Below are 576,716 nucleotides of genomic sequence, written 5' to 3' on the forward strand. Positions count from 1 at the left end.
GATTCCACATATAAGTGATATCATATCTCTAGGTCCATCCATGCTGCTGAAAATGGCATTATTTCATTCTTTTTTATGGCTGAGTAATATTCATTGTGTATATATGTACCACATCTTCTTTATCCATTCATCTGTCGATAGACGTTTAGGTTGTTTCCATGTCTTGGCTATTGTAAATAGTGCTGCTATGAACATAGGCATGCATGCATCTTTTCAAATTAGAGTTTTGTCTGGGTTCTTCAAATTTTTGTGTACGTGAGAATTTTACAGCCTAATTTATGGAGTAACACATGTTGAAGGAGAAAGTAGACCGTAAACTTTTAGCTAGAGCATAAAGATGAAATCCTAAATGCTATGCCTCCCCACACTGCAAAGCTGCCAAGGCTGGGAGTGCAAATATTATGGGAGGTGCCCGCAGGTGGCTGCTGACAGATGGCCATGGAGAGGAGGAGCCCCCTCTCACGCGTGGGCTTGCACAGGACCAAAACACCGGCAGTGTGATCACTGCTCAGTCGGTGCTATCACGAGCCTGGGCACTCCTTGGGGGAGGGGCTTGCCTGTCACTTTTTTGTCTCAGTGATAGCAAATGCCTGGCCCTGTAAATCCTTGTAGAATAAATGGTGAAGACAAGAAGGAAGCTTTTGTCTCCAGCCCCATGTCTTTGTCTTGATGGGACAAAACAGCCACTGGACAAGGACATCCTGAGATATCACCTTTTATGGGATGAATTCTGTTCCCTTCAAAAAATGTTACGTTGAAGTCCTAATCCCCCCAGTACCAAAATGTGACTTTATTTGGAAATCGGTTCACTGCAAGTGTGATTAGATAAGATGGGTCACACTGGAGTATGTCGGCCTTTAATCCAATGTGACTGGTGTCCTTATAAAAAGAGGAAAGGACACAGAGGGACACAGACACACTAGGGAGAAGGCCATGTGACAATGAAGGCAGAGAGTGGAGCGATACAGCTGCAAGCCCAGGATGCCAGCTTTTGCTGGGAAACCACCAGAAGGTGGAAGAGGCAAGGAAGGGTCCTCCCTTACAGGCTTCAGAGGGGTCATGGCCCTGCTGACACCTAGATTTGGGGCTTCTAGCCCCCAGAACTGTGAGGCAATACATTTCCATGGTTTTATGTCACCCAGTTTGTGGTTCTTTGTCATGGCTGCCATCCCTAGGGAACTAATACATCACCCAGACTACCTCTTCATGTTGGAAAGAACCAGAATTAAGTGAGGCTGCCCCTAGAAGAGAATAAAACAGCTTAACATTCACACAAGGGGGGGAAACAATAAACAAATAAATATGGAAATAATATAATATGCTATACTGTGATAATGGCATAGAGAAAAATAAAGGGGGGGCGGGATATGGAATGACAAGGGGATGTGCAGGTTAGGGAAGACCTCATGGGAGAAGCCCTGAGGAGGTGAGGGGGTGAAAACCACGGAGGAGACGGAAAAGGCACCCAAGAGGGACTGACCGTGAGGTTTGCCAGGGCGGGCAGCTGGAGCGGAGCGGGAGGGAGCAGAGCCAAGGCCACTGCGAGGAGGACCCTGGCTGGTACCTTGAGTGAGGCAGGAAGTTGTCAGAGGGTTGTGCACGGGCAGATCTAGGGGACAGAAGGAGAGATTTGGGCGTTAGGAAGCGTGCAGAGGCAAGCAGGAGGCCAGAAGGAGAAGGATGGGGTCACACCCCATGAGGACTCTGGGTCTGGAAAGAATGGCGGTGACGACTGGGCAAGAGCCAGAAAGCAACACAAGACTCGGAATCACAGGCATTAAAATGCAAACATTCACATCTGATGACTTGTTCCTGCCTTTTCCTTTAGAGGTTTGTATTTTAATAGTAGGTGCCTAGAAACACAAATCACCACCAGAAAAGGATGAATCATTTTCCCAGGACAGACCACAGGCCAAAGTATCTCTTAATAAGCTCAGAGGTGGTGGGAAAGGGGTGTTTTCTGCAAAGCTGGAGAGTATACATGTAGCTAATTTGAATGACGTGAAGTTTGAATATGCAAGGTGTTTTCTGCACTCTGACAGGAGTGCAACTTGTCTGTGCTCTGTAAACAGCTCTTGTTAAACTAGTAAAATTGGAAATAGCTAGAGGTTTCCTTCGAGTCTAATGTTCCATCTGGATTTGTCTCTGTGGGTCCTCTCAGCCACTGGACGCACCACCCCCCCCCCCCGCCCCCAAGCCACAGAGGGCAGCTTGGCAGTCATAATAGAGAGAACCTCACCTGGGTGCCCACTTTTTGTGTCCACCCTGACAAAAATGCTTCAGTCCCCAGGCAGAGGCTCAAAGCAACTAACATTTATTGAGCATCTACTATGCAAGGGACACTCTTCTGAAGTCTGGGAGTTCAGCAGTGAATAAGATGGACACGGTTTCTGCTTTTATGAAGCTTATATTGGTTGGGAGGAAGGGATAGACAGAAAATAATAAGAATATGAATAAGGCAATTTCCGAGTGTGAAGTGATTAAAAGAAACGGGAGGGTGCGATCATAGGCCGGGTGATGAGGGAAGCCTTTCAGATTCGGTGTTATTTGAGGTTAGAAAAATGAGAAGCAACAACATTTAAAATAGATAACCAACAAGGACCTACTGTATAGCACAGGGAACTCTGCTCAATATTCTGTAATGACCTAAATGGGAAAAGAATTTGAAAAAGAATAGATACATGTATATGTATAACTGAATCACTTTGCTGTACACCTGAAACTAACACAACATTGTTAATCAACTATACTCCAATATAAAATAAAAAAATTAAAAAATAATGAATATAAAAAAAGAAAAAGAAGAAACAGTAGACTTTCTATGCTACTATAAAAGTTTGCCCATTGTATCCCAGTCTTATAATTCTATAATGTGATGAAAAAGTATTAAAATCAATGGAATATGGATGCAAAAAAAAAAAAAAAGAAAGAAAGAAAAATGAGAAGCAACAGCCTTGATGGTTAGGGGACCAGGATTAGGGTGTGGTGAGTGAGGCACTAGCCTTGGGTACAAAACTTAAGGGGCACCAAATACTCAGTAATCATGATAAATAATATTTGTAAAAATCAAAATTCATGCCGAAAATCCATGAGGAATGAAATTTCAAAATTTTAAATAAAGGTCTGACAGTGTTGGGCTGGGCCAGATTAGAGCCTGAGGCCAAAGGAAAAATGTGTGTCCCTATATACATGTTTTAATGTATTTCTTTAATGGTTCATTTTTTTTCCAGAGGTAGATTTTGAAATTATTAGTGATAAGTTTGCTTCATTAAAGCCAGATTAAGTAAAAGAGTATATTCTGTTTAAGGGATTGTTATAGTAAAGGGTTAAGTCAGCAGGCTTGGGGTGCTCAAACCCTACACATTCCAAAGAAAGGACTGGTCCTTGATCAGCTCCTGGGAGATAACCTATAACAACTCATTTGGACATTGGTGTGCTAATTAGCCAGGACTTGGTTATTGATTCAGATGTGAATAGCAGAAGAAGCTGTAGGCTGTGTATGGGATGCGGCTTTCTCCGATATGCCAGCTGACCAAACCCTGCAATGTAAGTTCTTGATAGCATATTATCTGGCTACCCCTAGAATTAAAATGCAAAAGAAGTACATGTACTGAAGCATTTCAAAGTATATTAAAGATATTGTCAATCCCAGGTACCAAATAGAATAGAAACATATACAGTGTATCCATGCAGTGGAGGAAGGCTTCATGGAGAAGGTGGGACAAGGGGGTAAGACCAAAAGTAGAGGTTTAGTAGCTCCGCTTTAGAATTACCTGGGAGTGTAAAGACCTCAGCCAGAGATTCTGGGATGAGACACAGAGATCAGCCCTTTTGAAGTGATTCCTAGGTGATTCTAGCGTGTAGCCAATCAGGGTCTTAAAGGATGGGTAGGATTTGGAAGCAGACAGCATATTCCAAGCAGTTTTTATTAATTTACAGGGTTATGTAATTAATACAAGCCCTGAGATCTATCCTCAGCCCACCCTCTGGTTCTGATTCCCTCTCAATCTCAGAACAGGAGAAAGTCTCATCTGGAATCAGACAGAAACTTGAGCCTCACAGTGAGATCTCGGTTTAATGGTTCAATTTTATTAACAGGTGAGAGGGGGTGAAGGGTATGCTTTGTGAACAAGGCAAGTGGGTGGAGATTGTGAGTGAAATTCTCTGCTACTCAAGCAGGACTCGTGAACCCCTATCCACTTCCTAGTTCTTCCCAGAAATGTCCAGGCCAAGAGCAGCTCAGCCACCAATCAGCAGTGTGACTTTGGGCAGGTCTGTCTCCTCTGGGAGCCTCAGTTTTTTCATTTGTCAGATGAGAAGGTTGGATATTGATCTCTTTAAGGATCTTCCAGTTATGACTTTGGAAGATCAGAAAATTATGGAATATTGAAAATGAGAGAAAAAGCAAAAATAAAACTAGCCGTTGGGAAAAGTGTCCAGAAGAGGGCGCAAGATGCTAGGGCTAAACTATACATGTCCCTGGGAATCCTCCGGAAAGGGATCCTGTAGCTGCTTACTTGAGAGCAAGTGACAGTGAGATGGGCAGTGATTGGAGGACTAGAGTCTCAGGGTTACGTTAGGGGGGGGTTATAGCCTGTGGGCATGCAGGTGGTTACATTGTGTTTACTCAGAGCCACACCACCTCATTTTTCTCCTGTTTCCTCTCCATCCAAACTCCAATAGATGGGTCACTCCATCCTGGAGGTGGGGGTGGGGTGGGGGAGGGAGTGGGAGGGTCGTTACAGTTATTTACTCAATAGCCCTTGGGTCTTGCAAGAGCTGCCATGACCAGAGGTTTTGGAGGTTCTGGGAAAGTGTAAACTCCACTCTTTTCTCTCCCACTTCCCCCAAGAAAAGAACCCAACCCTTTTGCGGCAGAGTCAGGATGCCCAGTAGGAAGCAAAGCCTTTCATTCCATTTAGGATTAAAGTCAAGCTTTAAATGAAACCCCCCCTAAAGGGAACACAGGACTTTCGGTCTTACTGAGTTGTAAAGCATTGCTATCAAACCTTCCCACGGAGCAAGCTTTGACAGGGGGGGTTTTCTTCGCTTGAGGTTATCAATACAGCGTTTGTCACAACAGCTCTAAACTTTGATGTCGTGAGCCAGGTGTATGGAGGGCAGCCACCGGGGCACAGCCACTGACTCCCAGGGGTGGTGTAGCTCACCCCCACCCAGTGGCAGAATCTACAGCATCCTTGGCAGTGATAATCCAGCCTCTGCTTGAATTCCCCCAGGGACAGCAAGCTCACTTTTCCATGAGATGCCTCTCTTAGTCTTTATTAGAAGTTGTTCTTCATGGTTGTACAATATCTATCACCCAGACGCTTCCTCCCTGTGGTCTGGCCTCCAGTAACCAGACCCAGCCTAATCCCTCTTTCACATGACAGATTTTCAAGTGTTTGAAAATAGTTTTGATGTCCGAATCTCTCACCAGTCCTCAGCGCCCAGAGTCTTTTCTTACCCAAATCAAACCACCCCAGTGGTCTTCAACCATCCTCATGTGTCACGGCTTCTGCCCTCATCACCACCCACCTGCATCCCACAGAGGAGTGGCCGGTGGGAAATCCAGGCTGGGGTCTGTGTCACTCTCCCTCCCTGACAAACAGTGACAGAAGTCATGGCTTAAATCTGCACTCAGGCTGAGTGCTAACTCAGAACAGGTGAAAAATAAGTCTGCTTTGCCCTAAGCGGGACTCGGAGGTGACCCCTGAATGAACTGCAAAGGTGAAAGTGTTCCACAGCTTCAGGGTCTTAACACCATTTTAAATCCTGAATTTCTAAAAAAGATCTAATTTGGGAGGTCGTGGAAGCAGATGCCCTTCGCTCCATGGGCTTCAGACTTTCTTGTTCTCAAATTCTCTAAAGGAATTTTGAAAAACCATGTATGTCGTCACACATTTTTAGGTTAATAACTAACATTGCTAATAAGTTTAAATAGTTGGAAAATATGTAATTTCTGGCATATCGTAAATATTGTCAGCTTAAAATAAAACTTATATCAAGTGAACCCAATGGACCCTGCCATAACAATTTGATACCCTCCACTGCCCATTTAACAACCACACAAATTCTTTAAATCATTCATTTTTTACCTTGAGCCTGGAATTCTGTTCCATTTTCCCCACAGAATCTTATTCTACATTTTTTAATGCTAGAAACTCCTTTAAGAACCACCATATAATACTTATCTATAACAAAAATATGTATATAAATTAATATATTTTAAAAATTTGCAGTGGTCAAGTATTAAAATTATTCTGAAATGAATGGTCACAAATGCTATTATACAATTTCAAAAATCTATTTGTATTTTTGTTATAGACAAGTGTTATATATTTGCTTACATAAAAAAGTAGACGGTAAAGAAAGTTTTGTTAGAACAGGGTCCCTTAATTCTTTGAATTCCTTCTGAGTTGCCAAAAATCACATGGTGATCCATCAAAAGGTTATCTTTAATAAACTGTCAGGTAACAATGGCTTAGTTCCGCCTTCAATTTTGTTGATAACAGAATTGGAAACCACCTAACCTGAACAGAATGTGTGGTCCCTTCATCAGAGTCACTCACTCTCAACAAGGAAGTTTTCCAATTGTCCTTTGTTTGGTGCCCCGAAGGCTTTTGCTTCCCAAGGAAAGCACCACCCTACTATTCAGGAGGATTGAGAAATGTGTTTTCTTCTGCAAAGTGGGAGAAGAAGTGAGAAGGGCCACCTGAGATGAGCCCCCCAACTCAGGCTTGTTTTCTGGCAAAGTCGTGTTTAGAGTTACCACTAGATATGAACACTTAGGATCTGGAAATTGATTTTCTTAAAACAAACTACGGAGTAACAACTCCTTGAAAAGTCTTGGCATACACCGGTGGACCACAAACCCCAGTTTGAAGATACTGCCTTAGCAGGTAAGAGCATTTGGGAAACCAACCTACCATGAAGGGCAGGAGAGCAATTGCTAGGTTGAAGTTCTTGCTAGTGAGTCAATCATCACAGGACTCTTTTTGTATGTGATTTTATTAGTCATCTATTGCTGCATAACAAATTACCCCCAAACTTAGTGGCTTCAAACAACACACATTTATCATCTCACAGTTTAATTTAGACACAGCTTTTCTGGATCCTCTGCTTCTGGGTGTATCACGTGGCTGCCCTCAAAGTGTCAGCTGGGGCTGTGGTTCTTCAAGTCGAGTCTGAAGACTTGACTAGTGCAGAATCTGTTTCCAAGCTCACTCACTTAGCTATTAGGAGAATTCAGTTTCTCGAGGGTCTGAGGCCACCCTTAGTTTCTTGCCACATGGGTCGCTCCATAGGGCAGTTCACAATATGTCAGCTTGCTTCATCAGAGCAAGCATATGAGAAGAGCCAGAGAAAATTCCAGCAAGACAAAAGTCACAGTCATATAACCTAATCATGGAAGTGATGTCCCATCATCACCTTTGTTATGTTTTATTTGCTATAAGCAAATCACTAGGTCCAGCCAACACACAATTCACCTACTATTTCTTGAGTTCTATTTTGTGCAAGGCATTGTGTTAGGACGTGCAGAGGATACAAATATGGGTCAGGTGTGGTTCCTGCCTTCAAGGCCCTGAGAGCCTAGTGTTGAGGAGGGGCCAGGGATATTAGCACGCACATAACACAGGGTGCAGTGAGGGGAGCTTCTTAAGTGCAGATGAATGCTTTGGAAGTTCAGAGTTCTTCCTCATTTGTATATGATGGAAAGCCCCATCAGGAAGGAGGAGGAGGAAGGACACCAAGGCACTCCCAATGGATGTCTTCTCTTTACTTTGAGACGCCATGGAGCACAGAGCAGTGTTTCTTAAAGTATGAGCTCTATACCACCTGGGGTACTTATTAAACATGAGGACTCATGGCCCACATGTGGACCAACTGGAATAGCATCCCCTGGCATCCCCTTCATCCTGATACCCACTAACGTTTGGGAACCACTGGCAAGTGCTTAGGCTCTAGCGTGGGATAGAGTTGGGTTGAATACTGGCTCTCTGACCTAGAACACCTCTTCCCCCACCCCCCAGCCTCACTTTGCGCATCTGTGAAACAGAGTTAAAATCCAAACCTCCTTTAAAGGGTTGCTCTGAGGCTCAGACAAGATCACAGAAGTAAAGCACTTGGCAAGTTTCCTGGCACAAAGTAAGTTTTCGAATGTCTTTATTATTATTCAAAGGAGGGAAAGCCCATATCTGATTGTGGGGTTAGAAATCCACAAAGCTCTGGCCAAGAGTAATATACTCCTCAAGGATGTGATTCAGCTCAGTCAGTATGAATTCAGCTTTTAATTTGTGCCAGGTATGATGGAAGCCAGAAAGTTGGAACTGGGTTGGGGGTGGGAAGAAAGGATGGTAACATGAGTCGCAGGTTGGTCCGAGGGCCTAGCGGGATCGCTAACATTGCCTCTCTGGCAGGTGGAAAGGTGGGTCTAAAGGTTAGAACTGGATTTGAGAGTTAACATTGCAGTAAGAGGTGAGATAGGGGGCATGGCTGAGAAGAAAGGTGAGATCTGGGAAATAGGCCACAGTTTTACTCAGGAACCAGGAAGAGAAAGCAGAAGGTGTGGTTAGCGAGGCTGGGAAAACAAGAGGAGAAAAATGAGAGGACAGGGGAGGACAACAATGTGGGGAGAGTCAGTTACCACCGCATGCTTCAGAGGGAGAAGGCAATTTCAATAGGATGGGGCTGAGAGGGAGCAGCTAAGGAAGGAATTAAAGCAGCGACTCTTAACCTTGACTGTCATTAGAACCACCTGAAAACTCTTAAACATCCCTTTGCCCAGGCAGCATCCCAGACAAATTAAATCAGAATTTCTGGGAGTGGGAGCCAGGCATTTGTCTTTGTAAAAGTGATTCCAATGTGCAGAAGGTGTTGAGAACCAGTGAATTTCGTGGGACTGGGCAGTAAAAGCTACCACTTCAACTATTTAGCCAGAAAGGAGAACAGAGGAAAAGTCAAGAGGCAGCTGAGAGAGAGAGTTGCTGGTGGAGAGATGGGACCATGATGGAGCATGGTGGTGAAGGCAAGGGGATCTGGAGCTGAGGTGCGGGTTGAGCCTCAGCGAGGAGTCTTTCTTAGCCTGAGAGGGAAGAACCCCCCAGGAGGTGTGAAGACACCCCGTTTCCTCCCTGGGGAGGAAGAACCCCCCAGGAGGTGTGAAGACCAGCCCCACCCCCAGCCCTTGTGATTGAGTAGGTCTGCAGTGAGGCCCCATATTTTGTCTTTCTAAAAAGTTCCCAGGTGATGCTGATGGCCCTGGGGGCCACACTTAAAGAATTATCAGAATATAGGGAAGGAAACTACGCAGACAGATTTCGGAGGGAGAGAGACATGATGGTGGAATCCTTTCTGCTCTTGCCAGTGATATGAAGAGCTCCCTTTGAGATCCAAGAAGAGTTGCCCAAGCTTTGGCCACTGCATTTGTCAACACTGGAAGCACAATCCTTTAGAGTTATGGAGGAACTTAAAAAAATCAGATACTGGGGTCCCACCCTTCACCAGTGAATAGGAGTTCCTCAGAGTGGGGTCCCTTCCTTGGAACTCTTAAAGCTCCCCAGGTGATTCTCATTGAGGAAGCATGGTTGAGAAGGGCGGCAGGTGGATTAAATGGGGATCCTACCTTCCAAGTGGGAAGGTCTTAAATGGGATGAGTCTAAGAATCACCTTCCAGGGAGTGGAGCTCCGGAACAACTGTAGAGATGGATGTTCTGATTGAGAACCACTCTCAGAGGCCATCCCTCATTCAGGTACAAATGCCGCCTCAAAAGAGCGTGTCTCCTCCTACAGCGCCTGCTCTCCCTTTACTGACTCCTGCCAATTATTTTCCTTTTTGGCTGAAATTTCTACTTTTTGTTGGAAGTGGAAGAGGGAGTGAAGCTGCCAAGCGTCACTGGCAGAAGCGACAAAAGTAAATGAGATAGGGAGCGGCAGAGGGATTGAGAGTGTGCGTGAGAGAGAGGAGAGAAAATGTGAGGCTTCCCAGAAAAGCAAACAGTTCTCTGATGGGGGCGGCCAGGAGCCTAGCCGGAAGCTGTGGGTGAAACCCGCAAAGAGGAGAAGAGTTACGACTCCCACGTTCTGATCAGGATTTCAGCGCAGGGAGCTGTTTGGCGGAGACAATCTTTAGTATATCCAAAACGCCTTAGTAACAGTCTACACATAACTGAATTTTAATAATGAAAATGTTAATGCCCACGTAAAACCCAGAGAAAAGTGTATGGAGCCTTTCGGCCGCAGGCATCTCTCCTTTTTATTCCTCTTCTCCCTTCTCTGGTGCTTCCTCCTCTTTTTTTCTGGTCTCCAATGGGTCCCCGCCCAGCCTCCCAGAGCGCAGTCTGCGCAGAGAGGGGGCGCCGCGCGGCAGGTGTCGGCACCCGGCGCGCACCTGTCCCGAGAGCGCCCGGTGTCCAGCAGGGGGCGGACGGCGCCTGCTCCTCGCGCGGCCCCGCCCCTGGCCGGGAGGACCCAGCTGCGGCGCGGGGCGCGGGAGGCGCGGCCGGCCCGGCCCCCGCAGGGCTCAAAGGCGGCGGTGGCGGCGCCCCGGCAGGCAGGACGCGCGCCCGCCCTCTTCCTCCCGCGCCGCCTCCCATACCTGAGCGGGGAGCGGCCCCGCGCGGCCTCTCCCCCGCCCGCCACTCCTGCCCGGCCGCCGCTGCGCCGCCGCCGCCGCCGCGGGAGTAAAGGTCGCGTCGGCCGAGAGCAAGCCGGCCGCGGCGCCTCCAGGAAGCCGGCGGGGCAGGTCGGGGAAGAGAGAAAAGAACCGAGAAACTCTCGGGCAGCCCGGGAAGATGGCGCCAGACGGGCCGGCCGTGGACTGAGAGCCGCCGGGGCCGCGAGGAGCCGGGACCCGCCGCCCCCAGGACACGAGCGAGGGCCGCCCGCTGGCCACGGGGTCCGGGCTCGGCCCGGCCCGCGGGGGTCATGTCGGTCAGCGAGCTGTACAGCCAGGTGAGTGCGGGCCGCGCCGGGCCCGGGGTACGGGTGAGGGCTGCGGGGCGGGCGGCTCTCGGGGGCGCCTTCTCCTGCGGCTCCGCGGGGCTGGGAGCGGCGGGGGACGCCGCCTCCGCGCCCCGAACTTCGGGTGGCGGAGAAAGTTTGGCTGTTCCGGGAGCGCCCCGCGCTGACCGCCCGCGGCTCCCGCCCCGGCCAGGGCTGTCCCCCGCTCCCCGACGCTCTGCCGTCGCTGTGCTCGTGCCGGCTCCGTCCGGCTGAGGTCCCCGAACTGAGGGGGTGTCCCCGCCAGCTCGGAGCCTAGGGCGCGGGGACCGCCCCCCGCGGTGGTCGCCTGCTCGTGGACCCCACCTCGGTGCTCTGCAGCGTGAGCTCCCGAGGGCGACCCTCTCGAGTGCCAACGAGGGGGAACCCTGAACTTGGGGGTGGGGTATTCTTCAATTTGGGGGTGGGGAGAGAAGGGGACTCAACCTGGTGAGAGGGGCGCGGCGGCTTTTGGGTGGGTAAGCAGTGGGTAAAGGATGCTCGAGCGATCTGGAGAGAGCCCAGGGAAGCGCGTTCTTACTTTGCCGCGGGTGGGCATTTTGAGGCGGCCCCTCTGGGTGGGCACTCGGTGGGCTTCAGTCATTGCGGGAGGGGGTCGGAGTAATGCTGACTCGGGGGTGGAGTGTGGATTTCCAGGATGTCCTCAAGGTCAGAATGGATGCGCAGGGCTCCTTCCTTAGAGTCGGGAACAGGTGCGGTCGCAGGACTCCCCGCTTCCGCAGCAGTTGCTGTGATTAAAGTTAGAGACCAGCCACCGCTTCCCCAAGCGCCCACAGCGGAGCTGCAGCCGCCCGGGCCCCCTCGGGTTTCAACTTGGCATTGAGGGGTGGTTGAGGGGGTGAGGGGCATTTAAGCTACCCCTCCCCCCCTTTAAAAAAATAAGTTTTGGATGTCCGGACACGTCGTCCGCCGGTTTTTCTTCTCTGTGGCCGGGACACGTTTGACAGTGCTTCGTGCCCACCTCTTTGTTTGCAGAGGGGTGCGCGGTGCGCGTGTGGGTTGTGGGTGTGTAATTCCCAGGACTTGGGCCCGGGCCAACAGGTCTCGGCGGGGGAGGAAGAGCTACTTCCGCATCCTCACCTGGCGACTGCTCAGAGCTGTCCCCGCGCGTGGGCGAGCCCTTCAGCGGGGTGGGCTGGCCACCCCTTATCGTTTGAGGAATTTTCGAATCCCTTCTTCCTCCTGGAGGGAGACAGGGCCGAGGCGGGAAGACGCGAGGTGGCAGTGGAGGGTGTCACCTGGCTGGGGGCGGGGTCACCATAACCTGGTGCACCTGCTCCACCCCCACCAGGTCCCCTGGCAGCGCCCGCTGATGAAAGACAGCTTCTGGGAGGAAAGGATGTGAGGTTCGCGCCAGGGGTGAAAACTGTGGCGTTTCTGGCTTTGGAAGAGGATCCTATCCCGTTTACCCGTGGGAGTCTTGGGAGGAGTCCTGAAAGTTGTTTCCCTGAAGCAGTTACCCGGAACCTCAATGAGAGGCTGGCAACCAGCGAGGCAGGGAAAAATCTGGAGTGTAGAGTGCTGAAGCTTTGTCACACTAAAGTGCACAAAGTATACTGAGTGCACACTCAGTATACCTGCAATATATCATAAAGTACTTTATCAGACAGTAACTAATTGCTGTATTATATGAAGCTAATGGACAATCGAATAAACCCTTAATTTTTGGAGCCCTGATTTTGAAAAACAAGAACACTGGGTTGCTTTTAAAGACAACTTTCAGGGAAAACACTCAATTTGATTTTTAGTTAGAAATGAGTATACTGCATGTTAATTATTAGGAATGATGAGTTAGTGGGAGTCTGAGCTAAAGTTCCAGTGTACTTTTTCTTTTTCTTCTTTTAAAAAATTATTTATTTGGGCTGCACTGGGTCTTCGTTGTGGCGTGCGGGCTCTTCATTGTGGTATGTGGGATCTTAGTTCCCCAACCAGGGATCAAACCTGGGCTCCCTGCATTGGGAGCACGGAGTCCTATCCACTGGACCACCAGGGAAGTCCCCCAGTGTACTTCTTCTTGACTTATGGATATAGGGACAAAAAGGGTTCATGAGGAAAAGGTCTTGGAAAGGGGCTCAAGGTGCTTAAGAAAAAAAGTAGTTTCGTTGGTGTGAGTGTTTGGCATACTTAGTCCAAAAAGAGTCTTAGAATTTCTCCCTAAGGCCCAGGGACTGTACCTCACTGTTAATGGGCTTCTAGTTCTTAATCCTTTCTAGGTTTATGAATCTCAAATTGAGATTCTTCTGTGGCCCACGCAGTAGCTTCCAGCCAGATCGCATCTTGAGCAGCTGTTACTTTTCTGGCAGAGTTGAACACACTTATGCTTTACTACGAGAAGCAGTTGTGTTGTTTCCCAACCACTATCACCCCACTTGCTAGGCTGGATTCTCAGTATACACATGAATCATAAATTATACAGAGAAATCGTGCCTGTGACTCAGATTCACTTTGTTTCTTGGGGGAGATGATTTGTTCATCTTAGTGTATTATCAAAATATCCAATGTTCCTTTTTATTTTTAACTTGCTAGTGGGCTTTTCTACTGTGATGAACACTGGATCCAGGCATGCCCTTTTAATGTATTATGCATGATGGAAATAATGATCTATTATGCCCACAGCATTTATGAGTGGGATGGAAATTTTAAAGCCCTTTATTGATTATGCCTGTTGCTTTAGTGACATGGTAGGAAGATATTGTTACTGGAATACGAGACACTTATTTAAGTATATAAATTAGCCTGTAAGTACTATAAATAGTGTCAGGTAAGAATTTGGTATATTAGTCTATTCCCAGTTGCGGAAGAAAAGACTTTCTCCTTTTCCTCCCTCCACGTTAACTGTTTTCTTGCTCTTTGTCTATCTGTTCTCTCCAACTGGAGGCTTATATGCTATGTGGATTATTTTTGGAGTTGATTTTAGTCATTGGCAAAGGTCACTTCCCATAACAAAGGCACTCCTGTTTTCAGAAGACCCAACACCTTGCCTTTGAGAAATTACTTTCTTTGTACTGAGGTTTTTCTCAGTGGGAAAAGAGAATCAGAGTCAATGCCAGAGGCTTTGAGGGTGATGTCAAGGTGAGTCAGCCTCATCCACCCTTACAGAAACATGGAGCTGATGATGGGCTCTCGTGTCACAGATGGCACGTATGTGACAAGTGTTAGTACGTTGCTTCCAACCCACAGGAAAAGACAATATTGTATAAATCAAATTAGCCCAGGTCCCAGGAAGATTCCCAAACATGTGCAAGCATGGTAAACATGACTTGATTATGACAAATGCAGAAAATAGTCTGATTTTTAAAGTATAAAATACATAACCTCTCTTTCAGGCTGAATGATACAACGCTTCTCTATACAAGGGTTATTCTGGATGAAAAATTTAAACACTGCTCTCTCAAATAATGAGGTTTTCAGTATGCTGGTTTGGTTCTAGCCAGCAGAGTGACTGGGAAATTACCAGGCTGAAACCAGCACCTTCAAATAATCCCTATCCTGGTTGTTTTTTAGTTGATAGGTGGTGTTCTGAGCAGTGGATTTTTGAATGCTGCTAGGAGGTGACTTTACTGGTGGACATGCCCTTTGTGTGTCACTGATGGGCTTTGAGCTCCGGGGCCTTTACGAAGGGCACTGTTTTGGGGCCAATCCTTTGGAAAGTAGAACTTGGGCTGGTGTTCTCTAACTGTCCCTTACCTGCGCATCAGGTAATGCAGCCTTCTCCCAAGTTTCAGTCTGGAAGGCAGCAAGAGGCTCGTGTTCCCTCTGTGCCCACCGGTAGAGACGCGAGGACCTGGAGGCCAAGGGTGGCAGACGCCGTTAGCGCTCTTCCGCCTGCCCTGTGCTGTTCTTGAGCGCACTGCCTGGTGCTTGCTTATTCCCAGCGGTCAGCACCTGTGTCACCGTCAAAGGTTCCTGGAGCCTGAGAATTGATGTCTCCCAAGGGGACAGTCCTTTAACCAATGGGAGTGTAACAGCTGTAGCTTCCAGTACCCCCACCTTGGGAACAGAACGGCTCTCTGGTGAGGCCCACGCAGTTCCCAGAGCTCCCGTGCACCAGGTCTCTCCACTGGGGCCTCTTGGGAGAGCTTGCTTTTCAGCTGCTAGTTTCTTCCCATTTCCTTTCTGTTGATGTGCTCCTAATATTTCATTTCATTAGCTTCAGGATGGCCACCCATTAGAAGGCTTTCTGACAGCTCCAGGCCTGGTTGGAGTCTAAGTATATTATTGTGCTTATTTTGTTCAACAGAGAGATAGCATTCTCTTGCTGTTGGAGGGCCAAGGTCCCTCTGAGTCGAAACTAAATAGACATTTTAAATTCTGGCGTGTGTGTGTATGTGTTTTGATACTGTCATTTTCTGTGGTACAAGTTAGCTGTAAACTATACTGCTTATAATATATAAGTCCACCTACTGCCCTCCCTAAGTGATAGAGTATTTGTCACTATCGGTACAGGATTGTCAGGGTAAACTTGGATGGGTTTGAAATACTAGTTGACCTCTGTTTTGTAATTCAGTAGCTTCCCAAAAACCACAGTAAAAAGCAGCCCATTTTAAAGTGAGCGGAGCATGTGTGCCCTGATGTACCTGTCTACACAAGCACATTTTGCATCGTCATTGGACAATAAAACCTAAATACACAAAGTTAACTAACAATCCAACATGACCCACGTGCCACGAGCGGAGAGCAGATACTCATAGTTACAGCCGTTCTATAGAACCATCGGTCAGGTGGGCAATGGGACATGAGTGGGCCCGGAAGAATGAATAGGCTTTGAATACACCTGGAGACTGAGAAGGGCACTGTTAGTAGGAGACGGTAGAGTGAGTTTAAGCATGGACAGCCATGAGTAGTAACTACAGTAGTATTTTAAAACTCTTACGAAAATCTTAGCCTTACAGAAAAGTTGCAAAAATAGCAGAGTTCCTGTTATATATTTCCAGATTCCCGTGATGTTAACACCTCATAAGTAGAGTGCAATCACTGAAACCAGGAGACGAACATTTGTACAACAGTATTGACTTGTCCTCAAGCCTGATGGGAATTTCACCAGTTTTTGCACTACTGAGCTTCCCGGGGCCGGGAGCCCGTGCAGGAGTCCACACTGCGTTTAGCATCACAGCTGCCTCGTCTCCTCTGATGGGCGACAGTTCCTCAGTTTCAGTTTCTCCTTTTGACCTTGGCAATTTGAGAGTATTGGTCAGTTATTTTGTCGCATGAACCTCAATTTGGGTTTGTCTGATGTTTTCCCGTGCTTAGATGGAGGTTATGAATTTGTGGCACAGAAGCGATGTGCCTTCCTCAGTGCACCATCTCAGGAGATTTGTGATATCCGTGTCTCATTTACTGCTGGTGTCACTTTGATCCCTTGGTTAAGGTGATGTCTGTCAGTTTCCTTTTCTCGAAGACTGGTATTTAGAAACTAAGATCTGGGTGCTAGGTGTGCTTATTACTGTTTTTTAAATAGTCATTTAGAGATGACTGAGCCTGGAACCTCAAATGTTTGATTATGCGGGCAAGGGAAGAAGAGTCATATATGACCTTGAAGTTTCCAGCTTGAGGATGGACAGAAGTAAAGAAGTTGAGATGGGGCAAGGATAAATAAAGAAGTTGAGATGGGGCAAAGATTGTGACACGTTGAGGTGGGGGTGACAATGGTTTGTCTAAGTGGAAATATTTACATCTGAGGATATATGAACGAGCTTAGAGGAGAAATGGGTTCTGGGGTTCTTGCAAATAAAAGATGCCTGGGTATTTGCTTTCCTCTAAGAAATGCAGTTGTCTTACAGCATGATTTTAATAAAGATGAGATCAGGACCTTGGCATGGGCAGTCTGGCCTCTTTGGTCATGATCTTGCTGTGGACCGTACCGGGTAGTGCCGTTACACATTATCAACTCTGTGACACTTCGGAGCAGATACTTTCTGAGCCTTGATTGCTTAATCTGGAAAATTGGCATGGTACCTGCATTCTAAGGTTATTGGAGGAGTATGTGATCTGACATACGGGAAGTGCCTGCCTAGCGCAGTGTCTGGCATACCGTATGCACCTGGCAACTGTTCATCAGCTTATGTCCCCCTTCAGTCGTGGTGCTGGATGGTGGCCTTTTCTCCTAACCCTCTCCTGCCATCCCCTTGGTCATCAGGGGACTTGGCGAGAGAGAAAGGGAAGAATTGCTACAAATCCATAACTATCTGAGCAATAGACAACCAAGGCATGGGGGAAAAGGCTGCTATCCCCCACGGCTCCCTGGGGAAGGAGAAAGAGCAGTTTGAAAGAAGCTTGAAATTTAAGCTGTGCTTCCCGGTCTCCTATTAGAGCTTTAAAGGAAAATTAAAACAATTTTTCACCATGTTCTTTTATTATTTTTTTGTTAATACAAGTGATTGTTGAAACCATTCATACAATGCAAGAAGGGCAAAGGCTCTGTAATCCCATTCCCAGACAGCTCCTGTTAACCACCGATGTATACTAGACTAGCGCCCAGTGTCCAGTAGGGTAACCACACGTGACTGTTGAGCACTTGAGGTGAGGCTGGCCTAAACTGGGATGAGTACACGCCAGATTTCCAAGATTGAGCACAAAAAATGAATGTAAGATATCTCACTTATGCTTTTTTATGTTGATTAAATGTTCAAATAATATTTTGGATATAATGTGGCTACTAGAAAATTTAAAATTCCACATGTAGTTTGCCTCATTTCTGTTGGGCAGTACTGCTTTAGACTTACGCATGATGCAGTATATACTTATATGTATGGCATGATCCTATTTTTTATTTTAAATCTTAATCTACTATGGCTTTTTTCTCCCTGTAGCATATAAAGGCAATTTTACCATTTTAATGGCTGCATATTAGGGCACTGTATGTTTGTGCTGTAATGTTTTTAACCATTCCCATTTTGGTGAACATTTAATTGGTTCCAATTTTTTGATATTGTGAAAAATGTTTGCAGAACATTCTTGGAACCTTTCAGTATTTTTAGGATAAATTCCCCAAGGTGGAATTCCTGGCATGCACTTTTATGAGTCTTCATCGATAAGGCCAGTAGTCTCCAGAAAAGAACTGGTCTGTTTCTTCACCCCTCCCGGACACTGGTCATTGTTTCCTCTTTTTAAACAGACACTGAACGGTTTATTTTTGTTTAAAGTTGACTTTCACTGGAGGGTTGAGCATCTTTTCATATGCTTGGTGTGTTCATTTGTAGTTTTCTTTGTATTTCCTCTGTTAAGACATTATAACTCTGTTTTTGCTCACTAAATGATTATATTTTTAGACATAGGAAGTCGTGGAAACCAGAATGTTCAGGATAAAATGTTACAAATACATATTTTAAATAAGGCACCTTGGCATGAGTTTTCACCTTCGCTTGTTTGGAGCTTACGCATCTCTGAGCCCTACAATTGGAAAAGCACTGGTTATGATAGGTACCGTTTATTAACTGCTTTTGAGCCAGGTCATTTCTAAGAGCTGTATGTTCACCCATTTAATAATAACACTATGATGTAGGCACCCCCATCATCCTCATTTACAAACGACGGACCTCTGCCTTACTTGCCCAAAGCCACACTCCTTGTCTGACCACTCTGCTGCCTTCCACGAGGTTCTGTCCCAGTGATGGTCGGTCTGGAACATCATTGGTGCATAAAAGAGGCCCTAACATGGAGCGTCCTTTCTACCAGCACTGCCCTGCCCGCCAGCAGCCGGGAGGAAGGAGAAAGGAAAGTCTCTGAGTACAGAAAAAGGGCAGATGGTCTGACCCATAGTTCTTCCCTCGGGGATCTGCTGCTTTGCCTTCCACCACCACACGCAGCCCCTAGACAGCCTGGTGCTTCTTAAAACTGCCCCACATGTAGGCAGAACCCTTGTTTTTGGCTCTCCTTAGGCCACGTAAGCCCCGAAAGAGGGTCACATCTTCAAAAAGGGGTAAATATAACTATCAAAAGGTGTACATGAAACTCAAGCAGTGTAAAATTATTTGATTTTAAATCTAGCCCTCCTTTCATCCCAGGGCACTGGTCTGCTTTCCAGCACTTTCCCTGTCTCCATCTCTCTCTGAAGCATCTTCTTTCCTATCCTGCTTGATGTCTGATTGGGCGTTTCGTTCCCTTTCTGAGCTAAGATCAGGGAAGCGGGTCTGAGACTCCTGGAAGCTCTCTCCCATCTGCCCACTTAGCTGAAGGTTTTCACATTTATGGGTGTGCCCTGCTCACTGCCCATTGGCTGGACAGGTGTTTGGGAAATGAGCTCACCTTCACTCAGGATGTCAGCTTGACCATCAGAGACAAGGCCCCTTCCTCCAGCATATGAGGGCAGAGCCTTACAGGAGGATACCCAGGACCCAGACCATTGCCTATTACAACTTTAGGTTCTTATCAGGGACTTTGTCAAAGCACTTTAGAAGCTCCTCCAAGCAGGAGCATTTTAGGTTTGATATGAGGAGGAGGTCCTCAAGTTGTCTGGGTCCTGGTGTAGGTGAGCACTGGTATATCTTGATAATTTGTTGTGGGAATGATCAAGCTTATGTATCTGAGCTCCGAGTTAATGGCATATCATGTTCCTCTTAAAGTTTATTCAAGGGCCTATACATTATTACTCTCCTTTGAACAATTCTAATAGTGACATGGCCCCTGTAGGCTTTTCTCTCCTTTGCTGAAGTTTGGGGAGGAATGAAGAGGCCCATCAGGAAAGATACTTAACGATTTTCCTGTAGAGCTTTTGCCATTATAAAACTCAAACGTGTAGTGGCATGAAATCCTAAAAGGAACGAGAATACCCAGATGCCTTCTGCATGGAATTCAAAGACTTGGCTTATAATCTCTTCAGCACTAAGCAATTCAGGTCCCCTGGCTTAGAGACTCCACGAGAAAAAAGGTACTGGGCAGTAGGATGTCAGTTCTACTGTATCGTGACCTGGATACTGTGTATTTATGGGGTAGATGAAAAGGTAAAATATTTGAATTGGTAAATTGTGCTGTATTCAACTATCTTTTGTGTGCCCTGGCCTTTCAGTTTAGACTCTGGTTTAATTTCCTTTTGCTAACTGCCCACCCAGACCCCAGTGCAGTCCCACCAATGATAAGATGCATGCTCGGAACATATTACCTGACTTCATATGATGCCCAGCTTAGGTATCACTTAAGGTGCTTTAGAGAGGAATCCACACAGAATTGACACCATATTTATGAATTTCTGAAATCACCAAAATGAACAGTATTGGTGAAGGATATACATGTGATAAAGTGAGTAAAAACCAGGGAATGAGGGAAAAGGCAACTAGAATAGTAGGTATCCGGGGAGGGTGGGGCTGGCGGGGGAGCAGGAGTGGGAACAGCGCTGTTAGCGGACTGCTAGATTTCCTGACGGGTTCGCGGGTATTCATTTTATTGCTGTGCTTCATCAATTACATATTAAAGAAAGGTGATTGTGCAGAAAATAGGGTGAGGTACAAAGCCAAATTTAAAAAAGCTTTGAGATTGTAGGTAATTTTAGAATGTGTTTCTCTGTGTGCGGTTGATGGTTGGGTGTGTATATTTGCACAGCTGCTCTCGTTTGAAGATGTAGGTTGAATCTTCTGCTCACATCCCTCACTTTTCCCAAGATAGGATTTTGTGTACTGTAGGGACTCAGTAAATGCCCTTGAACTGGTTTAAAGACCACCTGTACTCCCTTCCTGTTTCCAGGCTGTAGCCCTTCGAGGAAAGCCCTTTTTTCACCAAGGAACTGCATGTACTGTCATGTTATCTGCCATTTTGGCTTAGAGTACCTGGTGGAAAGCCCATCTGTATCTTCTGGCACTTGCCTAAATCTATGGAATGTGGAGCCCCTGTCAGGAGATAATTAAATGTTGTTTTTCTTTTTTATTATTGTGCACAAAGGCTTGGCACAAGGTATGAACGTGGGTTAACAGCAAAGCAACATTTGTGGATATGAACGCTAATGTAACTGCCTTGTTTTGGAATATCCTAATTTCACACAATTTTGATCACATATGTAGTTTTTTGCTCTTACCTTCCTAAGGTTATCATTTACATTAAAAGCATAATCATTTTTTTTTTCACTTAACTCAAGTTTTTATTAACAATCTCATCAAGACTCATGGATATTTGCATGATTAGGTGGGGGTGAATACGGACTCCATCCTTCATGTGAGATCGAACAAAGCCGGCAACAGTGAATCAGGGAGGAAAAATCGGATGGAGTTTGTTTCAGTCGTCTTCTCTCCCACAGGAACAATAATAGTACTCATAGTTTTCATCTGAAGATTCAGACCATCTTTTATGTTCATCGCTCGGCCAACACCTGTAGAGAGCACTTTCTGCCTGTAGTGATGTGTGTCACAGCCTGTGCGTGAGGCAGAGCCCATCCCTGCAAAGTAGTCTTTGACCTTGAGTTCTTCCAGTCCAGTGGTTCATTTGTTGTATGAATAAGTATTAAGGGGGTATTTGTACATTAAAAGGAGATAAGTTGCTTTATCTTGTCTCATCAGATTTAATCAAATTCTTAATTTGCTTACACTTGCTAATGAGAGCTAATGTTTAGTTGTGAACTAAGGAAAATGAATGTCTCCTTAGCCACAAACTAGTGTTTCTTTGCTGTCAAGCTGCTTGCTTTTTTAATGGTCATTTTACTTTGTATACATATGCTTTCTTTTCTGGAAACATCCAAGAGTTATTCAAAGAACTAAGCTGGTTGAGTAAGGTAGGAATTCGCTGACTTATATTTCTGTTACAGGCAAAGTGTGACTTGCAGGTACTGAGGACAGTGGTGCATGGCCTCTTACTAGCGGGAGAGGTAGTCGGGCTTCAGATGCTCTCAGCGGTCAATCAGGGTCGAGCCTCCCAGGCCGTCAGAAAAATACTCATTTGAATGTAGCAGTTCTGGTTTGTTTGGTTAAAAACTTAAGGGCTCACCAAATTTTATAGTAACACCGATTTATAGTCCCATTTAAATATATATGTATGTTAACTTATTACATGGCATATAGTTGCCTCAGTGTTATGACAAGTATAATAACATTAATAAATACTTACTGATTTAAGAATCAAATGGAAAGCCCATTCCACCTAATTTCCTAAAATGCTCTTTTGAAAGTAGATGGAAGGATGATCTTTTTTTTTAAATTAAAAAAATTTTTGGCTGCGTTGGGTCTTCGTTGCTGCACGTGGGCTTTCTCTGGGTGCGGCGAGTGGGGACTACTCTTCGTTGCGGCGTGCGGGCTTCGCATTGCGGTGGCTTCTCTTGTTGCGGAGCATGGGCTCTAGGCGCGCAGGCTTCAGTAGTTGTGGCTCGCGGGCTTAGTTGCTCCACGGCATGTGGGGTCTTCCCGGACCAGGGCTCGAACCCGTGTCCCCTGCATTGGCCCACGGATTCTCAACCACTGCGCCACCAGAGAAGTCCCGAAGGATGCTCTTTGTACCTTCTTACCCCTGCTATGCATCAGGCAGGATAAGAAAGGAAGGCAGAGCAGTATTATTTGCAATTGCCAAAAGGAGGAAGCAACCCAGTGTTCATCATGAATGGATGGATAAACGAAACGGGGTACATCCATACAAAGGAATATTATTCAGCCTTAGAAAGGAAGGACGTTGGTTCAGTCGGATCCCAGCACTGGCTGCAGTGACTCCTGTCGTTTCTGGCTCTCCTCGCTATCGCCCTTTCACTTGTAGAAACGTGGTGTCCAGTGTGGCTGTCTCTGTTGTCATCAAAGTGTTCAATGACATGAAGGTGCGTAAGTCTTCTTCACCAGAGGATGTGAAGAAGCGCAAGAAGGCGGTGCTCTTCTGCCTGAGCGAGGACACGAAGAGCCTCTTCCTGGAGGAGGGTGAGGGGATGCTGGTAGGTGATATGGGCCAGACCGCAGACGACCCCTGTCCTTGTCAAGGTGCTGCCACACAAGGACTGCCACTACGCCCTCTGTGATGCAGCCTGTGAGACCAAGGAGAGCAAGAAGGAGGCCTGGGCCCCTGAGTCTGCACCCCTGAAGAGCAAAATGATCTATGCCAGCTCCAAGGATGCCATCGAGGAGAAGCTGATGGGGATCAAGCATGAGTTAGAAGCAAACTGCTACGAGGAGGTCAAGGACCACTGCACTCTGGCAGAGAAGCTGGGGGCCAGCCTCTTCATCTCTCTGGAGGGCAAACCCCAGACCTGCCCACGGGGGTTGCAGGCTGCCCCCTTCCTGCCATACCAGAGGGGCTGGGGGGATCCCAGCAGGGGGCGGGCAATCCCTTCACTCAAGTTGCCAAACAGCCTCCCCACCTCCTGGACCATCCTCCTCCCTCCGTCCCTGAAGATTCTGGCCTTCCCAAACTGCTTTTGATCTTCTTCTTGGGTTGAAGCAGATTAAGCTCAAACAGGGGTATGCCTGGGGGAAGGAGCACTGTATTTTTTTTTTTAACACCCCAGTTCCCCATCTGTTCCTTCCCTTTCCCATGCTGCCAACTTCTAATAGCAATAGTGACTCTGTCCTTGTGTGTTTAGTTCTGTATATAAATGCAGTGTTGTAGAGATGACCCCTCCCTGTGCCGCCTGGTTCCCCTTCCCTTTTTCCCCTGGTTGTGAAAGCAGGACTAGTAAGGGACCTTCAATTATAAACAAACAAAAAACAAAGGAAAGAAGGACATTCTGACACATGCTAAACATTGATGAACCTTGAGGACATTATGCCAAGTGAAATAAGCCAGTTATAACATGACAAATATTGTATAATTCCACTTACGAAGGTATCTACAGGAGTCAAATTCATAGAGACAAAGCAGAATGGCGGTTGTGGGAGGGAGGGGAGAGTAGAGAGTTGTTTAAATGGATGCGGAATTTCAGTTTTGCAAGATGAGAAGTTCTGGAGATGCCTGGTGGTGATAGCTGCACAACAATGTGAATGTGCTTAATGCCACCGAACTGTACATTTAAAAATGATGAGGATAGTAAACTATGTGTATTATACCACAATTAAAACAACTCTGGAGAAAAAAGGGCAGGGAAAATATGGTGGTCAAGAGTATAACCTTTAGACTCGATAGACCTGGGTTTTGAGTATTGGTGTCCTGTCTGTCACCCTCGTACCACCCCCCGCCACCCCCCGCACCAGCATTTACCAGCTGTGTGGCCTTAGACAGTTGCTCAACTTCTAGGCTTCATTTATCTGTAAAACAGGGGTAAGAAGCTGGTACAGCCCTCAGAGGCTTGTTGATGAGATAAAATGAGAACACGTGAACTGTATTAGTTGGTGCTAATCCTGTTGCTAGGAGAAGGTCTTGTCCTTGGGAAACCACAGTCCAGTGCAGGACAGTGTGGGGTGAGAGCCTGAAGGGCTGGGAAGGTTGCTGTGGGTGCTGATTCACTGGTTCCAACTCCTGCATGTGGGTGGCCAGCCTTGGATTGGGTCCTCTCATTCACCAGCATTGGTGGAGAAGCTCTAGGGCTGTGCACATGCTTTTCCTCTTTCAGGTGTGGGGAAGGAAAGAACAAAAGGAGTCTTAAAGTTCTGGCTTTGTGGACCACCTATCATCTCAAATCTTCAACCCTAGCACTCCACACCTAACTGTTCTATAGCTTAAAATTGTGGGACGCCCCCGATTGTACTGGGAGGAGCATCCCACCTTGACACCACTAACAGGATGCCTGTATCTATCTTTTGCTCTCCCTGGCACTTGGCGGATGTCTATATCTATCTATTGCTCTTCCTGGCACTTGGCGTACTAGGCTATTTTGGTTGCAAGGGCACTTCAAGATGTAGGCTCTACTCTAAGGATGCTCTCTTAGGAACCAGGCTTAGCTGATCTGAGCAGCCTGGCCTAAGAGATCAGCACAGTATTAGGGTACCAGAAAGATGCTCACCCTTTCTGAGACTTTAGGGACCAGGTTACCCTGTCAGCAGCAGGGATGCATTTCCTTCCACGCCAGTGCCATTAATGTGACTCAGTTACTCTTGGCTCTGCCCTTTTCCCTGTCTTCTTACCTCTGTCTTGGGTAAACACCCCTTTCTGAATCTCCAGTTCCAGTTTAGATTGGCTGTACTATCTGCTGTTATTCCTGTGTCACTAATGACAAAAGCTTTAAAGCTTTTGTAGAAAGCAGACTCTTGATTGGCTGTTCCTAGGCAGGTACACCTGGTCCAAGGGGCTTCTGAAGATGGATCATCACTGGGAACCATGAGTCTCCCTCAGAAGAGGCTGTGGATGTTACAGGCACTAGAGCTATGGTTTTCCCACTTACAGGTGCCGGAATGACCCAGAGAACTAACAAAACTGTAGATGCTGCCTCTCATCCCTGTAGAGTAGGATTTGGGGGATTGAGCCTGGGACTGGTTTTGTTTTTTGCTAGGTCATGGCTATTTGTGGTACTTGTATCCTTCTGCTTGAGTTTCTAATCTGGTTTTTGACTATTGTCAGTCCCGGCCTTGGTTTCTGGTGGTGGTTTCCACATCTGACCTGCTATTAGACCCTAAAAACAATGCTGGGATATGGGCTTTAACATCTGCTATTACAGTAGTCCAATAATAGACGTTTTTTTCCTTTTTGGATTTTGTGCATCTCCTCCCCTAAAAGTATTCTACATCTTCTTTTTCTCCAGGTGCTTCCTCTACTTCCTCCACTTCCTCCCTCCTCCCTTGCCTCACATTCCTTAACCTTCTGTAATGCATCCTTAATAAAAGCTCTAGGGATTGCCCACTGCATTAATATCCCTGAAATCTGACCGGCAGTATGAAACCACTGCCAGGCTGCTAGGGTTACACAACACTCAGCCATGTAGAGAGCCCTTACTGAATGGGGCAGACGCTAAGGGTATCAGTATGAACTGTGCTCAAGTCGCAATGTGAACCATCGCAGAAATCAGAAACTGCCTTAAATGCTGGCCACAGAATAATGTGTCCAGGGCTGTAAATAACTCCAGCAGCCCTGGAACTGTAGCCTATATCTAAAACGATGTAGCTAAGTGCCAGCCAAATAATTAGTTAGGCTATAATTGTTTTCCACTTTATCTCACTCAGTAAGTCAACTCTTGGCTTAACGCTGGAATTTGAAATCTCACCTTAACGTTTCTTGTGCTTTGCCAGGGGGGCTCAGTGGTTGCAATTTCCTGATGAGCTATGTTTATGCATCTCCGGTTTTTTCTGTGAATTTACAGGGCACCTTAAGAAATTATAATTTTTCAGTTATTCGCTGTGGTAAACAATGGTTAGAATTTGAGTTCATGGCACTGAGATGGGAAGTTTGATCGTTTTCAGTCATACACTTTCTGGTTCAACAGCGTTACACAAGTGGGAAGTAGCACTGATGCTACTCTGTGCCAGTTTGGGCTGTGAACTCTGAGTCTGAAGCTTTATTCTGTGGAGATGTCCATTTTCAGCCCATCGTCATGGCCAGAATTGCCCTCGCCCGCAGCTGAAATGTCTTCCATTCTTGGTCTCAATTGGTTGGGCAGTATTATGGAACTGATACAAGTATTTGAGACTCTTCTTGATGTCAGGCACAGCACTGGATGTAAGAGGCACATAAGGCATGGTCCTCATTAACTTACAATTATATTCCATGTAATAAGTGCCATCCAGGAGTAGTGAATGAAGGAAGTGTCTTACCAAGAGGACAAGAGTGGTAGGACGTGACCCTCGTGTAGCAGGAAGTTGTTGAGGTTCTTGGGCTGTCATGGCAGCTCTTAAGACAGCGGTTTAGGAGGAAGTCTCACCTCTTCCCTCCTGTCAGTCCCTCAATGGGCCCTTCTGTCTCCTGCCTCTTAGCGTGGGGAAGGGCATATCTGCCCCCTGCCCCAGAACCACACTTCATTGGGTGGTGATGAAGCTCAGAATCGCATCACCCGGGGGCTTCCAGCCTCCAGAGCTGTTCCTTCTCTGAGCTCTGTCTTCTCAGAGCTCACTGGAATGGGAGCCCCATTTGTCCGCTTGGAAGACTGCTTTTCCTCCCTCCAGCCTCAGGGGCTCAAGTCTGCAGGTAGGACAGCTGGTTGGATGTAGGGGACATCCAACCAGCTGACTGGATGGGAAAGGACAGGGCTGAAGTTTGGTTTGTGTAGCCTTTTAATAAAGATGGGGAAAACATCAAATAGTGATGTCAAAGAATGATTCCCATAAATTACCATGCCATCTGAGGAGGAAGGCGAAGATGAGAGTATATAAAATCCAAACAAACAAAATGTTTATAAGCTGTTATAAGGGTATGTTTATTGTACTCTTCTTTTTAGAGCATAAAGATACAGTGTTACCCAGAGTATGGAAGAGTATTTGCATGAATCTTTTCAGAGCTGCCTCTAACACTGAGCCGAGCCTTTGCAGCTTATTCCTGAGAACAAAGTTAATTGAGCACCAACTTGTATCCATAAAACGTGGATTATCTTGATTTATGTAACTGTTTTAGTTTTACTCTTTTCACGTTGTTTTAAGTGGGTATCATATGAAGTTTTTTCAAAGCTTGGTGTTCATCATCTCCCTTATAAAATAGTACTTTTAACCTTAACAAATAAGTGTTAACTATGGTTTGTCTGGTGCTGGTGCACTAACTTGACTTAAGGTGATTCAAACATAACCAGAAATACAGGCAAGAAACCTGTGCCAATAACTTTTTCACCTGGGATGATAAACGATGATCATAAGAGTGCACAATTGTCTTCTAGGCAAAAAACTGTAGTTTCTTAAATTGTTGCAGCCTTTAGAAAAGGCTATGGATTTTACGTACTGCAGTGAGATTGCTATCCCATTAACCTCTCTACAACCTCTTTCTTATCAAGACAACGATTTACAATAGTGAGTGTTCAGAATGGAAGTTTTGCAGAGTTCTTTGTGTGAACTGTGCCAGGGGCGGCTCTTGGTTGGCCATCATGAAGTATCGGCCTGGATTGAGGACGAGGTGTGGAGGGGAGGATGAATTTGAAGGCGTGAGAAAACAGATGTCCTTTGAAGAGGACTGAGTAATGGTGACGCCATCCTAGAGCTTGGGTGGATCTGGCTCGTGGATACACCGAAATATCAGGTATTCAGCATTGTGTGTGGGCAAAGGCAACCAATTGCCAAGAAACCAACCAACTGGAAAACAAAAAAAAAAATCCGTTGTGTGAGTCATCACCCTGCTTAATGAGGATGTGCGTTGGGGCGAGGGTGAGATGGAAGGAGGGAATCTGTTTCCCGAGGCAGCTCGGAGCCTCTCGAAGTGAGAGGCCCTGAAGAAGCGAAGTGAGCCTCTTGAAGCATCTCACGGTGATGGACAGTGTGAGAGATGTTCGAAGGTGATTTTGGTACTGCGTGATCTTTGCTTTATTATTGACTTTAGAATCAAGCTTCCTCACCGCCCCCAGGATGTGACTCCCCTATGTTCTGATGTTGATGACATATTTTTAAGGGATCTCTAAAAATAGAGCTAGAGGGAGCTGCCTAGAAGAGAAAAGCGCCTGGAAACTATGGCACGTGAAGAACAGCTGGGGGGCCCCAGGCATAGAGGCCAGAAAAAAGGAGATATAATCCTGAAATGTATAGGGCTGTCATGTGGAGTTCGTGTGTTTCCTCTCTGAGTTCATCTGAGGATCATAGTGATCATCAATGGGTATGTGCAGGGAGGTGAGCTGAGCTCGGGGTCCAGAAGCACATGGCCCCCAGTAGTGGAATGGGCTGCCTTGTGTGGAAGTGAGGGCTTCCTCTCTGCAGGTATCTTAGCAGGCTGGGCACCATCCAGCAAGGGATGCCATGGGGGGTGCCTTAGAATGGGAATTTGACCCATACGCCCTTAACTTCTTGCCCACCTTGAAAGGTGGCTAGCAATGACTGCTTCTTGGGAAGGAAAAATATAAAACTAAGGTGAGAAGGAATAATTACAAATAAACAGTAAAAGGAAGGAAGGAGTAAACCACTTGCGATTCCACTCATCTATAAAAGGAAACCTAAAGAAATTTGTTTTCTGATTTTTGTTTCTCGTAGAGAAGTAGGTTTCCAACTCACTTGAATTTATTCTAAGAATGAGAAATATAAAGCTTTAATTGATTCAGTACAAAATAGTTTAAAATGTGCTTTAGTTCCATGTTTCGGTGGTGGTGATTCACTGGTGGGTGGGAGGTAGAAACGCAGTGTGAGAGGACCACCTGTTACCTTTCTTTTAGGAGGAAGCTGTGTGTAGGTTGCAGGTTTGGAGGCATACAGGAAAGCGGTGAGAATGAATGAAGGAGATCAGAGGAAGGGCGATCAAGGTGGAGGGGGAGTGTGAAAGTCGAGGTAGGTGGGCACAGTGTGGGCTCTGTCATGGGCTGGGCTGGTGCTCTGTGGACCCCTTTGCAGAGAATATTGCTCTGGTCAGTCCTAGAAGAAAGGCAGCTTGTAGCAAAGCGGGGTCAAATCCCCTGAGAGGCTGGCTGGGACCTGGTTTGCCTTTTTTAGATGTCAGTTTCTTATAATGCTCTGGAAGCTGCTGATTTAGCTCCTACTAGTGACAGATCAAAGACGTGCTGATGTGGCGTGGCTGGCATGGCTGGCTGCCTTCTGACTCCTCTGGCCGTCACTCTGCTTGTCACTTGACAGGAGCCCTGGCATGGGGCATCTTCTTCTAGGAAAAGGGCCTGCTGTCTGAGGTCAGATGTCTTCTGGTGTCGCAGCATGTCTGCATCAGGCAAATCACTAGCACCCTGTGTGAGGCATTTGTATAAGCAACTGAAAGAGAAATATCTATGGTGAGAGGCACAGAGACCAGTGTGGTGTGATGGAGAGAGCACGGGACTCTCCGCTTGGAGTAATGTCTTATGTGACACGAACTGCCACTAAATAGTGGCACTTACGATGACCTGCCCAAGTGAGACAGTGTCACGTATCTCTCTGGACCTCGGTTTCCTCACTTGCTGCATGAAGGGAGTAGGACCAGATCTCTTGCGTTTCTTCCTGCTCTAAGATTCTGTGAAAGTGTCAATCTCTTGAGTCCCAACCTGTATGTTTAAAAAATAACAATGCTACCTCTTCCAGATTTTTTTCTGACCCACTCAGAGAGTGAAATTGTTCAACCTGGAAGTACGAATTTCCAAAAGTGACTATCTCAGAATGAAAGACCCTTAGGAGCAAAGTTGTTTGTTGCTATTCCTTTTTCTCCCCATGCTCTCCCGTGTTCCAGTAAGTGGCATGATCCAGTTAATCCTCCAGGGTTTAATCCTTAGGCCCCAGATCCAGGCATCTTCCCCTCAATACCCAGTCTGTCTGCAGGTCCTGTTGACTCAACTTCCAAACAGAACCTGGAGCCTCACTTTTCACCCCCTCACTACTGACCTGTGCAACCCCCAGGTCTCTGGCCTGGGTAGTGGCAACAGTCTCCTAACTGGCTTCCCTGCTTTTTCCTCTCTCTCCTTCCAGTCTGTTCTCCACACAGTAGTCAGGTCATTTTTGTAAAATGTCGCTTGGAATCTGTCACTCCTTTGCTCGAAACCATCCAGCTGTTTCTGTTTGCTTTTGGAAGAAAATCCAACCCCTTGCTAGGCCTGCCTACAGGGCACTATACATAATCTGGTTCCCGCTTGTCCTGATGCATTAGTGTTCCGTCTTCCTCACTGGCTGGTTCCATCCCTGCTGGCCTCCTCCTAGTTTGTTCATTGAACACTGCAGGCTTCTTGCCACCTCAGTGCCTTTGCCCTTGTCCTTCTCCATTGATGTTCTCTCCCAGGTCTTTGCGCTGGTGGCTTCTCATCATTCAAGCCTCTGCTGAGTCAGGTCCCCAGACTCCTTCTCTGTCACCCACTCAATCCATTACCCTGTTTTATTTTTCTCTTTGTGCTTTTCAATACCTGGCTCTTTTGTTGGCTTGTCTTCCTTAACTAGATTCTGGTCCGTGAGAGCAGCAGTTGCTTGCTCGTTGCTGAATCACCAGGGCCTAGAACATGTGTAGCACATAGAATGTGCTGGAGAAACATTTTTTAAACAAATAAAATGACATTACATTAAAGATGGACTTTATAAAGTAATGCTGCAATTGGCCGACTCCCCTAACCTGTGTTACAGATTTTTCAGGATTAGAATGAGGGAGGTGGACCCTATGACTGAGTAGGAGAGTCCTGCTTGGGTACTGAGCCTGGCCAAAGCTCACTGTGCTAGGACCCCCTGTATAGGAATTTATTGGGAATTCCAGTTCCCTAGGCCTGGATATCAGTGTACTTTCTCTTCTGGGCCATTCTCTTTGCCTTCATTCATGCATTCTCTCGCACTAACATGTTGGAATGTCCTAGTGCAGTTTTGCTTTAATGAACACAGGCCCCCAGTGGTCATTAGAATGAAGGTCTTTGCTGACTGAACAGATTTGAGCAGCCATCCTGGTTAGATCCCCTTTAGAACCTACGTGTATTTTTTGGTAAATAGGCACAAGGAGGAGGATCTATTGCTGCGTTTCCAAATCTAGTTTTGGACTTGGTTGTTAGATGAGGAGGCTCTTCTGGTTCTTCCCCTGTCATCTCCTCTATCAGGTTTGCTTCGAAGGTGGAATGCGTGGGTCCGCGCTCGGCACTCGCTGAACGGTAACCGTTTGTGATGGCTGGTTACCCATGCAGGATCATCCACACCCCCATTGTGACTTCTTGACAGAAGTTTGATCTTGACACAACCCCTCCCCCACGCAGCCATGTGCCTTGGGCTGAACAAACACTAGAACCCATGAGAATTCTAGACTTCTTGTCATGAGAGAGAGAAGCGTCTTTCTGTTTAAGCCAGTTTTTGAAGCCTGTTGTAGCCAGAGCATCATGACTGATATACTGTCAGTTGATCATTACCTTGTATGGTCCACTCTTTCCCACTGGCAGGATCAATCCACTCAGCACCTTCTGAACGTACCTTGAGCTTTTCTGCGTCCATGCTGTATCTACCTGGAATATGCTTTCCCTCTCTAAGTTCATTCTTTCAAGACCAAGTTCAAACTTTAGCTTTTTCCGTAAACCCTGCCTACTTCAGCCTAAAGAACATCTATTCTCTGTAATCTGAAGCAGTTACTGTAAGTGCTCTCCATCCGTTACTTGGTCTTGGCACTTGCTCGTATCTTCCTCTTATGCCTCTGCTCCTGTCATTGGTCTGCACTGTTGTTTATTTCTTGGGTGGTTGCTTAACTTTTTGCGTATTTGTCTTATCTCCTTAACTTATCCAGGAGGACAGAGACCACGCCAAGGGCCTGACACCGTGTTATACATAACAGGCACTTGGTACTTGCTGATTTGAAGAGCAGGGCTACATGGAGATGAGCAGCCAAGCATTTGAGATTCTGGTATTTCTGTAGAGTTTTGAAGGACCTGAAACATTCTAACTGAGGGGGGACTGGCTGCCAGGAGAGTCTCAGGGAGGCAGGTGCGGTCTGCCAGGGGGGCCGTATTTTTGTACCTCTTCACTTCTGAAACAGATAGGAGCAAGAAGAGGATGATAGAGGAGTGCTGAATTTCCTGCACACTCTTCTAAGGTTAGGTAAAATGTATGCATTTCTTCCTGCTTACTCTTTTCTGACCTCGTGGTCTAGCCTTTTATAATCTTTTTTTTAAACATCTTTATTGGTGTATAATTGCTTTACAGTGTTGTTAGTTTCTGCTGCATAACAAAGTGAATCAGCTATACATATACATATATCCCCATATCCCCTCCCTCTTGCGCCTCCCTCCCACCCAAGCCTTTTATAGTATAATCTTAAAGCAAGACAGGAAATATTAAAAACTGACAGTGCTATTAATGACATACTGTGTGGTTTAGGTGAAAGAACACTGGATTGGCAGTCAGGGCTCAGAATTCTTGTTACATTTATGCCATTTCCTAGCTGTGAGAACTTGGGCCAGTGGCTTAATCTCCCTCCACTTTGTCTTCTTACGTGTTAAATGGAAGCAATTGGGTTTTCCTCACAGTACTGTTGAGAGCGAGAATGAAATTAGAGTCGTGGTATGAAGGGAACTTTAAAGAGAAAGGAAGGAGTACTAGACCAATAGGAGGCATTATGATGGTAAAAGTAAGTTGTGATTAGAAAAATGTAATACAAATTGATGGCTGGGAAATAAAGTTGAATTATAAATGAAATAGGTGTTTACAGACGTCCCCAGTTTATTGACAGTTTAGATTCTGAAAGTTACTTTAAGTACAGTGTCAGTCTGTTTGGGCTGCTATGACAAAGTACCATAGGCAGCGTGGCTTATAAACAACAGAAACTTATTTCTTTCAGTCCTGGAGGCTAGAAGTCCAAGATCGGGGTACCAGCATGGTCAGGTTCTGTTGAGGGCCCCCTTCCAGGTTGCAGATGGCTGTCTTCTCCTTGTATTCTCACATGGCAGAAAGAAGGTGAGAAAACTCTCTGAGGTGTCTCTTATAAGGTACTAATCTCATTCATAAGGCTCCATCCTCATGACTTAATTACATCCCAAAGGCCCTACTTCCTTGTACCATCCCTTGGGAGGGTTAGGATGTCAACATATGAATTTGGAGGGGACGCAAATATTCAGTCCATATCATTCAGCATTTAGGATCTTTCTCATAGAGACAGTGTTCTAAGTGGTGATCCAGTTGAAAAGCAAGCACTGAAAGCCTATTTAACTCATCCTGTATCCAAAGCAGGTGCTGCTGCGGTACCCAGATTGTGCACAGAGCTGTTTCTCTGAGAAAATGCCTTTGAAGACGTCTCCTGTCCCTCTTTCATTGCCTGTCTGTCAGAGTCCTGCCTCTAACCTCACTCTTCCTCCTGCTGAGCGTAGAAACTCACCGGACTTTATTTAAAAATTTTTTTTTAAAACTTTTTATTTTATATTGGAGTACAGTTGATTAATAATGTTGTGTTAGTTTCAAGTGTACAGGAAAGTGATTCAGTTATATGTATATCTCTTCTTTTTCAAATTTTTTTCCCATTTAGGTTGTTACATAATATCGAGCAGAGTTCCCTGTGCTATACAGTAGGTCATTGTTAGTTATTTACCTTAAATATAGTAGTGTGTACATGTCAATCCCAAATTCCCTAACTATCCCTCACCCCCCTTCCTTCCCCCTGGTAACCATAAGTTCGTTCTCCAAGTCTGTGAGTCTGCTTCTGTTTTGTAAACAAGTTCATTTGTATCATTTTCTTTTAGATTCTGCATATAAGCCATATCATACCATATTTCTCTTTCTCTGTCTGATTTACTTCACTTAGTATGATAATCTCTAGGTCCATCCATGTTGCTGCAAATGGCATTATTTCATTCTTTTTAATGGCTGAGTAATATTCCACTATATATATATGTACCACATCTTCTTTATCCATTCCTTTGTCGATGGAAACTCACTGGACTTTAGGTGGAGGTGGACCTGCTGTTGATTCTGGCCAGGCTTTCCTTAGTGCCTATGGCTGCCCAAAACACACAGCTTCTCTGCTGCCTTGTCCCTGGAGCAAATCACTGCTTTTCTGTTATTTTTTGGTAGGTTTTTCAATTAGTGAGAGTGGGAAAATAGGAATGGAGTAGTAGTCCTCTGCCTATTAAATATGTTAGTTATGATTGCTTTGGTTGTGAGTGACAGAAAACCCTGCTATCATGACTTGAACCATCATGGGATTTATTTTCCACCATGTATAACAACAAGTGTTGAGGTGGGTAGCCCAGGGCTGATGTGGCAGTTCTGCCTGTTTTACTGTTCTGCTCTCTTTACTTATCTTGAGACGTCACCCTTATGTCAGCATGCCTGCATTCCAGGCAGAAAGAAGGTGGAAGGGTGAAAAGCAAAAGCTACCTTTTTCTGTTTAAAAAAAAAAAATTATATATATATATATATATAATATTGATATATATAAAACTTCATTTTGAAACCATTTCAAACTTATAGAAAAGTTACGAGAATAATCCAAGGAATTCCTGTATGCCTTGGGTTTCAAGTTTCACCAGGTGACCCAGTAACCTCTGACAACAGCTAATCGGCTCTCCATTTATAATTTTGTCAGAATATTATGTGTGGAATCATACAGTTTGTAACCTTTTGGAATTGGCTTTTTCTCTCAGCATAATTCTCTGGAGATTTATTTATGCTGAATGTATTGATAATTCATTCCCTTTTTATTACTGAGTATTATTCCTTGGTAAGAATGTACCACAGTTTTAACTGTTCACCCACTGAAGGGTATCTGGGTTGTTCCCAGTTAATGGCTGTTACAATAAAGCTGCTATAAATACTGGTGTACAGGTTTTTGTGTGTGTGAAGGTAAGTTTCCATTTCTGAGAGATGCCCAGAAGTATAGTTGCTGCGTTCCACGGTTGTGCATGTCGAGTTTTTAAGGAACTGCCAGACGGTGTGAATGAACCCGTTTCTCTACATCATCAGTATTTCAGGTTTTTTTTAAAAATAAACTTTTATTTTAGAACCATTTTAGATTTACAGAAAAATTGTGATACTAGAGTTCACTTTTACCCTATGCCTGGTTTCCTCTGTTAACATCTTAGTATGCTACATTTGTTACCATTAATAAACCAATATTAAAACATAAAAGTCTATACTTTATTCATATTCCCTTAGTTTTTACCTAGTGTCCAGGCTGGTCCTGGTGTAGCTGAGGAGCAGGGGGTGGGGAAGCCCCAGCTTATTGCAGAGACTGCTGGGGAAGGGGAATTGGGGGAGGGGCCCCTAATGGGGGCAGCTGGCCCTTCCAACGCGAGAGACAAAGGAGATGTAGGGATATTCATGGAAGAGACAGACTGTGTTCTAAGATGCCAGGTGTCAGGAGTGTTCTTCCTTTCCCGAGTCTTCTGGAACTACAGGCCTCTAAAAGGACCTCGGTAAATCACCTTGTCACCAGATTTCCCACTCTACTTCCTTAGCTGTTGAATACGTTTGACTTGTAAGGATGAAGGCCCTTTGGCGTGTTCTGGCAGTTTGAGGAGGGGAAGGCAAATGGAGAGGTCCTGCCTTCTGTGCTTTTAGAGATAGTAATGAGACCAAGAGGATCATTCTTAGCTGGGCTGGTGCCTTAGGGGTTAGCACTTTAATGAGCAATTTATCAATGCAGTGCTGAATAATTCAGAATTAACAAAAAGCCAGGCAAGGCCCCATGTGGTCCTTCACATAAATGCAATCTAAATACCATAGAACCTTGCTTTATGTGAAATTTTACAACTTTCGCTAATGGTTTATTTCTGAATTGTTAGTTTAACCTAGACTGTAAGCCCCCAGGGCAGCAGTGGCCTTTATACATAGGTTTTTACAAATGATAAAGTGCTTTTGCCTCCCAAATGGGGCCAGATGGCAGATGGGCTTGGCTTTATTTATTTTGGAGACTTGAACATTCAAGTTATATATATTGCTTTAAAAAATCGAAAGGAGCCCCAGGCATAGGAGATAGTCTCTTGACTATGGGTCATTGCCTGTCTCAGCTGGGGAAGCAGGGGGACAGAGGGCTTCTTGGAGGGCATCGGATCTCAAATGAGATCTTAAAGAGCCAGTAGGATTTGGGCCAGAGGACAAGAAAGAGGAAAAGCATTTCCATGACCTTTCATGGGGTAATCCAATTCTGATTTGTATAGCTATTTGCCTCCAAAGACTTATTTCTCATGTGCTATAGATCAAGCCTCTAGAGGTTGGGACAGTTGACAGATAATCTCTAGATTAAAGAGGGAGGTTGAATAGTATGGAACAGAATGTGGAACTGAGGGAGGATGAATGAAGCGGATGCCAGGGGTCCTTACACCCATCACATCAGTAGCTCAAGCCTTCTTGTTTCAGAGGTCAGTACTAGAAAGTCTCATACCTTAAAAAAAAAAAATCGTCCTCAGTATGTGGAGACATGTGATACCAACACATTGCAGGAGGGCACAGTAGTGGCCTTTGAACGTGCAAATTGTGAGTGCATACAGGGCAGCGAAAGTACAGGGAACCTTGTGCAATACACAGAAAGAATTTTCCTAAGAAAATATAGTAAATTCTTTGGTCTTTGTTCAAACATACCCGCTGGGGCGTGCTTGCCAGGGTAGCAGTCACTAAAAATGTGCTTAGGGGACTTAGTTAACTTGTGTAGGTCTTTAATATCCTTTCCAGGGAGTTCTTCCTTTAAAACTTTCTTGGCTTCTTTTATATTCACTTAAAAGATTGAAACCATTGATTTAGTATATGCATTCAAGATTGGCAGTTCTTTCCAAATGAAGTAAAACTTGAGATCCAAGATTGTGATCTTCATAAAGTGAAATGTTGCATACTTGTACTTGGTTTTGCTAAAGATGGAAATGCAGTAGGTAACACCTGGGGGGAAAGCTCCAGTGTCCCCCCTTTAGCCATACATTGAGTCCCTCTCAGTGGTGTTTTCATGAGACGTTTAACTCAATCTAATCTCCTGATGAGGAATGTTATGCAATCAAAATTCTGAACTAATAAGAGGTTTCTCTTGGTAGGGGTGGGAAGTGGGAGTAAGGAGGGAAATTTTACTTCATATTTTATGTACAAAGCAGTTCAAATTTTATTTATTTGCAATGAGCTTGTAATTCTTGGTACACTCTAATTTATTAGCACTTTAACTTCTGTTTAAACATCAGGTTAAAAAAATTTAACAAATTTGCTTACACCTGTCTTTTCTGTGGCTTAACTGAAAACTAAGCTTGGCCATTTCATAAAATAATTTGGGCTTCTGTGACCAACATTACCCATTAGTCAGGTGAACCCACCTGGGGGATCACTCATACAATGTGTGGCCAATAAGTCCTGGGGCCAGTGTGTGTTCTGGGGGAGATATGAATGGCATGCTACCTGATACCTGGCAAAAGGTAATGACTCCTCTGGTAGCTGATAAGAGGACAGCGACAAGTTGTGGTCAGAGTTTAACCATCACTTTGGGAGAAAATGTTTGCTTGTGGATGAACCATCCAAACCTTGGGGTGCAGGAGAGCCGTCTGCCAGCCTTGCAGCTTGAGGGAACCATATCCCGCCTTCCATCAGCTGTCTCCTTACTCTGTGTGGGCAGACCCCTGGGAGAAGGAGAATCTGGCTGGCGCTGATTTTCCAGTTATTTTAAATGTTAATCAGTGGCATTCTGGTAGATGTGTGTCTCCTGAGTTGGTTACCGGTCAGCCTCCCTGGTCTGTAAACCTGCAGCCATCCCCTCTGGGGGTCCCCGTGCAAGGTGAGGGTCATGCCTGGCACACCAGAGATACTTCAGAACTCTGCCAGATACCTGGTGAGCCGCAGCCTCCTTCCCCCGCTGCCCCCCCGATAGAAGGGTGGGGGGGACCTCCAGGGAGCAAGATACAGCTTGTGATAGATACATCAGCACTGAGTTGACACCTGGTCTTAACATTTCTTAACTCGGCTTTGGCTCCAACCGGAAGGTACATTTTGTATTTGTCCCTCTTGATAGAAACTAAATTTTAAAAAATCATCACAATTTGAAAATCTTGTTAATTTTATTAAACAGATCTTATTCCACAGGGAGCATTGAGTCACAGACATTCTGTACAATGTACCTAGATACCTTATCGAGGGGACCTTTCCCTTAAGTGAAAGTCCTGTTAAATGGGGCAGGGAGTGCTCAGCTGTCAGTTAAGCTACCTGTCTTCCTCAGGGGATTTCACCAGTTGCAGGTGGGGTGTGTTGGCAGCCATGCCTCTAGTGCCTTTGGCCCGGCTAGGGTGTCACTGCTTGAAGAGATTACCACCCATAATAAGGTGCGGACTTTAGAAGGCACATTTGAGGCCTGAATAGAGGGTGAACGTGAGACCTAAGTAACTACTCATAAAGATCACTAGAATACAAGTAATAATGCAAAAGGTACCCTGCTTAGGAATGGTGAGTCCCCAGACAGCCAGCTTCTGTGGTCCGAGCCCTGCATGAGGATCTATTATTGGCTTTTTCATCTAAAACCTAAAACCATCACTAAAAACCATCCTGTGGTTTCAGGCAGAAGAGAGACACTTAGTTTCCTTGAATGTTTCTTTGCCCGGAATGTTACACCTGAAATAGTGTGAACTATTTTGTGACGCTGTTTGTGTTCAATGTAGTAGGTTCTGTTCCTGCCCACACGGCTGACATGTGAAGTTTATAGAATCCAGCTCTGGAGGGGACGTTACAGGCCATCCGATCCGTGTTTTGGGATCTCAGAGCGCGTCTGAGTTTGCATCATGCTCATGCCTCCTCTCTCCTCTTGTCCCTGATATAAGCAGAGCAGCCCCCTAGAGTCTAGGCCGGCCCCGTGGGTTACGTGTTCATCCTGCTGCGGCCTGAACAGTCCTGGTGTGTGAGAGGTGCCTGGTCTCTGCTGAATGAAGTGCTTTTTGGAAGGAGATGCCGACCGGACCTGGGACTCTGTTTTTTTTGTTAGGAAAGGTGCTCACAGTCCCATCAGAAATGCAGTGCAGAGAGTTTCCCAAGGTATCAGGCACCTGGGCTGCTGGTGCGGGCCCAAAGACGATGAAATAAGATAGGAGGGGAAACTAAGATTATGTGCCCCAGGAGAGTCGTCTAGACGTGCTGCCAGGGCATCCCCTCCTCCCTTGACGTGATGGGCTGAGAAAGTAGAATGACCTTGCAAATGAAGTGTGCAGAGCTGGGCCGACATTGGACGTTGCTGGGGAGGGAAAAACCGGAACACGCGTGGGGCACCTGCTTGCCAGTCTCCTGGGAGAGTGGCGGGCACGCAGGGGAAAGACATCTCTTTGAGTTATTGCGGGCCAACCTTGTTAACCCCTCACTCTAGTTCTACATCAGGGTGGATTAATTCTTATGCGTGACTTTTCCTCTTTTCGGAGAGTAAACAGGTGGGATGGGGAGAAAGGAGTAAATATAAGCAGGCTTGGCTGGGCTTCTCATTCACTGGAGGTCTCACTACATGAGGTCTTAGATTATCTTGTGTCTTGGAAAGCTGACACCCTTGGTAGCGATCTGTCTCAGAGGATCTGCTGATTGCACTGCGTTCCACACACTGTGTTCCATGAAGTCATTTTTGTTATTATTTACAGTTGCGTGAACACTGACCAAAAAAAATCATTGAAATGTAAAACATGGTTGCCTTGAGCAGTTTGTAAAAGGGGATCTCTGCCAAGGGCCCTTTGCTTTGCCTGTGGATGTTGCTGTTAGTACCCGGAGATGTGAGGGGGAGAAGCTGCCCTGGTGGAGCGGGATCCGCTGTGAGAGGTTGCACGGCCAGGAGATGCGTCTTCCAGTCGCTTGGGCGGTGCTCTGCTGACCTCTGGGTTGCAGACGATGCTGCCTCTGAAAGGCTGGCACAGTGCGGGGTCCGTGGACCCTCCGTGGGCTGATCTGATGTCCTCCAGCATCAGCCCATGAAGGGGATGTACTTAAGGGGTCGACGTGATGTGGTTGAGGGCTTCTAGAATATGCCACAGATTTCCTGACGATCTGGGGTTTGCCTTCTCTCATGGGTTCCTCGAGGCTGTAGCTGAGCAGTGTTGGCAATCGTATACTAAATTTGCTCTTTAAAGGCAAGGCGTCCTTTATGGAAAGGCTGTCCTCACTAGGAGATTGCATGGGCTTTCCAGATTGTTTAACAGCATATTAGACATTCTTCTGCTGTCCTTAACTGGCAGCATCAAAACTGGGCACAGGGATTCCTATTCTGAGTGGTGGTGACATTCAGCAATATGCTAGCGTTTGGCAGGAGCTTGCTTGGGATGGGGCGGTGAGGGGAGGTTCCCAAGGTTGTTTTCCTCTTGCAATTGCTGTCGAAGAATGTTAAGTGCAGAAGTGTTAGAACCTGATTCAAAGAGAGTTTGGGCCAGGCAGAACAGTTTCAGAAAGGGCCCTTGCCTGCAAGATGGAAACACAGAATTTGAGAATGTGTGAAGCCTCCTTGCCAGGGGCGACCTCTCTGGAAACACTGCAGCTGGAAAGGTGGCCATCTGCCTGGCCTGCAGGCTACCTTGTATGTGGTCATTTCCATAAACCAAAAAAAAAAAAAGGAGATGCCAAACCAGTTTAGCAAAAATCTGGTGGCCCTGCCCTTGGCTAGTTTCCTCAGCCTCCCAGCTTCCTGAAGTGGGCATCTTTTAATTCTGAACAAAACAAAACAAAACAGAACACTTCATGTTCTGTTTTTCCTTTAGAAACTTTCACCTCCGCCTTTGGTTTGGCAGCTGGGAGGGGGCTCCTGTCCCAAGAGCTGTGTCTGACAGCGTTCAGGACCCGGAGTTCTTGGCCTTTGTGTCCTGGTTGCCCCATGGCGAGGACTCTGTCCAGAACTTGATTGTCCCCACGGATGCTTTCTGGGGTCACTGATGTCTCTATGTCAGGGGCTGAGGGAAGCTGAGGCGTCAGGGCTGCGCGTGTGTTCTGCAATCTGAGTTTTTGAGGGAGAGGTGGGATATGCTAAGAGCAGTGACTCTTGGGTTCCCGGAAACCAGGCCTTATTAACATCCCCTTCCTCTAAATCCCTTCCGTGTCTGTGGTCTGGTCACACAGTTGAGTGTGTGGGTATGTGGTCTTTGCGGGGGGCGGGGGGTGGGCGGGGAGAGAGAGGAAAGAGGGTTCTTCGTTTAATGTGAGTTCATCTTTTTTCTCAGCCAGATTGGGAGCTCCACAAGGGGGCAACCGTGACTTTTAGTGCTTTGTGCCGGACCCCCAGATGGTGAGTCCTGTACTGTAAGAGGGACACAGACAAAGTGAAGCATATCTTGAGGAGAAAGGCCAGGACGGTGAGGGAGGCAGGAAACCAAACCATGTGAGAAATGGTTGAAATGTTTCAGGGCTTTTTCTCGAGAGTGAGTTCAGGATGGGCTGCTGTTGGTAGTTGGGTGTGGGCACTGGGTGTGGACACCGTCTCCACATAGTTCTGAGCTTAGCGTGGGACTGAGAGTGCAGCGGGGAGGGACGGGGAGAGTTGATGTTATTGAGGATTTACTCTGTGCCAGCCTTTAAGATCTGTTATTTCCTCTCCCCGAGGTCACAGCTGTGACTAGTGGGTGAAAGTCTCAGGGAGAGAGATTCCAGCCCAATCTAAGACATAACTTTCAGAAGACTGGAATGGTCTACCGAGCTGCTCCCTTGCACTCCCAACCCTGGGAGTGCTCACACGGGAGCTGGCTGACCTTCCGTGGGAAGTGCACCTGCTCCGTGGCTTGTCCACGGGATGTACTCAGTTAAGACCATTCTTTCCTGAGATAGTCCCTACTTTTGGGGGATTAAAACGTCTATCCTTTTGGAGGATGTTGCCGATGGTCTCTGAAGTTAAGTAAATATTAACTGGTCCATAGATTCTCTTTTAGAGATTAGGGCTGCCTCCTAAGACCTGCCTGTAAGACCCCTTTCAACACTGAGGTCCTATGGCTGTGGCCTCTGTAAAGGTAACTCTTAGAGAGCCTGGTATATAGCCTTACCCTCTGTAAATGGCTGCTAAACGTTAAGAAAAAGAGCTGCTCGTATAAAATAGAATTGCCAGGAGAGCAGTTATCCTGGATTGATCCCAAGTTAGGGATGTAGATGCACACCTGGCAGACCCTACTGTTGCTTCTGCTTCTATCTTTACATTGGATATTCTTTTTTTTTTTTTTTTTTTTGGCATACCTCATTTTATTGTACTTCATAACTTCATAGTGCTACATTTGTTTTGGGTTTTTTTTGAGTTTTATTTTTTTATACAGCAGGTTCTTATTAGTCATCCATTTTATACATATTAGTGTATACATGTCAATCCCAATCTCCCAATTCATCGCACCACCACCACCCCTCCCCTGCCACTTTCCCCCCTTGGTGTCCACACGTTTGTTCTCTACATCTGTGTCTCAATTTCTGCCCTGCAAACCGGTTCATCTGTACCATTTTTCTAGGTTCCACATATATGCGTTAATATACGGTATTTGTTTTTCTCTTTCTGACTTACTTCACTCTGTATGACAGTCTCTAGATCCACGCACGTCTCTACAAATGACCCAATTTCGTTCCTTTTTATGGCTGAGTAAGATTCCATTGTATATATAGACCACATCTTCTTTATCCATTCATCTGTCGACGGGCATTTAGGTTGCTTCCATGACCTGGCTGTTGTAAATAGTGCTGCAATGAACATTGGGGTGCATGTGTCTTTTTGAATTATGGTTTTCTCTGGGTATATGCCCAGTATCATATTGGCTTCTTTCACATAGCAGTATGTATTTAAGCTTCCTCCATGTCTTTTCAAGACTTGAGAGCTCATTTCTTTTTGGTGCTAATATTCCACTGTCTGGATGTACCACAATTTATCCACTCACTCTCTTAAGGATATCTTGGTTGCTCCCAAGCTTTGGTAATTATGAATAAAGCTGCTACGCACATTCATGTGCAGGTTTTCATGTGGACATAAGTTTTCAGCTCAATTAGATAAATACCAAGGAGCACGGCTGCTGAATCCTATGGCAAGAGTATGTTTAGGTTTTGTAAAAAACAGCCAAATACTTAACGTCATTTTCATCTACCGAACAAGTATATAAAATTCACTGTTTCGCAATGTTAAGGCCCACATCTCAAAGTAAAGGTTATGCCTTTAGCTTTACTTACCTAGGTATAAAGTGCCCCAATACATTCTAGGAAAGAGTTTCCACACTGCGTCTCAGTATACAACGTTTCCATTTTGATGACAGAGCCAAAGGCTAGGAGTCTACCTTGACATCTCCCATCACCTCTCCCATCCCAGCCACTGCCAAGTTCCATCACTTCTACTCAAGTCCAAGTCAGTGCTGTCTTTCACCTAAGCCACAACGACCCCCTGTAACTGATCTCTCCACCTCAACTCCTGCCCCCCAACCACTCTCCACAATGTAGCCAGAATGAGTAATTAAATCTATATTGAATTGTGCCACTCCCCTCTTTAAAATCAAACAATTGATTCCCTTTGAATATAGGATAAGATACAAATTTCTTACCTCACCAAAAGGCCCTAAGTGACCCTATTTAGGCCTATTTCCCCATCTTCATATCAAGCCCCCTCCACTGTTATTTACAACATTCCTGCCACTCTGACCTTTCCTACAGTTCTTTCAACATTACAAGCTCTTCCTACCTTGGGCTTCTGCACTAGCTTTTCCCTCTGCTTGAAACAGACTTTTCTCCCCAACTCCAACTGAGCCCTTTCCCTCACGAGCTTCTTCTCATCTCTTGCTTTCTAAATGAGGCCACCCTCTCAAATCTGAAATAGGTACTCCTATTATTCTTGTGCCATCCTCTTCTGTTTCACTTATACCACCCATCAAATTGATCATCTCAGATTTATCTATGTACTGACTTAGTGTTTGTCCCGCCCACTAGACCAAAAGCTATGAGGGCAGAAACCATGTCTGTTTTGTTTACAAATGCATACCCAGTGCCTGGTACAGAGTAAGCACTTAAATGATGGTTGAGTTAAAGAACGGATTGAACAAACACGGAACTTGGTTTTTTGGTTTTTTAATTCTCAATCAGAATTCACTAAAACTCTACAGAAAAACTTTGGAGATTTTACTATGAATAACAAAAGAAGTTCCCACAGCTAAATGCTGGCATTCTCATAGGTGGAAATAAAGGATAGCAGAAGCATATCTAACGTGGAAGGGTGCACACAAAGCTATTTCCCTGAGAACATTAGTTCTAGGTACCAGGGACCAGGAGGGAAGGGACCAGAAAGTAGTGAGTTCAAAGTCATCAATAAGCGAGTTATATTAGTTTGATACGATAAGGTCTTCTTGGAGCCATGTGTCTAAAGCAGAAACAGTCTCTGGCATATCAGATACACAGATATTTATGGCACAAGAAAGGTAGGGAAAAGAAAGATCCCTGAGTCTCCTGTTGGCTCACACATGGATACTGCCAAGAACCTCGAGACCCTCAACCAAATTTGCCCTTTTCTCCACCAACACCTCAGCTGGGCAGGTCAGCCTCCACTCCCTGCTCTTATATATTTAGACTTTCCACCTCCTTTTCTATCTTCTTGGCAAAGCCATTTCTGACCCTTAGGAACCAGAATTACGCCTTTTCCCTTGTGTGAAGTTCTTACTATATGTACTGTTCACGCAATTTGCAATTTAATCATCAATTACCTTTGTAAATGGACAATCAGACTCCTATAATAGGGAATGTACCTGGGGAGACCCCTCAAGATCACCTGGTCCAAAGTTCTCATTTTGAAGGGAAAATCCCAAGGCCCAGGGAGGCGACAGATTTAGCCAAGGTCAGAGTCCAGGGTTGAGAGCGCTAAAATGGGAATGTCAGTTGCCCAGTTCCCAATCTAAGCCTGTCTGGTCACTGTCTCCCCAAGGAGTCAATGTGCTCTGAGGAAGGAGCTATGTTATCGACCTCTTGGCCTATGGAGAAGCTTGCTGAATATCTGATGACTAGGTGAAGAATGATATTGTGTATGAATCACCATGAAGTTCAGATTACACGTAAACGTGCACCATGGCGTCTGCTCTTATCCTCACCATTACTCGGCATTTCCAGAGAAGAGCTGGCCGCACAAAGCACTGTCAATTCTACAGCTCCTCTCATGCGTGAAGACTAACAACCACAAGAGACAAAGAGAAAGTTTAAACTCATTACCCTGGGTAGACTCCCAAGGAAGTAAGACGGGTTTGTCTAGAGCTGTCATTCACTTCTGAAAATAAACAGACCCTAGTTGAGATACAGTCAGCCTCAGAGTCAGGTGAACCAAACCCACCGCTAAGCACAGGCAGAACTCCCCTGACCTTTGGAAAGACCTAAGAAATCAGACACGAGTTTTGGTGCAACATATATTCCTCCCTTCCTATGTTGTCAAAAAAAAAAAAAAAAAAGAAAAAAGATGCTTTCCTCCACTTTCTGACTCGGATATGTAATGATTTCAGTCCTTGCAGAAAACTTTCTATACATTCCAACCACCTGGCATTTTCAAGGTGCTTCCACATGCTTATTATCCTCCTTGACCCCCATAGCCATTTTCCAAGGCTGGGCCTAAACTTGGAACCCAGGAAACCTCAAGCAGAGAGAGGTTAAGTGCCATTCAAAGTCACCCAGCTCAACAGCAGCAGAGCCCAGGCTTCTGGCTCCCAGTTGCTCTCAGAGCCCAGCACATAGTCACATCATCTGGCTTCTCACAGAAGGAACGAAATTGGGTCATCTGTAGAGATGTGGATGGACCTAGAGACTGTCATGCTGAGTGAAGTAAGTCAGAAAGAGAAAAACAAATATCGTATATTAACGCATACATGTGGAATGTAGAAAAATGGTACAGATGAACCGGTTTGCAGGGCAGAAATAGAGACACAGATGTAGAGAACAAACGTATGGACACCAAGGGGGGAAGTGGTGGGGTTGGGGATGGTGGTGTGATGAGTTGGGAGATTGGGATTGACATGTATACAGTAATATGTATAAAATAGATAACTAATAAGAACCTGCTGTATAAAAAAAAAAGCCAATATGGTAAGGCTTCATGGTGTGTGATTCCAACTATAAGCCATTCTGGAAATGCAAAACTATGGAGACAGTGAAAAGATCAGTGGTTGCAAGAGGTTAGTAGGAAGGGAAGGATGGATAGGCCAGTGAAGCTACTCTGTATGATACTGTCATGGTGGATACATGTCATTATACATTTGTCAAAACCCATGAAACATGAAGCAGTGAGAGTGAAACCTAAACTCTGATCTTTGAGTGATGTTAACAGCTGATGAGCCTGCATTGACCTGTGATGTACCGCTCTTGAGAGGATGTTGATCATGGGGAGGCTGTGCGTGTGTGGAGGCAGGAGGCACATGGGAACTCTCTGTACTTTCGGCTCAATTTTGTGGTGAATCTACAGCTGCTCTAAAAGTCTATTTAAGGCACTGGAAGGCATAGGAGGTCATGGTGCTTGCGTACCGATAGTAGATGTCTCCTAGAAGTTGATTTTAAATACGAAGTGTATCTTCTTTTAATCCATGTTAAATAGTTCTGGAAGCCCAGTGGACTGGCTCTGGGTAGTTGAGTTCTGGTTAATTTGACTTTGAATTGGAACAGTCTGAAGGTTCTGTTGAGGCTGTGGTCCCAGAAAGGCATGGGACCTCACTGGAGCCTCTCTCTTTGTGCATGACCACAGCAGGTGCCATTTTATTCATTTATTTCCGCTTCTAGTTCCTCCTCTTGACCTGTTAGTATGAAAGGACTTGAAGTTAACTTTTAAAAACACATTAGGGGCTTCCCTGGTGGCGCAGTGGTTGGGAATCCACCTGCCAATGCAGGGGACACGGGTTTGAGCCCTGGTCCGAGAAGATCCCACGTGCTGCGGAGCAACTAAGCCCGTGTGCCACAACTACTGAGCCTGTGTTTGAGAGCCCGCGAGCCACAACTACTGAAGCCTGCGCGCCTACAGCCCGTGCTCCGCAACAAGAGAAGCCACCACAATGAGAAGCCTGCACACCACAATGAAGAGTAGCCCCCGCTTGCTGCAACTAGAGAAAGCCCACACGCAGCAACGTAGACCCAACGTAGCCAAAAAAAAAAAAACAAAAACGAAACCACACATTAAACTTACCTCGAAGTCATCTCTGACACTGCGATCCTTCCTATTTCATAAAGCATTTTTAGATCTAGTTTGTCTCAGTTTCTGAGATTCTGTTTAGTGCTCAGAAATTCTACCTCTCATAAACTAGTCAGAGAGGAGATCACTTTTCTGATTGGTAAAAAGACAATTGCCAAGTCTTATGTAAACACACTTAGCTTTTTCCTCTTCCTTTTTGCACCTGCTCTGATAGAAGAAATAGGATGAAACAATTCACTGTGCGTATTGGGAGAGCCGGGCAAAGCAGCTTAATGACTCTTCTCTGAATAATTTGGGAGCATCAGGACTCTTTCATTAGAATGTAAATAAACTGCTGGAAGGTGGTTAGAAGCAGTGGTGAGTGTACAAACATTAGGAAGATTTTAACTCAAAATATTGAGGGTGAGATGAAAAAACTTTTACTCAAGGATTACCAAGATACATAGCTGGTTGAATACAGGCACTTGTAGTCCTTTTAAATCTTGCCCTAATGTGGGTCATATTTTAAAAGATGATGGTAAGAATGCTGGTTAAAGTTATATTAAGCTCTACTAATGAAGAGCTTTGTTTTAGTTAAAGGCTAAATATATTTAGTTAAATATATTAACTAATATATTTAGTTAAATATATACTAGAAAAGATAATTCTTAGCTCACTGTGCTTACATGAAATGAGGTCTAGTTGTTTGTGCCACATGATTGCTTCTTACCTGGAGTGATTGCAGCTACTGTTTATGGAGTGTCTCCTCATGTCAGAGACATATACATTGACGCATATAAATTTGGAAAAGTTTTTTTTTCTAACTTTTATTTTTTACATTAGTCTGTGAGTTAAAACCACTAGAAGAAGAGCTGCAATTGGGATTAAGGTCTGTCTGCTCTACAGCAGACCTTTCCAGTCTATTCTGCTACCTCTTTACTGTGCTACAAGCAAAGTACTTGGAAGACAGACTTGTGAGTGCTGGCCTTATAAACCTAAGTGTACAACTTAATAGCTAGTGTCAGGCAGGGTTGTAGTAGAACCGCCTTGGACAGGTGAGAATTTACTCACTCATTCCAGGGCCTCAAACAGCCCTTGCTGTGACTAATTCCAGTCACTCCTACCTCACTGTGGCCTGTCCCAGTTAGAAGTGCTTATTAAACAAGCTAATGGATTATTAATCTGTGCTTTTGCTTGTTAAGCAGTTTGAACTAAATGCCCTCATGGTACTTCCAGATAATAGGTAACAGATGTGAACTCAAACTGATGTTTGTAGACTAGAAACAAGGTACCGAGATGATTGAGGACTCTGCCCAAGGTCTTTGAGCTCCACCTTGACTTTACCACTTGAACTCTGCCTGCTCCTCCCCAACATGCTGGCGGGCTCGGAGTTACCATTACTGATCAAGGAAGGCATGGTGGAGCGTTAACGGTTCAAATTTTAAGAACCAAGGGGGCCAAATTTAGCATAGAAAAAGGGGACTCTTGCCCTCAGTGTCATGTGGTTGTGGATTGTCAGACGTTTCTTGTTGACTTTTTTGGGTAAGCTTTAAAATTTTTCACACTATATAATTTGGTAAAAATACAAACAATATAGGGATCTCTGGAATAAGAAGTGAAGCCCGCATGTCCATATCCCTCCTTTCTCAGAGGCAGTAATTCCCCAGGCACGCACATCTACACACACGCACATACATGTGGAGGTTCTACATAAATAGGGCAGACTTTATGAGGCGACCGCACACCGATGGAGCCCTGGCCATGAAGGGACCCTCGTGTTCACAGAGCCTAGGGCAGCTGACTGCCCTTGTCGGGGTTCAGCCAGGTCCTTGGCCTCATGGGCATCTCGGTGTAGCAGCTGATCATGTGCCTCCTGATGGTGGGAAGGTACGGATGGTGGTGGAGACGTGCTCCAAGGCTGCAGGAGTTGGGAGGCAAGGATACTGCGGTCTTGTACACAGGCTTTCCTCAAATCCCCACGCACAGGCTGACCTGGTTTTATTTTGATAAGGAAAACAAAGTATTTTTCCCAGGTCTCATGCTGCTATGCTTATCAGTTGCCAGAATATATTCCATCTTGTAGGAGTTTCTAATATTCTAAGTCCTGCATTACTATTAAGATAACATTTCTCATTGCACACGGGGTCCCTCCTAGCTTGAGAGTCACTATTTTGAAGTGAACACTTGGGGCATTATATTTTGGTGCCTTACATAAGACATCCTTAGTTTTAACCTCCCAAACAATGAACATGACCATACTCTTTTTACTGAAATTAGAGTGTGTAAAATACAAATGTGCCACGTTAGCCTTTTGGGTAAGCTGGGAGGTTAGGTGATTAATTTGTGCCCTAGGACGTTGATATTCTCGTGGGAGACCTAATCAGAAACTCACAGTTACTTGATAGCCCTGACACTGAGACGACTACTTCAAATCTGCATGACCGTGCTACTGGTAATAATTTTAGTTTGATTTCCTGCATTTTTGTAAGGGAAATAAACTCTAGTTGCTGCTTGCCTCAGAGTGGAACCCAGAATTCACCAATGTATGAACAAAGGGCATGAGTAACTTTCCAGTGTGACGTTATTTTTGTTTTTTAGTTTTGCAGAATACGTGTTTTTGATGAACACCAACTAATATACATAGATTTGACACCCACTCTGTGTAGGTTTTAAGAACCCCAGTATCGGAACTTAGGAAATGATTATTTTAGCTTTTCTGAGTCTTAAATTCAAGGTATAAATCACAGTAAAACGTTTTAGGCAGGTTTCTTGGGTCATTTGGGCCTGTGGGTGGTGGTGTACAGGTATCACCTGTTCTCATGTGGTTCTTACCTGGGAAAACTTGTGATGTCAAGACCTGTGGGCAGTCAGTCTTGTGGTGCTCGGGGTAATGGATAATGCTTTAAGCTCCTTTCTGGTCTCAGTGCTTAAGGTTTTAGTCAAATCTGAAATAAAAATCACTAAAAAGCTGTCCTTCGGAATCACGCTGAAAGCAGTGGCACCTCATTTGCTAGACTATACCTGCCATCTTTCATCTCTCTCAATATAGGAGGGATGTCTTTAGTTTCTTAACCCAGACTCATCATCCCTGAATGTTCTGTACAGGTTCCAGTGAGGGAGTGCTTTCTCTGTGGGTCAAGCCCTGGGACACCCAGGGAAGCCTCTGAGAGTCTGTGAAGTAGCTTATGCTGTATGATTAGGCAGGTGGCTTTAATTAATTGCCTGCCACCTCAGCAGGAAATAAGGGGGGGCTCAACAAGGACACAGGATCAGCAGGCTGTGCTTTCCACAAGGCCCTGAAAATCGAACTGCTGTGTAACGTATTGGTCTTCAGCTGAGGAATTGCGGTCCGGAGAGGACTTCCTCGTTATGATGACTCAGCTCTCCCATGTACATAATTCTTCATTCCAATTACTGCTCTCAGCATGCCTCCAGCTTTCTTAGATTTGAACTGGGTGGGTGTTCCCCTGGGACACGGGCTCTCTGGGGGGGGGGGGCTGGTTTGGTGCATCCCTGGAGCTGGAAGGTAGGCTGAGGAAGCTGGAACCCAGGAGTTGGTGGGATTCAGAGTGGACCCTTCCCCAAAGAAGCTTAGCAGATCCCCCCAACAATGCCAGGTGACCAGGTCAGAGAGCTGATCTCCCTCACATCCCTTGAAAATTATGTACTCCAGTGGTCCAAAACAGAGTTCTCTGATACAGTCCAGTCCTAGCTCTGCCCAGGCTTTTTAACAAATCAGGGTTTCAGAAGGGAAACTAACGCATATTGAACTCTTACTAGAACCAAGTGTTTTTCCTGTGACACTGAAACTTTTCTTTTATTGGACTTTGCATATGTGTATAATTGTGGCAGGGAAAAAATAATGAACTAAATCAACAAATACAATATTATAGTTCAAAAAAGGAAAACAGTAATGCATTAACGTTTTCAAGTCATTTTCAAGGCATTAATCATGCCCTTTTTTTACAAAAAGGAAGAGCAACACATTAAGAAACACTTGCAAATAAGTGGACCCGTGGGGTTCAGAGTATGATTTGCACGTGGAATGATGGCATTGAGGTCACTCGAGCTAGATCTGACAGCACAGCCCACCAGTATGCAGGAAGGCCTGATAACCGAATTTTAGGATTATATCTTGAATCATGATCCTTGGGATTTAGACTCTTCACGAGGGAGCTGAGACCCAGAATGACTGACACCTCTGGGTGAAGTAGGGGAAGAACTGGTGGTGTCCAGTCCACCGTTTCCGGGAAGAATTCATGGTGGGTCATAGTGTGATGGAAATTCCTTATCCTTGGAATGTCAGACTGGCAGGCCATCCTGAACTAGGACGTCTTGGCATGTTTCTTTATTGGAGCTGTTTTCACTGTGTGTGGAGGTATGGTGGGTGGGAGGGAGGTGAGGGGATGAGGAAGAACAATAAAGCAAAAGCAAAACTGAAATCTGGAATAGAAAGGAAGCCAAGCTGTCTTTGAATCAGATCCAAGGAAAGACTAGAAGCTTCTTTTAGGAGACAGCACCCAAGGCAGGCACCCAGGGGCTCACAGGCAGGCTCCTGAAAGCTGGACTTGAAAATATAACTTTAAAACCTGGTGCACGTACTTTCTAATGACGGTGAGCCTTTTAGGGGCACAGTGTATTCATATATGGAGGGCACCTGAAAGCAGAGGTGTGCAGGGGGCAGGGGGCTGTAGAGTCGTAGTAGTATAGCTTTATCTCTGGTTATGGGCTGTGGCATTTTTCACACCCATCAGTGCTGGTAACCGTTGCCACCACTTGTCTACCCCACAGGATCCTAGGGTTTGGTAGCATAGTTATTGAGTTCCTTAGGAGCAGATCCCTAAGTATTTCGTGTTTATGTGTCAGTGTGCCAGATATGCGAGAGAGATGAGGGATAGAGCAGGGCCTTTTCTAAAGAAGTTTCTGATCGTATGGGGGAGATTAAACCCACAAATGTGCCAAGTGCTGTGACAGAGGCCTGCACAAGGCTCTGATGAAAGGTATCTCAATGAATCGAGTCAGGGAAGGCTTCCTGGAGGAAGAGACACTTGATCGGAGACTTAGAGGACACGGTAACTAGGCAGAAAAGGGAAGGGTGTTCTGGGCAGTGGGAAGAGCATGTACAGAAATAAGAAAGCAATGTGCACTCAGGGAAGTGGCAATGGTCCTAAATGTCTGGAGTCTCAGGGATGGGGGGCAAGAAGTGGTAACCAGTGAGGTGGGTGAGGTTGTTGGCACTGGGATCAGGAAAGGTCTTGTGTGCTACCTAAGATGTCTGGATTTTACCTGAAGCAATGGGGAGCCATAAATGGATCTTAGAGTCAGTTTCATCACTAGGATATAGGGTCCATGCGCATGGGGACGATGTCTGTTTGGTTGACAGCTGTATCCTCAGGGCCTTGAACGGTGCCTGGCACACAGTAGTTGCTCAGTGAGGACAGTGAACTTCATGAGCTTTGTATAGTAAACAGACCCATGTGCTGTGTGGTGGGTTGGAGGCATTAGCAAGGGTGCTCATCAGGAAGTCACTGGAGTAATTCAGGTGACTCAGGAGGGAGCAGTAGTGGTGATTAGAGGAGAAACCTGCTTTGAGAGTGGTTCCAGGAAGACCTGCAGACTCACTGGGTGGGGCAGGTACAGGGAAAGAATCAAGGATGACTCCCAGGATTCTGACTTGGACACTTAAAGAAGGGAACCCAGTGTGGGGAAGAAGAGGGGAGGGGGAGGATGGTGAGTTGTTAGGGGCAGGTTGGGTTGAGAAGTCTGTGGAACAGCTGGTGGTCCTGACCTTCAAGCCTTTAGATATCCAGTCCTAGAGCACAAGAAGGCATTCCAGGCTCGAAGTGGGGATTTAGGGTTTCATTAGGGATGAGGTAGGATGGAAACAGTGTCTGTAAGCTGTCGCTTCCCTGAGTGTGTAGACGGAGGTAAGATGGCGGCCCCCAGTGGAACCCTATGAAATGCTGATGCAGGGAGGACGAGTAAGTGCAGGGGGCCGAGGGAGGGGAGCAGATCACGCTCTTGTTGAAAAACAAAAGCACGGAATCATATGAAGTAAAAAGTCTGCCCCTTCCCTTTCCCACCTTATACCCTCCCCAGAAGTAGCTACAGAAGACATTTTGTCCTATATCCTTCCAGCTGTTTTCTGTGCCTAAACAAGCCTAAATATGTGTGCTTTTTATTTTTATCCAGATGGATTTGACTTTTATCACATCCCCTTCAATTCTAAGAGCCTATGAGTCATGCAGAAAAACATTTAGAGAGATCCCATAAAAATACAGGTTGAGTCTTATGGCTGAGTTAATTCAGATTTAACGGCCCTTGGTGAAGAAAGTACAGAATTTTAAGTGTTATCCAAAACAGCAACATCTAGACGATTTGGTGGTGTTTGTGCTTCTTCACTGAACACATGTGGACACAGGGTGGGGAGCACAGCCCTCCACTCCGCTTCACTGCCCGGCTCCTTCCTACCTGCTGTTTGTGTTGTGGTGCACAGTTCACTGAGGTTGCCAGGCGAGCCCGGGCTTCTGGCTGCACTGAACTGAAGCGGGTTCACGCAGAAGGACTCCGGAGGCAGCGAGGTCACCTGAGGGCAGGCCCCAGGTTTGCTTGTTTCTAGCCATCTGTATCCCCTATAAGAAAAGGGCTTTCCAGAGGAGTCCTTCTTCTTGGCCAATAAGACTCTGCCATTCACTGGCCGTGTGACCTTCCGCAGGTGACTTGACCTCTCTGGGCTTTGGTTTTTCCATATCTAAAATGAGAAGCTTGGACTAAGATCTGTAAGATTGTGTGTGGCACAAATATTTCATGATAGCTGGCCCATCTACCTGCTCTAGGTTAGACCGAGTGAAGGTTGAGCATGAAAGTGTATTGAAAAAAGACCGCATACCATGTAGCTTGCCAAATCATAAACTGAGCTACTGTCTTACATCACCTTTTCTACCTTCTAGGGAAGTGGTATGGTAATTTGTATATTGGGAACGGCTGCTCCTTTAATTTAAAAAGCAAAGAAAAAGTTAAAAAAAATGTAAAGAGCCATGCAGAAAGTGTTTTGAAGTGTGTCGGTTTTTGGTAAATGGTTTCTTCCATCAATGTCACAGGCACCAGTGAAGGCCAATGGTGTAACAAATCTGAAGATTTAATTAGAACGGCTTTTGAGTTTTTAAAACACCACCTTAGTGGAAAACCATTCATTTTTTCCCCCCCTGATATGCCTTAGTATCCTTCAAATGACATTTTTTCTTTGTTTGCAGAAATCTTTTTTTCTGGGACTGCCACTGTTAAGTTAAATTCCAACCTCTTATGACTTTGGTTAAGGCTGGTTGGATAATCTTTTTAGATATTTTGTTGTTGTTAGAATACATTTTTTAAACAAATGGAAAGATACCCTTTTTATGACAAATGAAATACATTTCGAAAGCTCTTTCCATCAACATTTTTAATTTAAATACCTCACTTTTGGGGATGATCCTAGGGGATTGCTGCTCTTAAAACCTTTAAAGACACTTGAAAGTAGGTCACTTTGTAGTCATTCTAAGTTTTGCATCCTGGCGGGAGCTTCAACTTCCCTCTGTGCTGAGAAAGACGTGAAAATTCCGCAGAAACTTTCTCCTGCGGGAGGTGCTTAATTGCGACCTCTCCTGGAGTTCCCTGTTTTAAGGTAACTAATAGATCTGTTGAAAGTATCAAGCCCTGATGTGTCCCCGACACTGAGCACTGAGGGATTTGAGGGCCTGTGGGCTTGGGTCCTGCTGCCAGAATCTTTACCTGGTCCTTGGACTCAACCAGCCCATGCATGTGAAGTGATTTGGGGGAGAGGAGTCTTGGTCCTCTGAAGGCCTGGTGGATGTGTGTGGGGTTTGTTTGGATGAACTGTGTGCATCTCTTAGGTCCTTTCTAGGTGTGGCAAAGAGCTGTAAGAATTTATAATCCACATGCTTCTTCCTGTAGACCCTTGTTGGTTATCTAACCTAGTGTTTCACTGGGTTGGAATATCAGCATCTCCCTTCGTCCCAGGCCGTGCTTATGTGTTACTGAAGAATCCATTTCTCTTCCCCTCAGTTCTCTTGAGGGTTGTTTCCAGGTTTATTTGCTACCATTCTGCACGTATGTAGCTCATGCAGAGCATCTTCCAGAAACCTCTGCTATATTTTCCACTGAAGTCCCGTTTCTGGATGGGAGAGTGAAACGTGAATGTCGTAAAGGCCCAAATTCCCATCACAGCTGTGCCTCTTGTCAGCTTCCGTTTGGGTGAGAGGGTGATAATATTGTCTGACTGGAGGGTTGTTTCCTGCATGCCTGCTGTGTGCTCAGCCCCAAGCCAGACTCTTGTGGGAGCAGCGACAGGGCAGAAGGTGCTGAGCAGATCACCTGAGGGCTCTAGGCGCATGCGTAGCAAACAGTAGGCCAGGGCTGCACACTGCCTTTCCTTTTTGCACATTATGTTTTGACTTTACCTTGTGTCCTTCCCATGGCACCTGTCAGAAAAGGCTCTTGCTGTCTGTGCTTTTAGATACCCTCTAAGGAGACCTTCAGGGATTTTCTGGACCTGGTGCTAACGTTTCAGAATTTTTTCATTCTTATTCCTAGCCTTCATGTATCCAGATAAATACTGATGTAACTAGTCATGTAGAATCCTTACCCCCAAATGGGTCAACCGCTCTGACACCCCTTCCTGGGGCTGGTGTCAGCCAGGTACTGTAGAAGGCTGTGGTTCTGAGCCCGTGGAATGCTCACACTGCCACAAGTGGTTCCTGTCTCGGTAGCCGCTGCGTCCTCCTGAATCCCACCTATGGGCGCCACTCCTGCCCTCCAGAGTTATAGGGAGAACGCCTATCGTACTCTACACAACAGCTCTTCAGGTGTTTTCAAGACAGAAAACAACCTTCCCGAGGGCCCTCCAAGCTATAGACCTGTCCAGTCCCCTCCACTATTACTCACTTAACAGACCTTCACTACCCTCTCCTTCCTGTGAGTACTCGCTAGTTTGCCAGTGATCTTCTTTATGTGTAGTTGGTTCTTAATGTGTAGTGCTCAGGGCTAGCTACTGTTACCTTGATGGATTGGAACAAGCAAGATAAAACTTAACGGAAATGTTAAATGCTTCATTTAGGTTAAAACAGTTCAATCATACAAGTACCAAATTCCCCTCGGCTGGACTGAAGTCTGTGTGAAGAAGTGACGGGGTTTTAGTTTAGCTCATACTGAACTGAGTTGATAATTTATCAGGAGTTTCTGTGATTCATCCTTTTTTCATTCTTGTAAAGAGACACTCACCTAACATATGTCTTCTGGCGCTTGTCTTCACTGTGATTTCTTACCACTAAAATGATGATGTTATTTCACATGGTAAATCAGTACACTTGGATTTGCAGATTAAGGCGAAGTTGAGGGTACCTTGTTGCTGATTGTGTTAGACTCAAGTTACCCTTTAAGCTCTTGGTACAGCTCTAGCCATTGTGTTGACTTACGTTGGAATAGTCTTGTGGAGGCAAGGGACTAATAACCTCCTGTGAAGGGGCCTTTGGACATCTGGCACTGACATTGCAAAGCAAGGTGGACATGTGAAACCAAAACATTTATTTCTGCAACTGTTCCACCTTACCCTTTGAACTCAGTAGAAAACATCCCCTATTCCTTGGTTTTAGTGCAAACCCCAAACAAATAACATAGACCCCAAAGTTCCCAACCAGAACCCCTTCATCCTGTCAGAGACATGAATGAAGACATTGCTTCTTTGGTTGGGAAATGGATGTAGCAGAGTTTGGCTTGTTCACTAATATCTGGTCTTCCTCCCCTTCTGACCACCTGGTAGAATTGTGCTTCCTCACCCAGGTGAACTTGGGCATGACCGTAGGGCTTGGTTTGGCCAAGAAAACATGAATGGAAGCAAGTTGTGACGTTTCAGGTGACACACTTTGCCAGTCTCTTTTTGTCCCCTCTGCCATGGTAACCAGTGCTATGCCAGGTAGGAGCTGCTCCATCAGCCTGAATTCCAGAATGAGGCTGATGTAGATCAGAATCCCCAGCCAACCCATGATGAGCACAGAGCAGAAGCAAGAAGCAAATGCTTGCTGTGTGCCAGTGAGACTTTGGGAGGTTTGTGACCATAGCAGAACCTAGTTTATTCTGATGGATGCGTTAGATTAGCTAGCAGGCTTCTAGGTTAGCTTCCCCAAAGGTAGCTGGCGAACTACTTGGTGGAGCCCAGAGTAAACTAAGTCCTGTTGGTGCTGGAAGTAAAATGGATTTCCCACAGGGAAACTATCATTTTAAAGAAGAAATGGTATGTGGAGTTCTTTTTCCTCCCTCCCACCCTTCCTCCCTCCCATCCTTCCTCCCTTCCTTCCTTCCTTCTTTTTTTTTTTAGCTTCCAACTCATCATCACTGCTTTGCTCTTTACCCCCTTATAAAGAGAGGTGTGGTAGGGAAGAGTGGGCTGGCTTCAGATCTAGGAGGCTGACTGGTTTCTTCGCTCTGTGTTAATGGGTCAGTATATCTGACTTTATGCCTGAAATGACAGTGAGCCATTTCCCCTCTGCATGTGAACAACTTTAACCTTGCCCACAAACGGGTCTGGCTTTTGTCATGGTCGAACAACGTGATTCAGGGTAGGGGCTGGATATTCCAGAAAGACCAGTATGATTTTGGGTGGGAGCTGGCCACATCTTAGGATGGGGCGTGGCCATGCCAGAAAGATCAAGAATGATTTAAGGGGGGTACTTCGAGCCATGCCCAGAGTGGCTGGAGATCAGCCTCACAGGCAGTTGTCTGGGGAAGCCACCCTGTTTTCCTTTACTTCCACACAACCACTACACGCGCAGCACATTTGACACCAGATGTGTAGGTTTTTTCCCCACACTGACCAATTCTCAGACACCAGCTGGGTGTCCAGCAATTAAATTCAAGTCTGACCCTGTCTACCTGGAGTCGGCATCAGATCCCACAGGTTAAGGGCTCAGTCCCACATGGCTGCCCCCACTTCAGATGCCAGTCTCAAGTGCTAGGTTGTGAGCTGTGCTTCTGAGCAAACAACTGTAAATCAGATTTCCCACGACTCCCTCCTTGGGTTTGATAGTTTGCTAGAAGGGCTCATAGAACTCAGGGAAACACGTGTCCTGGTGTATTATAGAGGATATAATAAAGGATACAGATAACAGCCTGATGAAGCGATATATAGAGCGAGATCCAGGAGGGTCCTGGGCACAGGAGCTTCTGTCCTTGTGGAATTGGGGTACTTCACCCTCCTGGCACATGGATGTGTCCATCAGCCCAGAAGCTCTTTGAACTCTGTGCTTTAGGGAATTTTATCAAGGCTTTGTCATGTAGGCAAAGCTCAATTTCCAGCCCCTCTCTCTCTCTGGAGAATAGGAGATGGCGCTGAAAGTCCCAAGCTTCCAATTATGGCTTGGTCTTTCTGCTCACCAGCCCCCATCCAGGAGCCCACTAAGAGTTACCTCGTTAAAACAAAAGGTGGTCCTGTCACTCAGGGAATTCTAAGGGATTTAGGAGGAGCTCTGTGTCAGGAACCAGGGCCAAAGACCAGATATTAGGAACTGGTGGCAGAAACCAATATATATCTTTATTGTTTCGCAGCAGTCAATCATGCCTCCATAATGAGCCCCAGTAAAAACTCTGAACGCCAGGGCTTGGGTGGCCTTCCCTGGCTGACAGTGTTCTGTGTATATCGTCACACGTCAGTGCCAGGAATGGAATGCAGTTGGTATTTCTCTGACTCTGCCCCACGTGTCTCTTCCTTTGGCTGATTTTGTCTGTATCTTTCCCTGTAATAAATCATAACAGTGAGGACAACAGCTTTCAGTGACTCCTTCTACTGAACTGTTGAATCTGAGGATCTCTGAACTTGCAGTTGGTGCTGGAGGTGAGGTTGGTCATGTGGACTGTGTGCCCTCCGGCTGGACAGTTGGCCCTAATTCTTGGCACTGTCCCCTTTGCTTCATGACTCTTCAGGACTTCATTAGATCCTATTTCTACTTCTCTGCTGACTGGAAAGAATCGGTTTCCATTCCTTTGAAGGCTGTCTGCTGTTTTGATTGCAGATCTCAGAAGGGAAGGACTGAGAATTTTCTGTGGTCTTGGAGATTTCCATCCTATAGCGGGTGTGACAATAGACACACTTACCACTCCAGTCCCTCTGACTGTGGAACAGCTTCATATGGGAAATAATTTGCCTCTATGTTACCTAACAGACCCAATGACTGGATAACTCTTGTCAATTAAAAATTAGTTCCTGTGCATGAGGCATCACTTCAGTTTTCTTCTCTGTTCATCCCCTTAGCCCTGTGTTTGGGAAGCGTTCCTACCTTTTTGTTTTAAAAAGAAGATAAATGTGTTGCTTTCCTTGGGCATCTTGCAAATAGTAAGCAGTCACTCATTTTCCCAAAATGGTAACTAATAAAGATAGCCTAGAGAAAGCAGCATAAAGTCATTATAAATCTTCAATCTAGAACCAAATGTGAAATTTTTGGGTCTCTTAACAGTTATAGTGAACCTAAATGTCACACATAGCAAATAATAGGAGTGTAAAATTATACATCCAATAATCTAAGTTGATGCCATTTTCTTTGTAGTTCAGCTGATTGGTTTTTTAGTCTTTTTCCCTAGGGTGGTTTTAACTGTAAAAAAAAAAAAACCTGGAACTTTCTGAATGATCCTTCTCATCAGAAAAGAATTGACTCCCATCAACTATGATATATGTTTAATTTATTAAATTGATTCTTATTTATTAAATCTGTATAATACATTTCTGTAGATTTGTTTACGTATGTAGTTTCAGGAGCTGTGAAGAGAGTGGGTCAAGTCGCTGGCGGGCTGGGAGCAGTGGAGGTGAAAGGGAGCAGTGTCGGGTCAAGTTGTGCTGGAATCACCTTGGCTTTGCCTTGGAGCTGTTGGGCTGCGTCTTCTCAGGAAAGAGTGAAGACACTCCATAGCTGGGACTAGCATGGATCCTCACTTAAATCCAAGGCCCTTGTTACTTGATCATATCTATAGAGCGTCTTGCCAGTGGTGTGGTTTCAGGAATGCTGGGACCACTGTTCTTAGGGAGCTTCTGTCACTCACCTGCAATCTTTTCCATTGACAGTCTGTAACTTGGCTGCGTTTAGATCACGACAGTGAAGAAAGCCAATTCTAAAAATGCCAGGTTAAGCTGGAAATCATAGTTTGATGTTCATGGGTCATTTTTGGGGAACCGGGGGAAAGAGTCTTGATCTGCTAGGGCCCAAACCAAGGGATTTCTTTTTCGGGCCCCAAATGAGCCCCCTTTATATAACGGCTGAGTCATCTTCATGCACTGTGTGAAGCTGGGAGAGGGTCCTGGCTACCACCCTGTGGATCCCTCTATACACCGAACACCCTTGGAACTAGCATTGTCCCCACGAAGAAGAATCAGAGGACAGGAGCAGGGATTTTGAGAACAGGCTTTCCGAAGGCCCATGGACCTAAGTATTTCCTGTACTCTGGTCTGCCCAAAATGCTGCTGAGAGTTCCTCAAATTAGCTAAGCATTTTTACATTGTAATAAATAAGTTATTTGGGAAGGGTAACCAGGAATTTATTAGCATGCATTAACTTAGCTTGTTTATTGATTGAGAACAGGGTCCCAGCAAAATGGAAATAAAAGGTACTTGTTGAGGGTGAGAGAGCTCTGGATCCACCCTGGGCTGGCCATTGTCATGGGCCTGGTGGCACAAGGCCCCTCACTTCTCAGAACTGATATCCCAGGCCTTTGAATGTTCATCTTTCCGAGGGAGAATGGCTGGGCTTTGGTATTTAAACAAATTAAAACAAATACAGGGGGGCTTCCCTGGTGGCGCAGTGGTTGAGAATCTGCCTGCCAGTGCAGGGGACACGGGTTCGAGCCCTGGTCTGGGAAGATCCCACATGCCGTGGAGCAACTAGGCCCGTGAGCCACAACTACTGAGCCTGCGCGTCTGGAGCCTGTGCTCTGCAACAAGAGAGGCCGCGACAGTGAGAGGCCCGCGCACCGCGATGAAGAGTGGTCCCCACTCGCCGCAACTAGAGAAAGCCCACGCACAGAAACGAAGACCCAACACAGCCAAAAATAAATAAATAAATAAAGTGTAAAAATTAAAAAAAATAAAAAATAAAAAAAGTGCAACACTTTATAAAAAAAAAAAAAAACAAATACAGGGAAACTTTTCCTCTGAACCATCAGGAAATAGAGTAATAGTTTCTTCGTTTTGTGGGCAACTAAGAATTTACTTAGACATCAAAGTGCTTCATAAACTTTATTTTGGGAGGATTTATCAAATAGAGTTTACTGAGCGTAATTTCACCTTATTTTCTTGATGACTCAGGAGCTGTCCAAAAAACCCAATATTTCAGTGTAGTTTAAATGAGATTCCTTCAAGGTCTAATGAGGGCAGGCTGGGCCTTTTATCCTTCTTCTAAATGGAACCAGAATAATTTAGCGTTCTATTCCTGTGCTGTTCTTTAATTTAGTCTTCTCCTGAACTGCCCTCTCCTCTGCAGTCTCTGGTCCTGCTCCCAGCAGCACGACTCCCATTTGCTGCCTCTCCTTTCCCCACTGGGTTTACTTCACGTGTTCCCTTTCTCTCCATAGCTTCTTGCCATAAACAGTTCATTTCCTGGGTGAGAAAGATGGCAGGAAAAAATGCTGAGTCCTGACATCTCTGTTGTGGCAATAAATGACAGTTATTCAGCTCATTATGGAAAATATTCCTTTTAACACTGATATAGTACTAAGTTACATGTAGAAATATACATGTGTACTTTTGACACATGTCTCCAGAGGCAATTTATTAATAGACAAATGGACAGAGCTGCACTAGACCTTGGAGACAATCTATCCAACTTCATTTCCAGCTGAGAGAACAGGTGGAGTTTGGAAGAACAGGACCTTGTCTATGCTGCTTTACTTTTTGTGTGACCTTTGGTAGATGTCATTCTGTTATGCCAGAGTGGCTCTGAAGGTACTTTCTATTTCCCAGTCATCTTTGGGTCTCCTAGGGCCTTGCACAGTGCTGGCATACAGCATGCTGAGGGATGTTTATTGAAAATGTAAGTGAGTGTGGATTTCCCCTTTTGGTGGATAAGACTAAGGACCCTCCAGGGGCACTGGGAGTGCAATGGTATGTATATCTGCAAAATCTTTGACTGGTAGATAAACTGCCTTGTGGCCACTGTTCTTTTTGTAATTGCTTGAAACTTGTTTTCCCTTGAATTAGCTCATTCCAAAATATCAGAGCCTCTATTATAAAGAGCATCTTACAAGAGGCTATGAGGGATATAAAGGTAAGAATTAGCCTTCCTCCCAGCTCCTCACCACCCCCTCAAAGTGTTTTATCTTTTTGGGCAGATAAACTGTTGATACCAATTGCTGTAATACATGAATGCCTACAACAGGGCCTCTGAATGTTTTGTCAACTGAAGATGGAGAGATCGTTGTGGACTTGGGTAGTTTGGGGATGGTTCATGGAGCTAATTAAACACCTATGTGCCAGGCACTGTACCAGGGGCCTTAAACCTTTATTTCCTTTGATCTTTGCTCTAATCCTCCAAGGTAGGAAGTTTTCTCCTCATTTACATTTGAGAGAACGGAAACAGGAGGATACTAATTTCCCTAAGAGCCATAAGTGGCAGGGTTGGAATTTGTCTCGGACTCTAAGGCCTGTGTTCCTTCCGTTCTCTGCCCTACCTATTCTGGGTGCACTCAGAACTGCACTGCACACACACACACACACACACACACAAACACACATGTGCACATGCGTACACACTGGCCTTCTGGAGGTCAGTTTTGAGCTCAGCCTTGGAGTATGATTTAGATTTGAATAGGTGGAGAAGAAGGAACAAGGGCCTTCCCAGAGTGGGGTTGGGGGGAATGTCATCACACAGGCTTTCTGTTTGTCACCTAATGTTTAATTGTATCCCACCTGGAAGTTACAATCGCAACCCCGTTTGATTCTTTCTTATTAATTTGCATGGATATAAAAAACAAAAAATATAAATTAGTTGATGCAGTCCTTTCAGAGTCTGAAGGCAGATAGATAGTAATATAGGTGTAAGGTTTTCTTAGCCCCTAAATTGTGTATTTCAGTTGAAATGGTTTCTCTAGTTAAATGGCAAGAACGCAGGAGGGTTTCTCCTTGGACATGCTGTGTGACCTTGGGAGCATCACCTGAGTTATCAGTTTTGTTCTCTATGAAACCCCTGAATTAGCTGACCTTGTGAGGTCACAGATGAGAGGCCATGTGACGCTGTGGAAGAACCTTTCAGTGTGGGCTCTGAAGATCTGCTTTCAAGCTCTGTGACTAGATTCCTAGGATGGTAATGAACATTATCTAGCTTATGGGGTTTTTGTATGGATGAAAAGTGATGACATGAAAAGCACTTGAATGTAAATGCCGGCATACTGTAAAACTGTTAGTCCCGTTACAGACACCCACCAAAGGCCTGCTGCTGCGTGTCCTTAGCACCTACCGCTCTGCAGCATTTCCTCCCAAGTCCATGGACAAGGTATCCAAGTTATTTCATAGCAGTTTCTAATAGGATCTACACATTTCAGAGCCTGCTTTTAAGATAGTGAGGCTAATGGTGTGTAAGGAATCCAAGTTATTTTTAACATCCCCGCTTATGTTTAAGAAATAAACAGAAAATTATCCAACTCAGCAATTCAAAAACGTATTCTCTCTACTATCTGAGAATGCTTGAGCCAAACTGAATTTTTAACACTGTCAAGCCCAGGGAGGTGGCTTTGGGGCAGCCTGGAATCCCTGTCCCTTTACCTAGTGGGTTCTAGTCTGCCGAGAGAAAGGTGTGTGTGTGTACAAGTGGGAGTGAAGTAAGCTTTAAGTGGGGTTTTGACTCTAGCAGAGACAGACATGATCAACTCTTGGTGTTGTTGAATTATCCATTCTCCTTTTGTCATTACACAGTTGCTGTCTTTTAGTTTCTCCTATACTTTGTGTTCTGGCCCCACCTGTCAACTAGTGTGCCTTGAACAACCTCAATCAGGCTTCCTTGAAGGGAGGAGAAAAGTGAAATTTGAAGGAAATGTGGCTGTTTTGTTCTCGCCAAGGGGTAGAGGGAATGAGAAGAGGGAGATGGTTTCAGGAATATAAGGCAGAAAACAAACACGAGGGCAGAATTTTGCTGGAAACTTGGTCATGAGGACTGTTGTTCCCCTGCGTTTTTCTGGGTTGGTGTATAGATCTAAAGAGGAAAAGGGGAGGGCGTTGTCTTCTTGGAGGAAGGCATACTGTATAATCAGGCAGAACAATTCAAAGCAGCCTTTATAGTAGCTTCTAAGAACTTAATTCCAGAGCTCAGGGTCTGTGTCTAAATGATCTATCACATGCAAAGAGAGCTCTGGAGTAAGCTGCTGGAGGCATTGACTGACTCTAGGCTTTAAGGGAGATATTAAGGTGGCTGAGGCATAGTCTTTCCTTGCAAAAGGTGTACAGTCTACGTGGGAAACAGAATTCAGGAAGAGGACATATGAGGGGCTTCTTGAGGAACTTCCAGGGCACTATTCCCCTTAGCAGGAAGCTGGGTTGTCTCCACCTTGACTTCTGCAGCCCATGCAGCAGCCCCAGGCAGGCGAGAGGAGGACCCTGGGCCAAAGCTAAGAGTGCTTGTGTGCAGGAAACCATGAAAACCCTGGAACACCAACCCTGAGGCTGCTACTTGTATTTATTCCCAAGTCACTGTTTTTACTTATTTTTGCTTATATTTCTTGTCTCCTCAGCCCAAACCCTCTTTAAAGTGTAAACAACAAAAAGGTGTGTTAGGTAATGTATTGACATAGTTCAAGATTCCAGCATCTAAGAGGAATGTGGTGATAGGTTTCTCTCCACCTTTATCCCCAGTCAGGCATTTCCTTTCTCTGGAGGTGACGGATGGGAGCTGGGATCTCATTTCTTGGGGATTATATACACACACACACACACACACACATATGTATATCCTTATCTATATATAAAATATAGTATAATGTCTACTTTATATTTTATATGTAGATAAAATATGTCTCTTTTCTATATAGATACCAATTTGTTTGCAATTACATGTATATAATCTCTCGACCCCTACCCTTTAAAAATATTTATTTCTACCATTTTCCCCACAGCTTTATTGAGATGTAATTGACATTTAACATTGTATAAGATTGAAGTGTGCAATGTGGTGATTTGGTACACGTGTTGAGAAATGATTACTACTGTAGGGTGAGTTAACACTTCCATCACCTCACATAATTACCATCTTTCTGTGGTGAGAGCATTTAGGATCTACTCTTACCAACTTTCAAGTATACACTACAGTATTGTTAACTATAGTCACCATGCTGTACATTAGATCCCCAGAACTTATTAATCTTATGACTGGAAGTTTGTACCCTTTGATCAACATCTCCCCATTTCTCCTACTCCCCAGCCCCTGGCAACCACCATTCTACTGTTTCTAGGAGTTTGGTATTTTTAGATTCCACATATGGTGATATCATATAGTATTTGTCTTTGTCTGAGCCCTCAGGGTCCATCCATTTTGTCAAAAATGGCAGGATTTCCTTCTTTTTCATGGCTAAGTAATATTACATTGTAATAATACACACACACACCACATGATCTTTATCCATGCATCCCTTGGTGGATACTTAGGTTCTTTCCATGTCTTGACTATTGTGAATAATGCTCAATGAACATGGGAGTGGAGATAATCTGTTCAAAATCCTGTTTTCATTTCCTTTGAATATATACCAGAAGTGGGATTGCTGGGTCATAAGATAGTTCTATTTTTAATCTTCTGAGGAACCTCCATACTATTTTCCATAGTGGCTATACCAGTTTACATTCCCCCCCAACAGTGCACAAGAATTTCTTTTTCTCCACATCCTTGCCAACACTTATCTCTTGTCTTTTTTATAATAGCTATGCTAACAGGTGTGAGGTGATATCTCATTGTGGTTTTGATTTGTATTTCCCTGATGATTAGTTCCTTTTCATGTACTTGTTAGCCATCTGTATGTCATCTTTGGAAACATGTCTATTCAGGTTCTCCACATATTTCTAAATTGGATTATTATTTTTTTTGCTATTAAGTTGTATGTTTTCCTCATATAGTTTGGATATTAACCCCTTATTTGATAAACGGGTGGCAAATATTTTCTCCCATTCCATAGGTTTCCTTTTCATTTTGTTTCTTATGCAGAAGCTTTTTAGTTTGACATAGTGCCACTTATTTTTGTTTTTGTTGCTTGTGCTTTTGGTACATATCCAAAAAATAATGTTGCTAAGACCAATGTTGAGAAGCTTCTTCCCCATGTTTTCTTCTAGGAATTTTATGGTTTCAGGTCTTATGTTTAGGTCTTTAATCCATTTTAAGTTAATTTTTATGAGTGGGTTATGATAGGGGTCCAGTTTCATTCGTTTGTTATCAGTTTTCCTACCACCATTTATTGAAGAGACTATCCTTTTCCCATTGAGTAGTTTTGGCTCCCTTGTCAAATATTAGTTGACTGTATATGTGAGGGTTTATTTCTGGGCTCTTTATTCTGTTCCATTGGTATATGTATCTATTTTTATGCCAGTACCAAACTATTTTGATTACTGTAGCTTTGTAATATACTTTGACATCAAGTATGTCATGCCCCCCAGCTTTGTTCTTCCTTTTCAAGATTGCTTTGGCTATTCAGTATCTTTTGTGGTTCCATCTAAATTTTAAGATTGTTGTTTCTGTGAAAAATGCCATTGGGATTTTGATAAGGGTTGCAGTGAATCTGTAGATTGCTTTAGGTAGTTAAGGAATTTTAACATTTTAACAATATTTTTCCAATCCAAGGACATAGGATATCTTTCCATTTATTCATTGTCTTCAGTTTCTTTCATCAGTGTCTTAGTGTTCAGTGTACAGAACTTTCACCTTCTTGGTCAAATTTATTCCTAAATATTGTTTCTGATGGTATTGCAAATGGGGCTGTTAATTTCTCTTTCAGATAGTCCATTGTTAGTGTATAGAAACAATTGATTTCTATTTCCTGATTTTGTATCCTGCAACTTTATTGAATTAGTTTATTAGTTCTGGTGGAGTTTTTAGGGTTTTCTATATATAAGATCAAGACATATGCAAACTCAGACAATTTAACTTCTTCCTTTCCAATTTCGATAACTTTTTTTTTTTTCTGGCTAGGACTTACAGAACTATGTTGAATAGGAGTGGTGAGAGTGGGCACCCTTGTCTTATTCCTAATCTTAGAGAGGAAAAGATTCCAACTTTTCACCATTGAGTATGAGATTAGCTATGCATTTGCCAATATATGGCCTTTATTATGTTGAGGTGTGTTGCCTTTATACCGAGTCAGTTAAGAGTTTTCATCATGAAAGGCTGTATTTTTGTCAAGTGCTTTTTCTGCATCTATTGATGATTTTTAACTTTCATTCTGTTTATGTGTTGTATCACATTTAATGATTTGCATATGTTGAACCATCTTTGCATCTAGGATAAATTCCACTTGATCATGGTATATCCTTTTAATGTGCTATTCAATTTGGTTTGCTTATATTTTGAGAATTTTCCTATGTGTATTCAGTAGGGATATATTGGCCTATAGTTTTCTTTTCTTGCAGTGTCCTTATCTGGCTTTGGTATTGGGGTAATGCTGACCTTGTAAAATGAGTTTGGAAGTGTTCTCTCCACTTTTTTGGAAGAGTTTGAGAGGGATTGGCTTTAATTCTTCTTTGAATGTTTGGTGGAATTCACCAGTGAAACCATCTGGTCCTGGGCTTTTCCTTTTTGAGAGGTTTTTTTATTACTACTTTAAGCTCCTTAGTTAGTGGTCTGTTCAGAATTCCTATTTCTTCATGATTCAGTGTTGGTAATTTATATGTTTCTAGGAATTTATTCTAGGTTATCCAGTTTGTTGGTGTGTAATAAAAATCCTTGTTATTTCCATGGTATCAGTTGTAATGTCTCCTTTTGTTTCTAATTTTGTCTTCTCTTTTTTTCTTAGTCTAGTTAAAGGTTTGCCAATTTTGTTTATCTTTTTAGAAAAGCTGCTCTTAGATCCACTGATTTTTTTCTATTTCATTTTATTTCTGCTCTCATCTTTTCTTCTGCTAACTCTGGGCTTAGTTGTTCCTTTTCTAGTTCCTTGAGGTATAAATTTAGGTTGTTCTTTTGAGAGCTTTCTTTTTTCTTAATGTAGGTGTTTATTGCTATAAACTTCCTTCTTAGAATGGCTTTTGCTTCAGCTCATTAGATTTGGTATTTTCCTATTTTCATTTGTTTCAAGACATTGTTTGATTTCTCTTTTGATATCTTCTTTCATCCATTGGTTGTTCAGGAGTGTGTTGTTTATTTTCCACCTGTTTGTTAATTTTCCCATTTTCCTACTTTTATTTCTAGTTATATACCATGGTGTTTGAAAAATATACTTGGTATGATTTCAGTCTTCTTAAGTTTGCTAAGCCTTGTTTTGTGGCAAGCATATGATCTGTCCTGGAGAATTTTCTGTGTATACTTGAGAAGAATATGTATTCTGCTGCTGTTGGAATATTCTCTATATGTCTGTTAGGTCCATTTGGTTTAAAGTATAATTCAAGTCCAACATTTCCTTACAGATTTTCTGTCTGGGTGATCTATACATTATTGAACATAGGTGTTAAAGTTTCTTATTATCTTTTGTTCCTTCACATCTGTTAGTATTTAATATATTTAGGTGCTCTGATGTTGAGTGCATATATGTTTATGATATATCTTTTTTAATTTTTTTTTTTTTTTTTTTTATTTATTTACTTATTTATGTATGGCTGTGTTGGGTCTTCGTTTCTGTGCGAGGGCTTTCTCTAATTGCGGCAAGTGGGGACCACTCTTCATCGCGGTGCGCGGGCCTCTCATTATCGCGGCCTCTCTTGTTGCGGAGCACAGGCTCCAGACGCGCAGGCTCAGTAGCTGTGGCTCACGGGCCCAGTTGCTACACGGCATGTGGGATCTTCCCAGACCAGGGCTCGAACCCGTGTTCCCTGCATTAGCAGGCAGATTCTCAACCACTGCGCCACCAGGGAAGCCCAATGATATATCTTTTTGATGAATTGATCCTTTTATCATTATGTAGTGACCATCTCTATCTCCTGTTACAGCTTTTGAGTTAGTCTATTTTGTCTGATGTAAGTATAGCTACCCCTGTTCTTTTTTTTTTTTTTTTTTTTTAATATTTCTTCACTTGGTTGTTTTATTTATTTATTTATTTATTTATTTATTTATTTATTTATTTATGGCTGTGTTGGGTCTTCGTTTCTGTGTGAGGGCTGTCTCCAGTTGTGGCAAGCGGGGGCCACTCTTCATTGCGGTGTGCGGGCCTCTCACTATCGCGGCCTCTCTTCTTGCGGAGCACAGGCTCCAGACGCGCTGGCTCAGCAATTATGTCCCACGGGCCCAGTCGCTCTGCGGCATGTGGGATCCTCCCAGACCAGGGCTTGAACCCGTGTCCCCTGCACTGGCAGGCAGACTCTCAACCACTGCGCCACCAGGGAAGCCCCCCTGTTCTTTTGGTTTCCACTTACAGGAATATCTTTTTCCATCCCATCACTTTGAGTGTATGTGTGTGCATAAAGCTAAGTGAGTCTCTTATAGGCAGCATAGATTTAGATCTTTTAAATCCATCCAGGCACTCAGTGCCTTTATATTGGAGAATTTAATCCATTTACATTTAGAGTAATATTGATAAGGATTTGCTAATGCTGTTTTGTTTTTTGGGGGTCTTTTTGGCTGCTTTTTAATTCCTTTGTTCCTTTCTTGTTGCCTTCCTTTTTGAATTGATGATTTTTCATAGTTGGTATGCTTTGATTCTCTTCTCTTTACCTTTTTGTGTATCTACTATAGGTTTTTGCTTTGTGGTTATCATGAGGCTTATATAAACATCTTATTGATATAACAGTCTATTTTGTGTTGATAACTTCGACTGCATACAAAAACTCTACCCTTTTACTCTGTTTTTTTTTAATGTCACAATTTACCTCTTTATGTTGTGTGTAACAAACATCATTAGCCAATGCAGCTATCGTTATTATTATTATTATTTTTTTGGCTGTGTTGGGTCTTCATTGCCGCACGTGGGCTTTTTCTAGTTGCAGCAAGCGGGGGCTACTCTTCATTGTGGTGCATGGGCTTCTCATTGCGGTGGCTTCTCTTGTTGCGGAGCACAGGCTCTAGGCGCATGGGCTTCAGTAGTTGTGGCGCACGGGCTTAGTTGCTTTGCGGCATGTGGGATCTTCCCGGACCAGGGCTCGAACCTGTGTCCCCTGCATTGGCAGGCAGATTCTTAACCGCTGCGCCACCAGGGAAGTCCTGCTATTGTTATTTTTAATACTTCTGTTCTTTTAGTAGAGTTAAGTGGTCAACACAGTACCTAATTACTGTATTAGAGTATTCTGAATTTGACTATACTTACCTTTACCAGTGTGTGGTATAGTTTCATGTGTTTTTATGTTACTAATCAGTGTCTTTTCATTTCTGCTTGAATAACTCCTTTCAGCATTTCTTGTAAGGCAGGTCTAGTAATGAACTCTCTATTTCTCTTTGTCTGGGAACATCTTTATCTTTCCTTCACTTCTGAGGGAAAGCCTTGCCAGGTAAAGTGTTTTTGGTTGGCAGTTCCTTTTTTGAACACTTTGTAGTATCCCACTCTTTCCTGGCCTTTAAGGTTTCTGCTGAGAAATCTTCTGATACCCTTTTGGGAATTCCCTTGTAAGTTATAAGCTTCTTTTCTCTGGCTATTTTTAAGATTCTCTCTTTGTCTTTGATTTTTGACATTTTTATTATAATATGTCTTGGAGAAGATCTTTTTGAGTTGAATTTGTTTGGGAATGTATGTGGTTCATGAACTTGGGTGGCCAGATCTCTTTCCAGATTTTGGGAAGTTCTCAGCCACTTTTTCCTTTAAATTAGCTTTCTGCCTCCTCTCCCTCTCTTCTCCTGGGACTCCAGTATTTCCCAGGATGCTTCTGCTGATGGCATCCAATAGTTCACATAAGCTTTCTTCACTCTTTTTCACTTTTATTTCTTCTCCTCTGATTGGGTAATTTCCAAGGTTTTTTCTTCTACTTTACAGATTGGTTTTTTTTGCTTGATCCATTCAGCTGTTTATGCTCTTAATTGCATTTTTCGTTTCATTCTGTTCTTCAGTTCCAGAATTTGTTTGGTTCTTCTTTATGATTTCTATCTTTGTTAAACTTCTCATTTTTAATGTCCTGTTTTCCTGATATCATTGAATTGTCTTTCTTGTATCTTGTTGTCTTGTAGCTCATTGAGCTTCCTTGAAATAGCTATTTTGAATTCTTTATCAGGTAAACTGCAGATTCATGTCTTTGGGGTTGGTTACTGGAAGGTTGCTGTGATCCTTTGGTGTTATGTTTCCTTGATTTTTCATGTTCCTTGAGGTCTTAAGTTGCTGTCTTCACATTTGAGGTGGTAGTTACCTCCTTCAGTCTTTACTGACTTCTGGAGACAAACACCTTCTGTCAGCCCTGCTAGGGATTCTGAGGCTCACAGAGCTGTGGAGACACGTGCTCCACATTTCTTGCTCCCTCCTGTGGCAGAATTCTTAAGCTTATACGCCTTCTTATATCATTCAATGTGCCAGGACAGGTGCTGACAGCCTCCTTTCTGCTTCCCAGGGGTGGTGCTAGGGGTCAGGTTTGTGGTCTGTCCCTGGCCTGCAGACTCGCCGGGTTTGAGTGGGCTCACTAGCCATCTACTAAAGCTTGCTTGCACTGCCATCAGGAGTGTGCAAGGGGAGCTGACCATGGGGTTGGGGTGTGCATGGGTGGGGAGTTTGGAGTGCTGGGGCTGCCTGTGGGCCAGTTGGTGAGATCCGTGGGCAAGGTGTCCCCAGCGGCTTGTGGGCAGGCTTCTTAGTGGAGTCTGCAGCCTGGTTAGTAGGATCTGTGTCCCTTTAACGCCCTCTGAGAGTCCTGTCTGCTGCCCTGCTAGTCTCTTCCTGCCTCCTAGACTTAGTACTCTGACTGGGGCAGGAGAGAAATGAACCTCTTTGGAATCGTCCCACACGGCTGGGGGAGCTGGATGCTTATGCACATGCTCTCACCCCCCATCTCATGGGAGAAATCATTGCTGGGACTGTCTCTCTTGGCACTGAGCTGTGCTGCCTTGGGAGAGGGTGATGTGAGTAAAGTCACACCAGTCCTCTTACCTCTCCAAAGCGTCCAAATGCAGATTTTTTTGTTGTTGTTGTTCCAGCAATATGCTAGAACTTCTCCACTGGACTTCTGGATTTCCTTGAATGCTCTCATCTGCATGTGATTCTGCAGTGTTCTCCAGCGGTGGCTAGAGCCAGTTCATGGGCCACTTCAGAGTCCACAGCTGAGACCGAGGTCTGTAGGCTTATTCCCTGACACTTGGGTGGGTGACGCCTCTCCCAGGTCCCTTGGCATATGGCGCTGGACCCCGCAGCTCCCACAAGACATTTTTGTCTGTGGATGGATGGATGCCAGATTGTTGTTGGTATGGGGGAGGGGGGTGTAGGAGCAGAGGATATCTTATTCGTCTGTCTTGCCAATGTCACTCCTCTCCCTTCGTCTTCATTCCCCATCTTCTCTTGTATGTTTGGCAGCTAAAGACACTGTAATATACTTGCTTTTTTTCCCCTTAACAATGTATCTTGAAGATTCTTGCGTTTTTGTTGTTTAAAAATTTTTTTTTATGGCTCCATGGCAGTGGATCTCAAACCTGATGTGGACAGACTCACCTGGAAAGCTAATAGTAAACGCAGGAACCTGGGCTCCTGGAGTCATGCAGGGCCTGGCCCTTTCCTGTTGACCACATTCCCCAGGTAATTCTGAAAAGGCCAGAGGGGGAGAAGCACTGCTCTGTGGTCTTCTCTTGTGTGGCTGTGCTGTGAAAAATCAGGCAGTTGCCAATTTCTGGAAATCCTGAAAGGGTATTGGAGCTGGACTTTAACACACCAGGGCAGTGGTGGGGAGGGATGGAGTGATTTATGTGTTTATGCAGCTACCCTTGGTTCTAGGTTCTGAGGAGCAGAGCAGGTTGTACATTCCTTGGCAGTTTCTACAGTTGTTTGCACCTGCCTTCTGGGTCACATTGCTGAGGTCCACAGCATATGAACTTTGAGTCTCCTCTACGTCTCTTTCCACCTCTCCTTCCCTTTCCCTTTCTTTCCGCCTCCCTTTCTCAGTTGTGCGGAAGGGATGCCGCTCTCCTTCCCCCACTGCCAAACACTCCTGGAACTCTTATTCCCAGGGCAGTGGTTGGAGGGAATTGTTGTAATCCCCCAAACGGTTCTTTTGTGTGACTGTAGAAAGTAGAAATAGGAAGAAGTGATTACTTAAAAAGTAAGTGAAGCTTGGGAAATGTGATTAAATGCAGTGGTACCAGGGGATTTACTGAAGCCGAGCATTGTTTTACATCCTTTTGAGTAACTATTCCAGGTTAACAGCTGGGTGTGATCAGAGCAGGTTCTGTTCCTTGCACTGCTTTGTCCATCTCTGAGGGCCTCCTGCCTCGTGCAGAGCTGGGGAGCCCTCTAGAGCATGGGGCAGGCCTGGTGGGGGATGTGAGGGAGGGATGGTGCTTTTCAGGTTATCACTGAGTGTTGGACAGGATCTTAGAAGTCATCCTGATCTTTGAAGTTTTAGTTTCACTAAAGGAACCTCCTCTCTAATACCTGATAAGCAAGTATTTACATTTCTGAAAAGGCAAATGATGAAAATCGCAGACCATGGACCGGACTTCGCTCTCCCTTCCGAATTTCGTAATGGGTTACTGTAGAGGATTCTGACACATAAGCTTGCCATTGGTTCCTCACAGGTACCTGCGATGATGACTGGTGCTGTTGCAGGTTCTCTCAATACTTTGGACTAGAAATGAGACTCTAATGTTAGCGTCATGCAAAGCAGTGAGCGTTCTCCTGACCTCCTTTTTTGATCTTGGCCTGTAGTATCTTCTTTGTGCTTATTTTTACCTTTGTCCAATTGAGCGGAGCCCCCAAATAGAGAAAACAGAGAATAAAGAAAGAAGATCGGGCTTGTCTTGGGTTTGATGTGTCTCCTTTTGCCTGGGATATGGTGGTGCATTTTGGAGTGCTTTTAAGGGGGCCTGAATAAGGAATGACTTGAAACTCACTCCTGCTTGCTGAGGTTTTTGCTTTTTCAAGAAGAAAACAGTTAAATCCTGGATTAATTCTGTCCTCAGCAGCATAGGCTGGTCTTGGAGAGTCTTCTTCAAGGCTCGTTAAAAAATAACTATGACCGCGGGTCTCTATAAATTAGTGGAAAACACCACCCCCAATTGATTTAGGTTAAGACTTTTAAATACACCTGAGTGATTGGTTGCACCTGTGGGTATAGCCACGGTGCTGTGAGAAAGATGTGAAGGAAAAAAATGTTAATGATTTTAAGGGATTAAAAGGTGTTTATAAAATTTACTTGCCTTTCAAGTTTTAGCTGAGGTACTTAAAGTTCCTGAGTTTCACACCCCCACTTAACTCTTTTTAAACATAAATTAATGCCTATTTCTTCTTGCCGTTTGCTCTGTGACAGCTTTCATCTGTTACTGAGCAAATCTGAGCAGGCAGCCCTAGTCCCGAGAAGAGAGATGGTGAAGAAGAGGGAGATGTGGCAGAGATAAGCATCTTACTGGGTACAGTGAAGTGAACATTAATGCTCACTTTCTTCCCCAGCCTACAGCAGACTGCTATTAGCCAGGCTTGTTAGTCCTAGGAAGAGCATTATCAATTATTAGCATTATTAATTGACATTGAACCATTATGATGTGAATCATATCACCGAACCTGACATATATATTAATCTTAAACTCAGTCCTTTCAACTGTGGAAGGAGTGGAGTTTCTGTTATCTCTATTTAACATCACAGAGAATTGAGGCCAGAGAGGTTTAGTAACTTGGATAAGGTCACACAGCTAGGAGGTAGCAGAAGCAGGATATGAGCCTCGGATACATAGCCACTACATTCTTTTCCCCCAAGCATGTTCTGATGTTCACTGTTCTTACATTTCTGGAGGATTCTTGCAGGACAGCAGTGGGCACTGTTTCAAAGCAGAAAGTGGATGGTGGTTTCAGGGATAGTTTTCTGTCCTTGATTTTGTGGGATAATATCGAGTCCTTGATTTTGTTCTTAAAGTGGAGAGGAGGTATTGGCATGCTAGGGGAGGGGAGAAAACAGGAAATGTGTTGTTTGCCAGTGCCCACTGTGGACGCAGAAGCCCCTTTCAGTAAAGAATTTTGCAAATTATTATTTGTTGGGGAAAATGGTGCTGGTGGGGAAAACTGCAGGTACAGAAGCTAAAAATGTTGTCTTCACAAAAAGTTCAGGCACAGATCTGATTGTGGACTGGGGTTGGTTTGGTATTCAGCCTGCTGAATAATTAGAGTGATTCATAGTTCATGCAGAGAGTGTGTTTGGAAGTCCAGCATGGCTACAAATGATAGAGGGGAGGTGGTTTTCCCCTGCTGTTTTGAAACTTGTGAAATGTCACATTATCACCTCCTGTCATGGTGACAAATAGGTTTCTGCACTGATCTCAGTATCCACCTAAATGCTTTGAAATTGCCTGTTGCCCCATGGGTTTTGGAGCTACAAATGCTTTTAAAGCACTGCTCAGCCTACCTTTCTATCAAAGAATAGTAATAATTATGATGACGATTTAGCAGTCAAAGCACTGTGCTGAGTGCCATGGCAGTATTTCAATGCTTAGGGCCAGTGTCAGAAAGGAGGCTTATTTGGTGGGCGTTTACAGGAGGTGGCAGGTGGGCTGGGGGCTCAGCACCTTTTACTTTTCCTTTGACACTGATTTTGCATGTGGTTTGAGACCATTTCCCATAGGGCTTTGGCTGCCGGTCTTATAGTCCTACTGACATATTCAAAGATTCATGGTGCAAGTTGTGCATGAATGGAGCGAAATGTCTCTTGTAGCTAAAGCCTGGGTGTGATAGGCAGGGAGTTGGAGGGTTGGAGCTTGAAAAATACTGCTTTTTCAACATCAATATATTGTGATCAATTATGAGGACTCTCTCAGGTAATTTCTTTCCAGTAATAGTTAACAGAGCAAAACTTTTTTTTTTTTTTTTTGGCTGCATGTGTGTATGTGTATCTTGATTCCATGTCATTCCTTTATCAGTATACTCAGGTATTTTAGGATGCTCTCTTGAGAGGGTGTGGGTGGGACAGTGTTAGGACCAGGAGCTAGAAATTGCTCTATCTCTGCACATGCCTGTGAGAGTCTTTCTCAGGTTGTGAACCTCACCTGGCATTGATGTATCCCTGGAGGAGAATAGTTCAAGCACTGCTCCAAAGAAGTAGTGTTCAATCCTGTCCATCTCACTCTGCAGCTTAGTAATCGGTTGTAAATCGTCACATATGACAGTGGTGGGAGGAAGCAGGACGTGAGGGTAGGAGGAGGAAAGCAAGCATCGTTTGGTTTCTCCACTAGGGTCGTCCATGAGGCTACAGGGTGGGAAGTAGGGAAAGGCAGAGGGAGCGGGTGGGGGAGGGGTCCCTGGGGTTGAGGCCTCCAGAATGAAGCACCAGGCCTTGCCCAGCATGGCATGGGGGTTATAAGGAAAAAGTGTTAGCCCGCAATCTTACAGTTTAGATGGACAGATCAGATGAACATGTCAAGCAGCTAGTGATAAACTGATGCTAAGTTATTATTGAGCTGTGAATCAGTTGACCTGAAGGCACAGGGTCGAAGGCTCACTGCTCCATCGACAGGCTGGGGGTTTAAAGGGTTTGGGTCTCTGGCTCATGGCATATGGGTTTGGGATTATGTGGGGTGGGGTGTATGAGAGTAGTTTCACCTGCTTCCACGAAGCGGGAGAAGTGCCTCCTGGAAATGTCTGGAGGTCGTTTGCGCAGAAGTCTAGTAGTGGAGTGACTGAGAATAACCCATCAGCCCACTTGAATTTTCAGGAATTTGTGGTGAAAACGAGGACGGGTGATGGAAAACAGAAGACCCAGAGGTACTATTTCGGGTGGGCTCTCACGTGGTGCTGTGTATCCATGGCATCTGTGCATGTGGTGAGCTCCACGGCAGGGCCCTGGGAGGTTAGGGGTCACAGAGGATGCTGTCTGAGAGGGATTCACTGAGGTTTCTTGAGCTGGCAGTAGCCCCTCAGCAACCCTCACTGAGGGCTGACCTGTAACTGACTTTCAGAAGCACTTTCCTCTTGTGGGAGTTTATGCAGAACCATATGTATTGTTGACTCAACCAAAGATATTGTTGACTCTGGAAAATTACGTATCACTGGGCATGTTAAGAGGAACCTAGAAAGAAACTTAGAAGATGAAAGTGAAGATTTCACACCATGACTTAGAATATGTAATGTTGGAGCTAGGGAGAACCTTAAGTTATCTCACCCAATCTCCTCCTCTTACAAATGACAGCACTGTAGCTGGAGGAGGTCAGAGGACTTGCCCAAGGTCACAGAGAAGGCTAAACGGCAGAGCTGAGACTACAGTCAAGGCTCACTCTTGGATCGGTGCTGTGGTCTTCCTCTTTATTGTGGTCCTGCATTCTTGTCCCGAATTCTTGTTTCTGCTTTTGTCACTTGGAGTCAGGGGGCAATGAGAAAATGCTCAGGCTCCTCTGGGGACACTAAAGGGAGGAGGCCATCACTGCATCCCAGGGTGGAGGAGCAGGCAAACCAAATTAGCATGACTGGGTAGGCTGGTTGTGCATGACAGAGACGTAACGGAGGCAGAATCTTGCCCATGATAGAGTTCCCTGGAGGGAAGGGGTTGCCCTGAGTTTGTGGGGTGACTGCTGTTATGGGTTTGTGACTATGGGGTTTCAAGCATCAGTTGCAGGAATTGACTCGGTCCTTGCCTCCTCCAGAGTGTCCTGCTTTGGCTAAGCCTCCCATGCCCCGGTCCCCACTCAACAGCCTTCACCTCCACCCGCACAGGGCAAGACCTGGGTGTTTCCTTCAACATGGCTGAGTGTTCCCTGCCACCTGATCTCACCTGAGCTGAACATGACATCCCCGGCAGTAGCGGGGAGGCTAAGGGTGTGCGGCAGTGACTCATCCCTGAGATTTAGCAAGTTGTTTTTCCACGGCTTTAATTAGGCCCCGGGTGTGTTTTATGGGGGCGATTCTCTGCAGGTTTTGTCAATAAAAAACCTGCTTTTCCAGTGGACTACAGGCTGATTCGGTGCTTTCATCAGACTTTACACCAGGGCAATTTCCACTGGTGCCTGCCCTCTCACGGGGCCACTTCCTGCTGTGATGTTCTTTCATTTTATCTTCACAGTCCTTCTCTGAGGTAAACAGCTTGGTTCTCCATTTCACAGATATGGAAATTGAGGTCCAGAGGGGCTGAGGGACTTCGGAAGTGTTAAGTGATCTGAGATTATTAGATGCTGGCATGTGGCCTTCTCCCTGGGCTGTTTGGCCTTTGTACCTGGGCAGGGAGTTGAACTGCTCCCCAGCTATTGATTAAGTCACAGGGAGTGTGAGAGTCTTCCTGCTTTGAAAGGAGTAAGAGATTTCCTGTCAGCCTGCGCCTACACACTGCCATCTCTCTCTCTCTCTCTCTCTCTCTCTCTCTCTCTCACACACACACACACACATCTCCTCCTACCTGGACAAATATAGTGGCCACCTTGCTGCAATCTTTGCTACTCTTATCTATGGAAGATGCCTTTTCAGCTGTTTTTGTGAATCCCAAGATAACAGCATCCTGTCTGTCTGCCTGCGTGGAGGTTCACATGCAGAATCCACCACCTGTCCTCAGGTTACCTGGTCTACCTCACAGTCCTCATTCCTCTGTTTTTCCCCTGTCCCCCCTCAAAGGTACTCTGTCATGTCCTTCCTTATTCATTTGTTCCCACCATCTTGCCTTTTTTCATTCTGTTTCTTAGACTTCTGGAAACTTTCTTCCCCCTTCCTCTTTGCCAAGCCAATGATAGTGTATTTAGTCTGGGTTCTCCAGAGAAACAGAATCACAGGATCAGTAGGGGGGGGGGGGGAGTGTGTGTGTGTGTGTGTGTGTGTAATAGGCTTATGTGATTAGGGAGGCTGAGTAGTCCCACAATCTGCTGGGTCCTGGAGACCCAGGAGGGCTGATGGGCAGTTCCAGTCTCAGTACAAAGGCCTGAGAACCAGGAGAGCCAATGGTGTATGTTCCAGTCCAAAAGCCAGCAGACTTGGGACCTGGGAAGAGCCGATGCTTCGATTTGAGTCTGAAGGCAAGGAAGGGCGGATGTCACAGCACATAGGCAGTCAGGCAGGAGAAATTCGCTTACCTGGCCTTTTTGTTCTATTCGGGCCTTCTACTGCTTGGATGAAGCCCACCTACATTAGGGAGGGCAGTCTGCTCAGACCACCAATTCAAATGGTAATCTCATCCAGAAACCCCCTCACAGACCACCAGAATAATGGTTGACCACCTATCTGGGCACTGCGTGGCCTAGTCAAGTTGGCACATAAAATGAACTATCACATGTAGTGATCCCTGAAGCCTCATTTAAATCCCACTTGCTCCACAGCATTTTTCCTGGCTACGTGAGCTCACAGCTCCACAGCATTTTTCCTGGCTACGTGAGCTGACACTCGCCTCAGCCTAGCTGGATTCCTCTTACTCTTGTTGGCTCCACCAGAGCTCAGCATGAATGGCATCCATCCCTCCATTGTTCTTTAATTGTTTTTTTCGGAGTATCTCTTGCCTTCTCCACCATGTTTGAAGGGCAGATACCTACGTTCTACCACTTTTGTCTTCCCTATGGGGTAGAGTGCTGGATCTATGCCAGGTGCTCAATCAAATGCTTGTTTCCCAATGGATGAAATGAAGGATACCGAATTTGCCTCCTGGGATTATAGACCACCATGATGGGTTTGGAGCACTTGGAGTCTTTTTTCCTACAGGCAGTCAGAGAAGGGGGTAGCCAGTATTTGGTATACAGTAGGTATCCACATGTTGAGATGCTTGAAAGTTTCATAATGTGCTTTTGGATTGCTGTAGATTCCATGGCATGGCGGGGAGAGCAGTAGACTCCAACCAGCTACATGGTCTCAAGCAACTTGCTCTCTGCCCCATTTCCCATCTGTTAGCTGGAGATGGGCTGGTCTTGCCCCACCTGCCTCTTGGGTCTTGTGAGGATGGAATAAGGTAATAATGATGATGATGATAGCTAACTTTATTTTTATATATGACAAGCAAGCACTGTTCTTAAAAACACTTCTCACATGGAAACTCATTTAATTTCATAGCCCTGTGAAGTATATATGTTCCCATTTTTGCGACCAAGGTCTAGAAAGATTTAATAACTTGGTCAAGGTCACAAAGCGGGACAGTGGCAGGGCTGGGATTATGACCAGGAAGGCTGGTGGTACAGCAGTCTCTTACCCACTGTGGCATGCCATAAGGTTGTGTGGAAGGGCACCGGAAGGAAGCTTGAGAGCCCTGCGGCTGTGCTGAGGCTCATTTGAGCAGGTCCCGGCAGCGCTGCGTGTGTGACCGCCGTCTGCCGGGGAGCCTGCCAGGCCTGGTCCGCGTACGATTTGAGAGCAGGAATGTGTGCAGCAGCTCTCATCAAGGCCGTTGGTCACCAGAGTGACACGTTGGATGCGCTACAGACGTTTCAGACAACTTGGGATTCTGCTGCTTCCCGGACACTCTCCCCCGCGACTCCCCTGTGATTTGCCCTCTGAGTTCTGGTTTCACCTTTGTGGCCCGCGCCTCAGTTGTAATTAAACGACCACTGGTGTCTGTCTCCCCAGTGGAGGGTAGGCTCTGTCAGGGCAGGAGGGGCGAGGCTGTAGTGTTTACTGCTGTGTCCCTAGTGGCCGGTGTGGCACGTGGACAGGGGGTCCCCATCTCGAAAATGAGCGTTACAGTAACGGGCCTACCTAGTAGAGTTGTTTTAATCGTGGTAAGATACACATGACAGAATTTACCAATCTTAACCATATCTTAATAATTTTTCATGGTAGAGTTTGGTGGCATTAACTACATTCACATTGTGTGCAACCATCACCACCATCCATCTCCAGAGCCTTTTCATCTTCCCAGACTGGAACTCTGTACCCCTTAAACACTAACTCTCTATTCCCATTTCCCCTCATCCCTGGAAGCCATCATTCTGCTTTTTCTCTCTAGGAATTTGCCTATTCTAGGTCCCTCATATGAGTGGGGTATACAATATTTGTCCTTTAGTGTCTTGCTTATTTTACTTAGCATAGTATCTTCAAGGTTCATCCATGTGGTAGCATGTGTTAGAATTTCCTTTAAGTTTGGATAATTTTCCATTGTAGGTATTAGACCACTTGCTGTTTATCCATTCATCTGTCAGTGGACGTTTGGTTTGTTTCCACCTTTTGGCTATTGTGACTAATGCAGCTATAAACTTTGGTGTGCAAGTATCTGCTTGAAATCCTACTTTCCATTGTTCTGGGTATCTACCTAGATGCTGAATAATCATAGGGTTGTTTAGAAGATTAAATAACCTAGTACTTGTAAAGCTCTTAGAACAGTTCCTGGCACATAGCAAGCGCTAAATATAAATATTTGCTAAATAAAAATCAAACTCTAGGGGTCCTCATTTATTTCGATGAATCCCTTAATTCAGGCAGTTTCTTTTCAGTTTAATATTTAGAAAGGTTTACTGCATCGTACCCTTGGAGAAAGGGGTAAAAGTAGTTTTGTGACCCCCCTCCAACCCCACCCACATGGCCAGGCGTCCCTGGTGCCTGTTCCTACAGGAAGGAGTTCAGAAGGGACATGCCTTTGTCGGGCCCCTGTAACCTCAGAGCCGTGGAGGCTGGGGGTGGAGGCTGGGTTTCTGAATGCTCCTGTTCTGTCTGCTCATCAGGTCCTTGATTTGAGTCTGGTTTCCAGCGCTGCGGTCTCTTTGTTAACCTTTATCGTGTTGCCTCTGTCCTCTTTTAGTCTGGAGAAATTAAAGTAGGGCTTCTCCATTCTTACTTGGATGTCTGTAGTTTATCAAGAAGGATAGTATAACATTCTTGAAATAGGTTCACTTGAAGTTTATCTTAAAAAAATAGCGTATACCATTCAAAATGATCAAGCAGCAGGAGGGATGTGCCCGAAGCAAACAGTGATATATGGAGTGAATGATGGGAAGGACGCCATGGTAAAGGTTTGATACTCGGCTCGTAGGTTTATGCATCTTCTGGATTGGAGTTTTGCACAGGGCTTCCTTGTAGTTCATACATGTATCTTTCCTTCTGGTTTCAAAGCATTTTCTGGTTCTGTGGTATTCCTATCATTCAAGAGAATTTGTTTTTCCTCTTTAATGTTCGCTTGAAAACAGAGGTGAGAAAAACATCCACACTTTCCCTAAGCCTTTTAATAAAACAGAAGAAGGAACATGGTGATGGCTTCCATAATGTAAATGCTACTGTGTCTTGAGGGCATAGGATGGGGCCCCGTGGTGCTTGGGACAAGATATCCAGTCTCCCCTGTGGGCATGAGTGTTCAACTAAAGAAGCCACATTTTGATGAAAATATGTTTTAGCACGTGTGTCAGAAAACTTGTAAAGAATCTCACAGTTTTACTGTGAAGTCTGTAAAGCTTTGAGAATAAAATTGTGGTTGCTAGAACTTCTGTTATCAAAAACCAGTTTAAGTAGGCAGAAGGGGTATCTAGTGTTGCAGAATGCAAGGAAATCTCATGCTAATCACAGGTCATAATGTGGTTTTGCTGAATTTTTAGATGGTAATTCAATTAAATTTACTAAGTAGAGTGAAAAGCGCAAGTAACATGCTATGGTGGAAGTGGTCTTATTTATATATACACAGTTCACGGGCCAGTTACTCAAATGACTGACTGAGCTTGAATGGGAAGAAAACCACATTATATTCTGCGCATGGCTTATGTCTGTGTGTTGTGTATAGGCACAAAAAAACCCTACTTAATGATACAAACGGTCCACAAGGTGATGAGATACATGAGGGCAGGGATCAGTATTGAGCCCAGTGCCTGGCACACAGCAGGCTGCCACTAGGTATTTGAGAAATGCCTGAACAGGCAGGGACACATTTACATCCTACTATTTGAAAATAGAAATTTTTTTATCTTCTTATAGAGGCTTTAAAAAAATTTACTGAGGTGAAATTTACATAATATACTGGTGGCCATTTTAAAGTATCCAATTCAGTGGCATTCAGTACATTCACAATGTTGGGCAACTACCACCTCTGTCTGCTTCCAGAATGTTTCCATCACTTGTGAAGGAGATCATGTACCCATTTCTCCCTTCCACTAGCCCTGGCAACCACAAATCTGCTTTCTGTTTCTATGGATTTGCTTATGCTGGATATTTCATATAAATGGAATCATATGATATATGACCTTTCGTGTCTAGCCTCTTTCACAAAGCATAACATTTTCCAGGTCCCTTGCATTGTAGCAGGTGTCAGAACTTCATTTCTTTTTATGGCTGAATAATAGTCCACTGTATGGATCTACCACATTTTGTTTATCTCTTCGTCACCTGATAGACATTTGGGTTGTTTCCACCATTTAGGCCATTGTGCACACACAATGCTGCTGTGAACATTTGTGGAAGAGAATTTGAGTACGTGTTGTCAGTTCTCTTGGGTATGTGCCTAGGAGTGGAATTGCTGGATCATGTGGTATTTCTGTGTTCAGGTTCTTCAGTCAACACCAAACCATTTTCCACAGCAGGTGCACCATTTTACATTTGAGTCAGCAATATATAAGGATTCTTATTTCTCCACATCCTTGCCAACACTTGTTTATTTTCTATTTTTTAAAAAATTCTAGACATCATAGTGGATGCAAAGTGGTCTTTTATTGTGGAATTGACTTGCATTTTAGGGCTCTGTTTTTAAAATAAGCAACACAAGGAAGAACCATATTTTTACTTCTCTCAAGGCAGACTTCCTGCAAGGAGTGAATTGTGTGATCAGGAGACATGTGATTTGGTGATGAAAATTGCCATGGAGTGAATGCCTTCTCTGTACCAGTATTCTAGTGCTTTCTGCACACTGTTTAGTTCTCAAATCACCCTTTTTTTTCATGTAAGGAAGCAGAGTCCTAGAGAGGCTAACTTATGTGTCTAAGGTTGCATAGCTTCTAAGTAGCAGCTTTGAGGTTCAATTCAGGGCTGCGCATCTGACTCTAAAACCTCCCAAGAGTTCATGCTCTTTCCATGGGGAGTTTGAATCTTGACAGCAGGGAAAAGAAACTAAAGATGGTGTCCATTTGAAATATTTTAATGAAAAGCAAAGTCTTTACAGTCTGTGATCAAAAAGGACTGATGCTGGTGCTTGTTTGGGGTCCTGGGAGTCTGCGGTGTCTGATACATTCATGAGTTGCGGCCTCAGGTGCTGGTGTGTCCCTGGGCTGGAGGCTCCTGAAGACAGTGCCTGCTTGTGTTTGTGGGGCTACAGGGTCTCTTTCTTGCCTCAGGGACTCTGTTAAGTAGAGACTTTGTAATTACATGGAATGACGAGGATGAGGACGCACACAGGGCAAGCCCCAGCTACAGTCAGTTCTGAAGAACAACTTCCATTAGGTGATAGCTGGTTCTCAGTAAATGTTGGCTGAATTAAATTGAGTGCAAGTTCCTGAAAAAATAAATATCAGACTGAATCCTATTATAAATGCACAGGAACCTGATGATATTTAAAAAAAGAGTCCTCTGGTGAATCCTGTTGTACATAACCCTTTGGATGTATCTTTTAGGTAAATCTGATTTTCACATATTGTTTATTTAGTGTGAGACAGACCAGCATTGGGAATTTACTTAAAAAGGTCATTGATACCGTAACTGAATTATCTTACGTATAGAGATAGTTCGTGTATTCTAACAAGGTTTATTAAACCACTTTGGTGACTGACACTGGGGGTGAAGAAATAAGTGAGGCCTCAGGATGCTCCTACATCTAGAAGGGGGGACGGAGATACAAACTGCAAACCACAGACCGTACAGGTACACTAGGGGTGCATACTGGGCACACACAGTGGGGGCTGACAGTGCCACTGGGAGAGTTCAGAGGGGGCTTCATGAAGGCACCTGCAGGGAGGGAAAGGGAAAGAACTCTCAGAACAGAAAGGCTTTGCAGAGTGGGAACCCAAACTAGGCCTAGAGGAATTTGAAAAGCCCCTGGGGAGAAGGGAAAGCATTTCAGGTATGGGGAGTGGTGTATGCAGAGGCCTAGAGAAGAGAACACACAGCTAAATTGCCAGTGAGTTGCTGCACTGGCTGGCTTTTGGGCTGGAGGGCAGGTCAGAGGTGGACAGCAAGAGATCCTCAGTTGCTGAGTCTGGCCTAGAAGTTCCTAAAACTCGTAAAGCAGAGCGTGGGTAAGTGTCACCATCTGCTAGCTATTCCGGAAGTAGCAGTGCTCATAAACTATTCTTTTTTTTTTTTTTTTTAAATCATCTTTATTGGAGTATAATTGCTTTACAATGTTGTTAGTTTCTGCTGTATAACAAAGTGAATCAACTATATGTCTACATATATCCCCATATCCCCTCCCTCTTGCGTCTGCCTCCCACGTTCCCTATCCCACCCCTCTAGGTGGTCACAAAGCACCGAGCTGATCTCCCGGTGCTATGCAGCTGCTTCCCACTAGCTATTTTACATTTGGTAGTGTATTATATGTCAGTGCTACTCTCACTTCATCCCAGCTTACCTTCCTCCTCCGTGTATCCTCAAGTCCATTCTCTACGTCTGCATCTTTATTCCTGTCCTGCCCCTAGGTTCATCAGAACCATTTTTTTCTTCGTTTTTTAGATTCCATATATATGTGTTAGCGTACGGTATTTGTTTATCTCTTTCTGACTTACTTCACTCTGCATGACAGACTCTAGGTCCATCCACCTCACTACAAATAACTCAATTTTGTTTCTTTTTATGGCTGAGTAATATTCCATTGTATATATGTGCCACATATTCTTTATCCATTCATCTGTCGATGGACACTTAGGTTGCTTCCATGTCCTGGCTATTGTAAATAGAGCGACAGTGAACATTGTGGGACATGACTCCTTTTGAATTACGGTTTTCTCAGGGTACATGCCCAGTAGTGGGATTGCTGGGTCATATGGTAGTTCTATTTTTAGTTTCTAAGGAACCTCCATACTATTCTCCATAATGGCTGTATCAATTTACATTCCCACCAGTGCAAGAGGGTTCCCTTTTCTCCACACACTCTCCAGCATTTCTTGTTTGTAGATTTTTTGATGATGGCCATTCTGACTGGTGTGAGGTGATACCTCACTGTTGTTTTGATTTGCATTTCTCTAATGATTAATGATGTTGAGCATTCTCTCATGTGTTTGTTGGCCATCTGTATATCTTCTTTGGAGAAATGTCTATTTAGGTCTTCTGCCCTTTTTTGGATTGGGTTGTTTGTTTTTTGATATTGAGCTGCTTGTATATTTTGGAGATTAATCCTTTGTCAGTTGCTTTGTTTGTCAGTTGCTTCGTTTGCAGATATTTTCTCCCATTCACAGGGTTGTCTTTTCGTCTTGTTTATGGTTTCCTTTGCTGTGCAAAAGCTTTTAAGTTTCATTAGGTTCCATTTGTTTATTTTTGTTTTTATTTCCATTTCTCTAGGAGGTGGGTCAAAAAGGATCTTGCTGTGATTTATGTCATAGAGTGTTCTGCCTATGTTTTCCTCTAAGAATTTTATAGTGTCTGGCCTTACATTTAGGTCTTTAATCCATTTTGAGTTTATTTTTGTGTATGGTGTTAGGGAGTGTTCTAATTTCATTCTTTTCCATGTAGCTGTCCAGTTTTCCCAGCACCACTTATTGAAGAGGCTGTCTTTTCTCCACTGTATATTCTTGCCTCCTTTATCAAAGATAAGGTGACCATATGTGCATGGGTTTATGTCTGGATTTTGTTCCATTGATCTATATTTCTGTTTTTGTGCCAGTACTATACTGTCTTGATTACTGTAGCTTTGTAGTATAGTCTGAAGTCAAGGAGCCTGATTCCTCCAGCTCCGTTTTTTCCTCAAGATTGCTTTGGCTATTCGGGGTCTTTTGTGTTTCCATACAAATTGTGAAATTTTTTGTTTTAGTTCTGTGAAAAATGCCATTGGTAGTTTGATAGGGATTGCATTGAATTTGTAGATTGCTTTGGGTAGTAGAGTCATTTTCACAATGTTGATTCTTCCAATCCAAGAACATGGTATATCTCTCCACCTGTTTGTATTATCTTTAATTTCTTTCATCAGTGTCTTATAGTTTTCTGTATACAGGTCTTTTGCCTCCTTAGGTAGGTTTATTCCTAGGTATTTTATTCTTTTTGTTGCAGTGGTAAATGGGAGTGTTTCCATAATTTCTCTTTCAGATTTTTCATCATTAGTGTATAGGAATGCAAGAGATTTCTGTGCATTAATTTTGTATCCTGCTACTCTACCAAATTCATTGATTAGCTCTAGTAGTTCTCTGGTAGCATCTTTAGGATTCTCTATGTATAGTGTCATGTCATTTGCAAACAGTGATAGTTTTACTTCTTTTTTTCCGATTTGGATTCCTTTTATTTCTTTTTCTTCTCTGACTGCTGTGGTGAAAACTTCCAAAATTATGTTGAATAATAGTGGTGAGAGTGGGCAACCTTGTCTTGTTCCTGATCTTAGAGGAAATGGTTTCCGTTTTTCACCGTTGAGAATGATGTTGGCTGTGGATGTGTCATACATGGCCTTTATTATGTTGAGGTAAGTTCCCTCTTTGCCTACTTTCTGGAGGGTTTTTATCATAAATGGGTGTTGAATTTTGTCGAAAGCTTTTTCTGCACCTATTGAGATTATCATATGGTTTTTCTCCTTCAGTTTGTTAATATGGTGTATCACATTGATTTGCATATATTGAAGAATCCTTGCGTTGCTGGGATAAACCCCACTTGATCATGGTGTATGATCCTTTTAATGGGCTGTTGGATTCTGTTTGCTAGTATTTTGTTGAGGATTTTTGCATCTATGTTCATCAGTGATATTGGCCTGTAGTTTTCTTTTTTTGTGACATCTTTGTCTGGTTTTGGTATCAGGGTGATGGTGGCCTCATAGAAGGAGTTTGGGAGTGTTCCTCCCTCTGCTATATTTCGGAAGAGTTTGAGAAGGATAGGTGTTAGCTCTTCTCTAAATGTTTGATAGAATTTGCCTGTGAAGCCATCTGGTCCTGGGCTTTTGTTTGTTGGAAGATTTTTAATTACAGTTTCAATTTCATTACTTGTGATAGGTCTGTTTATATTTTCTAATTCTTCCTGGTTCAGTCTTGGAAGGTTGTGCTTTTCTAAGAATGTGTCCATTTCTTCCAGGTTGTCCATTTTATTGGCATATAGTTACTTGTAGTAATCTCTCATGATCCTTTGTATTTCTGCAGTGTCAGTTGTTACTTCTCCTTTTTCATTTCTAATTCTGTTGATTTGAGTGTTCTCCCTTTTTTTCTTGATGAGTCTGGCTAATGGTTTATCAATTTTGTTTATCTTCACAAAGAACCAGCTTTTAGTTTTATTGATCTTTGGTATCGTTTCCTTCATTTCTTTTTCATTTATTTCTGATCTGATCTTTATGATTTCTTTCTTTCTGCTAACTTTGGGTTGTTTTTGTTCTTTTTTCTCTAATTGCTTTAGGTGTAAGTTTAGGTTGTTTATTTGAGATTTTTCTTCTTTCTTGAGGTAGGATTGTATTGCTATAAACTTCCCTCTTAGAACTGCTTTTGCTGCATCCCATAGGTTTTGGGTTGTCGTGTTTTCATTGTCCATTTGTTTCTAGGTAGTTTTTAATTTCCTCTTTGATTTCTTCAGTCATCTCTTGGTTATTAAGTAGTGTATTGTGTAGCCTCCATGTGTTTGTATTTTTTTACAATTTTTTTCCCTGTAATTGACATCTAGTCTCATAGTGTTGTGGTTGGAAAAGATACTTGATACGATTTCAGTTTTCTTAAATATACCAAGGCTTGATTTGTGACCTAAGATATGATCTATCCTGGGAATGTTCCATGAGCACTTGGGAAGAAAGTGTATTCTTTTATTTTTGGATGGAATGTCCTGTAAATATCAATTAAGTCCATCTTGTTTAATGTATCATTTAAAGTTTGTGTTTGCTTATTTATTTTCATTTTGGATGATCCGTCCATTGGTGAAAGTGGGGTGTTAAAGTCCCCTACTATGATTGTGTTACTGTCGATTTCCCCTTTTGTGGCTGTTAGTATTTGCCTTATGTATTGGGGTGCTCCTATGTTGGGTGCATAAATATTTACAGTTGTTATATCTTCTTCTTGGATTGATCCCTTGATCATTATGTAGTGTCCTTCTTTGTTTCTTGTAACAGTCTTTAAAGTCTATTTTGTCTGATATGAGAATTGCTACTCTAGCTTTCTTTTGATTTCCATTTGCATGGAATATCTTCTTCCGTCCCCTCACTTTCAGTCTGTATGTGTCCCTAGGTCTGAAGTGGGTGCCTTGTAGACAGCATATATATGGGTCTTGTTCTGGTATCCATTCAGCCAGTCTATGTTATGTCTTTTCATTGGAGCATTTAATCCATTTACATTTAAGGTAGTTATAGATATGTATGTTCCTGTTACCATTTTCTTAATTGTTTTGGGTTTGTTATTGTAGGTCTTTTCCTTCTCTTGTGTTTTCTGCCTAGAGAAATTCCTTTAGCATTTGTTTTAAAGCTGGTTTGGTGGTGCTGAATTCTCTTAATTTTTGCTTGTCTGTAAAGGTTTTAATTTCTCTGTTGAATCTGAATGAGATCCTTGCTTGATAGAGTAATCTTGGTTGTAGGTTTTTCCCTTTCATCACTTTAAATATGTCTTGCCACTCCCTTCTGGCTTGCAGAGTTTCTGCTGAAAGATCAGCTGTTAACCTTATGGGGATTCCCTTGTATGTTATTTGTTGTTTTTCCCTTGCTGCTTTTCATAGTTTTTCTTTTGTTTGATTTTTGATAGTTTGATTAATATGTGTCTTGGTGTGTTTCTCCTTGGATTTATCCTGTATGGGACTCTCTGTGCTTCCTGGACTTGATTGTCTGTTTCCTTTCCCATGTTAGGGAAGTTTTCAGCTATAACCTCTTCAGATATTTTCTCAGACCCTTTCTTTTTCTCTTCTCCTTCTGGGACCCCTATAATTCGAATGTTGGTGCGTTTAATGTTGTCCCAGAGATCTCTGAGACTGGCCTCAATTCTTTTCATTCTTTTTTCTTTATTCTGCTCTGTGGTAGTTATTTCCAGTATTTTATCTTCCAGGTCACTTACCCGTTCTTCTGACTCAGTTATTCTGCTATTGATTCCTTCTAGAGAGTTTTTAATGTCAATTATTGTGTTGTTCATCATTGTTTGTTTGCTCTTTAGTTCTTCTAGGTCCTTGTTAAACATTTCTTGTATTTTCTCCATTCTTTTTCCAAGATTTTCGATCATCTTTACTATGATTACTCTGAATTCTTTTTTAGGTAGACTGCCTATTTCCTCTTTATTTGTTTGGTTTGGTGGGTTTTTTCCTTGCTCCTTCATCTGCTGCATATTTCTTTATCTTCTCGTTTTGCCTAACTTACTGTGTTTGGGGTCTCCTTTTCACAGGCTGCAAGTTCGTAGTTCCTGTTGTTTTGGGTGTCTGCCCCCAGTGGGTGAGGTTGGTTCAGTGGCTTGTGTAGGCTTCCTGGTGGAGGGGACTGGTGCCTGTGTTCTGGTGGGTGGGGCTGGATCTTGTCTTTCTGGTGGGCAGGGGCACGTCCAGTGGTGTGTTTTGGGGTGTCTGTGAACTTAGTATGATTTTAGGCAGCCTCTCTGCTAATGGGTGGGGTTGTGTTCCTGCCTTGCTAGTTGTTTGGCATAGGGTGTCCAGCACTGGAGCTTGCTGGCCATTGGGTGGAGCTGGGTCTTAGCGTTGAGACGGAGGTCTCTGGGAGGGCTCTCACCGATTGATATTACGTGGTGCCGGGAGGTCTCTGGTGGTCCAGTGTCCTGAACTTGGCTCTCCCACCTCAGAGGCTCAGGCCTGACACCGGGCCAGGATACTAAGACCCTATCAGCCACATGGCTCAGAAGAAAAGGGAGAAAAAATGAAAGAAAATAAATAATAAATTTTAAAAATGAATAAAATAATATTATTAAAATAAATTTTAAAAGTATTAAAATAAACAAATTTAAATAGTAATAATAATATTAAAGAAAAGAAGAGAGCAACCAAACCAATAAACAAGTCCAGCAATGATAACAAGTGCTAAAAATTATACTAAGATAAACGTAAAAATCAGAAACAAGTTAGCTGCAGACAGAAAACCCCAAGTCTACAGTTGCTACCAAAGTCCACTGCCTCAGTTTTGGGATGATTCGTTGTCTATTCAGGTATTCCGCAGGTGCAGCGTTCATCGAGTTGTTTTTGGGGATTTAATCCGCTGCTCCTGAGGCTGCTGGGAGAAATTTCCCTTTCTCTTCTTTGTTCGCACAGCTCCTGGGGTTCAGCTTTGGATTTGTCACCGCCTCTGCGTGTAGGTTGCCCTCAGGCATCTGTTCCCCACCGAGACAGGAGGGGGTTAAAGCAGCGGCTGACAACGGGGCTCTTGCTCATGCATGCCGGTTGGGGATACGGTAGTTATAGTTGGAATGCAGGGCGACCCTGTGGCGGCAGAGGCCAGCGTGACGTTGCACCAGCCTGAGGTGCGCCATGTGTTCCCCTGGGGAAGTTGTCCCCGGATCCCGGGACCCTGGCAGTGGCGGGCTGCACAGGCTCCCGGGAGGGGAGGTGTGGATAGTGACCTGTGCTTGCACACAGGCTTCTTGGTGGCGGCAGCAGCAGCCTTAGCATTTCATGCCCGTCTCTGGTGTCCGTGCTGATAGCCATGGCTCGCGCCCGTCTCTGGAGCTTGCTTAGACGGTGCTCTGCCTTCTGTGGGCACACGGGGAAGGAATCCTCTCTCCTCATGCACCCCGAAACAATGGTCTCTTGCCTCTTAGGCAGTTCCAGACTTTTTCCCGGACTCCCTCCCGGCTAGCTGTGGCGCACTAGCCCCCTTCAGGCTGTGTTCACACCGCCAACCCCAGTCCTCTCCCTGGGATCTGACCTCCGAAGCCCGAGTCTCAGCTCCCAGCCCCTGCCCGCCCCGGCGGGTGAGCAGACAAGCCTCTCAGGCTGGTGAGTGCTGGTCGGCACCAACCCTCTGTGTGGGAATCTCTGCGCTTTGCCCTCTGCACCCCTGTTGCTGTGCTCTCCTCCGTGGCTCCGAAGCTTCCCCCCACCTCACCCACCCCCTGTCTCTGCCAGTGAAGGGGCTTCCTAGTGTGTGGAAACCTTTCCTCCTTCACAGCTCTCTCCCAGAGGTGCAGGTCCCATCCCTATTCTTTTGTCTGTTTTTTCTTTTGCCATACCCAGGCACGTGGGGAGTTTCTTGCCTTTTGGGAAGTCTGAGGTCTTCTGCCAGTGTTCAGTACATGTTCTGTAGGAGTTGTTCCACGTGTAGATGTATTTCTGATGTATTTGTGGGGAGGAAGGTGATCTCCACGTCTTACTGCTCTGCCATCTTGAAGGTCCCCCCTCAGCTACTCTTGTGAAGGTGGACCAACCTCAAGGTATCAGCTAGTAGGTGGACTCGCCCGAAAGCAGAGGCAGCCCCTTACCCTGGCACAAAGCATCCTCCAACCCCCAGCCAAGCAGGGATTATCTCTGTCTCACATGTGAAGAAATGAAGGCTCACATGTGAAGTGACCTGCTTACGGCCAGGCAGCCTACTTAGAGTAGGGCCTGGGCTGGATCCGGGAGCAGATCACACCGGGTGAAGAGGGTGGGGCAGGTGGAACAATGCTCCACTTTCCAGGAGTGCTTCCTTAGGACGTGACCCATTGGGACCTCATGAGGATTCTCTGGGTCCCAGCAACAGACTCATGTTGCCCCGAGAAGTGAGGGGTCTCTTTCCTGCCCGCCCCCCGTCTTCTTCCATTTCGTCTTTTAGTGAGTCTGGGAAGGGTTTCAGGAAACAGACTCCAGAAACCTAGAAAAGCTCTTGCTTCTTGATGGAGGGAAGATTGTTTCCGGGTAGGAAGCTGTGTGATCTTTGGGGCATGGACTGTGTATGAGGCCTGCCTCGAGCAGACCCAGCCTTCAAGCCTCCAGAAGAATGCGGACTGTGAAGGTCGGGAAGCTGACCAGTTTCGGACGTCCTGCTCTGTCTCCAGAAGGAAAGTAAACTGCAAAGCAATGCTCGATGAGCCTTTGTTCCTTCTCTCCATCATCAAAGTAGAAGTGAATAGCTTAACTATTTAAGAAATCTAGCAAATGTATACACATGCACAATATTGTTTGTGGAGTACACAGTGGTGTTTCTCATTTATACCTTTTTGAAGGCCCTGTGTGCTAGAAGCTAGATATTTTAAGAATTATGTTTTTGGCGAACCCAACATTCATCTTCAGAGCTATGAGAAGGGTCTAGTCAACTAGCTCATTAAAAATATTTCTACCTATTAGAAGGCATCCAAAGCAAAGTAAAGATTTTTGCTTTCATTGGCAAGATCCTGTCTAGCTAATCCTATTTTCTTTTAGAATTTTATAAGAAGCCCTGGGAGAAGTAATTGAAAAAGATCAGAAGCGGAGCTCAGTGATGGGCCTGACTTAAGCAGGCTGATTGATATTGGTGGGTTTTTTTCCCTTTAATACCCCCTCCCTTAGGGGGGAAAGGAAGATGTGTATAAATGTTTTAGCTGGAGATCAAGAGGACTCATTCTTGCTGCTCGCTGACTCTGGGCCTTGGGGCAAGCCACTGCATCTCTGGGTCTTTCTCATCTTTAGAGTGAAGAGATTGTCCTTTCCGCCTGAGTTTCTCTGTGACCCTGTCACGGGAACTGGGCGGACCATTGAGCAGAAAACTTCTGTAGCCCATGAGATTACGGTATCTGCAGCGACAGCAATCTGTGAATCCACATATAAAACGTTTAGGGAGATGGAATGCAGCTGTTGGTGTAATGAGTAAGGAGAAAATAGAATTTGTTGAGGATTAAAAAAACTTAAAGCTGAACGACGTGAAAGCCCATAGGGTAATTGCTACTTGGCTGTATGTTCACAATTGGCATAAGTACGGCCCAGGGGCCTCTTGTATGTTGGAGCACAGCGCTCCTCAAAGTGGTCCCCTTAGCAGAATCACCATCACCCGTGAGCTTCGTAGAATCCAGCTTCCTGGGCCCACCTCAGACCTGTTGAACCAGTAAGTAGAGGGGATCCCGGAATCTGTTTCAACAAGCCTTCCAGGTGATTCTTTGTGCTAAAGTGAGAGAAACACTGTTCTGGAAACACAGCATTTGAGGAGCACTTAGGGGTCACATATACTTGTAGGGGTCATGCATACTTGCAGATGAAGAAACAAGCCCAGGAAGGTCAGTGGCTTCCCAGGAAGGTCCATAGCTGACTCAAGCTTTGTCAGGGAGTTAACAGATGAGCTGCAGCCCAGGCCATTCCTCTTCCTAGTATGGTCTGTGACCAGCAACCTCAGTGGCACCTGGGAGTTCGTTAGAAATGCACATGCATGGGTCCCAGGCCAGACCTATGGACCAGAATCTCTGGGGGTTAGTGTGTTTTATCAAGCCCTCCAGGAGACTCTGAAACCCTGGCACTCGTCTAGGCTCTCAGCTCTTAGTAGTTGCGTGCTCGTCACCAGAGAGACACTTGAAGTTGCTAAGGGCTGTGATGACCCTGTCTTGAGGCTGTGTTATTGGGATTCAGATGGAAACATGTGGCCCTACCTACATATTTGTTTTTCTGTAGCAGCAGCCTAGGATCTGCTGGTCTCAGGGTGACGACCTGTCCTGTTTTGCCTGAGACAGAGGGGATTTCCCCAGACACGCTGAACTGGGAAAGTCCCAGACAAACTGGGACAACTGGGCATCCTAGCTGGTCTCAGGGTTTAGGGAAAAAAAGTTGGTTGTGTCCTACGGAGTTGGAATCATCTGACAAACATTTTCTTGATTGCATTGAGCGTAGGAGGCTGAGGTGGTAATAAAAAGGCCATTTTCATTAAGCCTGTGGTAATGTATTGCAGTCATTGCTGAAGTCCATTATCCTTTTCTTTCTTTCGTCTCCACATGGAACCTGGCAGTGCAGGAGCACAGTTGTGGGGAGGAGATGGGGCGGCCCAGCACTCGTTTTTTGCTCCTTTTGTACAGTAAGTGGTTATCACATGGCGTGCCACGTGGTAGGGATATTATATAAGCCAGGGAGGGGCCTATTCTGTGGGTTCAAGTCCAAGGCAGGGAGGGGTCTGAAAGAGGAAGGGATGTTCTTAGTAACAAAATCATTTCATTTGTCAGCTGAAGCTGGGAAGCTCTTGGGCATTTGCCAAGTGTAGCTTTTGTTTCCCTCCTGCTCTGCTGGGAGTGCCGGGGCCTACGGACAGAGCAAAATGGCCCTATTTTCTTCAGGCACTTACATTTTTCTGGGCTTTTCAGAACGTTTAAGAAGCAAGCAGGTATTCTAATTCTCCCATTTTATAGATTATAAGGTTTTGGTTCTAGAGAGGAAGAAAACCAGACTCCCAAGGAGAAAGGGGGTGATGGTATACTGTGTAGAGTTATATAGTCCAAAGTTTTCAGATTTTATAACTGATGTCCCTAGAGCTGTTTCTTGTACTGGGCTCAGGGATCATGGAAGCTTGCTCCTGATCCATGAGTGGGGCTGGAAGTGCCGTCCCAGGCCTTTGGAGACTGGCTTTATGCAAAGGTGTTTTTGTGTTTTTTTTAAATTTATTTATTTTTGGCTGCATTGGGTCTTTTTTGCTGCGCGTGAGCTTTCTCTAGTTGCGGCGAGTGGGGGCTACTCTTCCTTGCGGTGCGCGGGCTTCTCATTGCGGTGGCTTCTCTTGTGTCGGAGCACAGGCTCTAGGTGCGCGGGCTCAGTAGTTGTGCCACGCGGGCTCTAGAGCGCAGGCTCAGTAGTTACGGTGCACGGGCTTAGTTGCTCCACAGCATGTGGGATCTTCCCAGACCAGGGCTCGAACCCATGTCCCCTGCATTGGCAGGTGGATTCTTAACTACTGTGCCACCAGGGAGAAGGCTGTTATGGGGACATATCTCTCCACGTGTTACTGGGGGATTGGTAGTGAAAGAAAAGTAGCCCCATCTTTCGTGGAGTGATACCAATTGTTGTATGTCCTGTAGCTGAGAACTTCGGTCTCTTAGGACCACAGGAATGTGGTATGATTATTCTTAGGATTCTGTCCTAGACTTCCAATTTTTGTTAATTAAATTTGTTTGACCCATTCTGAATCATCTAGGAAAACATTATCACACTTATTAGAAATCCCTATATTTTAATTCAGTGTCTAAGTCCTGGAGACATGGGGAAGCTGGGCAGGGTCTGGGTGGGACATGGAAGGAGTAATGATGTTGCATTATTTCTTCCTTTTGTCATCTCTGATTAGTTGTAGCTGGAAACATTCCAAGCCTGTTTTTTTTTCCAGAGTAGACGGGGATCAGCTAATAGTTATCTTTAAAAAGGAAACAACGCCCCTAAAATATTACATGTTGACTCACCCTTGTATACCCATGCAGAATCCTCACCAGAAAATCTGTTCACTGCTCCTAAAAATCCCCCAATATGTTACAGGTACAGATATCTGATAATGGTGATTTAAATATTGGAGTAGGTTATTTAGTAGTTCTAGAATGTTCTGTAAGATTTTGAAGCCAGACTGATGACTAGGCTTCAGCAGTAAACTGTCAGGTCTGTGAGGACAGGGACAATGTTTTTCTGCTGTGGTCTTTCTAGAGCCTGGCACAGGGCATGGCCATGGTAGGTACTCAATACATACTTGATAAAATGGGAATGGAAGTTCTCTTTGAAAGAAAGAGGTGACATAACTGTCAGCCTCCCTTACGTAAGGCTAGTTGAGTCTAGCCTTAAGACTCAATTCCACAGACATCTTTTGAAGATTAGCCAAGGGCCCGCTCCTGTCTGAGCATTGTGAGGAGTGAGGGGGAAAGGCCTGAGGGGGAGAGGGTAGACTGCAATGAGCAGTCTAGGCTGTCACCCCACCTCAGGGTCAGTGGAGAGCTGTTGTCACTCGTAGGACAGGTATGGTGGAGCAGAGGACAGAGGCGCAGGTGTGGAGTCAGGTATAAATGACAGGTAAGTGCACACTGAGGTGTAGCGCCTGCAAATCATGGAGTCCGAAGGGGTCCTGACAGTGACATCGCCTTTGTTCCCCTTCTGTACTGGTGAGGAAACTGAGGCTCAGAGCAGGAAAGCGACTTGTACGAGATCAAACAACCTGTTAGTGGTAGAGTCCAGAGTAGAACCTGGGTCTTCTGGCTTTTAGTGCTTTTTTTCCCCCCGGTATCTGTGATTTTCAAATGCCCTGTGGAGCAACGAGGAGCCTCCTGGGTGAGGAAAGGGGGCAGGCAGGTAACCATGTATATCTTCTCTGAAGGAAGGTTCTATTGATATTTATCCGTAGATCTCTGAAAGCACTGCATGGGCTTCACTGAGGAGGTGGCCACGTGCTCCAGCTGTTGAAGTAGCGCGGACACTGCTGGTCGCCCTGGCACCTCCCAGCCTTCATTATCATCACATTTTTGCTCCCAGATGTAGTGACACTGATCCCTCAAGAAGGATGAGTTCTTATTCCTGCTCTGGTCCTTCAGCTCTTTGCCAAGTTCCCTCTAGGGCAGTGTGAGTTGAGGCTTCTGAAGGAGTCAGCTGACACTTGAACATGCTTGTCCAGCATGGACAAATGTCTGAATTGGGAGTGGGTTATGTAACTTTATTACATAAACCTGATTCTCCCCCAGGCCTCAGTTACCCCTTAATTAGAAGCCAGCTGCCCTCAGAAACCTGGCTGCCCCTCTGGGCTCTTTGAGTATTGTTTGGGTACCTGTCACATGATGAGCCTTCCTAAGTGATATCTTGGTGACCTGGACGAGTTAGTGCAGCTTTGGAAGGTGCCTGAAAGGTATTAGGCAAGTCAGCGTTGCTGTGATTTTCAAGCACGTGATTTTTCTGGTGATTCATTTTTATCATTATTTTCCAAAAACATCAGTATGATAGTTTGGAAATTTAATACATGGTCCTTCACTAGGTATAGTTTGAGAAGGTCTAAATCATCTAAAGCCTTACCTTGAATTTAGTAATCATAATAGTTAACACACATAAAGCATATGCTCAGTTAGGCTTTATGGTAATTGCTTTAAACATGTTTTTTAATCCTTGTGATCACCCTGTGAGGGCGGGACTCCAGGAGACAAGTATCCCTGGCTCACAAATGCAGAATCTGGGCCTTGGGGGCCCATAGCCCACCCAGAATCAAACGGGTGGAAAAGGGCAGTGTGGGGACTTGACATCAGGTCTGCTGCCTTCAGAGCGTGGCGTGCGCTGAGCCCCTGAGCTGGGCTGGGCTTGGGAGGGGGCTCGCGTGCTGGTCCACAGGTTTGTTCCCAGGACTGAGCTGTGGCCCTGCACTGCCCTGGACTTCATGGTGGAGGAGGGTCTGCATCTCCCACTCTTCTTTTGCCTTCCTCCTGCCTCGCTGGTTTGTGCTCATGGAACAAGTGGCAATGACTATTTCTTGGACTGAATGACAGCAATTGCCACTCATTCTTACTGAACATGTCTTTTTTTTTTTTTTTTTTTGGTCTTAATGTAGTGCCTTCTGCTGAGGTTTTCGGGAAGACAGACCCCCCCCCCCCCATAGAAATGGATTCTGTAGGTGCGGGTGCCCATCTATAAGAGATGGCAGTTGGCACTTTTGCCTTCCTCTTTTCTGATGCCAGCTGTCCCTTCCCCTCTGTCAGTATGTGGGACAGCAGGCCTGCTTGGGGAGAGTGATCGGAGAGTGGGCAAAGGCCTCGTAGGAGTCCAGTAGCTGAAGGCTTGGCCCTCTGTGAGACATGGGCTTCCTTTCTCTTTCTTTCTTTGGGCAGCTGTGACTTGACTTCTGTGCATTCTCCAAATTTTTGTAGCATAAATTCAGTATTAGAATAACATGCTTTAAAAAAACCAAATTCTACCACCTTTTCCTTATACCTGTGCCTCAGTTTATTCATCTGTAAAATGGTGATAATTGCCACTGCTTGCTTCATAGGACCAAATGAAGTAACAACCTGGTGTGCTGGGTGCTTTAAAGAGAGGAGGCAAAGACCACGAAATCAAGCTCAGGTGGCAGATAGATTTTAATGCTATAAATGGGGCTGTGAGATGGAAGTTTAATCTTTTGCAATCTGATCTCATTTGTTCAGTCTCAGGACTTAGCTTGGGAAATCGATAAAATGAGTTAATTGTGTGTTCTCTTTTTTCCATTGGTGTAGCAGCTCTTAAGGCTTTGGACAAAAGCTAAACTGCCATGCACTTAAAGAAAAATAGCATTTGAGATGCCTGGGAGATAAGAACAGCAGCCTGAGTTGCTCTCAGCCAGGATGATAATGAAAGCCAGGCAGGAGAGTGGGGAAGAGGGGCATTTAGAAGGCGCTCCCCGATGAAGTCTGCCGTGATAAACCCCTGCACTGACTTCAGTCTTCATGGGCCCCGCAGCACCTATCTCTGGGTAGTCGATGCATTTTTGGACATTCTTTAATGTACAGAAGCAAGTTGCAATTTCCTATCTGAACCTGATAATTATGAGGCCACACTTGATGTTCAGACATAAAGAAAAGGAAATAGCAGCTCTCTGGCTTGAATAATTAAACCATATCAGAGCAGCGAGTGTTCCATAGCCCCGTGATGAGCTTTTTCTCTGAAGTTCATTTGTCCCTAATCTTTAGCACAAATGTAAAATGTAGTTGTCTGCCTCCAAATCATGGTGAGCCTTGCAGTAAAGTTGGCAAAATTTGTTACAGCAGCAGCAGGGAGGCATCAGTGACTCTTGGGAGAGATCAGGCTTCTGGTTTTATGTCAAAGCAGTGCTTGAAATGGCTTTAGAATGGTAAGCTTCCTGAGGGAAGGGGCTTTTGTCTGTTTTGTTCACTGTTCTATGCCCAGTACTTAGAACAATGCTGACCACAGAGGTTGTGAGCAGATAGTTTTTGGAGAGAGTGGATGGGAGCTTTAGGAAGTGCCTCCTTACATTCAGCAGTGTTGGTAGTGGGGGCAGGGGGCTAGAGGCACAGCTGAAACAATCTCTTCGGGAAACAACTATTAAATCCTGGTGATGGGAAAGGGCTCTAATGTACATTATTCATAAGCAGCCACTCAGCTTCCATGTAACCTTAATTAAATGAAATGATTTGAAAGTGTAATGTTGGCAGTAATATGCTTGGGTGTTTGAGATTGGGTGATTGCGTTGCATTAATAAATGTCTTACTGAAATAAACGACCCAGTTTGTTTTAGTACAACATTGTTGTAGCGAAAGTAGAAAGCCACTCGGTTGGGTTGGGTGTTAGACTGTTGCAAATTGGTTCAGTTTCATAAGTGTCTTGACAATGGGGATTTGATTATTGTCATCAGTCATTGTTATTTGTTATCTTGGATCAAACAGTTGAGCTTCTGCCTGCCAGTTTAGAAACATCCAGTTCATTGGGGAGTTTCTCTCTCTGATGGAAGTATGTATACGGGGTATTTGGGACTGGAAGGGCCTGATGTCTGCTTGGGGCAGACAGAAAAGGGTTTTCACAGGGAATAACTATGTCAAGTATCACACACAGTGGGTGGTCAAAGGGAGACACTGCTGCTGGTGCTCAGCTGGTTAAGGTGCCATGGTGTCTCCAAGCCTAGGTGCGTGGGTGTCCCCTACTGTGTGTCTGCCAGTGGAGTCCAGTTTGGTGGGTACAGGTGGATGGGTGGCTCAGTAGGAGTCCTATCTTTGCCTCTTGGTGAGACATCTCAGTGTTGATGCTATACTTACTGTGATGGGTCAGTACCGTCATTGTCGTGTACAAAGGACTCCGTGTTTATCCTATAGCAGTGTTTCTCAGTGAGGCTCTCGGAGCACCCGTAATAGAGTCCCTTAGGTTGTGTGAAATGTGGACTCGTAGACCCATCCCAGATCCTCTGGAGAAGCACTTTGGTCCTCTTTATTTTGCTTTCCTCCATGGAAGAGCCTTGGTGGGCTTTTGGGCCTTGCTTCCTCATTTCCATCTTGTCTCCTCTCTGTTGTCACTTCCTTGGAAAGTCCGTCTCTGACTACTCTGTCTGAAATAGCATGCTTGGTTCCCCCATTTGGGTTGTTTCCAAGCCTCTTACCATGCTTTACTTCTCTCTGTAGCAGCTATCTGTGTATCTGATTTTGTCTCTCTCGTCTACTAGAATGTGAGTTCTCTGAGTGCAGGGATCCTGTCTTTTCCTCCTCTCATACCCCATTGCCTAGAGCCTGCCTGGCAAATAGTAGGTTCTCCATAAATGCATCGCATGAAGGTCTCCAGATGACTCTTGTGTATGCTCAAGTTGCCTTATAGGAAGAGGGGGGATGAGTTGGTAAGAGGTAGTTCTTCAGTAGGTTAAAGAAATGGTGGAAAAGGCTAGAAACTCAAGTCCTAATGTTAATAAGCTTGCAGTTTTACCTTAATGAGATAACTTTACCAGTGTGAACTGCAGAGAATTTAAGGACCTTAATAACTACTGGTGGTAATTGGAAAACTTTCTGCAAACATATGGCAATAGATGTAACAATAATGGCCATTATAGTTCTTAGTTATGACTGACCCCTTAAGGAAGATAGGGTTTTAGCAGATTCCTGGTTCTTTCTTTTTTTTAATAAATTTATTTATTTATTTATTTTATTTTTGGCTGTGTTGGGTCTTCGTTTCTGTGTGAGGGCTTTCTCTAGTTGCGGCGAGCAGGGGCCACTCTTCATTGCGGTGCGCGGGCCTCTCACTTTTCACGGCCTCTCTTGTCGCGGAGCACAGGCTCCAGACGCGCAGGCTCAGTAGTTGTGGATCACGGGCCCAGTTGCTCCGCGGCATGTGGGATCATACCAGACCAGGGCTCGAACCCGTGTCCCCTGCATTGGCAAGCGGATTCTCAACCACTGCACCACCAGGGAAGCCCAGATTCCTGGTTCTTTTGAGTTCTGTCTCAACTAATTTAACCCAGAGAACATGAATTTGAGGGAAAGATGCAGCCTGTCTTGAGAACTCACACCAGAGCTTGCAAAGAGGACACAACCCAGAAGGATCTGTTCTCCTGTCTACTAATTTAAATTATAGTCTTGAAGTCAGGTGCATCTCTGTTTCAATCTATGACTAATCAGTGCCCTTTTCAGGGTAGGGACTTGGTGGTTTTATGAATAGAATTTGCTTCTGTAAAATAATCAGTTTAAATTCTTTTATTTGACAACTCGAGCAAGAAACTCTACTGATTGTTAACGATGGTAGTGATGCCGTTAGCGCTGGCCTCACTGTGTACCTTTGAGTTGGTAGTGGTTAAACTGAGGTGCCAACAATATTGTGACTACAAGGCACGGCCTCGGTTCCCACGCTAGTAATCTTGGAGCTGATCTAATCTGAGTATTATTTCTTTCTTCTTTTTGCCATTTCCTTACATAATAGGATCTCCACCAAAGAATGAAAATCTTAACAGAACTGGTCCAGAGGCAATATGTGACATAATCCTGAAAAGAAATCTCCGTATTGTAGAAACCTCATTATTGTGAGCATTTATTTAAAAGTAGCTCTCGTGTCTGCTGCTATTCTGTTAGTAGTGCACTATGATTGTAGGATCTTCTTCTGATGTATTTGTGTAGAGTAAGGCATTCTCTAGTCTGAATCCAGAGGTGTTTGGCTTTGTGTTTTCTCCCTTTACCATATTTTAAACTGTATATATGTGTGTGTATGTATGTGTGTGTGTGTGTGTATATGTATATATAATTTTGTTGTTGTCGACATTTTCAAGGTCTTCCAGGTGGTTAATATCGCTAATAAACCCATCCTCACCAATCTGTGCTACAAACATCTTTGGAAATTCTTTACTAATGGAGTAAAGGTTTGGTTCCTTAACTTCCATCTTCAGTAGATGCTGTAAGGGGTCTGCATTTACAGAGGGACTGGCTGCTTTGAGAGACACATGTTTAGGGATTTAAAAAAAAGAGCCCATTTGACTGGCTCTGGAGGAGAGGCAAGGGTGGATTCAGAGCGTTGCTTTGGAGTCCTGCAGATCCAGGGTCAAATCCTGGCTCTGGTAATGTTTAGTATGCTTGGCAGGGTGCTTAATCTTGCCAATTAATTACCCCACTTTCTTATGTAAACTGAGAGTAAATACTATTTTATTCATTCAAATACCAACTGCCGGGGATACCTAGAGCAAATGGTGGGCGATGGCTCCAGCCCGCATGGCACTTACATCAAGGTGAGGCAGACAAACAAGATAAAGTATTTAGTTCCTAGACACTAAGTGCTGGGGTGAGGTGGGGGTGGGGAATGAAGCGGAGAAGAGAAACATGCCGCGGGGAGAGAGGAGTGATGGTGCGATTTGAGGCTGTGCTGAGAAGTTCCCCTTTGGGCGAAGACTTGAAGCAGGTGAGGGAGCAAGCAGTGTGGATATCTGGAAGAAGAACATTCCAGACAGAGTAACAGCAAGAGCCCAGGCCTGAGGTGCAGTGGCCTGGGAGTTTTGAGGAACAGCAAGGAAGCCTGTGTCTGGAGCTGAGTTGGGAGAGTAGGATATGAGCTCAGAGAGGGGGCACAGGCCGGATTGTGTGGGGTTTTGGAGGCCATTGCAAGGCTTTGGACTTTTACTCCGAGATGAGGAATGAGTGGAAGATTTTGAGCAGGACAGTGACACTATCTGTCCTCATTTTCACATGACTTTAAGGTTCTTTTGAGAATTTGCATTTGTGTATGAAGGGCGCCTGGCATGCAGTAGGCATCCTGTAAGACAGTTCACTGTAATGCTGCTGTTAGTAGGATAAGGACGAAAGCCTTGTTCTTGTCCACTAAGCCCTGCCACCTTTGAAAAAGTCGCTATCGGTGGACCTGGTGTGGGTAAGGTTGGCAAGCTGCTGATCTGGAGAGCATGTTGTACAGGACTTAACTCTTCTGGGGGCATTTTTCAAGATTTGTGGCTGCTTCTCTCCCTACTTGGGTGCCCAGCATTCATGGTTCTTCCCTCTGGTCCCATAACACATTCTGCTTTAATAGGAAGGTATGTGGCCTGTTACTTAGACTCTGGTCTTGACTGTGATTGAGTTGTCATGTGCCTGTGTATTGACTTTAGAAACTTCCTCATCGTGGTTTTTAGAGCAGTGGAAGCTGTGGATGGGAGAGGTAAGTGTAGGCAGGGTTTCTAGGGCCTTAACTAGTGCCAGTGACCAGTTAGCCCTGGCCCATGCAGCTAATCTCAGAGTCATCAGCCCAGTGTCTTTATTCTTCTTGGAGCCTTGGTCAGAGAGAATCAAGTTCTAGCATGTGGGACTCTTCAAAGCCAGGTGCACTGTATTGCGTGAAAGGGAAGAAAAGCGTACCTCTTCTCTTAACGGGAATAGCCCAGCTCTGTGCTGGAAGCAACACGTGGAGCCTCATGTTAGACTTGAATAATTCAGAACTGGTTAGGGTGAAGGTTATTTATCAATTTCTGTCTGTATATCTGGTATCATTAGCAGTAGAGTTACTACTTATTCCTATTGATTCAGATTTATTAGCAAATAGCAAGACTTTATTTTTAGGACCCGATTTGTGTGCCACTAAGGAAGCACTGTGGATTGCTGAGGATTTATATTTGTAGGAGGCCCACCTGCATGATTCCCCATTTCTTGGCTTTTTAGAAACATCCGGCCCGTGAAGCCTGCTTGGAGAAGTGGTCATGTTCCTACCTTGGATACTCAGATATTTTCATTACAGTCATGTTGAAATTGTGTGGAGTCAGTTGATTCAGTATTGATGTTAAAACATAGGAGAGATACCCTTGAATATTTAACATAGATCAACACATTGTGGTGTATTCATACAATGGAGCAGCACACAACAGCTAAAACAAACTTGAGCTACACACAGTAACATGAGTGGATCCCACTTTACACAGAGCCAAAGAAGCAAGACACAAAGCAATACAAACTCTATGCAGTTCAGCTATAGACAAAGCTCAGCTCTGTCATTCAGAGATTCTTGTGTAAGTGGGAATTATTTGAAAAGAGGTTAGTGGTTCGCCTTTACAGGCAGGGGCACTAGTGTCCTTGGCTGGGGGTGTAGCTACACAGATACTTCCTAATAGTTATTCTCTACGTGTGTGTATGCTGTGTGAGCTATAGCATACACAACTTTAAAAGTACATGAAAACCTGGAGAGAATGCCGGAATCCCGAGGCTGGTTGCTGGCACTAAAAAGCTGTGTGACCAGAGCCAGTCTCTTAACCTCTTTGTGTTTCAGTTTTGTATCTGTAAGTTGAGGGGGTGGAATTGAATTTGGGGTCTTGTCCAATTTTAGCATCGAAACTCTTTCTCAAACCCAGTCTTAACTGAAGCTCAAGATGAAAGAAGGTCGTGGCATGATGGGTTGTCTGAGCCCCCAGACCTCTGGTCTTGGGTGGTTCTTGGAGCCCTGGGAGTACCCTAGAGTTTGAGGAAACCCTGGACCGGGTGATCTCCAAGATAACCTCCAGCTGTGAAAAGTACACGATTCAGAATCAGGGCAGCCTTGGTTCCCATAATGGGTTAGTTCCCACTGCTGGGCTGTTTAGGGTGGGATGTTCTCCTCCCTTTGAATCCTCCCTCAGTGAAGGCAGCAAAGTGAGGCTTGGTCAGTGAGCATTTCTCCAGGGCTTGCTGAATGAGGTGGGAGAGATGGAGAATTACGAGACCACACCTCACCCACGATAAGCTGAGGAGACAGACTTATCTGACAGCAGACCTTGAGCTCGTACTGTGAACTGGGTCCTGAGGATGCAGCAGTGAATAAGATGCTCTGCCTTCTCAGCCTTGCGTTTAGTGGGGGATGCAGACATGTTGCCTGACAACATGGGGTCATGGGGCCTGTGAAAGGGGCAGTGTGGAGGAGGAGGGATGTATACCTTAGGCTTGGGAATTGGACCGTTTCTCAGGGGAAGTGAAACCCAGGCTGCAATACCTGCAGGTGGGAGTAGCCAGACAATGGGAGGAAGGGGTGGGAGAGCGTTCCAGGCAGAGGGAGGGCCTAGGAGAGAAAGAGCACGGTGCAGTCAGGGAAGCGAAACTAGTGTTATTTCCAAGGCGGAAATGGTTAGAGACCTTGTTGATGCCTGAGAAGTCGATCCTGAGAGCCGTGGAGAGGTCTTTGAAGAGTTCTGAGCAACGGAGGGAAATGGTGAGATTTATATTTTGAAACATCACTTTGGCTGCACTAAGGAGGATGGATTGATGTGGGGGCCAAGCTGAAGGCCAAGGGTCCACTGCTTAACCCTAGTGAGAAAGGGGCCGCCTGAACAGGGGTATTGGTGGGGGGGGGACACAGAGAAACGGTGAACAGATACGGGAGAGTCGGGGATCTGCTTGAATGAACAAGGCAGAGGGGTAGTGAATAGAGTGTCGAGGCTTTTTACCTGGGCTACTGAGAGGGTGGCGCCCCGCTCTGAGACAGGGAGCGGAAGCAAGGGGGGCTTGGGGCTCCAGAGTGGGGGGAGGTGGGCTCCCTTTTGAATAGGATGAAGTCGGAGAGTCTGTAAGAAACAGCTGGAGAGGGTGACTAGGGTGGCCTACATAAAAATGGGCCAGCGTATGAGAGTCTTTGAGAGTTAGCCTAGAGCTCTGCTGTCCTGCCAGAATCACCAGGAGGAGCTGGCCTGGGAGGGCTGGGGTGGCACTTAAGGAAGTGACTCGGTGGCTTTGTCCTTAACCGATGTGTTTTCTCATGTTTCTGGGATTCTATGTGGCTGGTCTGGAGCTCAAGGTTAAGGAGACATTGCTCTATAGCCACACTGTTTTTTGGTTGACGGAAAGTAATGGTTTGAGACTCCAGGTTGTAATGACATCCTGGCTCCAACATTCTTTCAATCTTCACAACTGAGAGTCCCTCCAAATCCCACCAGATTCCACCATCCATCCTGGCTGCCGCCCAGCTCTGATATACCCTGGGACCAGCAGCTTTTTTTTTTGCTTCTTAGCATGCAGTACACCTCTCATTTATGCCCAAGTGCTAGCGACTGGCCTTTGTCTTGTTTCATCATCCAGCCTCATCCCGGTCTGAATTCCTACTTTTTTTTCACACCTCAGTCTGTAGGGAAACAGTTCTTTTCCTAAACCTCAGAAGAGGTTTGCTTCCTACTACCAGATATCCCCGTGTACCCCTCTTCTCGAGTCCTCCCGGTGTGTGAGTCCTGGTGGTCCTTAGAATGCTCCGTTCCAGCCTTTCCAGCCGAGCCTCAGCCTGCCCACAGGTGCTGCTTCTCTGGCATTTTGTGGTTCTGGGATGGCCAGTGTTTACTGTGCATTCTGGCAGGGCTCTCATCCCTCTGCTTCCAGTTAGAAGATTAATAGGGGTAGATGCTGCTTTGGGAGTCCACATCTGTCTGTGCACTCTCTGGGTAAACGAGTTGACCCCCAGGGCCCCGCAGAGGCCTGGCATGCTGATAACATGGCAGCCTGTCACCACGTTGGCTTGATTTTCACCCCTCACCATCTGTGTCATCAAATAGCTCCATCTCCACGTTAGGTGTAGGATTCAAAAGCTGTGTGTCACCTGGGTTGCCCTCTTTCCTTTTCTCTTTCCAGATCTTATTTGTCTGATACTTTCACCCTCTGTTCTTACGTCTGCAGGTACTAGGTGCTCAGGTGCTGCTTGGTTTCTGCAATCATGTACTCCTAAGAGTATGCCACTACCATGGAGAGTTTCGAGTAGATTTCATAGATCATGGGCCTTTTAGTCTCTTGGAGGTGCTCCTGCTTGGTGCTTGTGCTTGTGACTCCAGCGTAAAAGCCTCAGGTGGTGAGAAATCCTTCTATTGGCTCTCCTTGCTGGAGTGTGGTGGCCGCTACTGCCCACCTCTGTTCTTGATCCCTGTTTGCCTGAGTGTGGTCCTCTGAGGAGTGGGGGGAGTGACCTTCAGCCTCTGTTCAGAAGCTGCAAACTACTTGTGTATCCTTAACATTTTTTCCGGTTGTAACCTGGTTTCCATCAGAGTATGCGCCTGTGAGGCCAGGTAAAAAGGTCAAAACTGTAGTGTTATAGAAATAAGTTCGGTGTCAAGGAGTGTGAATTATCATTTTTAAACTTGGGGAAAGGCGGTGAAAGATTTGTGTTTACTTAACTGAAGCTTAAGAGAGCGTGGTCTGTAATTCATTGTTATTAATGATATTAGTAGTGAGGAACTTGTTCCATTGTTGTAGGAAACGCAAGAATGCCTTTTTTCCTGATTCCCACCCTATTTGAGCATTCTTCTTCATCCAAAGAAAGATAAAAACCATCACAAAGATGAAAAATTTAATTATAATTTTTCATGGTGCTGACCTAAACTAAGTCAAATTAAAAAAAAACACCACAACTGGTACTTTTTACTAAGGAGGAGATTCTTACTACATAACATGTAAACCGTATTCCAGAATGATGCTTCCTGGTTGCTCTACCCATTTGGAACTCCATGCTCTTGGTGGCAAATTATTAGTGAGGACCCACCAAATTTCAAAGAGCGATCTGGTTATAATGTTAGAAAGAGTTGTTAGGAGTTTGACTGGAATCTTTATAAAGAAAAACCAAAAGGATTGAGATTTAAGGATTTTGAGTAAGACTGTGAGATGCTGACAGTAACTTCCAGGGAGAGTTGAGCTAGAGAGTCTTTGTCTCCCCAACCTCCGTGGTTTGGGTTGATAGAATATCCACACCAAAAACTAGTTAGAGATGGGGGCTTCAGGAATGGCTAGGCAGCACTCTGTTACGCTCATATTCAGGACTGTTGGTAAATTGTTGAGGTCACGATGTTGCCAAAATGCCAAGATGGCTCTGAGTCTGCAAAGCAGGCCACGTGGTCTGCTAACCAAAGGATGCTTACAGGAAGCCCAAGGTGAACCTGCAGTCCTGAGCACAGGCAGAACAAGGAGGGGTGGGGCAGGAGAGAAAGGAGAGAGGGCAGAGTCTGTTTCAAGAACGTAATAACTCCACCTGCTGATAACATCCAATCCTTTGGATTAGCTACTCTTCTCCTTTGAGAGAGGAATGAGTTTGGGGTGAAGTAAGACAAAAGACTGCCTCCTCATTGCTCCCTGGAGAGGGCAGAAAAGACTCTTATGCGCTGAAGCAGAAAATGGGGAGAGGAAAGAAAGGCCTTTGAGAAATTCTGGGCTGGCATGGGGCCATGCAGTTCTTTTGCCTTGGTGATTTGGGGAAAAGCTCAAACTATAGTGTGCATGCAAAACACCTGGGGATATTTTGAAATGGAGATTCTCATTCACTGGGTCTGGGTTGGAGATTCTGCATTTTTAAGAAGCTCCCAGGTGTTGCTGCTGCTGCTGGTGTGTGAACCATACTTGGAATAGCCAGCTTCTGATCCATTCCTCTGGGCCATGCTGGACTGGGTTACTGCTATAGCAGCCTTTGCCCTGTATCCAGGTCACTTACAAATTGCAGACTCTCCCTCTGGTTTAGTATTCCTAATATGCGGCCATCTCTACATCTCTAGCTTCTCAGTGGGTCTATGCAACGCTGGACCATTGGGAAGGTTTGTTACCTGGCTTTTCTTCGTCTGGGTTACATTCCTTCTGCGAATTCTCTCTGAACATTCTGCCTTTCTTTCCCCAAGTTAAAACTGGGGGAGTGGTTTTTTAAGTTACTTTTTTTTTTTAGACTGTAGTGTGTGGCAATCAAGATTGCCTTAGGACTTAAAGTGAAGATTACATGCTACAGAGATGATACGGTCAGGGACTCAAGGATGCCTGACTACTGCCTCGTAAGTACCTGTCCTCTTCCCTGGGACCCTCTTAAGGAACAATTGCCAAATACTAAACAAAGTTCCACTAGATTTTGATTGGCCCCAAGCCCAGTGCCTTGCAAAGCAGAGTTCTGAGTTGGAGCATTGCAGTGTTTTGGGGGGTGGAAATGGCCTCAGCTCGCCTGAGCCACATCCGTATCTAGGGGTCTTACCATGCTCTGGTTGTGTCCCCTGCAAAGCAAAGACAGGAGGGAGAGAACAGAGAGGGCCTGACGTTGAGGAGCCTTTATCTCCGGTTCAGTTTTGCTGATCCCTGGACCTGGAGGAGAGAAGGTGAAGAGAAGGGAGAAGCGCTGTGTGTCACCTTAGGCCGCCAGTGACCATGTCCTAGTAGTGGTCAGTGTCCTGGATCTAACCAACTGGTGTTATGTGCTTTGCGGGAAGAGTGAGGAACGAGGTGGAGAGGGTGGTAGGCACCTTTCGTACTATGCAGGCCTTTTCCTACTGGGACATAATTTAAGGATAGCTCTGTGTACGGTAGCTGAAGTTTTCTTGTCAGTGGGCATACTGCTGCACGATAGTTACCGCTTCAAAATTGCTCAGTGAAGCTGGGATTCCCACGTGTGAAAAGGCATTCTCTCAAGCCCTTACACGAGCAGCAGAACCAGCATCATGCATCACTGCCTTCAGTGTGGCAGCTCAGGAGAAAACAAGATCCCGATTTAGCAGAAGCATATGTCACATAAAACACTTTGCTTTAACTATGACAAAGAGAAACTGTGAATTAGTCAGTTAAGAATTTACTGTAGTGAATATCCAAACACGTGCTAATGTACAAGAGAAAACTTGCTCCTGCCTTGCTGTCATTGGACCACACCTGCTTGTGGTTTTATGTTCTTCCTTAAGTTCCCAGCCAGGGCTTTGCTAAAACATCTGGGCCGTGAATCTTGGCTCTGAGTTTGGGAGACGACCATTGGGTTATGGGTGGTGAATCCCTGAAGGTGGGCTTAGGACATTGAGGGCCTGTGTGGACTGTGGAGCCCTGGCCCTATGTCCAGTGTCTTCAACCAGCCCAAGGAGCTCATGGCAGGCACATGGAGCCCTGTTGAATATTTGTCAGTATTTAGTTAGCCCTTTTGGTAGAGGATAACATTAATGTGTCCAATGTTGGAGGCCCATTAGCATCAGTGAACCAAGTTGGGTTTGCAGGGGAAAAATAACTGCAAGATATCTTGTATTCCTCAGCTAACCATTCTGTGAATGCACATGGGGGCAATTGCTAAAAGGATGTGCAGCTGCAACCCACCACTTAAAAGCAGCTCAAAGCTCAGCCAAAAATGTCTGTAGACCTCACCAAACGTCTCCTGGGGGATCAAGATCACCCGTGGTTGAGACCTTCTCACTTAGGGTAAGGTCGTTGTGTTTTGGGATGAACCCTTGGAGGTGAGAATCCCAAGAGTCACCTGCATTTTACTCACCCAAGAGGCAAGGCTGCTGGCTCTGTATCTAAGCCAGGACTTTGGAAGTGGAAGGAAACTCAGACACCTTGTCAAGCTTCTGTTCTCTCACGTCTCCCTTGGCCTCTACTGTGTGTATCACTGTTGCTGGACAGCCAGTCCTGAAGCATGGTCTTCACATGTCACTGATCTGTTCTGGAGCCTCTGACAGCCTCTAGTGCGGAGAAGCCTCCCAAATCTGCCTTCCCCGACCTGTCCAAACCCATTTCCCACTACTGCCTGACATGCATTTTCTGTTTCAGGTAGGTTTTCTTTTTCCTCCCCATATTTCAATTGTTTTTATTCTGAGCATTAGGAACAAAAGATAAGGACATAGAAAATGTCTTAAGTTGGAAATGTGCAACTTCAAACTTCATTAAGGAACTCCAGATTTAGACACGCTGGAATGTGTATTGCGTCCATGGTTAGAGAAGGTGGATTAAATGCAAACAAAATGGAAAAGTTGTGTTTCAAGCCTAAGCAGTTACTAAGGGTCACTCTGCTCTTAGAGTTGTGCTTGGATCATTCATCTAGAGGTCACTGCTATCTATTCTTCACATTCATTCAGCAGAGGATAAAGGTGTATAATACTGACGGTCAGTTGGGTCCTGAGGGAGGTACCTAGGGGGCAGATGGCCTCGGCATCCTCGGGGTTTTTCGTCTTTAGTTGCAGGGCCTGTGTGGGTCGGGTTCCATGTTCTGACCTGCTCCCCTCTGGTGAAGATCTCTTCCCTGAGCCATTCCTCAGTTGACTTCTGTTGGTACCTGAGTTACCCGTGCCACAGGAGCAGGTAGTTGAGAGTTACTGCACTGATCGTCCAGGAGAGCTTACTACATTGTCTGCCTTACATTACCACTGTCTTCATTGGTTTACTCCTGTTTCTAAGTGTTTGGCCCTTTCCTTCTGTTTAAATCGCACCACCTCTGGCAGCCTTTTCCAGTTAATCCAACCCCACCCCGTCGCACTTCCAGTCTGTACCCACACTGTCGGGGGCTTAACTGTTTTTCAAAATTGAGTTGTAGTTTATAAGCTGCTTGAAGTGAGTGATGGTTTTTCCCCTTTATCTGTGTTTTCTTTATGATGATAGCTAGCTTGGTACTTGGTACATATTTTAATATTGATTTTGATGGGGTCTTCGGGACATGTGATATGAATGTTATACTTTAATTGGAATCCAGAGAATGTGGCAACTAGGGTTGGAGCCTGTTCTTCAAAGCAACAATTGCCACTTGACACCTTGGCCCTTAAGCAGTTTGAGCAATAACGAAAGAAACAACTGATTTTAAGCAATGTAGTGTCTCTACAACTCTGAATATTGACTATTAAAGTATACCTCTAGGTAAACACACAAACTGACTTGCTCAATGGAGAATGTTAGCTATAATAAGCAAATTACATTGTGGAGGAAGTGTCCATTAATTTTGCAGGGAATCATTTACTCTGATCTTGACAGGTGGTCTCTTGCCTGGACTTCAGTGGGGCTGGTCAGTCTTGTCCTTTCCTGGCTCACACCTCTAGCCTCTTAGGCAAAAACTGTATGTAGTTTCCCCTTTGTTGAAGATTGAGTATCAGTTTCGTGGCTGCTGACTTTCCTTTGCCAATCCCAGGTTGTGCCGTCTTCAGTTTCATGTTTCTTTCACTGCCCCATCTCAGTTTCACTTGAATTTCAGTTTCACCAGGGTCTGTGATCTACTGCCCTGGTTTCTTTGTTGGCGTTGAGTCCTTTGGCACCTGCAGCTGCTTCATGAGCTGTCAGGGGTTTGCCTCTAGACATTTCAAGGCTTGGGACTTGTGTTGGAGTTTTACTCTCCCTCCCTGACCACTGGCTTGTGTCATTTGATGATGCCTAATTTGGAACCTAAAACTTTTTGCCTGTTGTATCTTCAAATCCATCATGCTTATTGCCTGGAAAATAAGCCCTATATTCTGCTGCTATAAAGTGATGAATGATTTTTAACAAATATATCAGAATTTACATGTTACAAGTTCTATTGCCGAGTGAAGTCACTTTAGGACTCTTCTAACCACACGGCTATTGCTCAGGAAGTTTTGGAAGTTCTAATTGCGTTCAAGCCATCTTATAATTTACACATGGACCAAACACATTTCATCAGTACAACTAAGTAAGTCTTTATTGAGCACTTTCGATGAGCCAGGTAGTACAGTAGGTCTGAGACTCAAAAGAATGGTTATGGCTGCTTTTGTGGAGCCTACAGTCTGGTTGACATAAGTGTATGGGCAACCCTGGGACAAGCGGAATGCATTGGCATGCGATGAGGGAGGTGGCATGGATTCAAGAGGTTCATCTGTGGGGAATGGGTGTGGGAGGAAAGTCAGAGAAGGCTGAAGTCATGAAGAACGGGGAGGATTTCAGGAGGATAAGATAAGGGAGGGAGGGGCATTCCAGGAAGAGGGAACCGTACCAACAACCAGAAAATCCAGGGCTTGCTCAGGAAATGGGATAATTCCAGTGGACCGGCTGACTGCATGTGCAGTGACAGTTCCTCATCACACTGGCCCCGTGGGTGGGTGCCAGGTGAGGCTGCAGGGTCTGGGCTGGCTCAGCAGGGGTCTCCCAGAGGATCTGAGAGCAGATGTTGGTCAGAGATGGGGGGTGTATTGTGGCCAAGCTGAGGAGCCAGCATAGAATCCAGTGTTGGGCCCCTGGGCGAGTGGAAAGTTAGAGACTAAGGAGAGGAGGTGGGAACAGGACAGGAAGTAGGAATGCAAGGCAGGGTGCGGTGGGGGGGGGGGGGTTCAACTTTTAAGGATATTCACTGTGAACGAGGCCAGTGGCAAAGGACTTACACTCACTTAGAAGTGGGGATGATGCTGGGGAAGTGGGCGTCTCATAAAGGTCAGACTGAACAGAGGAGAGAGTGGAGACAGGTCCAGAGAGCGCCAAGGGCCTTGAATAACAGCCTGAAAGAGGCTCTGGGAACCATTGATCCTTCTCAAACAAGGAGTGAAAGGCCAGACCTGTGTTTTAGGAAGGGGGATCTCCTAGCTATTGGTAGGATGGGTTGGAGAGGAGAGAGACTGAAGGCAAGGAGACCATAGCACTTGGCAGCCTAAGTTTAAAGGCAAAGAATGCCTGAACCAAGATGATTCAAATGGGGAAAGGGAAAGAGTTGGTGTGGGAAGCAGGTGGGAAAGGGTTTGGTGACGGCTTAGGTGCTGGGTGACCATATGTCCTTGTTTGCACCAGAGATGCACGGTTTATGCCTATTGACCTGGCATAGATGAATCATATGAAGCTGCCTTTCTGTAGGTCAAAAATGATCCCAGGTGGCCATTTCATATGCGTCAACCTAATATTAAAAGGGCTTCCTTAGAAGCCCAGTTTGGGCAGTAAATTACTTGGTCATCTTAGTTAGAGGTCGGGAGATGAGGCAGAAGAAAGTTTTTTCCGAGGTTCTGAGCTTGGTGACCAGGAGAGTAGCCAGAAGTAATTAGAATTGGGAGGTGGGTGATACTGTCCTGTCTTGTTTCCTAAATTTGGGACCGACTCACACCTTACTTTCAAATAATTCCATTCTCACTAAAGATGGAACACACTTTGACCCGAGGATATGTGAAAACCTACAGCCCGTGAAGGTGGTTTGTGTAGGAGCCATAACAGCCATTGTTCGGGCTCTTAGAAAACTACTTTGAATGGCGTGACTCACATCTGGATGAGTAAGTTCTGGTGAGTGTGTTTGCACACGAGGCCCCCTGAACTGTGGACACTCCTCATACGGTGGTCAGAGTAAGCGATTGGTCAGCCTAGGCCCCAGGGTTCATGCCCTTCTGTTCAGTGTTTATAGGCTCTGTTTCCCCAAGGCCAGCCAGCCTCGCAGATGCTGGTCCTTGTTCACAACGAGGGCTGGGCATGGGTGTGTCCATGGCTTGGTGCAGACCCACCACCCTTGTGAGGACGGAGCCCCTCTCACTCATGGAGCCCAGTGCACGTGCCTCCTTCATTATGGAAACCAGTACCAAGTGTTGGGTAAAGAATCAGAAATGGCACTGTGATAAAGCTACTGTTAGCCTTTTTACTCTCAAGATCTTGCTTCACTCCCTTTATTTCATGGGTTAACTACAGGCCCTGGTGTGTTGAGGAGGAAAACCAAGTATGGGGTTGGCCCAAAGGTTCGCTTGTTTTTTTCCGTAAGATGGCTCTAGTAGCTCTTAGTTGTCTTTAACTTCATTCTAAACAATTTTGTTAGATTGTATGTGACAGTTGTCACATTAGCATGCATTTAAAAAAAGACATCAAAATTAGTGAATTTTTGTGTAGCCATTTTAATATTGAAGGTAGAAGAAAAAAGCAACATTTTTGGCATATTATGCTTTATTATTTCAAGAAAGGTAAAAATGCAACTGAAATGCAAAAGATTTGTGCAGTGTGTGGAGAAGGTTATGTGACTGATCAAATATGTCAAAAGTGGTTTGTGAAGTTTTGTGCTGGAGATTTCTCGCTGGACGATGCTCCACGGTCAGGTAGACCAGTTGAAGTTGATAGCAATCAAATCGAGACGTTAATTGAGAACAATCAATGTTATACCACGCGGGAAATAGCCGACATACTCAAAATATCCCAGTCAAGCATTGAAAATCATTTGCACCAGCTTGATTATGTTCATCACTTTGATGTTTGGGTTCCACTTAAATTAAGCGTAAAAAACCTTCTTGACCGTATTTCCGCATGCGATTCTCTACCTAAACGTTCCATTTTTAAAACAAATTGTGATGGGCGATGAAAAGTGGATACTGTACAGTAATGTGGAACGTAAGAGATCGTGGGGCAAGTGAAATGAACCACCACCAACCACAGCAAAGGCTGGTCTTCATCCAAGGAAGGTGGTGATGTGTATATGGTGGGATTGGAAGGGAATCCTCTGTTATGAGCTCCTTCCGGAAAACCAAACGATTAATTCCAACAAGTACTGCTTCCAGTTAGACCAACTGAAAGCAGCACTCGACAAAAAACGTCCAGAATTAGTCAACAGAAAACACATAATCTTCCATCAGGATAATGTAAGACCATATGTTTCTTTGATGACCGGGCAAAAACTGTTACATCTTGGCTGGGAAGTTCGGATTCATCTGCTGTATTCACCAGACATTGCACCTTTGGATTTCCATTTATTTAGGTCTCTACAAAATTCTCTTAATGAAAAAAATTTCGATTCCCTGGAAGACTGTAACAGGCACCTGGAACAGTTCTTTGCTCAAAAAGATAAAAAGTTTTGGGAAGATGGAATTATGAAGTTGCTTGAAAAATGGCAGAGGCTAGTGGAACAAAAGGGTGGATACATTGTTCAATAAAGTTCTTGTTGAAAATGAAAAATGTGTCTTTTATTTTTACTTAAAAACTGAAGGCACTTTTTGGCCAACCCATAATTACTCCTGCTTCTGTTTCACAGGGGGAATTACTGGCTATGCCAGGGCATCAGTCTCCAAAGGATAAATGGCTTTGTCAGGCAGACCATGATAGTAGAAGATAGTTTAGTGGGAGCACAGTTTTTGAAATGGGTATACTACGGAGGGTCCTGCTGTGAGAAATGTTGTATACAAAGTGTTTAAAACTGACAGGTTTACCCTGGGAGGGGGAAGGGTAAGCTGGGACGAAGTGAGAGAGTGGCATGGACATATATACAGTACCAAATGTAAAATAGATAGCTGGTGGGAAGCAGCCACTTAGCACAGGGAGATCAGCTCGGTGCTTTGTGGCCACCTAGAAGGGTTGGGATAGGGAGGGTGGGAGGGAGATGCAAGAGCGAGGAGATATGGGGATGTATGTATATGTATAGCTGATTCACTTTGTTATAAAGCAGAAACTAAGACACCATTGTAAAGCAATTATACTCCAATAAAGATGTTAAAGAAAAAAAACTGACAGGTTTTTTATTACTGGGCAGGTCCACAGACAATAGGTCCTAGCTTCAGTTTTTGGTGACCTAATAGTTACAGAAAGAGTCAGTACCCCATCATGGGCATTGTGTGTTACGTACCAGGTGTGTGGATGAAGAATTCTAAGAACACCAGAGTACTCAGTCTGTGTTAAATCTTTGATGAAGACAACACTGATCTGCATAGAGGTTTTTTTTTTTTTTTTTTTTGATAAATGTTCCCATGGGACAGGAGTACAGATTGAGGGTTAGCTCTGTAGTTTTCTCCTAGATGGCTTCTCCCTTCCCTTCAGAATGAACTACCCTTTTCTCTGTATTTCATTATGAAATCTTTAGTGTTTTCATTGAATTCTTTTTGACTACAAAAGAACTCGAGTATTATAGAAAATTAGGAAGATGCCGGAAACAATAGAGAGAATCAGGGTCATTCCCAATCTTACCACTCTTCCCCTTAACAAGTTTCCTCCTTCCTTCTTCTAATCCCACCTGCTTGGAGATAAACTGTTACATTTTGATGTAAACTTTCCAGACTAGCCTTTTGCATGCACAAACCGTGTATCCAGAGATCCATGTATTTTTTTGTTTGTTTGTTTTTTTAACAAAATAAGCATCATACTGTATATGTTTTGTGACTTTTTCATTTAATATACCTTGATTATCTTTCCAAATCGTACATATTCATCTACTACTACATCTTAGCTACTACAGGATTCACATGGATGACTGTACAATATGTTTCCACCCCATGGTTGATGGAAATTTAGGCCAATTCTCAATTTGTACAATTATAAACCATGGTGCAGTTAATATCCCTATTTATTTACTTCATCATCAGGCTAGTGTTTTTGTAGGAGAGAACTCCTAGACTTGACCTGACTAGGTCAAGTTGCCCTCCAGGTTTAATCCATTTTGCTGTTCTGTGTTCTGCGTGACTGTGCCTGTTTCCTTACCTCTTGGCATTACAAGTCTTTTAATATTTTGCAAAAACTATTAGGTTAAAAAATGGTATCCTGCTGTTTAATGGTCATTCCTTGACTCATGAGTGAGGTTGAGCATCTTTTCGTACGTGGATTGGCTCTTTGAATTTCTTTGAATTATCTTGATAGGTTGTTAATATTTTGTTCCTGATTTATAGGAGCTTTGAGAGTAAGATATTAAACCTTTCTTTGTACATTTGAGAATTTTTTTTTAATATTCATTTATTTATTTGGCTGCGCCAGGGCTTAGTTGCGGCATGCGGGATCTACTTCCCTGACCAGGGATCCAACCCGGGCCCCCTGCAGTGGGAGCACGGAGTCTTAACCACTGGACCACCAGGGAAGTCCCTTGTGAATGTTTCTTATCTGTCATTTGTTTTTAAATTTGTTTATGGAGAGTCTTTAAAAAGAATGTTGTCAAATCTGTCAGTCTTTTTCCTTTATGGATTTTTGAATTTTATGTCATGCTTATTTAGGCTTTGAAATTCTTAAAGTATTTTTGGAGCCCAACAGTCTTGATATTTATTCAGTGATGCAGTAAGTTAACTAATATTAGAGTATCTACTTGATGTGTTCTGTTCCTACTTATTACAGCATCATTTCTTCCCCCCATTCATTTCATTTTAGCTCCTGCATGTCAGAGGCGTTCATTCATTACAGCGGCTTTTTAGGAAATTGAATATCCCCCTTTTGGAAAACCTGAGAGTTATGGTCCAGCTAAGCATTTGACCAACCTCTTCCAGGAACCTCATGGTTTCCATGGCACCTTTATAACCCTTTTATAAGGATCTTTGAGCAGACAGGGTACTTTTTCGTTAAAAACTGACTCAGCCGAAGTCGTGGGTTTCAAACACATCCTGCTTTCCTGAGGTTTGTTAGAACAATGCCCAGAGGCAGGAGCGCCACACGCTAATCTCCCTTCCCCTTTAAGATGTGTGACCTTGGGTTTGTCACTTAACCTTTCTAGAGTCGTCTACTCATTTTTCAAATGCAGGACTCAGTCATCCCTTTTAATGCCTCTGCCGTCACTGTTTCTTGGTTTCATGATTCTTTTGAATTTCAGCTTAGGGCTGTGTCTCTGCTACTGTGGTTTTCTTGTCTGTCATTTCCCTCTTCTAATCTTTTCTTTCCATCTTTTGAGCCTCTTATTTGAAATCCCTTCAAGGCAGGCAGTTATTCATTTGGATTCTTCTCTTTGTTTCTGCAGGCCCTTAGATGTGTCTGCCTCATTTCCTGGACTCTGTCTTTGCAGCTGAAATTAGAAACATGAAGAAGCATAGCAGATGCTAGAATCTTATGAAGTAACAGGCCCAAAATAGCCCAAGTCCACTGGTAGAGGGCTTGGCTGTAATTCCAGTGACAGCTCCTGATGGGGCTGACCTGACCAGGTCCCCTGTTTCTCCTAGACTTCTGAGGATGGGCTCAGTACATCCTCACCCCCTTGGCCAAACCCTTGACTTTTGTAGTCCCATTTCCCCCATTTTTTCCTTTTAGTGTGTTAGTATTAAAGGGTTTGGGAAAATTTCAGTACAAACCTGTGTGTAAATGGGAGTTTAAATCTACAGAAGCTGCAAGCAGTCACTGAACAGAAGTTGGGGTTGCGGGTACTCAGCTGTGGGTAACAGGGTGTGGTGATAAGTCAGGTGGCCCTTGGGCATGTGGCTTATTTGATAAACAAATGGCTGCCCGTGTACCCTGACAGCCTCCTGCACAAGGAGAGAAGCAGCCTGGAGCGATGGAAAGAAGGCAAAATAGGAGCCAGATTTGAACCCCCCCCCAGTTTGGGGGCTACCAGTTGCTTTTTGTTTTAGGTACATCCCTTAACTTCTGAGTCTACCGACTTCATGGGATGGTTGTAAGGATTAAGGGATAAGATTCGTGTATGCTGACTACTAGAAAGTGCTATCTATAAATGGTAATGATAACTTTTTAGTACTTGTGGTGGTGACGGAATTACCAAGAATACAAGGATGGGTATGAAAATAAGTTGAATATGAGTAAAATCTGTAAATGTACTAGGAGACTTTATCTATAAAGTGCTAAATAACTTGGGAGGTGAGAGCTTCTATCAACCTGCGTGTAGGAGGGGAATGCACAACATTTATATACTAAATACTCATTGATCAATCAGAGCTGCTGTAAGATGGACTGCCAGATATTTAACAATTCCTTTATAAACCTCCAGTGCATTTGAATGATAGGATAGGACTTTGTCCAGTTTTCTTTGTCCAAGTGGTGAGTGACTGCAGTGTACCCACATGCACAGGTGGAGCCCTTACTAAGAATTCCCTTATCCTGGTGGCACAAAGATACCCAAGAACACCTGCTGATATGTGATTTGAATGCACTTCCTCATAGAAACATGTTTACTGTATTTTGGGTATATCGGCTGTGTGAGCTGTCCTGGGAACTTATCACTTCTAGGATGGTTTCTATGGAAAAAGTGAATTCTGAGTTCCAGACTTAGAACTTAGAATACAGCTTGTTTGAATATTGATAAAGAAAACTCTCACTTAGTGCTACAGGAGGATGTGGGACCATGTTATAAGTGAAGTGGCGATACAATGAGGTTCTCCCTGAATGGATCCAAGATGTAGTAGCCCCCCTGTGTTGCATTGTAACACGCGCCAGGTCAGTTGTAGGAAGACTTTGGTACCTAAGAGGCTAGGAAGCTATTCTGCTTTGATTTTAAACATTACATTTTGAAATCTTGGTTTAAGAAAATCGCCTTAAAAGAAGGATAAAAAAAGGAAGGGGCGGGGCTTCCCTGGAGGCGCAGTGGTTGAGAATCTGCCTGCTAATGCAGGGGACACGGGTTCGAGCCCTGGTCTGGGAAGATCCCACATGCCGTGGAGTAACTAGGCCCGTGAGCCACAACTACTGAGCCTGCGCATCTGGAGCCTGTGATCCGCAACAAGAGAGGCCACGATAGTGAGAGGCCCACGCACCACGATGAAGAGTGGCCCCCGCTTGCCGCAACTAGAGAAAGCCCTCGCACAGAAACGAAGACCCAACACAGCCAAAAATAAATAAATAAATAAATTAATTAATTTAAAAAAAAAAAAAAGGAGACGCAGGCTGACAGTCCTGCACTGCAGCACTATTTACCCTAGCCAGGACTTGGAACAACCAAAAAAAGTGTCTGTCAACAGATGAATGCGCAGGGAAGAGGTGGTCCATGTGCATGGTGGAGTATTGCTCCGATGGAAAATATAAATTAAATATAAAAAAAGGAGCAAGCGTAAGTAGGGAGACATGAGCTTTGGGGGTCTATGTGGGCACAAAAAAAAAAAGGAAGGGGCAGCATCAGTAGTAGGAACAGCAACCCACCTGTGGTGGGGTGGTGGTGATTTCCTGGCTTCCTGTAAATGCTGTCTATAGAGCTTATGAATGTTGGTTGTTGAATTCTAGATTGATGTGGAGACAAACCCAATAAGGGATGTTAGTTAACATCCCACAGCTGTTGTTTCCTGGATTCCCTGTCCATTTGGGCTATTGTAATAGAACACCATAGATTAAGCGGCTTTTAAACAACAGGAATGTATTTCTCCTTGTGGAGGCTGTGAGTCCATGATCAAGGCACTGGCAGATTCAGTGTCTGGTCAGGGGTGCTTCCTGTTTCATGGATAGCCATCTTCTCTCTGTGTCCTCAGATGTTGGAAGGGGAGAACTCTGGGCTCTTCAGCCCCTTATAAGGGCACTGATCCTGTTCATGGGGGCTCCACCCTCATGACCCAGTCACCTCCCAAAGACTCCACCTCCAAACACCATCACATTGGGAATTAGGTTTCAACATAATGAATTCTGGGGAGACAGACATTCAGTCTATATCACCCTGTCAGCAAGCAATGGGTTCGTTCTCTTGGGCAGACCTGAAGTCTGTCTTCCATGAACACCCTTTGTTAGTTTCCTTCAGAGGAGAAACTTTGGTTTGCTTTTTATATTTCTAACACTTGAATAAGGGTTCCTATAACTTGAGCTTTTGATAAACTCTAAAAAATAGTACTTAAAAAGGAAACTGGTATGCCTTCTGGAAGATTGCTTTTGCTAGTGTAATGGACAGGAATAATAAAGATTAGCCAGGAATAATGGACGTTTTAGAGAGACTTCTTCTCCCAAATGATATTACCAAGAAAGGGAGCAATAGAAATCAATCAACAAGAATCTGTCAGGCACTAGCATATGCCTCTACCGGACTGAGGATTTTGGAAGAACCAAAGATATATAATACACAACGCTTCTTCAAAAGTTTGTCATGTAGATAAGATAGATATGCAAAACAATGACTGGAAAAGACAGTATGAAATGAATTACTTTGCTACAAATCATTTTTGGAAGATGGGGGGATATAAATTATACATACATGAATCCATGCATTTTAAATGGCAGTGTGCTCAAATGCATAATCTGGACAACTGGAGAACTTTAGTAATTTCTGAAGTACAGGCTCGAGCTGGTCTTTGAAGAGGGGGCAGGACTAAAGGGTTATGTGAGAGGATATGTAAAATTGTAGATTAAAAAAATTCACTGTTCTATTTTATTCCTAATAAGCTAACCTGGGGTTACACAGAAAGGAACACAATTTTTGTTTTAAAGATTTTCGTCACCTGAAAAATATTTCATCTCTGCGGTTTCACCGGTGTGGCCACCTGTCTTTAAGCAGTGTCTGTGGTGGTGATACATGGACTCCACATCACTTATTTTTCTGATGTGTGTGGTAGCTGTTCCCTACATATCTGCCAAGTGAAGTTTTCTGAGGCTCAGTTCTGATATCACCTTTATCTGGTTCAGAAACTTTCAGTAGGTTCCTAAAGCTTGAATTCCTCTGCCCCTGGAAAGGTGTTCTGGGTTCCTCCATGGTCCGCTACAATCCTGACTTCCCAGCCTTTTCCTTCTGCCTTTCTCTGCACACCCAGTCCACTGCACAGCCAGCCTTACTGCAGGCCCCCCCTCACCCACACAGCTTGCTGTGTGTCCTACATGTGGGTCTCTTCCTGGTAGTCCCTGTCTCTGCGTGTTCAAATCTTGCATGTCCTTCAAAGCTTTGCTCAAACGTCGCTACTTCCATAAAGCCTTCTTATCTTTCCAGCTAACAGAATCCCTGCCACCTCTGAGTCTGGTGACATCCAACCCACCCTGCTCTTGTGGCCCTTGGTATTTTCTCCTTTGTATTGTTGGTTTCTGAGGAAGTTTTTCTCCTCTCCCCTGGAGAGAGGGCAGAGTGCCAGGCCCTTCTCATCTTGGTTTTTCTGTACCTAACATCAGCTGTGCTTTCCACACAAGAGGCCTTACCTCCTGAGAAAAGGTGCCTCATGAATCAGAACTGGCATCTCCAGTCCTTACCCTGACTAGTAAACACCTGGGCCTCTTTGTTGCTACACTTACATATTCATTTGGTGGGTTTTGCTGATGTGTGTATAGATGATGGATGCATGCAGACAAGCATAATATGATTCTGTTAACATTCTGCTTTATAATGCAGTCTCTAAGATGTTTTTTTTTATCAAAGGGAGTTTCCCGGGGAAGCTGTGGGGTGTAAAGGGGCAATCGTTTGGAAACATCAGAATCCTACCCAGCTGTAGATTAAGGAAGCTCTCTCAGGATGTGGGGAGAAAGCTAAACGCTAAGATGTGTCCCTGGCCACAAGATTGTATGGTGTTGGGTAACGTCTCTGCCTGATTGTTGTATTGTTCACAGCTGTCACACACACAGACGTGCCAGCTGTGCTGTTACTGTGGATCTCTGGCATGATCTGCTATAGAGGGCCACTATTCCCAGTCTGTCTGATTTGGGGATATTGGTAGAGCGATTTTGTGTTTGGTTATCTGTTGCTGCGTACAAGCCACCCCAATATTTAGTGGCATAAAAACAATAGTCTGTTTTCATCTCATGTTCGTGTGGGTTGAGTCACATGAGTGCCCTCTCCAGCTCATCCGCTTTCGTGGCTTCAGCTTCCACCTGTAAGCGTTAAGACTTCTAGGCTCTTTTTTTTTTTTTTTTAATAGACTATTTCTAGGGTATAATTTATTTATTTATTTTTATTTTTTAAATTTATTTTTGGCTGCTTTGGGTCTTTGTGGCTGCGCACGAGCTTTCTCTAGTTGCGGCGAGTGGGGGCCGCTCTTCCTTGCGGTGCGCGGGCTTCTCATTGCGGTGGCTTCTCTTGTTGAGGAGCACGGGCTCTAGGCACACGGGCTTCAGGAGTTGTGGCTCGTGGGCTCAGTAGTTGTGGCTCACGGGCTCTAGACGCGCGGGCTTCAGTCGTTGTGGCGCACGGGCTTAGTTGCTCCGCGGCATGTGGGATCTTCCCGGGCCAGGACTCGAACCCGTGTCCCCCGCATTGGCAGGCGGATTCTTAACCACTGCACCACCAGGGAAGCCCTCTAGGCTCATTTTTGAACCTTTGCTCCCTTCTTGAGCGCTAGACATAAATATCCAGCCGACTGCTGGCGTGGTCCGCGGGATTCCTCCAACCTTTGCATTTCCACAAGGGAGCTCTTTATCTTTGACACGGATGTGAAAATCATGTTGTTTCTCTTTAAGTCTCCAATGCCTGCCTAGTATATGGCACACACAGTAGGCACTGGGTAACACTTGGTGAGTTAGTATGTGAATGATCACTTGTGTAGGCCCACCAATAGGAGAGTGGGTAGGTAATGGTACACACGCAGTGGAATACTGAAATGAGTGAGCCAGATCTACTTGTATCAACAAGGATAAATATCAGTGGTGAGCAGAAAAAATAAAATTATGGAGTATTTAGTATATGCTACCATTGATCTAAAATATCCAGCCCCAAATATTGTGCATTTCTGGGTATATATTTATGTGGTCCCGGTGTACTAACATGGATGTGAGGGCATCGCTCCACTGTCAAGATAATGGCTATCCTTTGGGGGTTAGAGTGGGGGCAATTGCAGGGGGAAGGAACCCTCAACAGTAACATTAAATTTGTTTTAAAAAATCCAAGGTGAGTAGGAATAGGCTATAAAACGTTAACTGAGTTTTGGAGATATGGATGTCTGCTTCAACGCCTCTGTACTTTAAAAAAAAAATCTGCAATATATTAATTTTTTTTTTTTTTTTAAAAAAGGAAAGACAGTGATATACCAGAGGTCAGCAGAAATAAATGTAGTGAGCCTCACTGAGAAGTTAAGCAGGGACTTGATGAGGGTCACACTTCTGTGCCAGAGATTAGAACCCAGATGACGTGGCCCTGCCCACCTGATCTTTCCCCTCTCCCATGTCATCGCATTATATTCAGACCTAGAATGTTTGGTAAATATGATTGATCATTTTCCATTCACTTTGATATTGACTGCCCATTACCTGTGTTAGTCAAGCTCTGTGCTGGGCATAGGCTAGCCAGGGAATATTCAGGGCCTGGCTTGTTATGCCACTGTTCTGACATCTCTTTAAGGAGGATCTCTATTGCCATCCCTATAACACCAGTGGGTCTCACAGATGGTTTAATATATACTCACAACAAAGGCACTATGTATGATCCCAGAGGGCTGAGGAGAGATGGACCAGCATTGGGAAGTGCTGGTCCACTTGACTTGGTGCCTCTGAGGTCTAGGAACCATGTCTTACTTGTCCATGCATCTGTCCTGGCACCTGCCACCTTGGTGCTTAAATATTTATTTGAATTAATGGATCCAGGAATGTTTTATTAATGTGGCATTGTTAATCAGGATGCAGATGAGACCTCCTCTCTGTATGCTGAGAGTAAAATATGATTTATTAGGTTTAGAAAAGTAATAACAGAGCCTGGAAAGAGACCTTTCACCTGGAAGGAGTTTTCTGGGAGCAGCTGTTGAAGGTTCCTTTGGGGGTGATCTTGCAGTTCTGATCTGAGACCCATGTGCTCGTGGTAACGCCTGGCTGTTTTCCTCAGCTTCCCCAGGGCTGGTGGCCACAGCCCCTTTCCTTGCACCGTTAGGCAGCAGCTGGATTCACAGAGCTCCCCTCCTCTTCCCCACCCCCACTGTGATGGGAGGTGCTTCACTGTCAGCTCACAAACAGCATCCCAAAGACTGCTGGCAAGTACAAAGGACCACAGGCCCACAGAAAGGTAGCCGAAGCTTTCTGGAGACATTGCAGTTTATGGGGGGTGGGAATGGATAAGATAATTGTATTCTCTCTCTTCCCCCTTCTCATGCCAACTGTATTAACTGTTACGGTGCTCAGAGCTGAAATAGGAAATACAGCTTCTCAGAAAAGAACTTAGAACAAGGCAGATTTCTACTCCACTGTGAGTTGTTGCCCTTCCCTGTGGGCAGTAGCTCTGTCATGAACAGCCTGCCTGTGTTAAATGATCTTTGTGCACTTTTATGGCTGATTCCATCACCATATAACTTAAAGTTTTAACTAGTTTGATGACCTCAATTTCATATTATGTGTAATTTCCAGAAGGCAATAGTAAGTGAATGGCTGATGTCCTTAGGAAAAATAACTAGATAAAATATTCATTGTTTAGCCTGGGAATGGAGATGGGGCTGGTTATTAGCTAATCATTACTCTAGGTGTTAGAGATTTAGATTAGAGTTTGTGAAGTTCTAAAGAATATATGATGTGTGAGTGCTTTTCCTGTTATGCTAATTAAACTAACATGCCAAGCTCACAAGTTCGTATGTTGGAAAAACTACCACTGACCACTCATAATGAATTACCGGGACAGAATAAGCAGTAAGGACTGAGAGAACTGATGTTATTCCTTACAGACAGCAGGTAACGCAGGCATGTCACAATTATGAATGGGGAGGTGGGTGACAGTGGACTGAAGCCCTGCCTTGGGGTTAGAAGACCTGGGTTCCAGACCTGGCTCTGCAGTTTCAGAGGAAAAGTGGGGAAAGTCTCTTAAACTTGCTGAGGCATCCCCCCTCCTCTGCCCCTGTACTTTGCCAGAGATGAAATAATACTCTACTTACTTCTCAGAGGAGTTGTGAGGTTCAAACTAAAGTTTAAAGTCCTCCAAACTATAATCCAGTTCTGCTGTCATTACCATCATAGCAGGCATCAGGATTCTCTGGCAGCACAGTTGACCCTTGAACAACAGAAGTTTGAACTGCGCAGGTCCACTTATACATGAGTATTTTTCAATAGTAAATGCTACTGTACTACATGATCACAGCTGGTTGAATCTGATGATGCCGATACAGAGAGCTGACTGTAACTTATATGTGGATGTTTGGCTGTGCAGAGGGCCAGCGCCCCTAATCCCTGCCGTTGTTCAGGGGTCAGCTATATAGATTTCGTCACAAGTTCCTAGAAGGTAAGAGCATGAAGACGTGGGGAGTCGCCAGCAAGGCAAAGAACTGCCGTGTGAGTGATGAGTTCCCCAGCCCTGAGGGTATTTAAGCCTAAATTGGGTAACCGTCTTCCTGCCAGAGATTCAGAAGAAGGGATTTGAAAGTTGAGTAGGCAGTTCCTTTCCAAGGTCCTCTCCCTCTCAGATGATGTGGTTTAGATTCCCTATGGACACATTTTTCTATTTACCAATCTTATGTGAGGCATAGAAGACATAACGGTTGCAAAGAGAACAATAAAGGTGGTTAAAGCAGAGTTTAGGAAAAAAACAACTGAATATAACCCAGGAAGAGAAATCTTAAGAGAGGACAAATATTCCACTCTCTCAGAATTGACACTTGATTCATCCTGGATGATGGATTAAAAGAAACACAGATCTGTTTTTTCCCCTTCTCATTTTACAGATGAGAAAATTTGAGGCTGAAGAGGAGGGTGTGTGCTGGTAAGCACTGGCTAACAGGTGCCAGGCATTGATCTTAAAAACTCTACGCGTTACTCATGGAATTCTCCCACCTACCCTACGGGAGGGACCCGATCATAAACTGATGCCCAGGGAGGTTATGTAATTGGCCCAAGTCACACTGCTACTCCGTGGCAGGCAGTCTGGCTCCAGAGTTTGTTTTACTGGGGCATTTCCATGGTGGTTGTTCAGGGAAGTTACAGTCATATTCTGTAACTTGCTTTTAATTATAAATCTCCCTTGTGGTGGACTGGTGTGCCTGAGGATGAATGAGTTTGAGATGCCTGACCTTGGGGATCAGTGCGGGGACTCCCACTAGGGGGTGTACCTCCCTTCGCTCCCAGTGGTATGTGGCCTTGGGGACCAGCCTTGTAACTGAGCTCACATCTTTGTAGAACGGCTGGCCAGATGTAGGAAAACCCTCTGAGGCTGTGAATGAAAGTGGAGTTGACGTCCCCGAACAAGGAGTGAATTCTCTGCTTTGTCTTTGCTTCTCCAGTGCTCTGACGTCCCATGTTGCATGCAACATGCTTGCCTAAACTGACTGCTTCCTCAAATCTGAAAGTCTTTCTATTGTATTGGGGTGATGGCTTCAGGTTCTTAGCTAAAGTAAAATGATTCTCATTGATTAATGGTCTCAGCTCTTAGGAGGCACAGAAGTTGGGGAGAGGGTATTGTGAGTGAAATATGTCTTAATCTTACAGTTAATATTAGGCCAGACATTTCCTTGAGGTAGAAGGGATGGAATAAGTTGTGTGTGATATTAGTATATTTCACCGATGTCTTTGCTTTAAACATAGTAAAGAGTGAGGTCCTTGATCTGAATTGGTTTGAGTTTTCAAGAATGCATTTTAAATGTAGATAGGCCCTAATAATATCAGTAGGTTAAAACATTTCTTTGACTGGGTGTTTGGAGTTTTAGGATGCAGTTTCCCACTAGGAATATTTTTGCGGGTGTCTGTGTTTCTGGGTCAGTCTGTTTGGTCCATACTACACTTGAGCTATAATATTCCCAGTGTGAGACTGAGTGAGGCCTGAGCCCCGGGGTCTGCTAACCATGGTGTATAGGGTATGGTTCCTGGTTTAGGGGTGACTGTGATGTCTGGCATTTTGCCTACCTCCTGTTGTATTTGACCTTTTCAAACCTCCTCCAGCTCTTGTTGCATTTATGGACCCAGAGCCCCATCATACTTGGGTCGCCTTGACAGTGGTGAAAAGACGTTTCCTTTGAGCAGCTGTTCTCAACCGTTTTCCTCCAAATGGCAGTGAACTGATTTGTTATAAGGGTGTGAATCACCAAAATACCATGTTCCTCTTAGAAGTGTATTTGTGTTTTCAGAAAATATTATTAAACCAAATGAATCACTGTTTGGTAAAATTCCAATAAACTTCAATAATTGGGTGATTACGAAGTGAGAGAGTGGCATGGACATATATACACTACCAAATGTAAAATAGATAGCTAGTGGGAAACAGCCTCATAGCACAGGGAGATCAGCTGTGTGCTTTGTGACCACCTAGAGGGGTGGGATAGGGAGGGTGGGAGGGAGACGCAAGAGGGAGGGGATATGGGGATATATGTATACGTATAGCTGATTCACTTTGTTATAAAGCAGAAACTAACACAACATTGTAAAGCAATTATACTCCAATAAAGATGTTAAAAAAATAATTGGGTGATTCCAATTCTGTAACCAAGAATTTGGGAAATGTGAAATAAGAGATAACAGGGCAAGAAGGGCCATTAGACTAGCCTTAAACCCTTCTTCCTTCCACAGTTGCTTCTATACAGTGGTGAATTTCTAGATTCCGGATTTTATTTTCTAACAAAGCTTACACAACAGAGGGGAAGATAAAGAATGTTGCAAGTGTGAATCGTAATATTAGATGTTACTTGCACTGAAAAAAATTGCCCAGAAATAAGACTTTTTTCCCCATATGGGTCTTTATATCCCAGGACATGTGATTTATGTACTTTGATCAAGAACAAACCAAAAACAAAAACCCCAAGCCAGCCCCAGAGCATGGTAACGCATTGTTTTGGAGAGAGCTATTTTATTTTATTACAGTGCAGGGATTGTACACCTTCACAATGGGGCTGTTCTCCTCTCATGGTTTTTTCCCCTTTCCCACCACCTGTACAATAACTGGTGGATGAATCACCTGTGTGTAGAGTGTATGACTTAGTTGGCAGCATCCCGAGCCATCAGTTAGCTTTTGTTGGCTGTTATAAAGTTACTTAAAAATAGCAAGTGTTTGTTTTCCTAAGAGTTGAGGATATTCCCATTTGGGAGAATGGGCTGGAGGGTCCCTTAGGCTCTGGGAGTAGGTCATCTCTGCCCAGCACTGCCATCCAATCCCCTGGTGAGTTTGGATTAGGGTAATTTATCCCGAGGGTGGCGGGCCCAGTGGAGGGAACCACTGGAGAGGTTGACCTAAATGCAGGCTTTGTCGGCCTGTCGAAAGGTGAAGTAGGAGGACGGGGATGCTGGCAAAGCCACTTGAGAGCACGGAGTGGTGCTTTCTTGGAAGGTATGTTTGAGTGTCAAGTGACTCATAATTTTCTTCCAAGTTTAGCTTGCCACTGGTTGCGTGAAAATATTTTTCTTAGCTGCTGCTTCCTGATCATTTTTCGGTTTAATGATCAAATTCAGTGTTTTAAAGAAACACCAACTTGAAATGTAGGCCCTTGGACAGACTAGGATGGGCAGACAAGTGACTCATGATCAAAGACCCCTCAGATAACTTCTCCCTTCTACATGGACACCACATCACATTGACTTTGACCCTGTGCCTGTTGTGAAGTGTTCTTAACATGGGAACTTGGTTCATCCTAGTGTTTTGCACAGTGGTTTGTACTTGGCAGTGTTCCATAAGTGGTGCTGTTTAGCACAATTCCAGTGGGGATTTTGATGAAGTAGCATTTTTTCAGTTTGTCCTTCATCCCATTGTCTTATTCTAACACCTGATACTTCAGGAGACTTCCACTGAAGGTGGATGGCCTATAAATGGCCTGACTCTTGGGGGCAGCTGTGGGGCAAGTCATCATTAGCCTCCCCCCACATAATTTATGAACGTGTCCACTTTGGAGTAACATGTGCATTGAGAACTTTGAAAGGACAGGTGGAAGTTAGGAGAGGCTCTCTGGCAGGCTTGCTGGGATGAAGGTGAATGCTTTGATGGCTCCCTGAGAGGTGAGGACATTAAGTCCTCTCCGCTTCTTCACAGGTTTCCTCCTTGAGCCTAGATGCAGAGCCTGTGAGGAAGGGCAGTGTCTCGGACCTTTTGGGATGCTGTGACAGAATAGTATAGACTGGGGGGTTGATGGGGGGGGGGAGCTTAAATAACACACATTTAATTGTCACAGTTCTGGAGGCTGGGGGTCCCAGATCAAGGCACCAGCAGATTCTAGTGTCTAGTGAGGGACTGCTTCCTGGTTGATAGTCTTCTTGCTGAGGCCTCACATGGTGGAAGGGCCGGGTGGTGCTCTGGGGTCTCTTATAAGAGTACTAATCCCGTTCATGAGGGCTCTACTCTCATGACCTAAGAATCTCCCAAAGGCCCCACCTCCGTATACCATCATATTGGCCTTAGGACTGGACGTGAATTTGGGGCAGGGGGACAAGCATTCAGTCTATAGTAGGCAGTTAACTGTGGGTAGTTAGCCTGGTTGACCTTGTCACAGCACCAAACCACTGTAGTGTCAGGCTGTTCCCAAGGGCTTGCTGAGGCACTGCACGGTACGGTCTGCCCTAGTGTAGACTCACACAGGCAGAATCAAGGGCAGGCATGCCTTTGGAGACTCCCCAGCTGGACCATTGCCCAGGGGTGAAGTAGCGAATGCTTTGCCCCAAACTTAGTCTGATTCCACCGATACAGAGATTCACGTCTGTCCCATGCCTTCTCTTGATGCCAGCCCCTTTGAGCTCTGGCCTCTCCAGAGACCCGAGGGAACAGCAAATGGCTGTACGGAAAAGGCGGCAGTCGTTCGTGTGATCATCCATTCGTGGTCTCCAGTGCCAGTGAGGCCGGCAGGTATTTAAAAGTGAATGAGTTTCTGTATCCCAGAGAGGGCCACGCCCAGAGGGGGGACGTTAGGAGGACTTTCACTAGGCAGAGCTTCTAGCTTTTAGGTGGAGGAAGGCAGTGATTGGTCCAAGGGGATTCTCTTACCCCCACCATCTCATACCTGGGGGTATGTGGCAGCATTCTGCGGAGGAAAAGAAGCCACGGGCTAAGTGTGGCACCTTTTCCTAGAATGTGAATTTTAATGAAAGGTTTTGGGGAAAACTGAAATAATATAGACATAAATGTGCCTTAGAACCAGAGTATGCTGGGTTGGGTCATTGGTACCCTTACTTTTTCATTTCCTTAGCGCAGAAGGCTATTAACATCCAAGTAAGTGGATCCCTGAACTAGCTTATTGTAATCTTGACCCATATATATCAATTCTGAATGGAAAGAAGGAGGTGGCCATTAGCTGATACACCATTGCTAGGAATTAATATACTTTTCTTCTGATTTCCTTTTTATTCCTTTTCCCTTTTCTCCCCTCCTGCCACTTCTTTCCCTCCTTCTTTTTGCCTCCATCCTATTGAGGCAAGTCATACCTCTCTGATTCCTAGTGCCCCTCACTCTCAGGGTGTTGGGAGGGAACATGGTATGTCCATTGCTGCCTCCTCGAGTGCATAAGCTGATAATTGGGCTTATCTTCCATTCAGTTCCCACAGCCAGAGGAGGGTCTTGACTTCACCCGGAGTGCTTTCCCTTAGGCAGTGGATGAGCTCGGCCTCTGGGTGAAACATCTTCGGCAATTAAAGAAAACATCCTGCCCGCCCTCCCTTCTGGTTGCCCTCACAGCTGTGGCTTTATTTGATATGATATTTCAAATCATGAGCTCATCCAGGAGGTGTCAGTGGGAGGGTTAACAGAGGTTATCCTGGAGGTATCCTTGGATTCACAGTGCAGTTTGCAGACGGACTTGCTGAGCCAAAGTCCAGCCCTTCTGATTGTTCTGCAGTGTGGCCTGCCCCGGCCTGATGTACCTTTCCTGGTAGAGCCTCACTTTGCCACTGATATTTATCTTTAAAAACGGGGTGGTGGTGGCAGGAAAGAGAGCTGGGAGCCCGAAGTCTGTGGCCCAGGTTTCTGGCTCCATGCTCGTTTTATGGAAGAAAGCTTGTCTCCTCAATCTGAATTGAGTGTCACAGCTTGTTTAGAGAGAACTAGGGCTTCCTGTCCTGTGTTCCTCACTCCCCTTCTGGCACTTGTTTCCTTGAATCCAAAAGCCTAGAGCTCTTGGTCTGTCTTGGGGAACCACAGTGCAGTGTGTGTGGCAAGGGAAGGCCCTCAGACATCCTGGGATCCGGGCTTGCTCTGCCCTTGCTGCATGGCCTTGGTCAGAGAGAGGTGCACCTTCAGTGGGCTGCAGCCCCCAGCATTTACAGATATGAGGGGTATAGTGCTTCACTGGAAGAGTTATGAGGATTAGATGACAATGGGTAAAACATTACCTGGGGAGATGACGGACTCGTGGTGGTGGTCAGAACAGTCGGTCCCTTTCTTTTTGCAGCTGTGGAGAAGGGAGATGACAGACGGATCCACGCTCTCAGTGGATCAGTCAGTGATACTGCCCCTCTGTATCAGCCTCCCTCACCCAGCTCTTCACTGTCCCGGAGATGCTTAGAACTTGGATTCCTCAGTGTCCTGGCCTGTACCTGAGAGATCTTCCTGCTCCTCTGTCCTGTATTTTCCCTATCTCCGCAGACCCATGGAATCCAGAGAACTCTTTCCAGTCTGAACCTTAGCACTGGGGCAAGGTCAACGGGAATGCTCCCATTTCTTCCAGAGTCAAAGCACCTGTAGTACACATGGTTTGTAGCTCAGATTTGGTTCCGCTGCAAGTTTCTGAGCACCTGTCATATATCAGGCACAATTGGCACTGGAGACGTAAGCTCCAGGAGGTTAGAGACCTATCTGTTTTGTTCACTGTTATGTTTATGAGCCTGAAACAGGCAACAGATGAACAATGTCATTTCAGATAAATACTATGAAGAAAATACAATAAGGGGTATGGTAGAAAGTGCCTGTTTTTAAGTTAATTGTTCAGCAGAATCTCTCTAGAAAGGTGATATTTAAGCTGAGAGTTATGACGAGGCAGAGCCATGTGGTGAAAGGGGCTGCAGGGTGGCAAATTCAAAGGCCCCGAGGAAAGTAAAGGAGGCTGGATTGTAGTATGCTGGGGATGGAAAGGGATGGGCCTCTGGAGAGGACGTGCAGGGTTTGACAGCCTCGATGAAGAACTCAGACTTTATTCTTAATGTGATGGAAGACTTTAAGCGGGGAGTGGCATCTCATGTACTTTGTCAAAGAAGCACTCTGCCTGCTGTTCAGCAAGTGATTGGTGAAGGTTGAGAGTAGAAGCAGAGGAGACCAGGTAAGAGGGGGCAGGCACAGTCCAGGAGAGAAGGGAAGGGGCGGGGTGAGATGGGAAGTGTCAGATCCAGGGTATCTTTTGGAGGCAGAGCTAATGGACTTGCTGATGGGTTGGATGTGGATGTGAGGGAAAGAAAGGAAGCCGGGACATCTTCTAGGCTTTTGGCTTAGCAATCAAGTGGACGGAGGTATCGTTTTCTGAGATGGGAAACACTAGGAAAGAAACAGGTGGTGGGTAGGGTAGGATTCTAGAGTTCAGTTTGGTCTTTTAAACGTTTAATATACATATTAGATACCAAAACAAAGATGTTAAGTTGGACACGTGGATCTAGATCTCAGTGGACTGTTACTTATATGAGGGTTACAGCCGCAAGATCACATCAGGGGCTGCATGGGTTGTGTGTGTGGGTGTGTGTGTAAAGAGAGAGCCAAGTAAGAAGCCGGGGCCCTGCATCATTTACAGGTGGGCGGAGGAGAGGAGTCAGTGAACTAAACAGTGAAGAGGCCAGGGAAGGAGAAAGACCAGGAGCGTGGTCAGCAAAGCTAAGGTGTTTTGGAAACCTGCCTTCTAACAACGCATTCACGAAGCGGGAGACTTTTCATTCTGAACGCACCTTGGTTTGATTTGGTTGCTTGGCTTCCAGAGGTTCTTGGCTTTTATCTTGCCCGTTCCATCTGGGTGCAAAGTATTGTTAAGTGATTAAATTGATATAAATTATTCACTGGTCTATCTTTTAATGTTTTTCTTCTGCCATCTGGATACCGTCTACACAGTGCTGGGCTTCAGTGGCGGGTGCCAAGAATAGCAATGACAATTAGCATTTGTATAATGCCTGGTAGCTGTAAATGTACTTTGGTACTCACCACCCAACTACTCATACACTTGCTCTGGCTGCTTCTGGGTAAAGGGTCAGGTGAGAATCCCTTGGCTAGGAATTAAGTCTCTACTATGACATGACTCTGACCTGCCTTTTGAACTTCCCTTCCATCACACCTGCCCACAAGTCCCTGGCTTCAACCCAGCCGATGGCCTTGCACTTTCTTGCCTGGACTATCAGCCCTGTCCCACACCTGCTTCTGGTCATGCGGGTCAGGTTCTCTTCAGGGACTCCAGCAAGAGAGCGCTCCCGTTTCAGCATCTCTGAGGGCTGGTCCCACTCACTCGTTTAATTCTGTGCTGATTTCCAGTAACTCTGCGTCCTGCCGCTTACCTTTAATTGATGGTGAATGTTGCCTTTTTTATGCTTTGTCTGCTTAACTGTGCTGTTAGCTCTCCAAGGGCAAAAACATGCCTTAGAAGACTTCCTTCCCATGGCGTGCCTGGCAGTGTCATCTTCTTCCCACGTGAGGGGTTTAATATCTGGAGTTTTTCTCCTTTGACAGCCTCGTGCAGTTGGATGGGCAGTTCTTACAAATAAGGAAAATGAAGAGGAAGCGGGCCTTCCTTGGGAAGGACGTGGCTGTGGTCACACAGCAGTTAGTGACAGGGCTGGGACCAGCATTCAGACTACCAACTCCCATTTCCAACCTTCTTTCAGACCCTACTCCCTGAGCACCAGACCATTCACTGTCTACTGTTGGCACCTACGTAGGCTGTGCTGCTCTCCCACCAGCTTACAATGCTCCACAGACTTCGGACTGAATCCCTGAAGCTTGTGAGAGCCTTGCTGGACTGTGGACTCTTTCCTCTTTCCACACAGGTCAGAGGCAAATGCTAAGCACTATTTAACCTTTTTTCTTTTATAATGGTTTCTGGTTACATAAGCTACAAGCGTGTGTTTGCTGTATTTTCCCCCGGCAGTCACAGCCTGCCTTTCCTTCATAGCATCTGCTCCTGCAGGGCTGAGATCAGTGTTTTCTGGAGCCCATGGAGAGGTTTTGAGGGGTTCCAAGGAGACCTTGAGGACTTCTAGTTACTTCTCTTTCCCTTCAGGCCAAGCCTTGTGGGGATGGCTTATTCCTCGGTATGGAAGATGGATTGATAGCCTGTGAGATGCAGTGCATGCTGGATGTCAGTGTTGATTTGTCCCTTGTTAGCAGACAGGGCAGGGGTCTGGGGCTTCGTGGAATGTCCCTTGGATGCTCCCCTACAGCGGGTGGACCTGGGCTAAGGATCCTGCTCTCTTCCATTTAGCTTCAGAGAAACACAAAACAGTGCATTTACACACACATTGCATCAGAGCTTTCTGATCTGCAGGGGCCAGAAATTCCCACAGAACCAGTTCTGACAGATAAGACCTAAGAAGTTACAGGAGCTCTGGTTGTGCTAACTCTGCAGAGAGAAGTGCGGCGGCGTCAGACCTCAGCACTGGAGTTCGAAGACAGAGCTGCTCTTCCTCACGCCCAGACGTTCTCAAGCTGGGGACGGCCCTGAGCTGATAAGTTATTTAGATAGGACTGTATGTAGTGTTCCTGGCAGGAGAGAAGTTCTAGTTTCTTGCTATGAGAATCAGGAATATATAATGCTAGGGTTCATCCATTCATCCAGCACGTACTGAAATAGTTTCCAGGCGCTATATCCTATGTGCATGGCATGGAAGATAAATGACATTTTATTTCTATGCCAGAGGGAAGGGAAACACCTATACAAGTGAATGTAGTACATTTAAAGGCTGTTACAGTGAAAACACAGAGAGGGACCCCTTAGGTCAGCAGGAGCAAAAAGACTCAACAAGGAGGGTAAGATTTAAGCTGGACCTTAAAGGTGAATAGCAGTGGGGAAGGTGGAGGAGGGGAGGAAGACATTTGAGGCAGAGGAAAAAACAGAGCAGGAAAACTCGCGCGGTATTTGGAAACACAAGGTTAGTGAGGCTGGAGTGCGGGAAAGGTGCGGGGGAGGGTCGCGGTGTGGCCGGGAGAGTTGTTTGCGCCAGATTGCGAACCATCTGAATATGAACTTTATCCTGTAAACAGCATGGACATTTTAAAGCAGGGGGATGACTTCATGGGGGGGGGGTATATTTTTTAAGGGTGATAACTGTAGGACAAACGTTCTCAGCCTTGGCACTGTTGTTGTTTCAGGCTACATCACTTTCGTTGGTGGGTGTGGTCCTGGGCACTGTAGTAACATCCCTGGCCTCTACCTACTAGAAGCTAACAGCACCCTCTCCCCCCCACCCCAGAGGGACCACCAAAAATGTCTCAAGGCGTTGCCAGATGTCCCCTTGGGACACGTTTACCCCCTAACCCCTCTTGAGAACTGCTGCTCCAGAAGCAAGCAGCCTAGAAAATCAGCTGGAGTTGGGAGATTGGAGTCAGGCAGACCAATTAAAAGTAGATTGTAATGTTTCACAAAAAAGTCGAAGTCCTGAACTAAGGCCGCAGAGCAGGAATTGAGAGGACGTGCTGAATTCAAGGGAGCTGTCAACAGTGTCTGGCATGTTCTAGGTGCCTGAACAAATGGGGTTGAGCTAACAGGTCTTGACTGGGATTTCTTAATTAAGCTTTGAATATTGGGTATGGCTTGGAGGGGTGGAAGGAGCCCTGGTTGGGGAGTCAGCTCTGTTGATGGGTCTGTTCTTTTTTAGGGGCCTGAGTTGGCCTAGTCCCTTAACATCCCTGGATCTCGGTGTTCTTCCTCTGTAAAATGTATCTGAGACCACCTGTGCCTCTATCTCGTGGAATTCTAAGACTTCACATTTGTGAAAGCCCTTTGAAAACAGCAGAACACTTTCTAAATGAACAGTTGTTTTCTCTCTGTACATGCTTAGGAGTGAGGGCAGTGGGGATGAGATTACACAAGACACAGAAAGAAAGGGAGGAGATCACGGATGCCTTGTCCAGCTGTGGGCTAGCGGAGAATGAGGCTGGGCTTTGTTAAGCTCATGAAGCCCTTGAATGTGCGATGGGATGTTGGCATTTGGCAGGCAGACATTTGCTTGCATCTTGGTGATCAACATCGCAGCTGTGAGTGGTGGAACTCTGTCCTAACATGATGCTGTTCTTCATCCTTCTGTCAGCAGTAAAACAGACTCTAGAACTAAGCGTCAACCAAAATATGAAGGTGCTGTGTTAAACCCAGGCAGATGGTGGATACAGCAGGGGAGGAAGGGCCAATAAGTGGTCTATTTTAAATATCTCGCGATTAGTTTTTACCAGGGAACTCTTCGTGTTTCCCTTGTTCCCTGTTGGTTCCCGGGACACTTTTAACTCTAGAGAGCAGTGTGCTCTAGGGCTAGACACAGATTTTTCTGGGGGCCTTGTTTGCCTCCTTTGCTAAATAAGGAGAGAACTTTATTTACCTAAAAACAAAACACTGAACTGATGGCCTCCTATAGTCTTTGTGATCAGAGGGAGGCCCTTCTGTTGAACCACAAACCATGATCTTTCCCTGGATGTAATGGAGGCTGATTTTTCCCATAGGCAGCCCTCTTACTGGGAAGCAGGAAGGTGATGGAACGATAAATGCAGCATAGTGTTTAGTGCTTTTTAGTTCAGCCTACTTATTGAGGAAACCAAGGCTTGGAGCTTTGAATGATTTGTCCAAGACAGTTCTGCTGTTTGGTTGCTGAGGGAGGTCCGTGCCCCTTCGTACCCTGCTACCACACCAGCACATTGTCCGCCCCAGACACAAGTGCCTTTTGCTGGACGTTTCCAGCTCTGGGTTCTCGGCTGTCTTGGAAAGAATAACTGCGACTCAGCCTGTGTCCAGAACCAGGGTGATTGCTTTTCTTTCCTTTTCTCTCCTTTTGGACATTTTCAGCTCACTTAAAGTGGGGACTGCTTGCCTCAGTTACCTTTGTTGGAGTTTTGGTTGTTCTGGTTCTTCTGTTTCCTCAGGCCCTCATCTGTGCTGTGCTGGGTCTCCAAGAAGGCCCTGGAACCAGGGACGTGGTCGGGGCCACTGGGAAAGGCTAGAGCTGTAGACCTGGGATGCATCCCTATTTTAACACCTATATGGTACTGGAAAGAATACGGTGTGACTCGGGCTTTGCCTGGAACCTGGATGATTGAACACCTTGCATGTGTACCTGTTTTAAGACCTGGGATGTATACCTGTGAAAATAGAGTTTGCACACCTATTTCAATACCAACCATTAATCCACTAATGCATTTGCCAAAAGCTTGTTGGTTTTCTATTATGTAAGACATTTGTATGCAAGTGAGAATTTTGTTGACGAATGGGACTTACTCATGTTGCCCCAGAGTTTCTAGGCAACTCTAGATTTAAAATGTTTCCAATTTTAAAATGTTGTACACATAACTTTTCTAGAACACGCTTATGGTATACTTGGTAAGGCACAAAGTACCAGCAAGACTGGAGTACTTCTTTGTCACCTTCCCCTGTGGGTCACTGTGTTATTAATAGTAGTAACGATAACTCAGACCCTCAACAACAGCCTTTCCAAGCAGCACCACTCACCTGATGGTATATTAATGCTGCTCAGGTGAGTTGAAGCGGCAGCAGGCAAAGCCTTCCACTTCTACATCCAAAATTAGGTCCAGCAGTGGATTACCCATGTACAGATTGAACAGGAAGTACCACTGGTCCCTCACCATTGGTCCCCTCTCTCATTTCATACCTCTTCCTCAAATGGTTTTTCATGATGATACCTATTTGGGGGCAGGGAGGAGTTTTAGATTGAGAAGATGACCCACATTCTCTCATTTTATACTTGAGATGAACCTTTCACACCCGTAATCCTTAAGAATAGAGCATATAAATGGGGCATTTCACACCAATCGCATCTGTCCTTCGCTCCCTTTTCTAAAACTCTCCTAAGTTTTCTCTGGTTAGTAACATAGGGTCAGGTCAGCAGTTCTTTCAAGCTGCAGACTCACTTTTCAGCTGGACCAGAAGTGACATTTCAGTATAAAACTGCATCCGAATTGGTCCCTAAAATGCAATCCTTCGACATAGAGGAAATGAGTTAGCCATGATCATCATAGAGAATCTATGGCTATCCCACAGTAGATTTGTTTGATATTAACAGCGGATAGAACTCGTCAAAGAATGATTCTGTTCCAAATAGGCAGGATGCATTATTGATGATGGCTGCTCAGTGATTCCTCTCAGAACCAGGGTGGAAAGCAGAGGCATCATTGTCAGGACTTCGGTTAATGGTGACTTAAACAGCAGATACCCACTTAACTTCCTAGCTCTAAAGTCACAAGCAGTTTCATGGCTGCTACTCAGTATGCGTCTGTTGGTTCTGGAACAATTTCTCCCTCTCTCCTGAGGTCTCAGAAGTTTAGATGCTCTTACTGCGCCCGTTTGCTGATATACCAGATTGAACATCCCCTCTTCATTCTTAGTGTCAAACTTTTCCACTCAACTCTCTGAAACTGCAAATAAGCTCCACATGGCAAAACACAGTGGAAAAGATTGGGTGACGTGGTTGAGAATGAAATAGAATAATAAATGAATAAAGAAGATTCAAAAGCTGAATAAGTGTATCACTAAAAAAGAGAATGGTGGAAATGGCAGCTTAGCAGTATGGAATGAGGAAGTACTGAGTGACTGAAGTAATAGGAACTCCCAGAGGTAGAATTTCAAGGACGGTTTATTTGGGGTGAGGGACAGGATAAATGGTGTTGTTGATTTTGTGTTCATCGTGAGTGCTCACGTGAAGACCAAGGGAAAGGCACGTTGGAAGATTTAACTACACTCTCATACAGAGGATTCTTTTTCCTTATATATCAATCTATAAGTACTGATCTTTTTTTTTCTTCCAGTTTTACTGAGATATAGTTGACGTACAACATTGTATAAGTTTGAGGTATACGGCATAATGCTTTGATTTACATACATCATGCGGTGATTATAAGTTTAGTGAACATCCATCATCGCATAGATACAAAATTAAAGACAGAAAAAATTAAAATTTTTTCTTGTGCTGAAACTTAGGCTTTACTCTCTTAACAACTTTCAAATATAACCTACAGCAGTGTTATATTATGTCGTACATTATATCCCTGGTACTTATTTATCTTATAACTGGACGTTTGTTCCTCTTGACTGCCTTTATCCAATTCCCCCTCCTCTCAACACCCCTCCTCTGATAACCACAAAACTCTTTTTCTATGAGTTTGTTTTTGAAGTGTGATTGACCTACAACATTATGTTAGTTCCTGTTACATAACACAGTGATTCGATATTTCTATACATTTCAAAATGATCACCATGTGTAGTTACCATCTGTCACCATACAAAGATATTACATAGTTATTGACTATATTCACCACACTGTGTATTTCATACCTGTGGCTCATTTATTTTGTAACTGGAAGTTTGTATCTCTTAATCTTCCTCAGCTATTTCTTTCCTCCCCCCATCCCCTCCTCTCTGTTTGTTCTTTGTGTCTATAATGCTATATCTGTTTTGTTTGTTCATTTGCTTTGTTTTTTAGATTCCACATATAAGTGAAATCATACAGTATTGCTCTTTCTCTGACTTATTTCACTTAGCATAATATCCTTTGGGTCCATCCATCTTGTTGCAAATGGCAAGGTTTCATTCTTTTTGTGGCTGAGTGATATTCCATTGTGTATACACATGCCATATCTTCTTTATCTATTCATCTGTTGACGGGCATTTAGGTTGCTTCCATATCTTGGCAAATGTAAATAATGCTGCAGTGAACATAGGGGTGCACATATCTTTTTGAATTAGTGTTTTCATTTTCTTTGGATAGATACCCAGGAGTAGAATTGCTGGATCATGTGGTAATTCTATTTTTAATTTTTTGAGGAATCTCCGTACTGTTTTCCACAGTGGCTGCACCAGTTTACATTCCCACCTATACTACCCGTGGGTTTCCTTTTCTCTACATCCTCGACAGCATTTGTTATTTGTTGTCTTTTTTGTTGATAGCCATTCTGACAGGTGTGAGTTGATATCTCATTGTGGCTTTGATTCATATTTCCCTGATGATTAGTGATATTGAGCATCATTTTATGTGCCTCTTGGTCATCTGTATGTCTTCCTTGGGAAAATGATTATTCAAATCCTCTGCCCGTTTTTTAATTAGGTTGTTTTTTTGATGTTGAGTTGTATGAGTTCTTTGTATATTTTGGATATTAACCCCTTATCGGATATATTGTGTGCAAATATTTTCTCCTATTCAGTGGGTGGCCTTTTTGTTTTGTTGATAGTTTTCTTTGCTATGCAAAAGCTTTCTATTTTGATGTCACACCATGTACAAAAATAATTCAAAATGGTTTAAAAACATAAATTGAAGACCTGAAACCATAAAACTTTTAGAAGAAAACATAGGCAGTACGTTCCTGGACATTGATCTTAGCAGTATTTTTTTGGATATGTCTTATTTAGGCAAGGGAAGCAGAAGCAAAAATAAACAAATGGGACTACCTCCTCATGTTTAAAACCCTTGCATTGGCCGTGGATGATATAAAAAAAAATGTGGCTCCCAGCACCTTCTGCATCTTTCCCCAGGGTCATTTTGAGCCCTTTCCTCCTGCACTGTGTCCCACCCAGACTGGCCTTCTTTCGTCCTTCAGTGAGCACTATTCCTTCCTGTTCCAGGCTTGTCACACAGATAACCTCTCAGCCTAGAACACTCCTCCCTCCTCAATATGTCTAGCCAACTCCTTGGCCATCTAGGATTCAGCTTGAATCTTGCTCTTTCAACAAAGCCTTTCCTGATGACCCAGACTAGGTTAGGGCCCCCAACTACATGCTGTGAATGTCTGTGCTGTCCAAGCAGTTATGACCATTGCAGTAGACTAATTGCATAATGTGGTCTGACATCCTTGAAGATAGGGACATGTCTTTTTTTTTCTGTGTCCCAGCACCTTGCACAGTGCCTGTCATGTGGCAGGTGTTCAGTAAATACTGATGGATGAATGAATGGACTAGAGTCTGTGTTCTGGTCGGGGGACCTTGTAGCTTATGGGGGACATGTCCCAGTTGAAGAATATTTACTGAATAGCCTCAAAGGTGAAGTGTTTGAATACTGGTGACGGGAAGGCCAGAATGCTTTATCCTGGGAAAGGAAGGTTGGGAGCTGGCTTGAGTCCCAAATGCAAGTGTGTAAGGCATTTAAGTTCTAAGATAGATGATCTCTTAAAGACAAAGCAAGAGCAGAAGTTTTCTTCAGAAAAGAGTAGTGTCCCAATGCTTTCTCAGTTATTTATTTTTGATCAGTGAAGTTCTGTTTGCAGAAGCTAGCTTAGCCTGAAATGACTTCAGTCAGTGCTGATTTTGGTTTCTTAGAGAGGTCTATTAATGGAACAGGGTTTACATTAAAAAATGGAAGCAAACAAACTTAACTTTGCCTTGGTGAATATTTCTAGGACTGTGACTTGCTAATAAGCATTGTGGTGAGTGTAAACTATTAAGACTGTTTTTTTGGGAAAAACAATATAGTAGTCTTCGACTATGGAGATCAGGAGTATATACCTGCAGGAAGGAGGAAAACAACTGCCCAGTGATGGCATCATATATGGATTTTAAAAGTTGACGTATTTCAAAGAGCTTAGGTGGAAATGAAGATGGTGTGCTCTGGAAAACTGTCTTAAATGACTTAAAGATTTGTAATAATATGATTATGGAGTATTTAATTTACATACTAATTTGCCCTGTACAGGGAGAGTCCACAGTCTAGGAGCGGTAGTCATGTTGCTGGAAGTGGAATTCCAACAAAGCTTTAGCTTCTTGAGAAGATTCAGACATATATTTAGCTGCATGAAATGTAGTAGCTTTGAGTAAATTTTTTCTAGCTTCTTTAGTCGCAGGTTAAATGGATTTAACATTGCAGGCTTACAAAACCGGCTTGCCATCAACATACCCTTTTTATTTTATTTATTTATTTATTTTTTTAAACATACCCTTTTTAAATAGGGAAATTTCAGTGGTCTTTCCAAAACTTCAGAATTAACACATTGCTTTATGGCTATTTCTAAGCCTCTGGTATCACTGTAGCTTCCATCAAACACATGTGCTGCTGGTATAAACTGGATGGATAAAATGACTCAGCGATGCTCTCCGAACACCAAGCACCTCCCATCTTGTCCATTTGTCACTTAAGGACATACTGCTTATTCTGTTAACATCTGCAGGGCAGTAAACAGGTAAATTGTTTCACCAGCCACATGGAGACTTGGGTCTGCATTAGCAGATATAGAATGTGGATTAAGATGTAATTGTGACTGATGATGTAATCAGATATCAGAATGAGTTGAATCTCTCCTCAGAAGCCTGGGTTGAGATGACATAATGCTATAAGCACATAAGATAGCAAATATAAAAAATACGATGTGATGGTCGGTGCAGGAAATAGGTTGATGGACCTTCCTTTTGGTATATTTGACTTTTGTTTCATTTAAATGACAGGAAGTGTTGGGTTTTATTATAACTTTGCTGTTTAACTGTGCACTTTATATGTTATAGAATAAAGCTCACTTCTCTGGTTTTGTTCTATCCTTTTTACCCCAAGGATGCTGAGTGGCTTTTTGCTATCCCAATCTCTCTGCATTAAGTTAAAGTTCTTCCTGGCATTTGGACTAGCTTGGTTCTCTCGTTTAGGAAAGGACATGGAACAAGTTTGGAAGAGTTCTGGGTGGGGCCTCAGGAACCTACCTCATTGGCCTATAATTGTACATGGATTTTCAGTTACTTCTCGGCTCTGGACAAACAGAGTATTTACATATAATTCCCTCTGGCTGTAAGTTATAGGGAGCTTCCCAGAGCAGAGCATCTGGGGAAAAAGGAAGGTTATTACTGGTCCAGGAAGCCTTTAATGGGAATGAGTAAACAGGGAAACCAGGAGGCTGACCTTGGTGCTGGGGGGCGGAGGAGGTAACTAACTCAGGAAGTTGGAAGGCATGAGCTTCTATGTTCCCATGACACTTTCTGTGCATGTGGTTCTGTTGGGATTACTTGGTTGTGTCTGTGCTCTCCTACAGGGAGTTCTCTGTGTCTCTATCCCAGGGCCCAAGTTCCTGCCACAGTAACAGTAACTCCTATGACAGATGCTGTGCTAAATGTTTCATTTCATTTAATCCTAACAGCAACTGTATTACAGAAGATATTTCTCCATTCTACAGATGAGGAAACAGCCTGTGATGGGGGTTGAGGCTAGTACCTGAGACCTGCATCTTAACCTCCTACTCACTTGTCTCCCATAGCGGAAGCCCAGTCAGTGGGAAGGGAAGATGCCCAGCAACATGCTGCAGGGGATGTTCTTGACTTCGGCCCCCCAGATTTGGGGGACTAATCACCACCACTGGGTTCAGGATGCAGTTGGTATCTGGGTCCATGAACATGATCTTCAGACTTCAGTAGATGTGCAGAGGATTGCGGGAGGTTCTGCTCGGATGTGGTAAAAGGCCTAGTCTTGGTCCTCCAGACTCTTCACATGCAAAAGAATGAAATGTGACCCACCTCCTGCTAGAAGGGCAGTTGGGTAAGGTAGGTCTTCATAGTTCCTACAACGTGGCAGTACCCTGCCAGGCACCACACCACTGGGGAACCTGCTCTTGTGATGGTGCTGAAATGAAACTGTCGGCTTAGGGAAGTGTGTTGTCTTTCTTTTCCCTCCAAGAACTGTTGCTTTAGCAGGAGAAGCTTCAAAATGGACACTTAACCCCACAGAGGATCACTTACGACATTTTGGAGAAGCGTTTAGGTGTCTTCCTAACCTCACTAAAGAACTGAGCTATGAATAGCCCCATTTTTAATAAGGGACACATGATTTTTGGCCTAGAGGGTCTTGTAGTCTCTTAGCACTGTGGTTCTCAGCCTGCTGTCCTAGCGCTTCGTAGCTGGACTTGGGCATGGCTGGGGAAGCAGCTTGCTGTCCTTTTGCTGTGTGTGATCCTTCCTGCCGTGCGCGGCGTCTGAGTTCCAGGTCTCACCTCCCTACCTTTTCACAATTATGTTTTCCCTTGAAACCCACAGCCTGTCCGCTTACTTGTAACAGTGCTGGGAAGCACTGTTGTTTGTTGATGCTCCTCTGTGCTGGATCTCAGGCTGGTCCTGTACAGAGAAATTCGGTGGCTTCTGTGCTCCTTGAGGGATGGAGGTTGACCAACTTGATCTTGCATCTTCTCCAAATGAGTTCTAGAACAAAATTCACACCCTGAGTAAATCTGTTGACTGGTTTCTCTGTTTTATCAAAAGGACTCCCCTCCCACCCCTAACCAGAGCCTCGCTTTCGATCATAGAGCAGAGATTTGAGTTCCTGCTAACCATGACGTCATGTCAGTGCTGGGGTGCAGCCGTGAATAAGGCCGACAGTGTGCCTGCTCTTTGTCCCCTAAACACAGGTAGGAATGGGCAGGCAGTTTATCCAGTGAGTCACCAGGTTAGGCTGTGAGGTCCCCTCTCATCCATTCCCGGGGGTCTGTGCCCAGACTGCCTTGCTTCAAGCCAAGACTACATTGTGACCAAAACTTCAGTCTGATTCTTAACTCCAAAACTACTTAGTGGCTTAACTTGGCAGGTCATTCATTGTCAATGGGTGTTTGCACTTTTTTGATGTGTGATTATAAGACACTTTAACTGTATAAAATACGTACTCAGTGGGACCTAGGCTGCTGTAAGAAAGTCAGTATTCCTCCTTGGGTGGGGGGAGACAGTGGAGGATTTAGAGTCTGAGATCTTCTCTTTGATTCTGCCCTGAACTTGGCTCTTCACTGTGAACTTTGGCAAATTGTCCACTATGTTTTACCCTCAAGTTTCTTCTTTGTGAAATATTAGCGATAACCCTGCTCATCTTATTTCAGTTTTAAAACTAAGATGAAATGATTAAGTTACTTATATTAGTGTAAAATTATGGAGGTGGCATTGTTAATAATTCTATGGAGTGAATGTTTCCAATGTTCCTATTCTCTTTTCCCTGAAGTCCACTTTGGTTCTGAGGCTCACCCTGAAACAGTGATTTTAACTCTGATGGCGCATTCATCACTTGGAAAGCGTAAAAAGAAAGTACAGTGCTTGGGGCCTACTCTCAGACTTAATCTTAATTATTCAAGTGTGGGACATGGGCATTGGGTCTTTTTTTTTTTTTAAAGATCTGCAGATAATTCTTAAATGCCAGCCAGCGTTGAGAGTCACTCCTCTCAGGGTTTTGAGGTTGAAGTAGTCTAGATCCAGTTACTGATTTTAAGGCAAAGCATGGCTACCTATGTATGATGATTTGCAGGACATCTAAAGGATCCCAGTAACATGGAACACCTTGGGTTTGTTTCCCATTCCCTAATCGTCTGCAGGATCCCAGGAGGATCCTGCCTTCTAGATTGCACAGTGTCTAATATCATCACCACTGTCACTACTGCCTAATGTGTACAGTACCAATACTGTGGGATTTCATCTAATTCTTAGGACGCTTCATGAGGTTGGTCTCACTTTTGCCCAGATTGTTCAAATGAGGAAACTGAGGCTCAGACCCATTCATCACCTTACCCAACCTAATGAGTGGTGGTTGGAATTCTTACCCAGGCTGTCTAGCTCTAGAGCCCGCACACTTAACCACAGTACTGCACTGCATGATAATTAGTATAAATGGGTAAATGCTGTCCTCTTCTCAGCATTATACTTACATTTTAGCAGGGGCTTTCTGCAGATAGTGCTCTGCTCGGGATAAAGAATCCTCGGACTGGAATTTCATGTTCGACCACAGGCCAGTGGGGAGAGGCCTCCGGGCCCATGAGGTGTGCTGCCCTGCAAATCAGTCACCAAATCAAACCACAAGGACTGCTGGTTTTCAGACCTGCCTGCACATTGGATGCTGCTGGGGAGCTTTAAAAAAACACTGCCTGGTTCCCACCCCCAGAGATTGATGTAACTGGCCTGAGGGGTTGCCCGGCTGGGGAAGCTTTAAAAGCTCCCCAGGTGGTTCTCCCCTGCGCCAGGGTTGAGCACTAGTGCCAGAGGCAGCCGCTCCCTCCAGCTGTGTGTCAGAGCTGCCTCTGTGCCTGCTGCAGATCTCGGAGAAATGAACTCCGGCTGGAGAATCGCTCTCAGTACTAATGCATTTCATTTCAGAGAGGCATCTGCCTTCTCCGGTTAATACACAGGGCGCTTTCCAAAAGAAAAATCAGTTTTTCTTTGACAATTAGGTCAGACATTATTTTATTTACTTTGATATGATGGGATTAAGTATTGTTAAAACAGCACAGTGACAAATTGAGTAGTACTGTAATAGGATTCTGTGAGGGAGCTTGTCTTCCCTACAGTCTACTGCCTCCAGAAAAGTTGGTAGAGGTCAGATTTGTTTGAAGGAATTCCCTGAAGGTGAGAAAAAATGAAGAGGCAACAGAGAACCTTGGTTCTAGAAAGTTTCTGTCTGGCTCATAGAAATGATGTCTTTCTGTTAAAAGAATATATTTTATCTTACTGCTTTTCCAGATATTAGAAGTGAGAACCCCATGTCAGGAGAGAGTGTGCAGGATGCTGTTTGCATCATCTGCAACCAAAACAGTTTTTGTTTTTTAAATTGAGGTGAAATTCATATGACAAAAAATTAACTATGAAATGAACCGTTCAGTAGCATTGAGTGCATTCACAATGTTGTGCAACCACCATGTCTATCTAGTTGCAGAACATTTTCATCATTGCAAAGGAAACCCTTCCCTTACAAATTCTTTCCATCTCCGGATTAGAGACCTAAATGTAAGACCGGGCACTATAAAACTCTTAGAGGAAAACATAGGAAGAACACTCTTTGACATAAATCACAGCAGGATGTTTTTTGATCCACCTCCTAGAGTAATGGAAATAAAAACAAAAATAAACAAATGGGACCTAATGAAACTTCAAAGCTTTTGCATAGCAAAGGAAACCATAAACAAGACAAAAAGACAACCTTCTGAAAGGGAGAAAATATTTGCAAATGAATCATTGGACAAAGGATTAATCTCCAAAATATATAAACAGCTCCTGCAGCTCAATATTAAAAAAACAAACAACCCAATCCAAAAATGGGCAGAAGACCTAAATAGACATTTTCCAAAGAAGACATACAGATGGCCAAGAAGCACATGAAAAGCTGCTCAACATCACTAATTATTAGAGAAATGCAAATCAAAACTACAATGAGGTATCACCTCACACCAGTTAGAATGGGCATCCTCAGAAAATCTACAAACAACAAATGCTGGAGAGGGTGTGGAGAAAAGGGAACCCTCCTGCCTGCACTGTTGGTGGGAATGTAAATTGATACAGCCACTATGGAGAACAGTATGGAGGTTCCTTAAAGAACTAAAAATAGAATTACCATATGACCCAGCAATCCCACTACTGGGCATATACCCAGAGAAAACCATAATTCAAAAAGACACATGCACCCCAATGTTCACTGCAGCACTACTTACAATAGCCAGGTCATGGAAGTAACCTAAATGCCCATCGACAGACGAATGGATAAAGAAGATGTGGTACATATATACAATGGAATATTACTCAACCATAAAAAGGAACGAAATTGGGTCATTTGTAGAGGCGTGGATGCATCTAGAGACTGTCATACAGAGTGAAGTAAGTCGGAAAGAGAAAAACAAATATCGTATATTAACGCATATATGTGGAACCTAGAAAACGGTACACATGAACCGGTTTGCAGAGCAGAAATTGAGACACAGATGTAGAGAACAAACGTATGAACACCAAGGCGGGAAAGTGGTGGAGAGGGGTGGTGTGATGAATTGGGAGATTGGGATTGACATGTATACACTGATGTGTATAAAATGGATGACTATTAAGAAAAAATAAATAAATTTAAAAAAAAACCCACAAATTCTTTCCATCTCCACAGCTCAGATCACATCTGTCTTCCTCCCTCAAGTCTTTTTTGTTTAATTGAAGTATAGTTGATTTACAATATTGTGTTAGTTTCAGGTGTACAGCAAAGTGATTTGGTTTTATATATATATATATATATATATATACACTTTAAAAATTCTTTTCCATTATAGTTTATTATAAGATATTGAATATAGTTCCCTGTGCTATACAGTAAATCCATGTTGTTTATCTATTTTATGCATGGTAGTGTGCATCTGTAAATCCCATACTCCCAATTTATCCCTCCCCGCATTCCCCTTTGGTAACAGTAAGTTTATTTTCTGAGTTTGTGAGTCTGTTTCTGTTTTGTAGGTAATCTCATTTGTACTGTTGTTTAGATTCCACATGTATGTCTCCCTCAAGTCTTTGCTGGCTACTGTGTTCCTTATCTCTCCTTCCTCTCAGTTTGTGTGTCTGTTCTCTTGGCTGTTTACTTTGTACTGATCATGCCCCACCTTGTACTCGGTTACAGGGGCAGTGGATCTTCCTTTGTCTGAGCGGAGAGGCTTGTTGGCTCAGTCAGCACATAAAGCAAAACTTGATTGTGGTTAAAATTGCCCTTGGAAGTCCTATAAATAGCTCAAGTGCGGCGTATGTGACATTGGGTGAACAGCCCTGCTCAGTAACTCATAGGCACCTTAAGCTGAGAATCTATGAAGTAGCGTAAAGGTGGGGAGGCCTGCCTGCAGATGTCACCCATCTCGTACCATCACAATACAGGGTTTACTTCATTCTTGTTTAACAATGAACTGCTGTAATCTCAATGCATGTCCACATGTGTCTTCATTGTGGGGATGGAGGACACGTGACAGCATCTAGCACAGAGTGGGTACTCAGATGTTTACTGGATTTGAATCTAAAGCTTGCTTGATCAGATCTGTAATGCACACTAGCCTTTAAGACGTTGTAGGAGAATCTGGTCACCTGTTTCCTCTCTAAGTTGGCATTTACCATCGTTGCCCTCCCTTCTCTTGCCTTGCCTGCCCCCCCCCACTGAATAGCTGTTACTCTCCTTTGAAATTGGTCACACCTCCCCCTAGAGTATATTTTTTATATGAATTATCTATCCAGCTAGACTGTATGTTCCTTAACATGAGGGTATAGATCTTCATGTTTATATTTGGTTACATGGTGCTTATCACAGTGTTTTATGTGTAAACCAGGTGCCCCATAAACACACCTTCTCTCTTCACTGATTCCTGTCTCAGTAAACATTTCCTGAGCATCTACTACATGCCAGGGATACAGAAATGCCCCATGGTGTATCTGAAAGACCTTGAAGTAGTAAGAGGAAACTGACGTGAAAGAAATGACTGCAAAAACCATAAAGAAAGTTGATCATAGAAGAGTTGATTGCGGCAGTCCAGAGTTGGGAAGGGCTACCTCTGTAGTGCACAGGGAAGGAAGGGTTCAGTGAGGAGACTGTGCTGGAACTTTGACTCTGCCCACATAGACAATGAGGAAAGGACATTCTAGGCTGAGGAAACAGCATGTTCAAAGGTAGAGGGCAGCAAACCTTTTCCGTAAAGGGCCAGAGGGTAAATATTTTAGGTTTGGGGGCCATAGGGCCTATGTTACAACTGTCACTGATAAGTGGAAGCAGCCACAGACAACACGTAGATAGAATGTGTCCTTGTGTTCCAATAAAACTTTACGGACACCAAAATTTGACACGTATAGTTTTCATGTGTTAGCATGTGATTATCATTCTTTTGATTTTTTTTTCCCAGCCGTTTAACCATTTAAAGACTATTCTTCACTCATGGGCTGTGTAAAAACAAGTAGCACACCAGATTTGGTCCAGGGCTATAGTCTAGCCTGTGTACAAAAACAGGGAAGAGTGAGATCATATTGCAGGAGCAGAACAGTAGGTACTTAGGTGTGCCCATTCCGATGCTGTGGGTGTGAGATTCTGCATTTCTAACCAGCTCCCAGGTAGTGCTGAGGCTGAGGTCCTCACCTGGAGTAGCAAGGAACTGAAGTATCAGTAGGGTCCCCTTATGCCCCTGATGCTCTGATGGATTCTGTGGGTTTAGGAAAATATAGATGACAATTTTCTGCCTACCAGGTGTTTTCAGTCTGCTTAGAGAGGAGAGATTTATGTAAGTAGAAAGGTAAATGGACCCTCCCAGAGTGAGAGTTAAACAGCAGCAGAGCCAGGCAGCGAGGTTCCCCAGTGCTGGGTGCAGTGACCTGTCCGGTGAGAGGCATGTGAACAGCAGGGTTAAGGCCAGCGGAGCCCCCGTGTGAGCTGGGACTGGGCTCCTTGGCTTCCAGTACATCATGCAGCTTGACGACGTATGCACATCACCACCTCCACTCGCTTCCTGTTGGCATTTCCCCCTTCTTCTCTCGTTTGTCACTCTGTTATCTTGAGCCTTTCCTGACGCCACTTTACACTGAGTGAAGACTTGGCTTTGAATAGAGCTTCTTGGGTGCGCTGTCCTCCCTCTGACTGGAAGGGGAGTCCCGGCGGCCTAACTCAGGGACGGGGAGTGTAGCGAGGCTAAGCAAAGTCACTCACTTGAAGCTGGGGGACAGGAGCTTCAAAGTCCCCACAGCTGGATGGATGGCGGGCTTAAATGGTAGAGGAGGAGGTAAGTTAGAACACCTGAAGGGAGAGAAATGTTGAAACACTCAGTTTTCTCTGGAGATACTTCCAAACATTCTTCATGTATTACTCGATAGCACTCAGATACTATAAAGCTCTAGAGTATCTTCCTCTTAAAGATATAGGAATACCTTGCTGTAGTGCAGGCTCAGAGGCAGAGAGACAGTCCTGTGAACTTGATTCATTGTAAAACCAAAAACAAACGACTTTGGCTTCGTACCCTGAGCTGGGGTATCAGCGATGCAAGTTGGTGGTGGTTTGCTTTCCCATTAACTGGTGTTCTGAATCTCTTGCCTCACGACTTTCACTCTTCGATCCTGAATTAGAGACGAGTGTAGCAGGGGCCGGGGCTTGCTTTTAAAAAAAGCCAGTGATCACGTGGAACAAAATGCTGTAAAAAAGCAGGACCAAAATCAAGTCGGCAACTGGCTGGCCACAGGGCCTGTGCTTTGCTGCCCCTCCATGGGGGAGGTGGGTTATGCTGACCCAAGCACACATTCTGGCTGGCCTCTGGTCTTAAGAACTATTCATTTCAGGAGTATTAATTTTGCTAAAAATATTCTGTGGCCATTTTATATATATATATATATATATATATGTATATATATATATGATTATACATAAATATAAATATACAAATATAATTATATATAAAAATTAAAATATATATATATATAATGGGGGGGTATGTGCCCGTGTACACAGACATCTTCTCAAGCAAATAGGCCCTGTGGAAATCGCATACCTATGAGACAAAGACTGAGAAAATGTGTGTGACAGAGGTAAGGAGCGTGGTGCCGAGAGAGACGGCCACTAGTAGATGCTGCCGTTTGGCGCAGCAGACCCGTGGTTCTCCCCAGCTGCACGTTACACTCACCTTGGAGCTTTCATGTCACCTCAAATGCTGCGTGGGTCTGAGGTGAACCCCGATTGGTCTTTTCAAGGCTCCCAGGTGATTCTAATGTGCAGTCAGGGCCGAGAGCCCCCGACTGACATTGACAGTGCCTCCCACTCACCAAGGGCTGCGTTCTTCCCTGCCAGGATTTGGCCAGCTTAATGACCTTGAGGATGTTTGATCCGGATGGCGGCTGGGGAAGGATGCCTGAGATTTGGGGGTATGTTTGTGGCTTAAAGAATGCACAACTAAATTGAGATTGCTGACCACTCAGGAATATATTAACACAGTTTCAGTTTGCTGACCACTTTCTTTCACTTGTGCAGGAAAATGGCTTTGACCCTGAATGCAGAATATCAAAGCAGAGATTCCCAAGCTCTGAAGACTTGCTACACTGTCTCGTTGGGTTTTGCATGTGTAGTCTTAATCTTTGTTTGCAGCACACTGGACACTCCCTCTGACATTGCTATTTTGTACCACCTTTTGAGATAATGGTGTAAAACTCTGGGTATAACCAAATCTAGGCTTGGCATTCCCCTGGTAGAATTCGAATTTCATTTATCTGTGACATTCTGTTAGGATCTAGAAGGAGTCCTCTGTAACCAGTCCTGTGAGTTGTCTCTTGTCATGGTATTGGATCACCTTGTATCTTGAAATGAGAAGGGAGGGAAATGTGTGCAGATGACTTTAAAAGTTCTCCTGAGGGCCCCTCATAGAGAGCACACCTGAAAGCTTCTCTTGGCATCTAAGTTTCTTCTCTTTTAATCTTTCAGTGCACAAAGGTCTGGATCCCTGACCCCGATGAAGTGTGGCGCTCGGCTGAATTAACCAAGGACTACAAGGAGGGCGAGAAGAGCCTCCAGCTCCGACTGGAAGATGAAACTGTGAGTGCAGTGCTGGGGGTGGGAGTGCAGAGCTCTGCTAAGCGGGGCTGGATGCTAGATTGTGGCTAGAGCGTGTCCTGCACGTTGGAGCTTCTGAGCCCCTGGCAACCGTTTTGTTGCTGTTGATGGTAATGTATGTGAAAGTTTAAACCATGAAGCTGCTGAGTGGATGGCCCATTACAAACAAGTGCCCATTGGTGTTAGCAGCTGGGAGATGGCGGGTGACTGAGGCAAGGATCTTCTCCGTGGAGTGGAGGGCACAGGAGGCTTCCCTCCGTGGGGTTGAGGCTCAGTGGGAGGTGAGCGGGAGCCACCTGCCATAAGAGCCAGTGCCTGGTACAGTGGTTGGAGTACCAGCTCTGGGCCCAACCTGCCTGGGTTGGGATCCTGGCTTGGCCCTTGCTAGCCTTGTGCCCTTGAGCAAGTTAGCAATTTTTCTGTGCCTATTACTTCATCTGTGACATGGGGGTGATAGTTTGTCTAGGGAGCTCCTTAGAATAAAATGAGTTACTATGTGGCATGCACTTAGAGTCATGCCTGGCATGTAAACACTCATTACATGTTATTTGCTCCAGTGAGAGTTTTTGTTTTTGTTTTTTTTTTGGCTGTGTTGGGTCTTCGCACGGGCTTTCTCTAGTTGCGGCGAGTGGGAGCTACTCTTCGTTGCGGTGCACGGGCTTCTCATCACGGTGGCTTCTCTTGTTGTGGAGCGCGGGCTTCAGTAGCTGTCGCGCATGGGCTTAGTTGCTCCGCGGCATGTGGGATCTTCCCGGACCAGGGCTCAAACCCGCGTCTCCTGCATTGGCAGGCAGATTCTTAAGCACTGCGCCACCAGGGAAGCCCCAAGAGTTTTTTCGTTAGTTGATTTTCAGGTGGTTTCGCTCAAAAGGAAGACAAGGTAGTAACCAGGAAATGGTATTCCTTCTAGAAGGTCTGATTCAGTTTCCCTTTTCACGAGCCTTTTGTCACTACCCTTCCCTGTGATTTGTGCATTTCACACATATTTGAAGGCGTGCACTGCGCTGGCCATGGGGGTTTATGGGTGATCGGCTGTGGCCCTGCCATTCGTGGGGGCTCAGTGCTGGAGGGCTTAGTGAACGTGAACACAGATATACGGGAAAGAGCCTGAGCAGCCTTCAGCAGGCACGGAAGCAGCAGACGAGGTACAGGAGGAAAGTGAGGAGGGAGCGGAGGTGAGGGTGTCGGGGGAGGGGCTGTGGAAAGGAGCCAGCATTGAAGACTCAGGCCTGGGTGGGCCGAGGGGAGCGTCCCAGGCAGGAGTTGTGCACCAAAGCCCCGAGGCCTCAGGGTGTCCCCTTTGAGAGTGTGGAAGGAAGGGAGGCCAGTGCACCTGGAAGCCACTGCAGAAGGGGACAGACGGGACAGCCTGAGGCTGAGGATGCAGGTCGTGCATGCAGGGTTTACAGTAGGGGAGACTGGGAGATGAACAGGCTTTGAACCAAGTGGCCAAAAAAATCAAGATTTGGCTTTGGGATGGGTCGGGTTTGAGGGGCTGCAGAGCAGGCCTGGCCTGGGGTGATTATTGCCTCTCTGTGAACTGCAGGAGCACTGAAAGTTTGTCCCCCATCACTTAGCCTTTGATCATTTACTGTCTTACTGTTTTTCCTTCTTCTAAGCTCTTTGGTCCTGTCTTTCTAGGTAGTAATGACCTGCTTGAGAAATGGACCTTGTCTTATGCTTTGCTCACATGTACTTAACAGTGGTTGGTGATTAATACATTGATTAGTAGGAAGGTTGAACGTCTTGCCCCTCCTAACTTTTGTTTTGTATCAACTTTGAGCACATTCCTTGGTAAACCTGGGACAGTCAGTTGGTTAGTTTGTTAAAAGTTGTTTACACTAAGGTGTGCTCACCTCCCCTTCCCTTTCCTGGCAGGCAGACTTTGCCAGCCTCCTCTTGGTTTTGAGGTGAGAAACAAAATTCCCAACAGATGGAATCATGTTTATCATGTTGAATAACTTGCCACCCCACGCCCAAAACAAAATAAAATTAGTTCACCCACGTGAATGGTGTATCTTCCACTCCAGCAGATTTCATTTCAGTTGATCTTGTAAGTCGGTGGGTGTTTTTTTAAGAGTTGTACGGAAGGAATGTGGGCTGTGTTGCTAAAACAGAGCAGATGCCCACGTCCCCAGTGGAGAATGAGTTCTGCCCTGCGTGACTAATCCTGGCAGCTGCCCAGGACCCCTCTCCTGCCCCCTCCCCTGCTACACGGCCATCAGCTGTAATCAGAAGAGATGGCTGGGGCTGGAGGTTAGCAGTTCTGGAGATATAATGGGCTCTGAAAAAAAAAAAAAAAAAAAAAATAATGGGCTCTGAGCATCGGACTCTGTCCAGGTCGCTCCTGGGCTGTGGTTTGTCCACTGCTGGCTCTGAGCTGTCATTAGGAGCGACTCAGCTGAGCTGTGGACCAGAGGCAGGAGAACAGAAGTTGGATGGCTGGACTCTGAATGTTTGAAGAATCTCCTCTGTAGCTAAAAGCATCCTTGATGTACCAGGTTGGCTGAAAAATCCACCCCAGAGTCTCTTTCCCCGCCCTCTGCTCCTCCCTCTGAAGTCCAATAGTGTGGGTTTAACTGTATCAGCAAAGGTTGTAAATAAACTAGTTCTCTTCTAAAACAATAAAGTTCTTAACCTATGGCTTCTACCTCAGCAGTAAGTAACCTGTGTGCTCTGCTCTGTGCAAGGTGGTCAGGCCCCCCAGTGTTCCTCTAAAGATGTTTTTTTCCCCTGTTGCTTGCTTGCTTCTTATTATTTGTGTAAAATATACAAAACATAAAATTTACCGTGTCAACCGTTTTTAAGTGCACGGTTCAGTGGCATGAAATACTTACCCATTGTTGTGCAGCCATCACCACCGTCCATCTCCAGAGCTCTTTTCATCTTGCAAAACTGAAAGTCTCTACCCATTGAATACTAACTCCCTATTTCCCCCTTTCCCTGCAGCCCCTGGTAATCCCTGTTCACCTTTGTCTCTGAGTTGGATTCTTCTAGGTACCTCGGAGAAGTGGAATCATATGATACTTGTCCTTTTGTGTCTGGATTGTTTCAGCCCAACGTAAGATGTTTTCTGTTTAAGCCAGTGAGAAGATGGGACACTTCTTGGGGTTAAAGCATTGTGTCTTCTCTTTTTCTCCCCACGGCTGTGAAGGGTGCAAGGTATCTAGGTGTGCCAACCCTTAGCACAGTACCCTGTTTAGACCGGGTAAAGCACCTCAGTGTATGCAGACCTTGGTGATAAATGCAGCTACCTAATTCTTTGCGCGGCGTGGAGCTCTGCCTGGCAGACCTTCTCTCAGTTGCCCCCACTTCCCTTACAAACTGCTCAGCTCCTGCCCTCTACTGGCAGGGAAAACTCTCCCCGTTTCCATGGTTTTGCGTTTAAATTCTGTTTTTCCAAACAAGTTTGTATCCCATGTCCAGGGCGAGTACTCCCTGTGTGCAAGGTCCTGGCAGTGTTCATGAGTGAGAGGAAGATGGGGAGACATGAGCTTTAAGAAGAGCAACGTGCTCTATCTGGGTCTCTGCATATCCAAGCCTGCTAATGTTTCTGGGGCCAGGGCAAGAGTGGGGATGTAGCCTACGTCTGTTTAAATATTAAAAGCATATTTTGTCAGAATTATTTAGGTAAATCTGACATTTCTAATTCTTGAAAAAATAAAGCATTTAGTATATTAAAAAGAAGGTACTTGCATCTCTACTATTCGGTCTCCATCTAGCTGCCAGTATAAAGAACTGCTGCCTTGCGCTGGGCATGTCATGTCTGTACCTACATATAAACAAATTTAAGAGGAATGTGACTTGTTCAGTACTGCAGAGTGTTCCTCATAAGTCAGGTTTGCAGTGCTTGCAAATACTGTACTAATCTGTGAGCACCTCTGAAACCACAATTAGAATGTGCAGAGAAGCAAGGCATTGGATATTCGGCCCAATTGGGAACCGGTGTTTCATTATGTGAGAATTTTTTTTGCATTTGTGCTATCTGGAAGGAAGGATTAACAAGCTAATTTGTCTTTCCTTTTATCTAAACGTCTTTGCTGCCCAGTGCCTCCCCACACTCCAAAGCAGTGTCTATCTCTGACATTGGTGATGTTATAGACCACCAGCCTTCAAGGTGCCTGGACACATTTGTCTTATTTCAAGGACACAGGGCAAGAGGTGTGCAGAAGCATTTCCCTGGGGCCTGACGGTGTTCGTCACAAGAGTGTATGTTGAGGGTTGCAGATCTCACTGTGTCAGCACTGAACGCTGATCCCAAGTGACAGAGGTACCATGTGTTCTTTAATAAGGTTATATTTTGCACTTGTGATGTTGGAGCCCTTTAAGATGCAGGGTCCAGGGAAGGGCCCCTCTTGCTCAGGTCTAAGGATGGTACCGAACGTATCAGGGTATTATAGCGAGGAAAGAGCAAACATGGTTCTTCAGGTCAAGAAGTGACAGACTCACAGAAGAGCTAGGACTGTTGTCCTTACACATCGGTGTACTCAGACCACATACCTTGAGAGTGTTCACAGAGCTCACATAAACCCCGTGCAGATTAAGTGCCAGCTGCATGTACATCTGGCAAAACCGCAGAGCTAAGAGTATTTAGTAATACTTCTCTGGTACCAGTAAAGCCTCTTAGTGCACGTGACTTTGATTATTTCTTTTTTCTTTTTGTTTTACTGGTTTTTCCATTCTTTCTTACTTTCGTATTGGTTTATGGGTCATCTAATACTTTTTATCTTTATCTTTGTTTTGTTCTCAATTGCTCAGTAATACACCATTGAGACAGTACTACACTTTGTTGATTGGATGGCAAGGATAATATGGAAGGCAATATTTATATTGTACATATGCAAAAAATGTTTCCTTAAAGTTATAAAATAACACATTGCGTATAAATATCTATTGGTAATATTGTTACCAGTACAATTAGTTATCTTGTCTACAGTGGTATTTTTTTATTTAATATATTGTAAAATACACATAACAAAATTTACCATCTGCACCATTTTTAAGAGTACAGTTCAGTGGCATTAAGTACATTTACATTGTTGTGCAATCATCACTACCATCCATCTCCAGATGGATCTCTGTTACTTAGTTATTATCATTGACCTCTTCCCCTGCTGTATTCATGATCTTTTCCATCAGTTAGGACTTTTTGCCTGGCTGCTTCTGCTTGGAGGTTGGTGAAGCAGTGATATTTGCCCCCAAGGGACATTTGGCAATGTCTGGATACATTTTTGGTTGTCATGACTGAGGAGGGAGGTTTGCCATTGGCATCTAGTAATAGGTAGAGAGCAGGGATGTTGCTAAGAGGACCCTCCCCCAAAGAAACAACTATCAGTCCTAAATGAAAACAGTGCCAAAGCTGAGAAACCCTGGTTTAAGCCTGTAGAGGAAATGGTCCTGGACTTGCCATTGCTGAAAGACACCATGTTAAAAGCTAAATTTTTATAACTCCATATTCTAACAGAATGTGTAAATTGTTTTCCCCGAAATAAATTGAAATCAAAAGATTATTTTTGACTTCACATTTTTATGCTGCTGTATTTTTGTTTATAATTTAAACTTCTTAATTGCCTATTTTCATTTATGTTATTTTTTCCTTTAATTACTTGCATCACCATTCATTCATTATTCATTCATTAGAAACAGTTATTATTGAGCAATTATTATATGCCAGGGTCTGGTTATACAGCAGTGAAAATGGTACATCTGTACCTTTGTGGAGCTTTCAGTCTAACTTATAATGAATGTAATACATACACAAATATAGGCTTTAGAATATGAAAAGTTCAAGGCCAAGAATCTTTAGAAATCCATTAGAAACATGGTGAGGTGCTTGACTCTACCCCACTGCTCCCTCTGTCTTCACTCCCCAACCCCACACACTTTTTTGAAACCCCCTTGGGCAGCTACCTCGGAGTTTCGTGCTGACTTACTAAAGCAGGAACACCTACCACGGTAGAGGTGGCATGCAGACGTTCTACCATGGTTCTCAGCCACCTTGCAGGTTATGTGGGACCCCATGATTACTTCCGTCCAGAGAGCCCTAGGTAGAATTCCTGTCTTTCACTTCCAGGCAGAAGCATAGAAGAGCCTATGGGAGTTTGCCATGCTCTCTTCTTCCTCTGCCTGGTGACGGTGGAGGCCACGTGTTAATGTCTGGTTGACCTTGTGGAGCAGAGCTTCCATCCCAGCCAGCCTTGGGTACCTAGCATGAATGAGAGAGAAACCTTTGTGGTACTGAGCCGCTGAGGTTTCAGGGTTAATTTGTTATTTCTTCATAACCTAACTGACCCTTCCTAACTAAGAAGTTCACATGAGTCACAGAGTATTTTATTTTTCAAGTAATTGCATGCCTGTGCTTAGGCCTGGGCTAAGTGATATGAGACAAAGAATAAGAAGGTTCTTTTTAAGAAGCATGATCTTTTTTGGAGACTGGAGAAGATGGAGCTGTAAAATGTAAACGCAGCTATCACAGAATAAGACACAGCAGAGCATTCATTAAGTGAATGTTTTTTGTATTCGTTTAGGACATAATGTAAACTGGGCTTTTAGTGTGTGTTAAATGAACGTGCCGCCACACACTTGCTATTACAGTAAGTGTAAGTGGATTCAAGCTTTGAGGTCTCCTATTTTCCAGGAGGATAGCTCAGAAAGAGGACACAGAAGAGAACGCACCCACATCCACTGACCTAAGTTAAGTACTTTAGACCAATAAAGTTGGAAGGGCCCTTAAAGATTGTTGGGACCAGTCCTCCCATCTTAAAATTAGAGAAGCTGCTGTCTGTGGAAATGAAGTGATGGACTCAACACCTCAGAGCAATTAAGTTCAGTGGTTCTCAAGTTTGGCTGCATGATAGAAACCATTTTTTTTTTTGAAAAAAAAAATTTTTGCAAAGCTCCAGCACAGCCAGACTTCTTAAATCAGAGTTTGGGGGTGGGACACAGCATAGTATCTTTTTGCAAGCTCCTCATGGGATTCCAAGGTGCAGGAAGGGTTGAGAGCCACTGCTTTAGTTGACAGCCAGGACTTGAATACAGGGTTTAACTCCTGGTCGGTCTCCATTTCTGTGAGCCATGTGGCACCTCAGGGTCAGCACCAACTGCTTGCCTGCTGTTAACTCTATTTTTACCAGCTTATCTTTCCTCTAGATCTTCTGCTTCTATGGGTAGAGAAAGAAAACTTGTTTCTCCTACTCTACCATATATGCTGATTAGTAGCTCCAAATCTTTGTGTTGGGATTTGTCATTTGAAGATGTTTTCATGTAACATGGATATGACTTGAGGTATGGGAGAGGTCATGAAAAGATCAGACATTTCATTCAACTGGTATTTTTAAGCACCTACTAAGCATTATAGAATCACAGACCTACTGAGTTTAGAGCAATCTAGACCAACACTCTCCAAGAGAACATTGTGCTACAGTGGGATGTTCTCTATCTGTATTGTCCAGTATGGCAATCACTAGCCACATGTGGCTATTGGGCCCTTGAAATGTGGCTAGCATGAGAAACTGAAGTTTTAATCGTATTTAACTTTAATGAATTCAATTTGAATAACCATCTATTGGCAAGTGCAGGTCTAGACCAATCCTCTACCTTATGCCACCCTCTATATTCTCAAGTGGTGTCCAGTATCATTTGCTGGATGGTGACCATTTGGAGACCCCCACCTGTTCCTGATTCCCAGCTCCTGGCCTTGGAGAGGAGAAGGTCCACTCTGGGTGTGTGACCGAGCATTAATTTTGTGAAGGGTGTTAACATTCAGCCTCCTCTTTACCTCCAAAGTCCCAGTTATTATGTAGTGAAGTCTTTTGTGCAGAAAGTTCAATGTCTCTGATCGTGTCATAAACCCTTTAATTTCAAATAAAACCATATTAACTGTAAGTGTTCAACCCTAGCAGCGCTATTAGAATCAAATACCTGTTAGAGAAAACAATGTGTTCTTCAGGCTCTCATTCCCTCCCTCCCTTGCCCTGGATATGCACAACCCCAGAAGTCTGTAGTTTTATAGAATGCTGAGCTTGCAGCTCTCACCTCTTTGCTGCTGCTCTGGGCATTTTTATTCCTTATCAATTTTACTGTAACCGATACCATTGGCTTATTTTTGGACCATGTTTTCACAAAACTGCCTATGCCTTTCCCTCCACACGCTTGGGGGAGAGTCTTTTGAGGGGAGATTCATCTGAGAAAATATGGAATGCCAGCATTTCTGCCTCAGGGTTTAAAGATACCAGGCTCAGGTCCCAGCTTTCTGATCTGAAAAATGGGGGGTTGGCTGGGGGAGCTCTGTGGCTCTGCAGCTGCTGTCTCTGTGCTGCTTACCAGGGAGGCGGGGTGGAGAGCCACGCGGGAGACCAGAGCAGACGCGCTCCTGCTGGGCAGAGGGACATCCGCATTGGGAAGTCTTTCAGAGGGCTCAGGGAGGGATGTGTGGTTAGAGGCCCAGTGACACCACCCACTCTGCTGGAGATGAAGGGGGTGAGGGAGCAATTCTAGAGGTTAATGAAATAAAAATCAACTCTCAACAGTCTCCATTTCCCCCTTGTTTCCCACCTCTTGGAAATTTTATCTGCATCTTCATGATAGTTGTTTGCTGGTCTCCTGTATGAAGTAAGTTTGATAAGAATAAAAGACCTTTTTCACAGAAAGAAAAGAGCCTTGTTTAATATTTTATAAGTCCCAACAACAGGAAACTGTACAAAAGAAAACCTCACTAACACAGGTAACCATTGATATTTTGTTGGGATGTTATTCCAGTCAGACTTTAATATACAGTTTTAAATAAATGGAATCCTACTATAGATTTCATTCTGTAACATGCCTTTTGTTAGATGCAGCAGAATGCTGTGGGTAGCTGCCTGACCATAAATACTGGTCTGTGTCGTGCTTTACTTCTGTATTTACAGCTTCGGGAGTTGATACATTTGCTCATTTGTAAGATTGTCTCCTGGGGCCAAGGAAGAATATATTTATGAAAAATTCTGACAAGGTGTTGCCACCTGCCCTCCAGAAAAGTTAAATCAGCCTGAACTCTTTTTGCCCACACCCGTCCTGGGTGTCAGTTTTTATGTACTTTTGCTTAGCTGATGGATAGTGGTGCTAATAATCTTTTATTTGCATCTCTTTTGTTAATGGTGAAGTTGAATAGTTTTTCACATATCGTCCATTTGTAGTTCTTATTTTGTGACTTGTATTCCGTGCACAATTTTCTGTGAGGGTATTGGTTTTCTTTTTGATTTCTTACAACTCTTTGGATGTTAGGAATATTCTATTAAATAATGCAGAATAACTGTTCCCTTCTCTCAATTTACTCTGCATATGGTGTGTTTTATGATGGTTTTAAAGTTTTAGATTATAGTCAAGTTAATGAATATTTCCCTACATTGTTCTGGCTTTTGTCTCACCCTTTAAAGGTACTTCCTTTCAAAGCTTTTATGAAGATTTGCCCACATTTTCTTATTGGTTTTATTTTTCTTTTTTCATTTAATTTTTTGATTTTATTTTTTCATTTAATTTTTATTTTTTTTCATCTAAAATTTATTTTAATATGAGGGAGAATAGAACACGGACTCAATTTTTTTTTCCTAAATGGCTGCAAATTTACCTACCACTACTGAAAAATCCCTTTTAACATTTATTTGCTATTTTAATGTCATCATGAATAAATTACCCATATGTGCTTGCATTTATTTCTGGACTTGCTATTATGTTTCATTTATCTGTCTATTCTAACACCATTATGACAGTACTTTAATTTAAACCAATGCCATAGTAGCTTTAATAATATACCTTAATATCTGGTAGTACAAGTCCCTCTAAAAGTGGCACAGGAGAGAGCACTGAAAAACTTGTATAGAATAGCGATTCTTAAAATATGATCCATAGGGAATTCCCTGGTGGCACAGTGGTTAAGAATCCGCCTGCCAATGCAGGAGACTAGGGTTTGATCCCTGGTCCGGGAGGATCCCACATGCCGCGGAACAACTAAGCCCGTGCGCCACAACTACTGAGCCTGCGCTCTAGAGCCCGCGAGCCACGACTGCTGAGCCTGCGCCACAACTACTGACGCCTGCGCGCCTAGAGCCCGTGCTCCGCCACAAGAGAAGCCATCACAATGAGAAGCCAGTGCACCAGCACCACAAGGAAGAGTAACCCCCGCTCGCTGCAACTAGAGAAAGCCTGCATGCAGCAACGAAGGCCCAACACAGCCAGAAATAAATAATTAATTAAAAAAATATATGATCCATAGGCCACCTGTATCAGAACTACATGGAGATTTTTAACAACTGATATTCCTGGTCCCTGCCCAAGAGCTCCTGAACATAAGTTGTGTTGAGGAAACTTATGTATTTATTTACTTACTTACCTAGCTAGCTAGCTAGCTAGCTAGCTGCGCCAGGTCTTACTTGTGGCATGTGGGATCTTTAGTTGCGACATGTGAACTCTTAGTTGCGGCATGTGGGATCTAGTTCCCTGACCAGGGATCAAATCTGGGCCCCCCTGTATCGGGAGTGCAGAGTCTTAGCCACTGGACCACCAGGGAAGTCCCAAGGAAACTCTTTTTACAAGCTCTCAGATGATTTTTAAGAACACCATAAGAAACTTAACACTCAGATAAAACATGGTAAGCAACAGTCAAGTTCCTTCTGTTTAAATGTTAAAGAACACTACCTTTTTATTAATTACTTCTTTGTATTAATTTCATGTGTACAGGTAGTCAATTATATATCCTGTCACTAAACGTATTTTGAGTATGTAGTCCAAGTGCTATGTATGCTGAGAGTACAAGGATAACACCTTGTATTTGAGATTTGACTTTAGGATGTGTAATCATACTCCCTAATTACACACAAACACACACACACACACACACCCCTCAAGCTCCTATTATACTTTAGGTTAAAGTAAAATTACTGCTCGCAGTTAGGTTGGGGAAAAATATGTGTACAACTTGAATGGAATTATGGAGAGCAGTTTGCTGGTTGTAAGGTAATCCAAAAGATAAAAAATAGGTGAGTGCGTTGGATGATGGGAGAGAGAGTAAAGCAACACCAGCATCAAATGGGGCAAACCAAAGAAGCTTTCCTGGATGGGAGAAAGAACAGTATGGCAACTAGAATTAAAGACTCAGTATTTTTGCATTGAGAAGCAGAAGAACACTTTATTAAATCTACCTGTGCTTCCTGAATTTCTCATGTCATTCAGTCTTTTACCTTGATACACTGGGATTATGTTATCAGCAAATTTTCTACCTGGGCTGGTCACTTATGGCAACATAGGTATTTTGTTCAACTCGCTTTCTTTAAAACATGTTATTTATCTTCACTTATGATCATGTTAGGGTAGCGATCCTAGCCAACAAGACAGGACATTGAACACAGGCTAAATGCTTCATAACTGTGCCTTTTTGTGTTTGCCACTTGCCTTTCCTTAGATTCGGGAATACCCCATTGATGTCCAAGGCAACCAGCTTCCCTTCCTGCGGAATCCAGATATCCTGGTGGGAGAAAATGACCTAACTGCCCTTAGCTATCTACATGAGCCTGCAGTTTTGCATAATTTAAAGGTCCGTTTCCTGGAGTCCAACCATATCTACACTTACTGTGGTAAGTGAGGGGTATCTATTGGCTGTGTGTGTTTGAAAGTGCTTACAATCTTTAGGCTTTACGTGTTAAACTCCAATGGTTAAGAATCCTGCTTTCACTCTCATTATAAGTGTCTCTCACCTGAGACCCTTGAAATGTTTGCAGTCAGTGAATGTGGCTTAATTAGGCTGCCGTACCTCTCTGTGGGAGGATTGGTGTTAATCACAGCTCAAGCAGGGAAGAAATGGGCCACACCTTGTGGCTTGATGGTCAGGCACAGTCCTGGAATCAGTAGGAAAGCAGTAAATCCATCCCAGTGTGCTAGCTCAGGCGTTTGCTCTCACTGTGGAGTGCACTGCTGCAAATGTACAGCTGGCTTGTTTTTGTTTTTTTTAAACTTTTTATTTTATATTGGAGTATAGGTGATTAATAATGTGTTAGTTTCAGGTGTACAGCAAAGTGATTTAGTTATACATATATGTGTATCTCTTCTTTTTCAAATTCTTTTCCCCTTTAGGTTGTTACATAGTATTGAGCAGAGTTCCCTGTGCTATAAGTAGGTCCTTGTTTGTTATCCATTTTAAATATAGCATTGTGTACGTGTCAATCCCAAACTCCCTGACTATCTCTCCCCACCACACTTCCTCCCGGTAACTGTAAGTTGATTCTCTAAGTCTGAGTCCGTTTCTGTTTTGTAAATAACTTCATTTGTACCCTTTTTTTTAAGATTCTACATATAAGCGATATCATGCGATATTTGTCTTTCTCTGTCTGACTTACTTCACTCAGTATGATAATCTCTATGTCCATCCATGTTGCTGCACATGGCATTATTTCATTCTTTTTAATGGCTGAGTAATATTCCATTGTATATATGTACCACATCTTCTTTACCCGTTCTTCTATCGATGGACATTTAGGTTGCTTCCATGTCTTGGCTATCGTAAACAGTGCTGCAATGAACATTGGGGCGCATGTTTTTGTTTTCTGCTTGAGGAAGGGCTGCCTTTCTGTCTGACCCTCTCACTTGCCCATGTACAAACATGTGCATGATGAATATTTGTTGAATTCATGATCAGAAACCATGACAAATGCTTTTTTTAAATTTATTTATTTATTTATTTATTATTTAAAAAAAATTTTTTTTTTAAATTTATTTATTTATTTATGGCTGTGTTGGGTCTTCGTTTCTGTGCGAGGGCTTTCTCTAGTTGTGGCAAGCGGGGGCCACTCTTCATCGCGGTGCGCGGGCCTCTCACTATCGCGGCCTCTCTTGTTGCGGAGCACAGGCTCCAGACGCGCAGGCTCAGCAATTGTGGCTCACGGGCCTAGTCGCTCCGTGGCATGTGGGATCTTCCCAGACCAGGGCTCGAACCCGTGTCCCCTGCATTGGCAGACAGATTCTCAACCACTGCGCCACCAGAGAAGCCCTAAAATTTATTTTTTAATTGAAGTATAATTAATTTACAATGTTGTGTTAATTTCAACATCCTGGTTTATCCCAGGATATTGAATATAGTTCCCTGTGCTATACAGTAGGACCTTGTTATTTATCCATTCTATATGTAGTAGTTTGCATCTACTAACCCCAAACTCCCAGTCCATCCCTCCCCCACCCCACTCCCCCTTGGCAACCACAAGTCTGCCCTCTACATATGTGAGTCTTTTTCTGTTTCATAGGTAGGTTCATTTGTGCCATATTTTAGATTCCACATATAAGTGATGTCATATGGTATTTGTCTTTCTCTTTCTGACTTCACTTAGTATGATAATCTCTGTTTGCACCTGTGTTGCTGCAAATGGTATTATTTCGTTCTTTTTTATGGCTGAGTAGTATTCATATATATATACACACACACACATACGTATACACACATACACACAGACACACCCCACATCATCTTTATCCATTCATCTGTTGATGGACATTTAGGTTGTTTCCATGTCTTGGCTATTGTAAATAGTGCTTCTGTGAACATAGGGGTGCATGCATCTTTTTGAATTACAGTATTGTCTGTATATATGCCCAGGAGTGGGGTTGCTGGATCATGTGGTAGTTCTATTTTCACTTTTCTGAGGAACCTGCATACTGTCCTCCATGGTGGCTGCACCAACTTATATTCCCACCAACAGTGTAGGAGGGTTCCCTTTTCTCCCTACATCTCCAGCATTTGTTATTAGTAGACTTTTTAATGGTGGCCATTCTGACTGGTGTGAGGTGGTACCTCACTGTAGTTTTGATTTGCATTTCTCTAATAATTAGCGATGTTGAGCATCTTTTCATTTGCCTATTGGTTATCTGTATGTCTTCTTTGGAGAAATGCCTGTTTAGGTCTTCTGCCCATTTTTCGATTGGGTTGTCTGGTTTTTTTTTGTTGAATTGTATGAGCTGTATGTATATTTTGGAAATTAAGCCCTTGTTGATTGCATTGTTTGCAAGTATTTTCTCCCATTCTGTAGATTGTCTTTACTTTTCTTTTTTATGGTTTCCTTTGCTGTGCAAAAGCTTGTAAGTTTGATTAGGTCCCATTTGTTTATTTTTGTTTTTATTTCTATTGTCTTGGGAGACTGACCTAAGAAAACATTGGTATGATTTATGTGCCATGACAAATGCTTTAAACAAATGTCCTAAAATTTCTCTCACATTTTTCTTGAAATTTCTCCATTTCCCCCATCCCAAATTTTGGCTTCTCTTTTTTAGGCTATCGTTAAGTGGTGTGGTAGACAAGAACCCTATATATATTGTCGTTTGAGGGGCAAAACATTTTAGGATCTGGTTGCAGAGTCAGCTGAGGGCTTCTTTGTGGGGGGTTGTCCCATTTGTACTTCAGTGCCTTGGTCTTATCTGTGATCCTAGGTGAGCCCTCAGGGGGTTAGGGTTCTTTTCATTGTGATATCCCACTTTGGTTTGGAATTGGCCAGCTGGCTGCTAAGTTAGGGTGAGCTTTTATGCCAGATTTCGGGAGCTGGAAATACCATGTTGATTTCAGTGCTTGAGAGAGTTTCCCAAAGCTCCTTTCCCCCAGTTGTTAGTGAGAGTTTTATTTGAAAGAAGCCCTCAGTAAGTGGTTTTTGTTTTTTTTAAAAAAGATTTTTGAAAATCTCCCTTTTTGGAGAAAGGGATAAATGACCACCAGCTTCGCTTTTTACAGGCATTCCTTCTAAGAGAGGTCCGGGTGTCTGTATGTATTTATCCAAGCGTACCTTGGCTCTTCCAGCTTCAGCTTTCAGAGTGACTGATGTAGCGCAGAATTCTAAGTCATCAAGAAGCACTCTTACCTGCTGTGGAGGGGGCTGAGACATTTTAGGAAAATGTGTATTTTAGAGTACACATACTCAGAGTATATCAAAATTTGAATGGAATGAACTAGGGTTTTATACAACTCTCAGTAACCAGTAGAACATGAGAGGCTGTTTTTAAGGCGAATGACTTGGAGAATTCTCTTATTTAGTGGAGTTTTTCTGAGTTCTGGGCCTTATTTTTCATTTCAGGTTGTATTTTCAGGAAAACTTTCATCTGAAGAGGACTTTGTCTTTTTCCTCTCCTTGCCCTTTCTTCTTTACTTGGGTAATGTGGTTTATTACGTTGCACGTTTCTTTCTCTCTCTCTCCCTCTCTCTCGTATTTTTTCCCCTTTTAATAGACTTTACGTTTTACAGCAATTTTAGGCTGAGAGCAAAACTGAGTGGAAGGTACACAGACTTCCCATATAACCCCTTTCCCAACACATGCAGAGCCTTCCCCACTATCACCATTCTGTTCAAGAGTGAAACATTTGTTAAAATTGATGAACCCACAATGACACATCGCTATCACCCAAAGTCCATAGTTCACATTAGGTCACTCTTGGTGTTGTACGTTCTGCGGGTTTAGACAAATGTATAATGACATGTAGCCACCGTTAATGGTATCATAACAGTAGTTTCACTTCCCTAAAAGTCATCTGTGCTCTGCCTGTTCACCCCTCTCTCCCCGCTAACCCCTGGCAACCACTGATTTTTTATACTGTCTCTGTAATTTTTGCCTTTACAGAATATCATATGGTGTAGTCACAGTGTGTAGCCTTTTCGAATTGGCTTCTTTCACCTAGTAATATGTATTTAAGTTCTCTCCATGTCTTTTCATGTCTTGATAAATCATTTCTTTATAACGCTAATATTCCATTATTCAATGTACCACAGTTTGTCCATTCACCTACTGTAGAACATCTTTGTTGCTTCTGAGTTTTGGCAATTATGAATATAGCTGTTACAAACATCCACGTGCAGGTTTTTGTGTGGATATGTTTTCGACTCCTTTAGCTAAATACCAAGGAGTGTGATATTGGATCATATGGTAAGATTATGTTTAGTTTCATAAGAAACTTCCAAAGTGGCTGTGCCCTTTTGCATTACCACCAGTGATGAAATAAGAGCTTCCCTTGCTCCACATCCTCGCCAGCATTTGACATTGCCAGTGTTCTGGATTTTGGCCATGCTAATAGGTGTATAGTGGTATCTCATTGGTGTTTCAATCTGCATTTCCCTAATGACTTACGATGTGGAGCATCTTTTCCCATGCTTATTTGCCATCTCTATATCTTCTTTGGTGAGGTGTTTGTTTAGGTCTTTTGCCTGTTTTTTAATTAGATGGTTCATTCCCTTACTGTTGGGTTTTAAGAGTTCTTTGTATATTTTGGGTAACAGTCCTTTATCAGATATGTCTATGGCTTGTCTTCTCATTCTCTTGACTGTGCTTCTTTTCAAACACCAGAAGGGAGCACAATGAAGGAGCTCTCCCGTCTTGGCAGTGACCCTTTCCATTCTTGCCTCCTCTTCCCCAAATGACTGGAAAAGCTCACATTTTTTGTACCCATCAGTGGTTCCCTTGAGATCCAGAATATGTTTATGTGAAAGAAGAAGGCATGAATTTGTCTTATCTTGAATATTGAATTTGTTTTTTTCTCGCTCTTCACATTCTCAAATATCAATTTACCTTGCCCTTCCGTAAAAGATCTTCAGGGTGAGAGGATTTGCTGACTCTTTATTCAACATGTATTTATTGAGTCCACCATTGCATTATGTCCTTTTGGGGACACAAGATGGGAAAAATAGTGAAGTGAAAGATAATGCGTGATGTAGTGTGATGTGAGGCAATAAAAAATAGCCAACACTCAGTGCTTACTGTGCAAGTCTGAATGGTGTGAATGTTCTCTCTATTAATCATTTTACCCTCAGGATAACCAGGGAAATGCAATTTTTATCCCCATTTTGCAGTCTAGGAAACTAAGGCACTCAGAGGTTAAGTAATTTGGCAAAGTCACACAGTTAATAATCAGCTGACGCATGGCACAGGGAGATCAGCTTGGTGCTTTGTGACCACCTAGAGGGGTGAGATAGGGAGGGTGGGAGGGAGACGCAAGAGGGAGGGGATATGGGGATATATGTACACGTATAGCTGATTCACTTTGTTGTACAGCAGAAACCAACACAACATTGTAAAACATTTATACTCCAGTAAAGATGTTAAAAAATAAACAAAAAATAATCGGCTGAGCCAAGATTTGACATTACAATGTGTAAGTCGTATTTCCTGTTCACAAGATTATATTTTAGTTAAGACAACCCACATACAAATGAGAAATTAATAGTCCCTCTTTTAGATTTTAATTCTGAGATTTTTTTTTAAGCCTAACACCTGTTGGCAGGGTTAAGTACCCTCTTCTTTCTGATCCTGCAACACTTTGTACATGTCTATTTTATGAATTCAATTTGTTGAGCATTTGTGCATGTGTGTTTGTGTGTGTGTGCACGCGTGCCCATGCATATGTGCATATTCCATGCTCTAGGGCATTTGGAGGCCTGGCCTGTCATTCTTTTCTCCATCAGGGCCTAGCAGAGTGCCTGATAAACACACATACATCTAGATTTAGTTGAGTGATTGGTTAAGACTCATTCTGTTCCTCTTTCCTTCTTTAGTTCTGATGTGTATGAACAGGGGCCTGTAAAGCTCTAGTCAGGAGGCCATCGTGCTCTCAGAATCTGACTGCATTTTCTGTTTGCAGGGATCGTGCTTGTTGCCATTAATCCTTATGAACAGTTGCCAATCTATGGTCAAGATGTCATCTATGCCTACAGTGGCCAAAACATGGGGGATATGGACCCTCACATCTTTGCGGTGGCCGAGGAGGCCTACAAGCAGATGGCCAGGTAAGAATAACCTCAGCCCAGAAGTCCTCCTGGGTAGTCCGAGGGAAGAAAAGGGAGTTTCTGCCTTCTTTGGCTGCTTTTTCTCAGTGGTGGAAAAAAATCAATGGTGATTCTGGGATTGAGGAAGAGTCTTGGGACTCTTGGGACTCTCAGACCAGCTCAGGTTCTTTTCTTACCACGTTTCCTCATGTTTTCATCTTATTCTTGTGAACGTGAACCTTGGCTTGGGGAACAGTGGCTCCTTAGACTTATCTCAGTTTTGAGCAATGCAGTTAATGCCTAGTGTTTCATCTCTCCTTGACTTTCTTTTGGCCTTCTCTCCTCCCCTCCAGGTGTAATGAATCCATTTTGTACCATCACCATTCATTTTGCAGATCTCACTGAAGGCTCCCTTTTGAAGGAACCAGGACTCTGACAACTTCTTGAGATGCCAGGCATTTGGGGCAGAAATAGAAATTTCAAATTAGCAGTCATGCATCGTGGTTTCGGGTTTTTAGCCTGGAAGTGGAGTTCTGTTTAGGCACTTAAGCAGGTCTGATTTTCGAACTCTGAAAGATAGGTACAGGTCTATTTCGTCAGAAGGTGGGCTAGGTGAGTGTATTGGTCAGGGTTCTGCAGGGCAACAGAACCAATATGGAGTGTGTGTGTGTGCACGCGTGCGTGTGTGTGTATGTAAAGAGAGGGATTTTTATTTTAAGGAATTGGCTCATGCAATTGTGGAGGCTTGGCATGTCCAAAATCTGCAGGGTAGGCTGGCAGGCTGGAGATCCAGGGAAAAAATACTGCATTTTGAGTCTGAAGGCTTTCTACTAGCAGAATTCTCTTCGGTGGGGATGTCAAATTTTTTTCTCTTATGATCTTCAACTGCTTGGGTGAGGCCCACCCAAATCTACTGATGTAAATGTTAATTTCATCTAGAAAAGAACACCTTCATAGCAGTATTCAGACTAGTGTTTGACCAAATGTCTAGGAACTGTGGCCTAGCCAAGTTGACACATAAAATTAACCACCACAGTGTTGGTCTTGAACTGTCAAGATATAGTATAGGGAAAGATAGTTTCACCAAAGTTTTGGTGGAAATGCATTTTTCCAATTAACAGAAAAATGCTGGATCCTTTCAGCTAAATCTTTTTTGCCACCTCTAGAGAATATCTTACAGAGCTAGCAGGAAAGGTAGGAGTCCTTTGTGGGGAGGAGGGCTGCTTAGGTTAATTTAGTGAGAGGAGTGAGAAAGAATCCCACTTAAGGTGGTCTGTGCTTCGGTGGATATCAGAGTGTAATTTTCAGCCCAATGAAAGTTTCCATGAGGAAAGACTGTTATATAAGTTTCCTTACTAATTTATAATGTTTTATTGCTGGCTGTGGAGATCGGTATGTAAAAGGTCTGCTTCCTTATGGATACACAGTGACCATATTCAATATAAGCAGTGATTGGAGAACAGCAATATAATAAGTAGAATGATCTACAACCATTTTATTTCTCCCAAATGTGATAGATTATGGAGCTAAAATGGTCATGACCTTTGATCTCTCTGATGCCATAAAATGACCACATACTATGTTCATCTGCTATCAGGGCTTGACCTGGAGTTGCTTAGCTTGGTAAGCTGTTGAGGCACATACCTCTGGACTGAAGTGTAGTTCAAGGTCAGATCACATGTGGAGAAGAATGAGGGGTAGCGTGATGCAGCACACGGCCTTGCTCAGGTGTATGCACAGTGGAGGGGGACCTGGGGTCTGGACAGGCTTCTACGTCTCAGGAGAATCACTTAAGCCAAGTCATCATTTGCTTCATGTGAAGATTATCCTTCCTCCTTTACGGATGGTTTCTTTATGGTTCTAAAATGGAAGGTGAGTATGGCCTGGTTCTGATGACTTCCTACCATGCGAAAAGTTCTGCCAGCTCCCTGAGACTTGTCCTTTCATGAATGTCATTGATGTTTGTTTTTCATCCCATTCTCCTCTCCTAGCCAGTTGCACTTAGATGTATCAGAAGTTGCTGTTCTTTATCAGACTTCTTGAGGCTCCCATACAGCTTTGAGAAACATCTAGCCTCCACTTTTATCCATACCATAGATCCTCTTGATTAAATACCTACATTCTTCCTTTCCGTGCCGGAAGCTGTACTCTTGGGTTATTTCACTTGTTTGGGTCCTTGTTCACAACTGTTAGAGGGAAAGGGCAGGTGTGGGATCCAGGGTGGTGGTGATATGATCTTGCCTAGGGTAATGCATTTGATGATTAAGGGGTTTGGATGTTAAAGTTGGACAAGGAGTTGCTTCCTTAAGGATTTTCTTTTAAGTGCTAAGGTTTATAATCGTTTCACCCACTGAGTCCTAGGGTGTAGCCAAATAATTTTGCTGAAATACTTGTGCAATTTTTGCTCATGAACGTGCATTAGAAGCATAAGGCCAGCACACATGGCCACAGGAGAGAGAGCTATTTTTGTATAAGTTCTGTTGTCAGCAGCTCATGGTTTCTGCTATTGATCTGAGAGGCATATTAGAAGCCCCAGCAGAATCTTTGCAGGGAAAGAGGGAGTCCCACTGGTCAGATGCAGGGACGGTTTTTGCTGCATTTCCATTATGGGCCTTCTCTGTCAACTTTGAATACTAGAACACGTTCATTTAACAATAGTTGCCAGCTGTATTGTGCTCTTTCTGACTCATCAGTAGTTTTTGAAATAATTGTTATGTGGATCAAGTAGCCACAGCCTAACACAGTTTGCTTTGAATCTGAGCCTCCATAACCGCTGGGCAAAATAAAGGGTACAAGAAACTAAAGTTAATGACTCCCAGTCTTTGGTGACTCTGAGTCAGTTGGCCTTGGACTCAGCAGTTCTTTCTCTTGATTCACTGGGGACTGGATTTTCTTTCTTCATATCGTTCACACTGGGACACTCCAATTCTTGGTGCTTTGAGTGTGTGGGGGGAGTCTGTCAAAGCTCGAAGGGATAAATCCAGACCTTCATCCCCATCCTGAGGTTTCCATCCAGAATCTTGTGCTGGACGGAAAGGTTGAGGAGACACAATAACAAGATGATTGGTTCATTGTCCCTATCCCTGTTGACTTCAAGACTAGGCTTGAGAGTAAATGGAGATTCACAGTGAATAAAAAGGCTAAGCTAGTATAAAACATCAAATTCGTGAATTCTGTCTTCCACATAAGAAACGATAGTTCCCATGAGAAAGGGGACTGACCGCTACTTTATTTCTGCTCCTCCCTTGTTCAAGATCCGAAATGCCCATTCCCTCATTTTTACCTCCCCTGATTCCAGCCTCAGCTCCTGTGTTAAGTCATTATCAGCCAACGTTTGTGAAGTATCAATTATTTGATAGGCTCCTTCCTGAATGAATACTAAGAAATGTGAGACCTCTCCCCACTTCTTAAGGCACCCACAATCTGGTTGGAGAGAGAGGACACGGTAGGCCAAAAAGCCTGTAACTGCAGGAAGTGTAAATTGAAGCCATGCTCAGCGTTGTTTGAATTGAGTTTGGAGATGATTGTCACACCTGGGCCAAGAAAACTGTAGCATTTAAGCTGGATCTTGATGAATTGGTAGGATATGTAGAGTGAGAAGCAGAACTCCAGGTGGGTGGAGTAGAGTGATCATTACCCTAACAGTGGGGCATCAAAAAGTACGGTCACGAAACCACAGTGACATAGTGCTTCACACCCCCTAGGATGTTTGTCATCAGAAAGACATAACAACAAGAGTTGGCAAGGATGTGGAGAAATTAGAATCCTCATACGCTGCTAGTGGGAATGTAAAATGGTGCAGCTGCTTTGTAAAATAGTCCAGCAGTTCTTCAAAAGGTTAGACAGAGTTACCACAGGACTCAGCAATTCTACTCTTATGTATGTACTCAAGAGAAATGAAAACATGTTCACCCAGAAACTCATCCACAAACATTCATAGCAGAATTATTCACAGTAGCCAAAAGGTGGGGAAAAGACTAAATATCCATCAACTGACCAATGGATAAATAAAATGTGGTTATAGCCATACAGTGGAATATTATTTGGTACATGAAAAGGAACAAAATACTGATACAGGGATGAACCTTGAAAATATGCTAAGTGAAAGAAGCCAGACATACAAGAACCCATATTGTGCAATTCCACTTATATGAAATGTCCAGAGTAGACAAATATATAGAGAGAGGTAGATTAGTATTTGCCTAGGGCTGGAGGTTTGAGGGGAATGGGGAGTGATTGCTGATGAGGATGTCTTGTTTTTTTCAGTGGTGGCGATGGTGGGGGGCGGGTGATGAAAATTTTCTGCAGCTGATTGGGTGGGTGCACAGCTCTGCAGATGCCCTGAAACCCACTGAATTGTGTGCTTTAAATGGGTGAATCGTGCGTTCTGTGACTTATACCTCAAAAAAGCTATTATTCACAAAAGGCATGGTTAGGGAACCAGCACCCAGGAAAGCTTAACCTATGTGGTAAGTGCGTCTGTGTCGGGAGTGTGTGGACGGTACAGTTAGAGGCAGGGTGGCCAGACGGTGGAGGCCTCTGAAGGCCGGGGTGAACTTTGGGAGAAAAGCATGTTCTATTAACAAAGGGTACAGATATGGTCAGACGAGTCTTGGAAACCCTGGATTAATCAAGTGAACCATCTGCCTTCAAGGCAGGGGGCTTCTCAGGGTAGTTATGTTGACATGCATTCTGAGTCTCCACGATGGGGAAGCATTATGCTGGGTTTGCAAATCATATTTAGACACAAAACTGTCTTCAAGGACTGTTTGGGAAATGCTGGCCTAGAGCAATGGAGACATTTTAGAGCTTGTTAGATAAAGAGATAATATGATACAAGGGATGTTCAAAGACCAATTTTTCTCTGATGGGCCCTATTTCAAAATCGCTTCCTTCTCTCCATATTCCTATACCATTTCCAAGGATGAGAACACCTTCTCATGAGGAGTTTAGATTCTTGCGGAAATACCTTGCCTGTTTCAATGACCTCTGTGTAATGATTGATAGTAGATGCTGAAGCTGGAATTCAGACCTGGTCTCTTTGCCCCAAAGCCCTTTGTACCTGCTGAGAAGCTGTACTCCCTCCATCACTGGTGCCTGTCGACTGGCCCCAGGTAGTCTTCCCAAAACAGAGCAAACTCTGGTCCTCAGGGCCATGAGGGCCGAAGGATAGACCTTTTGCCTTAATGTTTCAAAAGTGTCTAAATTCCAGCGTGAGATAGAGTTTTGGTGTATTTTCTAGCTCTGCTGGTGGGAGTGGGCGACCTTATTGTGCTCCCCAGGTCTGATCCTTTTCTTTTTTTTTTAGCTTTTGTGTTCTTTCCTGAAAGAGAGTGGGAACACTGCAGAGCAAATTCATTTGCTCGGGTGGCCAAGGTAATAGAGCACACACATTTCCATCTGGCTCTGCTGTGTTGCTGAGCTGTGACTAATAGTGAAAGATGGGACCGCTCCTGCCCGGGGTCCCGGGGAGGGGAAGTGCAGCTCGTCCCACCTGTGGCAGCCGATTGAAACCTGCCCCCACCTGTGGGAGTGCTCCAAGAGAAATCCGGACTGTGGAGATGCGTTGCAGAAGGGAGAGAGGTAATGAGAAAGTTCTACATTTTCCATCTTTGGAGGTCAAAAAAAAAAAAAAAATAGAATTGACAACTTTATCTTCCTGGTCATTGGGGTGGCATACTTGGGGATACACAAGAATGGACTCAGGAGATTTCAGGATCTCTTTTGGGCTGCAGACTCTGTGGAATTTGGATCTTTGGGAAAATAATTTTTAAAAAGAACTGCACATAGGTGACCGAAACTCACACTTTACTTTGAGATCAGGTTTTAACTAGAATGATGTCAGTTTCTTCCTTCCTTTTTGATGTAAGGTAGTTTATTATTCTGGATTGTATAGTTTGGGAAAGTTTGGGATGTGAAGTACTTTCTGATTGAGCCTCATGTTTTCAGTGTTGAGAGCAGAGCCAGGTTTTATTTCTCTGTAAGATGTTTGCTGTACGGGAGTGTCCAGGGGTCTGTCCCTGGCGATGTCTCTCCCACCTACTGTGTGTCCATGCACAAACCCTTTGGGGCCTGTGGTTCTCAGTGAGTTCACCCTTTAAGGAGAATAGTGGCATCACCTCAGAGAGGGATTTGGACCTGCGAGAGGTCATGAGGAACCTTTAAAAGCCGTTGAGTGCTATAAAAATTTGGGGAACTGATGTTAGAGCTGACGGACAGCTTCCTTGGCTGTCGTTGAATACAACAAGTGACGGCATCGCTGGGGAGGTCAGTGGTTAGGGAGCAGCGACTGCCTGGATTTTTACAGTAAAGTCTGAAGCTGTGACTTCATTCAGCCCTGACTTTTGGATGTAGTTTTGCTTTCCTTCCCATTCATTATGATTTCAAGTCAGGACTAGGTTGCTTTAGGACAGGGTATAGGAGGTGTTCAAGATGTCTGAACACAGGAATGACTTTGTCTCCTCTCTGCCATTATCTCTTATTTCTCGAACATGCCCTGGGTAGTTAGTTCCCTTTGTTCAGATTCTTCCCAGGATGCTGTCTTCCCCAGGCTCTTCTCCTGCACTTACTCCTCCCTGCTTCCCTCGTCTCCTCTCCATGCCCCCCTGCTCAGCCATGCCTGTACACCCCTCTCCCTCCCCACGGGGTGCCCCAGCACCGAGGTCGATAGCATCATTTGATCCTTTATAATCTCTTAGACTGTATAGTTTCGTTATATTTCTACCTACCCTGTTTAAAATTCTAGTTATATTATTTAGATTTGAGTGTAGGGGAAAGTTAAGTGTGCAGTGAATGTAGCTAATTATGACATCCCTGTGTTAAAAGAAATTGATGGTAAGTGTATATTGTCATCTCCTTTTAAAATTGTGAGTTTAGAAAAGAATAGGACTGGACCATTTCCTTTGTCTAACTTCTGTGACACTGCAGAGGTCATGAATGTTAACTAATAGTTAAGTCCCAAATCAAAAATCATAGAGCTGAAAGATACTTCATTTTGTTAGTAACCACTTTTTATCTTACCTGGGGAATGACGTCATGTTAGGAAAGGGCCTGCAGTCATTTGGTAGGAAGTGGCTAAGCTGTAGGGACGCTGGAGACCGCATCCCAGCAACTGGTCCTTTGGGTGCTGCTTGACCATTCCTGGTCCACGTAGCTCTGTCTCTCAAGTGTGTTCCATTTTTTTTTTTTTGGGCTGCCTTGGGTCTTCAATGTTGCTGTGCGTGGGCTTTCCCCAGTTGCGGTGAACGGGGCCCACTCTTCGCTGCGGTGCGTGGGCTTCTCACTGCGGTGGCTTCTCTTGTTGCAGAGCATGGGGTCTAGGCTCACGGGCTCACTTGTTGTGTCTCGCGGGCTCTAGAGCGCAGGCTCAGTAGCTGTGGCACGCGGGCTTAGTTGCTCCGCGGCATGTGGGATCCTCCCAGACCAGGGCTCGAACCCGTGTCTCCTGCATTGGCGGGCGGATTCCCAACCAGTGTGCCACCAGGGAAGCCCCAAGCATGTTCCATTTTTAACAGCTTTCATTGTCGGGAATTTCTCCATCACGCAGCACTCCACGCGTCTCCAGTCGCCTTCGCCCGTGGCTCTGAGCTCTGTCCTGAGCAGCCACACAGGACAGTGAGCATTTCCTTACGCGTGGCAGCCCCTCCCCGACTCTGGCTGGGCATCCTGCAGCATCCACAGCCATTCCTTCTGAGCATAGCTTTCAGCCCCTCTCCCACTGTGGGTCACCCCTGGACACCATCCGGTCTTTCTCTCTGACATCCGTGGTCTGCCAGGTGAGGCGAAGAGTTCCTCATTACAGAGAGTTTCTGTTACAGAGCCGACAATTGCACTGACTTGGCAGGCATTTCATATTGCTGATTTTTACTAAGTTTGCAAGCTGTCAAATTCCTATTTCCCCTCCCCCTGCCCACATATGCACAAGAATTATTTTATTACCACTGTAATGAGGTTTAATTGACTAGCAATAAGCTGCACCTATTGAAAGTGCAGTTACATTAAATTGCACATACAGTTTGACAGATCTTGACATATGCGTACACCCACGAAACCATCACCATGATCCAGATGATGAATATTCCCTTAACTTCAAAAAGTTTCCTTGTGTTTCTTTGAAATCCACCCCTCCACCACCAGGTAACCACTGATCTACTTTCTGTCACTATAAATTCAAGCTTCTTTTAAGATATGTTTCCCTCATTCTGCAACTTGCATAATTGATATTTTATATGCTGAGCAGGATTCACAGTTACCTGTATTAAACTTCACCTTTTGTCCCTGTGTTCCAATATTCCAGGGTATCTCTTTGACTCTTGATTTTTGCATTTGATATTTTAAGTCTCCCTGGCTTGATGCATGTGCAAATGTAACAGATCTTTTGCTTCCGTCTTTATCTATCGATGAGGAGGTGTTAACCTGGCTGGATTCCTGTAACCTGCTGGGAGCAGGTCTTTTACTAAGAACTGATAATTTAATCTAAATAACAACTTAGGTCCTCACCTGTATTTTAAATCGTGTTAAAACGTGTGCACACCAGGTTGGTCAGGCGTGATTTTCAGGGGCTCATGTGTGAGGAGGTGGGCACGCCAGACCCCAGTTAGCAGCCCAGCCTCACTGCTTCCTTCCCGTGTTTCACCTGGTCACGTTCTTTCACCTGAGGTTCCTCCATTTCCTCAGCTGAAGCAAGGGGGTGTGTGTGTGTACTTCCATCCTCGGGTTATTGCAAGAAATAACCGGACCCTGAGCAGCCGTCCCACGCCGGGCAGGACCCAGTGGACGCACGCTCGAGCTTCCCCCCGCGTTTTCGTTACCCAGCCTGGCTCTGCTGTCAGAGTCACACTCATCACCTCACACGGGCTGCTTTCAGAGTTCATAGTGGTGCTGACATGTGAATAAGATTTCATTTTACAGGGTGTCTGAAATAATTTTCACTGAAAAAAAGCTGGTAAAATATGAAGGCTAGCAGGATGAAACGACATCTGTTTACATCATGATAATGCCTTCACACCATGTTAGCTACTCTTTTTTTAACTGAGTATTTTTACATTTATATCCCGAAAGACAGAGTGGCTGTGGACCTCCTGTGCTGATGTGCCCAAGTTCAGTAGGAGAGGAAGGTGCCGTAAAGCAAGGCGGCTCGGTGTCCAGGGACAGGACTGCCTTGGTTCTCAGAACAGAGGAGCCGTGTGACCTTGGCAAGACACTTAACCTTATTTTGCATTAGTGCCTGCATCTTTAACATGGGGATAAATAGTGTCTAAATCACCAGATTGTTAGAATTAAATTAGTTGATAAATGAAAAGTGCTTAGAATGATTTCTGGCACAGAGTAAGTGTTCAGTAAGTGTCTGATACAGTGGTGGTGGTGATAATCTGGTGATAAATAATACTGATGATCTGATAAGTAATGTCATTATCATTTCATAGTGTCCAAAGGAAAGAAGTGCTGGAGACATCAGGGCTGAGCGGGATTCCCTTTATAGGTCACCCTCAGAGAACAGATGGTCCTTCAGGCCCAGGGGAATAGTAGAAGGCTGGCCATTCCACGTGATTAACAATGTTCTTTTGGACTTATAGGCTTGTGTTTGAAATTAGAATTGCAGAAGTTTATAGATTGTTGCTAATCTGTCTAGGGGAAATACAGCATCAGTGGCCCTATGTCTAAACCTATTTTTTGTCATATACAGAAAACCAGCAGCTTTGAGTTTTGAACTTAAAGTGAAGTTGCACTGTTACTCACTCAGCAGCTCCTAGAACAGTGTTAGAATGTGGACACCACTGCCCTTCGGTGATGGAATCTGTAAGCTTAAGCAAAAGGAAAGTAATACAATACACTGCAGGAACCAACTGATTATTCGATTGCTTTTGTAGGCAGTTGCTTGAGAGACAGCCTGCCTGAAATCGCTAACTGAGCATGTGGTGGAGGCCAGAAAACAGCTTTTCCCAAGTGGGTGGAAGTGAGACTCGGTCACTTCTGGTCCCTGCGGTGGTGCATCAGTTGGTTAGAGCAGGAGTCTGCTGGGGCACATTGGTTTTTGGAAGATTCACTGGCATGTGGGAAGAAACTATTAGAACTTTATTCTTCACAATCTTTTAAGATTTAAAATTCTGTTGGTGTATCTCTTATAATATGCACAGTGTATTAGTACAGTAGCACAGAAAGTGATTTATGAACACATATTTCAGGGGGAGCTTGCTCACAGTTTTCCTAATAGATAGGGGAAAAGACAGGACTAGTTTCGTGTCCAGGGCAGTGTCTACACCCATAAATGCAGTTGTCTTTGTGGACTAGTTCATGGTCCCCAGAGGAAATCTGTCCCCTGGTCCCCTGGTTCTTATCGGTGTGCTACAATGGAAAGAAGGCGAGAGAAGGTGACTGGCTCAGTGCAAGCCATCCCCATCATAGGAGACATATAAGGAATACATGGCCGTTATTCCTCTATCAGTGTCACTTTCCTAGACTCAGTTAAAGAGCACTGCTCTTTTAGTAGCTTTCTGATTACAGCAGAACATAGGTTCTTATGTAACGGTGGACAGTGTTTTGTCTCAGAAAAGAAAAAGAAGAAAGCCTTGGGGAGGTCCTTTATAATGGAGATAAATTGTTAGGATTGAATTTTACTACTGGCCTTGCCCATGGAGGGAGTAAGCAGAGGTTACCCCAGACGGCTCCATTTCAGAACCATGGAGGGAACCCCCCCCACACACACACCTGCTTTACTGAACCAGAATTTCAAGGGTGAAACCAAATTATCTCTTTAAAAAGCTCTACAACTGATTCAGAAAGGAGCAAGTCTTTGGACAAGCGTTTGGGAAACTTTTAGAATAGATGAGTCTCTATGATTTGGGGGATTCAGAACTGGTGCTCACAAAAAGAATCCGTGTCACAAGCTTTAATTGTCTCCTCAGTCTTTAAGCTCTGCTTGGTTGCTTTTAGCATCTCAGTATGAATTAAGGCTCTGAGAGAGAACTTTGATCAAGGAAAGAAGTTACAGAATTTGAAAGCCTGTTAGAAGGTAGAGGATCCTCCAAATATAGCAGATGCCTAGCTTTTCCTGCCGTGATTCTCACCCCTGGCTGCACAGGAGAATCACTAGGAAGGTTCCGAACTACCCATGGCCAGGCCTCACCCCCAGAGGTTGAGTGAATCAAATGGTGCTCAGGTGGTGATATAAACACTTCCGCGTGCTGTCTTAGTGAAGCACGGTTGAGAACTTTGCTGAAACCACCTGTGTAACTCAGGCGATCCACCTGGTCTTTGTCAACAACAGAGTGTTGGGAAGTGAAGCGACTCTTCTGTGCACGGGTAACGTTGTAGAAAGCCTGCAGGCCATGCAGCACGTCCAGGAGAAGGCCCTGTGCTTATGTCCTTTAGAAGCACAGTGGACAGATTTAAAAGCAAATGCTTTTTGAGTCCACCTGACTCCTGTCCCCATCATAGATCAATGATTTTGGAAGCCAGAGGAGGGGCACCTGCAGCCAAAAGATGATGGAAATTAATTCAGTCCTCTGTATTCTCAGAACTAGAGAACAAAATGCCTCATGATCAATGACCTGCTTTTAAAAAGGTGTCCCTTTTGGTTAAAAAGGGAATTAACCTTCTTCAGAAGAGCAAGTACCAAGAGTACTTAAAAGTGTGGGATGTCTTTTTAGAAAATGCCTTGTAGGGCTTCCCCGGTGGCACAGTGGTTAAGAATCCGCCTGCCAATGCAGGGCAGATGGGTTCGAGCCCTGGTCCGGGAAGATCCCACATGCCGCGGAGCAACTAAGCCCGTGCGCCACAGCTACTGAGCCTGCCCTCTAGAGCCCGTGAACCACAACTACTGAGCCCGCATGCCATAACTACTGAAGCCCACGTGCCTAGAGCCCATGCTCCACAACAAGAGAAGCCACTGCAATGAGAAGCCCGCGCACCGCGACGAAGAGTAGCCCCTGCTCGTGGCAACTAGAGAAAGCCCGAGTGCAGCAATGAAGACCCAATGCAGCCAAAAATAAAATAAATAAATTTAAAAAAAAGAAGAAGAAGAAAATGCCTTGTACCTAGTAGGAGAGGGATAAAGAACAGGGGGACATCCTAGTATCCAGCAGCTTCTGATTAGTTATCCTTAGTAGCTAGCAGTACTGTACCCCTAACCGTGTGGTTACTGAGAGGTTACTGGGGACCTATTAATATAGGTGTGTGAACTTTGTGGAGTCTAGCTGCATTTAGCTTAAATGTGGAGTACCAGTCTTCAGTTAAGATATTGGGGATCGATATATGCTCACTCCATTTGGTTTTGCTTCCCCACTGGGTCGTTGGGCTCCTAGAGTTTTATTCCATTTGTCATTGCACATATCGATCCATCGTAATTGCCTGATGTGTAGGAACTCTAGCTCAGCAATCCAAAGCAGAGATTTTTCTTCCCAGTTGTATGAGGTTGTCATTTCTACAATGCTGTTCATTTTACTTCCTTGTATTTGTAGATATTCTTATTTTATTTTGCAGAGTATATGTTCATGAAATGCATAGAATAACTAAGAGTTCCCTTCTTGGAGCTGGAAGGCTTTTGAGGTCAAATCTTCTGGGATAGGGGTTCCTTTTCAGCATCTTCAATGTTGTGGTACGCAGTCTTTCTGGAAACTTCTGGTCTCCCTCATTCCACTGTTTGAAACTCAGAGGTGAGCAGATATCTTGCCGTCACTTACTCCCACCCTAGTTCCTGCCTCTTTTCTGGAGCAGCCACCAGAACAGATTGGTCTGGGAATGCACCTTTAGTCTTTTCTCCTCTAAGCTAGGCTCTTCCTGGTCTGGCTAGCGTTCCTCGTGTGATGGTTCAGAATTCTGATTTACTTCCTTTGAGTATATTCCAGTTTTTCAGGATACCCCATGAAATGTGGCATCCGTAATTAAGCCAAGAGTGTAGATCCAGAGTGACCAGAGAAGGAGTCCGTGGCCATCTCTTGTTCTCCTGGGATATAAATACTTGGGGGCTGCATTAATAGAAATTTACTAATAGTTTCTTGCTGTGATGACTGATAATGAGTCAACCAAAATACGTCCACACTGTGGTCCTGGGTGATGATCACAGTTAGGTACAACCATTGTGCGGTATGTTGTAGACCCACCCACCGTGGTTGTAGACCCTGTCCAGATCACATTGCTAAGTGGCAGTGTCCATTTTAGCATCCAGGTTTTCCTATTCTCCTGTGCTCTTTCCTCTCTCTCTCTCTGAGTTGGGCTGATGATGCATTGTTTTTAGAACTAATCAAAGATGTCCTTGCTATCATGGTACTAAGCCAAAGTGACTGTTTCACAAAACACTGCAGAGTTTCTCACTTAGGAAGTCTGTAAGAAGAGAATGAGTGGTTTGCTCTTGAAGAAGTCGTCTGGAAGACACTTCTAAGTTTTGAGGAATAAGAAGCAAATTCTGCTTTCCATCATCATCATCCTATGAGTCATCCCTTTCCTCCTCCACCAGTACTGGCATGCTGTCAGTCTTAAACCACGGATACCAAAGCTGAACTTGGGCTTTCCCCTTGAGGCTTGGCTTCTTCCTTAGGTTGGTCCAGGGTTCCCCTAAGGCAGGAAGTGGGGGGTAAAGAGCCCAGGTTAGAAATGACACTGCCTGCCTCCCTTGGTTCCACTGTGTGCGTTCCTCCAGGCTCCTCTCATCACACCAGAAGCCTCTCCCGGTTCCCCTCACTTCACATACTGAGTTCTCCTTTTTTTTTTTTTTTTTAATTTATGTATTTATTTATTTATTTATGGCTGTGTTGGGTCTTCGTTTCTGTGCGAGGGCTTTCTCTAGTTGTGGCAAGTGGAGGCCACTCTTCATCGCAGTGCGCGGGCCTCTCACCATCGCGGCCTCTCTTGTTGCGGAGCACAGGCTCCAGACGCGCAGGCTCAGTAATTGTAGCTCACGGGCCCAGCCGCTCTGCGGCATGTGGGATCCTCCCAGACCAGGGCTCGAACCCGTGTCCCCTGCACCGGCAGGCAGACTCCCAGCCACTGCGCCACCAGGGAAGCCCCTGAGTTATCTTTGTCTGTGATTTACAGTGAAACTGTTGTTCACTTTCCCCCAGGCCTGGCTCTTGATTTTGGAATGGAAATTTAACAAACTTTTAGTTCATTTCTCCACAGCAGCAGACAGATTTTCAAGACAATTACCATGCTACCAAGACAGTTAACATACTCGAAAATCATGTTCTGACAGTCAAAAGGTGAACTTGGGCACTTTTCCTTTGTCTCCGCCTTCCTGTTATAACAATCCTAATCCTCCCGAGACAAATTAATACTTTGAGTTGAGGAAGGAGAATGCCATGTAAAAGAAATGTAAAAGAGAAAAGTTTATTAGTGTAACTCAAAAATGTTTCCCTACTTTATTGATAGGCATGATAACAACACGGAATGTTCCTTAAGATCATAAGTGATGTATGAGCATTACTTAATCATTATTGCAGCACTAACTCAATTTTATAGGTTTGTCAGTGGAACCACAGAAGTCATGCATCTTGCCTAAGGTACATAGAAGGCAGCTGGCAGAGATGATATGAACCTGGGCCCCCTAATTCCAAACCCTGTGCTCTTGGCCACGTTGATACCCTGTGTCCCCGGAAAAGATGATTCTTGGGTTTCTGGCTTGGGAAACTGGGTAGATAGAAGTTCTATCTGATGAGACCAGGAAGATGGGGGAAGGGAGTAGGAGACACTCTGAAGGGTTGAAAATGAGTTTATTTGGGAACTGTTTCATTCAGGATCCCCCACCCCTGACATCCAAATAAAGCTACCTAGTAATTGAGTCTATGATGGAGTTGAGAGGTCTTCGCCTATAGGTGGGACTTAAAGCCTTGGGAGTGGATGATGTCATCTTGGGAGACATTGTTGAGAAAAGTTCTCAGATCTAACCCCAAGGAAACTGAGCATTTGAAGATCTGGTCTGAAGAAGAACCTGTAGAGGGTGATGATCCCCCCTCCTTAAAGGTTATGGGGTTTATGCCTCCTTCTTGGGGGCAATTGGAAATGTGTGTAAGATTTTTGTTTGGCACAAATGGGCTGGGGGTGTGGAGTACTGTGCTGATTGGGCAATGCACTGATTGGGTTACAGCCTCCACTGGATGTTGGTTAGGAATCTGGAACAGCCTGAAACAGGCAGGGCAGTCCTGTGCATCTAAGAATTGCCTCCCATTGCTCTGCCCCAAATGCTCAAGATGATCTTTAACATTCTTTCTGACACTCACATTTATGTTGCCCTTTAGTTTTCAGGCCTTTTTAAAATCTCCCTTATCTCATGGCTCCTCACTTGAAACTCAAGGAGTGTGGAAGGATAGGCTGTTGAGAGCTGAGACCTTGAGGGGCTTGGCCAGAGTCACCAAGCTCATGAGTGGCAGAACTAGTGCTGGAACCAATTCTCCTGCTGCTGCTGCAGGGCTCCTGCTGTTCTCTTCTCCTTCTGTGTCTCTGTATGACTGAATCTGGAGGACCTGGGTTTCTAGCTGAACTCCTGCAGGGATGCTGGGCTTGTACTAATGAATTTGCTCCATCTGATGGGAAGTTTTCATGGTTGCTGAATGACAGTGTCTGCCGGGAGACCTGTTGGACACCTGGACTGCTCTCTGTGGATGACCGTAGAGCAGGTGATAATTCATCCTGGGTGGATTCCCATGTATATACTATGAGTGCGGAGCCAGCAGTGGGTTTCAGGCAAATATATTCTTTGCTTTTCCCTGTTCTTGTCATGTCTCTGCACACTTGACATGCCCCATCTCTGTGTATGTGGGCAACTTCTAGGTGGACCTACAGGAATGCTCTGGGTACCAAAGTATTCTGCCCTGGAGATGACAGCAGCCCTCTAAATTCTCAGAGTAGACAAGTAACTATGTAATATTAATTAGATGGCTGACCAAAGATTCTCCTGCCTAAAAATATCTATCTCCCTGGCCTATCACTTTATTTAAAGTGTTACCCTACTTCTCAGCTATGACTCAAAAAACTATTAAATATACATAGTATCGGAGAGAGAAAATGTCATATATGTCACAACTTTCAAATGTAACTCGAGTCTAATGCCTTCAATTTCTGCCACCACAGCCTGAGTTCAGGGCCTCATATTCCATTTGGGTCACCGCTGCAGTTTCTGAATGGGCCTTAGTCTTGCCTGTGTTTCTTTTTTTTTTAACTCCCAAGTCCATCCTCCACGCTGCTGAAGAGGAGCAAGTGTGTGTGTGTGTGTGTGTGTGTGTGTGTGTGTGTGTGTGTGATTGTGTGTGTGTGTTTTCAGGTAAATGATTTCAGAATGTTAAAACGCTGATGGGAAGGAGCTAGTTGGGGGAGAGAGGTTGACAGTTGGGAGGGGTTTGGGAGACAGAGAAAGGGGATAATCGGTAGAGTGGAATCCTGGACATGGGGCTGGGATCTAGAGCTCAGATGATGAAATTTACCTCCAAGAAGGTAGGATTTTCCAGTTGTTAGGGAAAGGGAGGAGAAAAGCTGGGTGCTGATGCTGCAGGAAGGTTGGTAGATGTGGTAGCAGGAAGTTGAACTGTTTGAGGCCTTTTCCCTCGATTGCTAAGACTCCTTTTGTCCTAGCACATGATAGGTACTGACATGTTAGATGAATAACATGTGGATTTTGTAGTGTCTCTCATAACGTAGATGTGCCTGGGGGAATCCCTGGGATAGGAGTAAGTCGCATGTACCTGGGGAGAAGAAAGCTTGAACCTGAACCTGCCGTGTGTGCCGTGAGCTAACTGATGCCCAGTTGATGCAAAGGCAGGTGGGCGGCCAGATGAGATGACTGTCTCTCAAGGGACAGATGACTAAGGGGGTGGCAATGACCCTGCGGCATTTTCCAAGGGCCCCGCGGCAGGTGCACTTGGTGATCTGGAATGTGGTGTTGAAGACACAGTCATTGGTGTCACATCTCTGTGGACCTGACACCTCCACCTGGCCAGTGGCCACAGACTCTCACTCACCCAGGTTCCCTTGCACTTGTCACCGGTGGGATAGAGAGACCAGGAGAGAGAGAGAGAATCAGACTTTGACAGCTGCAAGGATGCTTAGATATTTTTCCATCTAACTCGTTAATTTTACAGAAGATGAAATTGAGTGCCAAGGAGGAGAGGGGACTTGTTAAGCCCTGCATTGAATTTGTGCTGAGGCCCCAGGGTACCAGACCCCAAGCCCAGGGCTCCTTCTAAGCTTCAGGGGAAAGGCCAGCTCCCTGGGCCACAGTCAGACCCACAGATCTGCCCGGGGTGGGGGTGGGGGGTTGTGTGTGTGTGTGTGTGTGTGTGTGTGTGTGTGTGTGTGTGTGTGTGTGGTGTGTTGATATGAACTAAGGATGACCTTAGGCTCAACGTTCCTTGTGCTTGACCAAGGTGGACATCAGATTGAGTCATATAATGAATGTGAGACTTTTCTCAAAGAAATGAGTTCTAAACTGTACAAGGAATGAACAATCTAAGAAATTAAAATATTAACACCTTTTATTTTTAAGACTTTTTTTAAGAACAATTTTAGTTTCACGGCAAGATTGAAAGGAAGGTACAGAGATTTCCCATATATCCTCTGTCCCCACACATGTATGGCCTCCCTCTTTATCCACATCGCCCACCAGAGTGGTCTATTTGTTACAACTGATGAGCCTATATTGACTTGTCATAACTACATAATCAAAGTTCATGGTTTACCTTAAGGTTCTCACTTGGCGTTCATGCTTGGTGTTGTATACTCTATGGGTTTGAACAAATGTATAATAACATGTATTCATCATTATGGTGTCGTATAGAGTAGTTTCACTGTCCTAAATAGACCTCTCTGCTTCACCTATTCATTCCCCCCAGCCCTGTCAACCACTGATCTTCTGACTATCTCCATAGTTTTATCTTTTCCAGAATGTCATAGAGTTGGAATCATACAGTATGAAGCTTTTCAGATCGGCTTCCTTCGCTTAGTAATACGCATTTAAGTTTCCTCTGTGTCTTTTCATGGCACATTTCTTTTAGCGCTGTTCATTTCTTTTTAGCGCTGATTAATATTCCATTTTCTGGTTGTACTACAGTTTATCCATTCACCTGCTGAAGGACATCTTGGTTGCTTCCAAGTTTTGGCAATTATGAATAAAGCTGCTAGAAACATCCTTGTGCAGGTTTTCATGTGGACATAAGTTTTCAATCAATGTAACTTTTAAAGGAAGATGCTACATGGAAATGTAAAGTTCTTCCTGGCATAAGGAAGGTAGACTAAAAAGGGTAGAAGTATCATCAAGCAAAAGGATATGAGTGACTGAAGGAAAACACTCTTAAAGCAGCCCACTTGAACTCGTATTTGAGGTCAGATGCAAAAAACCAAAACAAAAGCACTACCTAAATAGTTGCATTGAAATCCCCAGGTCGAATTCTCTGTTAAGAGATGCTTGAATTTTCCAAAACTGAAAATTTAATGTTTTGGTATTTTTTAGGAGCTAGGAAAGTCAAATCAGTCTACTGCAAGGGGTATCAGGTTTTTTTAGTGTTTTATTTGATAAATATTTGAAGTAAAAGGTGTACTGTTTTATTTGTCAGATAAAACCAAAACAAAAGCACTACCTAAATAGTTGCATTGAAATCCCCAGGTCGAATTCTCTGTTAAGAGATGCTTGAATTTTCCAAAACTGAAAATTTAATGTTTTGGTATTTTTTAGGAGCTAGGAAAGTCAAATCAGTCTACTGCAAGGGGTATCAGGTTTTTTTAGTGTTTTATTTGATAAATATTTGAAGTAAAAGGTGTACTGTTTTATTTGTCAGATAAAACACCTCAGAATTAAGGGATTTTTACTCCATTTTAGCTGATTAAAAAAGTCGCTAAACATAACTCACTGGGGAATAAAGCGATTGGGATTGTTCCTGAATAGTATGCTATGTCTCATCTTTGGACACAACAGTTAGATTCTGATCAGCCCAAAGTAAAGGGGATTTTCAGTGCCTATCCTTCAAACAAACCCACAAAGCTACTGTTATAATCCAAGAAAAATTAAAACGTGTCCACACTAAACACTGTACATGAATATTTCTATTTATCCATAATGGCCAAAAAGCAGCAACAACCCAAATGTCCTCCAGCCGAAAAATGAATAAACAAAAGTGGTGTATCCATATAGCAGAATATTGTTTGGCCATAAAAGGGAGTGACACATGCTACAACATGGATGAACTTTGAAAACATTATACTAAATGAAAGAAGCCAGTCAAAAGGTCATATATGGTTCCCAGTCACATGAAAGTTCAGAATAGGGAGACCAGTAGAGACAGAGAGTAGATTAGTGAATGTCTAGAGTTAGGGGGACTGATGGGAAGTGACTGATAACGGGTAGGGAGCTTCTTTTTGGAGTGATGACAGAATCCTAAAGTTTATTTTGGTGATGCTTGCACAACTCTGTGAACATACTAAAAACCATTGAATTGTACACTTTAAATGGGTGAATCGTATGGTATTTGAATTATATCTCAGTAAAGCTGTCTGTTACCCAACCCCCGCCCCCGAATTAATAAAAGGTAGAAAGCAGATTTAGAGATGTTATTTTAGAGGAGAAGGTGAACAGGAACTACATTTCTTAGATGATATCATTTGATACTATCATACTAGACTTGATAAAATGAGGTTGAGACAGATGGGATGAGGACAGGGAGGCAGCTGTGAGTAATGTTATGTTGCGAAGAATCCTGTCCAAAAAGATTTGTTTGTATTTCAGTAGGTACGCACCACCTGGAGAAGAATTCAGTGTCACACAGGCTAACCAATATGCATATAAACCTGCGTTTTTATTTAAAAGAGAGGGTTTCTCCAAGTCGTAAGCTAGATTTATAAATTTAAGCTTCATTAAATATAAAACAAGGATTTAAAAAGAAAGCATTTAGGTCTTGAGTTCATATAGGACTAGATCCTGGGCTAATATATAGCCTGGTGGAACTGAGAGTCAGGGACAGCAAAGAAATGAAGCAAGAAGAGAAGGGGATTGAAGAAGAAACATTTCGGCAGCTGGGCAGTAGGGCCCATCTCAAGCTCAAGGTTGCCCCGCTCTCTGATCTTGCTCTCCCGGGTTCTGAAGGCCTTGCCCACTGCCTGACGCCTCCCATCTTTGGCCCTTTCCCGATGTCCCTTCTCCCCTAGTCAAGAAGCCTGAACATGGCTCAGCAAAATGCACCAAGTTGTGGTTGCTGAGCGGGTCGACCAGGTAAGCTTCCCAGTCGTGGAGCCTGTAGTACTTCCAGGACGGGAGGTGACCATGGTATCAGCAAGAATGTTGACATGCTCCAGATCAGCGTTTGACGAATATGGGATGGAGCACGATCATGGCACTCAGACCAGAGAAGGAAGACGTGCTGCTTCCAACAGGAGCGTTTCCTTCCGTAGACAGTGCTTGCTTACGGCGGGGGCCGCAGGGAGGAGGGCTGTAGTAGCTGAGAGAGAAACCGTGTGTCTGCATGTGCCCTCAAAGGTAACTGGTAACTTACTCCCAGGAAGCTGGGCTTCCCTCCCCCTGGGCACACCTGCTGCTCCAGTACAGTATTTAACTTAAAATTTAGAAGGCGTGTGGATCTTGATAAAGGACACTAAAAATAACACGAAAAATACTTAACCATTTGGGATTTTTGCAGCTGATGAGGGACTTCTCACAACCATTACTGAAAAGAGCCAGATTTCAGCATTTAAGATTACTAAAGGAAATCCTGGAATGTATTTTTTAAAAGAGTAAAACAGCAAGCCAGTTCTGGTGCTGGGAATATTTGAGTATCGCTTTAATTACGTTACCCAGCCCCCCAAAGCCTGCAAATATTCAGAACCCAAAATCTCCCCAAAGTCAATCGTTTGCATGAAAACAGTCCCTCTGCTCGTGGGGAGACGCTGTTGAATTTTTGACAAAAAAGGAAGTTTATTCTGACGGAGGTTCTTTTCCCCTCAGAGGGCAAGGTTTTTACATAATTACCTTGTACCCTCAAAATTGTCCTTCATGGAAAAACACGGAAAAGCTTCTCTAAGTCTTTGGTTCAGCTCTCCAGTCCCTGTTCCCTGAGCCCACCGCACAGCTAATTCCTGTCTCTGCGCTTCTCTTCTGTTGCTGCAAACTTCCAGCTCTTGGTCAAGCTCCACCTTAAGGCCGTCAGCATTGACATTTGACAAGATTCTCTAGGGGTCTTTCTCTAAGGTCTCAGCCCTTTTGGATCTTCCCCTTCTCTAAGGTTTCAGACTCGTGGTGGTCTCTTCCACACATTACAGCACAAACGCTGCCCTTTGTTCTCGGTGTGCTGGCTGTCCCTCTGAGTGTCAGCCCCTCAAGGGAGCTGTTTTCATGTACTTATATGCCAATCATCATGGTTTCTTCCTCCCCTTCTTGATGCTGAGAGGTTTGTAGGCACTCAAGTAAGGGGTAAAGATTCCTGACTCGGAAGTTGAACTCTAATTCCTGGGTTCTTGCCCACGTTGATGCACCACTCCTGTTGAAGGGCACGTGGGCTCTAACCTGTGGGAAGTGTTCAGTGCCACACCCTCTGCTGGGCTTGGCAGTGGAGGGGGAAGGAGCAACGTGGGACTTTGCCAAGGAAACCCTGACTTTGGATAAATTACTTCTGCTTTGTACCTGTTATTGTGCCTGTAAAGTGGGTGAAGGAGTATTACCTGATCTGCCTCACGTTGTCAGCAGAAGGGTAAACTGAAGTTTTAGATGTGATCATGTAATAAGATAGAACTGATATTGACAATTGTGAATTTTTATTATCCCCATTACGTAGGTTTCCTATTTTGTTGCCTCTTGGCCATTTATATCTGTGCTATATAAAAAGGCCTTGAGAGAGGGCAGAGGGTGAGTAGTCAGTAGGAACTATCTGTTAGAATAAGATCTTGGTTACTCTCTGACCCAGCACTCTAGCAGAAGGATCCAGTGATCTTCTCCAGAAGGTAGCCGATTTTCGGCCTGAAACTGCTATTGCAGAAGTTCAGGACTTGATATAAGTGTACAGTTGACTCTTGAACAACATGGGGTTTAGGGGCACCAACTCTCTGCGCATTTGAACGTCTGCATATAACTTAGAGCTGGCCCTCCCCATCCGCGGCTCCTCCGATTTAACCTATCATGAGTTGTGCAATACTGTAGCATTTACGACTGAAAAAAAAAATCTGCGAGTTAGTGTTCCCATGCAGTTCAAACCTGTTGCTCAAAGGTCAGCTATGGTCTTTTCACCTATTAAAATGGTTTCATCTGCCATCTTAAAATCTCAAGGAGTGCAGGCAGGGAAGATGCCTCGGCTGACCTTAGAGGCCTGAGGAGTGGGGCTGACACATTTAGACCTTCAGGTAGGGTTTCCCAGATGAGACAAATCTAAGACCGTATCAAAAGCCTATGTGGGCTGAGAGAGGGGAGTAGCATTTCTCAATTTTAGTTTTGTTAGAGACATTTCTGAGAGCTGGCGAGTTTTCCTGACAGCGTAATGAATAATTGACTTGCTTTCCATTATTAGGTTTTCTTCAGCCCATTAAAGTGAGTCTTTCTTTTGAGGACTCAGAACTGTTTAGGGACCCAGTGGGTATCCCAGGATGCACAGACTTGGGACGTTGTACTAAAGAGACCCATGAATGAGTGCGCTGTTGATAAATAACCAGAGCGACCATTCACTGTGTGTTTGCTCTGAGCCCAGCAGTTACATGTAGGTAATACCAACATTATCTACTAAGCCATGAGGTTGGTTCTGTGTTTGCTTGAACGCCTTCAGTCTGAAACAGGTTGTTTTATGAAGCAGCCTCTCGTATGGTTGAACACCTGGTGTGGTAGAAAGAATGCTGGGCTGGATGTCCAGCTGGGGCTCTGCAACTTAACCTAGAGTGGCTTCCAACAAATCATGCAGTTTTTTTTGCCTCTGTTTCCTCCATGGGGGGAGAGGAAAGTAGCAGCACCTACTTCCAGCTAGATTTTCAGGGCAGGTTTCCTGGAAGATGGCCTTTTCATTGGGCCTGGAGGGATAGATAAGATTTGAGTATGAAACTGAGGGAAGGAGGGACTTCGCTCATGGCGCAGTGGTTAAGAATCCGCCTGCCAATGCAGGGGACACGGGTTCAATCCCTGGGCCGGTAAGATCCCACATGCCACAGAGCACCTAAGCCCGTGTGCCACAGCTACTGAGCCTGCGCTCTAGAGCCCCCGAGCCACAACTACTGAGCCCGCATACCTAGAGCCCGTGCTCTGCAACAAGAGAAGCCACCACAGTGAGAAGCCCGGGCACCACAACGAAGAGTAGCCCCCGCTCGCCACAACTAGAGAAGCCCGCGCATATCAACAAAGACCCACTGCAGCCCAAAATAAATAAATAAACAAATACATTAAAAAAAGAGAGAGAGAAAAGAAACTGGGGGAAGGAGACTGAGAGAATTCCACCTGAAGAAAAATACAGTGAGAAAGAGGTAAAAAGAAAGTGTGGCTGAACGTGGGAGAGCATGCATAGTGCCATCTGACTGCACCTACAAAGGTTTCGTGTCTCTCGGAGCTGACGGCAGCTTCCTTACAACTTGCAAAGGTGGTGCTAGTTCTGCCGGTGGAGGGTGAAGCTCATGGGGTCGGGCTGGTTCCTCTGCTGGCCCCACCCCCAGCCCCGGCCCAGATTTCTCACAGCTTTGCTGCTGTACGCTGACTGCTCTGTTTTCCTAATCGCCCGCTCTTCACAGTCCTGTGTGTCAGTCTGTCTCAGTGTGGTCCGCTGGGCATGGGGTCCCTGGTGAGGCTGGAGAGTGCAGAAGGTGGTGGGAACTGCACCTCAGACCTGGTGCCGGGGCAGCTCCCTGGGCCACCTGGGATGGAGGCAGCCGAGGAGAACCTTTGGTCCGGTCACGTGAAGCCCTTCCCTGTGCCATATTCCCTCACCTTCTACTCTGTACCCTCTTTGGGTGATGCTAGGAAGTGACTAAAAGCAGGAAGCGGAAGGGGTGTGGGTGTGTTTACACTAAGAAGGAGGATGGTGAGGGCGGAGACACAGCAAAGTAGCCAACAGTCAAGAGCTCTTTTATGAACTAGAGCTCATTACGGACACAGGTAACTGAAGTGCTCCACGTTCAACATCTTGGCGACTTTGTCACAGGAGACTGCATTTCATATCAAGGAAAACTACACAGAAAAGCAAATGCTGCCCTTTATTCTCCAATTCTGCATTGTCTAAGAGTCCTATACACATATTCCTTGCCTGCTTAGAGCCCCCGTTGAAGGCAGAAGAATGGAAAAGCTCTTCCTTTATAGATCTGTTAGCAGAACATGGATATTGACCCTGGAACTTCTCCTGCTAGCGTCCCACTTGTGCCACTGACCACCCTGCTGACTTTTGCCCTCAAGAAAGGCATGACTTCTCTATCCTGTATCAATCCCCCTCTCCAGTATGTCTTGGAACCTTAGTTTCCACTGCCTTTATCTGCAAGTTGCAGAGACTTGGTTTGCCCTGAGTTTCCCTGGTTCCTTTATCTATCACGTCTTTTTCTTAAAAGCTTTACTACCCTGCTTCACTGATGCTTAGGCTCCAGTGCATTGTAGTCAAACCCACAGCTGCATGGTCCCCCTTACTTTACTTGCCTTTGGGACTCTTTAGTTTATGGCTAGTGGGTCATAAGTGAGATTCCTAAGGCAGTCAGCTTCCTCGTGGCTCAGGTCTGTGGGTTTGTGCCTGGCAGTAGTGGTCTAATTTTTTTAAGTTGTATAGGGAAAACACTGTGAAGGTGGAGCATTTATTTTTGTAGCTGAGTAAAGCCTACAGCAGAATTAGTCTAACATGTTTAATGATGTTCATAATCACTGTGCTACATGATAATTTGGGCATAAATATTAAATAGCTGACACAAATGACGGCAATTAGCAGTACCTTTCCGTAGCCAAACTGTCTTTCGCATTCTCTTTTTCCACCTACAGTATCTGTTCCTTCATCATGAAATACTGAATGCCTTCTGGGCACCAGACTCTGGTTTGTCCACCGTCCGCCCTAGGGCCTGGCAGTTCCTGACACTACCCAGTGCTGAGCACCTGTCCTCCTTTCCCACCCCCACCCGGTGCTGAGCGTTTCATACTTGAAAGGTTGGACAAACGGTTTCTGGGCCACGAGGCTGGGGTGGCTGCATTTAGGAGAGGAAGGGTCCGGAGAAAGCTGAACTCAGTGCAGAGTCCCTCTGAACGGAGGCCTGTGAGAGCCTTGTGGCAACTGGAGGCGGGGAGACGGGCCCACAGACACTGCCTTTTGAGCCAGCTCCTTACACTCTGGGGTAGACTCCCCAAAATAACCAAGGCAGGTTCAGCTTCAGGCCCAGGTGCTGTATAATTTCAAGGCCACATACGAGAATCATGAAATTTCAAACCAGCAAAGGGATAATGATTCTCAGGGTGCCCAGACCAGCAGCATCCGCATCACCCAGGAACTTATTAGAAAGTACATCTCAAAATCCTTGCATTCCCAAAGGACGGTGTTGTACTGTTAAGGACAGTAAGATGCAGACAGTGTGAGAGTGCCATTTGGTCTTCTAGGAAGCTTCAGTTTTAAGGCCTGAAAGTGTATATACCAACTTTATGGCTTAAGCTACAGTGTTTTCCAGTGGAGAGAGCCTTGCCCCATATCCTAGGGGTCTCTGGAATCTGCCTCCCACCTCTACCAACACACTTAGTGGTGTTTCTGATTGGCTCTTGGAAAATGCAGCAGGACTGATGAAATGTAAGCATGGTTTCCTTGAAAGTCATTGTCATTAATGCTGTGTAAAGAGGCAGGATTTTGCAATCAGGAAAAGGAAAGAAAAACACTTTGAAAAGAGGTTCAGGGGTTCTTAACCATTTTTGTTCCATTTAAAACATTTAAATGTATCAAATATAATATGTACAATTACAAAGGACTGATTATATTGAAATTATCAAAATATTTTAGGAGTTTGTGATAAATATAAGGCATGGTTAATGCATTAGTGGCAGATCTAATAATAACCATCATTTTGAAGTAGTGATGAGTGTAAATATTTAATGCTCTCTGCAGCAACTGTAATAGGGTGTCAGAGTCACAGGTTCTTCCTGTTCTCTCTGTTTTTGACTCTATTCTTTTGTTTTCTTTATTTTTTTAAATTGAAGTATAGTTGATTTACAATGTTGTGTTAGTTTCTGGTGTACAGCAAAGTGATTCCATTTTATATATATATATATTTTTTTTTCTTTTTCAGATTCTTTTCCATTATAGGTTATTACAAGGTATTGAATATAGTTCCCTGTACCATACAGTAGGACCTTGTTGTTTATCTATTTTAAATATAGTAGTGTGTATCTTTTAATCCCAAACTCCTAATTTATCCCTCCCCCTGCTTTCCCCTTTGGTAACCATAAGTTTGTCTTCTATGTCTGTGAGTCTATTTCTGTTTTATAAATAAGTTCACTTGTATAATATTTGGCTATATTCTTAATTGAAGGCAATGTTAAAGTTGTTAAAGTTTAGTAAAAACTAAATAAAGATGTGCTTTTTATTCCATTTAAGTTCACGGCTCCCCCTGAATTGTGTTCATGGGCCTGTTGGGAGTGTGTGGGCCCCAGGTGGAGAACACCTGAAGTAGGGGTAGGGCAAGCTGTGTTCATGGGCCTGTTGGGAGTGTGTGGGCCCCAGGTGGAGGACACCTGAAGTAGGGGTAGGGCAGAGCTGTCTCCTTTCCCCAGCTATAGGCATTAGCGGGCAGCAGCACGCTCCGGTTAGTGTGTGTGCATCTGCGTGCTTCTAACCAGTCTCCACTGTTATTTCAACTGTGTGGGTATCAACAATGTAAATCCAATTAATGAGGAGACTCTACTTTGATTTCTAGGTGATTTATCATAAACCATTAGCTGGAGCTTAGAATTAAATGTAAAGGCTCCTATTGTTTGCAGACAGGAAAAATGGTTAATAAATTCACACATTAAGGACTGTGTAGCCTCTGAGACTCTGCGTAGCTAATCGTTGTTTTACGTTCAGTGTTACATGGTATTAGGCTGATATCAACCATGAATAATTTACAGGGTATTTGAATTTCTACGAGTACCTGAACATATTTATATAGGGACCCATTTAATTAAGCTGTTGAGCGGTGGTTCTTAACCCTAGCAGAACTAATGTTGTAGCAGAACATCAGAATCACTTGTGGAATTAAAAAAAAACAAATATCTGGGCCCCACCCCCAGAGATTGTGATCCAGTTGGTCTGCTGTGGAATCCAGGAGGGGGAGTTTCATAAGTTCCACAGGTGTTTCTAATGTACAGCCAGGGCTGATGAACAAACGATGGTTCTTTGCAGTCAAATTGTTGCCAGAGGCCGTGACTTGCCTGTTGGGGTCTTAGTGCCCTAAACTTCACCCTCTTCCCTGAACACTGCTTGTGCTTTCCCACCCTTTGCACAGCCTGACACCTCTGCCTGGAATGGCATCTTGGAATAGGTCACCAAGAGCCTGGAATGCTGAAGACGCTGAAGGCATCCCACAGGCCACAGTGTCTCATGAGAGGGTGCTTAGCGGGACCTACATACAGTCAAATGAGTGTTTTGGAAATTTGGAAATATCTTTCCAATGGCAATGAGGAGAATGGATTGAGCAGGGGCTAAAATAGGCACAGGAGGACCAGTTATGATGCTGTGGAAGAATCCCGGAGAGAAAGGATGAGTATCATTGTCCAGAGGGCAGTTGTGCGTATGTGCTTGGCTCTTGGGAGACAGCTGGGTTGGGGAGATATATCTGACAGCTTTTGGGTGGCAGTTGTAGTCATAAGGAAAGATGAGATCACGTTAGAGGCAACCTGGAGAAATGAGAGGAGATGCTGAAATTGACTTGCAGGGATGCCCTAAATTTAAAAGATGCATGGATGAGGCAGTATCTATAAGAGAAATCGTAAAAGACCTTGTATCTTACTGGTAGCTTGGCAGAGAGAGTGCGGTGGAGAGAAAGAGGATGAGCTTTAGACTGAGGTGCTCAGATGCACCTGGCTTCAGATACCAACTAGCTGGACTACTGACCCACGAGAAGCCTTTTTACCTGAGTATTGCTTGAATGTGTTCCTTCACTGCAGAACAGTTTCCAGCACCAAATGAAATAAGAGCTTGAAAAGTGTTTATTTGGTACTGTAGGGTACAAATATGTGTATATCATAGTTTACCCCCAGCTAATGATAACATTAAACAAAATAATTCTGTAAAGTATAAAATCACAGGAAACATTTGCCTCTGTTGCTCGCCTTCATCTAAACCCACAGATTTCTGAGTTTCAAGGTATATTTTCAAAATTAGCGGGTAGCTGCAGTTGATGTGGGGTATCGCACAGCTCAGCTATAACCTGGATCTGGAATCACAGAGTTCAGGAATAGCAGGAGGTCTTAAGGATCATCTTCCAGCCCTTTAGTTTAAAAGCGGAGAAGTTGGCATATCCCCGTTCACACCAAGGAGCCCCCCACCCAGTTTGTCTCACTCTGCCCTGCTTATCTTCCAGGGAGGGGTGGGCTTGACTGAGTTCCCAGAGGTTCTTTCGGTGATGCGTTCTCATCTGAGAGGAGACAGCCTCTCCTGGGAACAGCGAGTACGTGGAAGGAGATGGATTCATTTTGCTACTACCTGTATCGCACTACACCTAGGAGGTTTATAAATAGAACTTAGCACTCGGAAGGCCACTGTGAAATTGAAGTGGCAAAATGATACTTGGATATGAAATGCACTAAGTACTTAGCTCCTGCACTGTAAGAAGGTTCAGTTTCATCTTACTGAGTAGACACTTAGGGCTCTGACTGTTAACTAGCAGTTAAGCAGTTTTCCATGAATATTTACGGCAGCCTTCTTGAATGGCTTGTGTTCTGGGCTGTGAGCACACAACGATACCTGGGAGGGTGGCAGTGTAGGACATTAGTGCCTGATGGCAGAGGTGCTCAGGGATGCTCGTCTGCCTCCCTCACACCTAGAACCCAGGGCCTGCTTGGGCCGTGAGCCCGGAGGACCCCTCACATAGGTGCCCTCCCTCTAGCTGGCCAGGACATATGTCCTCCTTCCCACTTTGAGCCAGGCTTTCTTGTTGGCAGGCTTCATAGAATCTCTACCTTGGAGCTTTCTTGCCCAGCCCCTTCTCACAGCAGGACTGTCCTTTCTAGTGCCCCAACCTTGAGAGGAAATCTTTAACTTTAGACTCACTGTAACTGTATGACTCTGTTTTGAGCCCAAAACTGCCTCAGTGTAATTTTCTGTATCCTTCTCACCTAACTTTACCTCCATCCTAACCTATCTCTGTCCCCAAACCTTACTTTTCCCTCCCCACAGAACCCAGTTTTATTTCCGCCAATCTGATTCTGCCTTCTACCTGGCGTTACATGACTTCCCCCATTCTAATGGGGTTTTGATATCATTTTGTATTAATATAGTTGTGTTTGTATCCCTAAGCATCATGTTTCTTTTTTCTTGTTGAGTTTCTAAAGAAAGTGTCATACCATATATAGTACTGTCATTCTTTTTTAGTTGGCATTGTTTCTAAGATTCATTTTCATTGTTTTCTTGGTCTGTCTGCCAGTTATTAACTCTGTCCCTGGTACTGACACAAATATCTTTGTTCAACAGAAATTCTTGATTAAAAATTCTTTGTATTCCCATTCTCTGGGGCAGTTCTTTTTCTTTTTTAACCACAGTAGATGGCCTGCATTGCGATGATGGTGTTGAAAATATCATTAGAGACTAGACAGATATAGACAGGCAAGAGACAGTAGATTGATTATCCCATTAGTGAATAGAATATATTCTACTGACACACCTAAATTTTCAGATGATTTGTTACTGGGGAAGAAACGATGGAGGGACTTAATGATGTGTTCAGAAACAGGGCATCCTTCCTACTGCGCCTTAGCCAGGCTTTCCCTCCCTCCAGTTTTGCACCTCCACTGTGTGTCCGGGTTTTTAGTGGGTTTTGTTCCCACCTCTTCACCTCTCTCAGGGATTGCCCAATCCAGGGAAAGAGAGTCGCACCTGCCTGAGGCTTGAGGCCCCTGCTGTCAGCCCCCTTCCCATGGGTGAGCTGGGGAAACTGAACTCAGGGCAGGAACCACCAAGTTTGGTTTGCAGGCAGTAAGTTGCACATCTCTAGGGGGCACCAGACCCTGGCCTCAGCCTATATAGACCACCATACAAGACAGCCCTCACTAGGGCTCTTTTCTTGACACAATCCAGGTGCTGGCCTGCCCATCCAAGCCCTGCATCTGAGATTGGCCGTCATGGAACTTACCATCTAGTGGGGAAGGCAACGGTAGAAGGACTACTAAGTAGATCAGTAAAGTATTAGTAAATTGTATGCTGAATGCTAGGAAAGTAGGGTGGTCAGGGAAGGGCTTCTGAAGAAGTGATGTTTTAGCTGAGGCGGTGATGCTAAGCCAGCCAGCACTGAGGACACCTGGTTCATGTCTAATGTCTTAACCGAGGCTAGATTTGTTAGGGGGGTTCACTAATGGATGCTTGATTATACACGAAGGGGCGGTAATGGTGATACAGAGATGTCACAGCATAACCCAGTGGGAAATTGTACAGGGGTAAGGAAGCCTGTGTTCAAGTTTGCACTTGGTGTCTTACTAGCTGAGAACTCTGGGAAGATCGCTCGGCCTTTCCAAACTTCAGTTTTATCCTCTTTAAAATGAGAAGTCTGGCACCAATAGTCTCATGAGTCCTAAGCAAGAGATAACATGGCCAAGAGTTTTGTACGCCATTCGAGCATGATGTGAGTAGGTGGTGGTCATTAATTACAATGAAAAGTAGTAAGGCGTGAGCCGCCCTCAGAATATGATTGAGTACCAGGTATTAAGAGTTGTGAGGTCAAAGAAGGGAAAATAAGTTCGAACTGGAATAGCTTCAGACAGCTGTAAAGTAGGAAGGAATAAAGAAACAAGCCCTGTGTCGTTTGAGCGTTGTGAACAAAGAGAAGAGTGGCACGTGATAAAGCTGGAAAGAGAGGTGCTGGTTCACGGAGGGCATTGAACATGATCCCAGAGCTGGGATCTTGGAAGCAGAGGAGTGCCATTGGACGGCTTAAAGCAGGGGGAGAGGTTTGATCCAATATTCACGACAAAAGGTCATATAAAAAGGTTGCCTTACAGAAGGATGACAGTGAGGGTTAGAAAGCTGCTATTGCAGTGCTTGTCAGAGATGATGATGTCTGGGACTAGGAGGTCCAGAGAAGAGAGCCGTCTGTACTGGGAGGTGAATTCAGTAGGACATGCTGGCTGGAGGGAAAGGGAGGAATCCACAGTGACTCCCAGGTTTCTGGCTGAAGTGGGTGAGTGGAGGCTCGTGCCACTTACACAGAGGAGGCCTGGGTCGGGGCACGGGAAGTGCCGGTGAGGCTTCGGCCCCAGGAACCCTGCAGGTTCAAGGTTAAAGCAAGTGCCTGCCCTCCGGGAGCTCTCAGTTCAGTGACTGACGTGTGGACGCACTGTGGCAGTTAGAACAGGGGGTTCCAGGTGGGAGGATGGTGGTGTCACAGCCGTCCGCAGGCGGAGGGCCTGGCCTCATTGTCACAGCCGTCCGCAGGCGGAGGGCCTGGCCCCATTGTCACAGCCGTCCGCAGGCGGAGGGCCTGGCCTCATTGTCACAGCCGTCCGCAGGCGGAGGGCCTGGCCTCATTGTCACAGCCGTCCGCAGGCGGAGGGCCTGGCCTCATTGTCACAGCCGTCCGCAGGCGGAGGGCCTGGCCCCATTGTCACAGCCGTCCGCAGGCGGAGGGCCTGGCCCCATTGTCACAGCCGTCCGCAGGCGGAGGGCCTGGCCCCATTGTCACAGCCGTCCGCAGGCGGAGGGCCTGGCCTCATTGTCACAGCCGTCCGCAGGCGGAGGGCCTGGCCCCATTGTCACAGCCGTCCGCAGGCGGAGGGCCTGGCCCCATTGTCACAGCCGTCCGCAGGCGGAGGGCCTGGCCCCATTGTCACAGCCGTCCGCAGGCGGAGGGCCTGGCCCCATTGTCACAGCCGTCCGCAGGCGGAGGGCCTGGCCCCATTGTCACAGCCGTCCGCAGGCGGAGGGCCTGGCCTCATTGTCACAGCCGTCCGCAGGCGGAGGGCCTGGCCTCATTGTCACAGCCGTCCGCAGGCGGAGGGCCTGGCCCCATTGTCACAGCCGTCCGCAGGCGGAGGGCCTGGCCTCATTGTCACAGCCGTCCGCAGGCGGAGGGCCTGGCCCCATTGTCACAGCCGTCCGCAGGCGGAGGGCCTGGCCCCATTGTCACAGCCGTCCGCAGGCGGAGGGCCTGGCCCCATTGTCACAGCCGTCCGCAGGCGGAGGGCCTGGCCCCATTGTCACAGCCGTCCGCAGGCGGAGGGCCTGGCCCCATTGTCACAGCCGTCCGCAGGCGGAGGGCCTGGCCTCATTGTCACAGCCGTCCGCAGGCGGAGGGCCTGGCCTCATTGTCACAGCCGTCCGCAGGCGGAGGGCCTGGCCCCATTGTCACAGCCGTCCGCAGGCGGAGGGCCTGGCCTCATTGTCACAGCCGTCCGCAGGCGGAGGGCCTGGCCTCATTGTCACAGCCGTCCGCAGGCGGAGGGCCTGGCCCCATTGTCACAGCCGTCCGCAGGCGGAGGGCCTGGCCTCATTGTCACAGCCGTCCGCAGGCGGAGGGCCTGGCCCCATTGTCACAGCCGTCCGCAGGCGGAGGGCCTGGCCCCATTGTCACAGCCGTCCGCAGGCGGAGGGCCTGGCCTCATTGTCACAGCCGTCCGCAGGCGGAGGGCCTGGCCTCATTGTCACAGCCGTCCGCAGGCGGAGGGCCTGGCCCCATTGTCACAGCCGTCCGCAGGCGGAGGGCCTGGCCCCATTGTCACAGCCGTCCGCAGGCGGAGGGCCTGGCCTCATTGTCACAGCCGTCCGCAGGCGGAGGGCCTGGCCCCATTGTCACAGCCGTCCGCAGGCGGAGGGCCTGGCCCCATTGTCACAGCCGTCCGCAGGCGGAGGGCCTGGCCCCATTGTCACAGCCGTCCGCAGGCGGAGGGCCTGGCCCCATTGTCACAGCCGTCCGCAGGCGGAGGGCCTGGCCTCATTGTCACAGCCGTCCGCAGGCGGAGGGCCTGGCCTCATTGTCACAGCCGTCCGCAGGCGGAGGGCCTGGCCCCATTGTCACAGCCGTCCGCAGGCGGAGGGCCTGGCCCCATTGTCACAGCCGTCCGCAGGCGGAGGGCCTGGCCCCATTGTCACAGCCGTCCGCAGGCGGAGGGCCTGGCCCCATTGTCACAGCCGTCCGCAGGCGGAGGGCCTGGCCTCATTGTCACAGCCGTCCGCAGGCGGAGGGCCTGGCCTCATTGTCACAGCCGTCCGCAGGCGGAGGGCCTGGCCTCATTGTCACAGCCGTCCGCAGGCGGAGGGCCTGGCCCCATTGTCACAGCCGTCCGCAGGCGGAGGGCCTGGCCCCATTGTCACAGCCGTCCGCAGGCGGAGGGCCTGGCCCCATTGTCACAGCCGTCCGCAGGCGGAGGGCCTGGCCTCATTGTCACAGCCGTCCGCAGGCGGAGGGCCTGGCCTCATTGTCACAGCCGTCCGCAGGCGGAGGGCCTGGCCTCATTGTCACAGCCGTCCGCAGGCGGAGGGCCTGGCCTCATTGTCACAGCCGTCCGCAGGCGGAGGGCCTGGCCCCATTGTCACAGCCGTCCGCAGGCGGAGGGCCTGGCCCCATTGTCACAGCCGTCCGCAGGCGGAGGGCCTGGCCCCATTGTCACAGCCGTCCGCAGGCGGAGGGCCTGGCCCCATTGTCACAGCCGTCCGCAGGCGGAGGGCCTGGCCTCATTGTCACAGCCGTCCGCAGGCGGAGGGCCTGGCCTCATTGTCACAGCCGTCCGCAGGCGGAGGGCCTGGCCTCATTGTCACAGCCGTCCGCAGGCGGAGGGCCTGGCCCCATTGTCACAGCCGTCCGCAGGCGGAGGGCCTGGCCCCATTGTCACAGCCGTCCGCAGGCGGAGGGCCTGGCCCCATTGTCACAGCCGTCCGCAGGCGGAGGGCCTGGCCTCATTGTCACAGCCGTCCGCAGGCGGAGGGCCTGGCCTCATTGTCACAGCCGTCCGCAGGCGGAGGGCCTGGCCTCATTGTCACAGCCGTCCGCAGGCGGAGGGCCTGGCCTCATTGTCACAGCCGTCCGCAGGCGGAGGGCCTGGCCTCATTGTCACAGCCGTCCGCAGGCGGAGGGCCTGGCCTCATTGTCACAGCCGTCCGCAGGCGGAGGGCCTGGCCCCATTGTCACAGCCGTCCGCAGGCGGAGGGCCTGGCCTCATTGTCACAGCCGTCCGCAGGCGGAGGGCCTGGCCCCATTGTCACAGCCGTCCGCAGGCGGAGGGCCTGGCCCCATTGTCACAGCCGTCCGCAGGCGGAGGGCCTGGCCCCATTGTCACAGCCGTCCGCAGGCGGAGGGCCTGGCCTCATTGTCACAGCCGTCCGCAGGCGGAGGGCCTGGCCTCATTGTCACAGCCGTCCGCAGGCGGAGGGCCTGGCCTCATTGTCACAGCCGTCCGCAGGCGGAGGGCCTGGCCTCATTGTCACAGCCGTCCGCAGGCGGAGGGCCTGGCCTCATTGTCACAGCCGTCCGCAGGCGGAGGGCCTGGCCTCATTGTCACAGCCGTCCGCAGGCGGAGGGCCTGGCCCCATTGTCACAGCGGTCCGCAGGCGGAGGGCCTGGCCCCATTGTCACAGCCGTCCGCAGGCGGAGGGCCTGGCCTCATTGTCACAGCCGTCCGCAGGCGGAGGGCCTGGCCTCATTGTCACAGCCGTCCGCAGGCGGAGGGCCTGGCCCCATTGTCACAGCCGTCCGCAGGCGGAGGGCCTGGCCTCATTGTCACAGCCGTCCGCAGGCGGAGGGCCTGGCCTCATTGTCACAGCCGTCCGCAGGCGGAGGGCCTGGCCTCATTGTCACAGCCGTCCGCAGGCGGAGGGCCTGGCCCCATTGTCACAGCCGTCCGCAGGCGGAGGGCCTGGCCCCATTGTCACAGCCGTCCGCAGGCGGAGGGCCTGGCCCCATTGTCACAGCCGTCCGCAGGCGGAGGGCCTGGCCTCATTGTCACAGCCGTCCGCAGGCGGAGGGCCTGGCCTCATTGTCACAGCCGTCCGCAGGCGGAGGGCCTGGCCTCATTGTCACAGCCGTCCGCAGGCGGAGGGCCTGGCCTCATTGTCACAGCCGTCCGCAGGCGGAGGGCCTGGCCTCATTGTCACAGCCGTCCGCAGGCGGAGGGCCTGGCCTCATTGTCACAGCCGTCCGCAGGCGGAGGGCCTGGCCTCATTGTCACAGCCGTCCGCAGGCGGAGGGCCTGGCCCCATTGTCACAGCCGTCCGCAGGCGGAGGGCCTGGCCCCATTGTCACAGCCGTCCGCAGGCGGAGGGCCTGGCCCCATTGTCACAGCCGTCCGCAGGCGGAGGGCCTGGCCCCATTGTCACAGCCGTCCGCAGGCGGAGGGCCTGGCCCCATTGTCACAGCCGTCCGCAGGCGGAGGGCCTGGCCCCATTGTCACAGCCGTCCGCAGGCGGAGGGCCTGGCCCCATTGTCACAGCCGTCCGCAGGCGGAGGGCCTGGCCCCATTGTCACAGCCGTCCGCAGGCGGAGGGCCTGGCCCCATTGTCACAGCCGTCCGCAGGCGGAGGGCCTGGCCCCATTGTCACAGCCGTCCGCAGGCGGAGGGCCTGGCCCCATTGTCACAGCCGTCCGCAGGCGGAGGGCCTGGCCCCATTGTCACAGCCGTCCGCAGGCGGAGGGCCTGGCCCCATTGTCACAGCCGTCCGCAGGCGGAGGGCCTGGCCTCATTGTCACAGCCGTCCGCAGGCGGAGGGCCTGGCCTCATTGTCACAGCCGTCCGCAGGCGGAGGGCCTGGCCTCATTGTCACAGCCGTCCGCAGGCGGAGGGCCTGGCCTCATTGTCACAAGCCGGGGCTTCTCTCAGTCAGAATCGGCTGAAGCAGTGCTCTCCTGATGGTTCTGTGTACGCATTGCTGATGGGGAGGCCACGGGTGATGAATTATTCTCTGCGGGAAACCCAAACAAGACAACACTTCAGCGGGGTGTCCCCGCAGTTCCTGCAGCGTCTCCCTGGCTGATCAGTGCTCTGCAGTGTGGACCTCAGGTGCCTGGACAGCCGCCTTTTCCACTCTCCAAAAATGGGGACGGGGAGAGAGGTTGGCCTTGCTCAGGGAGCTTCAAGTGCTGCAGTGATTTGGTGGGAAACTTCTACCAGAAGAGCAGGTCGTTTAGCAGCAATTAAATCCCGCCTCTCAGATGTCACAGACAGGGATCCAGTGTGAACCAGGGAGAGTCTGTGGTGCACGTGTTGGTTACTGGTGTTTTACCTGGAAGCTGGAGAGTGGCTGGTACCTGACCGGGAGTCCTGTGCTCTTGCCTGACGCACAGGCCTTCATGGGGCTTTTCCTGCTTAGGGCGGTGCTGCCTTCCTGAAGACAGCCTGGGCCTGAGTAACGGCTGGTATTTCACGGTATGAAATGGCCATGGCCATGGGTTAATTTTTCTAAATACAGGCAGACCTTGTTTTATTGCCCTTTGCTGTATTGTGCTTCACAGATAATGCCTTTTTTTTTTTTTTTTTTTTTTACAAACTGAAGGTTCGTGGCAACCCTGTGTCAAGCAAGTCTATCGGCACCATTTTTCCAACAGCATTTACTCACTTCAAGTCTCTGTGTCACATTTTGGTAATTCTTGCAGTATTTCAAACTTTTCCACAATTATTCTATTTGTTACCGTGATCTGCGATCAATGATCTTTGATGTTACCATTGTAATTGTTTTGGGGTGCTACGAACCACTCCCATGTAAGAGGGTGAAGTTAATTGATAAGTGTTTTGTGTGTTCTGCCTGTTCCTCCAACCAGCCGTTCCCCCATCTCTCCCCCTCTCCTCGGGCCTCCCTATTTCCCGAGACACAATATTGAACTTAGGCCAATTAATAACCCTACAATGGCTCTGAGTGTTCAAGTGAAAGGAGGAGTCAGTCGCTGCAGCAAACTGCACTGTGGTCTTGTTTTTTTTTTTTTTTTTTTAATTTTATAGCTACTTTATTTATTTATTTATTTATTTTTGGCTGTGTTGGGTCTTCAGTTCGTGCGAGGGCTTTCTCTGGTTACGGCAAGTGGGGGCCACTCTTCATCGCGGTGCGGGGACCGCTCTTCATCGCGGTGCGCGGGCCTTTCACTATCGCGGCCCCTCCCGTTGCGGGGCACAGGCTCCAGACACGCAGGCTCAGTAGCTGTGGCTCACGGGCCCAGCTGCTCCGTGGCATGTGGGATCTTCCCAGACCAGGGCTCGAACCCGTGTCCCCTGCATTAGCAGGCAGATTCTCAACCACTGCGCCACCAGGGAAGCCCCTGTGGTCTTGTTTTAAGAAACGGTCACAGCCGTCCCAGCCTTCAGCACCACCACTCTGACCAGTCAGCAGCAGGACGCCCCCCCCCCAAGCAAAAAGATTACAGCTGGCTGAAGGCTCAGATGGTGGTTAGCATTTGTTTTTGCAATAAAGTATTTTTACATTAAGGTATGTACATTGTTTTTTTTAGACATAATGCTATTGTGCACTTACTAGACTGCAGTATAGTGTAAACATAACTTACGTGTACTGGGAAACCAAAAAATTCATGTGACGCTTTACTGTGATATTCTCTTTATTGGGATATTTGCCTTATTGTGGTGGTCTGGAAACGAACCTGCAGTATCTCCAAGGATTGCCTGTAAAGGGAACCTCACTGGGCTCAGGAGAAAAGGACCGACTGAAAAGCACATGGACCCAAGTTGTCAGCTAAGCCATGTCTGTAACTGGGCCGAATGGGTGGAGCCATACCTTGGTTGTGTTTTTGAAGGACACTGGGTAGAATTCCATGCTCATAAATAGCTCCCCCACAACCAGCCCTAAGTAATGGAAGTTTGAAACTGAGAGCTTTTCCCCACCCACTCTTCCTGTTACAGTTTTGATCACGGAATCATCGAATGTCAGAGACAGATTAAATCACTGGGGGAGTCCATGTCACAACCTTGTACTTGACAAGATGAAAAGACAGAGGCCCAGAGAAAAGAAGTGACCCAAGGTCACACAGCAAGTAAAATGACCACACAGGGCCTGACATCAATATGGGATGAGAGGTGACAATGCCTCACAAGTGGCACAAAGCAAATGACGTGAGACTTTAGAAGGCAGAGAAATAATTGTCTGCTGGGCTGCCTGAGACAGGTCGGACTTCAGTAGAAGGGTGTATGTTGAAGGTGATTTCAGGTAGGGGGAAAACCATAAATGGCAGTGCTGGGAAAGTGTGCAGTTTCAGAGACTAACGCGTAGCTCATTTTTTCTGGACTATAATACCCTCATCTTATACAAAGTGTAGAGATCGTTTCATATAATCTTGCAGCAAATCTGTAAGATGGGGGTATGCTCTGTAATGTGGTTAAGGCTTACAAAGAGCCTGCTGATGGCTTGATGGCTGAACCAGGACTCAGACAAGATTCTTAGACCAAAAGCCCGGTGTTCTATTCTTAGCACCATAGTCTGCCGACGCTTGTCAAGGGTTTTAGCGTTGGGATGTGCATTGTGGAGGGGTTCAACTAAGGAGTTTGGACTTGATTCGGTAAGCAATGAGTAGTTAAATTTTTTTGAGCGGGGAGAGCGTGATTAGAGCTGTGCTTTAGACATTTAATCTGGCAGGAATGTTAGGATGAATTAGAGACCTAGGTTCCTAAGTCAAGGTGACCACCTAGAAGAGCATGACCATGGTTGGGGATCAAAGTCATAAGAGACTGGACTGAGATAATCTGAGGGTCAGGAGGTCAACTCCCTTGCCCAAAGTCAGACAGCTAACCAGTGCACCTGAGCTTCAAAATCAAGTTTGTTTTTACTACCCGTATTCTGGTCTTGTGTTCTCTAGTTGAGTTGGAAGCAAAGCTAATATGGGTAGAACAGACTGAAGATGCTGTTGCACATCATCCCCAAGGCCAGCTCATGGGCCGTGACAAATAGTGTACAGATACGTCATGTGCACCCGGCCATGTAGTAGACTAAGAATGGGCGTAGGTAGGATGTGCAGAAGTGCAGTGGAACTAAATAAAAATCATCAATTTTTAAAAATATTTTAAGTTGGTCTCAGTAAGGGAAGTTGTTAAAAGGTCCTTGTTGGTCTAAGAAGAGTTGAATTTCCCTGACTTTAGTCTTATCAGCATCAGTTTGACTATCCACCAAATTAGGTGGGAGTTAGCACTAATGGTCATTGCCCAGACTCCCTCATGCCCAAGAGCCTCGAGTGTAAAGATTTGAAACACTTGGGGATGTTTATAACCCCTGATAATAGTTTGGCCATGTATATGCATTTTCATCAAAACACCAAAGTTAGCTTCCATGTCCTGCCAGTTTTTTGTTTCCCTGCCTTGATTCCCTCTCTTTGTGAGGTCCTGACACTTTGTTGTCACGTGAAGTAGCCCTGCCTTTTTGCCTTTCTGGCCACTTACACTTGGAATAGCCTGCTTGGTCCTCAAAGTTTTCTGCCTCTTGTATGAGTCACTCTTTCCTGAGCAGTGTGTGACTTTTCAATCATTTCCCAGTGATGCACAGGGCAATGCCCATCTTGACACAGCAAGTGAAAAGTGACAGGTGTCACTGGTCTGTACCACCTTTTTTGTGCCAGATGTAGTATGTTATCTGGGTCTCTTCACAGTTCAGTTCCCTCTGTGTGCTGTGTTGCCGCAGGGAGCCTGGCAGCACTCACGACCCCCAGCACCCCACCAATCTGATTAATTCTCTCCTGGCATCCACATATTGCTCCCAGGGATCCTTATTAAGTTCTTTGGACAGTATATACCTTCCCATTCGATGTGGTTCTCTGAAGAGGACTAAGTCTTAGACACAACCTGTGCTCATCCTTTTTAGGTTAAACATACAGACTTTGAGCAAAACTCCAAACTTTTGGGTATGGCTCCTGCAATTTAGTTCTCCTTGTTGCAGATTCAGGTAGTTTTAAAGGTGGCCTCAAACTTGGTTCTCTTTCATAGGTCTAAAGCCCAGCTTGTTAGACCCTTAGTCCCTGGGGATGGTTGTGCGTCTGAGCAGTTCTCTAAGGAGTTGATTATGATGGTATTGAGAAGAGGAGGGGTGATACCTGTCCTGGTCCCCAGGGTCTGGTGGATGTCATATCAAATTTAAACAACAAATGAGAATGGGAACTGTAGGCATCCACAGGCTTCTTCAGAGGCCACCTTTCAATATGAGGTTTTCACAGAACCAAGGAGAGGAGAAACACTCTCATGACCGTGGTATCCTAGAGCTACAAGGGTGCTCCGAAAGCCACTTCTTATTCCATCCTCCAAATACTAGGTGAGATTCTATGTAACTTCTCAGGTAATTGGTTGTATAGCCAATTTGAAAGATCAATTTTTTCAGCTTCATCTTCTCAATAGCATCTACTAGCCACCTGTATTCACTCAGGTCCCTCCCCACTTAATGATGGTGTGTGTGAGCTGAGACTGCTCAGCTCTTTGCTGACCTTGAAAAGCAGCTGAAGGTTAAGGTTTCTTCAGCCCGGCTACCACACCTGACTCTCCCCCGGGGGCCCCCCTTTCAAACCGGTTCTTGTCTGTCTTTCTAGTTCACCTCTAGTTGACATCCGTGTCATCACACCACTTTTTCAGCTTCTCAGCTGTTGGCCCAGAAGCAGGGCCAACATTCACCCACCTGTGCTGATCAGGTACAATCTACCTGTGCTGATAATTACCGAGGTGGGGCAGGCCGTTCTTTCTGTAGCCAGCCCTGCCCAGGAAGCCACAGGAGCTGGTGTTAGGAGTACTGGGCTGGTGCCAGGAGACCTGTGTTCTAAACCTGACTTCACACTTCTCGGTTTCTTCACCTGGAAAAGAAGAGGGCTGGTTGATCCCTAAGTTGGCTTCTCCTCCAACATAATATTTTATCTCGGGTGTATTCTCTATGCCAGGCACTGTTAAAGGTACTGCAGATTGAAAGCGAAGTACCTGCCGTCCTCCTGGCAGTGGATTTGTGGGCTGGAGGTAGATGGCTGAGTATAGCTCTTGCAAGCAATTCGTTTCCCAAACTCGTGGCCCAGATGTTTGTTCTTACTCCCTGCTTGAACATCCATGTTCCTTGGAGACCAGATAGGCTGCGTTTTCCATTACTTGTCTGTCTTGTGTCTGTCTCAAAGGGATACATACAGATACATTTTATCTGATGTAGAGTATCTACTCTCTGCCTCCCATTTAGTCTGACTGAACTCCCTCTTATTGCCATCCATAGCTGTTTTATCTAATTTCTGGGAAACTTGAGGCAAGATCAGCCTGGTGGTTAGTAGCATGCCCTTTGTGATAGATCTACATGAACAAAAATGTTCAGAACTGTGTCTGCTGGCATGCTAGGCTCAAATACAAGAGGAGAAGAAAAGAACCTTGCTCTTGAAGAAAGTGGCACAAGATGGGCATGTAACAGAAAGGCGAGATTATGTAACTGAAAGTGTATATTTATGTAAGTTCTCAGGGGATGTCTGTGTAAGGGAGTGGTCTGTGGGGTACTGCCTCCAGAGAGAGCTTGGGAGAGTGACCCGACGGCTACATCCCCATTCCCTCAGGTCATAAAATAGGATTTGTAAGCCCTTCTCAGAGCTTCTTTCTCCCACTTTCAGATCTTGTGCAAGCAAGCGCATGAAGGAAGGTGGGCTATTTTTACGCTGCCCCTCACATTTACTCCTAAACGAGGGAGGAATGCTCCTGCTTGGGTTCGGGACCTTGTCAACAGTGTCATTGGAAGGCGACAGTGTCATTGGAAGGCGACCATGCCTTTCCACGGCCAGCGACTGACCGAGGCTTTTTCCTTTGCAGAGATGAGAAGAACCAGTCCATCATAGTCAGCGGGGAGTCTGGAGCCGGCAAGACCGTGTCGGCCAAGTACGCCATGCGCTATTTCGCCACGGTTAGTGGCTCGGCCAGTGACACCAACATTGAAGAGAAGGTCCTGGCGTCCAGTCCCATCATGGAGGTAAAGCCATGCAAATGTCCTTGGCCTTCTTGGCTGGAGTCCCTTCTGCTGGCACTAAGACTGCTGAGCGTCCGGCCTCGCGTGGCCGATCACAGAGTTCTTGGAAGCCACTCACGTGGTCAGCATTCATGCCTCTCCCCAAGAACCCATTGTCCACTGCTGAGGGAAGAATTTCAAAGGTGCGCCTAAAACCACAGATTTGGGAATATTCTGACCCGGTAGCCCAGATCCCCAATATTGAATAGAGTGACCTCTTCATGTTTTCCTTGTTCCTTGACTCTGCTGAATACTGTTGTGACAGTCCTCCCCCATCTACAGCCATCTCTGCTGTGTTCCTCCCCGCTGCTGCCATCCTGTGTCAGCAAATCAGTGTCCCACCAAAACCATTTGATGCTATGAAGGTCCGCTGAATCAGGAGGGCAGTCTTCATGGCGGTGAGGAGGCCTAGATGAAAGATTCCCCTTTTTCCCAAAAAATATTTGGACATTTTATCTTTGGGTGGGGAGATAGAGTCAAAAGCTATGTGACGACACAGAATCTGTTGAAGATCCTCAGAAAATGTTACCTTTGTTGGCATGGACAGGTCTTGCCTGTCTATTCACCACCCCTACCTCCTGGCTGGGTGGCCTCAGAGCGGCCGATGCAAGTACAGGGCCAGAAATATTTCCAAAACCTTGGGTCTAGCTATAGTAAACCATGTTATAGGGTCAGAACTCCATTTCTCTTTTTCTTGCATTCCTTATAAAAGCTTCATTCTCATGGAGTTGAGCTAAATGGCTGCACAGTCCCTGAGCCAGCTTTGATTTCCTGCCTTTGAAGCTGAGGCTCTTCATTATTGTCTGGGCTGCAGTCTGGTAGGAGTAGGCCCTTCTGCCAGCCCCGAACAGCCCCTTTGTTTCAATAAGAAGAAATTCGGTTGAGGCCAAAAGCTGCCAAAACAGCATCAGGTTTCTCTGCACAGCCTTGAGCCCCGTCGATTACGACACAAAGCACCGGTGTGGTTGGTCCTTCAGATTATTTTGGAGCTGGCAGAACAAGAACCTGCCTGGACCTTCCCAGGTCCCCTCTCTCTCTCTCTTCCTTTACCAAGTGCAGGAGTAAATTGAGTCTCAGTTCATAGGAGCTCGTTGATTATCCACGCAAACTCTCCTGCCTACAGAGTTGCATTATCCAGAGAACTTTTACTCTCTGCTGAGTAATCAGACACACTGTGTTCACTAAGAATTAGGCAAAAGCAAGTTTTGGTATCTGTTCTTGTATGAATTGGGAAATGGTCAATACAGTTGAAGGCATTTTTACCAAACAGATGAAAACAAACAGAAAAACACTTATTAGATTACAGTTGTTCTTAAACTTGACTGTGCATCAGAATCGCCTGGAGGCCTTGTTAAAGCAGAGAGCTGGGCACCACCCCCAGAGTTTCTGATTCAGAAGGGCCTGAGAATCTGCATTTCTCACAAGTTCCTAGGTGATCCTGATGCTGCAGATCTGGGTCCTACACCTGTTTGAGAACCATTTATTGAATAAATATTAAAAAGGTAGGAAGGAGTCACTGGAAAATATGGAAGAAAAGGGAATAATCCCCCATGATCCTACAGCCTGCTAATAATTGTTCCATATTTTGGTATATTTCCTTCCAGCTTTTTCACTGAATATTATAGTATATGCCTTGTCCCCATATTATTAAGCTTTTTACAAACTTATTGGCTACAAACATACATTAATAGATGGTTTTACCATAATTTAACTTCCTTTTGTCAGACATTTAGTTGGTAGCCCCTTTGCTCATAGCATTTATTCTAAGCCCCAAGGTGGCGGCCTGGCCATGGCCTGGATTCAGGAGACGATCATGGACTTGAGTCCACACCCCACCTTGGGCCGTCTACTGCACTTCAATGGAGGCAGCTAAGACAGCACTCTACGATTAGCATCACGTTTCATCTTAGGTGGGAGTGAGACCAGGATTTCAGCTTTTCCTTTGCCTCTGAGTTTCAAAATTCAGTTCATCTTTTAGGTAGTAAGATTGCAGAGACACAGAGTGCCTCTTCTTTTGGAGGTAAAGTACGTAGTTATTCTGGACAAAACAGGGAAGGGAAGAAACCTGTTTGACCTCTGGTGACTGAACACAGTTCTCCTTAGCCAAGATAGGAATTTAGTGAAGACAGATCACCACATTATTAAGCAGGTACAAGACACAGGGGGAATGATTTTTTTTAATTTTATTGTTTTGTTGTAATAAAACATATGTAATATAAAATTTATCACCTTAACCATTTTAAGTGTGCAGTTGAGTGGTATTAAGTACATTCACAACGTTGTGCAACCATCACCACCATCCATTTCCAGAATTTTTTTTTAATCATCCAAACAGAAACTCTGTACCCATTCAGCAATAACGTCCTATTTTCCCCTCTACTCAGCCTCTGGTAACCTCTATTCTAATTTCTGTCCCTGTGAATTTGCCTCTTTGGTGTCTCTCATACAAGTGGAATCATTTGACATCAGTCCTCTTGTGTCAGGCTGATTTCACTTAGCGTAATGTTTCCAAGGTTCATCCATGTTGTAGCATGCATCAGGACTTTGTGGGGTTTTTTTTTAATGGCTGCATAACATTTTGTTGCATGTATTTATCACATTTTGTTTATCCATTCCTGCGCTGATAGTTGGGTTGTGTCCACCTTTTGGCCAGTGTGAATAATGCTGCTGTGAACATTGGCGTGCACCTGTTTGGGTCGCTGCTTTGGGAATGTTTTTTAAATGACCGTGATCTGAAATGATCTAATGTTTTCAGTATCTGTTATAGCTTGAGTAGGCTGGTGGACTGCTGGGGAGGCATGGAAGAAATGTGAGAGCAACATGCACACCCCTAGAGAAGGAGAGTGCGTACATGACCCAACCCAATCTTGCGTGATGTCACATAAACAAATGCTACAGTGGTTTGAGCTCAAAACATTACATTTCTACAATTGTGCAAATTGGTACTTTGGAAATTATGTGGGTAAGTCCAGAGGGCTCATTCTGTCAAATACAGAGCTTTGTTATCATAGAGACTATCCCTTGAGCTGTTATTGAGTGTTACATTTGAGAGAAATATTGGACATGAACATGGGAAGGAAGAATTATTACCAGGAAGAACTCTAGGTGGGATTAGAGTGTTGCCAAGCAGAGAAAGAGTAGCTTCTGCTCTGCCAAGACCCAACTTTTCACAAGTTCAGAGTCTTACTTGGGCCCTTGTGTCAGGAAGCCCAGTCGGCTTTGTGGCTCCTCAGAGGGTTACAACCAGTGCACGTCGTGTTTTAATCAGGGCACAGCTGATTACTGATGGCTGCAGTCCTGTCCCGGGGAAGGCTGGCACCTCCCAACGAAGCCATCAGTTACGGTCATGTCATCACCTCATTATTTCTGCAGGCCAGCAGCTGCAGATGCCTCCTAGGGAGTCGGAGAGTTGAGGGCCGTCTGAGGAGGCGGAATTCCCAGTGGGCTGCGCTAAGTGGCAGTTGTTTGAATTAAAGGTGGCTTGAGGGTGGATTGGGATTGGCTGGGGTGGATTGGGATGATTCATTGTCAGCGCCAGAGCTCTCTGACCCCATTCTGTTTGAGAGCTTGTCAGCACCCTGGGAGTGATTTGTTCACAAGTCTGCACTGATTAAAAAGATATTGCTAGCCAAGAGACTGATAGAGCAGGGACAGAACCCAAGCCCAGCGCAGAGGGGTCACATGGCTTCTTGGGCTGACTGGAGTCTGCAGGCATACAACTCTAGGAGCCCCAGAGACTCCCCTCAACCTGGGAGAAAGAAAGGGGGGCTAGGGATACAGTGAGCAAAATTGACAGAAACTAAGACCAGTTACTATGTAATTTTCAGGGTTTGACTTTTTTTTTAAGCTGAAGAAGCAAGAAGGCCTACAACTATTAACCTATTCATACAAGAATCCGCCCCCAACATACCTTACCTTCTCCTCTTGTTTTCTCTCATGTTTCAACACACTCTAGCCATTCCTCACTTGTTGGGGCTCTCACATACCTCTCTCCCTTTGCCTACACTATATTTATAAATAAAATTCCTTTTCCTTCCCCACTGGTAAAATTCTACTCACCCTTTAAGATCCACTTCATCTTACACTTCTTAAAGCGTTTCCTGTTCTGCCAGCATTGGCTAATTTCTCCCTTCTCTGTTTCCACACTGGTTGATATGCATCTCGTTATTGTATAATCCCAATCATATTGAAGTGATTTGTTGCAGTCCATTTTTACTTTACTACGTACTTGTACATGTATAAACCAGAAAAAAGGTAGTTCTTTTATATCACATATAAATGGTATCATATTCTGTTAACCACTTTGCAACTTGCTTTTCACTCATTGTTTTTTTATTTATCCGTGCATCATGCTCTAGTTTAGTTTAACAGCTTTTCAGCATCCCATTTATGAATATTCCACATTTTATTTATCTCTTCCTCCTATTGGTAGACATTTAGATTGTATTTTTTATTGTTAAATACAGCCTGCATTAAACATTCTTTTGCACACCCACTTGTACACTTGTGTGAGTTTCTCTAGGTAATATCTAGAAGTACAATTCCTGGATTGTTAGGTCCATATATGTTCAATTTTACTAGATATGCCAAATTGTTCTTAAGAATGGCTGTTGCAGTTTACATTTGGACCAGCAGTGTATGAGAGTTCCTTTTTCCTCACATCCTCATCATCATTTCATAGTATCAAAGTTCTTTAGTTATTGCCACTCTGGACTGTCATTTTTGTCTACATTTCTCTGATTTCCACTGAGGTTGAGTATCTTATGTTTATTGGTCATGTGAGTTTCTTCCATGCATTCCCTACGTACATCATTTGTTCATTTTCCAAATTTTAACTATTTGTATCATAACTGTGTCTTTTGTTGGATTGTGGACTCAGAGTCAAAGCCTGGGTTTTTATCATATATAACAACCGGATTTGTTTTCCTCATGCATCAGAATGTTTTCTAAGTCAATAAGCAACAACAACAAAAAACCTAGCAAGGGTTTAAAAGATAAAGAACAACGTGCAGGTCCTTCACACACGTGTAGAAGTTGGAAGTTCTTCATGCCTAGAGTAGAGTTTATGGTTTGGTAGTAATAATACAAACAACCCCTTCCCTTTGTGGGTACCATTATATATTTTCAAAGTACTTGTAGATCCATTATATCACTTCTCAAAGCAGCCTAGTGAGGTAGGGAGGATAGACCTTTTGGCAGTGATCTTTAGACTGTTGGCAAGCTTTCCCTAAGCTACCACAAGGAGTGATCTCAGATATGGTAACGGTTCTTGTTGCCATTTTAGAAATGACAAAATTCGAATTTTTTGAAATTTTGGAATTGAGATTTTTTGTTTGAAACTAGGTAATCCTTTAGAATTTTACACAAACTGGCCTTTGCTGATTGCACCCTCCTGATGTTGTTAACATGTTCCTTTGGCCTCTGTATATCCTTTGAAAGGGTAGTAAAATTTAGAGGCTTGATTAGATTTAGGTTTGTTTGTTTGCTCGTTTGTTCTTAAAATCCAAGAACCCGTTATTGGTGGTGTTATGTATTCCCATCAAGACGCACAGAATATTTAGGTGTCTTTTGGTGATGTCAGAAGCCATTGCTTATGCCTAGATCTATTAATTCATCAGGAGTTACAAAATGGTGACGTTCTCATTCTATTTTTCCTCTTGCATTTATCAGCTGGAATAAGTTTAGGAAGAGAAACTTCTCCTTGCCAACTAGTTACGCTGATAGAGTTTACACAGGGAAGTTAGGATGGATGTTTGATTCCTTATCTACTGGTTGTCAGAGTAATGAGTTGGTTCCCTGCCATCCTCTGAAAGGCTTTTCTCCCCTTTCTTATGAAAAGGTAAAAGTGAGGATTCATGTCTTTGTCTTTATCCTTTGATTTGAACTGGCTGTTTGAGATGAGAGAAGTCACCCACATGGGTGGCAGCTCCTGTCTGGTGGTGAGTAGTTTGGAGAGTTGGAAAAGGACTGTGAAACCAAGTGGAATGAACACAGACTGTGGACTCAGTTATATCTGAATTTATATCTTGGTGTTGGCACTTCCCAGCCATGTGACCCTGGGCACACTGCTTACCCTCTCTAAGCCTAAATTTTCCCATAAGTATGAGGAAAGTTGATAATGCCTCTCCCCTGGGATTCTTGTCTGGATTCAGGGAAACTAAAGGGATCCCAGCCCAGGACCTAGCTTGTGATGGAGGCCTGGGAAACCATCACTTTTACCTGCATTTTAGGGAATACAGCCCTCCTTGCCACTTTTCAAACAGAATAGGCTCCCTGAAGTCTGACAGTGGCTTGTCACATGGCGCCTTGAAGGATCAGGGCTCTCTTGGAAGTAGGTGCAGTGACGCCTCTGCTGAGATGATGAGGTTGGTGGGTGCTGAGGGGCATGAGTGATGACGTAAACTCCTCGGATTAGTCATCTCTCTGACGGTCGTTTCCGCTTGGCCAGACTCCAGCCTCGCCCTGACCTTAGGGGCGTGTTCCATGCTCCATGGTTCCCTTCAGAGCAACGCAATGTACTGGGGTTACACTTTCCCCACTTTCCTACAGAGGTACACACTGTATATGTGATGTATAGGTTGCTGTATACACTTTAAACCCTAAAAGAAAAAAATACGTATTCATGACCCTAACAGGAGATTTTAGGGACCTACAGAGGCAAGTGACCTTCGAGGACAAGGACTTCAAAATTCTTATTTCACAGGAAAGAGAACCAAAACCCAAGTTCATCTGTGCTTCCATTCCCTCAGATGTTTTGAATGCCTGCTGTGTGCTGGGCACTGGAGTGAGTGCGGGAGGTCCCATGGGGAAGCACACGTGCACACCTCACTCTCACGGAGACAGGGTGGTGTCTCGTGGAGATGGGGGTTAGGGAAACAAGGGGACGTGCAGAGTGAGGCCTGGGAGAGCACATGGTGAGGGAGCTCCCCTCGCTTATGAGGCCAGGGTAGGCCTTCCTGAAGAAGCCACATTTGAGCTGAGACCAGAAAGAAGAGGTGGAGGGAGCATGGGCCGAGAGTGTTCCCAGTAGAGGGAAGCGTGTTTGTGAAGCTTGGGGGGTGGGGGAGGAGGCAGAGAGAACATAGGTCTTTTGAGAAAGAAAAGCAAGTTCAGGATCATAAGAGGCTGGAGACAGAGGGCAAGAGTGATGAGAGGCCAGGCTGGGCTGGGTCCCTCAGGGCCTCCGAAATCGTGATCTTCTTTTAGCCTCTTTGTGCCTCAAATTTCCTAGACAACTGAAAAATTACAGTGGATATTTTTCAAGTGTTGTAACCACCTGAAAAGTAAACATGTGAAAGGGGTTTCAATATTAGTATGTTCATTACCAACCCATCAGCAATGTGATGTTTTATAGAAAGTGAATAATCACACAGTGAGACCAGTCATTTAGCCACTCGTCTTTCACATTATTGTCTCGTGTTTTGAACTGTGTCCCTGCTGCTGTGTAAGAAATAGTACCAAGAGGTTGATGGCTTCCTGATATGTCCTAATGATTATGTGTGTGTTGGGGGGAGGGGGGCGTTTGACATTTGGTCTCTTTCTAGGAATTACCATTTAACAGTTGGGAATGATATTTGACATTTGATTAGTGGAGACATGATCAAAGTGGATTAAGCCCTGGAAGATTCCTTTTTCTCACAGAAAGTCTAGAGCTCTTGGGTGCTGGCATTGATTTAGTGGCTCAAGGATGTCAGAGCAGTGGTTTCTGTGATTCTCTAGACCTTTCCCTCGTGGTCCCAAGGTGACTGCTGCAGCTGTAGCCATCACATGCACATTCCAGGTAGGAAAAGGAAGAAGAGAAGAAGGTCAATGGGGTGCACCTTCCAGCTGTTTAGTCCCCTTTAGAGAGACCATCAGTCAACTCATCACTCTCATTGGCCATCGTTAGGAGTAAGGGAAGCAGGAAAATGAAGTTGTTTTGTTTTCTTTTAGCTCGGCCCATTGCCATCCTAATAGTAGAGAGGTTCTAGAAGGAAGGAAGAGGGAGGGAATAGAGGTGCTGCCATGAGCATACAGTCCTGAAGTTTAAGAAAGCCCGCCATGTTGTGCACACTTTTTGTTTGTTTATTCTGCACAGGCCATTGGGAATGCTAAAACCACTCGCAATGACAACAGTAGCCGTTTCGGAAAGTACATTCAGATTGGCTTTGACAAGAGGTACCGCATCATTGGGGCCAACATGAGGACCTACCTTTTGGAGAAGTCCAGAGTGGTCTTTCAGGTGAGCCCTGTGACTGGACCTTCTTCTATTTTTTCCCGTGGATTTTTACTCGCTCCACGTTCTGCTCCCTATGCCCAAAGAACATCTCATTGTTTGAACCTGTATTTGGAGAGACTTGTTCTTTTGGTTTTCATTTTTTTTTTCATTAGTAAGTATTCATTTATAGGCATCAGACCTGAAAATTTTTTACTCAGTATTGATATGTTTCAGTGAGCATTGTTTTTATTTTTATTTATTTATTTTTAAATAAATAAATACCATGCATATACCATGCAAGCACAATATTTATCTATCTATCTATCTATGTATTTATTTATTTATTTATTGGCTGCGCTGGGTCTTTGTTGCGGCACACAGGCTTCTCTAGTTGTGGCGTGCAGGCTCAGTAGTTGAGGTGTGTGGGCTTAGTTGCCCTGAGGCATGTGGGATCTTAGTTCCCTGACCAGGGAGTGAACCCACGTCCCCTGCATTAGAAGGTGGATTCTTAACCACTGGATCACCAGGGAAGTCCCAGGGCATTGTTTTTAGATTCAGTCAACAAACATATATTGTTTGTTATGTGCTAGTCCTGTGCTAGTCACCAGAGATACAGTGAAGAATAAGACTGTTGTGTTCTTTGTGGACTTCGGAGTCTTGTGATCAGGGGAATGTCATATAGGGTCTGTGGATTTCAACTTTCACCAGGAATCTTATTTGGTAAGTTATATTAAAAAAAACCAAAAACCTACTTGACTGCTTACTTCATTTCCTTTTCAAATAAATGGAGTTCTCGCTTCTCATGTGACTCAGTTCTTCTTTGCTCGCCTTTTGTCCCCTCCTTCCCAACTACTCTTTGGCCTCTTGGTGACCCTCTTCCTCCTCCACCCTGGCCTTTGGTGGTGGTCATTGCAGTTCACAACCCCGAGAGCGGTTCTCTCCACCTCCCAGGTTTGGTTGGACTACCCCACATCCTTCATTTCACTGCATCAGAGCAAGCAGCCTGCTGTGCTGCCCGTGGCTCTGGCCAGACTCCCTGTGGGCTTTCCTCTTCCTTGCTGCCCTTGCTCAGGCCTCCTGAAGCCCCCGTCCCACCCATCACCACCACGACCACTCCGCCAGTTTAAGGCAGGTCTGGCCCCATTGTCCCCTGGAAGTCCTGTCTCAGTCGTGGACCTCTCCTGACCATCCCAGCCTGACATGATGGGCAAGGGCATAGCTTTTACTTAGTTCCAAGCGTCCCAGAGGAGAAAGGGAGCCTGCAGCAGGGAAATGACGGTCAGCCCACCATGAGCCCGGCAGCACGATACCTGAACGAGTGCTGATCCACCGAGCCGTCCCTTGTGGGGTAGCAGTGATGTTCTATAGAGGAGGAAAAAGAAAACCCCTGTGTTCTGCATAAATCAAGAGGTAAAAGTCCTCTGGTTGGCAGAAGGCCCCATAACGGTGAATGAAAAACCTGGAGGTGGGAATTGAAGGTGGCAGAGGCGTGAAGGAAAAGCCTTGACCTCTGTCACCCTGGAATTAGAATGGGCGAGGGGACAATCTTGGGGGTCCCTGCCCTTAACACTGCTTAACTGTTTTCCTCCTCCAGGCAGATGATGAGAGGAATTACCACATCTTTTACCAGCTCTGTGCGGCTGCCAGTCTTCCGGAATTTGAAGAGCTCGCCCTAAGTAAGTAAACGGCTGCGTGCCCGTCCTGGGGCTGGGCTGCTGCTGCCGCAGGTGGGGCATCTGGGGGCTCTGAGGGAGAAGGTGTGCGCGGCTCAGCGTCCTGTCGCGGGTTCTTAGCTCTGCCTCACCTGTGGGCACAGCCCCACCCCTCTGTGAGTTTCATGCCCACAGGAGATGAGAGGATAAGAGGCTGGGGGTGGAACAGTGTTTTGCAGAGCACCAGTGAATTGACATGCATTATTATTTTGAAAAATATGTGTTCACTCTAGACGCCCTGAGGAATGCGTCTCAACCACGAGGATCTGGAGATTTAGCTAATGCGCATCACTTAATTGTGGCCGACGTGTTTTAAGTCATATTTAAGGATTGAGACAAAGAAAAAGAAGGAAGGGGGTGAGGATAAAGCAGGGGTAAGACGGGGTTGGCTCAAGGGGCATATTGATGAATCCCGGGCGACCCCACGGAAGGTGAGAGAGGAACTTAAAGAGTTTAACTGGACCGCTGAGCCTCAGCTGGGCAGCAGTGCCCCGATTCCTCGCAAGCAGGCGGGCAGCCTGCCCACATCCACCCTGCAGCCTGGAGGCCAGAGCGGAGCAGCCGGAGTGGGGTGCCAGGGGCATGCGTCAGCGTTTTGCTGCCATCAGGTAGGAAGACAGCCTTTCAGGGGGTCCCAGTCACCCTCCTTTTCTGTTATTGTTGTCTGCTAAGAGACTGTTGTCTGCCTGGAGACTGTTGACTTGGAGCTAGTGGAGTTCAGAGCTAGGACAGAGCAAGAAGGGCGAGCAGGCTTTAGTTCTGGACACCATACCGACGTAGCCCCGCTCCTCGGGCCTGGAGCCTTCCCCGTTCTATGTGCGCGGCCCTATCTTGGAATATTAGCTGAGTCCTGCCACTGAGTCCTCCAGGCCATCTGCTGGTGGATGCGTGTGGTGAGGGCACGCCTCAGGGCCATGCAGCTTCCCTGTGCCTGGCCTGTCATCTGTATTTCTGGGAGGTGTGGGTAGGTCCAGTACTAGCAGATGGTGTACAGAGCTGGGTGTCTAGACAGAGGTTAATTGGCTTTTGTGCAACTGTGTGTCTAGACAGAGGTTAGTTGGCTGTTGTGCAACTGTGAGAGAAGTAGACTTCTGAGGCTTTACTGTCCCAGAGCCAAATCCTCACCATCTTAAGGACCCATCACCAGACCCACCTCTGACCGCTCCAGCCTATGCTCCCAGTAGGTAAGATACATCAAGTAGCTCAAACCTTGGTCTGCCCTCCTCACTCTCTGCTTTACTTGCACATGGATTCTGGTGGCACTCAGTGCCTGTGCCATGCAGTTTAGCACTGGCTCCTCCGTTCGTTCATTAAACCCCATGCAGGCAAATTAGGCCCTGGGGATGCAGTGTTGAACCAAATGTTGTGGGTCCTGCCCTTGCTTCGCTTACATTTACAATACGGATTGAGAAGGGTATGCTAAGGCGAAGCGCAGTTGAGGTGGGTCAGAAGCTGCTCAGAGAAAGTCAAGTTAAATGAGGTCCCAAAGGAGGAAGCCTTGGATGACACACATTAGACTGGTTTTGTGCGGTACTCTAGCTGTTCCGTGCTTGCAGGTCTGACTCTCCCCAGTGAAGTCGTAAACTCCTCGGACAAGGCGTGAATGTTACAAGCCTTGTTTGATGGGCACTGCCCTGAGCTGGCAGCTTGGGGCTCTCATGCTGGCTTACAGTCACAAGGGACCAGGAAGGCAGGCCGCGTTAAGGGCCACTGCCGTCCTCCCCCCTCCTTCCACAGGCCCAGCTGGACTTCTCAGGGCCAACCTGCGGGAGTTGAAAACTTTTTTCTTAGGGTCAGTTTTATAGAAAATGAACGAATGCTGGTAAGATCCATCTGGCTGTATTTGGACTATTTTATCCCAAACGTAACTTTCAGGTAATAGGAAAGAAATCCGCCTCCCCACCCCACCCCCACTTACAGGAGTGCATTGAGGAGAAAAATGACTTTTCCTTACTCCGTGTTTCAGCAAGGTGCAGGCTCCTTGGGCCCCTGGCTGGAGCAGTTGAAAACTACCCGATTGGATCCATTTCTTGCATTCTTACCTGCGTGTGCCCTCTGAGAGCATCTTGGAGTGAAGTGAAGAGCCTTTGATAAGCTCTCGTGCTCAGGCATGAAGCTGTCTTCTGCCTTGTGGGTGGATGGGCTGTGAGCCCTGAAGCTTGACGTTTATAGTTCCACAGATAACCCTGGTTGAATGGATGGAAACATCAAATAAATGAAGGACTAGCCAGCGACTTCTAGTGAATATTCAGACCTGCCTCCCCTCCTTCCCTCTTTTCTTCACCTAAACTGTGCCGTTCAAATGCACAGAAATCTCTGTAAGACCCCTTGGCCCTGCAGGAATTTTGTGCATTTGTCTTGAGAATGAAGTGGACAGATGTGCATACAGCCCCACTTTCCTCTGCCCTGTGGTTGGTGGTCTGTTGCATTAAAATGACCTCGGGATGAGATTTAAAAAAATAATACAGTGAATAATGTGTTAGAGTGTGAACAAATGATGGTAAAAAGAGGTATAATGGACCCACATTCCCTTAAATGCAGCCTTCAGGTAATAAGGAATAAATCCTTTCTTCTTTTTCGTTTCCATAGCTGCATAGATACAGTTTTATAAACATCGTCTCTTGCCTTGCACGAGTCAGAGTACAGCCTACCCAGGTGAAGTGCAAACCCTGGGCTGTGGCCTTGATGGTCCATTGCTCTAATCACTGGCTTCACGACCCTTCTGTACACTAGTCTGATCCAGTGAGCCAGTTAATAGGGGATTTTGTGATGTGTATCTCCTTGGGAATTCTAAGTAAAGAGAGAGACCCAAACTGGAGGACAAGAGACCCCTCTCTGGGATGGGATGATTGGCTTCACGGGCCTAAAAGGAGAGCTGAGATCCAGGCAGGCAAAGCAAATAGGGGAAGAGTGACTGCATCCTGTTGGGATGTCTGTCTTATTAAGAGGGTCTGGGAGTGACGTTAACAGAGGTGATTGTAGTGTTAAAGCAGATGGAAAGGAGATGATTATTTTGATTGTATTCAAATCATTCAGTAGAGAATGCTGTGATTGGCTGGGGTGGCCCCTGCAGTGATGAACCTGAGCAGGAAGAAGTTACTCTGCTGGGCCTGTGAGTTTGGGAACTCAAAGCAGGGAAGGGTGGGGAGGTCTGTTTCACTCAGAACTTCAGGCAGTGGGGCCCTGGCCTTTGACAATGAAAGGTCTTTGATAGATGCTGAAAATGCCTCCTTCCCTCCAATATGAAAGCTTAGTGTTCTTTTTGGAGTCTCAGGTGACTCTAGTGTATCAACTGATACTTTTGATTATGATGTAGGTTGTATTTATGGCTAAGTCATGGGATGTCATAGATAACCATCTCCTTAATTGGGTGATCAAGGAATGGGCTCACAGGCCTGGCCAAACCCTGGGTGAGCTTGGGAAACCCCTTAAAGCCCTATGGTGCCCAGTTTGCCTGTCTGAAAAATGGGAGTAAATATACACTTGGCCCTTCATATCTGCAGGTTCTGCATCTGTGGATTCAACCAACTGAAATTCGATCCATGGTTGTGGAGGGCTGACTGTACTGTATCATTTTATATAAGAGACTTGAGCATCCGTGAATTTTGGTATCTGTTGGAGGGGGTGGTCATAGACCCAACTCCCTGTGCATACAGAGGGACGACTGTATTCAGTCGTCTTCATATGGACACAGTAAAAAATCATCAAATGAGGTGTTTTGAAAGGTGAGTGTAAAGGGAAAAAAAGAATTGATGCTTTTATTAAACCCTTGAAGCTGTTACATTACTCTGTGCCAGAGCTTCCAGGGTGATTAGATATGAAAGATCCAAATATGCTATTTTCCACAAAGACCTAACGTGACTTGCTTCATCAGAATTCGCTTCTGCTGTGGCTGTGAGTGAGCTCAGGGCCACGGTCCTTCGTCTCCCACTTCAGGTGCCTGCAGTCATCAGAGTGGGTTGAAGTCACTCCTCCAGGAAGCCTTCCCTCATAAAACATGACCAGTATTCTGCTGTTCATTCCCACGTGCAGTGTTGCCTGTTGGTTGTGTGTGAGACTGGGGTTTGGGGCTGAGTTCTGTCACTTCCTAGCTGGGCCTGGTATCGTGGACTTGACCAGTGGGAGGAATTGGCGGAGTGCAGTGTGGCTTGGAGCATAGGATCAAGGTGGGAAGTGGGAGAGACCAGGAAGGAGACGTCTGCAGGGCCATTGACGGCATGAACAGGGGTAGAGCTGAGGAATGACAGTAAGGAAGCCGGTGTATCTGGGACATAGAGGTGGGGATGGAAGGACTAGGCGTGAGTCTGGAGTGGTCGGAGGAGGCCACTTCACAAAAGGTCCCGGAGGCCCTTCTAGGGTGTTGGACCTTTGCCTTGAGGGCAGTGGAGCAGGAGGGTGTCTCCAAAGGGCTTTAAGTAGGGAGTGGTGTGATCAGAGTTACCAGAAGTTTAAAGGAGGATTTAGAAAGGACAGGAGCAGAAGCAGGGAGAAAGGCTTAGAGTCTTTTGCAACGGTCCCCAGACAACAGATGCTGAACAGGTCAGACCCTGGATAGTGGCAGTCGGGATGGAGGAAGGAAAGAGACTCAAGAAATTCTTCGGAGATCAAGTCGGGAGGACAAAGTGTTGAAGGAGGACCGGGAGTTGCAATGAAGCTGCGTCTAAGCATGTGTAACTGATGTGCCTTCAACCGTGTGCGTCCAGGTCAAGAGAAAATCATTTCACTGGTGTTTTCAGGGGCGGAGGGAGAACAGCCAGTGTCCAGTTTTGGCATCTTATCAAAATCAAACATCATTATACACTTAGAAATGCCAAGCACTGGACAGAATTGTACCACACAAAGGCATTGTAGTTTGTGGAAAGTTGAAGTGATCTTCGAGGGTGATTTCGTTGAGGTGCAATTGCTGCCTTACATGCTGGCTCTCAAGCCCTGTCGATCAGATGCTCCCCAGGGCTCGCTGCACTTTTGCCCTCCGCTGAGGGTGGCTCTGAATTCTATGGCGGAACCTGGGCCCCTCCTCACTAGTCATCCCCAGGCTGTTAGCAGAGGCCTGACTGAAGAGGAAGTAAGCCGGGGGATGAGAGTCTCAGCCTGCATTTGTACACGTGCTTAAATAGCTCAAGGGGCCCCAGCGTTTAAAACAAACAAATCGTGTCACTCTGGGCGCATCCGTTGCCCCTCATGTGTCAAACGAGGTTGTCAGACTAAGATTATTGGCGGTCATGGAAGTCTGGTTCTAGGGTGGGTGTACGTTTTACTGTGTCTATCAGAGCCTTTTAAAAAACAAGTCTGTGGTGAATGCTACTGTACCTTGAACTTGCCATGACTTTTAGGTTCCCTTGTTTTTCACATATCAGTTTTAACACAAATGCAACAACAGGTTCTGTCACTGTGTTGTAATTTTCTGTCTTCTGTTACTCAGTTTTCTCTCCCACTTGCCGTTGTCAGTAAAGATGATATTTGAAAGAGTTCCACATCCAGCTGGGAATAAACTCTGGCCCAGGTCAGCTTGCTCAGGGAGTGGACATCCTCGTGGGGCATGGTCTGTGGTGAACCCGGGGATGAAGCGTCCCTCCCGTGCCTGATGCCTCACCTCCTTTCCCACCACAGCCTGTGCCGAGGACTTCTTCTATACGTCACAGGGAGGAGACACGTCCATCGAGGGTGTAGATGATGCTGAGGACTTTGAGAAGACTCGACAAGCCTTCACACTCCTTGGTAAGGAACTTGGGGATGGGGAGAAGGGCCCAGAATGTTGATCGCATGGAGAAAAGGCACGGCAGTGTCTCACTTTGCTTGCCAACCTTCATGAGCTGGTGGGGAAGCCCTCTTGCTCTTGGTGAATATCTTCATACTCTTATTCCATCCCAACCCTTGGGCTCCAAAGGTTATGGCATGGAACTTTGGTGCCCTTTCTTAACAACAGGATTTGAAAGTTGATCTCTCGGGCATTGCCAGGTACTCCTTTTCACTCCCTCAGGGCGTTGACACCAATGGATGAAAACCAAGAAGAGCCGTGTCTTTTTGTGTTGAGGGTTTGAGGCGGTGTGTTTTAGCAGAAGGAACATGCCTTAGGGACCGAAACCACCCATGTACCACAGTCAGGGTCTCCAAGTGGGAAACAGACTGCAAAGGTCTAGTAGCTCTGTACAGTGTTATTTCTGTTGTTGCTGTTTCCATATAGAATTTAGCAGTGGAATCCATAAATCAAGATCTCTCTGTCCTTCTGGGTCATATAAGACAGTAGAGCTGGAGAAAACTGCCCCTTTCCCTGGCCAGTTTTGGGGGAAAAGAGCCCCCAAGTGGTAAAGTGGAAGGCAGTCTGTGCTTAACTGGAAAACTGAAGTGGTAAATTCCTGGGACCTGCAGCCAGAAAAGGGGAAGCTTGGGAAGTTAGCCTGAAATCCACAAAGTGGCTCAGGAGGACCTGGTGCTTTTCCCAGCCCTTCCCTGGCAGACATTTGGCTTTTGAGTCATGTGACCAACCCAGAGCAGCATTTCTTAGGTTCTTTGGGAATCAGGGAGGTTTCATCCAATGGCCAAATAAAGCATGGCCAAACAGGACACGCCCTGATCTCCATATGGGGAGAAAGTCAGGACTTCATGTGCTGAAATCTGAGTGCTGTTCACTTCTCTGGATAACTGGTGGATAGATGTGGTTTGCCTTTTGTACCCATAAGACAGAAACCACACTGGTTATTCCAAAAGAGAAAAATTACTATAATTGTTAACAAGAGCAGTAGTAGATAATTAACTATAAATAAGAGGATGTTAGGGGTCTAGAAATAGTGGGTGTAAAAGAACTGTCTCGAGGGTGAGGCGGAGCAGCCAGTACAGGAGCTATTGACTAGGAGAGCCCCCCATGCCAGGCTGAGATTTCGATCACTTCTAGTAGGATGTGGCCTCCCCAAGGTCAGGAAGCCCTCTGGCGGTAAAGGAACCTGCCAGAGGGTGCGGGCCACCCCTGGTCTGTGTAAGCAGCCTGTAGTGCCCTGGGGTGTGGTGGAGCCAGAACTTCTCAGAAGCAGCTGCTAATGGGGGAGCACGGCCTGAAGACACAGCTGGAACTCACCTGGCAGGTGGCTGATACTGATGACTGTGGAGGGCCAGAACCAGGAATGGAGATGGCTTCTTGCTGCTCTTGCCTTGTGAAGTCCTTGCAGTGCCCTCTGTTGACCAAGTGTGACATGCCACCAGCAGGCCGAGGGGAAGTGTTTACAGGGTCTAGCACCAGGATGAAAAGCAGGGCAAAGAAGGGCGGATTTGAAGCTGAGGGATGATAAACTGGGTACAGGTGTCCCTGAGTTCCCCAGCACCACAGAGCTGTTTTATTCTCCAGCGTTGGGGAGCAGGTATAGAGGAGGCTTGATGTTGAGGAGGAAAGCAGTTGGCTAAGAAAGGAGAAGGCCCCTGTAGTGCTGGTGTGAGCAGTGGGCATAATCTGATCCAAGGAGATGGTTGTTCCCTCCAAGGCCCTAAGGAGACTAGGTACTTTAATTCTCAAAGCAAATGGAATTTTTAAAATTAATTATTTTAATAAGCCATTCTTCTCTACTCTTTAATAAACATGGCCATTTTTTAAATTCCAGAGGTTGGCAAACTTTTTCTTAAAGGACATGATAGTAAATATTTTGGGCCCTCTTGGCCATACGATTTCTGTAGCAACTACTTAACTTTGCCACTGTAGTCCAAAAGTAACCATAGACAAAATGTAAAAGGAAAGACATGACTGTTCTAATAAAACTTTATTTACAAAAACAGGCTGTGGGCTACGAGCCTTTCAGATTTAGTGTTTGATTTTTTTTTTTCGTTTTGTTGCTTCCTGTAAGGAGGTACTGTTTATTCAGAGAATCCTGTATTAAAAAGGGACTTTCTGGTCGGTATAGCATAGGAATCCTAACTATTGTTAGGATTCCATAGTCAGTCATCCAGTATCTACTACTTAAACTCCTACTATGACAGGGTGGTTAGGTCTTTGGAAATTGACAAAGCATTGGTTCCTAAGAATAAGAGAAGGGGAGAGGAAAGTGCTGTATCCCTCTCATCCTGTGATGGGCCCAGCACCCACTTCCTGACTAGTTCTTCTGTGGGACTGACTTGAGAGCACTCTACAGTGCTTTACTCCCTATGCAGGTGCAGAACCGTCCAGCCTCCTGTCTTGTCCTGGGTTTCAGCCTCTGGCTTTAGCTGGTTTTTCTTTTGCCACTCTTACTCAGTTACATTCAGGACATCTGCCTAAATTGTTCACCCTCTGGCTGTTTTTTGGATTATTAGTTTAAGTAAAGCCAGATGTTTGAACAATGCATGCATTTCTGTAGACATTTGCAAGGACTTCCGTCTGCGTAACAAGTATCAATACAGTCATTCTGTCACTCATGTTTCTGAGCACCTACTGTGTGCCGGGCACTGGGGATATAATGATGAAGCAAGAACAGGGATTCGTTGTAATTTTTTTTAAGTTTGTATATTTTGAAGATGTTGTGTAATAAAAATTAAAAAGTAAATCCCTGACCCTATGAAGTTTACACAGTAGTGGTCATCTAACACTATTAAAGTGTAGAGTTAATTTGTCTAGTTCATGCTTGGGTTGTCCACTTTGTTGATTATCTGAGTAAAGTTTTTAATCCTAACATGACACATCTTTACTCCCATTTATATAGGTGTCACTGACTTTTTTTTTTTTTAAGCCTGAGTAAAATATTGCCTTAAAAATAAGTAACTGCATCTGGGGAAGAATTTGGAGAGCAACTGTATTATCTCTTAAACTGAATGGTAGGTCAACTGCTGTTCATTATATTAGTCTGTAGCCTTTTTTTAAGTCTGAAGTATATGGTAATTCAAAAAGAAATGATAATGCCTTAAAGCTAAATATAAATTTTAAGAGAGTATCCGTGTCTTTGATAACTCACATGCATACATAACAAAATCGACAGTAGATATCTGCTGTCAGTGGCTCCAGAGTAGGTGTGTGTGTCTGTAACTGACGGAGCAGATAGTGTGGTAAACAACAGCCCCCAGGGGAACAGCCAAGGGCCAGGTGGCCGTCCAGCCCCATAACAACACCCCCAGGAGAAGTTTCTCCTCTTCTTTCTCCGTTGGCACTTAAGATGTGTGTCACAGATGTTTGCAGGATATTACGTTGGGAGAAAAATGACTGCAGATAAATGACCATTCTTATTAAACTCATAAAAACATCCGTAAAATGTTGATTGAAATGAAGTCCAAAATGGGTCTGCTTGATTGCTGCCTCTCCTTTGCTCTTGGAGAAGTGAAAATGGTAGCGTGACCCATCTGTTTTGATCAGGACAATCACCATGAAGATATTTCTCTTTTAGTCCAAGGAGCCCCTTTGCCCTCTGAGCTGTTACTGTGAGTGGTAATTACTTGGTGAGGAGCCTGGATCAATTTAGGAGTCACTGGCCCAGAAAGGAAAATGAAACATTTTTTCTTCAGTCCTTAAAAAGAGGATAAAACATCCTTTCTATCTTACCGTGGATATTGAGTGTCATTCATTCATTTTTTTTTCCCCAGGAGTGAGAGAGTCCCATCAGATAAACATTTTTAAGATAATTGCTTCTATCCTACACCTTGGAAATGTGGAGATTCAAGCCGAGCGCGATGGTGAATCCTGTAGTATATCAGTAAGTTGCCCACCAGCACCAGAGATAACATGTACACAATTTACTCTGTTCATACGGTTTTATACAACTGAAATGTCTTTACGCTTAGAGGACATTCATAGGTTATTTATTCTTAAGAGTAATGGCTTCTGTTCCCTTACTGATAATTATTTAAAACAACAAATCCTTTTCAAATCAGCTGCCATCAAGTTTCTGTCGCTGGGGGCGGGGAATTTAGTGGTTACTCAATAAATTATTTTTGATGGTTTAATTTCCCAAGTACCCGAGGTCCGTGGAATTCTACAGTGTTACCAGCTCATGAGTACTTTCGGTCTGTGCTTGCAGGGATATGAAGGAGTGTTGGACACCGTACTTGGTGACTGTCTCCAAGGAGCTTACAATCTAATTGGGTGGACAGGACAGATAGCCACAGTTGCCAAGATTTTGACAGTACAAAGGAGAATATTGAGACATCTATATGACAGTATTGCAAACTGTGAAGTGCTCCATAAATGCTCTTACTGACTGTTACTTTCTTGGTGCCCAGTGTAGTACCTTATATGTGGTAGATAAAAAATGTCTAAGTGGGTGGGTGGGGGAACACTGCCGGTTACAAGTAGTATAGACAGCATGTTGTGGGCTCTCTGGTATGTGATGGTGTCGGGCTGGGCTAAAATACTGATATTCTGACCTTGAGTAAGGAATCTGCAATTGTTTCTTTTAGGCCTCTTTTGTGTCCATTTATGGCCAAGTCCTGGGAGGTACAAAGTATGATTCTTGCTACCACGGTCTTAGAATTTAAATAACTGGGGAAATACAGAAGACAGTACTACAGAATATGAATGTGGGCGTGTGTCCAGGCCACGCACAAGCTGATCCTTTTTCAATTGTGCAGACATTTTTTAACCCAGTTAAACCTGGCCCTGCCTTGAGGGAGAGGAAGTCCTGAATGGTAGCTGGCACTTGGCCGAGCTCATCACCCCCATACACCTACAAGAGAAATAGCCTTGGGTTTGGCGCCCCTGGCCCCATCAGGCCTGCCACCATCCTCGGCACGGAGTCTGCAGCCTCATGAGAGGATCACCCGCTGGGCCCAGTGGGAAAGCAGGGAATGCTGGAGCTGGGCAGTGCTCGGTGCCCCGGGACATCGGCATGTGTGCGTGTGCCTGTCTGCGTGCATGTGCCTGTGTGTGTCTGTGCGTGTGTGGCGGGGCAGTGTGGTTGGCCGTGGTGATGCTGTGAGACGGACTGAGGTGGGCAGAGGAGAACCCGGTGCCTTGGTGGGGTGGCGGATGGGCCTCTAGTGCAGGCCAGACGCTCTTTAGGGCCAGTGAAGCATTGTCCCTCTCGAGAAAGGCACAGAGGGTCTGTGCCTCCCCTCCCAGCACGTCCCCATAAATGTCCCCCGGTTCCTTAGGGCAACCGTACTCTGCCTAGTGTCGGGGACAGGTGAGTTTAGGAACATTGGCATTGAAAAACTCCTGATTTAGGCTGGCCAAATGCAGGAAAGGTGACAGATTTCCCTCGGCCTCCACCCTCCCCTTCCCCCAGTCTCTTTCTTCTCAAGGTCACATCCTGGTCACATCCCCCATCGTGGGTTCTTACAGCGTTCATGCCTCTCCTCCATATCTCTCAGCGTGGTTGTAATTTTACATTTATTATGTGATAATTTGCTGTGTGTCTCTCTCCCTCATGAGACTCCACAGTCTATGCGAACGGGGACTGTTTGCTCACTGTTGTATCACCAGCACCCAGCACAGTGCCCAGGACTTGGCAGATGCCCAGTAAGCAGATGGATGGATGATGGAGGCTCCCTAGGCTCAGGGGTGCCGCAAGTGAGCAAATAGATGAGCACTGGGCGGGGCTGGCGGTGAGGCCCGAGGACCAGGGCCAGGGAGTTCCTGGGCACCTGTGGCTGTGGGTTGAGCGGGACCAGGGCCCCTTTGGAGAGCCAGGACTTGGGCTTATCAGGGAAGTGTCTCTCTGATCTTAGAGTTGATCTTCCGCACCAGCCTGTGCAGGGACCTTCGGGTGAGAAGGAAAGTGAACATTTACTGGTGGTATTTGATCGATGCCCGTTTCCCCCACTAAACTCCAGGACAGTGTCTCCTGTGCTCACTCTTCCAGCCCTGACACACACTGGCACCCACTGAGTGTGTGTGTAAAGACTGTGTGAGGGAGGGATATCAGGGCACACTTGGGGAAGGGGGGGGGACGGAGGACACAAATGGTGTTGGAGGGAGGGGAGGATGGCTGACAGGTGGAGGCTTGGACACCAGGCCCTTACTCTCAGAGACGACAGGAAGTCAGAGGTTTTTGAGCACAGGTGCGTGGTCTAGGCTGGTCTCATATTCTCCAGTTAAAGGCTGTGTCGAGAGCTAGTTGAGACTGAGAACTCGGAGTCAGGGCTGCCAGGGTTCAAATCCTGGTTCTGCCACTTACTGATAGTTTCTTACCTTTCTGTTTCCTTATCTGCGGGCTGGGGTGATATTACCCACCTTGGCACAGGGCTCGAGGGTTTGAGTTCTCGACTGTTATCATCATTGTTGGCAGAGCCAGAGTGGACCTTCTGAGCATCTGTCTCCCTTCGCAGGGTTGGAAAGACTAAGGCCCAGAGAGAGGAAACTCTCTAAGGTCATAATGACAGTTAATGGCAAAGCCCAGCCAGCGTTCTTGCCCCACACCACTGCCAGCCCTGCTCCTTCCTCTGGATGGTCAGTCCCTGGAGCTGGGGCTGTCTTCCACTAGCCTGATGTTCCCCATCGGTGCCCAGCACGCTGCTGGGCACACAGTGTGTGCTCGCTCAAGAAATGCTTTGCTAAATGGTTGCTAGTGCAAGGATTTTGGTTTATGCCTTGGGTGCGTAGGGTGGACCGCCTACTGTGGAAGGGGTGTCTGTCCAGATGCAGTGTGCCTTCTGCTTGGTACTTGTTATTTTTAATTAAAGCATGAAAATATGTTCCATAACTGCCAGAGTTACCTTGGAGATGCAATAGCATGCAATTACTTGGACACCAGAGGCAATTTGTTTCTTGAATTTGGCAATATGGGCCCACAAAACTCATCAGCTGCCTATGATGCTGGCTGTCTTTAATGGATTTAGCATCATTTAATTAAGCTTAAGTGTAATTGCATAATGTTAAATCAGTTTCAGTTAATACCTTTAATCAACAGTCAGGAGCGGGTAATAGATGTGCAGGCCACTCCCTGCTGCAGCTGATGGGAACCTGTCCCGTGGTGATGATTGAAAAGTTCCAGAACTTGTGGAACTCTGTGTGTGTGTGTGTGTGTGTGTGTGTGTGTGTGTATGTTTACAGAGTATGTTAACAAGCCGGTTCCACCACGTTCAACCTACTGTCACTCTCCCCATCCCCCACTTTTGTTGAGTAAACCCAGTTAATGGCCTTTGTAACTATTACTCCAACTCCACAAACCATACTCCGGAAAAACTGGCCTTAATGATTTTTGGAGGTTCTTTCCTACTCTGACATTTTATTATTTTGTAATTGTGTGTATTTGGGTAGATGGATTTTAAGTATCTGTAGGAGGGAGAAAAAATGGCCTGGGGAAATGGTACAGTTATCTGTGTTAATTTTCATTGAACAAGCCTGCATTTACATGCTACGTGGTGGCAGCGTCATCAGAAAATGATTCCCACAAGCAATTCAGGGCCATTAGGAGGTGGCACATGACATTCTAAAGGATTCCCTTTCAGCCTCGGAGTTATTAAGCTCTCCAGCAGGCTCATGGCTGGGTTATCAACTTCCCCTGGGGGATTTAGATGAGGGAATGAATAATGGGCGAGAAGAACCTCTAGAGGAAAAGCAGGTTTTCTGTGGGGTGTTGTGAATGGGCAGCAAGGGGGACCCAGGACACCTACACACTTGGGCGAAATAAGACAAGACTCTGTGGGTGACTTGGTTATCAGGGACTCAAGGGCAAGGTGATGTGATTGGTACTTTGGGTAACTGAGGGTCAAGATGAAATGCAGCTGGCTACCTGGGTGCGTTCTTGTACTTCTCTGGGGCTCAGTTTCTTACCTGTATGGCGAAGGGACTTACGCTGGAGGCATCCCTAGTTTTTCCCAGCTCTAAACATGAATATCAGTTACAGTGTTCCAAGTGATCTTCCCAAGTCAAAATTTGTTCCTTATTTTTTGCCATTTGTCCTAGCTTTCCACCTAGATTCACTTTCTTTCCAAGTGGCAAGTGCTTAAAGAATATAAATAAGTTCAGTTATGTGTTTGGTATGACCGGGGCTAAGATGAAAGCAAGTCTGCTTGGAAGCTTAGGACGGTATGATGTCAGTGTGCTGCCATCGTCCAGGGGGGGTCAGCTCAGGGCTCGTTTCCGAGCGCACTGCTCTAGACCGCGTGCTAGCCCAGGGTAACCCTCAAAAGCGAGGACCTTTCCGGGGCTGTGGATTGAGCGCTGCATGTGGAACTCTGCAGTTGGAAGCTACATTCACTGTGATTTTGCCTCTGGCTCCTTATTCTTAACGGATTATCTGTTCCTAAGTTATCAGTTCTCATCCTGCTCCCTTCACTCCGGAACCCTCTCCTCCAGTTACCCTTCAGGCCCTGGCAGGGGAGGAGGGGACAGGGAAAGTGGAGAGCTGTTTTTTAAAGCCCTGCTGATGATTTGTTCATTAGCAGGTATTATCAGTCTGAGCGACACTCTTTGGGCCCCAGTTGTCACTTAGTGGTGTGAGAGTGCATGAGATGGCTGGGGCAGTGGCTAGGGATGAAGTGGGGTGCTGGGGGGCCTAGAGTTGGGTTCCTTCCCTCCCTAGAGCATGGTGGTGGGCTGTCCTCCACGCCCCTCCTGAACCCTTCTCCCGTGTCTCTTCCAGCCCGAGGATGAACACCTGAGCAACTTCTGCCAGCTGCTGGGGGTGGAGCACAGTCAGATGCAGCACTGGCTGTGCCATCGCAAGCTGGTCACCACCTCGGAGACCTACGTCAAGACCATGTCCCTGCAGCAGGTGGTGAACGCGCGCAACGCCCTGGCCAAGCACATCTACGCCCAGCTGTTTGACTGGATCGTGGGGCACATCAACAAGGCCCTGCACACCTCCCTCAAGCAGCACTCCTTCATCGGGGTCCTGGACATCTACGGGTAGGACTGTGCCTCCTCCCGCTGATCACTGGTGTCTTCCTGCTGGCGTTTTAGAGCCAGCGGGGACCCTGGAGACCTTCCTGGTGGTTCTCAGCCAGGGGAGTGTGGAATATGGGGGAAGGGGGCATTTTTGGTTGTCACAGTGACTGGGTCTCTGAGGCCGGCACTTGGTGGCCCAAGGCCAGGGATGCTAGGTGTCCTACAATACAGAGGACAGTCCCGAGGAAGAATGGACCCTATCAAACACCAGTAGCTCCCCCACTGAGAAACCCCACAGACATCCCTTTGTCCTTTTGGGAAACTGAGGCCCAGAGATGGCAGTGTCTTGTCCAACATCAGACTGGAGGTTTCTGTGAACTTAAATTCAGGTTTTCTACTTCAGTTATGTTTTATTTAAAACTGTCATCCGACCTCATTCACGATGTCACCAATCAAGGTGATTGTTTTAACACTGTAATTGTGCCCAGTGCTGCGATACAGATTGATATTGTGTGTGGTCATTCCTGAAGTTTCTCTGCATTTTAGAATTCTAGCCTAGTGGAAAAGACAGTTACTCATAACGGTGTAACTTACAGGGAGAGGCAACCTGGCATGTAGAAAGTGTACTTCAGTAGGCACTAGGAGACTGGCTTTCTGACTCATTGCTGTCCCCAGCTAGCTGAATGACCCTCTACAGATCACAGCCCTTCTATTCTTCAGTTTCTATAGCTTGAAAGGAAGTTTTGAGCCACAAGTCTCTCTTAGGTGCATTCCAGGTCCTTCTAGAATTGCTTGAAATTATATGTACTGGGTTGAAACCTTACCTGCACTTCTTTTATGATCAATGTCCTGCCCTCTTTAAGCTAATAATAGATGAAATCCTCCTGGATCTTTATATCATAGAGGTCATGGTTTGTGTCTTAAAATAGAACTTTGGACCCTTAGAAGTGCAGAGTTTTAAGAGCCATGATACTCTGGTAGAAACGACTGCTCAGTGGGCTGACAAGCTGGTGCTCACCTTATGTTGAGGCTGTAGTAAAGGAAAACCTCTAGAAGCGGCCTCTTTCCTGTGCAAAGATAGGCTGTCCCAGCTCCATCTCTGCTGCTCTTGTTCATCACTGGGCTTCTAATCAAATCATGTCACGTGCTGTGGCAGTAAACTTGATTTCTGGCATCACAGAGGCTTCCAGAACATGCTGAGGAGTTAAGTCACATGCACGAGCTACATAATACAAGAGACAACAGAAGAAATTGTAACAGGGTCGGTTTGAGGGTTTGGACACTTGGTGCTGTACAAGTTTCAAGGCAGAAGAGTGCACGCTTGTTGGCACAGTCAGGAAGAGCTTCACGTGGAAGGTGAGGCTTGAGCTCGATCTTTCAAGGAGAGAGTAGAACACGGGCAGTGGGGGGAGACCCTTTGGGACAGGAGCACAGTCCAGATGGTAGGAAAAAAGCCACCTCCTAGGTGATGAGGAGCACAGTGGAGGATGAGCTGGGGGGAGGCAGGAGAATGCATCCTCCCCGGGCTCTCCAGGGTCCTAGCCGAGTGACTGTGGACATGCCACTTCTCTTCTGCTCCATCGAGTGCCTGCTTTTAACTCGGCCCTTCCAGTTGCTCTGGGTAGAGCAACATAGAACAGCCTGTGCACCCTGGAAACATACTACCAAGCTGTCAGTAATTAATTCTGTGTCATTCATCCCTCTGCCATGAGTATTTTCAGGTAATTGGGTTTCAAAAAAACTGACCTTTAGTGTAACCTTCTGATGTAAGAGCTAGAGAAAGTCAGGATGCAGCATCTGACCTGGTTCCCTTAATCTACCTGGGCAAGAATCTATTTTTACTGAGTTTTCGGTGTTGGAAGATTAATGTGGAGACTCACTGTTCTTGCTGTTTTGTTTTTTTTTTAAACATCTTTTTTGGAGTATAATTGCTTTACAACGTTGTGTTAGTTTCTGCTGTATAACAAAGTGAATCAGCTCTATGCATACCTATATCCCCATATCCCCTCCCTCTTGCGCCTCCCTCCCACCCTCCCTGTACCACCCCTCTACGTGGTCACAAAGCACCAAGCTGATCTCCCTGTGCTATGCAGCTGCTTCCCACTAGCTATCTATTTTACATTTGGTAGTATATATATGTCAATGCTACTCTCTCACTTCGTCTCAGCTTCCCCTTCCCCCTCCCCGTGTCCTCAAGTCCATTCTCTACGTCTGTGTCTTTATTACTATCCTGCCCCTAGGTTCATCAGAACCATTTGTTTTTTTCGATTCCATATATATGTGTTAGCATACGGAATTTGTTTTTCTCTTTCTGACTTACTTCACTCTGTATGACAGACTCTCAGTCCATCTGCCTCACTACAAATAACTCAGTTTTGTTTCTTTTTATGGCTGAGTAATATTCCATTGTATATATGTGCCACAACTTCTTTATCCATTCGTCTGTCCATGGACACTTAGGTTGCTTCCATGTCCTGGCTATTGTAAATACAGCTGCAGTGAACATTGTGGTACATATCTCTTTTTGAATTATACTTTTCTCAGGGTATATGCCCCATAGTGGGATTGCTGGTTCATATGGTAGTTCTATTTTTAGTTTTTTAAAGAACCTCCATACTGTTTTCCATAGTGGCTGTATCAATTTACATTCCCACCAACAGTGCAAGAGGGTTCTCTTTTCTCCACACCCTCTCCAGCATTTATTGTTTGTAGATTTTTTGATGATGGCCATTCTGACCAGTATGAGGTGATACCTCATTGTAGTTTTGATTTGCATTTCTCTAATGATTAGTGATGTTGAGCATCCTTTCATGTGTTTGTTGGTAATCTGTATATCTTCTTTGGAGAAATATCTATTTAGGTCTTCCACCCATTTTTGGATTAGGTTGTTTGTTTTTTTGATATTGAGCTGCATGAGCTGCTTGTAAATTTTAGAGATTAATCCTCTGTCAGTTGCTTCATTTGCAAATATTTTCTCCCATTCTGAGGGTTGTCTTTTTGTCTTGTTTATGGTTTCCTTTGCTGTGCAAAAGCTTTTAAGTTTCATTAGGTCCCATTTGTTTATTTTTGTTATTTCCATTTCTCTAGGAGGTGGGTCAAAAAAGATCTTGTGATTTATGTCACAGAGTGTTCTGCCTATGTTTTCCTCTAAGAGTTTTATAGTGTCTGGCCTTACATTTAGATCTTTAATCCATTTTGAGTTTATTTTTGTGTATAGTGTTAGGGAGTGTTCTAATTTCATTCTTTTCCATGTAGCTGTCCAGTTTTCCCAGCACCGCTTATTGAAGAGGCTGTCTTTTCTCCATTGTATATTCTTGCCTCCTTTATCAAAAATAAGGTGACCATATGTGCATGGGTTTATCTCTGGGCTTTCTATCCTGTTCCATTGATCTATATTTCTGTTTCTGTGCCGAGACCATACTGTCTTGATTATTGTAGCTTTATAGTATAGTCTGAAGTCAGGATTCCTCCAGCTCCATTTTTCTTTACAAGATTGCTTTGGCTGTTTGGGGTCTTTTGTGTTTCCATACAAATTGTAAAATTTTTTGTTCTAGTTCTGTGAAAAATACCAGTGGTAGTTTGATAGGGATTGCATTGAATCTGTAGATTGCTTTGGGTAGTATAGTCATTTTCACAGTGTTGATTCTTTCAATCCAAGAACATGGTATATCTCTCCATCTATTTGTATCGTCTTTAATTTCTTTCATCAGTGTCTTATAGTTTTCTGCATACAGGGCTTTTGTCTCCTTAGGTAGGTTTCATTCTTAGGTATTTTATTCTTTTTGTTGCAGTGGTAAATGGGAGTGTTTCCTTAATTTCTCTTTCAGGTTTTTCATCGTTAGTGTACAGGAATGCAAGAGATTTCTGTGCATTAATTTTGTATCCTACTACTTTACCAAATTCATTGAATAGCTCTAGTTATTTTCTGGTAGCATCCTTAGGATTCTCTATGTATAGTATCATGTCATCTGCAAACAGTGACAGTTTTACTTCTTTTCCAATTTGGATTCCTTTTATTTCTTTTTCTTCTCTGACTGCTGTGGCTAAAACTTCCAAAACTAGGTTGAATAATAGTGGTGAGAGTGGGTAACCTTATCTTGTTCCTGATCTTAGAGGAAATGGTTTCAGTTTTTCACCATTGAGAACAATGTTGGCTGTGATGTTTGTCATATATGGCCTTTATTATGTTGAGGTAGGTTCCCTCTGTGCCCACGTTCTGGAGAGTTTTTATTGTAAATGGGTGTTGAATTTTGTCAAAAGCTTTTTCTGCATCTGTTGAGATTATCATATGGTTTATAACCTTCAGTTTGTTAATATGGTGTATCACATTGATTTGCGTATATTGAAGAATCCTTGCATTCCTGGGATAAACCCCACTTGATCATGGTGTATGATCCTTTTAATGGGCTGCTGGATTCTGTCTGCTAGTATTTTGTTGAGGAATTTTGCATCTGTGTTCATCAGTGATATTGGCCTGTAGTTTTCTTTCTTTGTAGTATCTTTGTCTGGTTTTGGTATCAGGGTGATGGTGGCCTTGTAGAATGAGTTTGGGAGTGTTCCTCCCTCTGCTATATTTTGGAAGAGTTTGAGAAGGATAGGTGTTAGCCCTTTTCTAAATGTTTGATAGAATTCACCTGTGAAGCCATCTGGTCCTGGGCTTTTGTTTCTTGGGAGTTTTTCGATCACATTTTCAATTTCAGTGCTTGTGATTGGTCTGTTCATATTTTCTGTTTCTTCCTGATTCAGTCTTTGAAGGTTGTACTTTTCTAAGAAATTGTCTATTTTTTCCAGGTTGTCCATTTTATTGGCATATGGTTGTTTGTAGCAATCTCTCATGATTCTTTGTATTTCTGCAGTGTCAGTTGTTACTTCTTTTTCATTTCTAATTCTTTTTTTTAAAATTTTTTTAGTTTTTATAAACTTTCTCTTTTTTTAATTAATTAATTAATTTATTTATTTTGGCTGTGTTGGGTCTTCGTTGCTGCGTGCAGGCTTTCTCTAATTGTGGTGAGCGGGGGATACTCTTTGTTGTGGTGCGCAGGCCTCTCATTGCAGTGGCCTCTCTGTTGCGGAGCACAGGCTCTAGGGCATGTGGGCTTCAGTAGTTGTGGCGCATGGACTTCAGTAGTTGTGGCTGGTGAGCTCTAGAGCGCAGGCTCAGTAGTTGTGGCTCATGGGCTTAGTTGCTCTGCGGCATATGGTTTGGGATCTTCCCGGACCAGGACTTGAACCCATGTCCCCTGCATTGGCAGGTGGATTCTTAACCACTGCACCACCAGGGAAGCTGGTGGTCAGCACTGATCCTCTGTGTGGGAATCTCTCCGCTTTGCCCTCCATACCCCTGGTGCTGCACTCTCCTCCGTGGCCCCGAAGCTTCCCCCCCGCCACCCCCTGTCTCCACCAGTGAAGGGGCTTCCTAGTGTGTGGAGACTTTTCCTCCTTCACCGCTCCCTCCCAGTGGGGCAGGTCCCATCCCTATTCTTTTGTCTCTGTTTTTCGTTTTTTCTTTTGCCCTACCCAGGTACTTGGGGAGTTTCTTGCCTTTTGGGAAGTCTGAGGTCTTCTGCCAGCGTTCAGTAGGTGTTCTGTAGGAGTTGTTCCACGTGTAGATGTATTTTTGTTGTATTTGTGGGGAGGAAGGTGAACTCCATGTCTTACTCCTCCACCACCTTGAAGGTCTCCCCATTGTTAATGGCACGTAAAAGTATTATGACTGCAGTGCTACTGATACATACAATGTCATGCCTCAGTTCTGTTATAGGTACATACTGTCTTAGCAGTGCCTTGAGTTTAAATAGATAGTTCCTCCCTTCCAAGGGATCCCCAGCAAGAGGCTTTGCCTGTTGGTGGTGGTGGTGGGGAAGGCCTCTGTGGGCTGGGCTGCTGGTGCTGCTGAGTCTGGAGCTGTTAGCTGAGCCCCTGCAAGCTGGGATTTTGTGTTCATATTTGCCATTTAATTCTTATAATTGAGTTTATTTGCTCTAAGATCCTGTGCCCGCCCAAAGGGGAGAAATAGATCACAGGGAAGACTTGCCTTTGGTGTGAAGGTGCACTTGTCCGTGGGTGGATGGGGATCCGTAGGACTCCATCTCCTATTTCTGGTGCCAGCTCCTGACCTGTGTGTCTCCTTCCTCCCCATGTGGCCGTGGGTTCCTTTGAGAACATCTGACAGCTTTCCAGCGAGGACAGGTCCCATCGCAGGGGGTGCTGTGCAGCCTGGGGCCCTGGACAAGCACTCTCGGGGGGTTTCCTCCCCTTTGGCTTCCTTCCGGGTGCACTCTGCTGTTTCCTCTTTTTTTAATCCTTGTTCCTTCTCAGAAGCTAATTTACTTTTTCAAACCTTGTCCTAAAGCGGTCATATTTAGAAAGCGATTCACCTCCTCCTGGGGAGAGAGAAATGCCCCGCACGGTTCCTCCTCCCTCTGCTCAGTCAGTGCTGGCTTCACGCGCTGTGGGCAGAGTTCAGGGTGGCCAGTTAGATAAGGTGGGCTCAGCGTTAACCAGCTGCTGTCTAACTGGGCCATTTGTGGCCAAGGAAGCACTTACAGACGACCCTGAATGTACATACGCCTGCTCCTCATCAGCTCTGGTCAGCCGAGAAATCATTCTTCTTCTCTTCTGGTAAGAAGGTATGTAATGAATGCTTAGGAGACTAAAACCAAAAACTTCACAGGAAAGCAGGTGACTTGCATCTGGAGGTACTGTTTCTGATCCATCATGTTAGTGACATCATTTCTTAATCTGGGAGAAAGTGGCAACATTTGGTGGAAACTGGGATTTACATTGAACTCTTTACTGTCATCTCCCTTTCCCAATCATGGTGTTCTTCTGCCTTGTTTCCTTTGGGCTTCAGACACCTTCCAGGTATCTTTCAGAAACCTTCAGAAAAGATGCCTTTCAGAAACCCACTGAATCTGTTGTTTTCAGTTACTTGAAAGTGGGTGTCATGCTTGATACTCTACCTCTGTTACCCTCTCTAACGACCTCCTCTCATTTCAAACTAATTCCTGTTTTTAGGCTTTATTTACAAACAGTATGACTATGGGAAGTGATGCTTCCATGGCATCTGAAAACTCCAGCATTTTTTTAATATTTTGAGTTTCCTACCCAAATCCCTGACCACCGAACTCTGGAGAGGGAGGAGACCATCTATCCCAATGTCTCACTCGTTGTTCCTCAGCCCTAGAAGGGGATACCTTGATGCACATAGAAGGTGCCCTTGGGATGACCTAATGTTTTTAATTTTCTTACTCCTCCTTGTCACCTATGAGCAAAAGAGAGCATGCGGAAGCTGGAGAGAGCGGGAAGGAGGGTGGGGTTAGGTTTCTGAATACATTAAACCCCACAGATTAAGAGGAAAGGAATAAGGAGTTATCTTCCTCTCTGAATTAGGTTGGAAATGTGCAAAGCAAGCAAGTAAGAGTGGGATTGCTGCCCCCCCTCCCCTACAAGTAGGTACTGATTACTTCAGCTGGGATGACTGTCCGTAGATAAACTGTTAGAGTTTTACTGAGTGTTACTGGGTCACCAGTCAAGCTCATTCTAGAGACAACTAGAAGGAGTTCCACAGTATAAATGAGCCACTCCAGATTTTTGTATAAATGTTTAATATGTTACTATAGAGTCAGCAGCTAGAGTGAATAAACAGTCACTTCTGTATACATAAGCAAGCAGTGTGTGAGCCAGCATCATACATACATACCTCCCCTTATCATGATGTTCCGAAGGGTAGTTAGTTCAGATGGTAGAAAAGGCTGTGAGCATCTGAGTAAATTGCTTGGGCCACAGCTGCCTCCACCACAGCTGTGGTGAGCCCCCCCTCTCAGAGGCCCTTCTCTCAGACTCTCCTGAACAGTTCCAGATACCCAGTGTCCTGGTAGAAGCATGGCTTCCCTACATCTTGCTCCCCTGCCCCAGCTCCAAAAAGTGCAGAGCAAGCAACACCCAGGGCAATTTAGCCAACCCAAGCCGAGCTCTTTTCCTTAACTAAGGATCTGTGAAGCTGCCTGCAGGGTATTTCTTACCAGGCAGGGGATGGAAATTAATAGGAGAGAGCCAGGCAGCTTTTGGCTGGGGTTTCCTTTTCATGTTGCATTAACCAGCATTTGCCTCTACAGGCTTGATTAATTACAATCTTAATCCTTTATTCCTCTCTCCTCCTCGAGGCAACGAGAAATAAATGGTTCCAATTTGGGAAAAATACACATTTATTTGTCTTTGACCTGAGCCTTCAAAATGCCAAGATAGCAGGAGGCTTTGGCTATGGCCAGCTCATTCTTGAAGAGGACAGTTGGCCTAGGGGACTTTGGGAGCAAGGCAGGGATAGATTCATGCCTAATGCTGAGGAATAGTGAGGGAGAGGATGCCGAGGGACGTTTGGGCCCCAGGAACAGGAAATGGGGTTTGCTGGGATTTTATATCTTCCTCAGTTCTTGTGTTACTTTCTGCGTCTCTTATGGTATTTCCTAACTTTAAATTTGCATCCAGCTCTATTCAGTGCTTTTTAATGATTTATTTTAAAAGGTATTTTTAAATTGTAGTTTAAAGAAAAAACACAATATAAAATTTACCATCTTAACTGTTTTTATGTATACAGTGCAGTAATGTTAAGTATATTCACATTGATGTGCAATAGATCTCTAGAACTTTTTCATGTTGGAAAACTGAAACTCTATACCCATTAAACAACTCCCATCTTCCCTCCCCCAGCCCCTGGCAACCACCATTCTATGTTCCGTCTCTATGATTTTGACAATTCCACGTACTTCGTGTAAATGGAATCATAGTATCTATCTTCTGGGACTATCTTATTTCACTTAGCATAACATCCTCAAGATTCAACCATGTTGTAGCATGTGAAAAGATTTCCTTTTTTTTAAAAGGTGAATAATAATACATTGTATGCATGTACCACATTTTATTTATCCATCCATTGATGGACATTTGGGCTGCTTCTGCCTCTTGGCTATTGTGAAAATGCTGCAATGACCAAGGAAGGGTGTGCAAACATCTCTTCTTTTAGACTTCTTGGATATATAACCAGAAGTAGGATTGCTGGATCATATAGTAATTCTATTTTTAATTATTTGGGGAACCTCCATGTTGTTTTTTATAGTAGCTGCACCATTTTACATTTTTACCAATAGTGCCCAGGGGTTCCAGTTTCTCCACATCCTTGCTGACACTTGTTGTTTTCTGGTTTTTGGATAGTGGCCATCCCAATAGGTATGAGGTGGTATCTCGTGGTTTTGATATGCATTTCTCTAATGATTTATGATCATCTTTTCATATGCTTCTTGGCCATTCATATATCTTCTTGGAGAAATGTTTTAAGTTCTTTGACCATTTTTAAATCAAGTTATTTACTTTTTTTTTTTTTTTGAGTTGCAGGATTTCTTTATATATTCTGGATATTAACCCCTTTTCAGAAATATGATTCTCAAACATGTTCTACCATTCTGTAAGTTGCCTTTAATGATATATTTTAAGTAAATTTCTTAGGCTCACCATTTGCCTTTGTCATTTTGATGGAAATTCTTTTTTTTTTTTTTTGATGAAAATTCTTTTTTTTTTTTCTTTGATGGAAATTTTTTGTCTTTGTTATGTTTTGTTTTCTTGGTCTCACTCGTCAAAATAGACTTACAGATAACTTCGCAATCCTAAGTTAGTTATTTGGAGAAGACTACCCATCCCCTCTCTGTCTAGTATGGAAAGGTTTCATGGAGAATGGAAGGGGGAGAAGTCAGTGGTTGCATTTACCCTGCAGCCTGTAAACAGTGACCCAACCTTGGACAGCCCAGAAGATTCCTGGACATGTCTTCTTCAGGGTAGACATGCATAGCTGGCCCCAGTGTTCTCAGATCCAGCAGATCACCCAAAGCAATTGGGTTCTCCCTGGAATCTCTGAGTCTCCCAGGAGAGCCATGTAACTCAGAGTGCTCGAAAGTCAAGCTCAACCTTCCAGAATTGCTCTGACACAGCCCTTCGGAGCATGCCTGGAACCAAACACCACTACATAGTCTTAAAGCTTGGATAAAGTCCCATTTCTCTCTGTCCATGCCAGCACCCCCATGAACTCACCCTCCTTTAAAGTCTTGTAACACATAAAATCTCTACTAGTTGGGAGGTTTCGTATACTGGTTTCATGTTATCCTCCTAATAGCTCTGTTGGGCAGGGTCCATGACTTGCTCTTCTTTGCAGCCCTTACAGTTCCTGGGACAGTTGACTGATGGATTGGGAGAGGGTTACCATATGGTGGGCATCTTCCTGTCCCACATTAGATTTTCAGACACGGAGAAGAGCCGGGAATTGGAGCACACTGCAAACTGAATGGACTTAGGTGCTCCAGAAGAAGAACTGTTCTTGACCTTGGGATGTGAGCAGTGCCTAGAACTGTGCTGTCCCTGAAGGACAAGTCCTGTGTGGGGACATCTGGGCACAGAGAGAAGCACGTGAGCAGAATTCAAGTCCTGCCATTCTAAGGTGCAGCTAACACCCCGGGATTGTTTAGTAAAGAGATCAGAAGGGTTGGCCTCCCTAACAGACTGCAAGGTGCCCTTGTGAGGTTTCATGGGCTTCAGGAGGGAAAGAGACCTTGAGAGGACTTGTTTGACTTTTAGTACTCATTCCCTAGAAGTCCCCCTCTATGTCTAACCTATATCACATATCTTCTCTTTCGACCTTTGGTAGAAGGATAGAGAGAGGTCTTGGTAAAATAGAAAGACAAGCCTGAGCTAAGAAAGTCTAGTTCCTTTGACCTGTGCTCCAGGGGAAGAACTGTTTCCCAACCGTCAAAGCATCTCATTGCCTCTCTGCTCTGGAATGAATGGTTCGTGGAAGTTAATAATTAACTCAGAGTGACGGGTAGACTTCTTTTTTTTTTTTTTTTTTTAATAGCTACTTTATTTATTTATTTATTTATTTTTGGCTGTGTTGGGTCTTCGGTTCGTGCGAGGGCTTTCTCTGGTTACGGCAAGTGGGGGCCACTCTTCATCGCGGTGCGGGGACCGCTCTTCATCGCGGTGCGCGGGCCTTTCTCTATCGCGGCCCCTCCCGTCGCGGGGCACAGGCTCCAGACGCGCAGGCTCAGCAATTGTGGCTCACGGGCCCAGCTGCTCCGTGGCATGTGGGATCTTCCCAGACCAGGGCTCGAACCCGTGTCCCCTGCATTGGCAGGCAGATTCTCAACCACTGCGCCACCAGGGAAGCCCGGGTAGACTTCTTTTTATTGCAGTTTCACTTTCCCACAGACACTACCTTATTTTCATAGAGGTGCTTGTATCCCTTACCCCATCCTGAAGTCGGGTAGAATGAGAAGGGAATTTTCTACTTTTCTACTACGTTTTGAAGATAGGGGAGCGTTGAAGTAGGGGTGATAATTGTACCACCGTGAGTACAGATCTCAGGTCTCAGCATCAAATCTTATTCCATGTTTTGACCTTCCTCCCACCCAAGGATTCTGCTCTAAATATTCTCAACATTGATTTTAGAAGAGAAAGCCAATTCCCCCTCGTATATAAATTTCTTTGTGATATTTTAATCTTATGAACTATAAATTGATCCATTGTGTTTATTTTAAAAAGTCATCTCTATTGATGGCAAGAATTACTACAAATATAATTTAATTTAGAGAAGTTGCCCTATCTCCCTATCTGTGGTTTTCTGAGGTCAGTCATCTTAGACATTTTCCAAGCTACCCAAACCCCTCTTTCATGTCTGGCCCTCCAGCATTACAGTAATTACACTAGACAGCAGAGGAATTGTTACCAGATAATATCTTAGAAATAGGGAAATTATGAGCTAATTTCAGGCCCTCTCAAATTAATGAGAATGTTATTTGTGGAGTGCTACCAATGTAAACCTTTAAAAAATGACAAGTGGGAGATATTTAAATCCTTTATCTGTGGAGCCCAGTACAAGCTCAGCAAGCACACCCAAGTGCTGTTATCTGGCCGATTGCTAGGGTAGCTCTTTTATCTTCCTTCTACGTTTTATTAATTCAATTTCCTCTGGGACTTGGCTGTCATCAGCAACCTTTCTTGGGGTGTGACGGGATTATAGGGGGAGGAAATGAGGTTCTAGGAGACATAACTCGGGCTATAGGACCATCCTCTGGGCTGGGAGGACCCTAATCCAGGGTAAGGACTGGCAGAGGGCCAGTGCCTCCCTCCTGCATGGTCTGGAGTGCCTCCAGCTTGGATTTTGCATCTTTGATCATGTTTTATTGACCTAGAATTACTTCTCTTCTGTGGGCATGACCAAAGGCTGTGCTTTAATGTGGTTGTCTCCAAGCAGTTGATTCCTTTGATCTCACGATGATTTCCCACTTTTCCTCGTCTTATACCTTGGTGGGGGAGGTGGGCACAGAGGAGGAGGAGGAGAAGCCTGATGTTTTCTGGGCACTGAGCCAACCCTGCTGGGCATCTGATGCATTTATTTTTGCTGGTTCTGCTGCTTACGGTGCTGCCTCTCCACCACCACTGCCGTCCGCAACCCCACCAGGGGCAGCTCCAACATTTCTATTAGGGAGTGGTAGTTCAGCCTGTTTGGAAGGGCTGGCATAATTTTATGTAAGATTGAGAAAATTCAGTCGCCATACAAAGAGTGAGAGGGCTAGCGATGTGAGGTTATGAAGGCTGAAGCCTGTGTCCCCAGCCTGGGGTCCCTCGGTGTCACCCCTCTCCTGCTCTCCACGTGCTCAAACACTTCCTCCCCTGGGAAGTTTTCCTCTTCTCCACAGCCCTTCCTAGTCATCTCTTCCTTCTTTATGTATTTATTTATTTATGCTCATAATCAAAACTTTATTGAAAAACTAACATCAAAATAGGAGAGCATTGTTGTATACCTTATAAAATTAAACATAATTACATCATCTTGGTAGATTAACTAGAATTACTAAACAGATAAGGCTTTCTGTGATAGAACACAAATCCAGGAAGTTGCGTGGATCATTAGTGGTGCTTTCTTCTACACGAACACCCTCCTGTGAGTCTGGCCTTTCCTCCCATCAGCTGGCACAACACTGTTGAACAACCAACACAAAGCACCACTGTCTGAGCATGGCTGAAAACTGTGGTAATCCTGTAGCAACCTGGACATTTTACATCCATAAAGAATTTGGACTTTGAACCAGCCAGGTTTTTTTTAATGTTTTTTCTTTTCTTCTTCCAAGGAAGGATGCAGTAAATCTCTAGCCAAAGGCATGTTGAGGCTTTCGCAAGCCCAGCCTGTCCAGAGCAGCAGCACTCACCTGGGCACACAGCGTCCTCTTCATTCTTTCTTTCTTTCTTTTTTCTTTTTAAATTTTTTATTGACTTATTTATTTTTCATTCTTTCTTAAATGGAACTTTTACTCCTTTCTGAGTTAATGTGGTCTCAGAAATCACTCTCTCTGGGTTCAAATATTGGCTCTTCTGTCTACTGACTCTCTGACTTCGGACAGGTTATTTAGTTTTTTCAGCAGTAGGATGGGATTAGTAATAGACCCGAGCTCTTGTTTGTTGTGGGTGTTCAGTGAGCTCATGAAGCATCTGGGGCCAGCTCATTCAGCGTGGTGCGTGAATGAGAAAAAGGTACCTCTTCCTCCTCGATATCTGCCCCTTCTTACCCCCTCAGCCTGACGCCTTTGCTCGGCGAACATGGTGGCCCCACTCACTTGTAGCTAAAGCTGCTGATGCTATAATAATGCTCCCAGCTTGGTGGGTGATCACATCCGTTCAGTTGTACAAGTGAATCTCATCTCCACACGCCATTGGTCATTTGAGGTCCTCTCATTTCCACCTTCCTTAATGTCTTTAGAACCTTCCCATTACTTGGCCACCACCAGCCTAAGCCATGACCTGCTTGGATCTTTCCTGAATTATTGCTCCAGTAATAACTGCCTTACTCGACCTCCTGCATTCAGTCTTGCACACCTTCCCACAAATCACAGTGTTTCTAAGATGAAAGTATGGTTGTCATTTCTTTTTTTTTTTTTTATAAATTTATTTTATTTATTTTTGGCTGCATTGGGTCGTTGCTGTGCGCGGCTTTCTCTAGTTGCGGTGAGCGGGGGCTACTCTTCACTGGTGCGCGGGCTTCTCATTGCGGTGGCTTCTGTTGTTGCGGTGCACGGGCTCTAGGTGTGCAGGCTTCATAGTTGTGGCACGCGGGCTCAGTAGTGGTGGCTCGCAGGCTCTAGAGCGCAGGCTCAGTAGTTGTGGCACACAGGCTTAGTTGCTCTGTGGCATGTGGGATCTTCCCGGACCAGGGCTTGAACCCATGTCCCCTGCATTGGCAGGCGGATTCTTAGCCACTGCACCACCAGGGAAACCCTGGTTGTCATTTCTTAATTTAAAATCCTTCAAACTCTCCCCATTTCTCCTGGTGAAGTCCAAACCCCTCAGGTGTAGCATACAAGGCCTGCAGGCGGGACTGTGCCTGGCTGTGCTGTGCCGTGCCGTGTCTCATCGCTTTACCTGCCCTCCTCTCTGCAGGCTACACCTCTTCTCCAGCTCCCTTCCCCGGCAGTGATCGAGCCATATTGCAGACATTTCAGTTGAGCAGGTGATGTCAGTGTTGATGATCTAAAGTATAAAGAGCTCAAATAAGTCCATTTTTAAAGTTAAAACCCAACAAATATTTCACCAATCACAGACAGTTCACAAGGTACAGACAACTAGTACACACACACACACACACACACACACACACACACAGAAAAATGTTGAGCTCTATCAATAATCAAAAGATATTAAAAATCAAAGAAGAACATTTTTCACATAATAATTAACCAAAGGTTTTTAAAAGTTAATCTACATTACTGACCAAAGATCTGTGATGCATTAATACTCCCAGTGAGGGGCAATGAGAACGTACCTGATTGGAGCACAAGGGAACTTTTGGGGTGATTGTGGTGATAAAAATGGTTCTATATCTGGATTGTGATGGTGGGCACATGTAGTATAATATTTATCAGAAACTCATTGAAATATATCTTCCAAATTGGTGCATCTTATCATACATAAACTCTAAGTCAAACATGAATTTAAAAACAACATTATTAACCAGGATTAGGTGAACAAGATGCTTCCATACATTGGAAGGCTGGGGTGGGTGTAGGGTGATAACATCAATTGGCTCCATCTTTCTGGAAGGTAATTTTCTTCTCCCATTTAAGAAAACAAACTCCAACATGGTAATTTTCCTTCTAGAATAGCATCCTAAGGATCATGAATTCAAAGATGTATATCCAGTATTTGTCACAGCAGTGATAGCAGCTAAAAACTGGAAGAAGAACCAAAATGTCCTGCAAAAGGTGACTGGTTAAATTATGATTCATCTGCGTGGGGGCCACTGCCAGCCCAGAAGAAGCCTTTGTGTGAATTGGAAAAAGGCATCCCTTCTGGGGCAAATGCTCCCTCCCAGACTTGAGGGGGGCATCAGCTAAATTCTGGCCCCACTGCTCCCCTCACTTGGGCACCTGTACAATCCTCAGGCCTAAAGCAGCATCTCTGATCCATACAAGGGTCCATGAGGCAGACATTAAAACTGATGTCTTTCGGGACTTCCCTGGTGGCTCAGTGGTTAAGAATCTGCCTGCCAGTGCAGGGGACACGGGTTCGATCCCTGGTCCGGGAAGATCCCATGTGCTGCGGAGCAACTAAACCCGTGCACCACAACTACTGAACCTGCACTCTAGAGCCCGCAAGCCACAACTACTGAGACCCACGCACCTAGAGCCCATGCGCTGCAACTACTGAGCCCACATGCGGCAACTACTGAATCCTGTGCACTCTAGGGTCCACTTGCCGCAACTACTGAGCCCGCATGCTGCAACTACTGAAGTCCACCTGCCTAGAGCAGAGCCTGTGCTCTGCAACAAGAGAATGCAATGAAGAGTAGCCCCTGCTCACCGCAACTAAAGAAAGGCTGCAGGCAGCAACGAAGACCCAACGCAGCCAAAAAACAGACCCAACGCAGCCAAAAAACAATAAATAAATAAATAAAACTGATGCCTTTGAAGAACAATGGCATGGGAAAATGTTGAATAACGAATGGGGAGTTAAATGACACATATAGGTATAAATTTACATATAATTCTACTTTTCTTCAAAAATGTAAAATTGCTAGAAGGAAACATACCCAAATGTAACTGGTGGTTAACATGAGTGATAGAATCATGGGTGACTTTCTCTTTTTTACACCTGCTTTTTCCAAATGTCCTGCTGTCAGTACTTTTTCTAATTGCGAAAAAGATGTACATTCTTACTTTCCTATTTAATAGGACTCTGTCGTGCTGATGCTGGCAACAGTGGTCTCTTTGGGCACAAGAGCAGATGGGACTTGTGTGCTGGAGTTAAGACTAGAGCCGGATGGGAGCAGAGGACAAGGGCTGCCTTGCTGAAGTCCCAGTGATTCCTTTGGTAAAAGGAGATGTCTCTTACTTTATCCTCTGCTCTTTCCATTCTGCAGGTTTGAGACATTTGACGTGAACAGCTTTGAGCAGTTTTGTATCAACTATGCGAATGAGAAGCTCCAGCAACAGTTCAACTTGGTAGGTTTTTCTGGACCCGGAGATGTCGGGTTGGGGAGACCTCTCTCCCCACCAGGGAGTGACAGACAGCCCGGCCTACTTCTCTTCTGTCCAGGGTCAGTGGGCTCTAGCTCTGCCCTGACCTGCTGTTGGTTTCCTGGTGGTGCCCCAGCTCTAGGCAGTGCTCCCCACTGCTCAGAAGGAGGTCAGTGATCCTCTCCTTGGCTTTGACTCCCACTCTTTTTGACCCCGAGCTTCTGGGGTATTTGAGCAATTGCAAGCCAGCTATGAGGCTTCTTGCTACTGGTTGAGGTATGACAGTACAGGTGATTATTGGAGTGTCCTAGGGAAGGGTTCACATGGGAGTGAGGATCACCTAACTGAGCTTTTTTCTTCTGCATTCATGACTGTGACTTGTGCCTAAACCTTTTCTAGCGAGTATGCATCATCCTCCAGGGCTCAGAACCCATGTGGTTGAAGCTCAGGGGAGTTGAAAGTTAAGGTGTGTCTATAATTCACTAACCTTGACCTTTCACTTCTTACACCAGCATGTATTCAAGTTGGAGCAAGAGGAATACATGAAGGAGCAGATCCCTTGGACCTTGATTGACTTTTATGATAACCAACCTTGTATTGACCTCATAGAAGCTAAGCTGGGCATCTTGGACCTGTTGGATGAAGAATGTAAGGTAAAACTGATGATGCTATCATTGAATCAGTTCAATTCTAGGCTTGGGGTGTGGGACAGAGGACAGCTCTGTGGTGCAGGGGAACATGTGAGATCTCAAAGCTGGAATTTCATCTGTGATTAGCCGGCCTTTAGTTTGCTGGGAGAAGCATTGGTGTCTATTCTGCATACTAGAAGATACCAGAAGGTAACACGTTGAGCATGACTGGCAGGTATTGCTGCATTGGTGAACATGTGCCTCTTTTGGCAGAGACTGGGTGTTATGGATTGGCATGATGTGATGGTGGTATGGATTTGGTGCCCCAGATCACCTAGGTGCTGAGAGAAGGACCCCAACTTCTAGACAGGCATCCCAGAGAGTGCGGGTCAAGAGCACGGGGTCATCTTTACCATGCCAGATGGCTTGGGAGCGATAAGAGCCACATGCTTGGTAGCAGGTGAAAGCTGTAGATTTCCCCCATGTAGCTTGTCATGGATGCTACCTGCTATAACAGGAAGAGCCCTGAGTTGCCAGCATGGAGAGAAACAGGCAGCCTTGGAAATGTGGGGCAGGGGAACTGGGTGTTATCAGTCACCTAACTACTTTGGCCTTTGGTTTTCTGCTGTATGAATTGAGGGGGGTTGGATCTGATGATCTTCAAAACTTCTCCTGGTTTGGTGTTTGGTGATCTGGGGGTAAATGTATGCCAGCTCCTCCAGTGATGGAAACTCTAATCAAAAGGTGTAGAAGCCATGTGGTTCTCGGTATTGAAACGGAAGAGACCAGTTGCGTTTACTTTCTGGTTTCCCATGTCTTCCCTGTAAAGGATGGCTTGTGGCTTGATGGTTTAGGAGGAGCAGATGTTTCCCTTCCAGAAGGACTCTCCAAGTTTCATTGCCTTTGAAAGTGAGAAGGAACAATTAATAAGACAGTGGAAGACAGAGTGAAAATACACTGAAATCCACAGCACATTTTTTTTAGTGGTGAGAGTGGGCACCCTTGTCTTGTTCCTGATCTTAGAGGAAATGCTTTCAGTTTTTCACCATTAAGAATGATGTTGGAGAGGAACCAATGTGGTGGAGAAGAAGGACATGCTCTCACTACCTCTTGCGAGAACACCAGAATCACAACTAGCTGCTGGACAATCATCGACAGGAAGACACTGGAACTCAACAAAAAAGATACCCGACATCCAAAGACAAAGGAGAAGCCACAGTGAGACGGTAGGAGGGGCGCAATCACAGTAAAATCAATTCCCATAACTGCTGGGTGGGTGACTCACAGACTGGAGAACACTTATTCCACAGAAGTCCACCCACTGGAGTGAAGTTTCTGAGCCCCACGTCAGGCTTCCCAACCTGGGGGTCCGGCAACGGAAGGAGGAATTCCTAGAGAATGAGACTTTGAAACCTAGTGGGAATTGATTGCAGGACTTCGACAGGACTGGGGGAAACAGAGACTCTACTCTTGGAGGACACACGAAAAGTAGTGTGTGCATCGGGACCCAGGGGAAGGAGCAGTGATCCCAGGGGAGACTGAACCAGACCTACCTGCTAGTGTTGGAGGGTCTCCTGCAGAGGCGGGGGAGGGGGTGGCTGTGGCTCACCGTGGGGACAGGGATACTGGCAGCAGAAGTTCTGGGAAGTACTCCTTGGCCTGAGCCCTCCCAGAGTCTGTCATTAGCCCCACCAAAGAGCCCAGGTAGGCTCCAGTGTTGGGTTGCCTCAGGCCAAACAACCAACAGGGAGGGAACCCAGCCGCACCCATCAACAGTCAAGTGAATTAAAGTTTTACTGAGCTCTGCCCACCAGAGCAACAGTCAGCTCTGCCCACTACCAGTCCCTCCCATCAGGAAACTTACACAAGCCTCCTAGATAGCCTTATCCACCAGAGGGTAGGCAGCAGAAACAAGAAGAACTACATTCCTGCAGCCTGTGGAACAAAAACCACATTCACAGAAAGATAGACAAGATGAAAAGGCAGAGGGCTATGTACCAGATGAAGGAACAAGATAAAACCCCAGAAAAACAACTAAATGAAGTGGAGATAGGCAACCTTCCAGAAAAAGAATTCAGAGTAATGATAGTGAAGATGATCCAGGACCTTGGAAAAAGAATGGAGGCAAACATCGAGAAGATGCAAGAAATGTTTAACAAAGACCTAGAAGAATTAAAGAACAAACAAACAGAGATGAACAATACAATAACTGAAATGAAAACTACACTAGAAGGAATCAATAGCAGAATAACTGAGGCAGAAGAACGGATAAGTGACCTGGAAGACAGAATAGTAGAATTCACTGCTGCGGAACAGATTAAAGAAAAAACAATGAAAAGAAATGAAAACAGCCTAAGAGACCTCTGGGACAACATTAAACACAACAACATTCACATTATATGGGTCCCAGAAGGAGAAGAGAGAGAGAAAGAACCAGAGAAAATATTTGAAGAGATTATAGTCGAAAACTTCCCTAACATGGGAAAGGAAATAGCCACCCAAGTCCAGGAAGCTCAGAGAGTCCCATACAGGATAAACCCAAGGAGAAACATGCCGAGACACATAGTAATCAAATTGGCAAAAATTAAAGACAAAGAAAAATTATTGAAAGCAGCAAGGGAAAAACGACAAATAACATACAAGGGAACTCCCATAAGGTTAACAGCTGATTTCTCAGCAGAAACTCTACAAGCCAGAAGGGAGTGACATGACATACTTAAAGTGATGAAAGGGAAGAAACTACAACCAACATTACTCTACCCGGCAAGGATCTCATTCAGATTCCATGGAGAAATCAAAAGCTTTACAGACAAGCAAAAGCTAAAAGAATTCAGCACCACCAAATCAGCTCTACAACAAATGCTAAAGGAACTTCTCTAAGTGAGAAACACAAGAGGAGAAAAGGACCTACAAAAATAAACCCAAAACAATTAAGAAAATGGTCATAGGAACATACATATCAATAATTACCTTAAATGTGAATGGATTAAATGCTCCAACGAAAAGACACAGGCTTGCTGAATGGATACAAAAACAAGACCCATATATATGCTGTCTACAAGAGACCCACTTCAAACCTAGGGACACATACAGACTGAAAGTGAGGGGATGGAAAAAGATATTCCATGCAAATGGAAATCAAAAGAAAGCTGGAGTAGCAATACTCATATCAGATAAAATAGACTTTAAAATAAAGAATGTTACAAGAGACAAGGAATGACACTACATAATGATCAAGGCATCAATCCAAGAAGAAGATATAACAATTATAAATATATATGCACCCAACATAGGAGCACCTCAATACATAAGGTAACTGCTAACAACTATAAAAGATGAAATCGACAGTAACACAGTGATAGTGGGGGACTTTAACACCTCACTTACACCAATGGACAAATCATCCAAAATGAAAATAAGTAAGGAAATAGAAGCTTTAAATGACACAATAGACCAGATAGATTTAATTGATATTTATAGGACATTCCATCCAAAAAGAGCAGATTACACTTTCTTCTCAAGTGCGCATGGAATGTTCTCCAGGATAGATCACATCTTGGGTCACAAATCAAGCCTCAGTAAATTTAAGAAAATTGAAATCATATCAAGCATCTTTTCTGACCACAATGCTATGAGATTAGAAATGAATTACAGGGAAAAAATGTAAAAAAGACAAACACGTGGAGACTAAACAATACATTACTAAATAACCAAGAGATCACTGAAGAAATCAAAGAGAAAATCAAAAAATACCTAGAGAGAAATGACAATGAAAACACGATGATCCAAAACCTATGGTATGCAATAAAAGCAGTTTTAAGAGGGAAGTTCATAGCTAGACAAGCCTAACTCGAGAAACAAGAAAAATCTCAAATAAACAATCTAACCTTACACCTAAAGGAACTAGAGAAAGAATAACAAACAAAACCCAAAGTTAGCAGAAGGAAAGAAATCATAAATATCAGAGCAGAAATAAATGAAATAGAAACAAAGAAAACAATAGCAAAGACCAATAAAACTAAAAGCTGGTTCTTTGAGAAGATAAGCAAAATTGATTAGCCAGACTCATCAAGAAAAAGAGGGAGAGGACTCAAATCAATAAAATTAGAAATATAAAAGGAGAAGTTACAACAGACAGCGCAGAAATACAAAGCATCCTAAGAGACTACTACAAGCTACTCTGTGCCAATAAACTGGACATGCTGGAAGAAATGGACAAATTCTTAGAAAGGTATAACCTTCCAAGACTGAACCAGGAAGAAATAGAAAATATGAACAGACCAATCACAAGTAATGAAATTGAAACTGTGATTAAAAATCTTCCAACAAACAAAAGTCCAGGACTAGATGGCTTCACAGGTGAATTCTATCAAACATTTAGAGAAGAGCTAACATCCATCCTTCTCAAACTCTTCCAAAAAATTGCAGAGGAAGGAACACTCCCAAACTTATTGTATGAGGCCACCGTCACCCTGATACTAAAACCAGACAAACATACTACAAAAAAAGAAAATTACAGACCAATATGACTGATGAATATAGATGCAAAAATCCTCAACAAAATACTAGCAAACAGAATCCAAAAACAGATTAAAAGGATCATACACCATGATCAAGTGGGATTTTTCCCAGGGATGCAAGGATTCTTTAATATATGCAAATCAATCAATGTGATACACCATATTAACAAATTGAAGAATAAAAGCCATATGATCATCTCAATAGATGCAGAATAAGCTTTTGACAAAATTCAACACCCATTTATGATAAAAACTCTCCAGAAAGTGGGCATAGAGGGAACCTACCTCAACATAATAAAGGCCACCTACGACAAACCCACAGCAAACATCATTCTCAATGGTGAAAAACTGAAAGCATTTCCTCTAAGATCAGGAACAAGACAAGGAAGTCCACTCTCACCACCATTATTCAACATAGTTTTGGAAGTCCTAGCCACGGCAATCAGAGAAGAAAAAGAAATAAAAGGAATACAAATTGGAAAAGAAGAAGTAAAACTGTCACTGTTTGCAGATGACATGATACTATATATAGAGAATCCTAAAAATGCCACCAGAAAATTACTAGAGCTGATCAATGAATTTGGTAAAGTGGCAGGATACAGAATTAATCCACAGAAATCTCTTGCATTCCTATACACTAATGATGAAAAATATGAAAGAGAAATTAAAGAAACACTCCCATTTACCATTGCAACAAAAAGAATAAAATACCTAGGAATAAACCTACCAAGGGAGACAAAAGACCTGTATGCAGAAAACTATAAGACGCTGTTGAAAGAAATTAAAGATGATACCAACAGATGGAGAGATATACCATGTTCTTGTATTGGAAGAATCAATATTGTGAAAATGACTATACTACCCAAAGCAATCTACAGATTCAATGCAATCCCTATCAAACTACCAATGGCATTTTTTACAGAACTAGAACAAAAAATCTTAAAATTTGTATGGAGATACAAAAGACCCCAAATAGCCAAAGCAGTCTTGAGGGAAAAAAACGGAGCTGGAGGAATCAGACTCCTTGACTTCAGACTATACTACAAAGCTACGGTAATCAAGACAATATGGTACTGGCACAAAAACAGAAACATAGATCAATGGAACAGGATAGAAAGCCCAGAGATAAACCCACGCACCTATGGTCAACTAATCTATGACAAAGGAGGCAAGGTTATACAATGGAGAAAAGACAGTCTCTTCAATAAGTGGTGCTGAGAAAACTGGACAGCTACATGGAAAAGAATGAAATTAGAACACTCCCTAACACCATACACAAAAATAAACTCAAAATGGATTCGAGACCTAAATGTAAGACCAGACACTATAAAACTCTTAGAGGAAAACATAGGAAGAACACTCTTTGACATAAATCACAGCAAGATCTTTTTTGGTCCGCCTCCTAGAATAATAGAAATAAAAACAAAACTAAACAAATGGGACCTAATGAAACTTAAAAGCTTTTGCACAGCAAAGGAAACCATAAACAAGACGAAAAGACAACCCTCAGAATGGGAGAAAATGTTTGCAAATGAATCAACGGACAAAGGTTTAATCTCCTAAAATATTTAAACAGCTCATGCAGCTCATTATTAAAGAAACAAACAACCCAATTCAAAAATGGGCAGAAGACCTAAATAGACATTTCTCCAAAGAAGACATACAGATGGCCAAAAAGCACATGAAAAGCTGTTCAACATCACTAATTATTAGAGAAATGCAAATAAAAACTACAATGAGTTATCATCTCACACCAGTTAGAATGGGCATCATCAGAAAATCTACAAACAACAAATACTGGAGAGGCTGTGGAGAAAACGGAACCCTCTTGCACTGTTATTGGGGATGTGAATTGATACAGCCACTATGGAGAACAGTACGGAGGTTCCTTAAAAAACTAAAAATAGAATTACCATATGATCCAGCAATCGCACTATTGGGCATATACCCAGAGAAAACCATAATTCAAAAAGACACAGGCACCCCAATGTACATTGCAGCACTATTTACAATAGCCAGGTCATGGAAGCAACCTAAATGCCCATCAACAGACGAATGGATAGAGAAGTAGTGGTACATATATACAGTGGAATATTACTCAGCCATAAAAAGGAACAAAATTGAGTCATTTGTTGAGATGTGGATGGATCTAGAGACTGTCATACAGAGTGAAGTAAGTCAGAAAGAGAAAAACAAATATCGTATATTAACGCATGTATGTGGAACCTTGAAAAATGGTACAGTTGAACCGGTTTGCAGGGCAGAAGTTGAGACACAGATGTAGAGAACAAACGTATGGACACCAAGGGGGGAAAGCTGCGGTGGGGTGGGGATGGTGGTGTACTGAATTGGGCGATTGGGATTGACATGTATACACTGATGTGTATAAAATTGATGACTAATAAGAACCTGCTATATAAAAAAATAAATTAAATAAAATTTAAAAATTAAAAAAAAATGTTGGCTGTGGGTTTGTCATATGTGTTCTTTATTATGTTGAGGTAGGTTCCCTCTATGCACACTTTCTGGAGAGTTTTTATCATAAATGGGTGTTGAATTTTGTCAAAAGCTGTTTCTGCATCTGTTGAGATTATCATATGGTTTTTATCCTTCAGTTTGTTAATATGGTGTATCCTATTGATTGATTTGTATATATTGAAGAATCCTTGCATTCCTTGAGTAAACCCCATTTGATCATGGTGTATGATCCTTTTAATGTGCTGTTAGATTCTGCTTGCTAGTATTTTGTTGAGGATTTTTGTATCTATGTTCATCAGTGTTATTGGCCTGTAATTTTCTTTTTTTGTGACATCCTTGTCTGGTTTTGGTATCGGTGATGGTGGCCTCGTGCAATGAGTTTGGGAGTGTTCCTCCCTCTGCTGTTTGTTGGAAGAGTTTGAGAATGATAGTTGTTAGCTCTTCTATAAATGCTTGATAGAATTTGCCTGTGAAGCCATCTTGCCCTGGGCTTTTTTTTGCTGGAAGATTTTTAATCACAGTTTCAACTTCAGTGCTTATGATTGATCTGTTCATATTTTCTATTTCTTCCCGGTTCAGTCTTGGAAGGTTGTACTTTTCTAAGAATTTGTCCATTTCTTCCAGGTTGTCCATTTTACTGGCATATAGCTGCTTGTAGTAGTCTCTCATGATCCTTTGTATTTATGCTGTGTCACTTGTTAGTTCTACTTTTTCATTTCTAATTCTGTTGATTTGAGTCCTCTCCCTTTTTTTTCATGATGATTCTGGCCAATGGTTTATCAATTTTGTTTATCTTCTCAAAGAACCAGCTATTAGTTTTATTGATCTTTGCTATAGTTTCCTTCATTTCTTTTTCATTTATTTCCAATCTGATCTTTATGATTTCTTTCCTTCTGCTAGCTTTAGGGTTTTTTTCTTCTTCTTTCTCTAATTGCTTTAGGTGTAAGGTTAGGTTATTTGAGGTTTTTCTTGTTTCTTGAGGTAGGATTGGGTTGGTATAAACTTCCCTCTTAGACTGCTTTTGCTGCATCCCATAGGTTTTGGGTTGTCATGTTTTCATTGTCATTTGTTTCTGGTTATTTTTTGATTTCCTCTTTAATTTCTCAGTGATCTCTTGGTTATTTAGTAGTGTGTTGTTTAGCCTCAATGTGTTTGCATTTTTTACAGTTTTTTTCCCTGTAATTGATATCTAGTCTCATAGCATTGTGGTCAGAAAAGATGCTTATACAATTTCAATTTTCTTAAATTTACGGAGGCTTGATATGTGACCCAAGATGTGATCTATCCTGGAGAATGTTCCGTGTGCACTTGAGAAGAAAGTGTATTCTGTTGTTGTTGGATGGAATGTCCTGTAAATATCAATTAAGTCCATCTGGTCTAATGTGTCATTTAAAGCTTGTGTTTCCTTATTTATTTTCTGTTTGGATGATCTGTCTGTTGGTGTAAGTGGGGTCTTAAAGTCTCCCACTATTACTGTGTTACTGTTGATTTCCACTTTTATGGCTGATAGCATTTGCCTTATGTATTGAGGTGCTCCTCTGTTGGGTGCATAAATATTTATAGTTGTTATGTCTTCTTGGATTGATCCCTTGATCATTATATAGTGTCCTTCCTTGTCTCGTGTAATAGTCTTTATTTTAAAGTGTATTTTGTCTGATATGAGCATTGCTACTCCAGCTTTCTTTTGATTTCCATTTGGATGGAATATCTTTTTCCATCCCCTCACTTTCAGTCTTTATGTGTCCCTAGGTCTGAAGTGGGTTTCTGTAGGCAGCATATATATGGGTCTTGTTTTTGTATCCATTCAGCCAGTCTATGTCTTTTGGTTGGAGCATTTAATCCATTCACATTTAAGGTAATTATCAATATGTATGTTCCTATGACCATTTTCTTAATTGTTTTGGGTTTGTTTTTGTAGGTCCTTTTCTTCTCTTGTGTTTCCCGCTTAGAGAATTTCCTTTAGCATCTGTTGTAGAGCTGGTTTGGTGGTACTGAATTCACGTAGCTTTTGCTTGTCTGTAAAGCTTTTGATTTCTCCATTGAATCTGAATGAGATCCTTGCTGGGTAGGGTAATCTTGGTTGTAGGTTTTTGCATTTCATCATTTTAAATATATCCTGCCATTCCCTTCTGGCCTGCAGAGTTTCTGCTGAAAGATCAGCTGTTAACCTTATGGGGATTCCCTTGTATGTTATTTGTTGTTTTTCCCTTGCTGCTTTTAATATTTTTTTGTATTTAATTTTTGATAGTTTCATTAGTATGTGTCTTGGTGTGTTTCTCTGGGTTTATCCTGTATGAGACTCTCTGCATTCTCCAGACTTGATTGACTATTTCCTTTCCCATATTAGGGAAGTTTTCAGCTATAATCTCTTCAAATATTTTCTCAGACCCTTTTTTTTCTCTTCTTCTTCTGGGACCACTGTAATTCAAATGTTGGTGTGTTTAATGTTGTCCTATGGGTCTCTGAGACTGTCCTCAATTCTTTTCATTCTTTTTCTTTATTCTGCTCTGTGGTATTTATTTCCACTATTTTATCTTCCAGGTCACTTATCCATTCTTCTGCCTCAGTTATTCTGCTATTGATTCCTTCTAGAGAATTTTTAATTTCATTTATTGTGCTGTTCATCACTGTTTGTTTGCTCCTTAGTTCTTTTAGGTCCTTGTTAAACGTTTGTTGTATTTTCTCCGTTCTGTTTCTGAGATTTTGGATCATCTTTACTATCATTACTCTGAATTCTTTTTCAGGTAGACTGCCTATCTGCTCTTCATTTGTTTGGTCTTGTGGGATTTTACCTTGCTTCTTCATCTGCTGCATATTTCTCTGTCTTCTCATTTTATTTAACTTACTGTGTTTGAGGTCAGAAAGCAGGCTGCAGGACCATAGTTCCTCTTACTTCTCTCACCCAGTGGGTGAGGTTGGTCCAGTGGCTTGTGTAGGCTTCCTGGTGGAGGGGACTGGTGCCTGTGTTCTGGTGGGTGGGGCTGGATCTTGTCCCTCTGATGGGCAGGGCCGCGTTCGGTGGTGTGTTTTGGGGTGTCTGTGAGCTTAGTGTGACTTTAGGCAGCCTGACTGCTAATGGTTGGGGTTGTGTTCCTGTCTTGCTTGTTGTTTGTAAGAGGCGTCCAGCACTGGAGCTTGCTGGCCCTTAGGTGGAGCTGGGTTTTAGTGTTGGGATGGAGACCTCTGGGAGAGCTCTGACCGATTAATATTACATGGGCCCAGGAGTTCTCTGGTGGTGCAACGTCCTGGACTCAGCTCTCCCACCTCAGAGGCTCAGACCTGTCCCCCAGCTGGAGCACCAAGACCCTGCAAGCCACACGGCATGGAAGAAAAGGAAGAAGAAACAAACAAACAAACAAAGAGGCAAAACCCCAAGACAAATGGTAAAAGCAAAACTAAACAGCCAAAATCACATGAAGAAACATACACACAAGCACTCACAAAAAGAAAAGAAAAAAAGAGAATGAAGAAGAGGAGAGCAACCAAACCAATAAACGAGCTCAAAAACCAGAACAAACACTAAAAAGTAAACTAATAAATACACAGAACCAGGAACAAATCAAATGCAGAAAGCAAACTAAAAAAAGGCAGTGAAAGCATAAAGCAAACACACAAAAACGATAAAAAAAATGTAAAGACAAAAGAAAGATGAAAACAAAAGGAAAAAATACAAAACAACAAAGTAGTAAAGTAAAAATAGGTAATATAGTTTAAAATAAAATGAGAACAAAGCAAAACGAAAAAAACAAACACAAAGAAAAAAACACAGTATAACAAAAAAGTACAGTAGAAAGAAGAAAAAAATAATGAATAAAATTAAAAATATATTAAAAGTAAAAGCATAAGAAAGAAAATAAAAAGTAAATAAAAAATTAAAATTAAAAGAATAATCATAAAAAAAGAACAACAAAACAAACAAACAATCAAAAAATAGTGATGTTTTCCTGGGGCCTCAGCTTTCAGTGTCCGTGTCCCCCCAGTGAGCCACAGCCAATCGCTGCCCATCCAGGAAGTCTTCTAATACTTCTCGGTAGGTCTCTGGACCTGCCGTGGGCCTTGTTGGGCCAGCTGAGCCTCTGATCTGGCCTTTCTGCTGCGTGTACTTGTCCCCAAAGTCCACAGCCTCAACTGTGGGAACACTCGTTGTGTATTCACGTATTCCACACATGCGGGGTTCACCAAGCCAATTGCAGGGATTTAACCCCCTGCTCCTGCAGCTGCACAGAGAGATTTCCCTTTCTCTTCTCTGGTCACAGAGCCCCTGGGGTTCAGCTTTGGCTTTGGCCCCGCTTCTGCGTGTGAGCTGCCCTCAGGTGTCTGTTCCCCTCCCAGGCAAGAGGGGGTGAAAGCAGCGGCTGATGAAGGCTCACTTGCTCACTCAGGCCGGCGGGAGGGAGGGATACAGCAGTCACAGTTGTAATGTGCAGGTGTGCCTGCGGCAGCAGAGGCTGGCACAGAGTTGCAAGAGCCTGAGGCACGCTGTGCCTTCTCCCAGGGAAGTTAGTCCCGCATCGTGGGACCCTCGGCAGTGGCGGGCTGTACAGGCTGCCGGGAGGGTGTGGGCAGTGACCTGCCTTGCACACAGGACCCTTGGTGGCAGCGGCAGCAGCCTCTGGGTTCCGAGACGAGAGCTGCAGCTCACGCTCACACTCGTGTAGGCATTGCCCTGCCGTCTGTGAGCACGCGGAGCAGGAAGCTCCTATGGTGGGCCCGCCTCGCTTATCCCGCAGCCCGCCACAGTGGATTCTTGCTGTCCAGCAGGCCCAGGTTTTTTCCTGGACTCCCTCCCGGCTAGCTGTGGCGCACTAGCCCCCTTCAGGCTGTGATCACGCAGTCAATCCCGGTCCTCTCCCTGGGATCCGACCTCCGAAGCCGGAGCCTCGGCTCCCAGCCCCTGCCCGCCCCAGCGGCTGAGCAGACAAGCCTCTCGGGCTGGTGAGTGCTGGTCAGCACCGATCCTCTGTGCGGGAATCTCTCCACTCCGCCCTCCGCACCCCTGTTGCTGCACTCTCCTCCGTGGCTCTGAAGCTTCCCCCAGCCCTACCAGTGAGGGTGCTTCCTAGTGTGGGGGAACTTTTCCTCCTTCCCAGCTCCCTCCCAGAAGGGCAGGTCCCGTCCAGATTCCTTTGTCTCTTTTTTTTTTCCTTTTTTCTTTTGCCCTACCCAGTTACATGGGGATTTTCTTGCCTTTTGGGAAATCTGAGTTCCCCCGCCAGCATTCGGTAGGTGTTCTGTAGGAGTCGTTCCACATGTAGATGTAGTTCTGATGTATTTGTGGGGAGGAAGCTCATCTCTACGTCTTACTCCTCCGCCGTCTTGAAGGTCCTCCCCCCCACATTTTTATCTGGTGCTTTTCAGCACATTTTCAAAGCTGGGGACTTCATCTGGAGTCAGATTCGGGAACAGGTGACTCCTCAGTGTGGCAGAGGTGAGCCTTGGCTTGCTCCACCTGTGAGGCTGTGGTAAAGGTGATAAGAAGTTGTCCCTGCCTCGAGTGGCACTGGCTCAGTGACAGAAGTCACAGCCCAGGCCCTCCAGTCTCCCCTCCCGGTGTTCACCACTCACTCATATTCTTGGCTCAGCGTCCACGGCCAGTAGCCCCCTTCTGACACTCAGGGGGACACGCTCCCCTCCCATGCGTGATCCTCTGTGATCCTCTCCGTAACCTTCTCCAGCTCCACACCCCCAACCCATGTCCTCGGTCCCGTTCTGGCCTGCTGAGCCAGCGCAGCCCCCCAGGCCCTGGCTCCAGGAGGGCTCCAGCTCTTCATGCCCCTACCCAGCTGTGAAGTCCAAGGTCATACAGGGCTCTGAGGCAGGCGGCTTGGTCTGCACTGCTCTACCTGGCTCTGTGCTGAAGCGCTGACTACACCAAAACCACAGCCCCAGGGGCCTGGCCTCCCCTTTCACCTTACACACACCTCTCGTAGGAACAGCCCAGTGCCTCAGGGTGACTGAGTCTGTGAATTCAGCAGCTGTCTAATCAGTTTTCCCTGATTTCTCCTGCCTCTGGCAGGCAATCCAGGGCTGCTTGTGGGTTTGTTTTGGCTCACAGTTTGAGGTTCTCAGAGGTGCCACTACCCTAGGGAACGTGTCCCAGGAATGTCAAGTCACAGCAGTGAGAACACGGGTCCCAGTGCACAGTGAGAGACCTCAGACTGCTGTCCAGAGAGTGGGACCCAGGCCTCTGGACGAGGGAGTGGGGGGCACTCAGAGCAGCGCTGGGCTGGGCAGCAGTGGTTCCGGCAGTGGTGGAGGAGTGCTTAGCAGTGCAGCCGAAAAGTAGGCAGTGGTTGCAGGGAGGACTAAGGTGCAAATATTCAGCAGTTTTGAAAGTAACTTCCCCCAATCCCTAGACTTTGCAGCCTTGGGTATTCCCTGGGCAGTAGGGGTCCCCAGACCTTCCTGTTCAGTCTTCCTACCGAATGCACGCTGCTGATATTACTTTCAAGAAGCTAAGCGGAAGTAAAATCCGGCTGTGTTTATAGGGATGGTCTCTGCCTTATGCTCTGTGGTGCCTTCTGTTTGGGTTTGTAAAATTAGGTGATGTAAGTTGAAGACTGTATCCAACTCAAACTCCTGCCAGACACCCAGAGTGTAGTATGCACCTACTGTATGTCTGGTCTTGAGGGGAAGACCCTCAGGAGTGGAGGCGGGGATCTCCCTGCCGGCCAGCAAAGGGTGAAGAGGGGGGACAGGATGGTGCTGGGGAAGAGCTTGGCCTGAGTGAGGGCGGGGGGCCCGCAGAGGGCTGTGGGCAGGGACCAGAGCCCAGCGGGGGCAGCGGAGTGACAGCAGAGTGACCTCAAGGGCAGGGCACACCAAGTCAGAAAGGGTGCTGAGCTGCACGCAGCCCCGGCAGTGCTGTTCGGTCCTTGCTTCCCCATCCCTGAGGCTCCTTAGAAGGGACGGTCTGAGGATAAGCCTGGGTTTCCTGCTGGTCAAGCTGGTGGGGACTCGGAGTGTCCCGTTGGATTGCGGGTAGTACTGTGAACATGACACTTTCAAACTCACTGGCTGCCAGTCACAGGTATAGCAGGGGAGGCAAGGTGAACACCAAATTAAGGAATAATACAAAATCCCACAGTGTGGGCACCATCTTCCACCAGGTTTAACCGCTCTGGGAATTCAGGGTCATTCAGCATAATCTGATTCAGCTTCTAGTAACAGATGGACTTTTAACCAACAGTTATTACTTTTGTCAAGTCATGGAACTGTACACTTTAAAAGGGTGCATTTTGCTGTATGGAAATCATACTGTAAATCTGACTTTAAAAAATAGGGCAACCTGCTGCACCCTTCTAGCAGCACCCATGGCTCTGACCTAAGCAGGTTAGGGATTCCCATGGAATTGGTCGCACCTGGGCAGCTTGCATTTCTCGGGAGCCATCCTGTTGGATGTGGAGCTGCCTCAGATACACTCTGCAGGGTGAGAAAGAATCAGGAGATGGTGCTGTGAAGAAGTGGGTTCTGCAACCCCCATGCGACAGGCCACGAAGCCAAATGAAGTAAAAAGCAGCCATCGGGAAGATCACTTCTCCTGGAGAAGACACCTAGTGGCAGGTGGGACCAGTGGGCTGAGATTTAAATGAGAAACGTGGAGACGGGGTAGCCGTGGACTGAAAGGGGCAGCACGCAGGGTGGGTCTCCTCAGCCTGTGATGGGTGCCAGAAGCTGCAGAGGAGGCGTGGGGACCAGGACAGCAGAGTGCTCCGGATTCCTCCAGGTGGAAAAGCTTCCCTACAGTCATGAATTTATCGTCAGACCCAGACTGAACCGCAAACTACAGCTGCTGCTCAGTAACCACGGCCAGGTGAGAGGGTGTTTGCTTGTGGAAAATGATAGTTTCCAGGCTGCTCGTAACAAAACTCTCCTCCCCTAGCGCTAAGGCTGGTGTGGATGCTGTGGACGTAAGCGTGTCTATGCCGAATTCAGACCCCGAGTTCCCTGCCTTCCTCGTGTCCCGGTCATCAGTCCCTCCCTCTTGGAGGAACAAACTGGTTAGGGCTGATAGGATTTGAGATGTCAGTGCATGTTTTCTCATAAATCACATACTTGCATTTTAGCAGGAATTTTGTGAAAATGATACTTTGACCCCTGGAGGCAAGTCTAGTGAATGAAGATACAGACTCCATCTCAGGTTGGGGAGATGGTGTTAGGGACCCACAAAGGAAGGCCTGGGTCGGGGAGGCAAGCTCTCCCCTGTTGACTAGGATTCTGTTTCATGGAACCCAGCCTGCGGAGCCGACGAGGATGGACCTTCCTAATTAATGTATTACTGTTGAGGCAGTAGAAGGAAAGCAGGCTGCAGATGGGGAGGTGAATACCCTTCTGTCTCCTGACCTGGGCAAGGCTGCTCTCATGAGAGTTTACTGTGGATCAAGACCAAGGGCTTGTGGTTTCCTAAGATGTCCCCCCAGAGGCTATGGCTTGTGAGCAGCTTCGAAGCCTGTGGTGGAGGCGGGGGAAGTGGCTTTCCCGCATTCATCCACTCTGCGAACCCCATGTTCCCTTCAACACACCTCTGAGGGGGTCGAGCAAGCACTGAGATCATCTCCCCGGATGACAGGGAAATGGAAACACTGAGAAGAAAGTTTCAGGGGGAAAGCGTGCCCAGAGCAGCTGTGTAAGCAGGGGTCACATGAGGGGAGAGGGGCTCTGGGCAAAGGGAATGTCACGTTCACAGAATATGAAATGGTCCTATCTGTCCAGAGAGAGCCCATGGTGGTGGCAGGCGAGGGTGGGAGCAGGAACCGTCCAAGAATAGGAGGCTCGGCCTTGCCTGCCCGGCGAAGGCGTTTGGACTTGACTCTGGAGGCTCTGGGGGTGGAAGGGTGTGAAGCGGGGGAGAGGTGCGATCAGATGTGACTGGCTTTTCGACAGGTCTCCCTGGCAACCGTGTGCAACGTAAGTTGGAGGGAGACTGGAGTCAGCAGCGCACTGGCAGCGTTGCGCTTGTCCAGCCGGGAGGAGATGCTGAGGGCTCGATGCGAGGAGCGCAGGGGCTGAGGAGGGAGGGCAGCAGTGGTGAGGGCCTCGGAGGCCCTGCATCTGACAGCGAGTTGTTGGTTAGAGCAGGTTCAAGGAAGTTGTCTGGGCAGAAGCCTGATTTCAGTAACTTGAGGAGAGAATAGGAGTTGAGGCAGTGGAGATGGCAAGTCTGAATTCCTTTCTGGAGGCTTAGCTGTGAAAAGGAGGAGATGAGAGAGAGGAGAGGCGGGAGAGGCTTCCGGGAGAGGGAAGATGGGTGGATCCAGGTCTCCAGGAGGCAGGGGCGCGTGTGCAGGATGCCGGCTAGGGGAAGAAGCGTTCCCTCCCGTGAGAAGGGCCCGAGGGATCGAAGGGCTGTGGATGCAGCTGAGTTTCTGGATGTAGAGCAGGAATTTGAAGTTTCCTGCTTGACAGCTGGCTTCCCTACGAGGGAGGAAACGAGGCATCTGCTAAGATGCATCAGGGTTAGAAACTGAAGAGAACAGAGGAGGAGGGGACAGGCTGTCCTACAAATAGGGACGAGCAGTGCCGAGTGTGGAGATGTGTTTACTGAGGTCAGGGACCATAAAGTGAGATGTAGGAGCTGTCGGGGTCAACTCACCCCTTCAGTCTGGGCACAGTGTCTTAATCCATAGCAGTGACGCTCACAGTGAAATCTGATTTTATTTTCTGGCAGTAATACTAAATTATATCAAATTATCAGCAGGAGTCGATTAAGGGAAGAGGAGTTGATGTGTGATCTTAGCCAGCCACCCAGGTGTGGGAAAGGACAGGATGGGTGGTTGAGTTGGTCTAGAATTAGTGTTTGGCTGAGCACGCGGAGAGGGTGTTTTGTGAGGGTGGAAAAGTAAAGGCCCGGAAGTGGCCTTGGAGGAGATGGCTGCCAGGTGGGGAGGAAGGAGCCACCTCCGCCTAGAGCTGTTAGGACAGCAGCGTCCTGGAGGCCCAGCTATCGCAGGAGGATTCGGAGTTGATGGGGGCAGGGTCATTTGAGAGGGCATCAGGGAGCCCACGGAGGTATGGGAAGGAGTGAGATAGTGACCGGGGAGGCGGTCGGGGTGGCAGTGGCCCAGGAAGACGGGACAAGGAGCAGAGATGGAATCACTGGCTTTGGGGTCCTTATCAGTCAGCTCTTGTCAGCTGTTGGGCTGGGGCAGGCTTTGGCCCCTGGCGATGTTCCAGGCCAGTGATGGCAGCCAGACATCTTCAAGAGAGAGTACAGTTTCCGACAAGGTTCCAAGAGCACCTTGGTGAAAAGTTGTCCTGGGCCACAGGGTTTATACCCCAAGCTGTTGAGGGGCTTAGTAAGTCCGAGGACTTTCATTCCCCTCTCCCCCCCACCGCCCCCATGTTTTCTCTGTTTTATTTCAATAACAAAGAGTAAAGTCAGGTTTAATGTATTTTTAACAGCTTTATTAAGATAGAATTATGAACCATTACAATTCACCTATTTAAAATACACAATTCAGTGTTTTTTTAGTATATTCAGAGTCATGCAGCCATCACCACCACAATCAATTTTAGAACATTTTCATCGTCCCCTAAAGAAACCCCTTAGCAGTCACTCCCCATTCCCCCACAGCCCTAGGCAACCACTAATCTACTTACTACCTCTGGAGATTTGCCTGTCCGGGACATTTCATATAGATGGGGCCTTCACTTTTTGCTGTGACCAGTGGCCAACAGAGCAGATCAGAGGGACTAGCCCTCTGAGGGACAGTACCCACCTAGATGAGGACAGAGCTGGGGTCCAGGCTGCTGGTCCAGGAGCCTTTGGAGAGGAGAGTAAGGAAGCTTGCATGAAGCTGCTGGCAGATTCTTTTTTTAAAGGATTTGATTCGCTGCATATTCCAGAGCTACTGATAACCACGGTCTATCGTAGATTTTATCAAAATACAAAATTTGCTTTCTATCTCCTACGCCTGTTCTAAATCTACTTTTGGAAAGATTTTTGGAAGTAACTACCTTCTGCCTAACCCTGCCCTTGTGGTTACCTTTAAAACTCTCTCGTCAGGCAGGAAAGCATCATAGTGAGGAGCACATACTCTAGAGCCTGTCCTGGTTTGAACCCCAGTTCTGCTATTTCCCAGCTGTGTGACCTTGGGCAAGTTACCTAACCTCTCTGTCTCAGTCTCTTCCTCTGTAAAATGTATATAGCCATAGTACCTAGCTCATAGGATTATTGCGAGGATTGAATGAGTTAATACATCGAAAATGTATAGAAAACTGCCTGGCAGTAAGTTCTTTGGGCATTTGCTTTGATTATTATCTGAGATTCTTAATGGTTGTGAATTCCTGCTGGCCCTTATTTTTAGTCAAGGGTGGGGGTGAGAAGGGAGACTGACCCTTGTCAGGAAATATGTATACCTATGACCTTGATTCCTGGCCTCCCTTACTCATTGATTTATGCAAGTCTAAGTTAGAGACTATGTGGAATTATGGAGTCTGCTGACAGAAGTCCAATTTCATTGTCAAGACAAGACAATTTTGATACTGGCAAATACAAGTGTTGACCAGGTGGGGCTTCTCATCATAGCCCTACGCTTTCTGTTCTGTCTTCCCCAGTTCCGCCAGTGCTGGGTCCATTGTGTTCCTGTTCTCCAGCCTTGCCTCCTGACAGCTCCGCCAGGCTGCCCTCTCACTTCCCCCCATACCTGGTGTTTCTAAACACAGGATGCTTGGAGACAAATATAAAACAGTATATTTTTAAATGCTGAATTAAATATATTTTATTTTGTCTGCCCAACACAATTAATAGCCTCCTTCAAGAAGGAGTTTTCTTAAAAATCCTGTGGCACTTAGCACTGGATAGTCAATACTAGTTACGCCAAGTTGGATATTGAGAAAAATCTGTTTGCTTACAAAGTATGTGAGAAATTTGTTCTCAAGTGTGTAAGCATTTTTCGTATGGTACAGGTTTTATTAATTTACTAAACAAAGCCCTTTTTAAATGGCTAGTGCAAGGGTCACCTTCAATCCTGCCTGATCCAAATATACAACCTAAACTAATGAAAAGGGCAAGTCAGTTGGTGGCCCATAGCTGAGGAAGGGGCGTGTGCAGTGATGCTCAAGGATGACGGGTGGTGGGGAGCACCTTCCCATCAGAAGAGGTACCATCTTTCTTTATAATTTGAGTGGTGGTTACAGTGACTCCGTGTTGTGTTTTCAACAAAGCAAGATGCTTTTTCACTTCTGAAGCCATCTCTAAAGATATTAAAAGAGGCTGCCCTTCAGAATTATTAATGTAGTAAATCTCTAACTTTAAATTTGGGGGAGGTAGAGGTTAGTACTGCATAGCTCAGTCACCAGGTACTTAGCACCCAATGCATGGCTGGAATCCAGTTTTAAGTTCTTTGAGGGATAGGAAAAAAACAGTAAGGCATACTTCCTGAACCCAGCAAGCTTACTTTACAGTTTAGAGAGACAAGACAATACATAGAAACCAAATGATGAACAATATTAGGCAGTGCATGTGTAAGAGCTAAATTGGAAGAATTCCAAAGTGAGATCAAGGGTGGTCAGGAAAGGCTCCAGAGAAGAGGACAGACTTGAGCTGAGCCTGGACACTGGTATTCAGATGACCCTAGAGAGAGAGAGTGGGCTTTCCTGCTGCAGGACTTGACCTGAGTGAGCAGGAGCTTGGCGCTGGAGGTGGATGTGGTGTGTTCATGACCCTGAAGTCACTGGCCCCACCAGAGCACAGAAGCATCTTCAGATCTATCCTGTGGGTTATGATTCTACTCCTGTGACCTTGGCCTCCATCCTCATCCTCTCCCAACTCTTCCAGCGTCTGCCAAGCAGCAGGTTCTTTGAGGCTCAGCGCACCCCTTCAGGGTGCCAGCATACAGGGCATGTTGAGAGCATGCCATGTGGGATCCCAGGTGTTCACAGTTGAATCTGCTTTCCACGTCCAGTTAGGGTCCAGGTCTGAGAGCTGAATCCAGCCTCATGAAGTCAGCTTACTGGCGGACTCATCACTCTGCCTTGACTCTTGGCTTCCTTTTTCCTCTTCACAAAGCACCTGATTTTGTGGATCCACAGGTCCCCAAAGGAACTGACCAGAACTGGGCTCAGAAGCTCTACGACCGGCACTCCGGCAGCCAGCACTTCCAGAAACCCCGCATGTCCAACACGGCCTTCATTGTCGTCCACTTTGCAGATAAGGTGGGTCTCCTTTTGGTGGGCCTGGTGCTCCGTGAGCCCCGTCCAAGGTGGACTCGGGGTTCCTGGGCTAAGAGGGAGCTGACCTTTGAATTCAGAGGGCCTGGAGTCTCTTGGGTGGGGCCTTGTCTACTCTCCTGGAGCCTGAGAGAAAAAAGGAAAGAGTGGCTCTTCTTCAGGTAGCTCCTTTCCCAGCAGCTGGCGTAAACTTAGAATTTCTCTACTTGGATTGTGTTCTGTGTGCGCTAGCCCAGTGCTGCTCAAATTTTCATGTGTGTGCAGGTCACCTGGGGTATTGCTCAAAGGCAAGTTCTAATTCAGTAGATCTGGGGTGAGGCCGACAAGCTGCATTTAGAGCACCCAAAGGAAGCCTTCTATTAAAGGCCGTCTTACAGGAACTCCTTTTTAAAACAATATGGTTTTCTGCAAAATGAATATTCAGCTCCCTCTATGTAAACCCTGATCACATCTTGGGTTTGCATTTTGGATGAGAACATCTGTGGGTTTCCCATGTACGCACAGCTCTTTTCAGAAAACACTGTGGATGAGCTGAAACTACTGGAGAAGCTGCTGAGGGTCCCGGGTCAGGCTGGAGCACTAACTACCGTTTCTGTTTCCTGCCATGGCTCCAGGTGGAGTACCTTTCAGAGAGTTTTCTGGAGAAAAACAGAGACACGGTGTACGAAGAGCAGATCAACATTCTGAAGGCCAGCAAGGTAAAGAGCGTCGGAAGCAGGGAAACAGAGGCGGAGTGTCCACGGCCAGAGCCGGACAGGGTGTGGTTGGTGGTGTCCCCACTCTGGAGGGGCCGAGGCAGAGGTGTGGGGCGGGGGGAGGTGAGGGGTCTGTAGGTTATTTCAGTCTGAGAATTTGAGAACAGCCTGATGGAGGGAAGAAAGCAAGGGATGACAGAGGTGACTGGGAAAGATACCAGCTAATGGAAGGACAGGGGGGCGGGGGGAACAGGAGAAGTGACAATCCGGAGAGACGATGGTAGGTATAACTGTGAAAACATTGCTGGCATCCATCGGATCATTTGTCCTCCATCTCCTACGTGCAGATGTAAAAGTACTTAAACCCCTTCAAATCCTAGTATCGGTGCGTTTAATTTCTGCTTAGCAGTCTGTGGAACTTCCCTATGGCCAGAAACTTAAATGGAATAATAGGATTCAAGGGACACTTAAATCTACAATTTTGGAATGTTACTTTCTGTTATCTCCGGAATTTCAGTTATTTCCTTCTCAGGAGCATGACAAAAAGATAGCCAATATTGTGTCCATTCTACAGGTAGAGGGAACAAGACACTGATTCACCTAAACAAATATTTGTTAAGCACATACCTTGTGAGGCACTGCCCCTAAATGCACCTTGTACAAAGGTGAATAAGATAGATTCTACCCTCTAGGTGTTTACGCTCTAGTGGGCTGTGAGTGGGCAGAAAAACAAGCATACAGTACCTGAAAAGAGAGGAGGTTTGGCTGGGGTGGGGCGGTGCGGGGAGCGCAAGCCCTGCCGTTACAGAAAGCCACCTCGCAGGTGCTGTTGCTGGCTTCAGCCCTTCAGAGGGAACCCAGAAAAGGACTCTCCAGGATTTACGAGGCTTTCTACCAGACCACATGGTACTGAACTCACTGCAGAGGCCTGATAACACTAGAAATGGCAGATTAATTTCTCTTTGTGATAAGCTTTAGATGAATGCAGTAGGGTGAGATGATGGAATGGAGAAAATACACCCCGCAAAATGGACCCAGGCACCTAAAGCAAGTAAATCACGTGGTCCTGAGGCCAGGGTTTTAGGGAGGATTTGAGTCAGTACCAGCAATTTGGGCGGCCTGGGCAGACCCCGGCCCCGTGTCATCTCCCAATATCTGGAGCATCAGGGAATTAGTCATCACTAAGACAAATTTGCTTTGGGTAAATGTGCATGTCAGTGCAAGATTAACCCCTCGGCTTGCCAGGTGTCCAGCCCTCTAATGCATGGTGGTTAACATGACTTTTTCCATTCTTTGCAAGGGAGGTGGGGAACGGGAGAAAAGCCACAGGGAGAGAGTAGAAGTGGATGGTTTGAGCCCTGAGGAGCACGTGTCCTTATTGTGTGCGTCTTAGAAGTTAGACGCCTGTGACCTCCTGTTACTGTGACACTGACCTTAGAGGGCTGAGAAACTTTACTTTCTTGTTACAAGTTTCTCCTTTCAGGTGGGAGCACAAATGAGGGGCATGCAGCGTCTGGTTCTGCCATTAATATTTGTCTTAATTTGAGTGTCTCTTAGGGATCCCAGAATCTAGAAGGGAATCTCTCACACTCTCTTTCCAGCAGATCATCTGTTATTAGTCACTGAGATTTTTTTTCTTATTTTTATTTAACAAACTTTATTGAATATTTGTGTGGTATGTAGTGGTAACAAATGTATGTAGTTAACCTCACAGAACTTACAGTCTAGTGAAAAGATATAGAGTTTAATCAAAAATTTTGGTAATGCTATGAAGGTCAAGAAGAAGGTTCTATGGAAAAGAATAATAGGAATGTGCTGGGAGTCCCCAAGGTCACCCCCAAATTGAACCATTTGCTAGGAAGACTCACAGAACTCAGCATATTGTAGTACTCATGGCTATGATTTATTACAGCAAAAGGATACAAAGCGAATCAGCAAAGGGAGAAGGTGCATGGGGTGAAGTCCAGGGGAAACCAGGTGCAAGCTTCCAGAGTCCTTTTCTGCTGGAGTCGCACTGAATATACTTAATTCCCACAGCAGTGAGTTGTGATGTTGCCTGTGACCTGTCTACCAGAGCAGCTCACCTGAGCCTGGGCATTTAGGGTTCCCTACTGAGAGTCAGTGACGTGGGCACCCTTTGCCTAGCACATACCAAAATTCCAGACTCCCAGAAGGAAAGCAGGTTCATTCAGCATAAACCATATTGTTTGCATAAACAGTTTAGGCTCAGTGAACCATTCTTATCAGGGACTGCTGAAAACCCTCTCAAAATCCACATTTCCAGACACCAGCCAAGGGTCAACCTTGTAAGCAGGCCTTTCTAGCATGGCAGTCTCAGGCCTGCCACGTTAGCTCTTTTCTAAATAGGGATATCATTGTAGATTGGGTTTTTATTAGAAATGAAATATAGGCTTATAAAAATTCAAATAGTTTAGAAATATATAAAATGAAAGTATTCTCACCCATTCCTGACCTCCCTTTTCACGAATTCCCATTCTGATGATACAAACATACTGGTACATCTTTTTTAAGATTGAAATGGGGACTTCCGTGGTGGCACAGTGGATAAGAATCCGCCTGCCAATGCAGGGGACATGGGTTCAATCCCTGGTCCGGGAAAACCCCACGTGCCGCAGAGCAACTAAGCCCGTGCGCCACAACTACTGAGGCTGCACTCTAGAGCCTGCAAGCCACAACTACTGAAGCCTGTGCGCCTAGAGCCTGTGCTCCGCAACAAAAAGAAGCCACTGCAATGAGAAGCCCGCGCACTGCAACGAAGTGTAGCCCCCGCACACCACAACTAGAGAAAGCCCACACACAGCACCGAAGACCCAACACAGCCAAAAAAATTTTAAAAAAAGATTGCAATGAATTGCATTATACATTGTCCTCTCTAATTTTTCACTTACCATTGTATCTTGGCCATCTTTCCACATGAGTACATATCCACTTCTTTTTTTAAACAACTGTTGGTATTTTGCTAATTCAAATAATACTGCAAGGAATGCCCTTTACATATATCTTTGCTTACTTGTATAGTTATGTCTGTAAAATTTTAGAAATGGAATTGACGGTTCAAAGAATGTGCACTTCAAAATTCTAGAGTTATTTGCTAAGTTGGAGTGTAAGATAGGTCTGTGATCTACTCTTAAATGGTACCAACTCCTTTCTCTTTCCTGTCCACCTGCCATAACTCTAGCCTTCCCCTTCACCAACTAACATTTCTAAAGAACCAATGACCTTGTTGTCAGACCCTTCCACCCCCATCCCAGCAAACCCTCAGAGGTGCTGTGATGGTGGCCAGCAGTACTCAGAGATGAACCGAGAGAGGCTTCTAGGCCCACCAGACCCCAGCAGGAGGAGGGAGCGCTGAGAACTCTCCACCCTGGACCCATTTCAGACATCCCAGAGGATGGAAAGCAGAGATTGACACTAGGTCACTGTAAACCTACAGATGGGATTTCCACAGACTGCAGCTACGAATCAGAGTGATCAAAAATGTGCTTTAAATCATTTGGACAGATGGACACCTCTGGCGACATCTGCCATTGTTGCATTTTTAAAACTCATAGTTTAAAATGAGCCTCTATCGTTTTCTTTAATTTTTTTTCACAGTAGTCCCACAAGGTTTATGTTTCTAAGACGCACTTAAAAGCAGAGAGAAAAATAAAGACCTGGAAAGATGCAAGCCTGTGGTATCCAGTTAATGCCCAGTTTTTTTTTATTGGTTTTCTTCTCACTAAGCATAGCTAGATCTTAGATCCTGTAAGTAAATCCATAGTTTTACTTAAAGCATTTTTATCTGGGGGGAGACCTATTAGCTTTTTTCGTTTGTGTGGCATCCCTGATAAGAAATTAACAAATCATTGTGAAAAATTAAGCAGTATTGGGATGGAAGACTACGATATACCCTATCAGCCAAAAGGATGTTTGAAGAACTCCCATTAAGAGCAGCCAGATAAAATGGTGTTAATGAGAATGTAATTAGTAAAGCCAGTTATATTGCCTAAGAGGCTATAATATAGCTAATTGCTTTCTCAGCTATCAGAGAGCTATAAATAGAGACTTAAGAGATGCCTCTTTAAAACATGATTTCAGGTTAACAGACTGATTTGTTTTAGATGCTAAAGGTGGAGGGTTTTCCTTCTTAGTGTTTATTGTAAAAAGCAATATTTTATCAATCTGAAAAAAAAATCTCAAAAGGAGAATTTTTTTCTTCTGGAGATTTCCTCTTCTGGGGCAGTGCTGAGTGTAAGTCAGAGAGATGGGCAGTGGGTCCAGAGTTTATGCCAGCAGGTGCTGGGCAGTGAGGGCCACGCTGGGCCGTGTTCCTAGGCAGGCAGCCCTGATGCCATCTCTCCACGCCATCCCAGAGGAAGGGATCTCGAGACCAATGTGGTCCAGAGGCCAAGTAGACCACATTAGCCCAAAGCTGCCTACCCTGGGCCGTGACAATCCCGGAGGTCCAGGAGTCAGGATGGAGTAGCTCCAACAAGGCCCAAACTCTCTCTCCCGCCATCTCTGTTCTCCCTCAACTTCAGCTTGTCAAGGGTGACAATGCATGCGTTCCATTGCTTTCCGTGCTGCTAGCTTCCTTACAGGTTATACACACATTTCATTTTGAGCAAACGCATCTGCTTTAAATTTTTTCTTAATTTATTTTTTATATAATAGCCTTTGAGTCAACATACTATATAACATTTGCTTTTAAGTGTTTTTGGAATGCTTGCTGTTTAAAATCAGTTTTTAATGGTAGTTAAAATGCCTCTACCAACATTTAGAATAAATAGGTAACTATGTAAGAGAGAACTTTAGTCAGTAAAACAATATAATCATTCTCTGCAATCCAGGAAGGTCCCCCTTTCCTTCTTTAAACAAATAAAGTGCTGAAACTTTTCCTCCAAAAAACAGAATATTTCTTACCTAAAAGTTTTAGATATTTTCCCCCCCCAGAGGGTAGCATTTACCAATTAAAAGAATTGATTGAAAAGAAAATGTGTTTGTTACTTTGTTTACAGCCGTAGCTTTTAAAGATAAGATTCTAGACAAGAGATTCCAATCAAATGGGAAAAGAAAATGTGTTTGTTACTTTGTTTACAGCCGTAGCTTTTAAAGATGAGATTCTAGACAAGAGATTCCAATCAAATGGTTATTTTTTTTTTTAATTTATTTATTTATATATGTATGGCTGTGTTGGGTCTTCGTTTCTGTGCTAGGGCTTTCTCTAGTTGCGGCAAGCGGGGGCCACTCTTCATCGCGGTGCACGGGCCTCTCACCATCGCGGCCTCTCCTGTTGCGGAGCACAGGCTCCAGACGCGCAGGCTCAGTAATTGTGGCTCACGGGCCTATCTGCTCCGCGGCATGTGGGATCTTCCCAGACCAGGGCTCGAACCCGTGTCCCCTGCATTGGCAGGCAGATTCTCAACCACTGCGCCACCAGGGAAGCCCCTCAAATGGTTATTATAGTGTGTCTTATTTTAGTTTCACATGTCTGTTTTAAAGAAAAGATATTTTATGTTCATATAAATGGAAATGAATAGGTGTGATTTCCAAGGTAACAGCTATGTATATACCTGTAACTGACATTTTTCTTAAACTGTCAAGTGGTCTTTAGAAAGTGTTTTCATACTTCTTTTAATCCCTTTTCAAATAGATCTGCCTCAGGCTTTTAAAATCTATGTATAGACTTGAATAGCAGAGGACTGGAAAGCCAGTACCTGTGGACACTTTGAAATAAGTGACAAATAGTATCAGGGAAGTACTTGGTTTGTTTGAAGGTTTTATCTAAGTGTTTTCAAGACTGAAGGGAGTAAATTTTTAGAAAGGCCCAGGTGGATCGTGTTTCTGAGGGCTGCCCTAAGACGAATTGTAGTACTTCCATTACTGGTCGGTCAGCTGGTAAATAGACTTTCCAGTCACTCTAAGAGCAGAACTGGAGTTAGTCAATTAAAAAAAAAAAATTTTTTTTTTTTTCTCTTACTCAGAAATGTGTTCCTTTGCGTGAATCCTTTTTCAAACAAGAGCTTGGTAACTACTTTTCATTGAGACTTGGGGTTTATTTACAGCTGGGACACTCCTGGGACAAGGAGGTCCCTGTCTGGCCCAGCCCCCTTGTCCTGGTGGGTGGGCTGGGAGTGAGGTGGTGGAGTATTAACTTGCCTGGTCTTTTAGTACTGCCTGCAGCCTGAGGTTGAACGTGGTGCCTGTCGGTCTTTCAGTCCTGTGGTCAAATTAGATGTCTCTGTACGTTTACTGAGTTTATAATACAAATTCTGTATAGAATGTAAAGCCTGCCGCTCCTCCCTAAAGTCCCAACAAACTCATCTTTTTCTCCATCCCAGGGACCCTACCACTTCCAAATGCAGTCTCAATAGCAGGGACCTACAGTTAAAACATAACTTTTAAAATAAAATTCAAATTCTCCAGACTAAACCTTGGTTGTTCCCAAATTATAGCACAGTGCCAGTGTAGATTAAAATCTGCCTTGAACAGAAGTTTTCCTTTTTTGTTCTTAAGTTATAAATCCTTTAATATGTCAAATTAAAAAAGAAAGGCATAGCTTTTCTGATTGAAGCAAGAGAAAGGGGCTTACGTTTTAAAATACTCTTATAATTGAATCCGATTTCAGAGTTCCTCCTGTGGTTCTGATACATGCTCCTGACCTTAGAAGTTAACAGATTTTTCACGGAAAAAGCCACAACTAATGATTTCAGTACATTAGACCCCTTAAACAGTGTAGTCATGCAGTTGGTAACTTCTACCCAAGACTCAAACATCTTGGAAGTCTCTTTCTGAAAGTATATGAATTAGAATAATGTAATCAGTTTATATATTGTTTAGACTTGGCAGACTGAATCACTGATGTCTTTAGAATGTGAACCTGGCTTCAGCCTCCCACTAATTATTTCCCTATGGAAATTTCTAGGTGCCACTCTGCCTGGGCACCTGACCTTTTCTCGCGTGTGCCTTGGCTCTCTGGCACCAGTTTACAGAGTCCCCGTGCCTGGGCTGTCCTCTCCCCGCACGCCTGCAGCCCCTACCCCTGTTCTCAGTTAATATGTGTGATGGTGGCTCTCTGCCATGGGCAGTGAGGACCAGCAGGTCTGTAAACGGGGTTACTGGGTATGGTTTGGATTTAGAGAAAACTGGCTGTGGGGTAGAATGTGTTTGTATGAACGTATGCCTGGAGGTAGGGCACTCGAGTTTTGTAGGTGACTGTAGTGACCCAGGAGAGAGCCCAGGTAGACCTGAACCAGGGCAGCGACGTTCTGGTTGATCGAGAAAGGACTGCTGAGACTTAACCATGGACAGAACTTGGTGATTGATGGGGATGAGAAGTAGGGTGATGGCAGGATCTCTAAGCTAAATCTGGGAAGACAGCAGGTGGCGGTGGTTTGGGCCATGTTGAATTTGGAGTTTCCAGTGGAACACCCAGAGGGGGGAGGAGCAGGATATTCAGCAGATGGTTGGAACTATGGACCGTGGTAGTGGAAGAAAATCAAGATGGAGAGACGGGCTTGAAGTTGATAGTTGAAGGCATGGGCATGAAGGATACTGTCCAGGGAATGAGTGTTAGAAAAATTAAGTGGTGAGGATGCAGTTTTGGGGATCAGCAACTCAAAGGAGAGAAGTGCAGAAGATGGACCAGTGAAAGGTGCTGGGAAAGAACACATTGGGAAAAGTAGGCAGAAAGTCGGAGGAATGTGGACCTGCTGTATCTCAGGGAAGAGGTCTTCAGAGAGGAGGCCCAGGTCAGTGCTTCCAGCCCTGGCTCATCCATTAACCAACAGCCCTGGGCGAGCTGATGCCGCCCGCCATGGTTGCTGTGGGGCGACTGGGGGTTGAAGCAGGGTCTGGTAGGTCCCTCCTCCCAGAGCTGCTCTTTCCTCACCTGCCACAGGAAGTTGAGGGTTGATCTTTATGGTTCTTCCAGATTTAAATTCTATGATTCTGTTTCCTCTTCAGCTCAGAAATGTAACTTCCTCAGGCATCTGTACTTTCACAATGTAGACAAATTTTTCATATATATATATATATATATATATATATATATACCCCCAATAAAAATAATAAAACTAGATCATGTGTGAGTGCTTATTCTATGCCGGGCACTCTCCTCTGTACTCACGTGGATTATCTCCTTTAGTCTTCTCTTCAGCTCTCATCCTCCATCAAGCGGGGAGGCTAGGAGGCTGTAGGTTCAGCAAGCCTAGGGCTCAGGGCCCAGCACAGACCTCGGGTGGTACCCAGTTGGCACAGACTGAGCCTGGGAGAGGCAGAAACGAGTGGATGAAGTGATCTGGGAAAGGGTCGTGGAGGAGGCAGGGCTGGACCCTGAGAGATGGGGCTCTCGGGACGAGCTGGTAGGAGAAGGGGGTGGGTGTTTCAGATAAGAATAACAGTGAGCAAAGGTGGGAATAACAAATGTGGTGGTTTATGTGACAGTAAAGTGATCAACTTCATCTAGAGACTGTCCTACAGAGTGAAGTAAGTCAGAAAGAGAAAAACAAATGTCATATAATATCGCTTATATGTGGAATCTAGAAAAATGGTAGAGATGAACTTACTTGCAAAGCAGAAATAGAGACACAGATGTAGAGAACAAACTTATGGTTACCAAGGGGGGAAGGGGGGTGGGATGAACTGGGAGATTGGGATTGACGTATATACACTACTATGTATAAAATAGGTAACTAATGAGAACCTACTGTATAGCACAGGGAGCTCTACTCACTGCTCTGTGGTGACCTAAGTGGGAAGGAAATCTAAATAAGAGTGGATATATGTATACGTGTAACTGATCCGATTTGCTGCACAGCAGGAACTAACACAGCATTGTAAAGCAACTATACACCAATAAAAATTTAAAAAGGTATTATCTGAGAGGGGGTGAGTGGGATCAGATTGCAGAGCCCCCGGAAGGCAGACTCAGGGCATTCAGAATTGGCAGGAGGAGATGGGCGACACCATCGTTATGGGGGCTGTGGGAAGAAAGGTGCAGGGGATGCGAAGGAGCAGAGCCTGGACCCTGGGGCACAAGCATTTGAGCCTCTCTTCTGTTGGGATTGGGAGTGGCTCAGGGTTAGAGAGTGGGGCCTGGGGCTCCTTTTGTTCCCTCCCCACGTGCAGGCATGTGGTAGTGGCCTTACAACACTTGATTCTATCCCCAGCATCCACTTCCCCAAGGGATGCTGGCAGGACTAGTTTTGTAGGGGACGGGGGAGGGCTGGGACTCTCTGTCCCGCCTGCCCCTCATGCATGGCCTGATCTTCACCCTGGTACACACGGTGCATTAACAGAGAGGTATTCTTATTTAGTCTCATAACAACTCCATATAATGGGTACATTCTTATCCCTATTTTACTGATGAAGAAAATAAGGCTTAAGGAAGTTAAATAACTTTACAAGACCCAGTAATAATAAGTATGGAAAAAATTTAAACAGTTTTCTTAGAACATAGCTACCTTCTACCACACCAGAAGGGAAAGAAGTTTTGCCCATCTTTGTAGGTAAAGGTTAAGTGAGATTGTCTGGGAAAATTACTTTTTTCCTTTCTTTAAATTGAGATATAATTCTTGTACCAAAAGTTCACCCTTTTAAACTGTGTAATTCAGTGGTTTTAGTATATTCACCAAGTTGTACAACTATTGCCATGCTAAATTCCAGAATATTTTCATCACTCCAAAAAGAAACTCTGTCCCCATCAGCAGGCATTTCACTTTGCCCCTCCCCTCGCCCCTGGCAAACCATATACTACCTTCTGTCCCCTGGACATTTCCTGTAAATGGAATCACACACTCTGTGGTCTTCTCTGTCTGGCTTCTTTCACTTGGCATGTTTCCAAGGTTCACGCAGGTTGTAGCATGTATGAGGACTTCATTCCTTTATATTTTTTTTTTGAGTAATATTGCACTGCGTGTATTCACCATATTCTGCTCGTCTGTTCATCAGTTGATGGGCATTTGTGTTGTTCCTGCTTTGTGGGCATTAGGAATAGTGCTGTACATGTGTAACGCTATTAGGAATAATGTGGACGTGTGTTCCCAGTTCTCGCAGGCGTGTATTGGAAAGCCACTTGGAAAGAGTGTAAGCAGCATGAAGTCCAGGAACTCTTGTTCTCTGTCTTCTTCCTGTGTTTGTTTCTAGTTCCCCCTGGTGGCTGACTTGTTCCATGATGGCAAAGACTCTGCTCCTGCTGCTGCCACATCTTCAAAGATCAGCGTTCGCTCTGCCAGACCTCCCCTGAAAGCCTCCAACAAGGAGCACAAGAAAACCGTGGGCCACCAGGTCAGCCCCAGGCCTCATGGTGGGAGCTGGGAGCCCTGGCACGTGTAGCGGGGCTGCCTCTCTGGAGACGAAGGATGTAGGTGCAGAGTCAGAGGGAGGCCAGAGTGGCCTCGGCATCTGCATCCCCAGCACCCAGCCCGGTCTTTCTGTGCCCTTTGAAGAAGGAAGCTGCGAAACCTTCTCTTGAGGGAACTGGCAGGAGAGAGAAAGAGGATGACTTCAGCCCCACACGATGCGTCTAATCCCTGTGGGGATTGTAGATGTTGCCGGACCACAGACACCTGTGGGCGAGGCCAGAGGTCTAGAGGTGCAGTTGTTGAGGGAGGGGTCAATAGCCTGGGGACCCAGAAACTGAGAAACAGCTCCTGCTGTGGGTTTGCTGTGGGATTTTATGTCCAGTGTGTCTCCCAAGAGAAGAGAGTGCCTGCTGAGCCCCTGGCAACCACTGACCTTAATACTTCGATGGATTCCTGGCTCTGAGCATTTCCTATAAGGCAGTAATTCCCGGGATGCCCGGGCACCACGTGTCAGGGCTCCAGGGCCTCACCTTTAGGACTCATGGGCCTCCATTCACAGCGATGGTCCCTCTCACGCTCTTAGCACTTGCTCACCTTATCTCATCTGATCAGGGCACTGAGTGAGACGCACCCGGGCGGTCTCTCCCCACGTGCTTTCAGGAGCCCCGGTGCCGGGGACGTGGGAGGGCCTTGGTTTTGGTCATGCAGCCAGGCAGCTGTCAGAGCTGGAGTCTGACACCAGGTCCCTGGGTGTCCCCCTGTCCTGGGTTAAACAGTAATGATCTAAACAATAAGAGTATTGACGGATACTACCACCAGTCTGTGTGTGCTCCTTTTTGTTCATTATTCAGCCACAAAGCTGAAGACAAATAAATCACCAGTCACTGATCTTTGTCTCCTCAGTTCCGCACCTCCCTGCAACTGCTCATGGAGACCCTGAACACCACAACGCCACACTACGTCCGCTGTATCAAGCCCAACGACGAGAAGCTCCCCTTCTGGTGAGTGCCAGCCTCTTTGTGTGGCCTTAGAAGTTCAGGTGCAGCGGGGGCAGGCACAGCCTCTCAGAGGTCTGCGATCTTCAGCAGGATGAGTAGCTGATCCTGCACTCCCCAGATGGTTTATATGCCGAATACAGGTTGCACCTGTCTGCCGTCCGCCGGATTCAGGGGGATGAGAAGATCCAGTTCCCCGATCCCCTGTTGCTTTCAGTGGTGTTGAATGTGCCCACGAATCCGAGAACCACTTAGAAGTGTGCCGTTAAATGCAGACATAGTGCGTCTCACAGTGACTGCTCAGTTCAGAGACAGGAGCATGTCCAGAGTGGTCAGGGAAGGCGTCTTGATTGAGGAAACATAACCTCAAGCAGTGTGTCGATGCAGATGGTCCCATTTCTCACATCCCCTCTCCTGCTGGGCTTCCGGAGTTACCCACACTTGCTCACCTTCCCCTCACTCTAACCCAAATTCTGCCACTACTCCTACCTTAAAAATTTTCTTCCATTTCTGTCACCACTCACATGGTTGACCTCACCCAAATCTGGGTAGCAGTGACTCTTCAGTATCTTTGTCATTTCTGGGTTGTGCCAGATTCCAGCCAGCCTTTCTGCAGGCCTGCTGCAGCTGCATTGGCCTCCTCACATTCAACGCGTGGAGACTCAGACTCATTCTTTCCCCCTTGAATGTTTCCTCTTTATTTGGTCTCTGTTGTAGTAAATGGCATAATGATTTCCTGACATCTCATCCACCCACCAGACTTCGTTCTTCCAAACCAGAAACCTGAGGTCTCTCTGGACCGGTGCTGTCCAGTAGAACTTTCTGTGATGATGGAACTCTTCTATAATCTGCCTTGACCAACATGGTAGCCGCTAGTCACATGTGACCATTGAGTTCTTGCAATGTGGCTGGTGTGACTGAGAAAGTGAATTCCTAATTTCATTTTAATTACTTACAAGTGGCTAGTGGCTACCATATTGGACAGCATGACCCTTGATTCTTCCCTCTCCCTTACTCCCCAGGATCCAGTCATTGTCAAAGTCCCATGGAGTCTACTTGAAAATTTCTCACACTGGTCTCCCTCGTCTCTCCCTTCCACTTTGGCCTTGTTTCAGACTCTCTTCATTTCTTGCCTGGAATACTGCCCTGTGCCTTCAGAATGGTCTCTCACTCACCTCTGCAGCCTCTTCTTCTGTTACCCTGAGCCTCCACATGTGCTATTCCCTCTGGCCGGAGAAGGGATATTTTTAAATTTTTCAAGCACTTTCTTCCCATCTTTCTGATTTCCTTTTTGGTCCTGGCATAATTTCTTTCTGTGAAATAATCTATTTTGTCAACTCTGACTCTCAGAATGAATATCTGAACTGCCTTCTGCAATTTGTATCAGTTAACAAAGCCTGACTTCCACTCACAGGAGCCTTGTGCTGAAAAAGGTTAGGAAGACAGCGTCAAATCAGCCTTCTTTGAAGCGTGCTGACCGTTCATTCTTCTCCCTTCCTCCAAGTTTCCGAGACACGCTTAGGAATTCCCCCCGTGTGGCATCTGTTTACCAGCTGCCTCCAGAAGAAAAGAGGCTGTTAGAAACGCAGCATGTGTGAAGGGCTTAGATTACGTGTGAAGGGCAGGAGCGGCGTGCTGGGCCCGGGAGAGGAGAGTCCAGTGGCACCAGCTCTGCCCCCCAGCCAGCGCGACCTTGGGCAGTTCATTCGTCAGACCGGACGCCCGCCACGTGCCGAGTTCTCGTGCTGGGTCCCCCTCCCAAGTGAGAGAAGACACTGGGGACTTTCAAAGGGACTTCCTAGTCCTAATATCCCATTTTTCTAAGACCCTCCTTTTCCTTCAGGACCAAAATCTTCCTCCCAATAAAGAAAATGGGGGGAATACAGAACCAAGTGAGAAAGCCTGGATTCTCTGCTACCGGTTATTTGGCTATTCCCAAACTAGTCCTTTACCCTCTTAGTCTCATTTCCTCATCTGTTCATGGTGGTTAAAGAAATAATTATCCTGATGGAAGAACTCAAGGAGATAATGGGGATTATTTGTGACAAGTATAAAAATGTATGCCATTAAAATATATGATGTTGTTGACATTCTGGAAGGAAAGTGCTATATCCCTCCTCCCATCCCCTAAAACCAGGCTTTCTCAACCTCAGCACTCTTGACCTTTTGGCCCAGGGAATTCTGTGCTGTGGGGCGTCCTGTGCGCTGGAAGAAGCTTAGCAGCATCCCTGGCCTCTACCCACTAGATGGGAGCATCCCTACTGTTGTGACAACTAAAAATGTTTTAAAGTATCACCACATGTTCCTTGGAGGGCAAAACTGCCCCCAGTGGAGAGCCGCTGTCCTGCACTGAATGCTTTGTTAGCATCTCTTTTATAAAAGTCTTTCTCTCTACCTCTTCCTGTATTCAGAAACCATCTGTCCTGAGCACTGGGCTAGGACAGGTGGAATGACAATGAATAAGACGCAGCCTTCATCCTTAAGGAGTGGCCAGCCACAGATAAGTGTTGACCACATGGAAGGAGAGACTGTCAGTGGGTCTGTAGAAGCCGCAGCAGCATAGAGACGAGAGGGCATGAAGTGTCCAGGAAGGAGGTGGCCTAGGGTGTGTGTGATCATCTGGGGTGGCTCGTCGGAGGAACTGGCCAGGTTTCCTGAAGGCCAGCCCACTGATCTTAGAAGCGGGCGGTCCTGAGCACCTCGGAGTGCTGCGTGTTGCGTGCACAGCACCGCAGAGCCCCGGGCAGCCTGTGCGGAAATCAGTCAGGCGGCGCCGTGGGAGGACGTCTCACTCTGCGTCCAGCAAGCTTCCAGCTCTGCTGAACCTGCACAGTTTATTGAGAGAGGAGAGTATAACCCTGCATTTCAGCAGTTGGACCCTTACATATCTTTGGTAATTTTTCAGTCCAGACTTAGGTGTTGCTTGTCTGCACTGTGGCCCTCCCAAATATAATAGGTGGAAGGGCTGGTCTTCACTCCCAGTTACTGGTAACTAGTGCAGGGGGGCAGACTGAGAGAGTTTAACAGTGAGTTTTCTTTACTATCAGGGAGATAAGATTAAGGTACAGAAGGCTGGCAGGCTTTACATGTCCCCTGCGGGGGTGTGGACAGGGGAGGGTCATGGCAGTATCTTCTTGGTATACTATCTTCTCGGTTTTTTTCTAACATCTTCCTCTCTTTTACATCACTCGATCATTACAACAAACCAGCAGATTAGAGTTGGGCAGATATTCTCAGCTCTCATTGAATGAGTGAGGAAGATGAGGGCCAGAGAGAGTGTTTTGCCCAAGGTGACATTAGCTGTTGGTGGCAGAGGTAAGGCCAGTCCAAGTTCCCGACTTCAGCCTTGCTCGTTTCCCCCACCACCGGGAAGAGGATGTGTGCAGAAGGACGGGATTTTGCTGAGGTCATCAAGAAGCAGGGAAGAATGTTAAAGCTGAGTTCAAAAATTATTTGCCACATGCCTTCCTTGGGACCAACTCGGTGTGTGGGCCCCAAGAGAAGACGTTTCCCCCAAAGAGCTTCCACAGCACTGCATGGGAGCGGGGGTCACGTTCCCAAGCCGCTCCCCAGCCATCAGACAGGACCTGGTCCAGAGCTGGCATGCCCAGTTTTCACAGACGTGATACAGGGGTCCAGAGCAGGAGGAGATGGGGGTGCTGGGGAAGAGTAATAGTCCTTTTAAGGAGGGAAGGGCCTCTCAGTGACAGCTCATTTTTCCACCCAGGAAGCAGCAGGAGGTCCTGGAGGAAGTAGGGGCCCCAGCTAGACCCACAGCTCACAAAGGACTAGAGGTCACAGATGCTCGCCAAGCATGCTGCCCGTCCCCACCATGTGCAGCACGTTGAACTTGACCCTGTAGTTGTGCCAAGCAAAGGGAAGAAGCCGATGGCCAGTCGAGATCCCGGCTGCAGGGTGCCTCGAGGGAGAGGCTGCTGTGCGCAGAAAACCTTTCCCAAGGACAAGCACGTCCACGTTGCGTTCCTAACTCAGGGCCCAGCTGACCACTTGAGAGGCGAGAGGAGCAGAACCTGTAAACGGCAGAGCCTGCCTCCCAAAAGCCGCCTTGGATCTCTCGAGGTCACAGGCAGCCTTTATGTCCCTCGGACATAGAGCTTCTTATGAAACTGATCACCACCACCAGTATGAAGGTCCTCATCGGATCCCAGAACTGAGCCGAATCCTGGGGCGGCCTCAGCAAAATTACAAAGGGGGTGGCATAGTAAGAGGTTCAGCCTACGGTCTAGTCTTGGCATGAGTGTTTCCTTTCGTCCTGTAAGACCCTTCCACTAAGGAGCTTTTGCTCTGCCTAAAAAAGATGAAATTAACTCCTCTGAGGTAACTGTTGGTATTCAGGACTCTGCAGAATTCAGCGCTTAGTTGTGCCTTACACGCTCAAAGTACCCTGTTCACCCTGGGGCTGGAGTCATCAGGAAGACTTTATGGACAAGCTGGGTGTCCAAAGAATGTAGGACTTGGGCAGGCAGGGGGAGGCGGGAGGAAGTCAGAGTGAGCCCAGGCCTGGAGGAGGACGAGGGCGTCTCCTGGGACACCGAGCCCTGCACATTGGAACCAAGAGAGTGCCCGGGGAAGGTCAGCTCGCGGTCTTCAGTCACTTGGAAAATGCCTGCTGTTTCCCCACTACCAAGTGCCCGCTGAGCCCAGGCCACTGCAGGGCACCATCTGCCTCAGTGGACTCCTGGGCCCCTGACCCACGTGCAACTCAGCGTAAGAGAGCGACGTGACCAGGGGCCGAGCAGGTCGTAGAGATGGGAGGACAGAGAGGGTGTGTCCCATGGAGAGATGTGAATCGAGGGCGGTCGACCCCAGGCCAGGTCCTTCCTGCAGAATTCCAGAATCCTGAATGGGTCCAGCTGCTGGGAGAAGAGCATCTGGGGCTGTCCGGGAGCATGGCAGACAAATGTGAGAGGTTGCCTCCTGAGCCCTCTTGGGTCCTAGAAGTAAAGAAGCTGCCATCTGCATTTACCCAACAGGGCAAGTAGGCTGCCCGACTGCCCGGCCAGGTGTGCGCTGAAGCCGGTACAATCCCCAGGATCCGGGACTGAGTCTGGAGGGCCTCACCCATGCCTTCCGTCCTTCCAGAGTGCAAGGAGCAAGAGGCCCTCGGCTTGTAGCTAAGCTTCAGAACAGCCAGAAAGAAATGGAAACACTTATTCCTCATCCCAAATATAAATGATTAATTCTAGTTCAGCTTAATTCTTTCTCCACGAAGACTCCCTGATTACCCCAGCCAACCTCAACATCTTTTCCTACAGTTTCTTTCAGCATTTTTACCACCTTTATCACATACTGCCTTGTGGTTTACTTCTTCTATACACTTCTCTCCTCTTCAAGTGTGGATACTCTTAGAAAATCCAGACCATGTCTGACTTTTTATTCCAGTGTCCTACTCAGTATATGTGTAGGACATACACGTATACCCAGACATACACATACACATATACCCAGAATAAAAACTGGGTTTTCAGTGCTAAACGTAGCATTTTAGGGTGGGTGAGTTGTTGAAGTCATGGCTCATATCTCTAAAGACAGGAAGATAAAGTTCTTCATCTATATGATTCTTAACTGGGCAGCTATCATGATAGTAGCTAACAACACGTGTGCCCTTATGTTCTGCCAGGTGCTGTTCTCACTGCTCTCATGGGCCATTACATTTCATCTTCACACTAACCCTCTAAAAGGGATACTTCTATGATCCCCACTTGACAGACGAAGATACTGCCGTGCAAGGTTATGTTACTTGCCCCAAATCACACATGCAGCTATAAGTGATCACGTCATGATTCAAACCCAGGTCTGCCTGGCCTGAGACTCCCCCTTTTAACTCCGGAGCCAAATAATGCTTGTGGTGCCGAGTGTATATGATTTGGCCGTTGAATTAAGACAGATGCCCCTGTGTATGGAAATAATGAGGGAAGGCTCTGAAGAGGAAGCAGGAATGAGCCTTCGTGGGTGGACAGAATGCAGGGGGCAGAGAAGAGGAGTTTGCCAGGTGAGAATAAGCATGTGCACAGAACTGAGGTGCTGAGATGGCTCGTGTGCTGCCAGTCAGTGTCTTTTAGTCTGTGCTTGGCCCCTGACCTTGAGCTCCAGGGTGCCTGTGCAGGACGGGGCGGTCTCTCCCTCTCCGCTGTTCCATTACTTTGCTGTTGGGACACTCACTGCTTGTCTTGTGTTTTGCAGCTTTGACCCAAAGAGAGCAGTGCAGCAGCTCCGAGCGTGCGGGGTGTTGGAGACCATTCGGATCAGCGCAGCTGGCTACCCGTCCAGGTACCGCGCCCCCTGGAGCCTAGCTCCCCAGGGAACCCTCTTACGTGCTGTCCCCCAAGACAGAGCCTCCAGAAACGTTCCCCAGCACTGAGGGCTCAAGCAGGGCGCTGACAGACAGAAGAATTTCAGTTTGGGCTGAGAGATACGGGTGTCAGTGGTAGCATCCTCCTGGACAGCTTGTCAGATTCACCGTGGCATTGGTCTGGGTGTCGAGCTGGCTGGAGTTGCCAAGGGGATTTCTCCTGTGCCCAACTCCTACCTTGTCCTCTTTACCTTTTGTTTGTTTGTTCTTTTTTTTTTTTTTTTTTTTTATAAATTAAAAGCGAGGGCTTTCTCTAGTTACGGCAAGCGGGGGCCACTCTTCATCGCGGTGCGCTGGCCTCTCACTGTCGCGGCCTCTCTTGTTGCAGAGCACAGGCTCCAGACGCGCAGGCTCAGTAATTGTGGCTCATGGGCCTAGCTGCTCCGCGGCATGTGGGATCTTCCCAGACCAGGGCTCGAACCCCTGTCCCCTGCATTGGCAGGCAGATTCTCAACCACTGCGCCACCAGGGAAGCCCCCTGTTTGTTCTTTATTGTGGTAAAATACACTAACATTTACCATCTTAATCATTTTTAAGTGTACAGTTCAGTGGTATTAAGTCCATTTATATTTGTACAACCATCACCACTATTCATCCACAGAACTCTTTCATCTTGCAAAACTGAAACTGTACCCATTAAGCACTACTCACCATTCCCTCCATTGGCAGCCAGCGTTCTACTTTCTGTCTCTATGATTTTGATGACTCTACACCGATGATTCATGGAAGTGGAATCATGCAGTGTTTGTCTTTTAGTGCCTGGCTTATTTCACTTCTCGTAATGTCTTTAAAATTCATCCATGTTGTAGCATGTGTCAGAACTTCCTTTTCTAAGGCTGAATAATATTCCCTTAAATGTAGAGACCACATTTTGTTTATCTATTCATCTGTCAATGGACCCCTTTACCTTTTAATATAGAATCAAATATATGATGGAAAATGTCATTTCTTTGAGTTAAAAGACTGCTATCATGATCTAATTTGCATTGTGGATAAGCCATTGAGCCACCCCAGTGTCTGTTGAAGCTGTGCCAAGACCGTGGATCCCCTCTGCTGGACACTGGCCTGAAATAGGGGTCGGGTACAGATAGCGACCAACTAGCGTCCGTGAAATCACATAAGCCAAACATCTTCTGCCAGGAACTGGAGCTGAACAGAGCACTGTAGCAACCCAGAGCCTGTGGTATTTTCCACAGGGACCCACCTGTCTGAAGAAGGTCCTCTAAGTGTCAGAAGGAGGAAGGAGCCAGAAATGGGGAGGAGGAGAGGCGGCCCAGCCCCCCTCCTGCCATCTCCACCTGGCACTTTCCCACTGCAGCTGAGGAAACATTCACATGCAGTGGTCAGTTACCCAGAAACAACTTAACCATCAGCGGCTCCCAGATGTTAGGCCTGGGAAGGAAGTTGGTGATGGAATTAGGAATCTGCATTTGACCTGGAAAGTGCAAAGAACTGTCACTAATCTGCAACATCCATGCGGCTTCTCAAAACCCAGCAGGTTCCAGCGTTGGTCAGAATGATCTGCTCCAGCTGAGGGTGGAAGGCTGCCATTCCTGTCTTTCAACCACATCTCTCTTCTTAGAAAACAGACAAGGGGCGTCCTGGGGCTCCATCTCATTTTTGGACCTTGGGATCTGAACGCAACTGGCCGACAGCTCCACGATTAATGAGGTGGGCCGCGCTTGCCCTTCTTAGGTGAAGGCTCCGTGCTCCTCCTTCCTGCCCTGCAGCATCCACACCAGCCTTGTGACTGAGCGGAAGGGGCTCAGGCCGCGGGCACAGTGGTTCAACCTTGAGTTCAAGTATTGTAGCCTGGCTGATTGGATGGGCTTTCAGTGATGCTCCAAGCACAGGGTTCAGGCCAGGCATAGTTTGTCCCACTTGAGAACTTGACAGGGACTCTAGGGAGCTGTCAAGCCACTGGTTTTCAAACCGTGTTCTACTGGCAGCCAGGCCCACTCCTGCTCCTGGCTCTTCTCTCTGCTGGGCTCCAAGAAAGGTTTCTTTAATCCCCCTTCTTTAGTCCAGTGTCTCTCAAAACTGCATCGCAACCCGCTAGCGGGTCAGGAAAGCAATTTAATGGGCTGCGGCCAACATCTTGTTTGTTTAACGAAATAACTTCAGATGGAAAATAGAAGGTGGCAGTTTGTGGTAGAAAGTGTGTTGTGGCCTGAGCTCACTTTAGCTGTACGTATAGGTGTGGGTGCTTCCTGATTTAAGATGCACCTTCACCAAGGAGGCCCTGGGAAGGAAGTGAGCCGCCCTGGGTCACCAGCTGGTTGTGCTCGGGCTGGGCTAGAATCACCCTGCCCTGCTCTGCCGGGTGGTGGTTGGCAAACGTCTTAACTGCTTACGTCAGTGAAGCGTTTCTTCACTGTTCTTCCAAACAGATGTCTCGGAGGCGTGAGGGGGCAGGTGGGGTCTTGTGGGCTGGGCCCAGGCTGGAGGCCTGGTGTGGAGCTGCTCCCTGCCCTCTCCAGCTTGTAAGTAAAAGACCAGATTGCAGAAGCGCGGCCTGGACTGGAGCCATCAGAAGCTGGTGATTGGACCTCGGGCTTCGGAGTCAGGCCTAGATTTCAGTGTCAGCTCCCAGACTGCTAGGCTGGGTGACCACAGGCGAGTAAATGAATCTCTCTGAGCCTGGGTTCCCTCATCATTTAGTAGAATGATCAGACCTACTTCATAGACTGTTGTGATAAATGAGGTAATGCATCTGAAGTCCTCAGCACAGTGCCAGGCACATAAGCATTTAATAACATATTTATTCCTCATCCAGATGTGAGCAAGAAGCTGCATCCTTATGGGGTAATTATCTGGGTAGGACATGTCTATATCAGACATTTCTAGCTCTGTTTTTGTGAGATCCTGATGTGCCTGGTCGCCTCAAAAGAGCATTCCGGAGTTCTCAAAACTCTCCAAGCAATTGAAAAGGTCAGTCTAAGAACTGTCTAAAGTACGTCAAAACAGAGTAGAGCTGAGATGTCCCGTGTTAAACTGTTGAGGGTCCCTGTGCAGGAAACTTAGGGATCACGGGTCCTCACAAGCATACCTGTGCTGTACAGTGCAGAGGTCTGGAGGTAAGCAGAGAAACCCAGGCGCTCATCTTTGTGTGTAACATATAATGGGTGCTAACGGTGGGCCTGTCCAGTGGGAGGCGTGAACATTGGGGCCCTGTGAAAATGAGATATTCTAAGGTAGATGGAAGCTTGGGGACCCGTCTCAGTATACAAGGAGCCACCTGTTTCGCCAAGAACTTTCTAACAGAATGAATTGTTTAATAATAGGACAAATGACTTGCAGAGGGCATGATCCTCTTTTTTTTTTTTTTAAATGAGGTGCGTTTTAATTTATTTATTTATTCATTTTTGGCTATGTTGGGTCTTTGTTTCTGTGTGAGGGCTTTCTCCAGTTGTGGCAAGCGGGGGCCACTCTTCATCGCGGTGTGTGGGCCTCTCACTATCGCGGCCTCTCCCGTTGCGGAGCACAGCCTCCAGACACGCAGGCTCAGTAGTTGTGGCTCATGGGCCTAGTTGCTCCGCGGCATGTGGGATCTTCCCAGACCAGGGCTCGAACCCCTGTCCCCTGCATTAGCAGGCAGATTCTCAACCACTGCGCCACCAGGGAAGCCCATGACCCTCTTTTCTTGGAGAACGTCAAGGAAAGGCTAGAAGTCTTTGAGTCTGACATGCTTAACTGTAGACCATGTTCAGGCAGAGACCCCTGCCCATCTCTGTCACCTCTGATTCACCCATGGAGCTTCCTCGCAGCCTCACTGTGAAATCAATCGGAGTGACAGCGTGTGCCACCCACTGGTTTTGCTGTCAGAGTACAAAATCATCTGTTTAGGAGGTGGAAGAGGAAGGGGAGAGCGTTTTACTCCTGTGGTCTCCCATGAGTTTTTGTAGCATGAGAGGGTTTTCTTGCCTTCATGGTATCCCTTTCTCCTGTTAATCTGTCCTTCCACAGCATGTCTCACCCCGTATCGAGCATCTAGCTCCATGCCGATTGCTCTGAGGGAATTAAGGATGTAAGGCATGGCCTCTGGCCACCAGGAGTTCACAGTCTAGGAGGAGTGAGTGTTACACGCCTAAAGTAGTTAAAGAACAACTAACTGTTGTAGGTGCAAGTTTAGGAGGAAACATGGCTTCATGGAGGAGGTAAGACGTGAGCTGGGCCTTGAAGGGTGAGGAGGATTCGGATTGATGCGGAGGCAGCGGGAGGTTACTGCGAGTCAGGGTGCAGCGTGAGGTCCAGGTCTGGAAGGGATGGTGGGTTGCTCTTCCCGTCCAGTGATGGGGGAGATCAGCTCAGTGCCTGTTCCCCCAGCTCAGTCCTCCAGTCTTCGCGTGCCAGGGCTGCTTTTTGCCTCATCCAGACAACCCCTTCCTTGGCAGCCAAGAGAATGCATTCCCTCCAAGTCTTTCGATTCATATGGAGAACCACTTCTCCTGCTGTTCATTCCACCTGGCTGCAGGCAGAGTTGCCAGTGAAGTGGAGATGCCCACAGACTTGCTGGCCTCTTATGGGGCAGCTGATGGGTGTCTTTCCCTTCCTCCCTAATTGTTTCAGACTTCTTCCCAGCAGATAATTACAAGGGCATCTGTACCTTTTGCTTTTGTAATTGCAAAACACAGTTGGATGTTGGAAAGGTATTGTAGGGAAGGAAAGAAAGCCTGGTATTTTCTGGTATCACAGAAAATGTTACTTAATGCTGTGATTTAAATGTTTGGGATTAGATCCAGAACACTGCCTTCCATATCCTCCTCCTATTTGCTATCTTAGCAGATTTTGCTGAAGGGTCAAAGAGAGGATTTCCTCCCCAAACTGCCATTTGAAATACTAACTTTTGGAAAGAGGCACCATAGTGTTGTGACACTTTTGTTAGTGTTGAGACGGAGTTGAATCATCCATATTATTTCAGTTGGATCCTAACTTCTCCCCACCGCCAAGTTACAGCACCTCGGGTGGCATTTAGTTGGAAGGTGAGTGGTGAGGGGGAAGGGCTGCGGGGCAAACCACCACAGCTGTAGTCTCTGACTCTGCACATGGCCTGACTTTCGGTACCTGCCAGCCTTGGTAACCCTGTGGAGTGACCTCGCTGGTTAAAAACAAAATGCTACCTAACTGCTTCATCCAGAAGCCTGGTGTGTCTCTGCTGTGTCTGGGGGTGAAGTGAGTGAGGTTTAACGGATACTGTGTGCCTGTCAAGGTGTTTGCCGTTGAAGGAGACACACAGGTGTCACATGTGCTCCCTCAGTGTAGAGGTGAACAGTCATTTTGTTGACCTGACTTGAGGAGACCTTCGTGGGACCAGAGGGTCATCACAAAAAGACTTCAGCTTCCTTGGCTGAAGTGCAGCCAAGTGCAGCCAAGTGATTTCACGTGCATGAGCTCGTCAGGCAGCCATAGCTTTGCACAGCTGTCTCCAAAGGAAACTTGAATGGCTTCTTTGATTAGGGGGATTACAATTTATAACATTTTCCTACATATCTCCTACTTCTCTGGCCACAGGGCAGGTATCACTTTACAGGGAAGAAAATGGCAAAGGGAAAGGGAACGCATGGTCCAGGGTGGCAGGGACTTGTGATGAAATGTCCAGAGGGCTCTTCCCCAAGGAGCCCAAGCCAAAAGCAGCCCTTTTCAGCTGGGATCTCAGGCCAGGTTCCTGCATCCAGCCTACCGATGCCCTGGGTGTGGAACTCTTAGCCCTGTTCTGAAATTAATAGATGCCGGTGCCCGCACAGTCCACCAAGCCAGAGAGGACGAATGCAGAGTTGCTGGCCAGCAGCCGCCTCTGGTGCTTCCTCACCCCTGTCTCAGACCTCAGTATACCTGTCTGTTTTTATCCCTCTAAGAATTATGGCCCTCTGTGAGTCTGATTCAAAATGAAAATGTATCATTCAAGTTGAAATGCGACAGTGGCTAAGAAAAATGTCCATGATCACGTCCATAAAGCACCGTGATAAATGCGCTGTCCAGGAAGACAAGCTCGTCCCCCAGCACCTGGCTCCCAGCCCCCCCAGGAGGTGTCTTACGTCTGCGCAGTCACCTGTCTCCCTCCTCGGGGGACTTCAGAGCAGCTTTGTGTCCTGGAGGAATTGTGAAGCAAATTCCACTTAAGCAAAACAAGTGTGTGTGTGTGTGTGTGTGTGTGTGTAGAGGGGAGCTGCTTGAATATGCAGTATTTATATCCTAGGAAAAAAACTCACCGTAACTCTTCACTCTACCTCATAGTCACGTCAGAAAAACTCATTGGTGCTTTCCGAAAAGACTTCCACTCCTTCCCCAGCTTCACCCCGCTGCCCCACAGGGACTAAATAGCATAGGATTGGAGAACTGGATGGAGGCTTGAGAAATTGCTTGGTTCACCTTCCTATTTAATCATGATTAAACAAACAGACACATAGTTACTCGCCTTGCTTTTAAAAATCCTGCCAAGAAAGAGGAATGTAGAACTTATTTTGGAGCAAAATAATTTTTTTATCTCAGCTCTTCCCGCCCGTAGTTGTGGCCCTTTCTCCCCTGAGCTCTGTGCTCATTTCCGGGGACCAGGGTCTGACACAGGGTTCTTGACCACGGCTGCACATCACGGTCACGTGGAAGCGTTCCCAGAAGCCAGGAGCCGCCTCAGACTCAGAATCTGCCTTCGACAAGATTTCCCAGGTGATTTTTAGTTGCATCCTGCCCTACAGCTGTCGCCCAGAGGCAAGTGTTGGCCCCTGGTAAACCGCAGCCACTTGACTGTCTGAGGGCAGTGCCGGGACTGCCTAGCTTTGCCTCTGTCCTCACCTAGCGTCTCGGCTCCAGCATGGAGCCGGTGGGGAAGGCCTGTGTCTCCCTTCCCCTGCAGTAGGGCTTAGCGACCTTCAGACCCAGGGCCACCTTGGGGTCTCAGCCTGTGTTCCCCTGGGAGGCCCAGGACGTACGTGCGGGATAAAGGGAGAGGCAAATACAGGGTGTCCGTGGCGGGGTGAGCACCCTGTCACCTTTGCACTGGGAACCCATGCATGAGTATCATCTTTCTATAAATTTGCCTATTCCGGATATTCCGGATATTTCATATAAATGGAATCACACATGTGATCCACATGTGGCCTTTTATGTCAGGTTTCTTACACTTAGGATCGTTATTATCCCTCTAAGGATACGTTAACATCAGAACATTATTCCTTTATAATGCTTAACACTATTTTATTATAAGAATACACCACATTTTATTTTACCCATTCATCAGTTGATGGGCATTTGGATTTTTTTTTTAAATTTTTTAACATCTTTGTTAGAGTATAATTGCTTTACAATGGTGTGTCAGTTTCTGCTTTATAACAAAGTGAATCAGTTATACGTATACATATGTCCCCATATCTCTTCCCTCTTGCATCTCCCTCCCTCCCACCCTTCCTATCCCACCCCTCTAGGTGGTCACAAAGCACTGAGCTGATCACCCTGTACTATGCGGCTGCTTCCCATAGCTATCTATTTTATGTTTGGTAGTGTATATATGTCCATGCCACTCTCTCACTTTGTCCCAGCTTACCCGTCCCCCTCCCCGTATCCTCAAGTCCATTCTCTAGTAGGTCTGCATCTTTTTTTTTTTTTAAATTTATTTATTTATTTATTTTTGGCTGTGTTGGGTCTTTGTTGCTGCGCACGGGCTCTCTCTAGTTGCGGCAAGTGGGAGCAGTGCGGTGGCTTCTCTTGTTGCAGAGCATGGGCTCTAGGCACGCAGGCTTCAGTAATTGTAGCGTGTGGGCTCAGTAGTTGTGGCTCATGGGATCTAGAGAACAGGCTCAGTAGTTGTGGCACACGGGCTTAGTTGCTCCGTGGCATGTGGGATCTTCCCGGACCAGGGCTCGAACCCATGTCCCCTGCATTGGCAGACGGATTCTTAACCATCGCGCCACCAGGGAAGCCCAGGTCCGCATCTTTATTCCTGTCTTGCCCCTAGGTTCTTCTGACCATTTTCTTTTTTTTTCTCTTTCTGACTTACTTCACTCTGTATGACAGTCTCTAGGTCCATCCACCTCACTACAAATAACTGTTTTGTTCGTTTTTATGGCTGAGTAATATTCCATTGTATATATGTGCCACATCTTCTTTATCCATTCATCTGTTGATGGACACTTAGGTTGCTTCCATGTCCTGGCTATTGTAAATAGAGCTGCAATGAACATTTTGGTACATGACTCTTTTTGAATTATGGTTTTCTCAGGGTATACGCCCAGTAGTGGGATTGCTGGGTCGTATGGTAGTTCTATTTTTAGTTTTTTAAGGAACCTCCATACTGTTCTCCATAGTGGCTGTATCCATTTACATTCCCACCAACAGTGCAAGAGGGTTCCCTTTTCTCCACACCCTCTCCAGCATTTATTGTGTGTAGATTTTTTGATGATGGCCATTCTGACTGGTGTGAGGTGATATCTCATTGTGGTTTTGAATTGCATTTCTCTAATGATTAGTGATGTTGAGCATCCTTTCATGTGTTTGTTGGCAATCTGTATATCTTCTTTGGAGAAATGTCTATTTAGGTCTTCTGCCCACTTTTGGATTGGGTTGTTTGTTTTTTTGATATTGAGCTGCATGAGTTGCTTGTATGTTTTGGAGATTAATCCTTTGTCACTTGCTTAATTTGCAAATATTTTCTCCCATTCTGAGGGTTGTCTTTTGGTCTTCTTTATGGTTTCCTTTGCTGCGCAAAAGCTTTGAAGTTTCATTAGGTCCCATTTGTTTATTTTTGTTTTTATTTCCGTTTCTCTAGGAAGTGGGTCAAAAAGGATCTTGCTGTGATTTATGTCATAGAGTGTTCTGCCTATGTTTTCCTCTAAGAATTTGATGGTGTCTGGCCTTACATTTAGGTCTTTAATCCATTTTGAGTTTATTTTTGTGTTTGATATTAGGGAGTGTTCTAATTTCATTCTTTTATATGTTGCTGTCCACTTTTCCCAGCACCACTTATTGAAGAGGCTGTCTTTTCTCCACTGTATATTCTTGCCTCCTTTATCAAAGATAAAGTGACCATATGTGCGTGGGTTTATCTCTAGGCTTTCTATCCTGTTCCATTGATCTATATTTCTGTTTTTGTGCCAGTACCATACTGTTTTGATTACTGTAGCTTTATAGTATAGTCTGAAGTCCGGGAGCCTGATTCCTCCAGCTCCGTTTTTCTTTCTCAAGACTGCTTTGGCTATTTGGAGTCTTTTGTGTTTCCATACAAATTGTGAAATTTTTTGTTCTAGTTCTGTGAAAAATGCCAGTGGTAGTTTGATAGGTATTGCATTGAATTTGTAGATTGCTTTGGGTAGTAGAGTCATTTTCACAATGTTGATTCTTCCAATCCAAGAACATGGTATTTCTCCATCTATTTGTATCATCTTTAATTTCTTTTATCAGTGTCTTATAATTTTCTGCATACAGGTCTTTTGTCTCCGTAGGTAGGTTTATTCCTAGATATTTTATTCTTTTTGTTGCAATGGTAAATGGGAGTGTTTTCTTAATTTCACTTTCAGATTTTTCATCATTAGTGTATAGGAATGCAAGAGATTTCTGTGCATTAATTTTGTATCCTGCTACCAAATTCATTGATTAGCTCTAGTAGTTTTCTGGTAGCATCTTTAGGATTCTCTATATATAGTATCATGTCATCTGCAGACAGTGACAGCTTTACTTCTTCTTTTCCAATTTGGATTCCTTTTATTTCTTTTTCTTCTCTGATTGCTGTGGCTAAAACTTCGAAAACTATGTTTAATAATAGTTGTGAGAGTGGGCAACCTTGTCTTTTTCCTGATCTTAGTGGAAATGGTTTCAGTTTTTCACCATTGAGGACGATGTTGGCTGTGGGTTTTTCATATATGACCTTTATTATATTGAGGAAAGTTCCCTCTGTGCCTACTTTCTGGAAGGTTTTTATCATAAATGGGTGTTGAATTTTGTCAAAAGCTTTCTCTGCATCTATTGAGATGATCATATGGTTTTTCTCCTTCAATTTGTTAATATGGTGTATCACGTTGATTGAGTTGCATATATTGAAGAATCCTTGCATTCCTGGGATAAATCCCACTTGATCATAGTGTATGATCCTTTTAATGTGCTTTTGGATTCTGTTTGCTAGTACTTTGTTGAGGATTTTTGCATCTATGTTCATAAGTGATATTGGTCTGTAATTTTCTTTCTTTGTGACATCTTTGTCTGGTTTTGGTATCAGAGTGATGGTGGCCTTGTAGAATGAGTTTGAGAGAGTTCCTCCTGCTGCTATATTTTGGAAGAGTTTGAGAAGGATAGATGTTAGCTCTTCTCTAAATGTTTGATAGAATTCTCCTGTGAAGCCATCTGGTCCTGGGCTTTTGTTTGTTGGCAGATTTTTAATCACACTTTCAATTTCAGTGCTTGTGATTGGTCTTCATGTTTTCTATTTCTTCCTGGCTCAGTCTCGGAAGGTTGTGCATTTCTAAGAATTTGTCCATTTCTTCTAGATTGTCCATTTTATTGGCATATAGTTGCTTGTAGTAATCTCTCATGATCCTTTGTATTTCTGCAGTGTCAGTTGTTACTTCTCCTTTTTCATTTCTAATTCTATTGATGTGAGTCTTCTTTTTTTCTTGATAAGTCTGGCTGCTGGTTTATCAATTTTGTTTATCTTCTCAAAGAACCAGCTTTTAGTTTTATTGATTTTTGCTATTGTTTCCTTCATTTCTTTTTCATTTATTTCTGATCTGATCTTTATGATTTCTTTCCTTCTGCTAACTTTGGGGTTTTTTTGTTCTTCTTTCTCTAATTGTTTTAGGTGTAAGGTTAGGTTGTTTATTTGAGATGTTTCTTGTTTCTTAAGGTAGGCTTGTATAGCTATAAACTTCCCTCTTAGAACTGCTTTTGCTGCATCCCATAGGTTTTGGGTTGTTGTGTGTTCATTGTCATTTGTTTCTAGGTATTTTGATTTCCTCTTTGATTTCTTCAGTGATCTCTTGGTTATTAAGTAGTGTGTTGTTTAGCGTCCATGTGTTTGTATTTCTTACAGATTTTTTCCTGTAATTGATATCTAGTCTCATAGTGTTGTGGTCAGAAAAGATACTTGATACAATTTCAATTTTCCTAAATTTACCAAGGCTTGATTTGTGACCCAAGATATGATCTATCCTGGAGAATGTTCCATGAGCACTTGAGAAGAGTGTGTACTCTGTTGTTTTTGGATGGAATGTCCTATAAATATCAATTAAGCCCATCTTGTTTAATGTATCATTTAAAGCTTGTGTTTCCTTATTTATTTTCATTTTGGATGATCTGTCCATTGGTGAAAGTGGGGTGTTAAAGTCCCCTACTATGATTGTGTTACTGTCGATTTCCCCTTTAGGCTGTTAGTATTTGCCTTATGTATTGAGGTGCTCCTATGTTGGGTGCATAAGTATTTACAATTGTTATATCTTCTTCTTGGATTGATCCCTTGATCATTATGTAGTGTCCCTCTTTGTCTCTTGTAATAGTCTTTGTTTTAAAGTCTATTTTGTCTGATATGAGGATTGCTACTCCAGCTTTCTTTTGATTTCCATGTGCATGGAATATCTTTTTCCATCCCCTCACTTTCAGTCTGTATGTGTCCCTAGGTCTGAAGTGGGTCTCTTGTAGACAGCATATATACGGGTCTTGTTTTTGTATGGACATTTGGATTATTTCCACTTCTTAACAAGTATGAATAATACTGCTCTGAATATTCATGCACATAGTTTTGTATGCATGTATATTTTATTTCTCCTATTTATACCTAGAAGTAGGATTGCTGGGTAATATGATAACTCTTTACTCTTTCAAGAAACTGCCACTGTTTTCCAGCATGGCTGCACCATTCTACATTCTCACCAGCAATGGAAGGGGCTTCCCATATCTATACATTCTTGCCAACACTTGTTATTGTCTGTCTTTTTTATTATAGCCATCCTAGTGGGTGTCAAGTGGCATCCCACTGTGATTTGATTTGCATTTCTCTGATGATTAATGAAGTTGAGCATCTTTCCATGTGCTTATTGGCCATTCATATATCTTCTTTGGAGAAATGGTATGCAAATCACTTGCCCATTTTTAAACTGGGTTAGTTGTCTCTTTGGTGTTGAGTTGTAGGAGTTCTTTACATATTCTAGATACTAGATCCTTATCAGATATATGGCTGGCAAATATTTTCTCCCATTCTGTGGGGTGTCTTTTCACTTTCTTGATGGTGTTCTTTGAAGCATAAAAGCTTTTCATTTAGCAAGAGTCCAGTGTATCTATTTTTTCCTCTGAGATTATTTGTCCAATCCAAGGTCACAAAGATTTACACCTATGTTTTCTTCTAAGAGTTTTATAGGTTTAGGTTTTTAATCCATTTTGGGTTAATTTATGTGTAATGTGAAGTAGAGGTCCAACCTCATCCTTTTGCATACAGATACCAGTTGTGCCAGCACCATTTGTTGAAAAAACCATATTGACTCTTGAGGTAGGCAAGATAAGGCGGTATCACCCCATTTTAGGATGACAAAACAGATCCCTTAAGAGTTAAGTGATCAGATTAAATCCTCACAGATAGAAAGGGGTGGAGCCGTCTTACCACATGGCCAGGGGTTAAGGATGCCTTCACTTGTGAGTCTTCTACAAAGTGCCCTCTCCTCTAACTTCGGTCTCTTGTGTTCCTTGGAACATTTTGTTCATCCTTGATACAGTTCCAAGGAAAACCCCTGCATCCAACATCATTTATTTCTCCGCTGGTTTGTTTCTTCAAAAGGGAGAACAAGAGAAGAGTATGGTGCTTGGTGTCCATCATGAAAATTGTTTCTGCAACTCGTATCTAGAGAGACTCTGTTGGTCCTGGTTAATGGGCATCTCAGCATGGCTAAACACCTCTGCCCCACAAATGTGTGTTGGCCTGTGTGTGAGACACTGGAGGGGACAAGGCCCCCACCCCAGCCCCCAGGGCTCACAGGCTCCTGAAGGTTCTCAAACTAGAAGAGAAGCATAACCCCTTACGTTCCGTGTCAGCATGACCAGGATCTTTGCCTAAGTTGAATGTCACAGGGCCGTGAGGTGTGTCAGAGTACAGGTTGACCCACCTAATCCTGACCTGAAAAGCCCTGATGGATGCGTCACCTTTTTCTTAGGGGTCCTTGTGATAACCTGACATGCCATCTTCAGGGATTCCTCTTGTGGCCTGATGTCAGAGAAGCTGTGTGACTTAGCCTCATACTCTGGTCTTACTGGAGAGGCTCAGAGCTTGTCTATGCCAGCCAGCCCCCACATGAGGAAGCCTGTCCAAGAGGAGGAAGCAAAGTGCTGCCACCTTTGCAGATCCACCCCATTGTACACACTGGTCCACTGGGGCCCTGCAGGCAGGCGTGTTCTTCTGTGGGGCGTCCCCACGTGTAGATGTTAAGTACAGTATCAGGCTCCATCTGGGAACTCAGTCAAGCAAAACATCACCCCACTGCATGTGCTCCGCCACACACTGCCTTGAGGCCTGAGGAGCTTGCAACGAGGAAGCACCTTTCCAGACTGGTGGGCTCTGCTGAACCCTTGCCCTGGGGCAGCTCCTCCACCGTGCCTGCTCCCACTTCTTCCCAGGAGCCATCACAGGTCCTGGGCTTTCCCCACACCCAGCTGTGACCACTCTACCGGTGGGCATGCCTGCTCCCCAGCAGACCAGAGACACACAGGGTGAAGTAGGCCTCTATTTCGGAGAAAACACGATATTAAAGTCTGGGACATTCAGCCAGACCCCTGGCATGCGAGTCTGAATCCAGAGAGAACAGGGCTGAGTGAGTCCTGTCTCTGAGGCCCCTACGACTCCACATAGCCCAGGGTTGGGGCCACAGTTGAGGCCTGGAATATACTTAGGATGGGAGCTCTTCTCCCACTGCTAATATGGAATAGAATGGAAGAGCAGCTGGGCCCAGGGTGGGCGTAAAAGACACCCCCAGGCCATCAGCCACAGAGATGCCTGGGAGAGGGTGTCTCCAGGGCCACCCAGCGAGGGTGGGGGGACAGGGAGGAAGCAGATTCACCCTGCGGAGGCGGATGGCAGTCATGGTCCATTGTTCTTAAGGTTCCTTGGGCTACAACTGTGTGCTGTAAAGCACATTCCACAAATGTTTGGGGGCATTTTTGCATATCTTGATGAATGGGGTGGTGGGTAACGGTGGAAAGATGATCTGTGTCCTGGGGAACTGTCCCACACGCTGAGGAAGTGTCTGCCCCAGAGCCATTCCTGCCCTCCTTGAGAAACTCTGGTAGAGAGAAAAGTTTAACCCTGGGTTCCAGCCATTTTAAAGCTCAGAAAATACCGAGTTTTTAAAATGTAGTAAGTGACTGCGGGTAAAGATACCATGCATGATCGGTGCTGGGAGATTTAAAAAAAGTATCAGAAGATGTATCCGAGCTTGGCCGAAGGAGGCACAAGTCCAGCAGAGAAGCTAGCATGTACAAAAAAGTATCCACAGTACAACGCAGAAAGCTCTGTGTCCCACAGGGAAACGGGAATACTTCAAATGGTACGAGAGAGAGAGGTTTCGTGGTACATAAGCTCCAGGGGAAACCTTGGGTACCTGTGGTGATAATAAGCAGTCTTTCCTAACTTTTACATGGGCACAGAAAACCTCCATCCAGATGTTCCTGCCAAATCAGAAAGTCTTGTTAAGAAATTCTACTTTTGGAAAAAGAATCACATATTCTATTTAGATTCCCTTGGAAGGTTTTCCTCTTATGGATGAGGGAGCCTTTCCTGTGAAGATTTCATTTCTTTTTTTTTTTTTTAATTGTGTTGGGTGTGGTAATGGTATTGTGGTATGTAGGAGAATGACTTTCTTCCTTCCTTCCTTCCTTCCTTCCTTCCTTCCTTCCTTTCTTTCTTTCATTTTTGGCTGTGTTGGATCTTCGTTTCTGTGCAAGGGCTTTCTCTAGTTGCGGCGAGCAGGGGCCACTCTTCATCGCGGTGCCTGGGCCTCTCACTATCGCGGCCTCTCTTGTTGCGGAGCACAGGCTCCAGATGCGCAGGCTCAGTAGTTGTGGCTCACGGGCCTAGTTGCTCCGCGGCACGTGGGATCTTCCCAGACCAGGGCTCGAACCCATGTCCCCTGCATTGGCAGGCAGATTCTCAACCACTGCGCCCCCAGGGAAGCCCAAGATTTCATTTCTAAGAGCACAGAGGTCCACAGAAAAGGGAATCCACATTTGATTCTGGGTCCTTTGGTGAAGGACACATACATGGCCGGACCCTGTGTGGTACCCCGTGAGGGAGTGCCCACCCAAGCCCTTCTCTGTGGACGGGCTGCTTTCTGCAGCATCCTCCTCCCCCATTGGTGTCACCTTGATGCAGGCATCTGCGGAAGCCTTTTAAAGAAAAGGGGCAGGGCTAGGATGGGAAGGGAGAGTAACTTAGGTGTTTAGGAAGCGTTGCAGCTTTCCCAACCCTCCACATCCGTGAACTCACTGGCTACTGAAGTCCTGGGAGGTACTCGTGAGGTGGGTGATGTTCTCTCCACTTGCAGACGGGGGAGGTGAGGTGTCCAGTCTGTGACTTGCCTAAGGTCACACTGCCAGTCAGTGTCAGAGCGGGCTTCTCTGCTCCTGTCCTCCAAGTTTTTTCTGTATTGCGGTCACATCTCCCTCCTCCCTCGTCATCTCCTGGAGCCTGTAACCTCCCTGAGTTATGGAACTGTCAGCAGTTAGTGGTTTTCAAATTAGAAGCATTGAAGGTTTTTAGCCCAGTGAAACGCTGCTCTAATTATTTCCCCAGAGGAATTGCAAACTCATAGTGAGAAACAAGACAGATGAGGACATGGCTAACTGAACTGCAGGAGGTGGAAAGTGGCCTCAGAAAGCCACGCCGAAAGAGCTGAGCCACCTTGAAGGGAGAGCCCACACCCCGCTGGGCGGGCAGGAAGGAGTGCATGACGCGGGTGAAACACGGATGGCGGGCGTGGGGAGTAAGGACACTTTTCATTCTCTTTGATTCTTGCCCAGATCCATCTTGCCCCACGTGGAAGTATCAGTAAACAGAATGGTCTATGTTTAAAACTTGGGGGCTGGTGCAGAAAGAGCCTGGAAAAAATTCAACAGCGTTTGCATGTATTAAAAACAAAATGCACGTCTAATTTGCAGCTTATCCATCCAGCTCTCTGTTCCTGGGCCGCCAGTATTAGGTCGGTCAGGGCTTCGGAGTTTTCTTGACATTTCTTGTGCCTGATTGAAATCATTGAAGCAACGTTTAGCTGGGCAAATAACCTTAAGTGTTTCCATTTTTAAAGCCACCTGGTAGAGATTTCCAGTAATTAGGTGGGTTTGGTTCACGGTCCCAAAGGGCACAGAGCAGCAGAAACGCTACCTGGGCCCGATCCCAGCACCCTCCTCACCCCTCCTGAAGGGCACCCACACACCGTGAGCCCGCAGAGCAGGGCCACGCGCACACCTGGTCAGCTCCGAGCAGAACAGATGCTGCCATTCCCCTGTGACCTTGCATTTGTGACAGACAGGACCCATTGAAAAGGTAAACGGCATGGAAACAAAGTATATTAGTGGTTGTCAGGGTCAGGGGGGAGGGGAGAACAGGGAGTGACTGATAATAGGTGTTGGGTTTCTTTTGGGGGTGATGGAAATGTTTTGAAATTCAACATTGGGGATAGTTGCACGACTTTGTGAAGGTACTAAAAAACTATTGAATTGTATACTTTTAAAAAGGTACATCTTTACGGTATGTGTGTCGTATCTCAAGCTGTTATTTAAAAAAAGGGAAGGCACAAGCCATTTTATGTAGAGAAATAATAAGATGGGGAAAAAAAAGCCGTTTTGTTATTTGCACCTTCTCTGAGACCCACGGCTGTGTTAGAAGTCTTCCACCAAACCAGGCGAGTGTTTACAAAGGCAGGGAGAGGCTCTGAGCTCAGTCTGCTTTCCTTCTCGTCCCAGGAAGTGGAGATGGGTGGCCTGGGAGGGAGGGGGAACCCAAGGACCACACTGGCATGTGACTGTGGAGGGCAAGAGGAGCAGCTCTAGAAGGACCTGCTTCCAAGACAGTGTCCACCACCCACAGTGGCCCCTGATATTCCACAGTACTCATTTCTTTGGATAAGATTTCTAAAGGATCCCTTTTAAAAGCGAATGTGCTCTGGGAGAAGGGATGCAATCCGTTTATTCTGTATTAGTACTTTAGAATGAGGGAGATTGAGTAACTGGACAGTCACTCAGCAAGGCCACAGGTGATGGTAAATGGTAACACACGATCTCAAGGCAGCACCTACATGATTTCCAAATGGGCAACATGGACAGCATGTGGACCTGAAGACAGAGTGTGTGTGTAGCATCTCCTGATGCCTCTGAAGGGGTGAGCATCTCTCGCTGCCTCTGAGGACTCGGAAGGAGTGGGGATGGATGGGCCGAATTCACCTTCAGAGGGACTTAGACTGCAAATTCAAAGTCTCCTTAGAGTAGGATTGTGCTGCAACAGAACAGGAGTTCCACGCAGAGGCTGTGAGCGTCCCCTGAAAACTGAGATGAGAAGCGAGGAGAGTATGCGCATGCGTGTGAAGTGAGGTAGCTTTTGGGAGAAAGGGTCAGAGCCTGCCTAGAAAATTATGTCTTTGGTCATTGAAAAGACTGCATTTGTTTAAGTAGAGATCTCCTCAGAGGCCAAGGGATAAACTTAAGGCTCTCGTAAAGGTTTCCTTCCAGAATGTACCAGAACAGCACTTACTTAAAAGGTAGTGAAATTATAAGTGCTCTTTATTTCACGTGCATTGATGGACATTTTCTTTACAGTGGGTCTGCATTACTCTAATAAACAGCGGGGGTGGTGTGGAATCATAAAGTCTACTTGTGGGAGAAAAATGGCTCCTTCTAAACTATACCAACATGTGTGAACAGTGTATCTCCAAGGGTTCGAATATGGCCTTTCTTTATTTGCTAACGTATACTTTCCTGCATTAGAAAGTTTTCAATGAGCTGTATTAGTTTTAGTTTTATAAGAAGAAAACTCAAGCTGCATTCCAGGTAAGGCTCCCCCATTCCAGCAGCAGTGGAGTGGAGCTCCACGTTTTGGGGCAGAAACCCCCTGTGAGTGGTTCTGCCTCTGGTCAGCCCTCCCAGGGGAGCCTCTAATGCTTCCTTTTTCTTTCAGTCTTCCAGCCATGATTCTATAACTTAACTACACACTGAAATTCTCAGAAGGCATCAAGGGAGAACAGAATGCCCCGGAATGTGTTTTGCTGCTCTGAGAAGGGCTCTGTGCCAGGCATATTGACCCCATGGGGCGCTGTCTGAGATCACCCATGCCCCTTGTGTGGCCCAGAGGCAGGATGTGTCCCCTGATGCACCGGTTTTCCCTCCAGGTGGGCCTACCATGACTTCTACAACCGGTATCGGGTGCTGGTCAAGAAGAAAGAGCTCGCCAACACAGACAAAAAGGCCATCTGCAAGTCTGTGCTGGAGAGCCTCATTAAGGTGAGCTGGGCATGGCCCCGACTGCTGGGCTCCAGGGGAGGCTCAGCCGCGGTGCCCTGGGAATAGGGGGATGGAGGAGGTGTTAGCTGCCTTTTTGGTCTTCATCCCTCGTATTGAAACTGTTCCTGAGATAGTAATCCATTTTCCTGCGTCAGCAACTGTAAAGGAGAAGCCCCTTCACCTGCCGGGAGAACTTTCTAGCCTTTCTCCCATCACAGCTCACATAGAAAATGAAATTGTTTCTACAGCACGCTGGGGGTCATGAGAGGCTGCCCCTGGCTACCAGCTGCTGGCCGGGATCTCTGGCTTCCCCAAAGCCTGGGGCTCCACAGCTCAGCCCGCCGGCACCCGCACACCCACCCAGGGGCTCTGATCTGGAGCCCGGGCACAGCCCGGAAGCCAGCGGAGGAGAAAACAGCTGCGCTTCTGGTAGCTTCCTCACTGCAGAGCCGGCCTCAGGCCCACCCCCAGATGCTTGTTTTAAATAAGGCAGTGGATTTCATTTCATTTGAAACAATCTGAACTCAACAGCTGACACTTGGGACTGGAGAACTATAGCAGAGCTCTTGGGGGCCTTTAGTGAGGGGCAGATCCTTGAATATGTCCTAGTTCCAGAGTATTCAGGGATTACAGCAGAGTATGGTACTGAATGGTCTCAATAAAGGGTTAAATTATATCAAAAATCTTCCTTTAAGAACGTAAGAGAATTACATCTAAATTTTTGAATTTCTCAGTATTGTTTTGCTAGGAAAATCTATTCATCTGGAGTATAGCTCATTGCCAGATGAGCAGCTTTTAAGGTCATATGTTATTTTGTGAAAGTGACACAGTCACCCCCAGCGTAGTCTTAGCAGCTCAAGTCTGTAGTTGTAGACAGTGCAGAATACTGTGCTAAATATTCCATAGAGAGTAAGAGGATGACAATCTCGTTAATTGAAGGCTGCAGTTGGTTCTTTGGACTCTGGTTAATTGAGGTTTTTGCTATGGTGTATCTGTCAGTGTTTACATTTCAACATGTCCTCTTTCAACGGGTGAGAAAAATGTGTTCAAGGTCAGCTGATTCTGGTTGACGTGGAGCGTCAGGAGTCTTCCTTCTCTGTTGGTACCAGGAGCTGGCCTCTTCATGTAATCAAGGCTCACAAGTAGCCCACTCTGCCATGGGGCTGCCTTCTCCTTTCTCCAGACTGTAGTTCCACACTTCCTCTGCCTTCCCTGGATTTCTCCAAGCTTCCAGCAGAACTGCTGCTTCCCAAACCGAGGGTACTCTGGAGGGGACCCAGGTCAGACTGGCTGACTCAGCTTCCCCCACTCTGCTCCCCTCCAGCTAGCAGGACCGAGTGCCACTGCCCCGTCCTGCTCCTGATACTCTCAGGCCACTGACTTGTTAATGCCCAGCTTCCATGCCGACTCTGCCCTCCCGGTTTCCTCAATCCAGCACTCTCTGAGCCCATACCATGCTGTCCTGTGCTCCAGATGGGTCTCCTTTCTTTCAGAGGATGGTCTTTGCATTGACACTCTCCCCTAGTTATGAGCACTGAGCCTGACACACAGAAGTAACTCACCAAACATTTGTGGAATGAGTGAACAAGTGAATTCCCTAAAGTATGTGAATACGTGCTGTTTCCTCTGCCTGAAGTGCTTTTTCCCTCTTTTACCTGTCCGGCCAGGTTTTACTTTCCCTCTAGATTGAGCTCTAAAATGCTTTCTGGTCTTTGAATCCTGTTCCTGGCCTCCCAGACAGAGTTAGTCACTGGCTAACACTTCTCAACTTCTGTCTTCCATTTTTGCGTTTCTCCCCTTGTATTGTAGTTAAGGGCTTGTTTTTCATTTCACCAGACTCTGAACAACTAAATGGCAAGGGTCCCACTGTCATTTGTTCCTAGCACAGTTACTGGTCATCACAGGAGCTCTGAGTTTATGCAAGTGGCTGCATGGGTGACATGAGCTTGTCCTGATGAAACCTGCCACCAGTGGCTCACGGTTATTAAGCACTTAGTAGGAGTCAGACACTTTTCTAACTGCTTCACACACTTCATCTCATCCTAACGTTTCCTTACAAGAAAGATACAACATGATGCCCATTTCACAGCTGAGGAAAACTGAGGCACAGACAGCTGATATAAATTGCCCAAGGCGACTCAGGAGCCCCCACAATCTAAACCACATCACCCGCTGAGTCTGATTGATTAATTAATGTCACTGTATAATTACCCTTCCTAGAGATAGAATAAGGATCAGTGCTTTAAGACTTCCCTAGAGACCTTGTATTTCCTTTTTTTTTTTTTTTTTTCATATTTTCCCTTTTTTGGGGACCACATCTTCTGGTCACCAGTGCTAAGTAACTTGGGACTTGAAGCAACTGAGACTTGGCAAAGCCACACGTTAGCCTAAAATGGCACATGCCAGCTCCCTGCCCTCTCCAGGAACGTGCTTAGGACGATTTAGAGCAGAGTGATTAGGAGAGAAGCAGCGACGAAGGTGGCGTGTAGGCCAGGCAGTAGGCGCTTACCAGCCACACTCACTGGCTGGCAGCCACGGGGCAGGGGCTGCATCATGAGCTTGCTCATGAGTGACAGTCTCGTCCTGCAAGGATTGTACGAACACCTCCATCTTTAGCCTGAATTTTTTTTTTCTTTAACTCTACAAATGTGTATTGAGTTCTTCCTATGTACTAACCTGGGGTGGTCAGTGTGAGGGTTATTGAAAGAGTGTACTAGGTGGGCCCTGCCCTCCAGGACAGATGGTCATCTGGTGTGGTTATAGACATCACTGGCCGTCATGCAAACCTGAACCTTCATCCTGACAGTGAAGGAGCATATTAACAAGCATCTGCTGAGACCCAGAGAGCATGAGGAAATATGTATGTGAGGAGTGTGAGAAGGAGATGGTACTACAGAAGCAGCATGGTGTAGTAAGAGACCTCTGGCCTGGGAGTCCTGTGTCTTGGGTTCTATTCCTTGATATTTTCAGTGAGACCTTTGGCAAGTCACCTCAACATTCTAGGCATCTGTAGAATAAAAGCAGTGGCTTGGGGTAGATTGCTAAGATTCCTTTCTACTCCCTCAGTCTCTGATTACTGGAGAAAGGTTCTCAAAAGATAGCCTCTGTTTGGTATGTGAAGAGTATAGTCAGTTCTCGGGGTTACAGAAAGCAGGCCCGGGGTAGAAGTTCTCAAGACACCTGGGGGAAGGGGAGTGCAGCCATCGGGGCAGTGGTGATGGCTGTAGCAGGCAGGACCTTCAGAGAGATCCTCATGTGTAACAGTTGTGGCTCTGTGAACCGGACTGCCCTTTCCCTGGTGGTTTTTTCCAGAATAGGAGACGGAGCCTGTGAACTGTGGTTCCTGAGATGCAGCAGGCGTCCCCCAGGCCCTGTAGCCAGGCTTGTCCCCCGACTGTGAGGGCTGAGCCGCCCACCTTTTGCTTCTGGAGCCCTCCTCACTGAGGAGGGGTCTCCCCAGCAGGGCAGTGATGCAGGCAAGGCCTCGGCCGCCTCAAAGCTTCCCCGCCCAGCCCAGCCCCTGTTGCTCCCGGCGTGAGCTGAGGGCCCCGAGCGGATGCGGGGCTTCCTCCCAGCTTCACCGGCAGCCCGACCATGGAGGGGACACTCGGTGACGGTCTAGCCAGGTGCTGCGTCCCAGCTCAGCCACGGCCCAGGCAGCCTGGCTTTCCTGTGCGTGGAACCAGGTTCCTGTTAGCCGTCCAGGGCTTGGCCGTGAAGAGCGGTGACCTGGCATTATTTCAGAGCCCTTTGTCAACATGAAATGTATTCTTGTGTGTGTTTTCCTTAGACCTTGGCTCGTTATCTCCTCCTTGTTATAGTCTTCATGCCAAGTGAGCAAAATCAGATGAAGTTTATTTACAAAGAGTGCTCAGTTATCCTGAGTCACCTATCGAATATTCTAGCCCAGGCTCATCCGCATACACATGGCTGGGTCATCTTCCCTTATCCACCAGGGTGAGCGCAGGGAAGGGCAATTAACTTTAACCTGAATAGATATAATTAAAGAGAATAATTATATGTCTGAAAAAAACCTCACAACATAGTTAGAAACCAAATAAAATGTATTTGGGGGTTATTTGCAATATATTCGTAATTTCCCACACCTGCCTCCTTTCACTTCGTTCAGGCCTTTGCTTAAATATCACCTCCATAGAAATGCCTTCCTCGATTAGCCTATTTCAGCATCTCCATCCCGTCCTCCAGCCCTCAGTTTATTGTCTTCGTAATCTTCAGCACTGCCTGAAATGTACTGTGTGCTTGTTTGCTTGTCCAGCTGCCCTCACAGCGATGTCAGTTGCTGGCGGGCAGGGATCTTTTTCACTGCTGCATTCAGTGTCTGACCAGTAGTAGGGACAGGCTCGGGGTCTGTTAACACACTAACTCTCAGCGTTTGTTTAAGGAGCAGGGGCATGTGAGACCTGGCGAGGGAATTGTGCGTCAGAGGACCTGGGGTGGTAGGGTGCTTTCCCTTGCTCCTCACGGATGGTGAACCAGCTCCCCTCCCTGCCTTGTAAAGGATCCTGACAAGTTCCAGTTTGGCCGCACCAAGATCTTCTTCCGGGCAGGCCAGGTGGCCTACCTGGAGAAGCTTCGGGCTGACAAGTTCCGGGCAGCCACCATCATGATCCAGAAAACCGTCCGGGGCTGGCTGCAGAAGGTGAAATACCGCAGGTTGAAGGCAGCTACCTTAACTCTGCAGAGGTACTGCCGAGGACACCTGGCCCGCAGGTGAGCTGAGCCGGGGCACGTCTAAGGTAGCAGATTGGCGGTGAGGGTGGAGGGGCAGGGGGCTGGGACCGGCTCCGAGCTGGCTGGCCTCTCTCAGCCCCGGTAGTTAGAGTGGTTCCTGCTGGGCCCTGTCCGCATCCGGCTTTCCCCCAGCAGCTGGGCCCCTCTCTCTCCTGCCCTTCTCACCTGAGCGTGTAGGTCTAGTTCCCAGGTCTCTTGCCTCCCCCAGTCTGTCCCCGTCCTAGGCTAGCACTGGCTGGTTTTTCCACGAAACCTCCATTTGCCCTTTGCTTAAACTCTTAAGTAAAACAGTCTTCTTTTAGAAAAAGAGACAATTTCAGCCTTTCTGTCACAGTTAACATACAGTCAGCTTCGTGATTTACACCACCAATTTCAAAATCCCTTGGGAGTTTGGTAAATAGGGCTGGCAAGACCCGGGGAGGTCCCTTCTGTGAGTTGTTGCACTCAGCCAGCACAGAGAGGGCGAGACTTGTCTGACCGCAAGCAGCTACCTAGGGGCAGAGCCTGAAGCCAGTCGGCTGCCCTGACCCAGCCCCACACCATGCAGAAGAAGCTACTTTAAACGTCCCCTCCTCAGTGATGTCATTGGGTTGATGAAGCGCTAAAGTGGTATAAGCATCTCCAGAGAGGTGGGCGTGGAGGACACCCCGCCACGAGACCCACACCCGGACCTTTACACAGGTCATCAGATTTGGACCCAGCCCTAGTTCAAAATCAGTGACCTCTGCAGATCCGGATTTCCTTGGAGAAATGACAGTAATTGCCAGGAAGCCTTGCATTTGGAAGCCAGGGTTTCACAAGTGGCTGCTCAGGCATCTCTGCTTGAATATATAAAACAAGCCCAGAGCAGGCACCCTTTGTACCATAAAGTTAGAAGATTACTCCAGCTCCCACTCCTGTCCTTGCTGTTAGCTGTTTATCCGAGCAGAACTGGAGATGATGAACGCCATTAATTTACCTGTGAAGAGCTGAGAGATGGTCTCTGGAACAAAAGCTACAGAAATGAGAAGGTTGTCAGTAGTATCAACACTAAGTCATCATCCACAATCAGGGCATCACTGAGCACCCTTGTGCCGGGGGCTCTGCTTGGGCAGCAAGCTGGCCTGCATTCTCCCTGCAGGGTGTTTGTATTCTAGAGAGACCGCTCAGGGAGAGCTGGACCGGGAATCGGACTCATTTCAGCAGGTAGAGCAGGGCTGAGTGGGTCACCTCCCACTCTGGAGCTGCGCTAGATGATTTCCAAGGTCCTTTCTAGCTTTTAATATTCTGACTCTCTAGTTGAGCATTTGCTATGAGCCTGATACCAAACAAAGCCCTGAAGGAGGGTAAAAAGTGTTGGACTGACTTCATGTCTGTCTTGAGGGGTGAGATGGAGAATGTGGAAATGAAACAGAGGAAAGTAGGTGCCCATGTGCAGTGTATCCCCAGCAGAACGGGCTGGGAGATGAGAAAACAAAGAGGGGTCGCTGCAGGTCTGAGAAGGTTTTATTCATTCAGCAAATACTTACCGTGTGCTACTATGCCAGGCCTTGTACTAGATGTAGGGGTACAAGGATGCTTGAGACACGACTCCTGACCTCTCCACGCCCGGTGAGCTCCAGGGACCAGACAGGGGTGTGAACATGTGATGTCGTTGAGGACTGCCCAGGTTGCAGGAGGGGCTTGCGGGTGGGGGAGTGGACAGATGAGGAATCAGAGTTGATCAGACTTAGACTGAATTGTAAATATGTGGAAAGACGTTTTGCACAAGACGGAGGAAGCCAATTCTGCTGTTCTGAGCTGAGCCTCAAGTCCCCAAGGCCTTGCTACAGTCAGTAACGGTGATGAGAGTTGGCTTGCCCTTGTGGTGTCCAGGCAGGGCCGGGGAGGAGGGGCTCGCATTCACGAGTGGCCCAGAGGCCTCCGTCGGCCTGGCCCACCACTCTCTCCCTCCGCAGGCTGGCCGAGCATCTGCGGAGGACCCGGGCGGCCGTGGTGCTCCAGAAGCAGTACCGCATGCGGAGGGCTCACCAGGCCTACCAGAGGGTCCACAGGGCCACCGTGGTCATTCAGGCCTTCGCTCGGGGCATGTTTGTACGGAGAATCTACCACCAGGTGTGTGGCCACCCTGAGGGGCTCGGGCTGTGAACTCAGAACTAAGCAGCAGCAAATGGGTTGGCACCAACACAAATGTTTATTGGGCGCTTCTAACTTTTCTCTAAGTAATTTCACAACTCTGCTCTCACTGAATCCTAACCAAAGTCTCATGAGGTATAGTGTCTCAGAAGTTCTCCAGAGAGACAGAACCGAAAGGAGATGCGTGTATCTGTGTGTGTGTATTTATTATGAGGAACTGGCTCATGCAGTCATGGAGGCTGAGCAGTCCCCCCATCTGCTGTCTACAAGCTGGAGACCCAGGAAAGCCAGGGATGTAATTCAGCCCGAGTCTGAAGGCCTCAGGACAGAGGAGCTGATGGTACACATCCAGTCTGAGGGCAGGAGAAGATGAGACGAAATGTCCCAGCTCAGCAGTGAGGCAGGAAGAAGGCGAATTCCTCCTTCCTCCACCTTTTGTTCTGTTTAGTCCCACCATGGATGGCATGATGCCCACTACACAGGGGAGGGCAGTCCTCTTCACTGAGCCCACCGGCTCAAATACTTCTCTCTCTGGAAACATCCTCACAGACACACCCGGAAACAGTCTTTAACCTGAGCATCCCGTGGCCAGTCAAGTTGACACATATTAAGTATCACAGGTAGGAAGGGTGCATATCATTGTACCCCTTCGACAGCTGTGAGATGCTTGGAGCAGCTGACTCACCTGCCCAAGGGCACTCGGTCAGCCCATGGCAGAGCCTGGTGACCTATCTGGGGCTCACACAGACTTGAGAGCAGGGGGCAATATTGGGAGTCATCAGGCTAGCTCCTTCATTTAACTGATGAGCAGCCTGAAGCCCAGTGAGGTGAGGTCAGGAGAAGGACCCTGACCTCCTCCCTGCCAGGCCATTATCCAATGAAGCTGAAAGACCCAGTTAGGTAGCCCCAAGTCAGGACACACCCCATCCACCAAATCACCCCCGCACAACTGAAGCTCAATGCTAAGATGCAAGATGGATTGGAACGAAATGTCTAAAATGGTCTTTTGTTTTCCTAAAATGAACATCTACCTCATCTATGATCAGAGAAGGTGTGATTTTCTAAGTAATAAAACTATAAAGCGTTACATTGATAATGAAAAAGCAGACGTGGTTAGGCACCAGATGGAGCATACCCAGGCCGGTGGGAAAAGCTTCTGTGAATATTCCTGGGAGATTGGTGACATCTGTGTGGTGTCACCATGGATGGGACAGGTGGCATTTCGGAGGCACTAGGGTTTGAACCCAGCTCATCTCAGAGCTGTGATACTGGGCATGTTAGTCTTTCAACATGTTTATTTATTCATTCCACAAATATTTATTTGCAGGGCATTAGAGTGAGAACACTGATGATGCTTTAATTTTCTGAGCGGTTTTTTAACTGGATAGGAAAAAAACAAAAACAAAAACAGTGAATTGCAAGCCAAGTTTATAATTGTAAGCCATTTAACCCACTCAGCAATCTCACTCGACAGTGTCACTTCATCTCTCCCGCTCACCGTCACCAGGAGGGGATCCACATCTGTTGAATGGGGGGCTATCAGCTGGATAATCTTTAAGCCCCTCCAACTTTGAGGTTTTTAGACTGGTTTCCTAACCAATAAAAAGTTAAAAAACAAAACAAAAAACTAGAAAGGAGAGTTTGCCAGCTGATTTCCTGTAGGTACACAGGCTGTCAAACCTAGTTACAACTTGTTCATAAAATAAATGGCCACCAAAGCCCTAAATCATAGGGAAGCTGTCTCTCGCTGACCTTGGCTCTCTCCCCAGAGCAGTACGTGAGCCCCTTGCTCCCGGACTGCAGTGCGAACCCACCAGGTGTGTGCTTGTCCCCTGCTAGGTCCTCAGGGAGCACAAAGCCACCATCATCCAGAAGCACGTGCGGAGCTGGATGGCCCGCAGGTGCTTCCAGCGGCTTCGGGCCGCGGCCATTGTCATCCAGTGCGGCTTCCGGAGGCTCAAGGCCAAGCAGGAGCTGAAGGCCCTCAAGATTGAGGCCCGCTCAGCAGAGCACCTGAAACGCCTCAACGTGGGCATGGAGAACAAGGTGGTCCAGCTGCAGCGGAAGATCGACGACCAGGTTGGTGTCTCGAGCTCCCACCCAGGGGGTGGGGCTGTGGGGAGACTCCACGGGCAGGTTTGAGAGAGACCCATGGCTTCCCCAGGGAGCCCTCATTCGATCCCCACGAGACTTCGTGAGGCCATTTCACAGGTAAGCAACTTGTGGATCGGGGGCATCCAGCAATTGGCCAAGGTCACAGAAGTAGAAAGTGCCAGAACCAGCACTCCAGCCCAGGTCTTCTGATCCCACAGCCATAATGAGGGTGATGCTGGTTTTTTTAACCCCAAATGTCACGAAAGTGTCGGTCCTTTCCTGTGTCGTGGCTAAGATGGGTTTCCAGAGTTGAAAGCAGGCTCACTGGTACCTTGCTCGTGTAGGGTATTAATGGCCTCAGGACCAGGCTCTTGCAATGCAATGCCCTGGAGCATTTCAGGTGCCTCCTGAGAAAGGAAAGAAGAAGATGGAGGAAAGGAAGGGGGGAAAACATGCTGAAGGCGTGTGGTATGGGGTGTGGAGGAAGAGAGTTGGAGTTGGGCCACCAGGCAGTGCTTTGGCAGTCACTGGTTTTATTGTACCTATTCTATGCTAGGCACTTTTTTAAGCTTCTCATGGTCCCAGTAGGGCAAGAAAATAAATGAGCCATTTTACACCTAAACCAGCTGCCCTAAACAGGAGCCCAAAAGTGGTAAAATGTTCCTGCCTTTCTGTTCTTGCAAAAGATGGCTTCTGGAGAAGAAATTGTCACCCTGGGTGTGTCTCTGTGTGAGTTCTACAGGTGTCTTATTTGGCTTGGCTCCCTAGTGGGGAAGCAAGACAGAAAGCTCAGCGCAGGGTGGAGGACACTCAATACATACCTGGCCCTGGTTGGCCCACAGTGATAGGTCAGGTCAGGGAGGAAGACATATCTACCCAGAGCATCAGGAGTGGGTAGGAAAAGGTCTGGACTCTGGGATCAGCCGTTTAGAAAACACAATCACAAGGAGCACCTAGGGTTGTATTATTATTATTATTATTATTATGTCTATTGATGACTGGCCAGGAAAGACATTTGCATAGTCAAATTGTGCCAATTAACCTTCTGAGCAAGGTATAGTCAGAGGGACGAGCAGGTTTTGTTGGCACTGCTGCACCCTGCCAGGAGCCCCATGTACTGCCCAGCCACCTCGGCCCTGGGTTCCAGCCATAGGGCCCTGCATTGGCATTGCTGATTTCTCAAGTTGACTTGAGAGGTTAAGAATAAATCTGGTATTTTATACTCCATGTGCTGGAACATCAAAGAGAAGCAGATTTAAAAGGCCTATTTTTAAAAGAGCTTTTTGCCTTCAGCTTCCTGCTTGGCAAACATCTGTGAGTAGTGGCGGGTGTTACCCTGTGTGCAGAGGGTAAGGAGAAGAGGCAGGAGGGGTGGGTTAGATATTGCTTTCTTGTGTCCCTCCCCATGTTGCCTGACTGTGTGCTAGGCACTGTTCTCATGTGTTAACTCATCTGATCCTTACCGCAACCTGATGAGATTTAACATTATTCCCATTTTAAACAGGCACAGAGAGGTTAAGTAGCCTGCAAGGCCACACAGCTAGTAAATAGCAGGGCTAGGATTGAAACTTGGCAGTTTGGTTCCAAAGAACGTTCTGCTGCCTCCAACCAAATTTTAGGATATCTGCATATTAGGGGATTCTTCAGACATGTGAGAATTCCTCAGAACAAGGAAGACCCTTAGCTTTGTTTGGGGTTCATTCTCATAGACAGCGTCGTCCTTGCACAGTGGGGTATGTGACCCAGTGTCAAGAACATGCTTGGTGCTGTGTCGTGAGAGGAGTCATCAGCATAATCCGTGGCACCAGGACTTGTTTTACTGCAGTCTCTTAGCAGGCAGGGCTAGCCTTTGTAAGTGAATGGGTTTCTGTTCTTTCTGTATGGCTGGAGACAACTCAGGCAGCTGCTCCCCTGACACACAAGGCTCTTAGCCAGGAGGAAAGGATACACGTGTGCCAGGAACAGCATAGGTGAAGGCATCCCAAAGTATTTGTCAGAGCAGCATGAGGTATAGTGGACAGAGTCCCAGCTGGATGGAGTTTTGAGTTCTGTCTCAGTTATACTTGCAACCAGAGCTGACAGTTTGGGGTTATGGCCGAATCTCTGATTAGGCCTTGCGTTCCTCAGAGACAATTGGCCTAAGATCTCTAACTTCTAGCTCAAAAATTCACTGATGCCGTAAAGTGGCTAATAAAGTGGTTCCCAAGTCCACACTGCAATGAAGAATCACCAGGGGGAGCTTTTTTTAAAAAGTATCCGCACTGCCAAGAAGTCAGCAAAGGAGGAAACTAAAAGATAAAAACCAGGGTAAGGTTAGTGCCCAAAATTCATGTTTAAGGTTTTGTGCACCCAGCTAAAGAGACAAGATGCAAAATTAGCACGAAGCTCCCAAGCAAACAGAAAGAAGGGAACAGGATCCCTTGAGAGCTGTTGAAAGAGTTTAGGAGGGTTTGGAGCTGTCCGTGGTGCTGAGACAGTTTTCCTGAGGGTTTTCAGAATCTATGATGTAATAAACCACATCCTTCACAATATCCTTCAGCAGTAAGTTCAGTGACAGTTCCTGGGATGATTTCTTGCAGTGTTCCTGGTGTAGGCCTGTGGTGTGACATTTTTCAGCCAAAATGATGTAACCTATGAACTTGGCTCTCTATCAATCTGGCTTTATTCAAGCACAACGTGTAGAGTGAGAAGGCCAGTTGAGCTAACAGTATTTTTTACAATGAGGGTCAAGTTCCTTAGACCTTTATGAGTATAAGGATATATTTAAAGATACTTTATTTGATATATGAAAATATGATGCAAATGTATGGATTCAGTCAGTAACCTCTATTTATTTATTTATTTATTTTACAACATATTAAGATTCTTTTTTTTCCTATTTTAAAAAAATTTTTATTGGAGTATAGTTGATTTACAATGTTGTGTTAGTTTCAGATATACAGTAAAGTGGGTAAGTTATACATAGCCACTCTTTTTTAGATTCTTTTCCCACATAGGTCATTACAGAGTATCGAGTAGAGTTCCCTGTGCTATACAGTAGTTCTTATTAGTTATCTATTTTATATACAGTAGTGTGTATGTGTCAATCCCAATCTCCCAGTTTATCCTTCCCCTCTTTACCCCCTGGTAAACATAAGTTTGTTTTCTACATCTGTGACTCTATTTCTAAGACAAATATCATATGATATCACTTACATGTGGAATCTAAAAAAAAAAAAAAGGTACAGATGAACTTATTTACAAGTCAGTAACCTTTTAAATCAGTTAGATTCAGTGTACTTAGTATGCACTCAGTAAACGTTAGTTAATATTTTATTTTTCATCCATGTACATTTGAAAAATCGTATGTGACAAGTCACAGCTTTATGTCCTTCTGTGCCTCAGTTTTCTCAGCTGTGAAATGGAGATATTAATCAGCCGTACTACACAGGATCTTTGTGAGGAGAGAACGAGTTAATAGATGTGACTCATGTAGTACAGTGCCCTTGAGCAGTGGGTGCTGAGTAAGCATCCTCTCGGGATGTCTGAGGAGCTCGAGGAGCACAGGGGTCCATGTGGAAATCCCCAGCCCCCTGCTGTCAGGAAAAGGCCCTCGCTGGAGGACGGAGCTGGCCAGGTCTCGGGTCACACTGACAAAGGCAGCTCCAGGGAGCCTGGCCTGCCATCACAGGGAGGGTTTCCGGGGTCTATGAGGGAGCAAGTGCCCCTCATCACTCCCTGTGCCAGGCTTGGCTGCGCGACCATGGGTTCCATGGCATGAGGACGAGGCAGGAAACTGCTGGGCCCTTCTGGGGTCCTCCTTTCTAAAACCATGCCTCCGGAACAGGAAATGTGCAGTTGTTAGGAATCTCCCACCCACACCCCAGGCGGCCGGCAAAGAGTTCGGAGCATCTCTCCCAGGGGATCCCTAGAGAACTGAATGATGAAGAGGCTGCCCTTTATCAGGCACTAACTGGGTGCCGGGCCCCAGGGAAGCCCTTAATCTCCCTGAGCCCTGATAAAACCCTATGAGGAAGGAGTTACAATTATCCCTCTTTCACACGTGAGGAAGCCAGGCACAGGGAGGTGGAATGACCTGACCACACGTTCGCAGCTGATCAGGATGGAGCTGCGGTCTGAGCACAGGTCTGTCTGGGTCCAGCCTCTTAACTCCCCAACTTCCCAGATCCTCACCTCAGCGTGCGTGTCAATGAAAGCAAAGAGCTGGCCTCCTAGACATGTTATCTTTGCATGAGGGTCCTGGGGTGTCATCACTGCCCATAGCAGATGTCACCATCACGTTGTGTGCCTCTCCACACCCCACACCTGCTCCATCTAGAGGCCTCCACAGCCTGGTCCTCCTTCCCACTTTCCCGGGGATCTGACCCAGGCTGCAGCACCTGGAGGAACCTCACTTCCCGCCCAGAGCAGAACAAAGTCCAGGTGGCTAGTCCAACACGTGTTCCCTCCCTGAACCCCACTCCCCTTGTGCAGAGACTCTTCAGCCTCCTGGGAGACCCAGACCTGGGTGGGCAGTGCAGATGGCACTGGGTTTTTTAAACAGATGCTACCTAATTGGATTTCTTATTTGTGATTACTTAGAGCAAAGCTGACTGCCAGACCAGACATAAGGGCATGTCAGGTAATAACTGGGAGGTTTCCACAGACTGTGGGAGGATCTTTTTGTGCTGTATCAATGAGGGAAATGTACCCCTTGGACACCAACAATGGGTCTCAGCCTTAAGGTCCCATGACGTTCATGGTGTTGTACTGGGTCCAACAGCTGTTCTTTTGCTGCTCCTCGCTGCTTTGCATGAAGCTTCATTGCTGGTGTGAATTAGTCATTGGTTCCTGATGCCCTGGCTTGTTGGTAGTTTAGCCAATAGCTCTGTTCTACTTGGAGCTCCTGCAGAGAATAGCAATGAAGAATTATCAATGACTGTTGCTTGCTTGCTTGGTTATTGGGAGAACCCTACTTCTTCCACTCCACTTTCCCTACTGACCACTTTGAGCTGATAATGCTCAACTGCAGCACCACTTTCTGCCCATGTTTACACTAGCACTTGACACTGGCCCTGGGTCCTCAGGGCTTCCTCTGTGTGAGCTCATCCGCAGTCTGCCTCCCAGTCCCCCTCCGTACCTCTGCCAGGCACCTGGGGGAATGCTTCTCACTTACCTATTGCTTGAGTGGGTACATGATTGGGTACCTCGTCGGCAGGGACGGGTTCTGCCAGGGCATCAGTTTCTGGAGCCAGGAGTCTTACAGGATAAGCTGACAGGTGGTGGGAGGGATCCCTAGGCCCCATGGAGGACCTCCTTGGTAGGGGGGATGCTGAAGAGGTCCTTTGTCTCAGAGCCAGCGATTAGGTTGCAGCTCTTTGTGCCAGTGAGTCCAAGGACAGGAGGGCCCAGTGTGAAAGAGCAGGGAATCCTGAAAAGCAAAGGCTGCAGTTCCAAGAAGCCAAAAACATTGTTCCTGCAACTTAAAAACCGGGCGTAAGATCTCTCCAGCCGGACACAGAAGGCTAACCACTGTCAGCCAGCTTCCAGCTCTGTCACTGCTCCTAAACACTCCTTGAATGCCAGTATTGGTGTTTTTTCTTTTCCTATATTTCTCCTAGGTTCACGATAGAGTTTTGTTAGGGAGATGCCAAGAAAGCACTCAAGCGTTCAGTGATTGTGAGGTTTAATTCCACCTTGGAAGTCCCTTTTTTAATTGCCTTCATGTTTGTTCCTGTCCCATTAACCTTGCTCTCCACCTCTTTTTCCTCCCTCCCTGTTTGCTGGTGCTCTCACAGAACAAAGAGTTCAAGATGCTGTCGGAGCAGCTGTCAGCCATCACCTCCACACACGCCACGGAGGTAGAGAAGCTGAAGGAGGAGCTGGCCGGCTACCAGCAGAGCCAGGGTGAGGACAGCAGCCCGCAGCTGCAGGAGGAGGTCGAGAGCCTGCGGACAGAACTGCAGAGGGCCCACTCGGAGCGTAAGGTCCTGGAGGACGCCCACACCCGGGAGAAGGATGAGCTGAGAAAGGTACGTCAGGGCCAGAGGGGGCAGCTGGGTGGTGGTTGGCTAACGGAGCACCCCCCCGAGGTGGCTTCTTCTTCCAGCTGTTACACTGCCATGGACTTTCCTGGGGCTTGTGCCCAAGACTGACCATCCCTCTGCGTTTAGATGTAAAGTGCCACTGCTTTGGGGGAACCCACACAAGCACGTGTCCATTCACCTGACAGGTGTTGATTGAGTTTCTGCCATTACCCGGACGTGATGGCATCCCCTGAAAGGTTACACACATGTGCCTTTGGGCATGTTCCTTATAGTCTAGAATTACCCAGAGTCCACTCTGCAGTCCGCGTTCCTGTTGGCAGGAGAGATGGTACAGAGGTAGTGGCCGTTCTTCTTAACGTTGCCTGCAGGGATTAGGGGCAACCTCTAGGCATCCCTACCCATAATCATAGTGCTTTGGGGAATTTGCCTTAAGTTTAAGTGTTGATAGTTTCAGCCTGACTAATCTCCTCTGGTTGGTGTGCTCTGCAGGTTTACTTTCCACCCCATAAAATGGGATTGGACCCCACTCCCCCATCTCAAATGTCAGGATACAGAGATTCCCTTCTCCACTGCCAAGATAGCTGTTCAAACCAGGGAAGTCCCACGTGCCCCTGCGGAGCCTTCCACGGTCCCAGGACGCCGCTTCTCTCCCCCATCTTTGTGTCACCCCACAGGCCACAGGGAAGAGGGCACACTGCCCACTTAGTTAGTTCCTGTCCATCACTGGACAGTCACGATGGGCTGAGAATCTAAGAGGGAAGGGCTCAGTGTTCCTAACGTTGAAATAATAATTTTCAGTGTTTAAAAATTGGGGCAAGCTGAATGCTGCCACAGAAAGCATCCTGAGGTAGACACAGGAGTTTCCAGATTCTCATCCCTGCATTGCCATTACCAAGTGCATGCAGGAAATCTCACTGGCCTTAGTTCCCTCATCTGTTTTAAAAAAAAAAGAAAAGAAGGAGAAGAAGAAAGGTTGGTTTAGATCATTTTTTAGGCCCCTTCTACTTGCAGCTAGTCAGCTCCATGAGATGTTATTTGATGGTTTCTAGAAGGAAAAAGAACCTCCCTCAGCCCTGTTCTGTAGTGCCTCTCTCTTCCTGTGCCCAGTTACCTTCTCCTGGGCTGAGCCCTCAGGCACAACCGGGAAATAGGCGGGCTGCCATCCACCTGCGGACCCAGCTCCTGCTGGGCTTGCCTACGTCATTTCCTGTCCGGGGCAGAACTTCTCCACCGTCAGCCACTGCTTTCCCCAGATCCCAGGGGGTTTCCCAGAGTCAGAAGGGGGATCCACACGGGGATTAGGTGACGGGGAAATTGAGACATAGGACTTACCGGAGCAGGCAGCCTGGCACCAAAGAGACCACCCTGCAGCCTGTTGCCTAGATAATCCTGCCGGCTCACCCACCACGCCTGGAGTGGACTTCATTCTTCGGGGTAAAGCACGTGCTTAAGGAAACTCCCGTTACAATGTAGCTACGAGCCTGTAACCTATAAAGCATGGAATTCCAAACTTGTGGTTTATGGATCCTTGCTAACAGACAGACAATAACCCTTGTATGTGAATAAAAGACAAGATGGTAAAATCCACAGGAAGAGAGAAGAGGCCAAGATTAGAACTGGAAGCTCTTGAGATTGGTGACCCTGGGAGAAAAAGAAAAGCAGGTTCCCTGCACATGGGTGCTGGTCCCATGAGACGCTGGGCAGTCTGTTAACCCAGCAGATCACAAAACCCGGGTCTGCGGTCTCCGCCTCCACAGAGGGCACTTGACTCATGGCCTCCCCAGCCTCCTTCTCTGCTTCCCCTGGGGCACTGTGATTTGGGGACTCAGAGTACTTTTAAAGTATCCACGTCTCCATCCAGGGAGCCTAAGGGTTTATAATATCCTGTGAGCCAAATAAGGAAGTGGGCTGCCTCCTCCTCTCCTTTGGAAAAATTGTTACTATTGAAGTCTGGACCTGGGTCTTAAATATCAATACAATGAGAGCTTGGTCCTGGCAAGAAAAAAGAAAAATTCAAGGGCACTGCCAAAAAGGGAATAGCAGGCACAGAGGCAGAACGAGAAAAGCACCTTCCCTGACTCCAAATATAAGCAAGTCCCAAGCTGATAACTTAAGAAACTGGCGTAAAATGATCAAGTGCGATGTCCATCTTTTTCCAGGAGGAGAAAAAGTGGAAGCAAATTTTTCTCTTTCTCTAAGGTCTTCCAAACGTTTATTCTGGCAGCTGTGGGGTAGGGCAGGTAGGGGCTGGCTTTTTCCCCCTCTGGTTCTTCTCTGCCTAGTCAGGGTTTAATATTTATCAAAGGTACCATGTCTAGTCTTAACAAACGTGGAATAATCAGACAGTTGGTTTCTTCTCCGCTTCATCCAGCAGCCTGCTCCTTGCTGAACAAGATTGATGAGACGGGCGAAGCAGGGAGGGAGCTGGCTGCTGGTAGATGTTTAATTAATGGATTTGATACTTCTGTCAGCAAATGTTGTATTGGAACTGGCATCCTGGTAAACTTGGGGCCCCCCGCTTCTGACAGCATTCTCATTGTCAGGCCACATGGCCATGCTGCCTTGGACTGTGGGAGGCCAGGCCTCCCTGGGGGCAGAGCCTGGGCATGACCCACCCCCATCAGCTGCAGAAGTTAGCTGACAGTCGTTCTATTACAGGTGTCCTTGTTGGGGCCTCTCCCCAGAGTGGTCTGCACCTCGGCCTGGAGCCTCCTTTCCTTTTAGCTGTGGGCTGGGTATTTTGTTCCTTCTTAAAGCTATCAGTGATCCCTGCACTGACGGACTTGTGCAGCTGTGCTGCTTCCTATCCCTGATGAAAGAGGCATGAGTCCCAGGGCTGCCCTTGACACAGAGGCAATGGCTCATTATCCAGAATCTGCTCTGCTGGTGAGGCCAGCATGGCCTGGCTCGGAGCAGGGCTGTGGGTGGGTGAGAAGGAGCAGCCGACAGCTAGGTCCCGGGCTCTGAGCGAGGGTCCTTGACACTTGTGAGCCCCGCAGGCCTTGAGTGTTCAGGCTGGTGCAGTTGGGGTTCTGTGTTGTATTGTGTCGTCGGCCACCGAACCACCAGCGGATAGTTACCTTGGATAGTTCCAATGTAAAGGTTTTGTGTTTTTCCAAATAGAAGTAAAAAGATCTGCCTTTGGGGGTAGGGGGTTCTTACAGTGGAATGTTTTGAGTCTTCCCCGCCAAAGATACAGAACAGGACTTCTTTGGCCCATTAAGACTCAGAGTTGTGCTACCAGCAGGCTTCATGGTTCATAAGGAGGCTGATGGTTGTTAGAAAGAGGACCCCATGCCGTCTCATGGCAGGACATTATCTCACTGCAGAAATCATGGAAGCTCACAGCCCTTCGTTTATTCAGTAGTTATTTATTGAGTGTATTTGTTAGGCACTGTTCTGCACACTGGTGCAAAAGTAAGCAATTTTAAAAGTCCTTCTCATTCTTAGGGAGCGTAAATATTTGGGGGTTATTGGAGAATACACAGATGGGAATCAAGTACAAATTATCCCTCATGTGCAATAAAGAGAAATAAAGCAGAGTACAGGGATAGAGGGGAACCTTTGGGGCCAGGGGAGGTGTGTTTCATTCAGACTCCCTCTGAGAAGATACCTGAGTGAGGTGAGGAGTGAGCCATGGGAACTTCTAGGGAACAGGTGACAAATGTAACAGCAGGTGCATCAGCCCTGAGGTGGGAGTAGGCTGGGTGGGTTTAAGGACCAACAAGGAGGCCATCGGGCTGATGTGGACAGAGCAAGGAGAAGGGTAGGAAGGTGGTGAGGTCAGATCAGGAAGGATCTTCTGACCTTGAAGGCAGCATTGGCCATGAACCTTCCAGAGAGCTGAGCAAGTCTGTCTGATGCCCTTGGTCCCTGCGGCACACACCAGGTCCCTCCCACCCCGAACGCCTTCCTGTAACTGTGCTGTCGGAACCAGGCGTTTGAGGCCTGCTCCAGGCTGTCGACATCGCTGTCCTTCATATGTCAGCCTTCTGACCTGTCAGGATGCAGGGTGGCCTAGTGGTTACGAGCTGGACCCGGTCTGCTCAGGGCCACAGCCAGCTGTGGCTTTCTACTAGAAGACTTGCATTTGGCTCTTTTTACAATGCAAAAACCCAACTTGAAAAAATAAGTCAAAACAAAACCAAAAGCCCAGAGCTACATTTGTATCCCCAAACATTATCACTAGTAAAGGCAGTTACTTAGCTGAGGCATTTGTTTCATTTAACTTACCAGGGCTAAACTAGCCTGATTTACACCAGTGTTGGTTTTCATGATCTGTCCCCAATCACCTTTTAGAGGTAAGAAACACTCCCAAAAATGTTGCCGTGCAAGAGTTGGAAGACCCCTCCGCCAAAGAAAACCAGAGCTGCTGAATGATGTTTAATGAGTCCCCACAGCTGGCGCGGGTGTTATTTATCACGCTGAGAGGACACACCTGCCTTGTTCTGTGTTGTTAGCGTCTCCCCCTGCAGCCTGCGTCCCTGACAACAAGAGGAAGGCCATTTGGCTGCAGAAGTTTGTCACCCACCACGTCGGCCAACAAACTCTCCGTAGGCTAGCTGGCTGGGGAGACTGGGGATGGCCAGCACCTGGGGAAGTGTGATTGGGGGAGAACTCTCTGCGCCCCCTGGGATGTGGAGCTGAGATGGGGCCCACCCCTCCTGCTGTGCGCCTCCCTCCAGAACTGCTCAGGCAGGAAGAAAAGCAAAGCTCCCCAATGCCACTTTGATGAACGGCTTAGAATAACAAAGCTGAGTTCATCAGAGGCCTGTCTTTTGGAATCAAAGCCTTGGAGGGAGACGGAGGAAAGAAATGAGGCGCCTGCACAACAGAAGATTTTAGTGGGTACACGCTCATGACCGTGGCTGCCCCGCCAGCTGGAGTCTTGGCTGAGATTTTAGATCACAGGTGGTTGCAATGAAGCTTCATGATCTTCGCCTGCATTCAGAGGAATGGAGGTTTCAGGTCCAGCCTCGTGGTGGTGGCATGCGCCCTCTACTGGGCAGATGACACGCTGCGCTTCAGAGGGACACTGCCTGCCTGTAGGATGCTCAGAGGCCAGTGGTGAGCGCTGTGAGTGATCCTGGAAGCCGTCTCAGGTGCCCACCTGCGCTGTGAGCTGCCCGTGTACACAGAAGGTGGTTCAGGGAATTGAAGTCCTAGCTCCATGGAGGGTCTGGTTACTTCACAGCCTGATCTGAACAGCCACCCACCGGGGTCCACGGGTTCAGAGGTTGCAGTCTTGCGTCTCCGAGGGGGACTGGAGTCCTGCCCTCCTGACTGCGGCACCAGGTGGACCTTCACTCTGGCTGCACCCTGGGTGGGCTTTTTTCGTAGAGGTTCACACCACGTGGTTTCTTCTGTTGGTTGTTTTCAGTTTGACTTGACTTGTACACCTAGAAAAGGGAAAGCTATTTTGAGTATTTGCCAAGCTAATTTAAAGGCACACGTGAGGTCATTGGGTGGTGAACTGCATCCAATAACAGCAAATTAGATGAATTTAAAGAGTGCTTTTTTCCTGTGGTGTATGTGCCTCCTGAGCCGAATTGAATTATTTGATTAAACAAGCTCATGTCTTCTAGATGTTTTAGTCAACTATAAACCCATTTAAAAAACCAAAAAACAAAAAAAAGACCCTTTAAAGGAGTTCTGATATTTTCACGAGGAAAGCTTAGGCTCCTTAACTGGATCTGCAGGGCAATTCATTCGTTCAACAAGCGTTAGGTGCCCGCGTCGGGCTGGGTACTGATGATGTGACAGCCTGGAACGTGGCCCCTGGGTCCTGCTGAGGCCTCTGGTCTAGGCTGAGCAGGCGGGTGAGGTAGCCGAGCGTCTGCCAGGGGGCAGGGCCGTAGCGCCAAGGCTGAGAAACCCTGCTTTACAGAAACCTGCTATGGCCCTTACCTGTTTTCTCACTGTTACCCACCTGTTCCTCACCCCTGCTAGGCTGGGCCCTCTCTGTGGGCAGCTACCTTGAGTCTTGTTCATTTTGCATCCCCTAGCCCCTGGCAAGGCTCCTGGTACAGAGCAGCGCATCAGGAAGTGTCTGATAGATGAGTGACAGCCTTGCCCTGTGTCACCCCGAGGGCCAGAACTAGGCTCAGCAAGTGGGAGCCTTTGATGATAAAACAACATCCATCTCGATGCTTTTTCTTTTATACTTTGCCCTCACCACCAAGTCAGGTTTACTCTCTGTAGACACAAAACATCAGTTGTGCTCATTATAATAAAAAATAAATTGTCGACGAAGATAACAGTTTGGTATAATTAGTTACATGAGGGTATACATGTTTACCAGCCTTATCTCACTTGATATCCTGTGGGGAGGCAGAACATGGTCCTTTGCCTGATTCTCCATAGAGTTCCTGACCATGAAGGGGGTAATAATCTACTTGGTGGGAAGGGGTCTGCTGAATATAAAGACGTTAAGGCCAGTGGTTCTCGACCTAGAGTAGTGCCAGCATTGCACTCACTAGTCAGAGCCTCATTCCTGTAACTCTCAGCAGTACATCCGCAGGTGAGCTGACGAGGGAAGCTGAGTCCATCTGAACTGAGGTTGAAAAGGAGCTGCAGTGTCCTGTTGCCAGGATGGGACAGTGTCCTGGAAGGTAGTTTTGAGCCACATTTTGAAGGAGATTGAAACCTCCTTGAAGTTTGAAGGAGTTGGGTCGTGTTAATGGAGGGTTAACAGATGGCTTGGAGCTTTTTGCAAGCCTCTGCCAGTACTGTGTGTCTGCTCTGCTCTGTAAGGATCCTTAGAGAGCACGCCTCCTGCAGACTATCAGCAGCTCCCCAGAGGGGCCAAGGCACCTAAGTGGGAGTCACTGCCTTCTGAATTCCTAAGGGGAGAACAGCAGACCTCACTCCTGGACTCCAGCCTTGTTGAAGTTCTCTCCTGACCCTTTCTACCGGATGCTGGGGGTTGGGGGGCGCAGTTCTCTTAACTCACCTCTTGGTGCCTTAAGCTTATCTTTAAAGCCAGGAGGAAGGGAAGATGGCATTGAAACCTAACCAGTTGGAATTCAAACCTCTCCAAGGCTTCTGCCCTTTAGCCAGCATCCCTGGGGCCTCCTTTCCTGCTTTTCCTGCCACGGGGTCTAGCAGCATTTCAGGGGAGTGCAGGTGGGTCCTCTGGGAACTGTGTGATCCTCTCTCCCCCTGGATTCCGTGCCACAATCTCCTAGGTAGCAATTCTGGTAGGTCACCATCTAGTCTCAGCTACTGTGCACAGGCTAGTTATCACGTGTTCTGTTATTGTACTGAGGATGGCATTTTGAGGCTCTTTCTACACAGGTTGGGAAGAAGCCTCTCCCCAGTAGGTCATAAAATGTACCCAAGATAGCCAGCACTGATTTCTTCAACCAAAGGGAGCAAGATTGTTTATGCTTATCACTCAGACCAAAACCTGGGAGCCTGTCTTACCCTCATTTTTTTGTCTTTTGCCACACCTAGCACAGGGTACTGTGCTTAGTAAAATAGCAGCTTCATTGCACATAATTCACATACTCTAGTTGAAAGTCAGTAGCAAGGCTCCTTCCCTTCCCCAGCATCTGAGCTGTGCGGTTCCAGTGAGACAGACACGGGCAGGGTTGGGTGAAGACCAGGGATAATTCTTCATTGTGAGCTTTAGGCTTTCCTGAGACTCAAATATGAGAGCTCAAAATGTACCAAGACACGGAACTAAATACAAGAAGGCCAGTTATCAGTGTAAGATCCTGAACACAGCATATGAGCTTGGCGTAGACTTTTCATGAGGTTTTTGTGGGCGTTGCAAAACCATAAACAGTGGTAAACTCATCTGCCCTGTTCTAATGGGATTTTTCTTTCAGTGTACAATTTTAATCCCCAAATGAAAGCAGCTTTGGCAGATTCAATTTTCTTTAGTAAAAAGAGCATTTAAACATAGCCAGCTGAAGATCAAACCTCACAAAAGGAGCCTTTCCTCTGCCCGGCTTCGCAGGCAAATATTTTTCCCCCTGCTGTCTCTTTCAGCGAGTTGCAGACCTGGAGCAAGAAAATGCGCTCTTGAAAGATGAGAAGGACCAGCTTAACAACCAAATCCTGTGCCAATCTAAAGGTAGGTACCAAAGTGACAACCAAATCCTGTGCCAATCTAAAGGTAGGTGCCAAAGTGCAGGCCTTTTCATTTGGATTTGAAGTTCTTTTCCACACTGATTTTCCCCAAAGATTTCTACCAAGCGTGTAGTTAGTCAGGATGCTGCAGTGGGGAAAGGGTTTCAACGGGAGAGAGATGAAAAAGAAGGGTGATCTTTAAGATCCCGCTGCCGACATTTGGTTTCAGGAGTTTTAATCACCTGAGTGCACAGACTCACCCAGCATGGCCTTTAACTGTCTTAAATTTCCCTTTAAAAATTGTTTCTTTCCACTGATATGAATCATAAGTTTTGGTGGGAGAAAAGCCCGCCCATGTTACCTTTTTGCCTTCCCTCCTTCCCCCCACCTAACCTGCGGCCTTATCTCCTCGCATCTCCTTTAATCTCTCTGCACAAGAACCTGAAAGACCAGGAATAAGGAAGAAACTCTGGAACAGAACCTGGGTTCTTCCAGCATTGCTGCCAGCAGTTGCTATGACAGTTGTTGTAAGAGAGAGTCTGGCCTGTTAGCCGAGCGAGTTGTCGTGTGTGCGGCCGGCTTCTCTCCCCAGCCCCTAGGGGCAGAGTGGGCCTTCCCCGCTCCGAAGACTGCAGCCAAGCCTTGGGAGCAAACCTCCCTGGGCTCTGCAGAGGGTGACGTCGCTGAATAAACTCGCCAAGTATATGTGTTGTGAGCTTGTTGTGGGCAGCCTTTTAACAAGAGTTTAGTCAGAAGGCACGAGTGGTCACGCTCTAGGGGAAGCCATGCCAAGCAAAAGTGCAGCTCCGTGCGCTTGCTTTCCAGATGAATCTGCCCAGAGCTCCGTCCAGGAAAACCTCCTGATGAAGAAGGAGCTGGAGGAGGAACGCTCCCGGTACCAGAACCTCGTGAAGGAATATTCCCGGCTGGAGCAGAGATACGACAACCTTCGGGACGAGATGACCATCATAAAGGCAAGGAGGGCGGTCCTCCCGCCCGCCGGCTTTGCAGCCCTTGTCCTCGCGCCGCTGCCTCTGCAGTGCCGTCTGGCACAGCGATGCTCGGTGACCGGTGCGGCACGAACAGTGTCGCCTCCCCGTGTCAGTTGTCACCCCTCCCGCGGGTGGTTCTCACACAAGCAAGTAGCTGGGCAGTGAGTCCTTCCCAAGGGCAGCTCCTTTCCCAACTTTGGGGTCTTATGAAGATCTCGGTTAGGACTTGAAGGAAAATTCCACCCACGTAAATGTGTTCTCTTTCTTGTTTCCTATTCTGGGAGAATCCCTGTGGTTGAACAGGAATGGTATGGGGAGCACGAACTGCAGGCAGACCTGCAAGGGCCTGACGGTTTCTCCTAATCCTCGATGCCACGCAGATACAGGGGAACGTTTTCATGTTTCAAGATTTGTCATTCTCTTTTACCCCATGCAACTATTCCCTCCAGAAAGGCGTATTCAGACGAGACTGAATAAGTTAATTGCATAGGAACCAGGAAGAGAAGCTGAGTAGGAACATATATAGAAATCTAAAACTTTCCTACCAAGATCAGTTTTTACTCTCAGCGCCCAATCAGATGCAAGGGGGGAAAAGAGTAATTTTTAAGTGAACAGTATAAATGATAAGCTCTATTTCTAATATGCTTACTATTTTCAGAAACAGAATTGGTGGAGTGCAGGTTGAAGCAGGGGCCTTGAGGGGCCGGTGTGCAGTGTTCTCTTCAAGAGGGAGACGGTGACAGGACTGTCTGTGTACTTCAGGCTGTTCGGGGGTTAAGGGTCTTTTCCCCAGGGCTTTTCAGAGAAATTGGCCCAATGTTACGGATTTGCATTTCATTTAGAGGGAACACAGACCCGCTGTAGAACTGTGTTCTCTTCCAAGTGTCATTTTGTCGCTTAGCTGGACGGATGTAAGAACTGTAGGTGAAATTTCTCGTGGGAACAGCTCTGTTTAGCCATCATTCCAAGAAACAGTGGTACCTATTTTTGTTGACAAAGGAGGCAAAGTCCAATTCTAGAGTCTACTGTTATTTGAAAAATAATAGTTCTTGTTAACATTAGTTCATTATGTGTTTTCACATGTTTCTCCCTAAACAGCAAATCCCAGGCCACAGGCGGAACCCATCAAACCAGAGTAGCTTAGAATCTGACTCTAATTACCCCTCCATCTCGACATCTGAGGTCGGAGACGCAGAGGATGCCCTCCAACAGGCGGAGGTGAGTAAGACAGGCTCTTGCCTGTTGTCTGTGCTCCAGAGGGAGGGTCTGTGACCTGTGTGGAGCTTCCCCCACCAGCGCTGTTCTGTTTCTGGGACCACAGTTCCCTGGACTCATTCCTGACAGCAGGGTCACTTGGACTGCGGCAGACTTTATAGACGGTTCTCTGGAGTTCATATTTACTGTGCAAGGCAATACATTATTGTTCCCGCTCTCCATAAAGGAAGATACCTGATTCCTCTTGCAAAACTGAGGACCTGTTGCAGAGAGGTGAAATAGCTGGAACATCTGAGTCATTAAAAGAGATATAATTTATCATCCCCATTTAGTATCACAGCACATATAGTAATATCAACAAGAAAATTTCCCTTCCTGACTTAGAAGCTGGCTAAAACTCAGAGGACAGCAACAAATATTTGAAACAGCAGATATGTGCTGAACAAAATGTATCTTTGTCGGTAATAGCCTCTAGTCACACGGTGGTCTTTACAGTCTGTGAGTAATTTTATCAAAGGTACATAGACACACAGTTTTTCCTCTGGCATTTGAAAAGCAGAAAATCACAAGCACGTAAAACCGTATGAAGCACATGAAGATAGATGTGGAAGAGGGACGGTTATAAAAACAAATGTGCTTTGATCACATCCTTGTGCCAGGCACTGCTGGTGGGTACTGGAGAAACAGCAGTGATTGAGCCAGAGAAGGTCCCTGCCCTCGTGGAGCTTGTCTGATGGAGAGTTAGACACTAATCAGTTGATGGAAGAAGCTTATAATACAATTGCGAGTACCGTTAAGTGCTGTAAAGGGAAGTGAAGGATGGTGAGAGATGGCGAGTGATGGAATAAAGGGTGGAAGGATAGAAAAGGAGGTCCTCCAGGTAAAGGTCTGTCTGCTGTACAGTTTGGTATGGTTTGCTGCCTGCTGTATGTACTTAGTAAGCATTTAATAAATGCTGGCTTAAGGCCCTTGGTTTTGCTTTGCAGTCTCCTAAGTCTGGGTCCCAGAGACTTCGGTCAGCCTGAACTCCAGATGCACCACCCAGGTGTTTGTATATGTGACGGTTTACGTGCAGACATAAGCACGTCCATCAGTGGATTTATGTTCTTCCGGGAAGCTGAGGCTGGTTCTTGGGATTGGCCACAGCAGCAAGCCTAGTGCTGGCTAAGTACAAAGCATTCATTAAGTGCTGGCTGAACCAAATTATGTTGTCCCTTATGTACAAACATGTACTTTTAAGATCCATGTGGATATGCTTGTGCCGATACACATGTTTGTCCATGCACACCCACACGTGACAGACCCTGGAGGACAAACCCAGGCATGAATCTGAAGGAAGAAATCTATTGGGAAATTGATGCTGCAGGATCTGTTAGATAAATGGGTTCCCTGGCAGGACAAGCGTTGATTTTGATTCAAGGTGCAGTCAAGTGGTGTTCGACAGCACATTTAACGGTGATTAGTAAGCACGTTGATCCTTCATCAGGAAGCATTATATCCTGAGTTTTACAACTTCTCTGTGTGAGACCATTTTCCAGAAATGAGCTCTTTTTTAACTTCCAAATAAAAAGGCTGTGTCTTTATCCATTTGTTCCTAGAGTATATGATTGGTCATCTTAGGTGGCTCACACAGGAGGAATATAAGTGGCTGAGACTCAGATGTTATGTAGACAGAAAATGAGCCTGGAGCACCAACTTTAACATGAGAATGATGGTTGGCATTGTCTTTGTGTCAGAGGCGTGGATTGATGTTTGGGAGGGAGAGGGAGGACAGACGGCCGATGGAGACAGCTGACACTGAGGGTGCCGTGTGTTCCCTAAGGCATCTGTGCTATTAAAACCTCTTCTTCCTGCTCCCTGTCTTCCTCGGAAGGAAATTGGCCTGGAGAAGGCAGCCATGGACTTGACAGTCTTCCTGAAGCTGCAGAAGAGGGTGCGAGAGCTTGAGCAGGAGAGGAAGAAACTGCAGGTGCAACTGGAGAAGAAAGAACAGCAGGACAGCAAGAAAATCCCGGTGCGTGAAGGAGCTGCGAGCCCACAGGGCCGCACCCTGAGGGTGCTGGCGTCAGAATGACCCAGCTCACTCCTGCCAGGGCTCACGGGGTCAGGTGTGACCACGAGAGGTCATGCTGGGGCTGGGTTTCAGGGAAGAGCTTCATCTTGTCTTGATGGCGTATTGAATCTTCTCTGCAAGTGCCCACATCACTCCAGTCGGACAGGAGTCAGCTTCCCCAGTACCTTCAGGGCAAAGAATTTCCAGTGGTGAAGCCAGCAGGGAGCCTGTGTCATTGTCACCCACTTGCAAAGAGAACCAGGGTGTAATTAGAGTATAAACACAGTTGACCTTCGAACAACTCGGGCTAGGGGCGCCCAACCCTCTGCACAGTTGAAAACTCACCTGTGACTTATAGTCGGCCCTGGGTTCTGCATCTGAGGATTCAACCAATCACAGATTGTGTAGTGCTGTAGTATTTACTATTGAAAAAAATGCATGAATAAGTGGACCTGTGCAGTTCAAACCCATGTGATCCAAGGGTCGACTATATAAGCGAAAGTCAAATCTTAGAGAAAATCAATGCCTGTTTGTACCTGGAATCTGGTGTGGACTTGAGTTTAGTCCCATTGGGTCAGGGGCAGACCAAGTTTGCAGTCACCCAGGACTGCAGCCTCTCCTCAATCTAAATTATCATCAGTGTCTTGGGTCTTGAAAAGATATTTTTTGAAACCTTAGTGTCCCCAGATGTATCACTCCATCCCAAGGACCCATTGGGCACCTATGCTATGCTCAGCACTGTGCTGGTGCCGGACTCATAATAGGTGTTCAAAGTGTTTATTAAATGGGGGAGATACAAACCGAAGAGAAATCCCCCCATTAACTAGATTATAAATTCGAGGAATGTGTAATCTAGGTTAGGAGGACCAGACATAACACGGGTGAAGAATAAAAAATAACATTGGTAGCACTCAAATAAATGCCAGATTGAGTACAAACAGGTTGGTGCTGTAGGAATAGAGAGCAAGTGGTCCTCCACTTGCTATGAGGACTGCTTCTAATGGGATATGAGGCCGTTTCGGACATGGCTCATATCATTAGCTGACCTCACTGCGGGTTTGTGAAAGGCCTTGGGTCTGTTCTCAGGCTTGAGTTGCCCCTTGCGGGGTTTGACCCTCTCCCTGCATCCTCAGCCCTACCCCCACCCCACCCCTACACACTTTCTTCTTTTGTAACACCCAACTTCCCTTTCCAATCAAATGTGATACAGATGTTGATCGGTATTACTGGTAAATTCTTGGGGTTTTTCCTGAGCAGTAAGTGGGGAGGTAAATCTTGCTGATGGATTTAAATCTTTCAGGTGGATTAGATTCAGAATGGAGGGTGAAAGGATTAGGTTTATAAATGACTCATTCAATTAGAAGAGAATCTGCCCTGACAGGCGAGCACAAATCAAATAGATGAAAAGCTGCACAGACGTCAGACAATGCCTGACGTGAAAGTTCCTGGCCGCCCAGCTGTCCCTGAAGGCTCACTCTCCAGGCTCCCCACTGCAGAAATGCCAAATAGTTTTGGAATCTTGGCTTTAGGACTTCTGCTTGTCTCGAAACCGGATAAAAAGGGGTATATCGTTCATTAAAAAATAATCACCGAGCAAAAGTTAGAACCGCAGGCTTGGCTCACAGCCCTGTAACGTGCATTGAGGATCTCTGTTTAAGAAGAATGACCTTGTTTCTGCCAGAGTTTGGTAAGAAAGGCAGAAGTGGGCTGGAGGAGAGTATGGAATCCCTCTGCAGAAACCCTGAAACTGAGCTTTCAGAGATCATGTTCTTGGATCTGCCCTGGGTCCCAAGAGAAATTCGGAGCCACCTAGGTCTCTGGTCTGGAGCGATATGGCCCAGGTCTTGGCTATAGAGAGAGGCCAGGCTCTGGATGAGGAATGACAGGGAGGTCTGTAGGGAGCCTGTCAGCGAGGGAGTCACCTAGCCTGTCATGCGGTGGGGGCTCTGGGACAGTCCATCCATGTGTTTGACTTCCCAGCCATCTGGCTCCCTTTCCCCGGGCCTGGCAAAGTCACCACGGCTATCGGGGGGATTCCAGCGGGCTGTCCACTTAGAAACATAACTGCTGGTCCACCCTGATACAGCTCCTCAGATTTGGATAGACGATTTCCATTTTCCAAGAACCTAACGCACTCAACAGTAATCCATGGTCGTGCGGCAAGCCCATGCTACGTAGAACACAGGTGCAGCCCTCTCCCCAGGCCAGCGGGTTATGAGCTGACCCTGAGCAGTCACATCCCCTACCACTGGGGATGGTGGGAGACGAAGCAGAGACTGGTAGCCTGGAGCGTCGCTTTCCCAGGTTGCAGGCTGGAAACAGTGCAGCCAGTGTCACAGTCCTTGACCTGGATCCAGCCCCAGTCTCCAAGCCTGGGACCCACCGAATCCATCCACAGCTGGACTTCAGGTTGCTAGCACTGTGGATACCTAATTAAGCACTGTCAGGTTTTAGCCCCAAAAACCCATCTTATTCAGGGACTATCACTCACTACTTGAAATCACCCCGAGCAGTTAACCATTTGTGAAGGTGTTTCTACCCCTTCTCATTGGACAAGTCAAGTCCAATAGCTGCCAAACAATGATAGGAGTCATTGGCTCGGCTGAGTCCTAATGGGCTGGTGTTCCCGTTGTTGCTCTCCACACCCACCAGCTGTGGAGCTGTGAAGTCAGACAGCATTCATGGTGCTCCGTAGTGGGCCAGCTGTCACACTGCCTATTGTAGAGCGACGTAGAGGAAGCAGCTTCTCCACAAGGTGCTTAGAGTGACTTAGTTGGGAAAGCAATATACATGTGCACACACACACGTCCCCCCCCGCCGCCAAAAAAAATGAAGAGGGGCTCTTAAACCTCATAATAAGTACATCATTATTATATGTTAACCTTCCTAATAAGCACACAAGTCTAACAGTGCTGGTTTCCTAGGACTTCTGAAACAAAGTACCATGAACTAGATGGCTTAAAACAACATAACTTTATTCTCTCATGGTTCTGGAGACCAGGAGCCAACAATTAAGGTGTCAACAGGGCCGTGCTCTCCTAAAGGCTTTTGGGGAGGATCTGCTCCATGCCTCTCTTTGAGTGTCTGGGCTGCTGGCGGCCCTTGGCATTCCTCGACTTGCAGCTGCGTGACTCCCAGCTCTGCCTCCATCTTCAGTTCACGGGGTGGGGTGGGGGGGTCTTCCCTGTGTGCGTGTCTTCTCCCCTTCTTATAAGGACACCAGTAACGGCAGACTAGGGACCATCCTAATGCCCTCATCTTGACTTGATTATATGTGCAAAGGCCCTATTTCCAAACTGGGTGACATTCACAGGTACCAGGGGTTAGGACTTCGGTGTATCTTTTTGGGGACGTGGTTCAACCCATAACACAGTGTTATTTGTGTTCAACCTGTAGGTGCTTGTGAAGATCGTGTGAATAAAGTTATGCAGGGGATGTGGGCAGGCAGGAGGGAGCTCCGTGGTGGCCTGAGGTAGTGAGCTGCATCTTGGCAGGAAGGAAGCGGACATACAGAGGGTGGGAGTGCCGGGCACAAGCAAGGGCAAAACAAGCGCGTCCTGACCGTGGTGGGAAATCGTCCTGTGGAGCAGCTGCCTTGCAGCCCGTGCTCACCTCTCTGCCTCTTCTTCCATGCAGGCGGAACAGCCAAGTAGTGACTTAGATTTGGACCAGGATGCAGATCTAGCCTACAATAGTCTGAAGGTAAGATTCTTGGAAGACAAGCTTCCTTAACTCACCCTATGGAGGACGGATGATGGTGCTGGGCGACAGCAAGTCCAGTCCTGAGCTTCCGTCTACGAATACGTGGAGCCGTAAGCCCACAGTTTCCCCTTCCCGCACTTGAGTTTCTTCATCTTTGAAATGAAGGAAAATTTGTATTTACTCCAAACACCCCTGACACAAAATGTATGAGTTTTCCACATCAAGCAATTCTCCAGCTCTCTGTGGACACCAACTAGGAGTCCTACAATTAAATTCAATTGTGGCACAAACTTCCGAGGGTTAACACAGACCCTGCTGGTTAGGGGCTCAGCCCCACAAGACTGCCGCCTCTTCAGATGCCAATCACATCGGTGGGTCCCCAGGACTCTGCTACGATCATGGGTTCCCGTGCCCCCTTCCTCACGTTTGATAATTTGTTAGAACGGTTCACAGAACTCAGGAAAGCATTTTACTTACTATTACTGGTTTACTGTGAAGGGTACAACTCAGGAAAGGCCAGATGGAAGGGGTGTGACGCATGTGGGAAGGGACTCGGAGTGTCCAGCCCTCTCCAGGCACCTCCGTGTGTTCATCAACGGAAGCTCCCTAACCCTGTCACTGAGAGGTTTTGTGGAGGTTCCGTTACACAGGCATGACAGGTTAAATCATTGGCTGTTGGCGTTTAACTCCATCTCCTGCCCTCCTCCTCCCCTTTCCTAAGGTCGATGGGTGGGCTGAAGGCTGCAGGGCTCTAACCCCAGGCTTGGGTCCTCTGGAAGCCCCCATCCTCCAAGAGTTACCTCAGCATAAACTCCAGCGTGGTTGGAAGGGGCTTATGATGAATAACAGAAACTTCCCTCACCTCATCACTCAGGAAATTCCAAGGGTTTAGGAGCTCTGTGCCAGGAACCAGGGACTAAGACCAAATATAAAGAAGATGTTCCTCTCACCTGTAACACTAGGAGGTTACAAGAATTTAAGAAGCTCTTCCAGGAACCAGAGCCAGAGAGCAAATATATATTTATTATCATGGCACGTGTATCTTACCTACCTGATACAGTTTCAGTTAGAGTAAAATGTGCCGGTGGAATGGAATCACTTTGAAAAACAATCCAGACCAGCATGGAGATATGTAAGGCCGAGGGCTCTCCCAGCGTGTCCAGCAGGAGGTGGCCGGGTGGAGGGGGGAAGGCCTCGGGTCTGAGGACAAGCGGGCCTGCACTTACTGCAGTGATGCGGCGGGCGGGCGGGCGTGGGGATGTACAGAAAAGGGGCGTTAGGTGGAGCATTCCCACTCCCCTGTCCTCTTTCCCAGAGACTTGGGAGTTGGGAATTTCTCCAGTGTGCCAGGGCCACTCAGCCTGGTCCCACTTACAGGACTGCAGATAACTCTGGTAACAGCCATACTGCTCAGGAGAACAGCCCTGAGTCATTCCCACAGCTTTTTGAACAACTAGGGCCACACTAGTGGTATAAGAAGAGGGTGCTAGGTAGGTTTTTCTCTTTTGAATTATTGATTAGACTTACTTTCTCATGTGATATTTAAAAGATTTAACACCTTCCCAGGGGCAGGGGAGTCTCTTGCTGTGATAAATGCCTGTTACAGGGCTTTCTGTATGCCATCCTTCAGCTGTCTTTCCTGAGGGAGGCTTAGCCCCAGAGGAAGAAAAGGAACACGGGATCTTGTTACAGGCTATTGGGGCATCAATCTCACCCCTCATTTTAAAGATGATAAAATGGTCTATCCCAGTGGTTCTCTTAAGAGGGGTCCTGGGACCAGCGGCATCACCGGGATCATGCTAGAAATGCAGATTCTTGGGCTTCAGCCCAGACCTGCTGAATCAGCAGCTCTGGGGTGGGTCCGGCAGTCTGGGTTTTAACACACCCTCTGGGGATTCTGATGCCCACTCAACTCTGGTCAGAGCCAGAGGAAACTTCAGCCACCATCTGGTCCCAGTCCCTTGAACCACACCTGAGAAAGCAGAGGTTCCAGGGGTACAAAGTTGTACCTCGAGCCAGAGTGAGGACCCAGGGCTCCTGCCTCCCAGCCCAGTGCTCCTTCCCCAGGCAGTGCTGGCTTGTCCTGGGAGGGCACAGTGCTACCAGAAGGAAGAGCACCCAGGCTCTGAGTGGAGTCTCAACTCCTGAACTTAATAACTAGACTCACCAGTAATCACCACACCCCAGGGCCCTTCTCATTTCTGCAGAATCACTTGTCTGCATGCCTGGTCCCAAATCTCCCAGAAATGACCACGTGTGTGGTGCAGTAGTGGGAAGGACCCTGGACCAGCCTCTGAACTCACTGTGAGCCTTCTCTGCTCCATCCTCAGCTTCCTCGTTCGTTCAGTAAAGGGGTTATACCCAATGATCTCCTAGCTTTGTGATCCTGTGGCTCTGTGATGAATGTGTAACCAGTGCCCAGTTGTCCATGTTCTTGGTTTTCTGTGGGAAATTTTGAATCCCGTATATTCCAGGGCCCTGTCAGCAATTTATGTGTAATTACCAGACTTTAAATTATCTGACTTCATCTCAAAGTTAAATATTTTACCTAGAAAATTTTAAATACATTCCAAAACTGAGTTTCAATGGTATTTTTGACTCTGTATACAGGCAGTGTTTTCTCTGCTAGCACTGGCAATTGGCGGCTTTCCGTATGACCAAAACGATGTTCTTGATCTGTTCTCCAGAACACGAGTCCATGTGACGCTCCTTAGAGGAGAGGGGCAGGGAGGCTTCTCTAGACAGATAAGTTTAGGGTATCAGGCGTTTTATACTCTCTCTTGGAAAGTTAAAAAATACATTAACATATTAGGGTTCCAGGAAGTCCTGTGTTAACATGTTTAAAATTGTTAACCTAGCACTTCCACAAAGAAGGGTTTCATAGCCAAGTACACCTAGAAATACGAACCCCACTGAATCGCTTAGAGGATTGCGACCATACAGGCATCATGTCAGATCCTTGGCACCGATAACTTGGGGGTCTGGGTTCAAGTCCAGGCCCCAGCTTTGACCACTTGCTGACACAGTCAGAACGTATACTGTGTGTCCCGTCGTTAACACGGGAAGGTTGCTCTTAGCTCCCCAGGTGGACGGGGCAGGTGGTTAAGGAAGGTGGAGGAGGAGGCCCCCCGGGGACGGTGCCCGGGCTCCAGGGAGTGAGTATGTCGCCGGGCTGCCTTCCAGAGGCAGGAGCTGGAGTCGGAGAACAAGAAGCTGAAGAATGAGCTGAACGAGCTGAGGAAAGCCGTGGCCGACCAGGCCTCAGAGCACAGCGCCGCCCACGATACCCCTGACAGCTACTGCCTCCTGCTGAACCAGCTCAAGCTGGCCCACGAGGAGCTGGAGGTGCGCAAGGAGGAGGTGCTCATCCTGAGGAGCCAGATCGTGAGTGCCGACCAGCGCTGCCGGGCTGGCAAGGGCTCGGTGAGGAGAGGGGGCCGCGGGCGGGGCATTGGGGCCACGGTGGGGGGAGAGGTGTGTTTCTTAGGTTTCTTTACGCAGGAGGGCCTTCAGCCTAAAATAGCAGCGTCTTTTAGAGTCTCCTCTAAAAGTAGAGCAAGGTACCTGCTGTCCTCCCAGCATGACTTTTCACAGGAGACTTTGCGGAAGTTTCTAGGATCTTCTGAAGTTACTCAATAGGAACATGTTCAAAAGGAATGAGGCTCAGAATTAGAGTAAACCTGGGCCACAGCCTGAGCAGCCCCCTTGGCCTGGTTTTTCACCTCAGGTCTTGCCCCTTGCTATTTACTTTGTTTCCCAGGTAAAGAAAGTCTTCCCTCTCTCTCAGCTCTCCCAGGGTGACAAGTCCAACTTAGCGTTTGTTCCTAATGTTTCCCCCTCCTGCACAGATTGAGGAGCGGGCGGGAGGGGCCGGAGGCCACCTGGGCCTCTCTGGGCCTGGGCCCAGGGGGCAGGGGAGCTGGGGCAGGTGGGCAGCACTGAGTGTGCAGGATTCCAAACTAAGACAGATTTCAGTCATCTCCTCCGCCTTCAGGGAGCTTTCTCCTCCAGGGACACCATCCTTGCCTCTCCCTCCCCGCCTCCCCCAGCCTCCCCTCCACCCTCTCTGCCTTTCACAGCCAGGCCTCTGACTGTGACTGTGATTCTCCCTGATTCTCCCAATGTGATTTTTAAAAGTCATGTTCCTGCCGGGGATTAACCGCTGTTATCTGAAGTCTTCTGGTGCCTTTGTCTTTTCCCAAAGGCTCGTTTTTCTCCCTCTGTGTATAAAGTCATTTCATGACAATTGTTTGTATAACCAGAGTTATTTATTTTTTAATCTGGGACGTTCTAGGAGCCAAACATCAATGCCAGAACAAGTTGGCCTAACAGTGAAAAGCACGTGGATCAGGAAGACGCCATCGAGGCCTATCATGGGGTCTGCCAGACGAACAGGTAAGCCCCGCCTTGCGGTCACTGTGCCTGGAGGAGGCGACGGGGAAGGAGCCCTGCCCAGCCTGGTGCGCGAGGGCCACTCCTCAGGCACTGACCTTGCGCTCAGCCTCAGGGTGTTGGTTTTTATAGGAGATAAATGAGGAGGAGCAGACTCGGTGAGTCCCATGCACCGAGGAAGCCTGCTGTTAGCATCAGCGAGACTCCAGTGAGCACCCCTGGGGCATCCAGAACCCGGATCCTCTGAAAAGCACTGGGGAAGGGAGCGTCCCTGGGAGGTTTGACAGGGGGAGAGGGAAGGACTGGCTGGGAGTGGCTTTTCTCGTTGAAACGGAAGCAGGTGCCAAGTGAGCCCGTCTGAGTAGTAGCAGAGGGGCTGCTCCAGCTGTTTGCCCCGTCTGCCAACTTTACTCAGCCCAGCTGGTGGACGCACGCGACAGTGGGCCCCATGCCCTGTCATTTAAGACATGGAACCCAAGAGATTGGGTGGGAGAATGTGACCACTACCATATTGGCTAAAAGGAGTTTTCCCTGGATGTTAGCCTGGACTAAATTCCAGGATTTTCCCACTTCTGGTCCCCCCTCAAGGAGGAGCTACACAGGGTTAAGGCAAAAGAGAGTGACTGAGGGAGGCAGCAGGGCCCCGGGACACAGGACAGAGCAGGGCCCCCGAGGTAGTGCAGCCGAGCACTTGAGAGTGTGCACGGGGCTTCCATTCGCTTACCAGCTATTTAGGGACACTTCAAACCGCTCAGTGCTCGGTTTCCTCACCTGTGAACTGGGGACGGTCATAGCAGCCTACCACATAGGGTGACTGTTAGGCGAGTTAGTCCGTGCAAAGCCCTCAGAGCAGTGCCTGCCTATGATAAGCATGCAGTAAACATCAGTGTTCTTATAGCCACTATTATTACCTGTGCCTCTGTGGGCGCTTGTAAAACCGGAGCTGGCCTTTTCCCTGGCTACCTGTCTCTCTTTCTGAATGTTGATCAATCATTAAGCATTTATTTAAAATTGCTAAAAACAGCAAGTGCATCCAGAAAGTTGTCAGTAGTGGGCACTGGGAGTGCAGCATGAACCTGTTTGCAGGAGTGTCACCGAACGACGTGAGGACTTCCCAGGGCTTTGATTCCCAGATCTTCTCATCTGGCCCCTCTTTCTGTGGATGAGAAAACTGAGCTACTCAGGCACACGACGGGCCTGTAACTGAGTCAAGGTAGAATCCGAAGGCCAGACTCCCAGGCTGGGCTGCCCCCAGCCCACGGTGTCGGTGATCGGAAGGTGAGGGTATTTTAGCAGGCCCCCAGGAGGAAATTCAGTTTATTTCAAGAGGAGGGAGAGAAGGAAATGAAGGTGAATCTCTGAATGCCAAAACTGAGTCAAGATTTAGTCATTTTAAATCATCTTGGGTGAAGATAAGAAATGAGATGAATAAGAAAAAGGAACACAGGTGATATTTTAACATTTTTTTAAAGGGAAGAAGGAAACTGGGGACTTGGTCTTGACAAGCGAGTGTGCTTATCTTTCTGATCTTCATGGACCATCCCTGTTATCAGCCCCCTTTTTGTTCATCCAGATGGTTGTCAGGCATCCAGACCTAAGTATAGGTATTCCCAAGGGATGCTTAATACCCTGGATTTGTCTTCCTTTGCAGCAATAATGATGATGGTGATAAAATAAAAATAGCTTTTCTTATATCTTAAAATAATTCAGTTCCCAGCAAACCCAGGGTACAATAGGGAATTAATAGCCTGTGAAACCCAGTTAAGTATAGAAAGGAGCCTCTGCCTCGGGGAAGGGAAGCCAGAGGAACCAGTGCCCCAGTTGCCCCGCCCCTGGAAATGACATTCGTGGGTTTGTCTCTCTTCCAATTCCTTGAATCCCAGCAGCAAGGGAGGACAGCAGTGGGCAGGCTGGCAGGGCAGGAGGATTAGAATGTGATTCCTGGAGCCCAGACAGCGAGGGCATCCTTTCCAACAAGGGCTGCTTCCTGCAGAGGTGCTTTGAAGACAGAGTTGCTTTTCCTGTTATGGAGAGTGTTCTGGTTGAAATGTAAATTGTATTATGCAGGGATGATTTTGGAGTTGGGGTGACTGTAGAATTTATGGTCTCCCTAGAAAAACATATACACTGAATTTTGCTTCGATTTCTGGAGGGAGTATAGACACACCTCCCCACCCAATCACAGCCCCTCTAAGAGTACTGGTCTCCAAGTTCAGAACATTTTCACTTGCTAACTTTCATAGTTTATAGAGTTCTTTTTCGATCTTTGCAACTGTGTCTTGTGTTTTCAAATTTGGAGCAAGAAGCCAGTGTTGAGGGCTCTGAGAATAGCCACAGGAATATGTAGAGCACTTCTGCTTCCAAACGCTCTCTCATTTTCACACCTGGGGAACTAAGAGAAACCAGCAACGTTATTACCATTTTATAAATGGCAGAACTAGGGTAAAGAGGAGGCTGGTCCGTGCCCCAGAGCTGGGCTGCAGCAGACAGGCTGGGTGTTTGGAGAGGCCGTCTTCTCAGGGCTGTCTGGAACCAAGTGCATCAGGGTCTTCCCGGGAGAGACGGGCAGGTGGGCTGGGAGACAGAGGTTCCTGCTGCTCTCAGGCTGGCCTCGCCTCTGGGCGTGCACCCAGGTCACAGAGCTGCGTGGGGGCAGGGGTGTGGCCAGGGCTCAGGTCTGGCTCCAGGAACATGTTCCTTTGGCTGCTGGCCCGTTCCACCCAAGCCTTCCCAAGTCTGTGGAACTCCAGAGCAAGACTTAGGGTGCATTCTTGGACCTTTTCTCAGGTCCCAAGAAACCTCCTTGCAGGCCGTCTCCACCCAGCAGGTGCTGGGAAACTACATGAGGCCCTGGGCACAGAGAGCAGGTTTGCTGTTGCCACCTGGGCTTGGGCAGCTGACCCTGGGGTTATTACTCACCCCCTAACGGGCCTGCGCAGGAGGATGGAGACGTGGTCTCACCAGGAAGGGGTATGTGCAGCCGCCTTAGGGTGGCTTGGAGTTTACGGTTCCTTTGGCCTTGAGCCCCAGCTGCTGCAGGCTGTCCTGCCGGGCAGGGCGAAGGAGGGGCAGCTTGAGCCTGCTCAGCTCCTCTCACAGACCCAGCTCAGCTGCTCCTAGAAGCTCTCAGCTTTCTCCTACGGGGTGATCATTCCCTTATGTTCCCCCAAATTCTCTTGGTCCTGATCCATCAGCACAACTTCTGTCTGCTGTAATTCCATGGCATAACCATATTTATCCACGAACAACTCCCTCCTGTGTGGCCAGGCCTGTGGTCTCAACATTCCTCTTGCTCCTGGTATTGGGGTTGCTGCCTCCCATTTCTCAGAGACCCCGAATCTCTTGGGCAGTTGGGTAGAAAGTCCGGGTGGGAAGTAAAGAAATGAGAACATCCATGCAGCGCAAAGCGGTCTTTGTAGAAATGGGACACCGAGCTGGCTGGAACTTTGCCTGTGTCTGTCCATGCGGCGGCAGGTCCTTCCGCTGGGCAGAGGGCCGGTCGTTGGGTCCTAGGTTTCACAGTCTCCACAGTGGGAAAATAATATTATCCCAGGTCTTTTCTGGTGCGCGCCATTTCCAGTTTTAGGTTATATACTGCCGATCAGAAGAAACCTCTCTGATGACACAGCTAAGCACTTTCACTCACAGTGAAGGAGGAGGCCGGAGCCGCGTGGGTGATTGGCCCAGACACGAGCTCCCTAGCCGAGGGGAGCCGTTGCCTGGGCGCTGTCAGAGGCTCTGCCCGCTGCTTACTCTTGTGTGTGTCTCTGGCCTCTTTGGGAACAGGGCTCAGCACAGGGGCACATACACAGGAGGTTCTCCATGAATATGGGTTGGTATTAAGTTACATCAAGGACTTAGCTTTATTTTAAAAAGTAATTTCCCGTGAGTTTGTTTGGGGGTTTCCTTCTCAAACCACCAAGGGACGCTCCCTCCCCGGCCCTTGCCCCCAGTGGTGTGGAGGAGTGGGAGGGAGACCTCTTCAACAGGAACAAAAGATGGGCCTGGAGTTGGTTGACTGGTTTTTTTTTTCCTTTTTTTAACATCTTTATTGGAGTATAATTGCTTTACAATGGTGTGTTAGTTTCTGCTTTATAACAAAGTGAATCAGTTATACATATGCATATGTTCCCATATCTCTTCCCTCTTACGTCTCCCTCCCTCCCACCCTCCCTATCCCACCCCTCTAGGTGGTCACAAACCACTGAGCTGATCTCCTGTGCTATGTGGCTGCTTCCCACTAGCTAGCTATTTTACGTTTGGTAGTGTATATGTGTCCATGCCACTCTCAGTTCGTCCCAGCTTACCCTTCCCCCTCCCCGTATCCTCAAGTCCATTCTCTAGTAGGTCTGTGGTTGACTGGTTTTTAATTTACTCGTGCGCCTGACGTCCTGAGCCCATGGGACGACTGGGCTGCACGGCTCTCTAATCTTTGTGCATGATGCCTGGATGTTATTACAGAATTAGGAATGCTAACTTCCTCACCGCAGGCCTCAGCAGTACACGCGTGCCCCCCTGCAGAGGAGTCTGCTGGGAGCCGTAGGAGTGCGGGGACCCTCAGAGGCCTGGCAGCCCCTCCTCGGGGTCTGGGGGGCCAGCCAGCGTGAGGCAGGAAAGGGCTTGAGACCAAGGCCGGGAGACAGGGCACCTGGGTTCTAGCCTAGGTGTCAGTGTCAGGCAAGTCATCTCCCCCTTGGTGTCCCTGCACACGTGGAAATGAGATAGTTGGAGGAAGGGATCCCCGAGGGCCCCTTCAGCAACGACACATCCACCTCTGGGCCTGACCCAAGGATGACCCCAACTGTACCAGGAGTTATTCCCAGTGACCTGCCCTCTGGGTTGAAGCACTAGCTAAAAGGCCCTGAGTTCAATGTAAGTGTTAACAGCTGGGAAGGGAAAAGCCTAAGCTATCGGCTCCCCCCCTTCGCACAGCCCAGGCCACGTGTGTATTGGAAAGGATAATGGGACACACAGACCAGCCGAGAGCTAAGCAGGGCGGGGCCGGCAGAGTCTTCAAGCAAAGGCAGTATCTGGGGAATCAGGCCTGTGTGAGGTCCCAGGGCAAACACCCAGCCGGAGGGAGAGCAAGCATAACCAGGAGGCAGAGGCCACGGAGCGGCTCCCAAAGCATTCTCATCACTAGCTCTCCCTCTGCTCCTTTTCATGGACTCCAGAGGCGGGCCCGCTGTCTGTGTGACCAGCTGTGCCCAAGAAGCAGCCTGGGTGAGCCCCGCAAGGGCTGGGCCCTTCCTCATGAGGCAGAGCTGGGGGGAGATGTAATGGGTAGCTGCACCCCCAGACCTCACACACAGCCTGACAGCAGGGCATGGTCCAGTGGCTGACCATGTCCAAAGATGCTCCTGGGGACGATTGTCTTCCTCCTGAGGGTTAGGAGGGGGTTACTGGTCCTGATAGCAAGCAGTGTGAACGCAGCTCCTGCTTCGTGCTTCCTGCCAGGAAAGCTGGGATCCAGCCAGCAGGAGCAGAGGCCTCTGGGAGCAGGGACTGACGGCCCGAAATCTAGTGGGGACAGCAGGGCTCTGCCTGCCGCCCACCACCCAGTCCCGCTGGCCTTCGAGGGCCTCACGTGTGCCTGGGGCTGTGTAGGGTTGGGGGGTCCGTGCTGCAGGAGTGTGTGACATGTGCCTGGTCTCCAGGAGCTGCGCTGCTGGCGTTGGGCAAACACAGGGCAAATGGAGAGGATAAAAGAACTCGCAAATAGGAGGCATCTGGCCTCCTGCTTTCCCAGTTGAGTAAATAGGAGTAATGCAGTTGGGTCCCAGGGTTAAGGGAAGAAAGCTCAGCACTCATCATGCTGGTTAGTATTAGCAAAGTTGTTATTAGCTGTTTCTTTATGCAAGACTGCAGTGAGGGCAGGAGTTGAGATGAGTTAATACTTTTCTGCCCTTAAGAAGTGACAGGAAGGAAACACACACTGAAAAGCAGGCAAAATATGTGGTCTCCTTCCCTGTCCTCTCGGAGCCAGATGTCCCCGAGGTGCCACCCCTGCTGCTCCCCAGATCCGGCATCTGGGAGGCCGCCGACCCCGCCCTGTCCAGTTAGCCCCTGCTCAGTGTCTGCACCTTCCACCCTGCGCAGGTCCTCTCCTCCCTGCCCTGTTTGCATCTCCCCTGATTCTCCCTTTCTTTTCCCAATCCTTCTGGTAGTGGGAAGGACCGTGAGTGAGCACAGGTAAATGCCTCTGCCCCGCCCATGCTGCAGATAAGCAGAGCAAGCGCCACCCTCTGCTCTGTCTTCAGGAGCGTGCTTTCCGGCCTGGGGTGATCAGTGATCCCACAGGAGGAGGTGCTGGTGATGGGAGGGAAAGGAGGGGAGCTGGGCGTTCTGGAGCCTTCCCTCCTGCCTTTCCACACCTTGGCTGTAGTCTCTCTGCTGCCCTCTCTGTCCCTCTACACTGGATGCCCTGTTTTTCTGTCCTTTATTTCTAGCAAGGCTGAGGATTGGGGATACTTGAATGAAGATGGAGAGCTCGGCTTGGCCTACCAAGGCCTAAAGCAAGTTGCCAGGTCAAATGTGTGCCTTTCTTCCCGTGTCTGCTCTGTTCTGTCCGCTTGTGTCCATGCTTCATTGTTTTTCAGCTGGAGTGGATGCGAGGGCACAGTTCACGGGGGTGAGACGGGGAGGGGTGTTGGTGGGTAGCCCCTTGCCTCGTCGTCTGTCACTTTGTGTGAAGGCTGCTTGTTTGGGTCAAGGTGGTAGCACTGGATGGCTCACGGGGACCTTAGAGGCCACTGGCTGCAGCTCGCTCACTCTGCAGGTGAAGGAATGGACTAGAGGGAGTTAACGTGGCAGCAGGCGCACGGCTCTCTAGAATGAGGGGAACTTAATTCTGTGGGTTTCTGAGTCTGTGCTGCTTCCATGCTACATACTGAGCATCCTGACTGCAGGATCAGCCGAGAGCATCAGCTGCATTTGAGCTGCTGGCCGTGCTCCAAGCACAGGGGTCCTGGCAGCCTGCCCTCCAGCACATGTGCCAGTCGCCATTGCAGTGACTGCCTGGAGCTCATAAGAGCTGACCAGCCCAGCGCCAAGTGCGCTTCAGGGTCGCCATGTCTGACCCTCACCGCACGCTCATGGGGCAAGGACACTGGGGCTTGCAGGGTGTGAGGAACTTGCTGCTTGAGCAGAAGATCCAGAATGTGAACCTGGTTCCATGTGCTACTGGAGCCTGAATCTGTAGCCCTTTTGGCCATCAGCCCTGGGTGATCAGCTTAGCAAAGAAAGTTAGACGTGCACAGAATTAATACAACCTGACGATCACATCGCACGTTTCCTGCCAGCGCGTGGCTTTTCAGGGCTGTGGCATAGCTTCGTGCACTTGAGATTCCCAACAATAGGCTTGTTTCCCAGAAGAGGAAACAGGCTGGGCGAGGTGGCGTGAGTGCTGTGCCCGGCACCCTCGGCCTGATGCTGGCGGGCTGCAACGGGAGCCCAGTGCCTCTCGCATCGTCTCCCGAGTTCTGCCTGCTGATGACGTCATGGAGGTCCCATTACAGTATCAAGAGCCTCTCTTCTTGGCAAAAGAAAGTTGAGGTCAGCTGGTTCTCGAGGCAGCATGTCTCCTGGCTGTGGGTTCAAACGTGGCCCCACCTGTGAGCAACATGACATCTGGCTTCATTTCCTCTCTGGTAGAATGTGGATCAGAATCAGACCTGCCTCCTCGGGTCATTGCAAGGAATAGATGAAGGTGAAGCACTTTGCACATGCCTGCCACGTAGAAAGCATGGAATAAATATTAGCTGCTACTTGTATCATAGTGGCTATTTTGGAGTAAGATCAAATTCCTGTCCCATCTAGAAGTTTGTTTTATTTTGGGGTGGGAGGGGGAATAGGATGCACTTTAATACATAAAGAAATGAATGCATTAATAAAACAAAAAAGGCACAGCCCTATGCCTCAGGAGATCCAGAACCAGATCTGCCACTGGCAGTGGCCTCAAACCTCTCTAACGTTTAGTTTTCTCACCTGCAAGGTGAAGTGGCCAGCCGTGTGCTCAGGCAGGGGTTCTCCGACTTTGCACAGAACCCTGGACTAAGTCACCCAACTACAGTCTACATGGAGGTTAAGAAAGATGTGAGCAGCAAACTCACAGCGCAACCCGGGAACGAATCCTTTGGGCAGAGTTCCTAGAGCCCAGGCGTTCCGGTCTATTTCTCTCATTAAATTTATAACTTACTGGTGATTACTTTTAGTTTATTGTAGCCAAGATTGGATGTTATCTAAATATTGTGTGTCCCCTAAAAAGGCTGATTCAATTACCAAATTACTTTCCACAGTCCTCGCATTGTTGTTTTCCTTTGGTGATGCTGCCTGTGATGAATGGGTGAATCAGTCATCCCTCCGTCATTTCTTCATTCATTTGTGTCACTTTGCTGAGAAGTCCCTGGGGCCAAGCACCGCACCTGGTACCGCCATGGAGCTGACCGAACACGGGGTCGCTTCCGTCTGGGACTTCCCGGTGTAGACTTTCCCCTCTCTCTTGCTCCCTTGTAGATTTGCTCCCTCCTGTCTTGTGGGAATTATCTCCTCCCAGAATGACAGCAGAACTAGCAGAACTGCAGAAACATGGAGCTGTCTCCTAGGCACTTCCAGGGTCCTGACTCTGCTGAGCTCTGATCACAGTCTTTATCTGCATCCCAGGGAGAGGGTGGGGTGACCAAGTCAGGAGGCTTTTGATGAAAGTTTGTTCAAGTAGTTACGCCCAAGAAGACAGCATCATAGTCATATCAGTAATTAACTTCCTGAAGAGGAGGCTGCTTCGGAACCTCCCTTAATTCCTTACCCGTTCCTCATAATAGAAGGTGTCTCCCAGAATTGCCCAGAGAGTCTCCCCCGAAGCTTCTCCCCAACCTTCTCCAGATCTTCTCTAGGTCTCTCTGCTTCTTGTCATGACAGCAGTTGATCTTAAACCTCCCCCCAGATCACTTGCAATTAGTCTTAGTTTCTATTTTGACTGGGGAAAAAATGTATATAAAAGGCCAGAGATGAAGTGGGGGTAAGGTAAATAAAAAGAAGGGATCTTTCTGTAGAGAACAAACGTGTGGACACCAAGGGGGGAAAGCGGCGGGGGGTGGGGGGTGGTGTGATGAACTGGGAGATTGGGATTGACGTGTATACACTAATATGTATACAGTAGATAACTGATAAGAACCTGCTGTATAAAAAATAAATAAAATTTAAAAATTCAAAAAAAAAAGGTAAAAAGAAAGGATCTTTCTAAAACTTGCAGAGAATCTACTAAAGGGAAAATATGCAAGTAATATAGCTAGTTCAGTCTACCAGAGTTTTGTCTTAGCAAGGAGATTCTTGTGAACTTTGGGCAGATAATGGATGCTTTTATTGAAAAGATGCTATAAGAAATTTATTTCTGCTGATGACATTTTGACATGGAGACAATCTCTCAATCCCAGACCAATAGACTGTGCTCAGGAACAAAGAACAAAGGGATGAGGGTGGTTGAGAAAAAGGCCTAAGGCCAGGGGTGCTGTGTTTGGCCTTGATTCCCTGTCCTCCCAGAGGAAGGCTGGCCTGCTTGCCTGCCAGGCCCTGTGGACCTGCTCCCCTCCGTGTCTGTCCCCTGTTGGTTTCATGCAATTGCTGCTGCTGCTGCTGTGTCCCTGCTCGGCTGCTCCCCTGTTGCGTGTCCATGTGTGGTCCCTACTTGGGGGCACAGACACAGGCCACCCGGTTACCTGCCCTCCTTCCCGGGTGCAGGTTGCTGGAGGCCCAGCTGCAGGCTCAGAGCCGTGAGCACGAGGAGGAGGTGGAGGGTCTCAAGGCCCAGGTGGAGGCCCTGAAGGAGGAGATAGACAAGCAGCAGCAGACCTTCTGCCAGACGCTGCTGCTCTCCCCGGAGGCCCAGGTGGAGTTCGGCGTCCAGCAGGAGATGTCCCGGCTGACCAATGAGAACCTGGTGAGTCGCCGTGCCCCGTGGAGCCCAGCTCTGGGAGGTCACGTTCTAGAAGAAAAGGGGACCGGGAGTGGCCTTTCGCCAAATGGACAAGGTTCATGTGCTTGGCCCTGTGGTAGGAATAGAGAGTCTAGAAATCTACAGTCAGCAAGTGTTTGTGGAGCTATTTTATTTATCTGTTAATGTATAACTAACTTCCCCAAAACTGAGCAGCCTGGAATAGCAACCACATTTTGCGGGTCAGGAATTCTGGCGGGGCTCAGTGGGGGTGACTTGTCCCTGCTCTACTGTGGTTGGAGGGGGCTGGAGGACGTGAGACAGCCCCAGTCCTGTGTCTGGGGCCTCAGTTCCCCTCCACGTGATCTGCTCTCTGCACACACATGGCCGTCTTTCATTGGACCACCATGGGCTGCTTTACGTGGCAGCTGACTTCCAACAGGATGAGCTGGGAGGCCTCTTAAAGTCTAGTCCCAGAACTGGCCCAGGGTCGCTGCTGCCACGTTCTGTTGACTGAGACAAATCTGGGCAGACTGAGTGATGGGGATGGACTCTTCCTCTTGCTGGAGGGGAGGAATGGTTGGTAGCCATCTTGGCAGTAACCAAAGGAGCCGGGCAGATGCCAGAGAAATGAAAGACAGTCTCTGTCCTCAGGGAGCTAACAGGCTAGTAGGGGAAGCAAGACATGTTAAAAAAAAAAGAAGAGAAAGAAGATGGTGTTTCCAAAAGCATGATTCTACATGGGATTAACAAGTATTACAGAAAAAGAATTGTAGGGGAGGCTTGACCTGAGGCAGGAGGCACGAAAGGGACGTCACCCGTGCAGAGGAGGAAGGAGAAAGGGAGCACAGATGTTTTCCGAGGTCCCACAGGGGCGTGTTTGCTTCTGTCTCCTGTGTCACTCCTTGTCACAGTGTCTCTGACGGTCATGGAGCTCCCTGCCTCCACTGCCCAGCTGGGTCAGGGTGACAGTCATGCTGTTCCAGGTCCCAGGGGCTGATCTTCTCCCTGTGGCGGTGGCTGCCAGGAGTCAGGCAGCTGCTGAGGGGCCCAGGCCAAGAGCCCGTTTTGCTTCTGGGCCCCAGGTAACCTCGCTGGCCTGCAGGCTCGTCCAGCTGACACCTCCCCGCTGCACTCTCACGCCTTCACCTGTGCATTCCTTCCCGGGGCACCGCCCAGCCACCTGGGGACCCTGAGGCTGAGGGTCTCCTGGGGGTTGGCATGGCATCCTGAGGAGGCTCGGCCTAGAGCACTGTGGGTTGGGCAGGGCACCCGAGCCCAGAGGAGCCTGCCGTCCAGGCTGAGAGAACACTGTGACCCATCTCCCACTTCGTGGGTCCAGACCCGGGGAGCAGCAGGCTGCTGGGGGCGACCTCCTGCTGGACCCGGAGCCTGGCCTCCTTGACGGCTGGCTGCCTGTGAGCCAGGCTGGGCCCCGGATCCCACCCCTGCCCTCCAGGGCGGGATTAGATCTGTTCTCACACTGCTTCCTCCTGCTTTTAGGACCTTAAAGAACTGGTGGAAAAGCTGGAGAAGAACGAGAGGAAGCTCAAAAAGCAACTGAAGATTTACATGAAGAAAGTCCAGGACCTGGAAGGTAGGGTGTGGGTGCGGGTGTCGTGAGCCACAAGTGTGCTCGGCCACCCTCAGGGAGGGGACTGCCTGCCCGGCCCAGACACTTCCACTTCCCCCACCTGCTGCCGCCCCCGCCCAGGGCACTCACGTGACAGAATCACGCAGACCCCAGGCGCTCACCCAGTCTCAGTTTGCCGGAACCTGTACTAACGATCCACAAACCTAGCAGGTGTTTGGGTGCTGACTCAAGCTATTCGGCGAGGGGCAGCTGAGACAGTGGCCCTGTGGTCCTGTGTTCAGAGGGCTTAAAGCTGGGAGGCAATACCTTCTGGTTCGAAAGAATGCTCCATAATATAAAGCCCCAAACCACGGGGGTCCTTCTCCACGCTACAGTAGTCAGGGAGAGAGGTCAGTTCTGTGGTTAAACTTCCCAACTGGAATCTGGCCCAGAGAGGTCAGGCAGAGATTTAAATCAATCTCCCAGAAACCCCCAGAATGTTCTCTTTCCTTGACTCCCCGCTGCAGATCTAATCATTATCACTCCCCACCCTTTTTGCACATCCTGCCTTGCTGGGAACCCTCTCTTTGTCCCCTCACCACCTGGGATACCCCCCCATCCTTCCACCTCAGCTCAGGAAGTACGTCCTCAGGGTTCCAGTCCCCTCTTTTGCTGTCCTGACACCACACAGCTACGTCACAGTTCCCATCACAGGTATTGTTTAATCACCTGCTTATGTCCACTTGCTGCTCTAGACGAGGCTGTAGGAGGGCAGGGCTGTGTCCTGTTCAGCCTTGGGCCATTGCCCCCATACCCCACGTGCCCTTCTCCATCTTTGGATTTCTCTTTTCTGTTCCTAGAGTTCTCAAACTCCCAGTCACTCAGGCTTTTTCTTCTCCTCCTCCCCTCCCTCTTTCCCCCTCCCTCCTTCTGTCCTATCCCCTTCCTCCCTCTCTCCATCCCTCCTCCTTCCCTCCCCCTCCCTCCTTCCTTCCCTCCTCCTCCCTTCCTCCCCTCCCCTTCCCTCCCTCCTTCCTTCCCCCTCCCTCCCTCTCCCTCCTTCCTTCCCTTTCTTACAGCTGGGTGGGGAAAAAGAAACAGCTCCCCAGCCGGATAGTTGTACATCCTGCACCTCACATCCTTCCCAAGTTTTCTCTGGTCCAAAACCTGCCAGTTACCATTTTGGGTGTTTCCACAGCCCCTGTCCTGAGTAGCCCCTGTCCTGAGTGGCCCCCAGTGCCTGATGCTAAGCTCCTCTGGTCACACTTGGACTGTGGCCCAGGCTGCAGGGACAGACCATGTAAGGAGTGTGACAGCCCAGAGAACCCAGAACCCTGGGGCCCCAGACCCAGGCCCAAACCCCACCCACCTGAAATGACCCCGCCCCCAGGCCTGAGCCTGGAGGTCTCAGTTCATCCTCCGTCCCTCTCTCCTGCTCAGCTGCCCAGGCATTGGGCCAGAGCGAGAGGAGGCGCCACGAGCTCAACAGGCAGGTCACCGTGCAGCGGAAAGAGAAGGACTTCCAGGGCATGCTGGAGTACCACAAGGAGGACGAGGCCCTGCTCATTCGGAATCTGGTGACAGGTCAGGCCCTCTGTGGCATCCCACCCCCAGCCCCTCCTCCTCCACCTCCTGCACAACCCCCATCCCACAGACACCCCCGCCCTCTTCCTCCTCCCCCATCCTCCATCCCCCAGCCACTCTCACCCACCACCTCGAGCTGCTGCACTTCTGACCAGCTCCCAGGTGATACTGGGGTGAGTGTGTGGGCTGCCCCCGGGGCCACATGCCGGGCTCTTGGGAGCTGCTTTCCTTGCCAGCCCCGGGCCTGGTTTGCCAGTTGTACCAGCTCTGAGCCTTCTGGTCTTACATCCCATCTGGCTGCAACATGCCAGCCTTCCTGCTCGGTGTTCAGCCCAGTTCATCAGCTGCCTGCAGAGCCGGCAGGAAGAGTCCTGGACCAAAAAAGGAGGGATCTTTGGTGGTCTGGTCCTCTGGTCCCTGAGCTACTAGCTCCATTCTCCAGTCTCTTAGTTCTCCCATCTATAAAATGGGGATGAGGATACTGACCCCGCCCACCCCACACTTGAAATATGACAAAGGTGAAAGTGCTGTGTTAAAGCTGCGAAACCCTTCTCGAATGTGAGGAATTCAAAGAGGTGGTAGCTTTTGCAGGGGTATTTGGAGTTCAGATAAGAGGTAAATGTTACTTTAGAGAAATGTACGTTTATCGAAGTCCCAGTCTGCTGAGTAGTGGGCCAAGGGCTGCGGGAAGAATGGAGTGTGGCTTCAGCCTAGCACAGATTTTGCTTCAACTCTTTGTTTTGGGTATTTTTAGTAGCTGGGTATTTTGCTCTTTTTGTAAAGGTTAATTTCCCCACAATTGCCTGACTACTAAATGTGATGTAAGTTCACCTCAAATTTCCTTAACCAGGCTACATCTTGTTCAAACACCGTTAGGAATGAACCTTTAATCTCTGATGAATGAAACTCAAAAGTTCAGAGCATCAGAGCAAAAAGAATAACAATGGTGGAGGCTGCTTGTGCCAGCCAGTGGGTGGCTTCCTCCCACGGTCATGGCTCAGGTGGCCCCAGGCAAGCTCATCTGCTAAGCCGCCCGCACACAGCACGCGGTCACCTTCCCTCCAAAAGACCCTTCCACACGAACACCAGGATTCCACTGATCCCGGCTCAGGTGCCCAGTGTTGGCTGGTTACTGTGGACGATGGAGAAAAGTAGAGCCATGGTCCCTGCCCCCTAGACGCTACCATTTAGCTGCTATGGGACTCAGATCACAATAGAAAGTTCCAAGGCAGGACAAGCTATCTGCAATCTGCATACGGGTCAGGCTCGAAGCAAGAAGCTGTAGGTTGGAAGTCTGGGCCTTAAAACACATTTTTCTGTATAAATGTTATTGGCATTCTAATTAGAGCCAAAGGCCAATCCGCAGTCATCTGTTAAGCCTATGAGATGCCCAGATGTTAACCAGGTACCTGGAGTATTATGGCCTGTAGGTGTATTTGAGGCCAAGTACCCACTGGAGAAGCTGGCTGCACATGCACAGCCCCAACCCTAGACGGCCCTGGCCCTAGACGGACCTGACCCTAGGCGGCCCTGACCCTCGACGGCCCTGGCGGAAGATCTGAGGAGTTGCCCTTTCCCCTCCCCCCGCCCCGTTGCAGGTGGAGGGGAGGTGGCCTCCCTCACTGCCTTTCCAAGCCTAGAGGTGACTCCTGAGGCCTGGGCTGGGTGGAGCTTGGGGGTGGCGGTCATGAGGGTGTGGGGTGAGGCCTGGGAGTGCAGTGAGCACGCCTGGAGTCTGAGGCCCATGGCCTTGTGCCCGGGCCTCGCGCTCGCCTTTCATCTTGCCTGTCCCTGGGCCTCTCCTCCTCCTGCTCTGGGCCCCCACCAAGCACTGCTGCTCTCAGCCTGGCCTGTGCCTCCCCGGGCCTCCTCTGGCAGGGAAAGCAGTCTGACAGCTTCTCCCTGGCCCTCCAAGGGCTTTGGCAGGAAAGGACCAAAAGGCTGAGCAGGAGTCTGCAGTTCACGGGGAGGCCCACCAGCCGCTCCCGGTCCTGCCAGAGCACACGGGGTGCGGCGGTTTAGAGGAGAGTGGTTGGGCGGGGAGGGGAGGGGGGGCAGCTGTCCCTGAGTGTGGCCAGTTAGCGCTGGCCAAGAGGGAGGCGGCGGCGTGGGGAGGGGAGAGCGGCTGTGGCCGGTCGGTGACCTGCTTGACCTGCTGGCTCCGAGCCTGTCCGGCCGGGCGGGCGGGCGCTGCCACGCGGTTTCTGAGCCGAGGGCCGGACGCGCTAGGAGTTGCTCCAGCTCTCCCAGCCCCCGGTACGCGGGCTCCGTCTGTGGGAGCAGGCCTCGCCTTCTTGCTGCTGCAGGGCCCGTGTGTCCCCCACGGGAAGCGCTGGGGCAGAGGGGTGGGAAGTTCTCGCCCCGGCCGCCTGGTGAGGGAGACAGCGCCCGTCTCCAGCCGGCCTCCGGCCGCCGCCCCTTCTTACGTGTGTAAACTCGGGCAGGGCGCTACCTGTGGATTCTTTTCCTCCATGTTGTAAGGACGAGGAGTGAGGAGCCGATTTTAAACACTTAGGAACATGATTTTTGTCTGTTTGGGGTTTTTAACTAGTTTCTGAAACTACCGGTAGTCAAGGTCAGAGGGAATCTGTGTATCAGGGCAGCTTCTCCTCTGCTCCTCTCCCAACCCCCATGAGGAGCTACAGGAAAATGTTAGAATTATGGGTATTGCAGGCCAGGATCCTTACAGCCCCGAGCATCGGCTGTAAATCTAATTCTTGCTGTTTGTTGCCGGTAGACCTGAAGCCCCAGGCGCTGGCGGGCACCGTGCCTTGCCTCCCTGCCTACATCCTCTACATGTGCATCAGGCACGCGGACTACGTGAACGACGACCTCAAGGTGCACTCCCTGCTGACCTCCACCATCAATGGCATTAAGAAGGTCCTCAAGGTCAGTGTCCAGGCCGAAGGTGGTGGTGTGTGGGGAGCTCGGTGAAAATGACAGCTCACCGTTGCTTCTCTCTGTCTGGGTTTTGTGATCCAAGTTCTCCAACATCTCCAGCTCTGAAGGTAAATGACACCTGACCTCTAGATAAACAGGATACCAGCATGTTTCACCACGTGCTGCCCAACACCCCTTATGTTGGATCACTGATGGTGAGAACCTGCCAGGCCAGCTGGCCCAGTGCTCACAGTAGAGCCCAGGGCTGCTGGAGTCAAGCTCGTCTGTGTCACTTTGCTTCGTCGTCGTCAGCTGTAGAGGCAGCTTGTCCCCCACGTGTGTGGACCACTGATCAGGGGACCAGGGCTGGGTCGTACATCATCCCCGGTAGTGGAAGAGCAGTAACGCAGCCTCGTGGGGATGGCTCTCTTCTGTGTGACTGTGATTAGTAAGGGCCCGCTTTCCATCGGATCTGCTTGGGGCCTACTGGGTAAGAGAAGGAAACGTGGACATGGAGGGACCAGGTAAACATTTGACCAGATGGGAACCACTTACTCGTAACCAGGAACGTCTTTTTCTTTTCACAGAAGCACAGTGATGACTTTGAGATGACATCTTTCTGGTTGTCCAATGCCTGCCGCCTCCTGCACTGCTTGAAGCAGTACAGCGGGGATGAGGTGAGTGTAAGATAAACACAGTCCCCTGAAGTGCACTTAAACACCGTCGAGGTGCCCCGTGTTCTGCAGCGGTTAGGCCCTCGTTTCCTTGGGCACAGCAACACGTGTTCCACTTCAGAGCACCTCAGATCTCAGGTCAGAATGGAGGGCAGAGGTTTCGGTCATAGAAGGCATCTCTGTTTTGTCCAAATGTCATTCTGAGCTGCTCTGTATCCCTTGAAGAGAGGGTGTGAGATCTTTGGAGCACCTCTGGGACCTCAGGCCCTGGGCGTGCCTTCTGCACCTGTTCACTGGAAGCAAGAATAAGGCAGGCCTCGATGACCCCGAGGGCCCCTGGAAAGCACCCTGAATGAATAAGTGGATTCGTAGGGAAATGAATTTGCGTAACCCATCCATCATCTGAGAGCCCTCGGGACTCCCCCTGAAAACCCTGTGACCTTAATTTTCTGAAGCAGTCCTAGAAGAGCCCCATTTCTGTGAATGCTGGCAGAAAGCTCAATTGTCTGGGATGTCAGATTGTCTCCTAAGCCAACCAATTAGTTTGTCCATTTTAAGACAGACAGTGATGGTCCAAGAGAAGAGGCGCAATGTAATTGAACTACATCTGTGCAAACTGACCCTGAGGCCCAGCTTCGAGCTTCTCACCAAATTCAGTTCCTTGGCCTGAGGCCCAGCTCACCCCATCACTTAATGTTCTGCTCTGGACCTCTAGGGTCCAGCTTTATCTAGAACTCACCATTCCCACTGCTGGTCCTTGAAAGAACTTTTCCCATGCTCTGCATTCAGCCCAGTGACCTAGTAACATACGGCCCATTTTCACCCTTATTTCTCCGGTGAGAATCCCAGCTCGTCCCAGGCACTGCCCACTCCCAGTGCCCTGCAGGCCTCCTTGACTTTCCTTCTCCCCTTCCTTTCACATATCTCACTCTCCACCCTCCCCAAGGCCAAGACATAGTGTAAATCAATATAGTGCAACAATTTTGAAAGCTTTATTCCATCTTTTGTGCCAGAACAAGTTTTCACAGACTCTTCTCCCTAGGATAATAAAAGGGTATGCCATGCCAGTCAGTGTTGCCACCCTTGGAATGGGACTTGACTCCATCTCTCTCCTAGAATCAGAACTTTGATACAGCTGCTTTTATTATGAAAGGGAGTGGGTTAAATATTAAAGAAATAGTGTTTACTGTATTATTGGAAGAAATGGGCTTCATTTCAAACCAGATGTCCTCTATTCCATAACCCTAATATTATATACAAGCTTTTACTTTAAGCAGAGAACTGCATTTAAGGTTATCTCATTGACAATCATCACTTGACCCAATGCTGTCTGTACCCTGCAGGGAACATTATATAGGGCTAGGGAGGACCAAGAACTCCATTACGTTAGGCTGTTGTTTCATGTGCTTATATTCCCAGGGACAAGACTTGAACCACAGCATAACCATATCTATGTAGCCTAAATAACGGCTCTCTTGTTATCCTCTCTTCTGCCTGCTTTTTTTTTTTTTTTTTTTTTTGGCTGCGTTGGGTCTTCATTGCTGCGCGCAGGCTTTCTCTAGTTGCGGTGAGCGGGGGTTATTCTCCCTTACGGTGTGCAGGCTTCTCATTGCGGTGGCTTCTCTTTGTTGCGGAGCACGGGCTCTAGGCACGAAGGCTTCAGTAGTTGTGGCACACGGGCTCAGTAGTTGTGGCTTGCAGGCTCTAGAGCGCAGGCTCAGTAGTTGTGGCACACGGGCTTAGTTGCTCCACGGCATGTGGGATCTTCTCGGACCAGGGCTCGAACCCGTGACCCCTGCACTGGCAGGCGGATTCTTAACCACTGCGCCACCAGGGTAGTCCCTTCTGCCTGCTTTTGTTTTCTTTAAAAATTGATTTGTGATTTGACACAGTATGAGAGGCTTTGCTGGGGATAGTTACCCTTTTGAAAACACTGACCTTTTGGCTGCTCTTGGTTCCCCTTGGCCTGAATACAGAGAGACATTGGTCACATGAGTCCTTTTGATATTAGCAACTCTTTGAACTTGCATGTTACTTCATCTTGTTAACATAGAAAGCTAAGAAGACATAGTGCTGTAGCTGTGGAATCGTTTCAGTTCATCCATTAATTCTGATACCCAGTGATAGAATCCACATAAATTTCTCATTTTAAAAACATATACTCTGACCCAGGTACTTCTTTAGGGACTGTGTATAATCTAATATTTTAGGGTAACTTGGTATATTGGGAAGAGAATTGGGTAAAGAGTCAGAAAGCATGGATTCCCTCTTTCCCCGGACCTGCTACCAACCTTCGCTTTGCTACCTTAGGGAAACTTCAGGGATTTGGACTAAACGACTGCGGCCTTTTTAATTAAGCAGTTTCGAGTCCTCTATCATGCTTGGTTTTGACACTGCCTTCAAATTTAAGAGCCATCACTGAGACCTCAAAGAACTGACAGGGTCTGGTAGAACATCATAGTAGCAGACAGAGCCTGATCGGGCCCCACAAATAGGGTGTTGAGACAGTCACTGGAGGCCCAGAAGGCCCGCTGAGCACGGCCGGCCGCAGAGCCTCAGCACAGCACCCATCTGCCTCCGCAGGGCTTCATGACTCAGAATACGGCGAAGCAGAATGAGCACTGTCTTAAGAATTTTGACCTCACTGAATACCGCCAGGTGCTGAGCGACCTTTCCATTCAGATCTACCAGCAGCTCATTAAAATCTCCGAGGGCCTGTTGCAGCCTATGATAGGTAAGCTGGCACAGGAGATCTCCTGCGCTCGTCATGGGATCTGAAGTGAGGGTGAGCACTCCCTACATTTAGGGAACCAGATATCTTAGGTGCAGCCTCCAGAAAGCCAGGACCTCCCCAGTGAAGGAAGCTGAGGAGGTGGGTGCCGTCTACTCAAAAGCAGTTATGAACTTCTCAACACCAGCCCATCAAAGCATGTGATGCTTGGGTAGTGAGAGTGTATAGATCACTTTTCCTTTATCTCTTTTTCTGTAATATACTGTATTTTTTTTCCCCCAAAACAAACTAATTTCCGTAAGTAATAAATATAAATTCAGAAAGTGTAAATGCATGTACAGTGAAAAGATATAATCCACTTGCCCATATATATACTTTATTCATGGAGAAAGGAAAGCATTAAGTATGTTCATATACATGAACACAGTAGTAAACACTCATGCAATAAATATTTATTGAACATTCTGTCCAAAGCAGTACACTTGGGCACTTAACATGAAATCGGATTTGAAAATAAGAGCAGTTATTTTTTAAGTCACAAGAAAAGTGACACGTATATGCATCACTCACTGTGCTCCTTAAAGGCTGTTGAGGAAATAGTCTCCTGGACCATGTAAGTAATTCTTTCCCCAGGTTCTTACAACACAAGTAGGTTATAAGGGAATTCCAAGTAGGACAGAGTCCTACATGCCATCCAGAAATACATCCCTTGGGATAAGATTCATTCCAAATCCTTCTTCCTGTCTGAGACTCTCCTATGAGGCGCCAGTTTATTCTCACCAGACATAGGGAGAACTGGGGATGTTTCATGACTCAGGTAAGATGATGGTTAACAGCATCAGTTCTGGAATCAGACATACCTGGGTTCAAATCCTGGCCCTGCCACTTCCTAGCAGGGTGACCTTGGGCAAGTTATTTAACCTCTTTATGCCTCAATTTCCTCATTAGGAAATAGGTTGTTGGAAGATTAAAAGGAATACTGAATATAAAGTGCCTGACACGTAGTTAAGTGCTGTGCAGTAAGTATGACAGACCAGCTCACCTAAGATTTACATGGTCGGTGGCTGATGGAGAAAAGCTATTTGAACAACTATAGGATGATCTCAGGGTCCAGGCCCAGGTCAGTGGCTGGGCCATGACTACATCCAAGTTGCTCAAATGTTGGTCTCAGCACAGAAGCCAGTACAGAATTAAGCTGGTACGTGCCTTTTACCTCTGGCCCATCACCAATAAATTTAAGCGAAAATTTGGTCCACAGGTTTAGTCCAAGATTTCTATGTGGAAGTCCTATTCTGTGTAGAAATCAACAGGTTAGAAATTCCATGCCAAATGCTGTAAGTTCCTGAGCATGTCGACCTTGTTCACCTCTGGGTGGGATCACTTCCAAAGCCCTGAGTACTGTGTGATCTCAGTGACCCGAAAACAGATCTTCTTTGGGAACATGCAGCTTCTCTAATCATGCTTTTCTTTCAGTGTCTGCCATGTTGGAGAACGAGAGCATTCAGGGTCTGTCTGGGGTGAAGCCCACGGGCTACCGGAAGCGCACCTCCAGCCTGGCAGATGGAGATAAATCCTACTGCCTGGAAGCCATCATCCGCCAGATGAATTCCTTCCACACAGTCATGTGCGACCAGGGCCTGGACCCCGAGATCATCCTCCAGGTGTTCAAACAGCTCTTCTACATGATCAGCGCAGTGACTCTCAACAACCTGCTTCTGAGGAAGGACGTCTGCTCCTGGAGCACAGGCATGCAGCTCAGGTACGAGAGGCGCCTTGGCCTGGCACACACCAGCTCCAGTCAGGCACGGGACACTTGTCTCTGAAAATGAAATCCAAATCCAACGGATTGTCCTTGTCACAGTCGGTATGTGACTCAAATCCATCACCTTCTTACTGGTTGGTGAAATTCATCACACACTGAGATGGTGACCCGGTAAACAAATTAGTTCCGAGCTTAAACACATTTACATACTTTAATATATAGATTGTAAATATGATGTGGATAGGTCAGAGAGAAAAATTAATGACTTAAGAGGCATGAAGGCTCACAGAGAAGTACAAACATGTTTGCGAATGTTAAATGTTAAGTTGTTTTAATTCAATATAGTTAATGCCTTTTTTGCTCATTAACTTAGTACAGACACTTTAGGTACTTCATCTTGGCTTGATTTTAAGCACCCACTCATTTCACAAAAAGTGATTGAGTGCCAGCTACTTTTCACGCTTTTGCCCGTGTGAGACAATTAAGATGAGGAGAATGATAATACTCATGGCAGCTGGCCTGCAAAATAAACACAAGAGGTGAGCTCTTCCCAGTGAAGTAGGAGGCCAGGTTTAACAGAGCTCACTCTTCCTGTGTCTAAGGTACAATATAAGTCAGCTGGAGGAGTGGCTTCGGGGAAGAAACCTGCACCAGAGGGAAGTTGCTGAGACCATGGAACCCCTGATCCAAGCAGCCCAGCTCCTGCAGTTAAAGAAGAAAAGCCCCGAAGATGCAGAGGCCATCTGCTCCCTGTGCACCGCCCTCAGCACCCAGCAGGTGTGGTCACTGTCAGCCGAGGGCCTCAGAGCAAGCCCAGCTTCCATTTCAAGTCTGTTCCTGCCGGTGGTTGTTTCTTAGTGTGGCACTCCTGGCCCTTTCTGCTCCCAATGATACAGTCCTGAAGGTCCAGAGGATGGGATGTTCCTGGATGAACCAAAGGCTACTTCGGTCTATGAAACAAGATGCCACAGTTTCCCAGTAACTCTCTGGTGTCTCTTGCTTAGGTAGAAAGATAAGGTAGTCAACCCACAAAATGTCAAGCTTAGGCACAAACTTTTTTAAACGCTTACCATGAATTCTGGAATGTCTCTCACCTAGAAATTTAAATTGGTCCTGTTTTCACTTAGCATCCATTTACATTATTTTAAATAAAGTCAGTGAGAACCTAGAGGCATTTAAATGTTCCTTTCCTTTTCCCCTCAAAATTGTATTTGTACTAGGACTCGGCTGCAGAGATATAACCAGTCTGTAAAAAGATAAATCTTGTCCACACACAGGTGATCTTGCCCTCCATCATGAATGTGCCTGTTTAGAAATGGGCATGCCACAAGGTGGTAGTGCAAAATGAGACCAGCACGAGGAAATCAGATTTTCCAAATTAAATCATGCACCTTCTCTCTGCCCAGCGCCTAAAGAACAGCAAAATCCAAACTCAGCATTGCAAAGTAAACATACATTTCCTTACCTCCTCCACTAACTACTAAGAGATGAAATCCCAAACTCTTAGGAAAACTGCTTCCTTCTACAAGTGTACTGAAAGTTTTGAAACTTTTTAAAATTTTGCTTTCACAAGTTTACTTCTAGACTGCAACTGGCATCGCTCTGCCCCTGGGCAGGCTACTTCCCCCAGACAGTTGAGCAGACAAAGGATTAGCTTCCATTTAGACAGGAGTAAAATCTGTTCCTTCGTAAGTGATTTTGGGGGTGGGGGGAGGTAGGAAGGCTTTGTTAAGACCTTTGTTATATAAGGTAAGATACCCAGGACTCTTTTAATGAAACCTTTAAATTACTCGTGGATAAGAGGCTGAGTGCTTCAGGCAGCAGTTTCCTAAAATCCTCATTACTTTATAAGCCATGGAGCGTAGGGGGCGGGGTGAGTGGGTATACGGGAGAGAGGAATGGGGTAAGAGAGCTCAGATCTTCCAGGCAGAGCTTCCGGACTCTAGTTTACTAAATGTAGACCCCTAAACGTCAGTCCAGCTGTATCTAAACTGTGGATCTTGCCTAAAGCGAAGTGTCCTCCTGTGCCAATGTCCTATGTTCTTTAAAATTCAAAAGTTGTCTTATGTTCATTTAGCTCTGTGCTAAACTTTTGTTTTTATTCCAACAGATTGTCAAAATTTTGAACCTTTATACTCCCCTGAATGAATTTGAAGAACGGGTAACAGTGGCCTTTATACGAACAATCCAGGTGAGTTTTAAAATATTAATCGATGTTATAAAGTCCTAGTCTAAAACAAATAAAAGAATTGGTAGTTTAGATTTTAACCTTGCTTCTCTTTATTAATGAAATACTGGTTACCTTATATTCTAGAAGACCTTACATTTTTAGGTGTTCTCTTTAGGTAAATTGAGCCACACCACCCATGAATAACTTACCATATATACACAGAAGACTGAACTTTAATCATCTCTGCCTCTCAGATTTTAGACATTGTCTAAGTATTTCATTTGCCACTACCGTGTTACTGAACTATAGCACAAAATGAAATTAACAAAGTAAGCAGAATATCAACCCTACCCACAAATGGAACTAAGAAATACTCTTTTCAGAAAACAATTTGAGCTCTTAAATCTTGACTCTTAAGGCTTACGATATTTGCCCTTAGGAATATGCTTGAAAGAAAACATTTCAGGGAAATGATTATTTAAATCTGTCTTAAGAGTATGGGAATTTTTGCATAAAGATGAGCTGCCGAAGCTGAGCCCTAGGTGATCTGGGCTGAGTGCCTAACCTTTGTGGGCGCTGTAGCAGACAGCATGTAAATGATGAGTCACATCAAGATTACTCAAAACACAAGGAGCATTTCTCCCATTAGTATATGTGGGTAACATTTTGCGGAGACCTAATACTTTCTCAAACTTTTAAACAACCTCTTTAGCCAGTGAAGTAATTGTCAATATGAAACAAGGATAAAAAGAAATGGGGAAAAGTAATCAGAGGAAGAGGCAGGAAAAGAATAAATTAACTTGAGCGTCGTGTATAAGTAGAGAATAGAGGCTGAAGATCAAGGGGGGGTGTTCTCGTAAAGGCAGTGGGGGAAATGCAGTGGTTTATTAAAGATTTGGATCATAGAGAAGCAGGCAGAGAGTCACCAACACAGATATTGTATAGTCAGCTGCTGAAAAGACTGATGACAGAAGCCATTGAGTTCTCTGACCCGTTACTGTTTTTATGGAGAGTTGAGAATTTACACAAAGTGCAGATTTAGAAGGTCTTTTTTGTCTTTAAATATCTGAAACATACATTAGAGGGAGAGCTGTAACTGCTTATAAATTCACACTGTTTACGAGAAGAGTTCAGGCCAAAGTTCAAAGAATATGAGCCAAGTCAGACTTGGGTTTGAATTAAGGAAGTAGGAAAAAGACAGTGGAAGTTGGTCAGATATTCTCTGGAGACATGTACAGTCAGATTCTGAGTCTTCCTTAGCAGTCAATTCCCATGTCCAGCAATTCTTTCAAAAAATGGTTTTTTGGTTTGGTTTGGTTTGGTTTTTCTTGCTAGAGTTTTATGTTCTGTTTCTCCCTAGACAGTGCTCAGAGGAAAGGCTCGGACAATCCATGCCATCCTCCTGTACTTGAACCTTATGTAGGATAAATACAGGTTGCTTATTAAAAGCAAACCATTTGCTTGGGTGGTGAGGACAGAATATGCTGACCTATAAGAATGTAAATTTAAGGGGATTGTTAAACACACCAAAGGATTCCCACCAGCAATGCATGAGGTATATACATACAAAGGAATATCAGTCTTGTGTTTTTGTATGTTGAACCACCCTTGCATTCTGGTGATAACTCCAAATTGGTCATGTGTCTGTTTGTTAAGTCTAACTGGTTTATAGTGGTGTTCTTTGGCCGCTGTTTGCTGTTCATCTTCCATATGGTTTGTTCTATCCATTATTGAAAATGGGGTATTGAAGTGTCCAACTATTATTGTAGAACTATTTCTCCCTTTAATTCTGTCCATTCTTGTTTCATGTATTTTGAGCTCTGTTGCTAGGTGCATGTATATTTGTAACTCTTATATATTCTTGATAGATTGAGCCTTTTACAGATATATAATGTCCTCCTTTGTCTTTTGTAAACTTTTTTTATTTAAAGTATATTTTGTATGACAATAATATAGGCATTTCAGCTCTTTTCTGATTACTTGGAATGTCTTTTTTCAAACTTTTACTTTCAATCTTTTTGTGTGTCTAAAGTGAGTCTCTTGTAGATAGCATATAGATGGATCATGTTTTTTCAATCCATTCTGCCAATCTCTGCCTTTTAATTGCCTTTAAGTTTACATTTAAAGTATTACTGATAAAGGATTTACTTCTGCCATTTAGCTACTTGTTTCCTGGATGTCTTTTATGTTTTGTGTTTTTCAATTCTTCCATCACTGCCTTTTTGTGTGTTTGTTTCTTGTAGCAAGTGTATCATTTTGATTCCCTACTTTCCTTTTCTGTATATTTTTTAGTTATTTTCTTAGTGGTTACTGTGGTGATCACTATTAACATGTTCAACTGATAACGACCTAGTTTAAATAATACCAACTTAGTTTCAATAGTGCACAAATACTCTGCTGCTATACACCTCCATCCCTCTGCCTTTATATTGTTATTGTCACAGATCACATCTGTTATACATGTGTACCCATTAACAGAGATTTATAATTACTTTCTGCATTTGTATAAATCATACAAGAAGAAAAGGTGCTACAAACCAATAGTATAATGCTGGCTTTTACATTTACCTATGTTGTTAGCTGTACCAGTGTTCTTTATTTCTTCTTATGGCTTGATTTCTTATGGCTTTGAGTGACTGTCTAATGTCCTTTCATTTCAGCCTAAGGACTTTCTTTAGTTACTGGTAACCAGCTCCTTCTGCTTTTGTTTATCTGGAAATGACTTAGTTGTCCCTCAGTATCTGTGGGGGATTTGTTCTAGAACCTCCATGGGTACCAAAACCTGTGGATGCTCAAGTCATTTATATAAAATGGCATAGTATTTGCATGTAACCTATGCACATCCTCTGTACACTTTAAATCATCTCTAGATTACTTATAGTACCTAATACAATGTAAATGCTATGTAAATAGTTGCCAGCATGTATCAAATCCAAGTTTTACTTTTCGGAACTTTCTGAAATTTTAAAAATATTTTTGATCCATGGTTGGTTGAATCTACAAATGCAGAACCCATGGATACAGAAGGCTGACTGTAATTCTTCATTCTTGAAAGATAGTTTTGCCAGATATAGAATTGTTGGTTGACAGAAAGAAGAAATTTCAGGACTTCAAGTATATCATCCCACTGCCTTCTGGCTTCCATGGTTTCTGATAAGAAATCCACTTTTACTCTTATTGAGGATACCTTGTTATGTGATGAGTCACTTCTCTCTTGCTGCTCTCAGGATTCTTTCTTTGTCATTGGGGTTTGATAATTTGACTATAATGTGTCTCAGTGTGAATCTTTTTGAGTTTATTCTGCTTGGAGTTTGTTGAGCTTCTTGGAGATATATAGAGAGATAAATATATCTTTCATCAGATTTGGGAATCCAGCCACTATTTCTTCCAATAGTTTGCTGTCCCTTTCTTTCTGGGACTCTTGTGATGTATATGTTGGTACACTTTATGGTGTCCCACAGGTCCCTCAGGCTCTGTTCACTTTTATTCACCCTTTTTTCTGTCCACTCCTCAAACTGAAGAATTTCAATTGCTTTCTCTTCAGTTTCACTGGTCATTTCTTCTGCCTGCTCAAGTCTGCTGTTAGACCCCTTTAGTGAACTAAATGAAAATTTTCATTTTAGTTATTACACTTTTCCTATATCTGGCTCCAAATAAAGGGAAAAGGAGATGGGCTCTGTCCCTTTAAATCTTCCAACTGATGCTGCTGGAGGGAGCCACTGCCTCCCAAGAGAGCCAAAATCAAGGCAGGCATCTGTGCCTGCCCTTCAGGGAACTGCCAGACCAACCAAAGTGCACAACCCCAGATTTTTGAAAGACAAGATCTCACTGCCTACCCTAGCACCAGCCAGCTGCTCCAGGACTGTGGGTTGCTATCCCTACAGCTGCGGTGGGGCTGGAGAATGGGGGATGGTAGCTGATGCACACTGATCTCTTAGCAAAGGTCAGCAGGCTCTCCCTTCATCAGGCACTCTCCTGGTTATTGTAAGTGTCCCATCAGGTTCCAGAGTTACAAGACAGTTGATGCCAATTGCTTTTTTCTAGCTCAGTGGTTGCTTCAGTGGAGGGACTGACCCCTAGAGGTTCCTGCTCTGTCATTTTCTGTGATGTCAGTCTCCCCATTCCTTTTTACAGATGAGGAAACTGAGGCAGCGAGAGGTTCAGGAACTCACCCGGGGTGGTGCCAGGATTAGAGCTCAGGTTATCTGCCTCCAGAGCCCATGGCCTTAACCACTTCACCATACTGCCTCGCCACATGATGTGCACCTGAACTATATTCTTCTATTCTCCCTTAGATGGAAAATTTTTAAAGAATGCTAGAATTGGGAGAGGAGTTGAAGTCATATGATCTCCAACAAGCTTAAACCAGAGCTTCGCTCCCTGCTAAATACCTCAGGGAGAGGGAGACCACATTCTCCTGAAGTCCTACCCAGTTATCGTAACAGAAATATTCCTGTGATTCATTTTTGTGAATTCACCAAAACTGGCTATTTTTAGGCATAGGAAGTATTTTACATCATCTTATTCTTCCCCACAGGCACAACTGCAAGAGCGGAATGACCCTCAGCACCTGCTGTTAGACTTCAAGCACATGTTTCCTGTTTTGTTCCCATTTAATCCATCTTCTCTGACCATGGACTCAATCCACATTCCAGCATGTCTCAATCTGGAGTTCCTCAATGAAGTCTGAAAATGCACGTGCCAAAGCTCGATTGCCAGTGAGAGCAAGAAGGAAGTATACAGTACAGTAAAGTGAATTTAAGGATCTGTTAAATCTATAAAAGTAGACCACATCAGAGGTTGAGAACCTGTGCAGAGTGAACTATACAGAATAAGACACATCTGTTATTATATTTTGTACCTACTGCTCAGAATAAAACACTTGAAATATGGAAGATTTTTTTAAAGTATGATTTCGGTCTAAACAAATATACATCATGATCTATAGCCACCAAGCAGTCCCCATGGGCCATATAAAAGATGCCAGTCTATAAAATGGAAACTGCCTAGTTTTGATCTTTGCACATAGCTGGAGAATGCCCAAAGTAAAATGATATTAAACATATGTAAGTCACATAAACTGCCTTCAGAGGACTTTTAACAAATAATGGTACTAATAACCATGACACTGTCATATAGTGAGTGACATTTCCCCCCGTCAACAAACCGTAGGTGTGGATGGGTTTATGGGGAGATGTTTTGAGGACAAATATATAGACCTGGGCCTTCTGAGAAGTTTCCCAAAGACATTTTTTAATGCCTGGTGATGCAGAGACAATGGTGTAATTGACCTCCAGACTAAACAGTTTGATTATTGGTTTCTGAAATAAAATTAGAAGACTCAGTCCCTAACATACTCAAACCCACTTGTGTAGTTGTGAATTTACGGAAGAATTACGCTAAAAATGCTGCAGTCCCAAACGTAAAATGTGAGCAAATAGAAAGATATTCTTTACATTCCCAATGCTAATCCATGCACTTCCTGAGTCAACAAAACTTTCACAAAAATCTATGTAAGCTAAATGTTAGAAAAGAATAACAAGTCTTATTTACAGATTAAAAACCAAACAAGTCAATATAAAAGCCTTTAATCCCTTATTGCCATTATACCTCCAAAAAGAACATTACACAATGCGCTAGTGATTCCAGATAACTAAAAGAGTAAGGAAAACAAACTTCATCTTGAGGATCAGACTATTTGAAAAGCCTTTTTTAAAAATCAGTTCAGGTATTATTAAATTATTATCCAAAACTTTTGGGTGTTTGTGTGTGTGTGTGTTCTTTTTAAAGGGAGAGAAGCTTATGTCAACTTTCCCTTTTCAGGTTATTTTCAACACTTTTCAAATTTACCACAAAAAACTGTAAATATCTCTGCTTTGAAATAAGGATTTAAAGAATATTCAATGATAATATTACAATGAATTTTATGTTTGCTACTTTTATAAGTTTTTGTCTCTTCTAAAGCAAGCACTCCATTAGAAAATCCTACATGTCGTTTACAATCTTTTGCTGTATTTTTCATATTTCTGGTAGATAACAATATGCCGCTCCCATGACAGGAACAGACGGTGTTTGCAAATCATAGAAGAGCCTCTATGTTGCATCAAGAAGAAAACATTTCTCCGCAGAGTACAAGTAGAGCCCCCGTACCCCGCCACCTTCCCTTGCTCAGCCTCTCAGCTTAAACGGCTCTTGGAAACACAACACACTCCGAGCCCTAAACAATCCTGTGTGTGGAGCTCTCCTCGCCCGCTGGGCAGGACGAGGCACAGCCCCCGGGCGAAGGCCGCTGCCCAGCACGTCCCAACCCGAGTCGTCGGCATGATCCCCTCGACCTCCACGTTGCACGTCCCGGCTTCTCTCAGGCGTCCACGCAGAGCTGCGTCTTTCCCTTCCTCCCCAGCTAGAGTTACATGATATGACATCCCTGACTACACCCTTCAACAACCCACATGCTGACTAGCTTTGGAAGGCCAGTCTAAACCAGTTGAGTCCGCGGCTGCCTCTTTTTAAAGTTCTTTATTATGTGTAACTTGCTTTTTACTGCACTTTAGTTTAAAACTTGGCTTCATGTAAGGCCTGTTCTTAATCTTCGAGAGCCAAAAATGCCTTGTTAGAGTGCTAAGGAGTGTAAAAAGCAGTGATTCCATAAACGCGACGGCTTCCTGCCCCTACGTGCTGTCTTACACCCTCATTCTCTCGATCCCTCTGGGTTACTCCCTCTGCTGTCACTGGTTAATCACTGGGTACCAAGGACTCACTGAATAAAAGCTTGGCAAGTAGAATAAATGGGGTGGGGGAACCTTGTGAATAGTCCTCTACTTAGCCTAAGAAATGCAGGTTTAGTTCTCCTCTTCCAAAGGTAAAGGTATTTCACTGGAGCTGTACTTAATCTATATATCCTTAAAAAACAAGTACTCTTTTATAGACACCAGGAATAAAGGAATACAGTAATCAGTTACTTAATGTTTAGATCTGCCCTATTTAATGTAACACTTGGAGACTGGAAGAAGCATCTTTAATAATCAATCTTTTGTTAGCATTTTTCTTCTTTGCATTTTTTTAAAAGTCAGTTCAATTCATTTTCCAACTTCATGAAATCAATAATGACTTTTAATTTAAATAACTTAATTCAACGTAAAGTTTTGAATTCTAAACCAGGTATCTGTCTTTATATTGTAATATTTAAAATTTAGTTGACACTTTTCTCACTATGTGCCTTTAGCAGTTACTAAGGTAACTGACATCAATTCTCTGAAATAAGTGTTTCTGTGGGAAGAATTTTCATGTTCAACATAACATCCTGGTGGTGTTTTGATCTGTCTTTTGAAACATGAGAAGCATTTTAAAGATTACTTAAGAATCAAATACTTAGATTAAACAATTTGTATTTTAAGTATTATATGGGACCTATCTGTTTACCTAGAGTAATGTGTGTTCGTTGCTGAGGCTGACAAACACATCACCTACATGCACATCACCTACATTCTCCCTGTGCCGTCACAGCTGTGGTTAGACTTATGGTACCCAGCAAGCAGATCAGACCCAAAGGAAAATAGGCTTTTCCCCCCTTTTTATGAAGCATGTCAACAGGAGTTTCTTCCCTTTCCTGTACTAAATTTTAAAGCTTTTGTAAAAACAAAACAGACAAAACGAGGAACTTGGAAAACTTAGAAAAAATTAACACTGCTACCATCAATTCATCAAATATTTACTTAGAGCTTCACTTAATGCATTAAGATTATAGTGACAAATACATTAGAATCCATTTCTTTTACATACAGTAAATTTAATTGTTTTCATTCATTCTAAGGCACCAAGGGCATCCTAAGTTGAAGCACTTGTATAATGCCAAATGACTAAACAGTTACTAAAATATGACAGCATGGGGCAGGACACTGTAGATTTTCCTCATAGTATATTTCTCTGCAGTTTCTCAAATTATTTGCTGCATGACCCAAATAGCCATAATTCACTTTATGTACACATCGGTACCATAGCGAATTAGGGAGTATAGAAAATTAGAGGTTGATGCCAATGCCATAGGACTTTTTTCTTATTATAAAGGTTATTAGATACTAAAGATTGTTTTTCCTAAAAAAATTTCTAATTTTAATAAAGGGGGCCAATCAAAAATGAATTTAAACTACTTTCTAAAGTGATACAGTATCAGAATAATCCAGATTTGAATATAACATTTTGCTCCCAACTGATGTTTGGATGAAGGACTGCTTCACTGAAGGGGATCACATCATATTCAGGGGTGAATCTAACAATGGAGAAGAAATACTACTAATAAAAATATTTTTTCACTTTGAGCAAATCTGTAAACTACACCTTTGTTTATAAATATAAATTGCTTGTATTAGTTACTGTAATATTCAGCTGTGGATAAAAATTTGTGGAAATAAATACTTTTGAAAAAAGTGGTGTGACAAATTTAAATGAAATTTAAAACTCTGTAACTACACATTAGCTGAAAAGTTCATTTTTAATGCTTAAGAAACTATTCAGGGGCCTATATTCAAAGATGCTTCATGATCATTTAAACAAGGGTTTGGCAAACTACAGCCTGCAAGTTGGGGGTAGAGAGAAACTTTCCCTATAAAATAAGACTTACTGAGCTACACAATTCAAGCAAGGCAGTTTTGGTGTAGTGGATCAATGGAATAGGACAGAGAGCCCAGAGATAGACTCATATGTATAACTTTGTAAATGGTAGAGGTGACATTACAAATCAGTGGGGAAAATATTTACAAGACCTGTATGGAGGATCTTATATATAAGTGAAAAACATTAACAACATTTAAAACTTGGAGAAATAGATTTCACAGATAAGAAGACTCCATACCACAAAAATGTCAGTTGTCCCCAAGTTGGTCTATAGATTAAAATCCATCTCACTACAGTTTTTTTTTTTTGGTGAAAATTGACAAGCTAATTCTAAAATTTATATGGAAGAGCAGAGGCCCAAGGTTAAGGAAGAGGCTCCTCAAGACAAAGAGGGAAAGCTTTCCCTAATACGTACCAAGACTTACTATAAAACTTTAGTAATTCAGATGAGTGAAACTGGCACAGAGATAGAAAATTTGACCATTGGAGCAGAACAGAGAGCCTAGAAACTGAACATTTGTATGGAAACGTTGGTAGACTGTTTATTACCTAGAGGAGCACACACAAAAATCACCTGGAAATTTTTTTAAAAATTCACATAACCGGGCTTCCCTGGTGGCGCAGTGGTTGAGAATCTGCCTGCCAATGCAGGGGACACGGGTTCGAGCCCTGGTCTGGGAAGATCCCACATGCCACGGAGCAGCTGGGCCCATGAGCCACAACTACTGAGTCTGCACGTCTGGAGCCTGTGGTCCGCAACAAGAGAGGCCGCGATAGTGAGAGGCCCGCGCACCGCAATGAAGAGTGGCCCCCGCTTGTTGCAACTGGGGAAAGCCCTCGCAGAAACGAAGACCCAACACAGCCAAAAATTAATTAATTAATTAATTTTTTAAAAAAAATTCACATAACCAACCTCACCCAAATGTACAGGATAAGACATCCCCAGGGGAGGTGCCCTTAAACACCCATCATTAGGGAACCCTATTGAAATATTTCATGATACAGAAATGTGTTCACAACATACTGATCAGCTGAAAAGTTACCTCTGGAACCCAACTTCCAACCTAAGGATGGACAAACTTCTGGGTGGCTGGTGGAAGAATAACCTCTCTTCAGGAAAGCCTCCACCTCATTCCCAGAGAGGTTAGGGCCTATCTTCAGGACCTCAACAGGAAAACTGTGTGCCAAGAGCCAAATTTCAGACAACATACACTTATCTAGTAACAGCTGAGAAAGAACAAAGCAGCCGACATCTGGGTCCTGGTCTGACACTTAGAGGTAGGTCTGTGTGGTGGCAGAAGCTGGCCTGGTGCTCCCGGCTAGGCCCCGGTGATCTCCTTCTGCACACGATCTTACAAAACCACATCAGACAAGCTCACTGACTAATGAAGGGAACCAACACAAGACTACTTCACAGTTTTGTCTAAACACAAACACAAGATCTCTGTGCAAACCACACGATACCAAACACCCCTCTCCCGGCTAATGGGTGACTGCAGCTTCTTCACCAGTTGCAGCTTTAGTCTAGCTCCAATCTGCCCTCCTTCTAGATAGGATCATGCTGAAATAGCTATCAAAGACTTGACCCTACTTCTGAACAGCACCCAATCCAGAGTGAACCTCTGCATCTCTGGACTCCCCAAATCACCTAACCAAAGCCCAATGTCCAACACCCTCTCACTGAGCTGCCCCTCGCTTCCCTAAGGTGTGCCCTTGATGTGCAGACTTCCTGTTGCAACAGCATTAAACCCAACCTGTTCACAGACAGGTGTGTGCCAGGAGGCGTCTGGCTGAAGGGCATCAACACAGTGTTGTCCCCTTCCACCAATATTAGCATTTTGCAGGGTAAAATTAGAACCAAGGAGGTACTGTTACTGACCCAAACTTGGGTCCTCTCGCCTGCACACAGTAAAGCCAATCTACCAACATGGGGCCATGGGGAAGGAAAGTGCAGTGTACTGCAGGGCTAAGCAAGGAGTATGGGTGGCTAATGCTCAAAAAACCTGAACTCCAGATGGATTTCAGGGAAAGGCTTTGAAAGACAGGGTGAGGCAGAGGGTCTCAGGGTACCTGATCTGCTCCTAGACATTCTTCTGACTAGTTGGTGGTGAGGTAATCAGGAGTCAACATCACCAACCTTCTGGTTCCAGCTGGTCTGGGGTCTATGTGCTTGTGGGCAGCATGCAGTTAACTTCTCCCACCTGGTGGTGGTTTCAGTATCTGCAAAACAGCTCAAAGAACTTGGCTCAGAATATTATCTATAGCCCTTCAGGAGGAACTAAAGGTCCTTGACTTTGTTTAATGGCTAAACTGTTATTATTTTTGTCTTGACTGTTTTCCTTTGTTTCTGCATTTTCTCATTCTCTGATTAAGTTTGCTCTTTGGAACTCAGGGAAGGCCTAGGCAGTTAAAGTTTTTCTACCAACAAGAGGCAGGTGGAGGACGTGGGGGTAGGGGGCGGGTCTGTCCAGGGAAGGACCAATAGGGGCCTGCATGGTTACACCTCAGGTTATACAGGTTATGGCAGGTACCTTGGAGATACTGCCAGTTTGGTTGCAGACCACTGCAATAAAGTGAATAACACAATAAAGTGAGTGACATGAATTTGTTGGTTTCCCAGTGCATATAAAGGTTATGTTTCCACTATACTGAAGTGTGCAATAGCATTATGCCTAAAAAAACAATGTACGTATCTTAATCTAAAAATACTTTATTGCTTAAAAATGCTAACCATCATCTGAACCTTCAGCGAGTCTTAATCTTTTTGCTGGTGGAGGGTCCTGCCTCAGTATTGATGGCTACTTACTGATCAGCGTGGTAGTTGCTGAAGGTTGGGTGGCTGCAGCAATTCTGATTGACATATATACACTAATATGTATAAAATAGAGAACTAATAAGAACCTGCTGTATAAAAATAAATAAATAAATAAAATTAAAGGAAAAAAAAAGACAACAATGAAGTTGCCACATCTACTGACTCTTCCTTTCACGAACGATTTCTCGTAGCATGCAATGATGTTTGATAGCATTTTACCCACAGTAGAACATCTTTCAAAATCAGAGTTAATCTTCTCAAATCACTATGTATGGCAGCTATAGCCTTACAAAATGTATATCTTAAACAATGACTTGAAAGTCAAAATGACTCCTTGATCCATGGGCTGCACAATGGATGTTGTGTTAGCAGGCATGAAAACAACATAAATCTCATTGTACCTCTCCATCAGAGCTCTTGGGTGACCAGGTGCTTTGTCAATGAGCAGTCATATTTTGAAAGCAATCTTTTCTTCTGAGCAGGAGATCCCAACAATGGGCTTAAAATATTCAGAAAACCATGTGGTAAACAGATGTGCTGTAATCCAGGCTTGTTGTTCCATTTATAGAGCACAGGCAAAGTAGATTTAGCATAATTCTTAAGGATCCTAAGATTTTCAGAAAGGTAAGTGAGGATTGGCTTCAACTTCAAGTCACCAGCTCCACTGGCCCCTAACAAGATAGTCAGTCTGTCCTTCGAAGCTTTGAAGTCAGGCATTGACTTTTCCTCTCTGGCTATGAAAGTCCTAGATGGCATCCTCTTCCAATAGACAGCTGTTTTGTCTGCGTTGAAAATTTGTTGTTTAGTCTAACCACCCTCATTAATTATCTTAGCTAGATTCTGGATAACTTGCTGCAGCTACTACATCAGCACTTGCTGCTTCACCTTGCACTCTGATGTTATAAAGACAGCTTCTTTCCTTAAACCTCATGAGCCAACCTCTGCTAGCTTCAAACTTTTCTTCTGCAGCTTCCTCGCCTCTCTCAGCCTTCACAGAATTGAAGAGAGTTAGGGCCTTGCTCTGGACCAGGTTTTGGCTTAAGGGAATGTTATGACGGGCTTGATCTTCTATCCAGACCATGAAAAATTCTGTATCAGTGATAGGCTGTTTTGCTTTCTTATCATTGTGTGTTCACTGGAGTACCACTTTCAATTTCCTTCAAGAACTTTTCCTTTTCATTCACAACTTGGCTAAATGTTTGCAAAAGGCCTAGCTTTCAGCCTGTCTTGGCTTTCCACATGCCTTCCTCACTAAGTTTCATCATTTCTAGCGTTTGATATAATGTGAGAGATGTGTGACTCTTCCTTTCACTTGAGCACTTAAGAGGCCACTGCAGGGTTATGAGTTGGCCTAATTTCAATACTGCTGTGTCTCAGGGAATAGAGAGACCTGAGGAGAGGGAGAGAGACAGGGGAACAGCCAGCCAGTGGAGCAGTCAGAACACACACACCATAATCGATTAAGTTTGCCATCTGATATGGGCGCGGTTTGTGGCACCCCAAAACAATTACAGTAGTACCAGCAAAGATCACTGATCACAGATCACCATAACAAATATAATAATCATGAAAAAATGTGAAATATTGTTAAGAATTGGCAAAATGTGATGCAGAGACACAAAGTGAGCAAATGCTGTTGGAAAAATGGCACCAGTAGACTTGCTCCAAGCAGGGTTGCCACAGACTCAATGAAAAACAAACCAAAACAAAACCAAAAAAATGCAATAAAGTGAAGCAGAATAAAATGAGGTATGCCTGTATTACTAAATGAAATTCTAAGGCTTGGTAAGGATATAGACACTGCAAATAACCTTCCAACAGGTAGAGGAACAAAGACAAATACACTTGACCCTTGAATGCGGGGTAGGAGAGCCCACCCTCCATACAGTCAAAAGTCTGTATATAATTTATAGACAGCCCTCCATATGCTCAGTTCCTCCATATGGGAGGTTCCAACCAACCTCTGCTCATGTAGTACAGTAGTATTTACTATTGAAAAACATCTGCGTATAAATGAACCCATGCAGCTCAAACTCATGCTGTTCAAGGGTCAACTGTATATATCCTTCACTTAGGTTTGTGACAATATCTTAAGCTATTTGGAACACACCTAGACCTGGGGTAAACTTAAAATAAGTTCAGCAAATCAGTGTCTGTGTTATTTTCTGTCTACATTTCATTTCTGCTGTTCTTGTTTGGCAACTCGAACTTTCTGTAGAGTAGGTATTTGTTATAAGGACAAAACCACATCCAAGGTAATAACTGCTTCTTAATTAACAAAATTTGAAGTTATCACCAAAGCAGTTAGATTAACAACGAGCACATACATAACTTGCCCAACTACTCAAGATTAGCAAACTCACCTGTCTCATTTACTCAAATTCAAGGCCCTCTGTATCCTTGGGTTCTGTGTCCATGGATGCAATCAACTGCAAATCAAAAATATTTGAAAAAAATTTTTTTCCAGAAAGTTCCAAAAGCAAAACTTGAATTTTCCATGCACCAGCAACTATTTACATAGAATTTACATTGTATAAGGTACTATAATCCAGAGATTGCTTAAAGGAGAATGTGTGTAGGTTATATCCAAATACCATGTCATTTTAGATAAGGGACTTGATTTTGTTATCCTCCTGTAACCATTCCCTAAGATACAGAGGGAAAACTCTACTCATTTTTTAACATTGTCCTAGCCCCTACCAACTCCACCAATTTTCCCAGTTTCTGTTACTGAAACTTCTAAAGCCATTGCTGCATAAGCTACCATTAATTTTGAGTATTATAGGAAGTTTAAGCACAGGAAAATTATCCACAAAATGTAGAAGATAGGGCTGAGGCTGGTTATTTCTGAAATCCTAATGAAATCTTAACATTAGAATTTACAGATTTACAATAGATTCATTGATTTCCAGTCTTAACGCTGATCTATTTTTTTTTTCAAAAAAATAATTACAGAAAGAAATGATAACAGGGCATTTCTAAAAATACTGAGAGCTAAATGTCTTAGAACATTTACATCTCACGAGGGCCCATGTCTAGATTTTAAGAATTATAAAATAACTAATTTTGATATAGATATTTAGTGTTATACAATATATACTTGGTTATATATGGTTAAACATGAAAAGAACTAATTATAATTTATTTCTGGTAATTTTGCATCTTTATTGAAAGATACTTTTCCTCCCAATTTTTATTTTGAAAAGTTAAATAACTACTGAAGAGTTGTCAAAATAGAGCAATGAACAACCGTATACTCTACCTTTAGGTTCCCTAATTGGTAATACTTTGCCGTATCTGCTATCTCTCTTTCTCTGCCAGTGTATTTGTATGCATGTTTTGAGTCATTTGGTAATTAGTTGCAGCATCTTGACTCTTCACCTCTAAATATTTCAGTGTGTACCTCCTAAGAACAAAGGACAATCTCTGCCATATCTACAATATAATTAACATAATCAGGAAAAGTAATGTCAGTGCTACCGTCTCATGCAATTTACAGAAAGTTCCCCCAACTGTCCCAATTCTGTTCTTTAGAGTTGTTGTTTTTAAATCCAGTTTCCAATTAAAGATCCCATGTTACATTCAAATGTCACATATCTCCTCTAATCTAATACTATTCCCGGCCTTTTTTGTTTTTCACAACATTGACATTTTTTTAAGAGTTCAGGTCAGTTATTTTGGAGAATGTCCCTCAATCTGGATTTGTCTGATTGTTTCCTTATGATTAGATTCAAGTCAGACTTTTTTTGGAGAAATCCTACGTACGTGAAGTTGTGTCCTCAGTGTATCCAGAGGGTGCATGATGTCAGTTTGTCCCATTAATGGTAATGTTAAGCTTGGTCACTTGGTCAAGGTAATACAAGATTTCTCTAGCATACGGATAACTTTTCCTCTTCATGATACTTTGAGATTATGTAAATATCTTTACATAGATTTACATGTTTTTTATATATGTAAAACTTTTACCCAATGGTTTTCAAAATCCATCCATTTTCATGACATTTTTAATTACAAAAAACTTAGGAAATTTGGAAAGACTTACTGCTCGTGATCTGTAAGGTATTGAGTGGGAAACTGTGATACTTAAGAGTGATGGTATCTTAACTTTTCTTAATAAATATATGGGGGGCAAACTGAATAGAACCTGCCTTTTTCTCTTATTGAAGAACACTAATACCCTTATCAATAGTTCTACAGACCAAATGCAATAACTCTGCATTTAGACTATTATAAAGTTTTAATGGAAAAACCCATAACTTTTAAAGATCTGTTTATTTCCTCCACCACTGTATCTCACATTTATGCATAATTCACTGCACGTTTTCTGATTTTTAGTTTCTTCATTACAAAACACACATTTGACTGGCTTAAGTTTATTGAGTGTCAGCTTGAGATAAAATGTGTTGGTTTTGGCTCACCTAATGAATTCCATTTTGGTTTCAATTTTATTATGTTACTAGCTTTCAAACATAAATCAATTTCTAATGCTCTAATGGTACTAGCTCTGTACCATCCTTGGAAGAATTAAGAAAATAATCATTCAAATCATTTCCTGTAGGAGCCATGGTTGAGAAAGGCTGAGCATCTAGTAGTGACACATTGCCTCACTTCTCCACCTACCTGAAACCACACTTTACCTCATACCCCCAGATCCTTCCCCTGCCAAAAAAAGCAAATAAATCTTCTAATCCAAGCCACCATATGTAAGTATGTTACTTTTACCAAGGTTTCAACTACTTTATTTCTTCCACCGAGGAAGATTAACTTAACATTCACCTCCTTTCCTGTTTTCTATAACATATACCTTAGTTAATGATACCTGTCTCTTTTTCTACCTCCGCTTCTATGTTCCACATGCCATAAGCCCTGGACAAACAACATGGGCCTTGGGCTTCTGAGAACCAAGAGTTCAAACCTATAATTCAGCAAATCTAGATTTGAGGCCTTGGCAAATTCTTTGGTTTCTCTGGGTCTAAGCTTCCTCATTTATAAAATAAGAAAGGAAAAACTCTTACCTATTTCATGGGGTTGCAAAATGTTCCTTAATTTGGGTTTGTCTGATGTTATATGAATTGTATGTTATTCTGTTTTATATAACAATTATCATATTGCCTGAGTATATGAACTATAAACAGCATACATAAGTGCCTGGTGCATGGTGGGCACACAGTGCTCATAGATGGTAGCTTTTATTTTACTATGTTCTTTGCTCATCATCCAGAATATGAAGGTGAAAAAAAAATCATTGGGTATGTGGGAAGCTTTGATTTATTCAAAGTCCAAATTCCACTGACTATATACACTTCTTGTGAAAAAGGAGTATACATATTTTTTAAAGTTAATAGCCTCAGAACTCATGTATTGAATTGACGACTGTCAATTTCCTGGATTTGCTCAAATCAAAGCAACAGAAGAAAGAAAAGGAATAAACCAGAGGGTCAAATTACAATAGATGGTGAGTAAAAGGGAACAGTGGATAACTGGGAGAACAAAAGGGAAATAAAGGAATTTTCTGTAATGACGGACATGTTCTAAATTATATTTTGAAAGCTGAGAGTAGTTTGGGTTAAAAGAGTGTATGCACTTGTGACACTCATCCAATTTAAGATTTGTACATTTGACCCCATGGAAATTTTGCCTTAAAAGAATTGTAAACAAATACTGACCTCCTAACATGAGTCATAGTATTTCTGGGTGATCTTCATTAAAAAAAAAAAAAAAAAAGATGGAAGAACAGATGGAGGGACGTGATACAACAAATATGGCAAAATGTTAACAACTGTAGAATACAAGTGGTGAATATATGGGTGTTCACTGTAGAAGTCTTTCCACTTTCCTGTATGTTCGAAAGTTTTCATAATAAAAACTGGACTATAAAACAAACAAATAGGGACTTCCCTGGTGGCGCAGCGGTTAAGAATCCGCCTGCCAATGCAGGGGACATGGGTTCGAGCCCTGGTCCGGGAAGATCCCACATGCTGCGGAGCAGCTAAGCCCGTGCACCACAACTACTGAGCCTGTGCTCTAGAGCCTGTGAGCCACAACTACTGAGCCCGTGTGCCGCAACTACTGAAGCCCGCACGCCTAGAACCTGTGCTCCGCAACAAGAGAAGCCACCGCAGTGAGAAGCCCGTGCACCGCAACGAAGAGTAGCCCCTGCTCGCCGCAACTAGAGAAAAAGCCCGCGCACAGCAACGAAGACCCAACGCAGACATACATACATACATACATACATACATACATACATAAATAAATAAATAAAATTAAACAAACAAACAAACACAATGTGAGAGGGCCACGAAGGCATTTGAAAAGCAGGATTCTAGAGCGGGCATTGCCTGACAGCTCACAGAACACCTCAGTGCCTCCCACCACCCCTTCCCTACTGTGTGGTCCGAGCGCGGGTTGGAAAAGAATTTCCAGACACAAGGCCGAATGTAAGGAAGATAAGAGTTTATTAAAGAGAAGGGTCGCTGCAAGAACAGCTGGCCGACTTCCTGGTAGGCAGGGAAAGCCGACCCTGAGCGTGGGTTGCTTGTCTGGTTTGTTTGTTTGTTTGTTTTAACATCTTTATTGGAGTATAACTGCTTTACAAGGGTGTGTTAGTTTCTGCTTTATAACAAAGTGAATCAGCTGTACATATACATATATCCCCATATCTCTTCCCTCTTGCGTCTCCCTCTCTCCCACCCTCCCTATCCCACCCCTCTAGGTGGTCACAAAGCACCGAGCTGATCCGAGCCAGCAATCCCACTACTGGGCATATACCCTGCTTGTCTGTTTTTATAGCCAGAGAACAAAGGGACTTCTGAGTCACCCGCTGATTGGGTAGGATCTGCATGTTTCCAGTGGGATGAATACCTTTCTGTATATGGTATGGAAAAGGAGCAAGGCATGCTGCTTGGGAAAGCTCAGAGATGTTGCAATGGTTGCTGCATGACAGAGTGATAAGGGTCTGGTAACTCTCTCTGGTTCCGGGGATGTTGGCCCTTTTAGTTTATCTCGTTCTTTGTCCTTGGAGCACACCACACCGACCACGCGAATCAAGCCCGAGGCAGCCTGGCCAGCCTCCGAGCCCTGGCGCTGGGGATCTGCCCCTTCTCTGCCCGGGTCGCCTCCTGCTCGCCCGGTCTCAGTCCGTTCTCAGCACACACTCTATCACCTGGTTCCCAGAACTCAGATTGCGCAGTGGTCACGTCATCATCGACCAGGGCTCACAGTTACAGCGGCAGAGGCATCCCTAACCTCCCTCATCCGTAGCCTAACCGGCTCACCCAAATCTCCCAGCCCCCGGTTCCCTGGCCCCATTTCGCCTGACAAGTTTTCATAATCCTCTCAGGCTCCGCCAGCGGCGCCGCCAGCCATGGGGCCCGATCATATAAGGAAAATACTGCGGCTTCATCCGGAGCTGCACCGTGGACCCGGGGGCGCCCCTGCCCTACGCCACTCGTTACACTCCTCCCCTGCCAACCTCCCCAGGCCTGTCCCCCTCGCCGGCCTCGCAGTCTAGGCCTCTGCCCCTGGTCTGCGCAGCCGCTCTCCCCAGCCTGCGGGAGTCGCTCAGCCAATCCCCTCCCGCCGTCTTCCGGAGCCTCCCCCACTCGACTTCCGGTCCGCCGGCAGCGCCCGCCCGCAACCCACCTCCTTCAAACCAGTTCCACACTTTTCGGTTGCCTGGTCACACGTTTAAGAAAATTCAGGAGTGAGGATGAAGAGGCACGTTAATTACCTGTTGGGGGTAGCGGGGCGTATAGAGGCCGGGGATAGGATGGACAGAGTAGAGTCAAATCATTCTCTTGATTGGGAGACAAAGTCTTTAAAAACAACGATATGAGGAAAAAAATCCGCTTGCGAGGAACGTTCTCTTGTCCAAGGCCGGTCTCCCCGGGAGGCTTTGGTACCCTTGGTTCCCACGGGGTGGCGCAGAGGGCCGCATCCTGCCAAAACAGAGAGAGAGTCCTGGCCCGGCCGCGCTTAGTAGGTAAAAAGGCGCGGCCGAGGCCACGCTGGCGCCGCCCCTCGCGCTTAAAGTCCGGGTGCCCGGGGCGGTACGTCAGCGTCGCGGAGGAGGACCCCTGCGCTGCCGTCCGCCGCCATGGCCCTGCTCCGAGGTGACCCCTGCAGCCTCGCCTCTCTCGCCCCTGGTTGGTGGGGGGGTGCGGAAGGGCCCGGTCTCGGCGGGGAGTCGAGGCCTCCTAGGCGGTAAAGGGGACTTGATAAAACCCCAACCTGAAAGCACTGTTTGGGTTCAGGAGAAAACATACTTGTCAGGCAGTAGCGACAGTGATCTCCCTGCAACTTACAGCTGAGAGTTGAGACCACGGTTTGCTTGCTTCTGACCTTGAAGGTCATTTGCCTTTGCGCGGTAGTGACTCACCTAGTTCGAGGTTAGCTGTTCGGAAGACTGGGGCGACGCCATACGCACGAGGCGGCCTGGGGCGGAGGGGTGCCTCTCCCATGAGCCCGGCGGCCTCGGACTTGGTCAGAGGGTGGGCGGGGCTTGGGGGAAGGAAGGAATGTTGTCTTGGAGTCGGCAGGGGATCTCTGTTCCCCCACAGTGCTTGGTGGCGATCTGTTGGAGAACTTTCCTTAATCCCTTTCCCTTCTATTCTTTCGAGTGACTCCAGAAGAGTGCAGTCATTGAGTACATAAATTTTACAGTTATTAACTTACAAAAATATATGTAAACTCCCTTTTCATAACAAATGGTCGCAGTCAGTGGAATAAGGATGAAAGCTCATCCTTACGTTCTGTGTCTTTTGAAGAACCTTCAGATGGAACACGTTATATATAAAGGCCCCAGGCAGAAAAAACACTTGGCAGGATCTATCTAAGAACCAACATTCTGGTGGTCCAGGGCCCTGTGGGCTCTGTGAAGGAAGCGGGGTTTTATTCTAAATTCAAAAGAAGGCAATCTCCTACCTTAAAGTAGAATAACAGGATCTGATATCCAATCTGCCCCCATTTCCTCAGGGCTATGCGGCTGCCTATGTAGCAAGGAGGAGAATTTAAGAGCATTTAAGAATCTATTGCAAAGGTCCAGGCAACATCAAATGATGGTTTTGACTCAAGTGGGGGGCAGTGGAATTGGGGGAAAAGGGGGAGGAATGATTTGAGATAGATTTGGAGTTGGAATTGACAGAAGTTGGTGATAGGTTGGATGTGGCAGGTCAATGAGAAGGAAATGTCAAGAATGACCAGGTTTCTGGTTTGAGGAATTGTGTTCATGATGATACTCCTTATGGAGTGAGGAAAACTGGGGAAGGGATAGATTTGTAAGAGAATATTGAGGTGCTCAAGCGCAGATATCAGGTAGGCAGTTGGTTAGGGGGATCTGGAGCTCAGAAGAGCCAAAATGACATGTGAACAGTTCAAGTGAGAAATAGGTATTCTGAGACAAGAGGATTTAATTTAATTTGTCAGTGCTCTCTCCAATTCTGAATTTAATAAAGCAGCATATTGATTTTTTTTTAGATGAGGTATTCAGAAAACTCAAATTATTTAAAAGCTGCATGGTCATGAGCTATCTTCTTTAAAAGGAAATTATATTTTTATTGATTTCTCTGTATAAGAATTTATCAGTGGTTCTGACCACTTTATTTTAATACAGACCCCTTTGAAAATTTGATGAAAACTATGAACCCAGTAAGGGGAAAGGATGTACATCAACACCTGCATTAAGGGAGTATGAAGTTTATAAATTTGGGATACCATTCACTATGGTGTTAAAGTTAGTGATTGTATTTTTATCCATTTCCCTGTTTTACAGGGAAACTGTAAACTGTTTTACAGGGAATGTTTCCCTGTTCTACTGATGTCCAGAAAGGTAGAATGGCTTGTCTCTAATGGTAGTTAGTGTCTTGATTGTTATTGGTTAGTTAGAATACATTACAGATACGTACTTCTCTCAAGTAGCATACTAGGTGCTTGCAGAACTAGTGGGTAAGAGAGAACGTGCAACTGATTCTTGTGGGGAAAAGGACACATTTGAATGGCAGCATAATTGACTTTGGTAAAGATTGTCATTAATTTATCAGATTTCTGTAGAACCAATACCCCGGGTTTTTATTAGCACCAATCCCAGGGCTTGGTAGAAGGGTTGCACTCAACAAATATTAACTCTCTTAACTGCTCCTTAGCTTTGCTGGGAATGTTTGTGCAACCCTTCAAGGCAGGTGAGGTGGGCAGGTGGGGGCGGGGGTCAGGGAGCTGCCAGATTAATCCTGAAACTGAAGTGGATACAGAAGCAGCAGTTTTCCTTGTTAGCTTTGGTTGCTGTCTGCAGTTGCTGTAATTAAATGAGTAAATATTTGCCTAAAAATGTAATGGAAAGGAAGGCAGAACTCCTCTTTCTCTTCTAGTGTTATTTTTCCTCTGTGGTCACATCTGCCACATTGCCAGGCCCTTTCCTGGCGTTTCTGACTCACTGTGCTCTGGATTAATATGTCTTTTCATTGTCTTTCAGTAAAAATCTTTAACCTCTGAACTTTCAGAGGCTTTTAAAATACACAAGATCTTAGCTGGGTGTTAACGATTGTTAAGTTTTAGACCTTTCAACTTCCACATAAAATCGACATCAGATCAAATAATTATTGCCATGGTATCCAGTTTATGAAATCACAGGAAAAAATCCTTTAGATTGTCTAGTCTTTGTACCTGCACATGCCAGATTATTTTTAAAAATACACTTAATAGCTTTTTCCCTCTTCAAAATAATTGTATTAGTTCAGTTTTAGCCTTGCTCATGCTAACCTTTACAGCCTAGGAGCTGCAAGTAAGCAGATGTGATGTAAGGAAAGGCGAAGTTCTTGCTTTTATTTTCATTTTCACACACGCACACTCTTTTGTAGATTTCTCATATTTCACCATACGCACTTCCCACACAAAAATGCTTTCTTAGGTTATGAAATACAAGGAAAAAACTCATGACAGGAAATTTATGGAGAAGCAAATGAAATGTGCCTTCATTGTTTCTGAAAAGTCAATGTTCAGTTCGAATCATTTTCATGTATGCAGTATATCATTTTTTCTGGCTTTGGAGATTTTGTCTTTTGTTTTGAGAAGTTTGACAGTGATGTCCCAAGATGAGTGAGTGTGTGCGTGTAATTTGCATTTATTCACGTTGGGGTTTACTGAGCTTGAATCTGTAAATGTATCTTTTAGGTTTATAGAAAAATTGAACAGAAAGTACAGAGCATTCCCATATACTTCCTCGCCTCACTCCATTATCCCCTATTATTAACAGCATTAATGTGGTACATTTGTTACAATTGATGAACCAATACTGATATATTATCTTTAACTAAAGTCCACAGTTTACATTAAGGTTCATTTGTTGTGTTGTATAGTTCTATAGGTTTTGACAAATGTATAATGACATGTATCTACCATTATAGTATCATAAAGAGTAGTTTCACTGCCCTAAAATTTCCCTGTGCTCTACCCATTCATTTCTCCTTCCCTACCACCCCCAACCCCTGATAACCGCTGGTCTTTTTACTGTCTCCATAATTTTGCCATTTCTAGGTGTCATATAGTTGGACTCATACAGTGTGTAGCCTTTTCAGATTGGCTTCTTTCACCAGCAATATGCATTTAAGTTTCTTTCATGTCTTTTCATGACTTGATACCACATTTCTTTTTAGTGCTGAAGAATATTCCATTGTATGAGTGTACCACAGTTTATCCATTCACCTACTGAAGAGCATCTTGGCTGCTTCCAAGTTTTAACAATTATGAATAAAGCCGCTATGAACATTTGTGGGCAGGTTTTTGTGTGGACCTAAGTTTTCAACTCACTGGGGTAGATACAAAGAAGTGTGACTACTAGATCATATGAGTGGAGTATGGTTAGTTTTAGTTTTGGAAGCAACTGCCACACTGTCTTCCAAAGTGGCTGTACCATATTGCATTCCCAGAAGCAGTGGGTGAGTTTCTTTTGGTCCACATCCTCACCAACGTTTTGTATGACCAGTGTTTTTGGATTTTAGCCATTCTAATAGTTGTGGGATAGTATCTCATTGTTGGTTTAATTTGCAGTTACCTAATAACATGATGTCAAACATCTTTTCATATGACTATTTGCCATTTGTATAGTATCTTTGGTAAGGTGTCTGTTCACATTTTTTATGCATTTTTAACTGAGTTGTTTGTTTTCTTATTATTGAGTTTGAAGAGCTCTTTGTATATGTTAGATACCAGCCCTTTATCAGATAAGTATTTTGCAAGTATTTTCTCCCAGTCCGTGGCTTGTCTTTTTGTGCTTTTAGTAATGTCTTTTGAAGAGCAGAAGTTTTCAATTTTAATAAAGTCCAAATTTTTCTTTCATGGATTGTGCTTTTAGTGTTGTATCTAAAAAGTTATCACCAAGCCAAACCAAAGGTCGTCTAGATTTTCTCTTTTGGTATCTTCTAGGAGTTTTATAGTCTTTGAATTTTTTATTTAAGTCTGTGTTCCAATTTGAGCTAATTTTTATGAAAGGTGTAAGGTCTGTCTACTTTGTTGTTGTTGTTGTTTGCATGTGGATGTCCAGTTGTTCCAGCACCATTTATTGAAAAGACTGTCCTTTCTCCATTGAATTGCCTTTGTTCCTTTGTCAGACTCTGCCCATGTTTTTTGTTTTGTTTTGTTTTCCCCAATCATCTTTTTCCTCTGTTCTTCAGATCAGATAATGTCTGTTTATCTCTTTCAAGGTCACTGAATCTTACTCCTTTCACTTCCATTCTGCTTTTACACCCACTCGGTGTATATTTTATTTCAGATATTTTTCAGTTTTAGAATTTTCACTTTGGTTCTTATTTTTAAGCTTTTTTTTCTTTGTGGAGATGTCCTATCCTTTATTATGAACAAAGTTTTCTATACATCCTTGAGCATAGTTATGATAGACAGCTGCTTTAAAATCCTTGTCTGCTAATTCTAACATCTGTGTCATCTTGGGGTTGGTTGCTGTTGATTTTCTTTTATCTCAAGAATGAGTCACACAGGCATACGTCATTTTATTGCACTTTGCAAATACTGCGGTTTTTTACAAATTGAAGGTTTGTGGCAACCCTGTAGTTGAGCAAGTTTATTGGTGCCATTTTTCCTACAACGTTTGCTCACTTTGTGTCCGTGTTACATTTTGGTGATTCTCGCAATGTTTCAAACCCTCCATCAGCAAAAAGATTACAACTCACTGAAGGCTCAGATGATGGTTAGTATTTTTTAGCAATAAAGTATTTTTTAAATTAAAGTATGCACAGTTTTTTAGACATAATGTTATTGCACACTTAACAGGCTACAGTACAAGCATAACTTTTATAGGCACTGGAAGACAAAAAAATTCGTGCGACTTGCTTAATTGCAGTAGTCTGGAACCAAACCTGTAATATCTCTTGAGATATGCCTGTATTTTCTTGTTTCTTCATATGTGAATAAATTTTGGATTGTGTGGTGGACAGTGCAGGTGAACCATTGTAGAGACTGGATTCTGGTACTTTCCAAAAAGTATTGACACCGATTATTTAGTTAACTTTTTTTGCAGGCAGTTAATTTGGCTGAACTCAGACTGCACACTCTGTCTCCCCTGTAGAGGGCAGTAGCTCAAATCTAACTAATTCATTTAGGCTTAGCTGAGGTGGTTGTAGTTGTCCCCACAGGTTCATGATTAAGGATTCAGCCAGATATTTGGGCTCCGCACTGTGCTGCTTTTCTTTCACAGATTCCCCCCCCCCCCCACTCAGTTTTCAGTAGCTGCGATTACCATAAACTTAGTTCTCTGATTCTTCAAGCCAGCAAGACTTTGAGTTTCTGAATTCTCGCCATTCTATTTAGTGTGGGCTGCTGGCCTTCAAGTTAGAGGTTATAAATAACTTGGACACTCACCCTGTGCTATTCCCCTTTCCCATACCTACTCTACATCTGCCTACTTTTGTTCATTCTCCAAGGACTTGAGGAAGCCATTCTTATATATCGTCAGTGTCTACTGGAGAGTTGGTCAAATAGGAGCATACTAGGCGATGACCAGAAGCAGGACTGTACCAAAATTAGGAAGAAGGCAAGCAAAAGGGAAAGAAAAATGAAATAAAGCAAACACCAGTATAAAAGTAGGCAGAGACTATTAATCAAGGAGGATTAGAGGATGTTTACAGGAAGGCATAGTGGCCCAGAATAACCCATCTCAGAGGAAAACATTTGTAGTGCACCAAACCAACATTTATGGCCTTTTGTAAGTATCTGAATATTTTATCTGTAAAGAACTGATTGGATCTGTTCTAAAGTATAGTTATATATGTTGCTCCTAACATTCTTTTAGACTGTAAATTTCTCAAAGTAGGAATGAAAGAAGAAGCTGGAATTTTTTTTAGGATAGATTTAGTTTGTTCCATGGAAAGAGATCTCTAACATAAACAGGAGAATTGTACCCAGATAACAATAGTGGTATAATGTTTGCATGGTCTCAATTATAGGTCAATATCTGGGTACAAACTCATTGTTAAAAGTCCCATAGTTTCTTGGCAAGATGTGGAAATGTGTGCTCAGATTGTCTTTGGAAAAATTTAGTTAGTGTATACAAAGCATCAAGCATGAAGTCTATCGTACAGAAAGTGCCCCTGTATGTTAACTGTAATATTTACCTTGCAGAGTTGTTGGGAAGATTAGATACTATATGACAAGTGATGAGATGTCTAGTACTTAGTAGGTGGCTAATAAATGTTAGTGTGATGAAGCTGCTGTAACCGATGTTGTTCCCCAGTACGCAGGCTTTGCATTTTGCAACTCTAGTGGGTGCCACTCATATCATAGTCATTGTAGATTTGTTAACCATATATATATATATTTTTGGCAGGTGGCAGTAGAGTGCCTTGGGAAGGGACAATTTGTATTTATCTGTACAGGGACACCAATCAAACCAATAGTGATACTGCAAATTTGTAGTCTTTGCAATAATAGATGTATAGATAATTCCTCTGTATCCTTTGTGGTTAGGTCAGATGTAGGAAACTTTGTTACATTCTAACTGACACATTATAATAGGATATTAGCAAATGAGAGTGTCTTTAGAGAAAAACAACCAGAATTAATGTTAAATAAAGAAATGTTGAAAGAATGCTTTTTATGTATCTGGGAAAAGAGTGATTACGTCTGGGGAATTTTACAGGTTAGCTGACTCCAGATACTGGAGGGGCTACCCATGATAAAGGTCATCTGTTTTGCTCATTTTATTCTAAGAGTAAAAGATAATAATTCACATTATTTGAAATTTGTAATTTGTCATCCTGTGACTCTAGAAGCAGTGACATATGTAATACAAATTCAAAGCAGTATATGTTCTAGAAACTATATAATCTGTCTGAGTTTGGAATGCGTTTCAATAGAACTACGATTGGTAGATGGAAGACTTGGTAAGCCAAGCCAGCTCAGTATGAGAAAAAAAATCGTTAGTTTATGTTGCCTATTCACGGGCACACCGCTTCACACAATGGAGCATGCCTTACTGAAAGTTATTTAGCAGAAGTTAGAGAGGACCTCTTGTCAGGAATATTCTAGAGGAAGTTCTTATAGGATGAGTGGTTGGCCTCAAACAACCTTAAGGTACCTTCTAGTTGGGAGATTCTTTGATTCTATGACTAGGCAATATACTCCAGCAAATAGAAGAAGCATTTCGTTTTAAACAAATGTTTCTAGCATTGCAAATTATCAGATTATAAGAATGTCGTCTAGCCAAAATGGATTTACGTCGTAGCCTGCAGTGCAGTTCTTGGTGCCAACATGTAGATATTGATCAAAATGATAACTTTTAGTACTGCTTCTCTGAGTGTGACCCATTCTGTGTATTATTATGTGACAAAGATTTTTAGTTATTTAATTGAAAATTGTACTTTACAATAAGGTTCACAGTGAAATTATTTAAAGCATGTTAGGGAGACTGACTAACCTGTAGTTGCTTATAAATCTCTCCTCTTTGCAATAGGTGTGTTCATCGTTGCTGCTAAGCGGACACCCTTTGGAGCTTATGGAGGTCTTCTGAAAGACTTCACAGCTACTGACTTGGCTGAATCTGCCGCCAGGGCTGCCTTGTCTGCTGGCAAAGTCTCGCCTGAAACTATTGACAGTGTCGTTGTAGGCAATGTCATTCAGGTTAGTAGGGCTGAAGGGACATATTCATTCCTATTGCTTTCTTTTATCAGTTTCTAAAAATAATTCCTTTAACGTGTTGTAATGGTGTACTAGTTAATAATAGTTGAAGGTATTCATAATTTGAGGAGTCCTCTGACTCCAGAAGCAATGGCATATATAATTCAAAAGGACATATATAATTCAAAAGAACATACATTCAGAAACTATATATCTATCTGGGATCTATCTGGGACTTGGGATACATTTTATTGTTTCTTAAATAGCAAATTAATTTCCTCGACTTATTTGAAGTAAATTGGTTCTCTCTGTGTGCCACTAAGAGTAGCAAACCCAAGCAATGCAACACATCTCCCATAATTGCTTACACACAGTAGGAGCTTGGTCAGTGTTTTGTGGGAAATGAGAAGCTCCTTTACCCTCTACCTTGCTATGTATGGTGTACAAACTAGATGATTCATTTGCAGTAATTGAAAGCTGAATATTCCTTCAAAGTGTGGCCATGAAGTGGGGACTGTCTTACTCTTCCCAGACCTCATTGGTGGGACGGAGGCTCTACATTGAGTGCATTGCCACTGACAGTACTGGGGCCCTAATCACTGTTCTCCTGACTCATTACGGAAGGTGGTTACAGAGTGAGAAGGGTGAGGCAGGCTGAGAAGACTTGAGGCTACTGCCACCTCCTGCACTGAGCGCTTCCAGCTCTTAGAGCTGGGATAAGGCTCAGAAAAAGGTGCACAGTTGTCCCTTGTGAATAATGCTGCTTTGAACATCAAGTACAAGTTTGTGTATGGACATAGGTTTTTATTTCCCTTGGATGTATACCTATGAGTGTAATTGCTAGGCTCTATGGTATCTCTACATTTACTTGTTTCAGAAACTTTCAGACTGTTTTCCAAAGCAGCTGAAACATTTTACATTCATACCTACAGTGTATGAAGGTTCCACTTTTGCCACATCCTTGTCAATGCTTGTTATTGTGTGTCTTTTTATTATAGCCATTCTAGTGAATATGAAGTAGTATCTCATTGTGGTTTTAATTTGCCTTTCCCTGATGACTGATGATGTTGAACATCTTTTCATTAGCTTGTTGCCATTGCCATGTCTTCTTGGAGAATGTCTAATTCATATCCTTTTCTCGTTTTTTAATTGGGTTATTTGTCTTTTTATTATTGAGTCATAAGTGTTCTTTATATATCCTAGATATGAGTCCCTTAACAGATACATGATTTGTAAATATTTTTCTATACTTTGTTATATTTTCATTTCTTAATAGTGTCTTTTGGAGTAGAAAATTTTAAGTTTTGATGAAGCCCAATTTCAGTTGTTGTTGCTCAGGCTTTTGGTGTCATTATCTGAGAATCCATTTCCATATCTAAGGCCATGAAGACTTATCCCTATGTTTTCTTCTAAGTTTTATAGTTTTAGCTCTTACATTTAGGCCTTTGATTTATTTTGATTTAATTTTTATATATGTTTTGAGGTATAGGTCCAAATTCATTCTTCCGCATGTGGCTATCCAGTTGTTCTAGCACCATTTGTTGAAAAGACTATTCTTTCTCCCATTGGATGGTCTTGGCACTGTTATTGAAAATCAGTTGACCATAGACACATGATTTTATTTTTGGACTCCCAGTTCTCTTCCACTGATCTATATGTCTATCCTTTTTATGTCAGTTCCACACTGTCTTGATCATCATTGCTTCTTTGTAAGTTTTGAAATCAAGAAATGTGAGTCCTCCTACTTAGTTATTCTTTTCAAAGTTGTTTTGGCTCTTCTGGGTCTCCTGCAGTTTGATAATTTTAGAATCTGTTTACCCATTTCTACAAAGAAGTCAGCTAAGATTCTGATAGAGATTGTTTTGAATCTGTAGGTCAATTGAAGGAGTATTGCCATGAACATGGCATGTTTTTTCACTTGTATAAATCCTCTTTAATTTTTTCAACAATGTCTTAGAGTTGTCAGAATATGTTTTACACTTCTTTTGTTAAATTTATTTTTAAGTATTTTGTTCTTTTAGATGCTGTTGTGAATGGAATTGTTTTCTTATTTCATTTTCAGATTGTTCATTGCAAGTGTATAGAAATGCAGCTGATTTTTCAAAAAAAGAAATGCAATTGATTTCTATATATTAATCTTATATCCTGAAACCTTGCAGAACTCATTTATTACTTCTAATGGTTTTCTAGTTGATTACTTAGGATTTTTTATATATAACATCATGTCATCTGAGAGTACAGATAGTTATGCTTCTTTCTTTCCAATCTGGATTTCTTTTATTTATGTATTTATTTTTCTTGCTTAATTGCTCTGTCTAGAACCTCTGATGTTGAATGAAAGAGACAAAAAAATGGATATCCCAGTCTTGTTCCTGATATTGTGGGGAAAGCATCCAGTCTTTCACCATTAAGTATGATTATATGGGTTTTTCTAGATGCCCTTTATCAGGTTGAGGAAGTCTTCTTCTTTTCCTAGGTTATTGAATGTTTTTATCATGAAAAGGTGTTGGATTTTGTCAAGTGCTTTTTCTATGTCAATTGAGATGATCACATGATTTTTGTTGTTTATTCTGTTGATACAATGTGATATATTAATTGACTTTCAGGTGATGAAACAACCTGACATTTCTGGATGACCCTTACACTGGTCATGGCATATAATTCTTTTTATACATTGCTGAATTCTGTTTGCTAGTATTTTGTTGGAGATTTTTATATCCATATTCATAAGAGATATTAATCTGTACTTTTTTGTGATATCTTTGTCTGGTTTTGATATAAGGATAATTCTGGCTTCATGATGAGTTGGGAAGTGATCCTTTTCTATTTTTTAGGAAGAGTTTGTGAATAATTGGTATTAATGCTCCTTTAAATGTTCGGTAGAATTCAGTAATGAAGCCAATCTGGGCTTTTTTGGTGAGTAGTGTTTTGATTACTAATTAATTCAGTCTTCACTTGTTATAGGCCTATTCAGATTGCCTATTTTTCTTTGAGTTGGTTTCGGTAGTTTGTGTCTTTCTGGGCACTTGTCCTTTTCACCTAAATTATCTAATTTATTGGCACACAACTGTTCATGGTAGTCAGTTCTCGTTATTCACAGTAGTTATGTTTTATATAGTTGCCGTGTACACTGAATTAGCAACTATTGAACCACTGCTCCCAGGGGAAATGACAGGGTGAGGTTCCTGTGAGCCTGTGGTCGCAACATTTTTGTTAACTGATCAGTACATAACCTTGTTTTATATATGTTTCGTATGCAATATATATTGTTGATTCATTAGCGTTAAACTCACAGCCAACAGCACCGTCGCTCACACCTGAATGAAGTTTATCTAACACGTATTTTCTCTGTGAGGCGCATCACTGCCTTCTTGCACTTAGGGGTCCTGGAGAGCAAGGACTTCAGCATTATATACTTGGGGGCCCTTTTAAACAGCAAAGTCACCCACAAGAAGCACAACAGTGCATAAAACTAAATAGGCTGCAGGAAGATCACTGTTTCTAGGATGAGAGCTGAAGCAAGAAGGCAGAGTGTCCCCTTGTTCATCCTTAGCTAGGAACGTGCATATCAGGCAGCTAAAATTTTTCTCCACTCTGCACGTCTGCAAATGACCACAAAAGTGCTGCCAGTATTGATTTTGGGGGTTACAAATAAATTTTAGCAAGTAGGTGAATTTGCAAGTATAGAATCTACACATAATAAGAATCGACTATATTTTGAACTTATATATTTATGTCCTGCCTATTTTGAGAGGTGTTAAAGTTCTTGGTGTTAAAGGCACTAATGTACCTTTATTGTAGAGAGAGCTAAAGCAAATTTGATAAAACGTAAAGAATTGGTCCATCAAGGTAACTTTAGGGTGTTCATTGTACTATTCTTGTAACTTTACATTTTATCAAATTTGCTTTAGCTCTCTCTACAATAAAAGCTGTTGTTACTGTTAAAAAGAAAAAGAAGTCGTTTCATCCCTTCTTACTCAAAGTGTGGTCCTTGGACCAGCAGCATTGGCCTCACCAGAGCAGTGGTTAGAAATGCAGAATCTCAGGTAGTCCTAGACCTACTTATTGAGAACCTACATTTTAACAAGATGCCCCAATATGCATTTTAAAGTTTGGGAAGCAGTGGTCTAGTCCCACCTCTTATTCTCCTGACCATTGTTCATCTCTCCCCTTCCTAGGTCAGCCAGCCTCAGCCTTGGTTACACATTACAATCACCTGGGTGCTATTAAAAGTAACTACTGATGCCTGTGGCCCCCTCCAGCCTTTCTGGTTTAATTGGTTTGGTTAGGAGCTTGAGCATCACTGTGTTAATGAAGCTTCCTCGGTTGTTCCACTGTGCAGCCAAGGTTGAGAACCATAGCCTCTAATGCTTCCTCTGTCAAAGAACGTACTACTTCGAGGTAGCGTATTCCATTTTTAAACAGTTCTAATTGTTATGAAATTCTGTGTTCTACTGAGGATTTAATATAAGGATTTCTCATACTTTGTTTAAAAACGAGTTGGCCGAATTACAGTTTTTATTCAAATCATTAACACGTATTATATAAAATATGCTGTACCTGTATGCATTGCGTCCTACCTTAGAGCCATATAATTTATAATTTTTGAAAAATTGTGAACATTTTACTGTATTATGTCCTTCTTCTTAATTCCTAGATATATAGAGGAAATTCTTTTTCTTTTCCCTCTGTTCCAGACTTCTTCAGATGCTATATACTTGGCAAGACATGTTGGTTTGCGTGTGGGAATCCCAAAAGAGACCCCAGCTGTCACTGTTAATAGGCTCTGTGGCTCCGGTTTCCAGTCCATTGTGAATGGATGTCAGGTATAGGCAACATTTTATTTAATTCTCTGAAAATATTAATAGTTATTAGAGGAAATGCCTCACTTCAGTATAACACTGTAGGTTTTTAATTTTATAGTACTTATTAGGAGAGGTCAATATTTAATTTTTCTTGGAAAAATATTCATAGAAAATAGTTTCTTAAAAGCTAGTAATGAACCCTGAAAACATTATGCTAAATGGAGTAAGCCAGTCACAAAAGGACAAATACTGTATGAGTCCACTTATATGAGGTCCCTCGAGTGGTCAGATTCATAGAGACAGAAAGTAGAATGGGGATTGTTGGGGCTGGTGGGGAAGAGAGAATGGGGAGTTAGTGTTTAATGGGTATGGGGTTTCAGTTTGGAAATTGAAAAAGACTTCTGGAGATGGATGGTGGTTGGTTGCATAACAGTGTGAATGTACTTAATGACCCGTATACTTAAAATTGGTTAGAATGGTAAATTTTATGTTATGTGTATTTTATCACAATTTTTAAAAAGCTAGTCATGACTGTCATTCTTATTGAGTGCTTCCTATGTGCCAGACACTGTGCACATAGATTTACATTCAGTATCTCATTTAATCTTCACAACTGTCCTATGAGGCAAGAACTATTATTCCCATTTTACAGGCAAGGAAACTGATTATTAAAGGCATTAAGGTTACTAAGTTGTAGAGGAAGAATCTGAACCCAGGTCTGTGAGAGTGCCCGGCAAGGCAGTTTGAAACACTGAATAAAGACTCTAAGATGAGAAAGGGAGTTGGAGAATTTAGAGGACGATAAGAAATGTATTTTATTACAGAGGAACTGAATGATACTGTTGGTAGAAGTACAAACTAGCATAATCTCTTCAAGGGATAGTTGGGCAAATACATTTGTTCCCTTGAACATAAGGAAAAGGGATATAGTAAAATCTAAGTTGTCAAAGTCTTCATGTTATTACAAAATAAAAGATAAAACATTGTAATGAATAAATCACTTTCAGGTTAATTTATTTCTGTAATAATATATCAGGTAGTGACCCTGATTTTCCTAGCAATCATTTTAAACATCAGGCTCTTGGAGGGTTTTTTGGGGTTTTTTTCCCTCCAGATTTAAAGTGATTTATTTTCTAATAATAAAAACATAACATGTTCATTATGGGGATTTTAGAAAAATAGAGAAGAAAAATAATAAAAGTACCCTAAATTCCTACCTCTAGAGAAGGTCACTGTGTGAATTTTAGATATATATTTAAATAAATAATTGGGTACTTAGATTACATAATTTTTTACTTCATATCTCAACTTTTTTCTAATTCTTTCTTCTTCAGTCATTGCTGATGACTTTTGCAAGACTCCTTAGACCCGGTCTTTTTCCTTTTGGCTTAGGGATCAGCAAATTACAGCCCATTGGCAAATCTTGCCTGCTGCTTGCTCTTCTACAGCCTACAAGTTAAGAATATTTTTTACATTTTTAAATAATTAAAAAATTAAGTGAAGAATAGTATTTTATGACACATGAAAATTATATGAAATTTAAATGCAAGTGTCCATAAATGAAGTTTTATCAGAGCACAGTTACACTCATTTTATAACTGTGTTATCAAAGTTTTTCTGTTAGGTTACAAGATTCATAAACCTCTCTTGTTTCTGGAACCTCTCTCAGGTTAAGCTTTGAGGAAGAGAATCAGTAGCCATATTAGTTTGCCATTTAATTTAAAATTGTACATTTATCTTTAACTTGCAAAAACTTGGTTAATTATTGGTACTGAAAAAGTCCTCGTTTTTGTTTAATTTTCATTATAGGCGTTTCTAATGTCTACGTAAAACCTCAAAGCTATAACATTGTTAATTATGCTTATTGTTGAAATAACATTCAGGTAAATGTCTTGATGGCGTACCCATGTAACAAGGGGTTTATAATATTTTAATTGCATAGATTTTAGTAATCAGAACTCGCACTGGACATTTGATACAGAATTGAAGGACAACTTGGCTCATTTACTAATCAATTTTGTTCATTTATAAGGGGGAAAATCAACTTATTTTCTTGTTTCTCTATGTTACTGGACAGTCGTTCCTCAAATTTCAATAAGCTTCAATTTCATTTCCTGAATTCAGCCTCTGGGGTGCTGCACGGCTGTTGTAAAAATAACAGCAACTACATGTACAACCAGTGCAATGAAATATCCAGGAGCATGTTGAGTGTAGCTGCAGACGAGTGATTGAAAAGCTGCAATGTGTAACATGCTATTTTTCGTGTAAATGTACAAAAACTAGTTATATGAGTTCACCTTTGATTTTCTTTGAGAACTTATACAGAACATTCCTAAAACATACATTTACAAACTTTACAATATGTTAAATAATTTATGGTTCAGGTTCATCTGTATACTGCTTTTTTTTTTTTTTTTTTTTAATTATAACCGTAGACAGCCGGGTACACAAAAGCTACAGATCACCACAACGAGATACATGCAAATCTTGAATTCTTAGAGGATATTTTTTAAAGATTAAACTTTCTTTTTAACCCATTCTATAATAAAGAGAACAAGCTGAGTAGGATAGATGACTCCATAAATCTCTCTAATTATTTCACACTAAAAATAAAATTTGAATCTACTTTATTAACAGAAAAGCAAAGGTACATGCAGAATCCTCAACTATAGCGTGTATTATCACACCACAACGTTAAATGTAGCTGTTTTCACTGCACAACTTTTGGCAGCTAAAGCTGCATATATTATCCCACACGGATGATAGAAGGAGGCCAATCTTAACATATGCAAAGAAAATTCACAGCCTCAATAATATTCATTGTGATAGTTAATAACTCTGAAATTTCAAAACATTTTCTATTTTTTCTAATCTGAATCATCATGAATCAGGTTCCAATTTTTTCTCTTTTAGTCCTTAGAGAAAATAAATATTAGCTGGCCCCTGGTGAAAACTCATTCTTTAACTCGGTCTGTAAAATAACATCTTGATCTTGGTGAAAATGAACTAGGTCTAAATATACAGCTTTGGGGATCTCCTCAACTCCTTTTCATTTTGTCAGTGTCTTTTTAAATTGTGGAAGTCAAATATAGACTTTGTTCTGAGCCATATGACTTGGGATTTTGTTCAAATGGAATCAAATTTGAATTAGGAACAAATTAATCTAATCTACTTTTATTACAGGTGTAGGCAATCTACATACACAATCTTCCATCATTGTCAAATATAGTAACATAATGCTATGGATGATAACTAGGATTGTCCTATTCTGAATCCATATAAATGAATGGTCTGCTTGTTTTGATATAACAAAACGTGGAAAATGTCTTAAAAATAGATAGGAATATAAATCTAGTTAATGTAATATATATTATAGCAGAGTAGGAGAGAATCAAGATGATTAAATGTTTCTGTAACCTCAAGGTAAGATTTTACCCCTCTGCCTAACACTACTAAATTCTTCCCTTTAAAACACAGGAATATTGTTATTACTAAATTTTCTAAGGGACTAGGCTAAATGCAGTTTCATCATTATTGTTATTATGACTCTAAGAAGAATATTGCTCTGACTTCTTTTAATACTATTATTCCTGAGCCCTTAAGTCTTAAATTTCTGGTGGTTTCTTCAAGGCACTTAGATTTTATACACTGTCTTACTAAATATTGGGAAACAACACCACTAATAATGATTATTACTCTTGATTCCTTTGTGGTTGGAAAGAAAATTTTTGTGAAATTGACTTTGAACAACTTTCCACCAAGGAAATCATGTTTTTAGGCTTTTGTTGTTATTAATTTTACCCTTTCTTCAGCGTACTTAGCTCATATGTTTTGCTTTTTCACCAAGCTTATAGCAAAGATGAATTGCTTGGCCAATTATCATATATGTGATGGCAGGACTGGTAAGACAAGAGAGGGAAAAAGTATATAAGAAAAGAGAATGGCATAATAGAGAATAAAAGTGGTGCTTATATATTGATAACTATATCCCTCCTTAAATGAGGTTGACATTACAGATCAGACAGAGTTTTCCTTTGCTGCTGTCTATATTTTATCACAGCTATAAATTTTGAGACCTTATGTGATTTTCATTACTATAATGGGACAAAAGATTTTATATTCACATTCTTGGGATGGAGTCCATTTTGCTTTATAAAATGGTTGTATTCAAGGTAGTAATTTAAAATAGAGAAGCCATGAGACTTAGTTTTCTACTTAGTGTAACTGGTATAAGCATGCATACTTCATTAGTTAGTATAATTAAGTGAGATAATAAGTTTATATAATATTAATAAGAACTTATTTCATGAGTTCTTATGTGCCAGGTTGTATGTTACAATGCTTTAGGTATATTATTTAAAATATCTAAGTGCAACCTACCACCATTAGTTCTACTATGCCTTGCTGTCTTGAGTTTTCTGTTATTTTTAAATTATGCAATATTATATCCAGTAGGTAGATCTTTATTTTTAACATCTTTATTAGAGTATAATTGCTTTACAATACTGTGTTAGTTTCTGCTGTATAACAAAGTAAATCAGTTATATGTATACATATATCCCCATATCACCTCCCTCTTGTGTCTCCCTCCCACCCTCCCTATCCCACCACTCTTAAGTGGTCACAAAGCACTGAGCTGACTTCCCTTTGCTATGCAGCTGCTTCCAAATAGCTATCTGTTTTACATTTGGTAGTCTATACATGTCAGTGCTACTCTCTCACTTCATCCCAGCTTCCCCTTCCCCCTCGCTGTGTCCTCAAGTCCATTCTCTAGGTCTGCGTCTCTATTCCTGTCCTGTCCCTAGGTTCATCAGAACCTTGTTTTTTTTAGATTCCATATATATGTGTTAGCATATGGTATTTGTTTTTCTCTTTCTGACTTACTTCACTCTGTATGACAGACTCTACCTCCATCCACCTCACTACAAATAACTCAATTTCATTTCTTTTTATGGCTGAGTCATATTCCATTGTATATATGCGCCACATCTTTATCCATTCATCTGTCGATGGACACTTAGGTTGCTTCCATGTCCTGGCTATTGTAAATAATGCTGCAATGAACATTGTGGTACATGTCTGTTTTTGAATTATGGTTTTCTCAAGGTATATGCTATTTTTAGTTTCTTAAGGAACCTCCATACTGTTCTCCATAGTGGCTGTATCAATTAACATTCCCACCAACACTGCAAGAGGGTTCCCTTACCTCCACACCCTCTCCAGCATTTATTGTTTGTAGATATTTTGATGATGACCATTCTGCGTCGTGTGAGGTGATACCTCGTTGTGATTTTGATTTGCATTTGTCTAATGATTAGTGATGTTGAGCATCCTTTCATGTGTTTATTGGCTCTCTGTATATCTTCTTTGGAGAAATGTCTATTTAGGTCTTCTGCCCATTTTTGGATTGGGTTGTTTGTTTTTTTTGATATTGAGCTGCTTGTATATTTTGGAGATTAATCCTTTGTCAGTTGCTTCATTTGCAAATATTTTCTCCCATTCTGAGGATTGTCTTTTCATCTTGTTTATGGTTTCCTTTGCTGTGCAAAAGCTTTTAAGTTTCATTAGGTCCCATTTGTTTATTTTTGTTTTTATTTCCATTTGTCTGGGAGGTGGGTCAAAAAGGATCTTGCTGTGATGTATGTCATAGAGTGTTCTGCCTATGTTTTCCTCTAAGAGTTTTATAGTGTCTGGCCTTACATTTAGGTCTTTAATCCATTTTGGATTTATCTTTGTGTATGGTGTTAGGAAGTGTTCTAATTTCATTCTTTTACATGAAGCTATCCAGTTTTCCCAGCACCACTTACTGAAGAGACTGTCTTTTCTCCATTGTATATTCTTACCTCCTTTATCAAAGATAAGGTGACCGTAGGTGTGTGGGTTTATCTCTGAGCTTTCTATCCTGTTCCATTGATCTACATTTCTGTTTTTGTGCCACTACCATACTGTCTTGATCACTGTAGCTTTGTAGTATAGTCTGAAGTCAGGGAGCCTGTTTCCTCCAACTCCGTCTTTCTTTCTCAAGATTTCTTTGACTATTCGGGGTCTTTTGTGTTTCCATACAAATTGTAAAATTTTTTGTTCTAGTTCTGTGATAAATGCCATTGGTAGTGTGATAGGGTAGTGTGATTGCACTGAATCTGTAGATTGCTTTGGGTAGTAGAGTCATTTTCACAATGTTGATTCTTCCAATCCAAGGACATGGTATATCTCTCCATCTGTTGGTATCATCTTTAATTTCTTTCATCAGTGTCCTATAGTTTTCTGCATACAGGTCTGTAATCTCCTTAGGTAGGTTTATTCCTAGGTATTTTATTCTTTTTGTTGCAGTGGTAAATGGGAGTGTTTCCTTAATTTCTCCGTCAGATTTTTCGTCGTTAGTGTATAGGAATGCAAGAGATTTCTATACATTAACTGTATCCTGCTGCTTTACCAAATTCATTGATTAGCTCTAGTAGTTTTCTAGTAGCATCTTTGGGATTCTCTATGTATAGTATCATGCCATCTGCAAACAGTGACAGTTTTACTTCTTCTTTTCCAATTTGGATTCCTTCTATTTCTTTTTCTTCTCTGATTTCTGTGGCTAAAACTTCCAAAACTATGTTGAATGATAGCAGAGAGAGTAAGCAACCTTGTCTTGTTCCTGATCTTAGAGGAAATGGTTTCAGTTTTTCACCATTGAGAATGATCTTGGCTGTGGGTTTGTCGTAAATGGCCTTTATTATGTTGAGGTAGGTTCCCTCTATGGGAATTCTCCCAATTTCCGGAGAGTTTTTATCATAAATGGGTGTTGAATTTTGTCGAAAGCTTTTTCTGCATCTATTGAAATTATCATATGGTTTTTCTCCTTCAATTTGTTAATATGGTGTATCGCATTGATTGATTTGCCTATATTGAAGAATCCTTGCATTCCTGGGATAAACCCCACTTGGTCATGGTGTATGATGATCCTTTTAATGTGCTGTTGGATTCTGTTTGCTAGTATTTTCTTGAGGATTTTTACATCTATATTCACAAGTGATATTGGCCTGTAGTTTTCTTTTCTTGTGACAACTTTGTCTGGTTTTGGTATCAGGGTGATGGTGGTCTCATAGAATGAGTTTGGGAGTGTTCCCTCTGCTATATTTAGGAAAAGTTTGAGAAGGATGGGTGTTAGCTCTTCTCCAAATGGTTGATAGAATTCTCCTGTGAAGCAATCTGGTCCTGAGCTTTTGTTTGTTGGAAGATTTTTAATCACAGTTTCAGTTTCAGTGCTTGTGATTGGTCTGTTCATCTTTTCTATTTCTTCCTGGTTCAGTCTTGGAAGGTTGTACTTTTCTAAAAATTTGTCCATTTCTTCCAGGTTGTCCATTTAAGTGACATATAGTAGTTGCTTGTAGCAGTCTCTCATGATCTTTTGTATTTGTGCAGTGTCAGTTGTTACTTCTCCTTTTTCATTTCTAATTCTGTTGATCTGAGTCATCTCCCTTTTTTTCTTGATGAGTCTGGCTAATGGTTTGTCAATTTTGTTTATCTTCTCAAAGAATCATCTGTTAGTTTTATTGATCTTTACTATTGTTTCCTTCATGTCTTTTTCATTTATTTCCTATCTGATCTTTATGATTTCTTTCCTTCATGGTTTGAAGAACCAAAAAACTTTGGGTTCTTTTTTGTTCTTGTTTCTCTAATTGCTTTAGGTGTAAGGTTAGGTTGTTTATTTGAGACTTTCCTTGTTTCTTGAGGTAGAATTGTATTGCTATAAACTTTCCTCTTAGAACTGCTTTTGCTGCATCTCATAGGTTTTGGGTCATCGTGTTTTCATTGTCATTTGTTTCTAGGTATTTTTTGATTTCCTCTTTGATTTCTTCAGTGATATCTTGGTTATTTAGTAGCATATTGTTTAGCCTCCATGTGTTTGTATTTTTTACAGTTTTTTTCCTGTAGTTGATATCTAGTCTCATAGCATTGTGGTTGGAAAAGATACTTGAGACGATTTCAGTTTTCTTAAATTTACTGAGGTTTGATTTGTGACCCAAGATATGATCTATCCTGGAGAATGTTCCAGGAGCACATGAGGAGAAAGTGTATTCTGTTGTTTTTGGAAGGAATGTCCTAAATATCAATTAACTCCATCTGGTCTAATGTGTCATTTAAAGCTTGTGTTTCCTTATTTATTTTCATTTTGGATGATTGGTGAAAGTGGGGTGTTAAAGTCCCCTACTATTTTTGTGTTACTGTCGATTTCCCATTTTATGGTTGTTAACATTTGCCTTGAGATACTCCTATGTTGGGTGCATAAATATTTATAATTGTTTTATCTTCTTCTTGGATTGATCCCTTGATCATTATGCAGTGTCCTTCTTTGTCTCTTGTAATAGTCTTTAATTTAAAGTCTCTTTTGTCTGGTATGAGTATTGCTAGTCCAGCTTTCTTCTGATTTCCATTTGCATGGAGTATCTTTTTCCATCCCCTCACTTTCAGTCTGTATGTGTGCCTGGGTCTGAAGTGGGACTCTTGTAGACAGCATATATACAGGTCTTGTTTTTGTATCCATTCAGCCAGTCTGTGTCTTTTGGTTGGAGCTTTTAATCCATTTACATTTAAGGTAATTATCGATATGTATGTTCCTATTACCACTTTCTTGTTTTGGGTTTGTTTTGTAGGTCTTTTCCTTCTCTTGTGTTTCCTGCCTAGAGAAATTCCTTTAGCATTTGTTGTAAAGCTGGTTTGATGGTGCTGAATTCTCTTAACTTTTGCTTATCTGTGAAGGTTTTAATTTCTCCATCGAATCTGAATGAGATCCTTGCTGAGTAGAGTAATCTTGGTTGTAGGTTTTTCCCTTTCATCACTTTAAATATGTCCTGCCACTCCCTTCTGGCTTGCAGAGTTTCTGCTGAAAGATCAGCTGTTAACCTTATGGGAATTCCGTTGTATGTTATTTGTTGCTTTCCCTTACTGCTTTTAATTTCTTTTTTTTATATTTAATTTTTGATACCTTGATTGATATGTGTCTTGGCATGTTTCTCCTTGGATTTTTCCTGTATGGGACTCTCTGTGCTTCCTGGACTTGATTGGCTATTTCCTTTCCCATGTTAGGGAAGCTTTCAACTATAATCTCTTCAAATATTTTCTCAGACCCTTTCTTTTTCTATTCTTCTTCTGGGACCCCTATAACTCGAATGTTGGTGCTTTTAATGTTGTCCCAGAGGTCTCTGAGACTGTCCTCAAGTCTTTTCATTCTTTTTTCTTTATTCTGCTCTGAGGCAGTTATTTCCACTATTTTATCTTCCTGGTCACTTACCCATTCTTCTGCCTCTGTTATTCTGCTATTGATTCCTTCTAGAGAATTTTAAATTTCATTTATTTGTGTTTGTCGTCATTGTTTGTTTGCTGTTTCGTTCTTCTAAGTCCTTGTTAAATGTTTCTTGTATTTTCTCCATTCTATTTCCAAGATTTTGAATCATCTTTGCTATCATTACTCTGAATTCTTTTTCAGGTAGGCTGCCTATTTCCTCTTCATTTGTTTGGTGTGGTGGGTTTTTACCTTGCTTCTTCATCTGCTGCATATTTCTCTGTTTTCTCATTTTGTTTAACTTACTGTGTTTGCGGTCTCCTTTTTGCAGGCTGCAGGTTCATAGTCGCTGTTGTTTTTGGTGTCTCTCCCCAGTGGGTGAGGTTGGGTCAGTGTGTTGTGTAGGCTTCCTGGTGGAGGGGACTGGTGCCTGTGTTCTGGTGGGTGGGGCTGGATCTTGTCCCTCTGGTGGGTGGGGCTGCATCCAGTGGTGTGTTTTGGGGTGTCTGTGAACTTAGTATGACTTTAGGCAGCCTCTCTGCTAATGGGTGGGGTTGTGTTCCTGTCTTGCTAGTTGTTTAGCATGGGGCATCCAGCACTGGAGCTTGCTGGCCGTTGGGTGGAGCTGGGTCTTAGTGTTGAGATGGAGATCTCTGGGAGAGTTCTCGCCGATTGATATCACGTGGGGCTGGGAGGTCTCTGGTGGTCCAGTGTCCTGGACTCGGCTCTCCCACCTCAGAGGCTCAGGCCTGACACCTGGCCAGAGCACTGAGTCCCTGCCAGCCACACGGCTCAGAAGAAAGGGAAGAAAAATAAATAAATAAATAAATAAATAATATAAAAACAAATTAAAATTTTTTTTAATTAAAAAACAAAAAAGACGAGAGCAACCAAACCAATAAACAAATCCACCAATGGTAACAAGCACTGAAAGCTAAACTAAGATAAACATAAAAATTAGAAATAAATCAGTCGCAGAAAGCAAACCCCAAGTCTACAGTTCCTCCCAAAGTCCACTGCCCCAGTTTTGGGAACATTTGTTGTCTATTCAGGTATTCCACAGATGCAGGGCTCATCAAGTTGATTGTGAAGATTTAATCCACTGCTCCTGAGGCTGCTGGGAGAAATTTCCCTTTCTCTTCTTTGTTCGCACAGCTCCTGGGGTTCAGCTTTGGATTTGGCCCCGCCTCTGCATGTAGGTCACCTTTAGGCGTCTGTTCCCTGCCCAGACAGGAGGGGGTTAAAGCAGTGGCTAATTAGGGCTCTCTTCCTCACTCAGGCCGGGGAGAGGAAGGGGTGTGGTAGTCATAACTGGAATGCCGGCCGAGCCTATGGCAGCAGAGGCTGGCATGACACTGTAACAGCCTGAGGTGTGCTGCATGTTCTCCTGGGGAAGTTGTCCCTGGATCTCAGGACCCTGTCAGTGGCGTGCTGCACAGGCTCCTGGTGGGGGTGTGAGTAGTGACTTGCGCTTGCACACAAGATTCTTGGTGACAGCGACAGCAGCATTCTCAGTTCATGTCCGTCTCTGGGATCTGAGCTCATAGCCGTGGTTCATGCCCATCTCTGGAGCTCGCTTAGGCAGTGCTCTGCCTTCTGTGGGCACATGGGGAAGGAATCCCCTCTCCTCGCACACCCCGAAACAATGGTCTCTTCTGTCTTAGGCAGTTCCAGACTTTTTCCCAGACTCCCTCCCAGCTAGCTGTGGCACACTAGCCCCCTTCAGGCTGTGTTCACACAGCCAACCCCAGTCCTCTCCCTGGGATCTGACCTCCGAAGCCCGAGTCTCAGCTCCCAGCCCCCGCCCGCCCCAGCAGGTGAGCGGACAAGCCTCTCGGGCTGGTGAGTGCTGGTCGGCACCGATCCTCTGTGCGGGACTCTCTCCTCTTTGCCCTCTGCACCCCTGTGGCTGCGCTCTCCTCCGTGGCTCCGAAGCTTCCCCCCACCTCACCCACCCCCTGTCTCCGCCATTGAAGGGGCTTCCTAGTGTGTGGAAACTTTTCCTCCTTCACAACTCCCTCCCCAAGGTGCAGGTCCCGTCCTTATTCTTTTGTCTCTGTTTTTTCTTTTTTCTTTTGCCCTACCCAGGTACATCAGGATTTTCTTGCCTTTTGGAAAGTCTGAGGTCTTCTGCCAGCGTTCAGTAGGTGTTCTGTAGGAATTGTTCCACATGTAGATGTATTTTTGATGTATTTGTGGGGAGGAAGGTGATGCCCACGTCTTACTCCTCCTCCATCTTGAAGGTCTCTCTCCTGGAGGGTTGTTCTTTGCTGTTTTTCTGAGAAATGCAAATAATAGAAAAAGTTGGAAGAATGAAACAGGTTCCTTTTTATGAGTCCTCTAGGTTAACCCAGTTCTTATAAATCTGTGGTCTCCTTCAGATTCATTCATTAATAGGGTAAATTTTACTTTTGCCTTTTTAAAGGATTTATTCTTTATTATCTGCTGGCAATCTGTACATTTATACCAGACATTAATATCTATGCTAATTTTCAAGATTTGTATTGAGTTAAGAATTACCATTCCTTGTCAAAATGTAGGTAGGATTTGTTACTTCTACACAAATGATTGAAGTCTGTTCGTTTTTTTTTCTTCTTGTATCTTGGGAATGGATATTTTAGCATTTGCTTTGCAATTACTTTACAAGTATTTCCCTTTGAGACACTGTAATGTGGAAGTTTTACTGTTAAGCGAAGGTATGTTGCTTATTAGCTTTACTATTGGTTTACTGCTTAATACATACTTTTAGGGACATACTTCTGTCACAATAAAAGGTTTCATTGTTGTCATTCATTTGTTTTTAAATAGGAAATTTGTGTTAAAGACTCTGAAATTGTCTTGTGTGGAGGAACTGAAAGCATGAGCCAGGCTCCCTTCTATGTCAGAAATATTCGTTTTGGAACTACGTTGGGATCAGATCTCAAGGTTGGAACCATTAAAATTTTTAAAGATTATTTCTTATGCTATTGTACTATAATTTTAATAACAGCATTTTGGGGTAGAGAAAAATTTTAAAACCAATTTTGTTAATAGGGGATTGGCAAAATATGAATGATTTGAAATTTGTAAACTATTTCATAGTTGTTAATTTTGACATTTTAACTCACATAAAATTAGACTTTATCTCGGCACATCTTTGGTAGTGGCATTAACACCTGGGGAGATAGAGGAAGGGAAGGAGTGGATTAAAAAGATGGGCAAAGGTTGAATTAATCTCTCTACTGAATAACTGGTAAACCAAATAATTAAATCTTTACCATGATTTATGGAAATTTTATTTCTGGAGCAATCTCCATTGAATAGATTTCTTCTTTATCGCAGAACACATTCTCCTCAAATACAGTTCATAGTGTCCCAAATCAGTCAGATAAAAAACGACCCTTTGAGAACTGCCTGAGTAGAACTGAAAAAAAGTGATAGGGACTTCCCTGGTGGGACAGTGATTAAGACTCCGCGCCCCCAATGCAGAGGGCCCAGGTTTGATCCCTGGTCAGGGAACTAGATCCCACACACATGCTGCAACTAAGAGTTCGTGTACCACAACTAAGGAGCCCACCTGCCTCAACTAAGACCTGGTGCAACCAAATAAATAAATATTAAAAGAAAAAAGAGTGATAGTATGCTGTCCTTCCCACATCAAAGGGCTGATGACATTGTATATTCTTAGGATTTCCCAGTCGTAATCATTGATTTATCCCGTTCACCCAGTTTCTCACCTTGCCTTTTTGAAAGCTGAAAGGAGTAAGACTTAGAAAATATGAGGTAATATTTGCGATACCTAATATGTTTAAGAAAACCTTTGGGAAGACAGGTCACTGACTCAAAATGTGACAAGGCAGTCTAGAAGAAACAGGTGGAGTACATTTATCAGAGGCTAACTAATTGGATAACAAATACCAACCATTACTCAAGGAGCCTATTCCAGGCTCTTTTCAACCTTGTAGTAACAGCTGATAGAACCAGCTGTTCCTACCACAGAAGGCATGGGATGGAAAAAGAGCACAACCGTATGCTTTTGTGAGGGGCTTGTAACTGCTTTACAAAGGTGGCTGCAGGGAGGTGTTGCATGAGGACCCTGTGAAGTTTCTTACAAAATGGAACCACAAGGGTTTAAGTTTTGATTGTGGGGTGAGTTCCTGTGTGTGTCACCCTGCACATTTAGCACTGTTGGCTCTCTTTAGAGCCCTGCATTTAGAGAGGAGGGTGTGTGCATTTTATTATGGTGTTGGATGGTTTTTAAAAAATGTCTCAGAACCAAATATAAATCATAATACTAAATGCTTATCAGAAAATCTAATTTTACTATTTTTATTGGGACTGTTGATTATTTAAATTTAAAGAAATGATAGCATATTACTTTCAAAAGATACGCTTTACAGATCATTTTGTTAATTTCTTTTAATAGCTGGAAGACTCTTTGTGGACAGGATTAACAGATCAGCATATCCAAATCCCAATGGCAATTACTGCAGAGAATCTTGCTGCAAAACATAAAATAAGCAGAGAAGACAGTGACAAATATGCCCTGCAGTCACAGCAGAGGTGGAAAGCTGGTCAGTGAAATCGTTTATTATAAATATCTATAGAAAAAAAACTAGGAAAGATTTTTTTTTTTTAAAGCATTTTTTTTTTTTTTTTATAGCTACTTTATTTATTTTTGGCTGTGTTGGGTCTTCGGTTTGTGCGAGGGCCCTCTCTAGTTGCGGCAAGTGGGGGCCACTCTTCATCGCGGTGCGCGGGCCCCTCACTACCGCGGCCCCTCCCGTTGCGGGGCACAGGCTCCAGACGCGCAGGCTCAGCAGTTGTGGCTCACGGGCCCAGCTGCTCCGTGGCACGTGGGATCCCCCCAGACCAGGGCCCGAACCCGCGCCCCCTGCATCAGCAGGCAGACTCTCAACCACTGCGCCACCAGGGAAGCCCCTAGGAAAGATTTTTATCATTTTAGATTATAAAGGTCATATAATATTAGTTTAAAATTATACCTTTAGAAAACCACATTTTTTCATTATTCCTTTTTTTTAATGATTAAATATTCTATAACTGCAAATTAACTGGGTGTTTCTCTTTTGAAGTATGTGAATACTACTTTAAAAGTAGTATGGTTAATTGGCCCTATCTGGACACTTGAATTTTGCCCCAAACTGGTCAGCAGAAGACTCTGAGGGCTATGATACACTCCATCAGAGATGATGGCTCACTGGGACAGCTGGGACAGAGAAGATGTCCTCCCCCGAGAGGCATATCATGTGCACAAGAAGGGGATGATATGTTTGGGAAAGACCCACTGGGTATCCTTTTATGACTCCTCTCTCCCATTCCTAATTGAGAATCCTTGCGCCTGACTCAGAGACTCAGAACTAGTCCAAGGCCCTAGATGTGGTGCCATGGTGCCCTTGTGTAACATTGCACACTGCTGGTGAGCCAGTCCAAAACGAGCAAGATGGCAGCCATCCTTTTATCAGTATGGTGAGTTGAAGAAATTTGTTAGTCCTCTGAAAAGGGTTTTGAAAACTAAACTATTATAAATGAGCAGAAACTCTTATTTAGGGGTATTAAATACTTGGAATAGTGAGGATAAAGTTCATTTTAGCATTTCAAGAGGGATAAGTCTAATGGAGCCAATCCAACTCATCCTCTGTTTTTTAGTTACACATTTAAGTGAAAGGGTATTGGTGTAGAGGTCAAGCATGATCAGCCTATTTCTATTTTTGCCACATACAGTTTTTCTGACTTCAGTCAAGTCATTTGTTCACCAAGTGTTTATTCACTGAGCTAATAATAGAGATAAAAATATTTGCCTTCCCTTTTTTCCTAACAGTGTTGTTGTGAGAACCAAATAAGGAAAGTGTTAGCCTGCTATAAAGTGATATCAAAATTAAGGTGATATTATTCCTGGCTTACTCTATTTCTGAAACTTTATATTACTGTTGTCCAGTCCAGTCAGTGGAGGTAGATGTAGGTAAGCTGTTTTACTTAGAATTGTGTCAGTAATAGCACATATAATTTCTTCAGGTTGCCTGTCATTAAATTTCAGTCATAGATTACTTGGTGACATAGACAACTTGGTAACTTTTTTTCTTATTGTGGTAAGAACACTTAACGTGGGATCTATCCTCTTAATAAAATTTTAAGTGTACAATACATTATTGTTGACTGTAGGTACAGCTTGGTAACTTTTTAATTACTTCATGTCTCACCCAGAGAAGTTAAAAAAGGGCATGAAATCCATTCAGTGCCATTACACCTGTAGGTAACAAACACTAATAGTCTAGCAGTACCTTGTAAAAAAAATCAGAAATTGTAATTTTAAAAAGGTACAGAACGCATCTGCATGGATGATAGTATATTAAATCCTCCAATAGGCAAGGTAAGTTATGTAAGTAATAAAGGCTTATATTAAAATAGGCTGAGAGGAAAGGATAGAATAGAAATTAAACTGAAATATAGGGATTTCCCTGGCAGTCCAGTGGTTAGGACTCTGCACTTCCACTGCATGGGGCACGGGTTCCACGCCTGGTTGGGGAACTAAGATCCTGCAAGCTGTGTGGCGCAGCCTAAATGAATAAATCGAAGGATATATTTGATTTCATTTTTCTGCTTTCTGTTCTTTTTTTTCCCCATTCTTATGAATAGTCTTTCTACTATTTCAGCTAATGACGCTGGTTACTTTAACAATGAGGTGGCACCAATTGAGGTGAAGACAAAGAAAGGAAAACAGACCATGCAGGTAGATGAACATGCTCGGCCCCAAACAACGCTGGAGCAGTTAAATAAACTTCCTCCAGTGTTCAAGAAAGAAGGAACCGTTACTGCAGGGAACGCATCGGTAGGTAGCACCACAGATTATCTTGAACTCTTCCTGATGTGTTCAATGCAAAATAATCATGCAGTACCTTTTAGATACCTTTCATGCTAGTCTTTGGTTATCTAGCTTAAGCTAATAATGTTCATATTCTATTAATTTGGGTTTTCATAGTCCAAAATAAAATATTTTAGCCAGGAGCCCTTATATACTTCTCCGATTTCTTAGTCTTTTCAGAATGTTAGAAGGAAATCTACCTGGTTTATTATTTTAGTTTTTCTTCCTCATGTATACAACTCATCAGATTTCTTCTTACATCTACCCACATCTGGATATAAGCTTTTTCTTGACCTTCTTTCCTATTTTCCCTTAGTGAGGTTGTATTCTGTGCCTAAAACAATCTCTTTAATCCAGCAGTGTGCGCCACTAATACTACTTGTATCCCAAATCATGGCACTGCTTCCTATGTATTGCCATAATCCTGATACCACTCCATTAGTTCAAACCTTGATTAACTATATTCTTTTACCCTCTAGCTAACATCTGTTTTTGTTTCCAAGGGGATTTCTGATGGTGCTGGAGCTGTTATCATAGCTAGTGAAGATGCTGTTAAAAAACATAACTTCACACCACTGGCAAGAATTGTGGGCTATTTTGTGTCTGGATGTGATCCCGCTATCATGGGTATTGGTAAGTTTGTAGTGAAACAAACTGGTTCTGTTACATTTCTGAAGATAAGGCTTCTTTGGCATTCAGATTCCTGAAACAGTAGCCAAATCAAGGGCACTTGTAGAGAAAAGGAGATTGTTAATCAATCATTTAAACAACTTATCTTTATGAAAAACTGTGCCAGGCATAATAGGAAGACCAAGACCATGTAAACTCCTTGTGGGCAGTAATCGTGTCCTGTTGTCCATTTAAGATACATAAAATTAACACATGGTAAACAACATTAGAAGGATTACGAGGTACTGATAAGATAGAAGAAAACGTGAGATGGAAAAATCATGGGGTGAAATAGAGAAGATACACACCCCACTGGGTGTTTTACACATGGTCCTTAATATATCTCATTTAATCTTCCCACAACTCTAGTAACTGCCTTGGAAGTCTTTTTTTTTTTTCTTTATTACAGCCTTAAAAGCTTACTAGCTTTCAGCTACCCGCTGTCAGCAAAATATAACTTTTGTCTTAGAAATGGAAGGTAGCTTGAAAAATTAAATATCTGTATGTTGGTATGGCATTTATCATTTTGGTATCTAAGGCAGTGGTTCCCAACCCCAAATGATGATCAGAATCTACCCATAACCCTACCCCACCCCAAGGTTTTGTTTCAGTAGGTCCAGAGTGGAGCCTAGGAATGTGGGTTTTTTTCAGTGTACCTTGATTGTTTTGATGATCAACCATATTTATTTGATATAAATAAGTAGTTATTTTATAGTTTTCAGTTTAACCTCATTTAAGAGGTTCTGATACATTTTGACATAGTTAATGAGCACAAAAATGTAGTTTTTCTTCCTTCTATTTCAGGGCCTGAATGTTTGCCCTGTAGTACAATAAATGCCATTGAAATGCCTCTTCAGCCGGGGCAGCTCTTGCTTTATCTGTTATAGGGCTTCATTTGTAGAAAGGATTCCAGTGCTTCAAAAGAAGTGAGTTAAAAACCAGCTCAAAGCACTTCTGATGAGACACTTATAGCCCCCAAAGGTACCCAAGGTTACACAGCTGTTAGTGGTAGGAGCTAGCACTAGGAATAAAGTGTCCTTTTCCCAACAAGAATACTCTACCTTCCTGAGTCCCAGTAAATAGCAGAGTGGTATGGAAACAGTCCTTTAAAAATTAGCTTGTGGTCTAGCATATTGTTACAATTGAGTGTAATGATTCTAAGTTAATATAAACACATTTAGTCATGCTGACTGTGGTTATGAAGACATGGAAGTATGTACAATGGTTTTACACCCTCAGCTTTTAGTTCTGTGTGCCTTTCACCCCTGTAGGATACTTCATCTCCTGACCATGCTGGATAACTGATGCTCTTCTATCGACTACCCATCCCATTTTCATGTCTTAGAGATACAAAGAGAATCTGGAATTAGATTCTGTATTAAATCAGTAGCCAGTATAGAACTGATGCTTTAAATCGAAAAGTGTTAATTGCATGGCCCTACCAATCAGCAGACTGTTGTCCAAGAAACTTTTTAACTAGGTGACAAAATTAATTACATTATATTTAGATTGTGTTATGCTTTTCTTATAAAGACTGATTTCCCATTTTACCTTAGGTATGTTTGTGAAACTTGATACAGAATATTTGACTACTTGAATTCAACAAAACACACCACGTATTTTTCTTTTTCGACATTTATGGCAATTTTATTCTCTAAGAACAGATGGAGAAGTAGATAATCATCCCTAGCCAGATTTTTTTTTTTGGAAAGAAATATCAATTTACTTAAAAATTATGAGCAGTATTAAACTGTCATTAGTGATCATCAGAAATCTGGGCGCTAAAGTTTATTTCAAAAGCTTTTTAAGGTGGATTTGCGTTTATTCAGTGGGGGTTATGTTTTATTTAAAATATCTGCTTACCCTTGGAGTTATAAACGTCTCCTTGCTTCAGATATCTTTTCCCTAAAGTGCCTAGTAGCTTCCTATCTTACTATGCCCATATGGAGGTACTACTGCTGTTTCTTGCCTTTTGTCCAGATGGGCCTGAAAATTCAGAGTGTAGCCACAGTCACTTCTATACTGGGAATACATATGATTTGTATCCCAGGAGAGCGCTCAGTCTGCCTTACCATTTGGTATTAAGAATGATCTATACATGGGAATTCCCTGGTGCTCCTGTGGTTAGGACTTGGCGCTTTCACTGCTGTGGCCCGGGTTCAATCCCTGGTTGGGGAACTAATATCCCACAGGCTGCACAAAGCGGCCAAAAATTTTTTGAAATAAAAACTAAAATTAAAAAAATAAAATACATTTTTAAAAAAAGAGCAAAAAAACACCTATGTGTGTATGTACATAGATGTGTGTATAAATTTGTGGAACCAATGAGCTTCGATCTCTCAATATTACCATGAGGGAAATAGGAGTTCATTAATAAAGGAAGACTTTCTAGGGAAAAAAAAAAAAAAAGAATGATCTATACAAAACCCCATATGACTCCTTTGGCTGTTTGAACTCTTAAAGTCACTTATGGTAGAACTTTTCATGTTAAGTCTCTCATCTACAACGTGCATAAACAGCTTTTCACCCTGGTCCCATTTCCTGTTTCTTTATTGTCATATCATTTAGTATTGTGTGCTATCAGGGTGGCAAGAGTTTCAGCCACTAACTGTCACTTTATTTCCTCCTTACTTACCTGTTTAGTAAAGAAGGAGAAATTTGATACTTATAAGATGAAATTGGGTTTTGTTCTTATATAGGTCCTGTCCCTGCTATCAGTGGGGCACTGAAGAAAACAGGACTCAGTCTTAAGGATATGGATTTGGTAGAAGTAAGTGTTCTACTTTTTTTACAGCACAAATAAACCACCAGCTTCTATTGCATAAATGGCTTTAGTTTGATTTTTATAGCTCTTTTTGTTTTAGTACCATTAAACTTTCCAAATGATGTGAATCTAAATAAGTATTACTTTCATTACATGCCTGTGTTGGCATATAATCAGGCCATACCTGATTAAAATGCCTTATTTATATTTGAATAATTAAAAGAGCCTGATTTCTTCTACTAAAGTATAAACTCTTAGAAACTTTTTATGACATCGTAAGATTCTACTACATTTTAGACTATTAATGTTCCTGTTGAATTGAATTGAATGTTATATAAGGTGGGTGAGAAATAAGTAACTTTAACCTTATTTTATGGATTAAAGTGAAAAAATACAGGTAAAAAATTGACCTAATAGAAAAACAATAATCTGATCCCAAACCTAAAAGATTCTTGCACTTCTGTCAAGTTAACAGCCACCCCCATCACCCAAACTTACCTTTGGCTTTTACACCATAGTGTGGCTTGATTTGGAATGCATCTATCCTAATTTTTGGCATTGGAAACTTAAATTTATTGGAAGAGTGATTTGTTTAATGTTAGTTTAAAACAAAGGCATCTTAAATATTTAGTACAATTAAAAGAAAGGATTAAGAAAATGCTTAAAGATGGATTATATACATTCTACATTTGGGGAGTATTTGAAAATTTTAGGTAATTAAGCTACTTGATATTGGGAAATAACTAATATAACAAAGGAAATCTCTCTATTTAAACTGATAGAGAAAGGGCCTTTTCACTCTAGGCACATGTGTGATGTCCTCTGTGGTAATCTCTTACCAAGTAACTGGTTTCAGACGAATGGTTTATCCTTAAATCTCTTCTTCCATTCTTTGGTGGTCATAGCTCAGAGCTTCAAAGGGGGCTGCTTAATTACCATATTTGTATTAGCAAATAAGTACCATTAAATTTCTGACCTTAGATTTCACACTTAAAACCCTTGAAATATGTCAGCTCCGCAGAGCTGTTCATCACCATTTATAGATGTATAAACACTCAAGGACATAGCTCTCAACACCCTGACATGATTGTCTTCGGGTCTTCTGATGATCGTGAGGTCATTTTTCCTAGGTTCCAAAGCCTAGTTTCACAACATATTCTAGGTTTCTTAGTACCTCCTTAAGCATGACTATATAAAATGGAAAAATAATGTTGGATGTAAGGACAAAAAAAGGACCATCTTGGGAGAGGACAAAATATAGTAGAAAAGAACACAAGGCTGGATTTTTATCCCAACCCTGGAAAAGTTACCTTTTTAAAAATCAGTTTCCTTATCTATAAAATTCCCTAGCTAAGATCATATGAAAATATAGTGCTATAAACATGAAATAAGGTAATTCTCATAGCCAGCCTTGGTAGTATAGTCATTCTCACAATGTTGATTCTGCCAATCCAAGAACATGATATATCTTTCCATCTGTTTGTATCATCTTTAATTTCTTTCATCAGTGTCTTATACTTTTCTGCATACAGATCTTTTGTCTCCTTAGGTAGGTTTATTCCTAGGTATTTTATTCTTTTCGTTGAAATGGTAAATGGGAGCGTTTCCTTAATTTCTCTTTCAGATTTTTTGTCGTTAGTGTATAGAAATGCAAGAGATTTCTATGCATTAATTTTGTTTCCTGCTACTTTACCAAATTCATTGATTAGCTCTAGTAGTTTTCTAGTAGCATCTTTGGGATTCTCTATGTATAGTATCATGCCATCTGCAAACAGTGACAGTTTTACTTCTTCTTTTCCGATTTGGATTCATTTTATTTCTTTTTCTTCTCTCATCTCTGTGACTAAAACTTCCAAAACTATGTTGAATGATAGCGGAGAGAGTGAGCAACCTTGTCTTCTTCCTGATCTTAGAGGAAATGGTTTCAGTTTTTCACCAGTGAGAACGATGTTGGCTGTGGGTTTGTCATATATGGCCTTTATTATGTTGAGGTAAGTTCCCTCTATGCCTACTTTCTGGAGGGTTTTTATCATAAATGGGTATTGAATTTTGTCTAAAGTTTTTTCTACATCTATTGAGAGGATCATACGGTTTTTCTCCTTCAATTTGTTAATATGGTGTATCACATTGATTGATTTGCATATATTGAATCCTTGCATTCCTGGGATAAACCCCACTTGATCATGGTGTATGATCCTTTTAATGTGCTGTTGGATTCTGTTTGCTAGTATTTTGTTGAGGATTTTTGCATCTGTGTTCATCAGTGATACTGGTCTGTAGTTTTCTTTTTTTGTGACATCTTTGGTTTTGGTATCAAGGTGATGGTAGCCTCGTAGAATGAGTTTGGGAGTGTTCCTTCCTCTATATTTTGGAAGAGTTTGAGAAAGATAGGTGTTAGCTCTTCTCTAAATGTTTGATAGAATTCACCTATGAAGCCATCTGGTCCTGGGCTTTTGATTGTTGGGAGATTTTTAATCACAGTTTCAATTTCAGTGCTTGTGATTGGTCTGTTTATATTTTCTGTTTCTTCCTGGTTCAGTCTCTGGAGGTTGTGCTTTTCTAAGAATGTGTCCATTCCTTCCAGGTTGTCCATTTTATTGGCATATAGTTGCTTGTAGTAATCTCCATGATCCTTTGTATTTCTGCAGTGTCAGTTGTTATTTCTCCTTTTTCATTTCTAATTCTATTAATTTGAGTCTTCTCCCTTTTTTGCTTGATGAGTCTGGCTAGTGGTTTATCAATTTTGTTTATCTTCTCAAAGAACCAGCTTTTAGTTTTATTGATCTTAGCTATTGTTTCCTTCTTTTCTTTTTCATTTATTTCTGATCTGATCTTTATGATTTCTTTCCTTCTGCTATCTTTGGGGGTTTTTTGTTCTTCTTTCTCTAACTGCTTTAGGTGTAAGGTTAGGTTGTTTATTTGAGATGTTTCTTGTTTCTTGAGGTAGGGTTGTATTGCTATACTTCCCTCTTAGAACTGCTTTTGCTGCCTCCCATTGGTTTTAGGTCGTCGTGTTTTCATTGTCATTTGTTCCTAGGTATTTTTTGATTTCCTCTTTGATTTCTTCAGTGATCTCTTGGTTATTTAGTAGTGTATTGTTTAGCCTCCATGTGTTTGTATTTTTTACAGATTTTTTCCTGTAATTGATATCTAGTCTCATAGCGTTGTGGTTGGAAAAGATACTTGATACGATTTCAATTTTCTTAAGTTTATCAAGGCTTGATTTGTGACCCAAGATATGATCTATCCTGGAGAATGTTCCATGAGCACTTGAGAAAAACGTGTATTCTGTTGTTTTGGGATGGAGTGTCCTATAAATATCAATTAAGTCTATCTGGTCTAGTGTGTCTTTTAAAGCTTTTGTTTCCTTATTTATTTTCATTTTGGATGATCTGTCCATTGGTGAAAGTGGGATGTTAAAGTCCCCTAGTATGATTGTATTACTGTCGATTTCCCCTTTTATGGCTGTTAGCATTTGCCTTAAGTACTGAGGTGCTCCTATGTTGGGTGCATAAATATTTACAATTGTTATATCTTCTTCTTGGATTGATCCCTTGATCATTATGTAGTGTCCTTCTTTGTCTCCTGTAATAGACTTTATTTTAAAGTCTATTTTGTCTGACATGAAAATTGCTACTCCAGCTTTCTTTTGATTTCCATTTGAATGGAATATCTTTTTCCATCCCCTCACTTTCAGTGTGTATGAGTCCCTAGGTCTGAAGTGGGTCTCTTATAGACAGCATATATACAGGTCTTGGTTTTGTATCCATTCAGCCAATCTATGTCTTTTGGTTGGAGTATTTAATCCATTTACATTTAAGGTAGTTATCGATATGTGTGTTCCTATTACCATTTTCTTAATTGCTTTGGGTTTGTTATTGTAGGTCATTTCCTTCTCTTGTGTTTCCTGCCTAGAGAAGTTCCTTAAGGATTTGTTGTAAAGCTGGTTTGATGGTGCTGAATTCTCTTAGCTTTTGCTTGTCTGTAAAGGTTTAAATTTCTCCATCGAATCTGAATGAGATCATTGCTGGGTAGAGTAATCTTGGTTGTAGGCTTTTCCCTTTCATCGCTTTAAATATGTCCTGCCACTCCCTTGTGGCTTGCAGAGTTTCTGCTGAAAGATCAGCTTTTAATTTTATGGGGATTCCCTTGAATGTTATTTGTTGCTTTTCCCTTGCTGCTTTTAATATTTTTTCTTTGTATTTAATTTTTAATAGTTTGATTAATATATGTCTTGGCATGTTTCTCCTTGGATTTATCCTGTATGGGACTCTCTGTGCTTCCTGGACTTGATTGACTATTTCCTTTCCCATATTAGGGAAGTTTTCAACTATAATCTCTTCAAATATTTTCTCAGTCCCTTTCTTTTTCTCTTCTTCTTCTGGGACCCCTATGATTTGAATGTTGGTGCGTTTAATGTTGTCCTAGAGGTCTCTGAGACTGTCCTCAATTCTTTTCATTCTTTTTTCTTTATTCTGCTCTGCAGTAGTTATTTCCACCATTTTATCTTCCAGGTCACTTATCCGTTCTTCTGCCTCAGTTATTCTGCTATTGATTCCTTCTAGAGAATTTTTAATTTCATTTATTGTGTTGTTCATCATTGTTTGTTTGCTCTTTAGTTCTTCTACTTCCTTGTTAAACATTTCTTGTATTTTCTCCATTCTCTTTCCAAGATTTTAGATCATCTTTACTATCATTACTCTGAATTATTTTTCAGGTAGACTGCCTATTTCCTCTTCATTTGTTTGGTCTGGTGGATTTTTACCTTGCTCCTTCATCTGCTGTGTGTTTCTTTGTCTTTTCATTTTGCTTAACTTACTGTGTTTGGGGTCTCCTGTTTGTAGGCTGCAGGTTCATAGTTCCCTTTGTTTTTGGTGTCTGCCCCCAGTGGCTAAGGTTGGTTCAGTGGTTGTGTAGGCTTCCTGGTGGAGGGAACTCGTGCCTGTGTTCTGGTGGATGAGGCTGGATCTTGTCTTTCTGGTGGGCAGGACACGTCTGGTGGTGTGTTTTGGGGTCTGTAGACTTATTATGATTTTAGGCAGCCTCTCTGCTAATGGGCGTGGTTTTGTTACTGTCTTGCTAGTTGTTTGGCCTAGGGTGTCCAGCACTGTAGCTTGCTGTTCATTGAGTGGAGCTGGGTCTTAACGTTGAGATGGAGATATCTGAGAGAGCTTTCGCCGTTTGATATTACGTGGGGCCGGGAGGTCTTTGGTGGGCCAATGTCCTCAACTCGGTTCTCCCATCTCAGAGGCTCAGACCTGACACCCGTCTGGAGCACCAAAACTCTGTCAGCCACCCAGCTGAGAAGAAAATGGAGGAAAAAAAGAAAGAAAGAAAAAGCGAGAGTGAGAGCGAGAGAGAGTGAGAGAGAGAGAGAGAGGGAGGGAGGGAGGGAAAAGAGAGAGAGAGAGAGAGAGAGGAAGGAAGGAAGGAAGAAAAAAATACAATAAAATAAAGTTATTAAAGTAAAAAAATTTTTTAATTACTAAAAATAAAAAAATTTTTAAGTAGTTTAAAAAGAAAAAGAAACAGAGAGCAACAAAACCAAAAAACAAATCCACCAATGATAACAAGTGCTAAAAACTATACAAAACAAACAAAACAAAACAGACAGACAGAAAGAACCCTCGGACAAATGGTAGAAGCAAAGCTATACAGACAAAATCACACAAAGAAGCATATACATACATGCTAACAAAAGGAGAAAAAGGAAATATATATTTTAAAAAAAGGAAAAGAGCAACCAAATCAAGAAGCAAATCTCCCAATGATAATAAGCTCTAAATACTAAACTAAGATAAACATAAAACCAGAAACAAATTAGATGCAGAAAGCAAACCCAAAGTCTACAGTTGATCCCAAAGTACACCGCCTCAATTTTGGGATGTTTCGTTGTCTATTCAGGTATTCCACAGTTGCAGGGTACATCAGTTTAATTGTGGAGATTTAATCCACTGCTCCTGAGGCTGCTGGGATAGATTTCCCTTTCTCTTCTTTGTTTGCACAGCTCCTGGAGTTCAGCTTTGGATTTGGCCACGCCTCTGTGTGTAGGTTGCCTGAGGGCGTCTGTTCCCCCGCCCAGACAGGACAGGGTTAAAGTAGCAGCTGATTAGGGGGCTCTGGCTCACTGAGGCCAAGGGGAGGGAGGGGTACGGAATGCGGGGTGAGCCTGCGGTGGCAGAGGCCAGCATGACGTTGTAATAGCCTGAGGCACAACATGTGTTCTCCTGGAGAAGTTGTCCCTGGATCACAGGACCCTGGGAGTGGCGGGCTGCACAGGCTCCCAGGAGGGGAGATGTGGATAGTGACCTGTTTCTGCACACAGGCTTCTTGGTGGCTGCATCAGCAGCCTTAGCATCTCATGCCCGTCTCTGGGGTCCACGCTGATAGCTGTGGCTTGTGCCCATGTCTGGAGCTCATTTAGGCAGTGCTCTGAATCCCCTCTCCTCACGCACCCCGAAACAATGCTCTCTTGCCTCTTAGGCAGTTCCAGACTTTTTCCTGGACTCCCTCCCAGCTAGCTGTGGTGCACTAGCCCCCTTCAGGCTGTGTTCACACAGCCAACCCCAGTCCTCTCCCTGGGATCTGACCTCCGAAGCCCGAGCCTCAGCACTCAGCCCCCACCCCCCACCCGCCCCAGCAGGTGAGCAGACAGGCCTCTCAGGCTGGTGAGAGCTGGTTGGCACCCATCCTCTGTGCGGGAATCTCTCCGTTTTGCCCTCTGCACCCCTGTTGCTATGCTCTCCTCCACGGCTCTGAAGCTTTCCCCCCACCCATCCCCAGTCTCTGCCAGTGAAGGGTCTTCCTAGTGTGTGGAAACTTTTCCTCCTTCACAGCTCCCTCCCAGAGGTGCAGGTCCCAACCCTATTCTTTTGTCTCTGTTTTTTCTTTTTTCTTTTGCCCTACCCAGGTACGTGGGGATTTTCTTGCCTTTTGGGAAGTCTGAGGTCTTCTGCCAGCATTCAGTAGGTGTTCTGTAGGAGCTGTTCCACATGTAGATGTATTTTTGATGTATTTGTGGGGAGGAAGGTGATGTCCATGTCTTACTCCTCCACCATCTTGAAGCTGTCCCCCCTGACGGTTTATTCTTTATTGTCTATCAGTTTCTTGGAAGTGTGGCTAGTAGTACTGAATAGTAGTAATAATAATAGCAACTATTTATTGAATACTTGCTTGTGCCGGATAATACACTGAACACTTAATACCCACGATTTCACTTAACCTTAACGATAACTCTTAAGACGATACGACAGTCATATTTTACCACTGAAGAAATTTGAGTGTCAGGAGAGTTTAAAGAACATCCATATAGCCAAGATTTGAACTGTCCATCTAGCTCCAGAACCTGTGGGCTTTCTACAGTATCCTACTGCCTCTAGTCCAGTATCCATTTATAGTATCACTGAGGATTTCTTTTCTCTAAGGGATACATTACACTTAAAGTATCACTTAGTAAATATACCCATTTTCAAACCTGTTATCTTTACAAAGAATGATTGAAGATAAATTAAAATAACCTTGCAATGTAATTTAAGTAGAAAAAAAAACAGGATAATTAGCCATTGACAGGACTGGACAGTTCTCAGTTAGAAATAAGTTTGTGAATAAGGATTTTTATTAGTGTTTTGATTGTTTTAAGGTGAATGAAGCTTTTGCTCCCCAGTACTTGGCAGTTGAAAAGAGTTTGGATCTTGACCCAAGTAAAACCAACGTGAATGGAGGGGCCATTGCTTTGGGTCACCCATTAGGGGGATCTGGATCAAGAATTACTGCACACCTGGTTCATGAATTAAGGTACGTGCTAGAAATTGTTGCTTTTCAGATTTGCCATCTTTTGTGTAAATGCATGAATTTAGGTTTCCCCAGAACAATCCAACGTTTTTCATTCTTCTTCGTACCGCCTCGCACTGCTTCTCACCAGGAACAGGTTATTTGGGTACCGCTTTTTCAGTAGCCCTTATAGATGACTCAGTTGACTTGTTGGTGCCTCTGCTCTTGGGATGCTCGCTTTTACTCACATTTGCAGTGCAGCCACTCAGCACATGTTCACTGAGGGCCTAGCATACATCTGGCCCCATCCCTGGTGCTGGTGCAGAGCAGCGAGCCCGTGATGAGACCCTGGTTCTCATGGCACTTGCATTCTAGTGCCAGTTATAGGAGTAAGACACTATTATTTAAGAAAACAAAATACTGATCTAGGTGCTGTCATTTAAGAAACCTAAGCAAACTGACAGTTTGGGTCTGAGCTAAGTTTTTCCTTCATTGTTTCCAGGGTTCCAGGAGGAGCCTTCTATGTGTTTGATACTTTTCAGTTTTAATAGAAGAGCTCCTCCTTCTGTACAGTGTATTTTGGATCATTTTGCTCTGTTAGTAGGGAAATTGCAAACAAAACCAAATATGTCAGGGCAGAAAATCACTCTGCCTCCCTGTGAAGTTAAGGTAAATGGGACTTCTATTTCACTTAATGATTGAGATGAAATGAGTGATTGATGTGCACAAAAAATAATTCCTTGATGGTTTCTCAAGTTTATTCTATCAGGACTGAAGAATTAGAGCAGATGGTACTTTAAAGGTGTCTGATTTTTATGAAAGGAACATGAAATGTTTCTAAATTATCTGACCTTTCATATGGACAAACTTCAGTAATTATACTTATTCTAAGGTTCATAAAAATCTAAAACAAATAAATCAAAGGGGCTGAGTATTGACTCCCCCTTCTTCAACTTCCAGTTTATCCCAATTACCTCCTGTCCTCACTCCTTCCTCACAGCAGCCTAAGCTTTTATATTTGTTTCAGCCTCCCTCTTCTGTGTTACTACTTTTTTTTTTAAATAAGAATATTCAGCTTTCCAAATTCTTTCTCCTCTTTTCTCCAATATTGAGGACTGGAGAAAAGATTGAGCTGATGAGCTGAACAAGAATGAATAATGCAAATGTGACCATTATAAATACTGTTTACTTAATTATCTAATTCTGTACATTCTTTATTCAAGTAGATTTCAGCCACTGCTTTCTTTCTTAGGCGTCGGGGTGGAAAATACGCTGTAGGATCGGCCTGCATTGGAGGGGGCCAAGGAATTGCAGTCATCATTGAGAACACAGCTTGAGGAGAGCAGGGAGCCTGCCCTGGTCCACGCTCACATGACTTGGCCAGGCCACAGTATGCCAGGTGACCTTCAGAGAAGCTGTGAAGGTCATGCCATGCCCTGCACTGAGAGTGATTGAGTTTGGTCAAGGAATGGTGAGGCAAAGATGCATTTATCATGAACAAGAGCCCGTGCCAGAATAAATTCTCTCAAATTTGTACCAAATATGCTGCATTTCTGAACTAAAATCCAACTATAGAAGGCCTTAAACAGAATTGTATCCTTGCCTAATAACCACCGCTTATGTCTTAGATAATATGATTGCAGGGAAATTGAATAAATTCTGCCTTAACTTCAGCTAATCCTTTCCTATCGTTTCTTGTATTTTTCTAAATTTTTAATTAAGGTAAAATACATATAACATAAAATTTACCATCTTAATCATTTTTAAGCCTATAGTTTAGTGGCATTAAATACATTCACATTGTTATGCAACCATCACCACAGTGCATCTCCAGAATTCTTTTCATCTTGCAGAACTGAAATTCTACACCCATTAAACAACTCCCCATTCCTCCCTCTCTGCAGCCCTTGGCAACCACCTTCTGCTTTATGTCTCTATGCAGCTGACTCCGACAGGTCCTTCATATAAGTGGAATCATACAGCATTTGTCCTTTTGTGCCTGGCTTATTGCACTTAGCATAATGTTCTCAAGTTCATCCATGTTTTATCATGTGTCAGAATTTTCTTCTTTTTTAAGGCTGAATAATATTCCATTATAGATAGATAGATAGATACCACATTTTGTTTTTTCTCTCATCTGTTGATGGACATTTGGGTTGCTGCCACCTCTTGGCTATTATGAGTAATGCTGCTCTAAACATGCGTGTACAGATATGTATTCATGGCCTTGCTTTCAGTTCTTTCAGGTATATACTGAGAAGTGGAATTCCTGAATCATATGATAATTCTGTTTTTAATATTTCAAGGAATTGCCATACTGTTTTCCGTAGCACCTATACTATTTTACACTCCCACCATTATTGCACAAGGGTTTAAATTTTTCCACATCCTCACCAATACTTGCTGTTTTCTGTTTCTTTTTTATAATAGCCATATTAATTAGTATGAGGTGGGAGGATTGGTTCAAGATGGCGGAGTAGAAGGACATGCACTCACTCCCTCTTGCGAGAGCACTGGAATCACAGCTAACTGCTGAACAATCATCGACAGGAAGACACTGGAACTCACCAAAAAAATACCCCACATCCAAAGACAAAGGAGAAGCCACAATGAGATGGTAGGAGGGGTGCAATCACAATAAAATCAAATCCCATATCTGCTGGGTGGGTGACTCACAAACTGGAGAACACTTATATGACAGAAGTCCACCCACTGGGGTGAAGGTTCTGAGCCCCACGTTGGGCTTCCCAACCTAGGGGTCCGTCAACAGGAGGAGGAATTCCTAGAGGATCAGACTTTGAAGGCTAGCAGGATTTGATTGCAGGACTTCGACAGGACTGGGGGAAACAGAGATTCCACTCTTGGAGGGCACACACAAAGTAGTGTGCACATCGGGACCCAGGGGAAGGAGCAGTGACCCCATAGGAGACTAAACCACACCTACCTGCTAGTGTTGGAGGGTCTCCTGCAGAGGCGGGGAGTGGCTGTGTCTCACCGTGAGGACAGGGACACTGACAGCAGAAGTTCTGGGAAGTACTCCTCGGCATGAGTCCTCCCAGAGTCCAACATTAGCCCCACCAAAGAGCCAGGTAGGCTCCAGTGTTGGGTCGCATCAGGCCAAACAGCTGACAGAGAGGGAACCCAGCTGCACCCATCAACAGTCAAGCGGATTAAAGTTTTACTGAGGTCTGCCCACCACCAGTCCCTCCCATCAGAAAACTTACACAAGCCTCTTAGATAGCCTCATCCACCAGAAGGCAGACAGCAGAAGCAAGAAGAACTGCAGTCCTGCAGCCTGTGGAACAAAAACCACATTTACAGAAAGATAGACAAAATGAAAAGGCAGAGGGTTATGTACCAGATGAAGGAACAAGATAAAACCCCAGAAAAACAACTACATGAAGTGGAGATAGGCAACCTTCCAGAAAAAGAATTCCAGAATAATGATAGTGAAGATGATCCAGGACCTTGGAAAAAGAATGGAGGCAAAGATCAAGAAGATGCAAGAAATGTTTAACAAAGACCTAGAAGAATTAAAGAACAAACACCTAGAAGAATAAAGAACAAACAAACAGAGATGAACGATACAATAACTGAAATGAAGAATACACTAGAAGGAATCTATAGCAGAATAACTGAGGCAGAAGAATGCATAAGTGACCTGGAAGACAGAATGGTGGAATTCACTGCCACGGAACAGAATAAAGAAAAAAGAATGAAAAGAAATGAAGACAGCCTAAAAGACCTCTGGAACAACATTAAACACAACAACATTCTCATTATAGGGGTCCCAGAAGGAGGAGAGAGAGAGAGAAAGGACCCGAGAAAATATTTGAAGAGATTATAGTCGAAAACTTCCCTAACATGGGAAAGGAAATAGCCACCCAAGTCCAGAAAACGCAGTGAGTCCCAGGCAGGATAAGCCCAAGGAGAAACACTCCGAGACACATAGTAATCAAATTGACAAAAATTAAAGGCAAAGAAACATTATTGAAAGGAACAAGGGAAAAACAACAAATAATATACAAGGGAACTCCCATAATGTAAACAGCTGATTTCTCAGCAGAAACTCTACAAGCCAGAAGGGAGTGGCATGATATATTTAAAGTGATGAAAGGGAAGAACCTACAACAAATATTACTCTACCTGGCAAGGATCTCATTCAGATTCAGTGGAGAAATCAAAAGCTTTACAGACAAGCAAAAGCTAAGAGAATTCAGCACCACCAAACCAGCTCTACAACAAATGCTAAAGGAACTTCTCTAAGTGGGAAACACAAGAGAAGAAAAGGACCTACAAAAACAAACCCATAACAATTAAGAAAATGGTAATAGTAACATACATATTGATAATTACCTTAACTGTGAATGGATTAAATGCTCCAACCAAAAGACACAGGCTCGCTGAATGGATACAAAAACAAGACCCATATATACGCTGTCTACAAGAGACCCACTTCAGACCTAGGGACACATACAGACTGAAAGTGAGGGGATGGAAAAAGATACTCCATGCAAATGGAAATCAAAGCTGGAGTAGCAATACTAATATCAGATAAAATAGATTTTAAAATAAAGAATGTTACAACAGACAAGGAAGGACACTACCTAATGATCAAGGGATCAATCCAAAAAGAAGATATAACAATTATATATGCACCCAACATAGGAGCACCTCAATACATAAGGCAAATGCTAACAGCTATAAAAGAGGAAATTGACAGTAACAATAATAGTGGGGGACTTTTTAACACCTCACTTACACCAATGGACAGATCATCCAAACAAAATTAATAAGGAAATACAAGCTTTAAATGACAAAATAGACCAGGTAGATTTAATTGATATTTATAGGACATTCCATCCAACAATAGCAGATTACACTTTCTTCTCAAGTGCGCACGGAACATTCTCCAGGATAGATCACATCTTGGGTCACAAATCAAGCCTCAGTAAATTTAAGAAAATTGAAATCATATCAAGCATCTTTTCTGACCACAACACTATGAGATTAGAAATCAATTACAGGGAAAAAAACGTAAAAAACATAAACACATGGAGGCTAAACAATACATTACTAAATAAGCAAGAGATCACTGAAGAAATCAAAGAGGAAATCCAAAAATACCTAGAGACAAATTACAACAAAAACACGACGATCTAAAACCTATGGGATGCAGCAAAAGCAGTCTTAGAGGGAAGTTTATAGCAATACAAGCCTACCTCAACAAACAAGAAAAATCTCAAATAAATAATCTAACCTTACACCTAAAGGAACTAGAGAAAGACAAAACCCAAAGTTAGCAGAAGGAAAGAAATCATAAGAGCAGAAATAAATGAAATAGAAACAAAGAAAACAATAGCAAAGATCAATAAAACTAAAAGCTGGTTCTTTGAGAAGATAAACAAAATTGATAAACCATTAGCCAGACTCATCAAGAAAAAGAGGGAGAGGACTCAAATCAATAAAATTAGAAATGAAAAAGGAGAAGTAACAACTGACACTGCACAAATACAAAAGGCCATGAAAGATTACTACAAGTAACTATATGCCAATAAAATGGACAACCTGGAAGAAATGGACAAATTCTTAGAAAGGTATAACCTTCCAAGACTGAACCTGGAAGAAATAGAAAATACAAACAGACCAATCACAAGTAATGAAATTGAACCTGTGATTAAAAATCTTCCAACAAACAAAAGTCCAGGACCAGATGGCTTCACAGGTGAATTCTATCAAACATTTAGAGAAGAGGTAACACCCATCCTTCTCAAACTCTTCCAAAAAATTGCAGAGGAAGGAACCCTCCCAAACTTATTCTATGAGGCCACCATCACCCTGATACCAAAACCAGACAAAGATACTACAAAAAAAGAAAATTACAGACCAATATCACTGATGAATATAGATGCAAAAATCCTCAACAAAATACTAGCAAACAGAATCCAACAAAACATTAAAAGGATCATACACCATGATCAAGTGGTATTTATCCCAGGGATGCAAGTATTCTTCAAAATATGCAAATCAATCAATGTGATGCACCATATTAACAAATTGAAAGAGAACAACCATATTATCATCTCAATAGATGCAGAAAAAGCTTTTGACAAAATTCAACACCCATTTATGATAAAAAAAACTCTCCAGAAAGTGGGCGTAGAGGGAACCTACCTCAACATAATAAAGGCCGTATACGACAAACCCACAGCAAACATCATTCTCAATGGTGAAAAACTGAAAGCATTTCCTCTAAGATCAGGAACAAGACAAGGATCTCCACTCTCACCACTTTTATTCAACATAGTTTTGGAAGTCCTAGCCATGGCAGAGAAGAAAAAGAAAGAAAATGAATACAAATTGGAAAAGAAGTGAAACTGTCACTGTTTGCAGATGACATGATACTATACATAGAGAATCCTAAAGATGTCACCAGAAAACTACTAGAGCTAATCAATGAATTTGGTAAAGTTGCAGGATACAAAATTAATGCACAGAAATTTCTTGTATTCCTATACACAAAAGATTAAAACTCTGAAAGAGAAATTAAGGAAACACTCCCATTTACCACTGCAACAAAAAGAATAAAATACCTAGGAATAAACCTACCTAGGGAGACAAAAGATCTGTACGCAGAAAACTATAAGACACTGCTGAAAGAAATTAAAGATGATACAAACAGATGGTGAGATATACCATGTTCTTGTATTGGAAGAATCAATATTGTGAAAATGACTATACTACCCAAAGCATTTCACAGATTCAGTGCAATCCCTATCAGATTACCATTGGCATTTTTTACAGAACTAGAACAAAAAATCTTAACATTTGTATGGAGACACAAAAGACCCCGAATAGCCAAAGCAATCTTGAGGGAAAAAAGCGGAGCTGGAAGAATCAGACTCCCTGACTTCAGACTATACTACAAAGCTACAGTAATCAAGACAATATGGTACTGGCACAAAAACAGAAATATAGATCAACGGAACAGGATAGAAAGCCCAGAGATAAACCCACACACCTATGGTCAACTAATCTATGACAAAGGAGGAAAGGATATACAATGGAGAAAAGACAGTTTCTTCAATAAGTGGTGCTGGGAAAACTGGAGAGCTACATGTAAAAGAATGAAATTAGAACACTCCCTAACACTATACACAGAAATAAATTCAAAATGGATTGAAGACCTAAATGTAAGACTGGACACTATAAAACTCTTAGAGGAAAACATAGGAAGAACACTCTGACATAAATCACAGCAAGGTCTTTTTTGACCAACCTCCTAGAGTAATGAAAATAAAAACAAAAGTAAACAGATGGGACCTAATGAAACTAAAAGCTTTTACAGAGCAAAGGAGACCATAAACAAGACAAAGAGACAACCCTCAGAATGGGAGGAAATATTTGCAAATGAAGCAACTGAGAAAGGATTAATCTCCTAAATATACAAGCAGCTTATGCAGCTCAATATCAAAAAACAAAACAAAACAAACAACACAATCAAAAAATGGGCAGAAGACCTAAATAGACATTTCTCCAAGGAAGACATACAGATAGATGGCCAAGAAGCACATGAAAAGCTGCTCAACATCACTAGTTATTAGAGAAATGCAAATCCAGACTACAGTGAGGTATCACCTCACACCAGTTAGAATGGGCATCCTCAGAAAATCTACAAACAAATGCTGGAGAGGGTGTGGAGAAAAGGGAACCCTCTTGCACTGTTGGTGGGAATGTAAATTGATACAGCCACTATGGAGAACAGTATGGAGTTTCCTTAAACTAAAAATAGAATTACCATATGACCCAGCAATCCCATTACTGGGCATATACCCAGAAAAAACCATAATTCAAAAAGACACATGCACCACAATGTTCATTGCAGCACTATTTACAGTAGCCAGGTCATGGAAGCAACCTAAATGCCCATCGACAGATGAATGGATAAAGAAGATGTGGTACATATATACAATGTAATATTACTCAGCCATAAAAAGTAATGAAATTGGGTCATTTGTAGAGACTGTCATACGAGTGAAGTAAGTCAGAAAGAGAAAAACAAATATCGCATACTAACTCATATATGTGGAACCTAGAAAAATGGTACAGATGAACCGGTTTGCAGGGCAGAAATAGAGAGACAGATGTAGAGAACAAACATATGGACACCAATGGGGGAAGTGGCGGGGGAGGGGTGGTGGTGGGATGAATTGGGAGACTGGGATGGATGTATATACACTAATATGTATAAAACAGATAACTAATAAGAACCTGTATAAAAAAAATAAAATAAAATTCAAAAAAAAATTAGTACGAGGTGATATCTCACTGTGGTTTTGAGTTGCTTTTCCTAATTATTAGTGATGTTGAGCATCTTTTCCTATGCTTTTTGGCCATTCATATATCTTTTTTGGAGAAATATCTAAGTCCTTTTCCCATTTTTTAAATTGAATTGTTTATTTTTTGTTGTTGTTGAGTTGTCTTGTATTTTTAAAAAATATTTTGAAACCCAGTTCAATTTGTGTGTTGAGTGACGTTCATAATTCATTCTGAGATAAATGCCCAAGGAGCAAAATTACTGAATTTAGTCTTGATATTAATAAATGATATCATATTAGATTGATTTTTCCCTTGAATAAAGACAGTGCTGATTATGTATTATAACTCCTCAAATACATTTGAATCGGAGCATAGCTTCCTTAAGGAAGATTTATGTTCATTTTAAGGACCATATCTGTAAATGGAAAATGTGGAGTTGAGAAAGGCTACAAGTCAAGTCTCAGAAGAAGGCCTGTGTCACCCCTTCTCCCCCACCACCAGCACTTCCCAGCAGTCAGAAAGGAATGTTGTCATTAATGTTTATTACACTAGCCAACTAAAATGGGGAAACTGAGTAAGTACAAAGTAGCTATTATAAACCAATGGGTTTATGCTAAAATTTAGAGAAGCCACAGACTGACGAGAACAAAGTTTTGCCTGGATTTCATCCCCCTCCTTTAACTTTCCCAGTTTACCTAAATTATGTCCTGTTCTGCACACCTCTCCCTGGGGGACATTTGGCAATATCTGGAGGTGCGTTGGTCATGACTGGGGAGGGTGTGCGACTGGCACCTGGTGGGTAGAGGCCAGGGCTGCTGCTAAACATCCTACAACGCACAGGACAGCCCCTCTAGCAAAGGATTATCAGGCCCCAAAATGTCAGGAGTGCTACTGTTAAAAAATCCTCCTTTAACCCTAAATCCAACCATCCCCTTCTCATGTTACCTCCCTGTTCTGTTTGTTCATATACATACATGGGTACATGTATATACACACACACACACATTTTAATATGAGAGTATTCAGCTTTCTAAATTCTCCTGCTGAGATTATATATAGACCAATATTGAGGATCGGGGGAGAGGCTGGGAAGGTGAGATGAATGTAGTAATACAAATATGACTGTTACTAATTCTTCAAAGCATAAGCTCCTCATAAACACAGGGTGTCTTCAATGTATCTCAAGGATAAGCCTTGTCTCTCTCTTGCCCCACAGTCTCAGGTCTGGGTGGGGGTCAGCGGCCTTGCTGCCCTCCCACGCTGCTTCCAGAGCAGTCATCCCCTCCCTTTTGCAGAACCCTGTGCTATTTTGAGGTTCGTGTTGATTAATGATACCATCCTGCTGCTCTCTTTATTTCTGTCTACCGGCTTCATGCTCGGGTCTTTCCTCCAGTGACTGTATTATCACTGCCTCTGTCACCTTTTAAAAAATCATTAGATCATGTCTTAATTCTCGGAAACTTTAGCATCCAGTTGGCCAAGGACCTCACAGTTCCATGACCAAAATGCCGATGACTTTTTCTTCATTCTGTATCAGATACCTGCTCCCTTGGTCACGTCAACAGAGATTGTCACTGAGCAAATAGCTGAAAAGAGCCCCCTCCTAGGGAATCTCCCAGCACAGTTTTGGTAAAGGTTTATTGCTTTTCCCCATAAAAGTCTTATGTAGGATTTATTTTATGAGATTTTTTTTTTCTATTTTATTTTCTACTTGGGTATTGCTAATGAATAGCTTTGGGGTATTATGTATCTAGGCAGCTTGCGCAAACCCTTGTTTTAGTTCTAATCATGTAGACAATATCTCATTTATTTTTGTCGCCCTTTTGCATTAGGCTGGGACCTCTAATGCAATGTTAGGAGGGAAAAAAAGCCAAACCTAGAAATGTTCGTATTAGTTCACCATTCAGTGTGATCCTTACAATAGGTGGCAGATAGATGCACTTTATCAAAGTCAGGAAGTTTCCTTCTATTCCTAATGTTGCTAAGAAAGTCATGAATAGTTGACTCATTCTTCAAACCACGCTAACCTGGCTTTGCCTCCACCACTTCACTGATCTTGCGAATGTCACCAACCACCTTCACATTGCCAAATCTAGTGAAACTTTTCTGTCCTCATCTTCTTTGACCTCTCCAAAACATGACACAGGTAACCATCCCTTTGGTCTGTTTTTGCAGCTGTTCCTCTACTAAACCTCTGCCCGTGAGTTTTTCAGGATTGGGTGTGTGTGTGCTCTCCCTGGTGATGCCATCCCAAGTCACAGGACTCATCACGTTTACATCCCAACACTGGTCTCTCCTCTAGCTCCAGACTCCTGTACCTAACTGCCCTCTAGACATTTCTCTCACGAAACCCTCTCCTCCTTCAAGTCCTTGCTTCCTCAATTCCAGTACTTCAGGTCAGAAATCTGGGAGTTTCCTTGATTCCACCCTCTCCCTCACCCCTCATATCCAGCCCATCAGCAAGTTTTATCAATTCTTTCGGAATGTATCTCAAATCCACCCACTTCTTTTCTCCACCTCCACCACTTTGCTCCAAGCTACCAGAATCACTTGCCTGGATTACAAGAGCCCACCTCTATTCTTGCCCCTCTTCAATCATTCTCTAAAAAGCTGCCAGGGGCATCTTTTAAAAACACAAATTATATTAGGTCACCCTCATCTAAAGCCCTGAAACAGGTTTATATCACGCTTGGAATAAAATCCAGACCCGTTTCCCACCATGGCCTGCTCATGGTGACCCCCAACCCCTGAGGAGGTCTGGCCTCCACTTCCCTCTAACCTGAGCTCAGACTGTTCCTCTGGCTCCCCGTGCTTCACATACGTTGTCTTTCTTTGGGCTCCTCACATGCCATGCTTGCTCATCCTTTAGGACTGTGCCAGATCTCCCCTCTGTCTGCAATGCTGTTTCCTCTGCCTTCCCAGGACAGGACCTTCCCTACTCGTCCATCAAGTCTCAGATGCTCTCTCTTTAGGCAGGTGTTCTCTGTTCCCCCTAAGTTCCTCTCCCCAGACCGTTATGGAACTCTTCTGAGCTTGTATTCCCTTATTAGATTGTTTATCGTCTGTCTCCCTTGTTAAATTGTAAATTCCAAGAGGGCAAGGACTTCACGTGCCCAGCACAGTGCCTGGCACAAAATAGACACACAGTAATGTTGTGGGGATGGATAAATGGATGGGTGATGATTGAAGAAACTGAAGCATGAGAGATTTTTCTCAGAGTCACAGAGAGGCAGAGCAAGCAGCAAGTAGCTGCTCACATACAATTTACCTCTTCTATCTCCACAGGTGATCATGGAAGTGGCTGTGTGCCTGGTCATACACACCTGTGTGCCCGTGTGTTTTCAAGAGAGAAGGGGTGGAAAACGGGGAGATTCTAATGGTGCTTGCTGCCTGGCACTAAGGATCAATAGAAACACTAGAGTGACCTTGGGCAGTTTACTTTGAACCTAACCAACCACATGTGGTAGAGAAGAGTTGGGAGAGAAACCCAAATGCATGAGGTTGCCCCTAGGACGACCATAGAACTTACCATCCTAGCCAGGTCATTTTCGAGAAGTGTTAATAATTACCTGGCAGCAACAAGTATAAACTGGAATTATTCTGGCCAAGAATAAACAAACAGTATTTGTTCAGTTCAAGAGAGCTGAACAAATACTGTTTGAGTGTGATTGTTGGATTTGAAGATTATTAAGTCAGGGTAGACTGGTCAAGTGCTTGGGAGATGAGCAAATACTTGAAGGAGGTGACAGGTACCCGAGAAGAGTAGGAGAAACAGCCAGTGCATGCCCCTGAGAGAGACGCGCGCCTGCTGTGCAAGGAGGCCAGCGTGGTGGGAGCCGAGTGAGCGAGAGGAGAGCGGTTGAAGTCAGAGAAGCACCCTGGGTGTGTGCCACGTAGGGCCTTAGACGCCACTGCAGGGGCTTCGGCTTTTATTCTGAGTAAATGGGAGCCACTGCAGCCTTCTGAGCAGAAGCGAGACTTCATCTGACACATCTGAAGGACACCTCAGTCTGTTCTATTAAAGTGAACTGTAAAGGGACGAAGTTGGGATAGGATGCTATTGCAGTAATCCAGGCACCTCGGATCTACAGTCAGCAATTGAGTGGTGAGAGGTTGTCAGAGTCTGGTTATGTTCTGAAGATAGAGCCTTCTTTCCTCATGGATTGGCTGCTGCTTGGTAGAAAAAGGAGTCAAGGATGACTCCTGGGCTTTTCATCTCAGCCACTGAGATGCAGGAAGGCTGCATGTGGAGCAAGTCTGGGGGGAGGTTCAGGAGTTCAGTTCAGACATCCAAGCGGAGATGCTGAACATTCATCTGGCTTTAGGATGGAGCTAGATCAGAAAGCATTGACATATAAATGGGATGTGATCAAGAACTAGGGGCCTCACCATAGGCAAAACGAAAAGACAGTCTATAGAATGGAAGAAAATATTTCCAAATGATATGACCAATAAGGGGTTAATATCCAAAATATATAAGTAGCTCATATGACTCAACATCAAAAAAATAACCCAATTTAAAAATGGGCAGAAGACCTGAATAGGCATTTTTCCAAAGAAGACATACAGATGGCCAACAGGCACATGAAAAGATGCTCAACGTTGTTAATCATCAGAGAAGTACAAATTAAAACCACAATGAGATATCACCTCACACTTGTCAGAATGGCTATTATCAAAAAGAACACAACTAACAAATGTTGGTGAGTATGTGGAGAAAAGGGAGCCCTCCTACACTGTTGGTGGGAATGGAAATTGATGCAGCCACTATGGAAAACAGTTCTCAAAAAACTAAAGATAGAACTGTCAGGACGTCCCTGGTGGCACAGTGGTTAAGAATCCGCCTGCCAATGCAGGAGACACAGGTTCGAGCCCTGGTCTGGGAAGATCCCACGAGCCGTGGAGCAACTAAGCCTGTGTGCCACAACTACTGAAGACCGCGCACCTAGAGCCCATGCTCTGCAACAAGATAAGCCACCACAATGAGAAGCCCACACACCACAACGAAGAGTAGCACCTGCTCACCACAACTAGAGAAAGCTCGCATGCAGCAATGAAGACCCAACGCTGCCAAAAATAAATAAATTAAAAAAAAAGAACTACCATATGACCCAGCAATTCCACACTTGGGTATCTATCCATAAAAACCAAAAACACTAATTTGAAAAGATACATGTACCCCAATGTTCATAGCAGCATTATTTACAACTGCCAAGATATGGAAGCAACCTAAGTGTCCATCAACAGATGAATGGATAAAGAAGTGGTATATATATATACAATGGAATATTACTCAGACAGAAAAAGAATGAAACTTTGCCATTTGCAACAACATGGATGGACTTGGAAGGCATTATGCTAAGTGAAATGAGTCAGACAGAAAGACAAATACTATATGATATCACTTATATGTGGAATCTAAAAAATACAACAAACTAGTGAATATAACAAAAAAGAAACAGACTCACAGGTACAGAGAACAAAACTAGTGGTTGCCAGTAGGGAGGGGGAAGGGGGGAGGGGCAAATGGGGTCAGGGATTAATAGGTACAAACTACTATGTATAAAATAAGTAAGCTACAAGGATATATTGTACAACACAGTGAATATATCCAATAGTTTATAATAACTATAAATGGAGAATAACCTTTAAAAAGTGAATCACTATGTTGTACACCTGAAACATATAATATTGTACGTCAACTATACCTCAATTTAAAAAGTTAAAAAAAAGAACTAGTGGCCTCCATCCTAGATAGATTCAAACAAGAAAATTTTCCTTCTGTTAACACTCTGAGGTTTTCATTTTTATCACTTAAAAATTTAAATGAGAATAAGAATAATCTATAAAACCAGGTATATCTATACTGCCCTTTTGGAGAGTGATCCAGTTCTTTTACAAGTTTTATAATTTTATATAATAAGTGCCATCTCTTAAACCTTCACGGAAAAAAAATGTAAATTCCTTACTAAACTGAATAACTTAAAATGAAGGATGGGAACATACAGTTTTAAAGGTACCCTAACCTAAAAGGAATGCCTTTGTAATTGAGAAATAATTGAAATAATTTTTATGAAGTGAACAGTGACTCTCCTTTTCCTTTCTCTCCATCTCACTTTTTATTCTTCACGTGAATCCTGCATTTTCATAAATTGGGTTGATTTGCAGTGAGGAGTCCACCTGCACCAGCGGCACTTCTTCCCCTAGGTGGCGCCACAGGCCTGTGCTGCCTCGGTCCCTTTCTCAGCAGCGTCTCCAAGATGCTTCTCTCAGCAGAGTTGGCCGAACTCTTGGTCTTTCTCACTTCCTGGGAATTGAAAGGAGAGAAGGAGCCAGCAGTAAAGAAACCTAGGGCAGCAGCTGGGGGACCAAAAATCTGTCCCACCTGCTAGCCAATGCCCCAGGTCCCTCTGGCCAAGGACACCGCCCTTTATTTCTCCTCAGTGGAAACATGGCAGATGCAGAGGCCCAGAGCCTAGGGAGCCCAGTGTTACACGGTCTCTGAGCTGCTGGTAACAGACCACAGGCCCCACTGAGGTGGTGAGCGCTGGGCCCTACCAGGTGAGGGCACGGGGAGAGAGGCCGGGACACAGTCTGGAGCGGAGAGAAGGTGGGGCAACATTCGTACTCCCTGTGGACACTTGGAGCCCGGGGGCTCCTCTTTTTCACTCTGGACCCTGTATTTATTCGAGAGTCCCCAGCTGCCCCCAACCTTTCTCGGCTGACAGAGCAAGGGCTGCCGGGAGCTGCTTGTATTCTCCCCTCCACACTTTTGTGGACATAAACTGACAGGGGCCATAACCAGTGAGGTCTGAGGGCTGTGGGGTGCAGCTCGGACACACAGAGCAAAGACAAGTGGGGAGATCTATGTCCTGTGCCCTGGCCTTACTTCCCCAGGGATGGGCACGCTGTCTTAGACTCCACATACACCCCAGCGCCTCTGCTCTGAGAGCCTCAGTAAGGAAACGAGATGGATGTAATGCTTCTCAGGAACACGGCCAGAGGAAGACGAGGCCCCTTCTACCTGTGCTCGGCAGCATCCACTCTCCCCACGGTTCTGCCATGTGCCAGCAAGTGACAGCAAAGGTAAGTAATGAGATGGGTCCTCCAAAGCCATGCTCTGGTCCCGTCTTGGCACACTCAACATGCAGACACATCCAAGAGGCCTGAAGCTGTTGTAGAACAAGGGGTTCTGGCGGAGAAGTAAAAGGCAGACTTGTGTTTGAACATGCAGTTCCTCCGGAGCCTTTTAGAAACACAAGACAAGATAAAATCAGAAACTACATGATGAGGGAACATGCTGATACTAAGAGCAAAGAGCACGCTATGCTGACTATTCACACACACACACGCACACACACATGCACACACACACACACACACACACACACACACACACACACACTCATACGAGTGGTTCCTCACACTGCATTTCTAGGTTGCAAAGAGAAGCCAAGTCCCCAGGAGCTGAGCCCCACAGCAGATGAAATAGGACTCAGAGCCCAGCCAGCCTTTAGATTCGTGCCTGGTCTGCCATGTGCCTGGTGCTGGGAAAGAAAGGGATGGGGGAGCTGGGACCACAGTCATACCATCCTCCGGGGCTCTAAGCCTGCATCTTCAGGGAGAACCAGCAGCTTCCAGCAATTAAGCAGCATCCCAGCCTTGCCCTGGACCAACTGCATCGGTCATTACCAACCTGCTTTCTGGTCCTCATAGGCAGCTCAGAGCCTAAGTCTGTGTGGATTTGCCCAGCCCTGAGAAGAGGCAGTCTGCCAAGTGGGAGGAACTCTGTTCCGCAGGCTTCTGTGTGTCCATATGAACGTGAGCTCCCAGATGTGGGCCTGGGCCCATCAGCCTGCAGAGGAAACGAGACCTCCAAGTGGAAAGACAATGGCTGAGTGAGGACAGACCAAGTTATGAAGGATACCGTGGTGTTTAGCCCCTTTGAGCTTTCTAAATGGCTGTTTTACAACAAATAGGAGGAAGTCTTTACATGGGTGCAAAGCAACTCCAGCAACTTTTCGTCAAGACACAGTACAGGGTTAAAATAGAAATATTCTTGGGCATTCCTGGTGGCACAGTGGTTAAGAATCCGCCTGCCAATGCAGGGGACACGGGTTCGAGCCCTGGACCGGGAAGATCCCACATGCCGCGCAGCAACTAAGCCCGTGCGCCACAACTACTGAGCCTGCGCTCTAGAGCCCGCGAGACACAACTACTGAGCCTGCGTGCCACAACTACTGAAGCCCACGTGCTTAGAGCCCATGCTCCACAACAAGAGAAGCCACCACAATGAGAAGCCCACACACCACAACAAAGAGTAGCCTCCGCTCACCACAACTAGAGAAAGCCCTCGCGTGGCAATGAAGACCCAATGCAGCCAAAAATAAATAAATAAAATTTAAAAAATAATAAAATAAAATAGAAATGTTCTTAAGACCAGAAATGTTAAGCATAAAGAGACAAAAAAACACTGTAAGCTGTAGTACACTGCTTTAAAACTGTTCAAAAATGCACACGCAGAGGAAAGATAACTAATGCCATTAAAATGCTAATGGTATTCATATTAAGATAGTGGGATTATGAAATACATACATGGAGTACTATGCAGCAGTGAAAACAATCTACTATAGGCATATGGATGAATCTCACAGCTATCATGTTCTTGAAAAAAGACATCAAACTACATACTATATGATTCTATGTATATGATGTTCAAGAAATGGGCAAAACTAATCCATGATGACAGAGGTCAGAATGTGGTTAGCTTTGGAAGGAGTGTCTCCTGAGAGGGCCATGAGGGTGCGTACTAGGCTGCTGGGAACGTCCACATTCTTATCGCGGTGGTGGTAACACAGATGTGCACACACGTAAAGATTCACTGAGCTCTATACTTAATGGCTTGTGTACTTTACTGTATTTGTTGTATGTATTTAAACAAATACCATCAGTGGTTGTCTATAAGTGGTGAGGTGGGTGATTTTTCTGTTTTTCTCTTATTTTACAAATGTTTAGAACATGTTTCTGTTTTTTGTATTATTTTTTAAATGCCATATTTTAAAAGAGATATGTTTAAGAAATATATAGGAAAGTGTATATCTGATAGAATCAGAATAGGTTATTAAAGTAAACCAGGGGTATCTGAAGTATATTTGAGGAGACTGTGGGTTAACACCCGTGGCTAACCAGGCATCTCCATGACACATATGTCAGTATCCCTCATTTGAATAGGATTGTTTCTGGACGGATCATGGGCCTGATACGGTGGACTCATGACAGAGCCATTGTGCCATTTTTCAAGACGATGAAGATGCCCTTGGAAGTGGGAACCATGGAATTTATAGAAGTGTCAGGTCACAACTGAGGGGCCTTAAGAAATCTAAGAAAAGGAGAGTGGAACAATGATAGCGTGTTCGCAGTATATACAAATATTGAATCATGTTGTACACCTGAAACTAATATAATGTTATATATCAATTACATCTCAATTTTTTTTAAAGTAAAAGATAAATTTTTTAAAAGTCAGCGTGCTGAACTCCACATCCCTGGCTGAACTTCAGAGCTCCAAGGAAGGATGACATGCAAAACTGCCAGGGTCTTGTACTTACACCTTAGGGTGAACACATTGCCTGAGCAGTAATACTGCCCCTTCCTGAGAAAAAGTGGTTCCAGGAGGTTCCATGCTATGTATCATGTGACCCAGGCCACAGCTGATTGACCAGAAATTGGTGCCAAAGCCAAAGCAGGCATTTGTAGGCTAGCCAGTGGCCCTCAGGGTGGCAGGGGGTGGGAACCCTGACCAATTGGGATGCTTTGCATTTATAGTGACTAACTGACCTGGCAGTCAGCTTCTTGCTCTGAGGAGCTGGGTTGTGAGTCATTCCTAGAGGCAGGTTATGATAGTGGAAGCCAAGAAGGAGAAGTGAAAGCAGGAGGGTCACCACTGGGCCGATGACCACATGGCTATGAGGTCACTCCCAGGGCTCTCTCACCACCCTGGTCAAACCCCATCACCTGAGCTGAGCTACAAGTCTCTGTTGCCCGCTCCCTGAAAGAATGCAACCAATACACGAGTTCCCTTCCCACCCGTCCTGTTCACCTCATCCTGAGCCACCTCTGGGTGGGGCTGGGCTTGCAGGGATTCCAGACTCTCACCCCCAGCCTAGCTCTGGCAAGTGCCTGTGTGTCTTGTCTGGCGGGGCTCGGTCCTAACCGCCCAGCCCACATGTGCTGGGGAGACTCAGAACAACTGGGCTGCCGGGCGCTGCCCCTTGAAATCTGCAGACCCGCGTGCTTGTCCACAGAAGAATTCTCAGTGACCACAGCCATGCTGGAATTTACTAACAGAGCAGCTGTCCTGCTCCCCGGAATGGCCAGAGGATGGGGGATTGTGATTAATAGAGAAACCACAAGCCATATTTTTTCAAATCAAAGTCATCAGGAACTATAAGATGAACATTATTTCACATATCCCTGAGAAAGAAAATAAACCCACATGGAGAGTCTCTTAGAGACAGCAGAGGGCTCGGTGTACCAGGACCAAGTGATGACCCCGCCTCATGGTGGGAACAGCAAGGAGACTTCATGTTCACGCTGGTACTGAGTGGAGGGAAGGGAAGGAAGTCTCTGAAAATTTGAACTGCAGGCTCCTCCTCACACAGGCTTGCGGTCTGAATTCACACTTCCCGTGCGGTCCAAAAAACCACCCCGAAGCCAAGACTCTAAAGTGGTACTCAGGTGCCCAGCAGAAGTGACTGCAGCCCTCTCTGGAAGAGCCTGCCTTCAATTTAAGTGAGATGCATCCCAGCTTCAGAGACGCCAACAGCATGAGCATCAGAGAATCAGCGAACTGGGATGGCTCTAATTTTATGAAGCATCAGAAAGCAATAAAATGTACCGAAGATTAACATTGCTTGAGTGTCTCTGACTATGTCTGACCGTCGGCAGCCCCTGGGGTCTTCCAGGGCTATCAGTGTCCTTACGACAAGCGGTGGACAGCAATACAGGCAGGAAGCAGAGACAGTAGTTTTCTCCTTGAAGAGATGCAACAAAGGGAATTCCTCTGTGTGTTTAATTTCCATCCAGAGACCGGCAGAGGAGAGAAAAAGCAAATGGTACAAGGAAAATATGAGTACTGAGAACAACTGAACAGGGAGAGGAGGGCGACGTGTGGGCAGGACACGCAAGTCTGCTGCCCGGGCCCGGGGCTGAGGAGTGGGGTGTGCGGCGGTGGGGAGTGCACGTGTGGAACCATCAAATCCACAGACATACCCCCCAGTACTTCTGAAAGTGACTCCTTTGCTTCTCATACAGGTAGAGGACATGAAGGTCCCTGGAGTGATCATATCCTATCTGGGAACCCATGGAAAAAGCCCTGAAATGATTAAATGCAAGACGGTAGAGAATTATACACTAGCTGGTCTGGACTATGGGAGTCAGAGAAGAGTTTCAGTCATGCTGAGAACTAAGGAAGGGTTGCCTTTCTCCTTCTTCTCCTTCTTCTCCTTCTTCTCCTTCTTCTTCTTCTACTTCTCCTTCTTCCTCTTCCTCTTCTTCTTTTGCTTGAAAAGAGGTTTGCAAAGAGGAGATGGGCTCTGAGATGGGCCTCAGAGGATTAGAGTGGTGCCTGATGCCCATGGTCATTAAATCTTTATCTCCTGCTTGGGATGCTGTGCCCAACACTGCAGCTGCAGGCTTCTCAGCCGAGCCCTGCACCGCACCCTCGCTCCAGGCAAGGGCTCATTCTGAGCCTCCCCACAGTGCTTCCAGGCTGCCCCACCTGCAGACGGGGTGCAGGTCCCAGCAGCACCCCCTCCCTGCTCCAGACCAGGGGAATCTCCCATGGCTCAGGTGCCTGCCCTGGAGAGAACCAGGGAAGGCGGCAGAAGCTCGTGCACACACAGGCCAGGTGATGGAAGGCCCAGTGCCCACAGCGGGTGCCCAGAACCCTTGAGGAGCCAGCTCTGTGCCCCATCCGGGGCTCTTTCTTCAACACTGAATCCAGCCCTCCAAGTCCTGAACATCTGCCAGGCCTCATTCCCCAGATATCTAATAAGCATCTTCAAGAAACAATAAAAACCGGGAGAAGGGGGGCAATTATCAGCAACATTCCTATGAGTTAAGTTCATCCTAAAGGAAGATAAAATAAACAGAGCGCACAGATGCAGAGGCTGTGATTGGCCAGGAGGGGCATGTTAGAGACCCCCCCTTTGCGGTCCACAGGAAATTCCATCATTGGAAGCCTGGAAGGCCTAACCCCTCCTCTACCTGGAACGCTGAGACCCAGAGAGGGAAATCGTTCGCCCAAGATCATGGCTCCCATCAACAGCTGAGCTGGCAGAAAGCAGATGCCCTGGCTTGCGGGCTGTAGGCAGAGTGGTCTCTCCAGCACTGGATGCCATTCCAGAGGTCACGCCCCTCGTAGGGTGGTATTTTATCTCTTTCTCTTGCAGTTTTGTAAATTCTCAAAGCTGAGCTGCTGACCTCCCAGAATGCCTTTTATAGCTGAGCAAACTAAGCTGAAATATAGCCCCAGACGTTCCTAAAAGGAATCTACAGGGACCTCACTTCTAAAACCTCCCAAGACTCTCCTCCCAAAAAGTTCCAGCCCTGCACACCTCTCTCCCAAAACATCCGGACTCCAGATTTGGTATAAGAACTTCAGCAGGGTCTGTCTAGTTCCGCACAAGCCTGATCCTGGTCTTCCCAGAAGTCAGCCCGATTTCTGTCAAGCCCAGGAGAACCTCGGCTTACGTGGGTTTCTCTTTGTGGTGGCGAACTCAGGGTGCGTCACCTTCCCGTCACCTGGGGGGTGTCCTGGACAGCTATGTTAATTAAGAGCCGCTCAGCAGCAGCCCCCAGCCCCACCAGGCTGCTGGGCCCCCAGTCAGGAGAGAGCGGTTGCCTGTATCGCCAGGCCATCCCTTGCGGGGCGGAGGGGAGAGCTCGGGAGGGACAGGGACGTGGGAAATCTGCCCTCCGCGAGGACAAAACCACGACAGGAAACACGGGGTCTTAGGTTTCCTCGCTGCAGATGGGGGAGGAAGAGAGATGCGGAGAAAAGGAGATGCGCAGGAAAGGAGGTGCAGACGGAAGGCCTGGGGAGGGCGCAGGGAGGGGAGAGAGGGAAGCAGGCCGAGCCGGGCGGGGCAAGGAGAGGACCCGAGGCGCGCGCGAGGGGAGCCGAGCGGAGATTGGCCGGCGGGCCTCGGGCCACCGCTCACCCCGGGAAACCTGAGCCCGGCCTCCACCGCCACGGGAGGGGCGCCCGAGGGAGCCTGGAGCAGGGTGGGCAGGGCGGAGGCGACGCTGGGCCGCAGCCAGGGCTTCCCCGAGCCTCCCCGCGCCCTGCCTGCCGGGGCTCTGCCTGGCCTTGCGCTTCCCTCGGACCGTGACCGCCTCCGTCACCTCCCAGTGGCAGCCTCTTCACACTCCCACCCTCGTCCCCTCCGGGCCCCCTGGTGCTTCATTGTCCGAGTGCTTCTGGCCGCAGAGAACCAGAAAACCTGAGAGTTAACCAAGTGAGTCCCCCCGAGGCCTAACCTTAGGGATGGTCTGAACTGCTGCCTCGCTTTACCCAGGAGGGGCTCCCATCTTTGACCCACAGGGTCAGTTTTTCACCCTCAAGATAATGGCACAGTGGGAACTGGAAAGCTGGCCTCCTCGCCCCTTCCCTGGCCTCTGGGTGCCCCCTGCCTGCCACCGGGGCTGTTCCACCCGGCCTTGTCCTCTTAGGCCTCCACCATCTCTGATTCTTGTGCAGTGTTCTCAGCATTTATCCACCGGTGTCCTATTGGTCCAGCCCCAGAAGCTGTAGTGATATTTTGCTGCACCTGCTGTCTGCCCCGGTGCATGTATGCACATTGAGAACCTGTTTGGAGGCCCAATGGCCTTAATCCAAAGATTCTTTCTAACGGTAGAATTCTGGGCACTTAGATGACAACGTTTTAGTTAACAGAGCCTTTGGGCCCCTTCAGATCCTCCTACCCCATCTCAGGGCTGTCCCAGCTGCCAGAAGCCACAAGAGCAGAGCCTGTCACCTCTCTTCTGGTGTCCTTGTCCATGGGCCACCGGTCAACAGGACAGTGAAGGGTCCCCCGTGATGCGAGTGGCGGGGCGTTGGAGGAAGGCTGTTTGGCCTGGGCTGAGAGCCCGCCGGCCTGTCCCGGGAAAGCTGCTCCGTCTCCTGCACCTGCATCTCAGAAAGCCTGTGAGAAGCTCTTTCAACAACAAAACACTTTCTTAGGCAGCAACACAGATGACCTGAGCTAGACCTGAAGCTTGAGGCCTCGCAAGGGACAGCGGGAGTCTGAGAAGAGGGGGAATTAGCCCTCGCCTGGCACTTGCTTCCCGACCACTTCGTATCCTGGTTTCTAAAGTGGCATCTCCCTCAGCTGCCCCAAATGGACCGATGCCGGTATCCCAGTGAGGCACCCGAGGAGGAGGCTGCTTTAAAGGTGGGAGAGAAAGTAAAAAAGGATTTGCATACAAAGAATAGCTGGCATTTATTGAAGCCTTGCTCTCGGCAGGCCCTCAGAGCTCCCAGCACCCAGTGGGGCAGGAACTATTATTATCATCCTCCCCCCTTTCAGATAAAGAACAAGAGACACAGAGAGTGGAAGGGACTTGCCCAAACTCACAGAGCTCACTGGTAGTGGAGGCAGGATTTAAACACATGGCCAGACCCGCCACCAAGCTACCATTGCCACCAGACCCTTGCACCTGGCCCCCCTCACCCTTCAGCCCCTGTCTCTGTCCCAGACGGACTGTCTACTGCAGGAGTCCAAAACCTCCTGAGGCAGGAGATAGATGGGCCTCAAGCTGAGCAGCTGGAGTTCGTCCCCTGTGGACAGATACTCCAAAATAGCAGGAGGGAAGAGAAGCTGAGCCCTGCGCACGTAAGAGATAAAAGACCACATATTCCGCATTCTCGAAGTCAAGGAGACTTTCCCGACTACACACGTGCAGAAAGGCTCCTTGAAGGTCAAAAAGAGAGGGGGCGCCACCCCATATTAGGTGATGTCAACCCACCCATAAACCTCTTCACTAGAATCCGTCTTGGCTAAGAGATGCACGCACACATGGGAGGACCCTGAGACAAACCAAATACGGACTCAGAACCATGCAAAGCAAGATGACTGGCCAAAGGAAATCCGGAAGAAACGCCCCATAAACGTGATTCAAACTACCATGAGGGCGTCACTCTCTCTCTCCAAGCCTGCCCGTGTGTCTATCCACACGTACTCTTTTTCCTCCTAATAAACACTGTACTTGTTTCACTACTTTCCACCTCTATGTGGAAGTTCATTTCTACACAGCTGACCTACACAGGGCCTTGTCAATGGCCACTGGTCCCTGGTGGTCTAGTGGCTAGGATTCAGCGCTCTCACTGCCGCGGCCTGACTTCAAACTCTGGCTGGGAAGCTAAATCCTGCTTCAAGCCGCTGCAGGCCAAGGCCACCCGGGAGCACTCCCTCCACCCCAGGAGCCTCCCTGCCCCCAGACGCAGCCCACACATTTGACGTAAAGGTCAGTTCCGTCTCTGGGTCTCAGCGAGCACGTGATGCCTCCAGCTGTAGGATCCTAAGGTCTGGAATTCCCAGACAAGCCTAATCCCAAATTAGCTGGGCTGGTGTTAAATCCTGTACACGCAGCTGGTCCCCAATGCCTCCGCAGATGCTGCACCACCCCTGCAGCCCTCCTGGGCTGAAGCATGGGCTGGGGTTTCCTAGCGAAGTACGTTTGGGAAATACCAAGTTAAAGGTGTAGGTTTCTTAACTGTGGAACTTCTCAGAGCTTTAAAAAGATAAATGCTCACTGGTCATTTGTAAGAGGATAAGGTAGTATGCAGATTCAGAAGCTTCCCAAAGGGATGTGACCAGGGAGCAAGCCCTTTATCACTGAGTATTTCAAAGGAGTCCACTTTGAGAAACACTTCCTAGAGCACTGTAATTAGTCCTGTTCCTACACAGAGGCTCTACGTATCATCATCCATGTATAGTAGCAGAAGGAAGTGTTGCAAGGATGGCATAAACCTCCTGAGACTTCATATCTTAGTGTCCCCAGCAAGTTCAACCCAATCCCCCACCCTCTCCGCTCCCCACCTTGTCCCCTGGAGTTGATCTACTTGAACTTGTTTACAATTTGTGGGCAAGTTTACATTCTGATAAACCACCCTAGATCAGCCAGTAGAAGAAAAGATAAAGTCAAGTTTCTGGACAATCAAGAAGTGAAATCATCCCTTGGGAACTTTTGACTTGATTTTAATGGAACCAGAAGGGGGGATAGTAGTGGGGGGAAGCTGTGAAAGCACTGGCTTAATGCCATCTGGCTCCTGAATAATAAGAAAATGCTGTACCTTATGAAGTTTGCAGGATGCCTTCACATCCATTGCTTTATCTGATCCTCACAATAGCTCTGTGTGGTAATTAGGGCAAATATTACTGTCATTTGCTGGTTCTAGAAACTGAGACCCAGAGAGAGTAAGTGATCTCTCCGAGGTCACACACCTATTTGTGGGTATACCCAGAAGCATTTTGAAGCTGGGTCCAGGGCTCATTCATTGGCCCCATTTCCAGTTTTTTTGCAGTGCTATTTTCTTCAAGGGGGTCTAAGCAAATGTGCTCTTGTTGAGGACGGGGGCTGTGGGTAATGCTCAGTCAGGCATAAGGGTGTTCCCTGCACCCACTGCCTGTGCAGGAAGATCCATCTGGAAGCCACAGATGCAAGCCCATGGCCTCCTCCAGGAGCTGCCCACTCAGCCACGTGAGGCCACGGAACGCCACAGTCTCCCTGTTAGCCAAACCTCCTGCTTGCACGGCTGCCAGGGAGCGCTCCGGGTTGGGGTTAGAGAGCCCGGGTCTGACCCCACTCCAGCCCTGCACAGTCACATCATCGCTCCCTGAATTTCCACTTCCTCCGGCCGAGCCCGGGGAAGTGAGCTCTCCCTGCCTGCTTGGCAGGTGTGTGGCGGGGGTGCAACGGAGACAGACTGTCCGGAGCTGCCCAGGGCTACCGAAGTGTCCCCTTCGCTGCTGCTGCTCCTAGGGCTCTGAGCCTCAGGACAGCTTCCTCCTGGCTTCTCGGAGGGCGTAATTGCAGATTTCTCTAACCGATGTCTCACAACCAGCAATGGCAGGCCCAAGGGACTTTGAGCTGCCTTTCCCTAATACTGGATGCAGAATAAAGCCCTGGATGTGGGACTCAAGGCCAGCTGGATGGGCGGGGACTGACTCCACTCCAAGGAGCGTCTTCTCTGTGCCCTCACACGCCACCAGACAGGGCCCAGAGGGGCTTCCGGGGAGGAATGTGAACGCAATGCAAGAATTAGAGGCCAGCAGGAAGGGCTGCCCACTGCCGCTCAGCCCTCAGCCGCCCCACCTGGCTCAAACAATCCACCTAGAGGACACCAATCCCAATGTCGCCACCTCGTCCTTCCTGGACCAACACGTGCAGGTGCTAGATGCATCCCGAATGCACGAGGCAGGGGTCCTGGCTGCTCCTGACGGGCTGTGAGCACCCTGCACCCCAATATGTCTATTTGCACAGTTTAGATTTCCTAGCAGGTGACGTTGCCTGCTCAAGGCAGTTTAGGAGCAGAATCAGAGATGATGCTGGCTCTCCAGCCTCCCTCACAACAAGTGAGCCTGTGATGAGACGGTGCAGACAGAAGCCAATGGAACTTTCTCCAAGCAACCCTGAGGGGCTTGAGCTGCAGGGCTGACCTGACAGGTTCAGGGTGGAGAGGAACACATCTCCCCTCCCCACTCAGGACAGCAGCGTGTCTCTGTACTCGAGCCTGCAGTAGGGGGCATGGTTTGGGGGACCAGCCTGCCTCCACCCCGCCTTGGGCTTGACTGTTTGGGGCAGCGATGGGTTAGTTCTGTGTTACCGAGCGTCGTCTGCAGAGCACCAGGTCCTCAGGATGCCAATACACGGTCAATAAAAGGGGTTCCATGGTAAATGGAGTCTGGGAAAGAGAAACAGGCATCCTTGCTGCAGAACTTCTCAGAGCCTTGAATATGGAGATACGTGTTCATGGGCTCGACGAGGAGGGTGTAGTGTGCAGGTGCAACTGCAGAGCAACCCACAGTATCACTGTCATCTGGAAAATACTTTAGGAAAAGGTAAATTTACCAAAGGCCACAAATAAAACTACACACACATTCCCTCCAAGTTGCCCTTTCTTACTAGTGCAGGATCCTGGATTAGTTTCTTCTATTACGGAGCTTCCACTTAAGGGATGGCCAGCAGAGTCCTGGAGGGCAGGAGCAAGAAGGCAGATGGTCAAGGGGTGTCACAGTCCTGGCTCGGGCTGGTGTGATGGTGATGCGTCCAGCTTTACTCCATGGGTTGAATCTGCAAGGCAGAGGTGCAGGGCCTCTCTGGATTCCTCTCACTCTTTACCGCCCCAGCCCACCAGCTGCAAGTCCCGTTGGCCGTCCTCCATGTCATATCCCAGGCCAGACCTCTTCCCTCCCCTCACTGTCACCATAGTCCAAGCCACCTGGACACACAGCAGCCTCCCAAGGAGGTCTCCTAGCTTCCGCTCCTGCGGCCCTAGTGGTCAAGTCAAACCCCTGCTCCAGACTCTTCATCCCATCCAGAGAAACATCCCAAGTCCTTCCCTGGCTTACAACGCTCTGCCTGTCCTAGCCCCTGCTCACCTGACAGCTGCATCCCTTACCCGCTCACCCCCACCCTGCTACCTGTCATGTCAGCCACACAGGTCTTTCCTTCTGCTCACCAAACACATCAAGCTTGTCCCAGCCCAGACCTCCACCAGGCTGCTCCCTTGCCCTTGCTAGCAAGCTCCCCCGCTTCGTTCAGCTGTTTCTCCTCATTCAAGTCTCAGCTGGAAGGTCAAGACCATCCTCGACTCACCCTCCTGCCACCAACCACTCCACTTCACACCATGTGAATGATCTCCACGGCATTTATCCTGATGCCAGTTTTCTTCTTATTTGCATCTGATTTTGTTTGTCCGCCTCACCAGAACGTCAGTCCTGTGGGGCAGGGGCGTCTGTCTTTACCACCACTCAACACCCTGCCCGTGCTGAGAGCAGTGCCTGGCACACAGCGGACACTCGGCAGAGGGACACTGGTCAGTGACCTCTCCCCACCTCACCTCCTCGTCTGAAAATGGGTCCCAAGAGGACCCCCAAGTCAGTCCCCAGCTCTCCTGTTTCATTTTCGCAGCAGTTCAGGGCAGAAAGGAGATGGGATGGAGGAGAAAACGATCCCCAGAAAATGCCAAAGTGGCAAAGCTCTCAGAAAGGAGGACCTTCTGATTCCAGGAACCGGTGGGGCATTTCCTGACCCGGGCTCTCACACTGGCTGCAACATGATTCCAAGTCAGAACCGTCAGGGCTACTCAGTGACAGGCGGGCAGCAGGACGGGAATAGGTGGGCCCGCCTAGCTCTTTCCACAAAGGACAGGAAGCTCATAGAAATCAGACCCTGTCCCTCTGCCAGGCCAAGGCCAAGGGTGGGACAAACTTCCTTCCCATCCAAGGCTGCCCTTGGCTGACGTCTTCCCCCTTCCAGGTGGCCTTTGATAATCCTTTTAACCAAGGTGACCATATTGTTGAAACAGGAACACTTTGAAAGTAAAAGGGGAGCTATTAACAGGCATAAATCAGGCCTGTTCCTGGCAAACTGGAGCATAGAGTCACACTATTTTTAACCCCATTTCACCAGATTAAAAAAATCACAAAATAAAAGGCAGGGAAAGAGGGCCCAATATACTCCTTGAGAGGCCCACTCTCCAATCCTCGTAGATTCTGGAAATTGTTAGTAGTGGGGGAGGAGAAGGAAGATTGGGATTTCTAGTCAATCCCGTGACTCGGGTTATAGAGGACAGGCCTAGGCAAAGGTGATGCCAGGCGGGGTTACAGTGGCCTTGGACACCTCCCACCTCCACCGCCTTCAGTGAGGAGGTGCGGAGGGCAGACCCCAGAGAGCAGGAGGGTCTGAGAAGGGGGAGGCGGCAGACACCGCTGCACCTCCCCTGCTGCAGTTCCTTAGTATTTGTCAGGGAGGCGCAGTCCGCGAAATAAAGCCCGCGGTGAGTCTGCTGAGCCCTTGAGACCCCAGAGCTGAATGCAGTTGATACAGGCACGCGCGCGTGCACACACACTCACACACACACACACACACACCAATCCAGCCCCACCCCCCCAGCCTCATGACGTCAGCAGGCTGTTCTGGGAAACTCTCCTGAAATGCTTTCTTCTGGCTCAGATGACACTTGACCCAGAAGGTAAATTAAAGCCATTATATTTATGTTTGATTTGAATTTGAGTTTAATTTTAATTTAATGCTTCATTCTCCCTCCAAAGGATGCCAGTTTCTCTCAGGGCTACCTCAGGACTGATTCACATGACTTCTTGCTTTCCCACTGGCTTACTTGATTTTACTGGTTTTTCTTTGGTTCAACTGTCTGCACTTGACTGGTCCAAGAACTGTCCTGATAGAAATATTGGAGTTTTCTGAGTTTTTCCACCAAGGTGCCACGTCTAGCATGGGACCACCTCCAACCCGAGCTGGGCTCTGGAGTGGAGCCTATGTGAGGGGCTGGCCACGATTCTCTCCCAAAAGATCATTCACTGGGTCCCCTGCTCTCCCTGCGTTAGAGGGTCTCCATGGGGTCCCCTGGACTGAGAGCCCCCAAAGATGTGTAAGTGGAAATAACATTCACGGGGCCAGTGATTTGGTAGTTATGGAGACTGAACTCACTCCATAGTGTTCAATGACAGTGGTGATTTCGCGATTATTCACCAACAACACATACTTATCGAGGTCTTGCAATGTCAGGCCCTGTTCTAGGTGTGGGGAGCAACAGTGAACAAATGCAGCTGGGTCCCTGCCCTCACGGAGCTTACATTCTATGCGGGGAGTAGACAGTCGCAGGTGGGTATATACTATCGTGCCAGGCAGTGGGAAGTTTAGTGAAGAAAAGTAAAGCTGGGTGAAGAGGTGGAAAGTGGCTGGAACTCGGGGGACAGCACTGGTTCAGAGACGGGGTCAGGAGAGCCTCTTTGAGTAAAGACCAGTGAGAGTGCAGGACACAGGAACTCCTGGGGGGCAGAGTCCCAGGTGGGAGGAGGAGCACGGGAGGGCAGGGAGGCGCAGACCTGCCTGACATTCCCAGCCCAGGTGAAGGCTCTGAGGCTGGAGAGTGAGAGGGTGGAAGAGGCTGGGGTCAGTGAGGCCACTGGCAGCGGCCAGTGGCCAGATTACAGGCCTTACCGGCTGTGGGCAAAGGGCTTCAAGCTCCCAGTTGAGCTAACGCGTGATCAGGCCTTGCACAATGCTGGCATGCGACAAACGAAGGGCAGAGGCAGCAAGGATGATGCGGATGCTGACAAGCACATCTGCTTGGCAGATGCTTCCCTCTCTTCTTACTTACGTGTTTGGCTGGGAGCCGGCAGGGACGGCAGATGTGAGACAACCCACCAGGACTCTCTTCAATAGTTGTGCAAACTCAACTCCGCTCAGGGCACTTTCCCATCCATGCTTTCACCTGGTCTTTAGGGCAACCCCATGCGGTAAGTGGGCAGGGTGTTGTGATGTCATTGACAATCATTGCTTAACCGCCACGAGCCTCAGTTTCATCATCTGTAAAATGGGGTGAAAACCCACTCCCACAGAAGCACCTTGAACACTAACCAAATCTAAATGGAAATTATCTCCATTTCACAGATCATGAAACTGAAGCTTGAGCTCAAGTGCCCACAGTTGCTCCCCTTCTTGCAGCCCAGAGAATGGGGGCTAGTGAGTCAAGTGTATGTTGTGACTAGATGTCTCTACCCACAAGGGTCTTCATTCACCTGTGAACAGTCTTGATCCAGATGTCTGAGTCAGTGGCTACATGTGGATAAGCCTGATGTTAGGATGATAATACCAAATTTTTATCTTCCTCTGAGATCATGAATTAAGGGTAATGGTGTGAGTTTACCAATACTTATCACTGATTTTCCAAGTATCAGAAAGCTAGGGAAAATCTTCATGGGCCTTTGCCAAGAGAGTGAGTGTAGATCTCCACCGCAGACCCAGCATCTACACAGGCCTTCTCTGCCCCAGTCCCCAGACACTCTCAGGAGAGGGTCTGAAACTCACATGAAACATCAATAATACGTATGAGCATGTGCACTGGGGGAAATGCGTGCTTCACGGAAATGAAAGGATAGGATTAGGACTCTACAAAAATATGTATTGAACAACCACAAACAGTTAAAAACTATTTTAAAAGGATATTTGTGGATAGAAATTAGAAGAGTGATTGTCTCCAGAGCAGGGGGAAATTGACTAGAAAAGGACATGAGGGAACCTTTTGGAGTTAACAAAAATGTTCTATATTTTGTTTGAGGTGGTGGTTATTGCACAGCTAAGTGTAATTGTCAAAACTCATCAAACTGTACAACTGTAGTCTGTATATGTAACATATGTAACTCTACCTCAGTAAAAAAGAGTATTGGAAAAAAGGATACTTTTTCCAGTAGCAACAAAAATGTAAAGAATGAATAAATCTAACCGAAAGTGTGTGAAATTTTAATGGATAACCATATAAAACTTAATATTGAGAGCGATAGAAGAGATTAAATAGAGAGATATGCCAAGCTCATGGGTAGGATGATTCAATATTATAAAAATGTCAATTCTGCCTAAATTAATTTATGAGTTTATTTAATGTTCATCAAGTCCTGACTTGATATATTATTGCTAAAATGTGTATGTAGAGCGAAGGGCCAAGGTAAGTCAAGACAGTTTTGAAGAACAACTTGCCCTATTGCATCTCAAGAATTATTGAAAAGCTATGGTGATTGGGGCAGTGTGGCATCAACTTAGTGACAGTCATCAGGAGAGAGACGGCTCAGTAACAAACACCGGGCTGTCCATGCTGTTCTGAGGCCTGGCTGGGAGCCTACGTCTCTGAGCAAGGTTGTGTCCTTGAAATGACTCTGTCCCTCCTTGAACCCCACCTCCACTGAATAGTCCCTGAGTGAGCGGGCTAGAGTTTCAGACCAAGCTGACGTTGGTTCTTCGAAGTCAACTGATGCCTGGAAGCCAGTCCAAGGCAGAACTCCACTGTCAGTGAAGTCAGCTCTGGAGCCTTCATCTTGTCTTCCTACATCTTTGGCTCCCTGGGGGGCCAGGTGTCCAGAGACCAGGCATCCACTGTTCTGGCTATGGTTTTTCCCCCACCTCTGCCAAGGATCCCTCATCTGACCCTGGGCAGGTCACTTAACCTCTCTATATCTCCAGCTCCCTCTCTGTCTCCACCTTTGGATAACTCTGTATCACAGAGTTATCGGGGGTGGAAGGGAGGATTTGATGTGCCAGTGGGCAGAAAAGCACCTGCCTGAGTGTAAAGCCCTCTTCAACTGTAGGAGGCTGTGGCCAGGAATCAAAGCCTCGACTTAAGGATGTAGCTTCTGAAGGAGAGTTTGGAGCATCAGCTAATAGGCAGGAGAATTCTTTAGGGGCGGAGGGGACAGGAGGCTCTGGCAGGGCCTCTTGAAATTATACCAGAGGGATCCACCATCAAAAGTCTAGTCATGCTCAATGCGTGACTGCTTGGGGTTGAAACTCAACGTTGCCATCACTGGTGGGGAATTGTTTAGCAGGCTTGGACACAGTCAGATGAGACCAGCTTCTTTCTTATCATCCAAGACAAAACCTGTCATTCTCCTGTTCTCTTCACTGTCACTTGTTATTTAATGTTATTTGTTGTCATACACACACATACGCACATGCATGCCTTTGTCATTTACAAGTGTTTGATTTTTTTAATGTTGTCATCAAATTATGAGACTTCACACTTTTCTTTTTTGTCTTACTTATGTGTGTGTGCATCTTATGTAGAAGCCTTCTCTTCCCCAAGATCATCAATATATTCTACATTTTCTCCTAAAGTATTTAAAGCATTCTAAAATGATTTTGGTCTTGAATCCATCTCCCATTTATATACTTTTGTGATTGATATGAGATAGGGTTACAACTTTTTTTTTTCTTATAGGATAACCAACTATATCGACACTGAATCGTACTTCCCTACCTACTGATTTGAAATGATATTTTTAGCAAATATTAAATTCCCATATGTGCATGAGTTTGTTTCTGGACTTTCCATTCTGTTCCATTGATCCAATTGTCTTTTCCTGGACCAATAAAATACCTTTCCTTTTTTTTCTTTTTTTTTTAATTTTATTTATTTATTTATTTATTTATTTATGGCTGTGTTGGGTCTTCGTTTCTGTGCGAGGGCTTTCTCTAGTTGCGGTGAGCGGGGGCCACTCTTCATCGCAGTGCGCGGGCCTCTCACTGTCGCGACCTCTCTTATTGCGGAGCACAGGCTCCAGACGCGCAGGCTCAGTAGTTGTGGCTCACGGGCCTAGTTGCTCCGCGGCATGTGGGATCTTCCCAGACCAGGGCTCGAACCCGTGTCCCCTGCATTGGCAGGCAGATTCTCAACCACTGCGCCACCAGGGAAGCCCTTTTCTTTTATATTTTAATGTCTTCGTGGCTCACTGTCCTGTCTGTAAATTGACTGCTATTACTAAGCGTTCATCTTTTCACAAGACTCAGATTAACTTATCATGATACTGAGTTTTGAAACAAGCATCCCAAAAGGTACTACCCCAAGTGTGTGTTTTCCCCATTATAGATTACACTTTTTTTTCTGAGAGCAGTGCTTCTTCTAAGAGCGATTTTAAAACTGCCCTTTGGGGATTGTCTTGCCAGTTGTCTTCCACAGCCTGTGAAAATGTTCCTGTCATTACTATTCATTTTTACAAACAAAACAAAACAAAAACATGTTGCTACCCAGCTCAAGAACCAGGCACTTCTCCAAGCGGGGCCGGAAGGCCTGGAGCCTGGGGACCACTTGGCGGGGGTGGGGAAGCGCTAACCCAGGTGCTGCTGACACAGGCCCAGAGCAGGGCGGATGGGGGCACAGAAAAGGGGGAATCAAAAAGACACGTTGAAAGATGAACTCAGTTGAAAGATGAACTGGATGTCGGGAATGTACCCCTTACGCCACGTCTGCCCCTTCCTGCTCCACCACCCATCCGTCCCCCATCTTTCTAGAACGTGAGTCTAAGTATATCACATGTCTGCCTGGGGGGATTCAAGCCCCTTAGTGTTCTGGCCCCAGCTCACTGTCTCAGTGCCTGAGTCTCACTGCCGAATCCCCAAAACGGCCGTGGGGTCCCTGCTCTCTGGGACTGTATTTGAACTGAGCCCTCCACCAGGTACATCCTCCTCAACTTAGTTATTGGTCTGCGCTGTCTGCCCCAGCAAAGTAGCACAGACTGGGTAGCTAAACAACAGAAAATTCTCACAGTTCTTGAGGCTGGAAATCCAAGAGCGAGGTGCCAGCAGGGTAGGTTTCTTCTGAGGCCTCTCTTCTTGATTGTAGATGACCATCTTCTCCCTGTGTCTTCCCAAGGTCTTCCCGCTGTATGCGCCTGTGTCCTAATCTGTTCTTCCTATTAGGACACCAGTTATATTGGATAAGGGCCCACCCCAATGACCTCATTTTAGTTTAATTCCCTCTTTAAAGACCTTATCTCCAAATATAGGCAAATTCTGTGGTACTGGGGGTGAGGACTTCAATATATGAAGTTCCAGTTTAGCCCATAACATGTGGCAGAATCCTACTTAAGCTTGAGGCCCTCTTCATTGCGTCTACAATTTCCAGCTCATCTCTTCATTCCAGCTGGCTCTTTCCTGGGGACAAAACGAACACCTCCCTTTTCTGTTCAGCCACAGGTTGACTCCTATCTCTCTTGCAGCATCTAGCACAACACCCTCTAATGAGCTGTTCATGGGCCTGTGTGTTCCCTGCTACACTGTGAGCTACTTATACAAACCAGTCCTCTTCAGCTCCTGGCTTCTGTATGATAGTAAACATGTGATCTCCCCTCTTTTGGTCTCAGGTATTCCACTTAAATGAGAAAAACGAGGCTCAGACTTGGCAAGGCTCTCTTCAGTGCCTGCTCTCTGCATCAGAGTGCCTGGCATACGGTGAAGACTACAGCGCTCTTTGCTATTACCTGATCTTTGTCCAAGGGTGGGGCGTGTAAGTGTGACTGTCTGCAGAGATGTGAAATCACACACAGCTGGACTGAGATTGGTGGGAAGGGAAAGCAAATGTGCTGTGTGTCAGAGAGAGCTCTTGAGATGGGCCTTATTCCAGAAGAGGTGGTGCAATCATCATTAGAATAGGAACAGCATGAAATTGGCCTCTCCACTGTGCCACTTTCACAGGTGAGACAGAGGACTGTGGACTTTGGCTGCTAAGACATATTTTCTGTGCGTGCTGCGAAGAAGAGTGGCATAATCGGCCTAAAAAGCAGCTGGCGGTGGGGCTAAGCCCAGCCTGCCTTATGATGCTGGCTCTGCTCTCTGCCCAGCCAACCAGCCCCAACATCACTGGCCACCCTGGGGTCCTGCTTCCTCTCCAAGTGGCAACTAGATCATCAAAAAAACCTGCAATACATTCTGGAAGTAGTCATCTGGCAACATTTGGGTTCTTCGTTCTGCTTCCTTTGCTTCTTTCCCCATCTCTTGTTTTAGTTACATGAGGCAATAACTGATCTGTTTTCCTAAAATGGTCCAAAATGAGTCTCTGTTGCTTGCACTCTGCCTTGCAATCCCATCTCCCGCCACCTACCTTTCTATCCTTGCTTTTCTCCCCTTTATCTTCCACCTCTCCTTTCCCTGACCCCTTTCATGAGTCTGCTAAAGTACTAAAGTCTCCCTCTGCCTAAGATAAACATCCCCTCTACCCTGCTAAGTCTTGAACATCTTTATCTTTCCCTCTCCTTCCATACTGTTCTGGAAAGAGCTGTCACACATGTATCATCTGCTTATTCCTTTTCCCTTTGCACCAGGCTCCTTCCCTTCCCTTCCCATGGAGGCCAGTCTTTCAAGACAAATGCAGTGGTCTTTTCTCAACCTTCATCCTCTTTAACCTCTGTGGAACATTTGGCCCTGTTGAGTCCCTCCTCCTTGAAATCCTCTTGCCTTGGCTTCCTTATTGCTTGATATTTTTCCTACCTCCTCAACCCCCCCTTCCTCTCTTTCCTTCTTTGCATTCCCTAAGTGAATAAGCTTCCTAAGATTTGGATCTTGGCTCACATTGGCATTGACATGTTCTTTCCTGTGTTAAAAATTAAATACAGAATAGAGACAGGACTTGAAAATTCCCTGAGCAGACAAAACCATTTAAGCCACATAAGCAAAATTTAATTTAGTTTATTCTGCAAGGCAAGCAAAACTTAATTTGGGCTACTTCTTATAAATGCCTGATAATCATAAAAGAAAATTAAGTCATCTTCCTTAAAATGATATGAGATAATCGCTTTTAACCCATCCCCTGCCATATGGAAACCTCCACTGTAATAACTAATAATTCATTGTAAAGATTAAACAACTCTCCACTTTCCCTTTATAAGCCATCCTGTAAGGTCATGACCCTGAGCTTCATATCAGTCTTTGAATTTAAAAGCTCCCAGTCCATGAACTGCTCTTATATGCATAATAAACTCTTACTAAACACTATTTTTGACTTGGTGGGTTTAATTTTACTATTTCTGGATTTTTGACAGTTTCTGGTGTCAGAGGTGGGATCCAAAGATGCTCCCACCCCGACCCCATCAACTCTGAGTTTGGTGAGCAAACCAAGTGCTGTATCCACAGAACTCTTTGAGCTCACTTATTTCTCAACAACGATGGAGTTCATGGTCAGGTCTCTCCTGGATCTGAGCTCTGCTCCCTTTTTGCATTTTGAGCTCTCTGACTTAATTGTGCATACCTATATTTTGTTTGTTGAAGCTTTTGTTTGTTAAGTCACCCTCATCTGTTCCAAAGGGGGTGGAGAGTTCACGCTATTTCCTGTGTTTTGGAACAGCTATTGAAAAAAAAGGCCCCTCATAGTTAAGTGATCTTGGGAAATCTAAAGGTAAAGATGGGGGTCTACCTGGCCTAAAACTTTTTCTCCACCCTCAAAAACTCCTGCTTCCTATATGTATACCCTCTATAAACCAGGATCTTGTGCCTTTTTGGAAAATAGGTGAAATTTTGGATAATTTGGAATTATAGTGGCTACTTTAAGGAACCTTTAACTTAGATAAGATAATCCACCTTAAGGGGTACCCTTGAGAAGAGAGGGTCCCAAACCTCTCAGACACAGTGGAATGCATTCTTTGATTGGTATGAAGAAGCTTCTGATAGACAAAAATGACTCCAAAAATAGCTTACCTAAAAGATTCCTTACAGTGCACAAATTAAAAAATTTTAGTAAAATACTTCGGTCATCTGAGCAGGTAATCTTAGTCCATCTGCCAGAAATACAATTTGGATCTAGCTATTCTTTTGAATTTTGCATTATTGTACCTGAGACATGGTTAAAATTTTAAAATGAAAGCTATAAGATTTCTTTTTGTGTCTGTCTATATGTTTTTGTATATCTATGTATGTATGTATATTATATATATGAAATTTTTTAAAAGAATTCTATTGAATTGGCTTAAAGCAAAATAAGAGCTTATATGAATTAACTACCGCTAAAACTCTCAGAATTGTAGAAACTAACCCAAATGTTTTTCAGGTTCACATAATCTGCAATAATATTGGATAAATAAAAGCTAGTTTAAGTTTGCTGATTTAATAAAAACAGGCATGTCTTCAGAATTGTTAGCATTAAAGGTAATGCAATCATACAACTTTTTCTACTTGTGTTTACCAGACAAATAAGCTCATGCTATCTCTGTTACAAAATTTGTCAATGAGAAAAATAACTTAAGATGATGATTAGCTGTTTAATATTTAATCCAAGCATAATTGTTAAAAACAAGTAATTTAAATGGGTGCAAATAAGATAAAAGTTTGTACTAAGTTAAGCTAAATAATGGATGTTCATTGAATATCTAGATAACTTCCAAATAAGATAATACACTGAGACGTTCATTGCTAAATATAAATTTATATACTTTTGGCTTCTTAATTTTTTACAGAGAGACAAAAGATATTTAGATCCATTAATAAATATATCTTCACCACCTTAAAAATTGCACTATAAAAATCACACATCTCTAAAAAATTATAAGTTTTTATAATTGTGTTTTTAAAAATTCACTAATTTACTACAGGATACTACAGGATATGATAGACAGTTCACAAATGCCTGCTTCCTAGTTTTCACTGAAAAGTAAAGGTTACTGATAGTTAAAATTTATAATCAATATATAAAAATAAAACTACTAGACACAAAGAGTGAAGGGAAACAACTCTGGGAAGAAAATGGGATGTATTTTTATATGAAGAGTATACAAGAAATATAGGATGTATTTTTGTTAAGGAAACAAGAGAGTAATTTTATCTTAAAATAAAATGACTAGTTTTTCCAGAATAAGAAAAGAAAAGGAAGAAGATGAAGCCTAAATGGATACAAAATATTGCAGAAAGTTTGAGGAAAAGAAATTTTATGTTGTGAGATCAAAACTGGTTAAAAGTGAATAAACTTATTTAAAAAGGTTTTTAAAATGAACTCACTAATGTATGGATACAAAACTAGAGTTTAATTTTCTCTCTGTTAAAATCACAAAATTTCTTAGATTATTGATCTATTCTTAGTAAAAGATTATAAAAAGTTTTTTTTTAACCTTTAATGTAATCTGCCTAAGAAACAAAGATTTGTATCCTATGAAAATATTTCCTGCACTTCACACTGTCTTTATCAACTCTTTGATTACTTAGAAAAACTGAGTTTTTTCAAGATTAAAAAAGCTAAGGTTTTTGGGTTTTTTTTTTTTTTTTTACAACTATGTAATTTTCTGCATTTGCCTTTAAAATCTTTTAATTGTCATTTGGTTGAATGAATAACTAAGTATTGTTTCACAGTGACTTGTGCTCCTATTCGATCAAGTGCTTTAAATCTTTGGACATTTTTAATAAACTGTCCAAAATCAGATTCTAAATGAAGTCTTTTTTACCTCAAACTAATTTTGGGATTTTTCAGAGGGCCCCTGGAAGATCTCAAAAGATGTGCTCTCTCTCCTCATAAAAAGAGAAATGTTAATTTATTTAGTTTTATTTGCTATGTTAAATTGCATGGGAAATATTGTCAAATAAAAAGTAATGCTTAACCTTCTTAGCTTATATTTACAAGGGTATATATTATAAGTAATTCAAAAATTACATGAAATTTCTAAAAATCTTTTTTATCTTGGTATAATGTTATCAGTCATAATTCTACCTATTATCTTAAAATATTGTATATCATAAAATTAATCAAATTTACTTGTCAATTGCATAATTTTTTAAAATAAATTCTCACCAGGTCTTTAACTATGGCTAATTTTAATCTTTTGTCATTCACAGACAGTTATTGTTTTACTCTTGATTCTTCTCTGAAAGCATTTACAATCAACTACAGGCAAAATGCTTAATCTTCAAAGAGATTCATGGAAATGACCCTGACATGTATTTTAGAATACAGGTTTCTTGTAGCTTTTAAATCATAACACTGAATTGGGTATTTCTAAAATTCTAATGGAAAACTGACTGATTCATAAAACTGCTAACTGAAAAATCAAGCAGGAATTAATTACATGGGAAAGACTTAACTGATGAAAATGATTATAATTTTTATGACAATTTAAAACATTGCTGGTTCTTTTTTTTTTTTTTTTAAAGGATTTTCTTTTATTTATTTATTTATTTATTTGTTTTATTATTTTTGTCTGTATTGGGTCTTCGGTTCGTGCGAGGGCTTTCTCCAGTTGCGGCAAGCGGGGGCCACTCTTCATCGCGGTGCGGGGACCGCTCTTCATCGCGGTGCGCGGGCCTTTCTCTATCGCGGCCCCTCCCGTTGCGGGGCACAGGCTCCAGACGCGCAGGCTCAGCAATTGTGGCTCACGGGCCCAGTTGCTCCGTGGCATGTGGGATCTTCCCAGACCAGGGCTCGAACCCGTGTCCCCTGCATTAGCAGGCAGATTCTCAACCACTGCGCCACCAGGGAAGCCCTTGCTGGTTCTTTAATGGTTTATTTTCCAGAATTAAAGAACCCTTTTTTCTCTTCTCTTGTAATCTATCTATAACTTACTGCAATTTGGTATACTTTTGTAAACCAAAGTTGAAACATTTATCTTTTTCTCCCTGCCTGATCCCTCCAGAATTCAGAAACTCTTATCAAATATTATTATTTCTCAGGACAATATGTGTATTTACATAAGCCCAAAAAGAATCTGTTCTCTTTGTAACAGGATACAATTGGACAAGTCTTTGGCTGGCTTCTTAGCCTAAAGAGACTTTTAAAGGTCTAATATGAGATTCCTTGTTACCAATTTTAAGGAACTAAGGTTGACTTTATGGAACCAATAAAGCCCCTTGGATATTACCAAAGCTTTGACTGGAGTGTCATATTTGAGGCTATATATAGAATTACTATTCTTGCTATAACTGTATAAATAATCAAGCCAAGTTTAATACGACTAGATTTATTTTATAAACAAATTAGTTTCACTATAATTACCTTTGATAAAAATGGGGTGACTATAAAAATTGTGTTTCAGTAGAAAACTATAGTGTATCTGTTATTAGATTCTAGTTCTATTGGTTGTCTTTGAGGTTTTGACATCTACCTGCAGACCTCAGAGAAACCACCACAACGGGTTATATATGGACAACTTTATGCCTGTTGCTGTGTGGGACACTCAAGAGAGTTCATCATAAAAGACAGTCCAACTGCAAACCAGGACAACCATCAGATTGAAACTACCATCCTCTTCCCATTATTTAAAGATGAGCCTAACTCAAAACTAGAAATTTTCTCAACTGCTGCTCTCCAAATTCAGAAACTGCATTTATAATTTGCTCCAACTATTGACCTTTGTTTTTCTTTTGTTTCCATAGAAGTGCTTCTTATAAATTACCTGCTTGCTCACTCCGAGTAGAGGCCTAATTTAGGTGGAAGCTCACCTGTAACACCGCCTCCTGAAATTAACATCCTCATGTTCATCCTGTCCCAAGTAATCATGAGGACATGTGACTGCTCACCCATCATGTGTTCCTATGTAAATAATTCAGAAAAAAAAAAAAAGGAAACCCAATTACAAATTATAAAAAAAAAATGTAGATTGACTTAGAAAGATAAAATCTGAATCAGATTGTAACTTTTTGATTTATTCAGTTGGTTAAATCTTGACTCCTGGGAATCTCTGCTCTGGGGAACTTTTCAATCCTTGGCTATTATTCTCCTTATAGTCATCATATTAACCTCTCTAGTGCATTGTATTCTCTCCAGGGTTTTAAATACATTTTGGCAGCCACTTACATCCCAAAAGGAATCCCTCAGGATCAGACAACTGGAAGAACTCAGTGATATGACCTCCCTGTCTATGACAGCAATGCAACAGTGACTCATGACCATCTGTCCTGAAGACTCAACTAGCAGAAACAGTGATTATGTGATTCATCCACCCAGCTCCATCGACAGTGGTAAGTGAGAGTGATGCCATACTAGTTGTTCATACTCTTAACCTGCTGAAAGAATGACCAGAGGAGGGGATTGTTAAAATTAAATACAAAATGGAGACTGGACTTGAAAATTCCCTGAGCAGACAAAACCACTTAGGCCACATAAGTGAAACTTAATTTAGTTTATTCAGCAAAACAAGCGGAACTTAACTTGGGCCACTTCTTGTAAATGCCTGATAATCATAAAGGAAACTTAAGTCAGCTTTCCAAAAATGATACGAGATAATCACTTTTAACCAATCCCCTGCCATCTGGAAACCCTCGTTATAATAACCAATCATTGTAAAGGTTAAATAACTTCCTCACTTTCACTTTATTAGCTAACCTATAACGTCATGACCCTGAGCTCCATTTAAGTCTTTGAATTTAAAAGCTCTTATATGCACAATAAATTCTTACCAATTACTGTTTATTGATGATGGGTTTAATTTAGCCATTTCTGGATTTTTGACACCTGTCAATCCCATTTGTCTCCTTGTTTGCACATCCCCACTATGACCCTAAATCAGTACCTCTGTCCCTGACCCCTCCCCCTCCAGCCACGATGGCCCACAGACAGCATCATCTGCATGCTCCGCCAGCACTTACGTTCAATACACCACAAATAACACCTGGATAGTCATTAAGAAAAAGATAACATTGGACCCATCCCTCATACCATACACCAGAATAAATTCCAAATGGATTACAAATCTATATTTAAAAAGTGAACTCATATAAACATTAGAATAAAGACTAAATCTGCAAGATTGAAATCACACACCATTTACTACAAAAAATCAATAATAGTAAACACATTCAGACACATTCTGGCTAAACTATTAAACTTATAAAATAAAAAAGTATATATTTTTCACATCCAGGACAAAAAGAAATTCGCTTGCAAAGAGAAAAATAGTGCAGGTTTCAGATGTCTTTCCAGCAGCAATCAGTGCCAGAACAAAGGAGAAATGTCTACAAAGAAAAAGAATATGATCCAAGTGTATTCTACTCAGCCAAGTTGGAGCTTAAGTATCAATATAAAGGCAAGAGCTCACATTTTCAGACATGACTCAGAAAATACAGCATCTATGAGCCCTTTTGAGAAATCTACTTGATGGCGAAATCTCACTCACAAAGCTATGAATTGAAATAAAGAGCCCTGTTATTCTGAAGCCATAGAAATGGGTCTGGTGGGGAACACAGAATCCACTTAGATATAGGAGCACTATTAAACATCTGAGATAATTATGGCTTCAGAATGCAGAATGAAATTGTTGCAACTCTGACAAAATTGGCAAAGTTAAAATAATATAAGCATCAAAATTGGGAGGAAGGAGAGTTCAGGATGAAGTATATATCTATTTGTTAATCCCTTATCTTTCCTAGCAAGTAATCAACCAATCCTCTCTATATGGAAACTAACATTTTTTTAAAACCGCAATGACTCCAACTTCTTAAATTTCCTTACATTTTGTGGCATCTTTTAGGAAATTTTTTCCCTTGTAGAAAGAAAAAACAAACAATTACCTTAAGTAGTTTGATCTAAGCATTTGTTTCTATCAAATTCATTCAAAGTTAAATGCAGTATTTATTTTAAAAAATATGTCACATATGGAATGATACCATCCTTACACAATTTTTTTTTAACATCTTTATTGGAGTATAATTGCTTTACAATGGTGCGTTAGTTTCTGCTTCATAACAAAATGAATCAGCTATACATATACATATATCCCCATACCTCTTCCCTCTTGCGCCTCCCTCCCACCCTCCCTGTTCCACCCCTCTACGTGGTCACAAAGCGCAGAGCTGATCTCCCTGTGCTATGCGGCTGCTTCCCACTAGCTATTTATTTTACATTTGGTGGTATATATAAGTCCATGCCACTCTCTCACTTCATCCCAGCTTTCCCTTCGCCCTTCCCGTGTCCTCAAGTTCATTCTCTACGTCTGCGTTTTTATTCCTGTCCTGCCCCTAGGTTCTTCATAACCTTTTTTTTTTTAGATTCCATATATATGTGTTAGCACACGGTATTTGTTTTTCTCTTTCTGACTTACTTCACTCTGTATGACAGACTCTAGATCCATCCACCTCACTACAAAAAACTCATTTTCATTTCTTTTCATGGCTGAGTAATACACAATTGTTTTTATTTCTCTATCTTTGTCTTTATCTGGATCCTTCTTTCTATATACGCATAGAGAGCTGTCTGGAATGATGTCAACCAAATGTTATCATCAATTACTTTTAGATAGTAGAATTTTTGGTAATTTGTTTCTTCCTTATACTTTCCTGTATTTCTTATATTTTTAATAATAAGCATGGGTAGATTATATTTAAATAATGATATACTTAAAGAAAATAAAGGGATAAACAGAGATATCAAACAGATACATTCAAAAAGAAAGCAGATAGATTTACTAACATCAGATAAAGTAGAATTTAAAGTCAAAAGTATTAGAGTTATGAGAAACATTATAGTATGGTAAAAAGCTACAGTTTGAAGAAAACTATAAGTTTTGATATTCCCAACAGCATAGTTACAAGATACGTAAAACAAAAACTACCAAAAATACGAGGACTTAATTTAAATCATGCACACACACACTATATATACATGTTGAAATACTTTCATATACTTCTTCTGAATTTGACAGATCTAGTAAAACAGAAATAAGTGACTAGAGAATCTGAATATTACAATCAACAAATTTGATCTGGTACATACACAGAATTCTGTGTCTTAACTAATGAAAAATAGACATGATTTTATTTTGCTCTTGGAATCTTTATAAAAATTGATCATATATTTGGCTCCAAAGAAAACCTATGAACGAAATATAAAACTGGAGATTTACAAGCCAAATTTCCTGAGTGTAGGGCAATAAAATTAGAAATACATGGTAAAAGCACACCTTAAAAAGTCTTAAGTACTTTGGGACTTCCCTGGTGGTTCAGTGGGTAAGACTCCACGCTCCCAATGCACGGTGCCCAGGTTCAATCCCTGGTTGGGGAACTAGATTCCACATGCATGCCGCAACTGAGAGTCTGCATTCTGCAGCAAAGATCCCACGTGCCACAACTAAGACCCAGAGCAGCCAAAAATAAATAAATATTAATTAATTAATTAATTAACATTTTAAAAAAACTCTTAAGTACTTAGAATTAAGAAGCACTCTCGTAAACACCTCCTGAATCAAAGGAATTCAAAATTTAAATTGTCTAGAAAATAATGGAAAGGAGATATATGTGAATGAATGAATACTTAAAGAACCAAGAGGACGGGAAGGAGAGAGAGAGAAAAGAAGAGGGAGGGAAAGAAGAATTCACCTAACTAAATATGTCTGGTTATTTCAAAGAGCCATCAGTTGAATGCCAGTTAATAAAATCACAGCAGGAGGAAGTAGGTCTAGACTCTGGTGTCATCCTGGCAAGTCATTTGTTCCTCTGGACCTCAGACGTCTATATCTCCAAAATGATGGATTCAACAAGATGATCCCTAGGGTCTCTCCTGCTGTTTCATTTGGTTCATAAAATATTTTTTAACTGTTCCAATCAGTTGCTCATGTTTACATGTTGGGAGATTCGACATGAAAATCCAATTTCTGCCTTTTTTTAAACACCAGAGGATTAGGTGACACTCTGGACTCTGGGTTTAGGCCACCCCTTTAGAAGGGGGGACACTCTCAGTCTACCATCTTCCCCCACATCAGCCTGGCCCCATCGCTTTGGGGTTTCCAGCCCCTGAGCAGAAGAGCTGCAGAATATCAGTTGTCATCTTCTCCAGAGAAAACCCAAGGCTCACATGTTTTTTTTCCTTTTTTAGTCTTCCCCTTATAGTGACTATTGGGCCTGGGGAAAACAAAACCTAAAAAGGATTTTTGAAAGGAAATTTTCATTTTTGTTCTTTGTAAAAATTTCCATCCAGACACAGTTTAAATAGGTCCAACTGTTTCCAAGAAAACAGGATGAAAAGTTGGGGAAACTCTCCCCACCCCCAGATGTACAAGTCATGGTTACAGGCACCCAACCTCTCCTTGTCAGTCTGAGTCACCAGTGTTTAGGGTGGCTGGGCTGCGAAACACCATCTGGTAGAGGACTTCATGGTTTGGCTGAGTTGCATTCTTTCACAATATAAGGGAGTGGGAGGTACAGACGAATGCTCCAGAAAAAGGTACTGAAAATTTACATAAGCAACTATATGTGGTCTTCTTAGGGCAGCCTAGTCCAGGAAGCTTCTCCCAGATTCAAAGGCGATGTTCTTCAGTATTAAAATGAATTACTTCTCTTTTCTCCTCTCGGTAGGCCAAAATTTCCTTTGCATTCCTTTAAAATTTCCTTTGCATTCCTTTAAAATTTCCTTTGCATTCCCAACTACCAGGGCCTCCTTTCTCATGGTGGTTGGGCCCTGGGCATCCGGTTTGGCCAAGTGCCTGGAAGGGGGGCAAGGACCTGGGCCTATTGTCACAGAGGTGTGTGAAGATGGGTGGGAACATGCTGGTCTCTCAGACTTGATAAGTGAGGAAAGATAACCCCAAATCCCACCATCCGGAAAGAACTGAGGCAGGAGATAGATGGGCCCCAGGCTGAGTAGCTGGAGTTTGTCCCCTGTGGACAGATACTCCAAAATAGCAGGAGTGAGAGAGGAGGCTGAGCCCCACTCAGATAAAAGATAGAGACCACATATTTCTCATTCTTGAGGTCAAGGAGACCTTCCCGACTATACATGTGCAGAAAAGCTCCTTGGAGGTCAAAAGGGGAGTGACGTCAACCTACCCATAGACCTCTTCTCTGGAATCCATCTTGGCTGAGAGATGCGCACACACACGTGGGAGGATCCTGAGATATACCAAATACAGACTCAGAACCAGGCAAATAGAAATGATTGGCCAAAGGAAACCCAGAAGAAATACCCCATATAAGTGATTCAAACTATCACGAGGGTGCGACTCTCTCTCTGAGTCAGCCCCTGTGTCTATCCACACATACTCTTTTTCCTCCTAATAAACACTTTACTTGTTTCACTACTTTCTGTCGTTGTGGGAATTCATTTCTGCAAAGCCGAAGGGCCAGGGCCTTGTCACTGGCCACTGACTCTGATCCAGCACTCTGACTGCCACGGCCTGACTTCAATCTCTGGCTGGGAACCGAAGTCCTGCTTCAAGCCGCTGCAGGCCAAGGCCACCAGAGATCAGAACTACTATGACCGTCTTTCTTTATTTTATTTTATTTTTTAAACATCTTTATTGGAGGATAATTGCTTTACAATGCTGCGTTAGTTTCTGCTTCATAACAAAATGAATCAGCTATACATGTACATATATCCCCATACCTCTTCCCTCTTGCGTCTCCCTCCCACCCTCCCTATCTCACCCCTCTACGTGGTCACAAAGCGCAGAGCTGATCTCCCTGTGCTATGCGGCTATTTCCCACTAGCTATCTATTTTACATTTGGTAGTGTATATATGTCCATGCCACCCCCTCACTTTGTCCCAGCTTACCCTTCCCCTTCCCCGTATCCTCAAGTCCATTCTCTAGTAGGTCTGCGTATGACCGTCTTTCTAAACCCTTCTGTTAGTCTGTATATTGTACAGGCAGAACTGTACACTTTATGCAATCATCTATCTACAATATGCAGTTCAAGATGAAGGATCATTCTGTTTTCCACTCAGCAATATCTGGTGAATATCTCTCAATAAAAAGAATGTATAGATAAAGATCTGCATAAATGGTGGCACTGAACACAGGCATGATTTAAATCGTTGGCTTCCTGTTTAGTTGTATCCCTTTACAATCCTAACAACAGAGTATAAAATTGCCCGACTTTCCTAGACCTTGACCACACTAGGTTTTATTGTCCTATTTAATCTTTGCCAACCTAAAACTTACAAAATAGATTCTAAAACTGAAATTGAAATTAGATTTGCCTTTCTCTGATTAACAGTTAACTATCATTATCTTTTCATAGTATTAGTCAATTGTATCTCTTCTTCCATGAGTTACATGATCTTGTCCTCTGTCAGTTTTTCTAATGGGATGCTGTGATATTGATTTATAATAAGAAATGTATATTTGGTCTCTGTCCGTGGTTCAAATCCTTGTAACAAATGGTGAGACAGATCAAGGTGTCTTTTGTTATGTTAATTGAGTGACATTCCGAATGCCCTGAAATCACCTAAGAATGGGGGCTGGTTGCCAAGGGAACGAACTCTGTGATTGGAGAACTGGAACTTTCAGTACTACCCTTTGACCTCCAGGGGGGGGAGAGAGGCTAGAAGTTGAATCTATAGCCAATGGCCAATGATTTGATCATTGCCTACGTAATGAAGCCTCCATGAAATCCCAAAAGGACAGGATCCAGACAGTTTCTGGATTGGTAGACAGGTGGAAATTCCAGAAGAGGGGCACCCTCAGAGAGCATGGAAGCTCCACGCCCTTTCCCATACCTTGCCGTAAGCATCTCTTCCAGCTGGCTGTTCCTGAGTATATATCCTTTTATAATAAACGGGTAATCTAGCGAGTAAATGCTTTTCTGAGTTCTGTGAGCTGCTCTAGCAAATTAATTGAGCCCAAGGAGGGAGTAGTTGGAGCTTCCAATCTATATCAAGTCGGTCAGAAGGACAAGTAACAACCTGGACTTATAACTGGCCTCTGAAGTGTGTTGGGAAAGGGGGATGGAGAGCCTCTTGTACAACTGAGCCTTTAACCTATGGGATCTGACACCGTCTCAGGCAGATGGTGTCAGAATTAAGTTAAATTTCAGGACACCAGCTGGTGTTGAAGAATTGCTTGTTGGTGTGGGGACCAACCCCCAACACACGCATAGTGAAATTGGTGACCAGATCTTTAGTTGGTGTCAGAGAAGTGGAATTTCCTAGAATGGCCTTGGCTCATGGAAATATGTGGTCTGGAAAGAGAAAGGATGACAGGGCAAGGGATGAAGAACCTTTGATTGCTGGGTGGCCACGTGGTCACCGCTGGTATGGAGTAGCTGCTGTGCTGCAATCAGTTTCTCTGCAATGCCTAAATGAAACAGAAAGAGAGAGCTGATTCAGACACTGATACTAGACCAAGCTCAGAATTTGGTCAGTCTGAGCTGGTCATTAGCCTCACAGCTGCCCTCCAAGGTAAAAGTTCTGCAGGGAAACAGAAAGGACCTCAAAGACCTCTGGTCTCCAGGAAGGTAGTCGGTTGCGGGGGAAGGACAAAACCAAAAAACTATTGAAACCAGGGGGTATAGGGCTGTTGATGAAAAAATTAATCAGTTGATCTAAGAAAGAAATGGAAATTTTTATTCAAGCCAAATGGAGGGTCATAACCTGGGAGCATCCTCTCGGAAAGCTCCGAGAACCGTTCCGCCCATTAGAGGTCAAAGCACAGTTATATATGTTTTTGAGACAGAGGGCTGTACATTAAATGACCACGTATTATTGACAGTTTACACAATCCAGATCTACATGTACAAAGTGAGTAGTGGGTCATGGGTCATCGCAGCCCCTTGCAAGATTAAGGAGGAAGTTTATCTCCTAAGGAGTTGTGACCCTTTACAAGATTAGAAAGAATGTTATCTCCTAAGGAGGTCTGGTTAATGCAGATGCACAACACACACTAAAGGGGAAGGAGGACGTCCAAATGGGCAAAGAAAAATTTTATGTTTAAATTTTTCTTGTCTTGCCATAAAATGTGAATTTTATTTCATCAGTGTGAAAGAGTCGTAACATTGATGATCGGTATTATCAGCTTCTTGAAGAACTGTTACTGAAATGGATTGTGGGAGTAACTAATCTGAGGCTGTGTCTTCGGCTTTGAATGCTGTGGAGGGGAAGAGCATGTCTGGGTTGATTCAGGACCCACAAGGCCCTGTTGAACAACCCCAGATGGTGATACATAATCCAGGTGAACATGAGGTTATTCCCAAGGGAACAGCCAGCCTGGTGGACCGGATAAAAGCCACCGTAAGGTCTATTTATCCTGAGAAGGGGGACTATCTGTTTCCCCTTATGAATGCCAAAGTAGAGCACATGAAACAGCTGATATGCTAGCCTCCTAGAACTGGCTTTAAAACAACCGACTGGGATATTCACCCCCTGATTATGCCCTTTACCCAGGTCATGATGCCGAGCAGGGCCCTGTGGGGCTTCCGGGCATGGAGGCCTTTTGTCCCCCATTTCTTGTAGGCAAGATTCCAGCCTCCATGACCTTCCTTGAGTTCCAAAGGGCAGATTCGAACAGTTGCTAATCAAGGGAGGAGCAGCCACCTGAGGCAAGATTAGAGGGACCAGAGAAGCTCATCAAGATTAGGAGACCCAACCACCTGAGACCCTGTATACACCCTAATCTTTTCAGCAACCCCACCCTTGTGAAACTTTGTCGAAGAAAGAATGCAAGACTGTTACTGCCTTGATCCTTATCATATACCTCTGATCACGAGTCCTGACTGTATAACTTCTCCCTATTCCCCAGGGAGGGGGGCACAGTTCTTGAGGTGCTAGCCTACTGTGTTCCCTCTCTGCCTGGCAAAGAGATAAAGCCACTTTTTCCTTTTCCTCCATAACTCTGTCTCCAAATTTCTGTTTGGCATCGGTGCACAGAGAGCCAAGATTTTGGCAACAGTCATGGTAAATACTGTGGTTAAGGAGACCCCTTTCACATGGGCGCCCTATGTAACCTTAATTGTTGCAAAACTAAATAACAGTCCAGGAAGCCTTATCAAATTTGTTGTCTCAATTTCCCCTCATGGGTCTTACAGATGCTAATGAAAACAGGTTAAATAAAAAGAGAATGAGAAGAAGCCAAAGTTACCTTCAAGAGACTCTTCCCCAGGAGGTGGAAATTTTTAAACAGTTATTAAGAAATAAAGTGAATTAAGCAACTTTTGATAGGAATGAAACAAAAAGGGGAGTGTCATGGGGCTCATCCCAGCAGCATGGCAATCTTTAGAGGGTTATCATGAAATGGGAAGAATGAAATGGACATTGATGGGGTTAAAACAAAGTTTTTAATACAGCACTACCAAAGAGACCCCCTTCTGGTCCCCCAACTTTAAAGGGCCCCAAACAAGTCTGCTCTATTTACAGAGAAATTTGAAAATCCGGAAGGCAGAGATTCCAGTGAAAAACCTGACCAGCAATTGCTTGAGGCAGCAGTTAGGCTGAGTAATCAAGATAAAGATTGATGAAAGGGCCAGGGTCCCTTGACTCAACCCCTCACCTGGGATCCAAAGCCTTTTGCACAAAAGTGGGTAAAGTGGTCAGTGGGTAAAGTGGTCAGCAGGTAAAAAAGAGACATTTCCAGGACTCCCTGATACCGGAGCCCCAGACACTATGGTACCAAAACCCATTGGTGAAGTCCAGGCTCAGGCTACAATTAGATTGAGAGAACATAAAAATGTAAGCGTGGATAGGATTATGAAAGTTGCAATGTTTAAGCAGGTATAATGTAAAGGAGTTATGGCTCCTTTACCTGGATGTTTGATGGGAATGGATATCATGTCTAGTCAGGGAACACGTCCCCTACCTAGTATTATAAAACCAAAACTTGTTGATAGAGTCCTAATGGAGACTACAGGTAGAAACATAAATGGTGATGGAATTAAGGTAAAAGGTTGTAGGAGAACTGGTATGTTTGAACAGGCTTTATGTGAAGTGGTCGTTTCCCCTACCTAATATTGTAAAACAGAAGACATGTAAATCCGCCCTTCAAGCAGTATTAATTAGACATGCTAAATGAGAATTGCCCACGCAGTGTAGGACAGAAGCTAGAGAGCTGGGAGGGACAAATCCTCTGTGCCATCACCCTACATGGAGCGTAGACTGGGGCTTACAGTGAGGACCACTGGGACTCTGGACTAGAGAGTTTCCCTCTGAGGGGCAGTTACTACCTTGCTACTGGACATTATTAATTGAAGCTACTCCTATGACTGAAGGACAGAAAATGATCTTGAAATCTGAAATACCCACAATGTCTAGGGTGATGTTGGAGAAATGCCCTAATGGGGATGGCAGTGTCCACAAGAGTTCCATAATAATATGTAAATGGTTAATACAGGATCATGCTGTCTAGGGAAGGCAAGGAGGAGATATTATCAGGGAGCCTCTTTTCCTCTAGGGCTGACTTTGGAGCCACCTGAGGAGCTGCTGGAACCAACTGCCATGTGGACAGAGCCCTGTGAGTGGTTATTGACTGAACAACAAATTGCTGCTTGGTTTAGGGATGGCAGTTCCAGGGTAAACAGACAACATCCGGTTTGGAAGGCCACCACTCTGATTGAAGAAGGTAAAAACAAATCAGCTCAGTGTGCTGAATCGCATGATGCTTTCCCAGCAGTGGTAAGAATTGAGTAGCGGTAAAAGCCCCAATGTTTGGGTTTTTACTGACTCATGGTCAGTGGCCAATGGCCTGGCCATACGGTCAGGCAGAAGGGCAATAGAAACCTGGCCTATTAAAGGGATATCTGTATGGGACACAGCCCTGTGGAAATCACTATAGAAATTTGAGGGGTACATTAAGGAAGGGGATGTTGGTGCCCAGGTTTGGAAGGCAATTGGAGTCAACAAGAAAATCTCCCCATGTGCTCACTTAAGGTGGCCACCTGCGCCCTTGAAAGCGGGTAGTGGGCACTGCAGCAATGCAGGAACGGGCTGAATCTGGATGTAGTCCTCCCATACCCTCTAAGGCACACAGTGTCAACGAGAACCGTTCTGTCTGCCAACAAGAGACTGCAAACAAAAGAAGAGCAAAGAGAGTTTTGCAAGAGAGCAAGTCTGCAAAGATTAACCCACTTCAGTCACTGACCCACAGTGCACTCTGTGATCCAGACAGAGGAAGTTAAGGACAGGATGCTCTGTGCTTTGGACACACAGGCCCCTTAGATAGTTACATGTATCTCAGGAAGAATTTTAATGAACCCAGCTTCTTGCATTTTCCCACACATAGAAAAGCACTATAATCATACACTTGAAATATCTGTTCTTTGCGACTAGCAGTCATCTCTTACCAAGATGTATGCTTGCCTGCGTGTATTCTGTAGCGACCCCCTCAAATTTTTAAAAATCATTTATAAACTAGCTTCCGCCCCACCTGCCCTGACCTCTTAGGAGCAGTTTCTCAGAGCTACTGAAAGGCTGTCTCCCGGGCTATAGTCCTCAGAAAGACCCTGACTAAAGCTTAACTCACAATTCTCACATTCTGTATCTTCTTTCAGTTGAGAAGAGACAGAGGCTGCAGATGGCTGTGTGGCCAATTTCCCTCGTGGGAAGGCTCTGAACGTAGCTGGCAAGTGAGACTGAGGCTGGTAGCCCTGGGGAGGGGGAGGGGGAGGGGGAGGGGGAGGGGGAGGGGTGTGGGCGCTGCAAATAGGTCCTGACCGGAATAGACACTGACGCTAGACTGAGGTTTTCTCACCCAGTGGGAGATACAAATGCTCAGGGTCTTATAAAAGAACCAGAACAGGCGATATTGCACCAAGGTGGATGGCTGAACATCCGTATCTTCAGACCAAGGAACACACTTTACGGCCCATAATATCCAACAAACACACAGACAGAGATCCTCCTCAGAGTACTAGTTTGCTAGGGAATTGGAACAGGCAATTAAAACATTGGTTGTCTAAAGCCGGGAGTTTAAAGCATGAAGGGCTGGCTCAGATGCCTTCACAAGCCTATGCTCACACCCAACGTGAACATGAGTGGGGCTAAAGGAGTGTCCCCAATGGATAGGTTTCTCTGTTTTTCTGGTGGATCTGAGGATGGGGTGAGGAAAAATGTGGGTATTCTTTCTAGCCCCCCATCACCTCCAATTTTTCTTTCTTACTTGATGCTGTGGTGGCAGGACCAGGGCTATACCTACAAGGGCTGGAAGCAGGGATGGTTCCTCAGCAAGAAACTGTAAGTATGTTTTTAACCTTTATGTCAGACAGAATTTCTAAGGGCCTGATGGGGTGGGAGGTGCCTTCACCCCACCTGGTAAAATTGGGTTGAACAGTGAATGCAGTCATATTGCCAGATGGTAAAGGTAGCCCCCTGGTTCTTGGCCTGTGTAACAGGCATGAGCAGAGGGGAAGGCACTTGCTAGAATAGTATTGCTGCCTGCAGTGTAGACCAGTGTAGTGGCCCCACCTGTTGTCCCTTCTGAAGGTGGAATGGTTTGGGTATAAATGGAGAAAAGAAAAAAGAGTAGCTGAAGGTGAGGGAATGAATAGATGGGTTATGTAATAAGGGAAATCCAACATTAACACCTTGAGAGAGGTTCAGAGAAGAGATGATATTGACTCTTAGTTCAGTCATATCCGATGCCTGAAAGTGCGCAGCTGTGTTTGCAGACAACGCTCCTGCCTTGGGAAGCTGACAAGGTAGAATGGAAGTCTGGAAACTCAAGTGGCCTTGCCCTGGGAGACACTTTCATGCGATATGATGACGGACTGGAGAGTTATTAATGACTGAATGAGATTCTAGTAATGTGCCAGTGTCTTTTGAGACCTTTATGATTGTTTTGCCATAAGGGGTGAATGTATGAAGAGCAGGGAGTGGACTGGGGTATTGTAATTTATAATAAGAAGTATATATTTGGTCTTCATCTCCATTTCTAGCACAGAGCTTCTAAAACCCTTGGAATTTTCTCAGTGGTAAGACAGATCAAAGTGTCTTTTGTTATGTTAATGAATGAATTTGGATTGGCCCTACGTCACTTAAGGGCAGGGGAACCAACCCTGCGATTGGAGGGTTAGAACTTACAGTCCCACCCTTAGACCTCCAGGGAGGGGAGAGGGGCTAGAGGTTGAATCTGTAGCCAGTGACCAATGATTTGATCATTGCCTATGAATGAACCCTCCATAAAAACCCAGAACCCCCAGTGAGGTCAGCCAATTTCTCCGCAAGTCTATGGAACCTGGAATGAACGCTCCATACGAGGTATTTCTAAAGACTCAAAGACCAATAAGAGGTGATGAAACTCATGGAAGAACATCACGTGTTTGGAGCTGTTTCATTTTTTGAGCATCTTATATATAAAAGAGCTTGCTAGATTAGAACACCTTTGCTGGAGGAAAAGTACCCAAGAAAAGTAAGTGGGCCACATGGGAAAACCATTAGCCCCAAACACCGTGTACCAGAACCAACCTACAAGCTGGAGACTTATATTGGGAGCTGGCACTTTCCCAGGTGTTTTCTATTGTGGTGTAAAAATTAGCATTTAAAATGACACTCACATGTATTACCTCACAGTATCCGTGAGTCAGAAATCAGTATAGGCATACCTCAGAGATATTTGGGGTTTGGTTCCAGACTACCACGATAATGGAAATACCTCAATAAATTGAGTCACATGAATTTCCTGGTTTCCCAGGCCATATAAAAGTTGTTTACACTGGGCTTCCCTGGTGGCACAGTGGTTAAGAATCCGCCTGCCAATGCCAGGGACACGGGTTCGAGCCCTGGTCCGTGAGGATCCCACATGCCGCGGAGCAACTAGGCCCGTGTGCCATAACTATTGAGCCTGCGCTCTAGAGCCCGCGAGCCACAACTACAGGACCCACGTGCCACAACTACTGAAGCCCATGCACCTAGAGCCTGTGCTCCACAACAAGAGAAGCCACCGCAATGAGAAGTCCGCGCACCGTAACCAAGAGTAGCTCCCGCTCGCCACAACTGGAGAAAGCCCGCACGGCAACGAAGACCCAACACAGCCAAAAATAGATAAATAAATAAATAAATAAATAAATTTATTTTTAAAAAAAGGTTGTTTACACTACACTGTAATCTATTAAGTATGCAATAGCATCATATCTAAAAACACAATGTACATACTTTAATTTTTTTTAACATCTTTATTGGAGTATAATTGTTTTACAATGGTGTGTTAGTTTCTGCTGTATAACAAAATGAATCAGCTATATGTGTACATATATCCCCATATCCCCTCCCTCTTGCACCTCCCTCCCACCCTCCCTATCCCACCCCTCTAGGTGGTCACAAAGCACTGAGCTGATCTCCCTGTGCTATGCGGCTGCTTCCCACTAGCTATCTATTTTACATTTGGTAGTGTATATACGTGAATGCTACTCTCTCACTTCATTCCAGCTTACCTTTCCCCCTCCCTGTGTCCTCAAGTCCATTCTCTACATCTGTGTCTTTATTCCTGTCCTGCCCCTAGGTTCATCAGAACCATTTTTTTTTTTTAGATTCCATATACATGTGTTAGCATATGGTATTTGTTTTTCTCTTTCTGACTTACTTCACTCTGTATGACAGACTCTAGTCCCTCCACCTCACTACAAATAACTCAATTTCATTTCTTTTATGACTGAGTCATATTCCATTGTATATATCTGCCACATCTTCTTTATTCATTCATCTGTTGATGGACACATAGGTTGTGTCCATGTCCTGGCTATTGTAAATAGTGCTGCAATGAACATTGTGGTACATGACTTTTCGAATTATGGTTTTCTCAGGGTATAAGCCCAGTAGTGGGATTGCTGGGTCGTATGGTAGTTCTATTTTTAGTTTTGTAAGGAACCTCCATACAGTTCTCCCTAGTGGCTGTACCAATTTACATTCCCACCAACAGTGCAAGAGGGTTCCCTTTTCTCCACACCCTCTTCAGCATTTATTGTTTGTAGATTTTTTGATGATGGCCATTCTGACTGGTGTGAGGTGATACCTCATTGTGGTTTTGATTTGCATTTCTCTAATGATTAGTGTACATACCTTAATTTAAATAACTTTATTGTTAAAAAATACTAATCATCATCTGATAATGCAGGGTTGCCCTGAATCTTCAATTTGTAAAAAATGCCATATCTGCAAAGCACAGTAAAATGAGGTACAGTTTTGCCTTCATAACAAACAAAACAGAGGGCCAACTTGGGATTTTCTTTTCCTCCTCCTACCTACTATAAATACAAATGTGATAGCTGGAACTACAGCAGCCATCACATCATTGTGAGGGAAGACCAAGAAAATTGCAGTGACATCTGCTCTGGCACGACTAGTTCATTGAACCAAGGTCTCTCCAGGCTTCTTGTCTTAAAAAAAAAAAATCCTATTAAAAAAGCAGTTAAGTTTTCTGCTTTTGCAGGTGAATGTCTTCATAACTGATAACGAAGACTTCTCAGTACATTTAATATGCTTGTGTGTATTTTGAATCTCTAAGAAGGGAAGAGAATATGTAGCAATTCCAAACTTGTAAAACTGAGGTATGATTTTTTCAAAAAGCAATTTTTGTGGGACTAGAATATGGCAAAGGTGATAGGATATCACTTTGATGATTATGTTATGATTGGATAGATAATTATGTTTATTATGAAGGCATAAACTTTCTCAGAATCCCCTAACTTCTACCCTCTTAGGCTTCCATTTATATCTCATGGGTTAGAACAGGGTCATATGCTCACCCCTATCTTCAAGGAAGACTGTGGAAGTGAATATGTAACAAATTCTAACCTTGATAGCGAGAAATGGTAAGGTAGAAGGGAGTTGAGAGAGACTTTGGGGGTAGCCAACTAACAGTGTCCGCCACATGCAGCCTGAAAGAAATGTGCTTAACTTTTCCACTTGGAGCTCTAACATCTAACCACAGAAACATGCCTCCAAAAATCCTGCTGAAGCCAAAATCTCTTGGGGTAACAGAACCAGGAAAATTAAACTCCTAAATTTTTAGCATAGACATCTGACATTAAAGTCTTCTCTGTTTCTCCCCATTCTGAAAAACAGCTTCTGGTCTCAACCACAGGGTGAAGAACAGGCTTCCTGGATGCTGAAACTTATCATGCATCAGCTGCCACTGCCATATTCTAAAATCTTCCTTCCAGGGAAGCGAATCTTCCTTTTCCAACAGTTCTTCAAGAGAGTCAGGTGGAATTGAGTTTATAACCTTCTGCCCTCTTAACTTTGAAGCACAATGACCCCAAACCCATAGCCCAGTATCTCTTCCTCCTGTACCATAGCCAAGCAAGGCTCCCCAGCCAAGAGCCACCCCTTGTTGCTGGGAGTGGCACAGAGCTACTAGAAGGAAACTGGCCCCGAGTCCAACCGGCCAGTGTCTTATAATAACCTCCTTTCAAACTCCTTCTTTCCTTCATTTCCGTTTCCCAGTTTCACTTTCACTTCTTCTAACCCAAATTGGGTGCCAAGAAGTCTTGCCAGTCTCTTTCTTGGTTTTACATTTCCAATGAGACCAACGTCCCGTTATCCCCTCCAGTTATGGCCCCAGGTTTCAGTTAGCAACTGCACTGGTTTCTCTGGCGTGCACTTGGCGTATTTAAATGTCTGCAGCCCTCTAGCTGTCATCAGTGTGATGGGGCAGCGTGGTCTTGTAGAAAGAGAACTGGACGGGGTATCCAGCTCTACCCTAACTAGCATGGCACCCTGGGCAAGTTTGCACAAAGAGCCTTTGCATTAAGAAGGGTCTGCGGTGGTGGCATCTGGTCCTCCAGCCTGTGCAGGATTCCAACGGGAATCATCAGACTGAAAGAGCATTTTAAGAGCTCTTGCAGCAGGTTTCACTCAGGGAAGCTTGTCATTGTAAGAAAGTTCAGTACTCTTAGAATCCACACTTTTTTCCATTTAATATTCATTTTATATTGGAGCATAGTTGATTTACAGTGTTGCGTTAGTATCAGGTATACAGCAAAGTGACTCAGTCATACATATACATATATCCATTCTTTCTCAGATTCTTTTCCCATATAGGTTATTACAGAATATTGAGTAGAGTTCCTTGTGCTATACAGTAGGTCCTTGTTGATTATCTGTTTAATATATAGTAGTGTGTATAGGTTAATTCCAAACTCCTAATTTATCCCTTCCCCCACCTTCCCCCTTTGGTAACCATAAGTTTGTTTTCAAAGTCTGTGAGTCTGTTTCTGTTTTATAAATATTAATACGTTCATTTGAATCATTTTTTTAGGTTCCATATTTACATGATATCATATGATATTTGTCTTTCTCTGTCTGACTTACTTCACTTAGTATGATAATCTCTAAGTCTCTCCATGTTGCTGCAAATGGCATTATTTCATTCTTTTTTATGGCTGAGTAATAGTCCATTGCATATGTGTACCACATTTTCTTTATCCATTCCTCTATCGATGGACATTTAGGTTGCTTCCACGTCTTGTAAATAGTGCTGCTATTAACACTGGGGTGCGTGTATCTTTTTGAATCAGAGTTTTCGTCTTTTCTGGATACATGCCCAGGAGTGGGACTGCTGGATCATATGGTAGTTCTATTTGTAGTTTTTTAAGGAACCTCCATACTGTTCTCCATAGTGGCTGTATCAATTTACATTCCCACCAACAGTGCAAGAGGGTTCCCTTTTCTCCACACCCTCTCCAGTGTTTATTGTTTGTAGACTTTTTGATGATGGCCATTCTGACCAGTGTGAGGTAATACCTCATTGTAGTTTTAATGTGTATTTCTCTAATAATTAGTGATGTTGAGCATATTTTCATGTGCTTTTTGGCCATCTGTATGTCTTCTTTGGAGAAATGTCTTCTTAGATCTTCTGCCCATTTTTTGTAGAATCCAAAGCCTGAACACAGGTGTCCACTGTCCTCGTTTGTCAGGTGAGAAAGATAAGGCTTCCAAAGCCCATAGTTAGTATAATCAGAACCCAGTGGGTTTTTTTTTTAAATCACAAGTCTCCATCCATGCGAAGTGTTCATTCATTCATTCTTGCATTTATTCATCACTGACTCATTCAACATACATTTATTGAGTATCTTCTACAAGCAAAGTAGTGTGCTAGGCATCGAAGACAGAAAAATGAAAATATACAGCTGCTGTTCCAAAAAACATCCAACCCAGAGAGGAGACATCCCTGCCACCAATAACAGCACAATCTGAGGACAACTGTGCTTTTGGGGTAGCAGGTGGCTTATGGGTGGTTTCAGCGGTTGGGTGGGGGTTGTCCAGCTGGGCTAGATCCTTCCAGAAGGGCCTCGAAAGCATCTCGGGGCACAGAGGATGTCATTCCAAACTGAAGTCCCAATGGGTGACAGAGCTGACCACTGTTAGCAGTGGCCCTCAATGGCGGCAGAGAAAAGGATGACCTGTCTGATTGAGCTTTGCTGGCCTGGGCCCTGCAGAGCCTCCTGTTTTCTCAATTTCACACTTTCCTGTCTTTAGGTCTCTGGCTCTCTTCCCCTCCCTCCACAGGGTGTATATAAAGGATGTGGGACAGATGTGGAAAAGAAAACATGGGTCTCCCAGGAAGGTGTGGGAAGGTTGTAGGTGAAGTGCAGAGGATGAGGAGACCCTGTGTTGGTGAACAAGGAGGCCTTCCTGGAAGAAGAAGATGTGGAGGGATACTGGGAACACACAGTTCCCAGTGTGTCTTGGGAACAAGAAGTAGTTCAGTTTTGCTCAAGGGTCCCATGTGGCAGGTATGGGGTGGGGGATGGGAGGAGGGGGACAGGAATGGCAGGAGGAAAGGCTAGACAGCTCAGCCAGGGTTTTTTAAAGGGTCTCATAACATCTGCCCATATTGGTCCTGTCTCAGTTTTCGAAGACCTCATAAAATAAATGCAGTGCTTTCTTTTTCTCCATATATCCTCAAGTATATGAACATAAACATCAAAATATACATTTGAAAATATTCATCTCTTCTCCAACCTGAAAACCCCGGAGTAACCCATATGGCCAAATGGCCCTTAGCTCAGACCCTGAGGTACTTAATCTAAACCTCTCTGGAAGGCATCACACATTGGAAAGAACTAGTCTTGGAGGAGGGGTGCTAAGGAACCACAACCACTTAAAGCCAGGCCAACTAATGTTAGGAAAAAGCTGTCGTCATCCAAGAGTCTCTTGCTTCCAAGCCACTCTCACTTTATCGTTCAGTATTACTGCCTCACCTCCTGACACTGAATTTCTTCCTCCTAGGTACTCTGTCTGGGTCTTGCTTTGGACTTGCAAAAGCGCACATATCACTGTGTGTTGCAGTTCATTTAATAATATATTCTGAGTCTATAAATTCCTTGAAAGCAGGAACTGTGTCCTAAAAATTTTGTTTCTTTCCCAAAGCATAACACAGGGCCTGGGATACAGTAGAAGTCCAGTAAATGTTTGTCAAACGGAGCTGAACTTTGAGAGCGTCACAAGAGGGGACCGCAGGAGGTGGATCTGCATCCACACGAGTGATCAGAAGGACCACAACCAAAGAATGATGGTAGAAAATAACCGCAGGGAGATGGCCGATTTGTCACCCCAGGGTATGCGGCAAATGATAGAAAATCTGACTCAAATTTGTTATGTAGGAAAGGGATGTTCCAGGTCTTTCATGACTGAAAAGCCCCGGGACAACTTCAGGTGAGGCTTGATCCAGAAGCTCAAACCATGTTGCCAGGATTCAGTCTCTATCTCCAGTCTTCATTCTCATTCTCTACATGAGGCAAGGGATCCATGGCAGGTCTAGACCCACACTGCCCAGGTTTGTGTGTAGCTAGAGAGGACATACCCTGACTGACATAATTCTCACCCTGAACCAGTCACTGTAGCTGGGAAATGAGATGTTCTGATTTTACAGCTGTCAGATAAAGTGAACGGCCAATCTGCAGGTACTGTTCTCATAGCACATCATGTAAGTAGCTCACTGGTACACACTGGCCCTGTGCATGTTTAAGTTGGGTATTGTGGTAGAAAAGTAATGGATTAGGCTCCCCAGCCCTGTCAGTAATTAGTATGTGACCAGGCAAGTCACTTCACACAACTTCCCAGACTTAAACTTCCTTCTCTGTAAAATGAAGCTGCACTTGGTCCCCACGAGAGATCCCTCCAGCTTCAGTGCTCACTCTTCAGTGATCTCTCTTGGGTAAATTACCTGCCAAGTTCCAACCTACGGCGACAGCACCCTGGAGCCCTGTCTGCCTTGATCCTATCCCAGGCGCAAACCTGGTGGACTCTGGAGCCATCCCCACCTCCAGCCATACATGTCTGACCACAGGTTTCCTTACAAGCCTGACACCTGGAGTGCTAGGGCTGGGTTTGGGGGTTTGCCCCCTCTGGTTTCCAGGAGCTGCTGCCACCCCAAAGGCCCTGAGTGCTGAGGAGTGAAGTTCTGTGTGGAGAACTTTCAGACTTAGGAGGCTTGCTGATGTTTGTACAAACACCTAAGGTGACCCCTGGGAAAGTGTCTGAGGTTTTCTGATTCAGGTCGGGGCTGAGTGAGTGTGGTAAGTTCGAGGACTTTAGGGTTGATCCAGGAAGAGACAGGACCATGAGAGGCAGTCACACGCAAGCTTTATTGGGTGACACTTGGACAATAGGAGGCGAAGGCCCTTCCAGCAAGAGACCTTCTAGAGACCCTGGCAAAAGGCCACCTCTCAGAAGGGGCGTGAGGCAAGAGAACTCCGGGGCAGGGCGGGTGTGGAGGGCAGAGAGGGTGCTTACATATCTAGGTGGTGTCGCTCAGAAGCAAGGTTTGGGGGGCGTGGTCTCTGGGTCAGATCATCTCTGGTTGGCAGATGTTCTGTGCAGTTTCATAGGGTATGCAAAGTAGGTAGGCTCTAAATAGCTAAAAATGTCTCTTTGGATTATATTTAAAGCAGTTAGATGTGTAACAATTTGAGCTTGGCACTGACAGGCTTTGGACTACTGGCCCTAGCCTGCTGTGATAAATATGGGAACATTAAATAAACATGGGAACCCATCAATAAACATGGGGACGTTTTAGGCCAATACACTAAGGCCGTATTTGGTCCCTTTACATAACAGTGAGATTCAGCTGAAAGGTCTCCGGGATGAGCATTTACCAGCAGGCTAGGCCAGGTGTGAAAGTCACACTGGAAGGTGTTGAAATTATTCTCAATAAACTCAGCCCTCCTGGGATGGAGAAAGTTCTCACTGTGATTTTCTTTCAAGGAATTAAGTAAACAATAATCTTTTAAGTATGAGTGGAACTTTATCCTTTCATATTTGATTCTTACAACACCCTCCGAAAAAATCAGAATAGGACTGCTAGTGGCATTCCTCCCCCTGCAGGTATAGACAGACGTGGGGACAGAGGACAGTAATAGCCAGGACTGCGATCCGGTCTCCGAAACTCCTGCCCATTCTATTTGCCACACTGCTAGGGGAGCAGCTGGAGGTCAAGACTGTTCTTTCCTGCCTGGGGTTCCTGCCTTGCACAGATGCACAGACTGACAAAAGATTCACCCCATGACCTTGGACCATTTTGCTCCTTTTTTTTTTTTGATGGAATGGGGCAGTTCTTGCAGAGGATGGAGAGAGAGTAGCAGGCTGGGTTTCTAGTTTGTCTCATCAAATTTCTCAGCTGTGCGGGTTCTTAAGAGTCAGGCATTTTGCAGATGGGGGAGGAAGCATCCTGCCCAGGGCCGCACAGCTCAGGGCCCACAGTGCCTTTTCCTCAGCGGCTACACTCCAGCCTTTGAGCCCTAGGGGGCGTCAGTTAGCCTCACCCTTCCTGGAATCCAGTGCTGAGAACAAAGCTTCCGAGAAGATGCTACCCACCAGAAGTCCAGTGGCTGTAAGGGGCCAGTCTCCCTCTTTTCAAGGCATTGTTCCCTTAGCTCTCTGTAACCCCTCCATCCCACGGGCCCTGCCCTGTGGGAGTTTCGGATCATAGCTATTTTCCCCAGGGATGTCTTCATTGCTCCAAATTCTTTCACCTTCACTGGGCAGTGACTCTCCACGGGTGGCTTCAGGCTCTGAGGCTGGAGATGCCCTAAATTCTCTTCTGGGAGCAATTTCCTGCCCTGCTGAGGTCCAAGTTCGGCGCTGATAGCCACTGCCTTCAGCCAGGGGTGGATCCAGGCTTTGAGGGACCCGGAAGCTTATGCAGTTTGAGGACTTTCTTTAAGAAAAATAATGCAAAATCACACATACAAAATGCCCCCAAGCCTCTAAGAGGGGGCCTGGCAATGAGGAGCCCGCACCCCTGGTTCCAGCAGGCTGGGGTTCTCTCTGCAGCTGCCCCTCTCTAGGGAGCGGCTTGTTGGTGCTCCCAGCAGAAGGAGCAGAGCAGCTGAGGGCACCCCAAAGGCCTAGTGAGGGGCGAGGAGTCCTTCGTGTCCTACAATAGTTGCTGCGATTGTTTCATACTTAAGTTACCTGATTTCAAGCCTCATTCAACAGAGTAAGCTGGATTCTCTTTACTCTTGGCCAGAGAGAGAGGACCTCTGCCAATTGGCTGAGCAAATCCCTAGCTGCCTCACTCTCGGCACCCTTGTGAATGCCAACAGATCAGCGCCCCCCAAAATGCCCAGAGCTCCCCAAGGGTATGCACTCTGGCCTAGACTTGCTGCCCTCCTGTGTGGCCAGCCATTTCCAGGACGGTCCTAGGTTTTAGGACTGAAAGTTCCATGTCCAAGAAAACCCCTCAGTCCTGAGCAAACCAAGACATTGGTCACTTGACTGCCACCTCCTCACTCACAGTGGTCAGTCAGCTCTGGGCCAGATCTCAGCCCAGTTCTCAGAACCCAGCCTTGGGTTTGGATGATTTCTCCAAACAATAGGTCAGGTGAGGGAGTTCCCTCGTGGTCTAGTGGCTAGGATTCAGGCTTTCACTGCCGTGGCCTGGGTTCAATCCCCGGTTGGGGAACTGGGATTCCACAAGCCACGTGGCACAGACAAGATTAAAAAACAACAACAACAAAAAACAAGGTAGGTAAGACTAAGGATCTACAAGGGCCTGCCCTGTTCCCGGCCGTGTCCCTGTCCAGTTAAGGAAACAAGGCCTGCTTATTATTTCAGCAGACGAGGAGGAACTTTGTGAGCGAAATAGGACAGCACCATTGCCAGGGTAAATAATAATATTAGTAATAGTAGTATGAGTCAGTCCTAACAAGTGCCAGGGTCAACACTGGGGCTTTGTATGGCATTTACTACGGCATTTACTCTTCACTCCAAACTATGAGGTAGGGATTTCCACGCTGATTCTGCAGAGGGGAACTTGGAGTTCGGAGATGTTAATCAGCCCACGGTTACTTGTCAGTACAAGCTCTTTCAACCATGTCACCCTGGCCTAGGAGGCAGGACACCTGATTCTCATCCCAGCTCTTTTGTTAACTAATTGTGTGACCTCAAGCAAGTGCTTTAGAACTGGGAACCTCAGCCTCGCTGAACAATGAGCTCTAAGCTGGTGCTCTCGAGGTCTTTCAGGGGTCTGGGCTCAGTCAGGGCTGAGTGTGAAGGTCAGCTCTGCCGCTTACAACACATGTGGCCTTGGACAAGTTGCTGGACCGGCTTCCACCTGTAAAATTGTAATACTATCTTAGGCAGTTTGTGGAAAGTGTTAAATGGAATAGTCCATGGAAGCTCAGCACATATTGACCTAAAAACAAAACAGCTGTTACTGTTCCTGCTATGGTTTCTCCAAGCCCTTTTCACGAAGCCTGTAGAACTTTGATATTGTCCCAAACACATTGTATGCAAAGATATTAGAGATGGATTCTTTACTCTTTTTCTCAAATATGTTTCCAGAAAATGGAAAAGTTGTGTCCATGGTAACCAGAGGGAGGTGGCCAGCAGAGATGGAGGGGAGAAGAATTGGCTCAGAACTGGCCCTGAAAATGGGAGCCCGTTGTAACCACGGCCAGCCCCTTCTAGACAGCTGTCATGGGAGAACCCGTGAATCTACCTTCTAGGATTTCAGAGAACCAAGACCACAGGTTTTCACATAGGACCCTGCCCTTGTTGGGCTGCTTTGGGACCTGCCTGCCAGGCCCAAATCTTAACATACAAACCAGGAATGAGCTGCTACTATGGAAAATGAGATTTTTACGGTGGGATCAAGAAGCCATCACACATTTTCAATCACATCAGGACCGACACCCCCAGGAGTGACCAGTCAGCTCATTTAAACGAGGTGTGGTGTAGTGGTCAGTTTTTCAGGGTCAGACCCTCACACTCAGATTTTGCCGGCCACCCTACGGCTGTCTTTATCATTTTTCCAACCTCTTCCAAACTCCGCAGACAGTTTTGGGCAGCCGTGCACACTGCCAGGGGCCAAGGAGAAGCTGGGAGGCCACGGTGGTGGCAATGAGCTTCAGCATCACCCGAGCCAAGGCATTGCTGGAGGCTCTGGGGCTGCTCCCTTCCAATAGGAGAAAGGCCAGTTTTCCTCCGGCATCAGGAGATCCTCTCAGCCAATGCGAGGCCAGACCCCAGTGACTCACCCCGCAGTGTGTGGTTTCTCAAGCAGATGTTCCCAGACCACATGAAAGGCTGGCAGAGTATTACTATAGGGTTTAATGTTCCTTCTTTTGTTCGAATTCCTAATATAAGGAAGTGGAGGTTGGGGATTGAAGGAAGCATTGTTGTACAGCCCTGCCCCCTCTCCCTGGCAGCTCGGCTCTTGCTGGGCCTCTCGGGTGCCGAGCTAGGGGTGCCCCACCTCCTCTTCTCCTTGCTTCTCCATCCAGGATGTTAATTTTACTGGAATTCCTTTCACTACAGTAAACGGGGCCAGAGGTTGAGAAGGAGGGGAGTAAGTCTGGGACAACTTGCTTGTACCCCTCCGGGTCCCTGGGAGGCCTCCTGGGGGCACCCAGCACTCTGTTAGGACCCGGGGTCACAAACCAGTCTCCAACCTCCAACCTCCGGGATGGAGACTGAGCCAGGAAAGGTGGGTTGAGCCAGGAAAGGTGGGTTAATTCAGGGAATAGAATGAACCCTCTTTTCTCTACTTCAAGATACATTTTTAAAGTTTTCCAAATTATTTTTTATTTTCTTATTAAAATATTAAACATTAAAAAGTAGAATAGTATAGTGAATCTCCATTTACCCATCACCCAGCTTTAACAATTATCCACACGGAGCATTTCTGAAATTGGGATACATTTATAGTCAGTGGGTATATTTAATATAGTGTTTCCTTCCCCGGCCAAAGCTATTATTAAAGTAACGAAGTGTCTAACAACTGGTTAAGGAGGAACAGGTTGACACAAATGAACAAGGAAGAAAATCGAGCAGGAAACAACCTTGCCCTTGAGCAAATTTCCTTCCACTTTTATCACCCACAATCCTTTTTGCTATTTTCTGTCAATTGGCCTTGGGTTTTGAAGGTTTTTATCTATCAAATTCCAGTTATTATTAAATAATCCCATTTTTAAAAATAATTAAAAACTAATAGCAACTTGTACACCAAAGTAATTAGCAGCATTATACACAATAGCCAAAAGGTGAAAGCAACCTAAGTGTCCACTGAGGGGTGAATGGATAAACTAAAGGCACTTTAGTATATATTCCACGCAATGGAATATCATTCAGTCTTAAAAAGGAACGACATTCTGACACATGCTACAGCATAGATGAACCTTGAAGACACTGTGCCCAATGAAATAAGCCAGACGCAAAAGGACAAATGCCATATGATTTCACTTACGTGAGTTTCTTAGCGCAGTCAGCTTCATAGAGATAGAAGGTGATGTATAGGTTACCAGGGGCTGGGGGCAGGGAAGGATGGGGAGTCATTGGATGCGGAGTTTCTGTCTGGGGTGATCGAAAAGTTCTGGAAATAGATAGTGGCAATAATTATACAACATTGTGAATGTACTTAATGCTACTGAACTGTAAACTTAAATGGTGAAAACGGTAAATTTTATGTATATTTTACCACCATAACTTTTTTTTTCCACACACACACACTGTATTTTATTTTTACAAGAGATAAATAGACTGACACCAAGCATTGTACATGGATGACCACAACAAAAGCAACAATGATTGCAATTACCAAACATGAAACACACTTATACTATGTCATAATATTGACATTCAGTCCAGTAATCCTCCACTGTAACAGCTCCTTTACTTTGCAGTGAAAATTGATTTGTATATTCTTTTCCTCTGAGTCCTTGTGGGATTTTTTTTTTTAATTCAGACAGAAAGTCACAAAAATTATACTCATCCTCATCAGTTCACTCAGTCCCATGTAATTAATTTCTTTTTTTTCATCTTGATCTTTGGTTAGCAACCACCATAACTTTTTTAAAGGTAAAATTATTAAGGATTTCAAGATGGTGACAGAGCCTTAAACCAAGCGTGGTCCTTTCCGTCTCCTGCTGTAGGTCTTGATTTCCCTCCAGTGAAAGCAATGCTTTTCACCTGTCTTACCTTTCTTCCTGTTAATTTAAGAGTCAAATGAGGAACTTTCCTGGTGGTCCAGTGGTTAAGAATCCACGTTCTAATACAGGGGATGCAGGTTCGATTCCTGGTTGGGGAACTAAGATCCCACATGCTGCAGGGCAAAGAAGCCCGTGAACCGCAACTACTGAGCCCACGGGCCACAACTAGAGAGAAGCCTGCGCTCTGCAACAAAGATCCCACGTGCCACAGCTAAGACCCGGCACAGCCAAATAAATAAATTAATTAATTTTTTAAAAAAATTTAAAAAAAGGGACTTCCCTGGTGGCACAGTGGTTAAGAATCCGCCTGCCAATGCAGGGGACATGGTTCGAGCCCTGGTCCGGGAAGATCCCACATGCTGCAGAGCAACTAAGCCCATGCGCCACAGCTACTGAGCCTGTGCTCTAGAGCCTGCGTGCTGCAACTACTGAGCCCGCATGCCACAGCTACTGAAGCCCACGCGCCTAGAGCCCATGCTCCGCAACAAGAGAAGCCACTGCAATGAGAAGCGCACGCACCGCAATGAAGAGTAGCCCCCACTCGTCGCAACCAGAGAAAGCCTGCACGCAGCAACGAAGACCCAATGCAGCCAAAAATAAATTAATTAATTAATTTTAAAAAAATATTAAAAAAATGAAGAGTCTAATGAGAAAAAGCCATGTCCTAATTCCTGGGTGAGCATCAGGGTGATGCAAATGTGAGCCACTGAGATCAGGGGGCAAATGGCACAGGGAAGTGGCCTTGTGTGCTCCCGCCCTTTACAGGGTGCCAACTGCTCTGGACCGAGTGTCGCAGGTGGGTGAGTCAGAGCGGAAATACTGATAAGGAACAACTATCAACAGATCAACCCCTGCCTCACTCCTGGAAAAGGTCCAGGGTTTCTCCTTTGTGAGTCACTATAAGAAAGGAAGAGCCTCTCAACTTCCGGACTTTTTTTCAATCTCTCCTTATAGACGGCGATGTTAGCTCCCTCAGCTGGCATAGTGCTGCCCTCCTGCCATTCTACCTGCATTCCTCGAGGCAGGAGGAACTTAGCAATGGCCGTGAGAAAGGTCAGAGTCACATTTGTGGGCTCCCGGGTTGCAGGGAGTGAAGACTCTTGGCTCCGATTTATCTTTCCTTCTTTCATTTCCCCCAGATTTCCTGTGTATTTAGACTTTCCTTGAAACCATCAGGAAAATTCACCATGTAAATAAAAACAAAAACCCAACAAAGGTCAAGAGAGACCATGATAGCTCTTGTCTTAAATGACTAAATGCAGAAATACACAAATTTTCAACAGAACATAGGCATTGTCGTGGGTCAAAATAAAAAGACTGATCCAGGAGTTACCTCAGTCAAATAACTTTAATCCAATCATGTGGGCTGTGAGCCCTAGTTTCTTCTCGTGTCAACGGGGATAATGTTTACTACTTCCCAGAGGTGCTGTGGAGACCAAATGGAATTGGCTTTAGAAAGTCCATAAACCCCACACAGATGAAACTCACAAGGAACTGCCCCTCACATCATGCTGGGCACAGAGAGACCCCCTGATCATTGCTCATTCCACCCCACAGGACCAAAGGCCAACGGTTGGTTGTATGCAGAGAGCCAGGAGGGCTTTTAGCAAAGCTACATTCTACTCTGCAATTACGCCTACATCTGTTGTCCTTCCAGACCTTCCAGCAAGATGTTTGTCCTGTGAGTTTGTGTACCTGGCCCCCCTGGTTTGAGAAGCACTGTCTTAAAAGTGACACCAGGATTGAGGGTCACTGTCATAGTGCCTGTGTTGGAATTTATTTATGATACTTTGGTATAAACAGTAGGATGTAGGTATGTGAAAATCAGCTTACATATTTTTATGCTTAGAATAGGTAATACACTCACATGGTTAAAAAAAAAATCAAAGTATAAAACGTATTACAGTGAAAAGTCTTGCTTCCACTCCTACTCCTGTTGGCCCTATTTCCAATCCCCTTTCCCACCTCTACCCTCAGAAGGAACTTATTAGTTTCTTGTGTATCCTTCCAGAGACTCTTTTTGCAATTATAAGCAAAAACAAATATAAATTCTCATTCCCCTCCACCTCCACATACACAAAATAAAGCATATTCCTCCCTCCACAGCTGCACCTTGCTCATTTCACCGAATCCTGCATCCTGGAGGTCTTTCCGCACCAGTTCCCAGACCAGCTTAATGCTTTCATTTCAACAGCAGAGTGTTTCATTACACGATGGTACCACATTTTATTTAAGGAATCCCATATGTGCACATTTTGTTATTTCCAGTTGTAAGCTAACTTTAATGCACATCCTAGGAGTGGCCAGTTAACATATGAAGCAGTCCACATTCCAGAGGTGGTGAAAGTAAGATTCAAATGTCTTGGCAATCTAAATGGTTCAATAATTAACATATAAATTTTGGAAAACAATTTTCTATTGGGGAAATGAATGTGGTTAGCCAGAAAAATACTACAATACCCACCACCCTTGCAAGACCAGACCTAACCCCTCTGGAGTACTGCCTAGGTCTAGGGACCAAGTTCCTCCCTCTCTCTCTCTCTCTCTCTCTCTCTGTATTTGGAACAGTGATTTATCAAAAACTTTTAACAAAATCCAGTGGCAGCTTTCAGTAATTTGGATTTAACCATTATTATTCTTTTCCTCTTTTCTCTAACTTCTTTGTATACCTTTCCTATGTTTATAATGTTAAAGAATGATTAAAATAATATAACCATATTTCAGATAGTTGGAAAACAGAGAAGAGATAAGGTTGTTCACTCATAATCCCATCATTGTAGCACAACCATTCAGGTGTATTCTCTCCTAGTTTTGTTTCTCTACTTAGCTAACGTCAGAGTGAAGGTAAAATACTGTGTGCTCCGTTGTGGTTTTTTCCCTTTCACATTGTGCCATTAACAGATTCTCCCTGGAACTCTGTGGTCACCATAAATCATTCCAGTGTTTGTAGAATATTAAAAGATGAATATCTTTAACACTGTTCCTTACTTTGTTTTAAACTTTTACTTTCAGGAGAGCTATTCATTAAAAAAAAAAAAAAAAAAAGTGTTGGTTTTGTCTCCCTGTGCCCAGTTTTGAATGTCCCGTTTAGCTGTCTTCATCGTGGCTTTTGGTATCTAGGTCTCTGGAGAGTCCCTGCTTCTTCAGGGCTCCTCCCTGTAGCTCCTCCACAGGGAAGGCACAGAAGTTGTTCCTGAGCATATTTAATTTATGGGAATTTAAACCTGACCTCTAGACATCACTCCTCTTGCATCGCATATGGTCGACAGCAATGGATGCCATCAGGTCTGGAACAGTGTGGCAAGGCCTGGGAAATGAAAGTGTGGGTCATTTACAGTGGTTCCTGACCAGTGGCCAAGAAAGTGGAGCCCGTCTGCAAGTGGCCAAGCAGATGGGTGATGGTTTTGCCAAGGTCCTTGAAGAAGAAATGAAATAATAAATTACAGGTCCTAGAGACGCCTTGACTAACAATGACAGGAACTGATGACAGGCTATATACACAAAACTGCGTGTGGTGTAATTGTGGGGAAATTTAAGGGATTTTCAAAGGTAATTTTTAATTTCTACTTTCATTCTGATGTTAGGATAAACTATGACTCCACGATTGCTGGAATGACCTAAGCTAATTTGGTTGGTCTTCCAGGATGTTCTCTCAGTAACCTCTAAGAATGGGAAGTAGATAGAGGCCATTGGTCCCTTCCCCCAATTTCTCCCCATGGTGGCATGTTACAACACAAGCAAGTCTCAGGCCAGATTCTGCCAAGAGCAGCCTGCATAAAAGCAATCTATACAACCTGTTCTCGTAAAATCAGGGTGTTTCCACTCACAGGCACGCATCTAGCACCTTGCATGAGATGTTCATTTGGAGGTGGGTAAACTAATATTCTGATGGTAGGATCAGCTGACTACAGTGAGTCAGGCAACAGGCTGATGGTTCTAAACGGGCAGAGCAGGGGGCAGGCAGCCAGTAGGCATCCCATAAATAGCCGTTTCCTTGACTTGCCTTCCCCTCCACAATCTGAGCAGAGAAGGAGCTTGCACATCAGCTTCCCGGCAACCCCTTGGCAGTCTCCAGCCCTTTTCTGGCCCTGGCACCAGGGAGCTCATGTTTTCCCAGAGTCAGGAAGCCCCCAGGAAGTGCCGAGAGTGGCCCTGGTCCAGAGGGTCTTGGCAGGTTGCTGTCCTGGGATCAAGTTTCTGGGAAAGTGCTTAGAACTATAGGCTGTGGTTTTTCTCAGTATATAACCCCACCCCCTCCCTCTTCTGACTATGGGGAGTGAAAGGAGCTGACTGTGGAAGCAGCATCCTATGAGGACAGGGCACAGGGACACGGTGGATCCCAGCAATGGTGTTGCTGGTGGCCTCTTCCCAGTCTCCTGTCCTCAAAAGAAACCAGGATCGAAAAATGTGGAGCCTGGTCCAGCCTGGTTCCTATCCCATCAGAAACCATGGCATGAAGTGAAAACTCTTCACAAACAGATTTCTGAAGGTCTATTATGTGCCAGACACTTTGCAAGGTTCTAGGCTAGTGGGAGAGAGGAAAGGTCTCCACCGGAACCGACTTGGATATTCTAAGTGCTCTCAAGGCGATCGTACGAGCCGAGAGGAGGGAGTTTCTAACTGTGTAGGGGAGCCAAGAAAGGCTTTACAAAGAGATGATGCCTGAGCCAGATCTTGAAGAGCAGATTTACCAGATAAAAGATGACGGTCCCCTCAGAAGGAATGGTGGGGTGAAGGCCCTCAAAGGTGGGCTCTTCAAACTTCTTTAACTGAATTGCAATCATATCAAGATTTTGAGTAAATGACTCTGAGGTCACTTTCCTGAACTGGAAATCTCCCAGTACAGTAACATGCTCTTTCTGGGAACTTAAAGGGGATTTCGTTTATTTTTAAACTAATAAACACTACACTACCCCAGGAGGCTGAATTAGGTTTTGAAGTCAGCGAAGCTGAGTTTTCCAGCTCAACTTCCAGTTGGAACAAAATTAGTAAAGAATGTGTTATATCAAGAGAGAGTCGTTTTACTGAAATACCTTGAACTTTTGCTCACAGAGATAGCAAATCTCAGCCAAGAAGTCTTAGTGCTGACTTTGACTTTGGTTGCATCTTACATATAGCTCCTCCCTGAATCAGAAACCTGGTAACAGGGCTGACCGGAGATGGGGGTGAGTGGGCATGGAGAAAAAGCTATTGAACCCAATCTGCAAATGGGAAGCGCAATAAAGTGAAGACAGCCAGACTGCCCACACCCTGTTAGAAAGTCTCTTTAAACTCTGTGGATTAATTAACAGCTGTTTAGGGGCATTTCTAGAAATTCTCCGGAAGCCAAGCAAGTCTGAACTCAGCCAGGACTGTGTCTTCACCACTACTTGGAAACAAGCACCTGCAAACTGCCCTTAACCTGTGCAGAGGCTGCTTTCCAGGCATGAGGCAGCTGACCAGCCCTATCTAGGTCTATTTAGACCCACCTGGAAGCAAAACAGCTGTGAATTGCTCAGGGGGGTTATAACTTCCTTATCTAATATGTTCATTGATAGGGCGTTCCTTCTCTCTCACCTCTCCTCTACCTTCTCAAATCCCTGACCCCTACACCTCTGTCTGACCACCAACACAGAGAAGCAGTACAGCCTCAAAGCTGCTCTGGAGACTGACGCTTGCGCAGAAAGATCACATTTCAGAGATGGAGGCGGCAGTGTTGGTTTCACCACCATCCAGAACCACTCCATGTGGCGAAAGACAAAAATGCAAACATCATGTCTGTTGAACATTGGAAATATTTGAAGAGATAAGATATATGTATGAGGTTCTCCTGGTATTCCATTATATTTTTGCCTTTTCATTGCTGAAATCTTCTAAATATTTTATTACTTAAAAATTCACAGAGCCACATAAAATGATGCTCATCATTACTGATCATTAGTGAAATGCAAATCAAAACTATAATGAGATAGCACTTCACATCCATTAGGATGGCTGTAATCCCCAAAATAAAGAGAAAATAACAAATGCTGGCGAGGAAGTGGAGAAATTGGAAATTGAATACTTGTGCATTGCTGGTGGGTAAAGTGCTGCAGCTGTGGTGGAAATAATAGGGTGGTTCCTTAAAAAATTAAACATAGATTACCATATGATCCAGCAGTTCCACTTCTGGGTACATACCCACAAGAATTGAAAGCAAGGTCTTGAAAAGATATTTGTACACCAGTGTGCATAGCAGCATTATTCACAATAGCCAAAAGGTAACAACAACCCAAAAGTCCATGGATGGATGAATGGATAAACAAAATGTGTTGTTTATACAATAGAATATTATTCCATCTTAAAAGGGAATGAAATTCTGGCCCATGGCACAACATGGATGAGCCTTGAAAATATTATGCTAAGTGAAATAAGCCAGGCAAAAAAGGAGAGATATAGTATAATTCCATTTATATGAGGTACCTGGAGTAGTCAAATCCAAAGAGACAGAAAATGGAATGGTGGTTACCAGGTCTGGGAGATGTAATTGTTTAATTTTGTACAGAATTTCTGTTTGGGATGATGAAAAACTTTGGGAGGTAGATGGTGGCCATGGTAATATAACAATGTGAATGTACTTAATGCTACTGAACTGTACACTTACAAATGGCTACGACGGTAAATTTTATGTCACATATATTTTACCACGATAAAAAAAATTGAAAAATAAATAATAAAGGAAAATTTCACAGATATCTTAGAATGAGTTAATTATAAAATATTTAAACAATATAGATAAAGCCAAAGCTCTGCTTGATTATACTATGCCCTCATCAGATACTACCCTTGTTTTCAGTTTGAGGAATTTCCCTGCAGATAGTTTACGTATATTTCCAGTAGGGTACATTTACTTACAGTATTAACGTATTTCTGGTTGTTTTTTTTTTTTCAATTTTCACATAATTATTGTCACACTCAGCATTGTGTCCAATCAAATTAAATTCCACTCTATTTGTCTTACTACACTTATTTCTGCCTTTATCATTGGACTTTCTTACCATTTCTTCCTCTCCTTCATGTTTTCTAAGGCTTAGCCTTTTCCTCCCTGCCTGATGATTCTAGGCCGGAGGGTCTCCCCTTTCTTTCGTTATTTTTAAAAATATTTATTTATTTATTTATTTGGCTGCACCATGTCTTAGTTGTGGCGTGTGTGGGGTCTTCGTTGCAGCATGTGGGATATAGTTCCCTGACCAGGGATCGAACCCGGGACCCCTGCATTGGGAGCACGGAGTCTTAGCCACTGGACCACCAGGGAAGTCCCTCTCTCCTTTCTTTAATTCCTAACATTTTAGAGGCATAAGTACACTTAGAATGTCTTTGGTGTGGGCTTGAAGTAGCACTGACTGCCCTGCCCCAGCACTGCACTTCATTACCCCCGTCTTGCCTCTGACTGGATCATCATCTCACTCAATCATGAGCTTCCTGTGTGTTTCCCAGCGCCCAGCACAGCACCAGGCACTAAAGTTCCTGAGAAAGAATACAAAAGCAAAATTTAAAGCAATCAAACCAACACCTTGTTGCTTGTTGAGTTCTTTCCTGGTGAATCTGAGTCCTGCCGGGGACTTGGAGGCTCATGGCAGAGAAGGAAGTAATGTCTGCCTTGCTTCTGTTTTCCACCTGGCAGCACAAGTGTGTTTTTTTCCATTTCATTCCACGGTTTGGAAAATCCATGAGCCAGCACCCAGCTCCGTCTGCTGACCGCACGATGACCCCCTCTCTGGAGAAGCGACTCCAGGTCACAGGTCCTCTGATACTGTCTTCAGCGAGCCCCAGGTGGGAACAAGTCCTTCCAAGAAGACGATTTAAACATTAATCAGAAATAAAACTCTACGAGGGTTGGGGTGAGAGTCGAGTATTTTTTGAAAGGCTCATTAATGGGAGCATGACCAGGGCTGCTGGTGAGGACCCAGCAAGTTAGACTGTGGGACTCTTGCTGGCAGTCACTTGAAAATAGAAAAGTGTGGGTTCTAATGTTATTTGCCAGCAAAGGCAAAGAGGTTTTCTCCGGTGGCCTCCTGGAAACTCTGCAGACTCTCACCAGCTGGGTCATTGAATGCCAGCAGGACAGGGGTTGGGTCCAACATTGGTCACAAGGCTCTGGAGAGAACAAGGTCCCAGGACTAGCTTTGGTGAGAATTTTTGTGCTTTTGTAAGTTAGCTCTCCAAGATAGAACAATCCGGTGACCTTTTATTTTTTCTTTTACAACTTTATTGAGGTATAATTAACATACAATAAATTTAAAGTTTACAGTTTGATATGTTTTGGTATATGTATACACTTATAAACCGTCACCTTAATCAAGATGTGGAACATTTCCAACACCCTAAAAGTTTACTAGTGCCCTTTGGAATCATTGCCTTCCTTCCCAGGCAACCACTGATCTGCTTTTAGTCACTATAGGTTAGTTTGCATTTCCTAGAGTTTCACACAAATGGAGTTGTATAGCATATACTTTTGTTGGTTTGGCTTCCTTCAGCTCAGCAACATGATTTGAGTTCCATTCATTTTGTTGCACATATCAATAATTCATTCACTCTTTTCATCGCCTGGCAGTATTCCATTGTACAAACACATAATTTGTTTTTCCATTCTTCAGTTGATGGACATTGTGGTTGCTTCCAGTTTGAGGTTATTACCAAAAAGGCTGCAATGAACATTTGTGTACAAGTTTTTGTATGAACCTGTTTGCATTTCTCTTTGGTAAATACCCAGGAGTACAATGGCTGGGTCATATTCATGTTTTTTTTTTCTTTTTAATTTTTATTATTTAAAAAATTTTCATTGGTGTATAGTTGTTTTACAATGTTGTGTTAGTTTCTACCATACAGGAAAGTGAATTAGCCATATGTATACATATAGCCCCTCTTTCTTGGATTTCCTTCCCATTTAGGTCACCACATAGCAGGTTCTCATTAGTTATCTATTTTATACACATTAGTGTATATATGTCAATCCCAATCTCCCAGTTCATCCCACCCCCCCTTCTCCCCCCTTGGTGTCCATACGTTTGTTCTCTACATCTGTGTCTCTATTTCTGCCTTACAAACAGGTTCATCTGTACCATTTTTCTAGATTCCACATATATGCGTTAATATACGATATTTGTTTTTCTCTTTTTGACTTACTTCACTCTGTATGACAGACTCTAGGTCCATCCACATCTCTACAAATGATCGGTTTCGTTCCTTTTTATGGCTGAGTAATATTCCATTGTATATATGTGCCACATCTTCTTTATCCATTCATCTGTCGATGGGCATTTGGGTTGCTTCCATGGCCTGGCTATTATATTCATGGGTTTTTAAACACAGCCCAAAGGAGCCCTGGGGTTTCTGCTTAAGCTGAGAGAGGTGTATGAGGAGCAGGGTCCCAGGGTCCCAGTTTCCATTTCAAACACAGCAGATGTTCCAAGGGTATCCTCACATGATTGGCTTCCTCTGTCAGCTTTTCGTTGAAGAAATGGTTCCATAGCCAAGAAGAGAAAAGTTTGAGAAGCCAACTCTTTTTCTAACTACCCCACCCCATTATTTTATAGATAAGGAAAACTGAGTTTGCAAAAAGCCCATGGCCAAGGTTGGTAGACTGGATGTCTCTGCACCTTCCTAGGCCTGGGACTCTAGGTCAGTGACCTTGGCTTCTTCCCATTCATGACTTCCACCTCCCTGGGGAGTGTGGAAGCTGCTAGTAGTATCAGGTTGGCATCAGATAGAATCATATCTCAAATACGTGGACATTTCCTTTAAAAGTCTGTGAAGCCGGATATAGCAGACAATTTAGGCCAAGGGGTCAGGAAGACATTACTGCGGAGACTTTCCACAACTGCAGAGCACTCTTCCAGAAAATTATACTTAGAGGCCCTTGAGTCAGTCTGAGCCAGACAATGTCAGAGGGGAAGGGCTTATTGTTCCTGTGTGTCTTTCACCCTCCCATAAGAGAGAGGGAAGGCTTCTCTGGGGGCTCATTTTTTTTTTTTAATTTTTATTTTATATTGGAGTATAGTTGATTTACAATGTTGTGTTAGTTTCTGGTGTACAGCAAAGTGATTCTGTTATACATATACATATATCCATTCTTTTTCAGATTCTTTTCCCATATAGGTTATTACAGAATACTGAGTAGAGTTCCCTGTGCTATACAGTAGGTCCTTGTTGATTTCTTTACTTCACTCCTCTTGCAAGGAAAATGAAAGTCCTTTCCTCTAGGCCACTCCAGCCTGGCAGATCCCATAAGCACCAAGCCTGAGGACAAGAGCTGAGGCCTTTCACCTCCGTTTGCGCAGCTGTTTGAGATGATTTGCATTCAGTGTGTCTTCCTCTGGTCCCTACTCTCAAGCAGTTTACAGTTGAGGTGGGAGAGAGAGGCCGGATCATGCAGAGTCTTGAAGGCAGGCTCAGACTTGGTCTCCAGTGCCAAGGGAGGCCAGAGGGGTTTCCACAGGAAAGGCCTGGTCATATTTCAACATTGCTGAGCACACCTGGGAGTTAGGGAGGACAGTGATAATGCAGCTCTCCAGGAGCAGCCTCTGGAGAAACAAGACCAAAGGAGGCCAAGTATGGAACAGAGGTACCAGCAATCTGATGTGAAAGCCAAGAGGTTAGCATGATCAGTTCCAACTGGAGGATTCACAGCAGGCTCCCTGGAAGAGGTGGCATTTAAGCAGGGCCTTGAAGGATGTGGTGGTTTGGCTGGGCAGAGGAGTGAAAGGAAGGCTTAGAGGTCTGGAAGTGGAAAGCTTGCCTCAGGACCAGGTGGTCCATCAGAGTGGCCTGCTGAGAAGCAGGTTAGGACAGAACAGCACAGTGTACTAAATAGGACGCAGAGGATCTTTGGCTTTTTGTGTAGGGAGAGGGGGCTTTCGAGCAGGGATCTGGGGCCAGGCTAGCTGCCCAGGTAACACCAGGGCGTCACTCATCTGTGGGGGGTTCTGGAAAACTGAGCCTCACTAATGTCTCATAGGCAGGTCCTGACTTCGGTTCATCTCTGAGCAGAGAAGCAAGGGCCACTCAGCTGCATGTTTTCCCCACCCCCATCCCTTTATTCAGGGAGATCAGGTTACAGGGTACGGGGCCTGGAAATAATGAATATTTACTGATGAATAAATGAATGAACAAATAAGTGAATGAGCGGATAAATATGTAATTGAAACCTTCTAGGGGAACTCACAGAAAGATGGTGTGTGTGTGTCTGTGTGTGTCTCTGTGTTAAAGGAAGGCGCTCCAAGCCCACACTTTGTCTTGGGGTCGTGGGGGTGGGAATGCTTCTGAGCAGAAGCTTCAGGGTTGTTATCCTGCAGCTCCATCCCCATCGTGGATTTCCCATACACACTCCTCCACCCCCAGTCTCCACACACAGGGCCAAGGCCTAAATTCCCCAACACTGGCAGAAACTCCACCCCTGCCCTGGTACTGAGCCCAGATTCCAAGATTGTGAGGACTCCGCGCTCTCTCTTGCAGGCAGCAAAAACTCAGGAGAAAGACTTCCACATTTCTCCAACCAATAGTACTCTTTCCGCCAGCATCTTCTTCCTACTGAGTCCACGTGTGAAGCCCACCAGCTAAAGCCTCAGCCCACCCCAAGCCATGCCATGCTTTCTCCTTACCCTAAACACCTTTGTCATTCCCCAGCTCAGTCCTTAAACCTCACCTGAGTACACCAGCTTCCTCCTTAATCTCACCCTTGCACCTCGTGATCTCAGGTGGCAGCACAGAGCAGTGGTGCCCGGGCAATCGGGCAGGACCAAATAGAATCCCAGCTCCTTCTCATGGCTTCTCCAAACCTCATCTGTAAATGGGAATAGTAATTACTTACCTCACAGGGTTATAAGAACCAAATGGCCAAATAATAAATGCCAGGAAGGGGTGAAGAAAAGGGAATCCTCCTGCACTGTTGGTGGAAATGTAAATTGGTACAGCCACTACAGAGAACAGGATGGAGGTTCCTTAGAAAACTAAAAATAGAGCTACCATATGATCCAGTGATCCCACCCTGGGCATATATTCAGAGAAAACTCTAATTCAAAAAGATACATGCACCCCAATATTCATAGCAGCACTATGTACAATAGCCAAGACATGGAAGCAAACTAAATGTCCATCAACAGATGAATGGGTAAAGATGATATGGTATATATATATACAGTGGAGTCTTACTCAGCCATAAAAAAGAATGAAATAGTGCCATTTGCAGCAACATGGATGGAGCTAGAAAGGATATGCTAAGTGAAGTAAGTCAGACAAAGAAAGACAAATATCATATGATATCGCTTATACATTGAACCTAAAAAAAATGATAGGAATGAACTTATTTACAAAAAAGAAGCAGAGTCATAGACATAGAAAAGAAACTTATGGTTACCAAAGGGGAAAGGGGGTGGGATGGATAAATTAGGAATTTGAGATTAATAGATACACACTACTATATATAAAATAGATAAACAACAAGGCCCTACTGTATAGCACAGGGAACTATATTCAATATCTTGTAATAACGTATACTGGAAAAGAATCTGAAAAAGAATATATATATATATATATATATATATATATATATAATATATAACTGAATCACTTTGCTATATGCCTGAAACATTGTAAATCAACCATACTTCAATTTTTTTTTTTTTAATTTATTTATTTATTTATTTTGGCTGTGTTGGGTCTTCGTTTCTGTGCGAGGGCTTTCTCTAGTTGCGTCAAGCGGGGGCCACTCTTCATGGGCCACTCTTCATCGCGGTGCGCAGGCCTCTCACTATCGCGGCCTCTCTTGTTGGGCGCACAGGCTCCAGACGCGCAGGCTCAGTAGCTGTGGCTCGCGGGCCTAGTTGCTCCGCGGCATGTGGGATCTCCCCAGACCAGGGCTCGAACCCGTGTCCCCTGCATTGGCAGGCAGATTCTTAACCACTGCGCCACCAGGGAAGCCCCATACTTCAATTTTTTAAAATGGAGAAAAAAAAAACTTAAAAAAAAAGAACAAAATGGCAGTTTACTATATGAGAAGTGATTACCATTCAGTCCACAAACATGAGTGAGCAAAATGATTTATTTTTCTTTCCCTTTAAAAAGTAACTCAACTCTGTCTCCCAGTTTCTGTCCTAGATGCAGCAACCTGGAAAGCATATTATTTCCAACACTGCAAAGATTTTTTTTTTTAAAGCTGGAAAAATGGCAAGTTGACAACTTTTATTGAACCCACGAGAGAGCTGAGGGCAACCAACTAGAATGAAATCCAAGAAGAAACAGGTGCCCTCAGGGAGAGACAGGGAATGAGTACTGGCTTACCTGGAGTAGACACAGCTGGACAGCAGTAAGAATTCAGCTGGAACGCGTAACAGACTAGCAGAGACAGAGTGTGGGCTGCCAAGAATATGTGAAGCCCAAGGGGGAAATTTGCTTTTCTCTCCAGACCCCAAGGTTAGGGAGAGTCCTTGAGAAAGCATCTCTTGTGATCCAGGCCTGGGGGAAGTGAACATTCGCCACCATGGAAGGGACATGATACCCCACCCAGATGTTTCTCCCCCATCCCCGCGATGGGACAAAAGCCTTAATCTGTAGGGGAAAGGGCAGCAACACCATAGCCATAGGATGCACCATTTATAACCAATTTGAAGATGAATAAAATATTAACGTACATTTTGTTTCCCCTAAAACATTATACGTAAATTAATGCAGTGCTCTGATTACCATACTACACATGCATTTAGATTGCAAATGAGCTCAGTTTTAAGCACTTTTGTAACAGCAAGTGAGAGATGCATTACGTGGCCATATTGATATTAATGAAGGTGACCTCCAGAATTGCCCCTTCCCAAGAACACACACAGACACAAGAAATTACTACACAATAGTTTTGCCTATATCCCATTGGTCCAAACTTAGATCATGTCTGAGAGACTGGGGAATAGTCTTTATTCTGGGTGCCCACACGTCCTGCCAAAAATATCAATTACTATGGAAAAGAGTAGCATGCATCTTCTTTGTTTAAAAAAAAGGCCTCGTTTTTTATCACTATTTTTGCTGTAATTCCACTTTGATTTTCCAATATCAATTCCATATTAATACTGTTATACTATTTTTTTCCATTTCTTTCTTTTCAACTCTTCTGAATGAATTTGTTTCAGCAAAGTGTCTTGGCTATAGCTCGTAGCTGGATTTTGTTTTCTTTTTTATTCAATATGATAAACCCATCTTTAAATAGGTGACATATCCATTATATTTATTGTGAACCATCTTATTTTTATCTTCTGTTCGTCATGCATTTTTCCCTTTTTTTTTTTTTTCTTTCTTCCCTCTGTCTATGCTGTATGTTGAGCTGGATAGAGTTGTACAGATCTTTCCACCCCCTTTTATCACTCTACTGTGGGGAAGCTATTTGTTCTACCACTATTCACGCAGTAGTTTCCATTTAAATTTTAATGTCATAACAACCACCCGAGGCAGGTAAAATGTTTCATGCTCAGAGATATTCAGGCTTGGTCAGGAGCCTGATGAAACTCCCTGGGATGTGCTTACTGGTTCTGATCAGCCCTTCTGATGTCATGTATATACGCCTAAGTCAGCCATTGCCACAGGGATGGGAGTGGTGGAGGTGGCAGTACTCTCCTTGGTCATGCCTGTGTCATGGACCAACCTGGTATTCAGGGAGAGGGATTAGACTCACCCACACAACAGAGACGAGGCACGGGAAAGGGGTGTTATTGCCGAAAGAAAGGGAATTAGGTGCCTACCCAGGAGGGTCCATCATAAATGTGTATGCACCTAACAACAGAGCTTCAAAATGCATGATAGAATTGGTAGAACAGGAGAGATAGACAAATCCAGTTAGCTGGAAAGTCCACTGCTTTGTTTTCTTTTTCTCCTCAGCATTGGAAAGCTGGAATATAATTAATTTTCTCCCACATCCTTGAAAAATTGGAAGATTAATAGCTCCTTGCCCTCAAGGGAGGGAAATTAATTTTTTCCATTGTTCATTATTCTGATTTAGAATTTAATGGGCCATAGAAATGGTGGCAAAAGAAAAAGAGGAAGGAGAAGGTGCCTTTGAGATTGAGCAATGGAGGGAGGGATTTCACGCGGAGTAAGAGAGGCCAACGATGGGAGTGGAAGTGAGTCTAAGAGCAGAGCCACACCCCGCTCAGTTGCAGAGTTCAGGGAGGGAGGGGGTAAGGCCTCACCTGTGTGGCAATGTGGAGCTCTAGGGAGGTGGATGTGCAGGCATGGAGAGCTCCAGCCTTTCCAGAATTTTTTGCACCCAGTTGAATGAGAGCTGCTGGACCTAAAGCAAGATGTAAGCTATGACAGGGGGGGTCTAGGCAGTCTTCAATGCGGATAGGCTACTAATGAGGGCAGGGCCTTCCCTGATGTCTTGATGCAACCTAAGACCCCAGAACCTATGTAAAATCTGTTGGGAAGTGGAGGGGATGGGGATGGAGATAGAACAATGAGTGAAACTGGATTATCATCATGGCCCAGTGGTAGATGGTAACAATATGCTGCTCCCATGACAGGAACAGACGGTGTTTGCAAATCATAGAAGAGCCTCTATGTTGCATCCAGAAGAAAACATTTCTCCGCAGAGTACAAGTAGAGCCCCCGTACCCCGCCAACTTCTCTTGCTCAGCCTCTCAGCTTAAAAGGCTCTTGGAAACACAACACACTCCGAGCCCTAAACAATCCTGTGTGTGGAGCTCTCCTCGCCCGCTGGGCAGGACGAGGCACAGCCCCCGGGTGAAGGCCGCTGCCCAGCACGTCCCAACCTGAGTCGTCGGCATGATCCCCTCGACCTCCACGTTGCACGTCCCGGCTTCTCTCACGCGTCCACGCAGAGCTGCGCCTTTCCCTTCCTCCCCAGCTAGAGTTACATGATATGACATCCCTGACTACACCCTTCAACAACCCACATGCTGACTAGCTTTGGAAGGCCAGTCTAAACCAGTTGAGTCCGTGGCTGCCTCTTTTTAAAGTTCTTTATTATGTGTAACTTGCTTTTTACTGCACTTTAGTTTAAAACTTGGCTTCGTGTAAGGCTTGTTCTTAATCTTCGAGAACCAAAAATGCCTTGTTAGCGTGCTAAGGGGTGTAAAAAGCAGTGATTCAATAAACGCGACGGCTTCCTGCCCCTACGTGCTGTCTTACACCCTCATTCTCTCCATCCCTCTGGGTTACTCCCTCTGCTGTCACTGGTTAATCACTGGGTGCCAAGGACTCACTGAATAAAAGCTTGGCAAGTAGAATAAATGGGGTGGGGGAACCTTGTGAATAGTCCTCTACTTAGCCTAAGAAATGCAGGTTTAGTTCTCCTCTTCCAAAGGTAAAGGTATTTCACTGGAGCTGTGCTTAATCTATATATACTTAAAAAACAAGTACTCTTTTATAGACACCAGGAATAAAGGAATGCAGTAATCAGTTACTTAATGTTTAGATCTGCCCTATTTAATGTAACACTTGGAAACTGGAAGAAGCATCTTTAATATGTTAGCATTTTTCTTCTTTGCATTTTTTTTAAAAGTCAGTGCAATTCATTTTACAACTTCATGAAATCAATAATGACTTTTAACTTAAATAACAATTCAGCATAAAGGTTTGAATTCTGCACCAGATATCTTTCTTTCTTTCTGGTTGCGTTGGGTCTTCATTGCTGTGCACGGGCTTTCTCTAGTTGCAGTGAGCGGGGGCTACTCTTTGTTGCGGTGCTCAGGCTTCTCATTGCAGTGGCTTCTCTTGTTGGGGAGCAGGGGCTCTAGGTGCACGGGCTTCAGTAGTTGTGGCTCGCAGGCTCTAGAGCACAGCCTCAGTAGTTGTGGTGCATGGGCTTAGTTGTTCTGTGGCATGTGGGATCTTCCCAGACCAGGGCTCGAACCCGTGTCCCCTGCACTGGTAGGCGGATTCTTAACCACTGTGCCACCAGGGAAGTCCCTCTTTATTTTATTTTATTATTTTTTTTTAACATCTTTATTGGAGTATAATTGCTTTACAATGGTATGTTAGTTTCTGCTGTATAACAGAGTGAATCAGCTATACATATACATGTATCCCCGTATCCTCACTATGTGTAGTTACTAAGTTATCAATTCTCTGAAATAAGTGTTCCTGTTATTTCAGGAAGAATTTTCATGCTTGGCATAACATCATGGTGGAGTTTTGATCTGTCTTTTGAAACATTAGTAGCATTTTAAAGATTACTTGAGAATCAAATTTTTATAGATTAAACAACTTGTGTTTTTAATATTTTATGGGACCTATCTGTTTACCTAGAGTAATGTGTGTTATGTACATAATTGTTGCTGAAGCTGACAAACATGTCACCTACATACATTCTCCCTGTGCCATCATAGCTGCAGTTAGATTTATGGTACCCGGCAGGCAGATCAGACCCAAAGCAGGACCTTGTAGTGTTTCCTCATAGAATATTTCTCTGTAGTAGTCAGTTTCTATTTTGCTGCATGAGTCAAATAGCCATAATTCATTTTTTGGACGTACTGGTACCATAATTAGAGAATTAGGAAGTGTAGAAAATTAAAGGTTGATGCTAGTGACAGTAAAACATAAGACTGTTTCACTTTTCTCTTACTATGAAGGTCCTTAGATACTAAAGGTGATTTTTCCTAAAGAAAGAATGTTTCTTAATTTCTGTATTTCTTAAATAATAAGACTTGAAAGTCAAAATTACTCCTTGATCCAGGGGGTGCAGAATGGATGTTGTGTTAGCAGGCATGGAAACAACATAAATCTTGTTGTACGTCTCCATCAGAGCTCTTGGGTGACCAGGTGCATTGTCAATGAGCAGTCATATTTTGAAAGGAATTTTTTTTTCTGAGCAGGAGGTCTCAACAGTGGGCTTATAATATTCAGTGTACCATGTTATAAACTGTCACCTAGGCTTCATTTTTCCATTTATAGAGCACAGGCAGAGTAGATTTAGCATAATTCTTAAGGGCTCTTGGATTTTCGGAATGGTAAATGAGCACTGGTTTCAACTGAGAGTCACCAGCTGCATTAGCCCCTAACAAGGGAGTCAGCCTGTCTTTGAAGCTTTGAAGCCAAGCTTTAACTTCTCCTCTTTAGCTATGAAAGTCCTGGACGGCATCTTCTTCCAATAGAAGGCAGTTCTGTCTACATTGAAAATCTGTCCTTCAGTGTAGCTTCCTGCATTATGTATCTTAGCTAGATCTTCTGGATAACTTGCTGCAGCCTCTATCTCAGCACTTGCTGCTTCACCTTGCACTTTGATGTTATGGAAATGGTTTCTTCCCTTAAACCTCATGAGCCAACCTCTGCTAGCTTCAAACTTCTGTTCTGCAGCTTCCTCACCTCTCTCAGCCTTCATAGAATTGAAGAGAGTTAGGGTCTTGTTCCGGATTAGGCTTTGGCTTAAGGGAATGTTGTGGCTGGTTTGATCTTCTATCCAGACCATGAAAACTTTCTCCATTTCAGCAATAAGGCTGTTTCGCTTTCTTATCATTGTGTGTTCACTGAGTAACACTTTTCATTTCCTTCAAGAGCGTTCCCTTCGCATTCACAGCTTGGCTAACTGTTTGGCCAGGAGGCCTAGCTTTTGGCCTGTCTTTGCTCTTGACATCCTTCCTCACTAAGCCTAGTCATTTCTGGCTTTTGATTTAAAGTGAGAGATGTGTGAAGTCCTTTCACTTGAACACTTAGAGGCCAGCGTACTTTTTTTAATCAGCTTAACTTCTTTTTTAAAAATTAATTAATTATTTATTTTTGGCTGTGTTGGGTCTTTGTTACTGTGCACAGGCTCTCTCTAGTTGCGGTGAGCAGGGGCTACTCTTTGTTGCAGTGCGCAGGCTTCTCATTGCAGTGGCTTCTCTTGTTGCGGAGTATGGGCTCTAGGTGCGCGGGCTTCAGTAGTTGTGGCACGCAGGCTCAGTAGGTGTGGCTTGTGGGCTCTAGAACATAGGCTCAGTAGTGGTGGTGCACGGGCTTAGTTGCTCCGCAGCATGTGGGATCTTCCCAGACCAGATAACAGACCCGTGTCCCCTGCATTGGCAGGTGGATTCTTAACCACTGTGTCACCGGGGAAGTCCCTGGCCTAATTTCAATACTGTTGTGTCTCAGGGAATAGGGAAGCCCAAGGGGAGGGAGAGAGATGGGGGCACAGCCATCAATGGAGCAGTTGGGGCACACACATTTATTGATTAAGTTCGCCATCTTATATGGGTGTGGTTCGTGGCCCCCCAAAACAGTTACAATAGTAACATCAAAGATCACGGGTCACAATCACCTTAACAAATATAATAATCATGAAAAAGCTGGAAATATTGTGAGAATTACCAAATGTGACACAGAGACACAAAGTGAATAAATGCTGTTGGAAAATGGCACCAATAGACCTGCTCGACACAAAGTTGCCGCAAACCTTCAATCTGTAAAAAACATAATATCTGCAAAACACGATAAAGGTGAAACACAATAAACTGAGATATGCCTGTATACAAGTCAGAATGAAGTTTTTTTTCCTGGCACCCTACTTGATGAGAGAATTCTAATCAGTGGCAAAATGTCCTTGAACACAAGCTTTCATTTCCTTTTACTGAGTGGTCAGAACTAATATGAAGGTTTGTTCTGCCACCTTCAAAAATTCCCTCTTCCTCTTCTCTTGCTCCCTTTCCCCCCTCATTCTCATTCTTGTGCCTGTGCAGACATTTGAGTAGCTGCTAACTGCTTTCACTTCTGCTCCGGAAATTACGACACACTTCTTTAAAAGGTAGAGAAAAGGGAAAAAACCGTAGATCTTCTGATACCATGTCATTGGACTTTGGGGGGTCAGTAATCTTTCAAGCCCAGCAGGACCATAAAATTCCCATGTGTTTGAGAGAAGCACTGGGGCATGAGTGGGGAAGAAATTAAAAGAGTGAGAAAGGGAATAGGGGAAGAAAGAAAGAAAGAGAGAAAGAAAGAAAGAGAGACAGAGAGAAAGAAGAGAGAAGAGAGAAAGAAAGAAGGAAAGAAAGGAAGAAAGAAAGGAAGAAAGAAAGAAAGAAAGAAAGAAAGAAAGAAAGAAAGAAAGAAGGAAGGAAGGAAGGAAGGAAGGAAGGAAGGAAGGAAAGAAGGAAGGAGGAGGTAAGGACAGAAAAAGAATTGTTTAGTGTGAATATTCATGCATTCATCTCTTGTACAAATCCTTGTTGAGTGTAGGAAATTGCCCGGCACCAGACCTCACATGTTGGTTTCCTCTAAGGTCTGACGTGACAGCAAATATCTGCTAATCAGTAGCTCTGAACTGAACCAGGAAATTCACCAAAATTAGGAGAGTCACGGTATTAGTCAGGGCCACTCCAAAAAAAGTTACACCCAAGAGGAAGAATCCTCTGGTCTGAATTTTTCTCCTCTTGTGAAATTCTCTGCTTCATGTCCAAAGCAAAGAACACACAAGTAGCAGCTACTTGTCCATCAAATGTTGTGCAGTTGGTTTCTTCTGGAAAAAATAACCTGCAGCATATTTAAGTTAGATTTTGTTCTTCTGTTGCCCTCAGAGCATTAGCCCACAAAAGGGTCCAGCTTCTGTGATGACTGCTACAGAAGCAGGTGCAGTCAATGTGCCATAGATATTAACCTTTTTAAAATGTCCATTATCCTTGCTATAAGTTAGTTTTTATGAGGCCAGGTCTATGTGTCTTTTATTCATCATTGGACAGTCATCACCCTGCATAGTAGAAGCGTAGTAAATATTTCTTGAATATACAAATTAATACTGTTGGTAAATCCAACCTACAGCCACGTAGCAATGACAGAAGACACTAAACTAACTGGTAATTATCATTATAATGTACTGAAAGAGCTCTGTCATAAAGAAGTTAGGCAGTCCATTATGTACAATGTCTAGTGCTCAAGCTATTTGCCTTATACATCCACTGGCATCTAAAAAAGGATGTTGATTTGCATTTCTCTAATAATTAGTGATGTTGAGCATGTTTTCATGTGCCTCTTGACCATCTGTATGTCTTCTTTGGAGAAATGTCTATTTAGGTCTTCTGCCCGTTTTTTGATTGGGTTGTTTGTTTTGTTTTGTTTTTTGATATTGAGCTACATGAGCTGCTTGTATATTTTGGAGATTAATCCTTTGTCAGTTTCTTCGTTTGCAAATATTTTCTCCCATTCTGAGGGTTGTCTCTTCGTTTTGTTTACAGTTTCCTTTGCTCTGCAAAAGCTTTTAGTTTCATTAGGTCCCGTCTGTTTATTTTTGTTTTTATTTTCATTACTCTAGGAGGTGGGTCAAAAAAGATCTTACTGTGATTTATGTCAAAGTGTGTTCTTCCTATATTTTCCTCTAAGAGTTTTATAGTGTCCAGTCTTACACTTAGGTCTTTAATCCATTTGGAGTTTACTTTTGTGTATGGTGTTAGGGAGTGTTCAAGTTTCATTCTTTTACATGTAGCTGTCCAGTTTTCCCAGTACCACTTATTGAAGAGACTCTCTTTTCTCCATTGTATATTCTTGCTTCCTTTGTCAAAAACTAGTTGACCATAGTTGCGTGGGTTTATCTCTGGGCTTTCTATCCTGTTCCATTGATCTGTATTTCTGTTTTGTGCCAGTACCATACTGTCTTGATTACTGTAGCTTTGTAGTATAGTCTGAAGCCAAGAGTCTGATTCCTCCAGCTCCGTTTTTTTCCCTCAAGATTACTTTGGCTATTCGGGGTCTTTTGTGTCTCAATTCAAATTGTAAGATTTTTTGTTCTAGTTCTGTGAAAAATGCCATTGGTGATTTGGTAGGGATTGCATTGAATCTGTAGATTGCTTTGGGTAGTATAGTCATTTTCAAAATATTGATTCTTCCAATCCAAGAACGTGGTATATCTCTCCATCTGTTTGTGTCATTTTTGATTTCTTTCATCAGTGTCTTATATTTTTCTGAGTACAGGTCTTTTACCTCCTTAGGTAGGTTTATTCCTAGGTATTGAGGTATCACCTCACAAGGGTCAGAATGGCCATCGTTAAAAAAATCTACAAACAATAAATGCTGGAGAGGAGAAAAGGGAACACTCTTGCACTGTTGGTGGGAATGTAAATTGATGCAGCCACTATGGGGAACAGTATGGAGGTTCCTTAAAAAACCAAAAATAGAATTACCATATGACCCAGCAATCCCACTACTGGACATATACCCTGAGAAAACCATAATTCAGAAAGACACATGCACCCCAATGTCCACTGCAGCATTATTTACAATAGCCAGGTGATGGAAACAACCTAAATGCCCATCAACAGATGAATGGATAAAGAAGATATGGTACATATACAATGGAATATTACTCAACCATAAAAAGGAATGAAATTGATCATTTGTAGAGACGTGGATAGACCTAGAGTCTGTCATACAGAGTGAAATAAGTCAGAAAGAGAAAAACAAATATTGTATATTAACTCATATATGTGGAATCTAGAAAGATGGTACAGATGAACCTGTTTGCAAGACAGAAATAGAGACACAGATGCAGAGAACAAACGTATGGACATCAAGGGGGGAAAGGGGGAGGGGGATGAATTGGGAGATTGGGATTGACATATATACACCGATATGTATAAAATGGATAACTAATGAGAACCTTCTATATAGCACAGGGAACTCTACTCAATGCTCTGTGGTGACCTAAATGGGAAGGAAATCCAAAAAAGAGGGGATAAGTGTAAACATATAGCTGGTTCATTTCACCCTACAGTAGAAATTAACACAACATTACAAAACAATTATACCCCAGTAAATAAAAAAATAAAAAAGGATGTTGAATAAAATGAGCAAGAGTGACATCAATAGAGGAATAATATGAATCCTCTCTAATTTTGTAAAGGAAAGTATCCAACATAATCAGTTCCTTATTATTAGTTATAACTAACTTATAATACATCTCATAATATTTTGATTGAGCACCAGCGAAGTAGGCTATACTTGCTATAATTGTAGACTAAATACAAGTTTTTTTCAAAATATTCAATGAAAATTATATCAGACTCTTTTTAAGGATCTTATATCTGTTTCACTTTTTCATGAACACTGTGAGCATACTTCAATGCGATTCAATATTGTACCTGATTTTTTCATTGAGATATAATTGACATATAATGTTATATTAGTTTCAAGTACACGACAGTGTATGTATTGCAAAATGATCACCACAATAAGTCTAGTTAACATCCGTCACCACACAGAGTTAACACCTTTTTTTCTTGTGGTGAGAACTTTTAAGATCTACTCTCTTAGCAACTTTTAGATATAGAATACAGTGTTATCAACTGTAGTTGCCATGCTGTACATTGTATCCCTAGGACTTATAACTGGAAAGTTGTACGTTTGGACCACCCCCAACCTCCATCTCTGGCAGCCACCCATCTGTTCTCTGTACCTATGAGTTTGGTTTTTACTTACTTACTTACTTATATATTTTAGATTCCACATATAAGTGAGATCATACAGTATTTGTCTTTCTCTGCTTGACTTAATTTCACTTAACATAATGCCCTCAAGGTCGATTCATGTGTCACAAACAGCAGGATTTATATACATATCTCCAAGTTTTCTGTATCCATTATCCATCAGTGGACACAGATTGTTTCCATTTCTTGGCCACTGTAAATAAAGCTGCAGTGAACATGGCAGGGCAGATATCTTTTTGAGTTAGTGTTTTGTTTCCTTTATATAAATACCCAGAAGTAGAATTTCTAGATCATATGGTAGCTCTAATTTTAATTTTTGAAGAACCTCCATACTGTTTTCCACAGTGACTGCACTGATATGTACCCACCCATAGTACACAAGGGTTCCCTTTGCTCCACATCCTCGCCAGCACTTGTTATTTCTTGTCTTTCTGGTAATAGTCCTTCCTAGTTTCTTCCTCCTTTTTGCTGCTTATAATGCATCTATGCTTTGGACCTAGAGATGGTGGAGGGCTAAGGGGAAAGAGTCTGAGTCCCTGAGGGCTCCAGGGGACAGAGCTCCCCCACCAGCCTGACAATGTACATCTGTGGGCTTTCTATCTTTTCTTGAGGTATTTAGTTACAGCTAAACTAATCTCAGTTATATACACTGATGCTATGTTATCTTTTTATGCTCATGTATCTCTTTCTTAGTGGGATTATATGTCCCTTGAGGAGGAAAGTGGTGACTAAGAACTTCTTGGTATCCCACTTAATATCTAGCTTTGTGACTGGCTTTCACAATGGCCCAGTCTAGGACCAAGGCCTGGTGAGTATGTCTCATGCGTTGGCTTTGTAAAAATTCTAGAGACTAAGTATTTGTATTAGTCTCCAATGGTTACCATAGGACTGGAATCACTCACCTGTGTCAATCAAAGACTGCAGGTCTAAACTTAGAAAGAGCTCGCACTGCCTGGAAGCCTAATTTCTTTTGGAGACTATTACACAGCTCGGCGCTGTCAGAAACTCTTTTCACAAGTCTGCTGTTCTCCACCCTAACTAACACCTTCCCTTCCAAACCCTCTGCCTCTTGTCTGGGACCCTGGGCATCCCCAGAAACAAACAAGTTAACTTGCACTGAGGATCTGTCTGCAGTGAGCTATTGTTGTTAGCAAAGGCTGTCACTTTGGGAGGAAAGCACACTTAGTTCAAGATTAAAATGGTGCATATCTACTGGCAGTTTCACAGAATTCACACCATGGAACACAATTCCTCTTATTCCTGGCTCCTCCCTCCTTTGTTGACCCTCATTCACCAAAGTGCCCTAAGAGACGGCTCTCTGTCTGGCCCCTACATGAAGGGGTCAGTGCTCACAGAAATGATGTAATTCCTTAGGTGCTGGAGGGAAATGAGGAGGCTTGGCCACTAAAATGTTTGGTAGAACAGTCAAAGCAGAATTTGGGGAACCTTGTAAAGGAGTTTATTTTTTGAGAGGGGGGTTTATCTTTTTAAAAAGCACAGACAGAACCCAATATGCCCTAGACCAGGGCGTACAATAAACATCTTATCTTCTGCAGGCCATATGGCTTCTGTCACAACTAATCACTCTGCCATTTAAGCATGAAAGTAGCCATGGACAATACACCAAAAGTTGAACACAGCGTGGCTGTATTCCACTAAAACTTTATTTACAACCCAGGCAGTGAGCCGGAAGAGGTCCGCGGGCCTTAGTTTGCCAACCCCTGCCCTGGGCCAATTCCAGAAGCTTGAGGTCTCCCCTGTAGTGGAAAGACTTTTCTCCTGCCTTTGCCCAGACTGGTGCTCTGGCTCTGTCGGGCCACTCCACAGCCCCCGCAGAGGCCTCCTGCTGGAAGATGCTGCCAGAGCCTGACCTGAACGGTCACAGCCCTGCGCCAAGTTTGTCCTTGCCAGCATCCTCCCTCCCTGCCCAGGGGTGCCCGGCTCCTTCTTTTTTTTTTTTTTTTTTTTTTTAAATTTTTATTTATTATTTATTTATTATGTTTATTTTTGGCTGTGTTGGGTCTTCGTTTCTGTGTGAGGGCTTTCTCCAGTTGCGGCGAGCGGGGGCCACTCTTCATCACGGTGTGCGGGCCTGTCACTATCGCGGCCTCTCTTGTTGCGGAGCAGAGGCTCCAGACGCTCAGGCTCAGTAGTTGTGGCTCACAGGCCCAGCTGCTCCGCGGCATGTGGGATCTTCCCAGACCAGGGCTCGAACCCGTGTCCCCTGCATTGGCAGGCAGATTCTCAACCACTGCGCCACCAGGGAAACCCCCGGCTCCTTCTTGAAGCCCTCTTGCCCGCAGGCTGCCCAGGTACCCCCTTCAGTGTGCACCCGGGATGCCCATCCTGGAAAGTGCCTGTGCTCCTCTGACCTCCTTGACCTCTTTTCCCACTGAAACTGACCTATTAGGAGCGGTAACTCAGCCACCTCATAAGCCTAAAAGTATTGATCACCCATCATACATCCATTCAGCACCAATCCAATGGAACAAAGCCATAAGGCGGTATTTCATGCCTTCTGATGAACAAAATACCATGAAGCTTGTGACCTTCATGGGCAAGCTCTGAAGCTTGTGACCTTCTGAGCACCTGGGCATAAGGCTGGTGGACCTGACTTGTCTTAAGTGATGGACTTGAGGCTAGGCTGCCACGACCTGCCTGCAGGAGCAGAACAGAGGTGCCCCTCAGGTTGGAGCTCATTTAATGGTCCAGCCACTGGCATCTTTTCCCAGTGGGGCTCCTGGTCCATTTCCTAGCAGGCCCCACCCCAGACAGGACACTGACACCCTCTGTTTGTCTGGCTATAGGGCCACTAGCAAAGGTATATGTAATTCTGACCATGCTCCAGAAAAACAGGCTCATGCATTCCTTAACTTCTGTTTCCCTCAAAAAGACCCTTGGCCAGCTTGTAGCGGCCCTCCGTCCCATCCCCACCCCCCATCCCCACCCCTACCATGCCTCCTTTACACAGAACTTCTGCAGAAGGCAGAAGGAACCCTGCCAGTCTCCTATGAGTAGGTCTGCAGACACTACTAGCTCTCAGCCAAGGTCCTTCTGGTCTTCTATCCCCACACATTCCTCCCCTTTGCAGGCTTTTCCCCCACTTTATCCCTCACCCTAGCTACGACCAATTCTGGTAAAGCTGCATCCTGTTTGATGTGGAAAGCAAATTCACTGGGGGGCCGGGGTCGGGGTCGGGGTCGGAGTGGAGTAATTATTTAGCTAGAACATCAGGAAACAGGGGTCAGTTACACAAAACGTTTTGGGAAACCAAGCTGATTCAGATGACTCAGATGGGATTCATTTCTTCTCAATCCAGTGCTTATAGTTTTCTGAGGCACTGTGGCCTTGGAATGCAGAAGCAATTTCTCTTTTTACGCTGTCTCTGAAGAAGTTAAACCAATAGCCACTTTAAGTTTTGCCTCCACATTTTTTATTCTGCTTTTCTTTAGAGTCTTTTCACTGCTGGGGAATGAAAACGTTTAATGCATGATTGTATTTTAACTTCTGTCTTCTAGGATTGAGTACATAGAGGGTACAAACTGGACATATAATGAAAAAATGAATTCTGTGTAGTAGCTCAGCAAGGGTGTGCTAGGAGGAGGTTGGGAAGCCATGGGGGATTTATCTATATTTGACTTTGGATCTTTGATGCAGCAAATATGTAGGTGGTATTTTTCAAAACTTTTTTTAAAAAGTAATTTTAGATTATGGAAAAATTGTAAAAATAATATGTGTCCATAAACCCATCACCCAGCTTCCGCTGATGTTAAATTTTACATAACACAAGCACTCTTATTATCAAAATCAGGAAATTGACATGGATACAACAGTATTAACTGAACCACAGATCTTAGTTGAATTTCAACAGTTTTCCCACTAAAGTCCTCTTTCCTGTTCAGGATCCAATCCTGAATTCCACACTGCGTTTAGTCATCATGTCTGGTTAGTCTCCTCTGGTCTGCAGAGTTTCTCAGTTTAGAAATTTGTCTGGTGTTGTCTCGTGATTAGATTGCGATTATGCATTTTGGCAAGAATGCCACAGAAGTGATGCCGTGCCTTTTTCCATGCATCATATCAGGAGTATATGATGTCAACATGTATTGTCACTGGTGATGTTAACCCTGACCACTTAGTTAAGGTGGTAAAGTTGCTCCACTCTAAACTTACCATTTTTTCCCTCTGTAATTAATATCCTATGGGAAGATATTCTGAGACTCTGCAAACATTCTGTTTCTCATCATACTTTTGTCCACTGATTTTAGTACCCATCAGTGGTTCTTTTGTTGCTTGTAACCATTCTTAGTGTGATTTTGCCCCTTGTTCAGTTTCTATTTTCTTCGTTCCCTCTACATTTACTGACTGGAATTCTGTAAGACAGAGCTATCCCTTCTCCAATATTTCTGTATTTAGTTATTTATTTATAACAGTATGAACTAATGGATATTTATTTTATTCCATCAGTTATAATATATTACTATCATTATTTATATCGTTACTAAACTTATTCTACCTTTGGCATTAGAAACTCCTTCAGGCTGGCTCCTGTGTCCTTTGACACCCTATTTTTTTTTAAACACTTCTTTACTTTCTGGCACCGTAAGATATTTCAGGCTAATGTATTTTTTCATCCCCAGCCCTGGAATCAACCATTGATCCAATGAGCTCTGGTTCCTTTTATTTGAGAATGGTGTTTAGAAACCAAGATCTGGACACTTGATGTACCCACTGCTAATGAGGTGTCGGTTCTTCTAGGGCCCCTCAGCAGACACACACACATACATCTAGGAAACTACACACACACACACATCTATATTTCCGTATCCATCCATCTGTGTGTGGGTGTTTCATTCTAACCTTCCACCTTTCCTTATTTGTTACTTTTCTTGAACAGTAAAAAACCTGGCTTTCATTATCCACAATATTTTTGCCTATTTGTTCAGCCTTAGTATAGACACAAAGTAGTTTCAGAATTGCTAACCCATACCCCATGAAAAACAAATTTACTAACTAGAGTACAGCATTTGCATACAGATATATATGTGTGTGTGTGTTTGCAACTTTTCCCCAATTTTTTTTTAAGATTTTTGGTTCTTTGTTCCTTTAGGAGTTCTTTGTGTATTAGGAATATTGACTTGTTGTCTGTAGTATATTGTGCAAATATTTTCTCCCCCTGTTAGCTGTCTTTAGAGTTGTTTATGGTGATTTTTTGCCATGTGATTGGTTGGGGTTTTTAGTCATTTGTTTTGTTTTAATTTAGTCAAATTGATCAGTGTTTTCTTTTGTTGTCTCTGGATTTTGAGTTAGAGTTAACTGAGTTAACCTTTTAACTGAGGTTAAGAGGGATTCAGCTGTGGTTTTTTTCCAATACTTTTTTGGTTTCCTGTTTTCCATTTATTGCTAATCCATTTGGAGTTTATTCCTGTGTATGGAGTGAGGTATGGATCTAATTTTATCTTTTTCCAGTTGTTTCAGCACCATTTATTAAAAAGATCATCTTAGCTCTAGTAATTTGAGATGCTACCTCTCTCATATACTAAGTTTCCATGTGTACTTGGATCTATTCTATTCTCTTCCACTAGTCTATTTGTCTATTCCAGCACCAATACCATGATGTTTCAATTATGGCCACTTCGTGATATGTTTTAATGCCCAGTGGAGCTACTCCCCTCTGGAGTTTTTCTTTTCTTTTTTAATGTTTTCCTGTTTGCTCTTGTATGCTTGTTTTTCTACATGAATTTTACTTTATCAACCTGTCTAATTCCATAAAAAACTTGGTGTTTTTGTTGTGATTTCATTAAACTTATAAATTAACATAGGGAGAACTAACATCTTTATAATGTTAAGTCATCCTATCCAACAACAACAAATGTCTTTTCCATTTGTTAAAGTCTATGTTTGTGTTTTTCAGAAGTATTTTTAAATTTTCCTCTTTTAGATTTTGCATGTTTCTAACAAGAATAAACTTAACAAAGTTTATCCTAAAGTATTTCATTTTCCCCATGCAGTTAGAAATGAAGTTTCCCAAGTTTCTAGCAGTGCTGTCTGCACATACACTGCATACTTGACTGTATCCTGCCTTGCATCATTCTCTCCATAAAAACATGATGCCTCAGTAAGACCTTAGTTGTCTCATGAGCAGGGACCTAAATTTATATTTTCCTCCTCTTGTGTCCCCTACTTCACTTGATTGAGATTGTCGCTATGACTAATTGGCGAAATGATATGAAGCCTCCGTGTCTGACCCCGAATGTTACTCCACAAGCTTGTCTTAGAAACAAAAGGGTATTTCCTGTTTGCCTTTCCAAAATCATGCCCCTGTTGCTTCAACTCCAGGCAGCCAGTCTTTGTGTGGAGACAGCTTTCTTCCTGCCTAACATGACAAAGTCTTCCTAGAGAGAACTGGTAATTGGATGTATCTTGCTCTCTGCACATACATCTCTTCCTGGAGTTGAGCCAGTGGCCAGAATCTAAATATTCTGAACCTCTCTTGTTTCACAATTTTATCCAGGGCCTGCCTAGTGGGTATCAAAGTTTACAAGAACCAGAGTCCACAGCCTGTTGGTAAATGGCCAACTAGGAGTGCCTCTGGGTCACATAGGAATAGCCAATCCTGAACTTGCCCCTCGAGGCTTCTACCACTTCTACCACTACTACAGCAGTGCCTGGCACACACAGTGGGTGCTTAACAAGGATTTTTTTGGATAGCAGGTGGTTGGATGTATACATTGACAATGGACTGACAAATGGATGGATGAAGGGATGGATGGGTGGATATATGGATGATTTTTAAATGTCATCAATAGTCCCATAGGTTAGTAGTGAGTGTTTAGAGTATGAGTGTCCACAAGCAGTCCTTCTCAAGGTGTAGACCATGAACCTCTTGTATTGCAATCCTCTGGAAAACCTTTTTAAGAAGAGATGACTCAGTGCCACTCCTGGAGATTCCTGCTCAGTGGGTATGCAGTAGGACTTCATAATCTATAATACGTCAGACTCCTTGGGTAACTGATGATCAGCAAGGATGGAGCCTTCAGTCTTTTCTCCTGGCCTTGCAGGTGCTGAGCCTTTAGCTTTAAGACTAAGAAGGGGATCAGAATCTCCTTTCTTACCTTGAGTTAATATTATCCAAAGACCCACAGCCTGCCTACTGAGAGGGGCCTTCTGGGTTCACCCATTCAGACATGATAAGCTGTCAACTCTCAGTTTGAGCTTTGTTTGGCTTGCAGTACTTTTTAAAAATCTGAATTAGTCACCAACATTTAAAAATCAGATGATTTTTTAAAATATGAATTTCTGAATTTTGTTGGGAAAAAAAAAGAGAAGGAAAGAGAGTTCTGATTTATTCTTTTTTTTTTTTTGGCCATGCAGCATGTGGGATCTTAGTTCCCTGACCAGGGATTGCAACAACATCCTCTGCATTGGAAGCATAGTGTCTTAACCACTGGACTGCCAGGGAAGTTCCTGGGCCCTTATTCTTACAAGGAACTGACATCTGGAACCCAGTAGCCACCACCCCTCTCTAGTTGGCCACAGTCCCCACTGGTCCTGTTTCACTCATTCACTTTGCCTCTTGGCCCTTGTAGCCATCTGAGATGGTGTCCATTGCATCACAACCCATCCCATCATTTTAACATAAGGGAACAGAGACCCAGAGAAAGGAAGTCATTTGGATGGATTCAGGCTGTTAGTGAAGGGCAGGGCCAGGTACACCCACAATTCCCCTGCTGCATGTTAACCATCAAAGTAGGACAAGGAGACTGAGATCAAAAACTTTGGAGTTCCCTGGTGGCTTAGTGATTAGGATTCTGGGCTTTCACTGAGTGGCCCGGATTTGATCCGTGGCTGGGGAACTGAGGTCCCACAAGCCACACAATGCGGCCAAAAAAAAAAAAAAAAAAGCTTTTCGGGAATTCCCTGGCGGTCCAGTGGCTAGGACTCGGCACTTTGACTGCCAGCTGCACAGCATGGCCAAAATAAATAAATAACTAAAATATTTTTTTAAAAAAGCTTGTTTAAAAATGAATTAGCAAGAGGCAGAGTCAAGATGGCGGTGTGGGTAGATGTGGAGTTAGCGTCTCCCCACAACTAGGGCATCTGCCGGCCTCTGGTGGGGAACTCTGATGTCCAAGGAGACAGGAGGAACCCCAAAGTGAACCAGTAGGATGTAAGGGGCTGAAGGGGGAGGAGAAGTGGAGGCCAGACAGGGTTGGAGCCCCTGAGGCCTGGGAGATCAGGAGACGTACTTGGGAGGGGCCTTCTGGAGGAAAGGGAGAGGAGCAGAGGGCGATAGCCTGGCCCACTCGGGCCAGGGAGCCTTGTGAGCTCCCAGGCCTGTTCCCCTTGTACTCCAAAGCCCCCTCCAGGCCACATGGGTCCTGGGAACATAGGAGGGAGGCTGAGGGGAGAATAGGAGAGGCAGATGGGAGGGACCCTCTGGGAAGAGCGGAAGAGGAGCAGAAGGTGATTACCCTGCCCACTCGAGTCCAGGAAGCCTGCTGAGCTCCCAGGTGAGGTCCCCTGCCCTCTGAGACCAGCGGTGGGAGGCATGCCTGGGCCCCTTCTGCTCCTTGAGCCTAAGCCGCACCCCCCACAGCCCCCAAGGCCTTTTCCAGCCCTGTGGGTCCTGAGCATAGGCCCCGCCCACCACCAAACCTCACCTTTGCTTAGACCCCACTCTCCACAGCCAAGGCCTTTTCCCCCTTTCTTTTTTTTTTTCTTTTCCCTCCTCCTCTTTTTCACTATTGTGGTACTGATGTACCTTCCAGTTGTTGATTCATCTATATTTTTATTTTTATATTCTTTCTAACATATCTGTTAGCTTCCTAGTCTAATTTTATTTTTTACTTTGTTATTGTTCTTTTTTTTTTTTTTTTTTTTGCCGCCCCACATGGTTTGAGGGATCTTGGTTCACGAGCCCTGGGTTGGGTCAAAGCTCCTGCAGGGGAGCTCTGAGTCTGAACCACTGGACTAACAGAGAACCTAAGACCCCAGGGAAAATTCATCAGAATGAGGTCTCATGGAGTTCCTCATCTCAACACCAAGACCCAGCTCTACCCAATAGCCTACAAACTCCAGTGTTGGAAGCCTCAGGTCAAACAACCAGTAAGACAGGAACACAATCTCATTCATTAAAAAAATGGAAAAAAATGAGACGGCAAAAAAATATGTCACAGGTGAAGGAGCAAGGTAAAAACCTACAAGACCAAATAAATGAAGAGGAAACAGGCAATCTACCTGAAAAAGAATTCAGAGTAATGATAGTAAAGATGATCCAGAATCTCAGAAATAGAATGGAAGCACAGATTGAGAAAATAAAAGAAATGTTTAACAAAGATCTAGAAGAACTAAAAACAAACAGAGATGAATAACACAATAACCGAAATGAAAAATTTATTAGAAGGAATCAATAACAGAATAACTAAGGCAGAAGAATGAATAAGTGAGCTGGAAGACAAAATGGTGGAAATAACTGCCGAGGAGCAGAATAAAGAAAAAAGAATGAAAAGAATTGAACAATCTCAGAGACCTCTGGGACAACACTAAATGCATCAACATTTGAATTATAGGGGTGCCAGATGAACAAGAGAAAAAGAAACAGTCTGAGAAAATATTTGAAGAGATTATAGTTGAAAAATTCCCTAACATGGGAAAGGAAATAGTCACCCAAGTCCAAGAAGCACAGAGAGTCCCATACAGGATAAACCCTAGGAAAAACACACCAAGACACATATTAATCAAACTAACAAAAGTTAAATTCAAAGAAAAAATATTAAAAGCAACAAGGGAAAAACAAAAAATAACATATAAAGGAATCCCCATAAGGTTATCAGCTGATTTATCAGCAGAAACTCTGCAGGCCAGAACAGAGTGGCAGGATATACTTAAAGTGATGAAAGAGCAAAACCTACAACCAAGATTACTCTACCGAGCAAGGATCTCATTCAGATTCAATGGAGAAGTGAAAAGCTTTTCAGACAAGCAAAAGCTAAGAGAATTCAGCACCACCAAACCAGCTTTAGAACAAATGCTAAAGAAACTTCTCTAAGCGGGAAAAAAGGTGAAGAAAAAGACCCACAAAAACAAACCCAAAACAAATAAGAAAATGGTAATAAGAACATATATATCGATAATAACCTTGAATGTAAATGGATTAAATTCCCCAACCAAAAGACACTGACTGGCAGAATGGATACAAAAACAAGACCCATATATATGCTGTCTACAAGAGACCCACTTCAGACCTAGGGACACATACAGACTGAAAGTGAGGGGATGGAAAAAGATATTCCATGCAAATGGAAATCAAAAGAAAGCTGGAGCAGCAATACTCATATCAGATAAAATAGACTTTAAAATAAAGACTGCTACAAGAGATAAGGAGGGACACTACATAATGATCAAAGGATCAATCCAAGAAGAAGATATAACAGTTGTAAATATTTATGCACCCAACATAGGAGCACCTCAATACATAAGGCAAATGCTAACAACCATGGAAGGAGAAATCAACAGTAACACAATTATAGTAGGGGACTTTAACACCCCAGTTACATCCATGGACATATTATCCAAACAGAAAATAAATAAGGAAACACAAGCTTTAAATGACACAATAGACCAGATAGATTTAATTGATATTTATAGAACATTCCATCCAAAAGTGAAAGAATACACTTTCTTCTCAAGTGCACATGGAACATTCTCCAGTATAGATCACATCTTGGTTCACAAATCAAGCCTCAGAAAATTTAAGAAAATTGAAATCATATCAAGCATCTTTTCTGACCACAATGCTATGAGATTGGAAATCACTTACAGGAAAAAAACTGTAAAAAACACAAATACATGGAGGCTAAACAGTGTGCTACTAAATAACCAAGAGATCACTGAAGAAATCAAAATATACATAGAAACAAATGACAACGAAAACACGACGACCCAAAACCTATGAGGTGCAGCAAAAGCAATTCTAAGAGGGAAGTTTATAGCAATTCAATCTCACCTCAAGAAACAAGAAAAATCTCAAATAAACAATCTAACCGTACACTTAAAACAACTAGAGAAAGAAGAACGAAGGAAACCCAAAGTTAGTAGAAGGAAAGAAATCATAAAGATCAGAGCATAAATAAATGAAATAGAAATGAAGAAAACAATAGCAAAGATCAATAAAACTAAAAGCCAGTTCTTTGAGAAGATAAACAAAATTGATAAACCCTTAGCCAGACTCAAAAAGAAAAAAAGGGAGAGGACGCAAGTCAATAAAATTAGAAATGAAAAAGGAAAACTCACAACTGACACAGCAGAAAAACAAAGGATTATAAGAGACTACTACAAACAACTATATGCCAATAAAATGGACAACCATGAAGAAATGGACAAATTCTTGGAAAGGTGCAATTTTCCAAGACTGAACCAGGAAGAATTAGAAAATATAAACAGACCTATCACAAGTAATGAAATTGAAACCATAATTAAAAATCTTCCAACAAACAAAAGTCCAGGACCAGATGGCTTCACAGGCAAATTCTATCAAACATTTAGAGACAAGCTAGCACCTATCCTTCTCAAACTCTTCCAAAAAATTGCAGAGGGAGAAACACTCCCAAATTCATTCTACGAAGCCACCATCACTCTGATACCAAAACCAGAAAAAGATATCACAAAAAAAGAAAATTATAGACCAATATCACTGATGAACAAAGATGCAAAAATCCTGAACAAAATACTAGCAAACAGAATCCAACAGCACATTAAAAGGATCATACACCATGATCAAGTGGGATTTATCCCAGGGATGCAAGGATTCTTCAATATACAAAAATCAATCAATGTGATACACCACATTAACAAATTAAGGAATAAAAACCACATGATCATCTCAATAGATGCAGAAAAAGCTTCTGACAAAATTCAACACCCATTTATGATAAAAAAAGCTCCCCAGAAAATGGGCATAGAGGGAACCTACCTCAACATAATAAAGGCCATATATGACCAACCCACAGCAAGCATCATACTCTATGGTGAAAAACTGAAAGCATCTCCACTAAGATCAGGAACAAGAAAAGGATATCCACTCTCACCACTATTATTCAACGTAGTTTTGGAAGCCCTAGCCACAGCAATCAGAGAAGAAAAAGAAATAAAAGGAATACAAATTGGAAAAGAAGAAGTAAAATTGTCACTGTTTGCCGATGACATGATACTATACATAGAAAATCCTAAAGATGCCACAAGAAAACTGCTAGAACTAATCAATGAATTTGGTAAGGTTGCAGTTTACAAAATTAACGCACCAAAATCTCTGGCATTCTTATACACCAAGAACAAAAAATCAGAAAGAGAAATTAAGGAAACACTCCCATTTACCACTGCAACTAAAAGAATAAAATATCTAGGAATAAACCTGCCTAAGGAGGTGAAAGACTTGTACTCAGAAAACTATAAAACACTGATAAAAGAAATCAAAGATGACATAAACAGATGGAGAAATATACCATGCTCTTGGATTGGAAGAATCAATATTGTGAAAATGACTATACTACCCAAAGCAATCTATAGATTCAATGCAATCCCTGTCAAACTACCAATGGCATTCTTCACAGAATTAGAACAAAAAATTTTACTATTCGTATGGAAACACAAAAGACCCTGAATGGCCAAAGCAATCTTGAGAAAGAAAAACAGAGTTGGAGGAATCAGGCTCCCCAACTTCAAACTATACCACAAAGCTACAGTAATCAAGATAGTATGGTACTGGCACAAAAACAGACATATAGATCAATGGTACAGGATAGAATGCCCAGAGATAAACCCATGCACATATGGGCACCTAATTTATGACAAAGGAGGCAAGAACATACAATGGAGAAGAGACGGCCTCTTCAATAAGTGGTGCTGGGGAAACTGGACAGCTACCTGTAAAAGAATGAAATTAGAACACTCCCTAACACCATGCACAAAAATAAACTCCAAATGGATTAAAGACTTAAATGCAAGACCAGATACTATAAAACCCTTAGAGGAAAACATAGGAAAAACTCTTTGACATAAACCACAGCAAGTTCTTTTTTGACCCACCTCCTAGAGTAACAGAAATAAAAACAAACATAAACAAATGGGACTTAATTAAACTTAAGAGCTTTTGCACACACAGCAAAGGAAACCATATACAAGACAAAAAGACAACCCTCAAAATGGGAGAAAATATTTGCAAATGAACAACAGACAAAGGATTAATCTCCAAAATATACAAACAGCTCATGGAGCTCAATATCAAAAAAACAAACAATCCAGTTAAAAAATGGGCAGAAGACCTAAATAGACATTTCACCAAGGAAGACATACAGATGGCCAAGAGGCACATGAAAAGATGCTCAATATTAAAGAAATGCAAATCAAAACTACAATGAGGTATCACTTCACACTGGTCAGAATGGCCATTATCAAAAAATCTAGAAGCAATAAATGCTGGAGAGGGTGTGGTGAAAAGGGAACCCTCTTGCACTGTTGATGGGAATGTAAATTGATACAACCACTATGGAGAACAGTATGGAGGTTCCTTAAAAAACTAAAAATAGAACTACCATATGACCCAGCAATCCCACTGCTGGGCGTATACCCTAAGAAAACCATAATTCAGAAAGTCATGTACCACAATGTTCATTGCAGCACTATTTACAAGAGCCAGGACATGGAAGCAACCTAAGTGTCCATCAACAGATGAATGCATAAAGAAGATTTGGCACATATATACAATGGAATATTACTCAGCCATGAAAAGAAACGAAAATGCGTTATTTGTAGTGAGGTGGATGGACCTAGAGTCTGTCATACGGAGTGAAGTAAGCCAGAAAGAGAAAAATAAATACCGTATGCTAACACATATATGTGGAATCTAAAAAAAAAAAAAAAAAAAAAGTACTGATGAACCTAGTTGCAGAGCAGGAATAAAGAGGTAGACATAGAGAATGGACTTGAGGACGTGGGGTGTGAGGGTGAAGCTGGGGCGAAGTGAGAGTAGCATCGACATATATACACTACCGACTGTAAAATAGTTGGCTGGTGGGAAGCAGCAGTATAGAACAGGGAGATCGACTCAGTGCTTTGCGATGACTTGGAGGGGTGGGATAAGGAGGATGGGAGGGAGGCTCAAGAGGGAGGGGATATGGGGACATGTGTATGCATATTACTGATTCTCTTTGTTGTGCAACAGAAACTAACACAGTATTGTGAAGCAATTATACTCCAATAAAGATCAATTTAAAAAAATGAATTAGGAAGTTGGCTAAGTAAACATCATCATAGTCGTCATCATCATCATCATCATGAGTATCACCTTAAAAATTATAGAATATGTATTATGTAATGAAGCAAGAATCTCAAGGAGAAAAATCATTTGGGAATTTTTTCAGAATGTGTGATAACATGAATCAATATGCTAACAAAGTGTCTAAAATACCATGCATGCACTGAATGCACAGATCACTTAGTAGGAAGAAATGAATTTGATGTTTCCTCAAAATGGAAAAAGGTATGTCTTGGAAATTAAATTAATGGACACAGCAAAATATCAGGATAAATTCAATCAACTCTAAATTGTTAGATCCAAAGGAGAAAGGAGAGCTTGGCCATTTTCAAGTCATAAATAATCCCCAAGTCTTATTTTAGGCCAGAAACTTACTAACCTTTTGTAAGTGCACAATTCTGTCCTTGGTCTAAGTTTCATACCCCAACTCTCTCCTCTCTCCCCTCTCCCTTACTCGCTCTTCCTACCTTCCCTCTCTCCTCCCCAACTATTAAGCTCTTACTCCAAAAGGAAGCTGACAAACTCATTAAATTTGAAATGTATGCAACTCATACTAGTATCTGGGATTACTGCTTCCAAGGGGATTTAAGCTTTAATGGGAGCCAAGAACCACACTGTTTTTAACATAGTATGGTGCTTTTTTTATATATTGAAGTATAGTTGATTTACAATATTATATTAGTTTCAGGTGTATGACAAAGTGATTCAATATTTTAATAGATTACACTCCACTTAAAGTTATTATAGAATAATGCCTCTACATAAAAAAGAACGAAATAATGCCATTTGCAGCAACATGGATGCAACTAGAAATTATCATACTAAGTGAAGTAAGTCAGAAAGAGAAAGACAAATACCATATGATATCACTTACATGTGGAATCTAAAATATGACACAAATGAACCTAACTAGGAAACAGAAACAGAATCGCAGACATAGAGAACAGACTGGTGGGTGCCAGGGGGAGGGGGTTGGGGGAGGGATGGAGTGGGAGGTTAGGGTTAGTAGATGTAAGCTTTTATATATAGAATGGATAAACAACAAGATCCTACTGTATAGCACAGAGAATTATATTCAATATCCTATGGTAAACCATAATGGAAAAGAATATTTAAAAAGAATGTATATATATGTATAACTGTATTACTTTGCTGTATAGCAGAAATTAATACAACATTGTAAATCAACTATACTTCAATTTTTGAAAATTAAAAAAAAATTAGTGACTCTATTTCCTTGTGCTGTACAATATATCCTTGTTGCTAAGAACCACATTTGTAAGTGAGCATTTTCAAAGTATATCAAGTCAGGTAGGAGACCCGTATTGTGGGTATATTTTCCCCTGTGTCCCTGAAATCGCTCCTACCCAACTCACATTCTTTTCGGGGTCCCCAGCCTCTCAGGAGGAGCAGCACCAGCCAGGACCTGAGACCAAGCTGCCCCAGTGTCCTGCCCTGGAGACTGGCAGGCCCTGGTTTCTGACCTTTCACCTACTACCCCCAGTGCCCAGGGATCCAGATTCCAATGGGACCTCCCTCCTCCACGCTGTAAAGTTTTCAGGAAGGACAACAAAACTTTGACTTGAGAAATGACTCTTGGTAAGAGCTAGCAGGACTTATCTCTGCCCACAGCTAATCATCTAACAGTGGGCAGAACATCAAAATGAACAGGAGGGCCGTCCGCCCATCCAGCTTGCCGGCACTTACTCTTTTCCAACATTTCTCCATCATTTCCTCACTTGGTCCTCCCAACAGCCATAAGTATCATAAGCCCCAGTGTTCAGAGAGGAACACTGGCCCAGAGAGGTTGTGTGACTAGCCTTAGACCACGAAGCCCAGGCATTGTAGACTCTGGCAGGGATTCTGGGGCAGCCTCAGACTATCTGCCTGGCAGCCTGCCTGCTCTGTTGGATGGTTCCAAATGAGAGAGGCACCTATACCTGGAAAATTCTAAGCAGGTCAACAGCCCAAGAATTTGCCCAGCTGGTTTGTAAAGGTTGCCCCAGCCTGGAACATGGTGAATATCTACACACATATACACATCTCAGAAGTAGACTGTTGACCAGGGTAATCCAGGCACAAACCAGCACATGGCACTGCCTTATGTGTGGTTTTGAATTTCAAGTGGTTCTTGTTCTTTGGTCCCATATAAATCAACATTGTTAATTAGATAAGTTCTGAGGATGATTCTCGGACAGCTCAGCTAAAGGTTAATTCAGGAGGGCATGCCCAGACTGGCTCTTCTCTCTTTTCCCATCCAAAGGCTCCTGATGACAATGTTTTTACCTCATCAAAGTTTAAGCAAACAAGCAGCGGGGTAGAGATGGTGGAAACCAGTGTAGGTAAGCTACATGGAACCTGCCCTTGGGAAGATCTGAATTCTAGCCCTAGTTCTGCCTTGACACCACCAGTAAGACCTTGGGAAAGTCCTTCCTTTCTCCAGGGTTCAATCTCCGGAAGAATGAAGTAATAAAACTGGAGTTGATAACCCCTGAATTTCCTTCTGGCTCAGACATTTTGTGGTTCTGAGATCTGAAAAGGAGGTACACTGTAACCCGGCATGCTGGGATGTACCCCAGACACAGGAACATGCCCTGAACTCCAGGTGAGAGGAGTCGTGAGTTCACCCACTGACTTGCTGTTGCCTTAGGCATGTCCCCTTCCCCCTGGTAACGTCACCCTCTGACCCAAATACAAGCACCATCATAGGGTAAACCTCATCTCAAAGACTCCCTGGGATTCCCTAAGAGCTCTGAGAAGTAGAAAATAAACAGGCCTTCTCCAGACTAAGTAAATACCAGAGTTGAGGAAATTCCCTGGTAAGTTTCCCTGTGAAGAGAGCAGCTGAGGGTTAACACATCCCCATGAATCTTCAGATCAGTCAGGAGCTGTGTTCAGGGCTGGAGAGAACAGACCAGAGCTCAGAGACACATCTCTGTTCTAATGGAGGCTACTGCTTGATTAGAGAGAGGGAAATGACCTCCACCCACTTCCCAGTGAGACTTTATCAATAAATCTGCAGCAGCTGTAGCTGTTGAGAAGCTGTTGCATACGGGGAGTGACATTCGGGATAACTGGGTCTACCAGATAGCTGAGGGGCAGCCCAGCGCCTGGTACAGCGCCTGACTCACAGTGGGCCCTCAGTGATATCTGTGGAGTGAATGAATGAATAAGCCCTTTAGGAAATATGATTTTAATTTAACACATTTTAATGCGGACTTTCCTATAGTGATACTTCTCTGCAGATAGTGTTTTATAGAAAGATCTGGCTCCAGGGAACGCGGTAGCCGTTAGTCTACGACCTTGTGCAAGGTGCATGACTTCCTCTGCAGACCAATGGTGTAATAATCTGTATCTCACAGGGTTGTGATGAGAAGGAAATGAGGCAATTATGCAGAAGCTCTTTGCAAACTGAAAGGTACTATGTACAGTTACCATCCTATCCTCCTCTGTGCGGGATCAACACAGAAAACGATCTGTTCCTGATCATTTAAGACCATTACTGCAAGCATCAGCCATCACAATGTTCTTTAGCTACAGCTGCAGGTGGACATGTGGACACTGTCCTGTGTAGCAGAAATGCCCTAACCCCAAACGACCCACGCCACAGAGATTCAGTGGATCAGTGGGTTGGGACACAACCCAGGCATCATCTGACTAAAACACCCTGGGTGATTCTGATGTTTCAAGAAGCTATACTTAGGTATCGAAATCAAACATATTTCTCCCCTTGCCCTGGTGAGGGGCAGCATGGGCTGCTGTTCATCCCTCTTCTCTCCAAATCAGTGGAGTCAGGATGTTTTCTGTTTCATGATCACCGTGTATCATCAACTTCACCTTGGGACTGTTTGCTGCTCACCACCCGAGCACCAGTCTCCTTGCTGCTTCTGCTGATAACCGCAATTGTTCTCACCCCTCCATGCTCACACCTCTGCCCCACCCTCTTTTTCTCTAGGTCCTGTGGCACTTCCTTCACTCCATGACTTTTGTAAGTGAAGATTGGCCTTTGGTAGATCTCACCAACCTATCCCAATGCCCTTCTGCTTCTGTCTGCTGAGCAACCCCATCTCAGCCTGAGCCAGTCTGGCTCAATGGATCTCCTTCCAGTACCTGGGGGGTGAGGGGTTGTTTGTTTGTGTTATGGCCTGAATGTTTGTGTCCCCTGAAAATTCATGTGTTGAAATCCTAACCCCCAGTGTAATAGTATCAGAAGGTGGGGCTTTGGGAGGTGATAAAGTCATGAAGGTGGAGCCTTCATGAATGGGGTTAGTGCCCTTATAAAAGGGAATCTCAGCCCTCCTACCATATGAGGACACACTGAGAAGTCAGCAGTCTGCCACCTGGAAGCAGGTTCTCACCAGAGCTCAACCAGTCTGGCACACCGACCTCAGACTCCCAGCCTCCGCTCTTGATAAGCTACCTGGTCGGTGATGTTCTGTCACAGCAGCCCGAACTGACCAAGACTATTTGACAGGTTGGTTTTTTCTGGAAGGCTTTGAAACAAACAGTACATGCGAATGAATGCCTGAGAGACCCAGAGGAAAGAACTGATTGATGTTTGTAGGCGTTTATTGAGAGAGAAGCAGGATAGGGCTTTCACAGATGGAGCTTGAATGGTTGGCCTGACAAATGTCGCCCCACTTCCTCTAGGAAAAATGCAAAAGGACTCCCAGCTGATGTCGACAACCCTCCACTAATTCATAAGAATAGAAGAGTCACATTTACAGATCCAAACTTTCCTTCTTTCATAATTTAGCTATCTTCTTCCTTCCCAGTTTTTGCCAGAAAGACGAACAGCCCAAAGCAGACGAAGCTGTTGTTAAAGGCAGAGCAGGTCCCAGAGAGCAAAGGCGAGAAGCACCCAGAGACAGGACAGAAAGAAGGCTTCCTCGGATGCACCTGCCCTGGTGCCCACTCCTGGTTTCTCTGTGGGGCTCCTGCTGGGAGTGGGGCACTGTGCCCTCTCAGTGCTGCCGCCCAAGTCACTGGTGGCTTCACTGAGGGGGGACTTTCTTGCAGCAGGACTGTCTTGGGATACTTCCGACTTGCAGATCAGGTCAGTCACTGCTTCACGGAACACGTGGAAAATGCAGTCTCTTTGTCTCCTAAATGTATTAGTTTGCCAGAGCTGCCATTTCAAAGCACCACAAACTGGGTGGCTTAAACAACAGAAATGTAGTCTCTCATGGTTCTGGAAGCTACAAGTCTGAGATTGCCAGCAGGGCCAGTTACTTCTGAGGGCTGTGAGCGAAATTCTGTCCCATGCCTCTCCTCTAGCTTCTGGTGGTTTGCTGGCAATCTTTGGTGTTCCTTGGCTTATGGAAATATCACCCGGATGCCTGCCTTCATCTTCGCATGGCGTTCTCCCTGTGTACGTGTGTGTCTGTGTCCAAATTTCCCTTTTTTTTGTAAGAACACCAGTCATATTAGGTTAGGGGCCCACTTACTGCAGTATGACCTCATCTTAACTGAACTACTTATATCTCTAATGATCATACTTCCAAATCAGGTCACATTTTGAGGTATTGGGAGTTAGAACTTCAATGTATGAATTGAGGGGGGACACAATTCAACCCGGAACACTATAGTATAGTTGATCTGGTCCTCTTTGTGAACTCAAATTTTCTGCGTAGTGTGTGGTGTGGAGGGGCTGGGGGATATTAGAGGCATATATATAGTGCAATCCAGTAAAAGAATTCAAACAACCTCTCCAGAAATGTGTACCTCTCTAGAAAAAAGAAAATGACTGTGTCTCTGACGTCACTCCTCCCTGCCCCATCCTAAGATGACAGATGGGTTTGTGGCAGAGGAAGCTGCTTAAGCCACCTTATGGCTGCAGGAAGAGTCGCATCTTCTGGCACGATAGCCTAAGTTCCTTTCCCTTCAAGGCACTGTCCCCCCTCTTCCTGGCTGCTGTTTGTCTAGCTGGCATCTGAGGCTTCAGGCAGCAGCTGGTAGAGCTCAGTGTCCGTCTCCTTAGCTCTCAGGATCCAGGTGGTACACCCCACTCTCGTCCTCTCCACCGTCTCTTCCTGGAGCTACAGATGCTCTAAGGTCGGGTTGCAGCTCCCTCTGGTACTTGACCCAGATGATCTATCCAGGGACCCAGACCTACAGGACCACTTGCCCATCCCCTTCTCCACCTGAACGTGTTTTTCAAAAATGTGTTCTTTTATTTTTAAATAACACTGAAAATCTTTATAATCAGGTCAGGAGCCATGTTTTTAGTTCACCACCCAGTCACATTCAAGGGGAGGATATATCAGTCCCTGGAGGTTACAATACTCCAGGAAAGATCTAGTACTCTCCCCAAAACCTGGAGGAATTCTGAGAGAAAAATTACCAAGAGCTGGAAATGGCCTGTGCTTTCTTTGGGGGGCACTAAAGCAGCTCGGCCCTTCTCTTTCCCTTCTTCTTTCATCATTGAACCACTTCTGCTATCTGCTGCCCCCTCTGGTTCATTTTACCTTCCCTATTGCCCATGTGACCGAGCTCATGTGGCCACTATTGGTTGCCGGGGAGGGGGACAGCCAGAAAGGCAGGAAGAGAGGCAGAGATGAAGTTTCTGATCCTCAGGGCCCCTCATTCATGTCTGCTATGGTCCCTGGTATCTCTAACTGGGGCAGTAACTGCAAAAAACCTAATGTTTGTTGAACCAAGGATTTACAGTATCAACCAGAAAATCAAAATATCATGTGTGCACGTGGCCTGAGGCACAAATGCAGCACTCCATCAAACTTCAAAGGGGGATTAATCAAGGCATCCAAGAGGCAGGAATGAAACCACAGAGGCAGGAGGGAACAAGTGTGTCCACTCACTGCTCATCTCCCACAATCTGGCTCTCTAGCCCCATCCACCACCAGCCCGCAAAACTGTTGCCTAGGGACTTCCCTGGTGGTCCAGTGGTAAAGAATCCGCCTTCCAATGCAGGGGATGCGCGTTCAATCCCTGGTCGGGGAACTAAGATCCCACATGCCGTGTGGCAGCTAAGCCTGCTTACCACAACTACTGAGCTCACGCACCTCAACTAGAGCCTGCGTGCCGCAAACTACAGAGCCCACACGCCCTGGAGCCGGTGCGCCACAACTAGAGAAGAGAAAAAAAACCCGCATGCCACTAGAGAGAAGCCCGTGTGCTGCAACGAAGACTCCGCGTGTTGCAACAAAAGATCCCGCATGCCTCAACAATGATCCCACGTGCCACAGCTAAGACCTGACGCAGCCAAAAAGTAAATAAATAAATAATAGATATTAAAAAAAAACTGCTGCCTAGGTTGGACCTAGATAGGACAAATCCCATGACCACATCTCCATTGTACTTTCCCTTGAATTCTTTGCAAGACTGAACACTCTTGGTTACACTCATACTAGCTAACATTTATCCTAAGTTTATTACACTAAGCAGCCTTCCAAGGTCTTTTCACTTTTTGTCTCAACGTATCATCAAAAGAACCCTATGAGGAAGGTGCTGTTATTTGCCCAAACTTACAAAGGAGGAAATAGAGGCACAGAGAGGCTGAGAAACTTGCCCAAGGGCACACAGGATGTGGTGGAGCTAGAAATTAGACTTGGGCATTCACCTCCAGAGATCATGTTCTCCTTGACCTTCCCAGAAAGAGGGAAATGTGTTTAGGTCTTTGATGCAGACTTTGAAAGGCAAGTTTTGTTGGGATTGACATATATACACTAATAGGTATAAAATGGATAACTAATAAGAACCTGCTGTATAAAAAAATAAATAAAATTCTAAAATTCAAAAAAAAAAAGGAAAGGCAAGTTTTGGGGGGTGAGGGTGGCATAATGTGTGTCCACATGTGCAAGGCTGATATTTTTTTAAAGAGTTTCTTGGTGGATCTTGGTTCATTTCATGGTGGGATGAAATATATGACTCATGTGGCCATGTCCTTCCTTCTAGTAAAAAAAATCTTCATCCTGGAGTCCTGGTCTTCCTTTCCCTTTCTCAGTTCACTGAGAGTCCTTAGGACTCTATTTGCCAAGTATGGCTTTGGAGGCCACTATGGGCAAATGCTACTGTTATTCTCTTCTCCATCGAGACCCATGCTCTCTGAAGTCCTTGCTTCCCTAACACCCGAACCAGGGTGTCAGTGTCCCCTGCCTGAGGTCACCATGTTGCTGTGCAGACAACCCCTGGGGCAGAGGTAAGGTGAGGCGAAGCTTTACTGCAAAGGACTTGAAAATCCATATGTAAACCTGGTTCTACTATTCCATGTATAAATCCTTGAACCATAATTCTTACAAACTAAATAAATAATAGTATGTCTCACACATATATTTTAAATGTATAGAGATATTGCTGTCATCAAAAGGCAAATTCATTTAAAAACCTGAGTGATTTTTGGTGATAATAAGTAATACTTTCATAGCATTTACTCTTTTTTTTTTCAGAAATGTTTGTAATTTTATTGGCAGCAAGTATCATAATTTCCTTTTTTTTTTTAACATCTTTATTGGAGTATAATTGCTTTACAATGGTGTGTTAGTTTCTGCTTTATAACAAAGTGAATCAGTTATACATATACATATGTTCCCATAACTCTTCCCTCTTTCATCTCCCTCCCTCCCACCCTCCCTATCCCACCCCTCTAGAGCATTTACTCTTTACCAGGCTCTATCCTAAGCACTTTACATGTATCAACTCATTTAATCCTCACAATAGCCTAGGAGAAAAGTACAATTATTATAATTATCCCTATTTTATTTATGAGGAAACTGAGACACAGAGAGGCTAAGTAACTTGCCCAAGGCCACATAGCTAATGAGTGGCACAGTCAGGATTTGATCACATTGTATGGGCTCTGAACCACTGCACCATGCTGGTCTGTGTTTGCTCAACCAATGGATACTACAAACATTCATCCCGTCATCACATGGATGGGAAAAAGCCCCCAAACCTAAAAAGTTCCAAAACCTTAGCTCTATGGTAAATGTCTTATTTTTCTTAATAAAACTTTTCTGTTTGGGAATTGTATTAGATTTACAGAAGGGTTGCAAAGATAGTACAAAGAGTTCCTGCACACTCCTCACAATTTTAGTTCTCCCTGGTGTTATCATCTTTCACGGATACATTTGTCAAAACTAAGAAACAAACATTGGTACATTATCATTAACTAAACTCCAAATTTTGCTTGGAATCTTCCAGTTTTCCAATCAGTGTTCTTCTTTTGTGTTCCAGGACCCTATCCAAGACCTCACATTCCATTTAGTCCTCATGTCTCCTTAGCCTCCTCTGAGCTGAGACAGTTTCTCAGATTTTCCTTGTTTTTTGTGACCTTGACAGTCTTAAAGAATGCTGTTCAGGCTTTTGGCAGAATGTCCCTCAGTTTGGGATTGTCTGATGTTTTTTCATGATTAGACATGAGGTTACAGACTTTCTGAAAAGAATATTATGGAAATGAAGTGTCCTTCTCATCATATATCGGGTGTGATGGTTAATTTTTTTGCGTCAACTTGACTTGGCTTAGCGATGCTCAGATAGTTGGTAAAACATTACTTCTGCGTGTTTCCAGAAGAGATAAGTATTTGAATCTGTGAGTAAAGCAGTTCGCCCTCACCAATGCGGGTGGGCATCACCCAATCTGTGAGGGCTCAAATAGAACAAAAAGGTGGAGGAAGGGTGCATTTGCATTTTGTTTGAGCTGTGACATCCACCTTCCCCTGCTCTCAGACATCAGTGCACGTGGTTCTAGAGCTTTTGGAATCAGACTGGGACTTACAACATCTGCCCCCGATTCTCAGTCCTTCAGACTCAAACTGAATTACACCATCGGCTTCCCCGTTCTACAACTTGTGGATGACAGACTGTGGGATTGCTCGGCCTCCATGACCATGTGAGCCAATTCCTGTAATAAATCTCCTCTTATGTCTCTCTATGTATCCTACTGGTTCTGTTTCTCTGGAGAACCCTGATTCATATAAGGGGTTACATGACATGCATATCACCAGTGATAGCAACCTTAATAACGTGATTAAGATGGTGTTTGCCAGATTTCCCCACTGTGTGAGGCTACCATTTTCCCCTTTCTATGTCTGTCCTCTGGAGGGAAGTCTCTAAGTCTGGCCTACACATGGGGTAGGGACACGAGTAGATTAAGATCCCCTCTCCTGGAGGTGGGAATACTGACATATATTGTTTGAACTTCTGTAAGGAAGAAGTTCCCCTGCATTTATTCACTTATTTGATCATTTATTTACATCACTATGGACTCTTGTGTCAATGCCACTTTTAACATTCAGTTTTGCTTCTTCTCCAGAAAGTCCATGTGCAACTCTGGACACACTGGCCTGGCTCTGAGCCTCCCCTCGCCCACGCAGGCCTGGTTCATCCCCCTCCATATTCTGGCTTTTGCATTATTTGCTAAGCCCACAGTGTCTTACAGATGTCTTTCCTCCAGCCAAGTCCTGCCTGTTTTCCAACGACCAGCTCAAGACTCATCTCTTCAATGAAGCATCCCCCGCTCCATGTTTCTCTTTCTCGCTCTCTCTTTTTTTATAACTTCTATAACACCAAGTGACCGCATTATCCAAACTGACGCTTATGTTGCTGTTGATTGCTTCACTAGGGTAGCTCTTATAATTCTATCTGCTCCTTAAGGAAGGAGAACATACTGTCTTTTCTTTTCTCCTTTTTTCCCCTTTCCAAATAACACATATCCAACAACTCAATTCATTGAACTGAACAGAATCAGAGGATCAAATTCAAACAGAACAGAAAAAAAATCCAGATAGATCTGGATCAATTCTTTAAACCATGCTATTTCCCAAGAGCAAATGAGCAATTTTGTTTCATGACCAATATATAATTTTACTGTAATCAGTGCACCAAACTGAAGGCCTGTGTCCCTCTCTGGACCAAATGCTAAGTCTGTTCTTTTCGTGACCAAAAATATCTAGTCCCTTTCTCTTCTTTGGCAGATCTCACTAGCCAATTTGTCTGATCAATGTTCATAATCAAGGAATTAGCTGGCTAATTGTAAATTGTCTTAATATTTACAAAGCGGGCACGGGAACTTTGTCCTGGTGGGCTGTGTGTAGGGGGCAGAAGCATTTCCCTGGTGCTCCACGTGAAAAAGCAGCCTTTGGAAGGTAACACTGCAGGACTGTAAATGCTGGTTTAAAGAGGAAAACAACGGCAGGTGGGCATGAGGGGTGTACAGTACATCCTCTGTTTCCACACATCATGTTGTTACAACAATCCCCTGGTCTTCAGGTCACCCTGTCACTCTTGAAATATAACCCTGCCCCATAAATGCCTGATCAAATGGAACTGTCCATCAATGCAGGGGGCAGGTCTGCCCTCCATCCCAGCCTTAAAGAAGGGCTTCCCAGTGGCCAGACCAAGCCTGTTTGGTGGACTTCGGTGGAAGGGTTGGTGGGAGAGGGGTTGTTCCTTTCACTGCCCGGTGAATTTCAGGCTGAAGGACCCAGCTCAGAGCTGGGACTCTGTGGTCATTAAAATGACCATTTGGTGAAACCATCAGCTTGACGCTGTTCTCTCAGCCACATGACTGGCTCTTGGAGTGATCGGATGTTTATTATGTCAATGTCTCTCACATGCAGCTTTTACCCTTCTTGGGGGACTTTTTGATTAGCCAGGAACCTTCCCACTATGAAATTGTCTGCCCTGCTCCCCAGAGCTCTCGGGCGACACTGGGGAGTCATTCCAAGCCTGATTTCAGGAGTTACAAGGTCATGAGAACCTCCTGAACAGTTCATATGGTGTTGCCATCTATTGACGTTTCCACCCTCAGCTTTGTGAGTAGAATTGCTAAGACTGTTCCGCCACTTCTGCCCCAAAGAAGGGCTCCTTTTTCCTTGCCTGGGAGATAGGCACTGGGCAGTTACAGCACGAGGGCTTCTATTCATGAATTCATAACACTGCCCACATTGTTCACAGTTGGGCTGCACATAAGCATAAAGTTATTGTCCAATGGTTGCCATGTGTTACATTGGCAAAGCAAATCAGTTCCAAATACCTTGATGTCAAGTGGCCAAGTTACCTCATTAGGACTCTACGTTCAAGCTCAGGCTAGAGATGGGAACTTTACAGACAACTTACTGAGCAAATTCAGGCTTCTTTTACCATCCTTAATCAAGAGGAAAGAATATGAACTTGGACATGCAAGAGGCAGACGAAGGAAATTTCTCCTATCTCCCACCCAGTGAAAGGCTGAACATGAGGTCACCTGGAGTCCATCAGAGGCTACTCTCATGTTCCCAAGCCTTACACAGCCAATAGAGTCTTTCCACAGACCAGTAGTCTCAGCTGTGCATTTTCACTTTGTGATGATTAATTTTATGTGGCAACTTGGCTGGGGCACAAAGTCCAGATAGTTTGTCAAACATTACTCTGGATGTTTCTGTGAAAGTATGTTTTTTTAAATGAGATTAACATTTAAACTGGTGGACTTTAGTAAAGTAGATGACACTCCATAATGTGGGTGGGCCTCATCCAATCAGTTGAAGACCTTACTTAATAGAAAGAGGACACACCTCCCCAAGCAAGAAGGAATTCTGCCAACAGATGGCCTTTGGGCTGCAGCTCTTCCTTGGGTCTCCAGCTTGCTGGCCTGCCCTGCAGATTTTGGACTCGCCAGCCTCCACAATTGCATGAGCCAATTCTTTAAAATAAATCTCTCTCAATAAAGATAGATAGATAGATGATAGATAGAAATAGATACAGATATAGACATCCTACTGGTCCCGTTTCTCTGGAATACTCTGACTAATTTATTTAACTCCTGTTTTCATGGAAGGCTCCCAGGTATTTTGTGGTGGTGGTTTTCCTAAAATGTTATCTGAGCTCCTAAGTCCCCAAAGCCTCTGGTTCACCATTTAATTCAAAAGCACTGCTCTGGTCTGATACGAAGTCTCTTTCACCCCAAATCCTGGCATCCCATGTACTTTTTCAGTTAGTCTTCAGACCTCTGCTGGTTACAGAACATAGGCTCTCCTTTGTTCACGGATCTTAGGTCAAGTGTAGTCTAGTTGTGGACAAGACAAGAGGAGACACATAGTCTACAAATCTCCCCTTGGATCTTCAAGTCCTTGGTTCCCAGCCACTCCATGTTCCCACCACCCAAGGAGGTAGATGGTTTCATTCTGATTCCAGATTAGGAAGATACAGTTGGTTCATTCCAGAAGACGGCATGAATCTCTGGAGTAGCATAAGCATGAGAACATAAGCTTTGGTTTCTGGTCATGGACATCAAATGATGCCGCCCCCAGCTTCCCTAAGTCAGATTTCAGAATATATTCATCTTATTACTGCCCTCTCTCCTGCTTATCCAATTTTTTTACCTCTGAAATCAGCACAATCATATTAGCTCTGTCTGTTCAGTATAGTCTCAAGTGCTACAGTCTTATATAATAAGTTCTCACAAGAATCCTGTTATTAGCCCCGTGAGTCACTCAGTTCACAAACAGTAGGGTTGGCCTGGTCCTGGACATGAACTTGCTGGGGCAGTGCTATCAGAGAAGAGTAGGGAGCACGACGTGGGGTCTGTGTCTGAACCACAGAAGCCCGAAGTGTTGGCTAATTGACTACCCTTTCCCTGAGGACGTCACGGCGCAAGGTCCCACAGCTCAAAGTCATCTGGGAGCAGAGGCAGAGGGTTAGATGAATCGGGGGATGAATAGTCAGGGAGAACACTTGGCAAAACATGGAGGCTCAGTTGGGTGCCTCCCCACTCTCACGGCTGCACCTTTTTTCCTGCTGGTACCCCTTATCCATCCCAGGCTCCCAAGCCCTCGTTCTTTCCGAATCCTCTGTGTTCAAACCAGTTTTCTGGAAACTCTCCTCAATGAACGTACACACTTTTCCATTTTTTTAAAATGAAATATGTTCTTGGGTAAGGACCATTCTGTTGAACATGTGTTTGCATCCTGGCCTGTGACAGAGGGCTGCCCTCAGAGTTGATGACATGAACAAGGTGGTACCTTTCTCTATGCTGACTAGCCCAGCTCACTCTGCTTTTTTGGTTATTAAGCCTGTTTTCTTAGACTTGCTGCCACTGCCCCACTGTTGGGCTGTCTACCATCTTCTTTCCTTACCATAAAACCTGCCCTCTCAGCATCACCCACCATCTGGTTTGCTGTTGGAGACCCAAGAGCCATGGAAGCAGGTCCTGAGGGAGGCGGCGCTGTTGTGTAGGGGCGTCTCTGTAACTGTTACACACTTCATACTTGGCCTCTGGAAGGCCCATTTGTAACCTCTATTCCAGCCTTCATTTCCTCCCTTATAAATGATGATAATAATTACTACCTCATGGGTGGGAATTAAGGGAGGTAATATGTGTAAAAAACTTATCATATGTAAATATGTACTTACATATTTATATTATATGTATAGCACTTTACACATAAAAAGCATTTAGTAAATGGTAGCTTTAATGTTCTTATTTTGACTGCCATAGAACTATTACTTTTTTTCCCCTTCATCTCTTCTGGAGTATTGAGGTTGTCAAAATAAGTTAACACAACGTGCAATCTGATCTCTGTATTATTCTAGCTACACTTTTAGTGTCACCATGAAAAAATTGTCTTTTTACATTTAGGGTCTCTTTTGACCCTGATGACCTTCTGAGGGTACTCAGTCAGTCTGCCCTAATTTCCCAGGAGTGGAAAGGGAGCTTGACAAGCATCTCAGCTCTTTTCTTTCTTCTACGTAGAGTGTATACATATATTACATGGATCCAGAAGACTGGAAGAAGAGCCAGACTCCAAAATCCTTTGGGCAATTTTGATAAGTATTGATTGTTGATGGTGATGCTGCTGGAAACTTAGGTGGCCTGTCTGACTCTTCAAATTGTAAAGAATGTAGTGAATTAGAGAAGTTAGGTAAAAATCAAATCCTTTTAAATGTTCACAGGGAATTTGCCTTTTTAAAAAAAAGTGACTCCTTTTTTTCCTAGTAAAGATTAAATTGGGAAGTGAATAACTAGCCCTATATTTATCCATTTTGCTAATCTAGATTGCCCCATGCCTACGTGATCCAAGGGCATCATGAAGAGAAGAACCCAGATTGTTGAAGCCAAAGTGGATGCAGGGAATCACAATGCCAGCTGACTTGGACAAATACCCAGCTGGTTTTCCAGTCTACATCTGTCTTTCTTCAGTCTTGATCCCTCACAAATACTTCAGATCGAGACTCACACTGGAGAAGGATGAGTCTTTCTAATCCATTCCTTCAAGCAGAAGTGGGAGGGCAGGGAAGGGGAAGGGATTTGTCTTCGGTGGGTGCTTTCCTTCCGAACTCTAGCTTTAGGAGCAGAGAGCGGAAACACCCCCATATGGATGCCTAGCTCCTTAGAGGGCGACCTGCATGGGCTGATAGTGTTTGAATAGTTGCTTTTCTCATCCAGTTCCTCATTCGTTTATTTAAAATATGACACGATCAGAAACCCTTCGAGTGCCTTGGTCTCCTTTCCCTTCTCTCCACTCCTGATCCAGTCTAACTGAAGGTTCAGATTCAATTTGGCAGGAGAATAGACTTCTTTGGTCAAGAGCCATGTTCTTAATGGGAGACTGAGGAGTCAGTCCGATTGCGTGGCATGAAGAGCTCCTGGGCTGGGCCTCACTGCCACCACAGACACGATAGGTTCCTCTCCCACCTCAGCAGCAGCAGAAAGACTAGTCCTCCACTCCTACACTGTTGGTGGTGCAGCCACTATGGAAAACAGTATAGAGTGTCCTCAAAAAACTAAAAGTAGAGTTGCCATATGATCCAGCAATCCCACTCCTGGGCATATACCCAGACAAAGCTGTAATTTGAAAAGATACGTGCACCCCTGTGTTCATAGCAGCACTGTTTACAGTAGCCAAGACATGGAAACAACCTAAATGTCCATCAACATGAATGGATAAAGAAGATGTGGTGTGTGTGTATACACACACACACACAGACACACACACACACACACACACACACACGCACGCACGCAATGGAATATTACTCAGCCACTAAAAAGAATGAAATAATGCCATTTGCAGCAACATGGATGGACCTAGAGATTATCATACTAAGTAATGTAAGTCAGAAAGAGAAAGACAAATACCATATGCTATCCCTTATATGTGGAATCTAAAATATAACACAAATGAACATATCTATGAAACAAAAACAGACTCTCAGACATAGAGAACAGACTTGTGGCTGCAGAGGTGGGGGAGGATTGGGAGTTTGGGATTAGCAGATGCAAACTATTATATAGGGAATGGATAAACAACAAGGTCCTACTGTATAGCACAGGGAGCTATATTCAATATCCTGTGATAAACCATAATGGAAAAGAATATGAAAAAGAATATATATATGTATAACTGAATCACTGGGCCGTACAGCAGCAATTAAACACAACATTGTAAATCAACTATACTTCAATAAAATTTTAAAAATATATATTAGCTCTCCAGCAGAGTGACGTTGGGCAAGAAGCTGCTGGCTCTGCCCAAGGTGACAAGGACCAGAACACCTGCAAGGAAGGGGCTTGAACAAAGCCAGCACAGGACTGAAGCTACCCGGAAAGAGGGGTCCTATGACCCCCCATCCTGCGTCTCCCCAGCCACACTTCTCCAGCCTGCCACCTTCCACTGTCATCTGCTCACAGCTGAGAGGGCGCGCAGTGGGGGCAGGCACGGAGCAGCTAGCTGTTTGGAGAGTGTACTCGGACTTCCCAAGAAAATCCCCTGAAGCCATGGACACGGGAGAGAAGGGAGGGGCTGGGTGGAGGAGAAAGGGGGGTTGGAGGCAGGAGAGTTATCAGAAAGGCTCAGAGAGAAAGACCAGGGGACTTCCCACAGTGACTGAAGGGTAGACTAGCTTTACATCAGAGCTAGAAGGGACTCAGGGCCAGTGGTTGAAGACTTTTTGGGGTCACAAACTGCCTTGGGATCCTGATAAAACTGGAGCTCTCCCCTGAGAAAAATGCATCTGAGCTCACTCACCTGTACATCTCACACGTGCACGTGCGCACATACACACACAAAGTTGACATACCATTTCAGGAGGTTCACAGGCCTCTCAACTCATCTTTGGGACCCCCAAGGTCTATAGATTCCTAGCTGAGGAACTGTGCCTCTAGTCCTGTGGTCCTGTGTCCTCAGCTGAGGGTAATTTTGCCCCTGCGTCTAGTGGGCAGAGGCCAGGGGTGCTGTCAAACATCCTAAGTGCACAGGACCACGACCCACAGCAAAGTGTTATCTGGCCCCAAATGTCAATCGTGCCAGTGTTGAGAATCCTGCTGCATCATCTTATCATAGACATGTCCAGTAATCCACCTAAGATCACACAAGTAATTATTAGCAAGGCCAGGACTACTACCGGATAATAAATAATGATAGCCCATTTACTGAGCACTTATTATGTACCAGACACTGTTCCAAGTACTTTACATGAATGAATTCACTTACGTCTCACAACCATCCTCTGAGTCGGGTGTAGTTATACCCATTTTACAGATAAAGAAATTGAGGCAGAGAAGCTGTGTCCCAACCAAAGTCATGTAGCTGATAAAGAGTGAAGCTGGGGTTTGAACCCAGACAGTCTGGCTCTAGGGTCTTTCCAGGCCGTTAACCCTTGCAACACTTTGCCTGGATCCTAATAACCCGTATTCCAACAGGTCAGCAAAAAGTAGCATCCTCCTGGGTGGGCAATACTGGTCCTCTAAAGTCCTTCTCTCTTTTCTCTATTGTTCAGACCCTGGTTTTAGTTTCCTATTAGACTCTATAGTTTTTCTTCTTGGAGTCGATTTCCCCTCTCCCTAGGTAGATCTTATATTTCTGTAGTTATTTACAGTTTTCAAAATATATTTTCATCCACTATTTCATCTGATCTTTAAAACAACTCTGTGATGCAAGAAAGGCACTTTGCAGATGAGAAAAATAGAGAACGAGGTCCCTGGACAGGCAAGTGATTAGAGCCAGAACTGGTAGCTTCAGACCGCTGTGCACGCCAGCTCTGCCTGCTCCCTCTGACCACCACTTAGCTCTTGCTCAGACCTCAGGGACTCTGCAGCTTCTGTGATGAGGGAATACTTACTCACAAGCCCATTATATGAAACATTTTATTAACCTTCAATGGAAGGATAAATCTAGGTTCATAAGGCCAGACTTTAATTGAAACGTAGTCATTTAACATTTGCTACTAGGGCGAAGCAATCTAAAATTCCCAAGCATCGTCCTAGCTCCTGAAATGCTTCATCTATCTCCTTCTGGCTCCTTGCTGCACTTCCTTGCTGAAGTTATGTTACGCTGTGGGCGACGCTGTTCTGTTTTGATTTTTCCAAAAAAATGAGCTGTGCTGGGCTGCCTGCCAGCTGGTGCTCCCACCTCTACCCAGAAACTGCACCCCTTTACCTATCACTGTGTGTCCTCAAACTCCACATTCCATTCAACAGGTCCAATCTACAGTTCACATCTTCTCTTGGCAGAAATCTCAAGAAATGATTATCAGTACCTGGATAAGAACCAGTCTTTTAAGCAATGTTCAAAACAAGATCCCAGAACAGAAAAAAAAGTTCCAATTACACTTGCCTCTTCCCCACAGCACATAGACCTTGCCTCTTGAGCCTGTGTAGTGAACAGAATTGCCTCTAGTTAGAGATAAAGTGAATGAACAAGGAGCTTTCCTTAATTTAATTATGGATCTATTCATTGACTCACCCAACTATTTTATGTTACTTTTTATACCCCACTGTGCTCTGAAAAGAAAGTAAGGCAGATACAGGCTTTCTTTGTAAAGATCACTAGTTCATTTCTGTTTAATTCAATAGTTATGTCTTTATTGTTGGCTGACTACCCTGCGTCAAACCCAAGTCTCCTGCCTGTGAGACCTTTCAAATTTCTTTGGACAAGGAAGATATTCACACACGAAGTAGCCTGAGGCTCATGAACAGTCCCCTCCCACTCACAATAGGCTAACTTGTGTTGATCAGGATTTTTTCAGATACAAGCGACACAAAGTTCGCTGTAGCAGGAGGAAAGAAGGGGATGTGTTGGTCGGGAGACAGGAAAGTAACTGTCTCGGGGATGGAGACCAGGGGCTCCGATGATGCACCAGGAGTCTCCCTCCTACTCTTGACTCAGCTTCCCAGCATCAACCCCCAGGTCAGCCTGATTCTCTCCTACTGTGGAAAGCTTTTTCTAAGTGGCCGTGGGAAGCAGGACAGGGGTAAGACAAGCCTGTCAACAGCTCCCTGCTCAGGAAACCCCAGCAGAAGGAAAGGGCCTTTCTCCATGCTTAAGTATGTCAAAATGTGCAGGTAGGACAGTGATTGGCCAGACTTTAAGGGTCATGGATCCCATGGACCAATCATTGTGTGAGTGGAGTGTGGTGACCACTATGATTGGCCAAACCTGCATCACATGTCCATCCCTGTGCCCTGGCAGTGGGATAATGCAATGGCAGCCCCAGGAGTATCACAAGTTTGGAGTTGAGGAGGAGCACTTCCTCAGAGGAAGAGGGGTGGGTGGTATTGTTATCAGAAGAGGAAAAGGTCATTGGGCAGACCAAAAACAACAGATGTCCCCTACAATTACGTTCCAAGAATTCATTTGAAAGTGGTTGTTTGGAACTCAAATTATATTTCCCTATAAAAACCATCCTATGACAAGCTCTTGTATTTAAGTGGTGTTTTATAAGGCATTTTCTTATCCATGATGTCATTCGACCCCTCAATAGCCCTGTGAGGTAAAGAGGAGAGGTACCACATCACCTCCAATCTCAAGCCAGCCCTGAAACATCCTTTACTGGGACGGGGCCTCTGTGCCAGTTCCCACGAACACTCAGATTCCGGGAAGGATTTCCATGACGGGGCAGGGTGTCACACTAAGATGACTGCTCCTTCCTGGTCTGAATATTTCCTCTCCTTTCTCCCCCAACTTTGTCCTGGGCCCCTCAGAGGCCACCTAATACGGATGGAGCCCCAAGGCTGTGGGCAGCATTGTGTGAAACTCTTCATGGAACAGAAGGTAGAGGGGTGAGTGTAAATGTTACCTTGCTGGCACCCAACTTCCTCTCAGGAAAATAGCCCGAGACTCTAAGGTGGAAGGAGGAAGGGGGTGGGGAGTGCTGAGCTGAGCAGCAGTGTGGGTGGCTGGGCCTATGGGGGCGGGGAGGAGGGTCGGGGCGCGGGCTGTGAAGACAGGAATGTTCTGTCTTAATTTATCCACTGTGTGATGCTGTAATAAAACTCCCCGTATATAAATCCCTGGATGGCCAGTTACATTTTCTATAGCAAGACATTTAGCTTCCCTGAGGGGGTAGAGTAGATCGTGAGGGGTCAAAGGGAAGGGGCAGAGGCAAAGGAAGATTTGAAGAGCTCAGAAGAAGCAGGAAATTAGAGTCAGAGGTAACTCAAGGATGCATAAGCCCTGGAACTGGCAGAAATCATGGGGAGGGCATCAGCCATACTCAGGATGTGGAGTGAGTGTTGAGTGGACCCTTTTTTTGAGGTATTGTTGCCTTCAATGTTATATTAGTTTCAGGTGTACAAGATAGTGACTTGATATTTTTATAGATTACACTATAAAATTATTTTAAAATATTGGCTATATTCCCTGTGCTGGACGTTACATCCTTGTAACTTACTTATTTTATCAAGGGGCTGGGGAGTTCTGTTCAGCAAGCACATGCCCCACTCCCCCCTGTCCCATCCTCACTTCTCTGTGACCTCAGCCCCTGCCAAGCACTGACCAACCCTCAGGCCCCATAGGTCTTGGCCAGGGATGGGGAGGAGGGAGAGAGGGACGTGTGTGGCAGGATCATGAAGGAGAGAGTCCCTCTTCATCAGAGACAGTGGACCCTGGATCATTCTCAGGAAACGAGTGTAGGCTGGGCAGGGTCCCCAGGGATCGTCTTCCACAAAAAAGTTAAAAGTGATCAGCAAAAGTGGAAAGAAAGACTTTTCCCAGATCACTCTTCTACTCAAAAACTTCCCTAGGACCCAGGGCACCAAAGGCTTTTGAAATCAGCAGAATCTTTGACCAAGTAATTCTGCTTCTAGAAATTTATCTCTAAGAAATAATCAGAGGCATGCATAGATATGTATATACCAGAATGCCATCAACACATTATTTATATTTCGAAAAACTGACAACAATCAGGTAACCACTAATATGGAATTGATTAAATAAATTATCAATGGAATATTCTGTAGCCATTAAAAATCATGTTTTAAAAGATTGTTTGCTGAATCAACGGACAAAGGATTAATCTCCAAAATATAGAAACACCTCATGCAGCTCAATATTAAAAAAACAAACAATCCAATCAAAAATTAGGCAGAAGACCTAAATAGACATTTCTCCAAAGAAGATATACAGATTGCCAACAAACACATGAAAGGATGCTCAACATCACTAATCATTAGAGAAATACAAATCAAAACTACAATGAGGTATCACCTCATACCAGTCAGAATGGCCATCTTCAAAAAATCTACAAACAATAAATGCTGAAGAGGGTGTGGAGAAAAGGGAACCCTCTTGCACTGTTGGTGGGAATGTAAATTGATACCGCCACTATGGAGAACAGTATGGAGGTTCCTTAAAAAGCTAAAAATAGAATTACCATATGACCCAGCAATCCCACTACTGGGCATATACCCTGAGAAAACCATAATTCAAATAGAGTCATGTACCACAATGTTCATTGCAGCTCTACTTACAATAGCCAGAACATGGAAGCAACCTAAGTGTCCATTGACAGATGAATGGATAAAGAAGACGTGGCACATATATACAATGGAATATAACTCAGCCATAAAAAGAAACGAAATTGAGTTATTTGTAGTGAGGTGGATGGACCCAGAGGCTGTTGTACAGAGTGAAGTAAGTCAGAGAAAAACAAATACTGTATGCCAACACATATATATGGAATCTAAAAAGAAAAAAAAAAAAAAAGGTTCTGAACCTAGGGGCAGGACAGGAATAAAGACACAGATGCAGAGAATGGACTTGAGGACACAGGCAGGGGGAAGGGTAAGCTGGGACGAAGTGAGAGAGTGGCATGGACATATATACGCTACCAGATGTAAAATAGATAGCTAGTGGGAAGCAGCCGCGTAGCACGGGGAGATCAGCTCGGTGCTGTGTGACCACCTAGAGGAGTGGGATAGGGAGGGTGGGAGGGAGGTGCAAGAGGGAGGGGATATGGGGATATATGTATACGTATAGCTGATTCATTTTGTTATAAAGCAGAAACTAACACACCATTGTAAAGCAATTACACTCCAAGAAAGAAAAAAAAAGAAAGAAAAAAAATGTTAGCAACTGCTTTCCCTGTTTTTTTTAATCTTTATTCTTTTCTATATTTTCCAATATTCCTATAATTAACATTTATTGCTTGGTAATAAAAAATAAAGGTACATTTCTTTGATTATCTGTTTTAAAAGAGCTCTCTGTAGGCTCCTCATCCCGGCATTCAAGGCCCTTCAGAATTAGGGTCCAAGGCACATCGCCACCTTGCTGCCCACTCCATCCCTCAGGCCACGCCCCCTCCTGGCTCCCACAGGGGCTGTGCTCCACCATCTCCCACGGCCTCCTTCACCCCGTCTCCACTTGCTCAGATCCCAGTGGTCTTTACAGTCTCACCTTCTCAAAGCGCCTCCCCGGCCATCCATGTGCCAAGTGAGCCAGAAATAAGCACCTGAGGCTTGACTGGCTGTGTGGCTTTTTCAGGCACTCTGGATACTTGAGGCACAAAGAAAACCTCTCTTTCCCAAGAAGTCCCCCAGCATGAGCTTAAGGCAGCCTTCGCACACCTGCTGCACGTGGCCTTTCCTCCCCACTGGTGTGCTGTGGAGACAGGAGTGTTGACACTCACCAATGCGTGAAGACCACTCCTGTCCCCAGCGGACTGCTGACCACTATTCAAAATTCAGTTCAGTTCAATTCACTGTTGAAATTTTCAACATTTGGAAACCACTTCTGACCCTGAGGGCAAATAAGAAAGATACAATCAATTCATCCACCCATTCATTTACTCAACCTTACATTTATTCATTTTTTGGTTTAGTCATTCATCCTGTTGATAATTTAAGCAACAAAAGTGCATCTTCTAGGTTGCACATGTGTGCCCAGGTGCTGGGACCAGAAGGTTGTACGAGTGTCTGCCCTCATGGGACACAGGGTCCCCTTGGGAAGGCAGGGAAACACAAGTACAGGGCAGTAAAAGGCAAGACCACACACACACACACACACACACAGGAATGCACACACACACATGTGCATGAACAAGCATGTTACCAAATCAGGTCCAGCTGCTCGCCGCCCAAAAATCAATACTCGAAAGAGGCAAATGTTCGTAGAAAGGAAAGTTGCTTTTAATCAGAATGCCAGCGATCTAGGGAGATGGTGAACTCAGTGTCCCCCAGAAACCACCTCCGAAGATTCTTCTCGGCCATGAAAGTTTGTTAAGGGAAAAAGGGAAGCAATCTCAGTTAATCATTGAGATAGAGGGTCTGAGTCATCGCCATCCTTACCTGTGTGCAGGCTTGTCGTGCAGGCTTGACTTCTTGTGACCTCTCTTTTGATGCTATTTGTTCATACAGTTTGTTGACACAGTTTGTTCGTGAGGTTACTGAAGGGGAAGCTAGGGAAAAGATCTGGTCATCTATTAATTACTTATTCTTCATTTCTACTTCTTTGATCTATGGAAAGAATCAACAGGTTAGGCAAGGTATTGTGTAATCAGAAGACTTGAAAGGTGTGCTAGGGCCGGAGATGAGTAGAGCGTGGGGGCGCCTGGTTTAAAGTTAGTGACAAGGCAAAAGGGGCCTCCTGCAGAGAACTCATTCCTGCAAAGAGCTCTTTCCTGCCAAAAGCTGCTTATGAGTATGCAATTCACATGTGTATGAGACACACATCTCACACGCATGCATAAGCATACACACGTGCACACACACATTTCTAGAGCATAGCATGGAGCTTGGCCCATAGCAAGCTAGATTAGCAGAGGATGGGGAACCGTTTTTACTCTCAACATTTCTGACACCAAATATATGGGAGTTTTTCCCACACCAACCAACTCTCCAATTCTCCAGATAGCAGCTGGGCGCCTAAAATCCAATTCAGTTCTGACGCTAAGTGCTGGAGTCAGTGCAGACCCCACAGGTGAAGGGCTCAGTCTCACAAGACACCTCCACTTCAGATGCCAGTTGCGAGTCCCAGGGTGCACCCCTACTCCTGACTGACCAACTGTAACTCGGGAGTTCCCGTGACCCCTCCTCAGTTTCAGTAATTCACTAGAACAGCTCAGTGCTCAGGAAAACACTTTACTTACATTTACCCATTATATAAACAGGTATATATATCCTTTATATATTACAAAGGATAAAGGATACAACTCAGGAACAGCCAAGTGGAAAAGACACACAGGGCAAAGTACGGGGCGACACACAGAGCTTCCCTGCCCTCTCCAGGCACCTCACCTCCCTCCCAGCACCTTGATGTGTTTACCACCCCAGAAGCCCTTCAAATCCCACTGTTAAGGGGTTTTTATGAAAGCTTCATATCACAGGCTTGACTGATATTGGTCATTGGTAATTAACTCAATCTCCAGCCCCTCTTCTCTCCCTGGAGATTGGGAGACAGGCTTAAAGTTTGAACCCTCTAATCATGCCTTGGTCTTTCTGGTAACCAGCCCCCATCCTGAAGCTAGCCAGGGGCCCACCAGAAGTGCCCTCGTTAGAACAAAAGACAATCCTATTACCCAGGGAAGTCCGAGGGATTTAGGAGCTGTGTGCCAGGAACCAGGAGAAAAGACCAAATATATACTTTTCATATCACAGGGGCCCTTTTATATTTCTACTCCAAACAAGAGAAAAGAGAAAGAGACACTTTAACATAGTAACAGACAATCATTAGGCTAGGAATTTGTCTCTCCACCATGTGAAAGTGCTGTATGGATGTATGTGTAAAGACACAGAAATGAAGGTAAGTTCAGTGTATCTAAAATACAGCCTCCCAGTTGGGGCAATGGGAGAATATAAGGCTGGAGGGTTGAGCAGGGGCCAGGTCAAGAAAGATGCAAAGGAGTTTGAACTTGAACCTGAGAACAATGGTGTCCATTAAAAGGTTGGCATGATCAGATATAGGACCTAGAACGACGCCTCTGCCTGCGGTAGGAAGAACAGATGAGGAGGGAGGAGGAGAAAACGTAGAGGCAGTACACCCTGGCTGGTTGTCAAGTAGCCACAAAGGGAGGTGGTGGCCTAGACTAGGGTAGTGCCTGAGGAAATGGGGAGAAGTGGACATTTTTGAAGTGTATTTACAGATCGTGGTTTCCAATATCATTCTCCAGAAAAGGGAACCAGGGCTCTTTAGAGACATTAGGACTGGGGTAAAAAATATACAAGATTAGCCTGGAGCATCTTGTAGCACCAGGAAATAAGGAAGTGCTCAAAAAATTTTAAAAACCCACATGCCTTGATGGGGAAACGTTGAGAGTAAAAACAGTTCCCCCTCCTCTGCTAATCTAGCTTGCTGTGGGCCAGCTGAAAGAGCTCCCAGTGGCCAGAGCTGGAGCAACCTGAGCAAGAAAATAAAGTAGGACTGCATTATAACCCAAAGTATAAAATAAATACCCATGAGTCCATGCTGATATAAATGATTGACTAAGTTAATAAATGAGGGAGAAAAGACAATCTCCTGTGCAGAAGAATTCCAAATAAATTATGCAGATACCCCATCCTCAGGGAGGTGGGGTGTTAACTCCCCACCCCTCCACTGTGAGCTGCACATAGTGACTTCCTTCCAATGAGTACAGGATGGAAAAGGGGAAAAACTCAGTAACTGCAGACGAGAAACCTGACAAACCCACCTCAACCAGGTGATCAAGGTCAGCATCAGCGGGACTAAATCATTCTGACAGTATGTGCCCTTGATATGATATGATGAAGTGTATTTAAAGAGGTAAGTTTTCATTCTCTCAACAAATATTTAATGCATATAGACTATTCATTAATATGAAAAATATTGAGTACCTTCTATGCACCAGGCACTGCTCTAAATGCTGGGATTCATTCTGCTGGAGAGAGACGGACAATAAACAAAGAAATAGAAAATTTCAGGTATGATAAGTGCTATGAAGAGAAGTAAAGCGCAATAAGAATGTTATAAGGGTAAGGGTGTTATTTTATAAGGGGCGGTCTATGAAGAGCTCTCTGATAAGGAACGTATGAACAAGGATCTTAAGGAAACATAAAGTTAGCCCGGCGGTTACTGAAGGAAGAGCACCCCAGGCAGAAACTCCTTCAAGGCAGCCCGCAATCCCTTGCCTCCTGGTTTCAAACCCTTGTGCAGCCCTGTGGGTCCAACTGAATCCATTTGAAGTGATGGTATGTGACTTCTGAGCCTAAGGCATAAAAGGCATTGCAGCTTCCAGCTTGCTCTCTTGGTTTTTACTCTGAGGGAATCCAACCTTCATGTTCTCAAGATATCCTGCTGCAAACCCAAGGTGAGGTCCGTGTGGAGCAGAACTGAGGCCTCCTGCCAACAGCCAGCACTAACTGGCCAGCCAGGTGAGCCAGCCCTCTTGGAAGCAGATTGCCCATCCCAGGCAAGCCTCAGATGACTCGGCCCCTGCCAACATCTGACTGTAATCTTGTGGAGTACCATGAGCCGGAACTACCCAGCTAAGCTGCTCCTGGTTTCCTATCCCATAGAAACCGTAAGAGATAATAGATGATTATTATTGTTTTAAGCCACTAAGTTTTGGGGTGAGCTGTTATGCAGCCTTAGAAAACGGAAATCACCAGCAATTTTGAAGACCCCAGGCTGTAATATGCTTATCGTGTTCAAGGATCAGGAGGTGGGGTAGGGGGAAACGGGGCTGGAACAGAATGAATGTGGAGGAGAGAGGTGGAGGTGAGGGTGCACTAGCCAGGGGCCACATTAGGGACAATGGATTTACTCCATTGGCAAACTGTAGAGGGTTTTAGCAGAGGACCATGATCTCATTTATATTTTAACAGAATCCCTCTGTGCAGCTTTTGGGAGTAGACAGCAGCAGGACAGTGGTGGAAACAGGGAGAACAATTAGGAGGCTACTTGGTGGACAGTAGAAGTAGGCAGCTTCAGGATATATTTCGGAGGCAGAGCCAAGCTCTGCTCAAGTAGGTATGACGGTGTCAGGAATGGCTCTAAGGTTTTGTAACTGTAAGGATGGAGTTGCCATTTACTGAAGGCTAAGGTTAATTGGGGAAAAGTCAAAAGTTTGCTTTGTGACTTGGCGAATTAGATGGGGGATGGAGACAATGATGACAGAAAAGGAGGAGTCGAGGCCAAGATCTAGATTCCTGAATGGGGATGGGATGGGCAAAAGCCTTGGTAGATGCAGTCATTCTGCCCATATGTGATCGTGGTCTTTTGAAACACAGGACAACGCTTGGGATCCTAAGGCCACTTATAACCACAAGCCCTTCTGGCACTGGAGGTACTTTGCTTACTGTCTGGTCTCTTCCTTGTGCTGCCTCAGGTAACATAGGCCGGGAAGGTCCTGGAAATATAAGAACTGGAGAGCCAATGCCTCATCTAAAGTGACAACAGGGATATCACATCTTCCTTTTTGTCAAGAGGAACCAGAAATGCAGATTTTTATGTGAAATCTCCCAGTCTTTAAATGTTGTCACACAATTCAGTTGTTTAGAAAGTTATGCAGACCACAAAATACAACAGTGGCCTGGATGTGGCTCTGGATCCCCACTAAGCCATTGTGGGTTTAGATCATTCGCTTGAGGAATCTTTCTGACTCACTTTCTTTGCCTATAAAATGGGGATGTACATGTCTCCTCTGCTTGTCTTTGATGTCTGCTGGGAGGCAGAGGCGTGAGATCATGTGAGTGAGACGGTTTGTAAACTATAGGACCTGCTGAAGCAGAGCGGCGTTGCTGCTGTGGGTACCACTGCTGTTACCACAGCCATTCGGCCTGGGATGCAGCATCCCTTGATTAACCTTTGTTGACATCACTGACAGCACAGGCCTCTACCCCAGACTGCGATTCACTAATTCTCATTACTCGGTTATTCATATACTTAAAATTCACTTATTTACTTCCCAAAGCACCTAGCAGTGCCTGCTCACAGTCAATACTCTATAAGCATTTGCTCTAGGTGATGTTAATCATTTATTCACTCATTAATTCCACTAGGATTTTTTCCTTTGGTACTAATTATGTGCCTATTGTTGCCCTGGGCATTATGGAAAATACTCAGCCATAATGGCAGCCAGGTGAGCTTTGAAGGCATCCACGTGTGAAGAACACAGCCAGCACCAAGGGCTCAATGGAAGAGAACTGATTGCCAAAGGAGCTCTCCAAGGGGGCTGGGGAGGTCCGGAAGGCCTTCAGAAAAAAGGCAAGACCAGAAGTAAGCTTTCAACTATGATAGGATTTGGATTGGAGGAGCAGCTGGGGTGACCAAGCATCTGGGTTTGCCTGGGACTGAGGGGTTTCTCAGGATGTGAGACTTAAAATGCTAAAACCAGGACAGTCTGGAGCAAGCCATATGGTTAGTCACACTAATAGTAGAATAGCTAATGATTATTTGTATAGACTCTGGAACCAGACAACCTGTAGTCACATCTCCTACTGTCATAGCTGTGTGCTCTTAGACAAGTTACTTAACCCATCTGAGCCTTGGTTTTCCTACTTATAAAATGAATACTCACCTTGTGAAGTGGTTTTAAGGACTGAATGAGAAAATACACTAGATACTCAATAAATGGTAGCCAGCAGCTGCATAAACCCAGGTGAAGGAAATAAATTCCCAGCACATTGTGTTTATCCTTCCATAGCCAGAAAACTCAAGACCAAACAGCTGCTATGATGTTAATAGCCATATGGCCTACTCCTCTTGGAGAAGACACGTTTGTCTGCCTTCTGAGGCTGGACTCCAACACGAAGGTCTTAGAACATTATCAGTAAAATAAAGAGCTGACACAAGAAGTCAGACACAGTGTCAAACAGCTACCTGGGTTTTAGCAAAATACACACATATTTGAGATATTCTCTCTCCATAGGCAGGGCTGCTTGTAAGGGCTGCAGAGTCCTACCTCCTGCCCTAAAAGTTCCAACTAGGTTGTAAGCAACAACTTTAAGTCATCAGGCAGCATTTTTGAATCTCCTTAAATTAAAAGCCAAGGAAGAAACAAATCCAGCAAGAACAGCCAGAATTCCCTACAGACTACAGTAGCTCTATCTCCAGAAACTTTCTTCACGCCCTACTCCTAAGGTCTTTTGGTTCTCTGCTCCTCACAGCTTCTCTGGCACCACATCTGGTTTTGGTCCTACCCCGTCATGTGCCATCCCGTCCTTAAAAGCTATAACATCTTTTAAATGATTTTTTCTTTTTATAAATATAATACAGCTTCACTGAAAGTAAATTTGGAATATCAAATATGCAAAAATAAAAAAGTAAAAATCGGGGCTTCCCTGGTGGCGCAGTGGTTGAGAATCTGCCTGCTAATGCAGGGGACACGGGTTCGAGCCCTGGTCTGGGAAGATCCCACATGCTGCGGGGCAACTAGGCCCGTGAGCCACAACTACTGAGCCTGCGCGTCTGGAGCCTGTGCTCCGCAACAAGAGAGGCCGCGATAGTGAGAGGCCCACGCACCGCGATGAAGAGTGGCTCCCACTTGCCACAACTAGAGAAAGCCCTCCCACAGAAATGAAGACCCAACACAGCCAAAAATAAATAAATAAAAGAGTATAAGTGAAGGCTTTAAGAATTAATCATTTAAAAAAAAATAGTAAAAATCATCTTTAAAGTTCTACCAACAAGGAATGACCATCAAATGAACTTGGTGTCTATCTTTCTAGATGTAGATAGATAGATGACAGGAAGATGGATAGATAGATAGATATAGATAGATAGATAGATAAAAACAGGTGCTATGGTGTCCATCCCTCCCTTCTTTCTTATTAAGAAAACCTTGGTTTTGTACCCAAATAAAATTCTACATTTCCCAGTTTCCCTTATAACTAAAGGTGGCCAGGAGATGTGGTCTGACCTAGGAGCTCTAAACATTTGTTTGCTGTAGATTTCTCAGAAAGTTTCTTTCCTAAGTGCTTCCTCTTCCTCCTTGTTTTTTTCTTTTCTTTTTTTTTTTTTTTCTTTCTTTCCTGGGATATTTAGACAGTTTATAATTTTAGGAAATGCTGGGCTATGACAAACATCCTTGTAGCTGAAACTTTGCACACATCCATGATGATTTCAATAGGACAAATTTCTAGAAGTGGAACTACCTAGATAAAAGTCATGCAAAATGTTCACACTTTTGATAACTATTGCCAAATTCCCTCAGGAATTGCTGTACCAATTTATACTCCCATCAATTGCATATGAGTCCTTCCCTCACTTTCACACATGCCCTTCTTAAATCTTTGCCAGTTTAACAGGGAGGAATTTCATCATCAGGACCTACATTTCTGGTAGTGCAGCAGATTCAGAAACTTAGACGTCTTCCTGCTATAAAAACACCTAGAAATGCCAGATAAAAGATAATGAACATCCTTTCAAACATATTAACTGAACTTTTACTTTAAAAAAAAAAAAGAAAATCCAAAGCTACAGTAATCAAGACAGTAAGGTACTGGCACAAAAACAGAAATACAGATCAGTGGAACAGAATAGAAAGCCCAGAGATAAACCCACACACATATGGTCATCTTATTTTCGATAAAGGAGGCAAGAATATACAATGGAGAAAAGACAGTCCCTTCAATAACTGGTGCTGGGAAAACTGGGCAGCTACATGTAAAAGAATGAAATTAGAACACTCCCTATCTCCATACGCAAAAATAAACTCAAAATGAGTTTAAGACCTAAATGTAAGGCCAGACACTATAAAATTCTTAGAGGAAAACATAGGCAGAACACTCAGTGACATAAATCACAGCAAGATCTTTTTGACCCACCTCCTAGAGAAATGGAAATAAAAATAAACAAATGGGACCTAATGAAACTTAAAAGCTTTTGCACAGCAAAGGAAAACATAAACAAGATGAAAAGACAGCCCTCAGAATAGGAGAAAATATTTGCAAATGAAGCAACTGACAAAGGATTAATCTCCAAAATTTATAAGCAGCTCATGCAGCTCAATATCAAAAAAGCAAACAACCCAATCCAAAAATGGGCAGAAGACCTAAATAGACATTTCTCCAAAGAAGATATACAGATTGCCAACAAACACATGAAAGGATGCTCAACATCACTAATCATTAGAGAAATACAAATCAAAACTACAATGAGGTATCACCTCACACCAGTCGGAATGGCCATCATCAAAAAATCTACAAACAATAAATGTTGGAGAGGGTGTGGAGAAAAGGGAACCCTCTTGCACTGTTGGTGGGAATGTAAATTGGTACAGCCACTATGGAGAACAGTATGGAGGTTCCTTAAAAAACTAAAAATAGAACTACCATATGACCCAGCAATCCCACTACTGGGTATATACACTGAGAAAACCATAATTCAAAAACAGTCATGTACCAAAATGTTCATTGAAGCTCTACTTACAATAGCCAGGCATGGAAGCAACCTAAGTGTCCATTGACAGATGAATGGATAAAGATGTGGCACATATATACAATGGAATATTACTCAGCCATAAAAAGAAATGAAATTGAGTTATTTGTAGTGAGGTGGATGGACCTAGAGACTGTCATACAGAGTGAAGTGAGTCAGAAAGAGAAGAACAAATACTGTATGCTAACACATATATATGGAATCTAAAAAAAAAAAAAAAAAAAAAGGTTCTGAACCTAGGGGCAGGACAGGAATAAAGACACAGATGCAGAGAATGGACTTGAGGACTCAGGGAGGGGGTAGGGTAAGCTGGGACAAAGTGAGAGAGTGGCATGGACATATATACACTACCAAATGTAAAATAGATAGCTGGTGGGAAGCAGCCGCATAGCACAGAGAGATCAGCTCGGTGCTTTGTGACCACCTAGAAGGGTGGGATAGGGAGGGTGGGAGGGAGAAGCAAGAGGGAGGGGATATGGAGATATATGTATATGTATAGCTGATTCACTCTGTTATACAGCAGAAACTAACACACCATTGTAAAGCAATTATACTCCAGTAAAGATGTTAAAAAAATATTTTTAATAAATAAATAAATAAATAAATAAAAGAAAATCCTGCAGCCAAAAAGAAAGAGAAGAAAAATGAAACCAAAGAAGGAGGTAGGAGTGATACTGTGGCTGTTCTGGGTGGGGTGGAGGTGGGATAGTGGTGGGGGCAGTGGAGACTGCCAGTCTTGAGACCCGAAGAGCTTCAGATGTAATGGCCATTAACAGAGAGAGGAACAGGGCCTGAGGCCACCATGTACTGGAACTATAATTCCCACATAGAGCGGAGCCCTTTTAAAGTTTTTACCCTCCGTAAAACAATGCCTGGGGGTGGGGGTGGGGGGAGATTCTGCTCACTTGCAAAGAGAGATAATAAGGTGGCTTATCTAACTTGTCCAGAGCTCTGATAGAAAATATATCTCCCCTAATAATTTACAATGAGGGCTCCACCTTTATCTAGATTAGGGATTCAAATTTATACTATCTGTATGATTCAGTAAGCCCTCACCTCGCCCCAGGTCAGAGATTAACATCTCAGGCTGAAAGCACTGTGAGATTCAAATACAGTACTGCTCTCCAGAGACCACAGAGGAATTTCACAGATGAAACCCTGCAAAACATGAATTCACAATCCAAAATTCAAAATATGCAAGGAAATAAGTGACCATGAGTGAAAATCAGCAGACGAATTCCCAATCACTTCAGATAATAGAATTGTCACATATATACCATAGGGTTGTTTTAATTTCCAAGAAACATTTTGTTAAGGTAAAATACCTCATTCTGTCAAAGACCAATTCCTATTCAATGCTTTTTAATCAAAGTCTTAGTGAAAGATACACGTGTCAAATGTATAGATAATACATAACTTGAAGATATCACAGATCTTTCATATGCCAGAATTACATGTTCAGTAATATTTTGGAAAGATAAAAAGATGCGCTAAAACAACAAGATGAAATGTAACAGGGAAAAAATGAAATAAATTTCTGCCATATTAAAAGTTATCAACTGCAAAATACAGAACAGAAATACTTGGACTGAAGTAATGCAGGTGAAAAAAGATTAAGAAATGAGTGGAGAGCTGTGACAGGCAGGGAGAGAGAGGTGTCACTTGATAGCTACATTTTTTTTTTTTTTTAGGTATAATTCACAAACCACAAAATTCACCCTTCTAAAGTGTACAATTCAGCAATTTTTAGCGTATTCACCACATTGTGCAACCATCACCACTGTCTAGTACCAGAACATTTTCATCAGCCCAGAAAAGAAGTCCTATGTGCATTGGCAGTCACTCCACATTCCCTCCTCTTCCCAGCTTCTGCAACCACTAATCTACTTTCTGTCTCTATGGATTGGCCTATTCTGGACATTACATATAAATGAAATCACACAATATGTGGCCTTTTTTTTTTTTTTTTTTTTGACCACAACAAAAGCAACAATGATTGCAATTACCAAACATGAAACACACTCATACTATGTCATAATATTGACATTCAGTCCAGTAATCCTCCACTGTAACAGCTCCTTTACTTTGCAGTGAAAATTGATTTGTATATTCTTTGCCTCTGAGTCCTTGTGGGATTTTTTTTTTTTTAATTCAGACAGAAAGTCACAAAAATTATATTCATCCTCATCAGTTCACTCAGTCCCATGTAATTAATGTTTTTTTCATCTTGATCTTTTGTTAGCACTTTTATGAGTTCATCAGTTTTTCATTAGAGTTCTGAAAATGCTTATTCATTCAGTTCAGCAGTACAGTCAGTTACCAAAAACCTGTACTTGTCAGAGTCTTTTCCATGAATTTCTTGAAGATGAAACCCTTTTATAGGAACATATTTGCAAACTCATCAGAGTACACCCAGAACTGTCTGTAAATGACAAAAGACTTAAAAATGACCACGGTTAAAGATTTGATGAAAGTTCATAATAATGCAGTTGACAAGAAAATTAGTTATTTCTGAGATATACATTTTAAAGTAATAACTAGGATTATTACTTATAACATTATACCAGAACATACAAGATTTTTAGAAATTTCATGTAATGTCTGAAACATTTATATTAACATATTTCCATACAAATAACCCAATGAAATTTTAGTATTAGTTGTTTTGTTTGTCTTTTTATACTGCAGGTTCTTATTAGGCATCAATTTTATACGCATCAGTGTATACATGTCAATCCCAATCGCCCAATTCAGCACACCACCATCCCCACCCCACCGCAGTTTTCCCCCCTTGTTGTCCATATGTCCATTCTCTACATCTGTGTCTCAACTTCTGCCCTGCAAACTGGCTCATCTGTACCATTTTTCTAGGTTCCACATACATGCAATATGTGGCCTTTTGAGTCTGGCTTCTTACACTTAGCATAATGTTTTCAAGGTTCATCCACATTGTAGCATGGAACAATATGTCATTCCATTTTTTGTGGGTGAAAAGCATCCCATTGTTTGGATAGTCCATGTTTTGTTTATCCATCCATTCTTTAGCTGATGGGCATTTGGTTTATTTCTACTTTTTGGCTATTATGAATAATCCCACTATGAATATTTGTGAACAAGTTCTTGTGTGAAAATATTTTCTCCTTTTCAATGATTTGTCATTTTATTTTCTTGATAGTATCCTTTGAAGCACAAAACTTTTTTAATTTTGATGATGTCCAATGTATCTATTTCTTCTTTTTTCAGTTGTGCTTTTGGTGTCTATCAAAGAAACCACTGTCTAGTCCAAGGCCACACAAGATTTACTCCCATGTTTTCTTCTAAGAGTTTTACAGTTTTAGCTCATACATTTAGATCTTTGATCCATTTTGAGTTAATTTTTGTATATGGTGTGAGGTAGGGTCCAACTTCATTCTGTCATATGTGATATTCAGTTGTCCCAGTACCATTTGTTGAAAAGACTATCCATTTCCCCCATTGAATTGTCTTGGCACTTGATAGTTACATTCAATGTAACTGCCAGAAAGACCCAAAAAAAAAGCCAAGAGCCAAGTGAAATGTAGGATTCATTAATAACCATGCCCATGGTACCAATACCTCTTCTCAGGGACTTACATATCCAGTGGTGTCCTATCATCAGGGTCATTTCTGTCTGTTCTCCAGACTTGATGTTTTTGAGCTGTACCTGGGTGTAAAAGACAATTATGGCTTTGTATTCACCAAGGTTGTTCAGAAATTTCAGGGTTTTTTCAGCACCAGTACCAAATATTATTTCTCTGAATCACTGGCCATTTGTTCCCCATAAACAATTAAAATGATAGAAAATTCCATCAGTTCAACATACAGCTGACTTTACCCTGAAAGCAGCTGTTCCCAGCTCCATGAGTCTGGAGTGACCTCAAGAGAACTTGGGCCCAGGCCATATTTGAGGAGTCAAGTTCCCCACTTCTGGGAGACAGCCCACAGGCTTGGGAAAAGCCACATAGGATGCTGGGTAACTGGATTTACTCGGATATTCCTGGTTTCTGAGACTTTTTCTTTGTTAAAGCCGCAGAGATGCACACAGACAAGCCTCCCTGGATTGCCTTGGATAACATTCCTCACTTAGGCATTTCCAGCATTTTGTTGACATCTTTACTATGGTTTGATCACACTGTATTGTGATAAGATTAATAGCTAACACATATTGAGAATTTATTATATGGCAGGCATTGTTCTAAGAACATTACCCATCCTATGACTAGGTACTGTGATTAGGCCCATTTTATAGATGAAGAAACTAAGTGTTTAAATAACTTCAGAAAGATCACACAACCTGTAAGGATTCAGATCCTTGGCGCCTGGCCCCAAATCCTTAATGGTTTAAGGATTAATTGGTTTAAGCACCCAGAATCAGAATCTGAACTCTTGGAGGACACCATCTGCCTATACTGCTTTCTGCAGGCAGATGTTATCAGGAACTAGAGAATGTCATAGCTCGAAGTAAACTTAGAGGTATCTAGTCCAGCTGTCTCACGTTACACATAATAAAAGCAAGACCCAGAAAGGGGAAGTAGCAAAGTTGGGACCAGAATTCCAGGTTCTTGACTCACAGTAAAGCACTTTTCCCTTCACTCTTGATCCATTTAAGTCAAGAATGTCTACAATGTAAGGAATGTCTACGTGAGCAAGGCCTGTCTGCGTCTTTGGAGGGCACAGGATACGCCTCTTGCCCATTTTCAATCCAGGTCACATAGTCCCTCAACTCAGGAGGGCAGCAGGGCCCCCGCCAGCCTCACTGCTGGGCCATACCTCACTCACGAGGAAAGTTACCAAAAGCAGCTCACGAGGTCCAACCAAAGCGGTACCCTTGCTCCCCACTCCCCAGGGGGTGAGAGGCAGGCTGAGAAACACAACTGTGGGATTCCTGGCATATTTCAAAGGTACGTGGGGACTGTGGGACAGAATATTTGAAATCAGGTTTCTCATGGAGATCTGCCTATATAGTCTCCATAAGTCTCTAGGCCAGCAGCTTGATCCAATGATGGTTCCAGTAAAAGGATAGTAAAAATGCGTAACACTGGTCTTACCACCATGCAAATTTCTCCAAAGAGCTCCCAGCTCTGGCTGGTATTTTATGGCCCTTATCTTCACCTGCACGGTTAGGAAAAGACTACTATTTTGCTGTATTGGGGGTTAGCAAGTTGAAGGCTCCAGAAGGACAACTAGCCTGCCCTAGCCTGTAGGACTAGTTTACTGTAGAACTGGTCTCATCGTGCTCTGCTCAACACTCAGTTTGCTAGACCCTGTTGCTGTTTCCTCATTCTTAATTGATCTTTAATCAAAATCAGGCCACTAGTTTGAACTCTGAGACATTGACACATGGCATTAAAGGCTTTAAGGAGATCAGTGGTTCTCGGTTGGGGTGGTTTTATTTCCCAGGGGACATTTGGCAGTGTCGACAGATGTTTTTAGTTATCACAACTCGGGAGGTGCTACTGGCGTGGGCATCTAGTGAGTAGTGGTCAGGGGTGCTGCTCAACATCTTACAAGGCACAGACAGCCCCACAGCAAAGAACCATCCAAGCCATAACATGAGTAGTGGTGGGGCTCTAGCTTCTAGAGTATGTTGGGGGATTGAGGGTAAGAGGAGATATAGGGGGAGTTATTCCAGATTAATCCAAGAAAAAGATAAGCCCAAACTGCTTCCTTGGATCCAGGCCAGGGGGACAATTAGAAGCCCCAGGTTGGGACTTCCCTGGTGGCGCAGTGGTTAAGAATCTGCCTGCCAATGCAGGGGACACAAGTTCAAGCCCTGGTCCGGGAAGATCCCACATGCTGCGGAGCAACTAAGCCCGTGCGCCACAACTACTGAGCCTGCGCTCTACAGTCCGCGAGCCACAACTACTGAGCCCACGTGCTGCAACTACTGAAGCCCACGCACCTAGAGCCTGTGCTCTGCAACAAGAGAAGCCACAGCAATAAGAAGCCCACGCACCACAACAAAGTGTAGCCCCCGCTCGCATGCAGCAACGAAGACCCAATACAGCCAAAAATCAATCAATAAATAAATAAAATTAAAAAAAAAAACAAACGGAATGTTTTTGTTTAAAAAAAAAAAAAAAGAAGCCCCAGGTTTGGTTTGCCTGAGTGTTTGTGTAAAGGGGAGATTGTTTGCCTTCTTAAAGAGCCCTATGTAATCGACTCTTTGCGTGTCAGTCTCAGGGAGGCCTGTCAGCCCCGGGCAAGCACATTTATCCGGAAGGAAGTGAACCTTGGCTGCGGGCTGCCCCAGCCCCACCTGGGCTAATGAGTTATCCAAGTGAAAGTGTCTGCGCACCTGGGCACCAGGAAACCGCACACCCAGGCACCCTCCCTCCCGCTTCTCAGGACACAGCTCTCCCCATTAAGGTGCCGTCTCTCAGGCTCCCCTGGAGCGTGGCCCACACCTGTGGGGGAAGAGGAGGGGCCTCAGGTAGAAATTCCTGCTAGTGAAGTTCTCCTGCTGGAAACACACCCTTCACTTTCTAGCTAACACCTCACATTCTTTCCTTCTGACCTGATCCCTCTACTTTTAACCTACTTCCTGAAGCTGAAAGAGACATGAAGATAGAAGCAAAGTGTCACGTGGTAGGGAAAAAAGTTTACGGCACGCCTAATTTTTCGGGCAAGCCTATAGCAAGGAAAATCATTAGCAGATTCATGTATTAGGACCAGATTATGATCTTAGAGTCAACTCTATTCTTTATCTCATGTGAATAAAGGTTTTATGCCTTTTTTCAGGCATTGCTTCCCATCAACATGTGGCAAAATATTTCCGCTGCCCTAGATGCGTTTACTTTTGACATCATTTGTATTTCAGGGCAAGAGCCCAGATCAGATATGAGTTTTTATTGGATAATCATACTTCACACGAGAATCTTGGAGGCCCTGTTCTTCCTTGCTAAGGTTCTCACTTGAGGGCCTTTTTCTTTTTTTTTCCCACTCCATGTGGCACGTGGGATCTTAGTTCCCTGACCAGGGATCGAGCCCGAGCCCCCTGCAGTGGAAGTGTGGAGTCTTAACCACTGGACCGCCAGGGAAGTCTCAACCACTGGACCACCAGGGAAGTCTCGAGGGCCTTTTTCTGCAATCAATCCACTCAGCAAACATTGGCGGAGCTCAGGTGAGGTGGAGGCCAAGGGGACAAAAGTGAATAAGCCACGGGTGCTGCTGCACGGGGCTCACAGGCCAGCATGCGACGGACCTGTAAGAAGTAGTGATGGTAATTCATTACAACACGGTCTCAGTCACCCCCTGTCAGCTTGCCCTATTAGCACAGAGTCCTCTAAGGGGCATTCTCACCTGATTTTGCCCTCTCTGTGGCATCATAATCTGACCTGCAATGTTTGGATCAGTGTTCCAACCAATAGCAATAAAAACCAATCATAGTCTCTAAAGGGGAATTTTAACTCAGGTTGGTTGAGAATGATTTGACCCAAGCTCCGTAATGAGAACTCAATACAATGAATAATGAAGGTTATTTGGGTAGCGGGGTCTTCTGTTCTCCTCACTAAGGAATCATGAGAACCTTTATCCAGTGTGGCTAAGAGACTCCCCGGGAGTCTGGACACTCCTCTGTGTGTCCATGTCACACTTGCCCAAGATGAACCAATCTGGACTAAGTCTTGGCCTTTGATACCAGGTGGACTTTGCCTTCTCCTGTCCCCCTTCCCAGTGGGTGACACCCTCACTGGATCACCCAAGTTAGGAAATGGGGTTGTTCTCCACTCCTCCCTCAAACTCACTCACCTTCCACATCAGTATGTTCTATCTCCTTAATTAAATCTCCGACCTCCTCCATGCTGCCCCTGCCATCCCCACTGTTTAGGCCCCAGTCACCTCTTGGCTGGACAACTGTAAGTCAAGTATTATAAGCTAACCAAACTCTGTCCCCAAACTCCACTCTTACCCGTCATTGTCACCACATCCCATCAGCCACACTCCCCTCTGCAGCCAGAATGGTCTTTCAGCTGCACAAGACTGATGGTGTCAACCTCCTCCTCAGAACTCCAGTGGCCTCCCAGTTTCCCTGGGAAAACTCTACACTCCATCATCTGTCCTGTTTTGACACCTGCTTCCTTTCATGCCCAGACACAAACTTCTTTTCCTTGAATAATCCAAGCTCTCTTGGCTCCAGTTCATTGCATAGGTTTCTCTCTTGATGAAATAATTTTCTCCATCTTTTTGCCTGACTGTCTTCTCACTGTTTAGAATTCTGTGTGGATGGCTCTTTTCCAAGAAGGTTTCCATGTCCCCTTGCTGGTCAGGAACCTGTCCCAAGAGCTCCCACAGGGCACTGTGTACATCCATCATCCTCATTTCCCCTGCAGGGTAACTTTGCATCTGTCCCTGTGGTAGGCAGACCTGTGAGACGGCCTACAGGATCCCTTCCTCCTGGTATCAATGCCCTTTTGTGATACTCTCCTCTTGGGTGTGGGGTGGACCTAGAGACCCACTTCTTATGAATAGAATACAGCAAAAATGAAGGAATGTCACTTCCATGATTAGGTTACTGGAGGAAGGGGCCATGAGCCAAGGAATGCGGGCAGCTTCTAGCAGCTGGAAAAAGCAAGTGCACAGATTCTCCCCTACAGCCTCCAGGAAGGAACACAGCCCTGCTGACACCCTGATCTTAGCTCAGTGAGCCCCGTGTTGGATTTCTAACCTACAGAACCATAAGACAGTAAATGTGTGTTGTTGTTGTTTTTTGTTTTTTGTTTTTTAAATTTTTTTATTTATTATTTATTTATTATTTTTATTTTTGGCTGTGTTGGGTCTT

The 576,716-nt window shown here is 44.7% G+C and overlaps 2 protein-coding genes, 2 long non-coding RNA genes, 2 other non-coding genes and 2 pseudogenes across 11 annotated transcripts; 3 read left to right on the forward strand and 5 right to left on the reverse strand.

The window, feature by feature from the left end:
* The first annotated feature begins 10,595 nt into the window (after nt 1-10,595).
* On the forward strand, nt 10,596-376,947 carry MYO5B (myosin VB). 5 transcript variants are annotated; one of them, XM_057526678.1, is made up of 40 exons: nt 10,596-10,950; nt 154,671-154,781; nt 166,234-166,405; nt 172,428-172,572; nt 214,355-214,511; nt 222,625-222,768; nt 224,339-224,420; nt 230,067-230,174; nt 233,988-234,097; nt 238,928-239,193; nt 255,626-255,707; nt 256,235-256,375; nt 276,382-276,504; nt 277,134-277,217; nt 287,361-287,501; nt 288,422-288,519; nt 294,718-294,804; nt 313,222-313,333; nt 317,853-318,064; nt 320,023-320,179; nt 322,040-322,279; nt 328,072-328,305; nt 336,316-336,400; nt 337,222-337,370; nt 338,487-338,606; nt 340,477-340,617; nt 344,293-344,358; nt 347,542-347,742; nt 348,653-348,753; nt 355,200-355,277; nt 358,486-358,684; nt 360,182-360,275; nt 361,692-361,835; nt 364,573-364,724; nt 365,303-365,392; nt 367,973-368,123; nt 369,594-369,879; nt 370,485-370,659; nt 371,993-372,073; nt 376,590-376,947. In XM_057526678.1, the coding sequence occupies exons 1-40, from the start codon at nt 10,924-10,926 to the stop codon at nt 376,740-376,742; spliced, it is 5,499 nt and encodes a 1,832-aa protein (XP_057382661.1). In that variant the 5' UTR covers nt 10,596-10,923; the 3' UTR covers nt 376,743-376,947. The 5 variants fall into 5 exon arrangements, with proteins under 5 accessions (XP_057382661.1, XP_057382659.1, XP_057382662.1 ...); XM_057526676.1 differs by having other exon boundaries at nt 10,597-10,950; nt 347,542-347,781; XM_057526677.1 differs by lacking the exon at nt 10,596-10,950 and adding an exon at nt 106,463-106,521 and having other exon boundaries at nt 347,542-347,781.
* LOC103017433 (cofilin-1-like) lies at nt 22,670-23,312 on the forward strand (annotated as a pseudogene).
* On the reverse strand, nt 252,124-252,376 carry LOC114235884 (40S ribosomal protein S27-like; annotated as a pseudogene).
* Nucleotides 368,551-391,968, reverse strand: LOC103009889 (uncharacterized). Its single transcript, XR_009005056.1, has 5 exons — nt 391,858-391,968; nt 391,210-391,417; nt 385,844-385,909; nt 383,882-384,870; nt 368,551-370,881 (listed from the first exon to the last, which is right to left on the reverse strand). It is a non-coding gene; the product is annotated as an uncharacterized LOC103009889 (long non-coding RNA).
* Nucleotides 390,608-390,690, reverse strand: LOC114235890 (small Cajal body-specific RNA 18). The gene has a single exon (XR_003621966.1). It is a non-coding gene; the product is annotated as a small Cajal body-specific RNA 18 (non-coding RNA).
* LOC114235891 (small Cajal body-specific RNA 17) lies at nt 390,768-390,908 on the reverse strand. Its single transcript, XR_003621967.1, has one exon. It is a non-coding gene; the product is annotated as a small Cajal body-specific RNA 17 (non-coding RNA).
* ACAA2 (acetyl-CoA acyltransferase 2) lies at nt 391,435-433,407 on the forward strand. Of its 2 annotated transcripts, none has more exons than XM_007197230.2 (10): nt 391,435-391,591; nt 399,433-399,599; nt 404,294-404,422; nt 416,481-416,597; nt 418,078-418,225; nt 420,323-420,498; nt 421,035-421,164; nt 423,900-423,970; nt 431,604-431,758; nt 432,987-433,407. In XM_007197230.2, exons 1-10 carry the CDS (start codon nt 391,576-391,578, stop codon nt 433,069-433,071), a joined length of 1,194 nt encoding a protein of 397 aa, XP_007197292.1. In that variant the 5' UTR covers nt 391,435-391,575; the 3' UTR covers nt 433,072-433,407. The 2 variants fall into 2 exon arrangements, with proteins under 2 accessions (XP_007197292.1, XP_057382664.1); XM_057526681.1 differs by having other exon boundaries at nt 391,512-391,624.
* Nucleotides 433,408-445,652: 12,245 nt separating this feature from the next.
* Nucleotides 445,653-447,801, reverse strand: LOC130704663 (uncharacterized). Its single transcript, XR_009005109.1, has 3 exons — nt 447,643-447,801; nt 447,078-447,299; nt 445,653-446,360 (listed from the first exon to the last, which is right to left on the reverse strand). It is a non-coding gene; the product is annotated as an uncharacterized LOC130704663 (long non-coding RNA).
* Between the last annotated feature and the right edge of the window lie 128,915 nt (nt 447,802-576,716).

Source organism: Balaenoptera acutorostrata, chromosome 13, assembly GCF_949987535.1.
Source record: "Balaenoptera acutorostrata chromosome 13, mBalAcu1.1, whole genome shotgun sequence".
NCBI lineage: Eukaryota > Metazoa > Chordata > Mammalia > Artiodactyla > Balaenopteridae > Balaenoptera > Balaenoptera acutorostrata.

What these genes read in the sequence shown, in the direction of transcription:
- MYO5B (XM_057526676.1), top strand. Translation starts at nt 10,924, where the DNA reads ATGTCGGTCAGCGAGCTGTACAGCCAG. An exon ending in GCAGCTGGCTACCCGTCCAG is followed by an intron (nt 294,805 to 313,221) that starts GTACCGCGCCCC and finishes TTTTCCCTCCAG; the next exon opens with GTGGGCCTACCATGACTTCT. An exon ending in TGCTGGAGAGCCTCATTAAG is followed by an intron (nt 313,334 to 317,852) that starts GTGAGCTGGGCA and finishes TGCCTTGTAAAG; the next exon opens with GATCCTGACAAGTTCCAGTT.
- ACAA2 (XM_057526681.1), top strand. Translation starts at nt 391,576, where the DNA reads ATGGCCCTGCTCCGAGGTGACCCCTGCAGCCTCGCCTCTCTCGCCCCT. An exon ending in TTACTGCAGGGAACGCATCG is followed by an intron (nt 420,499 to 421,034) that starts GTAGGTAGCACC and finishes TTTGTTTCCAAG; the next exon opens with GGGATTTCTGATGGTGCTGG. An exon ending in AGGATATGGATTTGGTAGAA is followed by an intron (nt 423,971 to 431,603) that starts GTAAGTGTTCTA and finishes GATTGTTTTAAG; the next exon opens with GTGAATGAAGCTTTTGCTCC.